The sequence below is a fragment of the Nycticebus coucang genome, chromosome 14 (assembly GCF_027406575.1).
Source record: "Nycticebus coucang isolate mNycCou1 chromosome 14, mNycCou1.pri, whole genome shotgun sequence".
In the NCBI taxonomy this organism is placed as follows: domain Eukaryota; kingdom Metazoa; phylum Chordata; class Mammalia; order Primates; family Lorisidae; genus Nycticebus; species Nycticebus coucang.
In genome coordinates this window covers 29,235,939-29,812,654 of record NC_069793.1, presented here as the reverse complement: position 1 = coordinate 29,812,654, position 576,716 = coordinate 29,235,939, and the positions used below count along the sequence as shown (strand labels likewise).

Genomic DNA, 576,716 nt, shown 5'->3' with positions numbered 1-576,716 from the left:
TCTTTGTGGTGGGGGCTGTTGTGTGCATTTTAGGGTGTTTAGGAACATCACTGGCCTTTACCCAGGATGTGCCAATAGCAACTGTGGTCATCAAAAATGTCTCCAGACATTGCCAAATGTCACCTGGGGAACTGAAAATAATTAACTTAGTCCAAGCTCTCATTATCTCTTGCCTGAACTACAGCAGTAGTCTCCTGCCCTTCTTGGTTCTACTTTTATTCCTATTGTTATTGTATTGTCCACAAAACAAGCAGAAAAAGGAAATAAGATTATGTTATTCCTCAGTCTAAAATGCCTTAATCTTTTCCTATTATATTTAGAAAAAGAAATTTAGGGGAAAATAATCAGATTTTTACAAAGGCTTTGTGTGATCTGGCCTCTGCCCAGCTCACCAGTCTTATTCCATATTATTCCACCACTTCAACCATCCACTCTTCCCTTTTCCTTCACCCACATAGGACTACTTTCAGCCCTCAGACTCAGTTATGCTTTCTACCAACTTGTTCTTCCCTCTGCTAGAGAATCTGTGACTTCCTCTTCTCGTCAGTGTGTGTGGACCGCGCTGCTCCTACCCCAGCCCACGTCTCCCCAAACTGGCTCCTTACCATCCTGCAGGGCTCAGCTGTAATGTCACCTTCATGGAGAGACCTTCTCTTATCACCCTATACAAATATGCTCCCCTTTGCCGTCCCCCATTATTCTCCACCCTTGCACTGCCCCGTTTCCTTTTTTGTTCCACTCATCATATGTATGTATGCGTTTGCTTTGATAGGCACATCTTCCCTCTCCCACATCAGGCTATACATTCCATAGGGTACAGCCATTTCAGTATTGTCTACTGTGGGCTTCCTGACCCTTGGCACAATGCCTGGTGCATAAAGACAATAAATCACTCAATAAACAAAGAGGCTGATAATTGCTTCCCACTTATAGTACGTGAATAATTTCAAAGATTGCCTTGAAAACATCTGATGATGAAATGTCATCTTGGGAAGGAGAATATGAGTAAAGGAGGGGGGTTTGGTCATAACCAGGGGTTTAATCAGAGCCAACATGGTTTGTCTTGGAAAAAAGGAAATCCTCACTGGGTTGCACTGTGCATTCTTGAGCTATGAACTAGCTGGGTTTGTTATTTCTGGCCACAGTTAGCCACCACTGGACAAGTCCTTGGGTAGCATGGTTTCCCTCTTTCAGTTTGTGGTTGCAATTTGGGGGAAGTACCCCCATATCAGTTCTGCTAGTCTTCACATTCAGGATGTTAGGAAACAGGAATTTATAACCCCCTTGGAGCCGTTTCAGCAACTGTGGTTTTTGAGGAAGTTCTCTTCCCCCAGAGTCAGCTTCAGAGGCAAGAAGACACACAGCAAGGACCGTGTTCCCTGACTTTCTTCCTAGAGTGAGTTTGCAGCATCTCCTGCTGCAGTAGAAGTGGTCTAGTCATCTCTAAAGCCTGGAGAGATCTGGGCAATACTTAGCACAATATCCTTCTTGTATGGAAGGAAACTGAGGCCCTGAGGAATGTGACCTGCCCAGTGTCACACAGCTGCTTAATAGAAGAGGTGGGTTCAAACAACACTCAGGCTTCCTTCTATCGGAACTTCTTATCTGGAAGGTCTATTTCAAAACATGACCTGTGATTTTTTTTTTCCCTCCAATTAAAGAGTAATAGGTAAGGAGGATTCACAACTGCTATTGTGGGTGCTCTGGATGTATTAAACCTTAGAATGACCACTGCCTACTTCCTTTGTGAGAGGCAGCACTTGGCAGAAGGAGTCATACATCTCTAGGTGAAATCCCAGCCTTGTCCTCTGGCCTTAGCCCACCCTTGCATCCCTACCCTTTTGTTTTCTTTGATTTCAGCTGTGATTTATCAACCACCAGCCATCCTGCTATGTTTCTCCTCCAGCCTGTCCATCTTTTGTCCCCTTTTAGTCACCTGGCTAACTCCCGCCTTAACTCCTAATTCTTGCTTGTCCAGAATACACATTAGCCGTGCTCAAAACCCAACCAGCCCCATGGCCCATTGCTTGAAGGTCACTTATCAGCAAAGAGCACTCCCCAATGCACGAAGAGAATCCAAGAACCCCTCCAACCCTATCTTCCTTGCTTCCTTCCCAAGAGGAACGGCTACCACAAAGAGTGCAAGGGCATCTCACACTGCTGTGAACTGTTCTGTTTTCATTTTTCATTCAAGCGTTCCATACTGTATCCGTTTTAGTGAGCCACCTCAAATTCTTCTTGCAAGGAATAGACAAATAGCCCTATTTATCAGGGAATAAATAGATGTGAGCACAAACATCTATTTAGATGTGAGTCGTGACATGATCGGCCAACGAGGAACAAATCACATGAGCAGCAGGAACAATATTCAGCCTATAGCTCAAAACTGGGTCCTGTGGGCTAAGAGTTTTTCTTATGCTAACATTGGATCTTCACAGAAGGAGAGGAGTTGGATTTGCGGTTGTATAAGGAATGAACTATAGATTCGAAGGGATGATCCCTCTCCTTTTTATATTTTTGGTTGTCTGCCATCCTATTTCCTCACCCTATTGTGTTTTGTGTTGGTAGAACCCAGTGTCCCATTTCCTCCTATAGAAGTTGAAAGAGAGAACTTCCCTCTCCTGAGTTTTGGCTTGTAAACTACACTTATTCAACCATGGTGAGATCATGGTGGCAATAATGGTACAGCAGTAATGGTGGAGATAGCAGCAAGAGGTGATAGTTACAGCATTGGCAGTATGCACAGCACACCTTCAACAAATTTTTCCTAACGTGATCTGGATTCCGCTTACTGTTCCCCACATCCTGGGATCTGCTCTGCTCTTGCATTTTTCAATCCTCACACTCCTGTCTTCTTGTCTATTTTGGGAATTTCCTTAAATTTCTCCAATAAATTTATTTCCTGCTTCAGTTAACCTAGAATTAGTTATGCTAAGAGAATCTAGATCATATCACATGAGTAAGGTGAATTAATCCTCCCAGAACTCTTCTGAATGAGGACACTAGAAATTCTCAGTGGTGTCCTTAAGTAACTGGTTTTTGAAAATAAAGATTAGAGAGATGATTGTAAGATCGACGTTCTCCAAGGAGATAAGAAGAATTGTGAGCATCGGTGACTATTCATCCTCAGATCTGCAGGACTACACAAATAATAATAAAATAAATAAATTAACTCTTTCTCCAGTGAAAGTTTGAGTCATCTTTGAGTTTCCTGTCCAGATAGAGATTATGAGTTGAAGACAATGGTACATGCTACTCCATGTATTTATGGTGCTGTTTAACTAAGGACTCTACAATTTTATTTAACAGTGAAAATACTCTTTCTTTATCTGATGAATGTCTTGAGATGAGAGGAAAATTGGGTCCAGGATGTCCTGATTGCTTAAATGCATCTTCCTTTGAGTGTTCTGGAAGAAGACATGCGCAGAATTGATCTGCCTCTGGTTCCTTAAATCACGGAAAGAGTGTTCAGAAGATAAGGAGGGAATCCTACATGAGGATTCTGTCTAGCAGAGAATTTATGTAGTGTGTCTGGACCAACTCTGAAACAAGCTTCTGTTGTGCTGGGAAACTACTCAGAGTAGGAAGCTAATTTCCAAAAATGATTGAACATGTTGAGAATGGACTTTAGGTGAGCACAGTGCACCCTCTGGAAGCCACATGGAACACAAATCCTTCCAGGGCCCCCATCCCAGCCATAATCCCCCCAGAATCATTTCAGGTGAGACATCTCCATTTCATCCACAAAGGACTATTCCACATTCTTTCCCTTTTTGTTTTGTTTTGTTTTGTTTTATATCAGTGGTCTTACAATGGACATGGATGAAAATATCTTATTAAATCCTAGAGATGGCATCTCTCTGAAATCGCAACTATGATATGGAAAATTCCACAAAAACAAAGCTTTTCCTTTCCTGAAAAATGAAGGTATGTTGGACCAAACCTCAATAAATTCTTTTTTTTTTTTTTTTGTAGAGACAGAGTCTTACTTTATGGCCCTCGGTAGAGTGCCGTGGCCTCACACAGCTCACGGCAACCTCCAACTCCTGGGCTTAAGCGATTCTCTCGCCTCAGCCTCCCGAGTAGCTGGGACTACAGGCGCCCGCCACAACGCCCGGCTATTTCCTCAATAAATTCTTTCAAGAAGGCTGGTACAGAGCCACTCATCACCTTGTGGAGTGTTACACATGCCTCCTTCTGTTTCCTGAATAGAAAGATCATGAACATCTTGGTAAAGGTGAAACCTGACAACTTGCTAGGGATGATGCTGGAAATCAGTAGGGGACAGTGACAGTGTTGGTCTGGACCTAAGAAGTATAGGGGAGTATCCCAATCTAATTCAGATTGTAATTTTACAAATGAGGAAGGATCTAAGAATCAGTCTAGAGAAAGAGAGTATCTAGAGGTGGGAAGACCCAATGAGAGCACCCAAAGTTAGGAATTTGGAGATAGTTAATATGACAATCTGATTTTGCTGAATAGCATCTTCCTCATTTCCTAACATGCCACCACCCTCAAACTAGTGTCTTAAACGTGCTGCCTGGCATGGATCTGATAGAGGGATAAATATGCTTACATTTAACATAGGAGTTAGAGAACCTTCATGTCCTGCCTATTCAAGGGTATGAATTACCCAACTCCTTTTCAAATACCCACGTTTACATTTCCTACTGCTTCTCACTAAGGCTGGGAGACAGGGACACAACTTCCTTAGCTACCTGATTCAGAGAACATCTTGGATCATCCTTATGATGTCTATTTCCTGCCTAGATGTCAAAAATAAGATGGAGTTGACTACATTATTGCCCGTGGCTTTTGTTTGTTTTTTACAGTGCCATTTCTCCATTTCTCTAGGAGTCTTGGAGTCTTATTTTAATAGCAAAAGTATGTTTTCCTTTGTTGATCAAAAGTTTGAGATGGAGAAAAGAACAATTCTTAAGGTTATAGTTTCTTAAGCTCTGCTATCTTCAGAACTTTTGGGGGGTAGGCATCAGAAGAAGAATAGAGAGTGAAAGACTGTTCAGAAGATAAGGAGGGAATCCCCCATGAAGAGTCTGTTTACATGCATGGTGGCCCAGACCTACTGAGATCTGCATAGAGACAAGGGTGAAATAAGACTGTGTTTTGGAAACTGTGGTGGGAAGGAGGCAATGAGTCAGTGCTTACCATCCCCAAGAAAAAGATATTGCTCACCGGGGAGGCTCTGGGGCAAAGCCTGTACATGTATCTTAGGGGCGGGGTCAGAAAGACAAATCGGCAGATGAGGATTTGGAGGAAGAGGGTGGGGGAGAAAGAAGGTGAATGAATGAAAGGTGGGAAAACACATTGGGGAAATAGTACTGAAAGTGGAACTCCGAGGCAGAAAGAGCTGTCAGAGCAAAAGAAGAACTCACGTTAGTAGTACATAGTGAAGGGAGATTTGCAGATTGTGTGGGAAACCCACAGACATTCATTTCATTTTTTCATGCTTCTAATTTTAATGTCTTTTCAACCCCACACATGTGAAATAATTGTGGTTTAGAGCAATGTAGTTTTGGTAACTTTAGGGCTATACTTAACGTCCAAGTTTAGGGCTGAACCAAACATAACATACCTGGAAATGGTCCTTTATTTATCAGTAGCTGAAATAGAAACTGAGTCACTGAGACTGGTGACTGTCTCATACCTTCTGGTCCTGTGGGCTGTTGGTGATCTTTGCTTTTGTTTGCTCTAGCCTTAAAATCTCCTCTCTGGATTATCAATATTTACTCACCTCACTCAGGGCTAGTGCCCCTCAGACTGGTCCTTCACTAGTTATTCTCCCAGATGTCATTGACTTTGTTTTTGTGATTGACTTTCAGAGTTGAGCTCTAGGGCACTTCATTAACTAAAGTATCTGCAATTCCAGTCTTTATTCCAAACATTGGTGATCAAATAGGGCTCATCTTTGAAATCTCAGCTAGACTTAAATTGGATCTCACTTGTGCTCAAAGGGAAGGGGGGCAGAAAAAAATCCACCTGATTTAGGAAAAGATATGTACCCTCTTTCCAGCTTGTAGTAGTCAACTACAATCACTATCCATTCTACCCCAGCCCCTAACCCAGTGATTTTCAAATGGTGTGCTGTGAGAGGATCTTAGGTGTGCTGAGAAAATGTTTAAAGATCATTAATTAAATTATTTCAAAAGAAGTTTAAAGCACAGTAATTATAATACTTTTACTTTTTTTTTTTTTTTTTTAGATCAACATAATTTAAATGTGCTGCGGAATTTTAACTATGGGTTCAAGTGTACCGAGAGATAAAAAAGGTTGAAAACCCTAGCCCTAGTGCACAGGAAGGAATAGGCTAGGATTGGGACTACTGCTGTCTCAGTGCCTCAGAAGCCAGTAGGAAAATAGTGGGGTGGATTTACATATGTGAGTAACAGTGAGTCTTCCCCTTATTTCCACACATTCTTTCTCTCAGAGACAAGACTCTGTGGCTCCCCCAGTATAAGGTGTGCCAACATAGAGGGAGATCAAGATGATCAAGGTGTGCAAGAGAAAATACCAGAGCTTCTATTATATTTGCTTTAAATTTTCTATTTTTGTGCATATGTTACTATATATTATTGTGTAATTGTATATTTGTGACGTATATTACTTCTCTACCCCTCCATTCTCTCTCTCTCTCCCCGGGTCCCATCACATCCACGTCTGCTTCTCTCTATCCCTCTTTCATATTAAGAAGTACACTGAACAGTTTTTTAAAGATGCAAATTCCCAAGGGATTCTGCTCTTAGATTTCAGTTGAGACCCAAGAAACTGTAGTTATCTGACTTATTTATTTTCATTAAGGGACCTTTTCTTTGATGTAAACTTATATAAAGTCTGACCACATAAAGCAGGTAAAGATGGGCTGCTTGTTTGCAGGAGGGCTGGGGGGAAGGGATAGTCCAACTCTCCTGGGTTCCCCTTCCATTTTCTCTCTCTTTTGTCTGCCTTGGTCAGTGGAAACACCCACGAGGAAACCACGGTATGTGCTTCTGAAAAATGAATCTTTGGAGATTAATTGGTTCAGTGCTTAAAACCAGAATAGCAGGACATGCCCCATCACCCTTCTCAGATTAGATCTTGTAGATGTTTCCCACTAGCTGGATTCATTCTAGCCTGGTCTTAATGCCACATACATGCTAGATACCCCTTTCCCCTGACTGCCCAAGCTAAGGGAAGGAACTGTTGCCACTCAGGACTAGACTGAGTGGCACTCTGTGCCACATGTGGACTAGACTCCCTCCTCCCACAAGAAGCCATCTTTCCCAGGCCATTTCCTGCCTTCCCTTACTGCTTCTTTTTCTCCATTTTACCTCCTTACAGTATTTCTCTGGTCTTATTTCTGACTTACAATTAGTCCCCTCTGCAGAAGGAGGTTCTGTAAACTAAATGCAATCCCATGCCCTAGGAGCTGCTCACCCATGGGCCAATGCAGTTAACACTCCTCAGTGGTTATGATTTTCTTTCTGATTTTGCTGGTTTAGAGATGGCCTATTTCCCAAGAGCACTTCACACTGTAATTAATAGACTTATTATTTATACAGTTGTTTTCATGAAAAACCTCAGGGCACAAAATTGCCTTGTAGAATTAGCGGGGCCATGTGGGGTGTGACAGCTGGAAACATGCCCTTCAGATTCCACTTCATGAAAGGACTCACCGCCCAGCTCCCAAAATGGTAGTTAGCAGACAGCCTCTGTGTTTGCAATTGTTGAGCTCACAGCAGACTCTGCTCAGCATGGCCCTGCTAATGACTGAGCAGGGCCCTAAGAATTAGAACCTAGCCATTTGTGTCTGATAAGAACTCAGCTCCAACAGGCAATCTTTTAGGGACAAACAGAGACTATATCATGATCAGACGGTTCCTCCATGGTCAATCCTCCTTCCTCCCTTCCCCAGTTGCTCCCCCCCGCAAATATTATGCACTCCTAGTTCTATTTTAGCAACTGCATCCCAGGGAACAAGAGGTTGGGGATGAGGGGTAGGAAATGGAAAGCAAATATAGGTTGCAGTTTACTCTCAGGTTCTGTCTATTTACTATTTCCAGCCTGTGGGAATGAACAGCCTCTGGGGAACCTCTGAGTTATTACAAGGGGTCTGCAAATGTACACACATGCCCAATATCGCCTGCAGCCTGAACACATAATATGTCTAGATACATTGAATAACAGGTGCTATTTTTCCAATACATGAATGCCAATTCACTAAAATAGTTTTTTGTAATAGAGCATTCTGTACATTAGTGGCCACTAATGGTTCAACACACACACACATCCACGGACTGCAAACCACTGTTTTACATCACATAAATATGTATGTATATATATATATATACATATATGCATATATGTGTGTGTATATAAACTTTTTATATAATTTGGCCCTCTTGTCATTACACATTAACTGGTACCCCCGAAAGAAAAAAAAAAAGAAAACTTTGAGAAGGCTTCCTGATTCCAAAATTGAACATCTTTAATTTGACAAATGTTGATAACTGAGAGGTGCAGAATGACCAGTGCTAGAGGATAATGAGATGTTGTGTGATCTCTTAGCACAATCTCAACCTCCTAAAACACACCCTTAGGTATTGACAGCTGGGATCTTGACCTTGTTCAGCTAGATTAAACATCGCTGTTTGTTTGGGGACAGCTTGCTTTGTCTTACCATGCAATCATTATCTTTCAGGAGCAGATACCACACACAATTTTGGATTGCCCTTAGGTAGAATCTTACACCTGAAAAGAGACCAACCAGCTTGTCCTACACAGGAGGACAATGAAACTCATTCTGGGGAAGTATCACAACTTGTCCGAAGCCACACAACTGTTAAGTGAAACATATTCCACTTAATATTCCAGTGGAATATGGAATAAACATATTCCACTTCCATGTTATGTGGAATATGTTTCACTTAACAGTAGATAGGAACTGTTAAATCAAACTAAATTAGGGCTTTAGATTCTTTCGTAAAGAATCTTTTGTAACAAACTACAACCTAACTTATTACATGAACAAATCAACACCCTAACTTAGGAGTTTACCTTTGTTAACGTGTAGCTGAGTCTCAGCCAATCACAGCAGCTTGGATTTAGCTAATCACAGGCGGCCAAATGTTCAAACCAGGTTCAAAAAAGACTAAGGGAAGCTGCAACCTGCCCTGCTGTCTCTGTACCTCACTTTCACTTTCTGTATGTCACTTCCCTTTCCATGGCTGTAAATCCAACCTGCACATGTGGTAAGGTGGAAAATCCAGAGCCATCTTCAGTCTGAAATGCTGCCTGATTCTAGAACTGCAAATAAAAGCCAAAAGATCTCCGAGAGTTTTAAGTTAGTAAGTCATTATCACCCAACAGTTAATAAAAATCATCAGTTTATCACTAGTTTGCAATCCCACCAGCAGTGTTAGAGTGTTCCCTACTCTTTACATCCACACCAGCATCTGTAGCTTTGGGATTTTGTGATGTGGGTTATTCTCCCTAATGCAGCTTCTATAGAAAGACGTATAGAGAATCCTCAAAGAGCTGAAAGTAGACCTTCCATTTGATCCTGCAATCCCATTACTAGGTATTTACTCAAAGGAAAAAAAAAAATCATTGTACCTCAAGCACATTTGCACTAGAATGTTTATTGTGGCTCATTTCAAAATGGCCAAGTCAAGGAATCCACACACATGCCCACCAACCCATGAATAGATTAATAAACTGTGGCATATGTATACTATGGAATACTATTTAGCCATAAAAAACATGAAGACTTTACATCTTTTGTATTTACCTTGATGGAGTTGAAATACATTTTTCTTAGTAAAGTATTACAAGAATGGAAAAGCAAATATCCAATGTACTCAATGCTAATAAGAAACCAACAGAAAAACAACTACATGCCTACACAAGAGAAAAACACAAGTATGGGGATAAGAGGGAAAGAGGAAAGGTGAGGAAGAAGGAGCATTGGTAAACGCTCACCTCATGTGCACAAGGTAAGGGTATACAGCACACCCCTTGGATGAAGATCTCAACTACAACTTGAACTTTATCTTAGAAGTGTAAACAATGTAACCTAATCATTTGTACCCTCATATTAATCTGAAAATATTATCTACAAAACTAAATTTGTTGTAATTTTGTCTTTTAACAGAAAGGACAAAAGGAGAGGAGAATGAGATCAACAGAAGCACTAAACATCTCTACCTCACCAGCCTTCCAGAATCCCAGAAAATTCTATTAGTTATTGGTAGGGTAAATTTTAAAAGATCTCTGAGTGTATTAATTTATTAAGTGATTATCATCCATTAGCTTATAAATCATAAATTAGTTTATCAGTTTGGGTTTAGTCAAAAACACTTCGAAGGAATGAATGAACAACTATGGGGGAAATACATTTTAAGATCCCTTCCTTAATGCAAAACAGCCCAGGAGCATGGACTGGCAGGATAGAGCTGTGTGGGAGACACTTGGCAGGGGCAGCTCTGGAGATAGATGGTGGTTGAGGGCAGTGAATGTCCAAAAGGGCACTTGCCAAGGGCAAAAGGCTGTAAGAGGGTGGAGGGAGCTCATGAGCATTGTCCTTGAAATCACCACTTTGCCCAAGGCTGCCCATGTGAGCAAAGCACCTTACAAACATCTATGAGTATACATTGATTTCTCTGCAGATTGTATAAATCTTTCTACTTTTACAAATGTCTGTGAGCACAATTTGAATGATACAAAATCTTTTTTTTTCTTATTTTTTAATTTTTTTTTGTGTGTGTTTTTTTTGTTTTTTTTTTTTTTTTTTGGCCAGGGCTGGGTTTGAACCCGCCACCTCCGGCATATGGGACCGGTGCCCTACTCCTTGAGCCACAGGCGCCGCCAGAATGATACTAAATCTTATCAGACCTTTGTTCTTATATTTATCTAGCTCAATCTTCCTTCCCCAGCCCCTTGACACTGCTTTGAAAATAATTTGTGAACCTAGATTATTGGGTTTCCTGTCACATTTTAGTGTCTGCAGTGCTGTGAAGCCTGAGATGGCAGAAATGCACAGGCAGAAGTCACGTTTGGTTTCAGCATCAATTGATTTATTAGAACCTTAATACTTTCCAGGCTGCTATAGATACTTCCATTGGCCTGGCGTGTCCCGGTGAGGTGACACACGGAGGCTGGGAACTGTCTTAGTATTTTAGAGCTGAGTGTTTGGCAAGTCCTTTAATCTATCTGGGCTTACGAGATGGACTTCTATACCTGCTCCTTTGAATCCTCCCACTTTTTCACTCTGAGCTGCAAATACAGTGTCCCAAAAGTCACAAAATCTTTAGAAAATTTTGCAAAATATTCCCTACATTTTGGCCACCTCTTTGTAAAATGTTGTAATGAGTATTTTGTAAGTAAAGGTACATTTAGCTAGAATTTCCCATTTTCCCTGTGTGTGGCAACAAGAGGGACACCTGGGAAACCCTGCGTTAATGAAGGGCCACTTCTGCCTGTAGTGCATATGGGATATGGGCTAAAAAGTATTGTATGTGGGGGTCAGATGAGAGCAGAGCAAGGCTTATCAGAGTGCACACTATGTACTCTAATTGAGTCTTTCATCAAAAATGGACTAAGAGGTGTGACTCACGAGTCAAGTGCATGACTTTGGAGTCAGACTTCTTAGATTCATTTCCTGGTTCCACCACTTACTAGTGAAGTGGCTATAGGCTGTTCACTTAATCTTTTTGAGACTTAGTTTCTTTACCTTTAGAATAAGAACAACTACATCTACTTTAATACATTTGAAGCATGTAGGAGATACACACAAATATGAACTACTGTTATTCCTGTATATGAATGAGACTTTGGACAGAGGTCTGATACTTTGACGTCTATAACTATCATTGTCATTGTAGTAATAATGCTACAAGATCTAACATGACACCACTGCTACATACTTCAGTTTCATAAGATCCATCCATAAAATCCATAAGATGGGATGAATGTTGCTGTCTCTTCCTATTTTATTCAAATATGATATACATCAAGTGAAGTCAAATGCCTTGGAAAATATATGTATCATATGGAGATAGGAGATACTGTCCACTGCCTTGGTTCATTGGAGCTCCTATAACAAAACACCACAGATTAGGTGACTTATAAACAATAGATATTTATTTCTCTCAGTTCTGGAAGCTGGAAAGTCCAATGTCAAGATGCTGGCAGCTTCAGTGTCACTTTCCTATAGATGGCACCTTCTCACTTTGGCTCACCCAGCAGAAGGGGCAGGGCAGCTCTCTGGGGCCTCTTTCCTAAGGGCACTAACCCCATTCATGAGGGCTCCACCTCATGAGCCGATCACCTCCCCAAAGGTCACACCTCCTGATACCATCAGGGGACACAAACACTCAGATCATAGCATCCATAGTGTACCAAGTAACAGCAGCAATGGCAGTGGTGGTGGGTATTATTGTTCATCCTCTCCGCACTTAGGTTGATGCTGTCTTCTGTGTGTGACTGTGAGTGAGGACTTTTATTTTGTTGGGAGTGGGATAAAGCTACCTCTTATTACACTGTCTTTGATAGAACTTAGTGCTCTTGACAGCATTGCTTGTTGACATCTGACACTTTTATGATGGAGTCGGAAGGCTTCTGTTGGGGATTGACAATCTCTGAGAGAGAGGTCAATGCCAGACTCTGGTTTCTAGTTCAAGAACCTGTGGATGAACAAAGCCAGTCCTGTAGCATCACGTGGGACTCAGGTGATGGGGAGGCCCTTTCTCTCTCTTCCTCTGAGGGTTTCCTGAGACTGGAGTTGCTTAGCTGCTTCTGGTTAGGAAACATAGTAAGAAACTTGCATACATGGAAACAGGAAGAAAAAAATCACTGCATTTATCAAACTCAGCATGCAGCATGTCACATTGGGTCCCCCAAATCAATGCATTTATCAAACTCAGCATGCAGCACGTCATATTTCCTTTTTAAGAGGGAGGACTCTCTTTTCCCTCGGTTGAAAATATTTGAGGGAAAAGAGTGCCCTTCTGTTCGGAGCCAGGCACAGATTTGCACATGCAGTGAAGTCTGTTGGTATTCCTCATTTTAAGCGGAGTTCTTTGATTCCAAGCGAGCACCAAAAAAAAAAAAAAAAAAAAAAAATTCAGCTAACTCAAACACAAAAATTTTAAAAATACACACAGACATCATACCATAGACACATACATATTAGAAGGCTACAAAATAGCTCACAGAATCACAGAATCACAGCTAAAGAATCTGGCTTTGTACAGACAGACCACTAGGGACCTGGATAGGGTAAACTAATGGATCATCCATCAGCTACAGGTTCCTTGTGTCACTTCACCCAGGATTTCTCTTCCCTGGAGAAAGATAATTGACCTTGTTTGGTGACATGCCAACTACTGGACCAGTGGAAGGTGAGGCACCTGGCTTCACAGGTCCAAAAATGACAAAGGAAAGAGGAGCTCCTCAGTGAATTAGCAAGGCTGTGTCAGCCGACAGGAGAGCAGGGTGCTGGGATGCCATCATAACAGATGTCTGCCACAGTGTCTCTGCTTATTGTCATCACCCTTGTTGCTAAAATAGTTCCCTAAGGCTGCCTTTTTTTCATTTATCCAAATGGAATCAACATGTTTCTGTTTTACAGCATCTTGATAAAATTAAAACATGGAAAAAGGGGATCGCAGTCTTCTCATCCAAGGTTAAAATCTCTGTCAGGTCTTCCTGGCCCACCTGGGGGAAAGGTGCTGGGCGCTTCCCAAAGAGCCCTGGCTGCCTCACCTTTCTTCCTCTTTAAAAGCTCCATGCTCAGGATTCTGGAGTTTGGGGCCCCAAAGTCTTTGCTTACCCAGCTTAGTGCTTCTTTAGACAGTCAACTAAAAATATTTGTCCCAGGACCGTTGACATTGGCAGTGACAGTTGGGCCCTCACTTAACCACAAAGACACTTGCCATTTAGGGGGTTCAGAAAAGGGAAACTCTTAAGTGCTAGTTTATCAGCTAAAAGAAGCTGTGACACAGAAACACAACACCCATCCCACCCACCCACAGGCTTCTGGTCAAAGTATCAATTTACAGGGGAAAGTTTAGCCTGTTATAATTTAAAGGTGTAGAGGCGTTTCTTTATTTACACATGTGCGGAGGACGGCAGGCGGATGGTGACAGTCCACAGCAGCTGCCTTCTAGAAGTTCCCAGGGAAACTTTAAAAAAGAACAAAAGCGTCTTTAGAAAGTGTTAGAATGTTTGCAAAATACACAGGAACAAAGAAGAAAACCCTGCGATGATGTATAGTTTTCATAGTTTAGTGCGTTTCCAATCCTGGCTTTCAGATCAGGAGGTAGACCTTGGGGCTTGACAATTGTGAGATTAGAGATTAGAGATCAAGAAGTCCCCGGCTTGTTTCCAAGCTTGCCCTGTCTGCTCTCTGAATTAAAGAAAAAGATGGATACGTTTAGCAGCTAGTACAATGACATGTTTTAATGAATGTCATTCATAGCCCTCCTTTATCCACATCATATTTTAAATATTTCTTTATCCACATCATATTTCTTTGCCAGTCTTATTGTAATGGCTTTATAATATTCCATCCAATGTCTATTCTATAGCTTATTGAAGCAGGCCTCCAGCACTGGACCTGTAATATTACAAGTTGTGTTGTGATAGGTGTCTGCGCATAAATCAGGGCACCATTTGTCCATTGAGGGTCCAGCCTCAAACTTGCTTTTCTCTGAGTCCTCTGTGCTATCACCTTTTTCTCTGTTAAAAGGGAGCTCTTAATTGGACAAAATCTAATGGTCCAGTTCATGTGTTATTCTGACCCAGTTTATCTTCACCCTTTTCTTTTCATGTCTTTGGAAATCATTTCCTACCTTGTTAGCAAGGAGATTGTCAAATTAAGAGAATATCTTTATTTATTTTGGGTACTTATTGCTAAGTCATAGAAAATCTTAATGGAGGTCTGTTAGAGCTGGGGCAAGACCCATATAGGAAAAGCTAGCAGACAGGACACTGCCTTTAAAAATATGTTCAGTATTCTTATATTTCTTAAAATGTATTTTACACTCACATTGTAAAATATACCTCCATTAGGCACATGGTACTTGTGTGTGCCATAGTAATATAAACCATATTTATTTTTAAGGCAGAAAAGAGGATTGACAAGCCCACATTGTTTCTCTTTTGAAAATATCTAACCAAAAAAAAAAAAATCGAACCTTCCTGTCTTAGAAGTTCCTGGGTGCCCAGAAATTGGTATTATTCCTCTTCCCTACTCCCTTTATCTAATCATCTTGGCATGCATTTTTAGAGTACACACTGTAACAACAATAATCAAAACAATAACAACAAGAACTAACATCAACTGAGTGCTTACTATATGCCAGGTGTTAGCCAATGATGAATTTGACACATTTAATCCTAATAAAGGGAGAATGTCCCCTTCAGATTTAGGGGATCTTTCTGATGGGGTGACAGTCATGAGAAGAGCTGGGGAGACAATTCTGCTGTGGGCAAAGGGTTCGAAGTATGGAAGAACATGACCTATCCCACCAAGGCTGGGGATTAGGGAGTGAGCGGGAAATGTTACTACGTCCACAAGAAGAATCTTTAGTAAGAGAGGAACAAGACCCAAGGCATGTCTTCCCTGTGGAGATAAATCATAGGGGGAGCAGGGTGTGCACAGGAGGGCCCTGCTGATGTGGACTTGGCAGGGAAAGGTGCAAGCCTGGGCTCAGGAGCTGGTGGGGGGTGGGGTGGATAGAAGCAGATGGACTCATGTTGCTCTTTGGGGATAGAGCATAAAGCATAAAGGGAGAAAAGGGGTCATATATATCACCAGGTTTTGATCTGAGCACCTAGGCAAATGGTGGTGGTGGTGCCGTATTCCAAGATGAGAAAGTCTGGAGGAGTAACTGAAGTGAAGTAACTTGCCTTGCCATTTGCCAAAATTGACACTTGGACCAAAAATAAGACAAAACTAGAATCTTCAACTTTTTAAAAATCAACCTCGTGTAGCAAAAAGAGACCAGGTATAGGGGTCAGCCTGACCTGGGGCTGCCATTTTCAAGTTGTGTGACTTAAATCACATTACTTAGTCACTTGCCACTTGCTGCTTCCGTTTTCTCATCTCTAAAAGAGAGTTCATCTCGCCTGCCCTGCCCTGCTGTTTATAAAATGCATGGGCAGCTCCTCGCACTGTCCCTGGCATATAGTCATTCAACACCCTAAATATTAGGGGCAGTTCTCTGAAACAACTAGCACAAGATAGAGCTGTTATATGCATGCAATTCTTCCCTGCGGGGTCCTGCACCTCCCTTAGCCTGGGTGACAGGATATGACATGAAAGTAGTGGTGGTCCCAGAGAGACCTGTCATTTGCCATCTGAAGTTTCACATCTAAATGTTTCATTCCCTCAACTGAAGGCATTTTTAAATACCAACAGCCTTAAGAAAGATAATAGTGTAAGGCATATTTGTCAATAACAGAAAGTCATGATAATACAGTGATTAAAAATGTGTATTCTGGAACTGAATACTTGGGTTTGAATCTCACCTTTGCCACTATGAGCTCTGTTACCTTGAGCAAGTACCTAATTTCCAACATTGGTGAAATTAGGACATTAATGAGCCTCCCTCAGAGGATTTTTATGAGTTTTAATAGGGCTTATTTTTATTAAGGAACAAAAATAAACAATGCCTGGAGAATAGTAACCACTGTATAAGCGTGTGTTAAATAAAATACAAATAATTAAGGTGTTAGAAAACAGAAGACTTTGATGAGGTTAGAGAAGGGCGAGAGTGAGGAAGAGAAAGAGGACAGAGGAACTCCCAGAAGGAGTGGGAACAAGGGGAAGATGCTAGGGGCAATCATGAGAGGAGCTGAAGACCGATTTTTCTGGTTATCTATTTTATCTTGTAAAACTCCCCCCAAAAGAACATGCCAGCATGACCCCAATAACAGTAACAGTAATGCTGAATGCCAGTGCCTGGATGAATCTCCAGAGAATGATGTCAGGTGAAGAAGGCCAATCCCCAGAGGTTACCGAATACTTCTGAAATAAGAAAATAGTAGAAATGGAAAACAGGTTAGGGCTTCTTGCTTAAAAGCAGCTTTTGATCCAGGTTGGGCTCAGGCAAGGAGGCATGTGTGCAAACCCGTGTTTCGGGTGTGCTACCTCTTCCCACAGGCTCCCTCCACCTGAAGTCATGATCAACACGTCTCCTACCTGCCTGATGTGGTCTGCAGGTGTGGTTTCCTGTGACTTATGAGGTCATTAATATACTGCCATATACTCTCCTCTGCCATATACTCTCCTCAAAAACCTCAAAGGAGGGTTTCATCTTCTCTGACATTATTTGAAATTGAGTAGGAAGTCCAAGAAGTATGTGTTTCTTCCGTTGTCGTCATCTTAAAGGAAAATGGTTAGTGGGCATTTTGCATACATGGCTGCCGGCTTGTACTATTCAAGTGATTCCCCCACCTGGGCCTAACTAGAGGCAGAGCATCAGTCTTTTAAAAAGAATAGGGGCAAAAGAAAGACTTTTAACGAATCCCAAACTCACCTAGAACTCTAGCAGGAGCTAAATAATGCTCCTTAGTTTTTCCAAAAATGGTGAGCATGTGTAGAAACCGGATCACTTATATTTTCCTGGTAGGAGTGTAAAGTGGTACAGCCACCTTGGAAAATAGCACGGAGTTTCTTCAAAAAAAAAAAAAAAAGACTCGGCACCCATAGCTCAGTGGTTAGGGTGCCAGCCACATACACTGGGGATGGTGGGCTTCAATCCAGCTCAGGCCTGTTAAACAATGACAACTGTAACAAAAAAAAAAAAAATAAACCAAAAACCAGCCAGGCTGGCGGGCACCTGTAGTCCTAGCTACTTGGGAGACTGAGGCAAGAGAATTGCTTAAGCCCAAGAGTTTGAGATTTCTGTGAGCTGTGATACCACGGCACTCTACTGAGGGTGACATAGTGAGACTCTGTCTCAAAACAAACAAACAAAAAACATATAACTAAAAAACACCCCAACAATTGCACTCTGGTTCATTTATCCCATAAAAATAAAAACTTACTTTGACAAAAATCCCTGTCCTTAAATGTCACAGCAATTTTCTTCATTATAGTCCCAAACTGGAAACAACCCCAATGTCCTTGAATGGGCTAATGGTTAAACAAACTGTGACACATTCATACCAGGGAATACTATTTAGCAATAAAGGAGAATGAACTATTGGTGCGTGCAACAGCCTGGATGATTCTCCAGAGAATTATACTGAGTAAAAAAGGCTAGTCCTGAAATGTTACATAATATTTTTGCAATAAGAAAATAGTAGAACTAGAGAATAGGTTAGGGCTTGCCAAAGCTAAGGACATGGTGAAGGCAGTAGAGAAATGGCCATGTCTTTGAAGAGATAACATGGCCATGGATTGCCCTATATCTGACTGCATTGATGTGATATTGTACCAGGGTACCAAGAGCATTCCTTGGTTTTCGTAAGAGGTACAACCGTGCAAGAACAAAAGGAATCTCTATCATTTCTTAACACTGAACACATATCTATACTTATTTTACTTTTAAAAGTCTAATTTTTAAAAATGGGGGCAGGAGAAAGGCTGTTACTGATCCCTAAAGTTTAGCAGGACCTAAATAAAACCTTTTACTTTGCCCATAGTCCCTGCTCTAAAAGTATTTTCAGTCACAGAAAGACCTAACCAAATGAAGAGTCAGGCAAACAGATGCATTCCTTGCTACATAGTTTATCCCCCCATGCACCTGTGGTTCATTCTGTCATTCATTCAACAAACATGTATGGAGCCCCTTGTATGTATCCAGGACTGTCCTGGGTGCTGTGAATACAGGAAGAAACAGACTCTCTGTACCTAAATGGAGCTTACATCATAGTTGGGAAGACAGACAATAGATCACACATACATAACAATATAATTTCAGAAAGTGGAAAGTACTGAGGATGAAATAACACAAGGTAATGAAGATTGTCAGGAGGGAGAGACTCTTTCCAGAGGAGAGTAGGGGAAGCCTTTCCTAGGGGGTGATTTGACTTGAGAACCACACAGTAGGACAGAGCCCCAGACCTGGAGAGGAGAGCATTCCTGCACTCCATTGGTAAGGCCACACTTGTTGCATGGAGGATACATCAAAAGGAAGCGAGAATGGCAGTGAGGAGAACTTTCACAGGCGGTTTCAGGGCACATGCCTGAGTTCATGGTTTCCTTGACTCAAGGTGAGCCATGGGGACAAGGGAGCTGCTTCCTGAAATGAGAAAGGCTGTGAGACAACAGAGAATCCGTTTTGTCAAGCTTATTCTTTTTTTTCTCTTTCTCTACTGGACAGTCAGTCCTCCATCAACTCAAGGTCACTCTCCTACTCTCAGAATTGGATAAAACATCACATAATGAGGTGGCTTCTGGCCTGACACCAGGGTCACATTACACACATGGGAAGTATGGGTTTAGCTCTTTCCCCAGACAGAGGGAAATGGGAGCTAAGAGGGAGCCAGACAGACACATTCTTCATTCCCCCCCTTGACATCACCTAATAGCTCTTCCAGAGAAGTCTCACATGCTGTGTGAACATCACTTCTGGATGACCTGCTGACTCTCTGGGCACTCCCTGTGAAGTGACAGCTGGGATGGCGACACCACTCAGCACGTTATGTCAACACCTTCCCAGTTCTCCTACACCTCATACCTCACACTTGCACCTCCCAATTAAACTGTTAGTACCTCCATGCCTCAGGCCCTATTTTGTAGAGAACTCAATTAAGACAACATCCAAATGAAGATGGCAAGGAAGAGTTAAAATTCTACAACTCAAGAGAGAAGTTGGAATTGGAACTAGTAACTTGAGAAACATCAAGAGCTCTATGATGTTTAAAACCAGGACACTGATGAGTTACTGAAAGAGTCCGTGATGATAGAAATATGGATCAAGGCCAAACCTGGCCCAAACCTCTTACATCTTACAGGTAGCAGGTGGATCCAGCAGAGGGGAATTGAGAAAGAATACTCAATGAAGTAGGAGAAAATCCAGCGGGTATGGTGACAGAGGCAAAGGAAAGGGAGAGTATTCAGAGAGAGATGGGGATGATCATGTGTGTCATGTGAGCTGAGAAAGCAAGAGAGACAGGAGGCCACAGGGCCCAGCCGTGTGGCAGGCGTGGGTGGTCTCGATGAGTGCAGTTTCAGGAGGAAGTAAGGTTGGAGTGGGTCAGAGAGAGAAAGAGAGATGAGGAAGTGGAAATAGCTAATACTGTAGACAAGTCTTTGAAGAATTTAGGTGGAAACAGGGAGGAAGTAGTTTGGCTAGTGGGAGACCAGTCTGTGCTGGGGGTGTGTGTGTGTGTGTGTGTGTGAGAGAGAGAGAGAGAGAGAGAGAGAGAGAGAGAGAGAGAGAGACTGGCTGTCAACAAGCTGTCAACAGCTGTCAACAAGCTGAGGAGTCCCCAGGAAAATCAGTTCTCTCTCTACACATTCATCATCTCATCTGTCAAAGTAAATGTCTCCTAGCTCCCATCTAATTCAGAAAAGCTCTGTTTTGTGGAAACATTGAAGATAACAGAGAAAAAATGAGTGGGGAAGTCAGGGGGAGCGGATGGTGTGCGTCCTTAAAGGGTAGAAAAAGGGCATCTACTTGCAAGGGTGGTAGTGAAGATGAAATAAGTTTGTGCCTGCAAACACTCAACACCATGTCTGACCTAGCAGTCAGAACGAACATGCTTTATTTGTAAAACAGGAACAATGGCAATGAGGTAAGGTCAGCAGCCGTGAAACTTACGGGTGTTGGAGTGCACAGATCTGCTGCACGCAAGAAGGTGCCCTTTGGGGGAAGGACGAGAAGAACTGGGCATGGAATAGGCAGTTCCTAGCATGGCAGTGAGGGCTACCCCCAAGGCCACTTGTAGAATGAAGTGGGGCTGTGACTTTGTGACCTCAAGCTAGAGCTGGTGACGGGAAGATGTGAGGGCAAACCGGAATGGGAAGACCTTTTACTTTTAATGATACTTTCTATTCTGTATAAGAGTGAGAAAGCGATGCAAAGAACCAGGGATAGCTAAGACCACCTCACAGAGGAGCAAAGTTAGAGCACTTACTTGTAGATATCAAGATATATGTAAAGCTATAGTAATCAAGGCTGTGTGGCTTTGGCACAACAGACAAACAACTGAAGGAACAGAAAGCTCAAATACAGACTCATTCATATCAAAGCACTTAATTTATGAAAAAGTTGGCACTTCAGAGCAGTGAGGAAAGGACAATCTTATCAATAAATGATTCTGGGTTAGATGGATATCTGAATGGAGTAATTGAAATAAAACTCAACCCCTACCTCACACTATAGTAAAGAAAATTTACTAATGAGAGATACAAATTCTATGTGGTCTTGGGCAGCACCTGTGGCTCAGTGAGTAGGGCACTGGCCCTATATACCGAGGGTGGCGGGTTCAAACCCTGCCCCGGCCAAACTGCAACAAAAAAATAGCTGAGCATTGTGGTGGGCGCCTGTAGTCCCAGCTACTTGGGAGGCTGAGGCAGGAGAATCACCTAAGCCCAGGAGTTGGAGATTGCTGTGAGCTGTGTGATGCCACGGCACTCTATCAAGGGTGACAAAGTGAGACTCTGTCTCTAAAAAAAAAAAAATAATAAATAAAAATAAAAAATAAAAAACAAAGTCTATGTGGCCTGCAGATTTAAACATGAAAGCTTCTAGAAGACAATATAGGACAATAATAGCTTCTTGATCTTGGGATAGGTAAATACTATGAAATAGCATACAAAAAGCACTAATCATAAAGAAGAATATTTGTAAATAAATTTTCATAAAAATTAAAAAAAACCTGTGGTTCATTGAAAGCCAGATGATCAAGAAAGGAAGTTACAGAATAAGGAAAGATAATCACGGTACATATAAAAGAATCACATTCAGAATATATAAAGAACTCATACAAAGGAAAAGACAGTCCAAGTTGAAAATATATGGGCAAAAGATCTGAACAGCAACCTTATAAAAATAGAATGGTCAGTGAACACGTGAAAAGCTGCTCGGTCTCACCAGTCATCAGGAAGATAGCAATGAGAGTCACATTGTGGATCACTAAACACCCACGAGAATGAAAATAAGTGACAGGGAACTCCACGTGCTGGTGAGGATGTGGGGCGACTGGGACTCTCAGACATTACTGGTGGAAACGGAAGATACAGTAACCATTTAGGGACACCTAAATGTTGTCTGTATAAAATCTATCAAATCCACTTCTGGTATATATCTGGCAGAAATGAGAGTTAATCTCATTCAAGATATGTGCAAAATTATTCATCGCAGCATTATTCATAATAGCCCCATATAGAAACAACCCAAATGTCTGTCAAGAATAGAACAGATAAACTGTTATGGTCACACAATGGAAGACTCTACAAAATGAAAATAAATTAACCTTTGCTGCACTCATCACTGGTGAATCTCACAAATAGAATGTGGAATTGAAGAAGCCGGTTACAAAAGAATAGGTATCACCTGACTTCATTTATGTGAAATTCAAAACCCAGCAAAGCTAATCTTTGGTGTTGTTAAGTCATAATAGTGGTCCCTTTAAAGAGGAAAAATACGGCAGTGGTGGGAAGGAACGTGGGGAGGGCTCTGGGTGTTGGTAAGGTTCTATTTCTTGACCTGGGTGGTGTGCATGTGGGTGTGTTTACTTTGCAATAGTTAATCAGTAATTCGCTTAAGGTTTGTGCACTTTTCTGGATATATACTTTAAAAAAAATAAAGAAAAAAGTATCTAAAATAAATAAAATAGGAAGGGGTAGTTCTTATTTAAACAAAGGATAAAATGTTTCTCCCTCCCTGCATCTGACACCTCTCTCTCATCCAAATCCTCCATTGCATGTGAACTTGTTGTTCTCATAAAATGAGTCAGTCAAAATGGAAAAAAAAATGTAATGAATTTCAACAGAGTCCTCTCTCTCTTTTTTAAGTTTAATGTCTTCCTTAGAAGGTCATTAAAAACCCTACCTTCAAATAAAACCATCAAACCTTACCCTCCTTCCCTTTATTGTTAATGAAACTAAAATGGTGATTCCAGAAACAATAGTGATCCTGGGGTCAGAAGGTAGGAGGGGATTAGAAATTCATTCATTCATGCACTTGACAAACATTTAGTAAGCACCTATTGTAATATAACATAATACGTAATACCTCAGGCATTATTCTAGACACTGCATATTAAGCAGTGAAAAAAAAAGATGAAAAGTCCCTGTTCTCATGGACCTTATATTCTGATAAACATGGAAAAACACAGTGTGTCGTACATTTCTTTAAAACGTTTCTGTATATTATGACGTTTTGATCATATTAAAAAAAACTTCTGGGGCAGCACCCATAGCTCAGCCACATATACCGAGGCTGGTGGGTTTGAACCTGGACCGGGCCAGCTAAAATGACAATGACAACTGTAACAAAAAAATAGCCAGGCATTGTGGTGCGTGTCTGGTAGTCCCAGCTACTCGGGAGGCTGAGGCAAGAGAATTGCTTGAGCCCAAGAGTCTGAGGTTGCTGTGAGCTGTGACGCCAAGGAGCTCAACTCAGGGTGACAGCTTGAGACTGCCTCAAACAAAAAGAATTTTTCTGGCTGGGGAGAAAGTGTTCCTCCTAGGGTTAGGCAATTCTTGTTTTTTTTTTTTTTTTTGGCAATTCTTGGAGATAGCAAAGGGCCCCATCTGGAGAAAGCCTTTGGTATGCAAACTAACAATCCAGAGCCAGACTTTCTCTGCTTGGCCTGTGCCCCCCACAAGGCAACATCCCTTTGCTTTAATCATCCCAGGGCCAGAGACCTGGAAGTAGGCGCCTCCCCGGTGGTTTAGAAAGGGTTCTGGCCGAGTGTTCTTCCCGCCAGGCCTCCTGTCTCTAGGGCCTTTGTTTTCCTGAGTTTCTACTGAGTCTCTTCTTTTGGCCTTACTGGACTGAGCATCACACAAGAGAAGAAGAGCACACACAAATGAACAAGGAAACACCACGGAGAATTCTCACGCGGGGGCTGCAGCAGGCACGAGATTTTGCTGTGGTGTGAAGGATGGCCCAGGAAGGTGTCACCCAAGGCTGAGAGACCTGAAGGGACAGAAGGAGCGACCATGAGAGTATCGGGGGGCAGGCGCTCCATGCCGAGGGAACCTGAAGTGTGGTGCGAACGTGTGTCCATGTCTGAGGGACAGCAGGAGGGGGCAGCACAGGCAGAGCAGGGGGAGATGAAGTAAGGCAGGGAGGCCAGGGGAGATCACCAGAGCCTCCCAGGCCCTTGCAAGGGCTCCAGCTTCTCTGAGGAAGATGGAGGGCATGGGAGGGTTTCCAATGGAAAGAGTGACATGGTCTGACTTACATTCAAAGAGTCACTGAAGCTGCCGCGTGAGAATAAACAGAAGCGGTGTAGAGGCAGAAGAAGCAAGAAGACAAGATAGGAAGTCACTGAGGTGACACGGGGGAGAGATGATGGTGCTTGGGACCAGGGTACGCACGCCGAGAACTGGCTGTGTCTCAGGGCAGAGACAGACAAGACTCTCTGGAGGTGGGTTCTCAGGCCAAGAGCAGAGCCAAGGTTTCTGGCCTGAGCAAATGGAAGAATGGAGTTTGTCAGCAAAGGATGTGGGTAGAATAAGGGTGGGTGGAAGGTTCTGGAATGCTGTCTGCACATGTTTAGCTGGAGATGTCTGTTAAGATATCCAAATGGAGATGACAAGGAGGAGGCAGCTAGAGATAATAAGACTGGAATTCAAAAAGAGAAGTTGAGACTGAAGATAGAAAGTGGGTGTTGGTGTTTAAAGCCATGCAACTGGATGAGATCACCTTGGGAGCGGATGTAGACAGAAGGAGAAGTCATCCAGTGGACGGCCCTCTGAGGCCAGCCCTGCTCTCTGTCCTGCTTCTGCTGCAGGAGGGGATATCCTCCTCATGGAAGAACTGGCCCCACTTAGCCATGTGCCAGGGGGCTGATTCGTTACAAGCATGGGGATAAACGAGGTAACATCATGCTCTGGAAATGGGACCTCAGGGGAGACCAGCCATGCTGTGAAGGACATGAGCAAACACCTTCAGGGAGGATCACCTGCTCTCCCTGTCCTCATCTCAGTTGGGATTTGAATTAGCCACCCGAAGAGTAAGTTTCTCCAAGCCTCTCCAAGCACCCATGGCCTGTTCTTGCTAGTCCGGCCCTGGGCTTAGTCTCTGGGAGAGCAGGGCATCTTTTCCATGTTGAGCTAGAGACAGTGGGCTGGGGGAGGATAGCTTCCTAGGAAGCAGCAGCCAGGATAGGAGCTGCCCCACACATTTTACCCATTAGATGAAAAATCTCTCATAACCTTTTCCATTCTTCTTATAATGAGTCATCACACGAGCCAGGCCCCTGCTAGAAAGTTAATACAAACCATATAGGATTTCACTGTTTGAGCAAAGAGGAGAAATGGCAGGCTAGGGCCCTGGATGGTGGCGATCAGATTCTATTTCCACGGTTGATCTGTATTCCTAAAACCAGATTGCAAGGGGAAGTGAGGAAGAGCATGGGGGGAGAAGCTCTTGAAATACCTCCCAGTTAGTTGCCTCCCTTCTTCAGCTTTTCTGTCACCACTTGGACTTTCTGGGACTTGCCTGAAAAAAATGCCAGCCACATAAAGCACCCTCAAAAGAGGAGAGAAAGTGGAGAGATAATAGTCGCAGTGACGGTGTTTGTTGCCATCAGCTTCCCAATGCTCCAGCTGACTGTCCAAACACCACACCACTTCCCCACCATAGGGAGTTGTCATTCTTAGAAAGGATTCTTCATATGCACTCCCTCCCATTCTCAGCTTCATCGTTTTCTCCTGCTCTCCTTCCCTTTGTGGAAAAGGAGCCATGAACAGGCACATCTATTCCATGGTTTTTGCAGCCTCAGTTGGCTGGAACCTGGCTGATGCCCTCCTATTCTTCCCTCTGCTCACGCTAGAGATAATCTACTTTTTGCTTTTCTACCTAGAAGGAAAAGTGGTCCAAGAATCCCCCATCTGAGAGCCGGGGGGTTTATGCAGCCAGTGTCCATCTGTTTCAGGATGGGGTTCCTTTCAAGAAAACTCTGGGAGCTTGGCACCCTGCAGTATAAAATGAGGGGTTTGAGATCCCCAGAGAGTGGGAAAGGCAATACTCCCTTTCTCTTACCTTCAACAGTCAGGGCAGATGTCTGTCTCCTAAAATGTGGAGGTTTCAGGCAGCTGCCTGCTTCCTCAATTTTGGGGGTGCTCTTGGCCAAAGAGTGATCAGACATCCCATGTAAGGCAAGTGTGAAACAAAGTTTACTAGGGAAGAGAAAGATAGGCTTATAGAGTAAGAAGGTTTACAGAGGAAAATACATTCATCATAGTGAATGGGCCTCTACTGTCAAGATAAAAGGGCAATGAAGCATGCATATGGCCAGTGGTTCTGTTCCATGCTGCCTGGGGGTCAGCCCACCTCATGGTTCAGAGATCACCTTGGCACCAGAGTCTTACTGCCTATGCAGATCTCCCATGAGCCTCTCTGAGAGCCCACTGGGGGAGATGGACCACAAAGTAGATTTAAGCTAATAACATGATAATTAACTTCTAGGTCATCTCCAAGTCTGCGTTGTATCTGTTGTTAGGACCATGGGCTATAGAATCCTTACCTCCTTTTGCAGTTGACCTGCTAAGTTCTGATTGGTAGACTGGTAAGGTGTTCCCTCCTCCCAGGTGTGAACAACCACTAGAGACAGGATTAAAGTCACAGAGGGGCATGGCAGTCCCTCCCTTGTTCTTTCCCCCTAGGAACACAGGATTTCTAGCTGTCTACCTAACGCAATAAAGGTCCTAAAGCACAAAAAAGAATTACAATTCATTCTCTGCTTTTCATAGCTGGAAAGATAGCAACTGATTTATTTGGCTGTGGCCAAACTCCACATGCACATAGTGAAGGAAATTAGTGGGAGCAGTGCCTTTTTGGCCTCCCCAGTGTTCCCTACTGGGCATCAGGGACCCCTCCTCAGCAGGACACACAGAGGCAAGCTTGAAAAACAATCTTCTGTGCTTGACAAAAATTTTGTGAAGACACTGATTGTGCTAGGCCTCTGTTCTGCTCTAATGATCTGTCTCACAATTTACCAATCCAAGATTTTCATTCATTCTTTTATTCATTCAACACCTTTTTATTGACTGTGGTCCAGGTGTGGTACTGCGTGCTTCAGATAGAAGACTGAGCAAGACAGATGAGTCTAACAGTGAAGGTAGTAGGAGAGGCAGAGAGATAAACAAATCCATCAAATCATTACACATTTTACTAAGTGCTATGAGATATTTGCGGGCTGCTGGCCCAGAGGGTGAGGTTTGATGAAGTGTAGGCTAAACATAGAAATAAAAGCAAGTTGCTTTTTTTTTTTAATGACTTGCTGTTACATGTAACTTAGGAAATGTTTTTTTGGATAGTCACAGGAGGATTTTAAAATGGAATTGTTTGGCCCTGTGCTGGGACGTCAATATCCATGATCTCATGGAGACAGGTCACATCTCCTAAAATGCCTTTCAAATGATGCAGCTTTGCCTCCAAAGGGAAGTAAATCAAAGAGGCCACCCAGTTGCCCTGGCAACAGGTGGTGCTGGTTTTCTACCCAACAGCTGGTCTCTCCTTGCCCCGCCCCCTCTCCCCGGTCCTGTGTAATGCCTGGTGAGGTCTTTGTGACTTTGTCCCTTAAAGAACAGTCTGAAGCTCACTATTGGCACTTGTTTGGAGAAAAGTGGATCATATCATCTCCTTGAGAGAGGTGATGTTATGAAGGTCCAAAAGAAGCAATGTGGGTTGCAGTCTGATCTTCTTTTTATTATTATTATTATTTTATTGTTTTTCTTTTTCTTTTTTTAGAGACAGTTTCACTCTGTCACCCTCAGTAAAGTGCCATAGCGTCACAGCTCACAGCAACCTCCAGCTCTTGGGCTTAGGTGATTCTCTTGCCTCAGCCTCCCAAGTAGCTGGGACTACAGGCGCCTGCCACAATGCCCGACTATTTTTGTGTTGCAGTTTGGCCAGGGTTGGGTTTGAAGCCACCACCCTAGGTATATGGGGCAGTACCCTACCAACTGAGCCACAGGCACCACCCCAGTCTGACCTTCTTAAGTTGCTTTCCCAGACTAAGAGAAGGAAGTCGGTACCATAGTCCGACAATTTCTCAGTTTCTCTTCACTAGACCCGAACCACAAATCCTCTTCTGTGGCAACCCAGATAAATGGCTTTTCCTTCTCTTTGGTAACTTATAGTCAAGGTTTTGCCTGGTGACGAGAAGGTGAATAATCACATTTTACAGAGGCCTGTGTAAGCACCTTGCTTTAGCTCTCAGTGAGCGCTGTATGTCCCAACCTGACCCAGTTCTATACAAATCCCACCAGCCTGGGACTTGCTGACCTGCTCCAGTTCCCTCCCTTTCCTCTAAGTCACCACTGGAAATGTGAACTCATAGGGTGGTGCTTCCCCTGTCAAAGCACATCGGGCTAAGCGTAAGAAGAATGCCCCACGGCTCAGTCATGAGGTCATGTTTGTGAAGTTAGACCTTACGCCAGTTTTCAGTCTGTCCCCCGTTCCTCCCATCTTGACAGTCTTCACACCACCTTTGCTGCCACACTCGTCCTGCCTCCCTGTCAACTAACTTGGTCCTCAACCTGTCTGCTCTGCCTGTCACACTTGGACTAATATTCTTCATTCCCAACTAGTGCAAAATGGGCTTTTTATCTGCTCAACATCCTTCTCTTTCCTTCTCTCTCTGCGTCTTTCTCTCCCTTACTCATTCACAGGGTGTAGCCCACCTCCAGCCATAAGAGTGGGAGTGAGACCAGTCATAAAATTCAAATGTGAGCTTATCTGGCTTCAAAGTTTAATCAGTACACAGTTGTACCTCTAGGTAGAAGTTAGAGTGGGGTTGGGCTTATAAGCTCTGTAGTTGGAAAAAATGAGCAGAGTCCACTAAGCACTGTTAAGTAATACTGTTTATTTGGGAAGGCCAAAGGGGCTGGTGTCACACTGTGGGGCAAGTTTGTGTCTAGTAGAGATGTCTTCCTATATTTCTCCATCATCTACAATAGAATGAATCGCATCTGGAATCTCCTGTTGAAGTACAGTACTTCGAGGATGATCCCATGTCTGAACAACAGGTGTCTTATAAGGAATCTTCTTTGGGGTGATTATGCAGTTAAGTGAGGAGGGGTGGAGGATACATTCCAATTCATTTTCTAAAGCTAGTGTTACCCTGATACCAAAAGCAGGCAAAGAGCACCAAAAAGAAAAAAAAAGAAGAAGCGACAGATCACGTATATAAGTACAAAATCACTTAACAAAATATTAGCAGACAAAATTCAGCAGTATGTAAAGAGAATTATTCCATGCCACATGGGGTTTATTCCAGGGATGCAAATCTGTTTCAATATTTGGAAATCATCCATGTAATCTACAGCTTTAATAGGCAAAAGAGAAAAAACCCAGGCTGGGTGCGGTGGCGCATGCCTGTAATTCTAGTACTCTGGGAGGCCAAGGCAGGTGGATTGCCTGAACTCAGGAGTTTGAGACCAGCCAGAGCAAGAATGAGAGAGACTCCATCTCTAAAAATAGCTGGGTGTTGTGGAAGGTGCCTGTGATCCCAGCTATTTAGGAGGTTGAGGCAAGAGGATCACTTGAGCCCAAGAGTTTGAGGTTGCTGTAAATTATGATGCCAGGGCACTCTACTGAGGGTGACGAAAGAAAGAAAGAACCCCACATGATCATATCAAAATCATTCTGAAAAATCATTTCATAAAATTTAACACCCGTTAATGATTTTAAAAACCTCTTAGAAAAATAGGAATAGAGGAAAACTTCTTTGATTTACAAAAACCCTACATCTTGCATTGTACTTAATGGTGAAAGACTGAATGCTTTGCCTGTAAAATTGAAAACAGGCAAGGACGTCCACTTTTATTCAACACCACCCTTAGTCAACATGGTGCTGCAAGTATAGCCAATGCATGAAGGCAAGGAAAGAAAAAAGACATACATATTGAAAAGAAAGAAGTAAAATGTTCCTTATTTGTTGGTGACATAAATATCTGTGCAGAAAATGCCAAGGAATCTACAAAAACTTCCTAGAACTAAATAGGTTAGTTTAATAAGGGTACAGGATACAGGATAAATATAGAAAAGACAATTTTATCTCTATATTCTAGCAATGACTATGTGACTACCAAAATCAAAAATACAATATCATTTACAATTACTCAAAAAAAAATTAAGTACTGAGATATACATCTAACAAAATACTTGCAGGACGTATATGCTGAAAACTATAAAAGCCTAATGAAAGAAATCAAAAAAGATTTAAATAAATGAACAGGCATATTTTTACAGATTAGATTGGAAAACTCAACATAGGAAAGATGTCAATTTTTCCCAAACTGGCATACACAATTCCTATGAAAATCTCAGCAAGATGTATTGTAAGTAGAGACAAAAGTATTCTAAATTTTATATGTAAAGGCAAACAAACTAAAAATAAACCACTTTTTGAAAGAAAAATAAGTGGAAGGAATCATCTTGTTCCATTTCTTTTTTTTTTTTTTTATTGTTGGGGATTCATTGAGGGTACAATAAGCCAGGTTACACTGATTGCAATTGTTAGGTAAAGTCCCTCTTGCAATCATGTCTTGCCCCCAGAAGGTGTGACACACACCAGCGCCCCACCCACCTCCCTCCTTCCCTCTTTCAAAACTCACCATGGTGCTTGTACTTGACGACTACAGTGACGGAGACTGCATGTATTCGTGTCTCTTGCCCAGTTGTTTGCTCTTTTCTTGTTGATACACTTGAGTTCACTATAGATTCTGCTAATTAGCCCTTTGTCAGATTCATAAGATGCAAATACCTTCTCCTGGCCTGAAGGCTGTCTACTTGCTTTGCAGATTGTGTCCTTGACTGTGCAATTTTTTTCTAACGTAATCAGGTCCCATTTTTTTTTTTCCTGCTGTAATTGCCAGTGGGGTCTTCTTCATAAATTCTTTTCCTAGGCTGATAAGAAAAGTTTTTCCACACTATCTTCTAGGGGTTTCATAGTTTTGTGTCTTAGATTTAGATCTTTTATCCATTGTGAGTTAATTTTTGTAAGTGGTGAGAAGTGCAGTTCCAATTTCATTCTCTTATATGTGGCTAAGCAGTTTTCCCAGCACCATTTATTAAATATAGATTCTTTCCCCCAGTGAATGCTTTTGTTTGCTGTGTCAAAGATTAGACGGCTGTCTGAGGCTACTTTCATCTCTGGATTTTCTATTCTGTTGCAGAGATCCATGTCCATATTTTTATGCCAATATCATGCTATTTTGATCACTATAGACTTTTAGTATAACTAGACTTGAAGTCTTGTAAGGTGATGCCTCCTGATTTATTCTTATTTCATAGAATTGTGCTGGCTATTCAGGTTTTTTTCTGGTTCCATATAAAACATAGAAATATTTTTTTAATATCTTCAAAGACATTGGTATTTCAATGGAGATTGCATTAAATCTATAGATTGCTCCGCGTAATATAGACATTTTAACAATGTTGATTCTTCCAAGTCATGAGCATGGTGTTTACTTCCATCTGTTAACAACCTTTTCTCATGAGGACATAAGAATGGCTGATAAACACATGAAAAAATGCTTATCATCCCTAATTATCCGTGAAATGATAATCAAAACCACTTTGAGATAACCCAGTAAGAATCATCCACATCATAAGGTCCCAAAGCAACAGTTGCTGGCATGGGTTCAAAGAGAAGTGAATACTTACACACTGTTGGTGGGATTGTACACTAGTCCATCCACTATGGAAAGAAGTATGGAGATTCCTCAAAGGACCCCAAGTAGACCTACCATTAGACCCTCCAATGCCACTACTAGGCATTTACCCAAATGAAGAAAAGATATTTTACCACAGGGATATTTGCACTCATTGCAACTCAGATAGAGAAACAAATTTGAATGGATTAAAAAACTGGGATACACACTCACACACACACACACGTACCATGGAATACTATCCAGCCACAAAACAATGAAGATTCTGCATCTTTCATAACAACCTGGGTGGACTTGGAGAATATTCTTTTAAGTAAAGTATTGCAAGATCGGAAAAACAAGCATTATATATGCTCAATACTAAGATGAAACTAGTAGATTAACAACTATGTGCTCACTTTAGGTACAAACTCAAATTCAAGAAGTAGGGAGTAAAGAGGGGGTTCAGTAGCTTCCCACCTAAAGGGTACAAAGCATGGATATATAGCACACTCCCTGAGTAGAGGGCACACCTACAATTCCAACTTTAACCTTTCATGTGTAAATTACATAATCTATGTACCCTCATATGAATAGGAAATCAATAAAAAAAGACTGTGTGTCTTAACACAATAACTAAGAAAATGCCAGAAAGGCTATGTTAACCAGTGTGATGAAAATGTGTCAAAGGGTCTATAAAACCAGTGTATGGTGCCCCATGATCGTATTAATGTACACAGTTATGATTTAATAATAATAATAAAAAAGAAAACAGACAAAAGATATCTGCCCTCATGGAGCTTACATTGTAATGGATGGAGACAGTAAATATATAACATAATTTTTCAGATGATGAGAAACACTGTGGAGAAAAATAAATCCAGACAAGGGGAAGAAACAAAACAAAACAAAAAACCGTGTGACATTGGTGGAGACACAGACACACAGATCAGAGAAACAGAACCCAGAGCTCATAAACAGACCTACATCGATGTGTCAAGTCATTTTTAACAAAGGTCCCAAAGCAATCTGATGGAGAAAGGATAGTCTTTTTACAAAGCAGGAGCAATTGGACATTCCAAAGTGAAAAATAAAAAGCAAATCACAACTTAAGTCTCATCGCTATCCAATAATTAATTAAAAATGGATTGTCAATTAAATGGTAAAACATCATAAATCTATAAAACTTCAAGAACAATACAAGAGGAAATCTTCAAGATCAAAAACTGAGCAAATAATTCTTAGACATGATACCCGAAAGGACTATCTGTCAAAGAAAAAAACGACAATTTAGACTTCATCCAAAATGAAAAGCTTGTTAAACCCTGAAAGCCTTGTTAAGAGGATAAAAGGATAAGCTACAACAATGTAAGAAAATATTTGCAAATTATATTTTTATGGAAGTATTTGGTTCCAGAATATATAAAGAATTCTCAAAACTCAAAATAAGAAAAAAAAGAACAGCACCTGTGGCTCAGTGAGTAGGGCGCCAACCCCATATACTGAGGATGGTGGGTTCAAACCTGGCCTCGGCAACAAAAAAAAATAGCCAGGCATTGTGGTGGGCACCTATGGTCCCAGCTACAGGGGAGGCTGAGGCAAGAGAATAGCCTAAGCCCAGGAGCTGGAGATTGCTGTGAGCTGTGATGGCACAGCACTCTACCAAGGGCAATAAAGTGAGACTCTGTCTCTACAAAAAAAAAAAAAAGTTTATATTTGAGCAGGTATTTCACCAAAAAAAAAAAAATCAGATGTCAAATAAGCACACGAAAATGTTCTCCACATCATTAGTCATTAAGGCAATACAAATTAAATAATGAAATAGCACTGTACACATAATGAATGGCTAAAATTTAAAGAGACTGACAGTATCAGGTGTTAGAGAGGACATACAATTTGTAAGTCTCACACATGGCTGGCGAGAGTGTAAACTAGTACAAACACTTTGGAAAACAGGCCAACTGTGTTTATAAAAGTTAAACATACACTTAACTGACATAGGACCCAGTTATTCTATTCCTAGGTATTTACCTAAGCAAATATGACCCAGTCATTCTATTCCTGGGAATTTCCCTAAGATAAACAGAAGCATAGAGTCATATGAAGTCCTATTAAGGAATGTCCATATAGCAGCTTTTTTATTTTTATTTTTATTTTTTTGCAGTTTTGGCCAGGGCTGGGTTTGAACCCACCACCTCGGGCATATGGGGCCAGCGCCCTACTCCTTTGAGCCACAGGTGCCACCCTAGCAGTGTTATTTTTAATAGCTCCAAACTGAGAACAACCCAAATGTAAATCACCAAGTAAATGGATAAACAAACTATTGTTAAACAGACATCGAATAAACTGGACTATTACTCATCCATAAAAGAGAGTGAATTTATTAATGCACATTTTAACAGGAAGGAATATGAAAATAATTTTGCTGAAAAAAAGAAGCCAGACAAAAAAGAATACATAGTGTATGAATCCATTTATATAAAATTCTAGAAAATGCAAACTCATCTATAGCAACAGAGAGCATCAGATCAGTGGCTGTGTGGGGATGGGAGTGGAGGAGGGTTGGGAAAAGGGGGAGAGGGCGGGAATACAAAGGGGCAGGAGGAAACTTCTGGGGAGTGTGGGTATGTTCATTATCTTGAAGGTAGTGATGGTTTCACAGATTTAAACATATGTCAAAATTTATCAGATTGAATGCTTTAAATATGTGCAGTCTCTTGCATGACAACTATATCAAATATGCCTATTAAAATGCTTACCAATAGGGTGGCACCTGTGGCTCAAAGGAGTAGGGTGCTGGCCCCATATGCCAGAGGTGGTGGGTTCAATCCCAGCCCCGGCCAAAAACTGCAAAAAAAAAAAAAAAAAAAAAAAAGCTTAATAATAAAATTTTGGCCATTGATTACAAGTATTACATAACCATTTGCCTCAATTCATATGTGCTCAGCCCCTGTCTAATGTAAATAGCTACAATCAAACCAGAAAAATGGAAATAAGGCAAAGATCTGATAGTTTTAGATTCTTTTCAAAGTCATCACAATTAAATCATTATAGTTGATTGGTTTGAAGGAATTCAGATAATCTAAAAAGTATTTTAAGGAAAGAAAGTATAGAGTTTCAATGTAGAGAGAAAATGGCTATTGAAAATCTGCCATAATGAAAGAAAATAAATAGAAAATGCATTTTTAAATATGAGGGAAGGAAGTCTGCAAAATGTAAAAAACAAAATGAGCTCTCTCTGTTTAAAATAGGATCTGGCTTACAAAACCTTCAATTGCACTTAACTTTTGGGAAAAATATTTATCCCATAAAAAGATGTCTGTGACAAAGTAGTCAAACCGACCCAGAGCAGGAGCCAGTGTCAACCAACATTTATTTTGAAACATTTATATTTGTGTGGATCTGTTTTCAAAATGGGTTTCTTTTTCTAATTTAAAATTCTATTTTTGAAATTCATTCATTAGGTTTCCAAGCCCCATCCTTGCAAATAAGGGGATGTATTCATACACATATTTAGGTGCTTATGAAATCTGCTTTGCATTTTCACACTGTACCAAGGCTGTTCTGAAAATTATTTTTAATGACAGCATCAATGCTGAAACATTTTGTGTGTATCTCTGAAGCCATGTACTAGCTGCCTTTGACTGGTTCTTCAAGGCTTTTTTTCATCTTCTAAGAGGGAAGGGTTTTCTCTAAATCTGTAGCTATTATAATGCAAACCATCCCTAGCACTGGTGGTCTTGCTGACTTAGTATGCCAAAGACATCCCATCAGCAGTGACAGGCAGATGAAGATGCCTCCGGAGGTCCAAAGAGGAGACAGGATCCATCCAAAGTACTGGCCAACTGAGTCTCAAACTAGGGTAATGTTTGTGGACAGAATGGGAGTGGATCTTAGCTACAGTGCAGAAACAAAAGCAGGAGTTGCCTTACTTGAGTGTCCTCAGCCTCAAGCCACGCTGGGACCTCAGAGGAAAATAGAGGGGAAGAGAAGAAAGCTGAGAACTGCCAAGCCCAACAAGGTGCCAAGACTGTAAAACAGGACCAGCCCCTGATGGGCTCATGGAGAAGCCATCAACATCATGTCAGATAAAAAAAAAAAAAAAAAAAAATGTGGCTCCTAGGAGCCAATAGGCCAGCATCTGACATCTAAGTGGAACCTTTTTTTGACAGGAAGGACAAGATCACAGAATGTTCTAGAAAGGAGTTAGCAAATTATTGCCCAGTTTGTGACCTGTTGAGGCTTTATTTTTGTAAATAAAGCTTTACTGGAACACCTGTTTATACACTACAATGGGAGAATTGAATTGTTGTGACAAACCATTGCAGGGTTTGCAAAACCAAAAATATACTGTTATCTGGCCCCTTTCAGGAAAGGCTTGGCAACCTCTGTTCTCGAAGACCACGAGGCTTAGCATCAGAATTGTAGTTGCAGGTGATATGTTTGGCTTGGAGACACACCCTAGGCATGGGCTGAGGGGAATCGCAGAAAAGAGGGAAATGGTAAGCATGTCAAGACCACAACTGAATAGTCCAAAGTTCAGGTATAGGCAGAAACCATGGCAAAAGGTCAGTCCTATCGACAGAACAAACATGGCAAGGATTATAGCAAGAATGAGGCTCATTAGGCTTGTGGGATTCAAACTGTTCATTTTAAAAAGTACCAACGAAAGGACAAGTCCATTCCCAGTCATCTGCTGGGGGTTTGAGCCAATAGTCAGATTGAAGTGCTGAATGGAACCAGGAAGGCAGAGGCTGCCCAGGAGGAAAGAACTATCTAAAGTCCAAATAACCTGGATCTTTCTACTAGAAAATATGTGTAAGAGATGGTGTTATCCTGTTTCTTAATCAATATGGTAGCTTGCCACATTCCTGAACAAAGGGAATGAGACTGAAAGTAAACTATCTCCCTGGAAGGATCACTAGATGGAGCAAATAAATGATAGAATACCTAGTTACATTTGAATTTCAGATAAAGAAGAAAAATTTAATATAAGCATGTCTGAAATATTGCATCAAATATTATTATACTAAAATATTTTATTATTTGGGAGTCAAATTTCACTGAGTTAACTGCATTTTGTCTGGTAATACTACTCCCAGGGAACTGTGTATCTTCCGGATACATTATGACTGAACAATGTCTTAACTGCTGGGGCCGCAAGAAGTTGCTAGACCTCTGGTCATTTTTGCTTCTCCCTCCCATCACATACTTCCCTTCTCAGGACCTCGTATCTCCTCTCTACCACTTTCACTCAAGGGCTGTCCAGGAGAGGACCCAATGGATCTCTTGATAAGTCCAAGAATTATAATGTGGCTTTAACTGCCCTTGATTAAACCAGAGAAAGACTGGAAACCGAGAAAGAAGAAGTCAAGCTTCTTAAAAGTGACTCACAGGAAGGAAACCTGGTGAACAGACAGTTGAGTGATTGGCTTCTGACTCACCTGAGGTTTCTTTGCTAGAGATTTTGCACCGTTAGTTAGCAATCAACAAACCACTGACATTTCCCGGGCAGTGCATAGAAGACTGTCTTGGTAAAAACTTGGGTATAGATTAACTGCTGAGAACTTGCTGTTTCAAACATTAAATTCAAATGGATACTTTGGGGTTTTACAGAAAGCCTCTTAGAAAAAAGCAGGAGGTTCTGTGCTCAAGGCTGTCAAGCATAACATCTGTACCATATTCTGTGAAGATGTTCTTGGGAAAGATTTAAAAGAAGTCAAATCTCTGTAACTTGCTCTGTGCTGTGGTCATGGTGGATAAACCTCACCTGTAGCAAAGAGGAAGTGATGACTTAAGAGCTTGAGTAATGTGTAGAAAATCTAGAAAATATTAAACAAATATGATTTTCATTGTTGCTCCCTATCAATCATTCTCCCATGACCTTCATGAGCAACTACATTGGTAGTATCAGAAGAACCATTCGGCTCTCTCTCCGAGGAAGAACTTGCCAATCTGAAGAAGGAGTCTGAAGCCCGGCACAGTGGCTCACGCCTATAATCCTAGCACTCTGGGAAGCTGAGGCGGGTAGATTGCCCTGAGCTCATAGGGTCAAGACCAGCCTAAGCAAGAGCAAGACACTGACTCTAAAAATAGTCAGGCATTGTGGCAGATGCCTGTAGACCCAACTACTTGGGAGGCTGATGCAAGAGAATCACTTGAGAAATAAGAATCCAAGATGGCGGCCGAGTAACAGCTTCTCTGCAACAGGGCATGGTAAGTCTGGGGAGATAAGACTCCAGGCATCTCTGGCTGGTGGGATATGCCTATAATCATCCCTTTGAGGACACAGTGAGTCAGCAAGGGACTTCTGAACCCCAAAGGGAGGACACAAACATTGGAAAACTGGCAAATGGTTGTGTGTGTTTGATTGACCTAATCCCGCCAGCAACCGTAAGTACAAACAGCAGTGAGACTGCAAACCAGAAAGACCTTACCTGTGAACTGTTTTGGTGTTTTTGGACTTGGCACTCAGTTGAACTGCCTTCAGAAGAGCTTCAGCAGGAGTGCGGAGAACTTTGGGCATTGTTTAGACTTAGCCACTGAGCCGGATGGAGCTAATAGTGTTCGGCTGCGGGCTGCAGGGAGCCACTGTGAGAGAACTGCCCTGGCAAGCTCTGCCCTCAGGCTCGCAGAGCAAAGATTGGGCGAGAGCTAGTAAACTAGTGACTGAGCAGCCTAAAAGCAGGGACTGAGCTGCCTTACAGCCTTAACCCTCAGGGGCAGAGTGAGACCAGTTTTGGCACACTGGAGCCTTGGGCTATTGCTCTGGGAAGAGTGCCATGGCGTCACAGCTCATAGCAACCTCAAACTTCTGGACTTGGCGCCGCCCGGACCTCCATAAGAGCTGTCCTGAGATCCGAGCCCTCCTGGCCTCCGCATCCCCTGACCAGGAACTGCGGGTGCTGCATAACCCTGCGTCCTCCCTCCTGTACCCTCCCTGCCTCTACACTGGCCCGCTCATCTGGCTAGGTACTCTGGTAGCTGCGTGCCCTCTGGAGCCCTCCCTGCCTCTGCACAGAGCCCTTCTCCTGGCCAGAGACTGCTGGAGCCTTGGGCTCTCTGTGCCAAAGTCACAGGGTGCCAGTCACTCCCAGAACAGTGCACATCACCTCCCGCCCTGTTGCTGGATCTGGGTGTGTCACACTCCGGAGCTGTTTCCACAACCAGAACTCCCTGGCTGGGGAAGCCCCAGAGGAACTACACAAGGTCATTCCCTACAAAGATCCAGCAACAATAGAGTGATCCCGCTGGGGTCTAATCGTGGAGAGACAACTCCCCAACTCTGAGGATGGCCAGAGGCATCGGTGAAAAACAATCATGAGGCAAAATCAACAGAAAAACTCTGGCAATATGAATAATCAGAGTAGGTCAACTCCCCCAAGGATCAATGGGGCAGACACAGCACAAGATCCAATGCACAAACAAATAGCTGAGATGTCAGAAATTGAATTCAGAATCTGGATAGCAAATAAGATCGAATTAGAATTCCAAGCAGTAACCCAAAAGATATTTCAAGAATTCAACGAATTCAAAGACCAAATCAGCAAAGATTTTGACACATTGAGACAAGAATCTGAGAAACACAGTAGAATCCCTCAAAGATCTGAGAAACACAGTAGAATCCCTCAGTAACAGAATGGAGCAAGCAGAAGAAAGGATTTCTGACATTGAAGACAAAGCTTTCGAACACTCCCATACTCTCAAAGAGGAAGAGAAATGGAGGGCAAAAACAGATCACTCTCTCAGAGAGCTCCCGGATAATTCAAAGAAAACTAATATTCGTCTTGTAGGGATCCCCAAAAGTGTTGAAGTGGCTTCACAAGGCACAGAGTTTCTTCTCCATGAGATTATGAAGGAGAACTTTCCAGACATGCCAAGAGATTCTGAAATTCAGATAGCAGTTTCAGAACTCCAGCATGACTCAACCCAAATAAGACATCCCCCAGACACATCATAATCAATTTCACTAAAGTTAATATGAAGGAGAAAATTCTGAAAGCAGCCAGATGAAAGAAAACCATCACCGACAAGGGCAAGAATATTAGAATAACTGCAGATCTCTCTGCTGAAATCTTTCAAGCTAGAAGAGGATGGTCATCCACTTTTAATCTCCTAAAACAAAATAACTTTCAACCCAGGATCCTGTACCCAGCTAAACTGAGTTTCATTTATGATGGGGAAATTAAATACTTCAATGACATTCACATGTTGAAGAAATTTGCCATAACTAAACCAGCTCTCCAGGATATTCTCAGACCTATCCTCAATAAGGACCAGTGTAATCCTCCACCACAAAAGTAAACCCACGCAGAAAATTTTGATCAAATTCCAACTTCCACAGTTGCAAAAGGATTAAAAATGTCCACTGGACTCTTGAAAGGCTTATCAATATTCTCAATTAATGTGAATGGTTTAAATTGTCCTCTAAAGAGGCAAAGTTGGCTGACTGGATACAAAAACTCAAGCCAGATATCTGTTGCATACAAGAATCGCATCTTATATTAAAAAACAAATTTAAACTCAAGGTGAAGGGATGGTCATCTATACTCCAGGCAAATGGAAAGCAGAAAAAAGCGGGCATTGCAATCCTATTTGCAGACACAATAGGCTTTAAACCAACCGAAATAAGGAAGGATAAGGATGGACACTTCATATTTGTTAAAGGTAATACTCAATATGATGAGATTTCAATTATTAATATTTATGCACCCAACCAGAATGCACCTCAATTTATAAGAGAAACTCCAACAGACATGAGCAACTTGATTTCCTCCAGTTCTATGGTAGTTGGAGATTTCAACACACCTTTAGCAGTGCTCGATAGATCCTCCAAAAAGAAGCTAAGCAAAGAAATTTTAGATTTAAACTTAACCATTCAACATCTGGACTTAACAGACATCTACAGAACATTTCATCCCAACAAAACTGAATACACATTCTTCTCATCAGCCCACGGAACATACTCCAAAATCGACCACATCCTAGGCCACAAATCTAACCTCAGCAAATTTAAAAAAAAGAAATTATTCCTTGCATCTTCTCAGATCATCATGGAATAAAAAGTTGAACTCAATAACAACAGGAACCTGCATACCCATACAAAAACATGGAAGTTAAATAACCTTATGCTGAAGGATAAGACGAGGGTTATAGATGAGATTAAGAAGGAAATCACCAAATTTTGGAACAAAACAACAATCAAGACACGAATTATCAGAACCTCTGGGATACTGCAAAGGCAGTCCTAAGAGGGAAATTTATAGCATTGCAAGCCTTCGTCAAGAAAATGGAAAGAGAGGAAGTTAATAACTTAAAGGGACATCTCAAGCAACTGGAGAAAGAAGAACACTCCAACCCCAAACCCAGCAGAAGAAAAGAAATAACCAAAATCAGAGTAGAATTAAATGAAATTGAAAGTAAAAGAATTATACAACAGATCAATAAATTCAAAAGTTGGTTTTTTGAAAAGATCAATAAAATAGATAAACCTTTGGCCAAACTAACCAGGAAAAAAAAGAGTAAAATGTCTAATTTCATCAATCAGAAATGGTAACGATGAAATAACAACAGACCCCTTAGAAATTCAAAATATCCTTAATGGTTACTACAAGAAACTCTACTCTCAGAAATATGAATATATGAAAGAAATCGACCAATACCTGGAAGTATGCCACCTACCAAGACTTAGCCAGAATGAAGTGGAAATGTTGAACAGGCCTATATCAAGTTCTGAAATAGCATCAACTATACAAAATCTCCCTAAAATGAAAAGCCCAGGACCAGATGGCTTTATGTCAGAATTCTACCAAACATTTAAAGAAGAACTAGTACCTATATTACTAAACCTCTTGCAAAATATAGAAAAAGAAGGAATATTACCCAACACATTCTACGAAGCAAACATCACCTTGATCCCCAAGCCAAGGAAAGACCCAACAAGAAAAGAAAATTATAGACCAATATCACTAATGAATATTGATGCTAAAATACTCAATAAGATCCTAACAAACAGAATCCAACAACACATCAAAAAATTATACACCATGACCAAGTGGGATTTATCCCAGGGTCTCAAGGCTGGTTCAATATACATAAATCTATAAATGTAATTCAGCACATAAACAAACTAAAAAACAAGGACCGTATGATTCTTTCAATTGATGCAGAATAAGCTTTTGATAATATCTAGCATCCCTTCATGATCAGAACACTTAAGAAAATCGGTATAGAAGGGACATTTCTTAAACTGATAGAGGCCATCTACAGCAAACCCACAGCCAATATCGTATTGAATGGAGTTAAATTGAAATCATTTCCACTTAGATCAGGAACCAGGCAAGGTTGCCCATTGTCTCCACTGCTCTTTAACACTGTAATGGAAGTTTTAGACATTGCAATTAGGGAAGAAAAGGCGATCAAGGGTATCCACATAGGGTCAGAAGAGATCAAACTTTCACTCTTCACAGATGATATGATCATATATCTGGAAAACACTAGGGATTCTACTACAAAACTTTTAGAAGTGATCAAGGAATACAGCAATGTCTCAGGCTACAAAATCAACACCCATAAATCTGTAGCCTTTATATAATAACCAAGCTGAGAAAACAGTCAAGGACTCTATTCCTTTTCCAGTAGTGCCAAAGAAAATGAAATATTTGGGAGTATACCTAACAAAGGACATGAAAGATCTCTAGAAAGAGAACTATGAAACTTTCAGAAAAGAAATAGCTGAAAATATTAACAAATGGAAAAACATACCATGCTCATGGCTGGGAAGAATCAACATTGTTAAAATGTTTATACTACCCAAAGCAATATATAATTTTAATGCAATTCCTATTAAAGCTCCATTGTCATATTTTAAAGATCTTGAAAAAATAATACTTCATTTTATATGGAATCAGAAAAAAACCTCGAATAGCCAAAACATTACTCAGCAATAAAAACACAGCAGGAGGGATCATGCTACCAGACCTGAGACTGTACTATAAATCAATAGCTACCAGACCTGAGACTGTACTATAAATCAATAGTGATCAAAACAGTATGGTACTGGCACAAAAACAGAGAAGTAGATGTCTGGAACAGAATACAGAACCAAGAGATGAATCCAGCTATTTACCCTTATTTGATCTTTGACAAGCCAGTTAAAAACATTCAGTGGGAAAAAGATTCCCTAGTTAACAAATGGTGCTGGGTGAACTGGCTGGCAACCTGTAGAAGATTGAAACTGGACTCACACCTTTCCCATTAACTAAGATAGACTCTCACTAGATAAAAGATTTAAACTTAAGACATGAAACTATAAAAATACTTGAAGAAAGTGCAGGGAAAACTCTTGAAGGAATCGGCCTGGGTGAATATTTTATGAGGAGGACTCCCCAGCCAATTGAAGCAGTATCAAAAATACACTACTGGGACCTGATCAAACTAAAAAGCTTCTGCATAGCCAAGAACATAGTAAGTAAAGCAAGCAGACAGCCCTCAGAATGGGAGAAAATATTTGCAGGTTATACTTCCGATAAAGGTCTAATAACCAGAATCCACAGAGAACTCAAACGTATTAGCCAGAAAAGAGCACGTGATCCCATCTCAGGGTGGGCAAGGGACTTAAAGAGAAACATCTCTAAAGAAGACAGATGAACGATCTACAAACACATGAAAAAAAGCTCATCATCCTTAATCATCAGAGAAATGCAAATCAAAACTACTTTGAGATATCACCTAACCCCAGTAAGAGTAGCCCACATAACAAAATCCCCAAACCAGAGATGTTGGCGTGGATGTGGAGAAGAGGGCACACTTTTACACTGCTGGTGGGAATGCACACTAATACGTTCCTTCTGGAAGGATGTTTGGAGAATACTTAGAGACCTAAAAATAGACCTGCCATTCGATCCTATAATTCCTTTACTAGGTTTATACCCAGAAGACCAAAAATCACAATATAACAAAGACATCTGTACTAGAACGTTTATTGTAGCCCAATTCATAATTGTCAAGTCATGGAAGAAGCCCAAGTGCCCATCGACCCACAAATGGACTAGCAAATTGTGGTACATGTATACCATGGAATATTATGCAGCCTTAAAGGAAGATGGAGACTTTACCTCTTTCATGTTTACATGGATGGAGCTGGAACATATTCTTCTTAGCAAAGTATCTCAGGAATGGAAGAAAAAGTATCCAATGTACTCAGCCCACTATGAAGCTAATTTATAGCTTTCACATGAAAGCTATAACCCAACTATAGCACAAGAATATGGGGAAAGGGCCAAGGGAGGGAAAGGGAGAGGTAAGGTAAGGGTGGAGGAAGGATAATGGATGGGGCCACACCTTCAGTGCATCTTAGAATGGGTAGTAAGGTGAAACTTACTAAAGGCAGAATACAAATGTCTACATACAATAACTAAGAAAATGCCATGAAGGCTACGTTGAATAGTTTGATGAGAATATTTCAGATTGTATATGAAACCAGCACATTGTGCCCCTTGATTGCACTAACATACACAGCTATGATTTAAGAATTAAAAAAAAAAAAAAAAAAAAGAACTTGCCTTTCTGCTGTAGGGAGTACAGGCAGCTTACAGCCTCCAGCTATTAGCACATTAGCATTTCCTTAAGTTTTAGGCTGAGGCCATTCTCTTTCCCAGCATCCCCAAACAGTGACTGAGCACAGAGCAGGCTCTGGGGCCTGGTCATTTATTTTCAACATGGGGTTTCTTACATGAGTAATCTTTGTTCTGGAATTCCCCCATTAAGTTGGGCAAAACCTCAGGTCTGCACTGTGGTCTGAGGCTCTCTCTGTCCAGTCTGGTTTCCTCTCCCATTTTATCTTCACAACTGTTATTTCTCAGTACAATGAATTGAATACTTGTGTTCCTCCCAAATTCATGTGCTGAAATCCTCATCCCCAAGGTGATGGTATTAGGAAGTGGGGCCTTTGGGAGATGATGAGGTCATGAGGGTAGAGCCCTAAGGAATGGGGATCACCGCCTTTATAAAAAGGACTCTAGAGAGCTCTCACTGTTTCTGTCATGTGAGGACACAGCTAGACGATACATCTGCAGCCCAGCCATGCTGGCACCCTGACCTCAGACTTCCAGCTTCGAGAACTGGGAGAAATAAACTTCTGCTTTTTATCCTAGTCAGTCTATTTTTTTTTCATATAAAAGCAACAATAAGCCCCTTACATTTCCAATTCTGCCTAATTCTGTTTCCTTGAGGGTACATTTGACATAACCATTATGGTCTTGGGGAAGTAGGCAGGGCAGGTGCTGTCCTAGCAGGAGAAAAGTTACTTTACCAGGAAAGCTCTTACCACAAAGGAAGGGTGAAAAAAGGCAAGTTCACTCCTTGCCCAAGGAGAATGAGAAGCGAGATGATGGCAAGGTAAGACTTTTGAAGATCAGAGTCTTGCTTCCCTCTTCCTCAGGGCCAACCTGTGTTGGGTAGGGTCTATAGAAACATTTACAAAGGTATTAGGGAACTGAGAACATTGGGGAGAGGGATCTGCTTTACCACACACGACCAAGTGCCTAGAAGAAGCCCCACGTTTGTCCTGGTGCTGGTCAGACATGGCTGGAGTGAGATAGCACAGCGTTAGCACACAGAGGGACCTTCATAGATAGCAATGCAACATATCCTATGCTTCCTTGGGTCCAGGTGAAGGTGAAGGAGGTTCAAGGGGGTCTTTGGAAATGCAGAGCCTGGTATTTGAAAGTGGAAGTCACTGAGTTCGAGTACTTTGATTTCTGGGGACAAGGACAATGTCAGTGTTCCATATGATGCCATTGCATGCCAGTGGACAACTGGACCAGGGTCATCTCAGGGGACACTAGCACAGGACCTGAACTGATGCAGACACCCATCGGGAGCTCCCCAAGACCAGAGGTCACCATATTCGTTCCCACAGCCATTGTCACATAAGAACGCCACTTCCACTAACCATGGGCTCAAATGCTAGTGTTGGGGGATGTGGGAAGAGACCAAGGTATGCTGACCAACAGTACAAGTCCAGTCTTTCCCCCATTCTCCACAGGGTTGGGGGAGGAAGATTGAACAGTCACAGAAATCAGAGGAGCTGCATATTTTTGCACATCTGAGAGTGTGTAAATCAATACGTGACTCCACTGCATTTGAATAAAACATTTTACATTTTGAATTTTAGTCCAAGTTTGGGAAGGGAAGGTCAGGATTAGGGTCTTTCTATCTAAAATAGCAGCTGCCTGCAGAGAACCTCCATGGGCTTAAGTAAATTATAGCCTCTCTAGTGAACATTGTGCTTCTCTCTAGACCACATTTTCCAAGGGGTGGGAAAAGATGAAGGACAGGTGATAGCTAAGATGAGTTTAGGTGGTATGTGTACACTACTAATTAACATTGAATTACACCCCAATTACATCCCAGTTTCTCTCTCCTCATCCTGCAGAGGAAAGCTTTGGTGGCACCCATGTCTCTAACCTCTCTTAAAGACTTTCTAATTCCCCTTTTCACAGTGGGAGGAGACTTTGGACTCAAATTCAGCTGCACCCACCACTCTAATCTGTTCTCCATGCAGTGGTCAAAATGATTCTTAAAGAGAAGTCAAATCATGTCATGTCACTAAAGACCCTCTGGTGACTTCTAATTTACCCCAGGGCAAAAGCCCTTGGGGATTCTCAAGGCCCTGCCTGTCTGATTTGACACTTAGCACTCCGGACTCACCTCATCTCTCCCTCATTATTCCAGCGCCCTCCTGATAGGTCCTGGAATGTTCTGGACACTAGTGACAGCTCATATCCTCTCTGTCAAGACTTGACTCAGGTGCTGCCTTCTCAGTGAGGATTCCCCATCTTGGGTTGCAACCCACTACACTCCCTACCCTCCTGCTCTGCTGTGTGTGTGCGCATGCATAATAGGGCACAGCAGAGTTCATTTATTTGTACTTTCGTTGTCCTTTTTAAATGCATAATTTCTATTGTCTGCTTTTCTCACTAGAATGCAGGCAGGCTCTTTGAGGTCAGGAACTTCTTCCTATTTTGTTCACAGCTGTATGCACAACGCCTAAAGTAGGGCCTGGTCTTTAGTGGATATTTACACCACGTCTGCCAAGTGACATCCCAAAGTGGAGGTGGGGGTGTTAAGGACTGACCCCACTGATTTCTTTTTTGTATATTTATTTGTGCTGGACAACAGAACACACCGAAACAAAACAGCGGTGGGGTCAGTCCCTGACCTTTGATTGGTATGTGCCCATGGTGGGGTACAGGGGGAGGGGAGTTTCAGGCTTCCGCCAGCTCTGCTCACTAGTCATCGCCAACATTACATCTGCCCTTCCTCAAGGCTCCCTTTTAACTTAACTCTTCCTTTTCATGACAAAACAAACACAAAGAAACAAAAACAAAACCTGCAAGATGCTAGAGTCCTCCCATTTCTCAACTTCATGGACTTTTACATACGTATATGTGTATGTATACACCCCTTCCAGTTGTGCCATCTGGGGGGCGGTGTGTCAAAGAAAGAGACTGGGGGAATTCTTGCCCTGGCTCGGTCTGTGTGTGTGTGTATATGTGTACATACAGCACACAGCGCGAAAAAACTGTATACACGTTTTTTTTTTTTGTAGTTTTTGGCCAGAGTCAGGTTTGAACCCACCACCTCCGGTATATGGGGCCGGCACCCTACTCCTTGAGCCACAGACACCACCTGAAATGCATACACGTTTTAGGAAAGGAAAAAGCTGTATTAAACTTGTAATATTCAAGTCACGTTTGACTTCAGAGATTACAAGAGATACAAGATACAATATACAAGGCAATGTTATCGTACATATAGAGTATTACCATTTTAATATCTTTTTCCTTTTTTAAAATGTGTATAATTTTTTGGCACCCTGTGTGTGTGTGTATTATAATTATTTTTCTTCCAGATGTGCTATCTGGGGCGCGGAGCGTCAAGGGAAGAGGATGGGGAATTCTCGCCCCAGCCAGGCTCTGGCCGCACACACGCGTCCCCAGGGTCCTGCACCCTGAGCCCCGCAGTCCCCAGGGTCCTGCACCGTGAGCCATGCAGCTCCGAGCGCTGGGCTGGGCAGCGTCCGCGGGCTCCCCTCCTCGGCGACTGCCTAGGGGAGAGGCACGTTGTGCTGGCTCCACTGCCTCTTCTAAGGGCCGGAACACATCACCAGCACCTAGAGCGCTGGTGGCAGCAGGTGTGATGGAAGGAGACGGAGTGGGGCGCCCTGCCCCAGACTGAATCTGTTGGCACTATCTCCCGTGCTCACGGAGCACAGCGCCGTTGGGGGTTGCAAGCAGATGGGAAAGAACATTCTAGTTAGACCTATGCAGAGCCGTGGGTGGCAGCAGCCAGCCAGCGAGGGCCACGCCCTGCTCCTTGGCTCCGCCTCTCCTCCCACGCCCCCAAAGCAGCTGCTGAAGGGTTGCTTTTGAACGCAGTCCTCTGTGTGTCTTTAAGGAGGTCCTAGATGCTGGGCTGAGGTTTTTCAAGGGTTAGAAGAGACAGGCAGCTGGGGGTCTCTGCTGTCCTGGAGATGATGATAAATTGGGAAGGAGGTGCCAGGAGCAAGGCCCAAGGCCTGGGTTTCTCCCTGAGCTCGCCTGCCTTTGGGGGAACAAAGTGCATGGCGACGGGACTTGGGCTCTGAAATCTGAGAAGCGGCAACACTGCCTAACCGATCTCTGAAGCCAGCTGCCCAGTCTCCACATGCCCAAGCCACTAGAGGACCACGATTTGACAGGCCTTGGGGAGTCTGCAGTAATTACATGATGATACCCCTCAACGCGCCTAGCGCTTTCATCTTTACAATGCCTGCCCTGTCTGTTCTCACCCTGCTCCCCTGGCTAGTGGGTTCCCCCCACGGGAAGGAGGCTTTCTTTCCCCCATTTTACAGATGACAAGATGGAGGTGCTGGGAGGTAGTCACTTTCTGCTGCCAAAGTAGCCGAAAAGTATTTCAAATCCAGGCCTCGTGACCGCAGAAGTAGGGTGTTTCCCAGTCTCTCGTGATAGATGAGTTCCTCAAAAATGAGCCCCTGGAGTCTGAGGACTGAAACCACAAGGCTCACTGATGTGGCAGCAAACTGCAACTCTAAGAAAAAGAAAAGCCGAGGAGAAGAGGAACCGCAGCGCGCTGGAGGCCCTCGCGCGTCTCACACATGCCAAATATTTACATGTGTTCCCCACTTGGTCTCCATAGCAACTGGCAGCGATGCAAAGACACTTCATCGGAATTTGTAAAAGGATGAGAAGAGAGGCCTTCGAGATCCTCTTTCTCCCAGTGGGCAGGGCTATTTCCATCCACTGGCTTCGTGACTTCTCCCAACAGCCATTTGGCATGAAAATTTCCAACAGCAGGGAGCCAGTGAATCCACCAGATAGGTATTTGAGCTGCACAGAATGGCCTCATCTCCTGCTGCTGCTTCCAGGCAATTATTCACAGAGTCAGGAAAGGATTTAGTTATTAAGAAGCCTCCACAGTAAGGGGCTGAGAGATTGTGGTTTCCAGCTTTTAACCACAACATTTAAGGCGTGTCTCCATTTTTTCTTGTAACTTCCAAGTGTACATCATTACCTAATTCTCCCTGAAGAATCTAAATTGCTTTATGATGCACGTATATCAGCCGTGAGAGCTGGGTTCTGAGCCAGCACACAATATCTTTCTCAGAAACCTCCCTCTTCAACCCCTTTCTCACATTTTCCCTTGAAGTTAACTCTTCTCCCAGAGACTCTCTAAGCCTGCATGGGGTTTCTTGGTCAGAAATGGAGTCTGTGTGGCTGCGATTAAAACTGTTTTTCAACTCAACATATGTGCAGCAGAATATTTTATCTTTCAGCATCTCAGTTTGTAACGTATGTGATTTATGAGGCTTATGTTGTTAGTGTATTTTGTGCCGAGCACTGTGCGAAGGGCTTTGAAGTAAACAGGAATAAAAGCATTCCTAAACCTCCCCATCCCCAAGAGATCTTAGTTTACTTTTAGCTCAGTTCTCCTATGGCATTGAATCGAGCATTGCACACTGAGCATGTGACCAACATGTCTACTGGAGCCAGTATGAGAAACTGAGCCCTTGTGCACAAGTCCCAGGCAGAGCTGGAGTCAGGGGCAGTTACCAGTGCAGGGACGCATTCTGCTTTATGTGTGTTATGTTAATCTCAAGGGACAGGGAGCTCATTCCTGGTCCTGCCTCCTCCTTGGTGTCCCAGGCCCCAGCCTCCCTCTGCTCCTCCCCTCTGTTCCACAATGGCTGCCAACCTTCACACGGGATGGCTACTAGGTCAAGTTGGCAGGCAGGGAGGCAACCTTCTCCCTGCAGGGACTTGGAAGTGGGTATGTGGGGGATCTCTGTTGGGCACGTACCCCACAGCAGCTTGGAGAAGAGCGTGGCAGTGCTGTCCCTGCCCTGGGCTGGCAGTGTCATGGTATGTTTGGTAGGTGACTGGATGTGACCCTCTCTCCCACTCTCATTCATGAAAACGGTAGTCCCCTTGGGAGGAGGGGTGTCATTGTAGTTTGAGAAAACAGGTTGTGGCAAGTTATGGGTCTTAGCTAGACATTTTCATTTTGCACTTGGGTCCCACAATTGCATAGCCAGTCCTGTCCTGGACCAAGTGTACTCTAGTGACTCTTTCTTTTCAATCTAAGCAGGTCTTAAACAACTATCCTGAATGAAGCTTGTGGTTTCCCATCAGTTCAATTAAAAAAAAAAAAAATGTAGGCAGAGCCTGTAGCTCAGTGGTAGGATGCCAGCCACATACACCAGGACTGGCAGGTTTGAACCCAGCCTGGGCCAACTAAAATCAGCAAAAACAACTGCAACAAAAAAATAGCTGAGGGCAATGCCTGTGGCTCAGAGGAGTAGGGAGCCGGTCAAACCCAGCCCCAGCCAAAAAATGCAAAAAAAAAAGCTGGGCGTTGTGGTGGACGCCTATAGTCCCAGCTACTTAGGAAGCTGAGGCAAGAGAATCACTTCATCCCAAGCGTTTGAGGTTGCTGGGAGCTGTGACACCACAACACTCTACCAAGAGTGACATAATGAAACTCTGCCTCAAAAAAAAAAAAAAAAAAGTATTCTGTTCATCAGAAACCATTTCAACCATAAAAATACCAAAATTAATTCTGTTCTAAGTATAGTGGTCACCTCATGCATGTATTTGATATAACCATGACCTTTAGAACTTATTTCCAAGCTTTTGTAAGCATTTGTTTATTGTGGAAATTGAAGTGCAGTGTATAATGTACATCCTAAATATTTCTTATGAGGGATTTTCCTGCAGAAACAGGACAAATGAAGACTTCATTCTTTAACCTTGGGCAGACAGTTTACATGTTGAAAAGCATCATTTTGATGATGATTTCTTTGCAGCACTATTCCAGTCTTCAAAGGAAGACTTACAAATAACAAGGCATGAGATTTCCCCCAAAGGTATATTTTTAGCGATTTAACACCTTGCAAATTTTCCACTCCTTTTGTTCAACAGCTACATGACTGCACAGGACACACAGCCAACACTCATTTACTGGGCATGTGCCATGGTATGAGACAAATGCTGGGCCCCGGGCAGTGCAGAAGATGTAGAGATAAATTAGAAGGCCCCTGCTTTTAAGAAGCGTATAAGACCCTGAGCTGGGGAAGAGATATAAATCTATAACTTGGGAAGGAGAGGGCCAAGAATTCATGGTGGCTGCAGGCATTGCACAGAGGTTTACTCCCTACAGAGCACCATATTGTCTGCAGAAGAAGGCTGTTTGGCCCAGGCTCACTGCAAACCGGACTTGATGACTAGTGGTCTGCTGGGAATTGCTGTCCACAGCCTGACACATGGAGAGCCTTGCTTCTGTTCTCTTTCTGTTACAGAATTTGCTTTCATAAAAGCAACATTTCTTTGGCAAGCATGAAGAAATTGCTTTTGTGGTAGATCCTAGAAACATTAAATATTCTTTTAATTTTTAAATTAAAAATTTTTAGTTTTGGGTACAGACAGGGTCTTACTATGTTCTTCAGGCTGGTCCCAAATTCCTGGCCTCAAGTGATCGTCCTGTCTTGGCTGCTCAGAGTAGAAGGATTACAGGTGAGAGGCACTGTGCCTGGCTGATACTAACTGATATTAACAAATATTCTTTAGGGTTTGCTGTATGTGAGGCCCCAGGCTAAATTCCAGGCATATAGTCCATACTCCCAAGGCATTGGGGTATATTAGAAAAGATAGGTATGGCTCAGAGCCCATAGCTCCGTGATTAGGGTGCCAGCCACATATACGGGAGCTGGTGAGTTCAAATCCAGCTGGGCCTGCTAAACAACAATGACAACAACGACAACAACAACAACAAAAACAAAAAATAGCCAGGCGTTGTGGTGAGTGCCTATAGTCCCAACAACTTGGGAGGCTGAGGCAAGAGAATCGCTTAAGCCCAAGAGTTTGAGGTTGCTGTGAGCTGTAACTTCACAGCACTCTACTGAGGGTGACATAGTAAGACTCTGTTTCAAAAAAAAAAAAAAAAAAAGATAGGTATGTAAGCAAATGACTAAAACAAAGTATGTTATGGAAGTCAAGCACTGGGAAGTGACTATCAAAAATCAATTAAATCTCAGTTCCTATTCCAGTTGGCTCAGTAACTGTCATCAGCTTCTCTAGGTTTGGTTTCGTTAATTGTAAAATGAGTTTGTGGCTTGAGGGAAAGAACTTGTCTATCTTGTCTCCAAGTTATCTTTCTGTTTCCAAATTCTCTGATTCGTTGAACCTCCTGGAAACCATATATGCCCCTTAGGCGAGGTTCACTGTGACCTATGTATTAGTTTCTAGGGCTGTCATACAAAGTACCACCAAATGATGATAGCTGCTAAAGAAATCCAAGCAGTGGAGGGATGTCCAGCTTGAGTTCACCAAGCTTGGTTCCAGACCTAAGAAACTGGGACTGAGGGGAAGCCAGCTCACTGTGTCACTGAATACCAGGGAAGCACTTTCTAGACACAGAAGGAAAGTGATCAAGGACCTTAAAGGCAGCTTGGATTATCCAGAGAAGCTCTTCATTTTTATTTTATCTGCTGAGGCTCTTGAGGGAAACCTGGCAGACTGACCAAGGCCAAACCCCACTCACTACCAGAGAGATTAAACTGAGGCCTTTAATCTCAAGACATTCATCGGAAGCATGATTGTCGTGACTTGAAACTTTCCCCATCAAAAGAGGAAAATGGGTCTGTTTCAAATGTTCCCCGCTGGCAAAGATATTCTTTTGCATTAAGGTTCCCAGTTTTGCATTTTCGATAGCTGCCGCTTTGGGTAGTTCCCTCCCAACACTGATTTTTAGTTTAGTCATGAACCTTGCTTTGACCTCAAGTTATAAGAGCATGCAAAGCACTTGCTCATTTCTGCTTGGCCTCTTTAACCCCTTGCCTCACCATGAGACCATGCCTGGGCTAGTTTGCTGGAGATAAATCCGAGGCACGTGGAAAAGAGCCAAATCATCCAGCCAAGCCCATCCTAGACTGGTTATCCTTAGCCACCCAGCAAGCTGACCACAAGCACATGAATGAGTCCAGCTGACACTGCCAAGCCCAACCCAGAGCAGCAGAACCACCCTCTGGCCTACAGGATCATTGTAAGAAATAAGGAATGGTGGTTATTTTAAGTCACTACATTTTGGGGTGGTTTGTTATATAGCAATAACTAACTAGTACAAATGGTTCCCCTCATGCAGGAGTATAAAGAGGATCATGATGTACTTGGGCTTACGCTGTGTTCACTGCTGGAATTTAGTCATGCTGAGGAAACCCAGAGCACTGTTAGAAGACTATTTGCATGTTGTGCTTTCAGGGAACCCATCCCCAGGGAAGAACATGGCAAGGTTGGCCTGGAAACGAAGACTTGGTCATAGAGGCTGAGAAAGAAAATCCACCACAGTGTTCATCATTCCAATGGGTCTTCTGGCTTAGGCCCAATGGAATCTTCTCTGATGCTTATGGTTGAAGGTAGAGGGAAGGCATAGGTAGATGGGATTATTTCACTAATAGCTCTGTAAGACACTGGGACATAAGCTCTCCAACTTTAGAATAGCATTCTTTGAACAAATAGGTTTCTTTGAACAAATCACAAGTTTGGCATCCAGAATCTTCTAGTATCTTCATCAAAGATAGGGGACAGTCTAGGAGGAAGAATGTGGTATCCAGTAGAACTAGATTTAGTCACATCTGTTTGAATTGCTACATTAATTCATTATTTCATTCCTGTATGCATTCAACAAACATTGATGGCCATTCTGATTCTACTGCATTAGGTTATGCTGACAGAGGACAAGTGTGTTCATAAGGTGGTATTCCTGTCCAAAATGAGTCCAAAGACTGGATAAAACCCAAAAAACAGGTTTTATCTTGTGATTCTGGTTGATTGGTATGGCTGCCTAAAGCACTCTCCTGAGAAGCTTTTGAGAAGCTAAATCCTGATCCAGAGGAGTGCCATGATGAATTATCAATATCTGCTTCGGCCACTTGTTTGTAATCCTTGTGGTCTGGATTTCTGTCTAGCTCCATGAACAGCATTTAGTTGGAGACCTGTGAAGTAGGCCATCTGCCTGTGTTATAAGAAAAATTCCTCTCCTGCTCCCTTTTCTGAGGCTGAGGGATGAAGGGATGAATGAATCTTGAGGAAGTTGGTTCTGAATTGGCACTCTTTCTTGACAAACAAGGAAACATATTTCCCCTGTATTGATTTCCACTCCTACCCTCTAGATCTGTAATCATCAGAACAAGAGTGGGTTGGGGTGGGTGTGTTACCAGATGAAGAGGGTCTGGTAGCCTGTCACTGTCAGCCAATATATAGAGACCGGGATAGATCTACCAAATTTTGTCAGAAAGCCAGTGATTCTGGAGAACAGTGAGTGTAGCCTCTCCAAGACTGTTTTGCTCTTCAATTTTCAAAATTATAGTTTTATATATGAAAGTTTAAAGACCACATTAACCCTTATTTTAAATAATTAGTATAACTTAGCGACCTATAATAACATTGCCATTTAAAAGTTAATTTTTTAAATCAATTTACTTACACTTTTAAAGATAGGTATCTTTAGGGTGGAAGTTAAATTTATAAAACAATAAGAATGGAAGATAGGCGGTGAAGGTCACTCAGGCCCTAAACCAACTAGACCAGCTGTGTCATGTTGGCCCTAGCCTGACTCACTACTTGGGCTTTCAGGTATGGAGGGGAAATCCATGTATAGTGACAAAGAATATTCTCTCTTCCTCCAGCAGAGTGACACAGGGTTTGGCGCTTTGGGACACCATCACCTACCCTTGAAAATAAGCACTGATGTCATACTAGTGCCTGCTGACTTGGTGACACAAGGGCAATGAAATAAAGAAGATCCCCCAGTTAGGTATATCTGTCTAGTGTGAATGTGGTTCACCGACTGACAGCCTTGTGAGTCTGCAGGAAGTGTGATGTGATAGGCTTTTAATAAACACCAGGGCTGACTCTTCAGTAGCCTCCTGGAGACACTCTGCCTGAATCTGGATGCCCAGTCCTCGGACAAATGTAGAGAGACAGAAGATTTTAAATTCACTCTACTACCTTGTTCTTGAAAGCCTGTTTGTTTTATGAGCCAACTAGAACTCAAAAAGCTGAATTCCTAATTGAATATGGCTTTTGTGGTCTTCAAGATCTGTTCTCAAATCTCTTTTCTATCATTTCTTATTCATGTGACTTGGTCGAATGTCTTAGCCTCAGGGGCTATTACCCCTAAAAATAGGGATAATAACTGTCTCAGGGTCTTTGTAGAGATGGAATGAATGTGTAAAGTGCTAGACAGTAAGTCTGGCATATAGTAAGTACTCAATAAATGGTAGTCATAATTATTAGCAATTAAGTTTGGGGCTCTTTTGGATCATCTTCCACCCTCCATCCCCTTTCTCCCTTCTGCCCACAAACAGCACTGGTGCTGTGGTTTGAATATTTGTGTCCCCCCCCAAATTCATCTGATGAAATGCTTAACTCCCAAGGTGATGGCATTAGGAAGTGGGGCCTTTTGGAGATTAGGTCATGAGGTGCAGCCATGAATAGGATCAGTATCCTTATGAAAGAGACCCAAAAGAGACCCCTCATCCCTTCAGCCATTGTGAGGACACAGCAGAAAGACAGCCATCCATGAACCAGGAGAGGGCTCTCTCCAGATGTCAAATCTGTTGGTGGCTTGATGTTGGACTTCGCAGCCTCCAGAACTGTGATAAATCTGTGTTGTTTATAAGCATGCAATTTCTGATATTTTGTTACAGCAGTCTGAACAGATTAGGGCAGGCTGGGGTCTGATGCCTCCCTAGGCCAGAGGTTCTGGGCCCAACCACCAAGGAGAACTTTGTCTCTCCTCTTTCCCTCAGCCCTTCCCCAAGCTGTCCTGTGAGCACAGGCCATGTGGTGGTACACCGCTCCTAAAAGGAGATGCTGTAGTCTCAGCAGCCCAGCTCACATGTCCCGGCTCCTGTGGCATGTGTCACTCCAGACAAAGCCCAGAGTGTGTGAGACTAAGGCTGCTGTGATACTGGCCAATGAGAGGGATAGGTGGGGGAGAGGGCTGGGCAGCTCCCACCCAAACCAACAGTGCCATGGGAGCGAGCCAAACTGCACTAGCCAAGGGCTGTTTACACTTCACTGTAGACGGCCAGCACCTGCTGTCCAGGGGAGGAAGACTTTAATACTAAAGCCACAGGTGCAGCAGAGTCGCTCTGTTACACTGCCCTGGACAGTGAGGGTAGGGGCAAGTTTTAGAAAAGAAATGACATTGGATAGAGAGGCAGGGCAAAAGTCCTTTAGTTCTTGCTCTCTGGGGCTGGTTTCCTTTATTCTTCAGGAATAAAGCAGAAAACAGAGCACCTGCCCCACTGTGTGACAGAGTGGGGACTCGATGGAAATGGCTTGGCTTCAACGCTGGCCTCTGCTACTTTCTTTTTTTTTTTTTTTTTTTTTTTTTTTTTTTACTTTCCACCTATGTACTCCTGGGGAAGTCCCATCAGCTCTCTACACAGCCTGGCTTCCAAATCTGTAACATGGTAACAGTCACAAGACTGACACAAGAATCATGTGGGGTGATGTGTGTCAGCCTTCTTCAGGCAGGTAGTTATGTTCACAAATTTTTCTTTTGCTTATTTGTCTTTTATTCTATAACTCTTTGTTTTGATTCTGTCTTACCTTCTTCCTATTTCTCCTTTATTGATTTTTTTCCATGCCTATACCATCAGTCAGGAATTTTCAAATGTTTCCACCAAAACTCCACCCACAACCAAAAAGATTGTAAAAGGTTTAGCCTAAAATGCCCAGTGCAAGTGTGAAATTTCGTTGACATTTCATGCTTATTCCTAAGATTCACGTGAATCTTGAATTTGATTCCATAATATATTCATGTGAATCAGTAACAGTTCTTGGTTGAAAACAAGACTGCTTTCTAGTTAGCTCAGGCAGAATAAGAGTTTAAAGGTAACTGTGGATTTTCCAGGAGATCCAGGGCATTGAGCTCTCCACATACCACAACCGTGATGAAACCAACCCCGAGGGGCTGCCCTAGCAAATGCCCAGTGGTGTTGGCCTTGGACACAGTGGTGTTGGCTTTGGACAAAACACTCCAGCCTGCTCCAGACAGAGCTGCTTGATCTGATCCCACTGGGAACCAGGTACAGAGGCCTATCACTGCCACATGTGAAACCCAGTACCTCTGCCACAATGCTGCCTCAACTGGGATCTCTCAAGGCTCCTTCCTCAGATTGCTCACAGCTGAATTGAGGTCAGTTGTGGTTATGTCTGCCACCGATGCAAGGGGAGCCAAAAGAATGCACTCCGGCTTCTGCTTTGTGGAACCAGGCCTCACAAGGGAGGACATTTTGCCAATAGAAAAAAGACTTTCAGTACACACTAAGTGGCCATAAATGGGCCTCGCCTATAGATTATATACCTTAATATTATTTTTTCACTACCAATCTGCAAGTAAAACAAAGGTTTCAGAAGCATATGCCCTGTCATCTTGACTTTGTCTATCTTTCACAAGTCTGCGTGATCCCAGGGGTACTTGTATACTGGTTTGAAAATCTAGGCCTTAGGTCCTCCCAGCATTGCCCATTTTCATGAAATCTACCAGAAAGATGAGTCACCCCCAGAAGGAGAGTACAGTGTCTATTTGCTAGGAACAGAAGCACTTTCAAAACATTTTGAATAATGCAAGTGCATGTCATATTAGGCCAAGGGAGCTGATATTCTTTACTGGTTGTAATCCCCTGTAGTGAAGACTCCAAATGTTTCCACTGATGTCTGTTTCTTTATCTTCCACTCACCCTTTCCCCATGCAGGCTTAGAGCCTCCCAAGTACAAGTAATTCAGGTCCGTCGGCACATTCCACATCCAGTTTTGTTTACAATAAAGCATCGAGCCCCTCCTCTCTCATGGTTGATAATTCTTGCTAGAAAAGGAACCCAATGGGAGAAAGGCATAAAGGGTCAGAACTCCTTTCCTAGAACTTTGACTTTTCTTATTTCTATGACCTGAAGTTTCACCATCTCCACTAGCAGAAAGCCCCAAGACCATATTGAATCTATGGGGGAAACAAAACATGATTCACATTTCCCTGTGGCTGAAGGTGGTGATGGCTTGGCACCATGGAGGTTAATATCCTCTCATCACAATGCAGGGGGAACATTCTCCTAAAAGCACGGCCCTGTCATTGCTTGGAACTGATTGTCTCTCCAGGGAGTGGACTCAAACCACTGGCCAGGTTTCAAGTATGTGCATGCAGAATGAGAGCTATTTTTCCAGTCGGTCACTAGAAATAGGGCCCAGGCAAGAGTCCCCAAATTGGAAAGTACAGTTCATTGCAGTTTTTTCTTCTAAAAATAGACAGGCAGTTTTGCGGTGCAGGAGGCAGGATGTGGCAGGCCCAGCCCAGGTATAAGAGAAAGGCTGACCTGCTTGGCAGGGAAGCAAGGTCTTAACCTGCTGAAACCCCACTTCCCTGCTTGGGGCTAGGGGAAGCTTCATCTCTTGAGACCTGACTTTAAGACCCTGAGCACAGCCTTCTAGCTGCTCAGCCCACCTATATGCTATACCAAAGGTATGACCCTCCTGCCTCTCAACATCTTGCTCAGATCAGTGTGCTGAGTTGCCAAAGCTTGCTTTTGCCACAGACCAGGAGTCCTTAATACTCCTGTACCAGCTCCAAGAATAACTAATGCTTTGGAGGAGGCAGGCAAATACTCAAGGTGGTGCCAGATCTTGTTACTGAATGGACAGGGACTTGGTCCACGTATTCTCACGTGAACTTGGAATGTGACATGTGCTTCCCTGAGCACACCTGGCAGTGGCAAAAACGGGGTGCACTGACATCATAAAGCCTGTCTCGCTGGCCCTTCTACGTACTACCTACTGTTCCGTATTTCGGCTCTCCTCAAAGTGTCTCTCACGTATTCCCGAGCCTTCCTGGGGATATGTCACACATGCTCATAAACACACCCTCTCATTTCCATGTGGTGCTTGGCAATTTCCTCTTGTGCCCCTCTGGCTCTCCTTCAGGGGAGTCTCATGATCGTGATTCTTCAGCCAGAGCCCACTGGGACGACCCTCAGGCCCAGGATTTCCTTGTGTACTCAAGGCCGCCACTCAGCCCCACAGCACTTGGAAATCTTTGCTGCTCAGGTTGGTCCTGCAGCCTGTCTTTCCCTAGAACTCTCCCCCTGCCCCGTGTTGGGCTGGACTTGGTACTGACAGAGCTGCGACACCAGGAATCCTGCCCTTCACAGGACAAATGCCTCATGATCGGCCCAAGCTTCTCTGCTGAAATTCTCCCTCCTCAGGGTACTGCTGCCAACTTGCTGCAAAGCGTTTAGTCTCTCTGGGTTTCAAATTGCTTATCTGTAACATACGACAGATAAGCTCGAAGGCTTCTGCAGTCCCTTCTATTCCAGGATTTGAAAACTCTTTGGAAACAGGATGCTTTATCAGCCAACAAACAAGAAGATATTAGGTAATCTTAGGTACTTCCACGTGGCAAGGTCCTCCATAAATAAGAAATGGTTATTTTCTGTAGGTTCATTTACATAAAAAACAAAAACAAAACAAGAAGAAAGAGAGACATTGCTATTTTCTTTCCTCTTTCTGATAAGAAACAGACCTCTCTCTGATCATCACTCTGCTTAAAACCTTCCAGTGACTTCTCGTCACACTTTGGAAAAAATGCAGACTCAACGGCATCCTACTTTGGTGACATCACCTCATACTTCTTGTTTAATACAATCCAGACTCACCAGCCGCCTTCTTGCCCTGGGAACATGCTGACCCCCTTCATGCCACTTTGGAAGTGTTCATCACCCTTCCTGGGATGCTTTTCTCCCAGGCAGCTCATGACTGGCCGTTTCTTGTCATTCAGGTCCCTAGGGTGCCTTGTGTGGCATCCTCCCCACTTCCTGCCAGCTTATTCTGTCCTAGGGGTTGGCCAATTACCGTGAAATCTGGCCACACCCACTTATTTACATACTGTCTATGGCTGCCTTTGTGCCACAGCAGCAGAGTTGAGAGCCACACGTGAGTGGGAGCAGCAGAGACCGAATATACCACAAAGCTGAAAATATTTACCAGCTAGCTTTACAGGAAAGGTTTACCAACCCCTGCCTGTCCCTTAGCATCTTTTAATCCTATGGCTTATCAGTATCTGAACTGCTAAATCAATCTACTTCCTTGCATCCTATTTTTCCCCCTGACTAGCATGTAAGTGCCTACCATTTGAGGGACCCATCTGTCTTAATCTGGGTGCCTTTGTTAGTTCTTAGCACAGTGCCTGACACAGAGCCAGTAAATAAATAATGATAGACTAGCTGGATTTAGGTCACTTCCTTTTGCTGTATTGAAGCCACAGTGAAGTTCAGTACAAGTCCTAAGATAAACCCCACCACTTCCAGGGTTCTTCCTACACCCACATGAAAGCTACCAAATTCCTCTCTGCTCCCACCTCTTCTCCTCGTTCTTTTCCCAATTCTGCGCTGAGGTTCCTTCACCCTGTAGACTCTGTGGCCTAGACTTTGGCCCTCAGGAAGCCAGCAGCCCTCCAGGGAGTAGCTCATTGCTAGAAAGCCAACCAAAGGACAACATTGAGCTCCCATCAAGTATAGCTGGTGGAGCTTAGAGGTGTGCTAGGCTCACAAACTCAGACACATTGTTGAGGGAGCCTCATGCCTTCCCAAGTTGAGCCTTTCCATGTGGGGCCATTTGGTAAATGAATCCAGCTTCTCAGGGAATGGAACTTGGGGGTCAAGAGAAACCTGAACCTAAGAAGCTCTGAATGTCAGATCTGGAAGTGCTGTCAGTGCTTCTCAAGCTTCTCCACCAAAGCCCACCAAATAGCAGGTGAGAGGGATGCATTTCCTCAGGGGGAATGTGGTCAGTGCTTAAGCTACATAGCTCTAAAATTATTTTCAATAATTTATGAGAGCATTTTATCCTATCACATATTAGATTTTTAAGGAAATATTTTTTCCCATTAAAATGTATGGGTATCACAGCTACTCAATTTTAATTTTTCAAGCAAAAATCATAGTCTTTCTTCATCTCTGCACACTACTGCCAAGGCCCAGACTCCCACTGTCACTAAGACAGCTCGGGAAGCAGAGACTCTGATCCAGTGTCTCCTTTAACAGGTGAGGAAACTGAAGCCCCAACAGAGACAGCAGCAAAGACGCAGCCTCCTGCTGCTCCTGAAGCCAACTCTGCTCTTACCTGTGGTGGGGCTGGAAACTGTGCTGAATGGTGTCTGCCTGTCCCTCCAGACACAGATGTCACCCTGCCCACCTTCGATGTGAATCCACATGCTGCCATGTGTGTACCATATCACCAATCTCCCTGCCCTCTGACTCCTGGTGAGTTTGGCCAGGGAGGGAATTAGAGGGTGGAATGAGAGTGAGGTCAGGTACTTACTACCCCCACTTACTTCCTGCCAGACCTCAGGTTGGCAATGGCTGTGCTCCTCTGCCAGAGCAGATGAACCCCACAAACAGAGGTCCCCATAGTTCTTGAAACCACTCCATTCTGTCCCCACCGACCCAGGAGTGTAGTGCCTTCCACTTTGTCAGTACTCCCCCAGCCACGCATTTGTAAAGAACGCCCTTGTTAGACTCTCTCAATCCCCTTTACCAAGGTGTCATTTGTTCCCTGACGGGACAGTGTTAGTAATGGCACAAAAAACAGCCCAAGGAAACAACCCCTCAAAATGGGATTCTGAAATGGGGTTCTTACACATGTGCTAAGTACAAATGTATAAGACAATTCGCAAAGCACAAATATGGGTGTCTATCCCATTGGATGGAGAAGGGCACTGGTTATTATGGTTTGCAGTGGCCTTATGATTACTGAAATCAGCACCACTCATGACATGGGAAGGAGTGAAAGGCACATGGAGGGCATTGCATATCAAGACCAGGGGCTGTGGGTCTTCAGTCACTCTGGTGATAATGATGCTTTATAAAAACTGTGTTGTGAGCTAGCTTACCTCTGAAGAACCTAAAGAGTATTCACAGATAAAACACATTAAATGATTTCAATATTCAACTGAGAACACAGACAATGAGAAGGCCTCTGTGGTCTAAAAACCACAGTAATCTACAAGCAAGTGGGCCAGACTCTTACCGGTATCTTCATAGGAAGTTTCTGATACTGATTAAAGAAGAAATTACAATGACATGCCAGGTCATGGGGGAGTCTACAAGGTATCCTGAGACCAACAACCAGAAGATCTGGCTACTACTCACAGACCTATTCAGGGGTGGCCCTATAAGGTGGTGGTGATGGTAAATGCTCCAGGTTGGGAGAATGTGTAGAAGTTCAGGGGCATGGAAAGAGCAGAATTGGGAGATTAATGACAAGAGGGTCTGGGGACAGGTCTCTGATGGATCTCTGGGAATGGGCACCAAATGCACATTTGGCTCCAAATAATCAGACCATATGACCTATTTGAGAGATGTCAGCTTCTCTTTCGGATAACTCTGTGCTTACTGTATGTACAGAGTGGTAATGGCAGCAAGGATGGATGGCCATCCAAAAGATGGCCTCCTACCAAGGCTGATCAGGTTATCCCCATTGCTAAGATCACTCTGCCAAAGAAAAAAAAAAAAAAAGCAGATGTAAGCCTCTAGCATGGCTCCATTCCCTAAGGGAACAGCCAACCTCCTGGCAACAGGATGAATCCATTGGGTCTCTCCAGTTACAGAGAAGGCAGGGTTTTGTCTTCACAGGAAGAGATACCTACCTATTTCATTTGCAGAAATGCCTTCCTTATACACAATACTCACAATACTTGATCAGCACTTTCTTTTGGGGCTCTGTAGAGAGCTTTATCTGTTACCATGGTGTTTCACACAACATTGGCGCCAAGCAAGGTTCATTTTGCAATAACAACAAAAATGTAGCTTGGAGCTCATAACTGCAGAGTTCCTTAGGGTCTCCATATACCCTTTCATCCAGAAGGAGCTGGCTGGACATCTTAGTTATCTATTATTGAATAACAAATTACCCTAAAGCTTAGTGTCTTAAAAAAACAAACATTACCTCCCAGTTTCTGTAGGTGAGGCATCTGCAGAATGGCTCTAATTTAAGGTCTCTCACAGGGCTGCAAGCAAGGTATGAGGCAGGGCTGTAGTCTTCTCAAGACTTGACCTGGGGAGGATCCACTCCCAAGTGCACTGTCATGGCTGTTTGCAGGCCCCACATCCTCTCTGGCTATTGGCTAGAGATATCGGTTTGTTGCCATATGGACCTCCTTGAGAGCTATTCACACTAGGACAGCTGGATTCTATCAGGGTAAGCAAGCAAGAGAGTGAGACAGAGCAAGGCAGAAGCCAGAGTCTTCCTGTGACCTAATTTCAGAAAGTGATATCCCATCACTTTTGCTACATCCTATTCATTAGAAGCAAGCCATTAGGTCCAACTTGCATTCAAGGAGAAGGTGACCCAAAAGAGCAAGAACTCCTGGAAGCAGTGATCACTGCAAGCTATGGTAGAACCCATCTATCACCCCTATAAATAACAGTAAGCCTTGTAAAGCCTCAAGTATGCCTCTACCTGGTGGGCAACACCCTATTAGGGTGGGCTGTTGCCCTATAGTTACAGTATGTAGCTAACAGCCAACTTGGTACCATCTCCTTCATACAGAGAATGCACAGGTCTGGAAAACCAGGGTGGAGGTAGAAATGTCTCCTCTCATTGCTGCAAGAAGCTATAACCCAATTATAGCCCAAGAAAATGGGGAAAGGGAGGGGAGGAGAAGGGAGACGATGGGTGGAAGAAGGGTAATTGGTGGGACCACACCTACAGTGCATCTTACAAGGGTACATGTGAAACTTACTAAATGTAGAATATAAATGTCTTAACACAATAACTAAGAAAATGCGGTGAAGGCCATGTTAACCAGTTTGATGAAAATATTTCAAATTGTATATAAAACCAGCACATTATACCCCATGATTGCATTAATGTACACAGCTTGATTTAATTAAAAAAAAATAGTCATGTTCAGAAAAAAAAAAAAAGAACGAACCTACTTGAAATTGCTGCCTCTCTTCCTTATGTTCTCAATAAGTTTGGAGGTCCCAGTGCCTAGTGCCCATAGTGATGGTTCTAATAAAGCTTATACTTTATTATACTTCTACTCGCTGTCCACTGAGGTTACTCCTGGAAACATCAGCTCCACTGGTGCTGGCCAATATGGGCACCTGTTATCCCTGAACCAACAGAGAAGGGAGTCATAAACTTAGTAAGGAAAATTAGGGTGATGCTACACAACAGAAGCAAGAAGAATTAGGTTACAAACTTGGGGGATTCTAAACATAAAGGACCAGGGGCATCTCCTATTACTCTTTGCCTTGATCATTGGAAAACTCCAGCATCCAAATGAACAGAGATCGGGGTCTCTTCCCAGGACTCAGATCCTGTGGCTGTGATGGTTTGAGTCCCAATAGGTAAAGGATTTCATCCAACCAAGATGGTAGCTGGGGGTGTGGGAAGCACGGGTGGCAGAAGGAGGAAATTATGGTTGTCACTTTAGGCCTAATGACAAGGCATAGGTCTAGGGTCTTTAGAAGCTGCATTTTATGTTATTTGTTTCTTTGCCTCTTATTTCTTCCACTGTCTCCTAAGAAGATCACAAGTGTTGGGCAGCACCTGTGGTTCAAAGGAATGGGGCGCAGGCCCCATATACCGGAGGTGGTGAGTTCAAACCCGTCCCCGCCCAAAAACTGCAAAAAACAAAAAGAAAGAAAAGAAAAGAAAAGCACAAGTGGTAACCAAAATTTTAGATTTCAGGTGACAGGTGTCACTGAATTCTTCACCCTAACATGATACAATAGTTGAAGGCTTTATGAACACTGAGGCACAGAGGGAAGAATAGTTGTTCTTCACTCCTTCCAGTCCCCTCTCTGCCCCTCTTCCTCTTTTTCTGGGCCCTGAAAGGCTGATCTTTACAGACCACATCAAACTGGGTTTTCTCATCTTTGACTTCCAAGAGGCAGTGGCAGGACATCGAGGGTGGCAGAAGATAAGTAGGGTTATTTGTTCCCCCCATTCCTTCCATGTCAAACCGCAGATTGGCAGTGATTGGGTTTCTCTATCTGTGTCTTAGTTTGGGTTCACATGAAAGCATCACCCAAGAAAAGAACTTGAATATTGGGAATTGACTTGGGAGAAAGTCAAGAAGAAGAAAGAAAAACCATTAGAGTGTTTACTAATGACCTGGCAATTGTTGTGGGAAACTGGGGAGCATTTGCTTTGGGGACACCATGAGTGTGAACCGTGAATGTGGACCTCAAATGATTTCCACAGAGGCTAAAAAGTTCAGGCATTATCCACTCACTTCTACTCACTGTTCACTGAGGTTACTCCTGGAAACACCAACTCCACGAACTTGTCCACTCTGCCTGTGATGGCTAAGTGGCCTTCTGCAGCTTTGGAAAAACTCCCAAGCAGCAAAGTTCAGAAATGCCTTGAGTCATCTGTCTTTGCCCTTCATGTGGGACCAGGGCACATTGCATGGAGCTGTCTGCCATGTGGCACTAAAGTCAGGGGGATGGAGGGTATACAGTGAGGACATCACCAGTGTCTTCTCACTCCCTGACAGATGCTTGACTCCTGGATTTCCTTCTTTGTTTCCTCTAAGGAGTTCTACACCCTTGTAAATAGCCCCTCTTTCAACTCTCTTCAATCAAGGATCTATTTTCTGTCCAAATTCTCAAGATAAAATTAGTGAATCTCCAGAAATGAACACACATTGAGATAAAATCCAGTCAGCTAGTCTAGACAAGGTCAAGTGGTTCTACAGTCACCCATCATCCACATATCAGTTCCTCATTAAAATGTGCAGAGTCACAGAATCAATTTGTCTGGGCTCTTCAAGATCTAGAGACTTTGAGAAAGCACTTTTCATGCCAAGAAACCATAGGCTTTTTTTTTCTAAGCTAGGATGCAAATGCATTGTTTTTAACCAATTTTCTTATGATTTTAAAATACATGAAGAAGATAATGTTTTAAGGAAGTGAAAATTGTATGGTATTTAATTTCCTAAACTAGCAAAAGGGACATCTGTCATACTGTGCAATTGCCCAGCATGTAAGTCCCCTTGCTATGTTTGAAGAATTTCCCAGCTTATGACTCTTCATGGGAGAGACCATTTCCTAGGCTCCCTTGCAGCAAGAGTCTTCACATGTGACCTAAGCTCCACCAATTAGACACAGTCATTCCAAACGTGTCCAGAGGCAGCTGGTGGGGCAAGAAAACAGGACTCCTTGTAGCAAAGATGGTGCAGCAGGGCGGCAGCTTCCTCTACTTCCTCAAAGTAGCAGTGTTGCAATTATAGCAGCAACATCCAAGGTCTGGCAATGGAGGCAGAAGTGGTGCAGCAGCCCTGTATAGGCAGAGGAGGAGGCTGACTGGAATCATTTCTGGGCATGATTTTGGATATCATCCTTGGCTGCCTATGATCTAATCCTGAGTCACTGGCCCTTGCGCAGTATAATACTTCCCCTTCCATCCCTCTTTTTGTTGATAATCAGAATGAGTTTTTGTATTTTGTAAATAAGTACCACCAAACAAGTAGGGTATTTCCATTAATAGCCTTTTAAAGGCATATAGTATCTCATAAAAATAGTTATTGGAATTAGAAGTGGAATGAAGAGTAAAACAAAGTAGTAGGGGCAATGCTGAGTGCAAAATCATCAGTTCCATTCATTCAAGTAGCATCAATTCTGCATTCCTGGCAGGAACAAGAGGATGAACACAGGGCAAAATGCCAGGTGAATCTGTCAGAGGTTTTCTAGAATCTCAATTCAATGACTTCTTACCTTTTTTGGCTACAAAGGAAATCATTTATATTATATATCATGTGCATACATATGTGTGTATATGTGTACATCCATAATGTGCCATGTATTTAAATTATGGGTTACTGAGGTCTTTCTTTGTGGGAGAAGATTGTAAGCTATGGAAGGTGCTCTGTTTAGAGCTCTGATTGGGGCTGCGTCTTTCTCTTGGGAGATAAAGAAGCTCCAGGACAATCAAAGAATCACAAAGGAGATAATAGTTGGATTATCAGACTTTCTTACTTTTGTTCACCATGATTTTGTGCCTCCTTGAGATACAAAATCCAATTCTACTTTTTTCTATAAATCCAGTGTGTGGGGAGTGATATTTTCTTCTGCTAAGAACTCTTGCCTTCCATCTCATTGAGTTCTACTGCTCACAGGTGTCCAGAACCCTCTCCTTGTCCGGAAATCTTCCTTTCCTAAAGGATAAAAACAGGGAAAGATTATATGGCACCACATGTATACAAGGTTCTTAGTAAATATTTGCTTCCACATGGCAGTTCATGCTGAAGTATCAAATTCTTCCTTGCCAGTCACTCTCCCCTCTTCCTGCTGCTCTGGCGTGTCTAGGTTAGATTGCACAGTGGAGCAAACTCAATCTGAATCTACTAAAAAATAATGTGAGGAAAGGTGCCTTATTAAGTATAAAGGTCTGTATCTTCATTTTCAATTAAACTATAACTCAATTATTGAATGGCTAGTGATTTCTAGATTTGAAACCAACTACTATTGCTGTTATTGATGGGGACTGAATGGTCTAGGAATAACGATCGAAGTGTGGTTCCCAAACCAGCAGCATCAGCCTCATCTCGGAATGTAACAGAAATTAAAATTCTTAGGTCTCACTCTACTTCAGAATCAGGAACTCTAGGAATAGAGTGCAAAAATCTGTTTTAACAAAAGCCCCCAATTGTTCTGATGCACACTCAAGTTTTTGAACTCCTGCTCTAAAATGGCAGCTCTTAACTCTGACTACCTTTCCAAATCAGCTGGGGAGTTCTTTAAAAATAGCAAAAGTTGGGTTCCACCCAGACCAGTTGTTTCAGAACCTTTGTGGGTGAGGCTTAAGCACGGGGAGGTTTTTTTTTTTTTTTTTTTTGCTCTTTTTGTATAGGATATATTTGTTTGTGGTAGTACATCCTCATATTACAAAGGCAATTAATGTAATGGAAGAATCTTCCTTTTGAGTCATCTGAAATAACACAAACTATACATTCCAAAAAAAAAATCTTCATTTGGATAACAACAAAAAACTTTTCTTTTCTTACAGGTGGACATTGAAGTAGTTTAATACACAATTTTCTTTATTCATTTTAATTAGGTTTTAAAATGCCTTTGCTTTTGGAAGATTTTAAAATGAAAAGCGCTGGGAGTTTTTAAAGCTCCCCAGTTACTTTCTTTTTTTTTAGAGACAGAGTCTCACTTTGTCACCCTCGGTGGAATGCTATGGCAATTCTCTTGCCTCAGCCACCCGACCCAGTTACTTTCTATTGTTTAGCCAGAGTTATCAACCACTGATCTGAAAACACATTCAGATGGCGCCTGTAGCTCAAAGGAGTAGGGCACCAGCCCCATATGCCAGAGGTGGTGGGTTCAAACCCAGCCCCAGCCAAAAACTGCAAAAAAACAAAAACAAAAACAAAACACTCACATTCAATGTAGTCATGAATGTAAGTATCTCTAACGCAAAGCAAACTCTGACATTTTGGAAGAGAGACACTCAGACAGTGCTATGGATAAGTGAGGAATCATTTGATACCATAAACTCTAAAGTTTTTTTTCCTGTGTTAACAGCCTAGTGCAGGTCTGCAGGTCTCCACTTTATGAAGCCACTCAAGAGGCCCAAACTCTTTTCATCTTGTGGCTCCACCCAACTCCCCCTCTCCCCCTCCCCCCCACCAAGTCCATGGTGTCCTCCCATTGAGCTGGCTGGTGAGAAAGGAGCATAAAGATTTCAGGTCATGTGGCTTCATTTGATTTCAGGGGATGCTAGGGAATCATCATTATGACATGAATAAGCAGAAACTGAGAGGGCTTCAGCAGGGAGCCCTGCTGTATCATCTGCAATTTCATCCAAGTGACTGCCAACAAATATCTTGAGCAAATGAACCTCCAGTATGTTGGAAATATATGAACTTGGTAATCCCATTAGCAATACACATATGTGGACTTCTCCATGTTTTTCAAAGGGAAAGCCAATGAAGAAACTCTATCCAAGTTGGATAGAGAAAAAGTATGAATGATTTGGGGACATTGTAAAAATAGCAGGTTTTGAGGAGAAGGATACAGAAAAGAGGAGGAGGAGAGAGTAACTTTCCGGAAGTCATGGAGAAAGTGATTTTACAAGTCCAAAAATGACTGAGATGTTTAAGTTAGGAAAATAAACTGATGAATATGTCTATGGATGTTTCCATGTACACATTTATCTATAAGTTACCCAAACTGTCCATATGCTATGGGATATGCTATTTCTCAACACAGTTGGCAACAGAATCTGCAGGGGAGTTGTGTGAGTTTCCTTCTGGGTCAGGTAATGGAAAACCGAGGCAGCAATGATGGTCTGTGAGTGGTTAGGAAAAGGCAGTGATTTTGTGGGAGGCTGGAAGAGCTATTTACGTGGCTTTGGGCATTTTAGACAAAACTTTTTAAAAGCTGACTTTTTCATATACCAACAGATGTATCAAAAAGAGGTTTGAAAATTGGCCATATGATATTTACTAGGTCTAAGATGGGTTGCCCAATTCTGCTGGACTCAGAACTCAAAATGTTCTTTCATTCAGATTCAAGAAGATCACCTAGGTAGAACAGTTAATGTTGGCCAGAAACTGTGGTGCTGCGGTCACACAGGATGTAGTCCCTCATGGACTGAGCTTGCAGTGGGAAGTATGTACAAGTACCTGGTTCTGACAGTGTAGTGTAATAAGTCCTTTGATGGAGGTGTACAGGGTATACAGGGTGGTATTGACCTACTCTTTGGAGAAAAGGGTATATCAGTTATAATTGTGCTTGTCTACAAACAGCATACCTCACCTCACTCTAACCCTCCAAAAAAAAATCTTTAACAACTAGGAACTTTATTTTTTCTAGAAGTCGGTGATCCAAGGTCACATGGCAGCTCGAAGATGCTATCCGAGCGTCTGCTCAGTCATTCTTAGCATATGCCTCTTGTCTGCATGGTTGTAAAATGAGTCCTTAAGTTCCAGGCATCGATTCTGCATTCCAAGCAGGGACAGGAGGAAGAAAAAATGACAAAGTGCAGATTTCCAGAATCTCAATCCAGTATCTGCTCTTCTTTGGCTACACTGTGTCCCATGGTTACGCTGGATGAACAGGTCAGGAGAAATGTAGCTTTTGGTTCTACATTTTGCCAACTCAGGATAATTGGATTTCTGTTAATCAGGAAGAAGGTGAAAGGGGCACTGGAGAGGCAATTATTACAACTCTTTGCCCCAGGGGTCAGGAGAGATGGAGGAAGTGAGCAGCAAATTCCTTGGCACCTTCTGGTACTCCAGGGTTCCTTTTCTAGTTCTGGACAAAGTCTCATGTCAGCATTGTAGGTGACCACAGAGCTGGAGCAGCTATCAGGGACCAGTGAGGGCTGAAAATCACCTCTTCCCACCTCCATGGTTTCAGCAGAACCACCAGCAAACCTGCCAGGGAGATGTGCGTGGTGCCAGCCCGCAGCAGTGGATGTGACACATGAGTCCCCAGACCCCAGAAAATTCACATTGTGAAGAACCATATCCACAATCATTTCCAGTTGAAACATTTCAATGATTTTTTTTTTCCTTCCCCACATCATATTTATTCCTTCAAGCCAATTGTAAGAGAAAGCAACTGTATGGTGTGGTCCCATTATACAGATAAGGAAATAAAAGCCCAGAGAAGGTAATAACTTAGGCAATTCACACTGCTGGTCAAGGACAAAGACTGGGGTAGGTCCAGGGGCCACATCCTGTACCCTCCGCTCCCAAGCCTCACTCCTATGGGGGTGGGGGGGCTGGAGAGGAGGAAGTGCTGCTGTCCCAGGCATTAGAGCCACTAGTCATGTTCTGAGCCAGGAAGTCTGATTGGCAGCCACTGCTCTATTCTCAATCAGCTCTTGCAAGGGGAAGTGGCAGATTTCCCCAGTCAGGAGCTTGAGGAAGGAGCTCTGCTTTTGGCCTGTTAGGAAGGCACCTCCCTGGACTAGTTCTCTCTTCTGCCAGTCAGGACTGGCTAGCTGCTGCCCATCCTTGTAGGGCCTTTGTGCTCTTGACTCCAGTGAGGCCTCCTTGGCTTCCAGCAGCACGTTGGCTTGGTTCAGGTTAGGGGTTACTCTCAACCACCTTGGGAAGAAGAGGCCTTGACCTTGTCCCCAGTGCCTCCACCTGTCCTTCATTCCCTCCCAACGGTGCCATTTGCAGGATTTCCCTCTTACGCTCAGTCTTGGGAAGTCACGGCCTAATGTTGTATGCTAGAAGGAACTTTCATGCTTCCCTCATGGACCAGAGCTAGGGACTAAGCTTGGACACCAAGCTGGGACTTCGTGGAGGCTTACACCAGGGGCTGTGTGGGTATGCATGCTGCCCTTGATTTTCCACCACTGTTCTGGCTGCCTAGAATGTGATTCCTGCTCCCATGTGCCTTAGAGGTCTACATATGGCTCAGGGCTCAGCTCAAGTTTATCCCCTTTGGCAGATATTCCTTTATCCCTGCTCACCCTGCCACACCAGCCTCTCCATAGTTGGAGAATCCCTCCCCCATGGCCCAGAGGTTTCAGAGCACTTAACCCCACGTGTCTTTTGCCTCACTTCCCTTGACTGTGAGATTCTTGCATTCTCACAGTGCCTGGCACTTAGTAGGCCCTCAGTACAGATTGGATGAATCCAGGGCACATCCTGGTGCAGAACATAGAAGCACTCAGGGAAAGCTTTCGTCACATACTTGAGGTTCTTTCAGCTAAGGTGGTTGTAGAGGGGGAGAGAAATAATAACAGCTCAGGGATGTTGAGCCCTTAATACATGCCCAGCACCATTATAAGCTTTTTGCATGTATTATCCTCACTGAATCCTCACAGAGACCCTTTGAGGCGGTGCTATTTCCATTTTGCTCATGAGCAAACAGAGGCTCAGAAAGGTTAAGTAACTTGCACAAAGTCCCACAGCTAGGACGTGATAGAGGAATTTCAAACTCAGGGCTCAAACTGTTAATCCTCTACCATGCGTGTTGTGTCTGTAGTGCCAGCTCCCCACCCTCCCAGCCACACAGGAGCCCAGGGCATGGGCAAGACATCCTCACCTGGATCAGTGAGACAAAAAGACAAGACAGAGCCTGCCCCAACCTTTAGCACTCAATTGTCGTCCACATGCTAATGTTGGAGTGAGAGGCAGGGACAGGAGAAGAGGACTGGATTGGAGAGAGGGCTGGGAAGGAACTTAATAGGCAGGGTGTGCCTCAGCCAGCCTGAGAGGACACAGGGGAGCGGGATAGGATGATGGGAGCGTGGGAAGAGCGGGATGGGGTGAGCAAACCGTTTCAGGTTTCTTCCAGGAAGACGTGTGCCAGGGCCTGGCTGGACTCAGCCACAGTCTCAGAACTGCTCAGGAATGAAAACATCAGAAGCATTTGGCTCCAGTTAAACTTGAGGCTGGGCAGAGCCAAGACCAGTATCTACAGCTAAGGAGCAGTGGCTGTCTGTCAGCTGTCTTGCCAAGATGGGGCAGGAGCAGGGGCTGAGTGGAGACCCAGAGTCAAGGAGGGGAGTTGCCACCAGGTTCCTGACCACATGGGAGAGAAGAGAGTCCTGTTTATCAATCAAGGATTGACTAAGAACAGGTATTAATAAGACGCTGCCTTGGCTTTGAGAGTAGGGTGAGTTTTTTTCTCTCTTATCCAGAGAGAGTGAAGAAATAGAAACCATCCAAGCAGGACTGTTGCTCCCCAAATGTCTCTTCTCTTCTCATTATTGCCATGATGCCTGAAATGCAGCCATTCACAAGAGATTTGGAAACTTGATCCCTTCTTCTTCTTTCAAGGTGAAGAGTTTCCATAGCTATAGACCTTGATAGGTCACTAAAAGGTACTCAGATTCCCGAGAAACAATATGGAGGTTCCTCAAAAATTAAAAATAAACTTGCCATATGAATCTGTATCCCACTGCCAGCTATATATCCAAAAGGTATGAAATCAGTGCATTGAAGAGACATCCCCACTCCTATGTTCATTGCAACACTCTTCACAATAGCCGAGATTTGGAATGAATCTAAGTGTCCATCCATGGATGAGTGGATAAAGAAATGTGGTATAGAGACAAATGGATACTAGTCAGACTTAAACAAGAAGGAAATCTTGTCATTTGCTACCATGTAGATGAACCTGGAGGATGTTATGTTAAATGCAATAAATCAGACGCAAATAGATAAATACTGCATGATCTCACTCATATGGGGAATCCAAAAGAGTTGAACTCCTAGAAACAGAGAGCTAGGTGATGGCTGTTACCAGAGTCTGGGGATTGGGAAAATTGGGGAAATATTGACCAAAAGGCACAAAGTTTCAGTTAGGCAGGAGGAATAAGAACAAAAATTTGTTGTTGTTGTTATTTGTTTTACAACATGGTGACTAGAATTAATAACAATACATTATATACTTGAAAATTCCTAAGAGAGTAGATTTTTTTTATAGTTAAAAGTAGAAATTTTTTTTAAATTTCAGATTACTATGAGGTAACAAACAAATAGCCTACAATATTTGTGTTTGTTAGGTAAGTTCTCGTAATTGTAGAGAGTAGATTTTGATTATTCTTAGCACAAAAAAGTATTTGAGTCAATGCATGTTGAATAGCTTGGTTTAGCCATTCCATAATGTGTGCATAGATCAAAACATCATGGTGTTGACATAAAGACATACAATTTTACTTGTCAATTAAAAATGGTAAAAAGTATTCAGATTCTCAGTTGAATCTCCCTGTAGATCTATGCCATAAGCAGGGCCCCAGGATACAGCTGTTTAAGCACCCAAGTGGTGAAGCCAGTTTTAATCCCACCTCTGACTAACTATGAAACCTGGAGACTTAACCTCCCTGTGCCTCAACTTTTTTGGTTCATAAATGGGGTGATGATAATACTTACCTATAGAATTTCTATGATTAAATAAGCTATGGATATAAGTGATTGGAGCAATGTATCGCTGCAGCGAGTGGTGTGTAAACGTTAGCTGTTATCAGCATCCCATTTTTTTTTTTTTTTTTTTTTTTTTATTTGGCCGGGGCTGGGTTTGAACCCGCCACCTCCGGCATATGGGACCGGCGCCCTACCCGCTGAGCCACAGGCACCGCCCATCATCCCATTTTTTAAGATGAAAGAAACTGGGGTAAAGTGACTGACTTTCTTCAGGTCACACAACCAGTTGGTGGCAGAATGAAAATCTGATTTCTGCAGCTGGTGATCAAAATGAGAATGGATCCACCTTCTCCTGTACCCTCCCAAAGCAGTGACATTCTTTGTCAAGACCCTTTATTTTAAACAAGACAAAAAATTACCTGGTAGAGAGGAAATAAAAAGTAAGTGATAAAGTTCCCAGGAGATGGAAGGGCAATCTTGTTAACATTCTACTACATGCCAGACCATTCAGATAAGAGGTCAGCAAGCTTTTTTCTGTAAAGGGACGGAGAGTGAATATTTTAGTCTTTGTAGGCCCTCTGGTCTCTGTCACTACCACTCAACTCTGCTGTTATAGTACACAAGCAGCCGTAAACAATAGGTAAACAAATAGGCATGCCTGAGTTCCAATAAAACTTTATTAAAACTTGAATTAGATGGAGTTGTATTTCATGTATTGGGAAATATTCCTCTTCTTTTGATTTTTTAAAACCATTTAAAAATGTAAAAACCATTCTGAGTTTGAGAGTCTTCTCAAAGCAAGCGGCAAGCTAGATACCTAAGGGCTGTAGTTTGCTGACTCCTGATATAAAGGCTCAGATCCGTGTAATCCTTCCTGCACTGCTGAGACTCATTTTATGCAAGAGGAAACTGAGGCTCAGGGATCTCCATCATCATCCCAAGAGCACAGATTAATGAAGAGCAGGACTAGGAATTTGGTTCTTCTTTCTTTTTATTTATTTATTTATTTATTTTTATTAAACCATAGCTGTGTACATTAGTATGATCGTGGGGCACCATACACTTGGTTCATAGACCGTTTGACACATTTTCATCACACTAGTTAACATAGCTTTTGTAGCATTTTCTTAGTTATTTTGCTAAGACCTTTACATTCCACATTTACTAGGATTCACATATACCCCTGTAAGATGCACCGCAGGTGTAATCCCATTAATCCCCCTCCTTCCCCCTCGCACCCCCTCCCTCTCCTCCCTTTCCCCCTTCTCCCTATTCTTAGGTTGTAACCGGGTTATAGCTTTCATGTGAAGGTCCTACCTTAGTTTCATAATAAGGGTGAGTACATTCGGTACTTTTTCTTCCATTCTTGAGACACTTTACTAAGAAGTGTGGCTCAGTCGGTAAGGCACCGGCCCCATATACTGGTTCTTCTTTCTATTTGCTTCTGACCCGCTTGGAGTTGCTCAAGTTCCTTCCGTCTTTATCTTCACTGTGGGAAGAGGTCCTAAGACCTCTGTGTAGGACAGAGGAAGCTGTCCTAATGGGGGTACCCCTTCAATGTGTAAGGATGGCATTTCCCATACTCAGGCCCTTTGGGGAAGCAGCATTGATCAGCTGACAGGCAGGACATGTTGCTCCAGGAAGCAGCAGGTCCCAGCCAGGGCAGGGGCCATCATTTCAACTTGGCATATGTTGGGGTCTATTATTGCCCCAGACATGTGGCACTGGTGACAAGACCCACCAATCTCTAACCCAGTGCTTTTCAACCTTTTTTATCTCCTGGCACACTTGAACCTATAGTTGAACTTCCAAGGTACACTAAAATTATGTTGATAAAAAAATGAAAAAAAGAATATACTTATTGTATACTTATACTTTGAGCTTCTTTTGAAAACAATTTAATTAATGATCTTTAAAATTTTTTGCAGTCCATCTAAGATCCTCTCGTGGCACACCAGTGTACATGGCACACTGGTTGAAAATCATTGCTCTAACCTGTAGCCAGCAAGAAAGTTTTCACAGACAACCCAGGAAGGTGGGCTCATCTCCTGGATCTTGGATCATATTGGGCAAGTGAAAGAGGAATGAGAGGTGTGTATCTGGAAGATAAAACTGGGCTAAGATCTTTCCTGGAGGTTATGGTCTGGGACTGAAAAAGCCCACAAGGGCCTCATGGGCTTTTTCTCCTCCTTCATTATATCCCGGATTGCATCTCAGATCGCAGGCTTGGCCTCTGCCCCCAACAGCCAGATGCACTTTCAAGTGAGCAGGCTGTGAGGCACCCAGCCTTTCCTCCCCGAGTCTGGCACCCAGCCCTTCCTCCCTGGTGCACCCTGGAGACCAAGGAGCATCCTGAGCAGAGCTGCTGTTCCCAGACTGCAGCAAAACCACAGCAGGCGTTGCATGTCCACAGGTCTGAGCTTGTGGAGGCTTCACCGGAAAGAAAAACGCCCCCGCCTTATGCAATGGGTACAGCCTGCCCTGGGAGCGGCAGCAAGCCAGGCTGGTCTGAGCCAGGGTGACTGGGGACCCTGGCACTTGTTTTCTAACCTTTTAAAATTGCTGTTGCAGAAATAAACACTCTCAAACTTGAAACTTTGGAAAATATACAAAAGACATAAGAAGAAATAAAGGAAAACCATTCATAGTCCTGCCTCCTAGAAGTAACTGTTTCTCTTTTCCTTCCAGCCTTTTTTCTGTGCTTGTGTTTGCTCCTTACCCAGATGGGAGCAGAAGTTAAATGCTGCCTGGGAATCTGTTTCTTATCCATTTGACACTGTAGGGTGAAGCATCTGACCACCGCTCCAAAGTACATTTTTCTTTGCATCATTTCTGCCCCTTGTCTGTTTTTAGCAAGTCCTCCTTCAAAGGTACTTGGAGGGGGCTTCTGTGTACTGGGGTCCCAGGCCCCAGATAGATTCCCGGATCCAGGCCTTTTTAGGTAAGAGTGCTGGGGTGGCTCTGTGGGTTTGAGTAATGGAAAAGCCCCAGGCTTGCTGTTTGCAGCAAGTGTTCCACCCCAGCCCTGCCTGACTCATGGTGCTGTCTTAGACTAGTCACTTCATCCCTGTGGGCCTCAGTTTCTGCACCTATAAAACGGGATAGTTGGATTGAGGGCTTTGCCAGCTCTAACATTCCATGACTAAGTACTTACAGACTTGCAGGCAGATTCCAGAAGCCTCTGGGAGCTCTAGCTGTTAAGGGCAAGCTGCTTCTCCCCAGAGAGTATGCTGGCTCAGGGTTAGCTGGGAGCTGGGTTATCTTGGTCTGGAAGAGCTGAGACCTCTCTAGGGTGGCCAGTGCCCTGACTATGGTTCCCAGGCCTTCACGGGTTGTTGGGTTCTTTCCACCTTCCCATTTCCCAGCCCTCTGGAGAGGGGAGGAACCACCCGAGTGCCAGCACTGAGCTCACAGCTCCACTGCTTCTTGGTCATGTGTTAACAGCTGAACATAGCAGCCTCCGCACACCCAGCAGCACAAACCATGTGACTGGGCAGAGAGGGTGGCCTCAGGTGGTGCCAGTGCCAGGGCCTGGAGAATGGGCAGAGGCTGGGGCTTCTGAGGACCAGGGAAGGGCCCAGAGGAAGTTTCCTTGGCCGAGCAGCCCTTCCTCACATCATCTTCCCCCTTCTTCTTTGGCTCTAGGAGCAGCAGCTGGACTTTTTTTTTATTTCAAAATATTAAGGGACACAAATATTTTTGTTATGTGGATATCTTTTACAATGCTTAAGTTGGGGCATTTGGTGTGCACATCACCAGAGTGGTTTTCATTGCACCTGACAGATAAGTTTTTATCTGTCATCCCTCCACTCTCCTCCCTTCTTGGTTTCCAATGTCTTTACATCTCTTTGTCCCCAGGTGTGTCCACCATTTAGCTCTCAGTTATTACTGAGAACATATGGTATCTGTTTCTCGATTCCTGAGGCACTTCACTAGGATAATGGTCTCTACTTCCATTCAAACTGCTGCAAAGGACATTATTTCATTTCTTTTATGGCTGAGTAGTATTCTGTGGTATACACAAAGGGTACCAAAAAATGTATACACATTTTAATAGATTTTATCTATGTATTACTTTTCGAAGTTGGATGGAAGTTACCATTACTGGTCAAGTGTACCTAGACTTGCTACATACGTCCATTTTACCTGCAATCCAAATGCTTTGGGGGAATAATCGATTTTTCTTCCAACGAGATCTGTATGTGTATACATTTGAGGAGTGCTCTCTCTATATATAAACCACACTTTCTTTATCCATTCATGAATTGATGGGCAGTTAGGTTGATTCCACATCTTTGCAACTGTGAGTTGGGCTGTGATAAATATTCAAGTGCAGATGTCTTTTCGATAAAATGACTTGTTTTCCTTTGGGTAGATAACCAGGAGCAGGATTGCTGGATCAAATGGAAAGTCTGCATCTGTTTCTTTGGGGAATCCTCATGCTGTTTCACAGCTGCCTTTGTCAATCTGGTTTGAAGAGTCTTGTTGTAAAACTGGAGGCAAAGGCACCTGCTGTGTGGAAGCATCAAGGAGTAGGAACATCAGAATCCCTTTTGGGAGCCTGGACTGTTTGTCTTCCACATTATTTTGCAGAAATCATCGTACAGCAACAATAATCATAGCAACGTAGTTACCAGGCCATCAGCACCTGCTGTGTTGAGCTGAGCGTTCTACTTGCTTCATCTTATTCACTCAGCAGCTCCACAGAGCAAGATTTAGCTGAGATTATCCCCACTTGACAGATGAGAAAGTTAAAGGCCCAGGAGGTTGAGCTACTGTCCCAGCCTCTCCAGCCAATGAGTTGCGGGGCTGCAGTTTAGACTCAGGACTGTCTGCCTCTGAGTGTCCTCTTCATAGCCTCACCCTTCTACCTCCTCAAACCTTCATGCCTCAGTTGGCCAGGAACCCCCTCGCTATGGTTTCAGGTTTCTCTTATATGAAGAGATGCCCTGAGGCTTAGAAAGTCTATCAGTTCCATTTATGTGCTAGGTCTGGCACTTGCTAACAGTGTACCCAGGATGTGTAAGACTTGGTCCCCAAGCACAAGAAATTTAATATTTTGTTGATGAGACCAGGGATACAGATCCTGTAGTTCTATGATGCATTTATCTTTTTTATGGCATCCTGGAAGAAGTACCAGTTTTTGACCATGCCTTCTGCAGTTTGAAACCCACCTCTGCCACTTACCAACTGTGTGACTCCAGGCAAATTTCTTATCCCCTCTGTGCCTCAGAGCCCTCTGCTCTCATGCAGGAATATTACTGTCCATTTTATAGAGGTGATGGTTAAGGATTAAAGAGAAGATGTATAAAGTACTGTCACAAAGTAGGTGCTTCACAAATGTTAGCTATTTTTTATTACTTTTTTTTTTTTTTGAGACAGAGTCTCAAGCTATAGCCCTGGGTAGAATGCCATGGTGTCACAGCTCATAGCAACCTCAAACTCTTGGGCATATGCGATTCTCTTGCCTCAGCCTCCCAAGTAGCTGGGATTACAGGCGCCTGCCATAATGCCCGGCTATTTTTCTGTTGCAGTTGTCATTGTTACTTTAGTTGGCCTGGGCCAGATTCAAACCTGCCAGCCTCGGTGTATGTGGCTTGCTCCCTACCCACTAAGCTACGGGTAGCTATTGTTGAAAGACTAAAAGACTAAGGCCTGGGTTTTATTGTACTTTATCTGCTTACCAGTTATGTGACTTAGGATTGCTGATATTTACCACTCTGTGCCTCAGTTAATAACAAGATTGTTATTAGGAGAAAACATAAAGCTATCTATATAGATAGATAGATACATGTGGATATATATGTATATATGTCTCAGAACAGCAAGAATATACTATGTATTATGTGTCTGACACATATTAAGTGTTCAGTGTATCTTAATTTTCTGTTAGTAATTATTATTATTCCTGCATTATCAGCATCACTTTATAATTATCATCATTACCGCTAGCTGTGTATCTGATTTATGACTGACTCTTATAGACAACCGTATTCTTACTGATGGCACTACATGTTTAAGTCACTGAAATTCCTAACTTCCGAATAAGTTTTAATGTTCCTTTCTTTCCCCCTCTCTGAAATCACCCTGTCTGTCCTGTCTGGGGTGTTTCTTCCATCAACGCCCCCTTTCTGTTCTCACTGGCACCAAACACCTCTTCTGTCACTTGCACGTCCTTTCCTGGGAGTCACTTTTGATGAGAAGAGGCATGAGGAGCAGGTGCATGCTTCGTCCATGATTGTTCTGATCAAGACCTCCAAGTCAGTACCCCCTGAACTCGGCCTTGTTTGCTCCCCTGCTGAAAAGGGAGCAGGGGTTCTCCAGGCCTTTTATTTCACATACAGATTCTGGAGTCTGTGATTGAAGACTTACTACCACAGAGGCCAAAGTGGATGATTCTTTAACTTGCACTTTGCTCTGGTGATCACTTTATACCATTCAGAGTAGATCCCCGGTCAGCGACGTGCTTGGGAATGGGCGGTCCAAAGCTACTTTGCGCCAATGGGATCTGAGGAGAGGTTTGCTCGCGGCCTCTCGGGAAGAGAGTCTCTTTTTTTTCCAAAAGTATCCTTTGCCCTGCATGCAGCTGGCGACTGTCTTGAAACCATGAGGATGGCCACCCCGAGGGCAGAGGAGAGCTGAGAGAAGAACCGAGGACCAGACCTGGAGACGTGGTTACACTCCTCTGAGCGTCCCAGGCCTCTGGGCTTTCTTCATTGCAGATACACTTTTACTCGCAGCTCCAAAAACCCCAACCGATATGCCTAGCTTCCCAGTTTTATCTTCAGCCATACACAATAGCTTGCTTGTCCTGAAATTTGTGCCCCCCATCACACATACACACGCCCACCTCGGTGTCTTTCCTCGTTGTAATCTCCACCTGAAACACTCCCTCCAGACACTGCGTGTTAAGGTCTTATCCACTGCACGCAGTCCAGATTCAAAGGTGCCAACTCATCCTCTCCTTTAGAAGGACTCTCTGCCCTCCTGACTCTCTAAAATGCTTTGCCCAATCACACTAGGACAGGCTGCTGCTCTTTTGCTCCCTCACCGGGTCCATGGAGGCTGCTTCTTTTTTATCATCCTTGAATCCCTTCGTCCGGAAAAAGCATGCTTAGGAGCTTGATGCTTTGTTGAATGAAGAGGAGGAGTTCAGTACCAAATTATAACCAAATTTCAAATGATGCTACCCAAAACAATCAGTGTTCCTCAGGGCGAAAGGGAAGAGAAGCCTGCAGGCTGGAATAGTGAGGAAATGATTCCTAGCTCTTGAGATGTGTCCCCTGTGGGTGGTAGAGTTTGAGCAGGTGGGCCTGGGGGAAATTCCTCCACAGAGGGGGCCAAAAGGGTTCAAGGGAATTTTTTTTCTCAGTTCTTCTAGCCACTGCAGTATGTTTGAGAATCTTAGTAATAAAATTCTTTTTTTTTTTTTTTTTGTGATTTTTGGCCGGGGCTGGGTTTGAACCCGCCACCTCTGGCATATGGGACCGGCGCCCTACTCCTTGAGCCACAGGCACCGCCCAGTAATAAAATTCTGATAAGTGATAGAAGAGAAACATGGGTTTTGTCTGAGTGGAAATGATGTCTTCATTTTTATGTGGTTATAAAAATGAATAAAACACAAGTGGCAGTTGGGGATGGGGTGGGAGCATCCTGAGATGGTTTTCTGTGACCCAACCAAATATGGACTATGAGTGGAAGGGGAAGTTTCATTTATCACCACCAGGCATTCCCTCTGTTTCTGGTGGCTTAAGTGTGCAGCCTGCTATAAAGAGGGTTGTCCATCCGTAGAAGGTTTGATGGTGGACACATTACTGTATTCAACTGTCTCATCTTCTTCCTGGTCACACGAGAAGACTACTACATTTCACACAAGTGTTCCCATATGACTGGCTCTTGCCAGCAGAATATGGATGGTAGTGATGTACTTTACTTCCAGTCCTGGCCCATAAAATGGCCTGTGGAATTTTCCATGTATTTTCCCTCTGTTTCTGACTGACTGAATGCAGAGGCTGGATGCAAGACTCTGAGGGGGGCCTCAGGAAATGCTAAAGCCACCAGATGGAAGAAACCTGGATCCCTGAGTCCCTGCATGGAGGAAAACTGCCCAGGAAAGCTGCTTGTCTGAGGACATCTACATTGAACCTTGTACAAGAAAGTTCTACTGCATTGGTAACTAAAACATTGAGGTCATTTGTTAGCTAGCCTACCCCAACCAATGTGGGTGGCAGAGAGAGGGCTTAGCAAATTCTCAGGGCATACGTAGAAGGCAGTTCTATCAAGATGATGAAAAAATGGCAGGTAAGAGGCTCCCACCTGAAGCCATGGGAAGGACAGCTGATAGAGGCCCTCAGTAATGGAAAGAGTCAATGCTTACTCAACTAGCAGAGGATGACTTGCTTTTGACTCCCAATGTTGGCTACAAATGGCACCTGCTGGGGAGATGCCGGGCAGCTCTGGACACTGTCTCCACTGCTTTTTTTTTTTTTTAATTAAATCATAGCTGTGTACATTAATGGGATCATGGTGCAACATACACTGGTTTTATAGACCATTTGACACATTTTCATCACACTGGTTAACATAGCCTTCCTGGCAATTTCTTAGTTATTGTGTTAAGACATTTACATTCTACATTTACTAAGTTTCACATATACCCTTGTAAGATGCACCGCAGGTGTAATCCCACCAATCACCCTCTGTCCGCCCACCTCCCCCCTCCCTCCCCTCCCTTTCCCCCTTCCCCCTATTCTTAGGTTATAACTGGGTTATAGCTTTCATGTAAAAGCCATAAATTAGTTTCATAGTAGGGCTGAGTACATTGGAAACTTTTTCTTCCATTCTTGAGATACTTTACTAAGAAGAATATGTTCCAGCTCCATCCATGTAAACATGAAAGAGGTAAAATCTTCTTTAAGGCTGCATAATATTCTGTGGTGTACATATACCACAATTTATTAATCCATTCGTGGATCGATGGGCACTTGGGCTTTTTCCATGACTTAGCGATTATGAATTGGGCTGCAATAAACATTCTGGTACAAATATCTTTGGATTTTTGGTCTTCTGGGTATATGCCTAGTAGAGGAATTATAGGATTGAATGGCAGATCTATTTTTAGGTCTCTAAGTGTTCTCCAAACATCTTTTCTCCACTGCTTTTTTGAAGGTTCTTCTGCTCCTATTAAAGGATAGCCCTTCTTTTAAGCCCTGTGGGCCCCTCTTTGATAATGCTTATCCAATTCTTCTCCCTCCTCGACCTTTAATTTTGAGACATCATCAAAAAATAAGCCCATTTAAAGTACCACAGACTGTTTGTGGAGTGAGTGTGAATGCCTGTTACCCTACTTATTATCCAGTGCTGCATTTTATCAAAGTTTTCAATTTTTCCTTAATTAAAAAAAAAATTACTGTGGTAGCAAATATAAGATTTACTTTCTTAACTATTTTGAAATGTGCAGTTAGTGGTGTTAAGTATATTTACACTGTTGTGAAATCAGTCTCCAGAACTTTTCCATTTTGCGCGGCTTAAACTGTATGCCTATTAAACAACAAGGCCCATTTCCTCCTTCCCTGGCCCTGGCAACCACCGTTCTACTTACTGTTTCGACACACGTGAACTTTACCACTCTAGATACTCCCTGGAAGTGGAATCATGCAGTATTTGTCTCTTTGTGATGGACATTTCCTTTAGTATAATGTCTTTGAGATCCATCCATGAGGAAGTATGTATCGAATTTCCTTCCTTTTTAAGGCTGAATGATATTCCTGCATATGTGTGTACAGCGTTTTGTTCATCCATTTATCCACTGATGGACACTTGGGTTGCTCTCACCTCCTTGTTATTGTGAATAATTCTGTGAACACAGGTATGCAAATATCTCTTCAACATTCTGTTTTCTTTTTTTTAAAGTTTTTATCTTTTTTTTATTATTAAATCATAGCTGTGTACATTAATGCGATCATGGGGCACCATACACTGGTTTTATAGACCGTTTGACACATTTTCATCACACTGGTTAACATGGCCTTCCTGGCATTTTCCTAGTTATTGTGTTAAATTTCACATGTACCCTTGTAAGATGCACCGTAGGTGTAATCCCACCAATCACCCTCCCTCCATCAATCCTCCCCCCTCTCTCCCCTCCCTCTCCCTCCTCCCCACATGCTTAGGTTATAACTGGGTTATAGCAGTAGTCTGTTTTCAATCCTTTTGGCTATATACTCAGAAGAGGGATTTTTGGATCATTTGGTAGTCCTTACTTTTAATTTTTTGAGAAATCTCCATACTGTTTTTCATAACGATGTGCTGCTTTCCATTTTACATTCCCACCAGCCATGTATGAGCATTTCAATTTCTCCACGTTTTTGCCAGTACTTGTTGTTTTCTGTTTTTCTGTTTTTTTGATAGTAGGTGTCCTCATAATTACGAGATGATTTCTCACAGTGCCTTTGATTTGCATGTCCCAGAAGACGGGTGATGTTGAACATCTTTTCATATGTTTGTTGGCCTAATGTGATTTAATTTTTTATTTGTATTTTTCATTATATTTGGACGTCAAAGAGGAACTTTTATACCAGGGCTGAGATGCTTCCAGTTTCCGGTCTTATGAGGACTATTGCAACTTTGCAAACAACTGCTCATGTCTGGGGTGAGTTATACCTTGGTGGTGGCAGGGAAGACTCCTGCTCATCAGATGCAAGGTTTACATGGCACTTTATAGCTTACACACGTTATCTCACTTGATCATTACAGCAGCCTTGCAAGGTACAGAAGGCAGATGAGGAAATTGAGGTCCAGAGATCAGAAAACAGAGGTAGAAGGAGACTGGTTCTTTAAAATAATAACCACTGTGGCTCGGCACCTGCGGCTTAAGCGGCTAAGGCGCTAGCCACATACACCTGAGCTGGTGGATTTGAATCCAGCCTGGGCCCACCAAACAACAATGACGGCTGCAACCAAAAAATAGCCAGGCGTTGTGGCGGGTGCCTGTAGTCTCAGCTACTTGGGAGTCGGAGGCAGGAGAATTGCTTGAGCCCAGGAGTTGGAGGTTGCTGTGAGATGTGATGCCACGGCACTCTACCCAGGGCGACAGCTTGAGATTCTGTCTCAAAAAGTAATAACAATAATGATAATAATAACCACTGAAACAAATGTCTATTGATGCACAACAGCTAAGTCTGGCTGCCTACCCAACATCTGTTTTCCCCTTTTCCTTCTGTAAGAGTGTTTATTTTGTTAGGGTATCCACTCTATGTGTTTATAATTCCAGGAATAGGTCTAAATAATGATAGTTCTATTTCCTTGCTTAGAGATTTGTTTAGCAGAGGCCAATACAGTGTGAAGAGGATTTTAGAAAATATTTCTTAAAAAAAAAAAAAAGAAAGAAAAGAAAAAAAGATGTCATGGTTTCCTTTCTTTTGGCTGATATGGCTCATGCGGGTGATGGCTGGAATTATAGCATCTATCTTAGGGCCACAAGGGAAACCTGTCTTATGATGAAGTCAAGGGGCAGATGACAGCAGAAAAATAGAAAAAAAAACCTGGGTCCACTATCGTCGAGTTGTTGATAATAACATTGTATTTTTTTCTTTACATCTTATGGTGTGAAATAATACATTTTTTTGTTGCTCGGGCCAATTTGAACTGAGATTTTTTAGGGGGGTTTTGGCAGCTGAAATAATCCCTTTAAATGGTGGGTGGAACTATAAATTGACAGGAATGCAGTGTGAAAAATGATTCAGGAGCATAAATATTAGAACCTACATTCCGGTGTTGGGAGGTGCTAACTAGCAGGTCAACACTGGTCCCAGGTACAGGGACTAGTCAGGAGGGTTACGAAGAAAACCAGGAGAGAAGGAAAAAAAGAGGAGGTCTCGCCATGGCTGCCAGAAGCCACAGTAAAGGTAGAATGGTGAGAAGAAACCTGTTGTCATCTTATCCAACAGGTCAGCATAGGTCAGAATACTGAGTCCCAAAAGAAACTTAGATCCATGGTGAGAAACTTCAGCTACCAACACTCCTGGCCTCTGGTCATCCTTGGCCCTCTCCTTCCCACACACAGAGGAAGGAATTCTCTTTTTTTGGTGATGAGTTTGGAGACAAACTGAACATTTTCCACCTGGTAACTCCCTCACCCTGGCTTTCAGATATGTGTCTGCCCGCAGTGAAGACCATTTTGGCCTGCTAGCCATTCTGTGGTAAGCAGGGGGAGCTGGAAGGTTTTTTGGGGGAGGATCATCACAAATTCATTTCAGGGGACAGTATTATAAAGTTCTTGGGGCCACATAATTATTTAAACCATATTATTTTCCTCAGTGTTTCCTAGTAATGAAGCTAATATTTTGAGATTTCCATCTATCTGACCCCTGAATATATTCCTTACTTGGTTTTGAGGTCAGAAATGGAGATGAAAGCATTTTCATTAGACCCTTAAACTCTAACTCAAATCAGAAAATCAAAATTGATAAGTTTTTAATAAAAGTGAAAGTATGAATAATTATGTGACGCTAAAACCTCACACTGTTTCTACTGATCTATTGTTTCTATGTGGTCTCCTACTCCTATGTAACTCTATTTCCTGTAGGATATGGTTGTCTTTTTAAATTTGTTTAGTGAGGGTTACAGTGTGGTTCCCCAAATGAAGAGGGCTAGGCAACCTTTGCAAGATGGAGACCCCCACCTCTCTAGAAAAAATAGAAAAATCAGCCAGGCATGGTGGCATGCACCTGTAGTCCCAGCTGCTCGGGAGGCTGAGGTAGGAGGATCTCTTGAATTCAGGAGTTGGAGGCTGCCATGAGCTATGATGATGCCACTGCACTCCAGCTCAGGCAGCAGAGTGAGACTCTGTCTCAAAAATAGAAAACGAAACAGAGCTAGGGACCTACAAAGGCCTTTAAAGAGCTTTAAAAGAGATGCCTAGTATCAGACCTAGGATGGTTGAATAGAATAAGTGGATCTAAAATCATCAACCTGCTGAATTACTGTAAACCACACTGTGTTTAGCTCTAAGAAACCTTTTGGGTTTCAGCCACATGGCGTTGAGTCAGCTTAGTCTAGAAGAGTAATAGAGAAGTAGTGTTAATGTTAGTAGGAGTCACAGCCTCAATAGTACTAATACTTACTAATATTTTGAATATATACTATTTTGTTCAATCCTCATTACAATCCTGTAAGTTAAGCCTTGTTTTACATTAGAAGACATCGAGGCTGAGAAAAATTCAGTAGTTTGTCCAAGATCACACAGTTTGTCCAAGATCACACAGCCAAACCTGGGATTTTACCCTGGTCATTGGCACTCTACTCTCAATACTAACTCCATACTGCGATGAAGCTGTTCATAACCATTCACATTCCTGATCCAATTTTCTGAGGAAATAATTCAATAGAGGCAAAAGGCTACATGCATAAAATTCTCTGTTACGATATTTTATATCTTTGTGACCCAGAAGCAACTTAAATGTCACTACTAGGAAATTATATTAATAAATTATGCTCCATCTGATCATGGAATGCTGGACATAATTTAAAGATAACAATTCTGGAATTTACACTGAAAAGTGAACAACATAGAATACAATGCTAAAGGAAGAAAGCCAAATATGACAACAGCATCAAAAAAAAAATCAACCCACGTGTAACTAAATGCTGAGAGACATGCAAAAATAAAAGTAACAACATTTATTTTATTTTTACTTTTATTTTCAAGACAAAGTCTCATTCTGTTGCCCAGGCTAGCGCGCCCTGGCATCAGCCTGGCTCACAGCAGCCTCAAACTCCTAGGCTCATGGGATCTTCCTGCCACAGCCTCCTGAGCAGCTGGGAGTACAGGCACCTGCCACAACACCTGGATAATCTTTCTATTTTTAGTAGAGATAGAGTCTTGCTCTGGCTCAGGCTGGTCTCAAATTCCTGAGCTCCAGGGATCCTCTTGCCTCAGCCTCCTAGAGTGCTAGGATTCCAGGCATGAGCCACTGTGCCCAGCCAAAATAACTTTTAGTAGTAAGTCGGATCTGGATGAACTTTTTCCTTTTGCCAAAGTTGTTTTCAACATTGCAGAGGCACCATCTTGCACAAAAGCAGAACTGCAGATCTTCAAGGGGTGAGCGGAAAGGTCACTGGGCCCCTGGGTGTTTGGAGGAGGGGCTTCATCTCTGTGGCAATGCAGCTCAACCTCATCTGACCCGCAGATAGTAGCCTGACCTTCACAGAGGCCACCATCAGGTCAGCTCCTCCTCCTCTCCAGCGCTCTGGTCTCTTCAAGCTTAAAGCAGTGATCCCATGTCAGGGTGGGCAAGGGACTTGAAGAGAAACTTCTCTGAAGAAGACAGGCGCACAGTCTACAGACACATGAAAAAATGCTCATCATCCTTAATCATTAGAGAAATGCAAATCAAAACTACTTTGAAATATCATCCAACTCCAGTAAGATTAGCCCACATCACAAAATCCCAAAACCAGAGATGTTGGCATAGATGTGGAGAAAGGGGGACACTTCTACACTGCTGGTGGGAATGCAAACTAATATGTTCCTTTTGGAAAGATGTTTGGAGAATACTTAGAGATCTAAAAATAGATCTGCCATTCAATCCTATAATTCCTCTACTAGGTATATACCCAGAAGACCAAAAATCACATTATAAGAAAGATATTTGTACCAGAATGTTTATTGCAGCCCAATTCATAATTGCTAAGTCATGGCAAAAACCCAAGTGCCCATCGACTCATGAATGGATTAACAAATTATGGTATATGTACACCATGGAATATTATGCAGCCACAAAGACAGATGGAGACTTTACCTCTTTCATGTTTACATGGATGGAGCTGGAAAATATTCTTCTTGGCAAAGTATCTCAAGAATGGAAGAAAAAGTACCCAATGTACTCAGCACTACTATGAAACTAATTTATAACTTTCATACAAAGGCTGTAACCCAATCTCAGCCCATAATATGGGGAAGGGGGCAAGGGAGGGGAGGGGAGAGGGGAGGAAGGGTGGAGGGAGGGTGATTAGTGGGTCCACACCTATGGTGCATCTTGGAAGGGTACAGGTGAAATTTACTAAGTGTAGAGTATAAGGGTTTAAACACAATAATTAAGAAAATGCCATGAAGGCTATGTTAACCAGTTCAGTGAAAATATTTCAAACTGTATATAAAACCAGCACATTGTACCTCATGATTGCATTATTGTACATAGTTATGATTTAATAAAAAAAAAAAAAGAAAAAAAAAGCAGACACATGAGTGCAGGTTCCTATAAACGTCCCACAGAGAAAGAACAGTCTGGCCCTGACTCCAGATGTTTTGAATCCTAAAAGTACACAGATGGGTCAGGTTTTCTGAAGTTTGCCCAAGATGCCGGTGACATCACTGAAATGTGGGCAGAGAAGTACCTGGAACGAGGCAGGCTGGGGGTTCAGACATACATGGCAAGAGCTTTGCTAGAGGAAATGATATTCTAAGAAGGGCAGGGAGAGAGAAACAAACACCCAGGTGCTGGATGGTAAGAGACAGAAAGGCAGTGTAATTTTCCTCTGTCCATACGAGGTCCTTGTTGCTATGGAACGCATGGGGCTTTGGCATGCAACTGGGCCCCTCCCTGGCTCCACTGCTTCCAGGCTGTGTGAGAGTGGGCAAGCCACTTAACCTCTCTGATCCTCAGATTCTCTATCTTTAAGTGAAAATAGCAATTGCTCCAGCACATAATAAGTGAGATATTCTGAGAAAGCCCTTCTCCTAGTGCCTGTCCAGCAACATGTGGCACTTTTGTTGTCCTCTACTTCTCTCCCTGTGAAGATAGAGTTTTCTGAAACCACTAATGTCAGAAGCTTGGTCTCAGACAGCAAAGCCTTTTCTGGGCCCCCCAGATCCCTTGGTGAGATAGCTCCCTGTCACTGTCCCTCCCTCTCCAGCCAGGCACCAGAGAAGCCTGCCACTGCTTCCCTGAGGGGACAGAGAGGTGACCTGTGGGCTGCACCCAGAACATCCGCTCTGCTCTGAGAGCAAATTTCTAGGTTGCGTGTGATGAGAGTGGAAATACATTAAAAGTCTGAATCAGGCCACCAGGAGCTGATGCTCTGTGGGTGGGGGAAAAGAAAGGGACAAACCCAGGCTGAGGAGGGGACAGACAGAGCAAGACCGAGGTGAGGAAGAGAGAGTGAGTACAAACCACAGCAGCCGCCGTGTGTGGCTGGGAGAGGAGCCAGGTCAAGGACAGGAATAAAGGAAGGGTGAAGAGAGATGGGGGGGATGAGGACGTGAGGATGGGGGAGAAGAGAAAGGGAGACAAGGCAGGAGAAAAACAGGAGTTGGAAGAGGAGAGAAAGCCTGGGAGGAGAGAGAGGTTAGTAGTATCTGAGAGGTTGGTGGAGGCCCTGTCCCTCCTCTGCACTCACTGCCCTGCAGAGGCGCCTGATGGGCACAGCGCTGTGGTGACAGGCCTCGTTCACTGGGTGCGGGGCTGCTTCTCCTTGGGATGAAGCCATGGAAATGTCATTGTTGGCTGATCTGTCTGTGGGGCTACATGACCCTCTGTGCTGGGTGTCCCCCTGCTTCTGTGCCACAGTGCTTGGCCACAGTACAGAAAGTTTCTGTCCATGAACAAGGGGGAGCAACAACTCAAACAGCGCCACGTTAGCATAGCTTCATCAGGACTGGGAAAGGGGACAGGGTGGCCTCTGAGAAGGTCAGACTTAGATCTTTCTGGGTTGTTCCTCTGGGTTTTCCAGAGTGCTCAGCAATCATGCCATCACCCGTGTTCTCTCTCCTGGGGCCAAACATGCTGGTGAAGAAAGATCCAAAATCACTGACCCAAAGGCAAAGGCTTTACAAGCTCAATGGTAGACTGTGGCATCAGCTACAGGGGACAAGAAGCGCTGGTAGGACCTGCCCTGGACAGCATGTGGTGGCTCTGTCACCCTCTCCAGAGTCACAACACTTGCTCTGTGGGACTAGGCCAGATCTCCTTGGTCAGTGTATGAGTGTGTATGAGTGTGTCTGTGTGGTGTGTGTATGTACATGAGTGTGTATGTGTGGTGTGTGTATGTATCTGTGTGCTGCATGTGTGTGAGTGTACATGTGTGGTGTGTGTATGTGTATAGGTGTCTGATGTGTGTATGTGCGGTCTGTGTATGTATGAGTGTGTATGTGTATGCATGTGTGTGATATGTGTGAGGTGTGTGTGTGCATGGTGTGTGTGGTGTGCATTTGTGTATGTTTGTGTCAGGTGTGTGATGTACATGTGTGGCATGTGTGTATGTGGTGTGAGTATGTGGGTGTATTTGTGTGTATATGTGTGTGTGGTGTGTGGTGTTTGTGTGTGTATGTGTGGATGTGTATCTGGGTGCATTGGTGTATATATATGTGCATGTGTGTGGTGTGTGTGTATGCATGGTGTGTGAAGTTCATGTGTGTTGTGTGTGTATGGTATGTGTGATATGTATATATGTATATGTGTGGCTTATGTGTGTGGTGTGTGTTATGTGAGGCACATGTATGTATGGTGTGTCTGTGTGTGTGGTGTGTGTGATGTGTGTATGGTATGTGGTGTGTGTATGCACATGTGTGGTGTGCATGAGTGTGGTGTGTATGTGGTATGTGATGTGTGGCATCTGTGTGTATGTATGGTGTGTGTGTAGTGTGTGTTTGGTGTGCATGTGTGGTGTGAATGTGTGTGGTGTCTGTGTGTATGTATGGTGTGTGTAGTGTGTGTAGCGGTGTGTTGTATGCGTTTGTGTGTTGCTTGATGTGTGGTATCTGTGTGTATATATGGTGTGTGTGGTGTGTGTAATGTGTGTTTAGTGTGCATGTGTGGTGTGTGTGATGTGTGGTGTCTGTATGTATGTGTGGTGTGTGTAGTGTGTGTTTGGTGTGCTTGTGTGGTGTGAATGTGTGTGATGGCTATGTGTATGTATGGTGTGAGTGGTGTGTATAGCAGTGTGTGGGGTGTGCATGTGGAGGGGAGTGAACAGGAGTTCCTGGGAGGTGGAGGCACACTCCCTGAGTGAAGGTTGTGCAGGTGTCCCTCCTTCATCACTGTGGCGTGGTAGGTTATGTGGACAGAGGAAATAAATGAAGTCATAGAGACCTGGAAAGGACTCCAGCAGCCCCATGTTAGGAGAATGAATGGGGAAGGGACTCAGAGGAGCTGGGATAGAGAGCAGCAAAGACCACAGCTTACAGAACTCCACATTCTCCTCTTTCCCAGCTGACAGCTGGACTGCATTTCCCAGCTTACCATGCGACTAGGTTCCAGCCAAGGGACTGCGAGTGGAAGTGATGGTCACATGACCAGGATGCCCCCTTCCAGGGGATGCTCCTCCATCCTCTTCTTTCCACAATAGAATGGAAACAACCCCAGTAACTTTGATGTCATGTGTTGAAAATTGCAGAGTCTCCATCAGCCTGAATCCAATCCTCCTACCATCTTACCAATCCTCCTACCATCTTATGGACCCCAAAACCTTTATGAATGTTAAGTGATCCAAAAGTATGTATGTGTTTAAGCCATTCTACATTGTTGAGTCAAGTTATTGGTAAGTAAAATTAAAACAAAATACAGAAACACATTTTCATACAGATGGGCTAGGGTGATACTATAAAAACAAGAGAAGACAGATTTTTAAAAAAGCATTGAGCTCTTATTAGGAGGGAAAAGTTCCTGTGACATCCAGGAAATGAGCAAATCTTAAACCTGATAGAGTTCTGTCTACTGAGGCCAGATGGAGGGAGCCGGCCATGGTGTCACCTCACACATCCCCTGAACTGCCCAGTAACACGGGGCAGCTGCCTGCAAGCAGCAGGCCCCGGCCCCGGGCCACACGCAGAGCCTAGGTTCGTGCAGTCCTCCGTGGCAGGGAACAGGGACCAAGGCCAAAAACAGGCTCCCGTCCAGAAGGAGAGTTAAAGGACGGAAATTTAGCAAGTAAGCTGGTGGATTAGAGCTGCACCAAGAGAGAAGGCTGAAGAACACACATCAACCCCCCTGAGGTGAACTGCAACCCCAAGGATATGAACAAAAGGTACAAAATCCATCACCAAGCGGACGGGAGTTCCTTCCCCCATGAGAGTGGCTCAGAGTGCCCCACAAACAAACAGAGTTCAAAGGTCCTCCCACTACACTCTACAGGAGAGACCCTCTAAAAACCGGACCTACCTCCCCTACTAGGATGCCACGGCATTCTCCAGCCAGGCATAAAACTGTATATATTCCCTAACAGCAATTCTGAGCTCCCAGCACTTCCCTCTACTCTCACTCTGAGGTCTGGAGGTCTGTCCCCTGGGAGTCCAGATTCTTGGGTGATTTCTCGAGGGGTGTGGACGGGGCCTAGACTGTAGCTGATTGGTGCTGGTTCTATGGCACAGGAGCGAGGAGAGGACGGTCGGCTGAGAGGGAAACACACCGGAGTGGCGGTGCCCCGCAGAGTAGAACAGCAGCCGTTTTTGGCAACAATAGGGCCCACTCCCAGATATTCCAAAGCCTCACCCCCTGTCTACCTGGGCAACCAGAGGAGGCCAGGCATCTTCTCAGGGGACAACCACCACGGAACAGATCTGGGACGGAAACACAGGCCCTGGAAGTAAAGGGTTTGCCTTAGGTAGTACTGGCCTGGGTGGAGCATGGGGACTAGAAAATGCCTACACAGAGCTGGGAAATTCCCAGGGCAGGGCTGAACCAGAGGACTGCTTTACTGAGCCTAAGACACATCCGGCCCTCAGGGGATCATCAGCCTATAGACAAAGGAAGGCAAGAGGCTAGAACTGACAGGTAACTGAATACAAACAAAGGAAGGCAAGAGGCTAGAACTGACAGGTAACTGAATACAAACGTGCAGGAATAAAGACAGGGCCTGAAGCGCAGGCTCTGGGAACTCAAAACAGCTTCTCTTCTGTAGGATAATTTAGCAGGGACAGAAACAAATTCCTGCAAAGTTGTTCTGTTCTGTTCTGTCAGGGGCAGGGCTGGAACTAAGGGAACACCCCCCAGCCTCCATCAAGCACCCGAGGTTGTCAGGCCTCACCTCCCCCTGCTGGATAGAGGCAGAGCACAGTGGCCTGGCTGAGCAGATATAGATTTCCTTGTGATTCAGGCAGGTGCAAACCCCGTAGTATCTGTTCACCAGAGGCATATGAGTCACAGCCCTGCAGGGTTATCAGTGACTGGGTGTGACAGAGGTGCAAGGTGGGGAAGGAGGCATCAAACTTCCCAGGCTAATCTATTTGCTGGGTAGGTCCTCCTGACTTCATGGAGCACCGGAGCAATTCATAATCCAAGTTGTCACCAGACTCCTGTGATCCAGTTGCCAGAGACCTTTTAAATTCTCCCACCTGAGACAAGTGCTGACTGAGACAATTGATTTGGACCTTTGAACTGAACCAATCACCTGAGGACTATTCAAGTGTTGCTCTGGGTGTGTGGTTGTAGAAACGTTTGATTTTCCTTTTCCAATTGTTGCCTGTGGGGGGTGGGGTGACTTAATTGCTGGTATTTCTCCACAGCTGAGACTTCAACCCAGAGTAACTGTTTCACTAGGGTCAGACAGAGACTAGCTGAAAATAAGACAGAACCACTTAGCCCCACCACACCAAACAGGTCCCCAGTTTCTCAGGCCATAGCACTGTATGGGTCCTTGACAAAGCTCCAGGGGAAAAATCAAACGGTATAAAATAATCATGGGTTGAAATCACCAGAAAAACTCTGGTAACATGAATAACCAGAATAGATCAACCCCCTCAAGGAAACATATGGCAGATGTAACTGAACATCTCATTCATAAACAGCTGGCCAAGATGTCAGAAATCGAATTCAGAATTTGGATTTCAAACAAGATTAATAGAATGGAGGAAAATTTGGAATTAGAAATTCGAGAAGAAATTCAAAAGTTGTCTCAAGAATTTAACGAATTTAAAGACAAAACCACCAAAGATTTTGATGCACTGAAGCAAGAATTTGTAGCCCTCAAAGGTCTGAAAAATACAGTAGAATCCCTCAGTAACAGAGAGGAGCAAGCAGAAGAAAGGATTTCTGACATTGAAGACAAAACCTTTGAACACTTCAAAACTCTCAAAGAGGAAGAGAAATGAACAGCAAAAATGGATCATTCTCTCAGATAGCTCTGAGATAACTCAAAGAAGGCTAATGTTTGCCTCATTGGAATCCCTGAAAGTGATGAAGTGGCCTCGCAAGGCACAGAGGGCCTTCTCCATGAAATTATGAAAGAGAATTTTCCAGACATGCCAAGAGATTCTGAAATTCAGATAGCAGACAGTTTCAAAACCACAGCATGACTCAATCCCAATAAGACATCCCCAGGCATATCATAATTAACTTCACTAAAGTTAATATGAAGGAGAAAATTCTGAAAGCAGCCAGACATAAGAAATCCATTACCTATGAAGGGAAGAATATTAGAATGACTGCAGATCTCTCTGCTGAAACTTTTCAAGCCAAAAGAGGGTGGCCATCAACATTTAATCTCCTAAAGCAAAATAACTTTCAACCCCGGATCCTGTATCCAGCTAAACTGAGTTTCATTTATGATGGAGAAATTAAATACTTTAATGACATTCATATGTTGAAGAAATTTGCCATAACCAAACCAGCTCTTCAGGATATTCTCAGACCTATCCTCCATAATGACCAGCCCAATCCTCTACCACAAAACCAAATTCACTCAGAAACTTTTGATCAAACTCCAACTTCCACAGTGGCAAAAAGATTAAAAATGTCCACTGGACTTTCAAAAAACTTGATACCTAAAAATTTACCAGACTTATCAATATTCTCCATTAATGTGAATGGCTTAAACTGTCCTCTAAAGAGGCACAGGTTAGCTGACTGGATACAAAAACTCACACCAGATATTTGCTGCATACAAGAGTCACATCTTACCTTAAAAGACAAATATAGACTCAGGGTGAAAGGATGGTTATCCATATTTCAGGCAAATGGTAATCAAAAAAAAAGCAGTTTTGCAATTTCATTTGCAGATACAATAGGCTTTAAACCAACAAAAGTAAGGAAGGATAAGAATGGTCACTTCATATTTGCTAAGGGTAACACTCAATATGATGAGATTTCAATTATTAATATTTATGCACCCAACCAGAATGCACCTCAATTTATAAGAGAAACTCTAACAGACATGAACAACTTGATTTCCTCCAGCTCCATAATAGTTGGAGATTTCAACACTCCTTTGGCAGTGTTGGATCCATCCTACAGTAAGAAGCTGAGCAAAGAAATTTTAGATTTAAACCTAACCACCCAACATTTGGATTTAGCAGACATCTACAGAACATTTCATCCCAACAAAACTGAACACACATATTCTCATCAGCCCACGGAACACACTCCAAAATCGATCACATCTTAGGTCACAAGTCTAACCTCAGTAAATTTAAAGGAATAGAAATTATTCCTTGCATCTTCTTGGACCACCATGGAATAAAAGTTGAACTCGGTAACAAGAGTAATCTGCATACTCATACAAAAACATGGAAGTTAAATAACCCTATGCTGACTGATAGCTGGGTCAGAGATGAGATTAAGAAGGAAATTGCCAAATTTTTAGAACAAAATGACAATGAAGACATGAATTATCAGAAACTCTGGGATAGTGCAAAGGCAGTCCTAAGAGGGAAATTTATAGCACTGCAAGCCTTCCTCAAGAGAACGGAAAGAGAGGAAGTTAACAACTTAATGGGACATCTCAAGCAACTGAAAAAGGAAGAACATTCCAACCCTAAACCCAGTAGAAGAAAAGAAATAACCAAAATTAGAGCAGAATTAAATGAAGTCAAAAACAAAAGAATTATACAACAGATAAATAAATCAAAAAGTTGGTTTTTTTGAAAAGGTCAATAAAATAGATAAAGCTTTGGCTAACCTAACCAGGAAAAAAAGAGTAAAATCTCTAATCTCATCAATCAGAAATGACAAAGATGAAATAACAACAGACTCCTCAGAAATTCAAAAAATCCTTAATGAATATTAAAAGAATCTTTATTCTCAGAAATATGAAAATCTTAAGGAAATTGACCAATACTTGGAAGCACGTCACCTTCCAAGACTTAGCCAGAATCAAGTGGAAATGTTGAACAGGCCCATATCAAGTTCGGAAATAGCATCAACCATACAAAACCTCCCTAAAAGGAAAAGCCCAGAAACAGATGGCTTCACGTCAGAATTCTACCAAACCTTCAAAGAAGAATTAGTACGTATATTACTTAACCTGTTCCAAAATGTAGAAAAAAGAAGGAAGACTACCCAACACATTCTATGAAGCAAACATCACCCTGATCCCCAAACCAGGAAAAGACCCAACAAGAAAAGAAAATTATAGACCAATATCACTAATGAATATAGATGCAAAAATATTCAACAAGATCCTAACAAACAGAATCCAGCAACACATCAAACATCATAACCAAGTCGGGTTTATCCCAGGGTTTCAAGGCTGGTTCAATACACATGAATCTATAAGTATAATTCAGCACATAAACAAATTAAAAAACAAAGACCATATGATTCTTTCAATTGATGCAGAAAAAGCTTTTGATAATATCCAGCATCACTTCCTGATCAGAACACTTAAGAAAATTGGTATAGAAGGGACGTTTCTTAAACTGATAGAGGCCATCTACAGCAAACCAACAGCCAATATCGTATTGAATGGAGTTAAATTGAAATCATTTCCACACAGATCAGGAACCAGACAAGGCTACCCATTGTCTCCACTGCTCTTTAACATTGTAATGGAAGTTTTAGCTGCCGTAATTAGGGAAGAAAAAGCGATCAAGGGTATCCATATAGGGTCAGAAGAGATCAAACTTTCACTCTTCGCAGATGATATGATTGTATATCTGGAAAACACCAGGGATTCTACTATAAAACTCTTGGAAGTGATCAAGGAATACAGCAGCATCTCAGGTTACAAAATCAACATTCATAAATCGGTAGCCTTTATATATACCAACAATTGTCAAGCTGAAAAAACAATTAAGGACTCTATTCCATTCACAGTAGTGCCAAAGAAGATGAAATATTTGGGAGTTTATCTAACAAAGGACATGAAAGATCTCTATAAAGAGAACTATGAAACTCTAAGAAAAAAAATAGCTGAAAATGTTAACAAATGGAAAAACATACCATGCTCACGACTGGGAAGAATTGACATTGTTAAAATGTCCATACTACCCAAAGCAATATACAATTTTAATGCAATCCCTATTAAAGCTCTACTGTCATGCTTTAAAGATCTTGAAAAAATAGACTTCTGGAACAGAATAGAGAACCAAGAGATGAATCTAGCTACTTACCATTATTTGATCTCTGACAAGCCAATTAAAAACATTCAGTGGGGAAAAGATTCCCTATTTAACAAATGGTGCTGGGTGAACTGGCTGGCAACCTGTAGAGGACTGAAAGTGGACCCACATCTTTCACCATTAACTGAGATAGACTCTCACTGGATTAAAGATTTAAACTTAAGACATGAAACTATAAAAATACTAGAAGAGAGTGCATGTTTACATGGATGGAGGTGGAACATATTCTTCTTAGTAAAGTGTCTCAAGAATGGAAGAAAGAGTATCCAATGTTCTCAGCTCTACTATGAAACTAATTTACAGCTATCACATGAAAGCTATAACCCAGTTATAACCTAAGAATAGGGGGAAGGGGGAGAGGGAAGGGAAGGAGGGGGGAGGGAGCATGGGTGGAGGGAGGGTGATTGGTGGGATTACACCTGCGGTGCATCTTACAAGGGTACATGTGAAACTTAGTAAATGTCGAATATGAATGTCTTAACACAATAACTAAGAAAATGCCAGGAAGGATATGTTAACCAGTGTGATGAAAATGATCGCATTTTGTATCCCAAATGATTAGTCTAAAGAGCCAGTTAAAGGGACTTGCAGAATGATAAATGGGTTGAACCAGGGAAAGGACAGGGTTTGATGGGTTTGAGATGATGAAAATTGAGCTGGGGGTGGCCATCAAACAAAACTCTACTAATTCATCCTGGCTCAGGTACCCCCTTCTCTGTAGAGCCTTTCTGAACTGCATGAGTCAATATCACCGCTCCATCCAACACCTTGTCTATCATAGGAATGTTCTTGGACTTTCTTTACATCTGATTTATGTGCTAGATATTTTTTAAATTTTATTTTATTATTAAATCATAGCTGTGTACATTAATGCGATCATGGAGCACCATACACTGGTTTTATAGATCAGTTGACATATTTTCATCACACTGGTTAACATAGCCTTCCTGGCATTTTCTTATTTATTGTGTTAACATTTATATTCTACATTTAGTAAGTTTCACATGTACCCTTGTAAGATACACCATAGGTGTAATCCCACCAATCACCCTTCCTCTCCCCCTTCCCCATATTCTTAGGTTATAACTGGGTTATGGCTTTCATATGAAAGCTATCACTTCATATGAAACTTTATATGAAGCTTCATATGAAACTTCATATGAAAGCTAAATTAGTTTCATAGTAGGGCTGTGTACATTGGATACTTTATCTTCCATTCTTGAGATACTTTACTTAGAAGAATATGTTCCAGCTTATGTGTTAGATTTTTATTGCTTAGTCACATTAGTTCCTTCTCCCTTTAGGCAAAAGGGAGGATTAACTTTCCTGCATCTTCATGCAATTAGGTGGGTTCATGTAACTCATTCTAGCCAATGGGTTGGGAAAAGAAGTGAAATGTATTATTTCTGAGCCAAAGCATTTAATCACTGGTATGAGGCCTTCTACTGTTCTCTTTCCCTGCTGCAGCAATTGCATGAAAGTGAAAAGTACCAGAGTCAGTGAGCACGGAAGACAATTTGTTTTAGAGAGTTGCTTGGACCCATAGCCGACTTAGCATGGCAAGAAGGCACCTGGGTGATTGTGTTTAACTACTAAGATTTTGCTGGTGTTGTTACTCCAGCATAACCTAGACGTTTTTGACTAACACAAGTTAATCCTCCATCATGATCAAAGATGGCAAACATTAATTATCAATTAGCGTCAACCATTGTCTCATCCTGCAGACATGATGTACCTTATTAATCTGTCAGTGAACTTTTATCCTTTGAGCCTCAAAATCTTTCTCAGGGACTCATGCAGTCACTATTAATTGATCAGATCTGGAAAATTAGGGGAAACCCACTAAAGTTATTCCACTGCAGTCAGCACAAATCTAAACTTCTTACCACAGCCTGCAAGAGTGCACGAGAGCTGGACCTACCCTCCTCTTCAATCACATTTCCTACTATTTGCTTTCTTGATCACTCTGCTCCATCCACATTGGCCTTTTCAGTTCCTCAAATACACCACGAACACTCCAGTCTCGAGTTTTTTACATTTAGGGCATCTTTTTTTGTGCAAGCTTGGCTCGGATGTCACCTCCTCAGGCTGACCTTCCCTGTCTACCTTATTAGAAGTACCCTACAGCCTCTGCCCACTTCCTCAATAATAGTAAAATACAAGTCTGTTTTTTTTGTGTTGTTGTATTTCTAGCACTTAGAGCAGTGTCTGGAACATAGAGGAGCTTACCAAATATTTCTTGAAGCAATGAAAGCCACCGATATGCCAATCTTGAGCTAGACCATAATCCCTGATGAGAGAGGGTAGTTGCTGTCCATCTTTGGCTTGTCCTCATCACTTAGTCCCTGTAGTGTGTACTGAAGGTACATGGTGGATTCACATGTGTGCCTCTGTCCTTCTTTCACCTTCATATGGTTTCTTAAGATGCTTCTCCTTTTTTATCTCCTTTTCCTTCCCTCTCCACATCCTCGACAAGTCTCTTTCTTACCTAGACCAGGGCCATGGCCAATGCCATGCCTTCTAGGGCAGCAGAACTCTGTGGCTGGAAATGGGCTTTGGCTTGTACTCACATCCACATTCAGCACCTACTCCTTTTCTACAGGAGCTGGTGCTCAGCTCAGTCAGCTCTTGGCTAGACCTTTCTACCCATACCTTAGAGTCCCCAATTTTTATCCTTTGAGTATTTTAAAGAGAAAGGTTTTGCCTTTGAAATAGACTGTAAGGCATGTTCAGGCAGAAAGGGGCTCTCTGGAGGAGGTCTTGGAAGATGGGACTCAGAAGGGATGCCTCATTAGGATTGTCATGCAAATGTGGCAAATCATTGAGAATGTCACGCTTCTGTCCCAGTGAGGAGAGATAATTGCATTCTTCAGAAGAATGGGATGATGTAGAGGAAGGGTTGTAATTGACGCCATGTCATGAAACAAGTGTGGAACTTAAAACCAGAAGTCCTGAGATCTAAATTCAGGACCCAATAGTAGACATGTCTGCCATCCATTTGAGCCTCTGTGCACTCTTTTCTAGAATAGAGTGATGCTCTCCTATGTTCATCACATCTTTTTGGTTGTAAGGGATAGAAATTAGCTTAAGCTAACATAAACAGATTAAAGGGGTTTTATTATAAGGATGCAAGGATACTCACAGAAAGCCAAGGGCACAAATGCAGTCAGGTCAAGAATGGACTAGGACAAGAGTCTGAGAAGTGTTACAACTCAAGAAATATTTTCTGCTTTTCCCAGAGATTCTACCTTATTCTTCTTTCTCCTGTTTCTCTATCCACATGGAAGTATATTGCTACTCCTTCACTTCCAAGTTTGCATCTTACACATTTAGCCACACTGTAATACCAGATTTCAAGAACAAAGGCTCTGATTGCCTAGACTTGCTGTGGGTGTCTACCACTAGGTCCAGATAGCCATGGACAAAGGAGGTGGGGGTCACACAGTAAAATTATGGCTTCGAGGATCTACTTTTAGGAGCTGGATGCTGTATCTAGAGAAGAAACTATAATGTGGGGGTTAGGCCAATAATCCAAAAGTGTCTTTGTGAGTAGTATATCACTGAATAAACTCTCTGGTACCGTAAACCAGAGAATGGTGCTCATTTCTATTTAGACTAAATAGCTACGTCACAGTGATACTATAAGGAATCAAGGCATAGTTTCCTTTGCAAATCTAAAATTGTCTAGTGAGTAATCAAGGTTTGAATCTATACATTTAAAGTTGCCTTATTGTAGGACTCAAAATTTTCAGGAAGCTGTAAGAATCAACATTTTCCATCCTCGTGGAATGGATGAAGTTGGTGGTCATCCTTTCCATACCTTAGCAGTCTCCAAGGCCCCCAACCTCCCCAAGTCCAATGAAAGCTTTCAAAGGTGATCTTCTTAAAAGAAACTATGATGAAATTCAGCGAAGACTGGTTAATTAGAACTCCACTGGTTTCACATTTTTGCTAGATCAAGAATCAGGAAGGGCTCAAAATTATCTTGGTATCTCTTAATGACAAGAAAAATCTAATTAAAATGTGACTTTGAACAGGTCACTTAACCTCCCTAAGACTCAGTTTCTTTATCTGTAAAACAGGGATTGACTTTTTGTATGGATATTGGAACAATTAAATGACATTAGCTTTGACATATGGTAAGGACTGTCAACTACAGTGTTGAAGATGATGGTGATTGTAGTGATAGTAATAGTAATACTAGTGATGATGATGGTGGTAGTGGAGGTGTTCGTGATGATGGTGGCAGAGTTCAAGGTAGTCATGCCGGCAGGCAGTGGTAGTGATGACAGTGGTGGTGATAATGGGAGTGGGGATGATGGTGGTGGTGGTGATGGTAGCACTGATGGAGTAGTGATGATTAATTATGACAGAACCAAGAATGTATAAATATTGCTCAATACATAGTAGTCATCCAATGAATAAATAAAGAGAATACATAATTTTCAGATCACCCCAAGGGCATTAGTCACTATTTACATATCAACCATGGATGTGACCAATGCAAATCATGCTCAAATGTTCATTAAAGGCCTGGTACAATGGCTCATGCCTGTAATCCAAGCACTCTGAGAATCCAAGGTGGGAGGATTGCTTGAGCTCAGGAATTCCAGACCAGCCTGAGCAAGAGTGTAACCATATCTTTATCAAAAATAGAAACAAAAATTTAGCCAGGTATGGTGGTAGGCACCTGTAGTCCCAGCTACTTGGCTTGAACCCAGGTCTCTGAGGTTGCTGTGAGCTAGACTGATGCCACAGCACTCTAGCCTGGGGAAACAAGAGTCTCATTCTGTCTCACACACAAAAGAAGTGTTCATTAAAGCAGATCCTCTAAAACCTTAAACTAACCACTTTGTATGAAGTGGAAAAAAGAGGAATAAATATGAATTTTAGTTCCTACATGTACTTAAAAGGAATAAAATTACATGTCTTTTAAATAATCATGCAACAAATACATACTTTCTTTTGTCTTCTTTCCAATTAGCTTGCTACATGAAGTCACACATCATTAACTCAAATTTCATCCTCAAATATTCACATTTCTAAATTTGTTATCATTTGACTGTAAGATTTGGTCCTGTCTTCATACTATTTTAACCTCCAAAGGTCTGTGTAAAACCCACGTTGTGACAGACATGGATACATAAAATATGAGGTCTGACAATTAAATTCCTGAACTCATCCTATGAAAAGTGCTACGTACCTCATTGCTGTGTATCATTTCCGTCACTTTTGAAGTACTCCCCTTGGGAAGTGATGCACCAGTGCCAGCACCTAGTTCACCCCTCAAAGAAATTTTGGAACACTTTTCTTGGAATGACCATCAGAGCTGTCACTGTACACGGTCTGACAATTAAGTTCATGAACTTGCCACCATGTGCTTACATTGGTAGCACTGTATAAACAACTTGGTAAGGTTTCATTACCTTGGTATATCAGTGTCCCACAGCTGTGTTCACATCAACATGTGGTGGTGTCTTGCTGAGGGGGATTCATTATTGTTGTGTGTTTTTGTGTGCCATATAAGGACAGCTCTGATGGTCTTTCCGGAAAAAGTGTTCCAAAATTTCTTTGAAGGGTTAACTACGCTGTGGCATCCGTGCACAGCTTCCCAAGGGGAGTACTTCAAAGGTGACAATAGTGATATTTGGCAATGAGATATGTAGCACTTTTTCTAGGATGAGTTTGTAAACTTAATTGTCAGATCTCATACAGAAGCACCAGTCCTTTTGGCATTTCCAGGGTGCAGTAACCACACCAGCTACTTTATTTTCCATGATTTGAAAACCTTAAAAATCCCAAAGACTCAGCTCTTTGTATTTGCACTTGGTTAACTTGCAACTAGTCATTTGAGGTCATTTACTTTTTCATGAAGATTAATTCCCAGTCAGTGGTTTATTTAGACTTCATTAATAACTATTACATCAGAGCATTTTTTCACCACTATTCATTTACATGTGCAGAATTCACACACTGAATATGAACTCAGAATGGATTTTTTTTTTTAAGTTAAAGTTTACCTAGAATGACACTTTTTCTTTACTGTACTAGATTGCTTTCTCTTCTGGGAAGCAACACCATGAAAAAAATTGATTATTGTCCCTCTAAAAGACTCCATGACTCGCTGTGTTTATAATCCTGAAATTCCATGATTCAGCCCCAGATCTTCCAACCATTCACGCTCCTGCTCACATTTGGTTTAGATTTGACTTTTCTTTGTTTAAGAGGAATTAGATTTATTACTACTGGTCAGAAACCATCAGGCCCCAATATTTCAGGAAAAAAACCCCTCAATCTGCCAGAGTGAGCAATGCTCTGGCTCCACTGCAGTGTGCCTAAACCAATTACCCCAGCTTGGATTTATTAATATTTAGAAATCGTCTAATTGTCTATGTACTTCCACCTATTGGCTCACATGGTTCCTAAATGCTGTAATGGGAGGGGAAAAAATAATAACTGTCCTCCATGCATTTATGGAATGCTTATTTATGGAGCATGGTATGTGTGCCGAAGACTGGCATATGTCAGGCACTGAGACCTGAGTATCTGCTGGTACCCAAGCCAGACGTGTTTCTGTTCTCAAGTAGCTTAGAGGTCGGTGGGTCATTCAGGCAAGACCCCCAGTAAAAAAGGTCTTGATGCCTTCTCTCACTGACTCCTCAAAACAAACTCTGGGAAAGGTTTTAATTCCCTCCTCCGTTTTGTGGATGGGATAAACAAAACTCCCAGAGGTTAAGTCACCAGCTGATAAGGGGAAGAGCTAGTGCTTAGACATGGGCTTTCTCAGTCCAAGGTTGCTGATCACATTCTGGATTCTTTCCAAAGAGTGTGATCTCAGGTCAACCCAGATCAATTCAAGCTCTTTTCTAGTTTCCCATATCCCATGGTTTGGCTTAGAAAAGTAGTTAGTGCAACACACACCAGATAATAAGCACCTAAAATTAATCCCTTTAAAGATTTTAACCTTTATGGAGGCCCAAAGGAGAGTACGGGAAAGGAGAGTGGGTGGGTTGTGTTTGGAGTGGAAAGCGGATGAGCGGACAGCTCAGAGAGGTGGTGTCCAGGAATTTTCAAAGGCTGGCTCTGACTCAGTAGGTCACCAGGTCAGTTATTTGAAATGAGTCATTTGAGGTATGGGGGCAAAGGATCTCAGTCCCTCACTAAACTATGGGGAAGCAGGCAAAGAAGACATCCCCCCTCCGGGAAGATATTCCTAATTACAACCCCTAGAATTTACATGCCCCTCTACAGTTTATAAAACACTTTCATACCCCTTTTTCTTTCATTGTGAGAATTGCTTACTACATTAATGGAGAAGAGACCAAGGTTGGAGATGACCTAATCTGGTGGTTTATATATATATATATATATATATATATATATATACATACATTTTTTTTAAGAGTAAAATTCTTTGTCAAAATGAAATTGCTGTATATAAAACTGATGCCAGTGGAACTTCTGTGGTTGGTTTGGGGTTGGGAAGGGAAAGGACGACCTACTCTTCAGCCTTTGCTCTGACTGCTCTCTCTGCTTGTAAGGGGTCACCAGGAAATCTCCAGATTCCTTGAAGCACAGTAAAATAAAAACATCATTCCTAGAGACTATTCAAATTAACAACACTTTACTCCTCCAAGAAAAGAAAGCTGAAATTCCTAGAGGTCACATGAGGTGTTCAAGGCTACTCCTCACCCAGTGCTCCTGTCCACAAAACCCAGCAGGGCTGGTTTCTCCCATGATTACAGCCTCAAACTTTACTTGGGTTTATCCCCAGTTGGTTCAGCAAAGTGTCCTCTTGACCACTGACAGCAGAGAGCAGCAGGGCAACCCTTTCCTGTCCCTGGCAGCATTTTCCAAGTGCCTACTCCTCAAGTGGGAGGCCGGAGGAACTATGCTTATTTCCAACAGGCAACCCCAGCTGTCTGAATCGTGGCACGCCAGCTGCTGAGTGGCTGAGGAGGAGGTCTACAAGGTGATCTTTTAGTCCCAAACACTCTGCCTGAAAAATGCAAGAGGAGCCGTCAAACAGAATCTCCTCAGGTGAAAGCCTGCATTGGGGCAGAGAGTGGTGGTGGTTGCACAATACTCTGAGAGTACTGAAGGCCACTAAATTATGCCTTTTAAAATGGGTAAGATGAGGGTGGTGCCTGTGGCTCAAAGGAGTAGGGCGCTGGCCCCATATACTGGAGGTGGCAGATTCAACCGAAGCCCCGGCCAAAAACTGAAAAAAAAAAAAAATGGGTAAGATGGCATATCTTATATTATGCATATTTTAACATAGTAATAATTTAAGTTATATAATTATTTAGTAATAATTAAATTAAATGATGTATTTCAAATAATTGTTTAATAATAATTAAATTATTATTTAAGATCAGATTCCCTGCCATAGCCTCCTGCCTTCTTGTTTCCCTCCTAGCCTCTTCATCTAATCTAGTGTTTAGGTCAGTCCAAATTGCTCTCCATTCTTTGAATAAGCCATGTTCTTTCAAGTTTCTATGCTATGATACAATTTTGCTTTTGGTAAGAATAGCAAACACTTCTGTATAGTTATAGCATTTACTGTATACATATATACACAAATATCTAGTGCTTAATATATATAGGACTTCTGAGGGGTGTTATCCTCACTAATTCTATTAAGTACATAGAGTCCATTACTAAGCCCATTTTATGCTTGAGGAAGCATACAGCATAAGACAGGGTTTGAACCCACACCTTCTGGCTCCTTTGTCCCTGCTATTCATCTGTACAGAGTACTCCCTGTGGGTGGCTGGTCCCTGCAGTCTCCTTCCTTGAGACCTGGATCAAATATCACTTCCTCTGTGAAGCTTCCCTGGTGGTTTTGCAGGAGAAAGGGGGACTCCCTTCTCTAAGTTGGATGACAATCTGAATACCCCTATTTTGCAGTCTATTTCATAGTGTGTAGTAATAGCCTGCTTGTGAGTCTGCTTACCTTCCAGGGTGTGAAGTCCCTTATTATCCTGATTTCTCCGGATACTCATTACATGGTCCTCATTTATCCTGATTCCTCTGGGAACTCCCTACATGTCTGATGAATGAATGAGTGGGTGGATGTCTTGGTGTCTCAATTTTCCAATTTCTTTCAATAAATAACAAAATCTACATTCCTTCCGAAGTTCTGGCATGGTTCTTTCAGGGATGTGCTATGGCCACTGGTAACTACATTCATTTCCTGGGCAACTCACCATTCTGGCAAGAAGTCCATTCCGACTTATTTTCAGTAATTCAAGTTAAAAATAAATATATGCTTTTCATTTTTCTCATATTAAACCATAGTGTATTACAGGGAGATAAGTAGTTATGATTCAAAGTATGACTGAATATTTTTCACGCCCCTGAAAAATATTACATTCCTTTACCATCTTTGAGATATACAGTGTAGAATAGACAGAAGAAAATGGATTACTTTCTGTTTACACAGAAAGAAGTATAAATCGGAGCAAGAATGAATGTATGAATAAGAGGATGGTGATGATTGGTGGGTGGGAGTGAATGGATTCATCAGTGAACAGTTATGTGGGTGAGTGAACGTAAAAGAGCACGGTGGATGTGGCTTTATAAACAATGTGGAAATGCATGGATAGAATGATGGATAAATTGTAGTACAGGAGGCTGAGTGGAAGAATAGGTGGTTGGACGGGAGGACAGATGAAAGGATGTGAACCTGGATTAATGGATGAACAGACGACGGTTGAACTGAGTGGGTAAGGGGTGGACTAGAGGTGGATGGATGGAGAGCTCCGGAAGGTGGAAGGATATTTGGGAGGATGGACCAGCATGTGCGTGGGTGGATGGGTGCCAGCCGGGACCCTAGGAGGAACACGTGGGTTTGTGGAGCCAAATCCAGCCCCATGACTGGCCACGGCTAGCTTCCCCTTAGCAGGCTCTACAAGAAGCAAAAATCCACCCGAGCCACGTGGACTTGCTTCTCTTTGAGGTTAAAAGAAATGAATTATCCTTTCCTCCCTTGGGGAGAATTACAAGCTCTCCAGCCCTAACTCCCCACCGTCAGCAGGAAAGCACCACCAACCGGGGCAGGACCTCTCCGCTTTCCAGCTCCTCTCCCAGGATACTCCTACCTCCCACCCCCTGCCTGGGAAACCCGGAGAATCAGTCTCCAGCGGGGTTCGAAGATAAATTTAGCGGGAAGGGCGAGGCCGGAGGCTGACCCAACTGGACGAGGTTTTAGGACTCTGTCATCCTCTGGTGCTGAGGCCGCCCCTCCAGGGTCCGGTGCGTCCGGGGGCGCGCGAACCAGTGGGCACTGCAGGGCAGGGTCCCCCCCTGGCCCTCCCCGGCTGCCCAGTCCACGGTCGCGGTGAGAAAGAGGGTGGGGGCGAGGGGGCAGCGAGGAGGAGGCCTGGTACGTCTTTAAACCTCTGCGGGCTGGGCTGCTTAGTCACAGCCCTCTCGATTGGGTGTGTCCTTCGCTGGCTCCCTCCCTCCGTCGAATAAAAACTGCGGCCAACTTCCAAGGCGGCCTCATTGCCCAGCGGACCCCAGCCTCCTACAGGTTCGGTCCGCCGCCCCCCGCCCCGCGCCCCAGACCCTTCTGCTGCGCTCGCTCTCTGGATTCGCCCCGACGCCATGGACACGTTTTGGTGGCGCGCAGTCTGGGGACTCTGCCTCGTGCAGCTGAGCCTGGCGCAGATCGGTGAGTGCTCGCCGCAGCCGGAGCAGCGGGAGGCGGTGCCGGGGTGCCCAGCCTGGGTCTCGCGGCAGACCTATGGGCTGAGCCGGCCTTGGCCCTGGGGGGATTGGAGTCAGGTGAGCGACGAGCGAAGTGTATGGCGGTGAGGAAAGCAGTCAGTGATTTTGCGCTAAGCTGTTGGAGCGTTTGTCGGTGGGATACACCGTAGTGTGGAAAGGAAAAGAGAAAGGAGAAAGTTTGCGGGGCAGGCTGCCGGCGCGCAGTTTGGGGAGAGGCGGCTGAGCCCGAGCACATGGCAGAAAGTAACTGTACTCCTGAGGGCGCAGTGTCTGGACTAACAGGCTCGGGTGCTCAAGGGGCTGTGGTCGAGTAGGCAGAGCTAGATCGGGCAGGGACCGCGGCAGGAGCCGGGGCTGGGATAGGGATAAGAGGGTCACAGTTGCATGCGTGAGCATGGGTGGTCCTGGATCCCTGCGGCGCGCCATGCAGCCTGGGTTCCAAAGCTCGCAGTCTGCTCCTGCCCGTCCCTGCCCACCTGGGCCTGTGGGAACTTGCACCAGCTCTGTACTGAGGCCCCTGGTCTCCACAAAGTTCCAGCCTGGGGCAGGGAGTAGGAACAGGAGGGCAAGACTGGGCCAGCCGCTTGGTCCCTGCAGCCTCCTGTTTCTGCCAATCAGTTTGGGGAAATCCAAAGGGTAAGGTGGCTCATGTTCCCTGCCTGGCAGCCTCAGAGCCCGCAGGGGAATCTGGATCCCAGAGTAATATCTGGGACTCGGAGCTGGGGCTCGGATATCTATATCACACCCAAACAGGGGTGGGCGTCTTCTCAAGGCTGTGGAGGGGAGGGGCCACCTGTGGGGTATTCCAGCGCGGCCCAACGACAACCGTTCCCTTTCTTTGTCTCTCTGTATCTACCCGATAATTACACGGCTGATTTGCTTATCGCTAGTAAAATTAATTTTTCTTTTAACAAGTGCCAGCTGGGTCATTAAGACAGCTTAGCCTATGGTTAATTCTACTCAGCAAGTTTTAGGGCGTACCAAGAAAACAAAACCCGCAGTTGCACATGGACACTTTAGACTGAGGCGGGGTGGGGATTTGGGCATCTAGGCTGTAGATTCCTGAAGCCGAAGGAATAATAATCACAGCAACAACAGCACGAGCTGCCGTTTGCCACACACTTTCACTGTGCCAACCACTATGTTAAATCCTTTATGTGCGTGACTTCATTTTACTGTCAGAATAGCCCAGGGAGAGGTGTCCTGTTTTTAGGTCTGTTTTACAGGAGGGAAACTGAGGCTTGGGGAGGTTAAGTGACCAGCCAGCATTTGTACAGTCAGAAGTGGTGCTGGAGGTGAACCTAGGTCCACTGAGACCAAAGACATACTCAGATAGATTTGCTGTATGGGTTGGGCAAACCCCGAAAGGAGTTTTGGGGAAGGTGAGGTGTTGGTGGACCAGGGGCCTCAGGGAGGCTCCTGGAGGGAACTGGAGTTCAACAGGCCCTTGAAAGGCATAACATTCAGGGTTGGAGGGAAGAGGGTGATTTGACAGGCAGGGAGAGCCCTGAGCCTGTCCTTTAACAAAGGGAGACCACTGTGGTGGTTTCCCTGCGGCCTCTGGGGAAGTTTATATGTCTGTTACCTACCAGGCCTCTGCTTTGTCTCTGAAGATTCTGACTCCTGACTCTTTCCAACCTGCTTTCCTGATTCCTCTAAAGGGCCCCACCCCCAAATATTTGGTGATGTCCTAACCCTGAGGTTCCCTCGGGGACCAGCAGGCTCATCCCTCCTCACTCTGATCCTGAGTTTCCATGGTCCCTTTGAGCAGCGTCATTTGGAGGAAGCATTATGAAGCGTCAGCGTTCATGTGCTTGAAAAGTTATTTGGAAAGAACAGAGACTTGGAAAGGAGATACGACTTTTGTTTGGGGCTGGGCAAGCTGCGGGCAGGTGTGATAGAAGAAAGACGATGAGAAAGACAGGGACCGTTGCCACCCCATTCTGGGGAGCAGTGGGCTCTGAAAGATCATGAAGAAACTTGGGAAAGGAGTGAGGCTGTGGGGAGGGAAGCATGGTCCAATCTTTGTGTCAGAGAAATGGCCAATTGTGATTAGTGACATTGGACCCAGAACCTCTGAGTTAGAGAGGCCGCAGCTGTCAGGCTTGGGCATCCTGTACAGGAGAAAGAAAGTGGCCCTAGGTAGAGGGGAGGGAGATGAGTCCTCCCTGCACAGACATCTCCTTTTCTCCGTGGGTGAGAAGTCATTATGAGGGAATTGCACCCCTAGTGTTGAGAAAGAGGGAACAGTCTGACAGCCCTGGGGTCTGGGGGTGGCACACACCTTATAATGGTCCTGCTGAGCGTTAGAGACCCCTCTCTTGGCAGAGAGAGCTTTGGCTATATTCTCCCTTGTAAAGAAGCCAGAAAGCAAAGCCCATCCTCGCTGAGATTAGCATCAAGGAATTCAGTTATTCCTCTTCCACATACTGGACATCTTACTTCCTGTAAAGGCACAGTGACAGGTCCGTGTGTTGGAGGCAATTGCTCCACTCAGGAGGGGATGCAGAACAGCATGAAATTCTTACTTTATGACAGATCTTCTTCCATTCATTCAGGAAATATTTCCTGACTCACTGTCAGAGACTCAGAGACCAGGATTCTAAGGATCCTTTAGAAACCCCCCTTCTTTTTCCCAAGAAGGAAACACACCCCGATAGAGAAGGACTAGTGACTTCCCCTCTCTTAGACTTGTTAGGGTGCCAGGCAAGGCCCCTTTTCATACACTGGGTCTTTGATATACTCCTATCATAGAGGACTGCAGGGAGCCCCACCCTGACCCCTGCAGTGGGTGGGGAGGAGGGCGTGTCTGCTGGAATAACAGCATTTGCTCCACATGTTAAATAATTCTACACACTCATTACAATTTTATATTTCATTCCACAACATACTTACTCAGATTAAGTTTAATATAAAAATAATGATATATATTTCTTACCATAAAGCAAAGTTGGTGCTTGGAAAACATTCTCTGCATTATCTGAAGGCTTCTGAAATCTCCTGGAACATCACATTTTAAAAGCCTGACACTCTGGGCGGCGCCTGTGGCTCAGTGAGTAGGGCACCGGCCCCATATGCTGAGGGTGGCAGGTTCAAACCCAGCCCCGGCCAAACTGCAACAAAAAAATAGCCAGACGTTGTGGCAGGCGCCTGTAGTCCCAGCTTCTCCGGAGGCTGAGGCAAGAGAATCACCTAAGCCCACGAGTTAGAGGTTGCTGTGAGCCACCTCCGGAGGCTGAGGCAAGAGAATCCCCTAAGCCCAAGAGTTAGAGGTTGCTGTGAGCCGTGTGACGCCACAGCACTCTACCCGAGGGCGGTACAGTGAGACTCTGTCTCTACAAAAAAAATAAAAAATAAAAAAATAAAAGCCTGACACTCTGCTACTGTGTAAAGCAGGGTCCTAAGTCCCCAGCAAGTACCACTCACTGAGCACCAACTGTATGCTAGGCAGGAAGCCAGCAGGTTGGCATAGGTCATCTTACATCAGTCTGACAATAGCCCTGGGACACTGAGGCCCCAGTAGTGGAGCTGGGATTTCCCCATTGTCAAAGACCCTTCCATGTTAGAATCCAGTGCCTTCGCTTTCGATTTATTACGGGGTCTCTGGAGGGCTTTGGAAATTGCATGTGGATCTCCCACCCTCCCTGTCCCTTGTGGCCAGTATAGATGAAGTCTCATGTGAGTGGCTTGTCTCTCCACACTTGGCAGGCTGTAGACTCTTGGCCGCCCTGCCGTGCTCTGGCCTGTCTCTCCCCAGGCTTGGCCGCAGCTGTCAGAGATGTCAACCAAATTATTTGTTACTAAAATAAGTCCCTTCCCGTATCAGAGCCCAACTGCCCTTCTAGACATGCTCTCATTTGCAGGCATGGAGAAAAGGGAGAGGCGGTTTCTTGTCTAAGAGACAAGTTGGGGCAGTGCTCTCCTCCTGAAAATTAGGAAGGAGGCCCTCCAGGAGCTCTCGTGCTGACCCCTGCAAGCGTTTTAGATGCGTTGACTGAGAAAGCTGCCTTGTCACATTGTGTGTGCCCCCAGTGGGGGAAAGTCTTGAGGACCCAGGCAGGACCCAGGCATGGTTCCCTACAAAAGTCAAGGGTCTGGAGCCAAATCCTAGGGTACAGCTCTACGTGACACGTGGCCAACCACATGAGGTTTCAGATCAGCCTGTGGTGTCACAGGCTTCCAGACTGGGGTCCCTGATGGAGAGGAAGTGGTGGGAGGTAAGCCGGGCCTCCTCACAGTCCCTCCTGGCTGGGGCTGGGGTTGGGGCTGGGAACAAGATACAGGCTGCAATTGTATTTCCCCAGCACCTCTGTTATAGCGACTTCACCCAGAGCCCCAACGGGAAGTGCTTCTTGTGAAAGACTGAAGTGAAGCAGGTGGCAGATGCTGCCAGCCACAGCCACAGTATTCAAAGGGGATGTTTTCTGCCTCAAATAGAAAATCTGGGGGTTTGCACAGCAAGAAGCTGATGACTCAATTTCCTTTGTGTTCTTACTTGAATGGGAAGGACGCAATTTTCTTTAGAATTACCAGGGTAGACTGGTGCCTTCTGCCTTATATTGGAATCCCACTTTCCACTCACTTAGCAGGTTGACTTTTTTTTTTTTTTAAATGTACTCTCCCCAGAGCTGCCCAGCAGGGTTTGCGAAGCTGGCCCAGTTGAGTACTGGAAGGACTGCTTTCTAAAGTTTGTGGTTCTGGAGTCTGGCTTGGCGTGGATACAGCGCCTGGGTGTTCCAGATTCTCTGGGAGAGTCAGGATCTTGAATGTGCAAATATTCTACCAATTGGCACGTAGCATCTATTTTGACTAAATGTTTATACATTTTTCTACAAACATATGCATGTTTTCATGTTATAGGCGTCAAACACTTTGTTAAGATTTTTACATCTTTGCATCTTTATCACTTCTTCTTCTTCTTCTTTTTTTTTTTTTTTTTTGCAGTTTTGGGCTGGGTTTGAACCCGCCACCTCCGGCATATGGGGCTGGCGCCCTACTCCTTTGAGCCACAGGCACCGCCCCATCTTTATCACTTCTTAATCTGGTGTTGACGAAATCGATGCTTGGTTCAGGAAATGTGCACTTTGGAGAAAAATATTGACTATTCCTGTACTCTCCATTTCTTGGTCATTCCAGGGTGTGAAATAGCAGGAAAAGCACATATTTGATTCCAGTCTGTTAGATGCGGACAAACACACTTTGCAGTGCACCTATAAGTATTCGTCCATCTCATGTATATGTGGGTATGGTGGGAGTGGATGGAACCCAGGAGTGCTGAAGACTTTCACACTCTCAAAGGGGAAAACAGCAACAGCAAAACGCATGCCTGACAGTCTTCTGCAGCGTTGGGGGAGCCTCCTGATGTTCCAGATTGTATCTCATTCATTTTGTACCCTCAGATCCCAGTGCTTGTGTGTCTATAGTTATGGCTGGTAACAGTTTGTTGAACTGAAATGAATGACTCAAATGTAGGAATATAAACGGAAGCATGATGGTCAGTATGGCTAAGACTCAGATTTGTCTGATAGAATAGATGAGTGTGCTGCTCAGGGCAGGGCCGAGGAGGGTGCTTGGCTGGCTGACTACCTACCACCACCATGTTTGGGCTGCCCAAACAGGGAGTTCACTCACCTGTTTGTGGCTACAGTGACTGCTTGTTGTGACAACCGAGATGGCTGTGTAAAGAAAGGTCACTAGATGGTTGGACTGAGAAGGGAGTGGACGCAGGCAGCATGATGACACCCTGAGGTTTAAGCCTCGAAATAGAATGCTCCCCAGCAGGGGCCAGCTTGGAGTTCTAGTGATGCTGGAGATGCTGTTATGAGGTTGGAACCCTTGAGTGAGAGCCCCCCGGACCCTTCCAGTCCCCCTGTACCTACTTCTGGAAGGTGGCCGCCAGCTAGGAGAAGAAGGAATATTTCACAAGTCTTGCTTTCTCCGTGGATCTCTCTGGGTAGTTCTCAAACTGCTATCTGACCTGGCGCTACTGCCGATCCTCCAGGGGCAAGTCTGCAGGGAGGCCTGCCATCTGATGGGGACCCACGTTGGCAACAGCAAATGGCGTGTCCTCTCCACAGATCCTCCCAGATGTAAAATGACCCATAACTTTGCAGCTCCTGCATTCCTAAGGATTGTATCCCCAGCGAGACCTGAGAGGCAGGGAGACAGAGAGGGAACCAGGCAGAAACTCACAGAGCCACCTTTCCCCAAGGTTGGGCTACACTGGGTGTCTGGGTGTGTCCTCTTGAGGCGAGTGTTCCTCCTAAGTGCAAGTGTGGGCAGTCACATCCCAGGTGGGTGGGGAGGGGCTGAATCACCAAGGAGGTGATTTGCAAAACTCAGGTTCTAAAACCTTCTTTAAATTTTTAGCTTTTGAGAACAAAGGCTCATTGCAAAACTCTACTTGGGGAGAAAGATTATTCACACAGATGAGAGTAATTTCAAGCATCTGATACAATTGCAGGTCTCCCTTGGCAGTGCCTGAAAGTTCATCCTTTTTTTTGTTTTGTTTTGAGTGTTCCTTTTTCTTTTGTAGCTAATTGTCTGTTCTGAGAAACTGTCACCACTATTAGTACTAATGGCAAATATTTACTCAGTGGTATGGGCCAGCATCATTCTAAATATTTTCCATACACTAATTTGTTACATCCAAACAGCAACCTCACGAAGGCAGTGCTATTACTGTGTATTAGCCTTCCTTTTCATGTGAGAAAATAGAGGCACAGAGGATTTAAGTAACTTGCCTAAGTCCACACAGCTGGTCAGTGATGGAACTGGGAGGTCTGGATTACAGTGGTATGTTAGGATGTCAGGGCACCCCCCAAACCCGTGTGATTATACCTGGTAGTACTCTAGTTGTTTTCTAAGACTCCGTTTTGTAATCTGGTTGGGTGGGTGTGAGGTCATAACATCCACACAGCTGTTTTTATCTTCTTCCATCTTAAAATGTGATGTCAGAGGAAGGAGCTAGAATTGCAAAAATGGAGAAAGTTGTGATGGAAATTCCCTCCAATTCATATCCTGAGCAGCTCATTCATTCCAACCCCTGAATAGCTCTGCTGTCTTCTATGTAATAGGAAGTTGAGGGAAGGGGTGTAGAGGTGAAAGGGACAGTGGCTTGAGTTGTTTGTTCATTACCACTTCGTTATTTGTCACCTGGATGAAAGTGAGGGATGCTGGTTGGTATTCCTTCATCATCTAGAACTTTGAATAGTAGCAAAATGTTTGCCCTCCACTTAAGGGTCCTTGGTTCGAGGCCTTCTCTCTCCCAGCTAGAATTGATGGGTGAGGGAGCGAAACTCTGAGAGAGGAGGCTGTCAGGAGCCAGGCTACACACATCCAGGGCACAAGGAATTTGGCAAAAGCTAGAAATGTGCTTTAGCCCTTCTCCCAGCGCTCATCTACATGAGGTGACTGGGTGCTTGGCCCAGTAGTGAGCAAGAGAGTTTCCTCTGGGTGGCCCTGGCTGAGAAACAAGTCCCCCAGGAAGAGAGGAGGCAAAGCCCCCTGGGACATCTGTCTAACTCAGTCTACAAACTGGACAAGGACTCACTCTGGATTCCCCATCTGTTTCAATTTCACTGTATCTGTTTGCACTTAACCAGGTCTATGGTTCATTCTAGAAGGAATCCTACACCAATCTTGTTACTAGTCCCCGCCACTTTCTACTTCTCCGAGTCAGTAGTGTGGTGACAGTGAAGCCTGTGAGTGAGTGCTGACCATCATGCACCCTAAGACACCCAGAAGAAGTGAACAATTCCAGGGCAAAGCCTGTGGCTCAATGGAGTAGGGCGCTGGCCTCATGTGCTGGAGGTGGCAGGTTCAAACCCAGCCCCAGCCAAAAAAAAAAAAAAAACAAAAAACAAAAAATGAAGTGAACAATTCCATGCAGCCCGTGCCTGGTCTCCTGCCATAGGCCTAGAAGGGTGTTTCTGCCCAGTCCACTGGCCCAGTCTGTGTACATTCTAAAAGCATTAAATTAGTGTCTGCTATGTGCCAGTCATAAATGTTGCCATCGCTGAGTGTTCAAGTGCAAAAAGTAGACTCCAATAAACCGAAGGTCCATCTGATAGTCTGCAGAACACGAGCTGATGTTCCTGAATCAGCCCCTCAGTCACCAGTGACATGTAGGGCCCTCACCTTCAAGAAAAGAAGAGGGGTTCAGGTAACCCACAATAATACTGGTCATACAGGGGAGGACAAAGTTTTGTGAAGAAATCTCCTGCCCAGAGGCTGTCTTTGCAGTGAGTCCTCCATGGTGGGACGAGTTGTCTCCACAGTATCAGCCTTAGAGGTCAGGTGCATCCCTGCAGGCTCCCTAAGTGACCTTTACCTTACTATTTGTTGTCCTTGATAACTCGTAAAAACTCCACAAACATCTTTCCATTTAACAAGAAGTTCAAGGCGTGCCTGTTAGCTGTTATGGTGAGCTAATGAGCATATTAGCTCCTTAGGGAAAAGTCCTCCCCTTATGTACGTTTTTGTATTCATGACAGTCCCACCTCTCAGCACAGTTCCCCAGTTACAGCAGGTGCTCAGCAGATACTTGGATGGCTGAGTTAAGTAACATTTTTAGACTTAGCTAGGAAAGCCATCTCCACTACTTTTTATAATTTTTTAGGTGCTAGCTAATTGTTTTTCACCATTTTTTTCTTTAAGGTCCATATAAAATCTCTTCCTTCCCCCTCCCCGCCTCTATTGCCTCTTATAGTGATACTCCAACTTCTTTGAAATTTCTTTTCTCTGCTCTCTCCAGGGTATGTAGATCTTTCTCCAGGTTTGAAACATCAGGCAAAGCAGCGGAAGTTCGGTGCTCATTATGTTTTGTCCAATAGAACCGGGATCTTGATTTCTCATAGGTCTGGCTTCCTCTCTGCCTCAGCCCTTACTTCTGAATTTTTCCTCATGTTTAAAAGAACCCTAAAACTCAAAAATCACATTCTCAATCATACGCAAGAGAAAAGTTGATGATGGTTTTCGGTCACTATATTAAAAGAGTAAAAGGAGATCTGTTTCTTTCAGTTAATAGTTTAGAAACCTTCCAGATGAAAGATCACCTCTGTTCAGGCGGATGTTTGGTATGGTGTGATGGGAGTGGGGTTGGCTTTGGAGGAGAGTGGTGTAGAAAAGTAAGGGCGATGACATGAGATAGACTTCACTTCTGGTGGGTTGCTGTCACCTGAGAGCAGCATGTGAGCTCAGGCAGTTGCACCTCTTAAGCATCTGCAGTGATATTCAGCGTATAATGTCTAACGTAGAATGTCCCGAGAATAGAAATTTATATTATAATAGTTTCTTTCTGTTACTGATTCACTACGTGCTGCTGAGCAAAGCATTTCTCTCCTGTTTGCCTCCATTTTTTCCACGATCTGTAAAAGTCCCTTCCAGACCTTGTATTCTATAAATCTACCACTCTATGGGCCTACTAACACCTAAGCCTCTTAAAACCTAATGGAAAGAAAAACACAGAAGTACTATAATGTGGTGTCAAAAAAAATGTGATCCCTGGTTTGTATTAAATGTCAGAAGTGAATTATTATATTAATCCATGCCAGAAACAACCGTATGGACGCAATTAAAAAGTAAGCTTCAGTGGGCAGGAGTAACTCCTAGGGTGTAAGGGCTTTGCTTATAGTACTCCACTGAACCCTCTCAGTCAAATGCAGGCTGGGCAGATGAAATTGCTTCGGCCAGAGAAGTTAGCAACATTTCTCATAACTACAGCTGCAGAAAGCCAGCCCTGGGATTACCTGCAGGATCTGAATGCAGTACTCTTTACTTCACATTGTACTATAATAAACATTTCTTCAAGTGGCCAGAAAAGCCAGCCCCCAAAGGAAGGAAGAGATTGTACTCTTCACTCTGAAAAATTTCAGAAGTACTTTAGATTTCTCAGTCTTTCTTCAAGGGACCCCATGTTGGTGCAAAATGAAACACAGTATTCAGCTAAAGCAGTACTTCGGGGGTGAATTCTAGTATTTTGTGCATCTCGGGTAGCCTGGGGATCTGAGAACAAAACTAAACAAACCCAAATCTAGGGCTGAGCAAGGCAGGCCTGTGAGATGGTGAGTTGCTGCTTCTACCAAGAGCCTTTCAGACTCCCACCAAGATATTTTTAATTCATAAAACAGAGAAACTCTTGCTAAGGGAAAAAGAAATAAAACAGGAAGTCATGAAGATTGCATTACTTAGAAGTTTGTCAAAGTGGGTCAAAGGCTAAACCCTTGTCTAGTTTCTGGCCTTCTATCAGTCACTGGAAGTCCTTAGTCAAACCACTGCCCGTTCTGGTTGTGCCCATTTCATACCCATCTGGAATTCACTGACCATTACTTGAAATAAAGTTCCAGATGGATTCAGGTCTCATGTCATATGCGATGCCTTCAGTTACTGCTGACTATGGTTCAGCCACCTATATCTCCAGCTAAACATATAGACATAGTGCTCTAGAAGTGAGAACCCACTCGTGGCCATCAGAGGTTTGGCATTTCTCCGTCTTAGTCATGGGGTGATGGTGAGATCCTTCCCTTACTGGTTGCCTCTGTTTCCTCAGTTATAAATTGATGAAAAACTGACCAATTCAGTTCCTTAAAATGTATCACATGGGCTCAGTGCCTGTAGCTCAGCGGTTAGGGCGCTGGCCACATGCTGTGGGGATGGTGGGTTAGAACCCGGCCGGAGCCTTCTAAACAAACAAACAAAAAATTAGCTAGGTGCTGTGGTGGGTGCCTATAGTCCCAGCTACAAGGGAGCTGGAGGCAATAGAATAACTTGAGCTCAATAGTTTGAGGTTGCTGTGAGCTGTGATGCCACAGCACTCTACTGAGGGTGACATAGTGAGACAAAAATATATATATATATTTAAAATGTGTATATATATATATATATATATATATATATATATATATATATAATGTGGTTGACACCATGGAAAGAAGTGAAGTGGAAGATTTAGTTTCTGTCCTCGGAGAACTTACCGTTTGGTGGAAGAAAAGTCAAACAGATGAAGGAATTGTACAAGACAGCATCTAATCCAGTGTCAGATCAGAAAAAATATGTTTTTGTGATCTGCTATTATACAGGAAGGTCTAAAGGAATTTGAGGATGAGCTGAGTGTGGAAAAAGACATGGACAGAGAAAGGGGAGAGGAGAGGAACCCAGGGAAAGGTAAAGAAAAAGTTTAAAGTGGGGGAAATAAGTATGGCTTACTTAGGATCAGGAGAGGGGTCAGCCTGCCTGAATGAGGGTCCATGTTTAAGAACAGTGAGGGACGTAGCTGGACAGACTCCGGGTGATCAAGTAACAATGGCACTACCCACTGGCAGAAGATCCAATTATTCTGCTCCAGAAACTCAGAAGTGCCAGGATTCACCAACAGTGCTAGACAGAGTTCAGAAACAGTCCAGCTCCAATATCGAGACAGAACTTTGGTGACTCTGGTTGGGTTGGAGAGTGGCAATTTAATGAATCCGAATTTAGTGAATCCCAAACAAGGCCTACTGCATCAATAGCAAATAGATTATCGCTTATGAGACATTTCTCATTGATTATCAGAGGCTACCTGGAGTGCTGTGCTAAGGAGCCAAACCTTGGCTCGGGTACAGAGAGTGCTGGGACCTACTAGTGATGTCTGCAGGGACATGCTGTGGATCCCATGGGCTGTCACCCTAGGAGAGCAGCAGGCTTTTCTTGTTTTTGTTTCTGACAGTTATATGTACAGTCCTCTGGGAGATTAGCCACTTTGGAATCTCACCAGCTTGCCATACCAAGACTCCACTTTCTCCCAGAACAGCAAAAATACAGCCTCTTACCTAAAGGACACAGTTTAGTTGCCTGAGCCTTTTCTTAGGATTTACTCCCATCTGTTTTCCCATTTCCTACAAGTGAAGTTAGATATTGGGAGCTAGGAATCTCCTCTGATTGAACAAGGGCCAGACTTCCTGGCAAAGGGTGCCTTCTCCATATCAGCTTCTCCATCTGCAAACTGAGAAGACAAAAATGGCGCCTCACCCAGAGGGTGATAGGATGAATAACCAGCTAATGCCAGTAAGGACTTTGAAGATGAAAGGACTGTATGTGCATGTTAATTACAACGTTTATCAGCCCTGGAGCCCCTGCATTCTCAGCTGCCACTGGGAACTCTTCCGTGCTTCCCAAATGCAAATAGTAGCAGCATTCCACAGACTGGCCCCGTGGACTGAGAGCATCCAGCAGCTCAGTCAAGAAGGCTGGATTCTGAACTCAGACTCTCCAGCCCATTCTGGGCCACTCAAGTTTCCCACCACTCATCCTCAAGGGAAATAGTAGGCTCTCTACCTGGGCAGGTAAGATAAGATAGAACCAAAATATAAACAAAAGGCTCCACCAGGATTCTACTAGAAATAGCCCCTGGGTAAGATTAGGACACTCTGCTCTAATTCCCACCTCATGAAAGCCTAATTGTTTGACCTTGGGCTATTGGCTTTCTCTGTCTAATGGTTCAATATACTGTGTGAACCACCTGGGGATAATAATCCCTCTGCCTCCCCTAGACCTTTCCACCTTTGCCTGCTGGTGTGAAAGTGTCTTGTGTGGGCAGGCAGAAGCACGTGATGTAAAACTACAAGGTGCTATTATTCCCTGGAGTAACTCGTGCCTCTATCTCTGTCTCCTGTTGTTGGTTGACCCCAATCACTGAAACTATATTCTTGGGAATGCTCACCAGTCTCCTCAGCACAGCCATTCCCTCCTTATCTAGGTGGGCCTGGGATTGGCTCAGGCTTCTTGGTTGTGCCACTTCCTGAGGCTTGCAAGTGTATTCAGGCTGGTGGGGGACTGGATGCACTGCCAAGGTGGCTCTCAATAACCTTGCTGGGATAACCCAGTAAAAGGGCTAGAGGTGGGGATGGAATGGTGATCAGTTGCTTTGCCAAGGCTGATGGGGAAGTTTAGCACAGGCTGAGCTGAGCCAGTGCAGCAGCACCGAATTATGGGTTCAAAGAGGAGGAAGTGGAGAAAAAGAGGAAAACCCTAAGTGAGAAGTTATCATGGCTGATGACAAAAAGCAAAAGATGATGGTGTGTCAGAATGGGAAAAGGTGTTAGTAATTATGTAGTTCACTTGTTTTATTGGACAGGTAAGGAAAGGAAGCTTAATGGGCTGCAAGCGACTTGCCCAATGTCATACAATTAGCATGTGGCAAAACCCTGGTCCTCTGATTAATCCAGTACCCTATTTCACCCTTTGAGACAATAGAGGAGAGAGCAGTACACATGAGGACAATGGGATGACCAGGACAAGATCTGCGGTGCAAAACAAGAGGATGAGCAAAGGGTACTGGTTTTGTTTTGGTAGCACAGTGGGAAATGGTGTAGGTGTTTATACTCCACTGGAGTCTTCAATGCACCTGGACCTGGTTCCCGACGCACTATCCTGTGCATCCCTATTTGGCTTTTGTTTTGATCCTTTTTGACTTAATAACCATTTGGAAACCAGAAGGTCCAAAGCAACCTGACCTGGCCTTGCTCTCTAGACATTTCTATGAGTTGAGTCAAACATCACTGGTTTTCAAATGACTGAATTGTTCACCCAACTCAGTGATGGGTCACCAATATATGTGTACTCTGCTACAGATACAACTTTAAACAAAGAGAGCCACAGTTTCTTCTATCATGGAACTTACAGTCTATCTGAAAGACAGATAGCCAACAACTAATGATGCTTTATTTACTTATACTTGTGGTAAGTGCTATGAAGGAGAAGCAGGACCTTGGGAAAGCATATAACAGGGAGATCTCTTCTGATCTAAAGCAGCAAGGCAAGCCTCCCAAGATGGGTGAGCGAATAGCAGTAACTATGTTTGCAGGATCCCTGCAGTTCCTTGAGACCTCTACCTTTTGGACTTCTCAGAGCCTGACCAACTAACTCTCAAGACCATGGGACAGTCTGGTGGGTGTGATCAAAGCCCCCCACAGCTTTTGCAAGAGCAGCCTCTCTTCTGATTGTCTCACCACTGAGTCTGCCAAGTAAGAGAAAAAGAAAAAAAAATTTTACTTTCCTAAATTCTTGAAAACAACTGGTCTATCATGTCTGCCCTGCAATAGAGAGTGTGGGGTGGAGGGGTGGGGAGAGAATCAAGAGAAACTCCAAACTGACTCAGACTTTTGGAAGCGCATGTTGGGGAAGCAGGGGAACTCTAATTCTGGAGAAAGAAGAAGTGGTATATAGTGTAGAAGTTATTTTAAGTCATGAGGAGAATATTCTGAATTTGCTGAGGGATCTTGAGTCCCATCTTTTCTATTTTATTGAAAGTTTCTCGGTCTTGTGGCAGAAGCGGTCTTGTGTCTGAAGAGTATGTACATAGGCAGTGGTTTACAGGATGATTCAATGACCATGCAGATGTATTTCTGGGGAATGGGTGAGAACTCCGGGATACAGATGTCCAATCATTTGGCTCCAGTGGCTTCATTCCTTTAGTTCCTTTGCTGCTGGTAACTTTTTAGAAATGACCAGAGCAGACTTTCAGAACAGTGAGACAGAGGAGGTGAGAAAATAAAACCAAAAACATCACTTAAGATGCTTTCAGATGCAAGCACATATAATAATAAAAGTGTTTAAAAACTGGTAGAGGTAGGGCACCAGCTAATGCAAATGGTTCATGTAAACAACTGTGTCTTGTAAATGAGAATAGATTCAAGGTTACTCTCTCAATGATGGTGATAACATCCTTCTCATCCACTTTTACTCAGATGGGCTTCCTTGGGTGGGAGAGACAGGGAGGGAGTTTTAGCTATCATGATTGAGCATAAGCTGCAACCCACCCCTCCGTCAAACCGTGATGTGTCTACTGTGTGATTGTTCTCTCTCACGCATGTTTTGGCATGCCCCTGTCAGTACATACATCCCAGCTGGTGATCTCTGTAGGTAACAGAGAAATCCACCTTCACATAGTCTGGGAATAGGACGATTCCAGGAGCTCACTGATATTTGAAGACCCAGGGTTTTGTCCCAACTTTCTACTCTGACACTCCCAGTGTCTTCCTGAAGTTTTACAACCCTCAGGTTCCTAAACTGACTCTTGCAGTTCCAAGTATCCTATGAAGAAAAAAAAAAAAGATTTTCTAGCAGCAGAAGAAGAAATGCCTTTTCAAAAACCTTTCTCTTAAAGGAAATGGCTTTTCTGGAAACCCTTAATTGACTTCTCTTTCCTCCATGTTGGACAGATGGGGTCACATGCCCACATCTAACCAATCACTGGCAAGGAGAACTGGAACCACAGGGCTTGACTTAGACCAATCACCATCCACCCACTGGAACTGAGACTCAGGGTCTCACTTCCCCTGAAATACAAGGTATTTTTTTGGTTTCTGAGTAAAATTGGGGTTCAACTAGAAGAATTTTGTTACATTGATAACAGTGTCTATGACAATGAGTAAGGCCCCAAAGGGTGTCCATCCACCTGGTAGAGTTGCGGTTTCAGACTCTGTCTGGGCTAAAGAAAAAGGCAAAGCTAAGTTCTCATGTTTCTAAGCCACACCCTCAACCTGTTTCTGAGCAGACACACCTCATGGATAGAGTTCACACACTCCAGTTTGGAGCTTTAGATGGTCAGAAGCTTATGCTCAATCATAATAGCTGTGACTTTATCTTTTCGCAAGAGAATCATATCAAAGAATAACCTTAACTATGTTATTATTTGTAAGAAATAGTCAATTTTTCATATGCTCAAGTCCTTTATTATTAGAAGCTCAGTCCTTCAAACCCATTTCTGTGGTTGGAGCTGCACGGAGCATGAGACCACTGCTCTGCAGTGATCTTTTAAAAAAGAATTAGGATGTCCTTGGATAAGCATCTCTTCCTCTAAATTATGAGATGATGCTGCTTGAGGGAAATGCTTGCTTTTCTTTGCTATTGCACTCCTAAGATGTTTTAATGCATGTGAAGTGTTTTCAGCTCTATTACCTAATCCAGACCTCACATTAACTTTGTGGTTGGTATTATTATGCTCCTATATGGGAGGGAAGTTGAATGCAATGTCATGGCTAATCAGTGCAGACTTGAACCCTTGTTTCTACCCTGGAGCTGATGTCCATGTCACCACTCTGCACAGGCTCCCCATAGACCTGACTTGCTTTCGAGGAGTCTAAAATTGACTATTGAATTTTATATTAACAATTGCTTTTCATAGGCATGAGAAGTCCTTCCTAATAGTTTCTCCGAATTCAAAGCTCAAGGCTTCAATCTTTTATCCTTCTGTTAAACCCAAAGGTGAGTAGGAGAGTCTTCTGGGCCAGTCCCCTGCCTCCATGCAGTTAGCTCATGAATCTAACATCACGGAAGGAAGCCTTTGAGATTTTGTTTCCTGTTCCTTTATTATCACCCAAATATATTGGGATATATGCAGGATTTATGATATCTGCATCCAAGGATGTTTTAAAGATGAACCTGAAGGATGTAACTGTTTCTTACACAGGAAGGGGGCTGGGTCTTTTAAACATCTAGTGATGAAGACCTGAGGAAATGGATTCTACTAAACCAAAATGATTTATGCTTTATTTTGAAGGTGAATTTCCAGATTGGAAACCTTGCTAGCATTTGATGGCTAGTTCCCAGTGTGTTCTTCAGCTCTCAGCTGAAATGACATTCCTTTATGGGGGTGAAATTGGGAACAGCAAAGGCCTTGGGGAGGAAAGACTTCCCCTAGACTAAGCTGCAGCTCCCACAGCACTTGGTATTTTTGTTACCACTTTTATTGTGCTGTGTTGTTGACTTGTTTAGGGTTGTCTTATCCACTGGGCCATAACCTCCATTGGAGCAGTGACCTTGTCTGCCTTATTCAGTCCTTCCCATGCCTAGCACAGTGCCCAGCACATGGGGCACTAGGTGAAGCCTTATTGAATTAATGAGTGGGGATTGGGATCCTCTTTTCTGGTGGCCTGTGTCCACTTCACTGCTGGGGTGGTGGTGGTTTTGGCTTACCATAGTAAGCCACAATCCTGCCCATGAATTCCAAATTCCACTTTTTAAAATACCTTGGTGCTCTCACCTATAATCCTAGCACTCAGGGAGGCCAAGGTGGGTGGATTGCCTGAGCTCAGGAGTTGGAGACCAGCCTGAACAAGAGTGAGACCCCGTCTCTAAAAACTAGCCAGGCATTGTGGCAGGAGCCTGGAGTCCAGGCTATGTGGGAGGCTGAGGCAAGAGGATCACTTGAGCCCAGAAGTTAGAGGTTACTGTGAGCTCTGACACCATGGCATTCTACCCAGGGCAACAGATTGAGACTCTGTCTGAAAACAAACAAACAAACAAAAAGCCCTTGTTTATCTATCTGTCTATCAGTCATCTATCTCGGTTACTTACTTGCCTGTTCTCTATCTCTATGTCTGTACTATGTCTCCCTGTTACCTCTTTACCGATCTATTACTGTGGGAAGGAGACACAAGTGCTTAGAGAGCAAAGGAGGGTTGGAGAACAGGCCACATCTTCTCTCACTCCCTTCTTCCTCCATCTGACTCTGTCATCCCAATTCCCTCACCCCTTTCCTTGGCTGGCATCATCTCAGGAGTAGTCTCTTCCAGTTTCCTACAAGGGTACCACAAGGGGAGCTGAATACATGCAACATCTCACCACTTGGGATGGCTGGGAAAGACAAGGGGGAAACCTTTTTCTTCCAGGGAAGGGACAGCTGGGGTGAGGTCTGGGGAAGGAAGTCTTGGATACTCCAGACTCCTTACTGGGAGCGGAGGGATGGGCTCCCTGTGGCTCCCTTCTGGGTCGCGTTTGGGGCAGCTCTCTTTCTTTGCACACCAGCAGCATCAGACAACCCCCAGGCTTCCTCCAGGACTGTTTCTCCTGGTGTAGGAACGGGGCCCTAGTATCTCTTTGAGCTTCCTGTTCTTTATATTGTTTGGAAGGCTAAAGTCAACAGCTATTTTTGTGTTCTGGATTGTTTACACTGTTAAAGACTCTGGAAAACCCATCTGTTTTCTTCTCCAAAATGAGCTTCCCAGAGCCTTGGGAGACATTCAGAAACAGGCCCCTCTTCCAAAGGCCAGCAGGGAACAGTGTCTCTCAGAGCCAGGTTTCCAGTCTTCTCTCTAAAGACTTGAGACTGTCTACTCCAGCCCACACAGTTGGAGGAATGGCCCTGGTGTTCTGGGTGCTCTTGGAGATAGAGCTGGGTTTGTGTCCTGCCCCTCACCAATTTCATTTCCCAAATGTCCCTGAGCCTCCATGTTTTCATCTCTCACATAGAATTATAATACTAACAGTTTAGGTTTGTGCAAGGAGGGATGTGATTGTGTTTATAGGAAGCCTTTGCTAGAGTAACAGGCGCGGAGTTAAGTGTTCACCGGAGGTCATTATGATCATTGGTAGGTGTAGACCCGGGACCTCTCCCTTCACCACTCAGCCCTGCCCTGGAGAATGCTTCCAGTTGCCTTTGGAAGATTTTCAATTCTATTTCTGAGCAAAACATCAGCCAATACTATCTCGTTTAATTTGGTGGGGAGGGCACAGCAGAGGGCTGACGCCGCGGACGTGCTTACTGGAACAACTGGTGCTGAGCAAGTGAAGCAGCAGGGGACGTTCCAGGAACCCTGGTTATTCTGTGGCTGGTAAGAGTGAATGGGAAACGCACTCCAGGGCCTGTCTTTACTTGCACAATTACAGTCAGTCTCCCGGCTGCCTGTCTCAGCAGGATCAGCTTCTTCCTGCCTTCTGTCCTGGCAATGGCTGGTGGGGCTGGAGGAAGACGTGGTGTTTCTCCTTCCCAGTGGAAATGGTTCTTTACAGTGCTGTTCCCCAGCTTCAGAGGACAGGGGGACCCTTGGAGGCATTTTAAGGCAGTGGCTTCCCTCTCCTTCTGGGAAGTTTGGCATTTCCCAAAGCCCTCTTTCTGCGTAGAAGTCCAAGCTTGGAATGTCTTGGTTGGGGATGAGGGATCAGTTCTGAGTATGTAAAGTACATACATGTCAATAGTTTTTTTGTTTTTTTTTTTTAATCAAGTCTTTGATTCTCTAAAAATATCTTAAAAGCCTTTAACTGCTTAGTTCTGCTTTCCTGTAAAGAAAGGAAGATCTGGCCACTCCCAGCCACACCTCAGAAGTGAGTAAGGCTTTGCACCTTTTAATAGCAGTGATTGCCTAAGTGTCAGTTTCTCATTTTGCTTTTAATTTCATGAGAGCATAGTTTTGGACTGCTGTTTGGGATGAAACAGCAGATTGTCAAAGTGCAGATAATTTTTTTTCATGGGGCAAAGACATCCTAAGTGAGAACCTCCCTTGGTATCAGGAAGAGCTGGATTTTATTTTCCTGAGGGAGAAGGGGAGACATTGACATTTACTAAGGATCCGTTACGATCCAGTGCTTTGTGGGTATTTATTATCCAGCCCCCATCAAGTGCTCTAGAGGTGTATAGGAAACAGCTACTAAATAAGCAAATAGCTGACTTTCATCAGAGCCACTTTACAGACTGGGAAACTGAGGCTCCTTCCGAGGAGGTCACTTGCCTAAGATGGCTCATCTGTTACCTGGTGGGGCTGGAATTCAGTTCAGAGCCTCTCTTCCTGGTAGCACCACGTGACATGTTCCCATTCAACCTTCGAGTTTCAGCCTATTCTTCCATGCCCAGAACTGAGGCCTTGAAAATTCAAAGCATCTCCTTTTCCTAAGAATCTGGGTTTTCTGGCTTCTTAAGAATTAAGGGGCTCAACACAATTCAGAACTGTGGGGGGTATCTTCAGGAAGGAGGTGGTGGGAACTTACCTCTTTGTGCAGTGAAACCTTGAAGTCCACCAAAGACCAGGGAGCCACTCAGGGAGCGGGGCATGTATCCCGACTTCCCATTGTTCAAGTGGAGGTTACCCAGTAGCTCCCAGGCGAGGGTTGTCTCAGGACTGAAGAATGGATGGCTTGGCCCAAGATGCCAAAATTCACTGCAGAGAGCATTGCGGCTGTTTATAGTAATTCAGGAGGAGTCTCCCTAAGGAAATCAGTGACTGCTGTATTGCTCTTAACTGAAACCATTCTTTCCCTCTGGCTTCAATGGGGCAGGGTCTAGTCTCTGTGCTGAAGGGCGTTTATTTGGTGTATTGTGAGAGCAGGGTGCTGGTAACGTTCTCTGTCTTGGGTTGTCCGTCGTTCCCTGGCCAGTCTGCTCTGCCTGGCTCACTCATTACACCACGGCCACTCTGACACCAGAATGAGATCCATGCCTCTACAGGCAAGAGGGAGATGTGGGGTTCCTCCAATGTTTGGAAAGTCAGTGGGAAAGAAATGGAGCTTCTCCCTCTGGAGGCAGAGGGCTGGGTTGGCTGGGAACCTAGAGAGCTTCGAATCCACCTTCACTCTTGTTGCATAAAGAAAACAAGCCTAGGGAGATAGACTGACTTCTCCAAGTACTCACGGCTTATGGGTGAGAGGCCTGGCGCTAAAGCTCAGGATCGAGCTTGTTAGTTTGTGGATTTCCAAACTAACACTTTTACTGCTAAACCAAGGAAGGGTCTCTTGGGTCACTGTGTCAGACACTGGCCTGGTTCCACTGGAACCCATTTTGGTTCTATGGGTTAGCACCACTTGAGGTAGGTTTCTTCGTAGAGCAATGTTTTATAGACTTCTCTCTCTCTTTCTCACTTGTCTATCTATCTACCATCTATCTCAACTCCATCCATCCTGTCTATCTATCTATCCATCCATCCATCCATAAAGAGAGAACATATATTATATAGAGTAAGAGCTCATGCCTTAGATCAGTGGTTCTCAACCTTCCTAATGCCTCCCAATGCCGTGACCCTTTAATACAGTTCCTCATGTTATAGTGACCCCAACCATAAAATTATTCTTCTTGCTACTTCATAACTGTAATTTTGCTACTGTTATGAATCTCATAATGTAAATATATGATATGCAGGATGTATTTTCATTGTTACAAAGGGGTGGCAGGTTGAGAACCATTGCATTAGAGTATTAGGCTCCTGTCTCCTAATTAACCGGAGTTCTTGTTTGGCTGTAACCAAGGATACAGCATGTGGCTGACCACTTACGGAAGAATTAAGTTAGAGTAAGAGGCATTTTACATTTAAGCTGCCTTGAATGCACTTTAATCTTTGAGATGATTGGCTAATATCTATCAAGTACCAGGTCCTTAGCTAAGAGTCAGGTCCTTCACTAAGTGATTTAGGTACATTTCCTCATTTAATCCCTAAAAGCACCCCACAGAAAAGCATTGCCTTCACTTTATTGATGAAGAAACTGAGGCTTAAAGGTTAAACAACCACAGCTGGTATAAAATCCCACAAGAGCTTGCACTGGGACTTGGACCCAAGTCTTTCTGATACAAAAGACCATGAGTTTGGCCACTATGATCTGACAATGCTATGGGGTAAATTGCTGCAGGCACCAGTTACCAGTGACTATGAAATAATGGATGGCATAGTTGTCGGGGGTGGGGGGGCAGACAATTCTTATAAGCCTTCAGAAGGCTTGGGAGTGGACAGATGACAGGCGCACTCTGCAAACCTGTTTGATTTGCCTTGAATTCTGAGTAATGGCTAGAAGGCGCAGATGTAGTCCATGTATACCAACTCTGGACCCAGCTTGTGACAAATGAAACTCTTGCCCCAAAAGCCAAGTCATTCAGTTGTCACAGTGTTTGCCAAGCCTCCCTTGTCCACCCCACTAAGTACAAATTTTAGGGCCATCTGTTTACAGACCCTGAAAGGCAAAGACAAATTCCTAATCTGATTTAATCTGTATAGGAGGGAGATTATATTTCCTTTTGCTGCAGATCTGAGACCACAAAAAGCCCCATAATGAATATGTCAACTATGCCCACAAGGTTGTAGAAGAGTGAGCCTCAGACCACATCGACCACTTGCCAAAGCAGCCCTGTCATTCATGATAATAACATCCACTTTTATTTTCTGTGTAGCACTACCAGTACCTGAAATTACCTTGTTCACGTGTTAATTGTTTGCCTGTGTGCTGTCTTCTCACCCTAGAAGGTAAGCTCTTTGAGGGCAGGGATCATGTCCATCTTGCTGGCACGTAACACCCATACCTGATAGAAGGTGCTGTGAATGACAACTTGCACCATGCCCTGTGGGGATTAATGGTGCTTTCCTAGGAAGAGGCCCAGTTGTCCTCACCCTGATGTTTCTAGAGCTGCTGTCCAATGTCTGTGGTGAAAGAATGCACCTTCTCCAGATGTGGTCTCTTGTCATGCTTGACAGCCATTTATTTGAAAGAAAGTCAAGGTCTTATTTTCTTTGAAAACTCACAGACGGGTCATTTATAACTTCCTCCATTCCCAAGCCTCTGGATCTTTGCATGGGCCATGTTCCTTAAAAGCAGGAAGTTGCATTTGGCCTGCTCTAGCCAAACATGAAATGGGAAAGATGTTGGCTCAAACCCTGTTGGGTTTAACAGCTTGTCAGAAAGGAGTTCTCTGGAACTTGGCCTTTGAGACTGGCATCTGCTCCTACAAATGAGAGTTAACAGATTGGAAACTCAGGAAGAGGTGTGAATTACCAGCTATTAGCTCACAAGGAAATTCAAACTGTAGTAATCTTGGAAATCTTTTGGCCCAGATTTTTAAAGTATCCCCATGATCCATCCCCTCCTTCTGGGGTAGTGCTTCTGCTTTGAAATGTTTGTGTAATTATCAAAAAATATCTGAAGAATGAACAGTGCCAAGTTCTTAGACTGGGAAGGAGACCGCCTCCCTCCCCCTCCCACTCCCGTTCATCTTAATATCTGATAGGGAAAAAGACAGAAAATGAGAAAAGAGAGAGAATGAGTTATTAAAATGTGAGCTGCTGACTTCTGAGCCCTTCGAATGAAGAATCAGTGTAAATCTAGAATTCCAGTTGGTCACTGGCAATGCTTTGTTGTTGCAAATGATTTTTTTTTTTTTTTTGAGACAGAGTTTCACTCTGTGGCTATGATGGTGTGGCATCATAGCTCATAGCAACCTCAAGCTCCTAGGCTTGAGCAATCCCCTTGCCTCAGTCTCCTGAGTAGCTGGGACTACAGGTGCCCACCACAACACCTGGCTAGTTTTTTTCTGTTTTTAGTAGAGATGGGGGTCTCATTCCTGCTCAGGCTGGTCTCAAACTCGTGAGCTCAAGCAATCCACCTGCCTTGGCCTCCCAGAGTGTTAGGATTATAGGTGTGAGCCACCACATCTAACTGAAAATACATATTTTTGCAGCTACATCCCTTTGCTGCTGATATATTTGAAGAAAAGGGTAACCTAAAGGCATGAGTCTTGTTCTGTCTCAAGCCACCTGTAAGTCAGTATTGGTTGTGTGGTGAATTGTAGGTAAGGGCTACTGGTCACCACCTGCCAAGGTTTATGTCATAAATGACTTATTTTTCTTCCACACTGCAGCAAGTTCACGGTCATTCTTAGAAAAGCACACACACTCACTCACTTGTCTTCAGATAAGCTTCATTGAGTCAGTCACAGGGAAAGCAGTCACTAGGATTACAAGGTGCTTAGAGCCCATTGATGAGTGACTGGCCTTGCGCCCCCTATGAATTAAAGTGTTGGTGTGGAGGAAGGGGTTGAAAAGCATCAAACTATGGTGTATCCCAGATGCCATGTGTCCTGGGAAGAGCAGAGGTAGTGATCTGCCCATTGTGCCAACCAGGCAGAAGAAATCCAATCCATTCATCTAGCTTTTTCCTCTTCCCATGGGCCCTAGAAGGTCAGCCCAATTTAAGCTCAGGCCTCTTAGGTACCAGTGTAGGGTCTGATTTTTCCATGAAATTCTCCCCATTTCCTCTGGTCTGCTAGCTTCTCCCCTGGGAGGAGAAAGCAGTAATCGGTTTCCATCCTCCAGCTGTATTTGCATGACATTAGTAAATACTAACCAAATGATGTTCAAACATTCTAAGAAGAGGAGTGATTCCGCTTTGCACCTGTACCTTCCTGAGGTCAAGTGCAGCGGGAGGCATTGGCATGTGGCAGCTGAGAAAGAAAAGATCAGTCTGTCTCAGCCCATATGGTGCAAGAAAGCCCTTGCAGAGCTTTCTTAATGTCTCTCAGCCACGGTTTTCTTATCTGTAAACAGGTTTGGTGACAGTACATGTGACAGTATTTAACTCATGTTAAATATTCCATTGCAGGGTTTAAATGACATCTCCAGGTGAAGCACCTAGCTGAGAGCCTGGCACCTATCCTGTTTCCCCGAAAATAAGACAGTGTCTTATTTTAAGGTGTGCTTCCAAAGATGCGCTAGGTCTTATTTTCAGGGGATGTCTCATCTTTCCTGTAAGTAGGTCTTATTTTCGGAGGATGTTTTATTTTCGGGGAAACAGGGTCGTAGGTGCTCTTGTGTTCTGATGGGGAAGCCCAGTTTGGGAGCTCCGTAGTAGGAGTGTCTCAGCCACACCCTTTATCCCACAGTTCACTTGCATTTCAAGCCCCCACTATGAGAATCTACACACTCCAAGCAGAGGGGTGTGACTTTGGTAAACTGAGTCCTGACTCAGAGATCAGGTGTCATCCTGGGGGTTGACTCCTGGTTCTGTGACCTTATATAACTCTTCATAGTAGGATGTTGAATCAGGTGTACCCTGAGCCTCACGTGTTTCATTTGTGACATTGAGATGATAATTTGATGTCAGGCTGCTCTGAGAATCATATGACATAACATCTGTCGAGTTGTCTAGACTTGAGTCCCACACAGCCACAGCCGCAGATCTCTACATCTTTTTAAATTTGTCTCTTTTATAGAGTAATAGGAGGGTACAAATGTTTAGGTTACATTGATTTCAATTCTAAGATAAAGTTCAAGTTGTAGTTGAACCCTTCACCCAGGGGGTGTTTTGAACACCCTCATATTGGGCACATTAGGTGAGATTTCCCGCCCTACAATCACCCTCCCTCTCCCTCCCTCCCTTCCCCCCTTGCTAGTCTATGCTTGTGTTTCTTCTTTTGTGTGGGTGTGTAGTTGTTTATATATTGGTTTCATATTAGTATTGAGTACATTGGATACTTTTTCCCCCACTTGTGAGATACTTTACTGAGAAGAATGTATTTCAACTCCATGCAGGTAAACACAAAAGCTGTAAAGTCTCCATCTTTTCTTATGGCTGAATAGTTCTCCATGGTACACATACACCACAGCTTGTTTATCCGTTCAAGAGTTGGTGAATTGCTTCCACCTCTTGGCCATTGTGAATTGGCAGCTCCTTACATGCCACAATCTTTTCTTTCTGACTTAAGAAGATGCTAAAAGAAGTAAGTGAGAGGAAAGGATTTGAAAGTTGGAGACACCCAGGGCTGTGTGCGGAACTCCGGCTCTGGGGAAATGTTTGGTGGCCTTTCGCTCCCCTCCGTGCTGATGGCTTGATGTTGAAGGACAGCAAGCCTTGCTGTGGTTTCTGATTGTATAATCATGGTCACGTCCACTGCTTATCCAGCCCAGGTCCCTACAGCGTTGGACTGGACACTTGAACTTTGGCATCTCCTCTCTGTAGGGTGAACTTAGGGCAATCTTTATGAAGAACTTTAGGTTGCAGAGTATTTTCACTCTTGAGAATACAAAGCGAATAATCCAAAACTCCTATCACTCAAGGCATGTTTACACCAAGCGTGCCATTTGGGCCGCAGGAACCTGTGCTGGTTTCTCTGTTTCTAGCACCAATGTGCGGGGTGATTTACCCTTCTAGGGCTTCACATGTTTTGGAGGCGCTGGCCCATGCAGGACTTACTAAGTGGCATTATCATTGCTATGAATTGCTCCTACTACAGCATTTCCAGACTGTTCCCTCTCTCTTGCTAATCTTAGGGGCTTTGTGGAGGGTGCAGGCCAGTGAGGTGGGGGCTGGAGTGAGGGTGGAGGCTGGAGTGAGGTGGGGCCTGAATGAGGGTGGGAGCTAGGCATGAGTAAGCATCTGGGGGAACAGGACTCTGGGTCCACCCCTCTTACTCTCACCCTCACTCCAGCCCACCACCTTACTCCAGCCCCCAACCTCACTCCAGCCCACCACCTTACTCCAGCCCCCAACCTCACTCCAGCCCCCACCTCACTCCAGCCCCCCACCCTCACTCCAGCCTCCGCCCTCACTCCAGCCCCCACCTCACTCCAGCCCCCCACCCTCACTCCAGCCTCTACCCTCACTCCAGCCTCCACCCTCACTCCAGCCCCTACCCTCACTCCAGCCCCTACCCTCACTCCAGCCTCCACCCTCACTCCAGCCCCCACCCTCACTCCAGCCTCCACCCTCACTCCAGCCTCCGCCCTCACTCCAGCCCCACCTCACTCCAGCCCCCACCTCACTCCAGCCCCCCACCCTCACTCCAGCCTCCACCTCACTCCAGCCCCCACCTCACTCCAGCCTCCACCCTCACTCCAGCCTCCGCCCTCACTCCAGCCCCCACCTCACTCCAGCCCCCACCTCACTCCAGCCCCCCACCCTCACTCCAGCCTCCACCTCACTCCAGCCCCTACCCTCACTCCAGCCTCCACCCTCACTCCAGCCCCTACCCTCACTCCAGCCCCTACCCTCACTCCAGCCTCCACCCTCACTCCAGCCCCTACCCTCACTCCAGCCCCTACCCTCACTCCAGCCTCCACCCTCACTCCAGCCCCTACCCTCACTCCAGCCTCCACCCTCACTCCAGCCCCTACCCTCACTCCAGCCCCTACCCTCACTCCAGCCCCCACCTCACTCCAGCCCCTACCCTCACTCCAGCTCCCGTTAGGGAAGCTCTACTTTTACCTGTTGTGGTTTGTCAATGACATCAGGGTGGGGAGAGGAAGGAAATGCCGAAAACCATCCCTCTCCTCTCTGAGTGCTGCCACTGGTTCCTTTGCTTACTGAGAGCCCAGACTGCAAGGAAAGCACCACAGGGGAATGGAAAAAATTAGGAGACCTGGAAAATCTGAGTTGAGGTCTAAGTTTATGTAACTGTCTATTAAGACTGAGTCTCTGAAACTCTTGTTCTTTGGTTTCTTCATCTGTTAAATGGATCCAAAGCAACCTCTCCTCTGGCCCACACAGGGCTGTTTTTGGATGTAAAAGTGCTTTGGATTTGGCAAAGTCAACTGGTATGTGCTGAGACCCCACTGCCCACTGTGCTGGAATCCTTGCTGATCTGCTGAGGGTGGGGCCCAGATGTGTCTCAGTTCATATGGGCTGTTGGTGAAGCTGTCTGAGATTTTAGTACTGTCCCAGGTGTGCACATCAACCAACCCACTTTTATCCCACAAGCTCCAAAGATTTTGTAACTTCTTATTTCGTCCTGGAAGGTAGGAAGGAAGGCTAGATATGCCTCGAGGGAGGTACAGGAGGTCCCTGGTTCATCAGCTTACCTGTGACCCCTTAGTTACTCCAGAAATGTAGGAAATGTAGATATTACCTGTGAGTAACAGTTTCTCTGCTTACTTCAACTCTCATGAGACACTTCCCTCAAACTCAACTGAACCACTTCCTCAAAGTGGCAGCTATAGTCCTGAGCAGAAACCATACACTAATTAGGTGATATAGCAGTAATTGTAACTACCCAGGAAAAAAGAACAAAACAAATTATAATACAAAGTGGAACCATCTTTTTTTTTGTTTTACTTGCAACAGGAAAAACCCTATGTGAGCCCCAGAGATGCTTTTTCATTTCATTTACCACATCCTGTGTTTCTGCTCATCAATCTGTTAAATCAATAAGAACCAAAAAGGAGCAAACAAAAATTTTGAGGCCAGAGGATTTCCTGATTGCCATGACAACACACAGGGGTACAACTGTGGTTTCTCTTCCTGAAGACTCGCTCACCAAAGATCACATGGCCTTACAGAATTCTTATGCCACAGTTCTGGGACACACACACTTTGTTGCCAGAAAGACTGTCAGATCCAGGACTGGGAGTGGAGTTTCAAACAGGCTTTCCATAACCTCTCCCTTCCCTAGTTCCATCATCACACCAGAGGGCCTGTCTTCAAGCTTAAAAAATGACCCAAGAACTTTCTAGGCTATGCCTTGGGCTGGGCATTTAGTGACCTTAGCTGAAGGGCCAGGGTAACAGCTGAGAGAACCTTCAGTATTCTTCTCCAATTGAGCAGCTGTGACAGGCCCCTATTGGTTCAGTGTTGGCTGCCATGACAGGCTCTGTGCTCCATGGACAAAAGGCTGAGAGGTCAGGGGCTCCTGCCAGATGCCAAGAAGTTGGGGTACATTTTTTTTCTAAGTGCCAAGTAATGAATAGTTCAGTTGAAAGCAACCCAGGACACATTCTAGAGGAAGTTCTCTGGGTATGATTGTACATGACTATTTTCTCTGCTCATTAAATCCTCATCTGCCTCCAGGGCAATTCCAGGAGAGACTGAGTCACTCGAGACTCATGGTCTGCATTGAGCAGCCAAAGGCAATTCGGCCACCAAATGTGATTTTGGCCTCATTCAGAAGAGGATGCTGAACAATATGCCCTTTTACCAGGCACCCATCACATGGGCATCAGGAGATGGGGGCGAGAGATGTGGGGCAGAGGGAAGGCTGCCATCCTTCTGGACGGGCAGGCCTGGGGGGAAGCAGGGGCTCTCATAGTTAGAGAGACTCCCAGAGAGAAACTTCTGGGCTTCGAAGACTTCAAACAAATGAAAAGCAGACTTCTTTGTGTCCTGGTAAGACAGTGGGTTGTGGCTTTATTAAGAACAGCTTGCTCAGACCTCTTCTGAAAGACAGTTCAGTAGCAGGAGCACTGGATTAAGAGTCAGGAATCTGCAGACCCCTGAGATTCTGCTTTGTTCATAACTGGCTGGGGGCCACACTCGGTCATTCTTGATTTTATTTCCTGTTTCAGAAGAGGATTTGGTTAGAGGCTTTCCACTGTTCTTTAAACATGGATGATTGAATAATGCTTTAAAAACAAACAAACAATGGCCTTTTCCCTCCCTACTTCTGATAAGAATTGGCTCAATTAGGTTTATGAGTTGTGTAATATATTTTGGACATGAGCTCAGCAAATTAGAGGACAGAAATAGAATTCTGGCTTTTTAATGATAAACATTGAGAAAAATAAAAACTTTGGAGAGTTCACCAATGCTTCTGGTTGTCAATGCTCAAGCGGTTTGTATGCATCAGACTCCCAAGATCTTGGTCACCTTGGGTGCCCTCAGTCCTGGGTGCCACGCCCCAGCTAAATCAACCTGGAGTCTCAGCTTGGACTGTTTAGACCTTTGAGTTTAGCATCATACATCAAAAAATGTCCTAAGGGTAGCCTGAGGCTTGGTAACCTAGTGCTGGGCCAACGCTGAGTCCTGGGGTCCTCTCCTTGTTAGCTCTGCCTGACCACAGTCACAACATTCAGGCTGTGATGGGCAGGAGGCCTGAGTACTATAGTTAGGGTTGGGCTCTAAATTCCCAAGGGCATCATGGGAAGACCAATGGGTAGAAACAGACAGACGGAGCCAGCCCATTGTTGAGGAAAGCCGGTGAATACTGAGACTTCAAAATCTTCTCCCCAGAGAGTGTGTGGGAGTTCCAACAGTGAAGTTTTTTTCTGTTGAAGCCTTTGGGCAAAGTCCCTGCCTCTTTAAGCTTTGTGGTGCAAAATCAAGAGATCTCTGATCTTAAAATAATATTCAGTAAACTCAAATTATTTTCTCTGTAGCTCTCTTTTAATGATTATCTCTCCACACTTTAAAAATCACATGGTATGGGCAGTGCCTCTGCTCAGTGGGTAGGGTGCTGGCCCCATATACTGAGGGTGGCAGGTTCAAACCTGGCCCCAGCCAAACTGCAACAACAAAAAAATAGCTGGGCGTTGTGGCGGGCGCCTGTAATCCCAGCTACTCTGGAGGCTGAAGCAAGAGAATAGCCCAAGCCCAGGAGTTGGAGGTTGCTGTGAGCTGTGTGACACCACGGCACTCTACCGAGGGCGACAAAATGAGACTCTGTCTCTACAAAAAAAAAAAAAAAAATCACATGGCATTTCCTGTGGTTTTAGTATCTCTCCCATGTATAAGCTACAGTTGAACATGGTAAAGTCATCAGCTTAACTGCCCGGTCTGATACCTGGGCCCACCAGTGACTAGCTCAATTTACTTAACATCTCTCAATGAATCAGTTACCTCATGTGTAAAATGGGGATAACAGAAGTGCCTACCTCCTGGGACTGTTGTGAGAATTAAATGAATTATTAGGTATAAAATGTGAATACCTTGAACCCAGAACAGGTGCTCAGTAAGTGGGTGCTGTTATTATATCATAGACTGAGATAAGTGAGCCATGGGAATTAGACCAGCAGGAGCTGGCCTCCTTTCCCATCTTCAGGATAAAGCACCTTCATCAGACACAACCTACTCTGGACCAAATCATTAGGAAAAAAATCTGATTCTGCCTCATCTGTCCTAGGGAGGTAACAGATAGGGACCCAGGCACATCTGGGCAGCTCGCGTTAGGAAGCAAATTCATTCATTTTGGACCATCTGGAAAAGCCTGGTTCAGAGAACTGGCAGTGCTCTCTCTGGGGGCAGCGGCTGGTAGGTTGTCTTCTGGTGGTCTCCAGGTGGGATGCACTGGGTTTGCTGTCCTCTCTCAGGACATGTGGCCTCAGAAATGGCCTGTGATGGGACACGGACCCTGCTGAGATGAAGGCTTGAAAGTTCCCACAGACAAAGCCAATTATAAAATTGAAAGTTGTTCCCTGAAATATTTGCTTTCAGGGAAAACAGTAAATGTTCACAAAATTTTCAGGTTAAAGTCATTTGAAATGTCCACTGGGGAATCCTCAACAAAGACCAGCCGGTAATTTTTTTAGATGGGATATGGGGAAGCGACCTGATAGGTAATCTTTTTGCACCCCATAAGTTGCTTGCCTGGGGGCGGGCAGAAAGAGAGCATTCATTCATTCATTCAACATTTGCCTACTATGAGTGGCTATACCAGGTACCAGGGATATAAGAAAGACATAATTCTTCTTGGCATGAAGCACACAGGGAAGTTCCAAAATTTCAGAATCCCAGAATTTCTGATTGCTGAAAAGACCTTGGAAATAATCATTTCTCGTAATTCTTTGCCTGGTTGTGTCACAGACTTCTTTGAGAAACTAACAAATTCCAGAGATGCCACCCCACCTGAACACACATACCCCTCCCCCCTCCCACAACTCTTGCATCCAATCATACAAGTTCACCTTGAAGACCAACTTCTGGATTCCAGGTTGCAAACTTCTTGCTGCCCAGCTTCATCACTAGGCCCCTCTTCCAACCACCCCCTATCCTCAGGAAGGACTGGGAAGATGTAGGGAATGACAGCTTTGTGAAAATGACACAATGCTCTCTTCCCAGCAGATGATGTGATTTTTCTAGCACTTGGAAAATGACTATGGTCGACCAAGAAGCTGTTCCTCTCAGGCTCTCCAGTCTAGGCAAAGTTCTGAAATGTGCTGGACGATTTTATTAGAGAGGTCTATTTTCCTTGACCTGAGGCTTAGGGGAAAGAATAGAGAAGACTGATGGTGGGATGGTCAGCTGTGACCTATCCAAGTAAGAATGAACTTACTGTGCAGCAGGCAGCATAGCTCAGGGGTTAGGACCCAGACGCTCCCACTTGGATGGCTTTGGGCAAGTTACTTCACCACTCAGTGCCTCAGTCTCTAAAACGGGCCTGGCAATAGTGCCTACCTCACGGCATTGCTATGAGAATTAAATCAGCTGACATATACAAGGCACCTAGTAAGTATGGAATACCCCATTGGCTCTTATTATTAATTGTCAAACACTGTATCAAGTGTTCAACTCATCTTATCTTATTTAATAGTCCTATGAGCCCTGACAGGTTGATGCTGTCTTCCCATCCAGGAGGAGGCTGACTGTCAGAGATGTTACTAACTAGCTCAGTGGTTCTCCACCGTCCTAATGCCGCGACCTTTAATACAGTTCCTCATGTTGTGGTGACCTTCAACAATAAAATTATTTTTGTTGCTACTTCATAACTGTAATTTTGCTACTGTTATGAATTGTAATGTAAATATCTGATATGCAGGATGGATTTAGGTGACCCCTGTGAAAGGTTGAGAACTGCTGAACTAGTATAACCTAGAGCAGTGGTTCTCAACCTTCCTAATGTTGCAGCCCTTTAATACAGTTCCTGCGGGTCACAACCCACAGGTTGAGAACCATTGACCTAGAGGGAGCGGCAGGGTCAGTATTCGAACCAGGTTTGAGCAGGCTGAAGTTTGGTGCTAGAGACAAGCTTTATAGAATAAAGAAACTCTCTTGGAGTCCCTTTTCCTAGCCTTCCTGATAGCTCCCTAGGGGACAGACTCTCCCCACACAGGCAGATGAGGCTCCTGGACGCTGGCCCTAGGCCCCCTGTCCTGCCCACAGCCCTGTGGTAATGAGCCTCTAAAGGTCCAGTGGTGTTTCTCCCTTAGGGAGGCTCCTCTCAGGATCTAAAAGTGGCCTCAAACTGTCAATGTTTTCCATTGAGCCCATTCTGTCTCTCCAGAGGGAGGGATTTGGGACTGTTGACTCATTACATGACACGGGAGATTTATTGGAGACCAGAGGACTCAATGGAAAACATTCTTGATTTACTTCCAGTTGGAAGAGCTTGTACAATTGAGAGCCATTTAATATTAGCCTCTTGAGTCAAAGTGAATCTTGAATCACAGAGGTCTCTGTTTCTCAGGGGAGACACACAGATATCTGAGCACTCGTGCCTCTGTGTAATGGTTGGCAGCTTGGCCAGCAACTGCCACCAGAGACCCTGACACTCTTTCCAGCAGTGTTCTGTGGTCCATGGCTACTCACACCTCAGCCTCACCTCAACTCTCCTCAAACCTTGGGAATATTAGCAGGTGTGCATTTGGGAGGTTGAGAGGTCAGAAAAACTGTCCAAAGCCTAGTGGTTAAGCCTGTGAGGTCCTGGTGCCAAGACTGGGTGGGTTTGAATTCTGGCAGTGCCATCACCACCTCTTTTCCTCTCTCCTTCTCTGTGCCTTAGTTTCTATATCTGGAAAGTGAGGATAATAATATTACCCCTCCTAGTATTGTTTTAAGGATAAAATGAGTTAATAATTCTAAAGTGCTTAAAAGAGTGCCGGTCATATGCATAATAAGTACACGGTAAGTATTAGCTACTATCATTGCTGTTGGTATTGTTAATACCCTTAGGAGTAATAATTTGGATTTGCACAAGTGTTAAAGAAATCTGATGGAAGGCCTTTATAAATCATCAAGACTTGGTCCTTTTTAAGGCAAGAGGGACCCACAGGAGGGAAATTGTGAACACCCGTAGGATAATTGACCTGAAATGAAGAATTTGGTGTGGTCATTGCAATTCTTCACAGGCCAAATGCCATCATGGTTATGAGTTGGACTTTTTCATGAGATGAACATCAATGTAAGCTGTGGAATTTTTACTTTGTGTAGAATGTCTTCATTCATTCAGCAGCCCTCTGCAGATACTTACAATACATTGAGCCCTGTTTGAAGCTCCGAGTCCAGGAAGGCTGAAGGTTGTTTCATTCCGTCTTGGCTGACCACCTGCACACACAACCACGCACTCTCTTGCCTACGCACATGTAGACACACTCACACAATGCATGCGTGCATTGGCAATAAAGTTATTTTCGCTGGTGCATATGAAACTCAAAGGATTTTACTCAAAAGTTTCAGCCTGAATTGGTTCTCCTTATATTTGCATATTCCATCTTCCAGGTGGCAAGCTTTTATAGACTTGATTTTAATAAGAAAGAAACTACTATTTAGCTCCCAACCACTGTCCCTGTCTCAGACTTTATTTTTAACCTGAGTGATGGCGAGCACCTGGGTCAGGGGCAGGCCAGTAGTTTGCCACTCGTGGCATCCGGCAGCTTCCAGCAGCGTCACCCAAGTTAGCTGATCAGGACGCTTTGTTTTTCTTTTATATGCTGGACAAGGAGAGGCCCCGGAAGGGCGGTCGTGCAGAGTGACACTTTCCCTCTGTAAGTCTAGCCAACTGAGGCCAAACCTGAAATGTCAGTAAAAACAAATAGTATTGCAAAGGCCTTGAACACTTCCCCCCTGTGTGTTCTTGGGGCCTTGTCAGCCAAGTGTGGCGTGTCTTATGAGGATGCCATTAGACCAGAAAAGGAACTAACTGCACAGACACAGGTTTTCCCTGTTTCACTTAGTTCTAATGTTTTGGGTTGTTTTCTAAGCACTCACCTGCTGACGATGCAAACAAGAGAAAAAAAATTGATATCGGCTTATGCTTTTTTCAAACTCTATTTTTTAATTTCTTGTCATTATTTTTAGATAACACAGGGTTTTTAACAGTTCTCTTATCTCGTTTTGCAGTCATCACACACTGTTTTCTAGTGGTTGGAACCTGTTTCCTGCTCGGGAAGAAGAAAGCAATTGTCATCTGTAAAGTTCAGTAATAATGACTTTTTGTCATTATCTAACAGTCATTTAGCTGTCCCTCTCTTCTTTTTGCAGTTGCATAGCAGAGTTGGTGTCAAACAGGTGGCTTTCCAGCTCTGCTGGAAGAGCTGGGTGACTTAGGGAAGCTTTTTAATTTTCCTGACCTTCCATTTCTTTACCTATCAGTAAGATATCATGTACGTAAAACTCACCTCTCAGGGTCCAGTGAAGGTGATGCAACACAGACCCTCAGACGGGCTGGGTACCGGTATCCAGAATGCTGCAGTTCAGGTCTCTCTTACTTCTGAAAATGCAGGGATATAGAATAAAGCAATTGGGATCCAAGAAGGAGACAGTAGGCTCAGAGAGAAATACTAACTTCCTCTGGCAGCTCACTTCTCTCTGAGCCTCAATTTTCTCATTGGCAAATAAGTAGTCTTCTCAGACCTATGCAAGTAAGAGATGGAGTCTTAACTCACACAGAGTGGTGCCTGGGCTGGCACCAGGGCCGCTGTCTAGAGACAAAATCAGCCTGTCTCCTTGGAAAGAGACTGTCACCAAGACCCAAGTAAGGGCCTTGGAGAAATGAAGCTTCACCGGGACAGTCCCAGTGACTTAACCTTTCCACGTGGAGTTCACTCAAGAGCAAACAGGATAATAGAGTTCCAGGAGAATAATGAATTTTCAATTAAGGTCTTTGAAGTCTCTTGAGATTGTTACACAAGATCTAGCAGAACACAGATTTCAGATTACTATCTGTAAAGCTCACAGTAGACCTTGTATAATTCCTTACACAGTTGATAGCAGCTGGTTTCATTTTTAATGCCATTAACTCTAAGGAGAAGTGGCTGGTTTTGGATCGTGTCAATGGATTAAAAGTGTGTTTTTGAGGAAATGTGAATGAGTCATTTGTTTGTTCAGTAAATAATTGTTGAGCGTCTACTCTCTGTTGGGCACTGTTGCCAAGTTGGAGATTTTATTACAAGGAGACATAGGCAGTAACCACGTGCACCAATAGATAGTACGTTGTGGGTGAAGACACAACAACCAAATGAGGAGAAGGAGAAATGTGGCTGGGGAAGGGTGTTCAGGAAAGGACTCTAAGGTGAGGGGACGTGGAGTTGAAATTCTGAACCACAAAAATGAACCACCCAGGCGACAGAGGGGAAGGCAGACATGAATGTTCTAAGGTGGGAAAGAGCTCAGAGTGTCTAAGGGAATTGAAAGGAAAGCTTTGTGCTCAGAGATGAACAGGCTACCTTGACATTAGAGAGGGACACAGGAGCCAGATCATGTTGGTCTTGGCTGTGGTACGGAAATTGATTCCAAGAGCAACCAGAAGCTATCAGAGGTTATAAGCCAGGGAGCAACACCATTGATTGTTGAAAATGCTCAGAATACAAGATTAAGTGCAAAAAAGACTCCTAACACTAGAACTGTAAAATCAGTATTATTTCAACTATGCAAACATATGTGTATACATTATGTGTGTGCACACACCTATCATGTACACATGTGTGGGAGCATGGATGTATTCAATAAAAAGACTGGAAAAAGGTACAGCAAAATGTTTGCTGTAGTTTTCTTGGTGGTGAACTTCTTTTCTTTCACTCCTTCCCTGAATGTTGTATGTTTTCCATGAACTTGTAGTACTTCAATAGAAATAAACCATACACTTTTGAAAGCTTTGTTATAGAGTAACTGATGGTGAGAATGTAAGAGCGATGCTACTTTAACTTGTCTTATCTCTGACCTGAGCTTAATGTAATGGTGCATTGCAATGCAAATCTTGAAGGTTTTGGCCAGTAGAAGAGTGCATTTGGCTTTTTAAGGAGTCTATCCTAAAATGAACTTCTTATTCTTCCCATATTATTCATGCAAAAGAGTCTAACATTTCTGTTTCATCCCACAGATCTAAATATAACCTGCCGCTACTCAGGTATATTTCATGTGGAGAAAAATGGCCGCTACAGCATCTCTCGGACAGAGGCAGCTGACCTCTGCAAGGCTTTCAACAGCACCCTGCCCACCTTGGAGCAGATGGAGCGAGCTCGGGAAATTGGCTTTGAGACCTGCAGGTAAGGGACCAGCACCCGGGCACTAGCAAGAGCTGGTGGCCGCCTGGGGTTGAGTGGGGGCGGGGAAGGGGAGGTTAGAGCCAGAAGGCTCCTCCCTTACAGCTGAAGGAATAATTGACAAAAGAGTTGACCCCACCTACCAATTTGGCCAAGTCAGTCTGGAACCTGTAGAACAACCAGAATTTAAAGTCGGCTAAAGACACCTTTATGAGTCATTCATGGCAGAGGGGAGCCCAGAGGAAGCCATTAAAGGTCATTTTGGTTGGAATCCCCTGGCCTAACATGCTTCCACAGCACTCGCTTGGCTTTGAAGAAGCTACAGTATCATTGTTGGAATCACAAGAAAATGCAAAGCAAATAACAGTGTTTAAAATAAATACGTGGCTGGGGAGTCTTGGTTCCGGGAAGATTTTTCAAACAACAGTCTCCTTCTCTCTCTCTCTCTCTCTTTTTTTTTGTTTGTTTCTCTTCTATGCTGTTCCGATTTGAGAAAGCAAAAAGGCATGCAAGCTATTAAGAAATATTATATTAAGACATACTATTATTGGGAGGCCTGAGCAGTATTTCAGTGCTCTCTCTATAGAGCCTTCCTCATAGAATCTTTTGGCTCCAGGAAAATCCTAACAGGCAGAGGCCTTCCTTTTTGAATTTGCAGTGGCTCAGTGATGAGTGGTGCAGGTGGAGAGCAAACCGCGGGGACCACCCCGATGAAGTGTTTGAGTGTGGTTTGTTTTCAGTAGAAGAGGTCTGGTCAGCTCTCCCCCAGTCTGTGCTTCTGCAGTGTCTGTAGGTGACATGGTTCCCCTTTCTCTGCAATGCACACAGATAGCCTTTGCTAAGTCAAGCTACAGAACTCCTGATGGAAACCATGAAATGTAAATTACACTCATCTGTCCCCCATCCTTGGTCACAGAGTCATATACCTACATGATGAGCGATGGCTAAGCCCTTTTTTGCTGAAAGGGAAAAGGAATCTTTTATCTAAACCTGCACTGCCTAATGTGGTCGTCACTAGCCACATGTGGCGACTTATGCTCACCTTAATTAAAATTACTAAAATGAAAACTTTCGTTCTTCACTAGCAGCAGCCACATTTCAATTAGCTACCAATGGCCAGTGGCTACTGTATGAACGTCACAGATTGTGGAACATTCCTGTTATCCTAAAAAACTCTACTGATCAGCACTGCCCTAAGACAAAGAGCAGATGGACATAGAGGGAGGGGGGAAACTCTGCAAGCTCCTGCACCTGTGCTGGAGGCTGCAGAGAACAGAGGCCAATTAGCCATCCATTTATTCTCCTCCCAAGGCTAATTGTTTAACGGTGGTCTTGGCTAGGCCACTAGCCTAAGAAAGCAGATTTAGTAAGCTGAATTTTGATTGTGAAATGTAGACAAGGCCTATTTGCGAAATACAGAGATGTTGTCCTAGGCTGAGAACCGGCGGAGTTCTTACGACTGCTGCCAGCCAGTCAGTCATGAAGCACTTACATCCTGGGAGGCCTTCTTCCCACTGGCCACCCCCCCCGCCCCCCACTTAATCCTCTGACCTTGCTGTGAGTCGATATCATCAGCCCACTTCACAGATGAAGCCACGGAGGCCTAGAGAAGTTCTGCATCTTGCCCTGGGCCACATGTGAGGCAGGGTTCTGGTCTTGCTTAGTCTGAGTCCGGGACAAGTTTTTCATGATCAAGTCCTCCCAGGCAAAGTGACTGGGGGCAAAAAAGGCGGGAAGAATGCTGCATGGATTTGCTGAATGTTTCTTTCCTCTTTGGGAACAGTAACTTACTCCAGCTGCACATACACGCATGCATACATTTTAATATCCCCAACTCACACGTTGCACAACACAACACTGGCAGGCAACTTGAGATGGCAAGAACTCAGTGATAACTTACAGAAAGAGTGTTCCATTCTAGAATGTTGGTGATATGCGGACCTGTTGACATGATGTGGCAGGAGTGGGGGTGGGGAGGAGGCCCACCGAGGAGTGTTATTTATAAAATGAAAAGGAAAAACCATGCCAAAGAAATCCATCATTTCACTCATAACTGGTATTAAGTGTTGCAAAACTCATTTCCCTAACTTTACTGGGTAGCGATGAATCAGAGATGTGCCATAGGACAGACGGCAGAGTCTCACAGGCTGGGATAAAACCTCAGCAGCTACTCTCCTCTGTCTGCCCCACCCTGATTAGTAGCAACCTTCAGATACAGAGAAAGTTATTAACATTTAATTGGGTCCCCTCCCACCTCTAAGCTAAAGAGACGGTGGGGAAACCAGTCGGTCTGTTCAGAGGAGGAATTAGTCATTCAAGCTGCAGTTGCAACACAGACAAAATGATTTCTATGTGCTGAGAAACTTCAGACTCACAGACGTTTCTGCGGGTCTCTGTACTCTTGCCCCCAGCAGGAAAATGAAAAAAAAATCCATGCTATGCAGTTTAGCCAGCATTGCATTTTCAAGAACCTGCTGGGTTTAGCTTCTTCCTGTCTGTCTTCACTGCGCATCACCATATTTTCTTAGCCCACATCTCTCTCTCTCTCTCTTTTTTTTATTTCAGGCATTTTTTTATTCACCAAAAAATTATGTAATAATTGAGTTTGGAGCCACCAGTATGCTGCTCGGAGGGGCAGCATTCTGTATGTTGTGTCTGAAAAGGTCCCCAGCTATAACAAGGTCCTAGAAACACCTTGGTGAGGGGTGAGGGTCAGAGGAGCTAAGCATTTCTCTGGCTGTGCTGCTTCTGGAAAGTTCCTGAGCTTAATGAGCCATGGCTATCTGCTTACTTAATTGCTATTATTCCCATGGTAATGACAGTTAATTTATTTCTGATGGCAGTGGGAGTATGCCTGGGAAGCTCAGGATGCAGACTGCTGTGTACTTGGCCTGTGAACAAGGCCTCGAGTTCAGAATCATGAGTGTGGAGAGAAGGGCTCATAAGAAAGGTGAAGCCAGGAAGAAAGAGTTGGGGTGGGTGGGAAGTGGGGCTGGTCTGAAATTCATGCGCTGCAATGAAGAACCCTTCTTCCCATCCGTGGGAGCCAACCATTATATGTATTTTCTGGAAAACGTGAAAATAATTGAAAGCCAGCATGAATCTGCCGTCTTAACTTCTCCCTTCTGTGACCTAGGCTTCCTTCTGCTTGTTCAGACCGACTCAACACGGTTGACTACAAATTTTATTTGGTGCTAGTTTTTCTTTCACGAATCTTTTTCTTTAAAAGAAGCCTTCTGTAGGTCTCTAAATAAAATCACTTTGTCTCTATCAACCTTGTTGATTTCTTTCACTTTCAGCATGTGCTGTTACTCTTGGATGTCACATAACTCAGTTGTTGTAACCTCCAACATCCCTGGGGGTGAATGGAATGGAGCCTTGCACCGCATTAAATTTGTCACTTGATGGGATATTATGAAATTCCTGTCTCAGCCCCACAGGTTGACGGCCTCTTGCTTGTCTTTTGCAGGTATGGGTTTATAGAAGGGCACGTGGTCATCCCCCGGATCCACCCCAACTCCATCTGTGCAGCAAACAACACAGGGGTGTACATCCTCACCTCTGAAAACTCCCAGTATGACACGTACTGCTTCAATGCTTCAGGTTGGTTCTCGGGGTGTTTTGGTGTGGCTGTTGTCCTTCTTATCTCAGCTTAAGTGGGGATTCATGTAACAGACACTCACTAAATGCCTATGCAGAGGAGACAAGAGTCCTGTCTCTAAGGAGAGTATGTACTAAGTTGGGGAGATGAACAATAAACACACAAATATTAAATACCTTATGTGAAATAGAGAGTGATATGTGTGCCATAAAAAAAAAAAAAGCAGAAAATGAGGCTAAAGAGTGCAAAGGTGTTTTGGGGCGCTGCCTGTGGCTCAGGGAGTAGGGCACTGGTCCCATATACTAAGAGTGGCAGGTTCGAACCTGGCCTTAGCCAAAACTGCAAACAAACAAAAGAATAAAATAAATAAAATAAAATAGGGTGGCACCTGTGGCTCAAAGGAGTAGGGTGCTGGCCCCATGTACTGCAGGTGGCAGGTTCAAACCCGGCCCCGGCCAAAAACTGTAAAAATAAATAAATAAAGTGTGCTAAGGTTTTTTTGTTTTTTTTTTTTTGAAGATACTCAGAGAAAGTGCCTCTTGGCCTGTTCCAAGAACATCAGGGAGGCCAATGTGGCTAAGTCTGGTGATCAGAGGAATGAATGCCCAGGAATAAAGTCAGGGAAGTAAGTGGAGCCAGAGCACACAGGGTGATTCATTCTCAGCATGATGGGAAGTCATTGCCGGTTTTGAAAGGGGGAGTGACATCAATCTAACAATAGCTTTGAGGTGCAAGCCAAATGTCTTAGCTGAGAGGTATTTATTATGTGTGACAGCCAGAGAAAAGGCTGGGAAGAATATGCAGTAGGCCTCTGACCCTCCTGAATGTCCCTTACCCAACGGTTGAGACAACCAGAGAATAAGGAAGCTAAGTTAGGATGTAGGTGCTGGGCTGCTGGCCAGCTCCATTCCTGTCTATGGGACTTTCTTCCAACCACTAGCCTAGAAACTCATGCTTACATGTCTAATTCGAGCCCTAGCAAAATTAAAGAATTCTATGCATCATGAATTTTCAGAATCTTTTGAGAAGGATCAAAACCATAAATGTCAAATTTTTGGATCCCAACTATCAAACGTCTTGCTTCTTAAACTGGCCCCCCAAAGTTTGAAGTAGTGTGAAGGGAAAGAGGAAGCCTGGAGGTCAACTTGGTTCATCTTCTGGAGTATCAGTTTTCCTTAGAGATGGGAAAGGGATATTAACTTAGCTAGAACGTGACTTAAGACATTATGTGCATGAGACAAACGCAGACATGTGTGGTAGAAGAGTAGGAAATCTGCATGGATTTTTAAGCTAAAGAAGGGACAGGCATCAAATGAATTGTAAGATCTTACTTCTGCCTGCCAATAAAAAATAAATATAAAAAAATAAAAGAACAAATGAAATGTGAACTTACATCAGTGGCTTTAGGCTACACCACCTACCCATTGTTGCAAGAGCAGAGGGGATCGGCGTGGGAATGCAGAGAAGAAATCTAGGGTTTAGAAGAGAGTATCAGGCCTGGCTAGTTGAAATGGAGTTGGGAAGCCAATACATTTTGGCAAATATTCTTAGGACTCTAAATCTGTGGAGAGACAGACAAAACGAGGAGGAGAACATTGTAGAGTGCTTGCTCCTCCCTGCCATATGAGTCAAAAACACAGATAAAGTTTGGCCTTAAGGAGAAAAGTCCAGCTGTATTGCCCATATACTTAGAGAATATATATGGGAAATACATACCCAGTTCTTAGACTTGCACCCAGATGTCCATTCTAATGATGTTAAATGGAAAAATCACATAGGAATAAATAGGAAATAGGCACAGAGCAATGTGTGGTCCAGCTAGCTCCATCTTGGTGCAAGAGGTTGAAGGAACATTTTGGGAAGAGTGTATGCTTTAGATGAAGGGGTGGTGCAAGTCGAAAGGACCCACGTGATACTGCACTCCTGAGAGTCTCTGGGCTCTGCTGCTGGCATCTCCCATTGAATGTTGTTGAGTGAATGTTTGCAATGAACCACACAGTTGCATACCCACATTGTCCTGCCTGTTTTACAAGTTGGTAGCACTTGCCAGAAAGAGCCTTCGCTCAAAAAGGTGTTCACATTGTTTTTTGGCCTGGAAATAAAACCATCTAGGCAGGCTGCTACTGAGAATTTTCTCCCTGCCCTTAATTTCACCCATCCCCCAAATTGGGCTCGTCTCCACAGAAAGAATCAATAGCATCAATTAACTTTTCACTCCTTGGAGGATTAGTTGAAAAGTTGAGAAGTACTGGAGATATATGGCATGCCCCCATGTCTACATTAAATAGGAAAGCTAGAAGTAATGTTTTCCCTTTTCTCTATTTTCCAAATTGACTCAGTCCCAGTAGGCTGCTTCTTATAAGTTTTCCTTTAAGTGTAAAGAGAATATTTATTGGTCAATTCTATATACTCAGCACAAAGAAAGAAAGAATCAGAGGCTGTAATTCTTAAAGAAAGTAACAATCCCTCTGATTTAAGGGTAGATTAAAAAAAAAAAAAAGAAGAAGAAATTAACAGCTTCTTGGAGCAACGAGACCAAAAACAAAGAAACTGGAGAAGAAGATAAATATGTCTAAGAATAAAGGCATTCTAAATGTCTTGGATTACAGTCAGATGATAGAGGTGTTGAGAGAGCTACAGATCTTGATAACCTTCTGCTCCATGCAAAGAATCTGTCTGGAAAGATCCGTGAATCTAACGTAGCCCGAGAATTAGTAGTAGATGGTCATGTCCTCGTACTGTGACCGCATCCATAAACTGGCTAGAGGGACAAACCCCAGCTCAATCTTAGCAGATGATTTCTATAGGCTTCAAATTCTAGCAGTATTTCTGGAAACCATGACCTGGCAGCTTACAAATGAAAATAAGGCAGACCCTGAGAAGGTATCATGTCTTACTTCTCAGTAGCTAGGGCCCAACATGAGCCTAGTGGCTCTGTATGAATAACCCAGAGAGCCGACTTGAATTTACTCATTTATTAAGCTTGTTGTCAGTAAAGTGCTTCATTTTCTTTTGAAGGTGGAATTATGAGGAAGATTCTACCTTCATTTATTTACCCACTCACTCGTTCAACAACCATTGGAAAATATCTCTGGGAGAACTAGAATGTATCAAGCTTTAAGGAAGGTGCTTCTCTATCTAGCATCCAGTGATTAGTGGTTAGACTGAGTAATTAATGTTCCTCTTGGTTATTTTAGTGGGCTGGAGCCAAGATTTCTGAGAATTCCCATCTTAGAGACTTTCTAAAAAAGCCTTTGGTTCATGGATACATCACGAGGTCTAACTTTCCAAGCAGTACCGTGCTCATTATACAGAATGAAAGGCTGTCTAACGAGGCCCTGGGATCACTCTTGAGAGCCTGAGCGCGTTAGTTACACATTTGGGTCACCATCCATCTTTGAGCACTTGCCAGCTCTGATGTTCTTTGTAAGAGTTAAGGTGAATTGGAGCATGAAGGGGGTCCATTTGAATGAATGCTCTCATCATTTACGAAACTGTCTTCGTGTTTCTGGCATCGTGCCCCATTCCGTTACAACTTCCTAGAAATTCCGAGTGTACTGTTATCAGAAGTTGTGTTTGAATGTGGGAGAGATTGTTCTGTCCCTGGCATCAAGAAGCCATGATTCAAGGCCTATTTCTTAATGTGTGCTGCACATGAACATCAGAAGCATCTCCTAGCTTAGGCTGGTCTCCAGTGGCATTTCTAAGACAAATACATAGATACTCCCCCATAACTCTCAGGTTGATCATACATCTTTCTTTCCTTTTCCTCTTTCTTTCTTTTCTTTACACCTTTCTTTCCCTTTCCTTTTTCTTTTCTTTTCTTTTCTTTTTTCTTTTCTCTTTTCTTCCTTCTTTCCTTCCTTCCTTCCAAGGACAGTTTATTTTATTTTATTTTATTTTTCAGTATTTCTATTTTTAAATTTCAGATTCATATGAGGGTACAAAGGATTAGGTTACAATGTTTACATTTGTTAGGTAAAGTCCCTGTCGTAGTTGTGTCCTGAACCCAGGAAGTGTGCCATATACCCTCACATTGTGCCCATTAGGTGAGACACACCAGCCCCCCTCCCTCCTTCCTCCTCCCCCCTCCCCTTCCATCTTCTACCAACTTGAATTGAATCGAGTTTTTCTCTTGTGTGGGCAATATACCTTTATTTTTTAGTAAGAAAATTTTTGAATTTTTTTCCAAAAACTGTAAAAAGCAAAGAAACCTTAACTATTATTTCTCTTCCTACCATGACAGAAACATATTCATCTTCTGTCTCCTTTCTTCTTATATGTTGTGTATAGTGTTGAGTAGATGCTTAAAAAGAGCAAATGATTCATTGCGGCACCTGTGGCTCAAAGGAGTAGGGCGCCGGCCCCATACATGGGAGGTGGCGGGTTCAAACTCCACCCCTGCCAAAAACTGAAAAAAAAAAAAGAAAAGAAAAGAATAAATGATCAGTTATGTCATAACTTTCTTTAATTATTTCTTATGGCATTACCATTTAGGATTTATCTAAGTGCTTCTTGGCTTGTATGTATTTACAGACCATTTTGGAGGTTAATGTCTTTGTTGTGCTTGCTGGGAAAAGATGTTTCCTGGTGCTGGAAGGCAAACAAATCCTGTTTTATTCAACTTGTATTTTTGTTCATTGTTATGAGAACTCAACACTTGATGGCAGGACACATAAAATACTGTGATAACAGCTGTCCTTGTGATAGCAGTGAGGGCCTGCCTGCCCGCCTCGACCCCTCCATGCTTCCATCCCTCCATCCATCCATTCATTAGCCATCTCTTTCTTCTTTCCTCTTTGCCAAAAGCAACTCCGGGAGAAACTAATCTAACAAACTGCCATTTTACATGTAAGTATTTACACACACACACACACACACACACACCCCCAGTATAAAAGCTGCAATACACGAATAGATCCAACCTTCCCATGACAGCAAAACCAGTTTAAAGCTATCTGAGTTTTTAGATCTCAACACACCTTCTAGTCGCTGAGTGGAGCATTGCGGCTTGAATGGAACGGTTGATTAAGCTATTCTGCCATATGCTTTTAAGACCCAAGGCACGGCAGGCAGAATGCCATTTCCAGGGCCTGTTTTGGAGGGCCTCACTCAGTGCCGTGCAATAACACCTATGGGTGATCAGACAGGCCTGCAGGACATGCAGAATCCTTATTCCTGAAGGAGGGGGTGAAGGAGTAGAAAATAAATGGAGAACAAATGAAAAAGAAGCCACAGGTACCCTGATAAGATGCGCCAAAACAGCCATCTCAGGAAACTAGACATAGACTAAAGTCTTAGACTTTTAGACTTTGCTTAGACTGAAGGTGGCCACTCCCGGAAGCCACATGTTGAGAAGTGGTCTACACAGAGCAGGTGCTTAGAAAGACCAGCTCAGTGAACGAATCACCAATGAAGGACTAGAGATTTATTGGCTTGTAAATATTCTGATCCTGTAAATTCTTCCTCGATTAGGTTATTAACTTTCAGATTATCATGCTCTTCCCACAAATGAACATTTGGTCAGGCGTGTCTGCCATGCTTTCCCATCATTACTGTAGATTTCTGAAATTATAAATGCTTTTCTCATGATAGTTCATATTAACACATTTCTTTATTTTTGACATTTTATGCAGTGTTCCCACATTACCTTTATAACAGCATATTTAAAAAATCCTCTGTTCTGTACGCTGCATGAGAGAAAGAGCTGTGTTTATTTTATTCACATGGTACCCCCGGGCTTCCATATCTGTATAGTGCCAGATACAGAATGTGTATGTTTGTTAATGAATGAACTTTCTAGGGTGGAGGTGGTAAGTTAAGTTTCCAGAAACTTATGAAATTAAGTAAAAATGGAAAATGTGTCATAAAGGGGGGAGAAGTTCATAGTAGACTTATTCGGTGTCAGTTATTTGGGATAAGTTAAAATAAAACTCCATCCTGACTGACTAACAGACATTGCGATGAATTTTGTTCACATTTTAAAGAGATCTCATGCTTTTTTTCTTTTTTTTACCCTGACCCACAGCTCCGGAGGGAGAAGAAGATTGTACATCAGTCACAGACCTGCCCAATGCCTTTGAAGGACCAATTACCATAAGTACGTATCTGGTCTAAAAGTTAATTGAGTTTTCTCATTCTTGGGAAAAGGATCAGGTGTGTTCTTATGGTTTGTATTTGAATAGAATATTAGTCATTTCCCTAAGGCTAGAGATGGTTGGCCACGATTCAGTGTCCCTTCCCCTTTTTCTTCTGTGCATTAAAACTGCTCCCTGATTCCTCTAATGCATTGTTCCTCAAACTTCAGTCATTTGGAAACCACTTTTACATTTTTGTGTGTGTATCTATGCACACGGCCTGATATTTTCCATTTAATTGACTCATTCTTTCCTACTTAAATACATTCATTTGTAAAAAGAAACTGCTTATAGAATATACCAACATCCCTTGTCATAAAAAGAAAGCAACCTCTATGATAAATTTAAATGTAAGAAAAATTAAACACTGAATCTGCTTTCTCTTACAGAGGGAGATTAGTATATGTCAAGGGTAGGGACATTCTGGCCCTACATAGGAATTATCTCATAGAACTAAAGTATTGAATGATATTTATGAAGGGTGTAAACTTCCTGATAAGGGTTTCAGCATTACTTATACCATATCTATTTCAAATCATCCTATCTGTACAAGTATGTATCTGATACTTTAGATTTGAAAATCTCAACCAGAACTTTTATTTTTATTTATTTATTTATATTTATTTATTTATTGAGAGTGCCATGGCATCACAGTTCACAGCAACCTAGAACTCTTGGGCTAAGTGATTCTCTTGCCTGGGCCTCCCAAGTAGCTGGGACTACAGGCGCCCACCACAACGCCCAGCTATTTTTTGGTAGCAGTTGTTATTGTTGGTTAGCAGGCCCAAGCCAGGTTCGAACCCACCTGCCTCGATGTATGTGGCTGGCTCCCTAACCACTGAGTGAGAGAAGCCGAGTTACAACCAGAACTTTTAAATAGGTCAGTCAGTCTGCTAACCTTGTAGCCTCGCAAGTAGCTGGGGCTACAGGCACCCACCACAATGTTAGGCTAGTTTTTTCTATCTTTAGTAGAGACTAGGTTTGGGAGTCTCTATCTTGTTCAGGCTGGTCTCAAACTCCTGAGCTTAGGCTATCCGCCTCAGCCTCCCAGAGTGCCAGGATTACAGGCATGAGGTTTGAACAAGACTGGGTCTAATGTATGCCTGGCCCATAGTAGATGTTCAATAAGGGCTCTGTTTCTTTGATTCCCACAGATCTCTTAATTCTAGACCCATGTAAGTTTGGTCAATCATATTTCCTTACCAGATCTTCATCTACAGGGATTGTCAGAGTGATTGACAATAGTTCCACTAGAGCAGTGATTCTCAACCTTCCTAATGCTGTGGCCCTTTAATGCAGTTCCTGTGGGTTGGCTCCCAGAGGTTGAGAACCGCTGCACTAGAGTAAGCTAGATAGGTAGATAAAAAGAATCTTAAGTCCCACCAATGCAGTACAATGCATCCCAGCTGAAGGCACACTTGTATAGTGAGTGGCCCAGACTGGAACACAGCAAATATTTCTTTTTTTAATTTGTATTGTTGTTTTGATTTGATATTTATAGATAGAGTCTCAGTCTTTCACCCTGGGGTTGAAGGCTGTGGTGTCATCATAGCTCACAGCAACTTTAAACTCCTGGGCTCAAGTGATCCTCTTGCCTCAGCTTCCCAAGAAGCCAGGGCTGCAGGCACCTACCACAATGCCCAGCTAATTTTTCTACTTTTAGTAGAAACAGGGTGTGGGTCTTGCTCAGGCCAGGACAGCAAATATTTAAAAAAAGGGACAATGAACAAATTCATTCTTGCTTTTTCTCTTTAAATGTGTTCTAGTCATTTGCTTGCTTAACCCAAAGATTTTGGTCTTTTATGTATCTGTGCTCATTAATTTCAAGGTTGAGTTTAACAGAGGACAGCAGAGGGTCTGGCAGTATTTAGACTTACTGATTTCCTAGTCACAGGTGGCTTAAACTACCCTTTACAAGAGAAAATCTAAGTCTTCAATGATCTGCAAATGTATTTTCTCTGCTGGGGCTTTTTGTCTTCTCCTTCAGATCTGTTTGGGGAATATATGGAATGAATAGCAACAAATCTTATATGCATTTCAGAAGGGACAGCAGGGAACCAGCTGGGAGGATATCATTCATTGAACATCCATTATGCTGAGTAATGTACTTACACTGTATCACATAACAACCCCATCCAGAAGGTAGTGCTACGTTATCCCCATTTTAGGAGCGAGGAAATGAAGCTCAGAGAGTTACCTCCTCTAGGGCTATAGGAATTTGTGATCCAAACATGAGGACTTCCCAGAACTTCCCCTTTCTCTCCCTGTTTCCAGGGTGCAGGGGGGCCAGGGGACGGAAGACTTTCTTAGTGCATCAGCCACTCTCTTCCAACACACAGTGTGGTTTTTCTTATTACAAAAGAAAATAGCTTTGAAGTCCCTGTTCCACGTGTACGGTAATGCACCAACCTTTCCTATACTGCAAATATCAGCCGTGCAGTTCTGAAGGTCCCTTTTCTCTCTCCCAGCCATCGTGAACCGAGATGGCACTCGCTACGTCAAGAAAGGAGAATACAGAACAAACCCTGAGGACATCAACCCCAGCAACCCCACAGACGACGATGTGAGCAGCGGATCCCCCAGTGAGAGGAGCACATCGGGAGGCTATAGCATCTTCCACACCCACCTTCCCACGGCTTACCCAGACCAAGACACGCCCTGGTTCTCCGAAAACACGGAGAGGGCCCCGGCTACCAGTAAGGAGAAGGAATGGTTGTGCTTTCCCATAGCCATTCTTTGGCAAACTATCTCTGACCTTCCTGAGTCTTAGGCATTCATGTGTTGATTTTTCTCCTGTCTCTAGACATGTAGACATGGTTAACATTGGAAGGGTGGCCATTGTGGTTGTCAGTGCTCCACATGCCTTGACTGCAACTGCCTACATATTTTTCCCCATCTGTAACTGTTTTTCTTACTTTGGGATAAGAAGTACCATATTAGAAGTTTTTTTTTTTTTTTCAGAGAACCTCTCCGTGTTCTCTTCTCTCTGTGCATATGACAATTCAAGCCTGTTACAAGAAAGATTTTTATTTTTCCTTCTTTCTATCTTGTTCTTATCCCCCTTCAGATAAGATTATTTCTGTAAAGTTGGGGTTGTGGCGTACGCATACAATTCCATTGGTTCCTTTATTCATTTAACTTTGTGTTTTATACTCGTGTTGGTTGTATAATACTCGTATTCATCAACCATGAATTACTAAATAATTCCTTTATCTTTGACCCAAGGAAGCATATCTGGTGGAGTTTTATGATCTGAGTAAATAAGTGTAGGAGTTCTATATTTCAGCCTATTGGGGCAAGTTCTTAATGCTTGCCGAAGTGTGCGGGTAATTTATTGCTGGGGGCTGCAAGAGTGGAACTGTGTAAACACGGCGTTAGATTTCTCTGGGCTTCTGTCCCTGTGCTTCGCTTCCATTGGACAGTGTTTACATCTCTCTCTTGTCCCTTTCTCTGCTCCCCTTCTTTTGTTTTTCCTCTATGGTTTGTTTTAGAACAGGTTTTCAGGTTGGCTGTGTTCCTTCTGTGAAGGACTCATCTGACTCATAAAGGGCGCTTGCAATCTCCAGCTCTTTTCCTAGTATGGTGTGGATTTCTCTTTTCCTGGCTACAGCTCCTGAAGGGTGGAACTCTTGCCTCCAGATGGAATGGCAAGAAATACCCTGGCTTGTGAATACTCAAGACAGGACCCTTTTCTATTCCTTGTCACCCAGAAGCCGGGGAAACATACACAGCAATCTGATTTAATTTAAGTTTACTTGCTCAACGGTGTTTTAAATTTCTGTTAGTCACTGGCTGAGGAGCAAGGGGTGATATAAATAGGCTTGGGGTTCCTATGATTCCCTGAAGATTCTCTGAAGCATGTTGAAAAGCAAGTATTTTCAAACTGCCCCTGCTTTCCTGGCTTATTGGCTCTTTGGAGCTCATATCACCTTATTGTTCGCAGTCCCGTGGGCAACTGTTCTTGAGAGAGCTCCTGAGAACCAACCAGGCCGTGTGCTGGTTACCTGGTGCTTCTTCAAAGATCTGGTGCCTGGCCTTTTGCAAGTAACTATTAATATGTTGGAGATGTTTATCATTAGGGCATGCAATTTTGGCAAATTTTGGCAAACACAGTAATTAGTGGTCTCAGCAGGAAGCAGAACAGGTCTGCCCTAAAGTACCATGACGAGACTTAACTTGTAAGGACTAGATTAACATTCAAGCCCAGCCTGTAAAAAACAGTATTTCACATGTATTTTAGAAAAGACTGTCAGCATATTTTATGAACTTCCATATCACATCTCTTAAAGACTGCATCTTTCCTGCCTTAGTTAATCCATAAATTTATTTTAAGGACCTACAGACCATGTACCAAAGCTATATGAATGCTTGGGATCTGGTGGTAAGCACTGAGCAAGTGATACTGAGAAAAAGTAAGGATTAGTGAAATATTTATTTATTTTATTCATTCAAGCAACTTTTGATTGAGGTCTTTTCTGTGCTGGACATTGCTGTAGTTACTGGGAGCTCAGAGGTGGACCTACCTTCATGGAGATGACATATTAATGTAAGTTCAGAAATCAAGGAAAAGAAGAGCTATGAGACTTAACCTAAATGCAGTTCAGGATTTGACCTGAGAAAAGAATTATGCTTTCCTCCTTCCAGAGCACTTAGCCAAGTTTCTATCAGCTGTTACAGAGGAAGATACTAATATATGTACCAGATGAGTCCAAGGCCAACCTGAGAATCATTAAAATACTGTAGGTTCCATGAAGGCCAATGGCAGCTCCAGGAAGATTCATTTATGCAAAGAAGGGCATGAAAGAAACCAACCAGTGGAAACTTGAATGTCGTATGTGGCATACCAGGAAAAGTTAGTACTGATAAGTCCAAAGTAGAATTGTGTTTTCAGAGTCTAGTGAGGAGATTCCCAAGACCTGATCACTGTTGGACTGACAGCTGGGACAGACTGGGAGGGAGTGACTACAAACTCTCCCTCATGCGCTGCAAGGGGGCAGAGGTCAAGAGGAGGGCTGGCTGAGTGCACAGAAGAAGCCTGCCTTTCTTAAGGGTCCTTAGTGGGTGGCAATAGGAAAAACTAATAACAACAACATCTGGGTAGCTTTGGACTCTTAGCTGTAAATCTTCTAAGTGTTAGTTTTGGAAGGGCTCACCTGGAGGCGTGTCCTCAGCCTCTTCCTATTGGTGATCTGCAGCTCTCTGGAATCCAGAAAGCTAAACTAATTCAGGAAGCAGACTCCTGCCTTGGAACACTCTATTTCCTTATCTTCTGGGTGTCAAAGGAATCATTTTTTTTTTTGGGGGGGGTGTCTGGCATGACCTACTTGGGTGGGGAAACCTGTAAACTCTGTTGGCTAAGCAGTAGCTTTTCCCATTTTTTCTTCTCACAGAACTCCTTTCAGGAAGACTGAAATCACTCCTATTTCTATCTTGTCGTGTGGTTTTATTTCCTCTTCTGCGGATTTTCTAGGGTGAGGGCTGCGGGAAGTTTGCTTCTGTCATGAAGTTCCTAGCATGATAATGGGGTGTCTGCATTTTCCAAGGGATGCTCAGGTTTATCTGGGAGCATCATGGGTGAATTTGGCTCCTGTCGCCCTACTCTGTGTCCTGACCTCTAATGTGTTCTTCATAGCACAGAACACATTGGGCCAGTTGTTGGCATTTGGTATATAGAGTCAACGTTTTAACCTAGGGTTCCTGGACTTCCAGAAGGTTTAAAGATAAGGATGTAAGGTACTCAAGAACCCCTCAAATAACACGTAAAATTTTGAGAGTATGCATAAATAGGGTCTCTATTTTGAAGAGAGAGACCATAGCTTATATCAGATTTTCAAGGAATATATGACTTAAAATGTGTTGTTGTTTTTTTAATCTCAGTTGGCTTAGATGTTTGTCTCCATGATTTTTGCTATTCTGCTTCAGTAGGAGAACATGCTGAACTCAAATCAAACTAGAGAATCAAATGTGAGATCTCGAATTGCAAAATGTCACCAATTATCCTTCTCTAAATTGAAAATAATCTAGAATTTCTCTAACTTTGGCAGTTTTGGTTTTTTTTTTTCCCAAAACATATACTGAATTAGAGTCCAGAGTGTCAGAAATGATAGATGGATACTTGAGGAAGCTTTATCTAATTTCAACACTTTGAACACACACTTTTTGCAAAAGTTCATACTTAAGTATAAAGTTTGATTTGTAGACAAGTGGAGGCGGAGCTTTGAAATGCCAGTTGTCATCACCAGCTCCTGGGTGCAGTGCTAGACGGATGTGAAAGATACAGGCTAGCAAACCCAAAATAAGAGGAAAGCAACCTTCTGAAATGTTGCTTTTAAGACCTCCAGTTTATGGCTTGATCACCCAATCAAGTAAATTACAAAATCTCTTCCCATGACAGGTTATTAAATTGCTGCTTGATTTTGCTGAGAGCATGAATCCAGGGGGTTTAGTGTGGAGAGTGAGAGGAACTGCGTTGGTATCCATGTGAAACTGGCATTTCTGATGTTGTTCTGACATTCTGGGAGACTTTAGAAGCTGGAAAGATAAAACTAGGCCCAGATTTTCTTTTCTAATTTTGATTCAATAATAGATACAGACATCATATATAGAGAGAACTAAAAGTAAAGGGTTTTTTAGAGGGAACCTCACTAAATGGTATTTTCGTAATTGATCCAGTTACCGCAACTGTGCACTCAAACAGCCACGCAGCAGCTCAGGAGCAAAATAATTGGAGGTGGTTTTGGTTTGATAATTCACAGCCTAAGACTCAGGATCTCACAACAACAGCAAAAACAGGTAAACTGTTTCATCTTTTGCTTATCAGCTGTCCTGAATGTTAAGGCAAAGGATGTCCAAAGTTCTCCACTGCTGTTCCTTCACCATCTGCAGTAAAAGCAGGGTTGGGTACCATTTCCTTCTTCAAAGAAGCTTGTGGATCTGGGGATACTCTTATGACCGGATACTCTTAAATGCCCTGTTTGTTTTCCTTTTAGCAACAGGAACATAAAATCAGGATTATTTTTCTTTTTGAGGAGGAAAGAAATCCTATGAATGAATGAATGAGTGAATAAAACTATGAAAAACTATGAATGAATTGACTACGGGCTTAATGCAGAAATGTCCTCTAGAAAGAAGCCTATCAGAAAATGCATGCTTCTACTTTCTGCTGATCTAATATCATGTCAATAATAATTGAAGGAAATGCAGATTTTCTTCTGCTATTAAAGTATAGGCCCTGAGCACCTCTTTGGGCACTTAAAAACCTCAAGTGTAAAGTTAAAAAAGTTAGGAAATGATCTCTTGCTCTACAGTAGAGTCTAGGCCTGTAATAAGCACCTTGGATATTTGGCTATTAGCTCTAAATCCCTGCAAAGTCTTTTGATATGGGAACTTTGGGGGAAAAAGATTCAAAACTACATATCAGTGGGAGATTACAGGCATGTCTTCATTTATTAACTTTCACTGAGGGAGGAAATAAGCATATTTCAAAATAACCAGGCATTCTTTCTCCAGAGGGGAGTAATAAAAATGGAAAATTGGTTCTTTACATTTGTTGAGTTTGGAAGACAGTGGACACATGATATCCTTTATTTCTATCATCATGTAAGGAAAACAGTGCTGATGTTAATGTTCTGCTTCTCTTATCACAGTGATTAAGATCATACCGGGGTGGGAAGTGGGAAAGATTGCAGAATAATGAAAATGCAAATAATGAAATATTGCAGAATAATGAAAATGCAAATAATGAAAGATTGCAAATAATGAAAATGCTATTTTTCAACATTCGCTTTATTTATCTTCATAGGACAAACAATGTGAAGGAAAAAATCTTCTTGGCAGTGTTTCATCTTGGGTCAATTCTGGGCTTTCTTGTTAGTTGATAAAAGGAAATCTAACTCACTTTCCTTTTTGTGTTTGGGGATTCCGTGATAGTTTCAGCCTCTCTGCTTGAACTGGTTCTCCGCTTTTTGTCTACTATTCTAATGTCTAATATTCTTCTGCACATTATAATTGCAGAAGTGACAGTCTTTGGAAGTTTAAATCAAGACTTTTGCTTTTGGTCTTATCAGTGGGCTCTTTGGGTCACTTCATCTCTGTCTATCCTGTTTGATTATCCTATTTTCAAAAATAGGACTCAACATGTTCTGTATTTAATGCTTTGCAAAGTAGAGGGTTGATTTGTGCAGACAGGAGATGACCATGGGAAAGGTTCTTAGAGGATGTAGACTCTAAATGAAAAAAGTGGAAAGGTTCTTTGTTTTTTGGTTTTTTTAATTTTCTACTTCTATGTCATTCTTCCCTGTGTTTTGGATGGTTGGGATGAGGTATCTGTGATTGCTGGCAGAAATATCATATCCCAAATTCTTGGAGAATGATATTGGTTGCGCAAGATAGATCGTGTGGAAGATTAAGGAACTAGGACTCTGAAGAGCTGAGTTTTAGAGTCTTAAACTCTCAGATTTGGAAAGGATGTTAAATGGTCTGGTTCAGTCAACACTCCTAATCATTTAATCTCTTACACAATTTTCCTGCCAAGTGATCTTTCTGATGATGGGGAACCTAATACTATACAAAGAAGTTCTTTGCTGGATAGTTCAGACTATTGATTTCTCACATCTGATATTTGGAAGAACATTCATCTCCCTGAAATTGTCACCACAGATCCCAGTTTGGCCTCATGAATCCAGAGACAAAAACTTAATACCTCTTTTACGTTATATACTTTCAAAACTCAAAAACAGCTTTCACACTCTCCTTAAGACCCCTCTGTTGCTAATTAGCCTTCTGACTTCAGACAAGTCAGAAGCTCTTTGTAGCACAAATTTTTTGTCTCTAAGTTGAGGGGAATGAACCAGATGATATTTAAGGTCCTTCCATCTCTGACATTCTATGAACTCCTGTTTGAACTACTAAAATAAATGCTTTTTCCCACTCTTTATGCCATCTATATCAAATATAGATGACTCTCTTGAGTAGTAAAAGAATACAAGAATATGCAGTAGGAACTTGCAATTAATTAATCTCTCAACAATTGATTCAGTCGTGGTTACAACAGCTTTGATGAGCTCTAGTGTTACAACTCCTGAAACAACCACCAAGAGGCAAGAACCCCACCATTGGTTTTCATGGTTGTTTCAACCATCAGACTCCAAGAATCATCTTCACACAACAACACAAATGGCTGGTAATGAGTTATGATTATCTCATATCATATGTTTTCTTGACACTCTTTAATGATTTTCATTGACTTGTGGGATGTTATTAAGACCTAGTTAATTCTGCACTCACAGATGCTCATGAAGACTTAAGAGGGCTCATGAGCTCTGAGATCTGTGTTTGATTTTACATCACTAATAAGCAGATTTCTTCTTTGACTCTGTAGAATTAATGTAGCCCAGGAAAAGGCTACATTGGGTTTTTCTTGATGACAAAAGAAAATTGTGACTCTGAAAGATTACTCACATATTACTCTAAAATTACCAAAGTCACAAAACATGTTTGACTTTTCATGAAAAAGTAAAATAGCATAGATAGGTATGACAAAATATAGGAAATATTCATCAATGGAGCTATTGTTGGGATAGAAACTAATCATATAAAAAGACAAATGGTTATTTCCCAAGATAGCCTGAATCTCATTCAAAATGCAGGAAATCTCTTTTTTAGTAAAGGGATATCTTCTAGAGAGTAGTCACTGAGAAGAAGTGGAAGATTTCTGTCTCCTTTTTTATGATTGCATCAAAAAAGAAAAAGTGATAATTTTTCAAACCTCAAGTATAGTCTATAGTTGTTAACCCTTTTGATTAGTTAACAAATGCCAGGAATTATTTCTCTGCTACTTGACTTAACTTTTTTTGCTCTGTGCTCAAGTATTGTTGGGAACTGCAGTATGGATTCCATTTGCATTTAGAATTATAGTGATCTGTTGCTGGAGAAAATGAACAATTAATAAATTGTGAATACAACAGTGATATTTTAGAAACAATGGAAATGGGTTTACATTCCAGGGTTTTTCTGAAGGTGTCTTGACAATGAAAATAGCCACATGTGAAATTTTTCCATTCTGTTCTTGACATCCTATCTTTAATGGCATGTACTTAGTGAGTTAATAAATGTACCTGAAAGCATAAGGGAGTTTTCATTGGCTTTAAAAAATATCATTTTGTGGGGTTACATCCATGTTTACTCTTTTAGTTTCCCTTGAAAAGAATGTTCAACTGCAAAGAGCATAGCCAGTTGTTGTGAGATCTATATATTAGCTTCAGAGCCAAAACATGAGAATTCCGGGCACATAAGTCAACTTTCTCACTTTGTTTTTAAAATCCTGGGAAACCCGTTATGCCTTCTGTGCCTGATTTCCTTCCTTTGCAAGTGGGTTGCTTGGCATTTTGCTCAACCACTAATGCAAGTCACCACAACAGGTACGGATTCAAATACCATCTCAGCAGGCTGGGAGCCAAATGAAGAAAATGAAGATGAAAGAGACAAACACGTCAGTTTTTCTGGATCAGGCATTGATGATGATGAAGATTTTATCTCCAGTACCAGTAAGAATAATCAATTACAGTAGAACCTTTTATTCAAGGCTTACTGATTACTGAGTGGTGCCAAATATGGATAGTATCTCTCCTGGGAAATAGTTATGTGAAATGTGAGTGAACCTGTGATTATATCTTAGTTATACCCTAATGAGATTGTGGAAGAAGAAATAGAATTTTTTGAATAGAAGCCAAAATATATTTAGAGGAAAAATAGATCTCTTTTGGAATTTCTAATGCCTCACTTTCTTCCCTTTTTATCTATGAGGTCTTCTGCTACAGAAACTCTTTAAATTATCAAGCTTTGTCAGAGAAGGGACATATTAAACATGATAATAAGCATTCGTTGTATACCTACTGCGCTAAACGCAGGGAACACAAAGAGGAAAAAAAGCAAGAGCTTTTGCTTTCAAGGAACTAATGGGCTATTGGAGCAATAGACTTAGAGAATGTGAGTAGGAGGCTATTAATTAAAAGTTGTAGATCATGCTAAATTGAAGGCCCTAGTAAGGCTTAAAAGATGGGCAGTAGGACTCAAGAATTGTCTTATGGTTGAAGTCAAAGAAACGAATCCAGAATCTTAACAAATGAACTGCACACCAATATAACAGAAAGACATTGAAGGGAAAGGCAAATGTCAGCTCACTTGGACTTTAACAAACTATTACTAAAAGCTGATAGTGGAACCACTATTTTCATAGCACCCACATTTGTGACAATTATAACATTTTTTGAGAACAAGATGGAAATTGAGCTTCAAATGACCATAAAACATTTTTAAAAACATGCAAAACTTTGTCTAATATTCTGCAGATAATTGAGTTTTCTGCACATAGCTGACCTAAGACTTTGCTGAAAAGAGCTGAGAGTCCTGAACCTGACTCTATTGCAGTTCCTGAGCTATCACAGGTCACTGAAGTTCTATCGATCCCATTAAAACTTGAGAGTTTTACCCCAACATGGATAGTACCCAGGGAGGAAGGACCGCAAAAAAGAAAAAAATAGCTTAAGACTTGAAGGCAACTGAGCGTATGGCATGGGTACAACAAATCATAGAGATGAACTAGATTTTTATACACAAACATTTACGTGCAGTATTTTTTAAATGTGACTCCTATGCAAGAGCTTGCTCTATGGAGAAAAGGAAACTCTTTTTACTAACTTCAGAAAGAAAACCAAATAACCCCAAAACACTAGAGTTTTACTATTACACTGTCTCTTGAGATTAGGATATGGCCCTGCAGGTGGCTCATTACTAAAAATGTTGTATTAATACTTGAGAAATTAAACTTCCTTGGGTGGCAATGCAAAGAAGTCAACCTGCAAATCATATGGTCAAGCCATAGAGAAAATCTTTCTATAGTATTTTTTAATCTCCATGGCATATTTTCCTATTTGTTAACTTTTCTACTTAGTATCTGTGTACAGAATTCAACAGGATGCCCTGTTTTTTACTGAGGGGTGTGATAACTGCCACTTTTTCATGCATACTGTGAATGTGGTTAATGGCTTTAAATTTGATATTTAGAACTTGTGAAATAGAGCTGATAGTATTGTAGTTCTAGAAAGGATTTTGTATTATTTGGGTATCAAAATTAAGTTTGAAAGAATTAGGACGGATTTGCAAATAACTCTTTCACAAAAGACGTTGATAATAATTTTTACTGTGTTCCTTCTGTTAGATGCATCTCCCTTCTCAGCCCTAACATATTGGGTGACAATATCAGGGCACTGGTGGATGGACACCTCTTTTTTTTCGGTGTGCTGTTATAATGGTGGCTGGTTGCCTGTGGTTTTTTTCCTACTGAATGGTGTGTCTTGTTTTTCTTTCATTGGCAGTGAATAACTTCCTTGTGATATGTTTTGTATTTGAGGAGAATACATAGGTGTTTGATAAATATCCAGAAATGTGTAGCTCAGCTATATGGATGGTCTAGGTAGATATTGGTTCTTGGAATCATTTATAGGAAAGCTGTGTCTATTTAGGTGTCTATTTCTCCACCAAAATTACTAACGGAATAAAGTAATTATCACTACATCACTTTCAGTATCTACCTCTCCAGCCTGAGGACCCACTGGTAGCAGTGGCAATACAAAAAGTTCTTGGGCTCTCAAGTGCAGAGGGACACTGCAGGCTGCATGGATGGGCATAACTGTGACGTCTTTGCTTATCCTTGGTGGAGGGCTGGTGTTTTCAAAGCTGTTCTTCCTGCTTGCTGGAGCTTCTTTGACTGCTTTTTCTGGAATATCTCGTGTTCTGAACCCCAAGGTATTCTATGCCGGAATGCAAAGGACTCTGAGATGCTTAGCAAGTAGCTGAATTAAACTGAAGTTGCTCTCTGCTTTCCCTCCATTTCCATGTACCCATCTATACAACCTGGTATAGATGATTCATTGTGTTGACCACAGAAGGGAGAAATGCACAAAACAACTGGTGAAGGCTCAAGAAATAACATTTTCTTAATTGCTTCAATCATCATTATCACAGTTTCAACCACACCACGGGTTTTTGACCACACAAAACAGAACCAGGATTGGACCCAGTGGAACCCAAGCCATTCAAATCCAGAAGTACTACTTCAGACAACCACAAGGATGACTGGTAATGGGTTATGCATACTTAAAGATTTTTTTACCCTTCAAAGCCTCTGATGCTGCAAAAGTCAATGATCAGGACACAGTGGGAAATTAACATCTCATCAACAAACTCCTAGTGAACTTTCATGGGCATACTGAATTGCATGTAAGAGCCAGTTATCAACAATACTGTCTGGGCTCAGGGCATTTTATGTTGTTCATTATAAAAATGAATATACTAAAATGTTTTAGGGTGCTGCTCTTGACCAAGTGGTTATGGCAGAATAACAAATAACCATGAAGAAATTCCATATTGATTTTCCCATTCATTTGAAGAAATCCCCCTTGATTTTCTCTTTGGAAAGATGAGTGAAGTCACCCCAGATCATTGAAAGTAGATAGAGGCACTATTTAGGCATAGAACTGTTAAATACCATGTACTTCAATGGAAGAACAGTCATTAAAAGTTGTTTGATAACAACATCATCACAGTAGATGTAGACAGAAGTGGTACTAATAGTCATGGAAAAAACTGGATCAAGGAGCCACACCCCGCTCTCATTCACCATGGGCACTGTAAAGAAGAGGAGACCCAGCATGCTACAAGAACAAATAGTAAAGATGGCAGCCAGTGGCTCTGGTCTAGTTGAGTTAGTAAGACATTCCAGAGACAGGAAGGTTCGTTTAGATACTGGCCACATCTTCTGTTTCCACATAGTAATTTCTTTTATACCCAGAGCCTGAAAAGCTGCCAAATTTGCACACAATTTTTAGAAATTGTAAGAAAAATGCTAACTTGTTAGGTTGCCCAAAGGCCAAAATGTTTAAAAAGTAGATCTGAGATCCAATTTTTGTGTTAAACATTCCTAGAGATTCCATTTGGGTGACTTACGGGTGTTTATGGAAATGTGTCATGAAGAGTGTGTTCTGATGCATAGTGGTAGAATCTGGAAAGGAAGATTGACCCGTGAAACAATTTTTGGGATCCTTATTTTCTGCAAAGATCTTTAATGAATAAACTTTTCCTCCCTACATTCTGTTCCTCACGTTGGTACAGAAGGGCATCCCCATACACTTGGGAGGAAAATTGGTAGCACACATGGTCTATATTTGATTCTGCAACTGGTCTTTTTCTACTTTTAAGCCCTCCCCCTTTTTAGGGGGAGGTTTTTAATTTTAATTTTCTTTTTTTTTTTTATTGTTGGCGATTCATTGAGGGTACAATAAGCCAGGTTACACTGATAGCAATTGTTAGGTAAAGTCCCTCTTGCAATCATGTCTTGCCCCCATAAAGTGTGACACACACCAAGGCCCCACCCCCCTCCCTCCATCCCTCTTTCTGCTTTTCCTCCCCCTTAGGGGGAGGTTTTAATGCTCATACTGTTACTCCTACTGTTTTACAAACATCTCATGTTTTCTAAAACAATTTTAAGTGTCATTACTGGACTATTAGGATAAAACTTCACCCAATAAGAAATACGTGGTCTTCTTTTCTCTATCCTACTGAAAGATGCCTATCTTATTCAAAAATTTTTTTTTAAATTTATTTTGAATAAAAACAGATTATAACTTTTTTTAAAACAATGGATCAACTATTTTTCTCACAGCCTTAAAAAATGCCTAAAGAGAAAATCTAAGAAATGGCCATTTAGAAGCCAAAGGGGTTTAGAACTATGGTTTGAGAGGTATCTTCAGACAACCAAAGTTTCAGACATCAGCCAGGGTGTGGGGGTTAATAAATCCTGGGCATTGCACTGAACATATCCAACAGGCTTTACATGCCATCACTTACCCCAGTCAACTTGATATTTGCATAAGGATTATGGCCTTGAGTTAACAAGGGAGTCTTCTGTTAAGAAAAGGAAATAGAAAGCAAGCTGCAGTCTCTTCAGAATAGGATTCCGTACCACTTTCCTTTGGTTCATAACAATATATCTTAGAAATTATTTAGACAGTGTGTACTCAAAGAGAAGAAAGCTATTACACTTTAGAGGCTTGGAATTAATGAGCCTGTTGTCAAAAAGTGGTCATTGAGGGTTATTAATGCTAGAGGGTAGTCGAAAAATCAGACTTAATGGAACTTGACAAAGAGAAAGCAGCAAGTATGGCACTTCTCTACTCGGTACTCACAAAACTTAAAGGGATTCTGGTTGGTGACTTCCAGGCTCTATCAAGTGAACTTTACAACTTCTAGAAGAGAATCAACCTTCATCTTTTACGACAGGAAGAAGACACTCTGCTATACACAAACATATCGTGTTCTCTATACACAAACAGACACAGTTGATCTCTTTCATATAGACTTTGAGTAACATGACAGAGTATGTTTGGATTGATTTTTCCCTTTCTGTAGTTTTAGTGGTTTTTCCAACTATATTATTTGTCAAGGATTTGTAACCTAGTCAATGGGAAGTAAAACTTAAGATTTGGGCCTTTTTTCTCTCTCACTGGATAACCAGTTAATCCCAGCAATGGTTTGGCAAATGCAAGGGTAAAATGAGGACAAAACATTTTCTTTCTTTTTTTTTTTTTGTAGAGACAGAGTCTCACTCTATGGCCCTCGGTAGAGTGCCATGGCCTCACACAGCTCACAGCAACCTCCAACTCCCGGGCTTAAGCGATTCTCTTGCCTCAGCCTCCCGAGCAGCTGGGACTACAGGTGCCCGCCACAAGGCCCGGCTATTTTTTGGTTGCAGTTTGGCCGGGATTGGGTTTGAACCCACCACCCTCGGTATATGGGGCCGGCGCCTTACCAACTGAGCCACAGGCACCACCTGACAAAATGTTTTCTTTTTTACATGTCTTTGCTGTCATCAATTCACATATATCATTTTCTAAGATAATAAATTTACAAGTTGCCAAAAACACTTTGGCTTGGCAAGTTTATAGGCTGTCCTTTTCTTGATGAACTCAAGATTTACTATGAGTTGCTATAGACAAAAATGTCAGTGACTTTGTGACTTTTTCTGAAGACCCAGTGATGGAATTTTATTTCACTTATTTTATCCCTTTTAAAACAAAAGTTGAGATTTTAAGAATGTCACACAATGCTATGGTTTACCTAGTGTCCCATATTGACTAGAATAGTTTTTCTTCCACTAAATTAATTTTGTTAAAGAGTGATTTTAGCAATTTTTTTTTTTTTACAGTTTTGTTTCAAAATGTTAAGAGGGTACACATGTTTCAGCTACATGGATAGCTTATGTAATGCTTTAGTCAGAACACACAAAAGTGTGCCCATCATCTGAATAGTGTTCATTGTACCTGTTAGGTAGGGCTTTGGATTTTAGCAATTTTAGATGCCACGAGAACACGACCATGTCATGGTGTTAGTAGAGTAGCATCCCAGCTACCCTAACATCTTCACTGTGGGAAAATCCACTGCTGGTGCCTTGCCAGTGTATGTGATTTTAGGTTACACAGCCAGCATTCAGAAGGCCTCTTACTATGCTGATCTTGTCATAAACTGTTAAACGATATGTTCCTTTCCCCAAAATGACTGGAGCAAAGAGGTTATTCCTTCAACAAATAGCACTCTCAGATAGGATATGTGAAGCCATAGGCTACAATAAAAGAAGAAGAATACTGAGACTTCATAGGCTGTGATCTAGTTCTAACTTTATGCCAATTTGACTATATGATTTTGAGTAAATTAAATGCTCTTTGAACCTCTGTTTCCTCATAAGAAAAATTAAAAGATTGGGCCCCTTGATTTCTAGTATCCTTTTCCAACTATCAATGGCCTGTCTCCTTGCTACCTTCCTTCTCTGCTGAGGAACCTAGATAGGTAAAGCTCACAACTGACCTTCTTCTCACAGTCCAGGCAACTCCTAATAGTACAACTGAAGAAACAGCTACCCAGAGAGAACATTGGCTTGGCAACGGATGGCAAGGGGAATATCCCCACACGCCAGAGGAAGACTCTCATTCAAGAGCAGAGACAACCGGTAATGGATGGAGTCACAAGCAAACTTGGGTGGGGACTTCCTTTTGGGTTAAATGTCAGGCCTGGAGGACACTGAAAAAAAAGACACTGAAGGAATTGTCATGAGACATTAGGCTCCTTAATAAATTATATTGCACTTAGCACAGAGCCAACCATCATGTGATCACTGCAAATCACCTGAGCAAGAATGGATACAAGCACATAAAGGCACACAGGGTCCTTCAGATGTAGTTTTGGGCATCCCCTTGTGAGGCTATAGCAGAGACCCAGATCTTATAAAATATTCCCTTTTATTTTGTCAAAGAATCTACTCTATAATGTGGGTGCAGACTTTACAGTGTCATTCTATGAAACACTGGCCTCTGAGAAAGCACTTTGTCGGAACCCCAGTATTTAAAGAAATGGAGCCAGACCTTATGAGAAAAATGACCCCTGTTTGATGATACGTGGTCATGTCTATTTAGTAATTTCTCCTTGCATGTCCAGTGGGGTCTTTTTCCTTCTGTTAACAAAAAGGTATCTTTTCTATTCTTGAATTGTAGAATTGTGGAAATTAGACTTGAATCTGTCAAACTCCCTTGCATGATTCTTTTCTCTGTGTGACCTAAGTATTGAAATGTACTCAGCCTTGGAAAGAGTGTGGATTACAAATACACTATCGGTATTCATGAAAAATATTTCTATGTTTTTGTTTGCGATATAGAATATAATGCATAATGGCTTTCCAGTGCATGGCAGAGCAATGGATTCAGTGACCAGCTGTGTGGTGTGGCTGTTGCTAAAGGGACACTGTTATAATCTTTTCTTCTTGTACTTCTTTATTGGCTCAAAATGAAGCAGTGTGCTTCATTCTTAGATGTCATTTATACCCTGAATCCCACTGTTAGAAGGTAATGCTTCTAAAGGATTCCATTCATGCTTTTGAGATGAATGGCAGTTGCTTTCTTGTTTATCACATGAGAAGCTCTTACCTGATTTCTACCTTCGATCACTACTAGCCTCATGTGTATTTTGCTGGAATGTGGTTGTCTCAGGATGACATCATGTGATGGGACTCTTATACTTCCACCCTCAGGGGACTGTGGCAGCATGGCTTGTGTCAAGAACTACTTTTCCTTCATCTTCCCTTGATGTCTATAACTCATCCTCTATCCACTGCAGAAGTTGCTGATGCTTTTGTCCTCTAGTTCACATGCTGATTTCTAAGAAAATGAGCATGCATGAACCCAAACCTGCTAAACATTTTCCTGCATTGATGCAACTTCCTTGCCCTCTACGCTAGGAAGATGGTTTCATTGTCTTGTCTAGAGAATAAGATCTTAAAAAAAATAAATAAATCAGTATATCCCTGGCCAAGTGCCCATTAACACTTTGACAATTGCTTGAACTGCATGGTCACAACAGCCTCAGCCTACGCCAACCACCCAAGTCAGAAAATGACAACACTGAGTCAAGAGGACAGTTCCTGGACTGATGTCTTCGACCCCATCTCACATCCAATGGGACCAGGCCATCAAACAGAAAGGATGGGTAATAGCCTCTGAACTTTTTTATGCATTGTGTTTTTGAAACCTAGCAAGTGATTGTTGCTCTAGAAATAATGTAGAAATATGCCCTTGGCTTTAGACCAATCTACTTTCCTAAAGGACTTGCAGTTTCTTCCAACATTAGTTTTCTTGGTAGGAATGATAGGCTTATTCTTCTGAATAGAAGTCCTGAGCTGAAAGTGAAGAATTTAGCAGGAGGTTTGGCAAAAGAAAACATTTAACACTGAAATATGTCTAACAATGTGAAGCAGTAAGTAATAGATGTGAAATGAAGGTTGCCAACAATAAATGCTAAAGAAGTTCAGAGAAACCTCCCACACCCACCAAGAGCATCAGGGAAAGGTGGATCAGATCTGGTTTTTGAAAAATGGAAGAAAAAAATCTGGATAGTCAGAGAAAGGAAGTGGAGGGAAGCTTTTGTATGAAAGAAACTCATGTAAGGGGAAGCATGAAGGAAGAAAAACCAAGGAATGAATATGTCAAACTGAGTGGATCTATTTGTCATAAAGGAAGATATGTTTGGGTGGCTAGGTCAGGGCCACTATGTTCAGTGACTTCTGTGCCACATGTAGACACAGCTCATATGTATGTGCATAAGGTGCCTCGGGACTCTGAGGACATCCATGGGGAAAAACCAAGCCAGTAAAAGAACATGAGACTCAATACTAAGTCTCCATACTGAGGAAGAGAGAGAGAGTCCATTAAATTGATGAACATGTCAAGGACAGTACAATTGGTCTTGCTGTAGAATGGTGTGATTGATACCTCCTGGAGGATTCTACTTATAAAAGGGAAGAAAGACATGAGTTTCTAGAATCCATCATCAGAATCATCCATTTTCCTGGGAGAATATCCATTTGGAGTTTTGATCTGGGCTAGCTGGATTTTCCTCTTTTTTGAAATCTGGGATAGAAGGGTCAGTCACAGTTTTGTCCTAGAGAGATTTTTTTTTTTTTTTCACAAAGTCTCACTTATTGTCCAGGCTAGAGTGCAGTGGCATCATCATAGTTCACTGCAGCCTCAGATTCCTGGGTCAAGTGTTTCTCCTCCTGCCTCAGCCTCCTGAGTAGCTGGCATTACAGGTGCACACCACCATGCATGGCTAATTTTTCTATTTCTTATAGAAACAGGGTCTCACTATGTTGCTCAGACTCTTAGCACATTAAGGCTACAGTAAAGATGTGGGTGCACAACATTCTAGCACTTTCTTCTGGAGTCATTTGGAATGGATGAAATCTCCCCAGAGGCAGTAATGTGCATGGGCTTTGACTGAATTGGAGAACCAGCAATATCAATGATGTGTATGGATTGTTTGGCCCCCTATTTCTTTATAGGACTTGTTATTTTAGCAGAATAGATCTGGGATCACTATTAAAAACATTGGTCAGTGGGTTCAGCACCTGTAGCTCAGTGGTTAGGGCGCCAGCCACATACACTGAGGCAGGCAGGTTCAAATTCGGCCTGGGTCAGTTAAACAACAATGACAACTGCAACAAAAAAATAGCCAGGCATTGTGGTAGGTGCGTGCAGTCCCAGCTACTTGGGAGGCTGAGGCAAGAGAATTGCTTAAGCCCAAGAGTTAGAGGTTGTTGTGAGCTTTGACGCCACAGCACTCTAACAAGGGCTACATAGTGAAACTCTGTCATAAAATGAAATGAAATGAAATGAAATAAAATAGTCAGGTGCTGCAGATCACACCTGTAATCCTGGCAGGTGGGAAGATCAGTTGAGACAGGAGGATCATTTGAGGTCAGGGTTCAAGACCATGCTAAGCAAAGTGAGACCCCACCTCTACTAAAAATAGGAAACTTAGTGGACTGTGTTTGTAGGCACCCATATTCCCAGGTACTTGGGAGGCTGAGGCAGGAGGATTGCTTGAGCCTAGGAGTTTGAGGTTGCTGTGAGCTAAGCTGAGTGAGACTCTTCTAAAAAACAATAACAAAAAAAAAAATAGGACAGGAAACATTTATAAATATCTCAGCAAAATTTCAATATGCGTCATCATTGTACATGTTAACTTACAAAGACCTCCTCATACTCATGTTTTTGGGCAGAATAGTTCGGTGCCATACCCTGTTCTTATTCCTTGCCCTGTGTGCTTCCTGTGGCCTCCACTATGTGGTATTGGATGATGATTTTTGTGAAGCAAAAAAGAACTAAATGTGGGAAGAGCTTTTGAAAGAAAACCCTTATGACCTGTAAGGGGGGAGGTGACAAAATCGTGTCTAAGCCCAGGGATCTTTGTCTTTCCTCCACGTGTCAGACTGTAGGTATCCATAGGACAGGGGATATTTCTGTTTCTCTGCAAGGCTTGGGTGTCCCATCATGTGCTCACATAGGGTCCTTCCACAGCTTTCAGACAACTCAGCCATTAAAGGAAAGCCAGTTACTTCTTGTGATATCTTTTTTTTTTTTTTTTTTTTTGAGACAGAGTCTCAAGATGTTGCCCTGGGTAGAGTGATATGGCATCACAGCTCACAGCAACATCAAACTATTGGGCCCAAGCGATTCTCTTGCCTCAGCCTCCCAAGAAGCTTGGACTAAAGGTGCCTGCCACAATGCCTGGCTATTTTTTGTTGCAGTTGTCATTGTTATTTAGCTGGCCCGGGCCGGGTTTAAACCCCCAACCTTTGGTGTATGTGGCTGGCACCATAACCACTCTGCTACGGGCACCAAGCTAGTCTTGTGATATCTTTTGAAGAAAGAATCATGTATCCCAATTCTGGGGATATAAATCAGTATGTGTTTTCTTTCCTCTTATTCAGGTTGAATATAAAAAGAATTTGGCCGTAGACCATAAACCACCCCAAGATAGTTGTTTAGGTTTAAGTCAAGCAATAACATTGATTTAATTCCTTCAGATACAGACTCCAGTCATAGTACAACCCTTCAGCCCACTGCAGATCCAAACACAGGTTTGGTGGAAGACTTGGACAGGACAGGACCTCTTTCAATGACAACGCGTAAGGATAATGACCTATATTCCTCATTCCCACTTCAGCTCTTGCTCCCATTGGCCAACATAAAGACAGAGCTTGGTGGTGGAATGGTGCATGTAGTGCTATGTGGCTTGGCTCAGCCCGGGGTGTAAAATCTCTTCATTGTCTGCATTTCTCGTGGGGTTCTTTAAACCTGATTTTGCCTTCATTCTTGGAGCCTTCCAGATTCAGTGATTTTATATTTTAAAAAAAGAAAAAAAGGATATAAGACTTCATTCAACTCAATTTTCCTTCTCTAAATAGTTGTGTCAGTGAAACCTGACCACAGCCAGGAAGGTGGTTCCTCTATGTTTTAACTGACCATCTCGTTTCAATTCCCATCTTTCCTCCAATCAGGACAGAAGAGAAGTAGGATTGTTAGCATGGTTGTAAAAAGATATTTGGGGGGCTAGACAATCACGGAGAGTAGGGGAACCAGGTCCACCCACAGAGAAGTCGCCAGGCCTGTTGTTGAGAATTGACCAAGTTGGCAGGGTTCTTAAAACAAAAAAAGAAGCATTTGCTAACATCTCTTTTTATCACTATAAAAGTGGTAGGAAGCCAAGTTAAACTTCTAGTCTAATTTCTACTACATGTGCAGAGGTAGCCTAGAGATTAACCAAAAGTTATTCATAATTTCATTTTCTGCCAAGAATATGAAAGGAATTGAGAACTGCTTGCTACACATTAATGGGCAGAGTCTTTCATAGGAGCTCTTTAGGCAAAGGAAGAAAATCAAGTATATGTTGACCATCAGCAATACAAACAGCACAGTGTTAAGCATCAAAGGATTTGCATATAGGCCTCTACTTCCATTTTATGTCACTGCCAGCTTTTGTTCTAACGTTGGGTTTGGGATTCGATGTATATCTCTCTCCTGGCTGTAATATTTATTGGTGGTGGACATGGCTTATGAAGCTCTTGTACCTGCAATTCAGAGGTCAGTACTTTCCTTTGAAGAACACAAAAGAAATGAACTCAACAGTCAAAGTGATTTCAGATATGGGCAGTTGTTCAACCTCAGATCGGTACATGTCACTGAGGGCCCTGTGTTTGCCCAAGCAAGCGTTTCTTTGGAGCAGTGATGAGAATCCCCAGCCACAGATGAGATCAAAACCCTAATAATAGAGTAAACTTATATCTTTAATTTAATGGTCACTCTAACAGAGTTAAGTATTTCCTTGTATCAACTTGATCTGAGTTACTCGAGCAGGTCATTCTAGATGGGCTTCTTTCTCTTTGGGGTTAGAGGTGTGCTGTAGGCTATCACAGTGCTTATTTGCCCTACACTTACACTTCATGAGCCATGGTTAGGTGCTCTTGATTATTGAAGGGAACACTGGAATTTGAACATTCCTTTCTCCATAGTCTGGTTTTCCTGAGTGACTGGCAACAGTCACTGATCCAACTGGGCCGGGACAATCCAGGTGTAGACAAAATTTTAGCTCCAGTCTCCACTTTGTCACTTTACCTTTGTTGACTATACTGAGAAATAAGGGTGTTAAAGGCCAACTAGGGGCTAAACAGAATTCTTCTGTATATTTCCATCAGTCAGAGCAGAGTGTTGTGCACAGACCCTGGTCTTCCTGTGTCCTTAGCCAACTGACTCTACTATCGCTATATCCTCCCTATTAGCAGATAAAAGGATTAATATAATGGCTTCAAATTAATGGTGGATTCATCCCTCATTGAAACAGAGCAGAGTCATTCTCAGAGCTTCTCTGCATCACATGGAGATTTGGAAGAAGATAAAGAGCATCCCACAACTTCAACTCCAACATCAAGCAGTAAGGAGCATAAAGCCCAATTGGCTTCAGCTATCAATAACAATCAATAAGTTATGGGTGCTTTTGCAGTGTCTCTGGTGGAGGTGTGACAGCTGGCTGCTGTTATGCTGTTACTCTTGATTATAAGGTGCGTCTGGTGATGGTTCTCTGATTTTTCTTTGTCGACCTTTTAGAAGACATTGTACATCGTGTGTTAAGTGAAAATTATAATTCTTAATCTTAAAGGCTGAGTTTCTTACACTGTAGAGTTAGTGATGTAGTTTAAAAATAATCGATTGCTTATATATAATTCACAATTCATGTAAAAATATGATTGTATCACTCTCTATATTCCGTACATTAATATTATTTTGCCATTTGTCCTCTGGACCTTAGCTCCATGGTACTGGTGACTAAAAAGCAGTTCCCTCTGGCAAAAGAAATGATAATTAAATCAGTAGCTTCAGGTCTTTTGAAACTTTGCATTTGCTATTCTGGTTGCGGGCAGTATAATTTTACCTTTGAATCCAGTGAGATGTTTTCTCCATTTTATCAAAGGTGGATCCCATTGAGAAAGAGCTCAAGATTTTCTAGAACATGATTTGACTTCAAGTTCACAGTTGTAGTGTCATAAGCCTTACCTTAATAACCCAGACAGATTTTACATCACATGCCTCTTCTGGGTGTTAGGAGCTCCAAAATCTCTTCTGTTGCGTGATGTCCAGGTTGTGTCTGTTGCAAAATATTGATTCGGTTCAACAGTGTGACAAACTTCACCGTCATTTGCTCCTGGTTTATGGGTAACAAGTGGAAAGCTTTTGCAGCAATTGCACAGCCTAAAGATGAGCACGTAGTGGGCGGCAAATCCTACAAGTGTGGGTTTATCATTGATTCCGCCTCCAAACAGATAGGAATGATGGCAGAGGTGGAAGAAGAGGTCAAAGTCGTTCTGAAGACTCAACTACTTTACCAGAAAGTTATACAACTCATTATCCAGACACGAAGGAGAACAGCACTCTCATCCCTGTCACCCCTGCTAAGACAGGGTCCTTTGGAGGTACTGAAGTTACTGTTGTTGGAGATTCCAACTCTAACATTGATCGCGCCTTCTCAGGTAATTTGGCCCTTTGTTATCTGGTGTGCTTTCTCCAAGAGAGAGAAACAACATGCACTTTCATATTACACGGGGCATTCCTGCACAGGATGTGATTAGTTTGTGATATGGATTTCACCCCTGGTCATCAATTCCAGTGCAAGGGAACTTGGACTTATTTTAGATAAAATAATGCTTCCATTTGCCAATGTGCTTTGCAATTTAGTGTGTGTGTATGACTTGATTGGGTGTTACGGTGAAATTGCTTTGTCTTCTTCCTGATCTTGTGATCTCTCCAGTTGAACCATATGAAATTAATAATTTTATAGGTCAGAATAATTGAACATTAGCAATTACATTTGATTCAACTAATACATGCGGCCTATTTAATAAGGTTTTACCCAACTTATGAATAATTTTCATGTATGGCTAGTATCTTTGGCTCTGAAATTAATTTTGGTGACGGGTTGATCGATTTTACTTTTGGTGATGGTTGGTGGATAAACCTCTTCCAGTTCCAATGCACACTTAAAATGTCGTGATGTAATCTACTGGTAATGAATAGGACCACTTCTCTTCTTGTAAAGGCAGAGATGACTGAAGATAACTTATTCAGTTACATTTGACATGGATCCCGAAAGAGATATTTTCCCTCAAATAACCAATCCTGTCTACCTCTGCCTTTCTTTGTTCCTCCATTTGCATTAGGAAATTGACACTAAAGAAAGGGAAACTGGAAAATGCCCACTTGGGTAAAGCAAGTAAAAAATGATTCTCTCCTCCTAGTGCCCATTTTCCAAGTTCTTCTTTATGCAATAGCTAAGGCATATTAGAGATTAATAATTTTAAATATTTATTTTTGGGGACAGAGATCTTTCTCCCCTAAAAAAATGAAAAAAGAAGCAAAGAATAACTTACGAGTATCCAGTATATAAAACAGATGACAGTTGTGACGGAGACAGAAAGTCCAGAATGCCACAGGCTTGGCCTCTTTCCTCTGGGCTGCTCACCCCAGGCCTTCAAGGAAAACAATTTAAGAAAATGCTGACCTCAACGATATTGGCACAACAAAGCCCCTTACACTTGCCAGTTCTTTATTCTGCAAGGTCCTGCTCTCGGTAATTACAAATTCCAAGTACCACTGTTAATATTCATCTGAAGAAATAAATCTTAGAGCACTGCCTTGTTTCTCTTGGCAAAATAAGGCCCGGTGTGCAACCTAATGAATTTAAATTTTAAATGGCAACTTGAACAGTTACAGTATCTTAGAAGGTTCACACCATCAGGTTGTTAGTAAATCAAATGCTTTTTACGAGATTGATATGATCGTCACCTGTGCTGATTCCTTCTCTATTCCATGGTGTTCTGGACAGGTTTTCCATAATTCTCCATGGATTAAAGGATTAAGTGATCCAATTCTCATCCTTGGTTTTCTTCTCAAACACTCGCCTAAGTCTCATTTCTGCTCATACCTTTTTTCCCTCAGTAATTGTGATGCTTGATGTTAAAGCTAAAGCTTTTGGAATTGTGGTGGCAGTGGTGGTGGTGACAGTGGTGATGATAGGGTCGGTGATGGGGATTTTGGTAGTGGGAGCATTGGAACGACACTTCAGCAAATGTTGTTTTCAGTTACTCTAAATGTCATCCAAAGGGCAAAGTAATCTGTCTCTTTAATACCATTGTATGAGTACTCACAGGTCACCCACCTCCACCTTCTGTCATCTAGGAAATGGTGACAAGCAGGTGACTGCATCTGTGTTTCTTACAGGCTCCTTCACAATGGACAACTATAGCCATGTTATGAAACAATTATCCTGTGATTTTTTTTTTAAGATTCCAATATACTTTTGAAAACTAAGGGTAAGGGATGGAGTTTCCATATACTAGACTGAAGACTTGACCTGTGGATTTAGATTTTTAGTAGTTCATGAGTTGACCTCAATCTAAAGCTGGATGGTGCTGGAAGTTTGAGAAGATGGGATTTTATTAACTATTCATGTTGAAAATAGAGACTTAACTTTTGAAAAATATTATTTTCAACTTATTCTAATACCCAGACACATATTGTTTACATATTAGCTATCATTTCACCATTTTTTTTTACTTACTTTTAAACTCTTGTTTCTGTCAATAAGTCATTGAGTTTTCTCTTTGAATCTTTACATCATTCAATCCCAAAATTCTTTACTGCCTCAAAGAAATCTCTTTAATGTTTCATGAGCTAGGACAGAGTACACCCATTTCCCTGGATCTTATTTCTCAGAATCCAATTCATGTAGTCCTTACTTAAAATCCATGAGGTCTAATCTCAACTTCAGACCTGCGAAGACATTATAATATTTTTGTTAGAGTGTTCCTTGCTACATGTCTTGGATTTATCCCAAAACCAAGTTTCTGCAAAACTTCTTACAGTCATCCTTCATACGACCTGCCCTCCTTTCCTTGATTTTTTTTTTTTTTTTTTTGAGACAGTCTCACAATGTTGCCCTGGGTAGAGTACCATGGCGTCACGGCTCAAAGCAACCTCCAACCCTTGGGCTTAAGCTATTCTCTTGCCTCAGCCTCCCAAGTAGCTGAGAATACAGGTACCCGCCACAATGCCCAGCTTATTTTTTTGTTGTTGTTGTAGTTGTCGTTGTTGTTCGGTGGGCCTGTGCTGAGTTCGAACCCGTCAGCTCCAGTGTATGTGGCTGGCGCCCTAACCGCTGAGCTACAGGCACAGAGCCTGGTTTCCTTAATTTTGATTCAAGCTCTAGCCTGTTCCTCAATGCAAAGCAGTAATTTTTTTCTTTCTTTTCCTTCTATTTTGAAAAGCCAAGAATAATGCTCCCACTGAGGTGATCATCATAAATATCCATTGGCTATTTTTTTTTTTTTTTTTTTTTGCAGTTTTTGGGCAGGGCTAGGTTTGAACCTGCCACTTCTGGTATATGGGGCCGGCACCCTACTCCTTGAGCCATAGGTGCTGCCTTCTTTTCCTTTTATTTTGAATAGGGTCTTACTCTGTTGCCCAAGCTGGAGTGCAATGGCACCATCAAAACTCACTATAACCTAGAACTCTTGGACCCTAGCAATCCTCCTGCTTCAGCCTCCTGAGTAGCTAAGACCATAGGCATGTGCTACCACACCTGGCTCATTTTTTTTTTTTTTTTTAATTTTTTGTAGAACCAGCATGTCACTTTGCTGGGCAGGTTGGTCTTGAACTCCTGGCCTTAAGGGATCCTCCCACCCTTGGCCTTCCAAAGTGCAGGGATTATAGGCATGAGCCACCATGCCTGGCCTGGCAGTAATTTGAGGCACTTTTACCATCATTTTTTATTTCCCTTTAAGACCCTAGGCATTTTCAATGGTCTGTATGAAACGTAAGGAAATGCAAATGGCTATATACATGGAAACGCACAGTTGTGACCTTTCTTGATTACTCATTGCAGGAGACCACGACTCATCCATGGACTCCAGCCAGGGCGGCCATACCACTCATGGATCTGAATCAGATGGTGAGTTTGGAACCACTTGAGTCATTCATAGTCATAATCATCGAACCTGGTTATTATTAATGAAGTTTGAGTCAGTGTCTCTAGAGAAGTGGTTCTCAAACTTTCTTAGCATACACTACAATTACAGGGATGGGCTCAGCCCTTAAGGTTTCTGATTCAGCAGGTCTGGGGTAGAGCCTAAGTGTTTGCATGTCTAATATGTCCCCCTGGGAGGGGTGATATTACTGGGCAGGGACTACTCTTTGAAAACTACTGTGCTGGAGAAAAGTCTTGCATCTGAAAGATTCAGAAAGACTTCAGCAATTGAACGTTGCTGTTATACCAGCATGGATTTTGGAATAAGAATGGTCTTGAGTTTGATCCCGCTCCACATATTAACTGGGCAAGATGCTTAAAGGGTCTGAGACAAAATTTCCTCACTAATAAACTTGGACTAATAATAAGGGTTGGAGGGCATTGTTTTAAAATCTAAATGATAAAAAAACTAAATGATAGGATACGTGTAAAGCATTTAGCATAATCCCACACACAATATGAGAGCTAGCATTTATTGAGAGTTTACCATGCACTGGAGGCATTGTTCTAAATACTTCATCTGTATTAGGTTGGACCACATGAAACTGCCATTTCTATAGGTCAAGAACAGTCAGTATCAGCAAATTCATAGACTTCATCTCATATTAACTCATTCAGTTATCCTACAAACACCGTGACTTATGTAAGTACTATCATTATCCCCATATTACAGATTAAGACACTAACGCTCACAAAGGGTAAGTAGCTTGGCAGAGTTGGTGTGACCAGTGAGCACTGGAGGCAGGTTTCAGGCCTGGGGGTCTCATATTGCTTCTTATGATCACAGTCTGGATAAAGAATTCCATAACCACCATAATCACTGCCAAGTATGCATTGTTAAATAGACTCCTGTTTACCGTGACTCAGAGCATACCCCTGTAAACATTACTCCAGGCAGCAAAAATCTGACATGAGACAGATTTGCTAATGACCTCTAATTCTGGGACTATTGAAAGTTCTCCCTGGGCATTGCAAACCCAGATGACCACATGCAAACCAATGAATCCACATACATTATTAATTGTATTATATCCCATTTTAATGTCAGAATTGGAGTCAGGTTTTTTATCAGTCTTAAATCACATTTAAAGCAAGTGTGATAATGGATATTTACGTGATGACTTTGAGAATAACCTTTTACGTAGGCGCTCTAGGAGATAGGCATTCACTCAAGATGCCTCTGATATAAAGACAAGAGTCTCAGGTTCACAGGGGACGTGGGCAGGGCACTTGCCCTTTCTCAGCCTCAGTTTTCTTACCAGTAAAAAGGAAATCAGATCACCTGCCTCGGTTGCCTCGGTTGCCTCTGAGAGTTCTTGTAGGGAACACAGGATACCAGGAATATGAAAGTATTTTGGAAATGGTAAGCAGTTACTACTAAAAATCATGCTCTATAAAACTAAGAAACCCCAGCTATGCCAAGGTGGTTCTTGAACCATCAGCACAGATATCACCTAGGAGCTTGTTGCAAATGCATAATCCCTGGCCAACCCAAACCTACTGAATCAGGGTCAGCAATTCAACCAGACTCACCCTCATCCAGGACCCCTGTGGTTTGTATGCACATTAAAAATTGAGAAGCTCAGGGCAGTGCCTGTGGCTCAAAGGAGTAGGGCATTGGCCCCATATGCCGGAGGAGCTGGGTTCAAACCCAGCCCCGGACAAAAAAAAAACAAACAAACAAACAAAAAAAATTTGAGAAGCTCTGTCCTGGCCTGCTTTTCTCACAGTTGAAGCCATTGAATGATGCTGTGCACACGTCTCAGATGGGATTTCATTTCTCAACTTGAATACCAAGTGCCCGTCTGTTTGGGAAACTTGTTTTGGCCAGACCTACTGGGGCTGGATTTGTCGATGTCTGGGGCTCAAAGCAAGGCGTACTGTCTCTCGTCCATCCTCTTAGGCTTTTGCTTCAAGTGAGAATTAGGTTGGTGGGAACTGGTCTCTTTTGTTTGGCTCCTGTGCAGATATCTATTGTTCAAACAGGAGGTTACATCTTGTTGTTCACACACCCAGATCTTTCCTTGCTGGGAGCACTGTTTTTGGAAGATCAAAATAAAGAGGTTCTGATCCATTAATGGCTTCTCTTTCAAATGTCAAAGGCTGCTGTGAGTCAGAAAAGAGGCCAGCAGAGTGACTATCCTGCTTAGGTGGCTTTCAGGTGACCAAAGACCTCCAGTTTAGTTGTTCCATGTCTTGTGTAGATGAAAATCTGCCAACCACAAGAACACTGGAAGATGGGTAGGGTAAGTGCCTTGCACTCCTTTGGAGCCTTGGGAAATTAAAGGCTGCTATCAAACCATAATGGGCCAGACGTCTGGTAAGAACTTGCTTTGCTCCCTTTTGAATTATAACAAAACATCAGATTGTATAAACAAGAGTCATCCTATCCCCAAATAACCACTGTAACCAAGATGTCAGTGTTCACAATTTAAAGGTTGACTCCCTAAGGAAAGCTTTCACCATCTTCATTTACTAATTTGCTAAACAGACATCCCTGAAACTTGTTTCCCCTTGGTGGCCTTCAGGATTCTGCAGTAGGTTCAAATTAAGTAGGGGAAAAAAGTTCATTTGAATGGGACACCTTCAAATTTTGTTTTGAAGCAATGGAAAACAATTTTTAAAAATTCTTGATGCTTTGAGTCTTTTCACAGGATGTCATAGAATTTTTCTTGTAAAGCGTGATGCCACCCTCATTTTAAGGAGTCTCTTGTTCTGACTTGTAGGTTCTCTGTCTTTGGATCCCTCCTTCCAGTTTAAGGTTTTTTGTTCATTTCCTTATTTTGTTTTTAGCAGTAGAAAATATCACTTCTTCCGTCAAGGTGTGTTTCAGTAATATTTTATCAAGGACTTTCATAGGGTGGTTTTTCATAGACAGGAAGGGCTACTGCCCCTCCCCCACACCCACCCTATTTTTTTTAGTGTGTCTGTTGGCTTCCATGATGGTATTAGATGGCATTTTCAGATTTACTTGGGGTTTTGTGGATCACAAGCATTCCCTATGGGACTTGTTAAAGTGAAGATTCTGATTTGGTAGATGTGAGAGAAGGCCTGAGATTCCATATTCTTAGCACTCTCCCAAGAGATATCTATACTATATGGCTGGTCCAGGGACCACACTTTGAGTAGCAAGGTCTTACGTTGAAAATAGAAGATGACACATGGCTACCATTATCATGAACTTCTTTAAACCTCTGTTAAAACAACAACCTCTGTGGATTCTATGACTTTCCCTATCTTATGAGTAAGAATGACCAAGACTTGGAGAGGGTAAGTTGACCCAGGATACATGGCTGGCCAGCAAGAGACAGATATAGAACTTGAATCCAGGGCTGTCCAGCTCTAGAGCCTGAAGTCTTCAGCACTGCCCAGTACAGCATCCTGCTGAGAATTCTCCTGTTCCTGACATTACAAACCTTAGCCTTCATCCGATTGGACAGTTTTGGGGGGGATGTCATTCATGTAACACTTCATAAATATCTGTAGCTTTAATCTATGAATAGCCTCACAGTGATTCAGAATGTGGCGAGCAGGCCTGTGTCCAGCTGTGTAAAGAACTCACGCTTCAGCATTCCAGACATGAGCTGAGAGATACTGTTGTTTCTCCCTTTAGGACACTTCACTGGAAGTCAAGAAGGTGGAGCAAACACAACTTCGGGTCCTATCAGGAAACCCCAAATTCCAGGTGAGTTTTCAACTGGGTAGCAGAAAAAGATGCTTAAAGCAGGTTTCTTGGAATGTCCAGGGAAAAAAGAAGAGACCCATTCAAAACCACATTCTCTGAAATGCCCAACTTTTGAACCTGATTTCTCCTTTTTGCAAGTTAAAGGATGGATGAGAGTACTACAGCCCTTTGGTAATAAAAGATGGAATATTCTGTTCTTCCAGGGTCCTTAGACTGGTCAAGCTCATATATTCAGACTTGTCCCAAAGAAGTGTTAGGTATCAAAGCTTCTTTCCCACGTGAGTTAACCCCCTGAGGGCCTCCATGTCATACCCAGGTTCTTCCTATCCCAAACCCGCTTCCCCCTTATCTCTGCAGTCAGGGTGCAGCATGTAATTTTCTTCTCATGTTGCAGACAGGGTGGAGCTTCAGGGCCTGTTCGTGTTGGGTAGAGTAAGAACATCCTTCTGATCCCCAAGCCATGTTTTTATCAGGGATCTGTCTACTGATGTAGATGGAAGAAACTCTTCCAGGAAAGTGTTACTCGTGCAGTGAGAGAGCTGAGACACTCAGCTTTCCCAAGCATCAAGAGTTAAGGCATTTGATGAAAATTCTTTACTTGCCTTGAGGTCTAATTTGAGCATTTGTAAAAGGGAAATTACAAAAAAAAAAGTGTTCTCCTAAGGTTATAAATTATCTTTCCAATTCTCCCTTCTTCAGGGGTCTCCAGAGTGAGCCTCCCCTGGGGAAAGGGAAGGATGTGTTGTGGTCTTGCCGCTTTGCCACAGCTGGTATGAGCACAGCTGAAGGCAGAGCACGTGGGAAGAGGGGTGGCTGTGTAGGAGGACGGGGAGGGGAAGCAAGAAGACTGAGATGTCATCAGGTGGCAGCTTTCTTCCAAGTTCTGGTGAGAGTGCACATGCGGGACACCCCAGGGCCTGATACCAGTCAGGGTGCACAGAGGTGGGGGTGGGGAAAGCAAGGGTACCCTGTTGCCAGCCTCCCCACTCCCAACTCTAAACCAGATGCAGGTGAAGCTAAGGTAATGCCAAGCAGTAAATCAGAGGAAAACCAACACTTCCAAAGAGAAGTGGACAATGAGTAACTTGTCCTCTTTCTACTTTCTCAAGCCCCAATTCATTGCACAGATGTATAACCCACTTTGCAGATGAATTTATTTGAGTTGTCAAGTCATATTTGCATCTTATTAGAGAACCCTGATTTGAAAACATGTGCATAATATTTTATTAGTCCACAACTGATACATAATTATTGAAGATATTTTAGAAAGTGCAACTAATGCAAAAGGATGAAAATATAAATCATTTGTTATCTATCTCACCATCCAGAAATGCCAGGGTTACTATGTTTTATTATATGTCTTTCTGGTCATTCTTCAATGTAATTTAAACACAAAAATGTGAGTCATACAAGCTCTTCAGTAAACATACCCTACTGGTTGACTATAGTGGTGCATGTCATTAAATACATAATTTTTTTAAAAATGTGTGGTAGTACATAATACATGTCACCTAATTTATTTAACCAATTCTTCACTTTTGAATATTAGGCTATTTTCAACTTTTACTATTGTAAGTAGCCAAGTAATAAACATCTTTATAGCCAATTCTGAAGTCTTATAAATTCACGGAGGTGTAACAGCTAGATCAAAAGCATGAATATTTGGAAGGCTATTATCTAGTGTTGCCAAATGACCCTCCAAAGAGCAAGTTGACTTTCCTTCCCCCTCCCTTTGCTCCACTCACTAGGATGTGGCTTCCATCTTTGTTTCTAATAAAACGTAAGCTGGGTGCTCTTGTATAGGAAAAGAATGTTTCTTTCCAAAGAAGCATACTTTCCTTTAATCTACTTAATAATATTGCACCAAAGGCATCTACAAGTCTGAACGAGTCATTCTACACATCCTTGGAAACATGTTTCTCTTAGGGGAACTTGAAAATCCTGACTGGTGACAAAAGATTAAAGCCACAAGCCTGCTAGACAAACATGTATAGCCAAATTGCTCTTTCAGAATTATCTGCCTGTTGGCTGGGCCTACTGGTGGGACCCTTCTGCAGTGTGGTTTGTGTTTCTTGTTTGGACCAGGTCAATTTATAAAGTGCATTTTTATTTTAATGAAGTAAAATTCTGAAGCTTGTATGTGTCCTTTGGTTTACTCCAGAATGGCTGATCATTTTGGCTTCCCTCTTGGCCCTGGCTTTGATCCTGGCAGTTTGCATCGCTGTCAACAGTCGAAGAAGGTAAGGGGACGTCCCTCAGGATTCCACCTGTGAAAGAGCACCACGTAAATATAGGCTTCCTATTGCTGCTCAGCATGTAGCCCCTGGAACCAGCAGCCTGGGCACCCTGGAATCTTGTTAGAAACAGAATCTCAGACCCAACCCCAGACCTCCTGTGTGAGTCTGCATTCTGACAAGATTCCAGGAATTCATGTGCAGGATATAGTTTAAGAACCTCTTATCTGTCCCTTTAGTTAGAGAGAGGACACATCACTCATTTTTCTGACCACCACTTTTAAGTAGTGATTGAATCTTTTGTGGCTTTTAATTTTTTCAGAGGCAAACTTCATGGAGAGTTATCTGATAAAAGTCACGAAATATCTCACCAGGAAGGCATACAAAAGTATATACTCATTCCCTGATTCAGTAAACAAATATTAGGCACACTCACAACACACAAAATGTGTAAAGATTTAGGGATTGGTCATCCCCTGTAGCCTCTCTGAGGCCCATGGACCCTTAAGAACCTTATCCAAAGCAGGCGTTGGTTTTGTATTTTTGTTTGTTGTTTCGTATGACATTATTTTCTATTTCCTGGAAGCTGTGGTTGAAAGGGTTCAGGTTATAGACTAGAAGAGCTTCCTAACAGTAAGGTCTATGAAACAAGGAAGAGCTTTTTTTTAATTTTTAAAAGGAAAGTCTGGATGAGGACAGGCAATTTCTAGAACCAGCATGTGGGCTGTTTTCATATCTTTAAAAGCTACTTTCTCTCCTTGCATCAACCAAGGCCTATTGTTTTGGGGGTTATTTACCATATTATTTATATAATATATATGATATTATGTATATATTATATATACATGGTACATATCTGGTTTAGCCATGACTAGATTTTAGAAATAACACTTCCTAAAGTGAAATGAAGAAAAACAATAATTCTAGTAACAGGGAAAACGAACTTTAACAGAGGTACTACAAAAGTAGTCTAAATTTCCTGTTCCTAATGCTTTAAAGATACATTATTTTCCCCTGAGCATATGCGTAGGAACAAGAAACCTTTGGAATGCCCCTGAGATTGCTTCTTTTTAGCAATCTTGTAAGGTAAAAGAATATTATTTCCGAGGCAGGCTCCCTGTACTGACCCAAGATTGCCGGCCAGAGAATGGCCTTTGGTGTGGGAGAAAACATAAAGAGAATTATAGAGTCTTTCTTACTGACTTTAGGAAAGCATCAAATGGCTCATTTCAACACCAGGCACAGCCCATGAAGCCTGTCTCATGATCTGAGAAAATCAGATAATGCTGTTTTACACTGGTACGAGTTAATAAAATATTAAAATCAAATAGCTGTGCTGCTGTCTATAGGTTTGAAGACATAATAAAACAAAGACGTTCATGATAGCTGATTATTTAAGGAACAAAAACAAGGAGCAAAAATCTAAAAGACTTCCTAACGGCTCCTATGAGTAAATGGAAAGAGAGCCTTCTGTAGATGAATTTAAGTCATGTGACATGGGGGAGTCCTCACAAAGAGTCTTTATACTTTCCCTAGGCTTCCTTGTTTTCCCTTGGATTACTTTTGTTCAATTAAATATGAATTTCCCATTGTTTGGAGCCAGCCCTTTTGTTCCAGGCCCCACTTTCGCTCACATACACAATCCATAAGCTTTGCACATGTCACCATAGAAACGCTGGCCCAGATGCTGTCGACACAGGGGAGACTGCAGAGAAGCATCTCAGCTGTCCCCACGAGCAGCTGGAGCCCAGGCATTGTGGTTGGGTGGCCCCCATGTCCCTCCCTGCATTCTCAACAGCAGAGAAGGGGCCTTCTTTCTACCCTCTCCCTCCTCCCAAGACCAGCAGTCACCCTAGCAACACACAAACAGAGACACACAGGACCCAGCACAGTGAGGATCTCACCGAGAAAGTAGCTACTTGGACGCCATAAATTACTATGTCCTGATTTGATAACTGAAAACAGATTTGCCATGTAGCCAAAGGGTGGTGAACGGCTGCACGGGCCCCTTCTCGTGTACGAAAGCTGACAACAACCATTTCTAATCTTCTTAAGAGGCTGGAGCCTTTCTGCTTTGGGCATTACATTGAAGAGAGATAGAGAATCCTATTTTAATCAAGGAAAATTGGATTGAAAAAGGGGCTTCTGACAGGGATTCATTGATTCAGCAAACACATTTCGGTGGCTCCTGGGACCCTGTGGACCCACAAGGAGCAAGGGAAGATCAAACATGAGAAGGGCACCATGCTCCATGCATTCCCTAAAATAATCTTGTGGGTTCAGGGGCAGCACTGGCCTGTTGAGTTTTAGTCGGCTGATATTTACTGAGAACATTCTCTGTGCCAGGCATTGTTATATGAATGACGGTTAAAAGACCAAAGGGGAAAAGCATTAGTCACTGAAGTTGACGTACAGGGATCGGTTAAGGACTCCCATGATGGAGTGATCTGTGAGTCACGTTGTCTCAAAGATGCTGGTGTAGGGGGTTCTATTATCTCTGTACCTTTTTCCACTCCTGCTATAATTCACAACAGCTTTCTTTGTGTTCTTCCTGTCACCTGAATCCTTGAATGACAGCTTTCTAGTGGAAACATACTTTATTCACTGTCCTTGAGAGTAAACAATTGTTGCAGGTGTCAGTAGGGTTGATAGATATTGAATGAGGCCCAGGGGAATAAGCCTTTGCCTTAAAGAATCTATCCAATTTGTCTGAAGAGGAGAAAAAATATGAGGACTTCCCCAGAGAAGGCTTTATGATTTAGAATGTTTCTATGCTGATTGTGCAGAAAAGACATTCACCAGCCTTCACTTTCATGGGAATAAATCATCTTTTCTGTAAGCACCAGCAGGTGGTCACTGTACTCTGCTTGGTAGGTCCCCTCTGTAAATCTCCATGATTGAGAGATGTCTTCCTTCTCCTATGCTATAGCCTAGCTCACCCCACCTTGCCCTGCTGTCTACCTGAACTTTCTGTGATGATGGAAATGTCCTGTACCTGCATCTGCACTATTCAATACGTAGTCACTAGCTACTTGTGACTAGTGAGCACTTGACCTGTTGCTAGTATGATCAAAGTGATTTTTTTAATTTTATTTAGTTTAAATGTAAATAGCCACGTGTAGCTAATGGCTACTGTATTGGGCAGCATTGCTCTAAAACAATGCAAAATAAATCCATAAATAGGATTGCCAAGTAGAAGAGACAGGAGATCAGTTGTTAAGTAATGCACCTGAGTCTTCTGAGATGCATTCCACTGTGTCCGGAAAGTATGCTGCCTGGTTTCTAAATCCCTCTCAGAGGGCCCACCTCTTTGGTGAGATCCCAGGCTGGTTCTTTCCGTATCGCCAGGTGGTTGCAAGCTCAGCTAATGCCTGAGATTGAAGGCAAGAGGAGATTTAAAGGTACCCTGTTTCCCCGAAAATAAGACAGTGTCTTATTCTAAGGTGTGCTCCCAAAGATGCACTAGGTCTTATTTTCAGGGGACGTCTTATCGTTCCTCTAAGTAGGTCTTATTTTCAGAGGATGTCTTATTTTCAGGGAAACGGGGTAGTTTGCAATTCACTGAGGATCTCTGATCTTTGGAGTCAGAACACTCACGTTGCAATCCTGGCAGTGCCATCACTATCAGTGTGGCTTTCGAAAAAATACCCTGGGCTTCTTGGACTCAGTGTCTGGTTTACACAGTGAAGAGGCTGGGCTGGTTGATCTCTGGGGCGCCTTCAGCTCTCGTCTTCCTTCTTGAATTCCTACAACTAAGGAGAATGAAAGAATTAGAATGTGTCTTTTAAACGTACTTGTTAGGTGTGTAGAGAACAAAATATAGCACTGAGTTATTTCCGAGACTCCGCCGACCCACCCGGAAGACTCAAATAATAGTGACACATAAATCTAAAGGGAAATGGAGGGACCCAGAGGCCAAGCATAATATTCCCATGTTCTCCAGGTTGAATGATTATCTTTTTTCAAAATCAGCTTCGTTTATATGAATATCATTAATCTCCCTGCCATGCCCACGCACAGACATATTTTTATGCTCATAAATCACATTTCATTTCACCTCTCAAGTATCCATTGGGCAGGCAAATGGAAATTACTTTAATTAGACAACTTTCCTCCCAAGAACACATAATCCCATCTGAGACTTTGAAATAATGTAACCCACATTCTATCTTCAACTTTCGAGTCATCTTTATCGTGAATATAACAACATAGGTGTAGGTAGCCAGAAGAAACAAACAAAATCCATTTCTTGGGGATCTCGTTACCTTAAACAATTAACAGCCAGTACTTCTTGAACACTTACTGAGTTCCGGATACTGTTCTAAGAGATTTTGCACACCCTTAGTTTTGTTACCCAATTTTATTCGTAAGAGCAACAACAGCTATAATAAAAGACTCATTTGCTGAGGGTCAGGCCTTGTTTCAAGGGCTCTGCATCATCCTGTGATACTCGCACTCTTAATATTAACAGCTTGATGTGACAGTTTCAAAACTGAGGCTCAGAGAGGTTAAGTGAGCTGTCCCAGGTCACACAGCAATAAGGTCTCAAAACCAGGCCTTCCAAAGACCCTACCCCCAACCATGTACCCTGCTGTCTATGTGATCTCCATCCATATTCCCAGTCTCCATGAATCTGTTTCATGGTTCAAGCGTCCTTCTCCCCACCCCTTCATGAAGCCTCATGCCAAGGAGACAGGATATACTTCTTGTTGAGGAGGTATAATTTTTATTTCCCCAAACAAGAGATTAAAGTTTATGGCCTTGGCAGTTTTACAAGGAATGGCCCATGGTCATGAATAATAGAAGCTTTGTCTCTGCTGCTCCAAATACCCAGTGGTGAAGTGAACAATTCTGACCTCACACTGTTTCCGAATCTCCAGATGGTTGGCAGCACTGACAGAGCCAGGCAGAGCCTGTACTGTGGATCATAAAGGCCTAGATTTGAATATTGACTCTGTCAGTCTTACTCCCTGTGTGGAACTGAGGCTCTCTGGGCCTCAGTTTCCACTGCTGTGTAATGGGATAGTAGCTTCTTTGTGGGGTTATTCTAAGAATTACAGGAAATGACTTGTGAAATATCTGGCAACCCAGAGGTGTTCAGTAAATGCTAGCTCACTTCCCTTCCTCCCCATCTCGCTTGTAGTTGTGAAAGTGTGCAACTTTGTTTCCATTAAGCAGAAGCTGATTGCCTGTATATGTAGCAGTGATGTGTTACAGGAAAGAGGAAGCATTTCATCAGGCTGGGTGGGGTGAGGCCATGGACAGGACCCAGGGACAAGATGAAAGTCATGCTCTTCTATAGAAACTTTCTGCATTTAAATTTTAAGTAATATTTGAGAAACCTTAAAGTAACAGTGAATAGCTTGTGTTACGTTGTTAAACTTCCTATGTGATTAACGAATGTTAGGGAAACATCAATATGACCTTACAAGTCTCAGTATTTGCAATAATAACACTAGCAAGGCCAACAAAGTGTTGATGAGAAGAGGAAGTAACAGGACTTTCTTAAATACACAAATCAGGATGATTTACGATCATCCGGGTGGTTTATCTAAGTCTGCAGAGACTGCTCCAGTGCTTAAAAGAGGCGATTTCCATTGTGCAGTATGGTGGCAGGAGAACTAGAACTTGGCGGATGGGCAGACTGGGGCTTGAGTCCTCTCTTCTTATTTTCTGAGTAACATGGGGAGCAAGTTACTGAATTCTCTGATTCGTAAACCTTCTTCACCTATAATCCGGGAATAAGTATAGCACTGGCTACTCAGAGTTATGGGTGTGGATTCTCAAACTTGACTGTGTATCAGAAGCTCCCTGAGGGATTGTTAAAGCCCAGACCCTGGGCCCCAGCCAGAGAGTTTTCTGATTCAATAAGGGAAAGGAAGGGGGGATAATTTGCATTTCTAATGAGTTCCCGGATGGTGCTTTTGCTTTTGGCTGCAGGGACCTCACCTTGAGAAGTGCTGGTTGGTAGGAGTCAGTAAGGTAAAGAAAGCGCCCACGACAGAGTGTGGCACATACTAAGATCATCAGTAAACCCTAGCGATGATCGTGGTGACGCCTCCCAAGGACGATGACCATCATGATGATGACTGTGTCATTGCACTTTTCTCATACAATTTTCTAAAAATTACTAGGTGTGGACAGAAGAAGAAGCTGGTGATCAACAACGGCAATGGAACTATGGAGGACAGAAAGCCAAGCGGACTCAACGGAGAAGCCAGCAAGTCTCAGGAAATGGTGCATCTGGTGAACAAGGAGCCATCGGAGACCCCAGACCAGTTTATGACAGCTGATGAGACACGGAACCTGCAGAATGTGGACATGAAGATTGGGATGTAACACCCACACTGTTATCTTGAAAGCAAACATTTGGAGTCATGTATTACAGGGAACTGGGACACTTATCAGATGCAATGTGCTACTGATTGTTTCATTGGGAATCTTTTTTTTTTGTAAGGATAAAATTGTCTATTCCTTTTTGTTTTTCGTGTTTTGTGTTTTGAAGTCAGGTCCAATTTCTAAAAACAGCATTGCTTTCTGAAATTAGGGCCCAATTCATTACCCATGACTGTTCCAGTTCCCACCTAGAGGCCTTTCCTCCCCTGGGTCTGCTAAGGATGGCTTCTAATAAAATCCACAAATACGTCTTCCTGATCCCCAACCTTCCCCCAGTCCTACTCCCAGGTAGCTGCTATCAGCTAAGGACAGTCCCCAGGGCTAAGAGGGATTGCTCCCCGGGAGGAAATCTGATTGGATCTGTATTGCCTCTCCAGCAGCCCAATCCCTGGACATTACTTTCCGGTGGGATAGGGGGCTGGGGTGTACTGGTTACACACCCCCTTCTACCAACACCCCTGGAAATTTTTCTGAGCTTCTGGGAGACACCCAAAGGGTGAAGCTATTTATCTGTAGTAAGCTATTTATCTGTGGTTTTTTTTTTTTTTTTGAAACATTAAACCCTGGAGGTCCTTTCATCAGTATGATTTTTTAAAAGTTACTTTGTCAGAGGCATAAAAGGGTTCAAACTGATTCTTAATAAACATCTGCACCTCTTCCATCTTAACTTTTGTGCTGTGATCCTTCACTTTCTAACCCAGCAAGGTCTGGGTCTGTAGAGCTCACCAAGAAGATCTGAAAGTGGGAAGAGGATGCTGAAGTCTTCCTCTCAGAGCTTCTCAGCCCCCACTCTGACCCACTCAGCCAGATCTCATGGGAGGTCAAGGAAGGCAGCACTGTTTGATTTCAGAGACGGGCCAAAGGCTTTCTGTGCTGTGGAGTCAGAACTGTGAGCAGAGGAGTCGCAGCCACTTTCTTGGTTTAATGGCCTCCTCCCCTCTCTTGAGAAGGGCTTGGAACAGTCACATTAGATTTGCATGACCTGTCATTGTGGGGTCCCATGTCATAGATGCTGACCCTACTAATGATTTAATGCAGAAGTGCCTTTTGTCAGCTGATAATTAAAGGAGAAGCCAATAGAAATGAAGGAGCATAGTCAGTGGACAACTGATTGAATGGCTTGGGGTGGGGAGACGCAGTGTACATCCTATCTGACGATTGTTGGGCTGTGTGTATATATCCTTTAACAAGCAGTTGCTATTCAGAATGAGTTAAGTGCCTGGGAGTCCTTCCAAAGGGCTTCCCACCATTGGAATCGTATCATCAGATAGACAAGCTTATGGCCAAGCAGGAGAGAGATGGCGTGATCCTCTGACCTTATATGTTCCCCCACTTGGCAATTCTTTGTGGCATTTATTCATCATGGATGAATAGTGTCCCATTGGTCCTGGAACTTCCAAAGGCTGCTTGGAATAGAAGCCATTGAATCTGTGAAGTAAGGGTTCATCTAAAATGGGACTCTCTTAGGCTCCCGTAAAAAGTCATTTGTTACCTAAACTTACAGGATTACCAGAAATGTTTCTCAGACCACAAAGCAAAAAGAAGAAAAACTCTGACCTAATCAAGGTTGGGTTTATAGGCTCGGTGCCCGTAGCACAGTGGTTACGGTGCCGGCCACATGTACCAAGGCTGGCGGGTTTGAACCCAGCCCAGGCCAGCTAAACAACAGTGACAACTGCAACAAAAAAATAGCTGGGTGTTGTGACGGGTGCCTGTAGTCTCAGCTACTTGGGAGGCTGAGGCAAGAGAATCACTTAAGCCCAAGAGTTTGAGGTTGCTGTGAGCTGTGACGCCAAGGCACTCTTACCAAGGGCAACATAGTGAGACTCTGTCTCAAAAAAAAAAAAAGGTTGGGTTTATACAAAGAGTTCATCTGAAGGATATCTTTAAAGCAGAGATACCAGCTTTCTACACTCATTCCCAACCTCTGCCCTCTCTTTCCCCTCCCTCCAACCCTACCCTGTGATCTTGCAAAACCTCCTTTCTCTTCCTCTGTGAATATCATAGGCTGTTTCATATTCAGCTGTCTGGTTTTCTTTATATTTTCTTTTCAAGTTGAAAGAAATAGACATTAGGCCACTCTATGTTGTTACTTTCACTAGTGTTAAATTGCCTCTTATTTTCCCAGAGCTTGACTGGGTCTGCCGCAAACCCAGACAAGTTCACTCAGGCTCCTTAACCCAAGTGTATCATGCCAGTATGGGACCAGAGTCAAGTGTGTGTACTAGGCTCTACCTGTGCCCCAGATTCTGCTTGGAGCCATGGGTGGTCATACAAGGCTCTCACAGCTAGGGATGGTTTTCTACTTCTTCTAGACTTTCCCAACAAATAGGCTAGAATAAGAGATTATTTTCAGTGTTATTTTGGAATTAAATATCACCTTTCATTTTATTGTTGTTGTAGTCTCCCACTTGGATAGACCTCTGTGTTCTCAACGTAGAAATAAGGGAGGTCTAGATCTTCCATTCCTTGGCCACCATAGAGAGCTGTCCAAGTCTTCGTACTAACCTGAAATATTGCCTGAAGTCCATGGAATAAAATGTCTCCTCACACATACCCCTACCTACATAATAGCCATAATTCTGGAAGCACAACTTGACTATGTGTCATTCCTACTAGTGACTGGCCAGGTGACCTGGGCTAATTCATGAAACTGGGTCTTGTTTATAAAAATAAGGGGACAACGTTTAATTATTTTGCAAAGCAACTGAGAGCTTAAGATGTAATTTTCCTGGCAATTATAAATCTTTCATCTCTTGAGAGCTTCCCTTAAATTTAGCTCTGAGTAAAATGAGGTAAAAGACACCTTCAAATCCATACATCTAGCGTAACAGAATGGGTTTTTCCAGTAGAACCTTTCAAAAACTTCTACATTGAGATCCATAACACCAAGAATCAATTTTATAGCCAACATTGATGGAATGCTATTATAGCAGAGGAATAGAAGGAAGGAAACATTCAACTTCCCTGGAAAAGTAAAATATAGGTAAGAACGAGAATACTATGGGCCATTCACCTTTATGTCATAGAGATGTCTTTTTCCAAATCATTTGTGTTGATTTTTCAAAGAATAGCTCATTGTTCATGTGTGTACTTTATAATGACCATTGTTATTGCTACTTTGATTTTACAGAGCACACCCTTCCTATGGTTTTTGTATATTTATTGATGGAACAATAATAATGAGGAAAGCATACGTATATTGCTCAGTTGAAAGCACTTATTGGAAAACATTAAAAGGCCAACATTAAAAGACTAAAGGAAATGGACTCAGGAGTGTCTAATTTAAGGGGATGGGAGTGTGACAGGGGCAGAACTGTGATTATCTAGGTGGGTGATTTAGAATCACAAAGTCAAAGGTTTCAGAGGTAATTGACGCTCACACTTATTTTACTTTTTCTAAAAGGAAAAATCACATAGGTTTCCATCACTTCAGAGTATTCTTTTGAAGAAAGATTTTTCCATGGGAGGTATGTGGTCCACATTTTTCAACTAAATGAGATATTGTGAAGTGTTTTCTAAAAGCCAAGAATTTCTCCTGACCTTCCAGTTAGAGAGGACAGGGAATTCACTCACCTCCATTTTGTCATTTACATCTCTGAAAGCACAATGAAGTGGTATTCCCAAAAGGAATAAAACAGAGTTGAAGAACATAGGAAGAGAAACAATAGCAACAAAAAATTGAAGCTGAAGAGTGAAGGGTAATAGGTAACTTACTAAACACATGTGGGAAAGTGGTCCTAAGTCAGCCTTGGTGAAAGTAGAGAGGCACCCATACTGGCAGAACCACCAGAAGGCTCATCAGCTTACTCGGGAAGTGCTAGAGAAGATGAGGCTAAAACTTGGATAGAATTGAAGTCTATTTAAGAAGCAGTTAGGGCTTCAGGCCACCTTCCTTACTCTATGTAGCAGAATACTGTTCTGTCCCAACTCAGCAAAAGTCTAGGAGTGTACGCTCTAGAGAGGGCAATATGATGTACACAGCTGACATTATACCGTGACACTATACTGAAACACTATACCCCAAAACTGAAACCATGCATAAAGAATATTGAGACTCCCTACCCTTCTCGCCCCAACTTGGCTCCCATAATGCTGGCCAACAGACATATATTCTGCTGGCTTCAGGCAGAAGCTCAGTCGTTCTGGGGAATCTCATAAGCCTGAGAGAAAACCCTACAGATACTAACATGGTAGTTCTCCAAGGAGACGAGCCAACATAGCAATGTACAGTGAATATCTCTTCTCAAACACCACCAGACACACAAGACTCAGTCAGCTTTCTGTGTCTCACTCTCACACAGGCACCATAGCCAAGTAGCAGGAAGAAGAAGTATCAATATTAAAGGGGAGGACTAAAGCACATGGGGAAAAAAACAACTTGACAGAAAATAATAAAACTTCAGAGAGAGGAATTCTTTCTAAGATCAGTAATAGCTTCTGTAAGATAAAAGGAGATAATGTATGTATGAAGTAAAAACACAATGCTAGGACAAAGAGGAATGTACAGAGATCACCTAAAAAAGGCACTTTTAAAAATCTAAATATGAGGCTCGGCACTTATGGCTCAAGGGGCTAAGGCACCAGCCTCATACACCTGAGCAGGTGGGTTCAATTCCAGCCTGGGCCCGCCAAACAACAATGACGACTGCAACCAACAAAATAGCTGGGCATTGTGGCAGGAGTCTGTAATCCCAGCTACTTGGGAGGCAGAGGCAGGAGACTCGCTTGAGCCCAGGAGTTGGAGGTTGCTGTGAGCTGTGATGCCACAGCTCTCTACCCAGGGTGACAGCTTCATGCTCTGTCTCAAAAAAAAAAATCTAAATATGAAGTCACACATTCAAAAGTAAACAGACAGTTTGGAAGAAAAAGCTGAAGAAATACCCCGGGAAATAGAGCAAAAACAAAGACATGGAAACAGAGGGGAATACATTATAAAGACTGAGACCCACTACAGTAAATTTAACATGCAAATATTGCAGATGTGGGCAGTGCCCGTAGCTCAGTGGGTAGGGCACCGGCCACATACACTGGGCTGGCGGGTTCGAACCCAGCCTGGGCCTGCTAAAAAAACACTGACAATGACAACAAAAAGTATATCCAGGCATTGTGGCAGATGCCTGTAGTCCCACTAGTTGGGAGCCTAAGGCAAGAGAATCACTTAAGCCCAAAAGTCTGAAGTTGCTGTGAGCTGTGATGCCATGGCACTCTACCCAGGGTGATATATAGCTTGACACTCTGTATGAAAAAAAAAGAAAAGAAAAGAAACAAATATTGCAGATGGCACACACCAAACAACAAAAAAATAAATAGGAAGAAATCATCCAAGAAACAAATCAAGAAATTTTTCCCCAATTTAAGAACATGAATATCTTGCTAAGGGACAAGTGTGTGCTTAGTACAATAGATGAAAACAGACTTACACTAATATACATTATCTTAAAAGCTCATAATATTTGGGGAAAGAGATGATCCTATAGGATTTTAGAAAGGAAAAATGGGTATTATACAGAAGATCAAGAGTCAAAATAGAATCAGACTTCTCAACAGCCACTTTAGAATTCTGAGGGAATTGTTCCAAGGTAGAATTCTAACTTAGCTAAACCACAAATTAAGTGTAAGGATATAACAAAAACATTTTAGGTATTTATCGTGTCCAAACCTATTCACATATTCTCAGACAATTCCCAAAGGATGTTCTCCATCAAAACAAGGGAGTTATCAAGAAAGGGGAAGGCAAGGTCCCAATCCAAGATGGCGGCCAAGTAACAGCTTCCCTGTAACAGGGCATGGTGAGTCTGGGGAGTAAAACTCCGGGCATCTCTGGCTGGTGGGATCTGCATATAATCATCCCTTTGAGGATACAGGGAGTCAGCAAGGGACTTCTGGACCCCAAGAGGAGGACAAAAACAGTGGAAAACTGGGAAGTGGTTGCGTATGTTCGATCAACCTAATCCCGCCGGCAGCTGTAAGTACAAGCAGCATTGAGACTGCAAACCGGAAAGGCCTTACCTGTCAAATGTTTTGGTGTTTTTAGACTTGGCACTCACTTGAACTGCCTTGGAGAGAGCTTGAGCAGGAGTGCAGAGAACGTTGGGCATTGTCTAAGGGCCCCAGACTGAGTGCTGAGCCAGAAGGAGCTAATAGTGTTAGGCTGTGGGCCGCAGGGACCCATTGTGAGAGAACTGCCCTAGCAAGCTCCACCCTCAGGGTCGCAGAGCAAGGATCGGGTGGGAGCTAGTAACCTAGTGACTGAGCAGTCTAAAGGCAGGGACTGAGCTGCCTTACAGCCTTAACCCTCAGGGGCAGAGTGAGACCGGTTTTGGCACATTAGAGATTCGGGCTATTGCCCTCGGTAGAGTGCTGTGGAGTCACAACTCATAGCAACCTCAAACTCCTGGGCTTGGTGCCAACCAGACCTCCATTAGATCTGCGCCGCAACCCCTGACCTGCGATCTGCGCCCGCCAGGCCTCCGCATGCCCTGACCAGGAACTGTGGGAGCCGCCCAACCTTGCATCCTCCCTCCCTGCTTCCACAACCAGAACTCCCTGACTGGGGCAGCCCCAGAGGAACTACACAGAGTTACTCCCTACAAAGATCCAGCAACAATAGAGTGATCCCACTGGGGTCTAATCTTGGAGAGACACCTCTCCAACTCTGAGGTTGGCCACAGGCAATGGTGAAAAACAATCAGGAGGTGAAATCAACAGAAAAACTCAGGCAATATGAATAATCAGAGTAGATCAACTCCCCCAAGGATCAATGGGACAGACACAGCACAAGATCCCATGCACAAACAAATAGCTGAGATGTCAGAAATCGAATTCAGAATCTGGATAGCAAATAAGATTGAATTAGAATACCAAGCAGTAACCCAAAAGATATCTCAAGAATTCAACAAATTCAAAGACCAAATGACCAAAGATTTTGACACATTGAGACAAGAAGTTGCAGCCCTCAAAGATCCGAGAAACCCTGTAGAATCCCTCAGTAACAGCATGGAGCAAGCAGAAGAAAAGACTTCTCAAACTGAAGACAAAGCTTTCGAATACTCCCAAACTCTCAAAGAGGAAGAGAAATGGAGGGCGAAAACAGATCACTCTCTCAGAGAGCTCTGGGATAATTCAAAGAAAACCAATATTTGTCTTATAGGGATCCCCAAAAGTGACGAAGTGGCTTCACAAGGCACAGAGTCTCTTCTCCGTGAGATTATGAAGGAGAACTTTCCAGACATGCCAAGAGATTCCGAAATTCAGATAACAGACAGTTTCAGAACTCCAGCACAACTCAATCCAAATAAGACATCCCCCAGACGCATCATAATCAATTTCACTAAAGTTAATATGAAGGAGAAAATTCTGAAAGCAGCCAGATGAAAGAAAACCATCACCTACAAGGGCAAGAATATTAGAATAACTACAGATCTCTCTGCTGAAACCTTTCAAGCTAGAAGAGGATGGTCATCGACTTTTAATCTCCTAAAACAAAATAATTTTCAACCCAGGATCCTGTACCCAGCTAAACTGAGTTTCATTTATGATGGAGAAATTAAATACTTCAATGACATTCACATGGTGAAGAAATTTGCCATAACTAAACCATCTCTCCAGGATATTCTCAGACCTATCCTCCATAAAGACCAGTGTAATGCTCTACCACAAAAGTACACCCACCCAGAAAATTTTGATCAAATTCCAACTTCCACAGTCGCAAAAGGATTAAAAATGTCTACCAGACTCTCGAAAGTCTTATCAATATTCTCAATTAATGTGAATGGTTTAAATTGTCCTCTAAAGAGGCACAGGTTGGCTGACTGGATACAAAAACTCAAGCCAGATATCTGTTGCATACAAGAATCACATCTTACATTAAAAGACAAATATAGACTCAAGGTGAAGGGATGGTCATCTATACTCCAGGCAAATGGAAAGCAGAAAAAAGCAGGCATTGCAATCCTATTCGCACATGCAATAGGCTTTAAACCAACCAAAACAAGAAAGGATAAGGATGGACACTTCATATTTGTTAAAGGTAATTCTCAATATGATGATATTTCAATTATTAATATTTATGCACCCCACCAGAACACACCTCAATTTATCAGAGAAACTCTAGTAGACATGAGCAACCTGATTTCCTCCAGTTCCATAGTAGTTGGAGATTTTAATACCCCTTTAGCAATGCTGGATAGATCCTCCAAAAAGAAACTAAGCAAAGAAATTTTAGATTTAAACTTAACCATTCAACATTGGGACGTAACAGACATCTACAGAACATTTCATCCCAACAAAACTGAATACACATTCTTCTCATCAGCCCATAGAACATACTCCATAATCGACTACATCCTAGGCCACAAATCTAACCTCAGCAAATTTTAAAAAATAGAAATTATTCCTTGCATCTTTTCAGACCATTATAGAATAAAAGTTGAACTCAATAACAGCAGGAACCTGCATACCCATACAAAAAAATGGAAGCTAAACAACCTTATGCTGAAGGATAGATGGGTTATAGATGAGATTAAGAACGAAATCACCAATTTTTTGGAACAAAACAACAATCAAGACACAAATTACCAGAACCTCTGGGATACTGCAAAGGCAGTCCTAAGAGGGAAACTTATAGCACTGCAAGCCTTCCTCAAAAAAATGGAAAGAGAGGAAGTTAATAACTTAATGAGACATCACAAGCAACTGGAAAAGGAAGAACATTCCAACCCCAAACCCAGCAGAAGAAAAGAAATAACCAAAATCAGAGAAGAATTAAATGAAATTGAAAACAAAAAAATTATACAACAGATCAATAAATCCAAAAGTTGGTTTTTTGAAAAGATCAATAAAATAGATAAACCATTGGCCAACCTAACCAGGAAAAAAAAGAGTAAAATCTCTAATTTCATCAATCAGAAATGGTAATGATGAAATAACAACAGACCCCTCAGAAATTCAAAAAATCCTTAACAAATACAACAAGAAACTCTACTCTCACAAATATGAAAATCTGAAAGAAATTGACCAATACCTGGAGGTACACCACCTACCAAGACTTAGACAGAATGAAGTGGAAATGTTGAACAGGCCTATATCAAGTTCTGAAATAGCATCAAATATACAAAATCTCCCTAAAAAGAAAAGCCCAGGATCAGATGGCTTTATGTCAGAATTCTACCAAACCTTAAAAGAAGAACTAGTACCTATACTACTAAACCTCTTCCAAAATATAGAAAAAGAAGGAATATTACCCAACATATTCTATGAAACAAACATCACCTTGATCCCCAAACCAGGGAAAGACCCAACAAGAAAAGAAAATTATAGACCAATATCACTAATGATATTGATGCTAAAATACTCAATAAGATCCTAACAAACAGAATCCAACAACACATAAAAAAAATTGTACACCACAACCAAGTGGGATTTATCCCAGGGTCTCAAGGCTGGTTCAATATACATATATCTATAAATGTAATTCAGCACATAAACAAACTAAAAAATAAGGACCATATGATTCTTTCAATTGATGCAGAATAAGCTTTTGATAATATCCAGCATCCCTTCATGATCAGAACACTTAAGAAAATTGGTATAGAAGGGACATTTCTTAAACTGATAGAGGCCATCTACAGCAAACCCACAGCCAATATCGTATTGAATGGAGTTAAATTGAAATCATTTCCACTTAGATCGGGAACCAGGCAAGGTTGCCCATTGTCTCCATTGCTCTTTAACACTGTAATGGAAGTTTTAGTCATTGCAATTAGGGAAGAAAAGGTCATCAAGGGTATCCACATAGGGTCAGAAGAGATCAAACTTTCACTCTTCGCAGATGATATGGTTGTATATCTGGAAAACACTGGGGATTCTACTACAAAACTTTCAGAAGTGAAAAGGGAACACAGCAATGTCTCAGGCTACAAAATCAACACCCATAAATCTGTAGCCTTTATATATACCAACAATAACCAAGCCAAAAAAACAGTCAAGGACTCTATTCCTTTCACAGTAGTGCCAAAGAAGATGAAATATTTGGGAGTATACCTAATGAAGGACGTCAAACATCTCTACAAAGATAACTATAAAACTTTAAGAAAAGAAATAGCTGAAATGCTAAAAATGGAAAAACATATCATGCTCATGGCTGGGAAGAATCAACATTGTTAAAATGTCTATACTACCCAAAGAAATATATAATTTTAATGCAATTCCTATTAAAGCTCCATTGTCATATTTTAAAGATCTTGAGAAAATAATACTTCATTTTATATGGAATCAGAAAAATCCTCAGATAGCCAAGACATTACTCAGCAATTAAAACACAGCAGGAGAAATCGCGCTAACAGACCTGAGACTGTAGTATAAATCGATAGTGATCAAAACAGCATGGTATTGGCACAAAAGCAGAAAAGTAGATGTCTGGAACAGAATAGAGAACCAAGAGATGAATCCAGCTACTTACCGTTATTTGATCTTTGACAAGCCAATTAAAAACATCCAGTGGGGAAAAGATTCCCTATTTAACAAATGGTGCTGGGTGAACTGGCTGGCAACCTGTAGAAGATTGAAACTGGACCCACACCTTTCACCATTAACTAAGATAGACTCCTCTCACTGGATAAAAGATTTAAACTTAAGACATGAAACTATAAAAATACTTGAAGAAAGTGCAGGGAAAACTCTTGAAGGAATTGACCTGGGTGAATATTTTATGAGGAGGACTCCCCGGGCAATTGAAGCAGTGTCAAAAATACACTACTGAGACTTCATCAAACTAAAAAGCTTCTGCACAGCCAAAAACATAGTAAGTAAAGCAAGCAGACAGCCCTCAGAATGGGAGAAAATATTTGCAGGTTATACCTCCAATAAAGGTCTAATAACCAGAATCCACAGAGAACTCAAACATATTAGCAAGAAAAGAACACATGATCCCATCTAGGGTGGGAAAAGGACTTGAAGGGACTTGAAGAGAAACTTCTCTAAAGAAGACAGACACACAATCTACAAACACAAGAAAAAAAGCTCATCATCCTTAATCATCAGAGAAATGCAAATCAAAACTACTTTGAGATATCACCTAACCCCAGTAACAGTAGCCCACATAAGAAAATCACAAAACCAGAGATGTTGGCGTGGATGTGGAGAAAAGGGCACACTTCTACAGTGCTGGTGGGAATGCACACTAATATGTTCCTTCTGGAAGGATGTTTAGAGAATACTTAGAGACCTAAAAATAGACCTGCCATTTGATCCTATAATTCGTTTACTAGGTTTATACCCAGAAGACCAAAAATCACAATACAACAAAGACATCTGTACCAGAATGTTTATTGCAGCCCAATTCATAATTGCTAAGTCATGGAAGAAGCCCAAGTGCTCATCGACCCACAAATGGACTAGCAAATTGTGGTACATGTATACTATGGAATATTATGCAGCCTTAAAGAAAGATGGAGACTTTACCTCTTTCCTGTTTACATGGATGGAGCTGGAACATATTCTTCTTAGCAAAGTATCTCAGGAATGGAAGAAAATGTATCCAATGTACTCAGCCCTACTATGAAACTAAATTATAGCTTTCACATGAAGGCTATAACCCAACTATAGCACAAGACTATGAGGAAAGGGCCAAGGAAGGTGAAGGGAGGGGGGAGGTTTGGGTGGAGGAAGGGGTGAGGCCACACCTACGGTGCATCTTAGAATGGGTACAGGAGAAACTTTCTAATGGCAGAATACAAATGTCTACCTACAATAACTAAGAAAATCCCATGAAGGCTATGTTGAACAGTTTGATGAGAATATTTCAGATTGTATATAAAACCAGCACATTGTATCCCTTGATTGCACTAATGTACACAGCTATGATTTAAAAATAAGAGAAAGAAAGACAGGGGAAGACATAAGTTTGAGAAAACAAAGTAAAGAAAATTTCTAATATGATGATAAAGGGGACATTCTGAGAGGGCAGCTGTACAGCAGATCTGGAGAACAAGTGGAGTACTACCTAATAATTGGATCAATGTTTTCCCTTTCACGACCTCTAATTAAAAAGACAATTACGTCCAATTTGGACAATTACATCCAAATTACAACATCCACAAGCAGGTATCTATTTCTTTCTCGCGAGTCTACTAGTTGACTGGATGCTTTTGCTGATCAGGGTAGGGCTGAGTTGAGCATGACTGGACTTATGCATGTGTGTGGTTAACAAGCAGATCTGGTAGAAGCTGTCTGGTTGAGGATGGCACCATGGATTCATCCATGACTGAAACTTCTTCTTTCCATGTGTCTTCTATATGTCCCCAGCTGGCTGGTCCAGGCCTGATAATCTTATTTCAAGTGTGAGCAGATGCTTATAATTCTTTTTGAGGCATAGGCCCAGAACTAGCACTCTGTCAGTCCACCACGTTTTATTGGCCAAAATAAGTCATTAGTCCCAGATTTAAAGAAAGGGAAGAAGATTCTACCCTCTAATGGGAGTAGCTGCAAAGTCACATCGCAAAGAATCTGGTTACAAGAAGCCAGTTATCAGGATCATTGGTGCAATCAATCTTTCACAGATACATTGCATGATTCTTGTGTTCAAGGGCACCTCTCATGTTTATGCATAAAATATGCTCACCATTTGAGCCAGGTTGGCAATAACATTAATTTAGAAAACCTTAATCAATTTCATAGATTACCACAGTTTGTGGCAAAGGAAGGAAAAGAGTCATGTGTAAATATTTGTTTGGGAGATTTCCTGGCACAGGCATGAGCTTCAGACAAAAATGGACTCAGCCTGACTATTGCCTTTATATACACCAATAATAGTCAGGGTGAAAAAATAGTCAAGGACTCTATTCTATTCACAGTAGTGCCAAAGAAGATAAAATATTTGGGAGTTTACCTAACAATGGATGTGAAAGATCTCTATAAAGAGAACTATGAAACTCTAAGAAAAGAAATAGCTGAAGATATTAACAAATGGAAAAACATACCATGCTCATGGCTGGGAAGAATCAACATTGTTAAAATGTCTATACTACCCAAAGTAATATATAATTTTAATGCAATTCCTATTAAAGCTCCATTGTCATATTTTAAAGATCTTGAGAAAATAATACTTCATTTTATATGGAATCAGAAAAAACCTCAAATAGCCAAAACATTACTCAGCAATAAAAATACAGCAGGAGGAATCACGCTACCAGACCTGAGACTGTACTATAAATCGATAGTGATCAAAACAGCATGGTACTGGCACAAAAACAGAGAGGTAGATGTGTGGAACAGAATAGAGAACCAAGAAATGAACCCAGCTACTTACCATTATCTGATCTTTGACAAGCCAATTAAAAACATTCAGTGGAGAAAAGATTCCCTATTGAACAAATGGTGCTGGGTGAATTGGCTGGCGAGTTGTAGAAGACTGAAACTGGACCCACACATTTCACCATTAACTAAGATAGAGTCTCACTGGATTAAAGATTTAGACTTAAGACATGAAACTATAAAAATACTAGAACAAAGTGCAGGTAAAGCACTTGAAGAAATTGGCCTGGGCAAATACTTTATGAGGAGGACCTCCCAGGCAATTGAAGCAACACCAAAAATATATTACCAGGACCTGATCAAACTAAAAAGCTTCTGCACAGCCAAGAACACAGTAAGTAAAGCAAGCAGATAGCCCTTAGAATGGGAGAAGATATTTGCAACCAACAAAGGTTTAATAACCAGAATCCACAGAGTACTCTAACATGTTAGCAGGAAAAGAACAAGTGATTCCATCTCAGGCTGGGCAAGGGACTTGAAAATAAACTTCTCTGAAGAAGACAGGCGCATGGCCTACAGACATACGAAAAAATGCTCATCATCCTTAATCATCAGAGAAAGGCAAATCAAAACTACTTTGAGATATCATCTAACTCCAATAAGATTAGCCCACATCACAAAATCCCAAAACCAGAGATGTTGGCATGGACGTGTAGAAAAGGGAATACTTCTACACTGCTGGTGGGAATGCAAACTAATATGTTCCTTTTGGAAAGATGTTTGGAGAACACTTAGGGATCTAAAAATACACCTGCCATTCGATCCTACAATTCCTCTACTAGGTATATATCCAGAAGACCAAAAATCACATTATAACAAAGATATTTGTACCAGAATGTTTATTGCAGCCCAATTCATTATTGCTAAGTCATGGAAGAAGCCATCGACCCACAAATGGATTAATAAATTGTAGTATATGTACACCATGGAATATTATGCAGCCTTAAAGAAAGATGGAGACTTACCTCTTTCATGTTTACATGGATGGAGCTGGAACATATTCTTCTTAGCAAAGTATCTCAAGAGTGGAAGAAAAAGTATCCAATGTACTCATTGTACTATATAGATTTTGTAGTGTATGAAACAAATTTATAGCTTTCATATGAAATCTATAACCCAATTATAGCCCAAGAAGAAGGGAAAAGGGCAGTGGGAGGGGAGGGGTGGGGAAGGGAGGGGAAGGGAGAGGATGGGTGGATGGTAATTGGTGAGAACACATTTACAGTGCATCTTACAAGGGTATTTGTGAAATTTTGTAAGTGTAGAATATAAATGTCTTAACACAATAACTAAGAAAATGAGGTGAAGGCTATGTTAACCAGTTTGATGAAAGTATTTAAAATTGTATATAAAACCAGCACATTGTACCCCCATGGTTACATTAATGTACAATCTATGATTTAGTAAAAAAAAAAAAACAAAAAAGGACTCAGGTTTCAATAATGATTCTACTCCTTGATTAACTGTGCAACCCTTTTAAATTCTCACATGCATTAAATACTTCAAGTCTTGATTTTCTTATCTGTAAAAGAGGGATAGTAAAACCATTATAGTGTACCTATGAGGATTAAGTGGGATAATAATTAATCACCATCATCTCCAACTTTTTAACAGCTTTTAAATGTGTGTTGTTTGGGGGGATGGGGTGGAGGTGGTGGAACCAGATTATTTCAGAATCCAAAACTCGTTCTAAAGGAAGCCCTTTGACTTTAATAAAAAGTCCTTTGCTTTCAAAAGAGCAAAGAGTCCAAGAAGCAAATAGCTGGCATCCTTTGATGAAGTCTTGGCCGTCTAAGTTGTGGCTGCAGAATAACCAAAGTTGGGCATCCACCCATGACTTTGATCATGAGCTCCAGGAAATTGTCCCACTCTGCCCCTACCCGGGTCAACCTCCTTCCCCTCTTCTGATTCTACCTCTCTACCTGTCCACATGGTGTTGATGTAGCTTTTACTCTGGAATTTTATTATTCTGCCTGTGGGCATGCCTCTTCTAAGATATGACAAGCCTCTTCAGAGCAGAATCTGGTTTGCACCTCCAATGCACAAGAGAAAACCCAGCTCAATAATAACTTCAAAAATTATCATCTACTGAGCATAGATTTTGCATATTTTTGAATGTTCCCTACAACTGATGAGGAAGAAATCCTTATCCCCCCAAATAGGTCAGTCACCTGAGGGTGCAGAGCAATTCACTAGGGTCCTCAAACCACACAAAGAATCAGAAATGGAAGTCAGCTCTGAAGCTTGGTAAATTGAATCAGAAGCTTGGTAAATTGAATTTGTTGAAGTTAAAGGATTGTCTCCAAAAGCTGCAAACCAGGTCAGCACTCCAGAGCTTTGTGTGCCTGATGGGGTCAAGGAGGCTTCTAGAAACCACTGAAAAGTTTTGGGGATGAGTAAGTGAAGATACACTCATTATTTAGGCCTTATTGGCAACAGAATTAATTTAGGAAACCATAAACATCCTCACTGATACAGTGTTTATTGGAAGGGGGAGAATCAGGTCATGTGTTAATATGACTGTTGCCATGATGCTGCAGGCAAAGGGTTGGGGAGCAGTACGTCTGCCTGAGTACCCTAGCCTCAAGCCCCATTGCTTGCCTGTGTTGACATCTGGTCTCCAACACCAGTAGTTTGCCTGTCATGCCTCCCTGTAACCCGCCTCCTCCATCCCACTCCCTTAGGCTTCCAGACTGCTTATCTCATCATGCACTGACTACTGTTTTCCAAAGGTCTTGTCTAAACCACTTCCTCCTTCCTCACTCCCTAAAGAGGAATGGCAAAATCTTCAGGAGTTTAGTTTTAAAAGGGTGGTCTTTAAGACTCTCAGTTCAAATGCAGCCCCTGCCACTTACTTATGTATTATTGCGCAGTTCTGTGCCTCAGGATCCTCATCTGTAAAATGGGAATAACAATTTCTATTGGAAATAATGCTGAGAGATAAATAAGATAATTTATGTAAAATGATAGAATATAGTAGATGTATACAAATTTCCTTCCCTTACTCCTGTCATCTTCAACACTTGTTTTATATGAATATGTAGTAGGGACCTAGATAGAATATGAATCATGTTTTGTGGGAGGTCAGAGGTGTTCTTTTTTGTTTGTTTGTATGTTTTTTAATTTTTATTATATTTTATTAAATCATAGCTGTGTACATTAATGCAATCATGGGGCACCATACACTGGTTTTATAGACTGTTTAACACATTTTCATCACACTGGTTAACATAGCCTTCCTGGCATTTTCTTAGTTATTGTGTTAAGACGTTTACATTCTACATTTACTAAGTTTCACATGTAGCCTTGTAAGATGCACCGCAGGTGCAATCCCACCAATGACCCTCCCTCCGCCCACCTCCACCCTCCCGCCCCTCCCTTTCCCTCTTCCCCATATTCTTAGGTTATAACTGGGTTATAGCTTTCATGTGAAAGCCATAAATTAGTTTCATAGTAGGGATGAGTACATTGGATACTTTTTCTTCCATTCTTGAGATACTTTACTAAGAAGAATATGTTCCAGCTCCATCCATGTAAACATGAAAGAGGTAAAGTCTCTGTCTTTCTTTAAGGCTGCATAATATTCCATGGTGTTCACATACCACAATTTACTAATCCATTCGTGGATCGATGGACACATGGGCTTTTTCCACAACTTAGCAATTATGAATTGGGCTGCAATAAACATTCTGGTACAAATATCTTTGTTATAATGTGATTTTTGGTCTTCTGGGTATATGCCTAGTAGAGGAATTATACGATGGAATGGCAGATCTATTTTTAGATCTCTAAGTGTTCTCCAAACATCTTTCCAAAAGGAATGTATTAATTTGCATTCCCACCAGCAGTGTAGAAGTGTTACCTATTCTCCACATCCACGCCAACATCTCTGCTCTTGGGATTTTGTGATATGGGCTAATCTTACTGGAGTTAGATGATATCTCAAAGTAGTTTTGATTTGCATGTCTCTGATGATTAAAGATGATGAGCATTTTTTCAAATGTCTGTAGGCCATGCGCCTGTCTTCAGAGAAGTTTCTCTTCAAGTCCCTTGCGCAGCCTGTGATGGGATCACTTGTTCTTTTCTTGCTTATATGTTTGAGTTCTCTGTGGATTCTGGTTATTAAACCTTTGTCGGAGACATAACCTGCAAATATCTTCTCCCATTCTGATGTTACTGACAGAACAGAACAGAACAACTTTGCGGGAATTTGTTTCTGTCCCTGCTAAATTCCCCTGCAGAAGAGAAGCTGTTTTGAGTTTCCAGAGCCTGTGCCTGAGGCCCTGTCTTTGCTCCTGCAGTTTTGTATTTGGTTACCTGTCAGTTCTAGCCTCCTATCTTCCTTTGTCTATAGGCTGATGATCTCCTGAGGGCTGGGTGCATCTTAGGCTCAGTGAAGCAGTCCTCTGGGTCAGCCCCGCCCTGGGAACTTTCCAGCTCTGTGCGTGTGTTTCTAGTTCCTGCACTCTACCCAGGCCGTTACCGCCTCAAATCCTTTACTCACCAGGCCTGCATTTCTGTCCCAGATCTGTTCTGTGGTGGTTGCCACCTGAGTAGATGCCTGGCCTCCTCTGGTTGCCTAGGTAGACATGGGGTGTGGCTTTGGAATATCTGGGAGTGAGCCCTATTATTGCCAAAAGATGACTGTTGTTCTCTGCCTCGGGACAACGCCGCTCCGGTGTGGTTCCCTCTCAGCCGACCATCCTCTCCTCACTCCCGTGCCCCAGAGTCAGCACTGACCAGCTGCATTTTAGGCCCTGTACACACCCATCAAGAAATCACCCAAGAATCTGGACTCCTGGGGAACAAGCCTCCAGACCTCAGAGTGAGAGTGGAGGGGAGTGCTGGGAGCTCAGAGTTGAAGGTAGAGAATATATACAGTTTTTTTCAGTTTTATGCCTGGCAGGATAACGCTGTGGCACCCTAGGAGGGAAGGTAGGTCCAGTTTGTAGAGGGTCTCTCCCGTGGAGTGTAGTGGGAGGACCTTTGAATTCTGCTCATTTGTTTGTGGGGCACTCCGAGCTGTTCTCATGGGGGAAGGGACGCCCATCTGCTTGGTGATGGATTTTGTACCTTTTGTGTGTATCCTTGGGGTTGCAGCTCACCTCAGCGGGGTTGATGTGCATTCTTCAACCTTCTCTCTTGGTGCAGCTGTAATCCACCAGGTTACTTGCTAAATTTCTGTCCTTTAACTCTCCTTCTGGACAGGAGCCTGTTTGGAAAGCTGGCTTCAGTCAGCCATCTTGTCTCCGCCCCTTGGAAGTCAGAGGTGTTCTAAGAATTTCTGAGCCTCCCCCAAACTGTTCTTAGAATTGGGGTCCTAATAGCCTAACCCCTCCCACCCTAATATTTCTAAGTAGCCATCAAAAAGGAAAAGAGATTCCCTCTGCTGTATTGTGGACAAAGATGGAATATGTAGGCTTATTGTTGGACAAAGATGGATATGTAGGCTTATTGTTGCCAATATCTTACCACACAAAGGCCCTCCCAGAGCCAAGCTTCAGGGTGGCCCCTAGACAGGGAGAGAGGAGAAATAGGGTTGAAATTCCAGGGGCCTAGATCTAAAGATCCCAAAAGTCCTAGATCTTGGGAACTCATCCAGGCAGAAGTGGAGAGACAGGTTTTCAGTAATAAAGGCTTAAGGGCAATTCACATTTCAGGTTGCGTTACTAGAGTTCAGGTAGAGCTTTATTTTTATCTTTTCCTCCTCCAGGATTCTTTAAATCTCATTAAAAAAATAAAGAGGGAAACGTCAGGAAAAGCTGTCAGAAGGATATAAAAATTGTTAGAAGAACGCCAAGATTTCAACACTGGTTCTGAAAGAAATGAAGTCAGTAACTATTTCATAAGAACTGTCTATGCATATATAGCAGATATGTAAATCCTGATGGGTGTAAAGTAATCCTGGAACAGTCTCAGTAAGGACAGCCTCCTGCTGCTAATTCTCAGTGGGGTTTGTTGGCTGCATTTCCAGTGCAGGTTGGATTGGATACACCTGGCCTCCCTTCTCTCTGCTCTCTGAACCCACTTTCACTGGGTTTGGGGGCACAGCAAGCTCAGAAATACAAAAGGCTGCTGAGTCATTGGCCACACTGGACTCTCTCAGGACAGCACCATGCTGGGACCTCACTCAGTAGGCAAGGAACCCTTAATTCCTTGTTTTACATCACTTCCTTCTTGGACAAAATTTCAACCTTTGTGTAGAAGCTAAATGAGGAAAGTCTTCTGTGTTCATCCAGCAAGCTAAGGATGCAAGGAATGGGAATTTCCCCCACCTTGTTTCATGCTCCTTCCAGAAACTGTTTTCCCTGATATTTTCAACCATCTCGTAGGCTTTCTTTGGCCTGTTCATCATGCGCCCCCTAGAGGTGCTTCTGAACATCCCCTCAGTCCACATGGAAATTGGGTGTCCTGCCTGCCTTGGGTTCTTGAGTCCTCAAGGCAAAACCAGGAAGAAGGTGAAGTCCTCAAGGCTTAGAGTGGCATGGGAGTGGGACTGTGTTGTCTAGGTGGGACAAGGGTCAGGGAACAACTGGTGGTCCATGTTGTTCTTTATAATTAACATCTGTGTATTGAAAAGGCTTTATAGATCATGAAGAGAAGGACACGTGATGGCTGCAATTTAATCATCGTTTCCTGAACACCTACTGTGTGCTCCCACACATCCTCATCTGAGCATCACAGAAGATTGCAGCCAAGTATCTGCCATGACCAAGGGTGGTGCAGGAGAGGATTAATCTACAATGGCTGACATCGGCACTTCCAATCTACCAGACACTCTCTTACACATGATGGATGTATTAACTCAAGCTATTTAACCTCTATGTAGTTTAATAGATAAAATAGAACGTAGCTTAAAGAGATACCAGAATTGCACTAGTTAATATCTTAAAGATCTTAACACAGTGCCTGACACACAGCACAATATGCATGTGTGCTAAAATTAAAAAACTGGAATAAGACTCAGCACACCCTGGTGAGATAAGTATCATGTTATTCTGTATCTTCAGAAGGGGAAAACAAGTCACAGGAAATACAGTCACTTCACCAGTACCTGCTGTATTCCAATGTCAACAGCCCAGAGCCAGAACGTGCTCTCTTAATTCCTATGCCTTACTGCTTCTGCCTAAACACACAGATCCTTTTTCATTACAGTTTCTGAAGAGGGTTGGTGCATGCATCAATGAGCTACTACACAAGTTTCCAAATTATCAGGGATTTTAAACCATTTATGTCTATTAGTAAATTGTAAGTGCAGCACAGATTACTTGTCCATCTGGTGTTTGAAGAAAAGATCAATACTATGCCAATCCTTGGTACCCAATTTTCACTTGGAATTATTCTTTTGGCTAGGTGGATTGGCAGAAAGAATCTAGGACTACCCAAGGAAGAGATTGTATTATTTGTTTGTTTTTTTATCATTCCTTAAAAAGAATTTAACATTAAAAATACAAAAGTAATGACCTACTCCATTTCTACCGAGAGGTAAATAGACAATCAAACATCTGTTTTCAGGAAAATGTTTTATTCTCAGAAATTTATGCTGGAAATGTTTTCTCTTGCAAAAAGCATCCTTTAATCTTGTTAACAAATTACACAAATGGATCAGGTTTCAAATTGTATCAGCATGATTGGCTGAATGGAGATTTCCCTCTGCTTCCTGGGGTTAGAGAAGGGTGATTCAGACAAGATACTCTTTAATGTCAAATAACAGTAAGGTAGCTGATAAATCACCTCAAGGGAAAGGTGGATGCAAATGCTCTTCCAGCATAATAAATTCAGGGTATGCACTCTGCTACAAAGAGTGTCAAAATGAGTGGGAGAAAATGGAATTTGACATACAGGTTAGAACAGGGAATTTCTGAAAGAAATTAATCCTGGAGGTAAGAGATGTATTTGATTTCAGGTAACCCACCCCTTCAGTTCCAGACACAAGCTCCCACCCCTGAGAAACCCAGGGGACACACAGCCAGACCTCACCCTTCTTCCTGTGGAGGGATAGCAACATGAAGGAGGGAGCACTGTTGGGGTCTCCAGTGGAAGGTGGGAGAGGTGAGGGGAGAAAAGGAGCCGAAGGGGGCAGGGCGTGGATCACAGGTACTCCTCTATTTAGAGAGGGGATGAGTCCCTAGAATACATCGTAAGTCTAAAATGCACTTAATATCCTGACAAACGTAAAAGTTGAAAAAGTGTAAGTCAAACCATCATATGCGAGGACCACCTGTCTTCCATGGGAAGCGGTTGTGGGTACAAGAAAGGGAGGATTGTGGGGACACCAGAGGTAGATGGAGTTAAAGGAAGAAAGACCATGTCTAGGGATTGAAATGAGGAGAAGAAGATGTATTTCACATTGCTGACCCCAGGAGGAAGCATCTCTCACACACATGCACACGTACGCATGCGCTGAGATATGCACACACCCATGCATACATAGGCGCACACATTCCAACTTGTGTGGCTAGGGGTTGAGGAAACCCAGTGTCCCTCCTCCCATTCCACCCCTGCTATCATCACGTAAGGCTTCCAGACCATAAGTAGTGGGGTAGAGAATCTTCCAAAAAAGTTTCATGTTCCCTGTAACATCCTCTACACCTAGAAGAGCGCCTGGCACATGGATACTCAGTCATGTGTGTTGAATAAATGCATAAATGGATGATAGCGAGACACTCCATGTAGTTTTTTAAAAAAGAAGAACCTAATTCACTGACTGGAGTTTGCCATTCTTCCAGGGTTTTTGAACAGGGATATGATGTCTGATTCCATCTGATCCGAGTCGTAACCTAGAACTAAACTGGGAATATATTCCCTCAGGCCAACTGCTAAGTGGCTAGCAGAATGTCACCTATGCCAAAGTGGACATAGCTAGCGGAGCAATGGTATATCTGAGTTTCCGATAACATAGCTGTTTTTTAAATCTCACTTTTAATTTGAAATGGATATAGAAAGAAATCATTTTCTAAGATTCTGAAACTTTTTAGCTTCAAGCTTAGGCCAATAACTATTACATTATAGCTGCAGAGACCGACTGTATCTCTTCTGTCTTTTCCTCCATCCTGCCTTTGGAAGCCTTTAATAGCCGAGTTCCTCTTTCTTCAGAGCAGGTAAGCATCATTTTCATAGACACTATTTGTCACTGGCACTAAGAAATGTCTTATTTTGTTTCCAAATGATATTTACACCAGAGAAGAAACCTCTAAGCAGACACACCAGAGCAGGAGATAAATTTGCCTGATGTATCAGGCAGTTGTTTGCAGTATAAGCAACTGCAAACTTTTGGTGACCTCAAATAGCACACATTCATTGCTCATTCATGCTATATATGCATTACAGGTCCCAGACAGGCTCTGTCATCATAGTAACTCAGAGACCCTCACTAATGGCAGTTGCCATGTACTGTTTCTGTTACCTGCCAGAGGGAAAGAAAAGTTCTAGAAGTGTAAATACATGTAGATCTGGAAAAGGAAAATGCTTCTCAATCCCAAACAACACATGAAAAATAGAGAGATGCTTTATGCAATAAAAGGCAAATCAGCCTCAAAGGCAAGATCAGTTCAAGTGCATGATTATCACATCTGTTGTTAAAAGCTTTGCATGAACTGATGTGCCATCCAGTATATTCTCTCACTTAAAAAATGGCCAAGAGAAAAATAAATGTGAGGATGTGTCTCTTTGCCTTAAATCTGATTGGCCCAAACTACCCACAATTAAGAGACAGGGATGTATTTTTTTAAAGGGCTGTTAGTATTTGAGGCTGATTGGAATCAAAGAGATGAAAGCCAGCAGAGATTAAGAGCTGTGATGCCAAAGAAATCATCTTAACTAGAAAACTCTGTAACTGTTCAAAACTTAACAGGAACTCTGAACCCTATCTTTCTGGGAGCAGAAACTGTTAACAGGGCAACAAACTCTGCTGGATTCTTTGGGAAAACAGAGCCAAAAAAGTGGGAAGCGTTGTAACTAGGAAGACTTCCAGGCCAGCTTCTTCTTAGGTGTGTATGTTCCCCTCTCTGAATCTCAATGTCCTTACCTGAAAACAGGGAAAGTGACAGGACCTACCTCACAGAGTTGTTACGAGGACTAAATGACTTCACATTCATAAGAGCCCACCACATAGAGGCATGTGGGTATTGGAGGCTTTGGGAGGTGCTGCTGGGGCTCTGCCCAGATCCCCTCGCCAGGTGGGTGCACTCATTTCCCAATGGCTGTGTTGACAGCTAACAACTCACTTCTGACTCCTTCTCTAGGAGGTGGCTCTGGAGAGTGAGCCACTGAGTCCTTCTCCAGCTCTGCAGACAGGAGCTGCTCTCTGTTCCACCCCAAGGTCATACCCCTTCCTATAAGTAGTCCACAGCCAATGACTGACTGATATGGGTACTCACAGATACTCCCTTTCCTCAAAGGAGGGAAACTCACAATTAGACCTTCCCTGAGATGATCTTGATCTTTCTTTCCCTAGCCTTCTTCCTTCATGGCTTTACAGGGCTTCCCAAAAATTACTCTCTCAAAAACATCAAGTGAACTTGAATCCTGCCTCAAGCTCTGCCTCTAGGGACCCCAACTTAATTAATCAATAATTATGTTATTATTAATAATATTAGTCAATGATTTACTGTTAGTAGTAAATTGCAGACTCTTAAGGTCGTGGTCGTGCTCAGAACCTACTGCCAACTACAGAGGGCTCCCTCTGAGATGGTTCCAGCACAGCCCGGGAGGAGTTCCCCAAGCCAAAGAGCTCCTACAAGGTTCTCCCAAGTTCTGCTCTTGGAACAGTTAGGGGAGGAAATGAGCGTCTCTGGAAGAAGACAGGGTGACAGAGAAAGTAGTGATGGGAAGGGTAACTGCTGGGAATAGACCTGGCCAAGGGAGTTCTGGAGGGTCCCGCTGGGTTGGGCACATTCCACAGAAATGGCCTTTCTCACGACATTTGTCTCTCCTAGTACATGCAAAGCTGTCAGCCAGGGACTGCCCAGGGGACTTCTCCAGGGAAGAAAAGAGTTGCTTCATTCTGGATGTCCTTTTTCCTAAAGGAGGGACCAGCTCAGGCTCCCATGCCAGTGAAAGGCGACTTTGGCCTGACTGAGCCTTACTTTCTTTCCCTGAGGAAATACAGCACCTTCTTCACTGCCAAGCCTCAGAGCCTGGGCAAGTAACAGAACATCAGATAACATGAGCTCATCAAAGCTTCTCCAGAGTGGAGGAGGAGTTATCCGAGGCTGGGTCAGGCGAGGTCATGGTGTATCACCGAAGCTCAGGTTTTTGAGAGGGCAGCTGGGCTGTGGGCTATATGCTGGTGTGTCTGTGAGATGTGGGTGGGAGAGGAGCCAAACTGGGGAGAGAAGATAGGACTTCTTCCAGCTTAGTCACTAAGAAGTGTGATGATGATGTGATGATGTCAATAGTGATGAGGATGATGTTGATGGTGATGACGGTCATGATGATGATGGTGATGATGGCTATCACTCATTGAACCTTACTATGTGCCCATACTGTGTCAACTCCTTTATGGATGATCTCTCATCAAATCTCCTACTTCATGATTAGTCCCATTCCACAGATAAGGAGAGTGAGGCCAAGGTAACAATCCAAAGTGCCATAACTAGAAAAGGGATGAACCCACAATTTACCTTGGGTTCACTTAAATTAGGCTATCGGTTTTCCTCATCTGTAAAAAGACATTGATTGATTTCAGATAATCACCCTCTGAGGTCCTTTGCAGCCTCACAATCTGGACTGGGCTGTGTCCTCCTCAAAAGATGAACGAAAAGTTTGGGATCAGCTGGAGAAGGAAGACTGTGTTCCAAGTGAAATTTTTACTCAGATGAAAGCAACTGGGAAATTCTGCAGCTCCCCGCCTCTCTGAGCAGTTTGTTATCCAGGCCTGGGAAACGTCTGAGGGATGACAGAAGCCACTGGAGATTTCCAGGAAAGCCAGATCATGCAACAAAAGGAGCCCAGCACAGATGACTGCAGTGCTGCCTGCCTTTTTGCCTTAACTGGAAGCCACTAGATTTTTTCCAGACAGCATTTGGAAGGCTAAACTCTGATTACCAGAAATAACAGGACTAAAAGGAAAAAAAAAGATTCTGAGGTTTTACATATTCATTCACCTGGTAACAAGAAAGCAGAAGCAGTGGGGTAGTGTTATCTTAATCTGCCGTATGGAATTCTTTAAGGTTCAAAGTCACTGCTTTTAAATGTTCAAGAGTAAAAACAGTATTTTCACTGGTTGGCTTTATTCTTTTTGTATTCTTTTTGGACAAACTTCATGGACCCAATTGGCCCTCTTGAATGTGAGCTTGACACTGTGGGTCATTTTTTCTTACAACAACGTGGGAATTACATATGGCCTCTTATGGTCTCAGTGGAAGGAGGAATTAATTGAACTTTGAAAACTACCAGGAAGAAAAAGTATTCGGCTAAAAACGTTTGCGTTTTGGCCAGAGACACCACAGTTTTCTATGCTGTGCAACCCCCGTGGAAATGTGCGTGGGTATCTCTACCCACACCTTCCTGTCTCGGCGGACAGGTGATTAGTGGGAAGAGCCTCATGAAAGCTCCCTGCAGGTCCTTGAACCCTCTGTCACCTGAGGCCCTTTCATGTCTAGAGCCCTGGCTTCCTGTTTGTGTCACCGTGCCAGGAAGGAGATGCCCACAAGGCTCAGTGCCTCAGGCGGCGGGCCTTACTGTTTGTCCTCTTCAGACACATTGCCCTTTGTGGTTCTAGATCTTCCATTGTTGGGGGGGAGGGGGTTGCTATGGACTGAATGTTTGTGCCCCTTGCCCCAAGTCAAGTGTTGAAATCCTAACCCGCAATGTGATAGTATTCAAAGGTGGGGCTTTGGGAGGTTATTAGGTCATGAAGGTGGAGCCTTCATGAATAGGATTAGTGCCTCTATAAAAGGGACCCCAGAAGCTCCCTCATCCACTTCTGCCCACAAGAAGTGGGCAGCCTGCAGCCCAGAGGAGGACCCTCACCAGAACCCAATCATGTTGCCATCTCCAGGCTCCTGAATTATGAGAAGTAAATGCCCGAAATTGATAAAGCACCAGTATTTTGTTATGGCCATTAGAACTGTTTAAGATAGGGGTGCTTAAGAAGGGGCTCCGGGCAGTTCTTGGAATACATTCGGGGACTTTTTGTGACTTCCTGTAACTCCGTCTGACACTTCATATCAAGGTGAATAGCCCACTGACGTCAGGTGGAGACAGCTGGGCCTAACATATTATTGCTCAAAGAGAGCTCAAAGGCCAAGTGGGCACTGTTTAGCTGCCGTCAGACCTGTGCTCGAAGGCCTTATCATGTAAGCCCGAGGAAAGAAGGCCTCAGCTTTTAGTCTGAGATTCCCCTCCAAGAAAATAATGTCTTTGCTTGCCTCAAACAGCCAGCAGTGTCTGTCTGGATTTCTGTGAAATTACTAGCAATGCCTGGATTTCTAGGGGATTACTAGAAGTGCAGGGATTACTAGGGGTGCTTGAGTGGTCCACAAGTGAGCCCACCCATACACAAATGAGTGGAAGGTTTGAACAGGAATTTTACAGTCACACGTTTCTTTTTTTCTTTTTTGAGACAGAGTCTCACTTTGTTGCCCAGGATAGAGTGCCGTGGCATTGTAGCTCACAGCAACTTCAAACTCCTGGGTTCAGGTGATCCTCCTGCCTCAGCCTCCTGAACAGCTGGGACTATAGGTGCCTGCCACCATACCTGGCTAATTTTTCTAATTTTAGTGGACATGGTGTCTTGCTCTTGCTCAGGCTGGTCTCTAACTCTTCAGCTCATGGGATCCTCCCACCTCCACCACCTGGAGTACTGAGATTATAGGCATGAACCACCTTGCTCAGCTCCCCACCTCACATACATTCTTTTAAAAAACTGCTTCTACATTAAAAAAATGGAGACTTTACAGCCTTTGTATTAACCTGGATGGAAGTGGAACACATTATTCTTAGTAAAGCATCACAAGAATGGAGAAGCATGAATCCTATGTACTCAATTTTTATATGAGGACAATTAATGACAATTAAGGACACAGTGGGGGTGGGGGAAGGGGAGAGCAGCGAGAGAAAGAAGGAGGGAGGGGTGGGGAAAGGAAGAGCAGAGAGAGGGAAGGAGGGAGGGGGTGGGGCCTTAGTGTGTGCCACACCTTTTGGGGGCAAGACACTATTGTAAGAGGGACTTTACCTAACAAATGCAATCAGCGTAACCTGGTTTCTTATACCCTCAATGAATCCCCAACAATGAAAAAAAAAAAGAAAAAAAATTGCTTCTACGTGTCCATGTACCAAAGCCTCCCAGATCGTACATGCATAGGAGACATAGACAAGAATGCTCACAGCAGACCTGTTTGACATAAAAAAAAAAAAAAAATCTGGAAATGAGGCACTGTCTATTGGTAGGAAAACCAATAGACAAAATGTGACATATTTCGCCTGCTATCCTGTCACTCTATAGCAGTGAAAATGAACAAACTATAAGTACTTGAACCAGCATGGATGCCCTGAGAAATACCATGTGAAGCAGAACAGGAGTTGTTCTAAAAGACCACATGCATTATGGCAAGCTCCCTTGCATAAAGCTCAAATAAGCAAAGCTGGTTTAGGCGTGCATATGTATGGGATAAAACTGGTTTTACAAAAAGCAGGGGGATGACAAGTACGAAATTAAAAGCAGGAGATTCCTCCGGGGAGTAAAGCAGAAGCATGAGGTGAGGGAGGAACACGGGTGAAGTATTGCTCTTGGCAATGTTCCTGTTCTTGCACTGGGTAGCGGTTTGTGGGCTGGAATATCAGGACTGAGATATCAGTTACATAGATTCTTTTGTAAGTATGAGATATGATGTTGAGATAATAAGATTAAGAAATAAAAACATATCTGTAGTCAGATGACTTACCTGGGGTGAAAGAATTCAAATTTGGAGTTCAAAAGCTTAGAAATGAGCTAATCTGGACTCTAAATTTTATGGATACCAATGTCACTTCCACCTTGGAAAGGAACGTGGGCACATTTGTATGACTCTGTAGTGACTGAGAGCAGAGCTCCTTTGTCATATCTCTCAGTACAGAATTGCTCCCTCCATACTCACTCAAACCTCTACGTGCATTTTTCTTTTTCCTTTTCCTCACCCAGTGGTAAGTAAAAGCAACACCCAATTGGCCCTCATGATGAATGGATAAAACACCTTTGACCCAGAAGAGAGGGGATCATACTCCTTGAGCAAGCAAAGCCAGGTATCTCTCTAGCCATGTCATGTTTGGCAGGAGTGGTTTTTACCAAATTTCATCTGTACTCAAGTATTCATAAGAAGTTTACCTTCCGGGGCAGCGCCTGTGGCTCAAGGAGTGTGGCACCAGCCCCATATACCAGGGGTGAGGGGTTCAAGCCCAGCCCTGGCCAAAACTGCAAAAGAAAAAAAAAAAGACCTGAAAAAAGAAAAAAAAAAAAAAAGAAGTTTACCTTCCCTGCAATTCCTGGCTCTTTGCTACTTTAAAATAAAATGGCAGCTTGGAAATTGACTGGTAAGTATATTTTCTGGAGTTAAGATTTTAATAACATTTTGAATGTACCTGGGATGTAGATGTGGCTGTGTGGGAAGAAAAAATATGTCATTTCAAATGAAGTGTCCATTTTCAACAATTTAAATAAACAGCTGACATTGGTGAAAACATTTAGGATGTTATCACATCTAAGCAGTTTATTTACTTAAAATCAAATATTTCTCTCCTTTCTGCCCCCCCCAAAAAAAAAAGAATGAGAGAGAACAATTCAGTGAGTGAATCTAAGCTATCTACCAGTAAGTGGCTTGGAGTGTGAAAAGATAATCTGCCATCCTCTTATAGGGTAGACTCCTATTCCCATCCCTTTGATTATGTAAGAATCTCATCACGCTAAGCGTTATGCTGCTGAAGATAAGCATTTTATTTTTTAAGATAAGCATTTTTTCTTCGTTACTTAATGCTTTCCATTTGCTTTCATAGTAATTATTTTTCCAATACTAACAGAAAATTCACTGTGCTGGACTTACTGAGAAATGATATATTTATATACTATCCATTAATATGATTTCAGGGATTTTCACAGCCTGGTAGTCATTAGAACTATTCACCAGCTATTTTTAGTTTTCTTCCTGTGTACCTGGTAAGGTTGAGCTTCCTTGCCTGTTTGAAATTAGGTGGAGTTATGTGACTTGCTTTGGCCATTGATATATCGTGTTCCCCTTTTCCTGCATTGGCAACTGCAGAAACATGAACACAGAGCTTCTCTCTCATCCCTGAGTGAGGACAGCGGGGAGCATAGTCTCCCAGCCAATTGGTGATGGACATGTTACATGAGTAAAAAATAAACTTTGGTTGTTTTAAGCCCCTGACATTTGGGGGCTATCCCATGGATTCATTGATTATATGCCATTTTTGTCCAACCCACTAACTTTAGATCATAAGATGTGACTCCACTATGTATCTAGGCTTCCTGGAAAATATGCATTTGGATATGGTAGCCTTCAATCTGTACATTTCTCCAAAAGGAGCACTGGAGTCCCTTACTGTGTAACCAACAATTGGTCTAAAATGGAAATTGACGAAGAGGCAACAACCAAGAGGAATTGGAATTCACATTTATTGAAGGGAGATATGTACACAAAAGTTAAAACACTTAGTGAAATTTTGGATTCACAGGTTATTTCCAGTATATAAAGAATATCCAGTTATTTTACACACAAAATGTTACAGTAATCAGTCCACATTGTAATAAAGCTTAGAAAGCTAAAGGTGGAAACAAAAGACCTCAACTACCCAAAATGTGCTTAGCTAACAAGGCATTTTCTAGTACCGTATATAAGAAACAACCAAAAATTCAGTTGAAGCTCTTATCTTTCTGCATTCATTAGTGTTTAAACACTATGTGCTATATATGCTCTATGCAACATGACTTCAGACCAGTGGGGATTGTGAATGTTAGGAAAGCAATTATTATTTCTTTCTGAACACAAGAATCTTCAAAGAGAATCCTGCATACAGGCTGGTTTTCTTTCATAAATTTTCCATCCTGAATTTGACAGGAGTTGAAGTAGCCACATCTTCAAGGAAAAAATTGCCTGTCCACTGTATTCCCCTCACTACACTCATCTGGAGAAGCCACTGCAAGTTAATGTGCTTCATGCCCTTGAATATCTTAGGCTTCTCTCCTTTTGAGAAAAGAGAGGGACACTTAGTGTTCTCTAAAGCACATGGCTCTATCTTCTCTGTCCTTGGGGAAGAGAAAGGGGTTACAGGAACTCTAGACCTCATAGCATTGTATTGAGTGATAATTATACAGAATGTGTGTTTTAGGAGGCAAGTGTGTATTTTCACTAGTTAATCTCATCATTCATCCAAAACATGCACACAGAGCATATTAGGTAGAGAAGTTTATACTCCCTCACATATGTGGGATCTGTGCTTCACCAGTTGCCCCTCTGGCTACTCATGTGCTCCTAGTTTTCTACCTTTCTGCAGATAACTGCATCGTTTACAGCCTGAACTGTGCTTTTGTGGGATTTCACCTGCATGGCAGTTAGTCAGCAAATGTTTTTCCCAAAACCTGACTTAAGAACCAAAGGGGGACAAGGCTCTTCAGAACTTTAAGTCAGGAGCATCATGAAGAGTATTTGGCAACCGGACAGGCTGACCCTTCCCTAAGGACATGATGCTAACATGCACAGGGGCCAACTAACCTTTTGTCTCTTTGAGCCAAATCCACCAAGTGAAGGAGGACTGTAGATAAATGTCCTCATTCTAAACCTACATAAGCCTAGATAATCAAAAGCTCCACAGTTGCATTCACTGCATATTATACAGACGTGGGATGACCTTTCACTAAGAACCAGGACACACACCCAGCCCATCCCTGCTCTGAATTGCATATTTACAAAGGTGCTGGACACACACAGACTTTCAAACAATCATCAATACAAAGGATTTATAGATAAGTTCTTCACTTAAATATATCCCCCAGACCACATTGAGAAAGAGGAGAAATGATTCACAGCCAGATATCTAAGAAGGGTAAAAAGGGTTTGCAAAACACCAATCAACACATCTACTGCATTTAGATGAATAGCCAAAAATAACATATAAATTAAATTACAATACATCTATACACAATTTCACTGAAATTACACCTAGATACCTACATTATAGCTACACAAAGTGCATAGGCACTGTTCTTCATGCGTGAACCAAGTATCAGAGTGTACACACAAGAGTTTCATGCTTTGACAGCTGGCTGTACTTGAAAACAGATACAATCGTTGCCAGTTGAGGGCATATCTAATTTGTTTGCTTAATGAAGAGCAAGTTCAAATACATATCAGTACATTTTTGATGTAACTGACTACTTTTTAATACTAATAGAAATATTAGTCCCAACACCACATCAAAAACTGTGTTTGGCGGAAGACACCTTGTTTTTGCACTGGCTATTATTTTACCTTTTGGGGAAGTTACATAGTTTGTGGTTATTCACCTGAGGACAGAATCTACCTGGGATGCCTCTAAACAATTTCAATGTGATTCTAAGCCCCCACTTCCAGCCCCCAGTGATACAGTATTGCTTCATAGCTGGTACTAAAAAATTTTCTTTAAAAAGTATGTGCTCAGTTCATGTAACCATGTGACACTGACTACCAATTTGCTTGGCAAAAATTAATTGCAACAAATCTGTCCTGATTTTGTTTCTAATACTCATACTCAGTCTCTGTTACTCAAAATTTTTCTGAGCCAATTTTCACATACACATTTAGAAAACAAGGAAACATTCTAATATAGAAAGAATTCCACTATTATTACCTTGTCTTCGATAGTCTTAGAGAAAAGCAGAATTAGAATGCTCAACTGGAAAAACAAGGCCTGGTGTCAAAAATAAGAAATCAGCACCATTCCTTGAGTTAAAAAAAGATTAATCATTTAAGACATATATCCTAACCAGCTAAGGGATCTAAACAATTCCTTGTTCTTAGTGGTCATTTTGTTCATTGCATCACTAAGGACTGGGTTCTTAAATTTTTCAAATTTTCAAATGTGATTATGTAGTCAGGAAACAATTGATGGCTCTAGATTGCTATAGAAACTCCTTGTGCTCTAATTGGTTGTAATTCTACGTGTGTGGTTATATAGAAAATACCATAAGAAAATATCTGTCTGTAAAATTACAGATACTAAGTGGATTAATTCAGTCTACACTGAGTTCTTTGTGTTTCTGAATAATAGATACAAACCTATACCATTATTAAAGGCTAAATTAATATTAAACATATACTATCCAGGATTATAAATACACTTTCTCATGCTCTTTATAAATAACAGCAAAGAATCTTGGGGATTTCTTTAAAAAAGAATGTAAGATTGGGCTGGAGGAATTTGTGGATTAGGGGTGCAATACTGATCAGAGGGCAATAGATTATTCCTGGTAACAGAGATTTTTACCAGGAAGCCAAAATATATCTGCTGGCAACAAGATCAAATTAGATTCACAGTTCGCCAGCTCTCTCCTCAAGCTGTAGAAAACAAATAGAAAAACAATATACAAAAATCCTCAAAAAAGTAGTCTTTTTATATACAAATCTCTATAGTGATCAGATAATCTGATCCGTGTTGTGCAACATGGAGATGCAATGCTGAGGTTTTCCAGGAGAAGGAGGAAGGGAGGGCATTAAGGTCATTTATAGAAGAATCTAGACATCAAAGGATGTTTCTAGGAAGGAAAGTAACTCTCACAGAGTATTAAACCAGCAAAGAGCCAACTTTCTGATCATATATTTTAGAGAATTTGGTCCATGGGGGAGACACCTCAGAGATGTGCTGGACCAACTGCCTTGGCTGGTGTGTGTATTTGTCCCCAATCAAGGCAACAGGCTGTTTCCTGGGAGGCAAAATTGTTGCCATGAGAACAAACAGAGCCCCAGGAGGAGGGAGGTTCCACCTGCACCATCCCCATCTCTACAGAGATGGACAAAAAGGTAACAGTTGGTTGTCAGGTTCTGGCACTTGCCCAGGGATTGAGGGGTATCTCCAGAGGAACTGGGGGCCTGTTGCTGCCCATTCTCTAGGTCAAGTGCTGACTCTGCAAAGCAGTGAGGTCTCTTCCAGTAGTGGTTTTATGCTCAACATAAAAGGGCCCTGCCTTGAAACCAGAAGGACTTTATGAAACATCAAAATGGATACTTGGGCTGGGAGTGGAAAGGTGAAGCAAGGCTGGACATGGGAAAAAACTAATCAGTATATCAGGATATCATTTAGAATGAATGAAATAGGAACTCATTTTTCCACAGGTTCTTATACAGATCAATTAAGAAATCATGTTTATCTTGTGGCCCATGCATCAGGTCTTTTGTGCCAATGGAAAAAACTGACAAACATACAAAGCCCAATCCTTTTAAGCCCAGTTTTATATCTCAATCCCCCAAACGTAAAGAGCTGAAGTCTTCTCTAGCAATAAAGGTGCTTGCAACACATTAAATACCAACTCTACTCTGTGTTTAGCAAAGTTTGGACGAAGAGCAAAAATTCAAGCAACGGTGTCAGAAAGGGCAAGGGGTTGTTCAAAAGTGATGGCTGGTGACATGCACCTTGTGGACCAGGCAAGTGTCCCATCCACCCTGGAAACTCCTCAGGCACTGAAGAGGGAGATGATAGTCAGAAAACTCCATTCTGGTCAGTGAGAGCTTTACTCCCTGCAAAGTGATGTCCATGATAAAGGACAGGGAAGTTGGAATATGAATTCAATCAAATATCCTTGCATAACCCTTCAGAGAAAGTGCTCCATCTAGCTGACTTATGAATGGATGTGCACATGTGCATACAGTCAGAGGAGAGAAGGTATTTACAGATAATTGCTGTGATTGTGTAAGTCTTGCACCAAATTTCATAAGAGTGTTCAAGTTCTGCCAAAGGCTCCCAAATTCCCATACTGGGTTGGCAATTAGGACTGTTCAGAGAAAATTGTGTGTTTTGGGTATTCAGAGTGGGCTCTGTTGCTACAGCAGGAATGATGCAAGAGTTTGGGTGGGGCTATCCGTTCATCGGGTCCCCTCATGGTGACACTGGCAGCACTTTTCCCTGAGCTGAATTGCTACTTCTACTAGGACAGTGAGTTGAGGTAAAGGGAACTTTTATAAAAGGATGTTGGTTGGTGTCCCAAAACATCAAACTATGGATGCAGGTGGCCACCTTCCAAGCTTGTTGTTAAACAGCCAATGAATTTAATTTCTCCCAAAGGAGATGAGAAAAATCTAAATCAATTATTCATGATTGTGGGTTCCTCCAACATAAAATATAAATAACATTTTATTTTATTGAGCCTCTTAATAAAGAAGAAAGTAAAACAGAGATCCTAATACTTTGGATTCATAGGGCTAGAAGGGAACTTTAATCATTTAATCTAATCTCTTCACTTTTTCTATGGGAGAAAATGAGTTGGGACATAAAGTGGCTTGTGTAAGTCATACAGCTAAAAATGGGCAAAGTCTACATCAAATGTCCCCTTTACCAAACCGTGTTATTTCTTATCATCTCTATGTCATTGCCTGCATTAACTATGTTATTCTATAAAATTGTATGCTATTCAATTGAGATTTGCTGTTATCTATTCTAAAACCAACACTTGCACAGACTTGTGTGATGGTTTACTAAGTTGTCTCTTTATAAAGCAGCAGTGATACATAGAATAAAAGGAAAGGAAGGGGAAGAGCAGAAAATTGGGTTTTCCTTTAGAGAAAATCACAAGGAAATGTTTGCTCAATATTTACGTATTTATATTTAGCTTTGAACTCACTCCACCCAAAGTCTGCCTGGGTTGGCCTTGAAGTGACTCTTCTTGTAGAAGATGTCTCAACATTGGGACCATTAATTTTCTTTGACAACTACATTTAAAAAATTCTCACTGTAGAGTTCTTTCAGGCTCTTTGCTTTAATTTAATCTTCTTATGCCCCAAGACCTGGCATTCTTATTTAAAGGGCAAGTACAACAATAACTGGAAATCCCATTTGGTCCTTTTTTTTGGCTTGGAATGAGTTCAGTTGGAGAACAAGCAAAGTAAACCCATAGCCCAGACAGACACCTGGATAGCCCTGAGAGTTAGGGAGCAGCTCAGTGGGAAAAAACACCTCCACTAGGGTGTAACTGCTGTGCACTTTTAGTCATCAAACCAGGCAAGAGCTGCTGAGACTTGTTTTTTAGGAGTCAGAACTACAGAGAATCATCTCTGAGCAAGAACATACCCATGTGGATTTATTGCTGTGTTTCATGGGAAAATATTGCACAGGTGGCAGAAGCCTTAATTCTGACAAAAGCAAAAAATTATAACACAGATTTTGCTATTGAGAGCAAAGGAAAGTGTGATATTTGCAAAACCATGGCAAGATAGGGGTTTTTTTTGTGGGGAGAGACCCAGTACATTGAGTTTCCCAACCAGTTCACTCCAAAGGGCTTTTTGATTAGCTACTTTGGCAAAGGATACATTTCTCCAGGCATGAGTGAAACTGACCTGAGACCACCTAATTAACTGGTCATTGGGATTCCTGGCATCACCTACCAGGAATCAGCCCATGAACTGAATTTTCCCTAAGCCCTTCTCAGATTCCATGAGTCTAAATCCAGGATCTAGGTATTCTGACACTCTTCCTTCTCGTGAATATCCAGGCTGAGGAGGAGTCAAAGAGGAGAAATATGTATTTGTCCTTTATGGGGCATGTTAACTTCCACAGGCAACAAGATCATGGGCTTCATTTCTCCATACACTAAGAAACAAAATATTGAATCTGATAGCTCCATGGTTCGGATCCCATCACTTAACATCCTATATTGGGGATTTGTGTCATGTAGGTGGTCACCTTGACTCTCTGATGCTGTTTGTATGGGAGCCACAGCGTTAAAAGTCTAAGGTAAAGTGTTGCTTTGAGAGTCAAGCTACTCTTCTCACTTGAATTTGAATCATTGAATTTCAGTGAGTAATAATGATGATTCCAGTTGAGTTTCCCAAGGGCAAGAATGAGAAAGAGAAGGATTAATGTCTACTTAGTTGGCTTTCTCTGGAATGATTTTGATTCCTAAAAAAAGTGAATGAGCCTATAATAAATTGGTGTTGCCAAAGTCCTGACGCATGGGACTTAGGGGCTGCTGTGTACATATCGACCCTGCTGTCTCCGTATGTAAATGTAACATTTATGCATCAAATGTTAGTAGACTATTACAAGCATTCACAGCTATTTAGACCTATTAGGACAAATCTACACATATTACTGACAAGTTATACTTATGCTATTTAGATAAAGGTTATTACAGGACTACTCTGATCCATTTGTTCTGCTTATGGCACATGGGCTGGGAAAGGAAATCCCCAATGGGAATGACATGGGGAGAGTAAATGAGGCCTGAAAAAGCCAGAGGTCAACTCTATGTATACCCTAAATTCACAGGCTAGTCCTGAGTTTTGAAAAATTGTTTCCTTTTAATATGATTAATTGGATTTCCAGTTAAACATGACCTCCTAAGTATATTCTCATGAGATGTATTATATATAGTCTCAAACCAGAGAAACCTTATTTGCTCTGAATACATTATCTGTTTATATATTTATAGGCTAACAAGATAGCTAGGGAAAAAGTGAAGATAAAACAGCCCAGAAAGATTTTTAGGCAGAGTTTTGAGAAATCAACCCTGTGACCACTCCTTTAAGAAACATGAGAGTGTATACAAATGTCAAGTCAGCCTTCCACAGCAAAAATCCTTGCCTGCAACCTTCTATTTACCATGAGAAAGCTCTTGGAGCATCACTTAAAGACAGTCTCAGCCAATGTCAAAGCAAAATCTAGGAATTGTCCTCCTGGCCCATAATGCCTACTGTCAAGGATATATTTTCCACTACTACATTTGAGTATATCTTTGGCAACCCTGTTAACTGCCCATGGAATGAAAATAAAGACCAATGTCATTTCAAAACCAAAACCAAAATCTGCTTAATACTGTCAATAGTGATCCTGATCCAAAAATAACTAGGGCTTAGAAGACAAAAACAGCTAGAATCTCACATCTCTTGTATATTCCAAAGGTGTCTGATTTGGAAGACAGAATTCACAAGGAGTAGGTAATAAAGGGCACTTTAAGCCATAAACACCCTCACCTCAGAGAATTTGGGTTCTGTAACCATGAACATCTCAGCAACCTTCTGCTGATCTCAAATGATAAGCCCTACTCCTACCCATGGACTAGGGTTCTACGCACTCCTCAGAGTCAGTGGTGCTTTGTTTATTAGTGATTCATGTCCCCAGCTCACTCTCAAACCCAGCGACCTTAGGAAAATACTGTGTGTTATTCAATTAAAAAATGATAGTGCAGACATTAAACATTTAGCTTCTATACCCAATCATTAAGGATTCTCCGGCTGCCTGCCACATGCAAGGCACTGTGCTATGTCTATGGTATTATTTATCCCTTTACCCTTTCACAGCCTTAAACAAGATTCCACCTGTGAAGTTGTCTAGAGTCATTCTTTGTTCTCACGTCATAATTCAATCCTCCCTAGACTCTCTCCCATAGCAGTGTCACCTTTATAGAATTGTGTACAGATGTTTGTTTTCTGTCCCTTTCCACTCAGAAGACTGAGGAGAAAGACTGGCCCTGCTTCCACCTGTGTCCCATAACTGGTTTTATGTGCTTTGACACACACAACACAAAGCTTTCTACACATTAGGTAAGTAACGGGGTTATTTTGTTTTGTTTTACCAAGAGATGATACCAAAGAGGCACAATGGACACAAGTGTCCTCCAGGTGCAAGGATGCTAAAATGATCAGGCCTTCTAGATTGATGAGAATATGACTGAAATAGTTTGCAGATTAAAAATGTCTTCTTAGGGGGTGCTGCCTGTGGCTCAAAGGAGTAGGGTGCTGACCCCATATACTAGAGGTGGAGGGTTCAAACCCAGCCCTGGCCAAAAACAGCAAAGAAAAAAAAAATGTCTTCTTAGTTAGAAACCCCCAAAAAGAATCATATAGGCGAAACAAAGACAAAAAAAAAAAAAAAAAAAAAAGGTGGGGGGGACGACATAGTTTCACTATGCCAGATGAATGAAAACCAAACATAACTGAATCTGAATATTTAAATCTGGTTAAACTTTATGTTGACTGTGCTCTCTTACTTTCATCAATATGTACAGTGGTTATATGTAAAATACTTCTTAATCCATGATCAAATTTAGAGATGATTATGAAACATACTCTGAAATTTCAATCATTATTCACACAGACTAGATAGGGTGGGACAGAAACACAATGGGCCCCATTATCAGCTCCTTGCAGAGTCTGGCTCCCACTAAAACTCTCTTTGAAACATTTATCTTAAAGAGTACCTAGACAATAATTTGTTAGAGTTCCCTAAGACAGGTATTTGCTTTTAATCAATGTATGTGCAAACTCTGTAAGACGTGTAAGGGGAGTTACTTCTAGAGGCTTCTAACAGAATCTCTTGTGCACAACAGGGGGACATGGAGAACACTTTAAGGAATGACACACAGTGGGTCTGCTCATTTTCCCAGGTCCCCGGAGTGTACCACACTGCTTTAGTCATGGCTCCTGGGAAAAGAGCATCCATGTTTCTGCATCTTGACAGAAAAGGGAAGCTGGCAGGAACGTGTCTTCAACTCAGATTCCTCCAGCAGCATCCATTCAAACAATCATAATACCAGTGAGGAAATTAGACGACTATAAAGCGTTATTTGGCAAAGACACAGCACCGTGCCTGTCATCACTGACTTATAATAGCTCCTCTAAGCCTCAGCTAACAGATTAAGTAAACATAGAAATATATGAATTTTTTTCCTTTTTAAAGAAAGCTTGTTTATGTCATCTTTTACCACAAGATATGCTGGGGAGTTTATGCAAGAATTTGCTGAGAGTCAGATTCTTATTTTTCACGTTTCCAAGGTTCTTCCTCAACACTGCAGTCGGCTGACTTTCCATTGGCTGCCAGAGTTACCTGAAAATAATTACCATCAACATCCAGCTTACAGTCCATGAAGCAGAAAAAAGTCCAGTTTTTGGTTATGTGGAGAAGCACCAGATCCAAGGTTACACATGGACTACGTGATCAAAATACTAGTTTTAGATGGAGTTCCCTCCAAATCGAATTTGAATTTGTCTTGATTTTCAACAGTGATTTGTGAATTTCAAAACTCCACATTGCTTTAGGGGTATTGAGATACTACAGATGCTTTGCAATTTGGGGAATAATGTCTTTGTTTTGAGGATTGTGAGGTGTCTGACTACTCATAGACCCATCACACGTTCACATAGTCCTTAAAATAGAGTGCCCATGTGTTCCTCCAGACAACCACAGAGAAAAAAATCCAGAACTAGGCAGCTAGTTCTACTCATGCTTGTGAAAGGTTCAGTTGCAATGAGGCCAGGCGGACTTTATACATACCAAGTTTTAAAAACAGAAATCGTGTGGGTTTGGCTCTACCAAATAAGTTATCTCAGCTTTAAAAATTAAAAAGAAAAGAGGAGGGTGAGTAAAAGGCTGAGGTCAGTGACAACGTATATCTAAGTTATTTCACTGCAGGTATTTAATAATTAAATATAATTAATAACCAGACCATTTATATCATTCTCCTCTGGCTCAAAGTGAACTGAACCCTTGCATAGAATAGGAGGTACTCTCCTCCACTTCTAAGTAGTTTTCCTAGCTTACCTTATATCTGTCTGTCCTCAACGTCATGTGCAAACTTAAACCCACGACTGATATTCCACATAATGGAGAGACTGGATTTATGGAAGCATTAGAATATGGAGATATGACAAACGCAGCAATGTTGGAAAGAAATCTGACCTTCTTCTTACTCAAGTGGAAGTGAAAAGCATGCATCATGAGCACACACAACATGCAAGGAGCGGAGAAACAGGCGGCCTTCACGAACCAAGCAAATGAAAATAAAAACTATTCATGCCTCCGATTCCTATTAGTCCCACATTTTTCTTAAGAAAGACCATGCAATTCACCAATGACTGCTCCACATGCAGTAATTATAATTAAAATTAAAAAGCTATTGCATAACTTCAAACTACTATTACCAGGCAAGAGTTTGAAAACAGAGAGACCAGCATAACAACAATGCTTGAAGTGGTTATAGTTTTGACCAGAGCTATAGCAAATTTGTTTCCCTTTCAGTGAACTGTCAAGAAAGACTGCCAGGGACAGACTGTCGGCCTGGAGAAAGCTGCCTGTTCACTGTGACCTAAAACATGCCCATTTGGTGCTCGGTAATGAACCTTATCAATAGCAGTGCAAAATTATCAGTCACAGCATGGTGTCTTTGGAAGAGCCAGGTAGCACATGGGGGTAAGTGTTTTATGTTTTGTTTTTTATTTGTAAATACTGGGACCTATGTTTCAAAAGTTGTTGGGACAGCAGTCCCAACTTTTGTTTTGTTGGCATTTCCTTTCCTGGCTGGGCTAAAGAAAGCCAGGACTCCACTCCCCAACCATTTCACCCCTTTCTGCTCCAACCACCTGGTTAATAGAAAAGAAGAAAGGAAATGGCATTGGCAATAAGCATTGACATCTCCCGTCTTGGTTTTTATAAAGAAACTAATAGTGAGACTGAGAATTGACGAGAAAGAAGTTTAAAGGAATGAACAAATGTGTCCCAGATAGTCTTGGAGAGTGTAAATTCACATCCATAGCTCTGCCTGCCTCCTTCCCAAGTTTAGTGTGAGAAGAGTCAACTCGCTTCACCTAGCAAAGGCTGAGGACTGAATAACCTTCACTTTGATGAACCAAATCGCTTCATTAAAAATGCGAACAGCTCGGGTGGCGCCTGTGGCTCAGTGAGTAGGGCGCCCGTCCCATATGCCAGAGATGGCGGGTTCAAACCCAGCCCCGGCCAAAAACCACAAAAAAAAAAAAAAAAAAAAATGCGAACAGCTAACATACTTATTGAACCAAAAGGGCAATTTCAATCATCTTCACGACCTGCTCAGTATGATCATTGACCATTTAAAGGCTAATTAACCAAAAGAGTCTGCAGGTGGTTGCTTGGATAGTCAATTTTATAGACAGACTGAACCTCAACCTATTTGGAACTATCCCAGAAAAAAGGTTATCTGAAATACAGCAAGGAATAAAGATGCTACAAGAATACATTCAACAAATATTTAGTGAGAGCCTATAACATGCTGGACAGTTTTAGGCGCTGGGAGCCAGTAGGACAAATGGGGACAAAGTCTCACTCCTTGTGGGCTTACTTTGTGGTGGTAGGGATAATTCACAAACATCTTCCTTTAGACTTTGAAATACTTTACTTTAAAAAAAAATGAAAAAATTTCTCCTAAGTTACTTGATGTCTTTCAAGGAAAAAAAAGTAAATCCAGAAAGTCTGAAGTCTAAAGATGTCTCCAGACCCACACACGTGCTTTTTCAAAACATGTCCAATGGAATATTAATAAGCCTCTTGACAAGCTCCAAAAGGGCCATGAGCAATGAACAATAGGATTCTTCTTATAATTGTGAAACTTTTTAAAAGTGATTTCATTTTATTTCATATTCTTTTCCTTGTATGGAAATAATTTGAGTTCAGGTCTTATCCCTACTACAACTTTTTACTACAATTTTTTTTTCTTTCCTCTACTGCCTAATTCAGGGCTTTGTAGATAACGGGCACTCAATAAATACTTGATGAATGATCAACATACAGGATGTCATAGGAAGGAGATGGGGTGCTCAACTGAACCCAACAAGGCACACAGTCAGTGATCATTAAATATAACAGAGCATAAAGCTGTTAAGAAGAATGCTGCTGCTGGCTCGGCGCCTGTAGCTCAGCGGCTAGCTGCCAGCCACATAACACCAGAGCTAGTGGGTTCGAATCTAACCCGGGCCTGCCTAACCACAATGACAACTACAACCAAAAATAGCCAGGCATTGTAGCAGGCGCCTGTAGTCCCAGCTACTTGGGAGGCTGCGGCAAGAGAATTGCTTAAGCCCAAGACTTTGAGGTTGCTGTGAGCTGTGAGCTGTGATGCCACAATACTCTACCTCGAGGGCAATAAAGTGAGACTCTGTCTCAAAAAAAAAAAAAAAGAAAGAAAACAAAGAATGTTGATGTTTGTTGACCCAAACTAACATTTTAATGGGGAACAATTGAACACATATACTCAGATGTGGGAAACACTAACTTCTCAGGAAAATGGATTATGCCCTTTAGGTACATCTGAATTCCTAACAATTTGAATCATTTTCACTGATTTATGCATTTGTCTCTTGATGGGTAGATTCCCTCCCTAATTTGTTATCAGAGCCCTGACTTACCCACATGTGTATCTGATGCAGAAGGGCCAATAAAAATAATGTGCTGGTCTCCTAGAATTCTAGACTTATGTTACAGGCCAGCAAAGGGAATTGTGTCTGTGTTGCCTTTAGTTGCCTGGCAAAAATCCTCGTATGTATTTGGAATGATTCGGAAGTAAGACAAGAAGAAATTAGTGGTTAAATGGGATCTTGTCAGTGGAAATCAAAATGGTACCAGATACCTGTGTTGGGTTTAGATTTTCCTCAGCTGCTACATGGAATCATTTTAGCAAACCAACCCCCAGAGTTGACTCTGCTCACCTGCCAGGGTTTGTCCAAGTTTGCTTCACTCTGGTCATGACACTCTGATTTTGACAATGTCAAGTTAGTTACAGTAAAGGCTAGACAGAGCCCATCAAGCTTGAAGACTTAGCATCCAACAGCTTGGAGGAGAGCCCAGAACATCCATGCTGCAGGAAAGAGGGCACTTCCTGGCAGTGCGTGGATATAGTGTTTTTAGCTATCCTTTAATTGAAATTGCTTCCCCACTTTTGGAGCAAAGGGACTTCCAAATGAAAACTCACCCTTCTCACAAACATAATTAAGAGAGAGAGAGTTGTGCAAAGTCATATAGACACATTTTTGACCAACTTATAATATACAGCAAAGAGGAACACGATGCTATATACATCAAATGATGCTAGGGCTTTCTCTTGGTGTTTCTTTTGAGGAATAGAAATACTTGAAAGCCTTATATTCTTGGGCAAAAATTCAAGAAAACCAATCCAGTTAATCAAGTGGGGTGGATGGGGCAAGATGAATATCGTTCAACATCACATAAGTGAAACAAGCAACTGATTGGCTCTTTCCCTGTTAGACCTGTTGATTTTCCACCATGTTAGACACAGAGTTAGATGATCTGGGACTCATAGAAGCTTGGGTTACATGATTCCTTAAAAAAATAAGGGTGACAATAATACATGCAGGGCTTTGTGTTTGTTGTTTAAGAAATGGAGCATGCACTACTATATACAGGTCTCGATATCCATGAATGGGAAAGGTACCTTGCACTCATCTACTATGACAGAGTTGTGCGCGGCATAGACACACTGATTAGAGTTGCTTTCCCTGTGGTTCTTCATGTCATCATAAATGGATTGAGTCTTGGTCATTTCGATATCTTCATGCACTCGGTGCTGGGAGTCAATAGTATCCAGTTCAGACTTGGAAAGGTGGTAGACGATCCCAGCCCCAAAAGAGTCACCCACAACATTGACTGATGTTCTCATCCTGTCCCTGGGGACAAAGCACAGGAAAAGTTTAGGGAGGAAGCAGTATGATGTGTTGGTTAAGAGGTCAAGGTCTAGGGCCAGAGAGACCTAGGGTTGCATTTTGGCCCTACCTTTTACGTTAGTTTAATCTGGGGCAAGTTGCTTAAGCATCATGAGCCTTGATATCCTAATTTGGCAATCAAAGATAACAATCATACGTCCCTCACAGGCTTGTGTGAAAATTAAATGAGATAATATATAGAGAGTGCCAAAACAATGTATACACATTTTAAGAAAGGAAAAACTGTTTTAAAAATGTGATACCTCAAGTCACATTTGCCTTCTGCAATTACAACGGTGCTCAATGTGACCTGTATTCATGTCTTGTTATTGATATATGTTGAGTATTACAATTTTAATACGTTTTTTCCTTTCTTAAAATGTGTATACTTTTTTTGGCACCCTCTGTATATAAAGTGTTTCACAAGTATCCGGTAATTGGTAAACACCCAATGAACAATAGCAAAGAAAAGCAGGAGGAGGAGCAAACAATTAGAGAGAAAATAGTGTCCAAATCACAAAATGAGTTCTCACACTCCAGACACACCTAGCCACGTCCAGCAATTCCTCCTGATTTAAACAATTCTTTGAAGATTCCACACTGTCTCAACTATTTATTAGTTCTACTGTAAAGACTAACCACATATGACAGTGGTTCTCAACCTTCCTAATGCTGCAACCTTTTAATACAGTTTCTGTGGGTCATGACCCACAGGTTGAGAACTGCTGACCTATGAACTCTCCCATAATAGAAAAGTCATCTTTTTATAAGTATGGAAACTAACCCTACCTTTTCCCTGTATCCCCCCCCCGTAAGACACAGCAGTTAGGCAAGAAACCCAGCCACAAATTTATCATTGACCAATATGTGTTATGACTATGTGTCCAAATAAAAGCAAATTTTTTTTTTTTTTGCTAAAAAATTTAACTCTCCCGGGTGTTTCGGAAACCAAAGTATTAAGAAACTCCTTCCTTATGTTTGGAGAATACTTAGAGACCTAAAAATAGACCTGCCATTCGATCCTATAATTCCTTTACTAGGTTTATACCCAGAAGACCAAAAGTCACAATATAACAAAGACATCTGTACCAGAATGTTTATTGCAGCCCAATTCATAATTGCTAAGTCATGGAAGAAGCCCAAGTGCTCATCGACCCACGAATGGACTAGCAAATTGTGGTACATGTATACCATGGAATACTATGCAGCCTGAAAGAAAGATGGACACTTTACCTCTTTCATGTTTACATGGATGGAGCTGGAACATATTCTTCTTAGCAAAGTATCTCAGGAATGGAAGAAAAAGTATCCAATGTACTCAGCCCAACTATGAAGCTCAATTATAGCTTTCACATGAAGACTATAACCCAACTATAGCACAAGACTATGGGGAAAGGGCCAAGGAAGGGGAAGGGATGGGGGAGGTTTTGGTGGAGGGAGGGTAATGGGTGGGGCCACATCTATGGTGCATCTTAGAATGGGTACAGGTGATTGCACTAATGTATACAGCTATGATTTAACAAAAAAAAAAAAAGAAAGAAAAGAAACTACTCCTTCCTTAAATCCTGTGTTACAAGTTCTGACTTGAAAAAATATGATGGTTCATAACTCTCCCTCTTAGAAGGTCAGTGCCAGGAAAGCTCATTAAGTTTTTTAAAGTTGTGTCTTCTCATCCATAAGCTCAAGCCAAATCGATGTGAAGAATCCTTTGGCCATGTTTACTACATATTCCAAGTCCTAAATAGAAGGATACTGGAAAATCACACAAAAAATCAAAAAAAAAAAAAAAAAAAAAGGAGAGTTTAGGTAAAGATGTTGCAAAGACATTCTTGGTCCAGGACATTCTAGCTTTTCCAAATAATATCATTTCCAGGCACAGTGGAAACTTTAATTTGTTCTTGGAACAAAGGCCTAAAATAAACTCTAATTGCTACTATCAAATCTATTTTTCATTACAGAATAATAATAATGGAGCTGCACTAGGAAGAGTCTGGCCTTGCCCCGTTGGGAGGCCAGCTGCCTGTAAGGTATAAGCCAGTGGTCCTTCTGGTTTCAACTTGGAAGATACTGTGTATACAGGGAAGGAACTAATTGGAACTGAATGTTAACTCTCAGGGGCATCTCTCTCCATCTGAGAATGGTCTTGCCCCTCCTCTTCTTTGGAGAGTCTGCCTCAGGTTGATCAAATCTATATGTGAAAGAAGTCCGGATATTGAGGTATCCATAAGATCAGCCTCAGAGTAGACTGCTAATAAGCCCCAGTAAAGGACCACAAGAAGGAGTTCATGGTAATAGTTCTTAAAAAGCATGGACTCTAGAGGCAGCCTGACTTGGTTCAAATGACAGATATGCCCCCTTACTTGTTGTACAATCCTGATAATACTTAATAATTGTGAGCCCTAATTATTTACTTCATCTATAAAATGGAAATAATAAAAATGTCCCATACATAAGGATTGTTGTGAAGATCAAAAAATATAACAACGTGCTTAGCACAGTTCCAGACATTTATTAAGAACTCAAAAAAAACATTACTTAATATATGATGTGTACTTTCAGTATTACTATAAATTTTGTCAAGTCAATTCAAATAGGTTTGTAGCAGCTCCCAAGTGGAACATCCAAATATGCCTGGTTAAACTGCTATCTCCCTCTGAAAACATTAACCTTTATTATGAAACAACAATGCCTATGGTAAGACTCCCAAATAACTAGATGCATTATTTGTCTATCATATAATTGTGATCTACTTTGCAGCTATTCAACAATACTCTTAGTCCTTCCGGGCTTGTGTCCTAACTCACACATCCAATACCTTTGACCAATTGTTAAATTCCAAAGAATGCTAAAGTGTTCAGGAGAAATGCTCTGAGTAATCATTGATCTTATGGCTCAGAAAAATCTGATCTGCCTATTCTGGAAAGAGAGAGAGACCAAAAGTAAGTTGGCAGGGGTGTTGATAATGATGATGATAGCTAATACTTATATCACACTATGTATAGGAATATACTTTATAGATACTGCCTTGTTTAATCATGACAACTCTATAAAAGTATGCGTTTTATAGAGTTTGTGTCCCTCAAAATTATTCACATTTACTAAATGACAAAACTGAGGCCTGGAGAGATTAATGGCTACCCTAAATCCCATATCTTAGCAAAATTATAGCACGAACTCCAGAATCCACTGCCACATGTTGCAAAGCACCTTGGACCAGACAACCTAACTTTGAATCTAGTTTAGTCACTTCCTGTGTGATCATGATGACGTGCTGCTATGTTCTAAACGTTTGTGTCCCCCACAATTAATATGTTGAAACCTAATCCTCAAGGGGATGGTATTTGGAGGTGGAACCATCAGGAGGTGATTAGGTCATGAAGGTAGAGATCTCATGAATGGGATCGGCACCCTTACAAAAGGGGCCCACTATTTGACATTGCTTTCCTCTTCTATCACGAGAGGTTAGAGTGAGAAGACAGCTGTCTATGGGGAAGCCAGCCCTCAGCAGACACAGAATCTGCTGGTGCCTTGCTCTTGGACTTCACAGACTCCAGAACTATAAGAAATACATTTCTGTTGCTTACAAACCACCCATCTATGGTACTTTGATACAGCAGTCTAAATGGACTAAGACACTTGCTCAAACAGAATTTTATTCTGATAGCCCAAATATCTACATTATAGTATTTTGGGAAGATAAAATTAATTCCCAACCAATAGTTGCCCCTCATTATGTGTCATTTCATTTCCCTTTGGGGTATAACCACCCTCTATACACCGTCCCCCCCCCCCCCCCACACACACACACAGTCATACTCCATCACTGGACAAAACCACAAAATACTATCCTCAAGGGCTAATGACTTTTACAGTTTAATAAAGTCATTTCCACTCAAATGGGTGATAAAAACCCATAAACTCCTGTTTCTTAACCTTTGACTTTCTTTGACACCAAATCCTTGCTTTTGTGAAACAGCCACTAAACCAAGTTTTTAGAACAGTATTTCTGGGTGAGCTTTCCCTGCATTTGTTCATTGACATATATTTTCCATGCCATTAGATATCCTTAAATTTGAAAAAGAATTTGGCCAGTGGAAAAAGCCATTAGGACAGGAATGAATGGAAGTCAGACTAGTGTAGAATCAAAGCAGACTGATGTCTGATACCAAATTGAGATGGAAAGGATCCTATACCTAGGGCCCTAACCCAGGGCTTCCAACTCTCACCTGAGCAAATAACTGCTTATCTGACCATTACATACAGAATGAGGCTAATCCCAACCTTGCAGAAGGCTGTAAGTGTTAAATGAAAGGATAGTGATACTCAGCATGACGTAAGCACTCATTACAGTCTGTAGGAACACATATGCATGAAACATTATTTTCTTACCCCTGTTAATAGCTAATTAGAAAGAAGAGGACATCAACTCTTACACTTTATGAGTTATTTGTTAGTGACTCCATTCATTCAACAGAAGGTTGATGAGCATTTCCGTGTTTGCAGATCATTGTGCCAAGTATTCTCCAGGCAGCAATGAATAAGACGAGACCCCTCTCACACTCTCTTTCCCCTAAGAACCACACTCTCTTTGTCTAGAGTGTGAAGAATCTTCCAGTAGAAATAAGTATCATGGGCAACAGAGTTATGTAGCTGGAATACTTCATCACAACTGGGTCATAGGCAAAGTTTCAGAGAAGTGTCTTGAGTTGGACCCTAACAATGATTATAAGAATAGTATGCACGAACCCTACAGGGTAGCAGCACTTAGACAAATTCAGGATGGCTCACAAACACAGTGAGGCAGGAAGTAAGAATTGACCAAATCATGTACAGCCTTATCATCCAACCTCAGAAGTTAGAACTTTGTCCTAAGTGTAAGACGGACCCATTGAGGAGAAAGATCACACTAGTTTCACTCTGAAGGACAAGACTGAAAGAGTGACATCCAGTTAGTGAGAATATGGTAGGTGCAAGAGAAAGCTAGACTTGAGTGAGGCTTAAGAGACAGCATACTGGACTTGGAAGACGGGTTGTCTACAGGGAATACAAGACAAAAGAGGCAAGAGTCCCTTTCAGATTTTGGTTTGGATGACCCAGGGATAGTGCTGCCTTATGTAGGGAGAATGGGGGGAGGGGTCAGGATGGGAAAGACTCTGGCTTCAGTTTGGACGTGTTGAGTGTGAGGTATGTGACTCAGTCAGGAGTCTTGGATAGGGACTGAGGTCAGGAGACCATTTGAGGTACAGGTGGTAAATCAGAAATCATCATGTGTAGATGACAGTGGGGCCATGTGGGTGTTTGGTTCACCCTTGGAGAGAATGCAGAGTAAGAAGAGCAAACCATCTAGGTTGGAAGGCTGAGGTCAACTGACATTTAAGGGATGGGCAAAAGAATAAGAGCCTGCAAAAGTGAAAGGAAATTAGAAAAGTTGGGTGTTCATAAGTATAGGGGAATAAGCTTTTAAAATAAAGATGTGGTGAGCAATGCTAACTATGGCATAGGGGTCACGTAAGATGAGGAAAAGAAGTATCTTTTGGTTTTAGCAATAAAAGGGCCACTATTGGCCCGGCACAGACAATTTCAATACAGAGGGATTGAAATTAGCCCAATATAGGTAAAAAATTGAATGTGAGGTAAAGAAATGTAGACATTATGTTCAAGAAGATTGAGAAGATGAGAGAAAATGGTAGATAGATGGAGACTGGAGATGGAAGAATTTTTGTTTTGTTTTATTTTAAGAGGTGGAATATTTGAATGTGTTTAAGTCAGAATGAGAAGAAGCTAGTAGAGAAGAAGAAATTAAAGCTACAGAGAAGAGGGAAAAATGAATGGATTTAGGTCCCTTGGGAGGTCATAGAGGATGAGAATCCAGAGTGGAGATGAAGGTTTGGAAGGATCCTATTCTTATTGCTACAGAAGAGAAGGAGTGAAGGGCAAGCTTGTGAAGATAGATTTCTAAGCAATATGGCAGGAAGCTAAAGGATATTTGTTGAATAGCAAGATGTTAATTTAGATGAAACTAAAATATCAGAGCTCTATCATGTCAGGTTCCTTGGCCACAAAGCATACTGGGAAAATTCTGAGGGTTCCCATCTAGGAGGCAGGTCATGGCCATTCTGTATGCCTCCCCCTTTCTGAAAATTGTGTAGAAAAGAACACCCTGGAGGCTACTATGAGGATCTTGGACTAGCTCTGGGGAAGTTTAACTTTGGCCCCAAGCAGGATAATGAGAATTTATGGTTCACACGTGGAAAATTTCTCCACAGGCAAATAGTTTCATTTTCTCTCACAATCATTCCCTGACTACTCAGGAAACCCTGTCTTTCACTTTGATCTCAGATTTAAGGCTTGGTAAAAACAAATCTTAGAGCTCTTGATGCTATCTTTGGGCCTGGATGCTGTATGTCAGGACTCCAAGAAAGAAATAGAGATAAGAGCAAAATCTTGCATTCAGTGGATTCACTACAGATTACACAGATATTCTTGGGGGACACCAGGAACCAAATATAAACGAGGAGCTTGACTCAGGTATTTCATACTCAGTCACTGGGTCTGTTAACTGGAAGAAAATCAAGTGCCAAGGTGCTTTATCTTTTTTTTTTTTTTTTTTTTTTTCTCAGTCAATCCTCTCTAGTAGGAAGATGCAGGGTTGTCTGGAAGTCCTGGTTCTCACAGATGAATAGAGCCAAGGAATCAGGGCCACCCACAACTCATCTGGGCCCTTGTATGGGATCAAATCATATAAAATCATATAAAATTGTCATTTCTGTAGGTCTAAGAGGCCAAATATTGGCAATTTCATATGGTTCAACTTTACATTAATAGAAACAAACCAGAGTTTCTGCCTCTCAGAATGTAGGATGTTGAGGAAGTATCTTCAGGGGCATAGTGGGACAAAAGGGTTATCTGAGGCCCCAGACACGAGGGAATCTGGCACAATTCTGGGCATCCAAGGGCTAAAGCCACATGGTGTTAATGAAGGGAAGGAGACCCACCTAAGCATTGGTAAAGAATGTGAACTTTGGATCAGCCTGGATGGGAATACTGGCTGGGTAGGGCAAGTTTCTTAGCCTTTCCCACTCACCTTCCTCATTTGTAAAATATGGAAACTAATACCCACTCTAAACACCTTGAGAAGATAATAACTGGTAACATGTATTAAGTACTTGTCAACTGAGACAAGTTTCACCAAGCAAGTTTCACCAAACTTGCTTATATGGCACAAGTAAACTCCGCATCATGTTTCTATAATTAGTCCTAATGAAAAAGGGGTCAGATCATTTCCTTTTATATTCCTCCACCAAATCTTATAATACTCTTCTTCTTGCACCTACCACACTCTGTTGGGATTTGTTTTCTTTTCTCTTCTTTTTTTTTTTTTTTTTTTTTGGAGACAGAGTTTCACATTGTCACTCTTGGTAGAGTACCATGGTGTCATAGCTCACAGCAACCTCAAACTCTTGAGCTCAAACAATCCTCTTGCCTCAGCCACCCAAGTCGTTGGGACTACAGGCACCCACCACAATGCCTGGCTAGTTTTTTTTTTTAGAGACAGTGTCTTGCTTTTGGTCAGGCTGGTCTTGAACTCTTGAGCTCAAGCAATCCATCTGCCTTGGCCTCCCAGAGAGCTAGGATTATAGGTGTGAACCTGTTGAAATTCCCTGTTGGAATTTCTTGATGCCATTACTAGGCAAGAAGCTCTTTGAGTGCTGAGACTGTATTTTATTTACTTTTGGCACAGGTGGGGTAGGGGAGAGAAGAGAAGTACAGGAGGGAGGGGAAGCCAGTATGAGAAGGAAGAAAGGGTATGAATGGGTTGTTAATTTAAGAGTTAAAAACACATGAACTCTCCATATATAATTGGATTTTGTCTAGCAAAACATCTGGTTGGATGCTTTGGTGGTAAAAACTTAGGATGCAGACCATCATCTAGAAGGATAAACAGGGAGATGCAGAGGCCCCAAAATCCTTGCAGATGAAAATAAGAGAGATATCCTGAGAGCTGGGGAAAGACCCAAGAAAGATAGAGATCAAGGAAGTCTGACAAGGAAGGGAGTCTGGGAAAGGTGAAAACCAAGGCAGAGAGTTTCCCAGGGGTGGGGAACACTAAAATTTTTTTTAAGATGTGCCTAAAATTCAATTTTTATTTTATTTTTGTGCTACCTGAAATTATTAACAGTGAAACAACTTTTGAGAAGCAATGGTAGGTGAAGGAAGGCTTTCTCATGTTTATTTTATTATTCTCCTACCTTTGATCCCTCCTCTCTCCATTGAGCACACATTTCTTTTGTGATACATTAAAAGATGATTTTGTTGTGCTGAAGTATAGCCACATCCTACTCTCTTGATCTGCAATTACACTGCTTTGAGTCAGGAACTCTTTGGTGGGAGTGGAAGGTCTTAGTGGAAAAGTGTTCACATTCCATGGTGAGTTTGATGCAGACTAGAGATACAGTAAGATGTAGAAAAGAGGAGAATTCAGTGGAAATGGGAAACTAGAGGAAAAGACTAAGATAAACATAAGTTCCTGGAATTTTAGAGATATGGGTGACATAGGAATTAGTTTTCTTTTCCACCAGATATGGGGTAGAGGTAAGTCAGTTTTGTGTATATGCCTGCCTTTAATAATAATAAAAAAATACAGAACCCAGATTGGCACACTTGGAACACCCAGATCTTCTTGGTGTGACTCCCAATTCATCCATTTACTATTCACTAAATTAGTATAAGTTACTTCTGTCTGAAACTCAGTTTTCTCAACTGTAAAATATTATTAGCTATCTCATAATTTGCTGACATTTACAAAAGTCTTCAATTCCATTTTTATTAAATGAATGCATGAGCTGTCGATAATTACTGCAAAAAAAAAAAAAAAGGTGTTCATATAGTCACAGTCATGAAGTCCTGCTCTTCTTCCCTATCTCTGCTTCTGGAAGTGGGGTCCCCTAAGACTAGGGGAACTAGTCTGGGAACTTGTTAGGCCAATTCTTTAGCCCCAACCCAAGACCTCTTAAACCTGTGGAGTTTCTATTCCCTCCAGAGAAGGATGCTAGTGGGGAAGCTTCAGAGTCCTTCTGGAGGTCAGAGTCCCTTTAAGGTCTTCCTTATAAGTGCCATCTCAACTATATTCCTATATTAGCACACATGCGCCCAGAAAAGATCTCACCAGCAGAGTCCTGTGTGAGACAGAGGCTACAGGTCCATTTAGGCATCACTTTATTTTTCTCACACATAGGCAGACCCAGTTATTTATTTCTACTTCCTGGTACTGGCTACCAATTCGCACTCCATTCTGCAGCCTTCAAAGCGAGTGGGATCTCATAAACATCAGTGAGATCTCATAAATAACTGCCAAGGGGCCAACACAAAGGGCTTCTTGGATCTGTAAGAAGGTGCTGGTGTTGATCAGTCCCATTCACCTTGTGTTCTAGGACTTGAGCATTTTTCATAACTAAAATGTTGGTTTTCACCATGGCATTTACAGGGCAGCTAAGCCTGCCCTGTTAAAAAGCATCCAGGACTTAGCAGGCAGTAATGAACCTGGGCTATTCTCTAGCAGTTGGCAAATGCCATGATACACGAAATGTCACTGCAGGCTTTATTTGGTTTAAATTGAAAAATTTCTAGAGTTACGAAAGCTTACCAACCTTGCTTAGAGAAGAAAAAAATCCCCCCTTTTCTTTTTCTCTGCTTCTCCTCTACAGACTACTTTTCTAGGGCATGACCAGTCTCCCCTGCACCCCCATTTCAATTCAGAACCCCCACCTTCTCCCCAGCTCACAGACTAATGAGCACCAGACAGCCACAGAGCTCACAACCAAGAGCAGATTTCCAAAACTTCTCTTGCTAGTGAGAAAGAATGTGGCACCATTACTAACTCAAAGCAGATCTGACCCAGCTACAGACACCCATGCCCCATTTTCCCAGGATCCTCTACCTTTCGTTTTTCTTTTCTTCTCAAAAGGAATGACCACGCTTATTTATATACAAACATTCATCACCACCAGAATCCTTCCCTAGGTCTTAAAACTAGATGGGTACTCAAAGGCATTGGGCCTAGCCTCTTGCTTTCCAACTGCTAAGTTACTGTTCCCGTTGCACATGTGATGTAGTGAGCAACTTGCCAGCATCCTATAGACAGTAAGTGCAGAGCTCAGAACAAGGGTTCCTGCCTCTTAGGCTTTCTCTCCTTTGAGCACATACCTTCCTCCATCTGGGTTCAGAGCCCCAGAATGAGAGAAGAGCTCTTCATTTGCTCCTTTCTTTCCAGCTCCAGTCCAGGATAAAGTTTTCTCTTAATGATTTCATCCATATAGCTAATCCGAAAGTATCATCATTTTAAAAAATTTTTATTATTCAGCCAACTCCCTTCTGCTGACATACTTCAGCCCCGGAGTTAGGCTGGCCCGTCCTCCTGTGCAAGTGCGAGCATGTGCACACCTGCAGGGGGTGATCCAGGAGGACCCGGCCCTCTTAATTCCATTTGCTAACATCTAGGTCAGCAGTAGGCAGTGTTTTGAATGGTTCACAAAGTAACTCTCACCCAACAGGCTTGAAAGCAAATGACTGCCGAGAGGACAGGGCCCACACTGGCAGACCAGGGCCCACTGGCAGGGGGAGGGCTGGAGGACTTAAATTCTAAGACAGGCTAACAACTTCATTGTCCCCCCATCTTGCCTCATTTAGGATGTTTGTTTTGTTTTGTCTTAATCTTGGGAGGGAAGGAAAAAAAACAAGTTGAACAAAAAATTCTCTGATTAGTATTTAGAACCAGGGGTATCTTAGTCCGTTCGTGCTGCTATAACAAAATACCTGAGGCTGGGTAATTTGTAAAGAACAGAAATGTATTTCCTCACAATTCTGGAGGTTGGGAAGTCCAAGATCAAGGTGCTGACTTCTGGTGAGGGCCTTCTTGCTAAATCATCACACATTGAAAGGCATAAGGGCAAACAGAGAGCAAGAGGGGGCCGCTTTCACCCCTTTATAAGGATACCACTCCCACACACCCAGGAGGGTAGAGCCCTCATGGCCGAGTCACCTCTTAAAGGTTCCACCTATTAGTATTGTTACAATGACAATGAAATTTCCAACTGAGTTTCAGAGGAGTCAAACATTCAAACCATAGCTCAGGGGTGACCCTACGAAATCTGTCTTTCCCTATCTTTCTGACTCTGGACTTCTCTGCTCAGCCTCTCCACTGTTAGAACTGTTTGGTACAAATTAGGAGACCACATAGGGTGGGGTGAAGGGCCCTGAGCAGACCACACAAGCTCTGCCTCATGTCAGTCGAGAGACTGGGCCCCTGTCATCACCAGTGTCCTCATCTGTGACATATACTGCCAGGCATGCTAAGAATTAAATGGACACCAATGTTAAAATGCTGCAGTGTCCACCAAATGTCAGCTCCTCTTCCTCATCCCTGATCGTATCAGTGCATTTTTTTCCCACTGAAAGACATTTTTTTATAATGGAAGGCAGCCCCAGGAATAATATTTTTTATAAAGATGAATCTCTAAAGATGGTTTCAAGCCTCAGAAATAAGCTTAAGAAGAGATGAGGTGATGTCATTGAGGCAGGCAGGAGACCCTAATGAGAGCTTGAGTTGAGAAGACTCAAAAAAACAGCAGGTAGCAGGTCCTAGGGGAGCAGGTGGGATTGGGATGGCTGCCTGGCTCTCTCCTCTTGTGCTGAGAGGCCCTGATTATCAGCCAGCAACTCTGGTAAGCCCTGTCCTCAGATCACTGCCAACATCTTCTCTCCTTCTGCTCCTCCCCATCCAGATCCTACCACACACCTTTGTCACTGGCATCCTGTCCTCTCCCAAACCTTCCTACTCACACCCAACTACTCAGTCTCGGCTGCCTTGTCTGAACAGATGTCATGGGAAAGGCTGCCCCTTGGGGCCAAGATGAGGCATAGAGAAAATCAAGCTAGTGGGGAAGGGCCCCACTACCTCGCTCTTGCCACTGAGAGATTCTCAGGACAGATGTGAGGTTACTTCATTTTCTCATCTCCTTTCTACTAACAGTGCTTCTAGTCTTCTGATGGTGACCCATGACCTTCCTTGCAGCCCTGCTGAGCTGAACAGATCATGCTCAGATCACGTTCAGATCACACGCAGGAAGCCATGTCTTATCTCTAACCTAAGCCCCACTGGCGGCACCAACAGCAAGCCAGTCTTGGGGAGAGATCAGGCTTCCTTCTAGCCCTGCAAGAGATCTTTCTTCCCTTCAGCCACTCACATTTTTCCTTCTTTAGAAGGGTGGACATATGGAGGAAGAACAAATTCAAGTCCACAAAATGTGGCTTCTGGCTCTTAAAATCTATGCCAATAAATGTCAGAAAAATGGCCACTGGCCTACATGTGAGGCAGCTGAAAAAGTATGTGTTGGCACTTTGACCTTAACTCTCCCTGGTGGCACTTGTCACTGTGATTTTGATGCCCCTGGCATCACCTAAGGCCCCATCACTTAACTCCAAGAGCAGACAGGAGGCACGGATTTTCACCTCATGGAACCTCAGAGCCCAAATGGGCCAGTAGAGAGCAGCCTTTCCCCACTTCTTATTGGAGACTATGGGCTAGACTTGCCCCCTTTGTGGATGAGCAGTGGTCTTCTACACAAAAATGCCCTTCCCTGGGAAAGTGAGCTGGGCTACACATGCACGGTCAAGTTCAGGTCTCTATGCATGGCCTTCAAAAGGCTGTCCATCTTGCCTCACACTTTGCCCCTCCCTGCCTCCAGCAATCTTAGACCACTCGTAGGTCCCACCCTGTTTGTAACTCTTGCACAGGCTGGCTTTGGCCGGAATGGCCCATTTCCTCTCCCACTAACATACCCTGGGGTCATTTCTATCAGTGGTGATTTAGTTCAGCCACTCCGCCTTTAAAGGCTTGAACAAGAACACAGTGAGCTTCCCAAACAGGTAGACCTAGGGTAGAATCTCTGTTCATTCCCAAGTCACTTTACCTCTGGAAAGTTCAGTTTCCTCAGCCGTAAAGTGGGAGTAGTCACCCTGGACTTTGAGGACTGTTATAAGAGGAAGATGTAAAGTGCTCAGTGTAGTGGCCGGCACCTCATGAGTACTGGAACTCAGTAACCTTTTCATTGTTTCCAGATATTCTACCCTTCCACCCCAGCCTGGGATAGAGGCCTCTTCCAATCACTGTGCTTTTATATGTGTGCTATTTTTTTAATCTCCTATAATGAAATATAATTTATATACATAAAACGTACCGATTCTCAGTGCATGGTTTGATGAGCTTTGACAAATACGGGTGCTGTGCACACCTGTGCGAACACTTCTATCACTGCTACAGCTTTCCCGTGTCCTTCCCCAGCCAGTCTCTACTCCTCCACCCCTGGTTCCAGACAACCACTGATCTCTTTCTATTTCCCTATGTTCTTTCCCTAGAGCTTTTTGGAAACCACACAATACCTATTCCCTTGTGTCTGCCTTTGTTCACTTCCTGTTCAGTGATGTTTTGAGATTCCTTGCATAGATGGATAGTTGGTTCCTTGTTACGACACTTTTAACTTTGTATTATAATCTGACTGATTCCTGCACTAGACTGGAAGGCCCTCAAAGATTCCATCTTCTTTGTTCCCAAGTAGGCACTCAGTAAATGTGAGAGAAGCCGCCTGGGGGTTGCCCTGGTGATTGGCTAAGATATGGGCTGCAACCTTGCCAGCCATCCACCTCTGGGGGGCGGTACTCACAATCCCCAACGAACCCCTCACACATGGGCACTTACAGCAGCCAGTCCACAGCTACCAGCAGGCTGATGTCCTCTGTGGGCAGGCCCACGGCCGTGAGAATGAGAAGCATGGTAACTAGCCCAGCACTGGGGATGCTGGCTGCACCGACACTCGCCAGGGTCGCCGTGAGGCTGTGGGAACAGAAAAGACCAGGTTATGGGAAGAGAAGAAGTCATGGCAAAACCATCCCTGGGAATTTTAAACTCCAAGTACCAAGACCCAAGATCAAGGTCTATTTGGTTTCTGCTCATCTGTGGTAGAAGCTTAAAAGTTCATGAATTATAACCCTATTATCATCATGATATTTAATATTAGACTAACAGGGCTCAAAGATGGTAAGCAAGGCTTTAAAAACAGGCAGAAAAATATGAACAAAAAAAAACCCAAATCACCCTTAATGCTCTCCGGGAACAAACTGCATTCATTTCTGCTTATGCCTTTACGTTTCTACAAGCATCTCCGACTTTTGGACTACGTGGCAGGGGTCTGGGAAGACCATTGCCAATGTTAACACGAGAACTCAGAATTGAAAATATCCAGACCTGACTGAGTGGACATCAGGGGAACAAATCAACACACTGCAAATGACATTAAGCTTCAGACGCCTGTCCATTTTCACCAGGCGCTAGAAAAGACATTATTCAGAAAGAGAGTGCCAAGAAATGATAATGAAATGAATACAGGTTTTCTTTCTGAAGCATCTCATCAGTTTCTTTCCAAGCAGTGCCAGGGGCACCCCCAGCACTCATTTGAAGTCTGTCTCTGGGATACGATTAATCCAGGGTTCACGTGCTTTATCTACACACCAGGGTGAGGAGTGTCTCTGTGGTCCAGCAAAGGGCAGTGACGTGTTTCTTTTCTGGATGCCATTTATACAAGCTCTCATGTCAAAATGCAAGGATACTTTTGAAAATATGGATTCCCACGTTGACTTTGTGGGTGCTGAAAAGAAAAGGGGGCTTCTTTCTTTGTGGTGATAAAATCCTAGAGTTTCTAGAGTAGAGACTCAGGCTCCTTGCTGCTGAGAGGCAGCCTCTCAAAGTGTTTTAACAGAATCCAGGCCATCAGCATATCCAAGCATATGGGGGGGATTCTCACAGTTGGAAGGGACCTGAAGTTACCTACCTCCAAAGTCTGTGATTTGAGCTGCTGTTTCCATATTGCTGTCCATCCCAGCTTTAGGCCTGTCCTAACGAAGAGACACCTCCTTTGGGTGTGCTCTACAGATCCAGACTTCGCCCTCCCCCTGTCCCACCAAAGCAGAGCTGGTGTCAGGATTCAGAGACTACTTATTAACTACATGATTACAGTCAAGTTAGCCTCTTTGTGCCTTGATTTCCTCCTCTGTGCAAAAGACATAACAAAGGCTTCTCCCTCCGGGAGTGGTCAGAAGCTTTCAAGAGTAATCGAAAAGCACTTAAAGGAGTCCAGGCACATTAAAACCCCCAGGAAATGTGAATTCAGGTAGAAATCCAGGCAGGGCCAGGCTGCTTTGCAATGAAAACTTCCCTAAAGTCCCAAGAGCTGGAAGGTGGGAATTCTCAGCCATTTGCCCAAGACAAACAGAACAGGAAGGAAGGGGAATTTCCCAAGTTCCAACAGTCTTAGCCTTGTATGTTTTATTTACAGTATCAGTAGCTTCTGTCATGAATCACTCTTCCATGCCCCTTGTGCTACAGCCGCATTATCTGGTTATCTTTTGGCTGTGTGAGACAAAACCTTGTAAAGAGGATTCTTCCTAGAAGTTGGTTCCCCCTGTTCCTCTACCCCAGTAATAGCCTCATCATCCTGCCATGGGCAGTGTCTGTGGGAGTCCAAGCCCTGCAACAGCTGCATGGGCAGTGTCTGCCCCTCTCTCCCCACATCCTTTTCTGGTTTGCCTGACCTTCCATGCCTCTGCTTCCTGGAGCTAGTGCAAGGTACCACATAGATGGACAATATCAGAGCAGAACCTCACACTGCACTGCAAGGGACACACTTAAAATATCTGCTTGTCCCATGAGGAAACCATCATGGGGGGTGGAGTACCTTCAGGTCACACAGCTCAAACATGGTCTCCCGGGACTTGAACACTGATCTGCTTGTTCCAGCACCATGCTAGCTCATTGCCCGCATTCCTCCCCACACTGAAAACTGAATTCACATACATGCTGAGAACTCCTCATCACTGTTCTCCCACATGCAGGGAAAGGGGAGGATGAGGAATTGGCTTGGAAGCACAGCATGAAGCTGGACTTGGCTATTTTCCTCCCATTAAATTGCAGGCAGTGAACTACGTATACCTGTGATGGGACCTCCCAGGATAGCCCTATGGTGTCTATAGCAGGCGTCCTCAAACTTTTTAAACCGGGGGCCAATTCACTGTCCCTCAGACCGTTGGAGGGCCGGACTATAGTTTAAAAAAAAAAACTATGAACAAATTCCTATGCACACTGCACATATCTTATTTTGAAGTAAAAACAAAACGGGAACAAATACAATTCACACCACTTCATGTGGCCCGTGGGCCGCAGTTTAAGGACGCCTGGTCTATAGTTAAGGAAGACTTGGCTGAACTTGCCCAGGGGCCTGAGATTTAAACGTAAATGGCCTTATCCTTTGCCAAGTGAAAATACTCAGTAGTGTCATTGTTAAGGTAAAACAAGCCCTATATAGGTAAATATACATAATTTGAGCGTGATCCAAATCACTTAGGCACTGGTCCATTCTCTCATGTCTAAGTCCCCCTCTAATGATGTACTTGGTGGGAGGCACAGTTGCCATCAAGGCCAAGAATTGAGGGCCTGGAAGTCATGTTGGCCAGACAAAGGGCTCCATTAAGAAACTCCTTACATCTGTGAGTTTTAAAGCAAACAGGGTCAGCAGTCTCATGGGATATCTATGAGACGTAATTAGAAGGCTTGATACTCCAACTTGAAGAATGTTCTCCATTGTCTAAAATGTCATAGAACTCACTGTGTCACTGACACATGTTTCTTTAATCTTCCAGGAGTACTATTGCATTTTACTGGACATCAGTAATAGTGACAATACTAGTAGCTAATGTTTATTGACAGGGAACTGTGCACCTGACACAATGCTCTCAACCACCCCAGAATGGCTGATTATTGTTGTCATTATACAGAAGAGGAAACTGAGGCTCCCCTTATAGTGTATACTTCATTGGGTGGTTGTGAGGATAACATTATGTATATAAACTAACACATGCAACTCAACAATATAGTACAGTAGAGACAGTCTGTGTGATGATTGAAGGCACAGACTCCAGGGTTACCTGGCTGGGTTCAAATCCCATTTCTACCACTTAAAAACAGTATGATCTCTGGCAAGTTAATTCACCTTACAGGGCTTCATTTTCTCCATCTATAAAATACAGAAAACTAATACCTACTTTTTAGGGCTCTTTCTGGGATCACAAGCTAAAAGCCTTAATTAATGTGAGCAAACATCAGCATTTGGAAACCTAAATTTGAGGTCTTCCTCTAGAGGCTGCATGTGACCCATTCTCTGAGCCTCAGTTTCCTCATCTCCAAGAATAGATGAGATAGTTTGCCAAGAGCTTCCCTAGGAAATTTTCTGGATAATGCATTCTAGCAGATTAAACAAAAGTGATTCTTATTTGATATTTTTGCATTCTGTGCGTTGATATTTTATCCATGGAGAGTTTTTCTTTTCTCTGTTTGCTGACTTAGTTGCTGGACTGAACTCAGATGCATGTGGAATACTCATTAAATCTTTTGCAATGGTTATAAGGACAGAGAAGAAACCTGTGTTTCAACAAAAATATCCCTGAGCTGGCTGAATACCTCAAAGCTAGACAGATTAAACTCAGACTTCAAAGTGTCATTCCATGGCGGTATTCGCCCCTAGAACACATGGCGAACATGTCTAGTGGCAATCTTCAGCACTATGACAGACATAGGCAGTCCATCAGTTTAGACTTTTTAATAATCTGAGCGTGTAGAGAAATCAGACGTGACTAGACTCTGCTTCTTAGGAGAAGTCTCCTAAAATGGCCCCATACCACTAAAGGCTTCCTAGAAAATGAACTATTGGAAACCATGGGCCTACCAGACACCAGATTATTACAGGAATTTCTAACATAGAAGTTGACAGTGTTGGTTGAGGTTTGAAGTGGGGAGAAAGGGCTAGTGCCTTAAAGAACAATGCCTCTTCTAATGCCCAAGGAAACAGGTAAGTCAAACTACTATTCTAATATCTTCCTTTGAGTCACAGTCAAAAAGCAGAAATGTTGCGTAGTTGAAAGAGGTTGGCTGTGGAACAGAGATTTGACTTGTGCCTCTGGTGCCCACAGCAATGAGACCTGAGTTTATCAGATAATTTCTCTGGGCTTCATTTTCCTTAAAATGGGTATGATGACTCTCCCTTCTCTTCAGTCTTGTTGGGCATGTAAAGAGTTGCCACCTTAGAGAAACCATGAGAACAGAGGTATTACTGTTACGGAGGCAGAAAGTATCCTTCAGTGTCTACCTGAGTCATTTCTCAAAGCGACACACCTGTATCTTGGCTATTCCAGCATGTAGAATTCTCTCTCTAAATAAGTACATTTGTTACACAGAATGTAACCCACTCCCAGTATTTTCTGATCTCATAGTATCTGGAAGAGGAAAGAAAACTTGAAGAGTTCAAGGTTTGCAAATGCAAATGTCCTAAAGGACCAAGCAGGGTGACAGGAGCAACAGGCCAAGGATAAATAAAAGGAAGCAGGGAAGAGTGTGGAGAACTGGAGTGCCCCTGTCTTCTAAGAGGATAAACTAATTTTTTTGCAACATATTATAAGCCAAACAAAGCAACACTCTGGGCTGTATTTAACCCATAAGCTACCAATTTACAGTTCCAAATTCCAAATACCTTCCTCATTTACACACAGGTGAGGAAATTGAGACACTGAGAATAGGAATCTGACATGAATAAGACCAGGTGACTGGTTCATTGTGGGGTTTTTATTTTTTACATTAATTGAAGTCAGAAATTGGCAACTGGCTCAATTGAATATCCTGTGCGGAATGGCAGTGATCATATTCAGATCATCACAAAGTGTTTAATTTCATGCTATAGTGTCAATACAACATTGACTGGTTTAAGACTAGTATTTTTAGTGACGCTACCTAAAAACAAGAAGCTGAGGAGTTGACTTGACCAGAAGGTAAAATCTTTAAGTTTAGGAAGAAGCAATGTGTTTTTAGTGATCTCTCGGGAAAAGGTTCTTTCTGAGTTTTTTAAAATGAGAAAACTATATATATATAGCTTCAGCAAAATAAAAATTGCGTGCTATTCATTTGTAATAAAATGTTATATAGGTCATATTGAGGAATCTCTTTCTTCCAGTATTTCTTCATTTCTGCCTAAAATATTGAAGGGAACGTATTTTAATGAAAGAAATATTGAATCCAGACTTGACCATTGCTGGCCCCAGAGACAGCCTTTCAAGCTCATTTCTAGTGCTGTGGCCTTGGACAAACTACTATGCCTCTTCCCACCTGAGTTTCCTTGTTTATTAAACAGCTGCCTTGCCTCCATCATAAGATTGCTAAAAATCAAACAATATCCGATGTCCATAGTGAGTTGATATGTGCAAGACAAATAGAAGATATTAACACAAGTCTTCTTTCTACCGTGACCTTTTCCCTTTGATGGCTGACAGTAATCCTCTTCTCTTATTACTCTCATCATTCTTCCAGCAGGAGAACTGGAATTCAGGTGGTCTCTGTCAGGTGGAGTTAGCATGGAGGGGAAGTAGGGCAGAAAGTTGTTCCCAGGCTTCCCCCCACCCTCGCTCACCTCACGGTCACAATCTGGCCTCCATCCAGGACAACGCCATTCATCTGGGCTATAAAGATGGCAGCTACTGCTTCATAGAGGGCTGTACCATCCATGTTAATGGTCGCCCCAACTGGGAGGACAAATCTGGTCACACGCTTATCGATCCCTAGATTTTCTTCCAGGCAACGGAAAGTGACAGGCAAAGTTCCAGCACTAAGGGACACAGAAAAAAGGAGAGACAAGGTCATGTCCACTTTAGAGAAACAGGACAAAGAACAAACTGGAATGCCACTGCAAGGGTTTCCTTCCTTTGTTACAGTAGAACAATGTGACCTGCATCTGGAGCCAAATTAAAAACCAGGGAGTTGGAGGCTCAAACTCAATCTTATTAAGATGCTAATAGGCAGCAAAATAATTTTTTTGGTTCTGGTTTTTGAGAGCTTCTAGCAGCTCCTTCTCCTTTGCTTGGTCACTGTTTCTATCTTGGATTCAGTTTGGAAGTGCATCTGGTTGCCCACATAAATTGGGTTGCAAAACAACAACAAAACTGTGTCAGAAAAAAATCAGCTTGTCAACAGTGAAATGGAACGAAGAATTTTTGAATGACCCATACTGTCAAGCTAGAAATGCTGTTTCCAATAAAATGACTACATGGATTTCATCCAGCCCCTGGGAATTGCCCTGAGCAGGGCTTGTGAATTTGAAAACCGACATACACATCACATACCCTTTGGCACAAACCTGAACTTCAAGCAATTCATTGGGGAATCTCATGGACAATGACACCTCTGATAGGTGGTCATCAGCCAACTCTATGGTCACTCCAACAATACGGAGCAGAAAAGCAGGTGTGTCACAGCTAATTAAAGACACAGTATGAAGCAACCTCCCCACACAGTCTTCCCAGGTGTGGGATGTAGATTCATGGCCACACAACCCAGCCTCAAAGGCCAGAATTCCTGACATATTCATATGTCTTTTAAAATTGGAGATTTGTAAGAATAATATTTCTGAAGACCAGGATATATTTTCATGTGGATAGAAGTGCATTGGAGGGTGGGTGGATTTGCTGCAAAGCTGAATGGTGTAGAAAGCAATGCAGAACACCATAACTGCAATGGGAGTGCTCTGTGAGCCAGCTTTTGTTGTTGTTGTTCTACTCAGACCTTAGCCGGATGATTTAGAATGTAGAGGTGTTTTCTCTCTTGCACTCACAGTCCTAGTCAGAGTTAGTTACTAGGAGGGACACAGATTCCTTGCTTTCTTAGAGAGTGGGAGAAGACCATCACTTTAGGGAAACTAAATGAAATGCAAATTCCAAGGCCTCCTTGGCACCAAGGAACAGAAGCTCTAAAATTAGGGACCATGAAATCTGCATCTTATCAAACTACTGGCCCACAAGCTTCTCAAATGACTTTAGCAAAGCCAGATTCATGTTACCAGAATAATCTTTGTGATTTTGAGTCAGGGATCTGTTTCATACCACCTACTTGATCTTAGATAGGGAGAAGAAATGAAGGATGGGGGTCATCTCATTACTAAAACCTTATTAAACGCAGAGAGAAGTTAGGGTCTGGCCTCATTTGCATTCAGGTACAGGGAATGTCATCATTTGCATGCCACCCCAGCTGTCTTAATGAGAAGTTAATGTCCCTTCCTTCCTCTCACCCTGCCCTTTCCTGGGTCCCTTTTGAAGGGCTGCCAGGACACTAGGACTGGTCTGAGATAACTGCTTAGCCATACATCAGGCAGCCAGGGTTCTTGATTGCATAAACTTAAGGACATTTCTGGAATTGCTGGAACACATTAATTTTTAATTTTTTGTTTTTTGAGACAGAGTTTCACCCTGATGCCCTGGGTAGAGTGTGGTGCATTATAACTCACAGCAACCTCAAACTCTTAGGCTCAAGCAATCCTCTGGCCTCAGCCTCCCAAGTAGCTGGGACGACAGGCATCTACCACAATCCCTGGCTAGTTTTCTATTTTTAGTAGAGACGTGGTCTCAGTCTTGCTCAGGCTGGTCTTGAACTCTTGAGCTCAAGCAATCCACATGCCTCAGCCTCCCAGTACTGGGAGCCACCGTGTCTAGCCTTAACACATTAATTTTTATTATTGCATTTATTTTTCCAAAATACCATTGGGAAAAGTGATTGGTGAGGTATGAAAATATCTTTTATTTCCCTACTGGACAGGATTTGTTTGTCTTAAAAATCCACATATACTCAATCCATACAAACTAGGACTTGAGAATTTTAATTTTAAGCTTTCCTGCATTGACAGGCTGACATTCTGACATTGCTTTTTGGCTCCTGCTTCCATGGCCATATGACAGTCTTCAAATGTTGCTAATAATAACTGTTAGATACTTGAGATTCTTCTGGTTTTTTTTCCAGAAGAGTTTTAACAGCATGCCCTGAAGTCAGAGGGATGGAGATAAGTCTGTCCCAGGACACCCTTCCCTCATCTGCCCTCCTTGACTGTAGCTTCTAAAACCACTGGGAAAAGCTGGGCAGCCACCCTTGAGACTCTCAAGCCCAGCTAGTGGGAATATCAAATAATGAATTTTTTATTATTAGTTTTATTATTGATGGTGATATGTTTCAAAACCATCAACATGCACATCATTTGACTTAGGAATTCCACAACCTTGAATAGACGTGTTTATAAGGATGTCTGTCACAGCCCTGTTTAATTGTTAGGCTTAATATGTGTGTCACTATGGGTGCAGCGGGTGGGGTTTGTATTGCAGCACATGTGTATTATGATGCACTTTAAAAAATAAAGCCCAGAAGCTGAAGTTTTCAGTGAACTATGATGGTGCCACTGCACTCTAGCCTGAGCAACAGAGCCAGACCTTATCTTTAAAACAAACAAGAAAGAGAAAATAAAAAAGAATGCCCTGAACTAGGCACAATGGCAGGTGTCTACAATCCCAGATACTCAGGAGTCTGAGATGGGAGAATGGGCTTGAGTCCAGGAGTTTGGGACCAGACTGGGCAATACAGTGAGACCCTGTCTCAAATAAAAAACATAGTATTAAAGTCCATAGTAATAAAAAATACTATAATTTTTATGGTATATTGACCATTTAAAAACAGGAGTTTATAAAACAATGTACATAAGAACTAGAAAGACAAATTCCCATTAATTCTAAGATTAATTAGAAAGTTACGACCAATTACCACTGGGTCATGAAATAACTTACTGGAGAAACTCATTTTCCTCTTCAAAATTTAGCTGCCTGGCCCTTCACACAATGAGAAAATATGATGCTTGTAACCAGAAAACAAAATTAAATAACATTGTTTTTATTTTGGAAAAAAAAATTTTACTTTGTCTCCAAATGAAAGGAATCTTTATAGATAGAGATACTTTGCCATACATTTATAGGGCCAAGAAGAGAAAAAAGAAGTTTGAAGTAATTCTCTTTATCTTGGAAACTGGATACAGAATTGAATCCCCAAAATTGTATGTATATTCCAGTCTTTTCTGAAACTCCATTTTCTACCAGCACCAAATTCTCATTGATTTCCAAGATGGAAACATAATTTGGCTTCCCACAGTAGTGGTCTGTTAGATCACTTATGAAAACCCTGACTGCTTGACCTTGAAGTAGCCTTGAAGCAGCAGGCCCTCGAGTCACAGAGTGACCAACGCACTAGCAGAGAATGTGATCACAGGCTCTGCAACAAGGTCTTGACCAAAAGCCATGGATTTCAGAGTCTGCTTAGTCTCCCTGCCACCTGTTTCATGATCTCAGCCACCGCCTTGCCAGACTATGACTACTGCAAGCTTAAAGAATAAAATTCTCTCTAGCCTTTAAAATACTAAATTATAAAGCATTTCTTATAAATTTCTTTTTGTTTCTTTTTTGTTTTTGCTAAATTCAGCCCAAGATGATATTCAAAAAGTTTTTTTCCCCTGGGCTCTTCTTGGTCACCTTGACACTGGGGAGGAACTGATTCTCTATCAATGTCGAATCTAGGGCAGAATAGTCCATTAGACGTTCATGCCAAGGTCAAAGACTTGGCTGGCTTCTGTTTGTTTGAAAAAGCTCAACCATAATACCATTTGTCTTGTAAAATCTGGTTCTCCTACTTTTGAAAATTTATTTGCCAAAACCTCAATAGAGTGATAATCAGGGATAGGATTTTCCAAATCGCAGGTGAGATAATTGAACAATATCCTCTTATGCCCCTAGGGAAAACGCTAAAAACAAAACTCACGTTATAGGTGAAAATTAGGCATAAGTTAATAGCATCTGGAAAATTTAATATGACATCCTATTTCCAATACACTCGCATATCAGCTCAGAAGCTCCTAGAAGGAGAAAAGCATTTACCTTTTCAAAAAGGTTTTAGTAAAATGTGAAAAGTGTTCTCATTTAACTTGTGGTGGGAGGGTTTGGAGAAACAGGAAGTGGCAAAGAGGCTACAGCAGTGAGCAGAGAGAAAGGCGATTTCTTGTATTCTCTACCTGGAAGCGGTGCCCAGGGCAGTGATCCAAGCTTGGAAAATGCCAGCAAAAAAGGAGAAGGGGTTTTTCCTGGTCACTACAAAGTAAATCAGGGGGAGAAAGATGCCCCCATGGATGATGAGGCCCACAATCACTGTTACCATGTACATCCCCAGTTGCCTAGCAACCACTTCCAAGTCCTTGATTGCAATGATCTTCCCACAAATTAGGCAGGCGATACCCAGGGGAGAATACCTGAAAAACACAAAAGGAAAAAGGAAAATAAAACCAACATTGAAGAGATCATTATCATATTCAGAACTTAAATCTGAGGCTTTATGTGTACTGCACCCTGAGGAAAACCCTTGACTTTTCTGTATAAAAAGAATTTTGCTGAAAAGGGCCATAAGATTCAAAAGACGCTATTTTGACTTGGGGGCTAACTGCCCTAACTACTGAAGTCTTTTTATGGATTGGGTGGTGACTGCTCTGATGAAAAGTCCAAACGCAAACTTGGTTGTCAAGGTGAGTTTTAGGAATAAAAAAGACATGCTTTACCATATTTTAGCTTTACCATCTTCTGCCATGTTAAAAGCTGAGGGACACAGGACATATGTTATTTCTCTGGGAATCTTGTTAGATGTCTCTGTTTCTCGGACCCAGGCTAGAAATTTGGGAATAACTTTGAGCTTTACAGAAAAGTATAAATGGGTGTGTGTATTTGGGGGGATGTGTATAAATTTGCATTTTTTTGCCTTAAAAGATAGAGACTATATTAAAATGAGAGGGAAAGAGAGAGAAGGGGAGGGGAGAGAGAAAGAGAGAGATGCCAAAATAAGAAAACCATCTGAGCCAAAAAATACATTTAGAGAAATGAGGTTTTATGACTTATGAGTCTGAAAGTCATGTTTCCATATTCCTCTAACAATAATGCTGGCCATTTTTCATTGTGTTTCAAACACTGGTGAGAGCCGCACACTCACTGCCTCACTTAATTCTGACCACAACCCTAAAGTCCAGGTATCATTATTCCTATTTGGCAGATAAAGAAACTGAGGTTCAGAAAAGTTAAATAATCAGCCCAAGACCACACAACCAGGAAGTAAGAGAAGAACAATCTCAGGTCTATGAAACTCCTCGTTTGGGGGATTTTCTTTTGCTAACATAAACCACTTCCCTTTAGTGATATGTCATAGCTCTCTATAGATAGGAATTTCTATCTTGTATTTCATAAAGAGCTTGGAAATGATTTCTGTCCTCATTCTTGGGGAAAGCTAACCATTTTCTCCCTCTCATCTCGCTCTATTCTTCACGTTTGGCAACGTCCTTTTGTTATCATCCAAGGTGGTGTTGCTGGGGCATGAATGTGTTCAGCCTGTGACAGTTCCTGATGGAAAGGAAAATATTTGTGGGAAGGTTGATACCTTACTAAAAATGCTGAACATATTTGAGAAAAAGAGTATGGGGAAGGTAGGCTCCCAGGAGGAGTCAGGCAATCAGGAAAATGAGAGGGACACCTACATAGACTTGAGTCTTTTGTGATTGTTTCCAAACCAAGTCTTTTCCCAGGTTAAAAAAAAAAAAAAAACCATGTGACGAGTAGATGAGAGATGTCTATACAACTACGTGAGCTTGTCCTGTCCCCTACCAGCTATATGACCTTGGTTAGGGTTTTTTTCTCATTTTGCAGACATGAACGTCAAGGGTCTGAAAGGCTGACTCCAACCTCACAGGGTTGCTGCAAGGATTAAATTTTTGAACACGCACAGTGTCCACTGCTAGAAACCACTGTCCCTTCCCTGCCTGTCCAATTATTTGTTCTCTGACTCCTGAGAAAGGATCCCTTGTAGGTTTTCTAACATATACCCCACTGTCCCATTGCCACCCACGCTTAATGAGTCACGTCTGAGTTAGCGAGGTTTTCTAGAACATCTCACGGGCTACCCAATTGCAGATGTTTTCCTAAGAAAAACGTTCTTTCAAAAGAAAACTTATCCGGAAAGAACTGACTTGTAACTGACACTAGATAGTGAAACCATCAGCCTAGCCACTCTCTTTCCAGATGAGCATCTCATCTGAAGCTTCTCCTTGTCCTCTCCCTAGGGTGCAGGCTGGCCATGTTTGAGGATAGCTTCCCTCGACATCAGAAAATTTAAGAGAAGCCTGTTGTCACAAGCATTAAACGGACAGCCTTCCTGCCATTTTACATTCTGGTGTGCACATAGTCACAACATCTCTTGAAACAGCGGGGTAGTCTCAGGGGCCAGAGCTTTATTCACTGAGATTATAAATATCTGAGCAGAATGCACTTTCCTGTAAAGCCAAAGGCATTTATCTTCATAAACCAAGAGATTAATTCTTTCTCCAAGGTGTCTAGAGAAATTAAAAAGGTCTAGAAAAATACAGATACAAGCAGTTTTGTGTGCCATTCAATTTTCCTACTTTTCTGGGAAAAACAATTTTTGGAATGGAGAGAAAATGTTTTCAAGACTCTTTACCAAGGAGTCCACCTAGAGAATGCATTTGAGCCAGGGCCAAAGCAACTAGAGACAGGTAACAGTTTACCCCTGGAGAACTCAGCCAGCTGGGAAAAGCCTGTTTTCACTGTAAACCGAGAATGTGGATCAAAGGCCAGAAAGTGAAGGATGTTGGTTGATAAATATGACAAGCAGGAGCCCTTTGTTAACCCAAACACCTTCAGAACTAGCATGAGCATTAATTAGGACAAGAGAAGAGCTTTCTTATGCCTGTTTTTAAAATGAGTAACTTGAGCTTTCACTCAGAACCTGAGGCTTCTGAGTTCCTGGGTTTCCGTATCAATGAATTGTCTCATTGAAAATGACATTCTGGCTGGGCATGGTGGCTCATGCTTGTAATCCTATCACTTTGAAAAGCCGAGGTGGGAGGATTCCCTTGAGCTCAGGAGTTCAAGACTAGCCTGAGCAAAGCAAGACCTCAGCCCTACCAAAAATAGAAATATTAGCTGGGCTTCATGACAGGTGCCTATAGTCCCAGCTACTCAGGAGGTTGAGGCAAGAGGATCACTTGAACCCAGGAATTTGAGGTTGCTATGATCTAGACTGATGCTCCAGCACAGTAGCCTGGGCAACACAGTAAGACTGTTTCAACAACAACAAAAATAACATTCTGTGGAAAATAAAGGGCAAATGCCCGGCACTCAAAATCACCACTCAAAGCTCCTGAGATAAAGCAAATAAAGCCACAAACCAAAGTGCGTAAAGAAGCAGAGGGTTCAGCTGAGAGTTCTGAAGCCAGACAATGCCTAGTAATTGTTGGTTTGGTTTCCATACTAGAAGGATGTGTCTATAGAATGGGGAAGAGGGAGTGGCTTCCGTGCCGCTCTTAGACTGGTCCCAGTCTCAGCTCTGCGCTTGTTTTCCAGGCCATTCATTCATCTAGAACTGGCCTGTTGAGTCTATCTTACTGCCGTGTTCCTTTTAGCCTCTACCCACTTTGTACCTCTGCCCTTGCCAGCCTAAGGGTCCCACCAAGACCTCTCCCCCAGGACTGCTCTTGACTCCACAAACACAAACTCAGCCATAGCACACGAGATTCCCACAACTTAATTCGTGTCTGCAAGTTCTTGGCCACCTGCATCAAAATCCCCTGTCTGTCAAATTCCTTGGGCTCACCCCATACCTAGGGAGTGAGAATTTCCCAAGCTGACCTGGGGAATTTACATTTTAAACAAGCACTCTTGAGTAAATCTGAGGTGTTTGAAAACCAATATGTTAAGGAACAAAATCTAATCTGCAACTGAGAAGATGCAGAGGTTACTTGGTTGGCTTTTGGAAACCATTTTCTTTAGCTCCAATTTATTCAAGACCCTGGAGATCTAAACTTGCTGAAGAAATTAACTGGGGATTTTCAGGCCCAGAACAAATGGTGGGACAGATGTTAGAATTGTGGTCAGCTGAGAGACTTCCCCAATCCTGGAGGGAAGCCACCCTGGTTCTGTCCCCCACACGTCCAATAACAATGTCAATGTGCCACTTTGGGACATATTCCCAAAGAAGGCAGAATTGGAAGAGCCTGTCAACAGAGTTAAAGACACATCCCAGGCGTTGCCTAAAGGTGCTATCTGTACTTGGGCTCAGGCAGCAACATGAATCTCCATTTTTCTCAATCCACTTAGGGATAGGTGTTCTAACCACCCAAAGAGTGACCTTTGTTGAAAGTTACCGTAAGTGGATTAGAACTTTTCGTCAGAACAGAGTGAAACTCAGTGTGTACTCCCTCCAGACATATTACACCTCCAGAGACTTCCTTTTGTAAGTAAATTAACTCCAACCCATCATGGTGGCCTGCAGGACCCTCTCACCAACCAATACCCTCCAGCCTCCCCAAACCTCTACTATCATCCCGGAAAGACTTTCCCTTCATCATTTTCTCTGCCAGGAACATTCTCCTCTCAGTTTTTCACCAAGCTGCCTGGCTCTTGCTCTGCAGGTCATCATCAAAGTCAACTTTCCAGACAGCTCTGTGTGGTCACCAACCCAGCACCGCCCGTCTCTACCCCCAGCCCTGGGGCTTACTACTATCTGAATTCTTTTTGCTCCCTTTTGTTTTCCTCTCTCCTCTCCCTAGAATACAAGCTCCACCAGGCCACAAACCTTTCCCTGTCTTATTCCACCACTGTATCCCCAGTGGCTAAAATCATGACCATCACACAATAGAATATGTATTGAAGGAAAGAATGGATGGGTTGACAAAAGAGCCTTTGCTTGACTAAACTTTAGTGAGGCTCTGGAACCTTCTCTTGGGCCCATCTGGACACTTTCTTATAAAATCCATTTTTAGGAAAGAACCTTGCTAATCAGTTTAGCAAGAATCCCCACCCTCAAAATCTGGTCTCCATTCAGATCCCCACATTGGGTTCCTCATCCTCCACCATCCCCCTGGCCTATTTGCAGCAAAAAGGCTGTTAGGTCAGTTTACACAGAAACTCTCTTACCCCTGATGTTTCCTCTTTGTAATTTTCCATTCAATGACACCCCAAGATCCCACTCTATGGCTATATATTTCCACTTGCTCATGCTATATTCAGAGCTGAGCCCAATTTCTCTCACCCTCTGCAAAATTTCATTCCTGTTTGTGGACTTTATTCTTATTGCAGTGGTTCTGAATAAAGTCTGCTTTATCATGCTTTAACAAACATCACGGGATTTTTTCTTTTATGATGTGGATGGATGGTGCTTTACTGGAATGGAGAATTAGAAGGGCAGGCAGAGAGTTTACTTCTCACCTTATGTTTTTAATGATGTGAGATTATGAAAAGTTTTGGTTTCTGTTTAAGTTTTTCAGATTTTGAAAAAAAAAGTTTTAAAGAACTTTATTAGAAAATGAGGATATGAAAATCACTCCAGAATTAAGAGTTTTTCAAGCTTCTTAAGGAATTCGTGAACACAGAGATACAAAGGCTAGGGCTTGAAATGACAATAGTAATGATAATAACAAATAGTTATAATACTAATTCAAGTAAAATGCTCAGACAGTTCCCAGCACATAGGAAAGGCATGGTGACTATTAATCACAATCTTACTGAATTCTCACAGCAACTCTATGACATGGATTCGACAATTATCCCATTTTATAGAGAGGATACCGGAGGCTTAGAGAGTATCTAACCTGCCTGCAGCCATACGCCTTGTAATAGAAGAAGCCTGGATTTGATCGAGTCTAAAGTCAGAGAGAAACTGACTCAGATACCACTACTCCTCCGTACAGCTGCCCACACTGAGCAAGGCAACCTCTGTGCTTAGTTTTCTCATCTGGAAAATGAGTAACGAGAGCACCTACTTTGTTAGGTACTATCATGAAGAAGAAATGAGTTAAAGCAAGTAAAGTCATTGGAATAATAGTAAGCGTAGAGCAGGAATTTGGTAAATTTCTTACACATCCTTGGTAATGAATGGGTTACTATATGGATAGTAATTGAAATAGTGCTGAGCATATGGTAAGCATGTAATATCTAAGTTATAATTTAGCAATTATAATTATTAGAATCTTCTAAGTGTTATATTTTGCTATTATTACTATTCTCACTACTACATAGAAAAAATGCAAAGGAATTTTGATGATTTCAGCTTGGGGGGTGGGATCAGTAAAAAAGTGCTTGACTGTTTTACCCAGACCCTGCATACACACACTCTTAGCAAATGCTGATGCTAAGGTGTTGGCTGAAAAATGAAAGCCACGCATGGAATTAGCATCCCATGTCATCCAGCATCTTCCTGACCCTGTGCCTGGATGGGGAACCAGCAGGTGCGGGAATGACTCATTCCACGGGTCTTATTCCTGCCTCACAGTGGCTCTTCAGCTCTTGGACATGATGCTAAATCTTCAGGAGTTTTATTTTTCCATGAACAGGAAACTGTTTAATCTGCACCACCATCCATTGCCTGGGGAGAAAGGAGGCTGCTGTAATTTATCCCAACGTATTATCTGATTTTCTAGAAGCTTCCATTTCCTGTAAGGGTTCGGTAGAAATGACTCTAGGAAGGAAGCTGCATATATGGCCCGCGTCCCTGGCATTGCATTACAGAAACGTGGGCTGCACACTTGGAGTGAGGATGCACACCTGCTAGATGTTCTAAGATACAGGGAAGATCCTAACATTTAAGCAAGAGACCTATTCTGCTTTATGTATTATCATTTATTAAATCCGATGGATCCGAAGGTCTTAAAAATATATTTTTTACACCACCATGTTACCTTAAATCTTCATACAAAAGAAACATCCAGAAATCTAACATTGCCTAGGAAGCTGAAGAATTGGTATAATAATAAAAGAGAACATATTATTTTACTAGCATCCTTTCTGTGTTTTAAAAGCATCATAAAACAATAATCTGAATGACCCAGGTGTCTTAAATCTGGTTCCTGAAATCCTGAAGCTTTCAGCTACCCTACTCATTCCAGTAAGAACTGGCTACAGGCACATCACTGTGGTTGATTCTGTGGAGATAAAAAAGAAGTCAAGGACAGATTTTTGCCCTTATGAGGTGGGGTGAAAGGCAGGACAAAGACGAAGATGAAAAGCAGCTGGGATTTCAAAGGAAAACACCCAGACAAAAGTGGCGACACATCAGAGGAGGAGCAGGGAGAAGGTGGGTAGGCCTGGAACATGCAGAGATGGGAAATACATAACCCAGAGTTCCTGGGGAAACAGAACACCGATGTGACCTGGGCTGACACTGGTTTCATTTCTTTCTAAGCAGACATGCAGGACCATCCTAGGAGTCTGAAACAAACATAGAAAAAGCTTCCTGTCTGATAATAAAGGACACCAGAAGGTTCCAAGCACTGAAGCTTCCTTAATGGGGAAGAATGTGGAGACTTAGGATCCCTGGGCTACATAGATTATAGAACCACTGACTGTAAACACATAGGAAATAAAGTGGAGACAAAATTGCTTAGATGACTCAAATAACAACAAAAAAATACCTTGCTTCTGCAATCAGGGATTTTAATACCAATATGAAGTCCAGTTTTTCATTTTCCTGGCTATAATCTTAGGCCAGTTAATTCACCTTCAATGAGCCTCAGTTGAATTTTAAAATGGGAATAATAACACCATCTTTGCAAGGTTGTTGGAATTACATTTGATAGGTATTAAGCACCTATCATGGCTCTTCACGGGTAAAAGGAAATCAATAAATGACAGCTTTTATGATAATAATGATCATGATGTTAAAAGTATCAAGAGGGGCAGGGAACCTCCAGCCTTGGAGCCACACACATGGCTTTCTTGATCTTTGAGTGTGGCCTTTTGACTGAATACAAATTTTACAGAACAAATCCTTTTAATAAACCAAGTCTTGGTTTTCTCTATAAACCCCCATAAGACCAGATTTCCAAAATCACTTACAGTTTATATATCCTTGGAATTTCATTTTCGTGTGCAAAATGACCTAACGACCTGTTTTCTCTTCTACATGAGTAACTCATGTCTAAGACATTGCTTTTGGACACCAGAATCTTGGAACAGCAGTTCCCCTCCACTGCCTGGGTCACACCATGTCCCTGGTATCTGCTTTTCATCTTGTGACTCTAATACCTTCAGTCCTGCTGATTGGTTTTCAAACATTGTCTCTTTCTTTTCTTCCAGTGCAAGGATCAGCAAACTTTTTTTATATAAAGATCCAGACAGTAAATATAGGTTTTGGGGCTATATAGACTCGGTGGCAACTGTTAAACTTTGCCATTGTAGGGCGGCGCCTGTGGCTCAGTGAGTAGGGCGCCGGCCCAATATGCCGAGGGTGGTGGGTTCAAACCCAGCCCCAGCCAAACTACAACAACAAAAAAATAGCCGGTCGTTGTGGCCGGTGCCTGTAGTCCCAGCTGCTCGGGAGGCTGAGGCAAGAGAATCACATAAGCCCAAGAGCTGGAGGTTGCTGTGAGCCGTGTGACACCACGGCACTCTACCAAAGGCAGTAAAGTGAGACTCTGTCTCTACAAAATAAAATTAAATTAAATTAAATTAAAAAACTTTGCCATTGTAATATGAAATCAGCCACAAGCAGTATGTAAACAAATGGGCATGACTCTGTTTCAATAAAACTTTATTTATTGGCTCTGAATGTGAATTTCATGTAACTTTTATGTATCATGGAATATTATTCTTCTTTTGAATTTGGGTTTTTAGTCATTGTAATGGACTGAATATTTGTGCCCCCACCCCCACCTCCACTGCAAATGCATATGTTTCAAATGTACTGGTGTTAACAGGTGGGCCATCTGGGTGGTGATTAGAATTAGTGCTTTTAATAAAAGAGGCTTGATGGAGCCTTTTTGCCCCCCATGTGAGGACACACAAGTAGGAGCCATCTACAAAGAATGGGCCCTCACCAGACACCAAATCTAGTAGCACCTTGATCTTTGACTTGTCTGCCTCTAGAATGGTAAACAATACATTTCTATTATTTATAAATTACCCAATCTAAGACATTTTGGTATAGCCCTTCTAAAAGAGACCCCAGAAGGCTTTCTAGCTCTCTTTCTAACTGGAGGTCAGCCACCTGCAACCCAGAAGAGGCCCTCACGAGAACATGACCATACTAGCACCCTGATCTTGGGCTTCTGCTTCCAGAACTATAAGAAATACATCTGTGTTGTTTATAAGCCACCCAGTCAATGGTTCTTTGTTACAGCAGCCTGAACTAAGACAGACATACAAAAACAAAAAACCCGTTCTTAATGGCTCTACAGTGAGATGGCAAATTTGGCCAAGGGCTATAACTTGCTAACCCTGTTTCTAAGGGTAGCACCAAGAAAGAGATTTTCATCCCTTTCTCAAAGCCTTTCTGGAGTGCTGTTTGATTAGTCCCTGCCCACTCTTTCTTGCTTGAAAAGCTCCGGTAACCTCTAGGGACCCCAACACCTTCTCATATCCCCCCCAAAGAGGAAGTAAGAACAAGCCCACTTACCACATGATCATGATCACTAACTTCATTACGATCTCATTCAAAATGTTGAAGAATTCCACCATCAGCTTGGCCTGCTCACCCATCTTCCCCATGGCAATGCCAAAAGCAATGAAAAACCCTATCAGACCTGTTGGGTGAATCACAGTACACAGAAGGAAATCATGAAGTATGTGTTCTTTTTTTCCCTCATTCTTTACGATTCCTGAATATAGAGGCTTGTTTTAATGCCCACAAACTAGGCATTAAAAGAAAAAGGTGTTTTATTTCACATTGAAAGTAACTTTTCCCTTGACAATTCCGGCTTTCCTTAACATTTTCCACATGAGTGAGTTAAACGTTAAGTAGTGTCAATTCCTTGAAGAAAATTAATTCATTTTCATTTCTAAACTAATTTCTCTTCTTTCTCCCCTCACTTACGAAATCATATGAAACCATGTGTAAGTAGATTCCATCATTACACAGATTAACAAGGCTTAGAAAGGCTTGTTGGGACTTGGGCATTACCATGGGAACTTTTGAGCTAATATTGGAATAGCAGAGACCAATTAGTCCATACGGTCTTTGTTGGGGTTATATCTACATTGTTTGGTGTTATCCCAAATTAATGCATAGCCTCTGTGTTTCACTCCAGGAAAATCCTAAACGTGAATCTTTTTTTTTTTTTTTTTTGGATTGCTACATACCTAACATGAGAGGGAGGAGGAATGTGGAGAAATCAAACAGAAAACAGTCAGAAATCTAAAAGAAGTAGGGTAATTGCAGTTTACCCAGTTTGTTTGAATTTAACCCATTATTTGTGAATTTGACATAATTCGTTTCTGGTCAAAATGGTAAGAATGCTCTCTTTTAAATTTTATTTACATTTTTTTCAGGATCATAAAGACAACATGGATTTCACTGTCAGTCTTTGCAAGATCCTAGCCCCTCGGGCCCTCTTTTTCCTTCACTTGACATCCTTAATTTTTATCTAGGTTCAGCCCTGCTCCAGTGCCCCAGACTCCTCATCAATCCTTCCAACCACAGGCAAGAAGCATCTGAAGAGCTCGGTTCCCACCTCCTTAACAATAGCATCAGACTGTACTGGATCTTGGAGTAGCTCCAGTACCCAACATTGGGCCTTATTTCTGTGTAGCTTTGTCTCATCCCCAATGCCCAGGGTCTGCCCTATACTTTAGTTTGTCCAAGGCCAAGCCTGGCTTTTCTCTCCCCACTGTGCCAGTTAGCCCTATCCACCCTCCACTCTCAGTGTCCCACCCCAGCCCACCGAGAGACTAGCTGTCTATAACAAGTGCCCATCACTATAGCTGCCTGAACCCTGACCAGCTATTGCCAGTCTTGGGGCCCCAATTCTAACTACTTGTATGGACCATAAAGCAACGTAGTGATACCTGTGGCTATAGGACTTTGCTTGCCCACCTGCCATTTTCTTTGAAGTATGGGCCACTTCTCTTCCCTCCCCCTCCCATCTTTTCTCCACCTTGCCCTATCCCACTTTGGCAGACCTAACGTCCAGTTCCTTCCAATTGTATCCCATTTCCTATTATGTCTAGATATACCTGGATTCTTGACCTATATCAGGTAAATGATAGCATTATGATTTGATTCTCTTAGAAAGGAATTCTTTCTCTATGAACCTTTAACTTTTTATCTATTTACCTACCCCACTAACGTCTCTACATGAAGCATATATCACCCCAGATTATTTAACTACCCTTTGCTGAATTTTTTCCACCTTTAGCAAAAAGAATCTAGCACTTGCACTCAGGACTGTTAATATTTGGTATTTAATATCTTCCCTTGTAGCTCTCAGCCAGAAAGCTTGATGAGTGACTTCTTAAGTGAGTTTTTGGCACAGGAAAGAGAAAAGTTTAGTGAGGATTAGAGCCAGGACAGAGTGGTCCGGTTCTGTAGTAATATATGAAATCAATTTTCACTATGAGTCCTTTTTTTAAGCCCATGGAGAAGAGTTTGCAAGGTGGCTGGTGAAAAAGAATCAAGCTGAATATTCTGGCTGAGAATAGCTGAGGTTACTTGGTTACTTCCATTTAGAAATTTTGAGGGAAATGTACAAGCTGTCAAGGTCACAAAGAACTAGAATGAAAGTGCTCCCCTAGGGGTCAGCAGAAACTGGTCATATCTGTGAGTACAGGAGATAGACATTTAAAGGAGCAATTGGAGTTGATTTCAGCAGTTGGGATTAGGGTAGAATCCAGAATTGGTTTTAGAGGGTTTTTCTTAGGAGAGAAGCCAGTCCCTAAGGTAGTGGAAGGCCAGAGCCAGGGTTGTGTCTTCACTTTTTTGCAGTGTTTAATCCTGGGGACTTTCCAAAGCCCAAAACAGGAAGACAGAAACACAAAGCCGAAAAAAAAAGCCACCCTCTCTGCCCTTGGAAGATCATGGAAAGAACCTTATTTCGCCATGATTTGTAAATTGGAAGTTTCTCAACAATCTAACTTCCCTCAGCTTTCCAGAGCCTTGATCTGCAGTTGGATGGAAACCCACATTCATCTGGTTATTTCCCTCTGTAAACACTGCCTAATTGAAATCTCTCATTGGAACGGGGGTGTTCCATTTGAATAAAGCCCCCTTAGACTTCGTTGCTGGGGTCGAGAGAGTAGTGAGTTGTGTTGAAACTCCCCAGGACAGCCCAAGGTCATGTGACTTCCCAGAATCCACCAAGACTCTGGAACCAACCAGGAAGGTCTTTGAATTATTCACTCCAGAGCCTTGGCCCCCTTACTCATGGCTACAACCTCCTCCAGAGGCTGAAGAAAACAAAGTTGTAGAGTCTTCAGTTATGACCAACCTAATGAACCAGGGGGGAATTGGGAAGGTCCTGATTGGGTCACAGATACCTGGGTAGTCAGGGAGAAGAGCTGCTCTGCAGTGGATGCCGAGGACTTTCCCAAAACCTTCTGCCTCTCACCTCCCACTCATTGATTACTAGTAATGTTTATTGATTTTCCATTGCCTGGCAACCTAGTTAGCTTATCTCTTTCCTCACTTTCACTTATGCAGCCTGCTTCCTGTCAAGCCAAATAACAAAGATCGAGCCCCTTTAGGACATTTATACTCTACTCTTAATAGATTTGGCATGTACCCTTGCATTATGCAGAGTACACAGTTATGATTTCTTTGAGGTATGGGCCACTTCTTTCCCTCCCCCTCCATCCAAAAATAAATAAATTTAAAACATGAAAAAAAAAAAAAAAAGAAAGAAAGATCCCCTTCTGCTAACTGGGTGGTCCTGTTCCCTCTACCTCTTTCTGTCCACTATTCTGGGTGGGTAAAGAGTAGGGGATACTAAATGGAGAACCAACAGGACACTCAATTGCTTTTGGAATTGCAGATCAACAATGAATTTTTTTTTTAATATTAGTATGTCCTGTGAAATATTTGGGACACAGACTAAAAAATTATTTTTTATTTACCAAAAATTCAAATTTAACTGGATAGCTTGTATTTTATCTGGCCACCCAGCTAAGAAGACAGGGCATTTGGTATTTTGGATGACAGAAGATGGAGAAGCCACTGAGCTAATCCATTTCTAAACAGCTGTCACCTGAGCTCTTAGAACTCTCATCTGGAGAGTCAGACATCATTCTTCCAGAGTCCCCATTCCTCCTAGGTCTTGTCTAAATGTCCTGTTTCTTGCCTTGGGGATGCTGTTCTGATGGTGGATGGGAGAGAAATAGACCCATGGTGGGGGGAAACTGAGCAATCTGGAGCCACTCACATGATGGAAATCTCTGTCCCAGGGTGGGGGTGTTTTTCTATGCAGCCCCTCAGCTCTTTTGTAATGACTACAGCTCTATGACTGAGCACATGGCACATGCTCTATGCATGATCTTGTTTAATCCTCACAGTGACCTATGAAACAGATGTCAATCCATGTCCATTTTACAAGTGAGGCTCAGAGGAGTGGATCAACTGGACTAAGGTCATAGAATCAGTAAGTGGTCCATATAGGATTCTAACTCAGGTCTGCCCAACTGCAGACCAAAGAACCTCTGGAATGGCACCTACCTCTGAGGTGATACCTACCGCTGGGGAGGCACCTACCTCTGGGGTGGCACTTACTTCTGGGGTGGCACTTACCTCTGGGATGGCACCTACCTCTGGGGTAGCATCTACCTCTGAGATGGCACCTACCTCTGGGGTGACACCTACCTCTGGGGAGGCACCTACCTCTGGGGTGGCACTTACCTCTGGGGTGACACCTACCTCTGGGGTGACACCTACCTCTGGGGAGGCACCTACCTCTGGGGTGGCACTTACCTCTGGGATGACACCTACCTCTGAGATGGCACCTACCTGTGGGGTAGCATCTACCTCTGGGATGGCACCTACCTCTGGGGAGGCACCTACCTCTGGGGTGGCACTTACCTCTGGGGTGACACCTACCTCTGGGGTGACACCGACCTCTGGGGTGGCACTTACCTCTGGGGTGACACCTACCTCTGGGGTGACACCTACCTCTGGGATGGCACCTACCTCTGGGATGACACCTACCTCTGGGATGGCACCTACTTCTGGGGTGACACCTACCTCTGGGATGGCACCTACCTGTCGATGGCATGTTAAGAAGGCAGTGGGCTCAAGGAAAGGGCTTCTTGGGATCCCAGAAAGTTAAACAAAATCATCTCTAAAGTCCCTCTGGCACCTGCCCTAAAACTTTACCCTCCTGGTGGCACTGAATTTGTTTTCAGACTGTGAAGGCTGGGGTGGTCTAGCCCCCACGCCCAGCATAGCACAGGTGTACAAGGGCAGTCAAAAAATACTTAAGAAACAAAAGAAATGATGTGTCACTTAACAACCTGGAGAGTCAGAGAAAGGGACTTGCCAACGTTGTGGCAGAGTCGGGACCGTGCCCAGCGACAGTCAGTCCCCTGAGTTCCCATTTCCTGGTGATCTTTGTCCCCTTCCTCTCCCTTAATCGCTCAGCGCTCATGCTCAGGGACCGTCCAGCTGCTCCCCAGAGAGAATTCCTGCTCCCCCTGGAGGACAGAGGAGGTACTGTGTCTGGGAAGGCGTGCGGGAGAGGTTGGGCATTGTCAGGGAGCCTGAAACTTCCCTGGGGATGAACCCTAGGCGGCCTCCTAGCCTACCTAGGACATTCATGCCGTCCTTAAACTCCAGGCCCTTCTTGATAACCATCGTCGTCTCCTCGGGAGCCTCAGTCATGGTCTCATTCAACAGAGAGACAACTGTGCTGGTCGCATTGGCCTCCTCGTCTGACGAAGGTGCCACCGAGACTCTCTTCGTCACTGTTTGAATCTAATGCAGTGAGGAGAAAAAAAGCATAAGGTTGAGCTATGATCTGAAAGGTAAAATAAATAAATAAATGAAAAGTTTGTCCACTCGATATATGTTAAGGTTCCCAATATGTTAACAATAATTAAGAAATGCCAAAACAGGGTTATGAAAATTTGAAAATTTTTAATAGGTTTATGTTTAATAAAGTGATGTTTTATTACACACATGCAGTGAGGTACAATAATGCTAAGCACAGATAATTATGTTTAAAAATTACTTTGTAAGTGTATTATAAGAAGCGTGGTCCAATAATAAGACGAAAGCTTAAAATTGGGGGATAGACATCTTTTTCTTTCATTCTCATAATTGTAGTTCAAGGATATATCAAATGTCTAATCCGGATGCTCTTCGCAATTGTGAAACCGAGTTCAATGGCCCTCCAAGCCCTTTGTGATGAGTCCCGGGTTTGGGCAGGAGTAGGCAGAAGAGAGCCTCAGCAGGGGTCAGACCAGCCCCTCGTGATCTAGCTGCTTTCCTCTGCCTGATTCCTATTAGGCAGAGTCATCACAAGCTGCATTAAAGAGTTTGGGTCCTTCTTGAGCCAGGCTCTGCTGGGAATCTCCATCCGGGCACCAAATGTGCCAGCTGCCACCAGACGTTCATGGCAAGAGCATTTGCTCATATTTCAGCTCCAAATGAAAGGTAGGAGGACACCCTCTCCTTCTGGGCCATGATGCCAAGCCTTGCTCGATGTTCCCCAGGCATCTCTGTGCAGATGGCTCCTGAGGAACCTCTCATGCTATTCCTCGACATTCGTGGGAATGGTCCTATTTTTAAAGGTGCCAGGCACCCTACATGCAGAGTGCTATAAAAATCCACATTTGAGCTCCAAAAAATACCACCTCCAGAGGCACTAAAATAAAACTCAATGCAGAATCCTAGAATGTCAGTACTGGCCCATTGTGGGTAACAGATGGCTGGGCCCTGAATAGATACGGAAGAGGATGCATGGGGAAGTCACGTGACTTGTTGGATGTCATAGAGTTATTGGAAGAACTGGGACTTCAACTCAGATGACCTGACCTCTATTGCGTTATTTCCTCTGTCTGTGCTGTATGTTAAACTACACGGACCCGGCCTCACCACTCTGGGCTCACTAGTAAGCAATGCTGAACTGACCAGCTGTCTGCAGTGGGGCAGGAGGGAGGCCAGCGTTCCCTGAGGGGAGGTAGGTGCTCTCTGCTCTGGCCTGGCCATGTATTCTTGCGCCCAGGGAGGACAGGCAGCTCCCTGGCCCCTTCACCCGGGCAACACTGGTGTAAAGAGAGAATGTAGGAGTGATCAGAAGGAAACTTTCTATAAACAACAGAGTCACATTCCCAGGAAAGAAAAGGAGATCCAAGCCCTATCCTGAGAAAGCTAAGGAAGCCACAGCTTGAGTTAAAAGGAGGTCATAGGACTAAAAAAATGGTGGCGGAAGGATCACGTTGGAGGCCAGGTACTTTAGGTATTACATATATTATCTCTTATGTCAACAACAGTAGCCCCTTAAGGCTCACAGGGCTGAGTGACTAACCCAGGGAAGCTTGCTAGTTAGTTGCTGAGGCAGGGACAGTAAGGGAGGGGGCTGGCCAAGGACACACACACACCCTACACCCTGCTTGGAACTTGGCTCTGTGGGGAGCTGGCCCTCTTGTGTGTGGAGTGAGGGTCTGATCAGGGACAGTGAGGGAGGGAGAACCTAGTGACTCCTACGGAGAACCTAGTGACTGCTTCATAAAGGTGACATGTTTGAGTCCAAAATCCAGCCTCCAAATAGCACAGGCCAGTGACCTAAGTTGAAGCTGAGACTTGAACGCTGCAACTTGGGCCTAGTTCTCTCCCCGAGTTCTGGATTCACAGAACGTATTTGGGTTGGGCAGTTCCATGTTATGCTGCTATCACAGAATACCTAAGACTGGGTAATTTATAATAAACAGAAATTTATGTTTCCACAGTTCCAGAGGCTGGGAAGTCCAAGGTGACGGTGCCAGTGTCTAGTGAGGGCATTCTTGCTGCAGCATCGCATGGCAGCAGGCTGAAGGGCAAAGAGAGAGCAAGAGGGGCCAAACTAGCTCTGTGATAGCAGCACAAACCCCACCCACAATAGCTCATGGCCTAATCATCCTGTAAAGGTCCCACTTCTTAATACTGTTACAATGACAACTACATTTCAGCATGAGTTTTGGAGAGGACTGACATTCAAACCATACTAGGTGCCAACTCCAGTCAACCCAAGCACAAGCCACCATCATCTCTCACCTTAAAATCTGCAAAGCCTCCTGACCGACCCACTTACCTTACTTCTGATCTATCTACATGCTATAGGTAAGTGGCTACCTAAGCCCCCTCTATATAAACAGCTGCCAGGTTTAATATAGAAAAACAGTCATCTTCCTGCCTAAAACTCTGTTAATTTAGAAACCCAAATCTGCCCGGGTCCTGCTTGGGCTGAGTTTCGCCTTCCTCCACTGCTGACACACCTACTTTGGCCTCATCGCACCTCCTTTCTCTTCTCTGAACACACTAAGTACTTCTGAGTCTGTCCCTCGGTCAAGATGGCTCTTCCCCAGACCTAGCTTGTTCTGCTGCCCTAAGATCTCAGCTCCAGCATCTCCCCTAGTTACGACCCAGCCCACCGTCCTGCTCTCAGTGTGTGCCCATGTTAATGTCCGCGTCCCTGGCATGCTTCCCTGGTGTTTGTGGTGGTCTGGCTCCCTCCCCTTGAAGGTAAGTGAGCTGCCTGGGGCAGAGACCTTGTTCATCTCAAGCCCTGCGGCCTCCTCATGCAAGGCAGACAGCCTGGCAGCCAGTCAGGCATGCAAGTATTGGCTGAGTGAATGTACACAGATCACTGAATTTTCTGGAAAAAAGGGTATGTGTGGTCTCAATGATGGGGCTTGATTTAATGCTGTCAGGCCACACATTATAGCCAATGACTCTCTTGGAAGCCTTACCTTGGTTTAGACTCAGCCCTAAACAGCAAACAGGGGACCTCCCTGCTCTCAAAGATGCAGGGACCTGCCTTGGGCAAGCCAGGTCCTGCCACCTTAGGGGAGGCTGCAGCTCTGCTCTGGTGACAGCTCACCTTCCCCTTTACATCTGTATTTGTAACACTGGTCAGGAAGCCCCCTCCACTTGAGAGAGGTGATTTTAAATCACTTCCAGCTGTACTTCATGGACACAGACAACACCTCTCGGGTGCCCTTTGTGACTGGGAATGTCACATCCTTTCATATAAGTTTCCTCTCCTCAAGTTCTCTTGAAGCCCTCCTTACCAGGCTTAATGTCTCTGCACCCTCCCTCACACTGAGGTCCAGGACTCTACAGTATTATTCCTCAGATTGCATCACCCCAAAGCAGTGTTCTCATCCTTCCTAATGCTGTGGCCCTTTAATACAGTTCCTGTGGGTCACGACCTACAGGTTGAGAACCGCTGCCCCAAAGGACCTAGAGACTAAGGCTCAGTCCTCATAGGAATTTTGGCAGTGGAGGGTTAGGGTCAGGGCTGGGTGGGGCAGGGAATGGCTCAGGTCTCCATGCCAGTGTCACAGATAGTTCCCCTTGCTGTGGGCAGCTATATGCAAAGATTGCCCATCAATCAGAGAGGTCACTGAGTGTGAGGATGGCTGACCCCACAAAAGCATGCCCAAGGACCACAGCAGCAGCACTGGGAGGCTGCCTGCTTCTTGGTTCTGCCATCTGGACTGAGATGATGACAGGTGTCTCCTTCTTACACAGAGTATGGCCATGACTGGGACAGGATGGAGCCCAAATCGGCCTTTCCCAGGCCCTCCTATGGGCCCCCTACCCTATCTTCCACCAGCCCAGGTTCTGGCAGCTATAGTTCCAGAGCACTCTTTCCAAAATGCTAAGAATAGACTCAGTGCCCAATTGTGCCTGTCACTCCAGAGCAAGTCAATTCTCTTTCTCAGCAGGCTGGCTGAGGATGAGTGCATCACACAGAGGCAGGCTGAAGGCCACCCCCCTCTGCAGCCTGCTTCTGTTCACTCCCGGGCTTCCCCTGCCTGAAATGATTTTCTTCAATATCGGGTCATGGTATGTGTGCCAGCAAAATGGCACTTAAAATCAGAGAAGCTATCCCAACCCAGAGCAAATCGAGCTCAACAGCTGACATCGGCTTTTCAGGACCAGCTGGGAATGCAGATTTTTCTTCTACCTATTTCCCAACTTCAGTCTTCTGGGACTCCCTGGAAATGGTGGAAGGAGGCTCCTCGATTCTAGCTTAGTTCCCACCCAGGTTATTGGGATGTGTGCACTATCCTAAGCCTCGGGACTAGAAAACAGGCTAGTGACAGGCAGCTAACTCAGTGGTTCCCCTCAGCAGAATCATCCATTTTCAAAAATCACAAGTTTTAAAAAGTAAATACACAGTTGGTATGGAATACACAATTCTACAAATTGTGGGCTGTAATTTTGCAGCATCCAGCAAATTCAAAATATAAAACTTTTTGCCAGGACATTTTCACTTCTAGAAATGTATCCTTTAGAAACACTGTACAGTCACTGAAAAAAAGACAGTGCTGACTCTAAAATGAGAAAGCCAGTGCAACATGGCATGTAATTCCCTGGAGATGAATTCTCGTAAGTATGATGCACACATGCATATGTGGCAAAGAACATAAATGAGAGGAGACACAATCCTCAAAATGAGTAGTTGGAGAGAAGGGGAGTGGGGGCTTCTGATTTTTACTTAACGTGCATCCATACAACTTAAACTTTTCATAATCTGCATATATGACTTCCACAATTTAAAAAAGTCCCAGATCCATCTTGGGGATTCTGATTCTACAGGGAATTTGTATTTTTTAAAAGCATCACATGTGTTTTTGCTGCATTGCCAAGTTTGAGAATCACTGGGTACTCTAGAGCAGCAGTTCTCAATGTGTGGGTCGCGACCCACAGGAACTATATTAAAGGGCCACGGCATTAGGAAGGTTGAGAACCACTGCTCTAGAGGGTTGTGGGCAAGGCTGATGATGTGCCAGGGGAGGACTCAGAGACAGGTACAAAAAGGAAAAGAAGAGATACAGGAAAAAAAGAGATGGCTCCGTGTCTCCAGTGGTTATGGTGCCAGCCATATGTACCAAGGCTGGCGGGTTTGAACCCGGCCTGGGCCAGCTTAACAACAATGACAACTACAAAAAAAAAAAAAAACAACAAATAGCCAGGTGTTGTGGTGGGTGCCTGTAGTCCCAGCTACTTGGAGGCTAAGACAAGAGAATTGCTTAAGACCAAGAGTTTGAGGTTGCTGTGAGCTTTGACACCACAGCACTCTATTGAGGGCGACATACTAAGACTTTGTCTCAAAAAAAAAAAAAGAGAGAGAGAGAGAAGATTCAGAGAATTAGATATTAAGTGAGCTATAAAAAAAGGGCGGGGGAGTTGTAAAGAAACAAAAACCTCAAGATTCCAATCCCCAAATCCTGCCCCAGACCACCTCATACAAACCCTGGCCCTAGACTAAGATAATTAAATCTTAAGAAAACTGCTGCCCAGAGTTGATATGTTGAAATAGTCTCTAACTTATTACCATTACAACTTCGACTAGGGAAGGGGAAACATCAAAACTTTGGGTTACCTGTTGAAAACAAGCTTGAACAAGGTTTTCAGGGAAGAGATTTCGAATAAGGTCCAGGAAGGCATCTAGGCTGGACACTTCATCATTCTTCGTCCCAGGCCCCAGCTGTTTCTTGAGTTTGGGATCCCCTGGGTGGATAGCCAGGACCAGGATGACCCCCAGCACAGCTGCAATGATGGTCGTAGACATGTAATACACCATGGCTCTTGTACCTAAGCGGCCACTGGCTTTAGCATCCAGGCCTGATAACCCTGGATTGAAAGAAATTCAGATGGATGAATTCCGTTTGTGTTAATGACCCATCTCCACGTATCTACAGCCCATGCCCTCATATTACTCAAGTGCATTAATTGTTAGCTTAACTTCCTACTATGTAGTCTTCCCTGGTGTTCAGGGGGGATTGGTTCCAGCACCCCTTCAAGTCCCTTATATAAAATGGTATATTTGCATATAACCAACACAAATCTTCCCATATACTTTAATCATCTCTAGATTATAATACCTAATAAAATGCAAATACTATGTAAATAGGTATTATACTGTATCTTAAAATTTGTGCAAGGTCTGACAGATAATTAAGTTTGCAAAGTCACCCTAAAAAAAGTCCTACATACCTCATTGCTGAATATCACTTCAAAGTATTCCCTGTGGCCATCTGGTGACTGTAGTGATATTCAGCAATGAGGTATGTAGCACTTTTTCTAGGATGAGTTCAGGAACTTAATTGTCTGTCAGACCATGTATTATTTTTACTGTTGTATATTTTTTCTATCAGGCTTTTTTTCTCCCCCGAATATTTTCTACCTGCAGTTGGTTGAACCCACAGATGTGTGAACCTCAGATAGAGGGCTGACAATTCTGAGTATTTTGGGTCACTCTCACAATTTGTAATTCCATTTTCTAAAGGCATTTTCAAGATTCTAAAGAACTGGGGAGAGTTACTACATTTCAGAGTTTACAGTCTGTGACAACTTTTTCGTCAATCTACGTTAGCGAGTTCCTTATTATTATAATTCTGAGATTACGTCTTCTTTACTTTTTTGATCGTAAGGTGTCCTTTCTTTTATGATGTTATGGTGCTGGTACATGCTAGTTTTTTGACTTGTTTATTATCTTTTTTTGGTGTTCTCACTTGGAAAACTAAAAGGCTAGCTGCTCTCATGTCATCCTCAAAATGTCTTCTGAATATATTGGTAATAATTGAAAACAGGAGTCTAAGGGTACTGAGTGAGCGCAACCCTCTCCTTCTCTGAACAAGGTGTGAATACCCATAGTTCCCAGCTTCCTGTGGGGATTAGGGAACGCCTTGGTGCTTCATCTGTACTGAGGGAGGTTAGAGGAAATTCCAAGCAACTTACAAAAACTCCAGCCTCCATCGGGGTTTTTTTTTTTCCAGTTGTTTCTTCAGTCTGTCCACTTCCTGGTTTCAGTTCTTGCTTTTACTAGCTGGAGAGATTGACCTGCTTTCTGGAGACCAGGCCTTTTTGGCCATGGGGGAGGAAGTTATTGATGTGAACGTCTCTGAATTAAGCTGACCCATGTATGACCTACTTTCTTTTCAACTTGAAGTCTAATTCTAGCCACTGGGAGCTAGTTTCCTGACCAGGCTGGCTAACGTATAGTCTGTTACATAGGCACAGAGGACATTCTTCCTTGTTTGGAAGGGAACATTTAAGGTAAAAGCACAGTTTCGATCTAGGGCTGGATTACAAGATTCTGCTGAGCCCCCCAGGTGCCTGAGTCCCAGCAGTTCAGGTCACTGGGGTCACCTGCTAAGTCTGTGTGACAACGAGGTTTAGCATCCAAATGTCTTCAGATTACTGGAGCCTCACTTTCTTCACGAAATGGTCAGTCCAGAGGGGCAACTTCTCAAGGTCACTTTGCAGATTAGCACTCAAATGTGGACCACAGCCCAGCTTTCTACCCTTAACTCAGACCTTAGTCTCTAAACGATACCAATTTATACCTATTTGAGTGACATTATTTGGTAAGGAGAAATCTACCAGTGTATGCTCATGGAGGAGGATAAAAAGTTTTCCAAATAAAATAGTTAATTCTTTTAGTCAAAAATAAATGAGCATCATACCACACATCAGGCCACCTGGGTAGCCATGTTGTGAAAAACACAGAGGGCTTTCATTTCTAGTCTTGCATTTATTTGGAGTGCCAACCTTTCTCTATGTCCGATTACACAGTAAAAATAGTTTCCTTTTCCATGTATTACCTTTATCAGTTTTTGAAAAAACTATAATTTAGAGAATTGATAAGAGTATACATCAAAAATTAAAATCTCTAGAGATATATCATCACTTGTAAGAAGCGGGGAGCTGTGTTTCCGTTTCATCTTCGGCTGTTAGAGAGACAGACCAAGAAATGGGAAGCCCTTTTTTCTTTAGTGTTGTTGATTATCCCCATTTTAGAGACAGGAACACCAAAGCTCAGAAGTGAAATGACACAGGTGACTGCGTTCACTCAACTGACTTGAGATTCTGTGGTCAATCCAGACTATGGCAAAGCCAGAGCATGAGTAGGACCCACGTTAGCAGGGCACCAGGGAGGTGGCCTCACCTGTGATTAAGCTGGAGATGATCAGAGGGAGAATGAGCATTTTTAGCATCCTCATGAGTATATCTCCCGGGAAGGCTATTAACATAACCACATCAGGGTGGAGGGGAGACGCCAAGCGAAGAAGCCCTCCACACACTGCCCCCAGGATGACGCCTGAAAGGAAGGGGGAAATCAGAAGTTATTTTTTGCTAGTCTCATGAATAGCTCTGGGGACTCGTTCCAGTGACACTGACCTTTCTCAGGCTTCAGCATTATTAGATGATGAATAACATGTAACAAAAACAACATTAGCCAAGTGATGCTGATTTCAATGACCAGCAAGAGAACATTCTGTACCTCCAACTATTCTAAAAGGCAGCTCCAGGAGTGTCAAGGAGAACCCTCTTGACACCCTGGCCACTTGCCACCAACTTCTTGGAGGATATTGTCCACTGGGACCCAGAACTGTCAGTAGAAATAACCAATAGTGCCAGCCAGTTGTTGATCCCAGCGCAGGCCTGCCCATGTGGCATGGTGCTTAACGTGTGAGTTCTCCTTTTAACTGGGGGCCAGATAAAAGCATATTTGATAGACCAAGTTCATGTGCATTCCATTTTTTTTTCTTTCTTACCTACTTTCTTCAGCTTCCAATAATTTCCCCACGGCTCACCCTCTAGGTTTGTCCTTGACTACTGTGTTCTTGTACATAGTCTTTAGATCACTGGTCTTCTCACAGCTCAAGGAGAAGCTTTAAACGTATGCAATTTGGGAGGAAATAGTTCAGGCAGAGATGCTGGCAGGGACCTTTCATTTTACAGACTTAAAAGTCCGATGAGGAAAACTTCAGATCTCTGAGAATAGGTGGCTAATATAAATGACCCACGTGGAAACCACAAATCTGGTCATAGCACTGCTGGCCAGAAGAAAGGGAATTCCTAGGAATGTGGGTTATGATACTAATTTCTGGTGATGTGGAAGGAGGAATATTGCCAAAAGCCTGACCATCCTTTCCTCGACAGGTGAAAATCATATCGTTCAACTTCCTTAAGTCATATAATGAATGAAATCAGCTTATGGAGGGTAACTTTTAGAAATCTCCAGCATGGGTGGCGCCTGCGGCTCAAGGATTAGGGTGCTGGCCCCATATACTTCGTGTGGTGGGTTCAAGCCCAGCCCTGGCCAAAAAAAAAAAAAAATCACCAGCATGCCTGTGGTGAACTGAGCTGTATCAGTTCCCAGTCCTACTTTGGGCCACTGGCATCATGATGGCTACCCTGGCTGAGAGGAGACACCAGGAATGGAGAGCGTGCAAGTGGCTGTGTGCAGGCGGGGAAGTGCAGGTGGGTGGGGAAGAAAAGTTGTTCATTCCTTCTCTGTGCAGCCTAATTGAGAGCTGAAGAGCAAGACAGGGATCGAGAAAGAGAATGGTGTGGCTGTCATTACAAGAACTACAACTTGCCCTGTTTTCAATAAACCCTGGTGAAAAACTTGAGACAGAGATTGTATCAACAGCACAAGAACAACCACAGCCTGGTGAGGCTGGAAGGAGGGAAGGAAGACTTGCAAGATGGAGCTGAGCAGATCATGGCATCAGGACAAGAACAATACCCCACAGTGACCTCATTAAATGACATGCTCAGCTCATCTGGAGAAGGTCTGACCCTGGGAGCTGTTGTAGTGGTGTTTTTTGCAACTGCTGTTTACCTTGTGCATGTGGTTCTTTAAGTATGGTCTGCTAACCAGCAGCTTTGGGATCACCAGAACTGTGGTCCCCAACCCCTGGGCTGCAGACCAGTACTGGTCTGTGGCCTGTTAGGAACAGGGCTGCACAGCAGAGGATGAGCAGTGGGCAAGCAAGTAAAGCTTCATCTGTATTTACAGCTGCTCCCCATCGCTCACATCCCTGCCTGAGCTCTGCCTCTTGTCGGATCAGCGGCAGCATTAGATTTTCAGAAGAGCACGAAGCCTACTGTAAACCATGCATGCAGAGGATCTAGATGTGTGCTGCTTATGAGAATCTAATGCCTGATAATCTGAGGTGGTGGCACTAAAAGTGAGGAGTGGCTGCAAATACAGATTATCTTTAGCAGAGAGGTTTGACTGTACAGAGACCATAATAAATCAATTGCTTGCAGATTCATATCAAAACCATACCCCCCACCCTCAGTTGGTGAAAAAATTGTCTTTCATGAAGCTGGTCCCTGGTGCCAAAAGGTTGGGGCCCATTGACCTAGAAGGTTTGCTAAGGTGCAGATCCCAGGGCCTCACGTCAGATAACCCAAAGCAAAGTTCCCGTGAGTATGATTTGTGAATCTGCATGGTAACTAACACATAGGAAATTTCTAAGCGTAAAATTTGAGAACCACAAGAATCCAGAGGAGGAGAAAAAACAGCTAGAGCAGGTGAAGGGGGGAGATGATATCACTGAGGGAGTGATTCCCATGCAGCTGGGGTGTGAGGCAGAACTGTGGCTCCCCGTGGGTTGGGAGGGATGGCTGCTGAGACCCCAACATCACCAGGAGTGGGGTGGGGGATGGAGACTGGGGGCTGCCAGGCACCTACCAAACACTGTCAGGGTGAGCAGGAGATTCTTCCCCAGCTTGGCGCACAAGCGCAGGCCCAGATTCCGGTGCTTGGGTTCCTCTGAGCTGAGGTGGCTGTCCAGCATCCGCACTTCCACCTGCTTGGGCATATTGTTGGCACTGAAACAGAAGCAAAGGCAGAGATTAGCGACACGGGCTGCCTCCCCTACAGGCTGCAGAGGTTCAGGTGGTAGAAGCCTCCCCAGGCATCACTGGAATCTGTAACCATGAGCAGGAAAATGAGAACAAGAGTGACTGGGGGCATCCTGATTTCCAGTTCGCCTATAAGCAGGATGGCAGGATACACTCAACACGGATGTGCCAAGTGTTCCCCTCCCCCATTCCCCTCCCCCATTACCAGGTGTTCCCCTCCCCCTTTCCTTGCAGTAAAGGAAAGGAACACCACCGGCAGCAGTAGCGTCTTCCTAAGAGTAGGGAAGTAACCCTGCAAGGGGAGTGTCCTTGTCCCATATTACAGAGCCTTTGCATAAGCCTTGCCCACCAGGGTCTCAAAGGCTAAAGGAATGCACGCAAGTTACATCAAAATCAAACTACCCCCAAACTCAGGCCTTATCACAAAAGCTGATAATTCAAGTTTCATCCCTCTTTTGGAAAAGATGATTCATATAGTTTAAAAAAAAAGAAATTCAATCTATTATGGTTTTTAAAAGGTCACTTGCATTACCAGGACTCTACTAAGCTGCACAAGAGCCAACACCACTCTTGCTTCTCAAAGAAGTATGGCTTTAAGAAAGATTTGATCACCTTCATCTGTGGGTGCAGGCCAGCCCTCTGCGGGATTAACCCCATCCCAGGAGTCTGCCGAGTGGAGCCCATGCCAGGATAATGGGTATGCTACTTCTGTCCCTGCTTTGTCCTTTCCTGGGCCAGTAAGATTCCAAATTTAAGCTTGGTGAGGCTAATTTTCTACTTTGACATCTTAGGATGTCTTTTAGTCACCATTTATAAATGCCATCATTTGATAAAAGAAAAAGAAAGCCTTTATAATTCCTAGGAAGGGAGTCTACTGTGTCCTAATAGATGACAGCACTTTCCAAGATACAAGATGTTAGCCTTATCCAGATTTTCTCACCACAGACTGGAGAAAACTTTGTTTGGAACCAATGCCAGTCTGCAGACCAGTGGTTCAGAAACTCTGGTTATAGTGGGAATAAGGTGGGATTTAGAGTCAGAGAGCCTTGGCTTCGAATCCTGACTCCAACACTTGCTAGCTGTGTGGTGTGTACAGCGAAGGGCCAAATGCCTACCTCCTAAAAATTAAATAAAAGCATGCTAGCATAGGACCTGCCACCACTAGTTCCTTCCTCTGGGGAACACAAAGAAGAGACATAACAATTGTCAACATCATGATAAGGATGACCTTTAATGCAGGGGACTTACCCACCTGCACTGCCATTCCAACAGGACTCTAAGAATTTGACTTCCAGTCTCAAGTGTTAGGACCTGGGGACCAAAGATAATCACTTGCTTTTTCGTCATAGGCTGCTTAAAATACTTACAACCAACATGTTTTAAAATCAGGGATCATGTTGTATGATCTGGCAAAATATCCAGATGAAAGTATTGATCAAAATAATAAGTGTCTTACTCTCCACTTAATGGCCTAATTTTCTATGCATCTAGTTAATTTTCGAGACAACTTTGAATTTCCTGACTTATGATCACCCAGACTGTCTAAGAAAGAAAATAGGGCCTGGCTGCTCACAGCCCAGGGAAAAGGGCCTTTCTGATCAGTCAGCAACAAATCGACCACTTCCTCCCACCACCAAGTGAAACAGACAGAAAAGTTCTTTTTACAACACAGCAGGGGGAAATGATCAAAATGATCTTTTTAACATGAATAGACCATATTTCTATGTTTGCACTGGGATCTTTTTACGTTTTTAAACATTTTTCCAGCCTGTAATCTGAAGCCCTACGCTGGGAAATGGCGAACAAAGAAGGGAGGTGGTGTGTGCTCTGAAATGGCAAACGTAGTCCCTGAGCCAGCCGTTGGCAAAGCTCCGCAGTCCCCTCGAGATTGTTAACCTCCTTGCCTTCTGCTGCATTTGAATCCCCTCTGCTGTTGAAATTAGAAGCAGGCACTGGGGTTGGTATTCAAGACTAGCAAGCATTTAACGCAAACATTCTGGCAAGATCCAGATGACGTAATGAAAGCATCCAGCCTTAAAACAGGCATGTCAAAGTGAAAACATGCGAATGTTAGGTTAACATACACTCCCAACCCAGTGGTGTGGTTGGATGCCTGCTGTACACAGTCCCTACTTGTACCAATGGCTGCAGATGTAATGGTTTGTTTTTTAGGCCATCACAAAATGTCCCTGAAGCCCGGAATCAAAACAGCCACATCAAAGTGGCAGCATCAAAATGTCATGAACCCACAAGTATTTATTGAGAGAATTCCTATGACTTGCCCTCTTGGAATTAAATAGATACTCTGGGCTTATAAGAGTTCCTGACATTTGCACATAGAAAATAATTTTTAAAGTAAATCAGAGACTTAGCTTGTAGCTGGAAACATGGGGAATTTCCCAAGAACTCTATGTATAAATTCTCTAGTAGTCTAACGAATTACTGCATCTCCCAGAACACAAAGATAGCCCACAATGAGGAATATTACAGACTATAACATTATAGAATATTACATAATATAATATAGAGGTACTTCTAAGACTATATACCAGTGATTTTCAACTGGTGTGCCATGAGAGGATCTTAGGTGTGCTGTGAAAATTTTTAAAGATCATTCAAAAGTAATTCAAAGTACGGTATGCATGTTCTTTTTTTTTTAACTCTTTTTTTGATCAACATAATTTAAGTGTGCCTTGGAAGCTCAACTATAGGTTCAAGTATTCTGTGAGATAAAAAAGGTTGAAAAATACTGCTTTATTACCCTAGAATAAAAGATACAATTTTTTAAAATGTGCTCACACACAGCTAAATGAATGCTAGTTATGAAACATATGGTCATGGTGGCAGTAGTGGGAATAACCCACATTTATTGGGTACAGCCTCTGTGTAGACGCTGTCCTCGGTAATGACTATGGCACAGTCCTTACTCTTAAGGAGCCTTTACTCAGGGAGAAACAGAAGCACGTTGCCTCCTTGTACCTGTCTGCTTTAAGTACAGGCTGTGATCAAGCTCCGCACAGGATGCTATGGGGAATTGTAAGAACAGTGCCTAACTCCGTTTGGGCAAGAGGAAAGGATGTCTGAGAAGGGCTCCCAGAAGGGGCTGACCTGAGTTGAATATTAAAGAATGGATTTAATTTAAATGCGGACATTCTCCACTAGTGTGTGAGCCTTGGGAGAACAGGATGATGATCTTTAACACCTAGTACCGAGCGCTTGCAAAACATTTGCTAAAAGAAATTTAGAACTGAAAAGGCTTCTTGCTTGCTCCTGGGAATGAGGCCTTTGCACAGACTGGTGGGCAGCACACCGCTTTGGCAAGCCTCTGGCCACTCTTGTATTTATCCCACAAATTTCTGCTGGGCACGTTTCAGGCTCCACCCTGTTTTAGGAGCTCAAGATATCGCAATAAACAAAAAAGACAAAACCCTTGATCTCATGGAGTGCCCGCTTTAGAACAAATGAGTGGACAAATACATTTCAAGAGGCGGGAAGTGCTGGGAGAAGGAGATGAGGGTGGTGTGTGGGGAGACAGTATGATTCGGTATCAGGTGGCCAGGGTGGGCTTTTGGGAGGAGGAGACATTTGAACAGAAACCGGGATGTAATGAAGAGTCTCCTTAGATTCATTATGCGATTTGTCTAGAGTTTAGCGAGTACATGCAACATACATAATCTGGAAATGTGCGTAGCTACCCAGAGCCTAAAGCTTCCACCAGATGCAACCTCTGGTGTCCATGTGTCGGTTTTACAAGGATTCAAATGAATGCCAAATGAATAATGTGGGGCCCTATTACTATCACAGATATGAGGGGGTTTCAATGACAATCCCAGCTCCTAGCAAGAGGAGAGGCAGGTTGGACATAGGTGGAAAACCTGAGGTCTCAGCAGCCTATAGGTTTGTTTCCAAGGCAATGAGCCGGAACTGCCAGACCCAGCGTGGATAAGTCCACTGGATAAACACAATCAGTCATTTCAAGTACTGCAAGCTTACTCCCTTGTTAATACTCTCTTTCTACATCCTGTGGTGCAGACAGAACAAAGCAATAAAGAGTTTGAAAGCCCAGGTGGGGCCTGGGTGTACCACATCCATCAAGGCTAACGCTCTGCAACGCTGCTAACCACCTTGATTTCCACTTAGCACTGTGCTTACTTAATGTTGGAGGCTTCAGTAAACTGGCTAAGTCAGGTCTTTCAAAGGGCCTCCATTGCCCAACAAAGCAAGGCCATGTGATGGGACAGCTGTTGGGATAATTAAAAACTTTAACAGTGAGTCTATAATTTCCCTCAGCCTCAGTCTCTCCACTGAATTATTTAAACAGCTGTTAATTTTTGCAGTTGCTGCCCAGTTCTTTCTCATGCAAATCCACGTGAGTCCTATTTTAACAGCTAGCTCAGCTTATCGTGCAGAGCATCCTCTGGGATCCAGAAGGGAACATGTAATGGGGCTAACGTTCACTTTCAAACTATTCTCAGAACCTGCTTTATATTAGCATCTGACTTCCCTCACTCTGTCAAGAGCCTCTAAGAACAGGCTCATTAGATGTGGTGCTGGATTCGGATTTCCTGCTGCACGCTTCAGTGTCACCCTATCAAATTCTTTTTTCCTCCTTCACTGACTCAATAAGGTGGCAAAAGGACATTCCTCTAGGGAGCCAAAAAGGAACTGGCATGTTTCTCCTGGAGGACATAAGGGCTGCAATGGGCTTTCCCCACCCACCCCTCTGCTGCCTAAGTCCAACCCTCATGAACAAAACTGTGCTTGCTGAGGGGCCTTTCCCTAAGACGGCTGGATAAGGATGCTGGAAATACCCCTGGCATCAGCTCTGAGCACCAAGCACCATGAGCCAGTGACTCCATGGTTGTCCCACAGCCATGACTTCCCCAGCTCCCCAAAGAACACCACTGTAAAAAGGCCTGGGACTCCAAGATGGTCTGGCATTTCCGACAGCCTACGAGATGCTCTGCCTCTGTGAGGTTCTGTAAGACCCTGCTCAGCTGTGCCAAAGATGTTCATTGACTGAGATGTTGGTCTCTCTCTGAGGGATCCTGGGTCCTCACAGTTCCTGAGAAGGAAACCTCCAGGGTCACAGCCTCTGGAGTCTCCTTCAGTCCTGTCTTCCGTTCACTGTGTCCTCACTGTGTCCACTTGCTAGATCACAAAAATACTTTCAGGAGCAGTCCTGCCAGTGAGCCACTCCAGACTTCACCTACAGGCCGTCCTCGGATTATGAATGAGACAGGTGCTGTAGGTTTGTTCTTAAGTTGAAGTTGTATGTAAGTTGGAACAGGTACATTTGCCTATTACCTGTAATAGCCCCTGTTCATACGTGCAAGCTGTACATAAGTTGGATGTTTGGAATTTAGGGACTGCCTGTATAATACATCTTCTCTGTAGCTTCTTTCTGAACATCTAGGGATCTGGCTAAAGAGTGCAGTTACAGTTATGAGGGAATCACACCTCGTGCGCAAAGCAGGATGGAAGTCAATACGCTCTGTTCTAACTCCGGGCTGCTGCTCAACGCGTGTGTTAGGAGTAGGAGAGGGATAAAAGGGATGCAAGCTGCCTTGCCCAGGATCAACAGACCGTGGGGTGAAATGCCATAAGATGTAAGACACTAACGGAGTTTAGATGTAAATCTCCGTCCATTTTTATTTCTTAGGTCATAGCCTCTTCCTCTACAAATTAAGAGGGTTGAATTGGAAATTTTTTAACACTCTAAGATTCTGTGATTCTCTCATTCTCCAGATGAGAAAAAGGATAATCACAGCACTCGGTTCCAGAAACGTGGATTCCGCTCTGGGGACCCAGGACTGAATAAGTCTGGAGTTTACTATGAGCCAAGTCATTTCATTGACCATGAAGGGACAGCCCCTGGCTGCATCACAACCCTCACAGGGAAAGGCAGACATAGGAATAGGCCAGCAACAACCATAACCACAGCTGTTTCTTTATGTCTTTACCTTTATTTTACCTTTCGTCTCTCTGCTGCTACAGAAGCAGTTTTTTCTATGGCCAACGGTGTTGGTGTCAAATTCAGTACCCAGCACAGGCCAGGGGATCTCCAACCCCCTGATCTGCTCAGGGGGCAGGTCAGTGCCTCAGAACCCAGTCAGACCCGTGAACTTGCAGTGGGACCAGCCAACTGCCAAATGCCACAACATCATCAAGAGACCACCTACATTAGTCATAGTCAACTCATATGGGACCCAAGGGATGGCACTCACAGAAAAAATGAGAAATTGAAGGAAAAGAATCTTTCCAAATCACTTCTCAGACCCAATGGCCCAAGCTTAGGGTGTCTGAAGGAGTAAAGAAGAAGTAGTAGGTAACGACGTTCTGAAGGGCTGAATAAAATTGTATTTGTTTGGCCCAGAAACAGACATTAAAACACCAGCTCTGAATAGCAACTGCCAGAAGGCAGCACAGTGGAAAGCAATGATATAATTCCATGGCCATCTCATTCTTGGGGAAAATCTCCCTTTTCTAACCACGGTAGGCCTTGGAATAATACCACCCAATTCACTGGTCACGATAGAGCTCTGATGAGATCATATTTATGAAAGTATCAACAGAGAATCTGCTAGGTAGTAGATAGTCAATTCTACGTTCCTTTCTTTGTCTGACGTGCCTTAAATGCTGTAAAATGACCATAAAGACCATTTGCTTACAGTTGAGTCTTAGTAAATCTCTTTGCCATTGGTCATTGTGCTTTTTATAAAGGAAAAATTCCAGAAGGAACTGCCCTCAGCCCTCCTACGCTGGCTGGGGTGACTTGACAACCTCTCAACGAACATCAGGATTACAACTTGAAGTACAAAAACCTCTAGACCAGGGATCCTCAAACTGCAGCCCGCGGGCCACAGGAGATGGTGTGATTGTATTTGTTCCCATTTTCTTTTTAAACTTCAAAATAAGATATGTGCAGTGTGCACAGGAATTTGTTCATAGTTTTTTTTTTAAACTATAGTCTGGCCCTCCAACGGTCTGAGGGACAGTGAACTGGCCCCCTGTTTAAAAAGTTTGAGGACCCTGTTCTAGACTTTTGTGAAATCCTCCCCAGGGTAGAGACTTAAGCCAGTTCTGACCCACCAGATTTGCCCATTTCCAGGAAGGCTCCCCATCGCCCAAAACACGAATAAGAGACCAAGGAACAGTGAGACTCCAGATCGCCTGGGGTGGGGTGTTTGATCATGCCTTATGGGGAACTTCTTCTGACAATAGACATTATGCCATGGCGCAGGAAAACCCTGACCACCCAGTCCCCAAAGACATATCAATTCTGAAGTAATCACTACCCACAACTGGTTCAGGGAACAATATGAAGAAAACTTGACAAGGCCAGTAAAGTGGAGGAGACTCATGTGGTATGCACTCTGAGCTGTGAGCCACAGGGAACTTGGCCCCCTTTCTGGATGGACAGGGCAGTTTGCCCAGCAGCAAACCATCTCCACTGGCTGAATGAAACATCCTCCCCACCCCACCCTCCAGCCCAGCCTTCTTAGACCTACTTGTACTTCTCCTTCAAAACAACTCCAGTACAACTTCACTCAGGAATCCTCTGTTGACTCCCAGATTTGCTTTCTAGATGCTCCCTCCCTCTGCAGCTGAACATATCACCTGCGCTCTCCGGGCCTTTCTCAGAGTTTATTTGTCTGTTTTCCCCATGAGAACATAGACTCTTTGAGGACAAGAATGCATCATATTTGACTATCTCCCCCTCACCTAGCATCCTTATAAAGAGGCTGAATTACCATATGCTGAATGAGTGAATGAATGAAAAAATGATCAGATAAAACATATGTTCTGGTGACAGATTCTGTATGACACTCAGTTCTATGGTGGCAGGGGGCTGGAAGCCTGAGAAATCTGAAAAGAAGAGAGAAGCAACAGCAAGGGGATGAGAAACAGCATCGTGTGGGGAAGTCCCATCCTGCAAAAAGCAGGGAGTATTTGCATTAGAAAGACTAGAATGTAGTGGAGAGAAGGTTAGTACCTCATGGCAGCTCTGATCCAGGTGCCCTGCCAAGCGTGGTGGCCCTAATGCTCCCAGCACTCTGGGGATGTGGGAGTGGGCAGGGAAACAGAGCCATAAGCTGGCCAGGCTCAGCCAACTAGACCTTCGGGGAAAACTGATGAGGACTCAGAAAGATGCTTGGTCCCTTAAGGGTCTCTTAGGACCCAACTTCCAAGCAGGCACTTCTCTAAATTTGGACCTTCCACAGTGTGGTCCTTCCACAAAAGAGCATGAGCATTCATTCTCTTTCCAAGAGTCCACAGCTCCTTGAGGAACACTGTTGCTTAACAGAGCTCCAGACTCTGCCCCCAGGCCTGGGAGGTTCTTCTTCTGGACCCTGAAATGTCCCAAGGTCAGCCTTCCCCATCAGTTTCCCAGACAGGGGAGTGGCTGGATGTTGACTAGCATGTGGCTTAATCAGCTGCAGCACCTTCAGGCACCATCAGAAACTGGGGAGGTGCTGGATACAGTAAGCCAGGACTTCTTGGGTATTTTGGTCACACCTTACAGTGGCTTTTCTTCTCTAAGCTGAGCAGCACCCTCACAACACAGCAACAATCTCAAGCAAGAAGGCAAGTAAGTCCCCATCACAGTCATACAGATGGCGAGATTTTCCACGGCAGGCGTTGGAAATGCCACACTCTGCTTTTGCCAGATGATGTTTGAGGGCTTCCTGAAAGTTTCCCCAGAGGCCACCCACTTCTGGCTCCCAGAGGCCTAAAATTCCTCCTATAAAGACCTTCCTCTTTGCACCCCAGCAGAAAACCCAGATTCAAGCCAGAAGTCCATGGGAAAAGCTACCCATTCACTGTCATCTCAATCCTCCCTAAAAATAGGACTTCCTGGGGGAACACCTTGACAGGGCCTTGGCCCACACCACACTCAGAAGCCAAACAAAAGGAGAGATTTGACATGAACTTGGTCAACTAACTGCATGCTATTCACTGCCCAGGGGCAGTCCTGAAGTTGACTGCATTTAAAACCCAGTAAAGGCCTCAGCAGGGTTTCTTGAATGCTAGCAATTCTCTTTTTTCTTTCTTTTTAAACCAGATGCTCATTGCCTGTGTGGGCTCAGTTTGTGAAAATTAGTTGAGCTTTTCACGTAAGATTTGTGTGCTTATTTGTAGGAATGTCATACTTGAGTAATAAGTTTAAAAACAGCCAATCTAAACTATTGTTTTAGAAGGAAATACATGTATCTACCTTTGGCCCCTAAATGGCCCCCATATTGGCAGATCTGCCAGCAAAGGAACAGGTGATAATTTTGCGCAAGAACACCGTGTACTTTGGGAACATGTAAATATCTCTTTCAGATGAGACAAAACCAGTGGAACCCTAGAGTAGTCCAGACCACACAAGAGTGATCTCATTGGCCAAAAAATAAGTTCCTGGCCTTTATCCCACAGCAGGAAAGTAAGAGGAAACCCCTCGAGCTCATCTCCTGGAGTTCACCTTTTAAATTATAAACAATAGGGTGGAGCCTGTGTGGCTCAGTGAGTAGGGCATGGGCCCCATACAGCCAGGATGGCAGGTTTAAACCCGGCCTCAGGTAACTGCAACAAAAAATAGCCGGCTGTTGTGGCAGGCGCCTGTAGTCCCAGCAGTCGGGAGGCTGAGGCAAGAGAATCGCCTATGCCCAAGAGCTTGGAGGTTGCTGTGAGCTGTGACGCCACATCACTCTACCAAGGGTGACAAAGTGAGACTCTGTCTCTTAAAAATATATACATATATATATATAAACAATAACCAGCATTTCATCAGTTTTATTAACTAACAAGATAGTAATAACATTTGCATAAATAATAATAATAATTAACAAGGCATTTTCACATTCATGAACTTCTTTGGTCTTCATGATAGCCCTGAAAGGGAAGAAATTATTCTATCTTAGAATTGAAGAGACGGAGTCTCTAGAAGATTCTGAAACTAGCCCAAATTCACAAAGCTTAGAAGTTGCAGAGCTGGGCTTTGAACAGGGGTTCAGCAGCCGAGTTAAACCCGTGCTGTCCTTTGCTTTTGAGTCCAAGGTTCTTTGGATACACCCTTTCTAGAGTGTTTGCAGAGTGAAGGACAAATTAGAATTTCCATCTGTACCAAGGCATTAATGACTTATGACACACGTATTCCTAGCACTCAGAGAGAGAACTGGCAAAGCGAGCTCCGGGAAGCCACGGCCTTGTTGCCACCTTAGACAATCCCTGCTGCTGGCACCATGGCCCCCTACGCACCAAGGTGGGAAAGTGGGATTCACACAGCTGACTCCTCCCCTCAGGCAAACGGAGCACATGGGAATCTTCCTATTCCTACTGACTCAGCCAGCACCTGCCACTGCAAAATAATCTCAAAGATTCATTCCAGCTCTGGTCCGTCACCAGGAAGGATCACCCTTTCGGAGGGACTCAGAAATGTGTATAACTGGTAACAATCAAAATAAAAATGATGATGACAGTGATGACGATGTGACCAACATTTGTTCAAGGCTTGCTCTGTGCCAGGCACTTCTCTAAGTGTTATGTATGAACTTATTTGATTCTCACAATAACCTCATGGGATAGATCCCATTATTAGCAACCTTCACTGAAAGGACAATGGATGCATTTGCCCAATCTTCAAAATTCTGAACTTGCAAGAACTGATTGGCCCACTGTCTCTCCACTCTGAAAAAACTTGCTCTTTGTATTAGGTAATTTTGCGCCAGCAGTAAACATTGCTCACAGCTCAAACATTGTTTGAACATTTGGCCAAAAGAGTGATTTTGTTTTCGGTGAGTAGGTGAGGGCAAGTCTGGGAAGTTAACACCTGCTAGTCCAAACCAGAGCCTGGTCAATAGATACACATGACAGTCATGGGATCCTAGAATTTCAGAACTACAGAGGCTTCCTGCTTCCCCTTGACCTCTGGACAGATGATCATCTGGTCCAGTGGCTCCAAATCTGTCTCTGGATCACTTGTTAAAAACACAGATCTCTAAGACTCATGTCCACACAAGAACCTGCACACAGACCTTTATGGCAACACTGTTTCTCATCGCCCAAACTTGAAAGCAGCTGAGATGTCTTTCAATAGCTGAAGGAATAAACCATGCTATGTCCAGACAATGGAATATTGTTCGATACTAAAAGAAAAAAAAAAAAACTATTAAGATACAAAAGACATGAAGGGAAGTGAAAATAAATGCATATTAGTAAGTAGAAGAAGCCGACATGAAAAGGCTATGTCTATCTGATTCCAACTATGTGACATTTTGAAAAAGGTAAAACTATGGAGACAGTAAAAAAGTGAGTGGTTGCCATGGGTGTGGGTGGAGTGCTGAATAAGTAGAGCATGGGATTTTTTTTAGGGCAGTGAAAATCCTCTGTATGACACTGTAATGGTGGATACACGTCATTGTCCATTTGTCCGGACCCAGAGAATGCACAACAGTGAGAGTGAGGCTGGTGTAAACTGTGGACTCGGGGAGATAATGAGGTGTCCATGTGATTCATCAATTGTGATAAATGCACCACTGGGGTGGAGGATGTTAATGGCCTGTGTGGCCGGGGGAGATACCGCACTTTCTGCACTTTCCACTCAATTCTGCTGTGAATTTAGAACAACTTTTTTTTTTTTAATTTTGTTTTTGTTTTTGGTTTTTTTTTTTTTTTTTTGCAGTTTCTGGCTGGGGCTGGGTTTGAACCCACCACCTCCGGCATATGGGGCTGGCGCCCTACTCATTTGAGCCACATGCGCCACCTAAACAACTCTTTTTTTTTTTGAGACAGAAAAAAAGGCATCCTCAAACTTTTTAAACAGGGGGCCAATTCACTGTCCCTCAGGCCATTGGAGGGCCGGACTATAGTTTAACAAAAAAAAACTATGAACAAATTCCTATGCACACTGCACATATCTTATTTTGAAGTAAAAAACAAAACGGGAACAAATACAAATCACACAGGTTCATGTGGCCCATGGGCCGCAGTTTGAGGACACCTGTCTTAGAATGTCGCCCTCTGTAGAGTGCTGTAGTGTCACAGCTCACAGTAACCTCAAACTCTTGGGCTTAAGCAATTCTCTTGCCTCAGCCTCCCAAGTAGCTGGGACTACAGGCACCTATCACAATGCCCCACTACTATTTTTTTTTTTTTTGCAGTTGTCATTGTTTATCAGGCCCAGGCTGGGTTCAAACCCACCAGCCTCGGTGTATGTGGCCAAAGCCCTAACCACTGAGCAGGGTGGTGCCAAGCCTAGAACAACTCTTTAAAATATATAATCTATTAAACAAACAAACAAATAAACAACACCAAAGAAAGAAACAGATCTCTAAGCTCTATCCCTGAACATCCCAATTCAGCAAGTCTAGATGGGACCTAGACCTCTGGACATTTTTTAAAAGCACCCAGGTGATCGTGTCACAGCCAATCCAAGCGCTGACGTCTGGTCAATGCCTGAACAGTTGCATTGATGGGCAGCCTGTCACCTCACACTCTAACCATCCCGCCGTTGGGTAGCTTTGATTCTTAGAATGTTCTTCCTTTATGGGGAACCTCAATCTGGCTCCCTGTAGCTTTTTACCCACTGGTTGTTTTTCTACCCTGTGGGGCCACTTAATAAAAACAGTTGCTTTCAGATTGTGCACTGGATGCTTTGCATACATTACCTCCCAACCGCGCACAACACTCCCTCACAAGGTAGATGCTATTATATTATTCTTTATAGATTAAAAACCTGGAGGTCAGAGAGGCCAGGGCACATGCCCAAAGCCAGGCAGCTGCTAGGTGGCTGAGCTGCGATGGGAAGCCAGCTCTGCCTGAACATGGTGCTCGCTCTTAATCACGGCACTTCTAGTAAACAGAATCCCTTCTCCATCCACTAGCCTTTGAAGCATATGGAGAGCCAAGGCAGCTCTCCTCTCTACTCAGGGTTTTCTCTTCTCTCTGTTCTTCACCACCATGGTCAGAACACCCCAAGCTACACACTTACACTCCTAGGCCTGCACTCAACCCTCCAGGCAAGTGCTGGCCACACCTCTGGACCCCAAGACCATCGAGGAAGAGCTTTCTCGTTCTCACCCTTCAGCATGTCAGTCCTGCATTTGAAAAACTGAAGGGAAGTAGGTAACTTCACATTTGAGAACGAAGTTACTAGAGAGTACAGGTAAGGAGCAGTGACCACTTACTGACTTGATATTATATAGCAGTGATAAGCAGAATAATGTTTCCCTCCCCACAAATATCCGAGACCTAACCCCCAGAACCTGTGAATTTGTCAGGTTACGGTGCAAGGGGGCTTTTAAGGTTGCGGGTGTAATCAAGGTTGCTACTCCGCTGACCTTGAGTTAGGGAGATGTTCCTGGAATATCCAGGTGGGCCCAAGGCAATCAGAATGTTCTTCTAAGAAGAAGAGAGTGGTGGGAGAGAGAGAATTAGAGAATGGTAGCTTCAAAAATCTCAGCCCAATGTTGCTGCCTTTAAACACAGAAGAAGGAGCCATGAGCCAATAAATGTGAGAAACTTCTAGAAACTGGCAAAGGCAAAGAAATAGGCTTCCTTGGAGCTCCCAGAAAAGAATACAGCCCTTCTGATGCCTTGATATCAGCCCAGTGAGATCCAACTCAGACTTCTGACCTCCAGAATTATAAGATAAAAAGTGATTGGTTAAGGCTTTTGTTTTAAGCCTCTAAGTTTGTGGTAACTTATTATAGAAATGATGGAAGACTAATGTAGTAGCAGACCCTATGGTGAGTATTTTCTACATCATTTTATTAGACGATTACAGAGTGCCTGAGAGGCAAGGCAGCAGACACCAAGAATTCCCTACCGACATCTGCTCCTCTGCTCCTTCTAGAAATCTGTTCAGAGGCAGTGGGCTCAGCCAGCTGCTGATTCCTTAGCCCCCCTCACTGACACATAGGCTGAGGCCTCTGCCCCTCCCTTCCTCTCTCCTTCCTGCTTTGCCGAAGGCCTAGATAAACACAGATTAAAGCAACATTTTTCTCTCTTTAGCCAATAAGCTGTTTAAAAGTCTCAGCAACATGGTGAGTATGTGGCCTCCATTGCCTAAGAAGGTATTTCAAGACCTCCCAGAGGACTTCTGCCATTTCTTACTCTGGTTCCTCATGACCCACTATATTTGTGGCTGTTCATTAGTCTACTAAATACTCATTCTCTGCCACATCCACCACTCACCTCAGCCCAATCGTGTCTAAATTGGTTTGTTAAATCTTTTATCCATTGAGAGTCTATCTTAGTTAATGGGGAAAGTTGTGGGTCCAGTTTCAGTCTTCTACAGGTCGCCAGCCAGTTCACCCAGCACCATTTGTTAAATAGGGAATCTTTTCCCCACTGAATGTTTTTAATTGGCTTATCAAAGATCAAATAATGGTAAGTAGCTGGATTCATCTCTTGGTTCTCTGTTCTATTCCAGACATCTACCTCTCTGTTTTTGTGCCAGTACCATGCTGTTTTGATCACTATCGATTTATAGTACAGTCTCAGGTCTGGTAGCGTGATTCTTCCTGCTTTGTTTTTATTTCTGAGTAATGTCTTGGCTATTCGAGGTTTTTTCTGATTCCATATAAAACGAAGTATTGTTTTTTCGGGATCTTTAAAATATGACAATGGAGCTTTAATAGGAATTGCATTAAAATTATATATTGCTTTGGGTAGTATGGACATTTTAACAATGTTGATTCTTCCCAGCCATGAGCTTGGTGCAAACTGGTGGATTGAATTAAGTTCTAGGGCAAAATATGGCAACAGGGGTTCAATAAGATCGATGGATAAGTCCAGATGAGAGCTCTGGATTCAAATACCACCTTGGGCTTTGAGTCAACAGAAGAGGCAGGCTTTGTCACCGTTTTCTTCCACCCACCCTCTCCCTATCTGTCCTCAGGCCACATTCAGCACATGCTCTGTCCACCGAACTTTACATGAGAACATATCCAACCCCATACTCCATTACTAGGAAATGGATATTGTACGTTATGGAGAGAAAGGGAAGAGGCCGGCACCACACACCAGCCAAAGAACAGGTGATACAATTTCATTTGGCGCAACTTTGTTCTTCCTCTCCACACTCCCCTGAATAACTGTGCTCATTCCCCTTTACTTCATTTCTCACCCTTAACCTCCTTACTCCGTTGAGCTCTACACAAGCAGGATAGTCTGTCAAACAGCTGCGAGCTGGTGTTCCTTCAGCACATCCCTGGTATGGGTCTCACCTCCCCTCCTCACACAGTTTATCAAGTTTTCACTTCCCAAACAGGTGTCTTTTTTGGCTGCTAAGAAAATGTAGCACTTCCCTATATTGTTATTCCAAAAATAACAGAGAGAAGTCACAGAATTTATTCATCTTTTGGGGTAACGATTCCTTTACTTTATTGCTAAGCTTAATAAAAAGTAACTTTAACAATGTTAATGATAAAGAGTTGGAAATTCATTATAAAACCTTTTAATTTGCAGGGATAAATTTCAGTAAATTATTAAATCATTTAAGTTTTTGTCTTCTTTTCTTTTTTCTCTTAAAAAAAATTTTTTTTTAATTTTTTGGCGACAGAATCTCACTCTGTTGCTGGGGCTAGAGTGCAGTGGCGTCATCACAGCTCAAAGCAACCTGAATCTCCTGGGTTCAAGAGATCTTCCTGCCTCAAACTCCCCTGTATCTAGGACTATAGGCATCTGCCAAAATGCCCAGCTAATTTTTCTATTTATAGTAGAGATGGGTCTCACTCTTGCTCAGGCTGCTCTCTAACTCCTGAGCCCAAAAGATGCTCTTACTTGTCTCCCAGGCTTGAACATAACTAAACATCAATGGTCTTTGTTTCAACCTTGTTATTAAAAGGTACTCAAGGTTTTTGTCTACTTTCCTACCCTAGTAAGTAGAGTCTAAAGAACAGGATAAAACACGAATAGAATCGTCAAGCATTTTTTTTTACTTTGGAGAGTCTCACAATAAATTCTACATACAATTTTGGGGGTGATGGTCCACATCACCTTTCCCTGCCCACAACTTCTTCCCTCCCCATTCAATTCTCCCCTTCAATCTGTATGAGTTCTTATGAACTTGAAGGGGGTACAGGGTGGTGGTTGTGTTGCTTTTTAAATTTGAATTGTATAACATTTAAAATCAGCTATATTTCACACCAAAATCAGATTTCACCTTGCTCTTAAAGTAGTACTGGAAAATATGGCTGTCCTGAAACCTGGATTCCTGAGTGGCAATAATCAGCCAAACTGAGAAGTGATTATCCTTCAGACAGGCATAGATTTTCGAGTCTGCCACAGTCCACAGCAGCCCCTATTGCCTCTTTAACACCAATGCCAAGTATCAATTACCATTTATCATCATGCCTCTACTGCTGTTTTTCTGAAAGAAGCGTTAAGAAGAAAATAAACTATCTCCTGATTCATGTACATACCTGGCTGGCTCTTGTGAAGTTAGCAGTCCCTATCCCATTTGGTCCATTATTGTACAGGTAGGAGCTTTCTTTGTATGGCGAAGTAAAATTCCCAAACAAGAGGATTTTAGGTAGGTATAGAGGGGCTCGACAGGGTTCAAAACTATCACATAATTTACCAATAGCAGCAGAGGTTCCCTGAGGTCAAATTTGAAAACAAAAGTAAGTGACCTGTGGTCTCACCATCCTGAGAACAGGTAAAAGTGGTGCATAAATTAATGACAGACTAGCAGATTATAGGGGCTGGAATAGGGATTCATTGGGTTTTTTGGGGTTTTTTGTTTGTTTGTTTTTTCTGCATGTCTCCTTATTATCAGTGGACCCAAGATTAGAACTCTCTGGAGTAATGAATCAGTATGTGTTAAAATGTTGAGACATGGCTTTGGGCTTTCCTTTATAGGTGTACATGGGTGGTGGTGGGCGCCAGGACGTGCAGATTTGGTGAGCTGCACTCATGGGCTGTAGAATCTTGCTGGACAGACTTTTTTGCAGTATCTCTTAAGACAGATGTTTTGTACAATGTGAGAAGTGACTGTTGTCATTTTACAGATGAGGAAGCAAAGTTAAGTAATGTGCATATGGTCAAATAGCTGGGAAAGGATAGAGCTGGGAAGCAGACCCTGCCCCGCCTTCATCCAAATTCTTTTCACTTTACCACAGCTGCTGCAAGAGCGTGGAACTTTAAGATGAGAATAACATTTTTAGATGCTGTGCTTGTTCCTGCACCCTAGACGTGACCTTCAATTGTCTTGAGTAATTACTATGTGTGTGTGATGTTCTCATTCTCCACTTTCACCAATGCACCCAACCACAACCTCATAATTGCTCATTCTTCAAAAATACCCATAAAACTTAGTTAATGAAAGCTAAATTACCCCAAGTTGTTGGGCACATAAGTAGCTTCAGGTCAAATGCATTCAAGCTTCAGGCATAGCAACAGTAGTTGCACAATAAAAGGCAGCACAAGGAAGCTGCTGGGAGCCAATCTGCTGTGGCCCTGGAGCTCCTCTGGCCCAGAATCACCCCTTTCCAATGGTTCCGATGAGGATCCTGACCCCAGGCATGCCATGTAGCTTAACTCTGGGCCTGAAGAAAAGTTCAGAAATGGATTTTTAATTCAAGATTTTCTTTTGCATGATGTGAGGCCTCCTTTGTTGAAGAAGGGAAGACAGTCTGTCATGAGTTAGTATCAGGATCCTGGCAACAATGCAAAGCAAAATCTGATCCAGTCTCTTCAGACTTTCTCCCTGAGAAAACGTTTCCTTAATAATCTCCACCTAGATGCCTTTGAAGGTGATATGGTCAATTCATTAATTGTATTTATGCTCTTGAATGGCTATTTTTAACCCATGGGCTTAGTTATCAAAAAGACCATTGACTATACTATCACCATTTACAGAGTACCAGCTCCGGGGTAAGTGATTTCCTTTGCTTGATCCTCACAGCTGCAACTCTGTGGGCAGGTGGGGGTGGGGGTGGGGGAGGAGGAATAGATAGAGTACTATTTTTATTCCCCTTGTATAGATAAGGAACTATGGGAACTAAGGTGCCTAAAATCACCCATACAGCTAAATCTACATCTGCTCAACTCCAAACCCACATTTTTAAGCACTATATGTAGGTAACGGGGTAGTCCAATTCAAATATCTCATCTTTTGGTCTTGTATTTATAATGTACTAGTGCTTATAGCAAGGCTCACCAAATCATGGCTCACCACATGGCCCACAAAGCCTAAAATATTTATTATCCATCCCTTACAGACAAAGTTTGCTGGCCCTTGACTTAGAGAAACTGTAAACCAAATCCCACATTTCTATTCTGTTTACTATGGTCTCTGTCATACTTGAGATCAAGATTCTATGACTTGGTTTTGATTCATGAAAATATTTCATTGTATTGATTTATGTAAATAACCCTGAGTGATGACAGTTGGAAATAAACTTGGAAAAAGAAAAAAAAGAGCTAAAGAGTTGTGGTTCTAAAATATCCACCTTCTGGATCACTGCAGAGCTGCTGGTTAACCAAAATCCAAGGAGGGTTTTGCTAAAGTCATAAAGAATTTAGTGAATGGGTCTACACTGAGTGGAGGCCTCTCATGTTAACAAGGGATTAGAAGGAAATCCTCTCACCAGCAGGCAGCCAAACTGAAGACTAGCTGTTTAAATGGCTGCCAGCATGCTAGGCCAATAGAAACAGTGACAAAGAGGGTAGTCAGAAAGGCAATGAGTATTCATTTTACTCATTGTTTTCAAATGTAGCCAGAAGTGTTTGGTAATCTTCGTATATAACAGACATCTGAGTCATCTCAGCAGCAGGGAGTTCTCATGAGTCATTAACACACGCTAGACCCAAATCAGGTCTTTCCACCGGCTCAAGAAGATGCTAAGAATCTTGCCCATACTATCACTACAATATCCACTTTGGATTCAAAAACAAATGAAAGAAATCTGACTCCACTGTGTGCTCAAATGTATGATGTGTACCTTACACCTACTTGGTAGAGCCATTCAAAGTTGCAGAAGAGCTGGAGGAAACAGCTCCAAACTCCAAACCGCCCCAGCGTACTGTGTGAACTTGTGCATGTGCTCTTATCTGCACCTAGAATTCAGCTATAAAATTAGATATGACTTGGATGCATCTGCAGTGCCTTCTAGCTCTAAGAGTGTGTAGAGTGGACACCACACCAACAGTGAAGAAACAGTTCTAGAATATACTGCTTACATCTGACTCACAATTAATTAACCAATTAGGGTCATTATTATATAATTACCATTAATATTATCATTATTATCCTTAATTATAGCATAAATAATAATAATGATGATGATGATGATGATAGAGAGCATTTGTTAAGTACTTTCTATATGCCATATATTATTTCTGGAGGTCTCTAGAATATGTGGTACAAGTAGATTCTAAGCTCTGCATAGACCAGGAGTATGGAAACTACAACCATGGGCCAAATCCAGGCCACTGCCTGTTTTTGTAAACAAAGTTTTATTTGAACACAGCCTATTGTCTGTGGTTGTTTTTGCACTCCAAGAGCAAAAGTGAGTAGTTTCAATAGAAAACTTAAACTATCTGTTATCTGCCCCTTTATAGAAAAATCTTCCTGACCCCATCACTTACACCCTACTTAGCAAATCTGGTGCTTTTCCCTGCCTGTGTCTTCTTACTATTCTTTTGGTTCTAGCCTCTTGACTTTTCTTGGGGCACTTCCACTTCTCAATTCTATCTCTTTGATTCTGTCTCTTTGGGTACTTCTGGCCTCCTGACTACCTCAGGCCTGGTGAACCAGGATACTCCATCCCTATGACCACAGAGATCATGGGTGGGCATGTGGACCACAGCAGTCCAGTGAGATTGGAAGGAGAAGCTCTTTTTTGTTGAAGATGCCAAGCTGCTAGGATGCATCCAGAGCTGCCAGAGCCTGCACAGAAATGACCTGCCTGTGTTCTGATGATAAGATGTTAGCATCTGAATCCAGCTATGCCTGAAGTTACCCCTAGACTGTTCAGCTGATAAACTAATTCATTCTCTCACTTTCTTAACTCAGATTAAGTTAGGCTCCCATCACATGCAACTAAAACAAAACAATCCTTTGAAATAGACATATTGACTTTCCCCAGGAAGACATAACTACCCAAAGTCACACACCTAGTCCTAACTAACGTGTTCTTTTCCCATCTTCAAAGAGGGAGCCTTCCAAACCACACTGCTGCTCTCTAGAGGGTAGTTCTTTGGGGACCATCCTGTTTTCTACTTGTGTCTGTCCCCTGACAAGACCCAGCAGAGCACAAGCTCCTCATGTGGTAATTTGGGGGAAGTTACAATAAAAAGTGGTGTCATAGCCATTTTTCAGCCCCTCATTCTTGCCATTCAACTGGGAAAGATTTTTGCTGAGGAGAAAGCAGACCTCCCTCACTTGGATGTTTGATCATTTGGCAAGAAACATGCTTTCTCCACATGGGAGCAAGATTGTGAGTCAAGACCCTCCTCCAACAAGGATTGAGTGAGGGCAGACATTGCTAAGGATAGAGTCCAGGAAATCACACCTAACTGGAACCACCCATCCTTCAGGACAACTTCTTTATATTCTGATTTATAGAGAAGGATGGACTCTAGGAGGAGACCAGTGCAGGGTATAGAAACAAACCCAGCCATGTCTCTAGTTGGTGTGTGGCTCGGTTTACACCTTTACTGGCTGGAGGACTTTTTAATGAGGACTGGCTCTCAGGCAGTCATCCTGGAGGCTCACAAGACCCTCCATCTGGGGGTTATGGGTCTCAGCATGCCAAGACTAGAGGATGAATTCAAGCATTTGTTTGAACAATTTTCAACCAAGAGTCAAGCATAAGTTAGATGGAGGGCAGGAGGAGGATTAGAAGATAGACACAAATATACATACAAATAATATTTCTGGAAGGGGCACAGGATGCTGTTAATAGGGGCGGCCTCTGGGAAGAGTGAGTAAATGGGACTCCCAAATGGCAGAGTGACTCACCGATCATTGCATATTCTTTAGCACTGTTCAAATGTTTCCTCATCTGCCTTGATTACTTTTTGAATGTCAGGATCAAAAATAAGGAAATTGCCAAAAATATATTTCATGACAAACCCCTCTTGGTTTCATCTCTCAATGACCCTAAAAGTTACATGACTAGAACTCCTTTTCCTTTGTCTTCCTAATGAAGCTTTTTTCTTCGAGGCTTTGTAATATCAGCCGTGGTGGACACCCTGACGTGAGCTCTCTGCTCACGTGTCAGTCCTTAGAGCAGAGAGAAGCAGCGAGGGGACCCAGCTCCTGCCCAGCAAATAGACTGCATTAGACCTGTTCCTACAGAGCAGGGGTCCTCAAACTTTTTAAACAGGGGGCCAGTTCACTGTCCCTCAGACCGCTGGAGGGCCGGACTATAGTTAAAAAAAGAAACAAACTATGAACAAATTCCTACGCACACTGCACATACCTTATTTTGAAAAAAAAAAGAAAAAACAGGAACAAATATAATCACACCGCCGCAAGTGGCCCACGGGCTGTCGTTTGAGGACCCCTGCTCTAGAGTCTGCCTCAGTTCAGTGCCAGCCACCGATCAGGGGCAAAGGGTGGCAGAAGGGAGGCCAAAGTCCCAGCCACGAAGCCCTCCAGTCCACCCAGGCACAGCTGGGGGCGGGACAGGGCATCCCTGGCATAGAGATCCAAGCGCTGGCCACAGTCCAGCCCCGAAGGTACTCAGAGTCCTCAGAATGATCTGAACTCCCATCTGCTTTATTCCAGTCAGCGGGCAAAGTTTAAGATTTCAAAAGAATGGGACATGAAACACAGCTGTCCGGCACGATTCTGAGTCAATCCGTGCTCCCCCAGCCTGGAGGCACACACCTTCTCTAGGAAGAAACTGCATCTGGCTTTAAAGCTCAGTCCTACTGTTTTCTGGCTGTATAATACTCAGCAACTCACTTCAATCCCTTTAACAATGCTTCTGTTCCCTCACTCATACAAAAGGGAAGAAGATTACAGCGAAGAGTAAACTAGATGCAAGAACTTCTTTTGAAAGCCTGCTGCGAGCCAGTCGGCCCTGCCCTGTTTCCTTCCTCCCCTTCAGCTGTCTCAGAAGTGAGGAGGGGATTTTTAAAAGATTTGTTGTCTGAAAGAGACCACATAAAAAGCCATCAAAATGAATTTTCTAAGAAAATTCTGCAGATACTCAAGTGAGGCTCGGCATTGCTGGACTCTGACGCAACAAGTTACATAGGGGTCATTTCTTCCCCCCACGTGCCCTCTCGGATTACGGTGTGGAGGCTCAGGTCAGGAGGGAGTTACATAAGCATAATCCTGGGGAATCAGTGAACAAGGCAATGACCAGTTCAAGAAGCAAAACTGTAGAATGTTACCGTGAGATAATGACGATTGTGCAGTGTCACTGGAGTTTGCAGGTGGGACTTCTACCACTGTCCTGCTCTAAGACATTGTGAGACTTCAGACAGGTCATAAAAATGATGTTAGTGTATCAGTAGGATTAATATCCCCATCTTCCAGCCAGAATACCCCATTATCTGTGCACCAGAATAATAATATTAATGACGATGATATCCGTGCACTAGGACCTGCCCCCTCCAATTTTACACACGCACAATCTGGTGTATGCAAGGATTGATGACATGAATAATAGATGCAGAAACATTGTGAGAAACCTCAAAGGCTTCTGCCTAAACATCTAACACGGTGCCCAGGTGACCATTTCACAGCAGATGAAATGTTTGGGACTCAAGGTACGGAGCTAATAAGTGGCCCCACTGAGAACTGAGATACTCTTTTTCCATCATTAAAAAAAAAAAAATTTTTTTTTAATCATGGAGACTCCACTATGATCAAAGGTAGAAATCTGTCCCTTGGCCCACGCATTCAGCAGATGTTTCCTGAGCATCTACTCTGGGCTTGGCACTGTTGTAGATGCTACAGATACAGCAGCGAATGCCACAGAAGCGTACCTACCACTGCAGGGAGGTAATAAATAACTGAAGCCAATAGGAATAAGTACTATCAAGAGAAATTAGGCAAGGCCCTGGTGAACATGATAGAGTGAGAGGAGATACTTGATGTCAGGTGGTCAGGAGACGACGTCATCAGTGACATGAAGAAAGTAGGGGAGCACCACGTGGGGTCTTAGAGCAAAGTATCCTGAGAGAGGAAACACAAGTGTAAAGGTCCTGAGGCAGGAGCAAGCGTGGTGAATTCTTGAAACACAGCAAGGAGGATCTCCTCACTAGTAAGTGCACAGGCAAAATTCTGTGAGTTCATGCATGATGGGACTAAGGGAGTCTCCCCTGCAAATGCACATACACATTTCCCTGACAGTTTCAGACCCCTGAGGACCTTTACCCATGGCTCCTGGTTAAGATCCTCTGTTCTATTCCAACCATTTGTTGCTTCATTGCAGCTCCAAAAGGCTGAGTCCTGGCTGTCATCCCTCATGGGGTGAAAGAAAGGCAAACAGGAAATCAAACCCCCCTTTTCAGACAATCTGCTGGTTCTGAGTTTCCAGAAGAATGGGCGGCCCTTTCTGCTGCTCATCTTGAGGGACAGAGAAATGAAGGCAGGGCATCATCATCAATCTGCTCATGGCCTCCGTGGCAGGAAGGGCTTCGGGCATCCTGAGCCCCTGGATTGGATGAGACTCCACTGCGCTTTGAGTCAGAAGGCGCATTTAGTCTCCAGAAGGTAGTAAAGGAATCAGACCATTCAACTGGGCTTAGCAGCTATGTGGCAAGCAGAGAGCGAGCGGCTGACAAATGTTTTTGGATTGTCTCTACCTAGAGTGTCAAATGACCCAAGAGTAAAAGTTAATAACAGTCATTTTTAAAACAATCAATGCTGACTTAAGCAGCACCTGGAGCCCGAGCTCCCCTCTCTGTGACGCTCAGCCTGTGTCTCATGCTAGCCTCACGCCTGCTGCCACAGGACTCTCTGTGTTAAGACCATCACACCTAATAACTCTCGCTAAGCACCAGGGTTCCTATTACAGCTCCACCATAAAACACTTTATAAAACCTGCAGACTTTGCTCCTCCTTTTGCAAACCTTGCCCCACTTCCTTTATCCCCCAGGTTATGCAAAGCGCCTTTCAGCTCTCAAAACTTTCCACTAAGTGCCCGGCAAACCCAGGTTGCACTGTGGAATGATCACATCCTTTCTGTGGAGGGACCACAGCAGCGTTGCATTCCCTGTGCTCCGCCCATTGGGTGCCGATCATGGCACCATCCTTGAGGGTTGGAGCCTCCACTGTGAGCCGTCAGACTGTTGGAATTGGTGGGGGACCAATGACAGGAACACAGGGGTGCAGGAGGATGCTGATGGTCGACACCCCTAACCAAACACAGTATGAAATATCCACACTGGGCAACAGGGTTAACTATGACCCCCTTACCCACCAGACTCTTTCCTTCTCTCTTAAAATAAAAAGAAATTGTTTTACTGGATATGTTTCACATTACCTAAATGTTGTCACAAAAGATATAAAAACAACAGTGAAAATCGTCAATAAGTCCCAATACCAGGAAAATCTAAATACCAGCCAATAGTTGTACCTCGAGTTACTTTAAATGTTTTATATTCATTGAAACTCATTTACTCTTTTAAACCTAACAACCTCCCTATGGGATTGGCATTATTTAAGACCCATTTTGCAGATGGGAAGAGCAAGGCTGCAGAAAATAGCTGCTTGCTCAAGGTCTCAAAGTTGCTAAGCATAAGAGCAGAAATTCAAATCCAGATCCATGTTCTTCATGTGTCTTACCCACAACTTTTTTCCATCTGAGGCATCCCTCTCCACCCCAGCCCCCACTGCTCTGGGGTCCAGCACAGAGCAGGGACATCATCCTCCCTTAGTCTGCAGAGGCTGTTCCTCCCCTGCCAGGCCTCCAGCCCTTTGCCAGCTTCCCAGAAAAATAAATGCTCAAAAGAGCAGATGGCGAATTAGGCAGGGAAAGAAGCCACATTTTAGTCAACTCAGGATATGCTGAGCATTCAGCATGCCGCACAGGACAGAGGGGACACGATCACTGGGCTGCCCTGGACCACAAGGGGTGTGGTCACAGCAGAGACATGCCACATAAACGAGAGCACCTGATGACAGAAATGTGAGCAGATGACAGGCTCCTGAGGGCAGGGTCCCTGAGGAGTCGGAGGGGCACGTGGCAGCTGTTTGTTGAGTGACTGAAACCTCGCACCTGTTCCCTTCATAAAGAAGCCTGAAAGCGCTTTCTCATTAAAGCAACACGGGAGCTGGATGCGACTAGACTAAGCAGAGCAGAGGGACAGGTGCCGAGGACCCCCGGGGATGCGGCACAACGTGGGCCGGAAATGGACGAGGACCAAGGTGCTCACAGCACACGCCGTGCAGCTAAGGAGCCGGGGCTGGGGATGAGGCTGTAGGGACAAATGGGGTCAGATGGCGGAAGCACTTGGATGCCAAGGGAGGGAGTTTAGACTTCCGAAAAAGACGTTTCTCATGATACAGATTTGGGTGCTAATAAAAAGCTGAGTGAAGAGATTAGCTCTCCAACTGAGGGAAAAGGCAAGAGAAATAGACTTGGACAAAGATGAGAGCTACACTTTGCAAAGCAGCTACTCCGGAGCTGTGAAAAAGGAAGCCACACAAGGCAGACAGAAGGAGCCACTAGAGGCAACAGAAACCTGATGGTGTCCCCAGAGAGCTCACAGGGGTCCCCAAGAGCAGCGTTGCTTTGGAGCACTCCCACTAAAGGGGTCTCCCAGTCTGCACCTGCCAGACACGAAAATTCAATAGACCAGCTGTTTTGAGCCCCCTTCCTTCTACCCAGGGTTTTGGGGGCCGCTTTAAAGACATAAGTGGAATACAGGCACATTTCATTTCATGGACCAAGTCCAGTTTAGTAACAGAGGCTGTTGGTGCAATATGCTAGAAGGAAGGATTTTGCGGCTGAATCCTCACTTGAATCCAAATTCAGAGCAACTGAGTTCTATGATTAGCAACATCTGCCCCGGACACCACATTAAGGAGTGGCACAGACATGCCCAGATTTGCTGTCCTGGGTTTCAGTAATTTATGTCCAGTTTATTTCTTAGGAATGGGGTCATTGAGAAAACAGACTGCCATAGATTCACCTTGTGCCAGGCCCTGTACCAGGTGGAAACAGACATCACTGTGCCCGGTAAATGCTTGTTAAATGAACGATCAAACTCATTTGTTCCTAGGAAGCATGAGGACAAAGAAGCTGGTTGCTGTGAGCTTTCAGGAATGGAGGGGTGGCAGAAAGGGCCTCTTCCTCTGAAGCGGGAATTTTGACCTTGCCTGGACCTGAACTTCCAGCACAGACCTGGGCTCCGCCTGGGTGGAACTCAGGCAGGTCTTGATGGGGGAAAGCTCCCAGCACCCAGACAGCTTCCCCTCACCGCTCCGCAGGAGGGGCTGGTACCAAGTGACACAGCAAACTGTGGCACGGTTGAGCAGAACCTCACTAGGATGGGCCTGTGAGCTGGAGCTGTCCAAAGCCTTCCTGAGGTGTCTGTTTTTCCCTAAGAGAGATGTGGAATGCAAACAGCTGAGGCAAGTGTGGTGTGGCCTCCCCAGGGTTGGGGAAAAGCCGGGTAGGGGTGATGGGCACATATTTCTGGGGGGCTCACCTCAAGTGTTTATCGACGAGCACACCCAGTAATTCCTCTTTGTTGTCCTTAACTCTCAGTGGGTGTTTCGGGTAGTAGATACTCAATAAATAAAACAGGAACATTAAATGTCAAGGGCTCTTTATGTTTACATGGAGGGAGTTGGAAAATATTCTTCTTAGTAAAGTATCTCAGGAACGGAAAAAAATATATCCAATGTACTCAGTACTACTGTGAAACCAATTTATAATCACTCACACTTGCATATGAAAAATGAAACACAACTATAGCCTAGGATGAGGGAGAGGGAGGGGGGTGGGTTGATGGAGGGAGGGTTAGTAGGGAGACCACACCTATGGAGCACATTGCAAGTACAAGTTGGATCTACCAGGTGTAGAACACAAATGTCTTAACACTGTAATTGGGTAAATGAGGTGAAGGCTACGTTGATTAGTAGGATGTAAGCACTCCAATTTGTACAAATAATCAACACACTGAATCCCATAATGGCACAAATGTATTCAAGATCTATGTACAAATGACTTTAATAAATAAAAAAATAAATAAAACTCTGAAATATTAATAAAAAAAAAAAATGTCAAGGGCTCCTGACACAGACAGGGAGGAAAGCAGACAGGAGGGACAGGAGGAAGCGTGTGACAGATGACCATAGGAGCCGACGCAGGCACACGTCAGGGCTACTGGAATGAAGAAGAGAAATTGATGGAATAGTTTGGAACAGAGGCACAAAGGAGAAGGTTGTGTGCCGAGTTTGGAAGACTCCAGACTTTCCGCAGAGAGAGCAAAGGCAGAGGGTACATACATCAGAGCAAAGAGAGGGCGAGCCCTCAGAGCCGGTGGAGAGGGTGAGGCCCAGACACGGGCAGGACCCACGGGAGGTTGATCTGGGAAGCAGGGACGTGGGGTGGGGGCACGGCAGGAGCCCAGGCCAGGAGGCACCAGGCCTGACCTGGCACATGGCCCACCACTCAGATGAAAGTGCAGATGAGAGCTAAGCCCCAATCACAGCCGAGAATCACAAAGACACCAAAGGAGCAAAAGGAACCCAAACCCAACAGACCCTAGGAAACAACAAATAAAATGAAATGACAGATTCAGTGGGAGGTTCTGTGAATCTTTAGAGCCACAGTTTTTTTCCCCCACCCCCACCAAAGTCTCACTCTTGCCCTGGGCAGAGTGCCATGACATCAGCCTCACTCACAGCAACCTCAAACTCCTGGGTTCAAGTGATCCTCCTGCCTCAGCCTCCTCAGTAGCCTGAACTACAGGCGCCCACCAAAACACCTGGCTAATTTTTCTATTTTTAGTAGAGATGGGCGTCTCGCTCTTGCTCAGGCTGGTCTCAAACTCCTGCTCTAAGGGATCCTCCTGCCTCAGCCTTCCAGAGTGCTAGGATTACAGGTGTGAGTCTGGCCAGAGCCCTGGATTCTTCACGAGGCCTTACAGACCCACCAAACCCTGTACTGTAAATGCCCAAGGCTGGGAGGCAGGAATTCAGATGTTTTCTTCTTGTGTCCCTCTGCTTCCCTATGTGAGGAAATAGAGGGAAGAGCCCTTCTCTCCAGACTTTCAGAGCCTTTTGCTACAAGCAGCTACCCTGGGGGTCTTTCCCACATCAAAGATAAACAGTTGACGAGCTTGGGTTTTAAGGAATTGGTGCTTCCTCCTGCCTTGTAAAGAAGCCTCTCCAAAGGCTCAGATTGCCAGTACGTGCCTCTAGGATTTCCTATTTGCTGCGTGCCCTGGAGGAGAGGGCGTGGGCAACACTTAGTCTCTAAACTCAGGGAGCTCCCTGCTGAGCAGCTCAATGAGCCCCCTGGCCTGTTCTGAATTTATCCTTTCCCTGCAGGCAGCAGACGTCTCCTGGGCTTCTGGGCTTCATATACAAGGGTCAGAGACAATTCCAGCTCCACCACCCAATAGCCAAGAAACTTTGGGGTGCTTTCTTAATGTCTCTGAGACTCAATTTTTCTTCTCCATGAAATGAAAGCCCTGAGTAAGATCACCCATATTCTGGGCCTGGCATGCGCAGTACATTCAGTAGATATCTGCTGAGATTTACGGAAAATAATGGAAGCCCGCTGCTGGCTTTAGGAAGTACAGACAGGAAGACATCTCCCAGACCCTAGGGGCAAAGTGAGCTTGTGCCTTTAATCCTTCTTGTTCCAGTTCTTATTTACAGGTAAAGAAACATGTTATTCTGTTATTCTACCTTGCAGGCTGTAGAGGGTGGAAGATGGTGTCAACACTCATTAGCATCAGAGACTTTGTCTCTTTTAATCCTCCCAGTAATTCAAAAGGTACAGATGTTTAGCCCAGATTAAGTGAGAAGGTAAAGAGAGGCTGAGATTGAGAATCTTGCTCAAGGTCATATAGTTAAAGTGCTTATGCTATTTCCAAGCTCCTGGCCTTAGCTAGACCTCAACCCCAGGCATCTGGGTTTCCTTCAAGAAATATACACCAAGATAAGATTTGATTCCAGCTTTCAGATTTAGGACTCAAAGAAAGCTTGGCTGATACAACCAACCCTTTGGTGAAGTATTCAAATACTTCTGACTGCCTGATACACCCTAATTGGGAAGATGCCTGAGCTGAAATTGGAGCCTCTCCCTGGTTGGACCTCCTACAGGGCACTGATGTTGATGCATCCTCAACCCCTGGAAGGAGCCTTAAGATTCCATTCTTTCCTGCCCCTCCCCAACCCTTAAAAACATCTCCTCTGTAAGAGAATATATAAAAACCTGCCAATATTTTGACTTCCCTTTATTGCTTATCTTAAACAGGGAACCCAACTACCCACTACCTTCATCTGATGGAATCAGCTGGTCCAGCCTTCACTGGAGAGATGGACATTAATAACATACTAATGGTGGCCAACATTCACTGGGCACTTAAGTCAGGCACTGTCTTCTCATAACCCAATGAAACAGATAATATCATTAGGTTCCACTCAATAGATGAGACAATGAGGGTTAGAGGCTTAGGTAGGGTTAGCCATGGTCAGAAACTGGTTCGTGCCAGAAACAGAATCCAAACCAGGAACACTCACAAGCCCCTGTTCTGCTCTCTGCATGAGGCCTTCCCCAGAGGCCTCCCGCTCCTTCTCCACTGGCTGGATGGCCCAGCAGACCTTCCCTCTCCCAGACGGTGCCTTGATTTCTCTTGAGACTGTGGGGTCTGAATAACACCACAGATCAGAGTATTTTCCTCCAATTTGTGTTCTCACCCCATCTAGGACCGTGAGCTCTCCCAGGGACTACTGCCCTGCATGGAGAGCCGGCTGCCCTTGCTTTGTAATTCACCTTGATGGGCACCTGAGGATTAGGCTGAAACATTGGGAGTGAGATCTGTACAAGGCTAAACCACACTGCAGGAGAAGTTGATGGGAACTCAGGGGAGTGGGGACCAGGGACCTGGGGATGAGGGAGCTGGGGAGGGGAGGGTTAGGCAGAAAGCAAGTGATCCTATCAGCACAGTGGGAGGCAGGTGCCTGGGTAGCAGAGATAGCATATGAAAACCAGCCCAGCTGGTAGTGGTGGCCAAGGGACCTTCTATAAAAATAACAATGATAATAACAGCAGTAACCATTTCAAGACTGGTATTTGAAATTTAATACCTTATTTCTTTGGTTCTAAGATTGGCTTTTAAATTGTTTTAGGATTTCTGAAATTGGGATGCATAATAGTCAGTATATAATCTACTGTGGTATTTCTCTTTTTACTAGAAAAACTATTATTAAATTGTGAGTGTGAATGGCCGCTAAAGGTGATTTAGAATGGAGTGAATACAGCTATTTAAGAAACTTCTGTTAGGGGCAGCGCCTGTGGCACAGTGAATAGGGCACCGGCCCCATATACCGAGGGTGGCAGGTTCGAACCCAGCCCCTGCCAAACTGCAACAACAAAAAAAAGCTGGGTGTTCTGGTGGGCGCCTATAGTCCCAGTTACTCGGGAGGCTGAGGCAAGAGAATCACCTAAGCTCAAGAGCTAGAGGTTGGTGTGAGCTGTAACACCACGGCACTCTACCGAAGGCAAGGGCAACAGTTTGAGACTCTGTCTCAAAAAAAAAAAAAGAACCTTCTGTTAGAGACAGAGGAGGCTACGCTGAATTTTCCTTTTCTCTTTGATCTTATGGTTTTCAGTCTCCCAGCCATTCATATGCAAGCTCAGGAATTCATATTCCCCTTCTCCTCTCTGCCTAGCAGACACCTGCTCATCCTTCCAATGAGAATCAAACATTGTTTCCTCCAGGAAGCCTCCCTGGCCTGACTGAACAGTTCTATCTCCACCACTGGCCCGTGTGATTGACTGATGCCTACTCTTTCCCACTGGACTGAGCCCTCCTTAAAGCAGAATGGGACCTTGTTTCCTTGACGCTAAATCTTACTCATTAAACGCACGATACGAATTTCAATATATTTTTGCTATATAAATAAATTTGAGTCTCTAATCCAGGCTAAAAAGACAAATAATTGACTCCCACCTCAGACGATCAAGAATTATTTCAATAATCCTTGGCAAATATCACTAACAGCAAGGTTGAACATGAGCTAGACCTTCAGAAAAGCAAAGTCTCGTCTTTCTAGCATACCAGACCACGTTGATATTTAATTGACTGAATGTTAGGTAATATTTAAGCACTTACTGTTATTTGTGCCTTTTGCCCTACTAGCTTCTAGTGATTTCTTTTTACTCCTATTTTTGACTATAAGCCAAAGCCTCCCTTGAAAGGATGCTAAGTAAAGACCATAGCACTCAGTGCAAAATTAATATACATTCTAAAGTTTAAGGAAGGAAGACTTCAACAGACAGGTGTTAGAATGGTGCTACTGGTTATTATTAGTGGGGTTTTTTTTGTTTTTTTTTGTAGAGACAGAGTCTCACTGTACCGCCCTCGGTAGAGTGCCGTGGCGTCACACGACTCACAGCAACCTCTAACTCTTGGGCTTACGCGATTCTCCTGCCTCAGCCTCCCGAGCAGCTGGAACTACAGGTGCCCGCCACAACGCCTGGCTATTTTTTTGTTGCAGTTTGGCCGGGCTGGGTTTGAACCCGCCACCCTCGGCATATGGGGCCGGCGCCCTACTCACTGAGCCACAGGCACCGCCCTTATTAGTGTTTTTTAAAACCCTACAATCCCAGCAACCATTGAGAACAATTTCGCACCTAGAAGGGTCCTTATAAACCCCTGGGTCTGACCACTCTGCAGTTAGAGGACCAAAACCTAGATCTGTTACCAAATGACAAGGGCGTCCTATTGGTGGCATATAGGAACTAAGAGACTTTCCGGAATAAAAAGAAAATCTTGAGGCCAAAAGGTCTGTATTGGTTCCACTTCTTCAGCTGTTTCTCTCTAGCCCTAACATGATGGTTCTCAGCCAGGAGCAATTTCATAACTTCTGGAGACATTTTTGGTTGTTACCACTATGGAAAAGTCACTATTAATCGGGGATGCTGCTAATTATCCCACCTGACAAAGAATGATCTGCCCCAAATGCCAATAGTGCCAAGGTCAAGAAACTCTGCCCTAAAAGAAGTCAGAAGAGGCGGAAGGAGTCAGCCCTGGCTGATTCCTCACACTGCTCACCCCTACGCCTCCCACCCCGTCAGCACGTGGGAGACTGGGCGGCACACCCTGAGGCTCTGTTCTCCCCCACATGTGCCCAAAGAGGTACCAGAAGACAGGCCTGGCCCCTGCAGAAACATGACACCCTTTCCAATCAGAAATTTTACTGCATTTCTTCAATTCCAAAAAATGCATATATTCTCCATATTTTAACATTCCTGAAAGAGAATGTATCTTAACATTGTCCCCCCATCCAAAAAAATGTTGATATGAGATCAATAGAAACTCTTCTAAAGGATCACGTATTAGAATCAGAGAAGCATGGCAGTTTCAGCCATAACATTTACTTAGAAGTAAAAGCAAACAGATCATGGAGCAGGCTGTAAAATTTGTTTGATCTCCAAATACAAGGCTTCAAAGAACATCCCCACTGTGGCAGGCTCCTTTGGTCAATGTGAGCTCATACTCTTCCCGTTTCATTGGTAGAAAGCATAGATTCCACCCTCAGGATGGAAAAAGGGCACTAGCCAGAGGGTCCATGGGTGAGACTGACCATGGCAGACTCACTTTTGCAGCCTTAGCATCATGGAGATCTGCTCCCCCCTCTCCAACCCTTAATCTTCCTCCTGCATCTTCACTCCTAGCACCACCTATGGCCTTTTTTTCTGTTTTCATCCAGAGCTGGCACCATCTCAGGTGATCAGCACTTGGGGGCACACTGGGGCTCACTGGGCAGGAAGCACCTGTGGGTCCTGCCCACTGACAGCCTTGTTTCACTGCACTACAAAGTGGTCAACACACCATCTGGGAAGGGAGGGTGGCCGGCTGCAGAGCCACACTTGTCCCCTTAGCCGATGGTCTCCTTAGGAAAGTTAGGTAGCTCGGTGGACCTTGGTTTGCCTACATGCAAAGTGGCAGCAGATGGCTAACAACAGCACGCACTATAGAGTTGTTTTTTCCTCTTTAGAAGTAAACAGAATAATCACATGATATACACGAAGTGTGGCAAACTGCCCACCCCGTGGATTTGGGCTGCTGAACAGGTGGTAAGACCCCAACCATAATGTAGTCCCCTCTCTGAAAAAATGTTGATGTGATTCCAAAGATTCCACAGCCTTGTACTTAGCTACACTTTGGGGGTTCCTGAATGGATTAAACACCCTCAAGTACACCTAGACTGAGGGACTTCATGATATGTTTCTTCAAATTCTTATAATCAACACATACAATATCAAGAATTGATTTTTAACAGTGATACTATGGAAATGCGTTGCTTCATTCTATAAAATTAATGGACATAACATCTGTGACCCCGCTGATGTCCTTGGACCCTAGAAAGGCTTATATGAAGAAAATTCGCGAATGTCCCTGCGCTTTTCTGACTAAGCATAGGGGCAATACATTTAACGTTAATAAAATTCCAGCCAGCCCCAGAGACTCCTCTGGAACTTGAGCAAGCTGTGTCCAGGGATGGGGCGCTTTCCAACAGAGCTACTTTCGGTCAAGCACATAATGCACCTTCTCTTTCTGGGGCAACGAAATTCAAGGGCCCTTCTCTGTCACTTGAAAGGAAATTATTTAAGGGTCATTTTGCATTTATTTCTAGGCTTGTCTTGAAACATTTTGTGCAAGTAGGTGAACGGCGTTGAGAGATACAGAATTTCTGACGATTTAGGAAGAAGATTAAGAAAAATGAAGGAAGACGAGAATAGAAGCAGTTTTTGTTCTTTCAAAACTTTTCCAAACAGAAAGTCATGATGTTCATTTTATTATGTGAAGTGTAGGAACTAGCTTTCTAATCATTATTATATGTATTTTTAAGTATTGTTTATTCAGGCAATAATGAAGTTTTTCCTCATTTAATTCGCACATTTTTATTGCAAGCATTTTATCTCGTTATAAAAAGGTAAGAGTTTTAAAAATTAGGTTTATTCCTGTAATCTAAGTACTTTGGGAAGCCAAGGTGGAAGGAGCTTTCTAATTGAGGACAGAAGTTTGAGAGCAGCCTAAGCAATATGGCAATACCCTATAACCACGTAAAATAGAAAACTTAGCTGGGTGTGGTAGTGGGCACCTATCGTCTAGATACTCTGGAGGCTGAGGCAGGAGGCTCGCTTGAGCCCACGAGTTTGAGGTTGCAGGGAGTTATGATGATACCACCACACTCTAACTCAGGCAAAAGACCAAGACCCTGTCTCAAAAAAAAAAAAAAAAGTAATTGAATTGAAACCCATTTAATTTAATTTTAGATCCCTAGTAAGGCAGAAAAATCTAAATAAATGACTTAAATGAGACAGGACAGGAGCTTTGTGCAAAAGTGTACATTTGGACTTAGGGGGTGGCAAAATTAATTGAGTTTGGTCTTTCTCAAAATGGGCAACAAGTATGACAAATCTGTTTATATGCCTGGCCCTAGCAACCTCATTTGGGGAATATGTTATATGGAACAATTGCTAAGAAAAATGAATACAAAGATGGTCATTGGCAGCACTATTTATAAAAGAAAACTAGGAACAACCCAATTTAACCCAAGCAAAAAGGTTAAGCACTTGACACCATAGCAACAGTGAAGTAGAAAGAGTCATATTCCCACATGGCAAACTGCTGCCTGCCCATCAGTCTGGGGATAAAGCAAGTCTTATATACTGTTCACACATAGGAGCAGACATTAGAACAATGGCCAAGCCCAGAAGGTAATTTAGAATGAGAATTTAATGGTAAAATGGTTTAAGTCCCTTTTCTTAAAAAAGAAAGGAAGGAGACAGCCTAAAAAACAGATACAAGGCACACTTCGTGATCTCAGATGTGTATTGTCATCAGTTATAACCAGAAGGGCAGGCATTTTAACAGCTATTGCTAATTGAAGGAATTGTACATGATTTTCCCCCGCTTATTTACAACTCTGCAGAGGATAGAGAACTTTCCTAATCATAATATTCATAACCTTTTGAAAAACTGCAACTATAAACAAATGAACTTTGAGGAAATAGTTCTAAACAGTGAGAAGAAAAGGTAAAAATGTGAACAGGGCAGGTAATTTATATTATTGTAAAAGGGGGAAATTATTAGGGTTTTTCACAACTTTGTATCATCCACAGTTCAGCCAAATACAGAAAGGCCTCACTCAAAATCCAGCTCTTCCAGGCTGGGTCTATTCTTTCTGGTTTCCTAAGTTATTGCTGTCAGCAGTTTCTCTTTCATTTGCTTTTATCATTTGATTTCATTTGATTTATATTTCATCATCTTCTTGGGCTTCTGAGAACAGAAACTAACATGTGAAAAGCTGGAGTAGTAACCATTGGAGCAATATTCAGTCTGGTAACCCCTAAACAGTATCCAAAACCCAGAGAGTAGATAGATGTGTGCTGAAAGCCTGAAAAAGTACCAGACATTTTCTTTCTAATTAGAGAGGAAAAGGAAAGAGTAATCTGAAGGAATAAATAGCAAGAGGACGTGGTGGTCTTGGTAACACCCATAAGTCTCTGTTGCAACTGGGAAGAGAAATACTTAACAGTGTGCCAGGGTATAACATTGGTCCAAATGCTTCATGGATTTAGTAATATTAGAAAATTTTTCACCATCAAAGCCAGGCCTTGGGTTTCCCATCAAATACAGGAAGCAGTGCAACTCTTCTGAATCTTTGCACCCAAGAATTTTTGCAAGAGTGTAAACTTGTTGACAATAAAATCGTAATAAAGACACTTCACCCTGCACTTGCCAATAGAAATACAGTTATCACACCACAGGCAAATAACAGAGCTGGGATTCAAGGATTTTTTTTCTGGCTTATTTCTTCAGCAGTGATTGCTGAAGACACTCACATTATAACCTCTAGAAAGAGCGTGTGGCTCAGTGCCGAGGACATGCTCCTTCAGGATGGTGTCACACACTTCCGTGAGGTTCAGTTCTTAAACATGCGATCACAGCTTTGATAAAAGATACAGCTTTTCCAACTCACTACTCGGTATCTTGTTAAATGTTATTTAAGCAATTAAATGGGGCGAAAGGCAGAAAGATGTGACTACATGCATATCACTGATTCATTCATTAGTTCATCCAGAACATTGACTGAGAAGTGTACCACGTGCCCGACTCACAGCCAGGCGTGGGGGAACAGAGACCTGTGCGCTTTATTCAACCATCCAAACACGTTTCTGAAGCCAATGGTGTTTCCTGATGATCAGATTGTACTTCCCAACTAGTCCTTCTTCTTATGTGTCTAAGGAAGATCTGATTCACAGGAGGGAGGTCATATAACTCCAGACCCTGGGAAAAGCAAGCATCTTTGCCAAATACCAAAATCAGCTCTCGTGCCTGTTGTATAATAGCCTATTTCTCCACTTTTTCATTCTCCTCTTTCTCCAGGAATGCAAAGGAATTCCTCCCTTCTCATCTCCCCTTAAGCCCACCCCCAGTCCACTCAGATGTCTGACCTACCTGACCATTCTGTCGGCTAACGGAACGCGCTGGCCACGTCGCACTGGGCTGAGCACCGTCTCCCATTGCGCCCCTGCTGTACCGCAGAGGAAAACCTGCCAGGGGCTTTAAAGTTTACCTAGCCAACGTTTTGATGTCAAATATGTCACAAACTGTCCTATGTACTGCTGTCATTTGACTTGAGTACCCGAGGTCACTACATGTTTGTTTGGAAGTTGCGTAATGACGGGAGGTGAAGACCTCATCAGGATCGTCTCTGGCCTTTGATGATCCTTCCCTCACCTCAGGCAAGAGGACAGGCTTTTTCCTCCTCCAGGTTTGTAAATTTCCATTGGGCCATCCAGCAGCTAAGAAGCCCCTGAGCCCGGAGGGACAGGTCCCTCTGTCACCAGGAGATTCTCCCTCAGCACCTGCCTTCACTTCTCTAACCTGTTCTCCCAACTGCTGCCCTCATCAGCCATTTCATCCTCAGAAGCCTTCCTCATTGTCAGTTAGCCCTGACCCATCAAAGCACTTTGTTTTTAATTTCTAAATCCCAATGCCAAGGAAAGAATCTGGCCATTTTTTTGTTTCATTTTTTTTTTTTGTTTGAGACAGAGTCTCATTATGTCGCCCTCAGTAGAGTCCTGTGCCATCACAGCTCACAGCAACCTAGAACTCTTGGGCTTAAGAGATTCTCCTGCCTCTGCCTCCTAAGTAGCTGGAAATGCAGGTGCCCGCCATAATGCCTGGCTATTTTTTTGTTGCAGTTGTCATTGTTGTTTAGCAGGCCTGGGCCAGGTTTGAACTCACCTGCTTCGGTGTATGTGGCTGGCGCCCTAACTGCTGAGCTACGGGCACTGCACCAGAATCTGGCCCTTCTGAAAGCCCAGAGATGTCCCAAGCTTTTCGTCTGTTCCTGATATTTAAACTCTAAATGTTCTTAGCTTAATTTATTCCTGGATTTTGTTAAGAGACCTCTGTTTGTTTTCTAATCAAGTGTAACATGAAAGGAAAAGCCCGTTTTGAGATAGGTTTGAACACCAGCCCTACATCACCTTCCACGTTTCCATGGATAATAGCACCATTTCTCAGAACGTGTCTCTCAGGACACTAATCTCGCCCCCCCCCCCACCACCACCAAATGCTACTGGATTTAAAGGTGAAAGAGGTCAGATAAGATTGGAGGCTCATAATGTGCATTAGTGTATTAAAGGCTCTGAGAAGTTCTGCAGTAAAGAAACTCCTTCAACTTTGTTTAACCAAGCCACACCCAAGAATATCAGAATCCAGAGCCTGTTTACTTTTTGTTTGTTTTATTTTTTTTACATAAGAAGTAGATACACATTATAGATTTCGTGTGATTCCAGGAACATGCTCAGGAACAATGATCTAGTAATACTATGAAGCCTGAGCTCCTGGCTGCTGGGACGAGGCCCTTCCGAGTCCAGGCTGCTGTCCTGGCCAGCTTCCAGAGAAGGCTTCTGGTCCCTCCTTCCTCCTCTCTGCACCCCTCACCATCAAAATATCCACACTGTGACAATCCTTTAGGATAAGAAGAGGGGGTAACTTGAGTGAGATCATAGAAGGCCCTGAGACTGTGCTACATAATAGGATGTATTCTTGTGGTAGGGAAGAATAATTAAAGACATTTGTCAGAAGGTTGGTAAGATTCAGGCTGCCTTGTAGAATTATTAATCTGACCAAAGGGTAGCACAGAGAATAGAGTCACAGTTCTCCACCCGACAGATAACAGTGGGCAACGAGCCAGGGGAATATCTGAACTGTCACCCTCTCCAGACAGCAAACATCCAAGATGTTGGACAGGTGACCTGATGTAGAGCTCCCCCACTATGGGGCCTCTGCACGACACCCCCCACAACCCCATCCTGAAGACTTGATCACCTAGACACACTCCTTGCCATACTGTGGTTCTTTCACCAAGTGTCTCTGGCCTCCCTGTGGATAATTTCAATCCTCATCTGAAACTTTCACATTTAGGAAGGACTGCATTTCAGTTAGCTTGAGGATGTAGCATGCAGTGGGCCCCTTTGGGAGTTCCACCTGAGATTTCAATCCTACTGCCACCATTCATGTGCTGTGTGACCTTAGGCAGATGACCTAACACCTCTGATCCTCCAATACCTCATTCATAAAGTGAGATGAGAATAACAACAATAACAATTCATAGGACCGTTGTGAACATTAAACCAGTTTTTGTGAAAGTGCCTGGAACATAGCACGCAACACATGGAAACAATCATTACTATTATCATTTTTACGTATTTGTCATTCCATAAGGATTTCTTAGGCAAAAGAACCATTGACTTTATGAGTCCTTTGAGTAATTTTGCTATTGAGAGTTGCCATAGGAATCCATGGCAAACCCACAGCAAACTGAATTTTCCTGCCTCATGTCTTGGCAGCTTGACCACCTTCAAGTTGGTGACATTTACCTCTGTAGGATTTGGATATTGGCTAATCTCCAGAAAGACTTACTGTGTGCCAGGCACGGTGTAAGTGCTTCACATTTGGCTTGATTGAATCTTTGAACAACCTCATGAGGTAAGCACTACTATTATTCCCTTTTGCAGACAAGGAGAAGGTACAGAGAGGTTCGGCAACCTGCCCAAGTTCATGCAGCAGGTCAATGACAGACCCTTGAAGTTGGACTCCTGAGCCTGCTCATGTTACCGTGATTTGCTGCAGCCCTCCCAAGGAGGTGTTTCCTGTGGCTCTAGGGAAGCAGAGGGGTGAGGGCTGCACAGGTGAGAAGGGTCGGAAAGTGGAGAGGCAGGGCTGGGTGTGGGCGAGGCAAGGAAAGCAAAGCCATCCTCTGGGAGTTGTGTAGAGACAACAGCCAGTTCATCACTTAGTCAGGCACAGCCTGGCTTCTGGTGCTGCTCCAAGGCGTGGACATCTCAGTAGGAGGCAGACAGCAGGGAACGGAGCTGGGATAGCCTGGGACCGAGGACATAGCTACTGGGAGCAGAGTTGCTGCAGACGCCTCTTCTTCTGGGTTGCTAAAGATATTCGAAATTTGTGAAACTTCAAATTTCCCTCCCTAGCTCATCAGAGGGTTTCCAAATGTCACCTGGGTTACAGCACCAGTTCGCTCCATGCTGGGGGATTCTAGGAGGCACATTCCCCCAGGCACCTTTCTCACATACATCTGGCTCTGTCCCCGAATGACAGAGGAACACTTAGAGCACTCTCTGTCAGCCAGATGCTGTACGCCCAACTCTGCCAGCAGCCTTCCGCACAGAATTATCACCTCTACTATACTCAAGAGGCAGAGAGAGAAGGCCACGTGCCCTGGGACATGGGGCTGATGAGAACTGGACAGGACCGGAGCCAAACAAAGAAGAGAAAAAGTCATCTCTGGGAGTGCTTGGCACTCAATGGGAGTTTGAACAGGTGCGGGGTGGGGGCATTATACCTTTCACCTGCTGATGTCTTCTTGTTCAACCCCCTACTGTGGGCCAGGGACACAGAGCTGCCCGAGGCAGACCACGTTCCTGCTCGCGCTCAGTGGTGTTTTCTGTTCCACCCAAGACAAGAACTTAGCAAGTGGCAGGGGCCTGGGCAGAGGCCGGGCGACCCTCAGACACAGGGAATCTGTACTGTTTTTCATCACCGCCACTCCGTGCACCAAGGCTGGACTGAAGTGAGTGCAGCTCTAGGAACAGAGTCTGCTCTCTCTGACTACGGGACACCATATGTGTCCTCACCAGAGAAGGCACTCTCCCTGCTATTCTGGAGGTGGCGCCCAGGAGGCTGGTAAACTCCCAGTATTTGATGTCAACAGAGGGGGTGGGGGTGGGTGCTTCGGGGAGAGTTAAGCAATAGAAAGTTTTCCTTTGTGCTGTTCTCACAGACATTTCTGGAAAGGGTCAGTTTGGAGTGATTTGTCATTTACTCAAGTAGACTCACTGAGAAGCCAGCTCAGATACTGTTAAGCGATGAAACCGTGTACACTTTTCTATGTACCACACCATGGGAAAAACATCAAAGCAGATGGGTCAGGAAATGACGCTGAAGGGATTTCAGAATAAAGTGCCCTTCCCTGTAGGCTAAAGTAACAGAGGAAGGGCATTTCTGGTCCCTCTGAGGCTGGGCTGTGTCTGTGCCATTTGGGCAACTCCTCTAAGCACACCAAAGCTCTTGACATTGCTCCCGACACATGGTGAACCACAAGGTAAAGCTGGTCTATCTAACCACCGCCCAGCCATCAGCCTTGCTGGATATGAGAAGCCTCTGAGGTCAGTGTCTCCAACATTCTCAGGTCTCCACAATCACCAAAGATTATATTTAACTTCTATACCTGGGATCTCTCATCTAGAAACTCCCTTCATCTTCTAAAACCTTGATCAACCATCCCAATCATGCCCCCGATCAAAACTAATGTTTCCCACTCCTGAGTGATTTCTGTTTCCTTTCCATATTTCACACAGCTGTGATCCGGGTGACTCACCGTTATAGTTTATATGTCCATCCGTCTGTCTCTCCCATTGGGCAGCGTGTGCCTTCACGCAGGCACCTCCCATTCATTTCACTTCCTTGGGAAGTAGCAACACGTGGATGGTCACCATCGGTGGTCTCTACGGGGCATTTCCCCGCAACCAAGGACACCTGACATTGTCTGGAGATATTTTGGGTTGACACCTACAGGGCCGGGGAGGAGGAAGGCTTTGAAGATGGTCGTCCCCAGTTAAGCATCACCCACTGTGTCAACTAAAGCATTTGCTGTGCTCGGTAATCAGCACTTCGGATCTGTCACAAATTGTATTTTGGTTCTCAAATGTCTGTGGCACCTCTGTGGAAGGATGACACTTCCCCATCCCTGAAGACTGGCTTTGGCGGATGAGATGGGAGCCTGTCTCAGATGTGCTTGGGGCCCCACTTGCAGCCAACTGCTAGCGTGTATCTCATGTCTGGGGGCTTCTCAGGAGCTGGGAGGCTACTCTGCCTGTGCCCACTCAGGATGGGGGGCCTAAAGCTCCCAAGCAGTAGCCTCCAACCAGTCACTGGTTGTGTAAGTAGACCAGCTCCCTTGTTCCTCAAGAGGACAACTCTGAGGCTTGTGATCAGGCCTGTTTTCCAGAATTTCCCCATGGGATTAAACTTGAGTCGTAACCCACACTCTGCTGCCTGTCTTCCCTTCCCCGTCTTACTTCTCTTCTCCCTCATAGGCATTTCTTGCACCTCTCAAATGTCGTGAGTTCAAATCCTTGTCCTAGAACCTGCTCCTAGAAACTCAAACCAACACTGAACAAAAGTGACATATGTGGCTTCCAAGCAGAAGCATTAGGGATTGTCCCATGGTTCTGATGTTACTCTTCCTGTCTGCTACAAGAGGGTGGGGGAAGAGAGGGGGACAGGGAGGAGTACGCTCCTTTAGCCTGGGTCCCGATCGAAGAGGACCTGCAGCTGGCCTGCAACTGACACGTAATAGATGAAGGAACAAACTCTCATTGCTGGAAGCCACTGAAATTTGGGGTGGTTATGACTGAAGCAGAGCCTAGTTAAAGCTGTCTCATACAGGGCTTCTCACTTGTAAGAGGACCTTCCCAGCTGGCTCTATTATGGCAGACCCTGGCTATTTAACTCCCAAATCATACTCATCTCAGGGCAAAACTCATAGGATAATTGGAGACATTTACATCCTTCCCCTAGGTTGCCTTGTGCGTTGCTGGGGAATTGATGAGCACCTCCTCACCAGTAGATTTGACTCTGTGCTGTCTGGGTCTTACCGTGGATCAGGCCAGGCCTGCTGGCTATTGTAGGAAAAGAGACTAAAGATGAGGAGCTTGGCGCAGAATTGGACAAAAGCATTAGTCACACCGCAGTTGCTCTCAGCCCAGGTGACCTTGGGGAAATCCTTTCTCCATCTGGAGCCTCGGGTTTCTAATGCAGGTTCTGACCCCCAGGTCTAAGCTCCAGCCCAGCATTCTTGGTTCCATGAAGACCAAGGCAAACTGGCTTTTCTCAAACCCCTACTTTATCCACCAGCCCTCAGAAACAGGCTAAATTCATTCCTAAAATTCTAGGGGAAAGACTAGTTTATCCAATTCATTCCTTTTCTCCCATTAACAAGTCAAAAGAGAGAGCTGCCTTCTCCTTTCCCTCTGCCTTCGGCATAATCCACGCGCTGCTACCAGCTGAAAACCACTCCCAGGCTGTCACTGCTCCTCTCCGAGTTGAGTCATTCACATTGAGCCTCCGCTATTTTTGCCCTATCTGAAAACCACCTCCACTGCTGTTTCCTTAGTAATGTTTAACACTGGCTGATTCTTTGCAGTTCAGTAAGTGTATTCTAAGAGAAAATTTTACCCTATTACTGTCAATGAAAAACCAGTATCACTTGCCACAGATAGGAGGTGGGAATAAAAATTCATAGGACAAAAAACCTCCATTTTTTATTGCATTCTAGCTAGATATCATTGTCTGCTGAAGCCTCTGCCACCTGCTCTGTCTTTGTTAAAAAGAGAGATTAGAAAGTATTAGGACAGTGTTAAAGGCACAACAGCACCTGAGGTTTGATCCTTGTCATAACCAGAAAGACTGAAAGAGAGTTGAAAAGGGAATAATTTCCTTACCATGTGACACAAAATGACTTAGCTGCTCAGCACTGCACTCCCATCATCTCATCATCTCAGGTGTGCCCTAACCTCATCCTTCATTTCATCAGGGCATCCTTTTCCTGAACTGAGTCAGCCGTTCTCATCGTTTTCCTGAACTGAGTCAGCCGTTCTCAACCTATGGGTTGCAATACCTTTTTATCAATGAAATTACATTGCGGTATTAGGAAGTTTGAGAACCACTGCACTGAGTACAGCCATATGGTCTCCCCGGATCCAGTACAGTTGATGGACAACATGGCTGATTGACAACACAGATTTAACAGCCTGTCAGATGCAGCTGTCTTATCTAAGACCACTTGGAGAAGGTTTGGGTCCTGTTCTTTCACTTCCTAGCAGTGTGACTGGCAAAGTCACTTAACCTCTCTGAGCTTCTCCTTCCTCATATGCAAAGTCGATCCCAATAATAATCCTTGCCTCCTAAAGTTAAGCCTCAAAATATCTTTGGCTTGCAGTCCTGCTCAACCATTTATGGCTGTCATTATTACTGATTATCATCAAATCAGTATGGTAGCTATTTCGACAACCATTTACAGATGAAGAAAGTAAGGCCCAGGGGAATCAGCTATCAAGGTCACACAGTCTGGCTTTTCCCACTCTCCTAGGCACCTGTCCTAAGGATCAGCGAGGGTTGTCATCTATATGTTAAGACAGGTATTTTTATCTCTGCCCTGTTTTGGTTTATTTTCCTAACTCTGCAGGTTTGTTTAGTTGCCTCCCACTAAAACAGAGAAAGCACTGGTGCATGGACCCAGGCCACCAGCTGGAGCAGACTCAGGCCCCATTGTGACGCACCTGCCATGTCTGTGGCCTCCAAACCATACCAGTTTGCCCCGGGATTTGCCATTCTGTGGAAGAAAGTACATGAGGGCAGAGGGCCCATCAATATCACCTGGAGATGGTGGAAGTTGATTCTTCTCATCTTCAATCAAGAGAAAATACTGGGGTCATTACTAAGAAAATCATAAAATAAATCCTAGGTCCCCACATGCACAGACGTTTCCAAACAATTGCACATTACAAAGCTTTCATTAAAGGAGAAACATCTATTTCCTGAGTTATTTACTTTTCAATTAATAAAAAACAAAATATCTCTTTATGAAATGTTAAAAAAAAAACTACCACGTGGAGAAGCATCACCATGCAAGTGCCCTGACGTTTGTGTCATGATGGAGGGGAGTGTGGACAACACGTTCCCACGCCTTCCTCTCTCCAACGTTCCATTGCTACACGCCTCACCTGATTGTAAGTAAACTCTACGTTAGCTCGCCACCTGGACAGAATACTTTAAAATTATAGAGAAGCACGAGTCTGGGAGAAAGCAGACTTCCTGTGTTGCCTGCCTTCCCTCCTTGTGTCCCTCCCTGGTCTTAAAACACCAAGTCCTGCCCCGGGTTGGACAGTGTATGAGCCACAGAAATAACACATCTGAGTAGGGTTTCCTTCCGCAGCATCACCCCAGAGACTGGAGGCTTTAGAGACCAAGCTAATCGGGGGTCTTTTGCCACGTACCATATTTTGCCATGTGTAATGCGCACTTTCTTGCCCAAATTTTTGAGGGAAAAATAAGAATAACATGGATAGTACTAATTCTGTGTGTATACATGTTTTAAATTATTTTATTTATGCTTATATGTTAAAAATGTAACATTACCTTAAAAAATAAATGCTGAAATTCCTTTATAATACAAGTACCTAAATATAAATAAATAAGAATTTGAATTAAAAAATTAAAACAAAAGATTTTTTTCCCTGAAAGTGTGGGCCGAAAATGTGGGTGTGCATTTTACCCAGAAGCACATTAAACACAGCAAAGTATGAGAACTCGAGGTGTAGGGGGGAGCGTAGACACTTTTTTGGCATAAATATTACAAGTTTTATTTTAGCAGCACCGACTTATAGGTTCTCCATCCTTAGGCTAAAATCAGCTTACCAGGCTCAAGGTTCCCCATGAAAAGCCTCAGAGGTAGGAAAATAAGTTTACACAAAGGTGCAGAAGGAAAAGTATAGGCTGCCCCCAGGTAGGCTATGCACAGGTGCCAGCAACCATCATCATCACTTATCATGCCTGAAACCATCGGCCAGGCAAGGGCTTTATCCAGAGCAGCCCACGTCACCTCCACAACACCTTCATAGGGAAATACAGTGACCAGCCCCATTTTTCAGATGAGAAAACTGAAAGGCTGGACCTAGGTGACCCAGGCTGAATTCTCAGCTCTCAGAATAGAGCCCAGGTCTGGGTAATCCCAGAGCTCACGCTATTTCTGGAAAGCGGTGAAGGAGGCGTGACCACAGAATATTCCTCCGTCTCTTTCTACCGACTGTTAAACCGTGCTCGGCCATCAGTGCGGGGTCGGGCCTCCTCAAGAAAGGAGTCAAATTCTCTGTCCTGAAATAACTACATAAGTTACTTCAGCTACATAAGTTACTTCAGCTTCCAAGTGGACAAAAATAATGCTGACGTTGGGGTCACTATGGCTCCACGGCCAAGAGAGAGGCCGACTGGTCTTGGCAAATACCTAGCGGCCTGACAGAGGGCATTTATGGGTTGGAGAAGAGGCCCCAAAGTGGGGTGAACATTATCAGGCATTTTTCTGGTCTGGTGAGAGGTAGAGAGGCTGCCACACAGAGTTAAGAGTGGAGCGATGGGCCCTGCAGAGGAGGAGGACAGGGGCAGAAAAGGAGAGAAGGCTTTCCATTTTATGAGTGGCTATCCCACTAGAGGCAGTGGCTGAGGGGACAAATGGATGGGCAGAAGTGAAAGTCCCCAGTGCTGAGCACTCCTCCCAGCATCTCAGAGCTTCTGTGACTTCCCAGGCCAAGAAAAGGACGAGCCACACATGCCAGGTGGCCAAGGAGAAGAAAAGATAGCCAGGAGATAAGGCAGGGGTACACAGGTGATAGGAAGCCTCGCCCTTCCCCTTCAAATCCATCATCCAATTTCCGCGCGGATGTGGCGTCCCCTTCTCCCAGCAGCAGGGTGAGTTTTGAGCTGTTTTCTTGCAGAAGTGATGGGCTGAATGGACTTCCCCGTATCACTTTGCTCTTGTACCTCTAAGCCTACTGGTGACTCTCAGTGACACACGCTTGCTTCATCCGTCCCAAGCACCTCATCTTGCCCCACATGCCACTGAAACTTCCAATGCAGTCCCATTTCCCTGCTTCCTGTCATTTTATCCACCATCAGGTTATCACCTTCCCTCATCACTCTGACATGGCCCCAACTCGGCCATAGTCACGTACCCTCCCTCCTTGCTGACCTGGACAAGTGCCCCCTGTAGTCTAACTGGGCCTCAGGATTGGGCTTACCATCCACGCCATCCCTGTCCTATGATGACTTTGGTGGCCAGTGTTACTGGGCAGAGTCTACGTCAGTGCAGCAAAGGGAGGGTGACCGGCCCCTGTAGAAGCTGAACCTGAGTCTGTGGCCTCATTTTTCTTAGTACCGTCAGGCAAGGGCCCATGCCAGGGATGCCTCAAAATCTTTGCAGAGGATGTTCCTGTAGCCTCATTGAATGTTTTTAGGAGTTGGCAACATCCACAATGATGCTTGAGACACCCACTATGGTCACTTCAGTCCTTTTCCAAACAGTCAGAAGCACAACCAGCTGAATGAATGGGCCGACTTCTTGCCACTCAGAGGGCTCAGAGGGCTCTCAAGCAACCCTGCGCTTCCCCCAGGAGCCTGGGGCAAATAGGATCTCAGGCCTCAACCAGATCTGAGGAATGAGAATCGGCATTTCTAACCGAATCCCAGATGGGTCTTATATACAGAAGAGTCTTTAAGTAAGAAGCACTCCTCTACTCCATCTTGAAACTCACTCCACCAGGATGCAGGTCTAAAATTTCTTAAATTGGAAAAGCAAAAACAAAATGAGAGCTGTCAGAGCTATGAAGCCACCAATAGTCAGGGGAGTGCGCGGAGGAGCCGTGGGGTCTGGCTCCCCCTTCAGCCATGATGCCTGGGACACGGTCCGCAGCTGCAGCCGGCAGTGAGCGAGCAAGAGCTTTGGAGAGAAAGCAGAGGAGGGATGGAGGAAATGCGTCTGGTAAAGAGGAACCCCTTGGCACACCTCGTAGCAGCCCATCCCTGCTCTCTGCTCTCCGCACCAAGATCCGATGCATCTTCCAGTTGTTTTCAGCTGGACCCAAACTCTCATTTTATACCAAACTGTCAGCGGCTCACACCACCGAGCAGACAGCTTCATTCTGTTCTGTTCTCCTGGGGTGTGGGCATGGTACTCGTCCCCCCTTTCTCCTCCCTTGGTGGCTCTGGGGCCCAAGCATGCAGCCCACATCAAAACTCCCTGAGCTAGATTATGAACTGTTTTCTTTCTTTTAGTATCTCCCAAGTACACACTTCGTACAATTTATTTGAGATATTTATGCTCAAATTCTCAAATAAGATGCTTATTGCAAACTTGTTCTTGATAATCAGGAAGGACTTAGCCCACAGCCAGCCACAAACAGGAGCATGGCGCTTGTAGGTGGCCTCCAAAAGTTCCCAATCAGAGTCATGATTATAATCAATAACCCTTTTGGAGTTCTTTCTCTGTGCCAGGCATCATTCTAAGCCCTTCATCTGTATTGACGCATTTAATCCTTAAAAGAACCTCGGATCTCCACTTTACATATGGAGAAACCAAGGCACAGAGGATGTCAGGGACTTGCCTGTGTTTTTTTAGCATGTGGCAGTTTAGGGTGTGAGCCCAGCAGGCTGGCTGAGGCGTCTGGACTCTGCCCACTATACACAGCACGGTCAGAAACTCCGGCTCGTGTGTAACCCAAGGGTCCAAGTTTTAGAAGCACCGAGACTCACCAAACCAGGGCCTGAACCACAGCTGGGGCACCAAGAAAGCCCCCTCTCAGGGGACAGTGATATCCAGAGCCTGGAGGGACGGGAGGAAACTCCAGTCATGGGATGAGGCAAAGGGCCCCCTGAAGGCAGGGGACATCTGAACCGCCAGCTGCCACTTGCTCACTGTCAGCTCCTTTCTTTCAATTCCTTCTTTCAGACTCAAGGCCCAGGGCCAAGTGCTACTGTTTTGCCCTTGTGAGCTGGGCAAATGGAGCAGGGACATAAACATCTTCCCCAAACTGTGCCACAGGACAGGTTCCAGGGACCAAGCAAGGGACGGGGAAGCAACTGACCCAGGTTGTGGGAAAGGGGAAACAGGGGCGAGAGAAGCAGAAGCAAAGGCTGAGGTGAGAGGCGAACTGAGGGGGAGCAGAGTGAAAACCCCAGAAAGGGAGCAGATCTAGAACAGGGGGAGGGCTGCAGGCTGTGCTGCATCAAGGGGAAGGCTGATGGGGGGGGGGGGTTACAAGGCCAGTGCAACACGGCCAGCCTGACTGGAACTAGGCAAACCGCATTGTCACGGTACAGAGCCTGGGGTCAATGATTCACAAACTCTGGAAATAGCCTCCCAGAGTCCCTGCACACCAGGGGCCAAAGGCAACCGAAATCAGATCATGGGATTAATCATAGCTCAAGTTTAAAGTATTAACTCTGAGCTGGGCACTTTGCTAAGTGCTCAATATAGATTACCTTATTTAGCCCTCACATGTAGGACCTAAGAACATGGGCTCCAGATCGAGATTGAGTTTGAATCCTCACTCCTCCCTGTCTTAGCTGTGTGATACCAGGAAAGTTACTTAAACTCTCTGTTTCTAGTTTCCTTATATGTAAAAATAGATCTTGTTAGTAGTTATGTCATACGGCTGTAGTGAGGATTTGAAAACATAACAGAGGTAACATTTTAAATAGTGTGTCTAGGAGGCTGATGTGGGTAGATCGCCTGCGCTCAGGAGTTTCAAACCAGCCTGAGCAAGGGTGAGACCCTATCTGTACTAAAAATAGAAAAACTAGCCAGGCATTGCGCAGGCACCTGTAGTCCCAGCTATTCAGGAGCTGAGGCAAGAGGATCGCTTGAGCCCAGGAGTTTGAGGTTGCTGTGGGTTGTGATGCCACGGCACTCTACCCGTGGTATCAGAATGAGACTCGTCTCAAAAGTAAATGAATACATAAATAACTAAATAAATAAATAAAATAGCGTCTCACAGAGAATAAAGCCTCATGAAATTAACTGTGATTATTATTACTGTCACTAGCCCCTTTTAGATACAAAGAAACTGAAGCACAGAGATTGAAGTAATTTTGAAGGGTTGGGGCTGAGAAGCAATCCCAGTGCATCTTTCTGGAGAAGGGGGGCCCGTCACCACCATGTGTCACTGCTTCACATCAATTCCGAGGAACATGAGAAGAGAGGGGACCCAGTTGGGAGACCCCAGAGGGCACAAAACACAGGGCAGTAAGCAGGATGGGAAAAAGGGGCTTGGGGAGATTTCTGGAGAGATCACAGGCTGCTGGTACGGGTGACTAGTGAGCTGGGCACAGCGGGAGGCCCTGGAGACAGAACCTCTGTGTGGTACTAGCATCCAAGCTGTGTGTCCTCCACTTGAAGTGGGGAGTCCAGTTGAGGGATGAGAACCATGTTCAAAAACCACAGGGCTTTGCAGCAAAGTCATCACTTTGGTCAAAAATGCACACATCCTTCCAGCCCTGACCAATGACGTAGGCACTCTGGCCTAGACCCGGGTGGGGAGGGCTGTGGAGGAGGATGGCAACGGCTGAAACACACTGAGAGATCACCCCAAAAGGCACTGTTCAATGCACTTCACACTTCCACGCAATCCTCACCACAACCCTAAGAAATCAATTCTATCATTATCTACATTTTGTAGACTAAAGCATTAAGGCACAGAGAGGTTAGGTAACTTTCACACTATCACACAGCAGGAAGTCACATAGTCAGGAATGAAACTCAGGCTGTCTGACTCCAGAGTCCATTATCTAAATCTTTAGTAGCTACAGATGGTGCCAAAAAATGTATACACATTTTAAGAAAGGAAAAAATCTGTATTAAAATTGTAATACTCAAGTTATGTTTGACTTTTGCAATTACAAAGGCAGTCAAACTGACTTATACTAATCCTCCTTTATCAGTGTATATTGAGTATTATAATTTTTTGTATTTTATTTTATTTTATTTTATTTTTATTGTTGGGGATTCATTGAGGGTACAATAAGCCAGGTTATACTGATTGCAATTGTTAGGTAAAGTCCCTCTTGCAATCATGTCTTGCCCCCATAAAGTATGACACATGCCAAGGCCCCACCCCCCTCCCTCCATCCTTTCTTAAAATGTGTATCCATTATTATTATTATTTTTTTTTTTTGGCAGGCTCTATATAATGCTCAGCCAGGTTAGTCTCTGAAATATCTAAGTAATTTAGCCTAGTAACTTCCATTTGTCACTGGATTCTTGGCCCAAGCAATAATACCTTTGGAGTGTAATCAACTAAAACTCTAGAAGTGGGAGGGTGGCGCCTGTGGCTCAGTGGGTAGGGTGCCGGCCCCATAGACTGAGGGTGGCGGGTTCAAACCCGGCCCCAGCCAAAATGCAACAAAAAAATAGCTGGGCGTTGTGGCGGGCACCTGTAGTCCCAGCTACTAGGGAGGCAAGGCAAGAGAATTGCCTAAGCCCAGGAGTTGAAGGCTACTGTGAGCTGTGTGACGCCACGGCACTCTACTGAGGGTGATAAAGTGAGACTCTGTCTCTACAAAAAAAAAAAAAATCTAGAAGTGGGGAATATCAGACAATCCCAAATTGAGAGACATTCTACAAAACAATTGATTAGTCTTCTTTGAACATGTCAAGGTCATGAAAGACAATGACAGGCTGAGGGACTATCATAGATGGAAGGAAACTATGGAGACATGACAACCGAAAGGAATGTAGGATCCTGCATTGGATTCTAGAACAGAGAACGGACCTTAATGGAAAAACTGTAAATTTTTAGTTCTAAGTTCCAAGTTCTAAGTAAGTAATAAGTGAGTAATATCTTTAAGTAAGTTCTAAGTTAGTAATATTGTAGCAAAGTTAATTTCTTAGTTTTGATCAATGGTCTGTGGTTATGCAAGATGTTACCCGTAAAAGAAGCTAGATGATAAGAATATAGAACTTATCTAGATGATAAGAATATAAAACTCATCATTTTTTGTGATTCTTCTGTAAGTCTAAAATTGTCTCAAAATAAAAAAAATAAGTGTTAAAGACCAAAAATACAAATAAGAAAAGAATCAAAGCCACTGTCATTCTCAGCTTGTAAACTTACATGTTTATCCTTGTAATTGTGGCCAAATACATATATACGTATACATATATTGTTTCCACTCATGTATGGAATAAGTGCTCGTGTTGATTTAATATTGAATCTGTTGTTGTTTTGTTTGTTTGTTTGTTTGGGTCAGCTTTAGAAGAACAGATTATTTACATGTGCTTTAAGATGTGACCCTAACATCGGTCACTCTCATTGACTCATATCCTGAATGTCGCTATTCAACAAGTCTCAACCCCTCTGTGTTGATATGTCTGCTGCTAGGAAAGGCCTGAGTCATCTGATGGTTGAGGGATCACTTTGTAGGCAGGAGTGAGCTGCCAGAAATGGAAAGAATGGGCGACCCAAGTGTCTTCATGAGATCACAATAGCTGGCAGCCAGAGGGATAAAACAGAAACAGAAGCGTGGGTTCCCTTTCCTGTGTGCAGAACACTATGTACATTAACTCATGTAATATTCACCTGGCCTCAGGAGGAGGGAGCCATTCTTATTACTCTCATTTCACAGATAAGGAAGATCAGAGGTGTTAAGCAACTTCCCAAAGTCACACAGCAAGTAAAGCTGGGCGATAGCATAGGAACTATATCTTGAGAGACTGCAGGCATCTTTTTCAATTTTCTTGTTAGACTCGCTATGTCTATCAAATAATCTCCTGATTTATCCTCAACTCTGAGAGTGGGATGTGGAGTCAGCCAGATGACTATCCCAGTGCACGTGCTATGGAGCGGGTACTCTATAGCCATCGTCTCGGGTAACTGAGCTCAGAGGGGTTGAATAACTCGTTCAGCACCAGGCAGTTAAGGGGCTGTGCCAGAATTGAACGCCACGGATGCCTGATGGCCACAGGCTGTGCTCTCTCTGTCCACCCTACTTCCAGAGAAATCTTACAAAGTGTAAATATCATCAAACAAGTATCAAGAAATGAACCTCCCAACGACCCCTAAAAAGAGACCCTCAAAGACACTGAGTAGGCATATTCACGCTGATCTGGCCATTATCCAGTTGGTTTTGCCCGCCAGGTTTCTCAAATCCAGATAATTCAGACCCTAAAGAAATGGTCATGTTTATTTGCTTTGTTCTATTTGTTTTGGTTTATTTGCATCAGTTTTTAGACATCCACATGCTGCATCTCTAAACACGCCTTTCTTTCATTCCAATGTGGACTTTTCCTTCAGAAATACAAATTCACAATCCATTTCATTAAATGGCCATTGCTAAATAAAAATACGTGTAGGTATGTGGCAAATGGAACAGGCATTGTGTAGGAACTTGAACATTCTTTTAGAAGTTTCAGCCAGAAGAACAGAGCCATGTCAGACCCGACACACTCCCATGAATCTAAACTTAGTTGACTGGTTTCACACTTGGAAATAGAATCAACACCACCACTGTCCCCCATCCCAAAAGCCCTTGGCAGTTCAGAGTTCCAATTTCTGAAAATAAAAAGCAATATGCCAATATTAGAACCCCCAGATCCTAAAATCCAGGCTCACATTCAAGTGGCCTGATGCCTTTACAGAGTTACCTTAGGGACCAATTATTCTGAGACGTTGTTTGGGTAAGATACAAAAAACAAAATACCTGTGGGCCCTGCCACTGGGAACAGATCAAGATTAAAGTGGTTCCAGGCCATATCGTATACGCCTATCACAAAAGGCCAGGAAAAGGCTATAAAAGAGCATTGCTGATGCTAGGCTATGCAGCTGAAAACTGTACCAACATGGGCTGATTTGTTAAAATTTTTATTTCCAAAAGAGCTCACCCTTCTCATTCACATCAGCAATTTGTGTATTTAGCAGCAACTTTAGAAAATCTCACTTCCCTTTTTCATGAAAACTAAGAACCAGCTAGCATAAAATTAAGAACCTTTTCAATGTGTTAGAAGCAAGGAGGGTGGGGAAGGGGACAAAATGGTTCTTTGCCTGTAACTGAAGGTCTCCGTGGGACTGATAAGCCTTGTGCCTCCACCGCACTGCTCACAAACCCAACCAGAGTGTGAAAGGCACGGGCCATCTCCTCCCCAGACACATGTAACCCACGGTTCTCTTTACTCCAACTCCATTAAAAAGTCATGCCTGTAAGGATGTGGTTAAAGCTGGCAATTACCTGACCATCTTGGGAAGGATGCATGCCAACCTGGCTAAATTTAACTCGTGGAAAGAGAAGCAGAAAGGGGAGGGGTGAATCGGAAACTCCATCATCTGTGGATTAAATGCATTAAACTGTGTGATACACAGAGCAGGGCCTGGCACACAGCGCTACACAAGGGCTGGTTCTCGCTGCTGCTGCTGCTGCTGCTGTTACTAATAACATTTTTAGTTGATTATAAAAGTATTCCAAATCCTTTGCTACATTTAGGCGATGCAATTTCAACAGGCAATGCAGATTTTCTTTCTTTTTTTCTTCTTTTTTAAGGCACCCCTGAAATCCTGGGTGAGCAAACTCTCACCCACAAAGAGCAAGGAGCCCTTGCCTCTAACATGTTCCTCGGAGAGACCACCTAGCAATTTGGGAGCTTAGAAGCCTTTACATGGGGCTTGAGATCATGCCAAAGACTTTCTATGAGAACCAGTCTAGAGAAAGAAATATTTGAGTGAATTTTCCAATGAGAAGCATATGTCTGGGGTACAAATGCCGTCCTCCACTCATGCATAGATGGAAACAACGCTAAGCACATTTTGTCCCAAGAACTTGCTCGTGCTTATCCTTAAGCCTTAACTTTCTAATTTAAATCCCAGAATCTTGCCATAAACTGGCCGAATGGAAAGATTGCTCTGAGAACAACTTCTGGGCAACTATTTAAATTGTGTGAGTCATTCCCAACAGCTAAAACAAATGTTCCATGTAGTCCAGACAGCCACAGAGTTGGTATGAAGCTACGGCCTGTTTTTCCCCTTCCTTTCCATTATCATCACTAGCAACATTTAATAGATTGATTTAACCACCAACAGCGGAAGACTTTACTTGGGTGCTTATCCTGGGTCAGGTTCATTGTCTTGTTAAGCAGACATCTGATTGTTCCAGGCAATCTATAAAAGGTGAGATCTCTAATGACTCACGTATTTTTATAACCCATCTGAGTTTATCATTTAATCCCTTAGCCAGCTTTTGGAAAACCCAAGAGCTCACTGGTTTGTTAAAACACCCAACACCAGACAGGTTCCCAAACTGTAGATGTGACGCTAATACCCTCAGCTCCTCAGAACACCTCCTTGAACTAAGAAGACCCTGATTTTCAGCATGATTCAACTGCACCTGAAGAGCCCATGGAAAGGAGTGTCATTTCTTGCTTTGCCTTTGAAAAATAACCCCAGTTTGCAGCCCTGGCCACTGTGAGCACTAACCTTCTCCGAATGTGGTCCTTGGGCCTCTTCATGGGCACATACGTGAGAGTTATTCTAGGTGATCTCTCGTTAAAGAGTTTTATTGTAAGTCCCAGCTAATCTGTGCTGCTCCTTGGGCTGATCTCTTGATACATCTTAGTTCAGGTCTACTGTGAGCCATAAAAAGTGCAAACTAGCACGGTGTTTATTTCCATTTTTCCTTCCCTTGCAATCAGGGCTGTTCCATCAGTAACCCCAGTCTCTTCTGCATAAACAGGGATGTAGGAAAACCAAAAATAAAAATAAAATAAATAAACAAAAGAGCTAAGGGAAATCACTGGCCCTCTCTCTAGTGACAGCGCTGAGGCAATTTAGAGAGGCCAGTGTGTCGTCACCTGCATGCGCGGTGTCTGGCTGTTTGTTCTGAGTGCCTCTGGGTATTTTTAGAATCTGTAGGGAAAAGTTAAGCTGCACAGGCTGACTGTTATGCTCCTAATGACACCCTGAGCTTAAAGAAGCAGGATTCACAGCAACTGCTGAAGCCCCAGGTGATGAGCAGTAACACATGGCTTCAACAGTCACACATACATACGTGAAGATACAGGTGGGAAAAAGAGAAGAAAAATAAAACTTGACAAACTAAGTCTGAATGAAGTATTACCGAGCTCAGGTGCATGGGACCTAATTACTAGACGTTTATGAGTCTGTAGTAGCCATATCCCTTCCCTTCCCTTCCCTTCCCTTCCCTTCCCTTCCCTTCCCTTCCCTTCCCTTCCCTTCCCTTCCCCTTCCTTCCTTCCTTCCTTTCCTTCCCTCCTTCCTTCCTTCCTTCCTTCTCTTTTCCCTTCTTTCCTTTCTTTGTATTTTCCTGGTCTCTCTTTGGGGAACCACCCTTTTCCATCTCTTCCATAGAAGTGACTCCAGTGCCCCAGACCTGGCCAGTCAGGGCAGGCATGTGTGCTGCTGAGGCCCACACAACGCACCCTGCACCTCCTCCTGGAAGTGTCAGAAGAGAGGCCTGTTCTATTGCTGGGATTGTTACCTGTGACAATGTTGTAAGCCTGGAGCTGCCAGAAGCCATTATTGCCTAAAAGGAAGACAACACAGAAGAAGCCCAGCCAACAGATGGGGAGAGGAACAGGGCCCAGATGACATGTTTCAACCCTTGGTCCTGCTGGACCTGAAGCCCACTGAAGCCTCAGATGCTCCAGTTACCTTAGTCAATAAATTCCCCTCTTCTTTCTCTTTGCGTTGGAGTCCAACAAGGACTCTCAAAAAAAAAAAATCTTGATGCAGGACTATTTCTAAATGACAAGTTTTAAAACCATCAGAGGGGGCCAGGTGCAGTGGCTCACGCCTGTAATCCTAACATTTGGGAGGCCGAGGCAGGTGGATCGCCTGAGCTCACACAATCAAGACTAGCCTGAGCCAGAGTGAGACCTCGTCTCAAAAAAAATCAAAACTACTTTGAGATATCATCTAACTCCAGTGAGACTAGCCTTTATCACAAAATCTCAAGACCAGAGATGGCGTGGATGTGGAGAAAAGGGAACACTTTTGCACTGCTGGTGGGAATGCAAATTAATACATTCCTTTTGGAAAGAGATATGGAGAACACTTAGAAATCTAAAAATAGATCTGCCATTCAATCCTGTAATTCCTCTGCTGGGCACATACCCAGAAGACCAAAAATCGCATCATAACAAAGATATTTGTACCAGAATGTTTATTGCAGCCCTATTCATAATTGCTAAGTCATGGAAAAAGCCCAAGTGCCCATCGATCCACGAATGGATTAACAAATTGTGGTATATGTACACCGTGGAATATTATGCAGCCCTAAAGAAAGGTGGAGACTTTACCTCTTTCATGTTTACATGGATGGAGCTGGAACATATTCTTCTCAGTAAAGTATCTCAAGAATGGAAAAAAAAGTACCCAATGTACTCAGACCTACTATGAAACTAATTTATGGCTTTCACATGAAAACTATAACCCAGTTACAACCTAAGAATAGGGGGCAGGGGGAAAGGGAGGGAAGGAGGGGGCAGGTGGGTAGAGGGAAGGGGATTGGTGGGATTACACCTGTGGTGCATCTTACAAGGTTATTTGAGAAACTTAGTAAATGTGGAATGTAAATGTCTTAGCACAATAATTAAGAAAATGCCAGGAAGGCTATGTTAACCATTGTGATAAAAATGTGTCAAACGGTCTATGAAACTAGTGTATGATGCCCCGTGATCATATCAATGTACACAGCTATGATTTAATAAAAAAAAAAAAGCTGGTATTGTGGTGGGTGCCTGAAGTCCCAGCTACTTGGGAGGCTGAGGCAAGAGAATGGCTTGAGCCCAAGAGTTTAAGGTTGCTGTGAGCTATGATGCCACAGCACTCTACCAAGTGTGACAAAGTGAGACTCTGTCTCAAAAACAAACAATAAAAAAACTATCAGAGGGATGTTAATGTCCACCCTGCTGGTTCGGAAAATACCAGCCCCCTTAGTAGAGGCCCCCAAACTGCCCTCATCTGCCTTAGAAAGCAGATGGGAAATGGCAAACTGATTCTATTTCAGGAATTTGTATTTCAAGAAAACTTAATTGTAATATTGCTCCTTGTAGATGTCATACTGTATCTTTTAATTCGTTGTCTTTCCCAGAAAAGCAAAACCTCCCTGATGATTTTCACCTTCTGCAACAATGTGTGGGAACCGCCCTCTTCTCACCCAGTCCCCTTCCCCGGAGGGCAATGATGATGAAGAAACTGATGATGTGACTGTAATCATCTAGCCTCCTGCACAAAGTCACTAACAAACAGGAATTAATATTTGTACTTGCACGACTTGGGTAAATTCCCACAACAATCTTACAAAGCCAATATTATAATGTGCCCACTTAACAGAGGAAGGTACCGAGGCTCAGAAAGATTGGAGAATTTGTGTAAGATCACACAGCAACTACAGAATGAGTCAGGCTTGAGACTCAGCTCCACGTACCTACAAAGCCAGTGGGCATTGACTAGGCATTGATGTCATTTCACAGAATCACCCATGTTTGCTGGGCATTGCCTTGCCATTTACCTCTCGCTGTGCTTTGCCTTCCGCCCTTGTCAACCTCTCAGTACTCTCACTAACAGAGTTCTTGTTAAATCTGTTCTGTTTCTCCCTGACCCTCCTGTGTTTGATTCTCCATCATTCCGTAGGGTCAGAAGAGGCAACCAGACCAGTGAAATCTTTAACTAAACTTCAGCGAGATATCATGAATCCATTTCTCAGAAAGAAGATATCCAATATCTCCAGAAAAATAAATCATATGTTTTACTATTCCTCCAAAAAGGTAGAAAGCGAATAATTTATATCTTCTTCAAACACTTAAGGTACAGCTGTTTCCAGCTCTCCAGGAATGAAAGGAATTTAAATGCTTCTTTTGAACCTATTCTGAAAATCTGATTCTGCTTTCCCCGCCTGGCCACTGCAAAAGTTAAAAGCCTGCAACCATCTAAGGAAATTATCAGACATAAAGACAAAAAATATCTACAGCAAGGTATCCAGGACAAGTGTTATGACAATGAAATGTTAGAAGTAATCTACATGTCCAAAAGGAAGGGATTAGTTACATCAATTGTAAGTATAGTTGTGACTTAAGAACATGCAAAATGATGGAGTGTTAAAAGTTATGTCAAGGAAAAGTTCAGGGGAGAAAATCTGGCATAATCCTAAGTGAAAAAAGCAGGCTTCAAAACATGTGTATGGTTTTACACAAATAAAAAGCACCCAGATTTAAAAGCCATAAACTAAAATAACAACTGTAGTGGTATTTGGGTGGTTTCAGTTTTTTGTTGTTGTTCCCTATGCCTTTTTTGGTCAAAAGTGATTTTTCGTTGTTTCTTATTTTTATGATTATTATGAAAGAAACAAGCCTAAGAAAATGCTCCAAGACTTGAGATGAAGGATGTTCCTGGGTTATTGGAGAAAGGAAAGCTCACGCAGAATGTGCCAGGGAAGGAGGCCAGGGTGTGGGTCCTGGTTCTTCTCCTCACTCTCTATGTAACTGGGCACATTACCCAGCTTAGCTGCATCTCAGCTTCCCCATCTGCAAAACATGGATGAATAATAACACCTATCTGATAGGGTTGTTCTGAAGGTCACATGAGCTAACGCACATGAAGCATTGAATACAACGCCTGGCACAGAACAGGTCCTGTGTAAATAGTTGCTTTCCACTGTGGGATAATCACTCAAGAGCAAGTACCCTACACCTCTGTATACACCCAGCACCTATCAAAGGGCCTGGCTTGCAGTGGGTGCTTGATCAATGTGTGTTGAATGGTGCCTGGCGGATTCTGGAGGGCAATGCTGATGCTTCAAGGAACAGCTGGGGTGATACCATGCAACACAGCTATTGCATGAATCTCCCTCCAGACCCTGCCCGTGGGGCTTCTTAGTGCTGAAGGGACAGCACTAAGCTGTCCACGTTTGTTCCACTGAAACGTTTGGAGCGCTAGATAAGAAGGACAGTTGAGAAACTGTTTTGTCACAACACAGAAAAGTTTAGCAATGGCTGGCCATCTGTTCTAGTCAGGACTTTTTTTTCTTTTTTCTTTTTTTAAGTTGCTTGAAAGAGAAACACACTCACCCTAGTGCAAATAAAAAAAAAGGAGGGCATAATATTGCTAAGTATAGAGATTTCATGGAACCAAGACCAAGAAACAAAATAATAGAAGCACTTTTGTCAAATGCAGGTTGGACCGGTGGCTGGGTGATTCAGCAACAACTTCAGTCAAAGAGGGGGATTTTTTTTTTAAACAATATCATAAAAGTATAAATATTTTAACTGAAAATATATAAAAACATTCATTTTCCAAACTTTGGATGACCTCGGATCCCATGTGGAATACGGGTATTCTCATGCCCGTGGGCTGCTCCTGGATGGTCTGAGTTCTGATGACATCCTTTAATCCCCTGAGTCTTAGATAAGTCATGTTCACATAAATAGAGATGACCTTCCTCCTTCTTGAACAAGGAAGACCAGGTCAGTGGCCATCTGTACAGCATCTGGTCATAATTCAAAATGACAAGTCCATGCTGAATCCAAGAACTCTAAATGAGCCCCAGACGGCTTCAGCTTTAGGCTCAGTGGATTAGAAAATATTGATTCATCAACTAAGCTCATTCACTTGCTGAGGTTACCTGTGCACTTACCCTGTGGTGTGTTCATCAGTGTCCTGGTTTCCATATTCTCAGAAGGTTCACCAGCTTTAGGGGAAAGAAGTATCATCATAGAAGTTTGGCCACTGACATGCTTGTTCTACTGAAGCATTAGGCAAAGCCTTTGAACCACAGAACTAGGGGAACCTAGAAGGATTTTGGAAACCAAACCATCACCCCCCTCTAAAGCCTAGAGAGGTTATAGTGAGGTGCCAAAGCCAGGAAGCCTACAGTCTCAGAGTGTCAGCTGTGTACCGAGTAGGTAACCATCTGCACAAATATGGCGCCACTTGCAGAAAGGCACTTGTTTGAATTTCCAGAAATATGTGCTTTATATAAAGATCAACTAAAGAAAGAGGATGATAAAAATTGATCTATATACTGAATGACTGCCAAGACCATACTACAGAGAGTGCCAAAAAACGTATACACATTTTAAGAAAGAAAAAAATCTGTATTAAAATTATAATACTCAATTCACCTCTGACTTCTACAATTACAAGAGAATTGTAATTGTAGATAACAAGAGATAATGAACGTTCTTGGTTATACTGAGTATTACAATGTCAGTACAGTTTTTTCTTTTCTTAAAATGCTTATACATTTTTTGGCACCCTCTGTATACCTAAAGAATATACTTTCTAGAGCTCTGAGTGATCCAATGAGAGAGTGGATTAAAAATATCCAAAAATTAAAGCTTTCCCCTTACTCTTTTCTTTTTTTTTTCCTTTTTTTTTTTTTTTTATTGTTGGGGATTCATTGAGGGTACAATGAGCCAGTTACACTGATTACAATTGTTAGGTAAAGTCCCTCTTGCAATCATGTCTTGCCCCCATAAAGTGTGACACACACTAAGGCCCCACCCCCCTCCCTCCATCCCTCTTCCTGCTTCCCCCCCCATAACCTTAATTGTCATTAATTGTCCTCATATCAAGATTCAGTACATAGGATTCATGCTTCTCCATTCTTGTGATGCTTTACTAAGAATAATGTCTTCCACTTCCATCCAGGTTAATACGAAGGATGTAAAGTCTCCATTTCTTTTAATGGCTGAATAGTATTCCATGGTATACATATACCACAGCTTGTTAATCCATTCCTGGGTTGATGGGCATTTAGGCTGTTTCCACATTTTGGCGATTGTAAATTGAGCTGCAATAAACAGTCTAGTACAAGTGTCCTTATGATAAAAGGATTTCTTTCCTTCTGGGTAGATGCCCAGTAATGGGATTGCAGGATCAAATGGGAGGTCTAGCTTGAGTGCTTTGAGGTTTCTCCATACTTCCTTCCAGAAAGGTTGTACCAGTTTGCAGTCCCACCAGCAGTGTAAAAGTGTTCCCTTGTCTCCACATCCACGCCAGCATCTGCAGTTTTGAGATTTTGTGATGTGGGCCATTCTCACTGGGGTTAGATGATATCTCAGGGATGTTTTGATTTGCATTTCTCTAATATATAGAGATGATGAACATTTTTTCATGTGTTTGTTAGCCATTCGTCTGTCGTCTTTAGAGAAAGTTCTATTCATGTCTCTTGCCCATTGATATAAGGGATTGTTGGCTTTTTTCATGTGGATTAATTTGAGTTCTCTATAGATCCTGGTTATCAAGCTTTTGTCTGATGGAAAATATGCAAATATCCTTTCCCATTGTGTGGGTTGTCTCTTTGCTTTGGTTATTGTCTCCTTAGCTGTACAGAAGCTTTTCAGTTTAATGAAGTCCCATTTGTTTATTTTTGTTGTTGTTGCAATTGCCATGGCAGTCTTCTTCATGAAGTCTTCTCCCAGGCCAATATCTTCCAGTGTTTTGCCTATGCTTTCTTTGAGGATTTTTATTGTTTCATGCCTTAAATTTAAGTCCTTTATCCATCTTGAATCAATTTTTGTGAGTGGGGAAAGGTGTGGGTCCAGTTTCAGTCTTTTACATGTAGACATCCAGTTCTCCCAACACCATTTATTGAATAGGGAGTCTTTCCCCCAAGGTAAGTTCTTGTTTGGTTTATCGAAGATTAGGTGGTTGTAAGATGTTAGTTTCATTTCTTGGTGTTCAATTCGATTCCAAGTGTCTATGTCTCTGTTTTTGTGCCAGTACCATGCTGTCTTGACCACTATGGCTTTGTAGCACAGACTAAAATCTGTTATGCTGATGCCCCCAGCTTTATTTTTGTTACTAAGAACTGCCTTAGCTATACGGGGTTTTTTCCGGTTCCATACAAAACGCAGAATCATTTTTTCCAAATCTTGAAAGTATGATGTAGGTACTTTGATAGGAATGGCATTGAATAGGTAGATTGCTTTGGGAAGTATAGACATTTTAACAATGTTGATTCTTCCCATCCATGAGCATGGTATGTTCTTCCATTTGTTAATATCCTCTGCTATTTCCTTTCTGAGGAGTTCATAGTTTTCTTTATAGAGGTCCTTCACCTCCTTCGTTAGGTATATTCCTAGGTATTTCATTTTCTTTGAAACTATGGTGAAGGGAGTTGTGTCCTTAATTAGCTTCTCATCTTGACTGTTATTGGTGTATACAAAGGCTACTGACTTGTGGACATTGATTTTATATCCTGAAACATTACTGTATTTTTTGATGACTTCTAGGAGTCTTGTGGTTGAGTCTTTGGGGTTCTCTAAGTATAAGATCATGTCATCAGCAAAGAGGGAGAGTTTGACCTCCTCTGCTCCCATTTGGATTCCCTTTATTTCCTTGTCTTGCCTAATTGTATTGGCTAGAACTTCCAGCACTATGTTGAATAGTAAAGGTGACAGAGGACAACCTTGTCTGGTTCCAGTTCTAAGAGGAAAAGCTTTCAGTTTTACTCCATTCAGTAAAATATTGGCTGTGGGTTTGTCATAGATAGCTTCAATCAGTTTTAGAAATGTGCCACCTATGCCTATACTCTTCAGTGTTCTAATTTGAAAAGGATGCTGGATTTTATCAAATGCTTTTTTTGCATCTATTGAGAGGATCATGTGATCTTTATTTTTGCCTCTGTTAATATGGTGGATAACGTTTATGGACTTGCGTATGTTAAACCAGCCTTGCATCCCTGGGATGAAGCCTACTTGATCATGATGAATGACTTTTTTGATGATAAGCTGTAATCTATTGGCTAGGATTTTGTTGAGAATTTTTCCCTCTATATTCATGAGTGAGATTGGTCTGAAATTCTCCTTTTTGTTCGGGTCTTTTCCTGGTTTTGGTATCAGGGTGATGTTTGCTTCATAGAATGTGTTGGGGAAGATTCCTTCTTCCTCAGTTTTTTGGAATAATTTCTGCAGTACAGGAATAAGCTCTTCCTTGAAGGTTTGATAGAATTCTGGAGTGAAGCCATCTGGACCAGGGCATTTTTTAGTTGGAAGCTTTTTTATTGTTTCTTTGATCTCAGTGCTTGAAATTGGTCTGTTCAGGCGCTCTATTTCTTCCTGGCTAAGTCTAGGGAGAAGGTGTGATTCCAAATATTGATCCATTTCCTTCACATTGTCAAATTTCTGGGCATAGAGTTTCTGGTAGTATTCAGAGATGATCTCTTGTATCTCTGTGGGATCAGTTGTTATTTCCCCTTTATTGTTTCTGATTGAGGTTACTAGAGATTTTACTTTTCTATTTCTAGTTAGTCTGGCCAATGGTTTATCTATTTTATTTATTTTTTCAAAAAACCAACTCCTTGTTTCATGAATTTTCTGAATGATTCTTTTGTTTTCAATTTCATTGATCTCTGATTTGATTTTGGATATTTCTTTTCTTCTACTGAGTTTAGGCTTAGATTGTTCTTCTTTTTCCAATTCCATAAGATCTCTTGTGAGATTGTTGATGTGCTCTCTTTCTGTTTTTTGAATGTAGGCATCTAAAGCGATGAATTTTCCTCTCAAAACTGCTTTTGCAGTATCCCACAGGTTTTGGTAGCTTGTGTCTTCATTGTTGTTATGCTCAAGGAAGTTAATGATTTCCTGTTTTATTTCTTCCTTCACCCATCTGTTATTCAACAGAAGACTGTTTAATTTCCATGCCTTTGGGTGGGGTCGAGCATTTTTGATAGAGTTGAGTTCCACTTTTAGTGCCTTATGGTCTGAAAAGACACAAGGTAAAATTTCAATTCTTTTGATTCTGTTGATGTTTGTTTTGTGTCCCAGGATATGATCAATTTTGGAGAATGTTTCATGGGGTGATGAGAAGAATGTATATTCTTTATCTTTGGGGTGGAGTGTTCTATATGCGTGTCTATCAAGCATTGTTGTTCTAGGGTCTCATTTAAATCTCTTATATCTTTGTTTAATTTCTGTTTGGAGGATCTGTCCAGCTCTGTAAGAGGTGTGTTAAAGTCCCCTGTTATGATGGTATTATCAGATATCATATTGCTCAGACTGAGTAAGGTCTACTTCAAGAATCTGGGAGCATTTAAGTTGGGTGCATAAATATTTAGAATTGAAATGTCTTCTTGTTGTAGTTTTCCCTTGACCAATATAAAGTGACCATCTTTGTCTTTTTTGACTTTAGTTGCTTTAAATCCACATGTATCTGAAAATAAGATTGCAACTCCTCTTTTCTTCTGAATTCCATTTGCCTGAAAAATTGTCTTCCAACCCTTGACTTGGAGCTTTAATTTGTCTTTTGAAGCCAGGTGTGTTTCTTGCAGACAGCAAATGGATGGCTTGTGTTTTTTAATCCAGTCAGCCAATCTATGTCTCTTCAGTGGGGAATTCAAGCCATTAACATTTATGGAGATAATTGATAAGTGTGGTAGTGTTCTATGCGTCTTATTTGGTGAGAGTCCATTGCTTACTTTTATCTTTTGCATCAGTGTGGATGTTAGGTTCTGTCCTTTGATTTCTGAGTTCTTACTTTGCTGCTGATCCATTGTGGTGGTCAGTGTGCAGAACAGGTTGAAGTATTTCCTGTAGAGCTGGTCTTGTTGTGGCGAATTTCCTCAATGTTTGTATATCCGTAAATGATTTGATTTCTCCGTCAATTTTGAAGCTTAGCTTAGCAGGGTACAGAATTCTGGTCTGAAAGTTGTTCTGTTTAAGTAGATTAAAGGTAGATGACCATTGTCTTCTTGCTTGGAAGGTTTCATTAGAGAAGTCTGCGGTCACTCTGATGGATTTGCCCCTGTAGGTCAACTGGCGCTTACTCCTGGCAGGTTGCAGAATCTTTTCTTTTGTCTTGACTTTGGACAGGTTCATCACAATGTGTCTTGGAGAAGCTCGGTTAGAGTTGAGGCGACCTGGGGTCCGATAGCCCTCTGAAAGCAGTGTGTCAGAATCTTTGGTGATATTTGGGAAATTTTCTTTTATAATATTCTCTAGTATGGCTTCCATTCCTCTGGGGTATTCTTCTTCCCCTTCTGGAATTCCTATAACTCGTATGTTGGAACGCTTCATAAAGTCTCATAATTCTGACAGTGAACGTTCTGCTTTCTCTCTCTTCTTTTCTGCCTCTTTTACTATCTGAGTTATCTCAAAAACTTTGTCTTCTACCTCTGAAATTCTTTCTTCTGCATGGTCTAACCTGTTGCTGATACTTTCCATTGCATCTTTAAGTTCTCTGATTGACTGTTTCATTTCCTTCAGCTCTGCTATATCCTTTTTATATTCTTCATATCGTTCATCTCTGATTTGATTCTGTTTTTGGATTTCCTTTTGGTTATTTTCCACTTTATTAGCAGTTTCCTTCATTGTTTCCATCATTTCTTTCATTGTTTTCAACATGTGTATTCTAAATTCCCTTTCTGTCATTCCTAACATTTCTATATAGGTGGAATCCTCTGCAGTAGCTACCTCATGGTCCCTTGGCGGGGTTGTTCTGGACTGGTTCTTCATGTTGCCTGGAGTTTTCTGCTGATTCTTCCTCATGAGTGATTTCTTTTATCTGTTTCCTTGCCCTAATTTTCCTTTCACTTCCTCTTGCTCTTTAAGTTCTTGTGCCTGTGGAAGTTGTGGGCGGGTTTAGACGGATTGAACACATGCGACCACTTGCCGGTTTTCCACTGTTTTAGTCCTCCTCTTGGGGTCCAGAAGTCTCTCGCTGACTCCCTGTATCCTCATAGGAGTGATGATAGGCAGTTCCCACCAGCCAGAGATGCCTGGAGTCCTATCTCCCCCGACTCACGATGCCCAGATGCAAGGAAGCTGTTACTCGGCTGCCATCTTGCTCCGCCTCCTCCCCTTACTCTTTTCTAAGTTATAACTTAAGGCCAGTAAATTTCCCAGCTTAAACTGTCCCTGACCTCCTCCCGTCTCCAAATGAATTAGGGCAATAGATGGCTTTTTCAGCAGGCAGAAATGAGATAACAGGAGTAGAAAACCTATAACAAGCGTAACTCAGATGGTTTTTCATTTCTTTCTCATCACAACCCTGTAAGGACAATATTATCTCCCTTTTTAAAGATGAGCAAACTGAGGCTCAGACAGGTTAGGCAATTCCCCAAAAGTCACACAGCTAGTCTATTTCTAAAGCCTTCGGGTTTTACAGTATTTTCCTCTCATTCTCCCCAGGCAGTACCTGCAGAGGGGTACAGATGGCAACAAAATGTTCTTTTCAGAATGCCTTAAAGATATACATGAATGTTTTCTTAGAACACCAATCCCACAATGAGCCAGGTCAGCCATCTGATCACCTGATTTGATCTTTCCCCAAGGTGTGTTCCTTCAAAGCCACAGAGCCTGGTTTTACACATATTTCTTTCTAGTTCCCTGGGTTCGCCTTAGCATTTTCAAACCATTCTAAAACTTTCACATATTACTGCTATTTTTTTTTTTCTTAAGCCTACAGGTTCTCTGGTTGGAACTCTGTATCTGTCTTATCAGAGTTAGAAGATTCAACAGAGGAGACAGAAAACAAGGAACATTAAAAAAGGGGGTTTTAAATAATGACATTTTTATTTTCACTGAGCATTAACCATGCTCCCTGACATATCTCTTGACCACTGTCAGGGTTCTTCTCTCTTCCACAGAATACTTCATTCTCAGTCCCACATTGTCTTCTCTCATTCCTCACTCTTTTACCAGTGTCAGAAAAAGATATTGCTTAACACACAAGTATTTTCCAGATACGTTCAGACACTGACACCCTCAGTCACTATTGTAATGAAATTCAGGCATGTGGTATAAACCCAAACTAAACTGAAGAAAAGAGTTGAAGAAAAAAATATTGATATGCTATTACTTGGATGGCAAGTAAACATTTCTCAGACATTTTTTAAAAAGAAAACAAAACCTATTTTTATTTCTGAAAATAAAAAATCAAACCCATCAGCTTTAACGGTTGTATTTTGACTACCCTAACAGATTTCAGCTGATTCAACATTCAACATGACTACCTTTTAACAGCTGTATTTTGACTACCATCAAAGATTTCAGCCGATACAACATTTGAGAAATATTGATACATGGTCTAGGGGTAAATCATTTTGATAGTAATAGTTAACATGCCAAGGGGCTTAATGTGTGCCAGGAAATTCACCATATACTTTCTATAGTTTCTGTAGTGGTAAGGATGCATTTATCTTCACAGCTACCCATAAAAAATATGGTACTATTATTAAATCCATTCTACAGATGAGGAAACTGACTTAGGTTAAATTACCTTATAATTGCCTTGTATGAGAAGCTTATCCATGACTAACCTATAGTGCTTTTTGGTTTCAGATAAGAATGAGAGGAAGAAATTTATGTCTCCAGAAGATGCAAAAATACTTTCCCATCTTTCAGCAGCCTCGCCCATTCTCTTGTGGAATTAGTTCATGAACATTTTCTTGGTCAACCAATTCTGGAGACAACTGCCTTTGTTTGTGAGAGAGGATGATTTATGCAGGAATGGGTCAAAACCTTCTGCAAAAAAAAAAAAGAAAATAGCAATTCAGGCATCCCGATTCTGGAAAAGTGACTCAGAGAGGGGCACAGTCTTTTACATGGCCCCTAGATGCCAGGAACAGGGGGGCTTTGACCACTGAGGAGAGGACCTGATGTAAATGGCTGGTTCTTTCAGGTCTTTCCCACACTGGATGAGAAGGCATGAATGTCCTCCACTTTCTCGCACTGTGACCTCACTTCCATTAAAGTCGTATTACCTTCCCCTGGAGAACAATGGGTGTGTTTGCTGACAGGGTCCTGGATAATGCTCATTAATAATTCACTTCTGGATAATTGACAGGAGAGTGTTTAGCTACCATGGTAATAAGGGAAAGGACTATTTGTTGTTGTTATTGTTGCTTTTTAGTATGTCTGGGCCATTTTGGCATGAATGTTGAATTCCTGACAGAAACTGCACATATGTAAGACAGAGATATGAATGGGTGGAGAAAAGATATCTTAAAAATACAGCCCATACATCATTAAACATCAGGACCTTAAAATAAGGGAACCCAAGTACCTATTTTGGCTACACACTGCCCCCTTTTGGAAGGAGGAGGAAGTAGGGGGAAAAAACAAACCATCATTTCTGGACTCAATTCACTATGTCATAAAAATTTTCTTGGAGCGAAGACAAGATGGCTGACTGAAGCCAGCTTTCCACAGAGGCTCCCATCCAGAAGGAGAGTTAAAGGACAGAAATTTAGCAAGTAACCTGGTGGATTTGAGCTGCAACAAGAGAGAAGGTTGAAGAACGCACATCAACCCCGCTGAGGCGAGCTGCAACCCAAAGGATACAAACAAAAGGTACAAAATCCATCACCAAGCAGACAGGAGTCCCCTCCCCCATGAGAATGGCTTGGAGTGCCCCACAAACAAACAAGCAGAGTTCAAAGGTCCTCCCACTACACTCCACGGGAGACACCCTCTAAAAACTGGACCTACTTCCACTACTAGGGTGCCACAGCGTTCTCCTGCCAGGCATAAAACTGTATAAAACTGTGTATATTCTCTACCTACAACTCTGAGCTCCCAGCACTCCCCTCCACTCTCACTCTGAGGTCTGGAGACTTGTCCCCCAGGAGTCCAGATTCTTGGGTGATTTCTTGAGGGGTGTGGACAGGGCCTAAACTGCAGCTGGTCAGTGCTGACTCTGGGGCATGGGAGTGAGGAGAGGATGGTCAGCTAAGAGGAAACCACACCAGAGTGGCGGTGCCCCGAGGCACAGAGAAGCAGCCATCTTTTAGAAATAATATGGATAACTCCCAGATATTCCAAAGCCACACACCCCTGTCTACCTGGGCAACCAGAGGAGGCCGGGCATCTACTCATGTGGCAACCACCACAGAACAGATCTGGGATGGAAACGCAGGCCTCATGAGTAAAGGGTTTTCCTGAGGCCGTACCAGCCTGGGGGGAGCACAGGGACTAGAAACGCATGCACAGAACCCAGAAGTTCCCAGGGCAGGGCTGACCCAGAGGACCGCTTCACTGAGCCTAAGATGCATCCGGCCCTCAGGGGATCATCAGCCTATAGACAAAGGAAGATAGGAGGCTAGAACTGACAGGTAACCGAAAACAGACCTGCAGGAGCAAAGACAGGGCCTGAGGTGCAGGCTCTGGGAACGCAAAACAGCTTCTCTTCTGCAGGGGAATTTAGCAGGGACAGAAACAAATTCCTGCAAAGTTGTTCTGTTCTGTTCTCTCAGTAACAATAATCAGGGGCAGGGCTGGAACTGAGTGAACACCTCCCAGCCTCCATCGAGTGCCCGAGGTTGTCAGGCCTCACCTCCCCCTGCTAGATAGAGGCAGAGCGCAGCAGCCTGGCTGAGCAGAAATAGATTTCCTTGTGATTCAGGCAGGTGCAAACCCCTGGAATATCTATTCACTACAGGCAAATGGGTCAAAGCCCTGCAGGACCATCAGTGACTAGGTGTGACAGAGGTGCAAGGTGGGGAAGGAGGCATCAAACTTCCCAGACTAATCTATTTGCTGGGTGGGTCCTCCTGACCCCACAGAGCACTGGAGCAAGCCATATCAGAATAGTCACCAGACCCCTGTGATCCAGTTGCAGAGACCTTTTAAACTCTCCCACCTGAGACAGGTGCTGACTGAGACAATTGATTTGGACATTTTGAACTGAGCCAATCACCCGAGCACTATTCAGGTGGTGCCCTGGGTGTGTGGGTGTAGGAAGGTTTGATTTTCCTTTTGAATTGTCGCCTGTGGGGGGCGGGGTGACTTAATTGCTGGTATTTCTCCACAGCTGAGACTTCAACCCAGAGTAACTATTTCAGTAGGGTTGGACAGAGAACAGCTGAAAATAAGACAGAACCACTTAGTCCAACCACACCAAACAGGTCCCCAGTTTCTCAGGCCATAGCACTGTACGGGTCCTCGACAAAGCTCCAGGGGAAAAAACAAACGGTGTAAAACAATCATGGGGCAGAATCACCAGAAAAACTCTGGTAACATGAATAACCAGAATAGATTAACTCCCCCAGGGAAAGATATGGCAGATGTAACTGAAGATCCCATTCATAAACAGTTGGCCGAGATGTCAGAAATTGAATTCAGAATTTGGATTGCAAACAAGATTAATAAAATGGAGGAAAATTTGGAATTAGAAATTTGAGCAGCAATTCAAAAGTTGGAATTAGAAATTCGAGGAGAAATTCAAAAGTTGACTCAAGAATTCAACGAATTTAAAGACAAAACCACCAAAATTTTGATGCACTGAAGCAAGAATTTGTAGCCCTCAAAGATCTGAAAAATACAGTAGAATCCCTCAGTAACAGAGTGGAGAAAGCAGAAGAAAGGATTTCTGACATTGAACACAAAGCCGTTGAATACTCCCAAACTCTCAAAGAGGAAGAGAAATGGACAGCAAAAACAGATTATTCTCTCAGAGAGCTCTGGGATAATTCAAAGAAGGCTAATATCCGCCTCATTGGAATCCCCGAAAGTGATGAAGTGGCCTCGCAAGGCACAGAGGCCCTTCTCCATGAAATTATGAAAGAGAATTTTCCAGACATGCCAAGAGATTCTGAAATTCAGATAGCAGACAGTTTCAGAACCCCAGCATGACTCAATACCAATAAGACATCCCCCAGGCATATCATAATTAACTTCACTAAAGTTAATATGAAGGAGAAAATTCTGAAAGCAGCCAGACATAAGAAATCCATTACCTACAAAGGGAAGAATATTAGAATGACTGCATATCTCTCTGCTGAAACTTTTCAAGCCAGAAGAGGGTGGTCATCGACTTTTAATCTCCTAAAGCAAAATAACTTTCAACCCCAGATCCTGTATCCAGCTAAACTGAGTTTCATTTATGATGGAGAAATTAAATACTTTAATGACATTCATATGTTGAAGAAATTTGCCATAACCAAAAAAGCTCTTCAGGATATTCTCAGGCCTATCCTCCATAATGACCAGCCCAATCCCCTACCACAAAAGTAAACTCGCGCAGAAACTTTTGATCAAACTCCAACTTCCACAGTGACCAAAGGATTAAAAATGTCCACTGGACTTTCGAAAAACTTGATACCAGACTTATCAATATTCTCCATTAATGTGAAAAGCTTAAATTGTCCTCTAAAGAGGCACAGGTTAGCTGACTGGATACAAAAACTCAAGCCAGACATTTGCTGCATACAAGAGTCACATCTTAACAGGCAAATATAGACTCAGTGTGAAAGGATGGTCATCCATATTTCAGGCAAATGGTAATCAGGAAAAGCAGGTGTTGCAATTTTATTTGTAGATACAATAGGCTTTAAACCAACAAAAGTAAGGAAGGATAAGAATGGTCACTTCATATTTCTTAAGAGTAATACTCAATATGATGAGATTTCAATTATTAATATCTATGTACCCAACCAAAATGCACCTCAATTTATAAGAGAAACTCTAACATACATGAACAACTTGATTTCCTCCAGCTCCATAATAGTCGGAGATTTTAAGACTCCTTTGGCAGTGTTGGATCGATCCTCCAATAAGAAGCTGAGCAAAGAAATTTTAGATTTAAACCTAACCATCCAACATTTGGATTTAGCAGACATCTACAGAACATTTCATCCCAACAAAACTGAATACACATACTTCTCATCAACCCACGGAACATACTCCAAAATTGATCACCTCTTAGGTCATAAGTCTAACCTCAGTAAATTTAAAGGAATAATAGAAATTATTCCTTGCATCTTCTCGGACCACCATGGAATAAAAGTTGAACTCAGTAACAACAGGAATCTGCATACTCATACAAAAACATGGAAGTTAAATAACCTTATGCTGAATGATAGCTGGGTCAGAGATGAGATTAAGAAGGAAATTGCCAAATTTTTGGAACAAAACGACAATGAAGACACGAATTATCAGAACCTCTGGGATACTGAAAAGGAAGTCCTAAGAGGGAAATTTATAGAGAACGGAAAGAGAGGAAGTTAACAACTTAATGGGACATCTAAAGCAAATGGAAACAGAAGAACATTCCAATCCCAAATCCAGCAGAAGAAAAGAAATAACCAAAATTAGAGCAGAATTAAATGAAATTGAAAACAAAAGAATTAACAATGGATCAAAAAATCAAAAAGTTGGTTTTTTGAAAAGGTCAATAAAATAAATCAACCTTTGGCTAACCTAACCAGGAAAAAAAGTAAAATCTCTAATTCTATCAATCAGAAATGACAAAGACGAAATAACAACAGACTCCTCAGAAATTCAAAAAATCCTTAATAAATATTACAAGAAACTTTATTCTCAGAAATATGAAAATCTGAAGGAAATTGACCAATATTTGGAAGCACGTCACCTTCCAAGAGTTAGCCAGAATCAAGTGGATTCTGTTGAACAGGCCCATATCAAGTTCTGAAATAGCATCAACCATACAAAACCTCCCTAAAAAGAAAAGCCCGGGACCAGATGGCTTCATGTCAGAATCCTACCAAACCTTTAAAGAGGAATTAGTACCTATATTACTCAACCTGTTCCAAAATATAGAAAAAGAAGGAAGACTACCCAACACGTTCTATGAACCAACATCACCCTGATCCCTAAACCAGGAAAAGACCCAACAAAAAAAGAAAATTATAGACCAATATCACTAATGAATATAGATGCAAAAATATTCAACAAGATCCTAACAAACAGAATCCAGCAACACATCAAACAAATTATACATCATGACCAAGTCAGTTTTATCCCAGGGTCTCAAGGCTGGTTCAATATATGTAAATCTATGAGTATAATTCAGCACATATACAAATTAAAAAACAAAGACCATATGATTCTCTCAATTGATGCAGAAAAAGCTTTTGATAATATACAGTATCCCTTCTTGATCAGAACACTTAAGAAAATTGGTATAGAAGGGACATTTCTTAAACTCATAGAGACCATCTACAGCAAACCCACAGCCAATATCATATTGAATGGAGTTATATTGAAATCATTTCCACTCAGATCAGGAACTAGACAAGGCTGCCCATTGTCTCCACTGCTCTTTAACATTGTAATGGAAGTGTTAGCCACCACAATTAGGGAAGAAAAGGCGATCAAGGGTATCCATATAGGGTCAGAAGAGATCAAACTTTTGCTCTTTGCAGATGATATGATTGTATATCTAGAAAACACCAGGGATTCTACTACAAAACTCTTAGAAGTGATCGAGGAATACAGCAGCATCTCAGGTTACAAAATCAATATTCATAAATCGGTAGCCTTTATATATAGCAACAATAGTCAAGCTGAAAAAACAGTTAAGAACTCTATTCCATTCACAGTAGTGCCAAAGAAGATGAAATATTTGGGAGTTTATCTAACAAAGGACGTGAAAGATCTCTATAAAGAGAACTATGAAACTAGAACTTTTCTCTAAGAAAAGAAATAGCTGAAAATGTTAACAAAATGGAAAAACATACCATGCTCATGGCTGGGAAGAATCAACATTGTTAAAATGTCCATATGACCCAAAGCCATATACAATTTTAATGCAATCCCTATTAGAGCTCCACTGTCATACTTTAAAGATCTTGAAAAAGTAATACTTCATTTTATAGGGAATCAGAAAAAATCTTGAATAGCCAGAAATCACTCAGAAATAAAAACAAAGCAGGAGGAATCACGCTACCAGATCTCAGACTATACTATAAATCAATAGTGATCAAAACAGCATGGTACTGGCACAAAAACAGAGAAGTAGATGTCTGGAACAGAATAGAGAACCAAGAGATGAGTCCAGCTACTTACCGTTATTTGATCTTTGACAAGCCAATCAAAAACATTCAGTGGGGAAAAGATTCCCTATTTAACAAATGGTGCTGGGTGAACTGGCTGGCAACCTGTAGAAGACTGAAACTGGACCCACACCTTTCACCATTAACTAAGATAGACTCTCACTGGATCAAAGATTTAAACTTAAGACATGAAACTATAAAAATACTAGAGGAGAGTGCAGGGAAAACCCTTGAAGAAATCGGTCTGGGCGAGTATTTTATGAGGAGGACCCCCAGGCAATTGAAGCAGCTTCAAAAATACACTACTGGGACTTGATCAAACTAAAAAGCTTCTGTACAGCCAAGAACACAGTAAGTAAAGCAAGCAAACAGCCCTCAGAATGGGAGAAGATATTTGCAGGTTATGTCTCCGACAAAGGTTTAATAACCAGAATCCACAGAGAACTCAAACATATAAGCAAGAAAAGAACAAGTGATCCCATCACAGGCTGGGCAAGGGATTTGAAGAGAAACTTCTCTGAAGAAGACAGATACACGGCCTACAGACATATGAAAAAATGCTCATTATCTTTAATCATCAGAGACATGCAAATCAAAACCACTTTGAGATACCATCTAACTCCAGTAAGACTAGCCCATATCACAAAATCCCAAGACCAGAGATGTTGGCACAGATGTGGAGAAAAGGAACACTTCTACACTGCTGGTGGGAATGCAAATTAATACACTCCATTTGGAAAGATGTTTGGAGAACATTTAGAGATCTAAAAATAGATCTGCCATTCAATCGTATAATTCCTCTACTAGGCATATACCCAGAAGAACAAAAATCACATCATAACAAAGATATTTGTACCAGAATGTTTATTGCAGCCCAATTCATAATTGCTAAGTCATGGAAAAAACCCAAGTGCCCATCGATCCACGAATGGTTTAATAAATTGTGGTATATGTACACCATGAAATATTATGCATCCTTAAAAAAGGTGGAGACTTTACCTCTTTCATGTTTACATGGATGCTTACATATTCTTCTTAGTAAAGTATCTCAAGAGTGGAAGAAAAAGTATCCAATGTACTCAGCCCTACTATGAAACTAATTTATGGCTTTAACATGAAAGCTATAACCCAGTTAAAACCTAAGAATGGGAAAAGGGGTAAAGAGAGGGGAGGGGGGAAGAGGGAGGTGGCGGAGAGAGGGTGATTGGTGGGATTACAACTGTGGTGCATCTTACAAGGATATATGTGAAACTTAGTAAATGTGGAATGTAAATGTCTCAACACAATAACTAAGAAAATGCCAGGAAGGCTATGTTAACCAGTGTGATAAAAATGTGTCAAACGGTCTATAAGACCAGCGTATGGTGCCCCATGATTGCATTAATGTACACAGCTATGATTTAATAAAAAAAATTTTTCTCATGTAAAATAATCATATATAAATGTAATTTTTGCACTTAATTTTTTTCCTTAAGATGTATTTTCCCAACTAATCTTTACTACAACCTCATGAGGTCAGCATTATCAGCCCTATTTTACAGATGAGGAAGCTGAGTCTTGGAGAATATGACCTAAGCTTTACAGTCTGGAAGTCGTGGAGGCAGGATTTGTATCCAAGTCTGCCTGAATCCAAAGACTTTGCTCTTTATACACACAACCCTGTGGGAAAGGAAGACAATGGAAATCAATTAGGGGTTGGGGCTTATCCAGCATTCTGTTTTCTTCAAGAAAATAGACCTTAAATAACTTTTAAGGTGATTTATATAAAAGGAAAGACCTCATGAGCCATAGATTTATTTAAAATAGATTTTATCACATTGCTAAAGAACAGGGGTGGGGGTAGTTTTATCACAGATATACAACTATTACATACCCGTAATAATTAAAAGTAAAAAATAACAAAAGCAAGTTTTACCAATTTCACATTTCCATCTTTTGTGGAACAACATGCCAGACACAACAAGCTCTTCTCCACGTCACCCTAAATAATCCCAGACATACTTTTATGGAAAGATAATGCCTCTCAGCATGGTGGGCTGCTGGCACATAGAATCTGTCCCTCTTCTCTTTGGTTTCCCCGGCACCTGATTCAACTTTCAAGGCTCAGAAATATTTGCGGATGAGTCAATGAGAGAATCAATAAGAGAATGAAATGTTTCCAAGCAATATCTCTTAAACTTCTGTTTCATATATTCAAAACTATTCCAAGCAAAAATGACTGGTGACACTTAAATGACTGGGTGACGTGACCCAGTTTCCCTTCCCATGGACAGGGGAAGAAGCTGTTCTCGAGGCCGAGCTCATGGAGTTCCTCATTCACTCTCCTCCAAACCACCCCTCCGGTTTGAGGTGTAAGTTAGGCGTTTCATCTCTCCAGGTTTCAGCTTGCTAGCTATGGACCAAGGATTCTTTAAAACTAAGTATAGAGAGAATGAAGTTTAAAGCCTGAAATCTTGATCTGTGTTTTTTAAATATTCAGCATGACATTTGGTAACTGGTTTGGCTGGTTTTAGACATTCATTCAGTCGATAGCTTTGGCACTGACTGCATGAAGCCAAATACTTCAGTTAGCCAGATTTAAGAATAGAAAGAAAAACTTTAGTGGGTGAAGTAGTGAATTTCAAACACATTTGACTGCAACCCACAGGAAGATCATGTCTTCTGTTTCTCATTATGACTCAGCCCACAGTGTCACACACACACATGCACAGACATAGGCGCACACAGACAGGCATGGACACGCACACGCGTTCATCCACACAGACATGCATGCACACGCAGACATGCACACAGACATTCGTGCACACATGTACGCAGACATCACACCCACATGCATGCACACGCAAAACTGCAGGAGGCAACCCACATCCTCTCTGCACTCCATGCATTCTGCATGCTGTTCTCCTCCATTATATTTTTAAAATTGGGTTTTTTCTAGTATATTGCTTTCTCAACTCATGAAATGGTTATGACTTGCAGGGTGAGAAGCACCACCTACACTGTGTTACCCCATTCAGTTACTAAGCACTTGAAATGTGACCAATACAAAATGAGCTGTCCTATTCAGTTTATAACACCTAGTAGATTAAGAAAGTAACACCAAAAAGTAAAGTACGATGTCTCAGTGATGATTTTTCATATTGGCTACATGTTGAAGCAATAATAGTTTAGATATATTGAAGTATATAAAATATATTCTTAAAATAAATGTCACCTGTGTCTCTCTTTTTAGTGTGGTTACGAGAAAATGTAATATTCTCTCAGTGGCTTCTGTTATATTTCTGCTGGACAGGGCTGACTCAGAATAGGGTCAACCAACTACAGCCCACAGGTCAAATCCAGCTTGCCATCTGCTTTTGTAAATAAAATTTTATGGGAATACAGCCATGCTCACCTATTTACATATCTCCTATCACCGCTGTTCTGCAATGGCAGACTTGAGTAACTGTGACACAGACTGCGTGGCTGGGAAAGCCTCAACTTTCACTATCCAGCTCTTTGCAGAAAAAGTCCACTGACTCCTAACAGAACACCAGGTTCCCATCATCTGCCAGTCATTGTGCAAGGCCACACCCATGCTACTGACTTGATTCTGGGGACAATACAGCAAAAGGAGTTTTATTGACACATTTTAAGAATGAGGCTCTAGGCGATTAAATTAATTGGACTGAGGTCGCCCTGCTGGGCAGCAGGAACAGAGCCTGTGAGTCTGACCACAAACCGTGTGCCTTCTTTCTACCCTGTGTGTGTCTCCCCACCAAGATACAGTGCTGAGTTCCACCGCTGTAGCTGGGAGAACCAAACAGCCCACCTGACTATCAACCAGTCCAGAAGGAAATGTGGTCAAGTTTGGGGAAGGCGGCATGTCCTCGGGGAATATAGAGGTTTAGCTGCTCTTTTGGTTTAGGAAGTTGCCCACTCTCTATCCACTATGCAAATCAGTATTGCTCAGGTGCTGCTCTGAGAGTGACTCCATTTAAGCATTTTAAGCCTCCCCCTCTTCAGTTAGGAATTTTCATTAAGAAGCCTTGTTTTTCACTTTCAACCCTTGTACCTTAGGGCTTTAAACCCCAGGTTTGATGGTCCTGGATAGCCAAAGTCACTCTGAAGAATAGGAAGCCTGGGAAAGACTGCAAAAGTTTACTGGGGCTATTTTTAAGTGAGTAACCAAATAACAGAATCGTTTGCAGAGTGGTGTCTTATCTTGGTAAATAAATACAAATCACACGTGACGTCCTGTCCTGCGTGCATGCCTGTGTGTGTGTGTGTGTGTGCACACTTTGAACACTATTCTCATGGACTGCTTGGAATTCTTTTTGCTCATACTTATTTTTAAGTGGTTGTACAATGAAAAATGTGTTGCTTGCATAAGTTTTTGTTTCCTGGTTGAAGAAGCCGTGTACATTTTCTCTTTTTTTTTCCTAAGAGTATTACCAACCTATTAGTGATCTATGGATTTCCCCATAGGCAGATAGAAAGAATGTGAATTCTGCCAAGTACAAAGCAAAACTAGTCTTTTCAGGGCTGGGACAGGGAAGGTACTAGCTGTCTTTTGACAAAAGTGGGGCTACAGCGCCTCCCTGTGTCTAGAACTGTGGAAGTCACCAGGAGAAGAGGAAGCCTGGGAGGGCTCTGCTGCTTAGGGGAAGGCGCCCCCGCTGGGCAATCCAGCACAGACTCTTAGAAATTCCCAGAGCCAAACATCAATGAAATGTTTATTGAGTTTGCTATTGATACTTCTTGCCAGACCAGATGTCTGAGGTCCACCCTTTGACTGCCTAATTAAAGGTTCCTAGGATTCTCATACTCTTTTCCCCAATGGCAGTAAAGGTTCTCCGGAAGGTCAGCCAGATGGGATGCCCAGAGTTCCTCAGAGTGTCTTTCCAGGCTTGGCATCCTCAGGACTTCCCCTTCTGGAAGATTCCACAGCAGCAAGGTGCATGCATGTGCTTGCAGAGGGACAGTGGATAAACGTGGCATCAACCCACTTGGAACATTTCCTACATCATGAAGGCATAATTTTAGGTGTTCCAGAGAGGTATATGCACAACTGTGCTTGAATCATAATGTTTTAGAACAGCCACCCTTTCCCAAACACCTATACATGTATGTTTCCGCATTGGTCATATGACACACACCCATCATTAAAACCCTTCCAGCCATATAGTTCTCCGTACTTTGTGGTAGGACTAGAACCTGAAGCTCACTCAGTAAGTAGCTGGTCCTAGACTCAGACATCTCTGTGGCCTACTTTGTGCCTCTGAGAAGGTTCTGGTCGGAGTGTAATGCTGGCAGGTGGCAGAAGACCAAGATGCATTATTACCGAGGGCGTCAGGCTGCTGGCCTCCAGATGGCTGCCAGACGGTGGCTCTCGCTGTCCCCAGAGAGCTGTCCCTAACACTTAGCAGAGGGCCAGCCCCTCCATAAGCATCTGTTAAATGCATGAACAGCACCACATTTTACTGCAGCTCGAGCTGGTCTGTGTGATATTCCAGGAGATCCCCTGGATTAAAAAAGCTGCTGTGTTGAAGACAGAGGCCAGTGCAGCCCTGACCTTCCCCCTATCTACGGCAACAGTCCTTTTCCTGGCCATGTCTAAGCCAGATGACTACAAGTGACCCACAGTATCCACACCTCTCCATTAGCTGCCTCCCTGGCTGCTTCTGAGTTGTATCTTTTATAATAAACTGGTAAATATGTAGTGTCTCCCTAAGTTCTGCAAGCTGTTCTATCCAATTATCGAATTTGAGAAGGGGCTGTGGAAACCCCCTGACTTTATATCTGGTTGGTCAGGAGTATAAATGGCCTTGACCTGCAATTGGTATCTGAAAAAAAAGAGCTGGTTTGAGGGACTGAGCTTTGAACCTGTGGGATCTGATGCTTACTCCAAGAAGGCCTCTCTGGGTGCACCTCGCTCCCAGCACCTGGGTGTGTTCACCAACCTGGAGGCTCTTCAAATCTCAATATTTAGGTATTTTCTTTATGTAGATATGATTGATGCGATTATTAACCATTGGTTATGAACTCAATTCATATGACTCGACTTGTAGGATACCCAGCTGGTGGTGAAAAGACACCACGCATTTGGAGTCAGAAGTGTTGTGAGTAAAAATAGTTCAAGGATTGAAAGTACCTAAGAGAAAAAACTTTCCAACAAACCTCCACTAGTGCAAATATACTACTCATAAGATCAAAGAAGTCTGAGACCTGACTTTCTAATCTTATCACCTGTGGCTAAATGAGAAAGAATTAGCAAACATACCTGTGGGTACGCACCAAGTGTTAGAAACCTCATTTGAAAAGTCAAGAAACTGCTGGATAACTCAGGCTAAGTTCAGGGCTAAAAGTAACACACTAATGCTATTCTGAAAATAGCAATGTCAATCACCACTAAAGAGGGGTCTTCCGGGTCTGAGGCACTACGTTGAGTACTTCACACTTGTCCTGCCTTAATCCTTTCCAAAACCCTACTAGGTGGGTGACAGTGTCCCTGTTTAACAGATAAAGAAACTGCATCTCAGGCTAATTAATTTCCCTGAAGTCATACAGCTAGTAAATGACAGGGCAGGAATATCTTCTCAGGTCATTTTAAATATAAAACACATCCTTTTAACCGCCGTGCAACACTGCCTGTCAGAAACAGTTTTATGCAAAGTATCTCATTCTGGGAATATCCTCATGCAGAGCAAGAGGCCAGCTATTCTCAAGGTTATCCATCAGCTTTATCATGTTCTCTGTTACCATCAAGAGTATTTCATACAAGTCTGCGCAGGTTTTAGCTTCCCTATAGAACTTGCCACACAATTATGGGTCTAAACATACCATATTTTGTCATGTATAATGTTCACTTTTTCACCCAAACTTTCAAGGGGAAAAACTAGGACGTGCATCACACATGGGTAAGACTATGTGTTACCAGTACATCAAATTTCTTACGCCTTGTACCTGTTCTTGTGTTTTGTAATTATTTGTTATATGAAATTTCTCATACCCTAAAATGTTAAAAAAAAATGCTGACATTCCCTTACAAAACAAACAAAAAACAAGTATCTAAATAGGAGACATAAAGTTCATGTGCAATTTAAATTAGATTACTAATAATAATTAAAGTAATTAATTTAAATTGCACAGGAACTTATGTCCACCCTGTATAAATTTGAATTAAAAACCTAAAATGTAAGATTTTTTTCTTTTTACCTGAAAGTTTGGGGCAAAAATATGGGTGAGCATTCTCCACAGGAGCTCATTATATATGGCAAAATATGGTAATTTATGCAACATGAAAATCTGAGCCCCCTTATTATTAAAAATTTCAGGATGATAACAGCATAGCATGAAACCAAAGACTCCCCATGAAGTCAGATGCCCATGAAGTAAGCCCTGCTTCCCTGAGATTGTATGTTTAAGTCCAAAGAACTCAGACCTGTCTTGAAGGAGAAACCAGAAATTCTTGAGGGAAAGAACTCATTTGGCAATCCATTGCTTTCATTTATTTATTTAACAAATATCCTGTGATCCAATGGCAGGAGAAACTTGGTGGTTAATTTTAAATGCCCCCTAACTAGACACTGCAGCCATAGCTGCACAGAATCTTGATTTTCCTGAAAACACGGGAACATCCTCCTCTTACTGGCCTGCCTACTCCGCAGCTTAGCTCAGCAGTCAGCAGTGAGAAGTCCTGTTTAAACAAACATATGGACACATGGATGGGTCCGCTCCTTGGTGGCCTCCAAAGGAAGTGTATCCGTTAACAAAAATGCAGCATTTTTACGCCTATTTTAATTTGGTTGTGTGTTTCCAATTGGGCTGAAGCACAAGTGAGGCTTCTAGGGCGGCTGGTTGAGTCATTTTGAAAAGAGAAATAGCTGTCTCCCTGCCTCCTTTCTTGTGCTGTTTATCCTGGAGCCTTTCCAAGCCTTTCAAAATGGTCTTTCAATCCCTCAAATGTCTTGCACTCCTGCTTTCCAGATCTCCCTTTAGCCCCATGGTTGCCTCTTCCCCTTAAAAGGTGGTCAATAACCTGGACGAAACCAGGCTGCACATACCTGAGCCTTGAAACCAGCAGATCTTCTTGGAACTCAGCTGAGGGCTCCCAGGGAGAAGCCCGAGGACGAGGACCAGGAAGAGGACCCAGGGCCAGGGTGCTAAGTGGCAGCTGCTGTCAACTCACTCTCAGCCCCAGCCCAGGTGTCCCAGCTGCTGCCTTAGTCTCCAGAGATCTCTAGTCCCCTGACTGACCTAACAACTCCAGGTCACTGGGAATGTAAATAATCAAAGTGGTAGGCCTTTCTTGCCTTAAAAACCAAGACAAAAGCCAGTGCTGGCCTGGGAAAGAGGCAATTCACCCTCTGGCTCTTGCAGCAGGAAAATCACCATGGCCTCACTGCGGGGTGGCTCCACTGCGCCCTCTCCTGGACAGACTGCCTTGCCCTTCCTGACAGCTGGAGGGTGACAGGTGAATTGCTTGTTGAGAGAACTGGAGTCTACCTGCCTTGAAATCCATAGAGAGTTGTCTTTGGGAGAGAGAAAGCCAATCTGTGTCTGCTTGATTCTCACAACCAGCAGCGGCTTCTGTATGGGAGGACACCAGGAAACTCAGCATCTCTGCTTTGAGTGTATTTTCACTCCAGAAACAGCCATTTGAGTGTACTGGCTTTGAATCTGAGAGAAATCTTGCACTTGCCACAAGGAGGGTGAGGGTAGTTGCCGGTGAAGACTCTCCCAAACCACTCAGGGAGTTCCATAAACGGACCCTCCATTCACTCACAGGACTTGCACAGTGAAGGCTCCCAGAATCAAGAAGGATACTGCTGGACACAGTTTCTTTTCCTTTATCCCACCGGGATGCAACAAATGCCCCCAGCACATCCAGTCACCAGAAAACTCCAGGAAGGAACCCTTTATTTCGGGAAATATGAAAACATCTAACATTTTTATTTAGGTTACCAGAGAATACACATACTAACTATAAGGAATTATCTGTAGATCCATAGGAAGCCAGGGTAAGAGAACTCTACCAGGGATGACAAAATATGCTGACAGACCAATGTAACAACAATGTTGTCAGCTTCTGGTAACAGTTCTTACCCTAAATCAGTTTTGAGCCCTTGATTTTTGTTCGCTAATGCAATTTAAAAAATCATCATTGACTTAAGAAATATGTGTCTGAATATCAAAGATATTCTAGCTTCTCTTTATTTTATTTTCCTTTACAAATAGCAAGGGAAAGGAAAAGACAGATATGATTTTGAGAGCAGGCAGGTGGTCTTGGGAAGATGGAAAATGGGCTCAAAGACATTCTGAGTAAAGTTCATCACATTTTATAACAACTGCAGATAGAAACATTGATCATCTTTCCCAGACAGCAGGATGGGGACGTGATTGCCTGTGACAAATGTATTTTTGGCTTCACAAGATGAGCTGCTGCCCAACTGATTATTCTTGTAATCTATTTGAACCCTATTAACCCCTAGCAATCAGAAAGCTAATTATTGACTGGTGAGCAGGGATATTCACTTGACCACCACAACCTAACCAAGATGGTCACATCCCAACCAGTAAAAGGACATCTTTGCTCAACCTTAGCTCTGTTGTCCTTCTGTCCTCCTATGCCCTTGCATGTCCCTTTCCCAAGGCAGACAATTCAATCACACTAACATTCATGGTGATTACGATGATAGGTTGCGGCACAAAGAATAAGTCCTGATCCTCAGAGAGATACCAAGGTAGCGAATAAACAGACCAGAAAACACTTAGCACACTCTGTTCTAATGACGTGACATAGGAGAGGGTCTCAACCAAGTGCAATAAGGACAGATTTCCCTAGAATGGACCCATTCAAATGTCAGCTTTTCTGAGAAGCCTTCCCTCCTTCTCCCAGCTAATGCAGGTGAGTATTCAATCAATAGATGCTCATTGACTGCGCTGCAATAGAATCTAGGAGGATGCGAGGATCAACTAGTCCTCAGGGGGCTTACGTTCCAGGGAGAGAGGGAGATACACACGAGAAGGTAAATAAGTGAAATATGTAAAAGTTATAGTTGAGGCAGGAAAAGAAGCGAATGGGGGAATGATGTAGGACTAGGAAGAGAGATCTAGTTTAGGAGGAACGAAGAGAAAGGAGAAGGTCTCTCTGAGAAATGGCTTTTCAGCTGACGACCAAAGGATGCTCTTCTAGGATCAGAGGATGCCACCACCAGCCATCTGAAGAATGGCCATAGGAGGAGGACAGGAAGTGGTTGTGGGAAAAGAGAATGAAAAGGTAGGCAAGACCATGGGGTTTTTGAAAAACAGAGAGTTAGGAGACTGTTCAGCTTCCAAGCAAGTGATGACAGTTGTCTGGGCTAATGTCATGGCCATTATAATGGGGGAAAATGGTACCAGACCTAATGTACCTTTTGGAGAATAGAACTGAGTAAACTTGTAAGTTGGGGCTGATGGACGAAAAAGAGGCAGAGATAATATCTACATTTTTGGTTTTGAATATCTAAGTGGCATTTACTGAGATAGGAGAAATTCAGGAGGGCATAGGGATGAGTCTGCAGAACAAAAAAGGCAGGGGTAATATCTACATTTCTGACTTTGAATATCTAAGGTCCATTGTACCATGGTAATTTCAAGACTTCTACGCATTGCACACATGGAGACACGAACGAGGTCATGGGATATGGAGCGTGGGATATGTGGTATATGTGAACTTCGAGCTTGATGCATTCAACAGTTATGCATTTAAATGTGGCATGTAAATGTCTAGGAAGTGGCTCAGAGAGAAAGCAAGGCCGGGTAGGAGGCTGGGATTAAGACTGAGTCCAGAGAAGTTTCATCAATGAAGGGTTAAGGGGAGAAAGAGAAGAATTCCAGTGAAGGAGACTTAGAAAGGCTTAAAGCAAATCTAAAACAAACCAACAAACAAAAAAACCCAGTTGGAAATACATCCAACTCTAGTTTGCCAACTCATGGGCTATAGAAGAGCCGGCTGCCCCATCTGTCACTCTGCAGATCACCAGTTGACTGTGTGGGTCTGGCAATGTAGGCAGGTGACCTTTTACTCCCTCTCCCTTTGGAGATGTGCGTCCCTCTGCTGTGGGATCAGCCAACTAGGAAGCCTGCAGGAAGCTCTGGCCAAGTATTCACAGAGCCACCCTTCCCTCCCCTGCAGGAACCTCCAAAGTGAGCCATGAATTAGCCATGCTTCTGATTCTCTCTGTCATGTTCACTGACCAGGCCTTTCCCTCAGCTTAGGGACATGTTTATGTCCCATCTAAACTAAAACTAAAACAAATAAGCCACAGTGGAAACCTGCTCTCCCCTGTATCTATTTCCCAATCACCATCCTCCCCTCTTTGACCACTACTCTTGAAAAAAATCATTTATATTCATTTTCTCTCTACCCACTCTCAACCCATAGCAACACAGCCACAATTGCCAACACCACTCTGGCAGAGGTCAGCGATGGCCTTGAAATTGGTTGAACCAACAACCATGACCGCCTTTCAGTACTTCCTGTCTGATCTCTCTATAGCACGTGGCACTATCGGCCACTCCCAGATACCCACTCCCTTCTGACCCCTTCTTCACTTCTCAGCACCCTGTGCGCCTTGCATCACCTCTCTCTGCCCATCTTTGCACACTAGAACTCCCCAGGATTCTCCCCTCAGCCCATTTCTTTTTTCTAGTTTTGTGATCAGTGTGGGTGAGTACATTTACATCCATGATTACACAGTGCCCCCATCAGGCCCACCTGTCACCATACACAGAGACTCACAAAAAATAATTCTGACCCAGTGTGCAGAACCAAATCCATTTTCTTCTTCCCACTTGCCATTTCTCTCCTGAATTTCCTTTCTGCACTCACTCCACCCCATTTGCTTAAACCAGGAACCTTAGAGATGGCATTAAGCCTACTCCCCTGCTCACCCCATATGCACCTTGTCACTGAGCCTTTCTAAGTGTCCTTGGGACCTGATAAGCCATATTCCTTGATTCAGGCCATTATCTCTCACCCAAATTATTGCTGCCATCTCTGTCATCTTCTGCTTTCAGGCCCTCTGCCTCATCTTCCCCCCAATTCACATTCCACCTAATCCTGTCATAATAACACAGACTTGGAGATAACTTCAAAGTCTGTCGATCAAGGACTGGTTAAATCAATAATATATAACCATGCAGTGGAGTTTTATCAGATATTAAAATAGGTTTATGTGCTATTTATTTTAGTGTTTTTTTGTTGTTTTTTTTTTGAGAGAGTGTTTCATTATGTCACCCTCGGTAAAGTTCTATGGCATCACAGCTCATGGCAACCTCAAACTCTTGGGCTTAAGTGATTCTCTTGCCTCAGCTTCCCAAGTATCTGGGACTACAGGCAACCGCCACAACGCCCGGCTATTTTTTTTTTTTTCTTTTGTAACTGTCATTGTTGTTTGGCAGGCTCAGCTCGGGCTGGATTCAAACCTACCAGATCTGGTGTATGTGGCTGGCGCCGTAGCCACTGAGCTACAGGAGCCAAGCCGATGTGCTATTTATGTTATATGTAAATATATGTGTGTGTTTATATATATATATATATATATATATCACATGCTTATCTACCTACAAGTATTCAGTAAGAATTAAATTATACAAAAGTCTGTATAACATGATCAATTTGCATATTAAGAATAGGATGTTCTAGACCAGAGTTGTTGAGGCATGCTTTCCAATTCTATGTTGGACCTAATTTGACACAGTGATTTTTCTTGTTTATTTATAAACAAAAATAAACAAAAACACTATCTTTTACGTAACCTAAAAAGATGATAAAATCATCAGTTGAGTTCATATATGTATTTTTTTGCTTTTAAAACTGTAGGATAATTACAAGTAATCTACCAACCTCTTTCTCACCCCAAATAAATGAGAGCTGGGGAGTATTCAGGTGGCAGAAAAATTGGATTGGAAAGGGTTAAAAAAAAAAAAAAAGAAGAAGATGTTTACATGTGCATTAGAAAAATAGTTCAAAGAGTAGACCCAAAAATGAGTATTTCTGGGTACCAGATTGGGGCAGGAGATGGTCTTTTATTTCTTTACTTCATGCCATTTTGTAATATTTGAGGGCTTTGTTTTTGCTGTTAATAAAGCAAAACACATGTTTTGCGCTATGGAGAAAGATCCGCTGGGTCAGGAGACAAAATGTTTAAAATTTTTGTAAATATTTTGACACCCTGACAGCGGATAGCAAATCCTTCATCCCTCTTTGTTTGGCTGGTCCTTACAGTCTATGCGCAAAATGTATTTTCTACATGCAGATTGAATAGAATCAGTGATATCTTTACCCAAATGCTGAAAAATATGCACAATATCTGTCTGTCACAGTGAACAACAGGTTTGTCACTACTAAAAACAGGCAAGACAAGGCAAGAAAGACAATTGCAATGAGGCTTCGGCTGGCTTGCCCTGCCTTCTATCATCTGACAGCTGAGGCACTCAAATCAAGTTGTTGTCCTAATAAAAACACAAAGATGATGACCATCAATGCCCTGGTCTCCGAAAACAGAGTAAAGTGATATGAGAAAATTAGAGGAACTTCTCACAGAGGTATAATCTACAAGGCCTTGGATTATGTACAAAATTGCTCTTTCATCTCTGAACATATTTTAATATTTACCAATGGAATCCAGCAGACAGTGTCAACATACAGGCACCTTTGGCTGGAGGCTGACGGAATGCCTGACTTCCTGAATCAATAGAACAATGCCGTGGGTATTCCAGAAAGGGATTATTCAGTTCATTGCTCACCTTCCACGAGGTAAAGACGCCATGGGGAAAATAAAAAAAAATACCACCAGCAGGAATACGAAAACAGCTGCTGCTACAGTGGCAGTATCAATAATGGCTATACTCTGCTTCCCAACGTATCTGTCCATATTACTCCTTCTGGCCCCTTCCATTAAACTCGCCACTCTCGATAGAAATAAGATTAATGTCACCAGAGCTGATTTCTCTCTTTAAGGTAGAAATTTTGGATAACCATCTTTCCTTTGGACCATCCTTAAAAAGACCGGAAGGCAGAGAAGGGCTTCCATTGTCCATCCTTGGCAGTTGTAGGGGACACAGCTAAAACTGAGGAAGGTAGTCACCCCTAATTCTCCCCACCTGGCCCATTAAACCCACTTTCCCTTCCAATTTCTCCCTATCACACCCTCCTTTTAAGGTAAAGCTTTATTTATTTATTTCTAATTGACCATTAACAATTACACATTACTTACAGTATATAATGTGGTGTTTTATTATAGTAGGTATTCACTGTGCAATAAGGTGGAATAAGTAAATCAAGATAGTTCAGACATCCATTACGTTACATGTTTATCATTTTCTTGTGGTGAGAACACTTAAAATGTACTTTCTTACCAATTTTCAATAATATAACACATTGTTATTAAGTATAGTCAGCATATTGTATAAGATGGAGATCATTGAAATTTTGTAGCCCTCGACCAGCAAGGTATAGTGTTTTATTACCGATGATAGGTTTGTGGGGCCTGGATATTTAGAATGAAAGCAACCGTACTCTTTCTTTTATTGTCTCTGAAACATTTGAATATATAATCTATGGTCAATACAATGAGATAATGCCCAGATCCCCACCTCCCTACCTTCAGGCCTGAAGGATTTATTCAGCAGGCTGCTGGGAGTGTTGAGAAGTGATACCCCTTAACTCTATCTCTCTCCCACCCCCCGCCATCCTCCTAAGCCTTGCTTGGTATTCACCCAGCACCAGGCCCCCTGCCCCAACACAGCCCCATTCATGGCTGGTTACTACAGGGGTAAAAAGGCCAAGGCTCTTTCTTCAACCCAGACCATTCTAAAGAGCCATCCCTGCGCCAGAGCTCCCCGCGGGTGGGCTGAGGCCTTTGTTATGACTGTTTAAACCTCTCCCTCCATCTGCCCTTGCTGCTTTTACTGCTTGTGAGGATTTGTACTGAGAGCGTCCCCCATAAACTTTGCACACACAAGTCTCCATCTCAGAGCCCTCTGCCTGGGACCAACCAGCAGCACTGCTTCAAACCCAAACTCTCCATATCTAAGAAAAGGATCCAAATTTGGATGTTCTCAGACTAAGAGATAAACTCTTAACGAATGATGAATTCTTCATTTGAAATATTTGCAATTAGTCACGGTCTAAAAACCAACCATCCTTTCAGTGCTCTGCTGATTGATGACCTTGAATTCCAGAAAAACACTGGGGTGGTAGATGCAATCCATAATTCCATTATTCTCTAATCCGTTCTTAGAAATTAGTCCAATATTTAATCTTTGCCACTTTCCCTAGACCGATGTTGCCTTTAAATTTTAAAAAGTGATACCCGAACAAATTCCCCAGGGAATGTCTGAGATGCGTGCCATCAGTTGGTAACCAACCAGTCACCCTGAACAAGTCTGTCTGCCTGTGCTGTGTTCATGTGGACTTCCAGCCACTTTCAAAAAAAAAGCTGGCCTTCTGATCCCAACTGTCCTATTAAGTAAAGACCAAGAAAACAACAACAACAAAACCAAAAAAAAAAAAAAAGAAAGAAAACCAAATCTTTATGTTTCTTTTGCCTTTCTTCTCCCTCCGTGCACTGATGCTCCTTCCATTTGTAATTTTCTGGTTTGATGTCTACAAATAGGTCTCACAATCATTCACTGTTACCTACACATATTCTCTTTTTTTGTTTTTTCATAGAAGCATTTTCTATTCAGTCTGATACCTACACTCACAAAAAAACTAACTTCTTCCTACAATCATTGCCATCCTTCTTGGGCATTGCCTCTTAAATTCTTTAAGATTCTTAAACAATTTAAGACTCTTAAATTCTTTCTTTCTTTCTTTTTTAATTACCTTGCTTTCTCTGATCAACATGATTGGAGACAACCCCTGGAGCAACAAAATAAAACAAAAAGCAAAACCAAAGGGAGAATGTGTGACATTTTGAGGAAATGTGAATTAATTGCAAAATGTGGATAGCAGAATTGGGTGGCAAAAAATGCAATAAACCCGGTAATAGCATAAAAGTCAATCTTCTCTAAGTTCCAGTTTTTCCATCTGTACAATGAGCATTATATTTCATAAGAGTTTTTCAAGGATTTAGTGAAGGCATGTATATATGTAGTCACAAAATCTTGAAATAAGTTCAAACAAATGATCCCGTTTATATTTGTTTATGGTGACTCCTATGAACACTGTCAATATATGGCAATTGTCTCACTATTGTCAAATGATATATTTGATAGAGAAACTTTTTCTTTTTTTTGAGACAAAGTCTCACTCTGTCACCCAGGCTAGAATGCTATGGCATCATAGCTCACAGCAACCTCAAATTCCTGGGTTCGAGCAATCCTCCTGCCTCAGCCTCCCAAATTGCTGGGACTACAGGTTCCAGCCACAATGCCTGGCTAATTTTTCTACTTTTAGTACACATAGTCCCGCTATGATTCAGTCTGATTTCTAACTCCTAAGCTCAAAGGACCTTCCACCTTTGCCTCCCAGAGTATTGGGATTCCAGGCGAAAGCCACGGTGCCCAGCTGAAAAACGTTTTTTAATAATCAGGCACTGTGATTCCCTGAAGGGCTTCCAAAGGGAGTAAAACCACAGGTCTGGGCAAAGTGCTGACATTTACTGCCATCTGTTGGGTGATGAGCAAACTGTACCACACTTAAAAACACAGAAATATGGCCTCTGAAAGATTTCTTTCTCAATTCAAGTCATCCCCAGGTCATTACTGTTTGCATCTGTTGTGAAATAAATGACATTAGTCCCACTCCTAGTAGGACAGGGCCAGTAGCTGTTTCAGGAAAGAATAAGGTAAGTTGCAGCCCTAACCAGCCGCACCTGAAGATTGCAGAAGAAGAAATAAGGCCCAAGGCTGCTCAATGCTCAGCTACATTTGCCACTAACAACCATGTACCCAAGGCTTAATATTCCAAAGGGTGAGATCAATGTGGTCATGCTCTGGACTGATTCAAAGCACAGCTTCTAGATGAGACAATGGTATGGGCTTCCTGACAACCATTCATTACAAAAGAAATCTCCACTAAAAACAACCCAGACCAAAGTTGAAGGAATAATAAGACGTCCTTAAGGAGTTTAAAATAAAAAAAGTTGTTAAAATTGCCTTTCTTATGTACATAGGAATCTGATTTTGAATAATTCTTCCAATCCCAAGCCTTGAAACTCACAGCTACCTCAAATTCCTGGGCTCCAGGGATCTTCCTGCCTCCACCTCCCAAGTAGCTGGGACTATAGGAGCTCATCACAACTCCCAGCTGATTTTTCTATTTTTAGTAGAGATGGGGTCTTGCTTTTACTCAGGCTGATCTGAACTCCTCAGTTCAAGGGATCCTCCCAGCTGGGCTTCCCAGAGTGCTAGGATTTCAGGCCTGAGCCACCACACCTGGCTGCCTGGCCGGCAATGGTATATTCTAAGAGGATGGACTCCAGTTCTCAATCTCCCAATAGAGAGGTCTGGAGGTCAGGTTTAAGGCCTGGCTTTGCCACTCAATAGCTGTGAAATCCTGAGCAAGTTGCTTAATCTTTCTACAACTCAGTTTCTACATCTGTAAAATGGGGATAACAATTACCCCTGCTGCATCATATTGTTGTGGGGATTAAATAAGTTAATACGTGTTAAAGTGATTAAAATAATGCTGGGCTGTTATTACTCAGGACCAAGATAAAAGGGCAGGTTCTTTGTCATAGGGTCTCCCATTTTTTTCTTTTTTTTGAGACAGAGTGTTGCTCTGTCACCCCAGGTAGAGTGCAGTGGCATCAGAGTAGCTGGCAACAACCTCAAACCCCTGGGCTTAAGTGATCCTCCTGCCTCAGCCTCCTGAATAGCTGGGACTATAAGCACAGGCCACCAAACCTGACAGGTCTCCCAATTTTTAAGAGAAACCAGAATCAGAATTTTTTTTTTTTTTACGTAAAAGATTTTTAAGTATATCAAATAATTAAAACATGTTCAAAATCCTCTGTGAGCCAAAAAACATATGTCTAGGGGCCACGACCCATCCAGAGGCACCCAGTACCCCACTTCTAATGCTGGGCAAAGAACTGGGTGGCAGGCAGGTTTTTGTACCGCTTCCAACTTTGTCACCAGCGTTGTTGTCCTAAGAGCACTGTGGCTGGGAACCCAGGATGGCAGGCCCACATGACTGAAAGTCCTGTGCCAGATTATGAATGGCAAGTGACAGATGGCCCTCCTGACCAAACGTAACAGAAGAAAGTACTCTCTGTAATTTAAATGAAGCTTCGAATATACCGGGGAGTACGGGGCCAATGTCTCCCTCCTCGTCCCTAAGGACGTCATTCAAGGTCTTTTAGCATTTGCCATCATCTATCCTAGAAAGGACCAGGATAGACACAGATCAAGTCCAGCTGCCAAAATGGCGTTCATTCCCTTCATTCCATTTTTAAAGCAGTCTTTGCTCAATGACTTTATAATCCAAAGCAGCTGCCGAGTTTGCCAAAAACACCAGACGGCAGTTCAGCAAACAGTGGTCTTACCTGTTTATCTAAATAAGACATGAAATAAATAAATGAATGATAAATAAATATCAACACACTTAAAAAACATTTTAAAAAAAACGCTCAGGAAATGAGGTATTCTTTTCAAAATTTTAAAGATCTAGCCTTCATTCTCCTTTAATACTGCTGGCCCATTGTCTTTTCTAACATCATTTAAAGCCAACCAGACAGATTTATAACGAGACGCTAGTCTCTTTCTATTCTACAGACAAATATGCAGCCCATCTGCCTCCAATCAATGTGGAGTACGTGGAGATGGAGCAATGAGATATTTTTAAACACTCTTTTAATTAATTCATCCCAAGGACTTGGCACTTAGAAAGTTGCAGGGTGAGGGGTGGGCAGAGGGAGGAGAGAGCGAGCTCAGGATCCTGGTAAATAAAGAGATTTTCTGTAATCTGGATTCTAAAACCCTTTCGACGAAGCATCCTGCCTGCCTCCAACAAGCTGTTAAGAGCATGGGAGCAAAGGCTACCAGCAAAGCAGTGCCTACATTTGTTAGGTTTATTTTATTTTATTTTATTTTTTCAGACTGGAAGGACAAGTCCTTAAAATGCAAACAAAGCTAAAATGTTATCTTGAGAATAATCCTTCTGTCTCCTATCGCTAGAAGTTGTTTAAATATTGGTGTTTTAATATATTAAAAATAATTGAAGCAAGCGATTGAAATGAAGAGTAGATTCGGTTGATTCCAAGAGGCAAGCCAGTCCAATGGGGAAAACATTCAATAGGAGAAACAATTTGCCTTTCAAGGGAGGAAACCAGGAATCTGGGCATTGTGTGATACAGCCATGGAGGAGGGTGGGGTGGGGAGATTTTCATTAAAATCAACCTTGAGCTTCAAAGTAAGAAAAAGCTTGGCAATTCTGGAACTGCAAGATTGATGGCACACTGACCTAGAAATCTCACACTTTGCTGTTAAATATTGCTTGTTTTTGCAGCCAAAGATTCATCTGTTAAGGACCTTTCCTTGTCTGACACATCCCTTAAAGTCAAAGTGAAAAGAGACAACACCTGATCGTGTTGCATAAAGGAAGAAAAGAAAGGGCCATGGATACTGATGAGCAGATCTAGTTTTTTTTTTTTTTATTTTTAATAACCTGTAGTCTCCGTTTCACAAGTTTCATTTGGGTTTAGAAATTATTTCTAGAGAATTAAGCTTTCAATTACTCACCAGAGACCGTCTTAGCAAACATAAAATAGCTTTCTCATAGCTTTACTAATATCTATTTTACCCAAGGACACTGATTTTTGTTTTCTTCAAAATGAGAAATGAAAATTTCAGCCCAGCCTGAGGCATGCAATATGCAAACCCTTCCAGACCCCCAGTGCCATGCCCTCTACCCATTTTCCAATAATTCCGCTCCACAGGCTAACCTCAGCTTCATTCCCAAGGGGAGAGGGAGAGGCCAATTGTTATGTTTTGCTTTTGTTTGCTTGAAATAATAAATTCAGGGGGTCTCCTTTGCCAACGTTTTTCTGCTGTCAGCAGTTTTGTGTTTCACTTTCTCTCTAAGTCAAACTGAAACCTAAGCCCTTATGGCTGGCTTTGGCCCTGACCCCTGGGCTCCTGGGAGCTGATGGGAAAACAGATTGCCTTGTGTCTCTAACATACGGGTGACCCAGTCACCTCCAAGAACATATTTCTAAAATCCCTGCCTCCTCTTCACCATTTGGACACTCCATCCACTGTGACCCAGTCAATAATGGACATTAGCCTGTCCGGAACCAACTACTTATAATCTCTTTCCAATTTGGGTCAGGGACTTAAAGGCCATCTCAGTAATTCTAGCCATGATAGTGGACTCAGAAAAAAAGAATACTCAACTATCAAATTAGACCTTGCTTTGCAGGAAAACACCACTCAAGGCCTGAGATCTACCAAAGAGTCCACTGTTGGTTTTTATAGAAACTGGATGCTCATAATCCCTATTACAAATGATCAAAATTCTCATATAACCAGACTATGGTTGAATTTGCTCTGCAAAGGCAAATACAAAGTGCATGGGTTATAAAAAGAATGTTCCAAAAGGCAATTTGCAGGATATGTATTCTAAAGTTTTGAGAGAAAGCCAGTCATCTTCCTCACCAGCCATGCCCAACACACTCTTCAATGATAATGGACATACTCAGATGATAACCTCAAAGCTTTGCCAATGCCCAGAATCTTCCTGAAAAGATGACATTACATTCTCTATATATAATTTTATATTCAAAGTCTATTTTCATTGGACTGCCTGCTTCACAGAGTTATTGGAAGAATCAAATGTGATGATGTACACAAATGAGCTTTGAAAGTGGAGTGCTAAACAAACAAAAGATGTCACTACTGCTTCTAATAATTCCTTAAAAACTGGTAATCAACATGTGTTATTGACGGTAATGGACATCCCCGAATAAATGTTAACCAGAAGGGTCGGTTTACCATAGTACCGCATTGCCCAAACTTTCTGGATCAAACAGTGTGAAACTGAAAATACATAAATTGAAAGTATAGAACTACACTGCTATTTTTGCTTCCCTCTCGGCAATATGTGTTTCAAGGAAACAGTTTCAATATTGTTAGAGGACCCAGGTTAACAAAAGAGACTAGCCTGAAGAGTCTTAGTGGATTTTCTTTTATAAGGCACATTAACCAAAGATACCAGAATAGGCAAGAGACGCCCACCAACCCACAGGGACAAATTAACTAATAAAAGACCTCAGCTGGACCTAGACCTCTTTGTGTCTCCCCAGAGTGCCTTACCTGTGGGTTCTACCCAACAATACTCAGAAACATTCCTGGAAGAAAGGCAAGAGAGCACAGGAGAGCAGTAAAGGAAAGACCAGGGCTTTATGTCACTTACACATCAGTTACTGCTGTTCAACACTGATGGGTCATAGATCTTTCTATATTTGCTTCCTAGCCTTTCCATTTTTTTTTTTCAATTCTTTCATCTCTTAAGTACAAGTACCTTCAGCCAATCTTTCCTTAAGCATTCACAGTGCACAAAGATGGCATTAATTGGATGTGAGTCTTTTCGAAATGCGAGAATCACTTCTGTGTGGTGTCAGTCCAATCATTTGCCAGCTCTCATTGAGGATAAAGGTGAGATAACCACACTTAGTCTGGGGATTTTTGTAGTTGTCTCAACCTCTCCCAGCTCCGTCTGATCATCAAAAGAGGAAGTGAGTTAGATGGAGGATTTGAAAGACTGTCCTCATCTGTCTTTTTCACAGATGTCTTCCAGGGGTACATCTAGAGGTTCCCTGAAGGGTATTAGAAATTTTATAGCTTTGGAAGCCTTTATACCTTTTCTGATATGAAAGCCCTCTAAGTTAAACAAGGGAAGGCACTGATGTTGAGTCACATAGGCTCTTAAGTTTTATTTCTAGAGATCCTTCCAGGACGGTCGCCTCCTTGTACACAGGTGTCATTTTAGCGTATCCTTTTAGAGACGTGCTAATCTAAAAGGTCCACACTGCTGAACTGTTAGGGCAAAAAGAGAAAAGAAATATCATGCTATGACCAGATGCCAGAGCACTTTGGAAAGACTCCAGGCTTCCTTCTGGACACAGACAAGTTTTAGAAGTATTTTCCCCTTATCAGAGGCTGGCATCTGGAGATCTAGCTTTGGACACAGCTCTTCCCTCCTGCTTAGAGACCCACTCCCCTAAAACAAGCCTGCAAAACTGGTAAAATTTATTAGGAAAATCCTGGAACGTGCCAGCACCAAGGACTCTGCACTTGAGCCCGGAGGAGCCATTGGTATTTTTATTTCACCATAACGTGGATCTCATGATCTTTTGCAAGTGGCTAGTGCAACTTTGAAAATTAATCAAAATGCTGAGCTTCCCCCAGTTTTTTTAATTGTCACTCGGGCTCTACCAAGCCAGAAAAGTTTCCTGGGAGATGCTGGTTCAGGGACACCTTTTGCTTTTTGCATCCCCCTTTCCCTTTGGCTAACTACAGCTGTCTCTGTTTATCACCGGGAGCTTTCTCCAAGTCAACTGCGCTCTCAGAAGGCAGGAGAGGACTCCAGGGCCTCAGGCGAAATAGGGAAGCCAAGGCTACAGCTTGAGTCTCGGCCTTCCTGCCCTTGCCCCAAACCACGTTTTCCTCGCCAGAGTCTCGGCCTTCCTGCCCTTGCCCCAAACCACGTTTTCCCGCCTCCTCCCGGGAAGCACCCAAATCTCTTCCTTAGAGCTGGCCAGGGAGATTCCGGCATCCAGAGGCAAGGAGCAATGGGAGTCCGCCCAGCATCTCTTTGGCGGCTCCGCAAATCTGGCGTTCAAGGCCAAGCGCGCCGATCTCGCCCCGCCCCGGCCCTAGTCTGGGTTCATTCATTCCAGGCCGGTCCCCACCTTCCAGCCTGAGTCGCACCAGCGGCTCCGCGCTCAGGGCGCAGCTTCCTGGTCCGTGCCGTCTCACACCGTACCTAATCCCTTATTGTTTTTAAATCTCAAGAATAACCTCTAGACAATTTCTTCTTCACACTCTTTTTTCACGCCTCCAACGTACCTTACCCCTTTAAATAATATAACACCACTTCTCCGTCCCTCTCATCTTCCAAAGCTTAAGCAGCAAGCTCCACGAAAGAAAATCCATCCCCTCCACACCATGCCACCCCCAGCCAAGACACCGCTCCGTCACCATCTCCGACGCCCGGTGCACGACTCTCTGTCTCCATCCAGGACAGGAGAGGCCACCACCCCGCGCTCAGACCTCGCATCCCCGTGGGCACAGAGAAAAGCCCCCTCACCCTTCGCTGGATGCCATGGTTTGGGGAACGCCCCCTCCTCTTCAGCGCTCTCCGGCGGCCGCGGGCGAGGGAGTGAGCGGGTGCTGGGGGTGAGCGCAAGTGTGGTCGGGAGCGGTATTTAAGGGGGAGCCTCTCCCCGCCCTTCCACCCCCCTCCTGGATAAGCCCTTTAGCGCCTCAACGGGCGCTAGAGGCTCCTGCGGGCGCTAATCCGGGTCCCCGCTCTCCACCGCGCGCGACCCGCGCTCCGCTCCGCCGGCCTGGGTGGCTCTTGACTGGGAACTCAGGGACTTGGAGAGTGGCTTCCCCTAGAGAGCACTGCACCCCGGGGCTGCAGGAGGACGCACAGCAGCTATGCGCCCCAGCCGCCGCCGCCGCCGCCACCACCACCGCCGCTGCCACCTGTGCTTTGCTTCTGGGCTCGGGGACGCTGCGAGTGGCAGGCACCGAGAGTGGTGGCAGGGGGAGGACGATGAATGTGTGTGCGGGGGAGTGTGAGCGTGCGTGCGCGCGTGTGCGGTGTGTGCGCGCCGGGGGAGGTGGTGGAGGCTGCTGCGCCCTGGCTCCGCGCCGGCCGGGGAGGGATTGCAAGGTTTAGCCCCGCCGGAGCTGGGGATTTGCAGGCGATCCCTCGCTATTTTCGTCGAGAGCTGACATCACCCGCGCCGCCGCCTCGGGCGACTCCTTTAACCACCGCCCCCTATCCCCAGTCTCTCAGCGCGATCCCTCTTCTGTCGTCCCTCCCCCACCCCGCCCCCAACCCCTAGCCATAAATTAGCCAAATAAGAAAAGGGGCCCCACCGCTCGTCCGGGAAGGCCTGGCCAGCGGGTGGCAAGAGCCCAGGAGCTAAGCAGTCGCTATTGTTTCCCCTCTAGTCCGCATGGCCCGGAGTCACCTCGCGCGGGGGGAAGCGCAGGCGGCAGCGCGGAGACCCTGGATGCCCCTCCGTCCCTGCTCCTCTAGAGCAGCTTCGGGCGCTCCGCCTCGCTCCCTGGCCCACCGGCTCCAGTTCACACTCACCCCCAAGCTCACAGGCTGGCAAACCCACCCCATCCTCCCAGGTCCGGGGTCCAGGCACCACGAAACCGAGTGGCTGAGACAAGCAGGTGGCACGGCCAAAACGCAGCCCAGCTGCGCGCCCTCCCCTGCGGAAGCCCGAATAAATCTCCGGCCTTCAATTATTCATCGAGATTAATATTAATGCAGCTCCCTGGGGGCGGCGGGGGTGAGGGTATGCAGAGGAGGTAGTAGTGGGGAATTTTTGTTGTGGTTTGTTTTTTTAAGCTGAGATCGGTGAGCCTCGGGGGGCGCCGGCGGGGAAGGCTCCGAGAGTTAGCCGAGGTGACCCGCGGGGGCCGCGTCTCCACCAAAACGGCTCTGCTCCCTACAGGCTTCTGAGTCCTGGGGGCGGCGCGCGAAGACAGATGGGCTAGTGCAAAGGAGAGTCCGAGCCTCCCAGCCGGCTTTGCATAATAATGATGAAACCCGCGCAGCTTTTATTATCTCTGGGACACAGCCGACACCTACGGCTTCACCACCTGCCGACACAGTGACCACAGGGAAGGCAAAGCCTCACTTTACCCATCTGGACAATGGGACCCAAAATAACCCCCTTTGCAGGGCCTCGGTTGTGAGCAACAGATTTGCGAAGTGTAAATGCGCCTGGGAGATGTTAGCGGAGCCAGGCTATTTCTTGGGACCCCGCTCTGTGAGAGGTCGCTGGCTGCGTTCCTCTGCGCCTGCCCCTTCAATCCCCCTGCATGCAGGAGGCACATCTCCCACCCGCGCTGCGTGGAACCTCGTGAGAAGTTGGACCTCGTCCCGCCACGTGGAAACTCGCAGAGCGGGCCCATGGGAGGGGGCCAGGGGACAAGAGTCACAGGAGCACTCCTGGTAGTTACATGCCAGACGCTGCTATCCAAGGGCTTGAGTTCTATACCACCTTCCCGGAATAATCTGCGCAATTCCTCAACCTGTCTTCATCCTACCTGCAAAATGGGAATAACATCTCACCCACAGTGCCAAGAAAACTAAAGGAAATAAGCAAAACTCCTAAGCTAGAGTCTGGCACCCAGTGAACTGTCAAAAAAGAAATGTTCAGCAAATTCTAAGAATCTCTGGAGGATGGTTTCTTGGAGGAAACATCCAATGACGAATAGACACATGGGGAAAGTAACAGTAAAAGGAACGAAATAATTATAGAAGTTTAAAAAGTAAATCTCTGATCACCTTCTTCCTTCACCCTTCCTTTCCAAATCCCAGTTCAACCATCTTTCTCCATCTTCAGACACCCCATCTGTCTCCTCTGCTCTACTCTCCTCTCTCTTTCCTGTCTCCCCCTTAATCAGATCTGCATCTTATAAATCCTAAGACCTTTCAGAACCACTCATAAAAAAAAAAAAAAAGGCTCTCTTCATCCCTGGGTACTTATCTAACTTTTGGAAACTCTTCCTCTTCCAAGTAATAAGTTACAGATTAAAAAACTATCTTCTTTCACCCTGACATGACGTCTGACACTCTTCTCTATTAAAACCTATCAAGGGTAGATGTGTGACTTTATATCTGATGAGGTCCCAAGAACAAGCTTCACAGTCTAATTGCACAATATAGGATTTTGTTTCCCTTTTTGCTGAGGTGGCAGGTTGGGACCAAGCCGTGGGAATCTCCGCCAGGCCTAGATGTTAATGACCCCAGCAGCATTGCTCTGTTGTGAGAGCTCCCTTTGTGGGTCTCAACCCCTTTGTAACAATGAAAATACATCATGGCATTGAGAAGGTTGAGAACCACTGCTTTAAAATAAGCATTAATGAACCTACAGCAACATCAGCCCTCCTATCTGCACACAGGGCTGAGCCACAACACTCACGAGCATTCATTGCCAAGAAAGAACAAGGCACTGGGTAACATATGTGTAGAAACACAAAGTAAAAAGAAGGAGAAAAAGGGATAGAGCTGTTTTCACTTTTTAGGACATCCAATTAAAAAACACCCAATTGTGTTTTCAATATTCAGGACGTGCAAGGATCAGGTGAGTCCTCAGCCTGGTTGAATTATGCGGGCGTGGTCCTTCCAGTTTGCCTCGTTTTTCTGACATCCCAGACTACACTTGAGAGACATGAGCGTGGACCCGCCCTGGGAGACCAGGTCTCTTAAGTCCTGTGGACCATGCCACAGACAAGTCTGTCTGATAATCAGTAGTTTGAAGAAGTTGGTTCTCTTTTTCTTCACGCCAGCGAGCCCTTGCCTATGTTCACCAAAATTCTTCATTTTTAAGCAAACTGGAGAAATGATTATTTATTTATTTATTTATTTTTACTGTTGGGGAATCATCCAGGGTACTAAGAACCAGGTTACACTGCTTGCATTTGTTAGGTAAAGTCCCTCTCATAATTGTGACCCCTCCCACCCACTCCCTCCTTCCCCCTCTCCACTCCCCTATTCTCCAATTGTTCTCATGTCAGAATCGAGTACAATGGATTTTTGCTTCTGGAGCAATGACTTTTAACACTGGCTGCCCATTCAAGTGTTCTGAGAGAGCTTTTTAGAAAATAACGATGCTCGATGCTCGGTCCACCTTCCAGAGATTTCTGGTCCCTCAGTCTGGAGGGCCCTAACTTGAGTCTTTTGTAAAACTTCCCCAGGTGAGTGAGTCTTCTGTGTAGCCAGACTCAGGAACCACTGGACTAGAGGTGGTTCAACAAGATGGAGAAGAGTCTGGCTATAAGGCCCTGAGAAGTAATCAGGGAAAAGGGACATGTTTAATCTTTGGAAAGAAAAAAAAAACTAGGGAAGATATTATTATACAAGGCTGAGCCTCTTGTCTTCAAATACAGGGAATTAAAATCTTTCCAGGCCAACACATGCATGTTATTCCAGACAACCGGTATGAGAAGCTGTGAAAACATATCCTTCTTGTGTGTACACCCATAGAATAGTGAAGACCAGCTATCGTGGAGCACTGCCACTGTGCTAGAAAAATGCTCAGCCTGGGGCAGACAAACCTGCATTAAATACTGCTCCTGCTGTGTAGGAGACTGTGTGTTACTCTAGTCCGGGCACCATAGGTTCTTAGCTTCCTCATCTCAAACCTGGAGAAGATAAGGATGGCTACCCCAGGGTTGTCATGAAGATTAAATGGAACAATCTGTGGGAAATGCATAGCTGTGAGCCTGGCACATCATGAATGCTCAATAAAGACCCATTCTAGATACGGAGCGCACAAACCCAGTTTAATTTCACATGGAGCACACATGAGAACCTAGCCTCCCCAACTAAAGTCTGATCTAGATTGTTACCTCCCATGTCTCCTCGCGGCAAAGTCCAAGTCCCTTAGCTAGCTATAAATTGACAGAGATGATATGAGGTTTGAGGATAGACCCAGGCTAACCGTATAGGCTAGCAGAAACACTTTTACGTTTGTTAGCATTTCTCAGTCTCCCCTAGGGTTACCATAGTCATGGCCAAAGCAGAAGAGGTGGGATGCTCTGAGATTTGCATATAGATTCACCTTTCTTATTTCTAGCTCATGGGTTCTCCAACCACAGTGTAAACAGGAACTATGTTACAAGAGTGAATACCAAAAAAAGCAACTGTATTGTCCTCTGATAGGTGACTTAAGGGATTTAAAAAATGAATTTTGCCATATTGATTGTTGATTTAAAACCTAGCCCCAGCTACACAAAGTTACTAATATAGTTGAGACTAAGGTGGTATGGAAACTAGAACTAGACAGTGGTTGCAGTATTACCTTAGCACTTTCTACATGCTTACTGGGTGTATAATGGACTGTTCCTTGGATGTCTAACTTGGGTTCTTCTGCAGAAGATATTATTACCTGCAATTTATAGAAGAGAAAACTGAGGCCAGCAGAGATTAAGGAATTTACCCACAGGAGATAACGAGATTTGGAGTAGGAGGTTCTACAGATAGTCAGGGGTTATACCTATATTAGTCAGGGTCCCAGCTAGAAGAAGATGGTATATTCAAATTAAGTAAATTGTGTTAAGTTTAATACAGAGACCATTGAGAAGGATCTGGGAAAGTATAGGGAAGCAGGGATAATGCAGAATCCCTGGGCTGATAATAGTACAGGTTAATTATCTATCCTGATCCTAAAGGGAGATTCCCGGGCCCTAGAAGGGAGTCCTGACTAGAGAAGGCCACTGGAGAGGGGCTGAGACCTTTGGGGCTAGAAAGGGATGTGGAAATAAATACCTCAGCACCCAATCCCTTCAGCCCTTTTTTTCGCCCCTGGAGCTCTCCATTAGTCAAAACCAGTTGGAAGCTGGAAGGCAGGAGTGCCCATGCAGACAGTTCATTTGTAGCCTTGCAGTTCAACCTGTCTGGGAAGCACAGCAGACAGAGAAGGGTTGATATTGGATCTGTAGGACAGATGGATGAAGCCAGGGTTTGAGTCCAGGCAGACCTCCTGCATAACTTTGCTTTTAACCTCGCCACCATGTAACCTATAGTGATAAGGATGTCATCATTATTGGAGCAGGTGGCCCTCCATAACATGTGGGACCCCTCCACCATACAGTGGTCCAGCAGATAAATAGGCTCAGTCAGACCATTTTCTGGAGATCAGAAAAAGGTATAGTTATGATATGGCCTCAGATTTCCAGTACAAATTTTACCATTCTCAATGTTCATCTGCAATTATTGTAAGAGCTCAGTTACACCAAAAAAGCAACCAAGACTCTCCCCTCTCCTATTGTGCTCGTCTAAGGAATTCATTCTCTGTCTTGGCTCTTCTTCAGATTGCTTGAGATTGGTTGCTGCAATTACAAATTGAGGAAGTGGAGGTGGCAGCTCCTAATATAGAAATAAAGTTCCACATTGCTTTTCTATAAAAGGGTGCTGAATATAATCATTCTCCCTCATGATAACAACAAAGGAAAAATGTTGCTGTGTTCAAAGTTTATCAGAAGAAAGTGACCTAGACAGAGAAACAACAGCCATGTGACCCAAGTTATTTCTGCAAAAGGGACTGTCATTTAGTAATGTCTGAGAATTTGAACCCCCCCTCCCCCAATGCAATTACTATTTCATCCCATTTGCTTTTTAAGATTATGGATGCTAAATAGACACGTAAACCAATAGAACCAGATAGGGAACGCAGAAATGAAGTTATCTATTTATAGCTGACTGATTTTTGACAAAGCTGACAAGGACTTATACTGGGTAAGGACTGACAAGGACTTAGACTTACACCCTCTCCAATAAATGGTCCTGGGAAATTGGATAGCCACCTGATGAGGAATGAATCTGGACCTCTCTCTCTTACCATAAATAAAAATCAACTCAAAATGAATTAAAAAGTTAACCATAAGTCCCCAGACTACAAAAATACAAGAAGAAAACCTAGGAAAAACTCTCCTGGACATTGATCTAGGCAAAGAATCTATGAGTAAGACCTCAAATCACAAGCAAAAAAACAAAAATAGATAAATGGAGTTTAAACTCAAAAGCTTCTGTCAGCAAAAGAAATAATCAACATAACGAAGAGACAACCTATTGAATGGGAGAAAATATTTGTAAGCTATTCATTCAATGGGAGACACATTGCAAGGGACTCGAACAACTCAGGGGGAAAGAATCCCATTAAAAAGTGGGCAAAGGGAGGAGACAAGATGGCTGACTGAAGCCAGCTTTCCACAGAGGCTCCCACCCAGAAGAAGAGGTAAAGAACAGAAATTTAGCAAGTAACCTGGCTGATTAGAGCTGCACCAAGAGAGAAGGTTAAAGAACGCACATCAACGCTGCTGAGGCCAACTGCAACCCCAAGGATACAAACAAAAGGTACAAAATCCACCACCAAGCAGACAGGAGTCCCCTCCCCCATGAGAATGGCTTGGAGTACCCCACAAACAAACGAGCAGAGTTCAAAAGTCCTCCCATTATACTCCACGGGAGAGACCCTCTAAAAACTGGACCTACTTCTCCTACTAGGGTGCCATGGTGCTCTCCTACCAGGCATAAAACTGTGTAAAACTGTATATATTCTCTACCTGCAATTCTGAGCTCCCAGAGCTCCCCTCCACTCTCACTCTGAGGTGTGGAGGCCTGTCCCCCAGGAGTCCAGATTCTTAGGTGATTTCTCAAGGGGCATGGACAGTCCCACTCTGGACTGGGAGTGAGGAGAGGACAGTTGGCTGAGAGGGAACCACACTGGAGCAGAGGTGCCCCAAGGTGCAGAGCAGCAGCTGTTTTTGGCAACAATAGGGCTCACCCCTGGATATTCTGGAGTCATACCCCCTGTCTCTCTGGGCAACCAGAGGAGGCCGGGCATCTTCTCAGGTGGCAACCACCGGTGGAAGATCTGGGACAGAAATGCAGGCCCCATGAGTAAAGTGTTTGCCTGAAGCGCTACCGGCCTAGGTGGAGTGCGGGGACTAAAAAACACATGCGCAGTGCCAGCTGACTCCCAGGGTGAGGCTGACCCAGAGGACTGCTTTACTGAGCCTAAGAGGCCTCCAGCCCTCAGGGGATCATCAGACAAAAGAGGGCAGGAGGCTAGAACTGACAGCTAACCGAGCTGTGAATACAAACCTTTGCATCAGCAAAGAAAGGGCCTGAGGTGCAGGTTCTGCGAACTCAAAATAGCTTCTCTTCTGCAGGGGAATTTAGCCAGGACAGAAACAAATTCCGCAAAGTTGTTCTGTTCAGTCAGTAACATCAATCAGGGGCGGGGCTGGAACTGAGTGAACATTCCCCAGTCTCCATCAAGCCCCCGAGGTTGTCAGGCCTCACCTCCCCCTGAAGGATAGAGACAGAGAACAGCAGCCTGGCTGAGCAGAAATAGATTTCCTTGTGATTCAGGCAGGTGCAAACCCCTGGAGTATCTGCTCATTGGAGGCAACTGGGTCATAGCCCTGCGGGGTTATCAGTGACTGGGTGTGACAGAGGCACAAGGTGGGGTGTGACAGAGGTGCATCAACCTTCCCAGACTAATCTATTTGCTGGGTGGGTCCTCCTGACCTCACAGAGCAAGTCATATTTGAGTTGTCAGCAGACCCCTGAGATCTAGTTGCCAGACACCTTTTAAACTCTTCCACCTGAGACAGGTGCTGACTGAAACAATTGATTTGGACCTTTTGAACTGAGGCAATTGCCCGAGGACAATCCAACTGGTACCCTGGGTGTGTAGTTATAGGAAGGTTTGATTTTCCTTTTCCAATTGTTGCCTGTGGGGGGTGGGGTGACTTAATTGCTGGTATTTCTCCATAGCTGAGACTTCAACCCAGAGTAACTGTTTCACTAGGGTCGGACAGAGACCAGCTGAAAACAAGACAGAGCCACTTAGCCCCACCACACCAAACAGATCCCCAGTTTCTCAGGCCATAGCACTGTACGGGTCATTAGCAAAGCTCCAGGGGAAAAGTCATATGGTGTAAAATAATCATGGGGTAGAATCAGTGGGGAAACTCTGGTAACATGAATAACCAGAGTAGATCAACCTCCCCAAGGAAAGATATGGTAGATGTAACTGAAGATCCCATGCATAAACAGATAGTGGAGATGTCAGAAATTGAATTCAGAATTTGGATCGCACACAAGATTAATAGAATGGAGGAAAATTTGGAATTAGAAATTCGAGGAGCAATTCAAAAGTTGTCTCAAGAATTCAACGAATTTAAAGACAAAACCACCAAAGATTTTGACACATTGAAGCAAGAATTTGCAGCCCTCAAAGATCTGAAAAATACAGTAGAATCCTTCAGTAACAGAGTGGAGCAAGCAGAAGAAAGGATTTCTGACACTGAAGACAAAGCTTTTGAATGCTCCCAAACTCTCAAAGAGGAAGAGAAATGGAAAGCAAAAACGGATCATTCTCTCAGAGAGCTCTGGGATATCTGCCTAATTGGAATCCCTGAAACTGAAGTAGCTTCACAAGGCACAGAGGCCCTTCTCCATGAAATTATGAAAGACAATTTTCTAGACATGCCAAGAGATTCTGAAGTTCAGATAGCAGAGAGTTTCAGAACCCAAGCATGACTCAACCAGAATGAGACATCCCCCAGGCACATCATAATTAACTTCACTAAAGTTAATATGAAAAAGAAAATTCTGAAAGTAGTCAAACGTAAGAAAACCATTACCTACAAAGGGAAAAATATTAGAATGACTGCAGATCTCTCTGCTGAAACTTTTCAAGCTAGAAGAGGGTGGTCATCAACTTTTATTCTCCTAAAACAAAATAACTTTCAACCCCGAATGCGGTATCCAACTAAACTGAGTTTTGTTTATGATGGAGAAATTAAATACTTTAATGACATTCACATGTTGAAGAAATTTGCCATAACCAAACCAGCTCTGCAGGATATTCTCAGACCTATCCTCCATAATGACCAGCCCAATCCTCTACCACAAAAGTAAACTCACTCAGAAACTTTTGATTGAATTCCAACTTCCACAGTGGTGAAAGCATTAAAAATGTCAACTGGACTTTAGAAAAACTCGATACCCCACATTTTACCAGACTTAAGTATATTCTCCATTAATGTGAACAGCTTAAACTGTCCTCTAAAGAGGCACAGCTTAGCTGACTGGATACAAAAACTCATGCCAGATATTTGCTGCATACAAGAATCACATCTTACCTTAAAAGATAAATATAGACTCAGGGTGAAAGGATAGTCATCCATATTTCAGACAAATGGTAATCAGAAAAAAGCAGGTGTTGCAATTCTATTTGCAGATACAATAGGCTTTAAACCAACAAAAGTAAGAAATATTTCAATTATTAATATTTATGCACCCAACCAGAATGCACCTCAATTTATAAGAGAAACTCTAACAGACATGAACAACTTGATTTCCTCCAGCTCCATAATAGTTGGAGATTTCAACACTCCTTTGGCAGTGCTGGATAGATCCTCCAATAAGAAGCTGAGCAAAGAAATTTTAGATTTAAACCTAACCATCCAACATTTGGATTTAGCAGACATCTACAAAACATTTCATCCCAACGAAACTGAAAACACATATTTCTCATTAGCCCACGGAACATACTCCAAAATCGATCACATCTTAGGTCACAAGTCTAACCTCAGTAAATTTAAAGGAATAGAAATTATTCCTTGCATCTTCTCGGACCACCATGGAATAAAAGTTGAACTTAGTAACAACAAAAATCTGCATACTCATACAAAAACATGGAAGTTGAATAACCTTATGCTGAATGATAGTTGGGTCAGAGATGAGATTAAGAAGGAAATTGCCAAATTTATAGAACAAAATGACAATGAAGACACAAATTATCAGAAATTCTGGGATACCGCAAAGGCAGTCCTAAGAGAGAAATATATACCACCGCAAGCCTTCCTCAAAAGAATGGAAAGAGAAGTTAACAACTTAATGTGACATCTCAAGCAACTGGAAAAGGAAGAACATTCCAACCCCAAACCCAGTAGAAGAAAAGAAATGACTACAATTAGAGCAGAATTAAATGAAATTGAAAACAAAAGAATTATACAACAGATCAATAAATCAAAAAGTTGGTTTTTTGAAAAGGTCAATAAAATAGATCAACCTTTGGCTAACCTAACCAGGAAAAAAAGAGTAAAATCTCTAATTCCATCAATCAGAAATGACAAAGACGAAATAACAACAGACTCCTCAGAAATTAAAAAAATCCTTAATGAATATTACAAGAAACTTTATTCTCAGAAATATGAAAATCTGAAGGAAATTGACCAACACTTGGAAGCACGTCACTTTCAAGTCTTAGCCAGAATCAAGTGGAAATGTTGAACAGGCCTATATCAAGTTCTCAAATAGCCACCAACCATACAAAATCTCCCTAAAAAGAAAATCCCAGGACCAGATGGCTTCACATCAGAATTCTACCAAACCTTTAAAGGGGAGCTACTACCTATATTACTCAACCTGTTCCAAAATATAGAAAAAGAAGAAAGACTACCCAACATGTTCTATGAAGCAAACATCACCCTGATCCCCAAACCAGGAAAAGACCCAACAAGAAAAGAAAATTATAGACCAATATCACTAATGAATATAGATGCAAAAATATTCAACAAGATCCTAACAAACAGAATCCAGCAACACATCAAACAAATTATACATCATGACCAAGTCGGTTTTATCCCAGGGTCTCAAGGCTGGTTCAATATACATAAACCTATAAATATAATTCAGCACATAGACAAATTAAAAAACAAAGACCATATGAGTCTCTCATTTGATGCAGAAAAATCTTTTGATAATATCCAGCATCCCTTCATGATCAGAACACTTAAGAAAATTGGTATAGAAGGAACATTTCTTAAACAGATAGAGGCCATCTACAGCAAACACACAGCCAATATCGTATTGAATGGAGTTATATTGAAATCATTTCCACTCAGATCAGGAACCAGACAAGGCTGCCTATTGTCTCCACTGCTCTTTAACATTGTAATGGAAGTTTTAGCCATCACAATTAGGGAAGAAAAGGCGATCAAGAGTATCCATATAGGGTCAGAAGAGATCAAACTTTCGCTCTTTGCAAATGATATGATTGTATATCTGGAAAACACCAGGGATTTTACTACAAAACTCTTAGAAGTGATCAAGGAATACAGCAGCGTCGCAGGTTACAAAATCAACATTCATAAATCAGTAGCCTTTATATATACCAACAATAGTCAAGCTGAAAAAACAGTTAAGGACTCTATTCCATTCACAGTAGTGCCAAAGAAGATGAAATATTTGGGAGTTTATCTAACAAAGGATGTGAAAGATCTCTATAAAGAGAACTACGAAACTCTAAGAAAAGAAATAGCTGAAAATGTTAACAAATGGAAAAACATACCATGCTCATGGCTGGGAAGAATCAACATTGTTAAAATGTCCATAGTACCCAAAGCAATATACAATTTTAATGCAATCCCTATTAAAGCTCCGCTGTCATACTTTAAAGATCTTGAAAAAATAATACTTCCTTTTATATGGAATCGGAAAAAACCTCGAATAGCCAAGACATTACTCAGCAATAAAAACACAGCAGGAGGAATCACACTACCGGACCTCAGACTATACTATAAATCAATAGTGATCAAAACAGCATGGTACTGGCACAAAAACAGAGAAGTAGATGTCTGGAACAGAATAGAGAACCAAGAGATGAACACAGCTACTTACCATTATTTGATCTTTGAAAACTCAATTAAAAACTTTCAGTGGGGAAAAGATTCCCTATTTCACAAATGGTGCTGGGTGAACTGGCCGGCAACCTGTACAAGACTGAAACTGGACCCACACCTTTCACCATTAACTGAGATAGACTCTCACTGGATTAAAGATTTAAACTTAAGACACGAGACTATAAAAATACTAGAAGAGAGTGCAGGGAAACCTCTTGAAGGAATCGGCCTGGGTGACTATTTTATGAGGAGGACCCCCAGGCAATTGAAGCAGCTTCAAAAATACACTACTGGGACCTGATCAAACTAAAAAGCTTCTGCACAGCCAAGAATACAGTAAGTAAAGCAAGCAGACAGCCCTCAGAATGGGAGAAGATATTTGCGGGTTATGTCTCCGACAAAGGTTTAATAACCAGAATCCACAGAGAACTCAAACATATAAGCAAGAAAAGAACAAGTGATCCCATCGCAGGCTGGGCAAGGGACTTGAAGAGAAACTTCTCTGAAGAAGACAGGTGCATGGCCTACACACATATGAAAAAATGCTCATTATCTTTAATTATCAGAGAAATGCAAATCAAAACTACCTTGAGATACCATCTAACTCCAGTAAGATTAGCCCATATCACAAAATCCCAAGACCAGAGATGCTGGCGTAGATGTGGAGAAAAGGGAACACTTCTACACTGCTGGTGGGAATGCAAATTAATACATTTCTTGTGAAAAGATGTTTGGAGAACACTTAGAGATCTAAAAACAGATCTGCCATTCAATCCTATAATTCCTCTACTAGGTATATACCCAGAAGACCAACAATCACATTATAACAAAAATACTTGTACCAGAATGTTTATTGCAGCCCAATTCATAATTGCTAAGTCATGGAAAAAGCCCAAGTGCCCGTCGATCCACAAATGGGTTAATAATTGTGGTATATGTACACCATGGAATATTATGCAGCCTTAAAGAAAGATGGAGACCTTACCTCTTTCATGTTTACATGGATGGAGCTGGAACATATTCTTCTTAGTAAAGTATCTCAAGAATGGAAGAAAAAGTATCCAATATACTCAGCCCTACTATGAAACTAATTTATGGCTTTCATATGAAAGCTATAACCCAGTTATAAGCTAAGCATATGGGGAAGAGGGACAGGGAGGGGAGGGAGGGGGGAGAATGGGTGGAGGGAGGGTGATTGGTGGATTACATCTACAGTGCATCTTACAAGGGTACTTAGTAAAAAAACTAGTAAATGTAGAATATAAATGTCTTAACACAATAACTAAAAAAATGCCAGGAAGGCTGTTAACCAGTGTGATGAAAATATGTCAAATGGTCTATACTACCAGTGTATGGTGCCCCATGATTGCATTAATGTACACAGCTATGATTTAATAATAAAAATAAATAAATAAAAATATTTTACATAAATGAAAAAAGAGTGGGCAAAGGGCATGAATAGAGACTTCTCAAAAGTCGATGTTCAAATAGTCAACAGGTATTTGAAAATAGCACTCAATATCACTAACCATCATAGAAATGCAAATCAAAGCTATAATGAAATATCATCTTAGTCTGAATAGTTGCTATTAAAAAGACAAAAAAATAACTGATATTGGCAAGGGTTTAGAGTTGAAAGGACCTCTCCTTTACTGTTGGTGGGTATGTAACTAGTACAGCCACTATGGAAAACAATATGGAAATCCCTCAAAAAAACTGAAAATAGAATTACCATTCAATCTAGCAATCCCACTGCTAGGTATCTACTGAAAGGAAAAGAAATCAATATATCAAAGGGATAACTGCACTCACATGTTTATACAGCACTATTTAAAATATAAAAGATATAGAATCAACCTAAGTGTCCACCAACAGATGAGTAAATAAAGCAGGTGTAGCTTTACATAGCGTATACACCCAATGGAATACGATTCAGCCATTACAAAGAAGGACATCAGATCTTCTGCAACAACATGGATGGAACTGGAAGTCATTATCTTAAATGAAATAAGCCAAGAAAAAAAAGACAAATATCACATGTTCTCACTTACATGTGGGAACTAAAAAATTTGATCACATGGAAGTAGAAAATGGAAAGAAAAATAACAGAGACTGGGAAGGGTGTCTGGGGTGAGGGGAAGGATGAAGGGAAGCGTATTCAAGTAAAATGGAAGGAATAAATTCAATCTTTGATAGCAGAGTAAGGTGACTATAATTAACAAAAATGTATTGTACTTGAGGGATGAACACTCTAAATACCCTGACTTATCACCATGCACTGTATACATTACAAAATTTCATGTGTACCCCATACATTTGTACAAAAAAAAAGATTGTTGATTCTTCCCAGAACTTGGTAATGAGAAAAACATCCACCATCAACTTACTAGTGGGAAATTCATATTTGTGGTACTTTGCAATGTCAGAACCGCCCAGGGAACAAATTTGTCTTTTCAGAGTTTTTCCACATAGGTATTCTCACACAGTAAGTCTGGGCTTTAGAGTTCATCAGGCCTGTGTTTGAATCTCATTTCCTCCACACGTGATATGGAGTAGGTTTCCTTATGCCATTCAGCATAAATTCCTTCATAAGTGGAATGAAATCATTCTTGTAGCTTCAAAAACTATATACATAAAGCAGGTATCACAGGGCTTGCCATATAGTATGAACACACTACATGTCTGTCCTCTGTCTTCCCAAATAACCAAGAAATTACAAACTGTGTGTCTGAATCTGTCTCTAAAACTTTGACCCAATCAATAAAACTACAACACTAAAGACCATAAGGTTTTTTTCAAAAAATAAAACAAATGAGGCTTTAGAGGTCCTTTCCTAAAACAATTAAAATGAATATGCTAATTTTTAGGATAAATGAAAAACACAAATGAAAATTATTGTAGTCCTATTTCAGAAGATACTATTTTCTGATAATGTTAGCTGTGAAGCCAAGAGCATTTGAGAGAAAAACTGGAGAAGTCTGAAACTAAATTGAAAATGGAAAGGTTTTAGAAAGAGGATTACTAGCAGGAGAATTTTCACAGTGGCAGCCCCAGATCATTGTATTAAGTATGCCAAGGTGGACACAGAAGTTACAACAGCCTTCAGATAGACATGGGAACCCTCCATCTCAACCATGTTTGGAAATTGAGCTCTTTCCATTTTGAATGACGTGGACAAAGTCACTTACTTGATGGGTATAGTAGTGACCCCATCCACTGGGCTCGAGTGACAAGTAAATGAGGCGATGTCCCATATGCCATCTAGCACAGTTCCTGGCACACTGTGGTGCCTATTTTCATCTTCATGCTGTCAGCTTCCTGCCTGCTGCCACTCCCGTCACCCCAAACATGGGCCGGCCTGTTTGTCAGATTGTGGTCACTGACCAGAGAACAAGGAAACCATCCATCTCACGGGCATCTGGAGCTGTAAGATATACAAGCTCGAGTTCATTCACTCTTCTTGCTAACACACATTAGCAAAAGAGAAGTGAGAGAGTTCTATTTTTACCTAACTCAGCTGATAAGAAAAGAGATGTTACTTCATAGAAATCTCAATTCAGACTGAGGACTTGGGCTAAATATAATCCATTCTTCAGGCAGAAATCATCTCATTAAGCAGAAAACTCGGGGAGGCTGAAACATTTGGTGACTACACGTACTGCCTGATGAATTCTAATAGAAAGAGTGTGAATTCATTGCATTTACTTAGTATAGATGAAGGAGGGTAGGAGACAATGGAAAAAGAAGAATTGTGAGTTCGTGGTATATCATTCCCTCTGTCATCATTTCTACTACAAGATGACTTAAGGCAACTGTCAGGGGTGGCACAAATTCTTTATGCCCACCATAAAAACCATAACATTTTGAATTACAGTGACTGTCTCTTCTTTAGCAGCTTGATCCTGTATAAAGTGGGAATACTTTTTGAGAGTGATTGCTGGGATTTTAATTTCTATCCCCCCATCTCTCTGAATCATGGCAAAGATGGCCAGTTAGGCCTCCAGCTCCTCTTTCTTTTGTTCCGTAATGACTTCCTCATGCAGAACAAAAGAAAAGAAAGAAAATTTTTTACCTTCAGGGGGATTTCTTGGCTTGACAACAGCTCATTGTGACTAAATGCTAAATGGTTTGGATAAAAGACTGAATCAAGGACCCAGGCCAGGCTCTGGTGACCTCAGAATATCTTTGCGAAACTTGGTAAATGTAGAATGTAAATGTTTTGGCACAGTAACTGAGATAACGCCGGAAAGGCTATGTTAACCACTGTGATAAAAATGTGTCAAATGGTTTATGAAGTGAGTGTATGATGCCCCATAATCATATCATTGTATACAGTTATGATTTAATAAAAAAAAAATAAAAAAAAAAAGAATATCCAACGATGGGATCCTTATTCTATTTTCTCTATTTACTTCTTCTTCTTTTTTTTTTATTTGTTGTTGTTGCAGTTTGGCTGGGGCCAGGGCTTGAACCTGCCACCCTCAGCTTATGGGGCCGGCGCCCTACTCCCTGAGCCATAGGTGCCACCCTCCATTTACTTCTTAATAAAAGGTTTTGGTAATTCTGAGAGAGGCTGTATATCAAATCCCAGAAGTATTTTTCTTAAAAATTTATTTTCCTTAATAAGAAAATGAGAGAGAGAAAAAAAAAACAGGTAATTTAGTTCTAAATTGAGATTACAGATTCAGCATTTTTTTTAATCAAAAGCTAAAGAACTAAATTATGCCTTTGCATAACTAGAGTAAATTGGAAAGTAGCCCAATTCACTTTGAGGTTTCATTTATTGGCACCTGGATACCGTTTTGTTTGTAACACCCTGTTCCCTTTTCCGTTGAAAATAAACAACCTTTCCTGAATTGGGTGCATTGAAGGATAAAGAGTGTTCTTCCCTTTTCTTTTCTGCAGAATTGCCTTTTCCTAGAAATTATGATTTCTTATGAGTTCAGGAACGTAACAGTGAGCGTTTTTCCTCTAAGAATTCAGTTTTAAATTGTATTCTTCACCTGAGAATGCTATTCCCTCATTTTATCTGCTGACTTTTTTTTTCTTTGTTGGCAAAAAGCTCTCATCGAACCTAATCCAAGCCTCTGGATAAACACTCAGTGAATTGAAATACAAACGTGAAGTGAGCCCTAAAAACCTCAGCCTTTGAGACAGTTTCTTTAAAATGCTGAGCCTCACAAGCACATCCGGGCAGGGCCCTGCCAGGGAAAGCAAATCCTGCTGCCAAGAAAAGCAGAGAGAGACCACAAATTGCTACCAACCCACTCCAAAATACTCTTGTCTTTCCAACAGCCCTGAAAAGATAAACTTCCCCAAGCCTTAGGGATCCAAAGTATTTCACTCAAAATTTTTTACAAGATACTAAAGAGAAAAATACAAGGCAGGAGTGAAGAGAATGTGTTTTGAAGGCAAGCACCAGCCTCTTCCATTGGTTTTCCAGCTTTCTGCTTTTCACTCTCATCTTCATTTCAGATAATTCTCTCTTGGAGCAACATGCTTTTGTGTCAATGCAATGAGACCCAAGGTCTTCGTTCATGTCTGGGGTGGGACAACAGAACAACTCAAAGTCAAAGTCAAGGGCTGTACTTGATGGCTTGATGACCTCACTGATAACTCCTAGTGCACATTCTGTGAACTCATGGGGTTCTACATGTCAATATATGAGGGCAGCCCGGACAAACAGAGACATGCACGGCTGGATACTTTCCAGACAGCCCATGTCTACCATGTGGCCCTGGCAGTCTCCTCTCATCTGGTTCTCCCAACTTCCGAGTTGGCCTACATAGTGTGACTCCACGTCTAACCTCACATCACACCCTCTCCACTCCACGCTTTCCCTGCAGCCTTCTCACTTTACCAGATGTTCCTTAAATATTCAGAAGCCCTCCTTCTTAAGATCTCAGCACATACTCTTCCCTCTATCTGGAATGTTCTTCCTCACTCCCCACCCTGGAGTTAATGGTTAACTCCTTCCTCACTCCCCACCCTGGAATGGTTAACTCCTTCCTAGCTCAGTCCTTGCCTTTCCAGGAAGACAAACCATCTACCCCACTCCCTGCAGATTAAATCAATCCCCCTGTTATACACCCTCGCAGCATGCTGTACTTTCCTTCCTAGCGCTTACCATGATTTCTAATTCTGCATGCACTTCAGGACGATAGCATTGAAGGCAATCACCAGCCTATTTTATCCACCTCTAGTGTTCCTGGTCCTTGGCACATAGCAGGCATCAATAATTTTTGTGGATGAATTAATGGCAGATGTGTGGAAAATCAATACAGTCATAATTCTTGATTGAATTCAGGGTAGAAGAGATTTTATCGATTAACATTCTGATATAGGAGGTGATTGTGGAAGGCCCATTAAGTTTTGAGCAGGTGATGAATTTGACAGCATAATTCTCACATCCCAAAGAACTGTGAAGATTCATATTCAAACACCATACTCACCACTCCAGAGGATAATGGGTATTATGCTGGAAGGAAGAAGTTGGAATGGCTACAAATTTCCCAGTTGTCCAGCTGAGCCTGGTCCCTTTTAATATACACCTCCCACCCCACCTCACATATGCAGATGGGGAAACCTTTTTTTAAAAAGCAGAGCAAGCCCTGCACTTTTTCTTAGAAATGTATGCAGGTAACACTCACTTAAACAACCCTCTTGCTGCTTGTTCTCACCCTACTTCATTCTGCTAATCCTTGTTCCCACTGATTTCTTTTTTTTTGGCAGTTTTTCGCCAGGGCTGGGTTTGAACCTGCCACCTCTGGTATATGGGACCAGCGCCCCACTCCTTTGAGCCACAGGTGCCATCCATGTTCCCACTGATTTCTACCCACCCTTTTGTGTTATTGACACCCCCCTCCAAACTTAATTTCCACACGCTGAGACCTTGATAGAATTCTAAAACTTCTTCGTTTCTTGTAACTGGTTTCTCAGCCTCCTCCTGAAGAACAACGACAAAACTACCACCACCATAATAGCAAGCAATATTTGCGGAGCTCAATGGGCCAGACACTGCTCACATACCCATCTCCTGGATGCATCATTTCACTGAATACCCAGATCATTTTGCTCCCATTTACAAATGAGGTGAAACTGTGGGATAGAGATTGAGCATCGTGACTAAGGTCCCCATGTGTAAGTGACAGAAATGAGATTTGAGCACAGGTTGAGTCTTTTAACCACTGCCCACTGGCTCATATAACCATCCTGATGAGCCTTTCTAGGGCATCCCTTCTATCCTGTCACTCTCCTAGTGATGTCACAAGGAGCTTGATGTTTGCAAATGTGCAGTAAGAAATCCCTAGCATGTGGGATCCACCACCAATTGGCTTCTCCTTGGCTAGCCAACCAGACCTTCACTGTAATAAAAGGTTCATGGTGGGAAATAATCAGGTCTTCTCCATGTTTACTCTTAAGCACTTTACAAACTCTATCTTCCTCCTCATCTATCACTCCAGAGATGCCATTGAAGTCTAACTTCCCTGTGAATGAAAAGCTAACTGTCCTGCTTACATGGGCCCTTCCTCTCAAGTCCTGTGTGAGTTTCTGTAAGAGAATACAGTGTAGTTGACTACTCAGTTACTTGCGTAAAGTCTACTTAGCATATAAAGTTGGCCATTACCAAGGAAAGTATGAGTCTTACTTAAATTGTATAAATTCCATTTAAATTTTATGAATCATATAAATTTTATCATATGGTAAACAAAATTTAAGTAAAAGCTATTATCAATGATTTAGGTTAAACATATATACACAGAGAAAGAGAGATGCTCCTCAATTAACAGTGGGGTACCATGCCAATATCCCCATCATAACTTGAAAATATTATAAGTTGGAAATGCATTTAATAGATCTAACCTATTGAACATCATAGCTTAGCCTAACCGACATTAAATGTGCTCATAAAACTTACAATAGCCTACAGTTGTGCAAAAACTGTTTTATCATACGATTATAATAGACACAAAGCCTACTTCATAATTAAGTATTAAATAGCTCGTGTAATTTTTTGAGCACTATAATGAAAGTGAAAAACAATGATTGTATGGGTAAATGAAGCATAGATTCTATTAAAAGTAATATCACTTTCACACCATCACAAAGTCAAAAACTCATAAGATGAGACACTGTAAGTCAGGGACTGTCTGCTATGCACATGTATACAGAAACACATCTGCAGTTGAACAAGTTAGATTTGTTGCTCTTTGCAATGAACAGGAACACACATCCCAGGGACTGTGGGGTGGCTCATGGAGAGTATGTTAGAAAGAACCTATAGACTGGGGCTTCTGTTCAGTGTTTTAGAGAGGGTTCAAGGAAGTGGGGCTTGGCTCTGGACTGGATGCTGTCAGGAAGTGGAGTAATCCTACAACTTGCTGTCTTAATAAATCTAACCTAGAGGGAAGGGAGACTAAATAGAGACTAAAGCTGCATTTGGTAAAGCAGCAGCACTCGGGAGAGGGGGCTATTTGGCATTTTCATGGTTTGCATAATGGTCTTGCTGGTGTCTATGACTACACAAGATACAAAGCTGTCTTGTTTGTATCTTGGTCCATCACAGTCACAGAATGACGCTGACTCATATAGACTTCCTGTGAAATTTTTTATCTTGAACAGGAGAACATCATTTCCTAGTTAGCAATGCCAGATCGACTCCCAGGCTCCCAAGTCTTGCTGATAGAATGGCAGAGGTCAGGGCTACATGTGTGTACTTAAAACCCAAAACAATCAGCACAAAAGAAATTAGAACCAAACAATTCTGGAGGAAGTGGGAGCTCCTCTGGCTCTCCCCAGTGAAGAGTTGGCAACTGCTTTTCCAGCATTCATACTCCATGACTTGGATTGCTCCCTGCCAACTTAGGGAAGCTGAAACCATGTTGCAGAGTCCCCTTCCCTGTACATCCCTGGGTTAGTGAGTGTGCAGCTATAAGCAAAAGTCACCCACTTCTGCTGGCCACTCACATCACAGAGGCTGGGGGCAGGAAGGACAAACATGCGTTTCCTTTCTACCAACTTCTCATTCACCTTTCTTTCCCCCCTGCTAGCCTGGTTGACTTCAGGTCCAACATCAGGAGCAAAGACAACAGCCTCGCACAGACTTCTCCACCAGTGCCCACAACATTATGCGGTCATTATAACCCCTTATTCTACATGTCTTTTAAAAGTCTGATTCTCTGAAAAGCCCCTGACTGATATTTGCTTGAGATTTCCAGCTGAGAGATGAGAACCTCTTACCTTTGGGGTCCTACACTAGGATGCAAGGGCCATGTTACAAAGAGAAATGGCCAATATTCCAACAGCACCCTGACATGGCCGGCAGACAGGTTCTCAAGTCCTGACTTAGAGTCTCAGCTGAGTACCATCAAGGACTCATAGCCTACAAGAGCAGCACTGGAGTAGGGAGGTCTGGGAGTGGTGGCAAGTGGCCATGGGGCTATTAACCAAGCACCGAGGTGTGGTGATGCCAGGATTTGGGGCCAGATTCAGCTTCTGAGGGGGCAGAGTCATAGCTGCATGAGGTATGTGTGAATAAAATCTGTGCGGTGACACAAGAAGGGAAAATGACAATACGTAGTAAAGAGAGTGTCAAGAAAGAGGGGAACATGATGGCCCAGGACAGAGTTTGGGGACAGAGGGTATGTGAATGGGCACCCATGTGTGAATTGCCTGCCGAGGCACATGTGGAGGCTTTGAAGAGCTGTGGCCAGCCAGGTAGCCCTGGCCCTGGCACCAGCCCTGATACTATATATTATGTTCATTGCATTACATGGTACCTCACTTAATTATCACAGCTACCACAATACAGTCCCAAGATTTTATCATGCCAATTTAACAGATGATGAAGCTGAGGTAGAGAGGCTAATTACTTGCCCAAGGTCATCCAGAAAATAAGTTGAAGGACAGGAGTTTGAATTCATATCTCTTTGATCCAATTCCCATTACACCTTTCCAGATCCAAGTTTTCTAAGCTTAAAAATAGAAATAAAGAATAAACCTTTGAGTGACTTGATAAATATCTGTAGACTTGATAAATATCTGTAGAATCAAATCTTCCAGCCTGAGTCAGGGTTGCAATTGAATGCCAGCTCAGAGTAAGCTGGTCTCCAACTCCACTAAAACTGTGAGAGAATAAATCTTCCCTAAGTGTTGGGGAGTTTGTACTCAGCAATTGATAACTGATCCACTGCTCTTAGCTGAAGAGGATGGGGGCAGACGATTGGATGACAGAAAGAGGGTGTGACTTCTGGAAAGCCCCAAGAAGCCTGACAGACAGAGAAAGCAGAAGAAATTCTCTTCTGGCTCAGGAGATTACGTGGAGCCCCAGCTATGGGAAGGGAGGCTGGGAGTTAAGTATGTCCTCTGGTCTTGGATCTAAAATCCTTGAGTTCTCCACTGAGGAAATGGTGCAAGTGATATTTGGGTCTGTGGAAGGCAGATATCTTCAGGGATGTGGGGCAACAAGTCTGAGCTCCTTGTGCAGAAAAAGACCTAGAAGTTCCCACAAGGCCCTAGGGAAGGGAAAGCAGGTCTCTGAGAGTCTGGCGAGGCAGCTGCCAGAGACAGTCGTTGCTGCAGCTGTGAGGCTGAGTGACCCAAACCAGGGTCAAATAGGAGTCACCATGAGATTTCAGGAGTACCAGTATGTCCCTGAGAGCTGGGGAGCCAGCTCAGCAGGAAGGGAACACTGGGCCCCAGGAAAACAGGGAAAAGAACATAGCACAAGGTCTGCTCATTCCGGCCTCTAGCAGCAAATGTCAGCAGAGCACCCAGGAAAAGGAAGGCACTCAGGAGTCGTCCTCCCTAGGGTGCTGGTGGCCCAAGGCATGTGGGCCTCCATGGCTCCATCTTTGAGAAGAGACAACTGGTGCAGAGAAAAGGAGAGAAAGGATACACCAGAAAGCCACCAACAGAGAGACACTGAAATACCACTTGACGATTGGATTGGACGGAATTCATTTTGTTTCCTCCACTGTCCAGTGGGAGCTGGGCTGGGGCTTAAGAGGAAAATCATGGAAGTTATAGAAAACAGGGAAGCTGTGGTTTCTTTGTGTGTTTAATTTGAATGTGAGTAAGTATGTGACTCTAATCCAGATGCTAGAAAAACATGCCATGAAGATTGATAGAAGTTCAAAGCAGAGCTCTGTGCTGGATCTAGGAGATAAGAACCAGGGGTCACCCTAGAAATCATCTTAGCCCTGGTGCTTCCTTCCATTTGCACCTTAGCTTAGGGCACCAAGGTCCCTCATCCCCCAGCAATTGACCTGCCAAGCTCCAAAGGTTGGTACCGAAGAGATGGCACTAACTCTGTCATACCTGTTACTTGGGAATTAACAACTGTTGGTTCTATTTTGAGGGGCTATAAACAAGCCATTGCCCTGATACAAATTTGTGTAGCTCAGATAAATAGCATGCGGGAGTGAGAGTACAGAACATTTGTTTTGTGGGTCAGAAGGCAACCCTTGTTTTATTAAAATGTGTGCAGGAGATTGGGACCAGACTGTACTGTGGCCACATATCACAAAAGCATGCACAGCACCCCAGCCCTGGGCTGTCCTGCAGGCAGTCTGGAACTGGGTTTGGCTGGAGCCTTGGCAAAGGCCTTATGAAGCCCAGACCTCCCTGGGTCAAGCCCCTCTCTACCAGAACTGACCATGACATTCACGTCACAGAAAGGTGGAAATGACCACCAGGTCAGTTGAATGGGGAGTTTTCTATTCTATTCATATAGTCTTCTTTGAAGAGACCCAGTTCCTGCAAGTCCTGGTATCTTCCAAATGGCTGTCCAAGCAGTCAGGAAGGCAGTGTCATACCAAACACTGAGCTCTCTATTCACCTGCTACTGAGTTTTATCCATGAAATAAAAACTCCTGGCACAGCCAAGTTCATGGGCAAAATCATACTCCACGTCCACAGACTGCCTCGTGCAACAACACACATACAAGACGGTTGCCTGGAAAAGATTCTCAATGTACCTCTGGCTGACCTATTTCATGTTTCTCTCAATCCAGTCTTTAAAAGGCAGCACCTTGGTGAAGGCCGTGGAGAGGCTGTGGCTGCATGCTTTATCATAGCTCCAGCTGACCAGCCCCACCAGATGCCAGCGTGGCTCTGGGGATCCTCGTCCCGGAAAGGACATAGCTGCGATTCCCCCTGTATCTGCAGTGCAGATGTTGGAAGGGGCAGTCGGATCCCGGGTGGCACAGAACATGTTGTCAGTGACACTCACTGGGACGCCGTGGTCCTCATGCTGCTCCTCGCACAGCAGCGAGTCCACCACACTGACCACCCCTGAGTGCAGTGTGTCATTCTTGAATCCAGGACTCCTCACATCTGCCAGCACGTTCCAGCCAGCCACAGTGATGCGAGACTCCTGGAAGGCAGTGCTGAGGTCCCGAGGGGCGGCAAGGCAGATGGGCTGGACGCGGGTGCTGATGCGGGCCTTGTCCAGGAGCTTCAGGATGGCAATGTCGGCGTCGAGCAGGATGGGGTCATAGTTGGGATACAGAATGACAGCAGAAATCTACAAATACAAGAGACGGACAACATTCTGACTTTTACACATTGGCAAATATGTGATTTAAAAAATATGTCAGCACCATCAAGGCATAAACCCCTACGGGCTACCAGTTTGCAACCTCTGGTTCACTGTAAACATTTCATTTCCCTTCAAGATACAATGAAATAATATCTTGTCATTATAAGACTATAACAACAGTTATATGCTATATAATGTTGGTATAGCCAACAAGATGGAGCTATACCCGGAATGTTCCATAAGACTTTTCCACAGAATCCTCCCTGATTTTCCCAATCCTTGCTGGTCATTCTCTTTGGTGAGGGCCTGTAGAGCCCACGGCTATGATACCTTGTTATTTTTTGTGTGTGTATGTTCTATTACTTCAACTGCATCTGGGTGCATGGCCTTGTGGCTCTTCTTTTGTCACATTGATTAGAACCTCTGTAAGTTGGCCACCTAAGGCCTTGTAACAAGTCGTCAACATACAGAGGTGGTCAACATAAGGAACTAGGATTACTGCACCGATGTGTACATGTGGTGCTTGTCTGGTCTATGAAAATTAGGTCACCTTAAGGAGGTGTTCAATGTAGGGAGGTGGTCAACTGTGGAGGTTCCACTGTGTATTGGTCTGTCTCTCCCATCAGACTGTGGACTCTTCAGAGAAAAAAAGCATGCTTTATTCCTTTCTGTATCTATTTGCAGTGAATAGCACATTGTGAGAGCTCAAGGATGGATGGATGAATGGATGGAAGGAAGGAAGGAAGGAAGGAAGGAAGGAAGGAAGGAAGGAAGGAAGGAAAGGCAAATGAGTGAGTAAATGGACGTGAGGGAGGGAGGCAGGAAAAGAGAGAAGTATATTGTAAATTGGATAGGAGTATGTGGGATAAAATCTCTCTATGTCTTCAAAGCCTACGTGGGATAGGGCTCAAACATAGCAAGTAATGAACTTTTTTTGTTCATTCAAGAAATATTTGTTGATCATCTACTTTGATCCAGGCCCTGTGCTAGGCTATGAGGGTACAGTGACAAATCACACCATTTATGAATCTAGGGGTTTCAGGCAGAGTCTTAAACAAATCTAGGGGTTTCAGGCAGAATATTAAACAAATACTTGTTCTAATTTTTAATTTGTTACAATTTATGATATATACTGCTCTAAAAAGTTCATGTGCATTTTATTCTTAGGTAATAACTTTCAGTGACCAGAATGATAAACAATATTTGTCTCTATCTTATTTTTTAAATAATTAAAAGGGGGGGGGGAAGACTCCACAGACTTCATAGAGTCCCTGTCCTAGCACCTGTCAATATGAAATATTGGGCACTGCTACATGCCAGGCTCTGGGCTGACTGGCTGTTGACAGGCTGAGGGGACAGGGCTGGCAGAGTCACTGCTCTCCCATGCTTGGAGTTTATTGAACCAGAGCCTGAGTTTCCAAGTCGTAGCCCTCTTACCCGCAGGCTCTGAATGGTCTTCTCATCCCGGTCATCATCCCGGTAGAATTTCCCCAAGACAACTTTGAGGTCCACTGTCTTGATGACGGTGACCTTCCCCAGGTCAGTAACACAGTGAGCAGCCACCACCACTGTGCGCTCATTCACCAGGGCACCACTGCAGACCAGGACCCACTCTCCCTTGTGCAGGCTGCCATCATGCACCCCACTGGTCCTTCTGTAGACAGCCACCTGCCACGGCCAGCGCACCCCTTGGGTCTTCGGAGAAGTGACATTCTCAATTTTCCCACAGACTATGGAGAAAGTATCAGTTTAGTAAGATAAACTCAGACTGTCCTATCCAAAGGGGAATGTGGCACTCAACAAGGACAGTGCAAGTTTGAAAAGGTGGATCTCATGGGTGTGATGACCACCATGCTATCAAATCTGGGCTTTTCTCTCAATTTAAGTATTGATCATCCACTCCTGATGTGGTTGGCTACAAGGTCTGGGATTAAAATTGGAGGCTTTATAGTCAAATGAAATCTGGGTTCTGATCCCATGTACTTACTATCAATTGGACTTTGTGCAAGTTGCCTAATCTCCTCGAGCCTCAGTTTTCTCACCTATAAAACTGACGAAGTAATGACAATTGTTTCATAGGGTTCTTGAGGAGACTGAATAAAATGATGGATATAAACAGACTCAAAATATCATGACTACTAGCATCAACATAACCACAGTGAATGAAACTATACTGTTCTCCTTTCAAAAAGAAGATGGGATGGCAGCTTAGTATGTGTAAGCCCCTATTCCAGACATTTCCACATATTATCTCACTAGTCATCATCATAACCTTATGAGGTAACTGATACCTCATTACTTAATTAATAACAAGTATTCAATTAATATCACTGGATAATGAATGTGAAAACTGGGGCTTAGGACAAGGTCAACAAGATGATATAGGGCTGGGCACGGTGGCTCATGCCTGTAATCCCATCACTCTGGGAGGCCCAGGCAGGTGGATTGCTTGAGCTCAGGAGTTCAAGACCAGCCTGAGCAAGAGCAAGACCCTGTCTCTAAAATATAGCCAGTGACCTTCCCCAGGTCATTGTGGCAGGTGCCTGTAGTCCTACCTACTCAGGAGGCTGAAACAAGAGAAACACTTGAGCCCAAGAATTTGACATTGCTGTGAACTATGACGCAATGGTACTCAACCCTAACACAACTGAGTGAGACTCTGTCTCAAAAAAAAAAAGAAAGCCCCAAGATGATGTAATGTGAGTAACTTGAGGCCCTCTGGTGCTTTTAACCTCTTCTTTTGGTGTGTAATGACTGTGATAGCCATTTGGTGTGTAATGACTCCCCTTTTGATAAGTACTCTTTTCTTCAAGTAAATATGATAGAATTATCCACACAAAAGTATGCCTCTAAAAAGTAAAGAGTTAGTTGCTTCTTGGAGGTAAGTTTAAGCTAAAGAAAAGAAGTTCTAACTGTGGAATTTCAGATATCATCAAATCAGGGAAAGCATTGGCAACCCATTCCTTTGCACAAAGAGCCTTTCCTAAAAAAAGTCTTCCACGGGGTTAATGGTTTTATACAGGCAGCCAAGAAATATGGAAGATTTTCCAGCCCAAGGTTGAGACTTGACTCACTAGGGATGCAGGATGGGGCTCTCCCACTCCACTTCCCAGTCCTCAGACATGTCCTCCGGCTGCTGCCCAGGCGGCGGTAGAAGGGTGAGATGCACTCATACTGGAGCTGGGTGTGCAGGTGTTGGTACCCGCCGGGTAGGTCTCCAAAGGGAAGGGCTGGCTTCTTAGTAGGGGCACTTTGCAGTTTCTGCTTGCTGAAGGCTGCTGAGTACAGCTGGTGTAATGGTGTCTGCCTGGATCAGGGCACATGGGTCCAAAGACAAGAGGCAAGAGATAGTCACTATGGCTGTTTTAGCCTCTATGCCAAGCCCCATGCAGATATATGGTTACAGAAGAAGAATAAAATGGCTATCTCATCCTCTCTCTCTCCCTCTACACACACACACACACACACACACACACACACACAGACACTTCACCTCTACCACTGAACAAATTCTCTTGCACACACCTCAATCTCTATTTTATTCCTCCATTTCCATTTCTGGCATGCTTCCAACTGCTGAAGACTCCAACCAAAGAGGATAATATCTGGTATAATAGCTGCTCTCTGAAGGTATGTTATACAAGCATGCACAAAACAACTAATTGCAACATTAAACAGAAAAGGGAGTTCATCCGAATGAGAGAGATCCAAGCATAGATTTTTCTCCAAACATTATCATAATGGGGCCATAGTAGGAATTGACTCGAACTAAACTGTGTTGATACAGTAGCTTGACTTAGCAATTAGCAGATGTGATTAGCGCACCTCAGAGAATAGAACTTTCTCTCAGGGCACACTGACTAGGAGAAATATGAAGCACTGTGTGTAAATGTGAAGACGGATATTAAATGAGCCCTGAAGTTGAAGCCCCCCACAGCCTACTTGGGGATTCTCACGGAATTCTTATATGGCTTATGTTCATTTATATTGGCACATAATGATCGTCAACTGAAAAGGTGGAATTCATTTAGGAATGAATCTGTGTTTTCATCCCTATTTAATAAATGGAGAAAGGAAGCTCGTAGAGGTAAGGGGGAGCACTCAGAGCACCCAGTAAAGTAAGATGGTACCCAAGACAGTGCTGAGCAGTCACAGTTTCCACCCTGGTGTCTCTACCACCCCAATTTGATATCATCACAAGAAATGTATTTCACATATCTGTATAGTGCTTGGCTCAAAGCAATATTCCATCCATGTTTTTTTCATTTAACAAATCCTTAGCTTATGTTTGTACCAAGTCTGTAGTTCAGGGAGCTTCTGAGCTTGTAAACAAGCTCCTCACTTAGCCTTAGGACGTCTACACTGCCTTTGGGGCCTTCTGGGTCACCCTGGCCTCTGGGAATAGTCATACCCTCCACTACAGCAGCCCACCTTTCAGGCAGATACTTGAAACCACATTGTAGGTATCTAGCACCTTGGCACCTGACCTCCCATTAAAAATTGCTTCAATAGGCTGAATGCTATGGCTCACGCCTGGGAGGCTGAGGGCAGGATTCCTTGGGCTCAGGAGTTCGAGACCAGCTTAAGCAAGGTCAAGACATGCATCTCTACTAAAAACAGAAAAATTAGCTGGTGTCATGGTGGGTGGCTGTAGTCCCAGCTACTTGGAAGGCTGAGGCAGGAGGATCTCTTCAATCCAGGAGTTTGAGGTTGCCGTGAATTTGGCTGAAGCCATGGCACTCTAGCTTGGGGCAACGGAGTAATAGTCTAAAAAAAAAAAAAAGATTGCTTCAGCACTAGGAAGCACAGAGATCTTTTTGAATAGTTCAGGGGCCCTTGCTATAAGATGTTACCTAGTGGAGAGTCCAGCCCAGGGCAATCACAAAGATCAGAAAAGGGGGTAGATTTGGATTCTACTTCCAATTCATTAGGAAATATCTTCTCTGAAAAGGGAAAGAAAAATGGGATTAAATAGTCTGAGGAAGGGTACAAGATTGATGGATATCCTGCCTTACAAATATTCCAGGTCCCTTGGCTGGTCACTGGGATTCATGCTGCTATTTTGAACAATAACTAACCACTGACAAGTGATGATGTGTGTGCAAGGTGCTTCACTAAGGCCTTTCCATAGGCTTAAAGTTCAAGCATAGAAGGGAGGAGACCCTGAAGTCAGATACCAGATTTACACCCTGGCTTTGCCACTTCATCTACCAATGTAACCTTGGATATGTTACTTAACTTCTCTGAGCCTCAGCTTACCCACATGTAATAAAAATGGTAATAAAGGTGGCGCCCGTAGCTCAGTGGATAGGGCGCCGGCCACATACACTAAGGCTGGCAGGTTCAAACCCAGCCCCGGGCCAGCTAAAACAACAATGACAACTGCAACAAAAAATAGCCAGACATTGTGGTGAGCACCTGTACTCCCAGCTACTTGGGAGGCTGAGGCAAGAGAATTGCTTGAGCCCAAGAGTTTGAGGTTGCTGTGAGCTGTGATGCCACAGCACTTTACCTCGGGTAACAGCTTGAGACTCTGTTTCAAAAAAAAAAAAAAAAAGGCAATGAAAAATGGTAATAAAATCTGTAATAAAATGGTAATAATAATATCTACCTCAAAAGTTGGTAGTGAAAATTAAATGAACTAATACATGTAAAATATTCAGAAGGACAACTGAATAGACAGTTAACATGCAATAACCATTAGCCTTCAGTGGTGCATTTAATCCTTACAACAATCCCTAGAGATAGATGTTATGATTGTTGCTGGTTACTAGGTCAGACAATTAAATCCACAAACTCTTCCCAGAAAAAGTGCTATGTACCTCATTGCTGAGTATCACTATGGTCCCCTTCAAAGTATTCCCCTTGGGAAACTATGTACTGACCTCAATTGCTAGTCCAACTTTAAAGCAATTTTGGATTTCTTTTTCTGATTTTTTTTGTTCTTTTTATTTTTTGAGACAGAGTCTTACTCTGTCACCCTGGGTAGAGTGCCGTGGCATCCTAGCTCACAGCAACCCCAAACTCTTGGGCTCAGGTGATCCTCTTGCCTCAGCCTCCCAAGTAGCTGAGACTATAGGCGCCCACCACCATGCCTGGCTACTTTTCTATTTTTAGTAGAGACTGGGGTCTTGCTCTTGCTCAGACTGGTCTCCAACTCTTGAGCTCAGGTGATTCACACACCTTGGCCTCCCAAAGTGCTAGGATTATAGGTGTGAGCCACAGCAGCACCTGGCTGGAATTCTTTTTCTGGAATGGCTATCAAAACTGTTCTACAAAATCTGGCAATTAAGTTTGTGAACTCATCCTTTAAAAAGTGCTTTGAAGGATGGACTAGGCATCGGCATTAGTGCATAGCTTCCCAAGGGGTGGGGGATACCTCAAAGGTGGGTGAGTTTTTTTTGTTTTGTTTTGTTTTGCAGTTTTTGGCCTGGGCTGGGTTTCAACCTCTAGCATATGGGGCCAGCCCCCTACTCCTTTGAGCTACAGGTGCCTCCCGGTGGCTGAGTTCTTGAACATAATTGTCCAACCTGGTATCAAGAGGAAACTCAGGGTCAGAAAGTTTAGGAATTTGCTCAGGAATACCTGAGCACTAAAAAGAGGGAGACCCAGGTTGTGGACCTTGTTTGTCAACCAACCCATTCACTCAACACTTACAGAGTGCACGCTGTGCAGCAGCACCACTGTATACACTAGAACTTCAGCACGAACAAAACATATAATGTTCTCGCACTCTTAACTTTCACATTTCGGGGAGGGTATGGGTGATTGAAATAAAACAAAAAACAAACAAAAGATAGGTAAGACAACAGGTGGAGAAGGATGCTAAGATAAAAACAGAAACACAGGAAAGGTCAGAGAACTCTGGGGAAAGGAGGCTGCTCGGTCAGGGTGGAGGTGGAGTTGTTGTTGGGCAAAAACTGAGCACAGAACTGGGAGAAATGAGTCTGGACTTCCAATGGAAGCGTGTTCCAGACAGCAGGAGCCACAGGTGTAAAGTGTGCAAAGCAGAATTACACGTGGAGTGATGGAGGAAACCCAAGGAGTCCTGCTTTTCCTGGCTGGAGTAGGGAGAGTGAGGAGAGCGTAGGAGAGGACACGAGTAGAAATAGGCCGATTCTCTCCCCAACCCGGTGGTCTCACGTTTGTCTTTCCAGGAGAAAAGCTGGGCAGACCTGAGGGCTCACGTCCCTCCACACGCAGCACATGGCTGATCCTTTATCTCTAGTTCCTGGGCCCCATCGGTTTGCCTCAGCTGCCTGGTTACCAGCAAGATCATCTTTCCTAAATCATAGCTGGTTGCACTTAGCAGAAATGCCACCTCCCTAGATGCTGCCATAATAAATACATAGAAATTTCAGGAAGACTCAAGTATTTGAATCCAGTTCCTCAAAGATCATCTCAAAGTCTTTCTTCTCACTAACAATCCACTTTCCCACGGTCCAATGAAATTTGTACTTTCTCCAATAGTTGCTACCTCTTGGCTACAGGCAGCTGGCTAATAAGCTTTCATCTAACAAGCCCTATTCTTTCATGACCAGTTAGTGCTAAATGTCCCGAGGAAACCGCGGGTTGCCTTTGGCCAAACACAAGAGAGGAAAAGGAAGGGGAGGGAAATAGCCATTATTGGTCTTTAGGGAGGGTATTTTGACCTCACCTTGACTGAATCTGCATTGGAAGAACTTTCCTTCTCACCAGGTCTGAGATCTTGGGCTCTCGGCATGCTAGAGAGAAAAGGAAAAAAAAAAAAAAAAGACAGTGCTGCGTGATCCTTTCCCATGGTCACTGTTCACATCATTCAGTTCAGATTCATACCTGCTCATTCTTTCTGGACTGACTTTCCCCACGCTCTCAGAGGCCACGCATGCCATACCACCCAAGCCTCTATAGCTCACTTAGCAAATGAGCTTGCGGCCCTTCTCCCAAATTGGCAGCCCCCTCTAAAGAACCCAAGCAGAGTAGCTACTACCTCTGAGAAGCTGCTCCATCTCAGTGATTGGAACAACAGCAGTTAATAGATTAGGATCAACTGTTCATATGAATCATATCAGCAAACTTAACCTGATTAAAAGGCTCTCATTCAAAATCTGACAGCAGCGTCAGCCACAGATAAGTCTTGGGTAACTGATTCCTCTGGGTCCTTTCTCTGAAATTAAGGCCCCAAAAAATCACTTGAGGGCAATTCAAAGCCCAGTTTAATTTGTTGAAGTCTCTCTTTCTTCACAAGTGAAAAGGAATCCTTCCCATCTAACTTTTCCAATCAGGCAGCCAACATTCATCTAATTAGGAACTTAGAGAACTTTGGTTGTACTAATTTGTAAGAGAAGAGTCGACAAAACCCTCCAAGGACATATGTGACACTGTTCCCATACTTAATGAAATAAAAAATCAGAATCTGTGCTGATGGGGATGAAGGTTGCTTCTGGCTAGAGTCTAAAGTGATTTATTCCTTTCACAAGCCATTCCCTTTCATTCTTTTTCCCATGATTCAGGTTGTTGACAAACACCCAGAAGGCAAAGTGGAGGATTAAGGCAATTATCTGGATAATCTAGGACAAGGACATGCTTTTCTTCCCAGTAAACAGCCAGATCATTGTGCCTCCCCTCCAACTGGAGGGGCTGTCAACCTGAAGCAACTCGTGAATCAGTTCAGTCCTGCTGGCACCCCACTGCCAGCAGGGAAGGCTCAAACTTCTCTACACAACTTTCCATTCTTCTGGTCCCAAACTACATTTTAAAATTTACCTCCCGGATTCCCCGATTGTGTTACTTTGAGTTTACCATATTTAGGTCACTTCTGCCTATACCTTTTTTCCCTCTGTTTTCCATCTGGAATATCATCCCAAATCCTCATTACATCTACAAATCCTTCCCAGTTTTCCAGACTGACCCTAATTCTACCTGATTCATGAAAGTGTCCCTATTTCAGAAATGTTGAGCCCTCCTTTTTCTGAACTAACACCACTCTGTTCCCGTAACTGTCCCTTGAATGTGTCAATGGACACATGGGCTCAATGTACAATGACTGTCTGCCTTTGTTTTTAAACATCCTGACATCTCAATCCTCCCCCTCCATAGGCTGGTAGGGATGATGTGTCTACTTCGTTCTTTTATTTCTCACACTAGCTTAATATTGCATAGAAAGTAGATTAAGTGTAACTGTGTAAATGCTTATAAATTGCCTTAACTCTGTGGCTTTGCATATATAAACTCAGACTTGTCATCTTTCCATTATCACTGCTCCACTCTTTCATGATCACCTCAAGATGTCATGAATAAAATTAACAGGTCCTCTTAAGGCCCCCCCAAAAGAAGTAAATGTTTTTAGGATTGTTTCCAATCTAAAAGTTAAATATGGCTCCAGTGGGAACTGAAGGCTAAAAGGTATTTTTTCAAGGGCTTAAAAACATGCATGGGAACTACCACTAAGTCCCCTAACTCCATGAATGTCTCTGGACTTCAGGGACACCTGCGAGTTACCTTTAATGCAGATGGGCTGTTTCCCTGACCACTCTCCATCCTGCTGGCAAGTTCTTTTCTCATTGCCACTGAGAACATAAGAATTGTTACAAAAGAAAGACACCACGGTGCCAATTTTTACGTAGCTCCCATTGAGAAGTCCTGGGCCTCCTGTTATTGTCTTGTACCCATTGACTGGACCCCCAGGATCTGAGCAGTTTCTTTCTTCAAGGACTGAAAGTGAAAATAAAAGGAAAGGAAAACTGTTAACATCTGAGTCATTCAATTTTAGAATAGCATCTTTTCATGTTTCATTGAATTAAAAATACAGTGATACAGAACCTGCTAACAGTGGTGCTCAAAGGACTTGCCAAGAGACATCTGATAATAGAAAATGCATGTATCAGACACGTCTTCCCCTTATTTTAATAACCTCTTCTTAAATGGAAAAATATTTCATTCTATATATAAATAAACTTGACACTGAATCTGGCTTTTATAGGGCCTTGTTCATTTCTTTCTCAAACTGTGAGAGCTGGGCAAGCCTGGACAAAATAAATATTTCACCTAGGTTTTATGATCAGTATACAACAGTTGTTTTTCAGTGTTGTTGCATTATCTCCTTCATTCCCTAAAGCTTGGGCAATTAAACCAGACTATTCAGTTTCCTACATGGGAAACAAGAATGGATATATAAAATGAATTTAGATTTTATACTGAATCTCCAAGAACATAAGTGTATTGAAAGTTATAGTTTAGAAACACTAGTGAACAATATACTTGCAGAGATACAAGTATCCCTTGGTCTCCAAATATAACTCTCCATCTAAACATGTAATATTCATTACAGAGGTATTTCTATTCTTTAACTCCTGTTGGACAGCTATTTAAAGTAATCAGCAGCTATTCTGAGCACTAGACAGGATTTTTAGATATATTCTAGAAATAGTCTATCTGATGGGTAACGTACTTTTTTTTCAAGTAGATTATGGCAAAGGGCTAAATATGACTTGCCTAAGGAAAAAGAGACCCCTAAAGTATTCAACCTTTAATTATTGAATGTGAGTACCAATCACTCTATCAGCCTCCCTGGTTTGCGTTTTAATCACTTCTTCCAAGACATAGGCTAATCCCTTTAAAATAGTACCCATGCAATGCAGTTATGCATTTCACATCATTTGACATACTTTCCCACTACCCACAACTGTCCCAATTACCTTCCAAGCGACTTACTTGCTTGCCTTCAGGCAAGAAAAGAATTTGCATTCAGATAACACCTCTAAAATATTTGTAAATGAAAAATAAATTAACAACTTTCTTAAGTTGGCCAGATAGCTACAATTAGCTGAATTACTGGTTTGTCTGCTCTCAGACAGCCCATGACCATGCGGCAGACAATCTTACTGATACTCTGTGTGCTTTTGGGCTGTGTAATATCAGTAATTTTCCTAGTGGATGAGTCTAAAACACCTATTTTAAGTGTAAGAAAAGGGACCTCACTGAGTAGGGGGGTGGGGCCTTGGTGTGTGTCACACTTTATGGGGGCAAGACATGATTGCAAGAGGGACTTTGCCTAACAATGGCAATCAGTGTAACCTGACTTATTGTACCCTCAATGAATCCCCAACAATAAAAAAAGAAGATAAAATAAATAAAAATAATAATAATAATAATTTATATTATGACTGACCTTGATAAAGACACATCATTTTAATTTTTTATTCCCTTAAACCGTGTATTTATATACTGGCAATTATGTAGAGGAAATTTCATGTTATGCATTTTTTTCTATATATAAAAAGACACCTCAGAAATTGTATAGGTATGGAAACATTTCAGTGTGTACCTCATGAGAACAGTGTTTGCATAGGTCAGATGAAGACTGTTTAATTCAATTGTTTAAATGCTATGGTATTAGAACTGTTGTTTTAATATTTGACCTGTATGTACGTGCATGTGTATGAGGCCACTACTAAGGAAAATAATTTTTACTGTTTAAAGAAACATTTTAACCTTTATGCTTTCATTTCAATCTATGAATAGAAAATAAAATTACTTAAAAATAAAAAAATAAATTAAAAAAATTTGAGATGGTTCAGGGAGGAAAATGCATTTTTTTTTTCACGCTTCAAGTGGACTCCGAAAACTCCAGCTTATCTGTTTGAAAATACTATGATGTGGGAGGAGGAGGAAGAGAAAGCAAGCAATCCACATGGCTTCAGTGAGGGGACCGCCTTCTTAGAGCACAGACTTGTTTAATTCTGAGCATGAAGCCCGGAGGGAACCCACAGACTGCAGTCACCTCAAAAGATGTGACATGTGACACTTGCAAGTTTTAAAAAATAGAATGAGTTGCCATCACAAAAATTAGGGGATTTCACCTAAAGATCTGAATTACTGGTTTCTAACATAATTCATATCTGCCCCTGCCCTCCATCGCTGGGCCTGTATTCCCTCGTGGCAATGATCAACTGGAGTTAAGAAGTGTCTCTGCTTAGATGGAGGCCTGTTCTTTATAGCCCCCAGTAGGCTCCCTGGCTCTGGCAGGGATTTGAATCTGTCACCAGTTAGCCTATTAAAGGGCTATAATTTGTATAATTTAAATATAGATCCCCATCTTTGCTAGAGCTCATGGCCAAGAAAGATTGGGTGATATTAAAGACCAGTCCTAGAATACTGAGAGAAAATGAACTATGATCCAGCCACAGCAGCAAATAAGAAATCCTTTCTACTGTTGGCTTTGACAGGTAGGTCTGAAAGTTGAGTTTTTCTGCCCTTGGAAGGAAGTGTTTCCATGCTCTGTAAGGATTTGCCCACCCCATGATTTGCCATATCCAGGGGTCTTGTGGATCACAGTCCTGCCATATGTAATGTGAGCTTAACTAGTGGGAATATTGGAGCATTCTTGAGCCCTTGGAAGTAACAAAGACCTAAGACAATTCAGATACTTTGTCCTACTGAAGAGGCTTTAAAAAAATACTTAAGGATAAATCAAATCAGGATACAAAAACACCTTGGTCCAAGGCTGAGGAATACAGCCATACTTCCATAATTATTAGATGCATACTCTTTTATATAAATATGACGTTTATGAAATTGGGTCACCTGTGATATATACTTTCCATGCAGTATTTCCTTATTCATGATCCTAGCAAAAGGTAAAATTAAATCAACAGTACAACTTAAACTTGATGAGATGTTAGAATGGAGAACTGTAAGAACTATTGTTTGGTTTTAAGTTCTTGTTTAGGAATGTCATCTGGATGGAGCCACATGATGCTTCTGAGTTAAGGCTCCACTAGAAGGTGCAATGGGTTGAATGTTTGTGTTCTCTCCATGCCCAGATTCATATGTTGAGATCCTAACTCCCAGTTTCAAGGTATTAGCAGGTAGGACCCTTGGGTGTTGATTAGGTCATGAGTGTACAGCCTTTATGAATGGAATTAGCTTCATTATAAAAAAGAACCCAGACAGTTCCCTGGCCCTCCTTCTACCATAGTGAGGTTATAATAAGAAGACAGCAATCTATGAACCAGGAAGCAGGCCCTCACCAGACAATGAATCTTCTGGCGCCTTGATCTTGGACTTTCCAGCCTCCAGAACTGTGAGAAATAAATGTTTGTTGTTTAAGTCACCCAGTCTATAGCATTCTGTTGTAGCAGCCTCAATTGACCAAGACAAAAGGCAAGACTAAAAATCAAGAGAAATACAAACAACAGAAAGAGATTTATAAAGGATACACATAATGTAGCTATCTGACACTACTGACAAATAGCTTTGCTGAACACTTTCACAGAAATAAACGACAAAATTAAGCAGAAAACAGCAAACTTTGAAAAATAACCAAAGGAAAAAATCTGGAACTTAAAAGTATAATGACAGAAATTTAAAGTTCAGTGGACAAGCTAATAGCAAATCAGATAGAGCTGAAGAGTATTAATAAACTGAAAGACAACTTAAAAATACATGGGTGAAACTCAAAGAGAATAAAAGATGAAAAATGCATAGGGAAATGTAAGGAAAGGAGATACAGTGAGAAGGTTAAAAAGTACATGTAACTGGCATTGGAGAAAGAGAAGGGTGAGAATGGATCAGAAACAATATGCAAAGAAATCATAGCTGAAAATTTTCCTATGATGAAAGACATCAATCTACAGATTCACAAAGTTCCACGTCAGATAAATATGAAGCAGCCAAGGGGAGAGGGGGAGGGAGAAACTAGAAGAAGATACTTTAAAATAACGATAGTCATTATCTCTGGCTTAGAGCATTAAGAATAACTTTTACTTATTTATACATTTTTTAAAGTTTTGTAATCAGAAAGCATTACCATCCAATTTTGTTGTTTATTATTTTGTTGTTTTCTGATGTTATTTCTAAAGTATATATCAAGCAAAATAGCTTGGGTCCTCCCTACTAAGCTTCTAAATCCAGCATTATCCAGTCTTTCATGTCTTTTCTCCTGTGTTCCCATAGTCTCTTCACTCCATGCACATCTCTTTACTATCTCGCATAATCATAGAGTAATATAATTTTCCATGAAATAATTTAAATAAGTCTGGAGTCACTAGACTCTGGTGAGAAAATAGCCACCAAAATCAGATATTAAGGGTTCAGATAATCATTTGGTTCCCCAGTGTCTGGCCCAAGCAGACAGTGGGCACACAATTAATATCTGGTGTGGGCAGATTGGTGGTGGGCAGATGGGATGAAGAGTGAAATCTCTTCATTCTTCCACATAATGAACTAGGGCCTGGGAAAGTTACATAATTTCTCCAAGCCTTGCCTTCCTCATCTGCAAAACAGGATAACAACACTACCTGACCGGGCTGGTTCTCCGGAGAAATTTGAATAACACAATTTTCTTTTCCTTTGTTTGTCTTTGTTTACAAGGCACTTAAATACCTTCATAAGCCAATTGCCCAAGTTCAATACATCTTAAAGAAAACACCACAAAGAAATCTGAAGGCCTACTATTTGGCCTATTTTAGCATAATGCAATATTCCACCCCATTTTCTGGGCTCCTGGTAAGGTCAATTTATAGCAGCCCATTTAGCCTATGGCTAGAAGGAGTGAGAGTTATAAGAAATACCTGTATAGCGCAATAATGGAACACCTTGGTGGAAAGGGCATGGAGAGGGATTGAGCTCTCTTAACAAGCATGAGAGCTCGTGAGATGAAAGCAGTGGTGAATTGGCAGCCTTATGTTAGGCTGGAGGAGAAGGAAGTCGGGAGCATGCGCATTCTATCACGGGCCGCTTACTCTACCTCTGTCTCCTCTCCTGCCTGCAGAACGCCAGCATGGCGTCTCTCTGCTGAAGATTACCAAGCTCTGCTAAAGACTAAGATCTATCTATTCTAAGACTGCTTTACTCCCTCAGGCACCTAAGAGAAATTGTTCCTGAGCAAGGTAGCTAGCGGTCTGCATCCAGAACCTAGTTAAGCTGGCCCCGAGACCTAGCCAGTCCTGGGCCCTGACAAGCGGTGGCAGCGGTGGGCCGTGACATCAACTTCATGATGGGCTTCTCAGATCTGTGTTCCTGGATCACACATCTGGATCTAGTGTGCTGATTCAGGCCTCTGGGTACCAACCCTAGTGTCTGTACATTCATCTCTTTTAATCCTGCACAATAAAGCCTGAAAGCTGCATTCCTGTATCAAAGGGCCAGTGGGCATTATTCTGTCTTCCTTCTCATTTATTTCCTGTACTTTACAAAGCTGCACACTGTCTAGGATGCTTTTGAAGAGTATTCTAAGACTTCCTCCACCCATTCTTTTCCTCTGTTAGCTTCCTGGTGGGTACACAGACCATCTATATCTTATCAGAGCTCTTCCCCAGGGCTAGATTTCAAAACGATCTTTCTTTCCCCCTTCTATTCTTTCTCTTTTTAGAAATCTTTATATCTCCCCATTGAACAGATTCATGATTCTTTCCTATTTTATTTTTTAAAGGCTTTATGTTTCCTATTTGCTTAGTGGCATGGGTGTTTTCATGCAAATGAGAATTTAAAACATCTGCATTTCTGGCCCAAAGGAGCATCAAACTCCTACTTTGCTAAATATTCCACAATTGATAATAGCACATTGGCCTGATACTTTGGGGACTCATGCTGGGGACACAGACACACTAAATTCAGCATTCCCTTATATACTATCGTGTGAACAAAAGACAGTAACCGCAGGTGCATTTCTCTGGAATATTGTTTCAGATAAACATCTGAACAAAGACCTTCTTCTCTAGTCTTGCATTTGTTTTTCCTCAGGGCAGCTATATGAGGTGGTTCACTGAGGATGCCACTTTACAGCAGCAGATGTGATGACTTTGGGTGGTTCCTGTAATGAACATTATTAGTGCCCCACTCAGGTCCCCCAAGTCAGGGTGCTCATCCCTGGATTTCCATATGTGAGCACAGCAGTTGGGACCTGGCACTTGCAACCTTGGGCATGGGCACTCTCTTGCTGGTATGCAGAGCTGAAAAATATCTAGGTGGTTTTTGTCCCCCTTGCCCACTTCAGAGTGGCCTGCAGCCAATGACTGATGGGTGTGTGGAAATGCAAAAACTCATGAGACATAATTTATATTCCCCAGGAACCCCATGGGATCAGGCTGAGCCTGGGAGTTCAGTTTAAGACAGTCTGGCTTGGCTGGGCACAGTGGCTCATGTCTGTAATCCTAGCACTCTGGAAGGCTGAGGCCAGAGAGTCATTTGAGCTCTAGAGTTTGAGACCAGCCTGAGCAAGTGTGAGACCCAGTTTCTACTAACAAATAGCAAAACTAGCTTGGTATAGTAGCACATGTCCGTAGGCCCAGTTATTCAGAAGGCCGAGACAAGAGAAATACTATAGCCCAAGAGTTTGAGCTTGCTGTGAACTATGATGCCACAGCAGTCTACCCAGGGCACAGAGTGAGATTCTGTCTCAGAAAAAAAAAAAGCAAAAAATAAGACATAGTCTATCATAATTTCATCTCCTTTGATATTTCCGTGGACTAAATGCTTGACTTAGGGTATTTTTGTGGAAGAAACTAACCTAAGACACTTCTGCTATTGTTTTCTTATCCCTGGATGACAGGATCCCTTATGGAAGGGATGAGACACCAGAAGGTGGTTGTCTTATCCACGGGCATTAAGCCCTGCATGCCCAAGCCTTTTAGCATCCTTGGGTGGTGATAAGATCCTGGGGGAGGATAGGAGGCCAGATCCTTATATGAGAGCCTCCAGCCTCCTCAAGTACTCTGGGCTAAGGGTCAGCCCCATGCCAGCCTAGCTAGTTTAGCTGAAGGGATCAGGTAATCTAAGACATTGGGCTCCCAGGGTGGAGGGTGAGACCCCCAACCCACCATCAGTGGATTCTCCCAGATGACTGGGGGTTGTCTGTGTAAAGGAGGCCATCTCTATACAACCCTGGGGCACAGAGGAAGTCCCAACAGTGACAGAGACCGACTTTCTCATGAGCCTGAATTATGGGTCTGAGAGCTGGATTTAAGTGGATCTAAAGCAATAAAGTCACATCCTTCTTCTCTTATGTGATTGGTACACTAGAGTCACATTCGATATAAGGTAGATGAGATAACCTTGTCCAGAATGTCTATGAGAAGTGGACCTGGCGATGAGGACATCAGGGATATGTCAGGCCATGCGAAGATATTTTCAGGAAAAGTGGCTCTTCGGTGCACACTCATAGTATCCACTTTTCTCTGCCATCTGGTTAAATCAATAATATTGAATGTGACAAAAGGCAATCAGCACTCATTATCACTAACCTAGGGAGTGGTCCCACCTCCTCATCCCCCCAATGAACACAAACCTCAGGGGCAGATACCACCTGTGAAGCAACAACAGCCCTTTCTTCCAGGATAGCACTACCCATAAGTATGTCCCTATCCATAAAAGTAATATCTTTTCCTAAATGAATCTAGAATTTTAATATGACACACCAGCCTCTCATGAATATTTGTCTTTTCCTTTTGCTTAGGTCTCCAAGTTGTAAGTTCAAATTTGTAGATAAGAATTAACAAAAAGTCCCTAGGAACCAAAGAATCCAATCACTGGGGCCTGCTGGACTTCCCAGAAATCCGGCATGTTGCCTGCAGAGAGCTGACTAGTGCTGTGGGCTCCTGATTTGACCCCTTGTCTTGCACCATCAGATACTCAGCGAGTGCCTCCTCTGTGCCAGCTGACTAAGGCATTGGCAGATGGTTTTCTTTATCTTTAACATGGAAGTTTTCATTTAAACCCAAAAATAGCAGTGATGCCAGTTCAGGTTCATGTTACTAATATGCTTTATACAATTCAAGACTTTTTCCAGCTTCATCAAGCAATTATCAAAAAAAAGAAAATAGTTTCAAGACTTCCTTCTGATTATTTATTCCCTACGTCAGATTTTATCCAACATAAACTTTTTTCAATCAAACAGAAGAGTTAATAGTTCAACTAGCCCTTGAAGAAATGTTACTGTAGGAAATTCAGTTTTACTTCTTTGGGCCAAATCAATTCATTCTGACACGGAAAGAGGAAGACAGAGAGAGCAGGTGTGGGGGGAATAAAGATATGTAATTTTTTTCATTAGCACCCATTCTTCCTAAGTGACTAGTGCCTTTCTGAACTTTGCTTCTAAAATTATGAGCTAGATTTCCTTAATCAAAAATAAAGTAAAGGTAATCACAGGGGCCTCAGATAAATTCAAAAGAGTTGTGGAAGTCTCATCAAAGGCTAGCCAACCCCAGAAGTCAATTGTAATCTGAACTGCAACAAAGATTTCATCAGGTACAATTGATTGAAGTGGGTTGATCTGCTTAGCCTGCTGTGTTGTCTGAAAGAAAAATCTCTTAATCTACAGGTAGGGAGCTGAGCTAAATGGAACCAAATTCTAATTTAGATGCTTCTGCTGAGAATAACCGTTGGAGATTTGTTGGAATTGGAGCGCCCGGCTTTATCACGTTTGTGTTCTCTCTGCGGTACCAGACAGAACTGTTTGACGCAGACACCACCGTTTAACCAGGGCACATGTTGTAGTTCATGCAGTGTGGCCAGTTGATTAGGGCACAATTATAGAAGTAAGATAATTAGAAGAGGCCCAAAGATGCTTCTTTATGAAGGGAGTAGCTGTTTTCCAATTCTGGTCTGAAAAATGCTAGGGGGCAGAGTTTGAACCAATTCTTCAGTAGAGTCCAAGTCCTCTGGGGGGTATTATTATCTCTCTGCAAAAACATCACTGCAGTCTTCACTCACTCCCACAATCCTGCTCTATAAAGGATTGGGCTGTATCTTATGCACAGAGAAGAGTAAGTGTGTGTGTGTGCTCATGCACACAGACTATTAATTCTTGAATTTGACAGTTTCTATTAAGTCAGCAACACAAATGTTTCAGACGTCGCCCAGCCTTCAGATAATGCTACCCTAAAACATACACTATTCTGCATTGATCAAAAGCTTATCTACTATTTTAGAGAAGCAACCACCTGGTGATCTAGCTAACTGATAGTTAATGTTCTGTTTGTCACTTGACTGGATCATCACAAGCCAGCTATCTGGTGAAGCATTGCATCTGGGCATGTCCAAGAGAGTGTTGTGGGAGAGAGTAGCATTTGAACTGGCAGAGTGTGTAAGAGGGATGGCCCTCCCAACATGGGTGGGATTATCCAGTCCACTGAGGGCCTGAATAGAACAAAAAGGTGGAGGGAGGGGTAATGTGGGTTTTCTCTCTGCCTGATTGCTTGAGCTGGGACATTCCTCTCTGCCCTCAGTACTCCTGGTGAGGATTATTATTTATTTGAACTATTATAGTTAATCGTCTAGTTGAACTATTAACTCTTCTGTTTGATTGAAAAAGTTTATGTTGGATAAAATCTGACATAGGGAATAAATAATCAGACTCCAACTGGAGTCTCCATCTTCAGCCTTCAAACTATACCACTGGCTTTGCTGGGTGTGTCTGGGTTATAGAGGGTAAATCATAGGACTTCTCAGCCTCCATAATTGTGCAGACCAATAATATATACACACACACACACATGCATAGGTCCTATTCCTTTGGAGAGCCATGACTAATACAAAGCTCTAGACTCCTATTACAATAGCTCCTGAGATAAATACCTTCATAAAGTGTCTTAGCTTGGGTTCTCCCAGAAGCTGCCTATGGGACAAGGCTTTGAGTGCAAGTAGTTTACTTAGATGGCAATCTTAGAAAGGATCAACAACAGAGAGGGAGAATAAGTGGGAAGTGACAGAGACATTTATTTCACAAATTACCACTAGGGAAACCAAAGTTCAATGCCATTTTGCAAATAAGCAAGATGGTGTTGAACATGTCTCATTGTTATCCCACCCAAGAAGCCAGGGATGTGACTTACTACCTACCAACTGCCATCAGTCATAGATTGAAGGATGCTGGTGTGAACATGAATTCACACCTCCAGTCTGCCAGATAGAAGGGCTAGTGGAAGAGTCGGGCAGGGTGGAAGCAGGATGAGGGTGGAAGCCAGTTAGGTTGACACACACAGGAATGACACACAGGCACAATCAAGTCTTTCTTTTCAGGAGACGGAAAGGGGTCTAGTTGTTAGAAACATCTGGTCTAAAAAATTTAATATTGCTATAATTTGCAAAACTGAAGTGAGCAACATTTCCCCAATACCCATTTTGAGATATGGAAAAGAAAGGAGTGGGGATTAGAATAAAATCAACAATATTTTCATCTCCAGATGAACCTGTGTTCACTTTCTTTTCATCTTCATCTCATCTGGTATTCTATTTTTATTTTTAATTCGTATTCTGGCTTTAAATTATTTTATTTTAATTACACCCTGCTTGCTTTCAAAAATGGTTCGTGGTGATTTTACAAAACTATATGTGAAGCATACTTTTCTTTCTAATTTTGGGGGGGGAGGGGATTTTATGTTCATGAAGTCTTTATGAAAGCCAGATGAAGACATGAGCAAAAATGTAAATCAGGGCACTATACTGTCTCTTTAATAATAGTTGGGTTAAGAGTTATAATGAAGTTTATAACTGAGAGTTTCAATGAAGGGATAAATCCAAAGCCAACGAAATTCATTCCTGTGTCATCTATCTGGTGCTAGGGGCTGGGGCTGGGGGATGTTAGTCTCAGTTCTTAGCATACTCGTGTGATCCACCCATTCTCACTCATCACCCATAGCAAGGAAACAACTTGTGACAGAATTTTGGTTCTGTTTGGAAAAGGCATTATCTTTCTCATCAGGGCTTTTTTCATCCTGGAAACCTGATTTAACAGGAGGCCAGTGCTCAGAGACAACCACTGCTGGCTTCTCCTCTCTTCTTCCCTTTTTCCTATTCAGCCTATATTTGAGTTTGGTGCCTATGGACCAAACCAAATAATTATTACTCCCAGGGAGGTCTTCATCAACCAAGAATAACACCAAGTGGAGGCATAATCCCCACAGAAAACTCTTTATCCCTGTCCAACCAATGGAATTCTGCCCCCCTGATGTTTTCCAGTCCTTGAGGGTGTGAATGAGACGGTATCCATGTGAAATTCTGCTTGGATTGCACACACTGTTATTTATTCATCCAGCAGCAATTTAGAGGCTGAGGTTTACAATTAGCTATTTGATCTTAATCAATGTTGTCTTTGGCCTCTGGTACACTGTGTCTTTCAGACACCACTTTTCCGGGGGTTGGATAGCCTATTTAATTAGACAGCTAAAACTGCTGGTATCTAAGAGACAGGTCAACTTTGAAAATTTTTCAGAAAGTCCTGAAACTTTTATTTTATTTCTTGTTCAAAGTCAACCTGCCACATCCTCGTTTAATAGAGGAGGTGGATAACCTATATAAGTGTTAGAAACTTCAGCTGTTCCCTGCCTGCTGAGTCTGCCTGGGCATAATAGTCTTTTTGGGACTTCTAATCTTAGGAGGTTTCTGAGCCAGCTCTTAGGAATGGGTAATTACTGAGGAAAATGTCCCCCAACCATTTTCCTCAGCAGCCTTTCAAACTATAAGAAATGTATGCTGCAAAACTGATGCGCCTTGGGCAGTTCTGTTCTGTTTAGCCTTGATGGTGAAGGGAGCAGCCTCTCAGCAAAGTCCCGAGCACACACGAGTTGAGTTCCAGGCGACCCCACCAGCACCTGGATACAAGAAGCACTTAGCAATTCTCATCATCACTATCTCCACTACCAAAAGCCTTACTAGAGGAAGTGGTAGCCCAGAACCATGTGACATGGGACATTCTTCTTTAAACTAGAAAAGAGCTAAAAATAGGATTTTTTATGGCTTTATCATAAAATACAGAGGGTGCAAAAAAAAGTACCCACATTTTAAGAAAGGAAAAAATCTCTACTAAATTTTTAATACTCAGTATATACTGATAACATTTGTTATCTTGTACATAGTATCTTGCATCTCATATAATTGCAGAAGCGAAATGTGACTTGAGAATTACAAGACAAACATTCAGCTCACGCTACCTGTTGTTAAATGAGTGAAACCCCATGAGAAAAACAGAGACCAACCCAATAACATGATGTTCTGGGCAACCTGCTTCTGAGTATCCAAATCTAGTTCCTCCCTGGCATTACTTCATTTATCATTTCTAACAACCTCCCTCTGGGTTGTCTGGGCTACAAAGCCTCCCCATTCATTGTACCCAATGTAGGTACCTTTTCCTGGGATCCAGGATTTCTTTATGACCATGACACTGGCAACATCTTCTTGTCCTCCCAAATCAGGTCTTTCTTGGCTAGTGCCATGGTATGTAGGGTCCAGTAATGAGTCAGCAAAGTTAGTTTGCAAAGGAAATTCAGAAAGTCTTGGAGGTGTTTTCTTAAACCCCGGGGCCCTGAGAAAGGTTTGTCATCGTCATCTAGTTTGTAGAAACTAGTGTGGTTGCCCTCAGCCCTTCCCCAGAGAATGCTCTACTTTGTGTTCATTTTTAAATGGCATGACATGGCGCCAGAAGCAGAAATGAGGATAACAACTCCTATTATGTGGGCCGTCACCTTCCATCCCCCAAAGCACCCTGAGACATATTTAGTATTATTTGTCTGCACTTTATAAATGGGGAAACTGAGGCTCACAGGAATTAAATGACTTGCTCAAGGCCACCTAGCTGATACATTGCAGACTTGGGGTCAAACCAAGTTCATAAAGACTCCAAGCTCCTCAGCCTTGGCTGAAGGTGGGCGAAGGCGAGTCTGTCTTCTATGCATTAAGGATATGGTGAGGTCTTCTCAGAACTGTGAAAACGCAGTAAATAATTCATTCTGTACATGTCTCACCTCAGAGGGCTCAGAACAGTTTTCAATAATCCACCTAGCCCACAGAATGTGATTTTTGTCACCACATCAGCATTAAACGTTTCTGTGAAACCCCCAAAGTTCTCAATCTCCCCTTCTGAGGAGAAATGCCGGTTGCCCCTTTGAAGCTGAAGTATAAAGTGAGCCTCTCATCATGGCCTCTTTTCTTCCCAGGCCTTGGGAAGGCCAGTGGGAAACCTCCTGAGATTCCAAAATCCAAATGAACCCAGAGTCACCATTTTTCTTTAATTGGTGGAGGCCGGTTTGTTTTGTTCAAAGGCTCATCAGAGCCTGCAGTGTGAACACTGTGGCCCGAGCCGCAGCCCGTTTCATCCCCCTCATTAGGATGCAGGGGGAGGCCCCAGCGTCGTCAACTGGGCCAGAGGAACAAAGGCAACATGGAAATTAGAGCAGGACGATGAATCCCCCACTCTCCACTTTTTCAAAACAAGATTCTGAGCATTTACTCAAGCACTTAGTTTGTCATTGTGCTCCATACAAAGAAACAGGAAACTTCAGAGGGAAGAAGGGGCCCGGTTTCTTACAAGGTGGCCCGGGGAGGCTGGAGGTTGCTAACAGTGTTGGCAGGAGGTTAGGCTTGGCCTCAAGGCTGAGGAGGAGGACACCCCTTGTGACGGAGGAGGTTGCCCTGGCACAGGGGAAAGTTCTTCCTCCTTGGGAAACAATCTAGGGAGGGTGAGGGTAGCAGCATTTGAGGACTGTCCCATCAGGGACCCTCACACCTTCTCGACCCTGGAACTTGGCCACACTTCACCATTTCTTATCCTTTACCTACTGTCCCACAAAAATCTGAACAAGAAATCCTCCTCATTCTGATGGAATTCCTTTGAAAATAAAGCCATTTCCAGCTTGAGAAAAATAGTTTCTGAAACACGGATCCTAATTCTCATTTTGAGGACCAGCATTTCTAAGGAATAGCTTATCTTATAAATCAGCAAAACATTTTCGTGACCTTTTTCTCAATACCTCTCTAAAGCTTAAATATGTATACCCTTTGAGTTTGCAGTTCAACAGCCGGGCATTTATCTTACAAAATATCTCTATCTGTGAACAAAGGGATACACATTCATCGCAGTCTTCTTCATAACAGCAAAAATTTACAAACAATATCCAGTCTGATCTTAAGTGCTCAGATGAATATATGAGTGTACATTCATCTGTACAATGGAATACTCAGCTACCATTTTCCAAGTGGGATTTATCAATTTGGACTAAGAAAAATATATCCATAATATGGGTTTCTTCCAAGGTGGCCCAGGGAGGCTGGAGGTTGCTGACAGTATTGGCAGGAGGCTAGGCTTGGCCTCAAGGCAGAGGAAGGAGCCACTGCCCTTATGATGGAGGAGCTCACCTGGCGCAGGGGAAACAAGCCAGGGAAGGTAAGCCCTAAGGTCATAGCACTTAAGGACTGCCCCAAACTGAAGTTGAAAATTGTGTGTGTACTTCAATCTACTTTAAGATGGATTTCTTACCCTTGACACTACTGACGTTTGGGTTGGAGAACCCTTTGTTAGGGGGCTTTCCTGTGCATTGAAGGATGTTTAGCAGTGCCCCTGGTCTCTACCCACTAGATGCCAGCAGCTCTCCCCTCTTGCACCCCTATAGTTATAACAACCAGCTCTGTTTCCGGACATTGCCAGTTACCCTCTGTGGGTGAGATGAAGAACCATATCATCCCCAGCTGAGAACCACTATAATGACATAGGCAACTTAGGTTTGCATGCCATAGAAACAAGTCTGGAAGGATATGTACCAGGTTTCCAATAGGAGTTCTACTGGGAATCAGGATCTGCCAGGGAAAACCACTTTTTATTTTATATACCTACTTTGCTTTTTTGGACAAGTACTCAAGGTCTGACATTAAGTTCGCAAGCTCATCCTAGAAAAAGTGCTACACATCTCATTGCTGAGTATCACTACCATCACCTTTGAAGTACTCCCCTTGCGAAGCTATGCACCAACACCAGTGCTAGGCCACCCTTCAAAGCAATTTTAGGACCCTTTTCCTGGAATGGCCATCAGAGCTGTCATCGTATTACCCTTGAGGTTCTGAATGTCATAAAAATTTCTTTCTGTCAATATTTCTTTACCTTCGGGTAAGAAAAAAAGTCATTGGGGGCAAGATCAGGTGAGTAGTGAGGATGTTCCAATACAGTTATTTATTTACTGGCTAAACCCTCCCTCACAGACAGTGCTGTGACAGCTGGTGAGTGTTATAATGCAAAAGCCATGAGTTGTTGGTCAAGGTGTTCAGTTAACATTTTCCTACCTATTTCTCTATTGATGTTTACTTGGTCTTCTCACAGTCAGCCAATGATTTTGACACACAATTTCATGAATTTTTGCAATGTTTTCACCAGTTCTGCTCATTGCTGGCTCCCCTGACCTCTGTTCATCAGTGACACTTTCTCTCCTCTCAGAAAAATGTTTAATCCATTTGTACACTGCCATTTTCCTCATGTCATTATCCCCAAAAGGTGGGCTAACGTGTTCCTGATCTCACTTCCACTCTTGCTAAGTTTAACAAGAAATTTAATGTTTGTTCATTGCTTAAATTCAAGTTCCAACATACTCAAAATGGCACATAACACGCAACAACAATGAACACCATTCAGCAAGACACTGCTACATGTTGGCGTGAACACAGCTGTGAGACACTGATATATTAAGGTTATGGAACCTTGCTGAGTTGTTTGTACAGTGCTGCAATGTAAGTGCATGCTGGCAAGTTCACAAACTTAATTGTCAGACCCCATATATTTCTGTAATTACACTTAACCACCCCCTACATTGACTACTTCCTTAAGGGCCTAATTTTCATATGCTAAACATGCACCACTTGTAACATATCAGTACAGTAGGCCTAGTTCCTTAAGTTGACCACCTCTGTATATTGATCAGTTTGCTGCAGTGTCTTGGGTGCTCAACTTACAGAGGTATTATTATACTCAGAAAATATATTTCCTGTCTATCCTACTCACAGACATAAACATACAGAAAGAAAATAAATAGAATAGCTTCTGTTAAGAAACTGTCCAAGACTCTTTGCAAGAGAGATGCATATGAGCCTTAGCTCAGAAGCAAAGTCCTTTGAGAGTTCTCAATAACAGGACACTGGTAACCAGAGCTTGTCAATCAATCATCTGGAGTCTCCCCAAGTTACACAGCAAGAATCGTGTCTGAGACATTGTGAACTACGTGGGAAATGTAGAATTCTGGCCTCAGAATTTGAATTTGATGGGGACCAGTGTCTTGCACCCTCTGTTTCAAATCATTCATCTGCGAAGAGGACCATCCACCTTTCCACAGCAACTTTAAGAGGAGAAGTCAGTGACACAGCATTTATCAAGTGGTTTCCCCTTATCAGATTTGGTACTAAATAAATAAAAGACAGAATTCTCATTAATTTTGGCTTTGGTGCTTATAGCTATTTCAAGAGTCTAATCCAATTTGGGTATTTCAGAGTTTGGAGAATCCCAGATGCTTGAGTTTCTTCCTAATTTTGAAAGAATTGTCCTGAGGCGGAATTTTCTAGTTTGTTAATATCCTCATGAGGAAAGCAATAAAGTAAATCTGTTTTTTCTAGCTAACAGGCTACTCTGGATAAAATAGTTATGGGTTATTCAGAAATTATAAGGTAAACTGCTCTTGCCAATTTTGTGTGATGCGGCCCCCACTGAGTTAGTTGCAACTCATGCCAAATTTCCTAGAAGGAAAAACAAAACTGGATCTCATGCAACAGAAAATTAAAAAAAAAAATTTTAGAATGAGTCCCCCCCATACTGAGGCCAGTAAATGAAAAATCAGTTATCTGCCACTAATATCTTCACCCTTGGCACTAAGGGGATTATGGATTTTGAACAATACTTTGAAAACTACCAAAGTAGAATTCTCTTGCCCATCTATGCCGATGTTTTATTGAAGTATTTGAGACAGTTTGTGAATCAACTTATGAATCAGTTCATATGACTTATTTTATATTCCTTTTTCATTATGTTTTTTCATGATGAACAACAATTTATTTTTCTTCCCTGATGTGACCCAGCTTCTTAAAGGCAGTTTGGCTTATTTGGTGATGTTTTCCTTCTTTCCATCTTTACCTTTGTTCATCAAAGCTCTCATATTATGGAGTCAGTTCAGGAAATTAAGCCTTTTTCTTTTTTTGTTTTTTCCTCTGAATCTGAAGGGTAAAGCTCAGGGCTTGCCATTGTCAAGAGTCTACAATCACACTCTACGAACAAATGATGGAAACAAAGAAAAAGCAACATTTCTCTGGTCTGACTTGCACACAAAGAGGCAGGCACCCCAAAGTAGAACATCATTTTCTAAGCCTCTAGCATAGCCACACTTGAGTCAGCTGTGCCAAGCCAGGGCAAGGATGCTTTTAGTAGAATTCAATGACACGGGCTGAGGGCCACACTATTGAAACCATGGCTTCCATCTGCATTGTTTGCAAGGAAACACTAATGAAAATTAATTGGAAAAATGTATGGACTTCAGAGAGTGCTGGCAGACAAGGCCTTCATAGAGTTAGAAATGACTATAGCAGATACCGTTGGTGCTCTGCCCTCTGTTCCATTTCCACTGCTTGGGTGGGCCCCTTCCTGCATGTGTGACTCTTTCAGAGAACTGCTCAGGGTCTGCAGAAACCACATTACCCCTGTGCACAGAAAGCCAGGGGTGCCCAGGTATTCTGTCCTCCTGTTCCACCAGGAAAGCCCTTAGCGATGACTGACTCACTGCTGCAGGACATGGAACCCCAGCTCCCTTGCCATAATTCCCTTAGTGCCAAGGGTGAAGATATTAGTGGCAGATAACTGATTTGTCATTTACTGGCCTCAGTACGGGGGGGACTCATTCTAAAATTTTTTTTTTTTTTTAATTTTCTGTTGCATGAGATCCAGTTTTGTTTTTCCTTCTAGGAAATTTGGCATGAGTTGCAACTAACTCAGTGGGGGCCGCATCACACAAAATTGGCAAGAGCAGTTTACCTTACAATTTCTGAATAAGCTGGGGCAAACTCTGAGATGTAATTTGTATTCCAGATATCACTGATGGACAGCGCAACTGGGGTTTTGCCTGAAATTACGCCCTTGCCTGGACCCCTTCCCTCGCCAGGCTGGCTCTCCCGCTTTCCCTTCTGAGCGTCTCACTTACACACACTCTCCTCTCAAAATTTGCTTGGGGGAACCCTGTGGGGACCCTATCTGTCCTCCTTTGCTTGCCCCTATGTTTTGATTCTTCTTGTTCGTAGGCACATCTCAGTCCCTGCTGAAGTTTGTGACACCTGTTTTGGGTCTCAAATTTCTCTTAGAAGCCATGACATATATAGGTTCCTGTTACCAGGCACTCTTGGTAAGTACTATCAGGTCATAGTGTTTAAGTCCCGTTTGCAAATGTTGCAAGGTAGGCTGGACAGTCCTTGTGCCCCATATGCAATGACCTGAGTGTACTCTTCCCAAGGGTGAAGGATTTGCCCTGTCAGATACATGCTAAGACTCAGCAGGTTCTAGTTCATCTTCTCTGGCAAGAGTCTAACTTTAACATCAAAGAGTCATGTTCTTCCTTTTCAAGCACATGAATTAGAAATTCCTGCCTGCCTTGGAGTGGGTCATTTGCTTGAATTGGCTTCCCCTGGTTTCTGCCCTGTTTGGTTGACCCTAGGTCCCTAAGAGTATTATTGCTCTGCTTCTGACTACTGTCTGCGAGAAATAGAGAACTCGGGTGATTCAATGGGATAGACAGGGTACAGCCAGGTAGGAGGTTGAAGGAGGGCAGAGTAAAGGGAGAGCTGTGCTAGAGACAGGCAGCTGTGGGATTGCAGGGTTGGAAGAATTTTCTTCAGCTATGACTCCTTGGTTCTGTCCCACCTCCCACAGAAGAGGCATGGAGTGTGTCTCAGCAGGTCAGGATAAGCTCCTTTAGAGAAAGGCCAGGTAACCTTCTGTTCTGCTTTTCCATAGCATCTGCTCTTCCCTCCATCAATGTTTGGTTTGTCTGTGACTCCCCTAACCTTGTCTTATATTTATAGGATGTGCATATAATTTGTCATCCAATTCAGGACACTTTTGAGCATGAAAGAGGCTGCACTTCATAATTACACTCAGATGAAATGCACAGACTGGGACTGTCCCTGGGAAATTAGACTTCATGGTCACCCTACCTTTCCCCTGCCCTCATTGCAGGTCTTTAAACTGCAATCACACACTATGAAGGGTATCCTGGAGAGTAACTCTGAAGTCCAGATCTTAGGGTGGACAGGGAGTCAGACTCTGAGCCACAGGCATGTTTACCATGGTGGCTCTCAATCACTGACCAATTCTTAGTCTTTTTGGGGCTCTGAATATTCCTCAAGGCTATTGAATATTTCTGAAAGGGATCTGTAGCAGGTGAGGGTAGAAACGTCAATGGGTAAAGCTGGGCAGTTCCAGACAACCTGGCTCCGGAGCAGGACTGCCCTTCTGAGCACCACTAAATGGGAGCACCCACACCACGTGTCAACCTTACAGACCATCCTAGATGCCAAGAAGCAAGAGGCCCGCAGCTCCCAAAGCCCTCTCCATGCCAGCCCATGTGACACCTGAACTCCATGTGGGAGGCATACTCACGATTCTCACACTGCTGCCCGGTGTAGCCTGCCAGACAGGCACACTTGTAAGACCCAGCTTTGTCAAGGAAGCAAGTGCCATCGTGGAGACAAGGTGATGAGGAACACGCTGTAAGAGAAAAGGCTTTCTTCAGGCCACCGTGCCACCAGCTGATGTCTTCAAGCCCGGCATCTTGGCCGAAGTCTCTTACTAAAGTCTTTTTGTGATATATTTATTCCTTTGGCTGAATTCATGATAACTACATGATAGTTATCATGAATTATATCATATATAGAATTATATCATATAATTCATGATAATCCTATTTGAGGATTCCTAAAACAAGTGCTTGTTAAATGTCAAATGTTGCTGGTATCATTTGACATTTTTGAAGGCTCCAGAAGTACAAGACCACCATAGTCTGAAAAACCTACAGCAAACACACAAACTCAACTCCTGAGAGCAGAACAATGTTTGTATTTCTCCCCTAGGGATCCCTGGAGTGAGGCATCCTCGGATAGCTGAAGGTCATCTTCTTTCCAAAAATCTCAGTACACCTCAGGTAGAGGGTGGGAGGGGGAAACAACTTGAAGATGATCTTATGACACTGTTGAAGGTATACTCAAGAATTTCCAGACTTATATTCTGTAAAAGTTAGCCCCCCGAGATGGTGATGTGTTCAACTAAATAGGGGTCTGGGCTCAAATATGTAGGGAGAATGCTGCTGGCAATCAATGAGAATGAATGAGATTTCTTGGCTGCAGAACTTCCCAGTTCAATGCCCCAATATGCGTTGTGAAAGTCTACACATGTATGTAACAATCAGCCTTCCCCAAGCTTATCTGACCTCAGAACCCGCATTAAATGGAGCATCCTGGGGACTTTTTTTTTTTTTTTACAGGAAACACCAGTCTGTGTGTTCTCCATCTGTCTGATGTTCATCTATTCCAATGTATAAATATATCCCTTGGCTCAGTTCAACAAATCCGTTTTGAGCCCTTACTCTATGGAAGATGCTAGAGAAATACAAAGATGAATGGGACATCCTACTTACCACATGAAAGCTATTTGAAGAAAAGTATACAACAACTACAATCTGAAGTGTACATAATAGTTAGTGTTTTAGGAGGAAAGAAGGGAAAGTGCTACAAGACATTCAAAAAAGGACAAAATCACTGCTTACTGGAGCAAGAGAAAAGATTTAGCAGAGGAGGAAGAATGTGATACGCACCCACAGGATGGGTTTAGATGTGCAAGTTCAGGTTCAAGACAGGCAAATTTAGTCAGAGAAATAACTAGAGTGCAAGTGGACAGGTGGGGTATTTGAGGAAGGAGAAGGTGGGCTGTCTGACTGCATTGCCAAAATGCAGGCCAGTCTTCCCAAAGGGAAGTTGAGAAGCCCCTTTCAGAGGAGGAAGAGACCCTCCTGACCCTTCCTCATCCCTGAGGCTACAAGTTGGCCAGTTGTCACTTTCCCCAGGAGGCCTCCCTGACAGCCAGCTCTTGCTGACAGCTGTAAGTACCCACAGACGCACCTGCCATGGGGCCCAGCTCAGCCTAAGTCAAGAGGCAACGATTCAGCCACAGGCTGACCATAACACCAAAGCATTAGGACCTTGAGGCCACTCCCAAGCTCTGCAAAGCTCCACAGCCACAGCACGGGCAGGAACAGGCACAAAGACTGTCCGGAGCAAGTACCAAGTGTTGTGGGCAACGTCCTGTGGGAGGGACAGATGGGCACGGGGTCTGCCTGTCTAGCTAAATGAATGGGACTGAAGAAACTGATTATACAGCCATCCACCTCCTTTCCTGAGATTATCACATCATATCTTATACATAAGGATGCCTTAATGATCAGAATGCCATTATAAGGTTTTTTGTTTGGTTTTTTTTTTTTTGTTGTTGTTGTTGTTGTTTTTGAGACAGAATCACACTCTGTCACCCCAGCTAGACTGTCACAGCATTATCCTAGCTCATAGCAGCTTCAAATTCCTGGACTCAAGCAATCCTCCTGCCTCAGCCTCCAGAGCAGCTGGGACTACAGGCACCCACTATAACACCTGGCTAGTTTTTTCTATTTTTAGTAGAGACAAGGTGTCACTCTTACTCTGGCCTTAAACTCCTAAAGACTATAAGAATTTTAAATATAGTATTTTTTTAAATCGAACTTAAACCTTAAGTTTATTTTGTAAAACCTGATGTGATCTAAACTCAGAACAAAGAGAGTGGGGTGATTTCTTAGGATGAAGCATTAAGGTCATTTTGATCAAGTTCTGCTTCCCAATATAACAGGAGAAGGAGTGAAAGGTAGGCTTAGAGTTACTCATCAAATAAATGACATTTGCCCTTGCAATTTAAGACTTTTAATCCTATTTTACAGATGGCAAACAGAGGGGAAAAGTACCCCTGGGGTTGGGTGGCTCTTGGGTGCTGTGTACCAGACTATACTCAACACTTCATTTGTTCTGTCTCCCAGAGCCTCCCTAAGGGGGAAGGATATATAGCTATTCCCTTATCACTGATAAGAAGACTGAGGCCCAGAGAGTGAAAGAACTTACCCAAGGTCCCACAGCTCGATCTGATCTGCCAGGGATCTAAAGCCAATGCTGTTAACTATGACAGGCCCCCTCATGTGAGCTCTACAGCCAAACTGCTTGGCCCTTAATCTCCAGCTCTACCCCCATAGCCTGTGACCTGGGAGAGATTATCCAGCCTCTCTATGCTCCAGGCAACTCACCTGCATAAGGAAAATAATAATTCCAAGTTATGGTTCTAGGTGAGCTTTTCTGAAATTCACCTTCCCATTTCTTCCTTTTTTTTCTTCTTGCTTCTGGGAGCCCAACATGCTCCCAGGTTTTAAAAGGCTGAGCAGGGAGAAGGGAGGTCCACCAAAAGAGGACCAAGTCTCCATGGCCTTTACCTGTGATCTCCTCAAAAATGGCATGGAAACCATCGAAATTCTTGGAGCCGTCAGAATGGAAGAGGACATGGAGTGAGGAGCCAGTGCTCTGGATGGGAGCTGGACGCTCATTGCCACAGACACGCTTGATGATCGGACCATCGCTGTTGTCTCCATCGCGGACCTCGACATAGTCATACTGGCACATGTAGTCAAACTCCAGGCTCAACATGACAAACCTGCGGGCAGAGAGGGAGACAGAAGGAAACGTGCCCTGCGCATGTTCAAGGCCAGACGGTGAACAGGTCTTGGGAACAGATGATACCGTTGGCCTGATCAGTTAGGAAAGTGGTCTTAGAGCACCGGAGATCAGATGAATTCCTTGAACAAAGGAGTACAGAAGTATTTTGTGCTTACTGTTTGCATGCATACACACAGGTATGCCCAGGTGGAGGGAGGTGCGTGATCCATGCCGAGAATATTCGTATGTTCTGGTCCCTCTTCCCGGGATACTTTTCCTCCCAATCTGGCTGGTTCCTTCCTGTCCTCAGACCTAAGCTTACATATCTCCTCTTCAAAGGGGTTTGCCTCACCACTCTGATCTGAAGGAAAACCCTTGTTTTCCTCATAATGTAGACCCAAATTTTAATTTCTTATATTTATCACCTTGACGGTTTTTTTGGTCTGTCTGCTCCACTAGCCTGCATGTTCCTTAAGGGCAGCGAGGAACATCTGTCTAAGAACATTTGTCTGCTCCATCATCGTTTTCACAGCACCCAGCACAGTGCTTAGCACAGGGAGATGCTAAACAAATACTGTTGGATACAGAGTAGATAACGCAATGGTTATGATATTATAATTTATAGTGGGTGAATAGAAAAAGCTCATATTGTTTTGTAAGACTAAGCAAAGGAAAAAGACTCCTGCATACTCAGCTGTTTGATGGAAGATCAGAAGGCAATTGTCTTCTGGCTAACAGAATCATTCTTACCCCAAAGAGTAGAGAAAGTAGCAGAAATCGGAACTTCAGGGTTTAAGGAGATAGGATACATCTGTATTTATCTAAAAGAGGTCTTGGGTCTGAAAACATCAGGAGACGTCAGATTGGAAATGCAAACGGTAACACTAAACCTCCAATTCCAAGAGACAAGAAAAGCAGCAGCCCCAGCCCAGGGCAAGAGAGGACAAGACAGTTTTCATAGATCCCCAAGAGAACTGTCTGAGGATTAAGTTCATGTCAGTATCTTCTCTCCACACTCTACAGAAGAAGTAGAAATAGAAAGTCTCAGAATTGCCACCTGAAAAGTTGAGATGAGGGTTATTTCTACCACCTGGGACAAACCTCCACACGCCGGGATTAGAGGACACTGCAATAGAGTGACAACCAGTGTATTTTAAATGATCTAAAAGCTCCTAGTAACAAAGAAACCCAATAACTGAGTATAATCATTATTGACAGGCTTTTGCCAGGTGTAAGTCCCATGAAATGCACTTTGTGAAATGTGCTCTAATATCTAAGAGGACATCTGACTTCTCATCCAGAGCCACCACGCACTCACTGTGGGCCCTGAGGAATCAGTTCCTCTCTTGTCTTTGATATCCTTGTCTGAAAAGTGAGGGAAAGGCCACCTCCTAACAGAGACCTCAGCTTTAGTTGAAGCTGAAATAAGACACTGCAACTGTAATTGCATTCCTGCATACATTTCTTTGTTCACTTACGCAACATGTATTTTAGAGACTGGCTCTGTGCACCAGACACTATCCTTGGTGTTCTCAACATAGCAGTGACCCAACTAGACACAGTGCCTGTCCTCAGGGAGATGAGTTCTGATTTAAAAGACAATGAGCAAGGAGACCAAAACTCAAGGTAGTTTCAGAGAGTGCTCAGTGCTATGAATAAAGTCAGGGAAGAACACAGTGACTTGGGCTGGGGGAACGGTTAAGTTTCTGACATGTTGTAGTCACGTAAAAACTCTGTGAGGATGTGACGTCAGGGCAGAGATTCGAATGGTGCCAGGAAGCCAGCCATGCCAAGGTCCTGGGGCAGGGCAAGCCAGACATGGGAGTCTGTAAGTGCAAAGGCCCTGGGGCACTCGTGAACTCCACATGTTTGAGGAACTGAAAGAAAGCCAGGGATGCTAGAAGATGGTGAGTGGAAGATGATCCATTGATTCTGCACGGTAGGGAATTTGGATTTTATTCCAAACCCAACAGAAAGCCACTGGCAGTTTTCAACAAGAGAATAATGATCAGATTTGGGATATTAAAGGCTCACTCTAGTCACTCTGCAGAGAGCTGATACCAGAGCTGGCAAGAGTGGAAGCCACAACAGAATCCCGAGAGATGATGATGGCTTGAAGTAGAATGGTGGCCGTGGGGACAGAGACACAGAGACATGGATGGATGTGAGATTATTTTACAGGTAAGAGAACAGATTTTGTGGGGGCTGGATATGGTAGGTGATGCAGATGGGACGGCAGGGGTGACTGTTGAGCTTCTCGGCTGAATATGATGCATCTGCTTCTGAGAGATTCCATCATGATTATCATCCCTGGGCAGGAGGTCCAGGTTTAACTAGGCCAGTGGTTCTCAACCTTCCTAATGGCATGATGTATTTTCATTGTTACAAAGGGTCACGACCCACAGGTTGAGAAGCAGTGAATTAGGCAGAAAGAAATTCACCATATTTCCACACCTCCTTGGGGCCCTTTTGTAGGCAGCAAATATGCTTCTCAATCCCCCACTGTGCTGGGATTTGGGGATTTCCTTTTGCATCCTGCATCTTGGAGAAGCTCCTCAGGGGCCCTGAGGAGATAGTTTGTCTCAGGCCCCTGAGCTGCTAATACATGAACATGAAGTGCTTAACACCTAACTTTGTCCTCCCTGGCAGACCTGGCCTTGAGCTCATGCAGCAGAACAGTGAAGCCCCCTCCCTTGTACCTTGAGCCAGGCTTCCTCTAAGAAAGCCCAGGAAATGAGACTCACTCCCAACCTCAGGTCCTCAAGGGCTGGGGACACCAGCTACCATGTGCCACTTTTGAAGAGGGGATTGGGAAGAGGAGCTGTTTTGCTGGATCATTTTAATTCATGGCACCGCACTGCCCCTCTTGGAGGACAGAGAGCCATTCATGGAGCCAGTTGGCGTGTGGCATCCTCTGGGCCCCATTGATCCACCCAGAAAAAGCCTACTGAAAGCTTGTGCCCTGGAGGATCTGGGATTTTGACCCTCTCCACTCTCGCCACTGGTTTAAAATGAAAGAACTAAGTGGACAATGACCCTAGACATCCTAGGGGTGAGTGAACAGCTCTGGATACCTGACAAGGAACAAGGGAGGTGATTCTCGGAGAGGAGAGGACACACACCAGAGTCCCAGAGCAGCTCTTTTGACACTTAATCACACAGCAAGTGTCCTTCAAGCACGTACAATGTGCCAGGAGCTGCTCCAGGCGTCGGGATGCAATGATGAATGGTTCTTATGAAACAGGGCTCCCTTGCAGCCTTTTCCAGTAGTTACAGTAAAATGGGGTCTATACTTTGGACTATGGCACAGTTTAAACATCTGCGAGGCCCCCAAAGCTCCCTAAGAAGAAATGGCTTATTGTCCATACAGGAGGGAGAAGTGGCTTATTTGTTGCAGGGTATCTGCTGTTTTCTGAGAACAGCAATGAAAGAAGCTGTGACAAGCATAAACTCCAATCTGAATATAAATATCCTCAAAGCAAGACCCGGGCCCTTTAGCTCTTCACATCCCTTCCCAGGACCCAGCCCAGTATGGGGGCAGCAGGCAGTCTCATTAAAGAGTTGTGGATGGCTAGATTGATCTCAGGGTTTGGCTCTCAGTATTTGGGGGTTATCTTTGGGCACAACCATCTGAGCCCCACAGTGCTAGAGCAGTGAATGACAAATGTTTAGCTGGCTACAGTTTTAACCAGGCCTTATTCCACAGGATCACTGAGAGGTAAAGAGAATAGCTCCAACGCACATTTTCTGCTTTTAAGAAGAAAGAGCTGCTGGTTGACCTATGGTCACGAGATCCAGGGCCCTCTACCCCATTACCGTTTCTTGCAACCTCAGACTCCTTGATTCTGTCTCTAGCCCCTTACCTTAATTGGATGATAAACCCAGGTTTGGCGTGAATCGTCCATTCACAGTGAGCATTTAGTGGGTAGCTCTCCAGCAAAATCTGACCCTTTGGTGCTCGCAGAACCTGGCCACATCCTAAGAAGAAAAGAAAAGTTTGGGATGAGACAACTGAGGCCAATAGGAAAGCGGCAGAAGAAGGTCCACATTTCTGAAACAGAATGAATAAAGGCAAGGAAGAAGGAAATTGATATTTCTCAAGCAGCTGGCAATGTGCTAGGCAATTTGCATAAATTAGTTCATTTAATCCACCCAACAGCTTGGGAAGGGAAATGGTATCATCCCAATTTTCCAGCTGGGAAAACAGATAATCAGAAAGCCAAATAAATAACTTGTTTAACTACTAACGGGCAGAGCAGAGACTCAAACCTAACAGGGTCAGAATGTCAAGTTCAAGCCACTTCATCATCCTGCCTCCTTTAAAAGGGTCAGAAAGTAGATCCTCCCCACAGCTGTATTATCCACAGACCCCCCCCCTACCCTGCCCACAGCCAGTCAGGAAATCCATGTGTTAATTTATTCTGTGAGGAATTATGTAATAAATGCCTTTTTAATGTATGACATTGGATGGGAGAGAATATTTCCAACCAGTTGGACAGGCTTGATAGTTTTCAAATTTTTTCTTGCTCCCAACCCCTTTTGTTCAAACAAACTCTTATCAAGACCACCAATAAAAGAGAATAGGGATCAAAGAGGGCCTTCTGGATGAAACAGAAGCAGAAGCAAGAGCTAAAGACATCCCACCCCCGAGGCTGCTAAGTTACTCCCAAAGAAGTCCTAAGATTTGAAAAGCACTGGACTGTGTGTGTAGTCTTTACACTGTATCATATTTTCTGGTGTTGAAATAAGCACTGGCATAGAAGATGCACCATATTTTTGCATCGAAGCATTTGGAGGAAATGTCTTAAAGTGGTTTTCAGAAAAAAATTATTGGGGTCATGCAATAATGATATTCTCCAACTGGTGTTGGGAAACTATGATCCCTGGGCCAGATTCAGCCCAACAATTGTTTTTGTAAATAAAGTTTTATTGGAATACAATCATACCCATTCAATTATGTATTATCTTTAACTAGCGAACTTCTGCACTATCATGGCAGAGTTGAATGGTAGAAGCAAGAGACAGTAGGACCCACAGAAATGAAAACATTTACTTTGTAGCCATATTTAGACAAAATTTATCTACCCAGTTCTATACAAAAATCTAGATTAGTATCATAAAATCTGTAAATGCAATTATATGCAATAACCTTCCCCCCCAAACCACTGCTCCATGACAAATGACAGTGGTAATATTTCTTTCTTTCCTTTTTTTTTAAAGACAAAGTCTCACTCTGTTGCCCAGGCTAGAGAGCCACAGTGCAACCATAACTCACTGCAGCCTCGAACTCCTCGCTTTAAGCAATTTTTCCACCTCACCTTCCCAAAGTGCTCCAATTACAGGCATGTGCCACCACACCTGACTAATTATTTTATTTTTTTGTAGACAGAGAGTCACACTATGTTGCTCAGGCTGCTCTTGAACTCCTGACCTCAAGTGATCTTCCCACCTCGGCCTCCCAAAGTGCTGGGATTACGGGCAGGAGCCATCATGCCCGGCAACAGTAGTAATATTTCCACAATGTTAGGAAAGGAGCCCAAACTCTGCTTTTGACAAGCTGGGACTTCTGAGGCTTGTTCCTTTTGCGGGAACTACTGCTAGGTTGTCCAATTTGTCTCTTCACTCAGATCTTCCTTGTTCCTGCCCTGCTTCCCCAGTGGGAAGCATTGGCCTCCCTGGCCAGCATCCTGCCTGGCCCCATCACCTCTCTCTGCAATCCCAACCTCCACTCTGGGCTTCTGGGATCCACCCTTGTCCTTCAACATTCTATTGTCCACCCAGCAGCCAAAGCCACCTTTTAAATAAATAAATCTGATCACATTGCTTTCTTGATGCAAGCCCTCCGAAGCCTGTCCACAGTGCAAATGCCTGCCTGTGACACTCAAGGCCCTGCCTCATGGGCTGTCGTGACCTCGAGTACCACTCATCTGCCTGCCCTCACTGCTCTAGAATACAAACCTACTTTCTCTGCCTACCTCCAGGCCTTGCCCTTTCTGCCCCCTAAACTTAGAAGGTCCTTCTTCCTCCACGTCTCTTCCCTTTAACAACAAAGCTTAACTGCCACTTCGTCCACGAGGCTTCCTTGACCATCCAACTAAAATAGGCCCTCCCAACTCTGCAGTCACTGTCATTACTGTTTTGTTTCCTTCCTAGCATGTATCACTATTGAGGATTATCTGATTGATTTGTTTACTCCCTTTAATAGAGCCAGAGCTTGTCTAGCCTGTGCCCCTAGAATGCTCTCTACCATGTAACAGGTGCTCAGGAAATATCTGTTGGATGAATGAGTGATGATAATTGTTATAGGCCAGGCACCGACTGAAAGCTTCACAAGTATTTTGTTGTTTAAGCCTCTAAGAATGCTAAGAGGACAACATTTGTTTTCCCATTTCCCGGATGCAGACCATTGAGGATGGAGGAATAAAGTGACTTCCCCAAGCTCAGAGGCTAGGAGGTCAGAAGACCTACTAGATCACAGCCCTAATTATCACGCAGTGATTCAGAATACAGATTCAGGTCCAATTGCCTCCAGGCTTGAGACTTAGCTTCACCCATCTTCACTAGGTATGTGACCTTGGGCAAGTTATTTCCTCTCTCAGAACCTCAGTAAACCTGAGTCAAAAGTGAATAAAAGTGACACCTACTTTATGTGGTTTGATGAGCCTTAAATCAGATAATGCATGGAAAATTCTTCGCAGAAAAATCAGTACATATCAGCCACTGGTATTACATGGCAGAGCAGAGATTTGAACTTGAATCTGTCTGGTGCCAATGCTGGGTCTTGGCCGGTTCATTCAACTATCTTAGGGGCATCCTGCCCCAGCCCTCTCCCACTCCATTTTGAAATAGCAGAAGTTTTCCACCCCTGGAAGAGAGACATTGAAATTTTGCCCACTCCCCATGTCTTGAAACGAACGCTGCTTCTTCCTGCACACCTCACACTACACATCGCCCCCATCTGCCCATCTGCTGCCGGGCTGCGGAAGTAATGTGCGGGTGTGAGAGACAAAAAAAGAAGCCTTCCTGCACAGCCTCCACCCCTCGGAGACTGGCAGCTTCCCATCTTGCAAGGTGTTAAATCCCAGCTCCCTCAGCAAACCTCCTGCTGGGGACCCCTCGTCAGAACCTGCAGCAGACACTGCCAGCCTGCTTCTAGTTTCTTCCCTCCTTATGGAAGCTGATGGCCATGCCTCTGCGCCCCTCCCCAAGTCCAAGGGGAGGCAACGCCTGCCAGACCCCATTCAGTCTCCTTGGCAAATCCATTCAGGCTTTGGCCAGCTCTTGGGTCTCATGTAGCCTCTGCAGGACTCAATGTCCCCATCCTCACCCAGGTACCGGTCCTTGGCCATGTGAAATGCCAGACCACTTGTTCCTGCAGGACTGGGGCTGTCCTTCCAAAGTAACCAGGATTCCAAATGCATTCAACATCCTTGTTGCGCTTAATGGGGTTCCTTCTTACTCTGACGGAGAGGGCAGAGTTGGTCCCAAGATGAGGAACGACTTCCAAACAACCAGAGACAAAGAGACTGCATCTTGGAAATGTGCCTGGAAGAAGGAATATTAGGCAGAGAGCAGACGAAGGGGGTCTCACCCCTCTCACATCAAGGGATCCTTCGATTCCTTCCACTCCTGACTTGATGCAGGAAGCTGTGGGCCTGGGTGCAGGACAGACTGACTGCACCTCTCTGTCCAGGGCAGAACAGTGAACACAGCTGAATGTCCCTGCCAAGGAAATGCCACTGGCCAACCTAGCAGGTGGCCCTGAATTTTAAAAACCAGAACAGGCAAAGAGGCTGAAAGATGTGCTCAGATTTTCTAACGATGCTGCTGCGAGAGAGGCAGGTGAGTGTGAGTAAGTGTGTGTGTGTGTGTGTAGGGGAACCCACCAGTGAAGCTGGACTGTGTGCTGGGCTGTCAAATCCTGGACTCATCCTCCACCCTTCTCCATCCTTATAGACCCAAACAGGAGAGGCAGCTGGATAGATTCTGCTTCTACAGAGTCAAAAGGAAATCTTCATTCAATTCCAAACCAGTCAGAGAGCTAGAAGGTTCCCAATAAAAATGAACCCCTCCCCTAGCATGTAGACAAAGGTCTTCTTATAGCTGGCATTTGGGGTGAGGGAGGGGACGGCAGGACGGAGACACACCACATACTGCACGCTTCTAAGAAGTGGTCAGGTTTTGTTTTTCTTTCATCTTTCCTCTTAGCAATAAAAGGACTTCAAAAAACCATTCAGACTGAGAGAGGCATTTGCATTTTCTTTCTTCCATCAAAGAGGACTAAGGGGGCAGGTCCCCCCAAACTGCAGAGCTGGGGTCCAAATCGCAGTTTGGCTGTTTACCAGGCTGGTGACCCTAAACGAATTCACTATATTTTCTGAGCCAAGGTTTTTCATCTGGAAAATGAGAATAATAGTGGTACCTACCACCACGTGTTTTTCTAATTTGTATGAGGATTAAATGAGATATTGTGTGTAAATCCCTTAGCACAGAGCTTGGTACATCAAAATGCTTAATAAAGGGCAACCGATGTTGTTACTTTTCTTGAGTCTTATCTGGGTAGATCCGAGATATCATTTTGGCACAGGAATCACAGGGATGGCTCAGGTTTGAACCCGCAGCTCCAGGGTTCATCACTGCCTAGAACCCCAGAGCCATCAGGCCCAGAAGCCCAGACCATGGTGCCAGAGCCAGGGTCTGGATGACAGCAGACAAGCTGTCCCCTGCCCCTGGCCAGACCCTGGAAGGAAGCTTGCATCTTCCACATGGCTTGGCCCCTCCTGCCATGGCTGCTAGGCCCTCAGACAGGTGCTTGGAGTGAGGGCCTCTAGTGCCTGTCACACTAGAAGGTGATTTAGTGGGGAAGATAAGAGGTCAAGCTCTTGGGCCCAACTTCTGGATTTGCATCTCAACCCTGTCACTTACAGAGCTGTATGACAATAGGAAATTTACTCACACCACCAGACCTTAATGTCCTCACCTATCATATGGCTGTGCTGAGGGCTGCAACAGGATTGAATGAGTCAATACGGGAAGGCACTTTGAACAATGCCTGGTTCATAATAAGCGCTGAATGATGCCTTTTATCAGGGGTCCAGGAGTGACTCCATGGCTCATCCTGTGATTGCACCTAAAACCCAAATCAAACTTATGCTTTATAACGATTGGGTATCGTCCTGTTTGCTTTGTGACACAGTTCTGTGAGAGCAAGGACAGCTTCTGCCTTGTTCCCACCTTTATGTGTGTTATCAGTACTCAATTACAGCCATTGTTAACTGAATGAGTGACTATATTAAATTAATCGATTTCAACTTATTCCTGTTCAGTCAACCCATTTCTCAAGCCCCTTCCCTCTCTCTGTACCAAATGGCCTATCCATTCACTTAAAAAAAAAAAAAGAAAGAAAGAAAGAAAGAAAAAGAAAAAAGGAAGAGTAGCATCTATCACTTTGTTGTAGAAATTCTTTCCTCCCCAAAGTTGCCAAGATCCTCATCCAAAATGCAGACTGAGATAGCCCTGCCAATCCAACTCAAGAGACAGGGTGTGGCCAGGGTAGCACAAAGAATTTAGATTGCTAAATACTTTCCAGTACTTTCCCTGTGCTTTAGTTTGGTTTATTTCTATTAACTTGGCTGTAAGAGTTCTCTGATCCTCTTATATTGTGATCAACAGGCTATTAATTCCCTCCAATGAATTTTCATCTTATTTCAGATGATGTATTTTTTAGTTCTAGGATCTCCATTTGGTTCCTTTTAACACTTTCCAAATATCTCCAGAAATTTCTCATATCTTCAACCATTATATTTATCTTTGCCCCTATATTCTTTAAGATGTTTATTTTAAAGTTATTTAAAAGTCTTTATCTGAAAATTTCAATATTTGGTCATCTGTGATCTATTTCTTTTAACTATTTTTTCTCTTGACCATAAGTTACATTCACAACAGGAAATTGCTTCTTCCCAACAGAAAATTTATCATTTCCTTTGGTTGGAAATATCCTTTCTTCTATTTGGCAGGTAGAAGAAGTGATCAGTATGAACCAATAAGAAGTTAAGCTGGTTTGGGACAGGACTAAGGCTATAATCTCACTGGAACAATATTGATTTCAAACATCAGAAACCTAAGGAAATCTCTCTTTGATTTTTGTCTCTGCCTCCCACCAACTTTCTGTACTTCCAAGACCACAAAATGGGAAAACTGTAAGCCTGTGAGACTTTGAGACAAGTTTTCTGAAGCTGCAAGAAATGCTCCCCATTTCTGCTTTGTAGCTTAATTTCAGCCTCTGCTTGCTCAGCAAAATTTCATTTGCCGCACCCCCGGTATCTGGCCGTGGTGGGATGGCTCTGTCCGCGTTGTAAAGTACGTGGTTAGGCGGTCTGTGCTCCCCGGAGCGTTACCCCCAGTCCCCCTGGCTTGTGACAGCAGCGCATAAGTTGCCTAGCATGCCTTTTAGTGAACGTAGGAAGTCATGAGGTGCGGCATAAAAGCCTAAGAAACCTTTACCCTGAAACCTGTCTGTTCAGTTGAATGACTGATTATTGCCTGATTGTTTTAAGAAACTAAGAATAAACACAGTGACTTACTGATCCACAATTAAACACAACAAGTATGGCTGTGCCGGACTCAGTGGCTCCAAGAGAACCTGCACAACAGCACGTCCCCACCATGAATGTCAGTGAATTGAGACAATGTATTGAGAGAATGCAGAAAACGGCAAACAAAATGTTCCATCACGATATGCACACCCACCATCCACAGTGCCTCTCACAGAAAAACTTTTCTCTAACACAACATGCATTATCACCATCTGCAATAAAACTTTACTTAGAAAAACATCTTACCTCACTAATTTTCATATGTAACACAAATCAATAGAGTAGTTTAATGTTTAATAAACAATTAACTATGAATCAAAATATAGTTACTAATTAGAGTAAAAATATATAGAAGTAGTCAAGCACTATACATAAAAGAATATGTTCAGCTGTTTTTAAAAGAGATCATAAAAAACTGAGAACAATTACAGAACTAAGAGAAGTTACAAGCCTTGACATTCCTAGATAAGGGGAAGCAACCAGGTGTTACTAATGAAACCACTTCCCTAGAACAAAAACCTTGAAAAAATAAACCACCTCCCTCCAAAGAGCAAAACCTTGAAAACATATAATGCATGATAAACCACATATGGAGACACAAAGATAATTGGAGACACAAAAATAATTTGTAAGCATAAGCAAAATAATGATTACATTGTTTTAACCCTGGAAAGAAAATGTATAAATACCAGACTTAAAAATCAATAAAGTGCAACTACTTTCTTCATCACCCGTGGTGTGTAGTAGTCTGTCAATTCACCCTGCGTCGACCTTTCAATCCACCTGTAACGTTCACCCTGAACACCCTCGGACTGAGGCCCAACGACTGACGGTCTGCGACAGCTGGCGCCCGAACAGGGACTTGAAGGACAGGTGATCTTTCTTTTTCTTTCTTTCTCTCTTTTCAGATTGAAGGCGACTCTCACCAGGGAGCTGCAGTCCCGCCGGTAAAGGCTGACCGGTTAAGTGTGAGTAATCAACAGGTACCATGAGGCACGCATTGATCAAAGAGGAACGTATATTCAGTGTCATGTTACAGCATTTGTTAGTTAAAAATGGGTTCAATGTGTCCCTCAAATGGTTGGAGGAGCTTATACATTTTCTTATTAAGCAAGGTGCGGAGGAGCCGTACCAAGACTTTATTTCAAGGCTGAAAGAAACCATTAACAAAATGCTCCCCCCGTCTGAGGGCACATCACTGTTGCTCAAACAGTTAGAAACATGCATGGATGCCTCACCAGCTATAGCCCAGGGTATGGCTTATGCTGCAGCAATACAAGGTCAGAAATTCAACGCCTATGTAAAAAACTCCTTCAATAAAGGAGGTAAAAGACAAACAGCTCCTACTAACACTTGCTACAATTGTGGCAAGCCAGGACGCATGCAGAAGGACTGTAAACAGTCCCATGCCAATAAGCCGAGGGGGGACCCACCCGGCTTATGCCCTCGCTGTAAGAAGGGCAGACACTGGAAAAATAAATACAAATCAAAATTTCATAAGGATGGAACCCCCTTGAATGACAAGGGTGACACTGATCCTGAGGATCAGGACGTACGGAGATCAAAAAACTAGCAAAGGGGCATTCTCCCAGCCCAGGCCCCAAGGGAGAGCAGGCTGTAGCTTGTAAAACACAGCCCTCATCTACTTTAAATCCTCAAGCCCCTGAATTTACTATTCATGACCTTTCACGGGGCACTCCTGGGAGTGCAGGTTTAAATTTAGCAAGTGAAAGAAATGTCTTATTATCCAAATGGGACGGTGTTACTTTAATCCCCACTACAGTAAAAGGACAACTTTTGCCGAGGACAGTTGGAATTATAATTGGGAAAAGTTCAAATTATACTAAAAACTTTAAAGTTATTCCAGGAGTAGTTAACTCAGATTCAGAAAAGACAACGCAGAAGAAGACGCCAGCGGCTGCTGCAAGATCTCACCCGCCGCTTAGAAAAAATAAAAGTACACTCGCCGATAGCAAACAAAACCACCGGCACCGAACACATTTCCACTGACTCCAAGACGGCTGAAAAGACCCAGCGAGGAAGGAAGCTGAGGGCCCCCCTGCCCTTCGTGGGGCGGGCCTGCCTCCCAAGTGTTACAGCCCCCAGACAGCAACACTGACGAAATCCCAAGAGTGAGGTTTAGAACCTTTATTATTGACTCTTTACCACTAGTAATTTATATAAATAAGAAAAATATTTTTACAAACTGAATCTTTGTCAACGGATAAAATTCTTGTCTTTTAAACCTTCTAATTATCAGTTTGGCTGAGTAAATAAGTAACTTCATGGTAAACTAGAATCCTGTTTGATGGAAAGTGAGTTTTTGAGAGTAAGAGAAATTAAACAGAAAGGAGAATGACATTATGTAAAAAAAAAATCTTGTGTAATAAATTTTGTCCTAAAACAGAATAGTTATGTAAAGAAAGTAAAAGGCAAAGCAAAAGTTCAAGAAAGTTTAGAATGTTTGTAGATGGTCTATGCAAGTTAAATGAAACTCATAAAAGAGAATTTGTAAAAGAATTTACATGTGATCCAGTTGACTATGTATTTCCTTTAAAATCTTTTAACTTGTAAAAATAACCAATTGTATTGCTTCTTCTGATATATTTCATGTAAATAATAGATTGCTAAATGTTATGTTAATTGTAAAAAAAAACCTTCTTATGTACTGTTACCTGTAGACTTGCAAGATGATCCTTGGTATGATAATTCTACCTTACAAGTTTTACATACTGTTAATCAATTAATTCGACCTAAAAGATTTGTAGCAGCATTAATTTTAGGTATTTTAGCTTTAATTTCTATAGTTACTACTTTTACAGTGGCTACTACCGCCCTAGTTCAAGAAGTTCATACAGCTCACTTTGTTAACTCTTTAAGTAACAACATTACTCTAACTTTAATGACTCAGGCTAGTATAGATAATAAACTTGAAGCTAAACTCAACATCCTGGAAAAAGTAGTGTTAGCTCTAGGACAAGATATAAAGTTCATACAACATAAACTTCAAACTAAATGTCACTCTACCTTTCCAGCTATCTGTGTTACTCCTTTACCTTACAATCTTTCTACTCCTTGAGACAAAACAAAGGCACATTTACAAGGTGTGTGGAAGGATAATGACATTACACATGACTTACATACCCTTCAAAAGGATATCACTGCCATCAGTAAAACCCATCTACCTGATACGTCTCTCAATGCACTGGCTCAGTCACTCTCTAACAATCTTAAATCTTTAAGTCCTTTATCCTGGGTTCAGTACATTGTGTTTATTGTCATTATTGGATGCCTGATATTCTGTGTTGTCTTACTGTTACCATGTCTCCTTCGTTGTGTCTTTTCCTCCTTAAAGGCTGTTCGCCAAAACCTCTTTGAACTACGTTTCATTAACAAAAAAGGGGGAAATGCCGCACCCCCGGCATCTGGCCGTGGTGGGATGGCTCTGTCCGCGTTGTAAAGTACGTGGTTAGGCGGTCTGTGCTCCCCGGAGCGTTACCCCCAGTCCCCCTGGCTTGCGACAGCAGCGCATAAGTTGCCTAGCATGCCTTTTAGTGAACGTAGGAAGTCATGAGGTGCGGCATAAAAGCCTAAGAAACCTTTACCCTGAAACCTGTCTGTTCAGTTGAATGACTGATTATTGCCTGATTGTTTTAAGAAACTAAGAATAAACACAGTGACTTACTGATCCACAATTAAACACAACAAGTATGGCTGTGCCGGACTCAGTGGCTCCAAGAGAACCTGCACAACAGCACGTCCCCACCATGAATGTCAGTGAATTGAGACAATGTATTGAGAGAATGCAGAAAACGGCAAACAAAATGTTCCATCACGATATGCACACCCACCATCCACAGTGCCTCTCACAGAAAAACTTTTCTCTAACACAACATGCATTATCACCATCTGCAATAAAACTTTACTTAGAAAAACATCTTACCTCACTAATTTTCATATGTAACACAAATCAATAGAGTAGTTTAATGTTTAATAAACAATTAACTATGAATCAAAATATAGTTACTAATTAGAGTAAAAATATATAGAAGTAGTCAAGCACTATACATAAAAGAATATGTTCAGCTGTTTTTAAAAGAGATCATAAAAAACTGAGAACAATTACAGAACTAAGAGAAGTTACAAGCCTTGACATTCCTAGATAAGGGGAAGCAACCAGGTGTTACTAATGAAACCACTTCCCTAGAACAAAAACCTTGAAAAAATAAACCACCTCCCTCCAAAGAGCAAAACCTTGAAAACATATAATGCATGATAAACCACATATGGAGACACAAAGATAATTGGAGACACAAAAATAATTTGTAAGCATAAGCAAAATAATGATTACATTGTTTTAACCCTGGAAAGAAAATGTATAAATACCAGACTTAAAAATCAATAAAGTACAACTACTTTCTTCATCACCCGTGGTGTGTAGTAGTCTGTCAATTCACCCTGCGTCGACCTTTCAATCCACCTGTAACGTTCACCCTAAACACCCTCGGACTGAGGCCCAACGACTGACGGTCTGCGACATTCATTTAAGAGACAGCTTGGTGGAGAGGATTGCCTTTGCTTTGGGCTCTTCTCTTTAAGTCTGACAGGCTGGCTTCTCTTCCTTCTCTGGTGCCCTGCTCCCAACTTCAACAGCTGGCCCCAAGTATGAAGCATCTTGGAATCTTACTCACCTAGGAAGAACTCATCCCTCTGGACTTTAAATTTATGATTTTAAACCATTTTACAACAATGTTTTTATTTGGTTTATATAGTGATTTCTTACTGTTTGAGGAAGAGGGGAGGTCTTTTATGCTTTTCTACACCCTCAAGAAAAGCTGAGCTATGATTGGTAAGTTCTTTGACAGCATGAAATCTTCTGCGAAGATTCAAACATTAATTCTCTGCAGTCTAAGAGCTTTAGCACATAAAATATAAAATAAATATTCACCACACAACACTTGTCCAAGGAGGACTACCTTCTCATGCTCAGTGTACATTCATTTTCCCAGTAGGGAATTCTCTTCTTTTATTTTTCCTCACTGGCCTTATATTGATTTCTTTCCCTAGCCCCAAAATGACAGCAAACAAATAAACAAAGAGAGCTCATTTCACACGTGGCTCTGGTTTAGTAATAAGACTAGCACCCTAAGGGCGGCGCCTGTGGCTCAGTGAGTAGGGCTCCAGCCCCATATACCGAGGGTGGTGGGTTCAAACCCAGCCCCAGCCAAACTGCAACAAAACAAATAGCCAGGTGTTGTGGCAAGTGCCTGTAGTCCCAGCTACTTGGGAGGCTGAGGCAAGAGAATCACCTAAACCCAGGAGTTGGAGGTTGCTGCAAGCTGTGACGCCATGGCACTCTACGAGGGTGATAAAGTGAAACTCTGTCTCAAAAAAAAAAAAAGACTGGCACCCATTATTGAGCACTTACTATATACAGACTCGATATTAAGGAATTTAAACATTATACTTCATTTAATCCTTATAAAAAACCCTCTGAGGGCCAGTATTAGTATTTCCATTTTGTAAATGAGAAAAGTGAGATTTACAAGGATAAGGAGATTTGCCCAAAGTCACAAAAGGAATAGAGATTCAAATCCAGGTCTTCCTGGGCCCAAGCCCAGGGTACTAACCACCACCTGATACCACCACCAATTGGAATTCAAATGGGCATTGTAATTTTCCTCGAAGTGTCAAGACACAAAAGGCTGGAGCAAGATGAGCCCCCATTTTCAATGACTCCACTCCAGGTGATTTCACACCTCCCCAGGAGGATACTGCCATAAGTCAATAACACACTACTTTGTAAGCCATCCCCCTTAAACTTGCTCTTTATTATTCCTGGTTCCTCCTCTCTGGTATTCCCACCCGACAAACATTTGGGGCCATGGCTACGGCAGCTTCCTCTGTTCCTCTGCCTCTGTCCAAAATATTACTAAGAAGATAAATGTATTAAGAGCCTATAATCTCTCCCCATAAATCCTCTCTCATCTGGGTTTCTTTTCTAACCTTCTGAGGTCCCTAATATCCTTCAGAGACTGGAAGGTTGGGATCACTGCAATGCTGGCTAAAAGTACAGCATTTTGGTTGACTCCTGGCCCCCACTGGTGGCTGAAGAATTCAGCCTGATGGCTACATTAAGTCAACACCACTCTAGAAGTTAGCAGCAGGGGTCAGCAGAGTGGTTCCACTTAAGAACTCAACTTTCGAGTTGAAGAAACTCTGAGAGGAAGCCTTGGTTTTCATTTTGTGTATCAGCATCTCTAAGACCCAGATCACAGTTCCTAAATACCATTCCCCACTAACAGAAACCAGGATTCACAGAGAAATAGCTGTTCCTAGGCCCTGGGCATAGAAAATCAAGGTGAACTGAAAACATTAGAGGGGAGAAAGCAAAGGAAGTACTAAAAAAAAAAAAAAAAAAAGTAGTAGAACTGGTTTGAATGGCAAAACTGGGACAATTTAAGCATCAAAAATAAAAATTATGATAACATCATAAAACATAGGGGGGTGCTAAAATGCATGATTTCATAAAGAAGAAAAAGAGAGACAGATGTTAGAAAATAGTAATTGGTGAATCCAGGTAAGGAGTATTTGGGTGAATACCATTCTTTCAACTCTCCATAGATTTGAAATTTTTCACATTAAAAAGTAGGGAAAGGAAGAAAAAATGCTTAGCTCCTTTTGTGTGTGTGGTAATAAAGTGCCACTAGCTCCTTCTCTGGGTATTCTGAGATTATTAAACCAATCTTTCTGGACAGAAAGATGTGAATGAGTTCTCTCCTGGGCTTAATGGCCTCAGGCCCTTCACCAATTCTCATGGATAATATAATCTATCAATTGTTCTGAATGAATCGATCATGTAATAAATTTTAACACTGTCGTGAGTTAGGTTATTACCATTACAAACATTATCAAGGACAGTGAGTAAACAAATGTGTTACTGCATGTATTCAGTACCTAATGCTCTATATGTCAAATATAAAACAGCTCTAATCCTCCTGGCACTTGCCTGTTGCTTGTCCTCTCTTCCTGGGCCTTATATAGTAGTCTGGGGAAAATGCCAGGGCTCAACAGACATCTCAGCCGGAAGTCCTTCTCCTTTAGGATAACACAGCCTGAAAGGCTCACTTGCGCGCCACCTAGTGGGTAAATACTCACACTGCCCCAGCCATCAACAGGCCACCCCTTAACCACAGGCAGGCAGCTGGTGCCCAGTACCACAGTAAGGTGAATTAATTCTTCCTATGAATTCCCTTTGCATTTATTTAGTGCCAATATGAGATGTGAGTGATAATAACGTAATAACATAATGTAGACATCCTCAAGCCCTTTTTCCATAGGTGGATTGTTAACTCATTGAGGGCTACTTTGAGGACTAGCCCAGTGCTACAAAAGCCTCATCAGGGCTTAGGGCTGTAGTAATATACTTTGTGTGGAACAAGCCTTCCAGAACAAGCATAATGGAATTGAGCAAGCACAACCGAACCAACACAGAATCAGACAAGAATCTGACCATTAGTCTGTTAGTTTATTTCATAGTACTGACCACACTCAAAATTTCTTTTAACTTTTTTTTTTTTCTGGGGCAAGGGGGAGCAAAATTGCAAGCTCCAAGATGTCAGGGACTGTTTCTGTCTTGCTGATTATTGTATGTCAGCCCTCGGGGGCATCCATTCAAGAAATATTATCTGAATGGATGGGTAGATTGATGAATGAAGGTATTACCCTGTTTCCCCAAAAATAAGACATCCTCCGAAAATAAGACCTACTTACAGGAAAGATAAGCCGTCCCCTGAAAATAAGACCTAGCGCATCTTTGGGTGCACACCTTAAAGTAAGACACTGTCTTATTTTCGGGGAAACAGGGTAGTTCTTTGCTTTGCTTGACTGCTTGCCCTGAGTCAGTTCTGCTGTCCTTGAGAAAGCCTTAATCCTACACAAGGATATCCTCAACAGCCCAACCAGTTAGACTCCATGTACAGCTGACTTGTACACTGAGGTTCAACCCAGACTCAACTAACAAGTACTATTTGGAAAGGGACACATATGGGATTTCCCTGGGCAGCTGCTATCATTCTGTCTTGTTCCCATTTACTTTTTTAACCTCCTGTATGCAAATATTCTTCCCCCTTCTCTCCCCTTGTCCCCTGTTAAAACCCACTTACTCACATGGAAGGACTGGAGTCCTGTTTAGGAAATATTTGTAAACCCTTCCCACTTTGGATGGAGTATATGTCCCTACTCTAGGGATCTGGAGATTAGCCATGTGACTTCTTTTGGCCAATGGAATGTGAGTGGATGTGATACAAGCAGAGGCCATGAATGCACCTGTAGCAACAAGGCTTGGCCTCTTGTGTTTCTATTACCCATCCTTGGAAGACCATGCCCCAAGTAGCTGCTGCCCCCTGTGCCTGAGCCCTGCAGCTTAGAACGCAACCCAGGCCAGCCCAGCTGAAAATGGTTGAACCCATAATGAACCACAGACGCAAGATAAAGAAAAACAAATACTTGTCTCTTTGAGAGTGTTTGTTACACAGCAAAAACTAACTGATATATGTAAGCACATTATGTTCATCCCAACCCGTGAAAGCTTCAACCTAAAAATTGTACTCTGATTATAACATTCCCTCTTCTTCACAATCCATTACTTTATTATCACTAAGTCTGCTTTCCTACCCCAATCCCTATTCTCTCCCTACCAGGCTCTTTCTGGTTTCACATCCTTCTCAATTGGGATCTTGGTCAGTCATGTCTTAGCTAACTCTTGGATTTTGGTTTTACTCACCTCTGCTGCCATGCTTTAGATCATCTCTCAACTGACTGTGTCACCCCTGCAGGAGCTCCAGCTTCAGCTGGGTCCTCAATCTTGCTTAGATGTGCTTTAACTTACCACCAGCTGGTGCCTTTTCTTGTTCCTCAGGTGGCTGCCCCAAACCTTGGGTACTCTCAAGCATGGCTTCCACTTCCACCCTCCTCTCAACAGAGATTCAATTTCTTACTTCCCAGGGAAAATAGGGCGATTGGAGGGAACTTACCAGCGGGAGGCAGGCTAGGACTGTGATTAAGAACAAACATGTGGTCTGGAATCACCCTGGGCTTTACCACTAAAAGTTATTCCACATGTCTGGGCCTCAGTCTTATCATCTATAAAATGGGAGTTCATATTTCATGGGGGAATGGTACAGATAAACTAAAACATTGTACTTAAAGTGGTCTGCACAGTTCCTACTATATAACAAATGGATATACGTTACTTATAAGTACTTCTTTCCCACCTACCTCAACCTACCACAGAAGAAACTCCCTCTCCTTGACCTATCATCTTTGTACTTCAGCTCACTCCCACTTGACTTCTTCAATTATTTTCACTTTCATATATTCAGCCTTTACTTCTGCTGACACGTCCTTAACAGCAGCTTGCAGCCTTGTATAAGTCTTACCTGTCTATGTTAATCTATATTTTTCCACAACTGTATTTATTCATATAAACTCTCATCTTGTTTCCCCTCCCCTGCCTAATTAAGCTAATTTAAAAATTTGTCTCCATTTTCTCCCTCTTTGAATTTTTCTTTACGTAAAATTGCTACCATGAAAGGACACTAGTCACCCACTAGCTGTCAAATGACAAAATCTTCTCTACTGTTCTTATCCCACTTGACCTTGCTGACTGATTTTGAACCACTCCACCCCCAACCTTCAGAACCCTCCTGGTTCTCCTCCAACCCCTCAAACTATTCTTTCTCATCTCCTTCCCAGTCTTCTCCTATTATCCATGTGTGTTTGTTCTTCCCTCTGCCCTTGGTGGAGCTCCGTTCATCTCATGCTTCAGTCTGTAACCCCCAGAAAGTAATCTCAAATCGCCAAGGTTCTCTTGAGCTCTAGAGGCCTATTTCCAACTCCCTACAGGGTCTCTTAAGGAAGGTCCAAATTCCTGCATATCTCAAGTGGAACTCACCTTTTTTCTCCCACCAAACCTCTTCTCTTTCACTACGTATTATTCTCTTAACAGCATCAACTTTGACAGAGTAGATCAAGGTAGGAACTTGAAAGGCCAACTCTTAAAATTCCTCCCCTCTACACTCAGTGTATCAGTAAGTCCTATCGCTTCTTCCTTTGACCTGAACCAGTGAAATCACTCTCCTAACTGTTGTCTTTGAATGTCATCCTGACTCCTCCGTATACTGCTGGGGTTATCTGTCAAATGTTTCTCCCCTGATTAAACTATCCAGTTCACACCATCATCCTCCTCACAATAAACTCTGAGGTCTGAGTCCTGGCACACTACACCTTTCACAGTCAGAGTGTTCCCACTTGCCACCCTCTAATACTACTGCTTTATTCTAATCACACCTGATGGTCACATGCTTCCACAGACATACCTTGCATCTTCACACCCTGCCCATTTTATTCCCTCTGTTTGGAGTATGTTGCTGTATTCCCCACATGTGAGCAAAAGCACAGTACAACCATCACCTCCTCTCTGAAACTTTCACTCTCCCTGAGTTCCTGTGATAACCATTTTCTTTTTTTTTTTTTTTTTTATTGTTGGGGATTCATTGAGGGTACAATAAGCCAGTTACACTGATTACAATTGTTAGGTAAAGTCCCTCTTGCAATCATGTCTTGCCCCCATAAAGTGTGACACACACTAAGGCCCCACCCCCCTCCCTCCATCCCTCTTTTCTTATCTAGTTCAAAGAGCACTTGGTCCATACCCTACTTTGCTGCTCTTCCTTGGCTTCCTACAGCACTTGGAATAACAACTTAATTCCTTACCTAACTTACCTACCTACAAGGTCATGCATGACCACAACCCCAACCTTCCCCATTCATGCACACAGCGAAGTAACCTTCCATATGACCCCAAACAGGAAAAAACCCAGAGTGATCTCATATAATCCAAAGGTCAATGTGAAACCTAAGGCAGTGTACTATAACTAATTATGTCTATCTTAAACTATCAGAAAAGTAGTTTTGTTTCTGGACCACCTGCTAACTTGGTAATGAAGACACATATGGAATACTGATGTACCAAGTGCATTAACTGGCATTTACTATTGCCAGACAGACCACTATGTGCTTCACACACATTATCTCATCAGGTCCTCAAGTCAGCCTTAGGAGGTCAGTGGCATTATTCCCAGGCTTTATGACTTATCCAAGGTCATGCTGGTACTGACAGGTAAAACCATTATTTAAACCTAAGTCATTCCAGAGCTTGTATCATTCCAGAGCTTGTATTCTGATCATCATGTGATATGGTTTTCATGAAAGCAGCCAAAGAAAGATCAGGATTAACTCTTGTATCTACCCTCCCTGGAACATAATACCAAGTACTAAATTAAATTTTACTAGAGACCACCTAAAACAGAATTGAAGCTTGAAATCTGCTACTGAGTCAGCACTTCAAAACTTTTCTGTATTCTGGATAATTTAACTCCAAGCTTCACCCTAAAGTGCCAACTAATCCCTTGCCCTCTGGGTATAGTTGAGTTTCTCAGCTGTAGACCATACATGTCATCCTTAGCCCCAGAGCCTTGAAACTGGTGGTACTTCACTACAAATTGGATCAGGCAAAGTTTACCAATAACTCTCCATCCTCCATCTCTGTAAACTGGAAATATCATTCATAGCAGTGAAATTAGATGATAAGACCATTATGCTTCTCATTGAAATAGAAAGCATATTAAATAAGCTTAATGAAATAATACCTTTTTCTACATTGCTCCAGATACAGACTCTCAGAGGGAATTGTGACTGAGTATGAGGTTAGATTTCCATCCCATTGTCAAGGAATTATTGGAATCCACAAGAGACCTTTAATAAAGATTAAGTGATTCTTTGAAATCAAGTAGATGCCAGAAAGAATTCTTTTCCTGGGACAAATGGCATGCTGGCAGTTCGTTGTGGATTCCAGGAATTTAACTCAGGATTCAAGAAATTTACCAACAGAAATTCGTAATTAAAATGCACTACAGACAACATTTCTGAAGGCTAGTCACAGCTTGCTGACCAGTGCTACCACATACCAGCTCTGAGGTGGACACAAGGCATGCTGTGTGCAGAGTGCCTTGGCTTCACTTAGAGAGGGGAGATTGAAGAGCAGGTATAAACCTCCTGAGGCCAACAATTCAAACCAGTGTCCACACTCCACACCACCAGATGGAAAGACATCTTTGTTTTTATAGTCTTACCCAGAAAGCCCTCTGGCCACAGGCTTCCCAGAACTCAGATTCCAACAAGAGGAATTTTAGCGCCTTATAAGCCAAGACTTTACAACAGCGTGCTATAGACGGGGCTGGATCAAGGTCTACTTACGCATGCAGTCTCCTCCGTACCAGCCCGCTCGGCATTCTGCACAGTAGAACCCCTTCACATAGAAGTCGTCCAGCGTACCTCCCCATGAACCGTTTCGGCAGCTCTTGCAGTTTTCAAAGATAGTACAACCTGAAACATTCCCAAGAAAAGGAGCGTGAGGCTAACAGCTTGCAGGCTCTGGTTGGCTGCGTGAGGGAGAAATCGCACCTTCTCAGGGAGCCCCGTCTCAACTAAGGGCATCTGGACCCAGAAAGGTGCCAAAGCCCCCCTGGAAAAACTGCTCATCTCAAGGAAAGTGATTGAGTCACCAGAACACAGATTTGGATTTTAGGAGGGTCTGAAACCCCTTCCCAGTTAGTGGCTGATGTTTTAAAGTAACAAGAAATAGCCTATAGGAAAGGGCAGAATCTATCAATAGAATATACTTTTTTCATTACATAAACACATCACATGTTTATTGTGGAATATTTAGAAACGTCAGACTAGTAAAAAGAATTAAAAAGAGAACTACCTGGAATCCCATCACCCATAGAAAAATGATTGCTAACACTCTTTCTCTGAGTATAAATGCATACATTTTTTAAATTAAGTTTTATATTATATATTGTTCATTCTTTTTGAGACAGAGTCTCACTATGTCACCCTCAGTAGAGTGATGTGGCATCACAGCTCACAGCAACCTCAAACTCTTGAGCTTAAGTGATTCTCTTGTCTCAGCCTCCCAAGTAGCTGGGACTACAGGCACCTGCCACAATACCTCGCTATTTTTTTTGTTGTTGTTGTAGTTGTCATTGTCATTTAGCAAGCCCAGGCCGGGTTCAAACCTGCCAGCCCAGGTGTATGTGGCCGGCGCCCTAACCACTGAGCTACAGGCGCAGAGCCTGTTCATTCTTTTTTTGTAACTCAATTTTTAATTTATCATAGATGGTAAATATTTCCCTGTGCCATTAATTACTCTTCCATGCCATGTTCTTCTATAAACCAAAGTGTGACATTGGAAACAACCTCAATGCCTACCAACAGGGTCGGCCTGGAAAATGTCACCAGCAGGCCATACCAGACAAGCTTGAGTGATTCTCCAGGAAAAAGCAGAAATAATTCAATCCCACTTTTCAACACCAAGCACTAAGTTTTGGTTCTGCCATTGTTCAGCTGTGCGTCCTTGAGCAAATTGCTTAAGCTCTCTGTCAAAATTGTGCCTATCTCTTAGGACTGTTTTAATTTTTTAGTTAAATTAGCATATGGAAAGTGCCTGACACATACAAAGTATCCTCAAAATATGAATTATTATTATTTCACTTTCCTGTAACTTCACTTGGCTTAACCCTACATTGCCCATCTCACGCTCAGTGACAACTGCCTATCATCTGTTTTCCTAAATAGATTTGAATCAGGGACTGTATCTTGTTCAACATTATATCCTGAGCACCTAGGATAGTGTTTGGCACATAGCAACTATTCAGTAAATATTATGTGAGTGAATGAAGAATGAATAGCTAATCCAGGCTTCTGAATTGCTTGAGATAAACATTTCTTTGGGCTTGTGGTGTGCTTCTTTACGTTGGCTGAAATTAGGTTTTTCTTGGCTTATAGTATCAATGTGTGGTTTCTGTAGGAAGGAGACCTACAGCCCTCTTTTCACATCCTCCTGACTTTGCTTCCCCTCTTCCAAGCCCCTTTCCTACCAAAGAAAATGAGTTGCTAATGCAGTCATTTTTCCATCCACAAATTCAAACATTCATGGATTCAACCAACCATGGATGGAAGATTCAGTAATTCATGGACGTGGAACCCGGGGTTCTGCAGGGTTGACTATGGGACTGGAGCATCTATGGATTTTGGTATCCACAAAGGTCCTGTAAACAAACCCCCCTGGATACCGAGATATGACTATAGGATTTGTTGAGCTGGACAAGGCTATATTTAAAAGACGCTAGGCATAGAAATGATAAATACCCTGACTTGATCATTACATGTTCTGTGCACATAACCAAATATCCTGTGTACACCCATAAATGTGTATAAACATCATATATCAATAAAAAAGAAAGCAAAGACAAGGTAGCTCACAAAATCGCCAGAAGGGCCAGGGAACCAATTGCAGAGCTCCATAGCCTAGAACCACAGGAAACTACATTGGTCCAAAGAGGTCCCCGGTGCCACCAGATGCTACTGGAAGCCACCGTCACAGCCTGCCATTGGTGACTTGATGCTTCTGTACCACTGCCACCAGCAGAGAACAGACTGTCATCTATCATAATGATAGAAATGCAAACTAAAATCATACTGTGATGCCATTTCCCACCTATGAGACTGGCGAGCATCCCAATGACACATTCTGTGGCAAGGCTCTGGGAACACAGTGCCCTCACACGCTGCTAGAGTGAATGCCAAAGGTATGAGAAGAATTTGGCAAAGGCTGCAAAGTGACATCTGCACCTCCCTTGGATGCAGAGATCCCTCTTCTAGGAATCTACCTCAAAGACATGCTACAAAAATACGAAATGATCTGCGCCTAAGGGTAGTCACTGTAGTCTTGTTAATAAACCATGGTGACCATACAAAGAAATGGAGAACATGTCTTTATACTGATGTGGACTGAGCCCAGCACGTATTGTTCAGAGAAAAAAAGCAAACTGGTTAGCAATATTCATGGTATACTCTCTTTGGTGCTAAGAATGGGGAAAGATAAATAGGTGTATATACAAATCTGCTCGTATTTTCAAATACGGAAAGCAGAAGAAAACAAATCTACTTGCATGTCACATAGGTGGCATAACACCACTGAGAAGGAACTGTATCAGGCGATTTGATTTTGAAAAGTAGTATTTTGACTATACATACCTAGTGGTGTATATTCCAAGGTCACCAATAACCACAAAGGAATAATCATTAGAGTTCTCATCTTATCTGAAGACTCCTATCATTGGGACCACCTTTCCAATGTCCAACTCAAAAGCCAAACATCAACCTTGACTTCGGCTGTTCCTTCCCTTTCCTTCTTCATCCACCAGATCCCAAAGTGTGGTCAATTCCACCCTAACATCTCTCAATCCCTCCACCTCCCTCTATCCCTAGGACTTCTACCTTTATTAAGGTTCCCATTATTTCTCTCCTGTGTCCAGTCATGCCCCTGCCCCAATCCTTTTCCCACACTACAGCTAAAGGGAAAATCGGCTTTCCTCTCTTTACTAAAAGATCTCAATGTTACCAAAATGTCTCTGAGATACAGCCTAAACTTCACAGCACAGATCACACCATCCTCTGAGATCTGGCTCCTGTCCGTTCCTGTAGATTATCTCTTAATCTTCTTTCTTCAGCCCCTCTCTCCTGCTCTTGTTCTGTCCCTTATCCATGCTCTCCTCTCTCTCCCCTGTCCCCATCTCTCACTCACACACACACACACTTTTCTTGCCATACTGAGCTACTTGCAATTTCCCAGACCTCACACTTCCTCTGGTGCTATGCCCTGTGGTCCAGCCTCCCTACTAGATCCCCTTCACCCTTTCCAGTTTTCTGCTCCCCACCCCGAGCATGCGCACCACTCCCCCTTAAGTCTTCAGCCAGCCTCCTCTCACTGCCTCCCTTCTCACCCATGCTGCCCTGGCACCCCGGCTTCCCTGTCAGAGCACTTACTGCTCTTACTGCGTGGCTGTGTGGTAGCTGCCTGTTCTCCATCTCTCCGGCAGGTGCTGGGCATGCTAGAATGTGTCTTTTTTTTTTCTTTTTTTTATCATTATATTCCCACTACCTGACATGGTACATACGAGCTATTCGATCTGCTTGTGAAGTGGATAAATTCACAGCTTTACACATTTAACACTGAAAAGAGTACTGACCTGCTTAATTCCCATGCCTGTAGTTCAACAGGGCTGAATTATGTCACTTTTAATAATCGTGGCACTATAGCCTCTTGATGGCTGCCTGCTAGAATTCAGGCGTTCATCCTCTTCCCATTCATTACCTGAGACGACACACAGTCAGCCTGAGGTCTCCCGTTGCACACTCACCTGGGTGAATCAGACAGGAGTCACACTCGTTCTCCTCATTCCTGCAACAGGGGATGGTGTAGCCCACCACTTCCTTCTTTCCGGGGCAGACGCACTCAATCTGATCATACTCGCAGCACTCCCGACACATGATATTCCACTCGGCCCCCGGGCAGGCTTCATTAATCACTGTGTACTCTGAAATGGAAAACCAGCAGGTGAGGACAGGTCCTGGCAGAGAGTGGTAAAATCCTGAGCTGAGAAGTAACCTTGCTCTATGGATACACGGCCCTGCCTGAATGAGAGAGACGACCCATATGAATTCTTCCTAGGCCAAGGCTGCCAAAGGGAGGTGGCCCACCCCACAGAGTATTCAAAACCATCCATTGGTACACAGATAAAATTCTTTACAATGCTATTCCTTTTTATTTATAATCCTTAAAAAAAATCATGTTTCCTCAATATATAATCTTACTGGATTGACAGTAGAACATGTATACAAATATAATTTATAAACAAGTACACCTCTCTTGGGTGTCTATGCTCATTTCTATTTTTCTTGGACTACATTGGGCTGCTGCTCACAGTTACAAAGGTTGTGCACTGTACAACTCCAGGGGGAACCATTCAACTGCACAACTATATAGCACAGCCCAGGCATGTGGGCCATCAAAAAAGTTTGGAGATCAGTCTCTAGGCTGGGCCATTCGAGTGCAAGGCTGATTGCCAAGCAGAGGCCGTGTCATTTCTTCCAAACTTGGCTCCTCAGTTTTGCAGCACACCATTTTTCTAGTACCTTCAAAGCTAAAACCAACAGAAAAGACAAAAAGTACCTTAATTAGTATGTTTGGGAGAATTTCAATGTTATACAAGGGTGAACTCATTAGCCCAACTTCATTCAGTCCCCAAGTACAACTGAGTGTTCTTTCCCATGAGAAAAAAGTATTCCTTTCTGGGCAGGATCTTTTTCTTTGTCTTTTTCCTTTTTAAAATATATATATACCTGAAGTAAAAAGAAAAACCATCTGGGTAAAATCTATACAAGGAATCAATCAGAGATCGCCCAGAGGAACTCAGGCTAAGAAACAGACCATCTAACTTGGATTTGCTTTGCTTTTTCCCCATTCTTCATTTCTAAAAATGTTACACTAAGATGATGATTAAAGCAGAAACAGGTCAGATATTTGAGAAAGAAAGTGAATCTGGACAAGGGCCCCCATGAAGTCTTCTCTAGAAACTCTGGGCTGAGATCCCCAACATGCATTGTAGGCCCATATAAATGAACCCCGCATCTGTGCTGGCCTTCAAACTCTTAAATTTCATAGTTTAGTTTTCTATTTTCTTTCTAAATTTGGCCTGACACAGGTTTAATCACTTTTAATGTTCCCAGTAGAGCCATTGAAAGAAACTAACACCATTTATTCCCAGCCTCGGGTCACAAGAACATTCTACTACAATAGAAGGGAACTACTTGCATCATAAGGGACTCTTTCTTAAATTGAATAAATCTTTGTCTTATTAAAAATTTACTTTTATAAATCATTTTTTCTAAAAACAGTGGAGGACCAGGAAAGATGCTTCCCTTGGTCTTTGGGAGTGAATAGCACAGATCATCACAGATTGTCACCACTAAGTTTGTTTTTCTGGGCGAGTCCCTTCAGGGCAACCACCACAGCTTTCTTAGCTGAGCTTCCCAGGTATGTTTCTGATGGTAGCTGATGAAGTGAATGGCTTCTAAAATCTAGATGAGAATTTAATGGTTAAAAGTAAGGAAAAACAGAGGAAAATGCCAGGGTAATCTCCATCTACAATCTTCGATTTAGCAAGGGATGCATAGATATAACACCAAAAGCATGAGCAATGAAAGAAAAATAAATCAGACTTCATTAAAATGAAAAACTTTTGTTCATCAAAGGACATTATCAAGAAAGGGAAAAGACAACCCACAAATGAGAGAAAATATTTGCAAATGATATAGTTAATAAAGGCCCGATGCCCAGAACATATTAAAAAAAATAAATAAACTTCTACAACAAAATGACAAACCATCTAACTAAAAAATGGTCAAATGACTTGAATTTCTCCAAAGAAGATGTATGAATGGCCAATAAGCAAATGAAAAGAAGTTCAGCAACAAGTCATTTGGGAAATGTAAATCAAAACCACCATGAGATATCACCTACTAGGATGGCTCTAATCCAAACCACACCCTCCTGCCCAAAAAGAAAATAAGCATTAGCAAAGATGTAGAGAAACTGGGACCCTCAGGCATTACTTGTTGGGGGGCCCCGAATACAATCCTCCCTCCCCAAACAAAGGACACAAAGGACCTAGTTAGCTCCACACCCAAAAACTCAAGCCCAAGACCCTAACTTGCCAAATCCCCCCAGGCAAGTTGTGGAATTTGCCCTCTATGCCTCATCTAAAAGGAGTCTCTAACTGCACCCAGGCAGATGCCATCTTTCCCATCTTTCAACAAACCTGGCCTAAACTTCTTCACTCCCAGTCTCATCTCTGGGCATGGCAGATTCCACCTTTTACGACTGACAGGAATGTAAAATGACACAGACACCATGGAAAAGTGGCAGCTCCTCCGCAAGCTAAACCTAGAATGACCACATGAGCAAGCAATTACACTTATGGGACTATATCTAAAAAATTGAAAAGGGTGACTCAGAGCTACTTTTATGCCAATGTTTCTTCACAATAGCCAATGAGCGAAAAACAATCCCAGTGACTTTGGAGAGATGAGGGATAAACAGAATGAGGTATATCCATACAATGGACTGTTACTAGGCCATGAAAAGGGATCAAGTGCTGATACTGCTGCAGTGAGGATGGACCTGGCCGAGAACACTGTGCCGAGTGAAAGAAGATAGAAACAAAAGGACAAATATGGCCTGATTCTCCTTAAACAAAATATCTATAATAGGCAAATTCATATAGAGACAAAAAGTAGATTGGAGATTACCAGGAGCTAGGGGAATGAAAGGATGGATGGGGTACAATTGTGTGATGGTTGCAGAGCTTCTGTTTGGGGTGAAGAAAAAGTTTTAAAACTAGATGGAAGTGAAGGTTGTGCATAATGTGGATGTAATTAATGTCACCAAATTATATACTTAAAATGGTTCAAATGACAAATTTTCTCAGCCTTCCCTGTCCTCCCACTCCTCCTCTGATTAACTGCACTCCGCTCTCATGACTGCTTAGCCCTCTGTCCCCTCATTTCATGTTTATATCTCCCTATTGCTAAAATGCTTTCATGTGTCCATAACACTTAATAGCATGCTGACCACTCTGAATGCTTGGTAAATGTGGATTGATGACCCATAACATGTCACTCTACTGATATTTATTGTGAAAATATAACATCCTGACTTCGTTTTTTTTTTCTCGAAGCAAATAAAGTATCTAAAAATTTCACTAATTCAATACAGCTTTCTGTTTTTACATGTAGCTTCTTTTTAACACAGGAAAGAAATTATATTCCCAAAGGCTGAGAGGATGAAGGAAAGCCATCCAATTCGAGAGAACAGAGTGCCCAAAGGCCAAAGGATGGAAATTAATACAGGCCATAGGCACAGGAAGATTGTTTGAAAGAGTCAAAGATTATGAATCCTGAACCAGGCAAGGTAGCTTGGGCCCGTAGTCCTGGCACTCTGGGAGGCCAAGGCCAGACGATCACTAGAGGCCAGGGCAGAAGCCAGCCTGAGCAAGAGCAAGATCCTGACTCTACAAAAAATAAAAAAATTAGCCAGGCTTGGTACTGCTCACCTATAGTCTCAGCTACTTGAGAGGGCGAAGCAGGAGGATTGTTTGAGCCCTGGAATTTGAAATTGCAGTGTGCTATGATGATGCCACTGCATTCTAGCCTGGGTGACAGAGTGGGACCTTGAATTACAAATCCCAGGCAAGTTCTTTTTCAGATCACATTTTCCTACCTGTATTCTCTGAGCAAAACTTTTCCATGTGAACTATGTATTATTGGCAATGTGCTACTGAGTGTTAAACCTGTAAGATACAGCCAAAATTATTCAAATTAAAGCCTGCTGCCATACACCCAATGGCAAATTTTATATCTACATGTATATAAAACCATATTTTTTTTAATGTTGAAAAGGGGGAAGAGGAGTGAGAGAAAACAAAATGGTTAGAGGCAAAGCACTGATGTCAGACCTGGGTTTGCAATCCGACCCCTGCTACCTGCTTTACTCCACTAGTTTATCAACCACTAAAATGGGTATATTTTATCCAACTCAGGGCTGCTGAAAGTATTAGACAAGATAAGGCTTATAATGGGCTTAACTGGGTACCCATTATGTAATAAGTATTTGGTTCCTTAAAACAATACAGAACCCTGGGACCTGATCAAACTAAAAAGCTTCTGCACAGCCAAGAACACAGTAAATAAAGCAAGCAGACAGCCCTCAGAATGGGAGAAGATATTTGCAGGTTATGTCTCCGACAAAGGTTTAATAACCAGAATCCACAGAGAACTCAAACGCATTAGCAAGAAAAGAACAAGTGATCCCATCTCAGGGTGGGCAAGGGACTTGAATAGAAACTTCTCTGAAAAAGACAGGCGCACGGTCTACAGACATATGAAAAATGCTCATCATCCTTAATCATCAGAGAAATGCAAATCAAAACTACTTTGAGATATCATCTAACTAGATTAGCCCGTGTCACAAAATCCCAAAACCAGAGATGTTGGCGTGGATGTGGATAAAAGGGAACACTTCTACACTGCTGGTGGGAATGCAAATTAATACGTTCCTTTTGGAAAGCTGTTTGGAGAACACTTAGAGATCTAAAAATAGACCTGCCATTCGATCCTACAATTCCTCTACTAGGTATATATCCAGAAGACCAAAAATCACATTATAACAAAGATATTTGTACCAGAATGTTTATTGCAGCCCAATTCATAATTGCTAAGTCACAGAAGAAGCCCAAGTGCCCATCAACCCACGAATGGATTAATAAATTGTGATATATGTACACCATGGAATATTATGCAGCCTTAAAGAAAGATGGAGACCTTACCTCTTACATGTTTACATGGATGGAGCTGGAACATATTCTTCTTAGCAAAGTATCTCAAGAATGGAAGAAAAAGTATCCAATGTACTCAGCCCTACTATGAAACTAATTTATAGCTTTCATAAGAAGAAAGGGAAAGGGGAGAAGGAGGGGAGAGGAAGGGGGAGGATGGGTGGAAGGAGGGTAATTGGTGGGACCACACCTACGATGCATTTTACAAGGGTACATGTGAAATTTACTGGGTGTAGAATATAAATGTCTTAACGCAATAACTAAGAAAATGCCGTGAAGGCTATGTTAACCAGTGTGACGGAAATATTTTGAATTGTATATAAAACCAGCACATTGTATCCCATGATTGCATTAATGTACACAGCTATGATTCAGTAAAAAAAAAACAGAACCTCCATGTTTCTCAAGTATCTTATTTTTATTTATTTATTTATTTTTATTTCTTTGGGATTTTTTTATTAAATCATAGCTGTGTACATTAATGCAATCATGGGGCACCATACACAATGATCTTATTTTTAAACTGTGTATCATATCGGCTTGTAAAATGATCACTGCAAAGTATCTCAAGAATTTAAGAAAATATGAAATATTTTCTGCACGTTGAATAAACGGCGAGTGGTCTGCCAATAGCCCACGAGGCCTTTGAAGACCTGCTCCCTGCCCACCCCACCAACCTTTCCTCAGCTACTGTTTCCCACCTTCTCCCACTTCCTCCAAACCTTCAAGCCCTTGCCCAGTCCAGGGCCTCTGCCTCAGCCTTCAGGCCTTTGTGAACTACAAGACTTGTTCAGAGGCATCCCCCCCCCCCAACTCTCGCGACCTTCCCCTCTGAAATACACGCACCCTCCCTCCTACCCATGCTCGTCCCTACCCCAGTTTCCCATCTGTTTCCTTTCACGACCCTCACCACAATTTATAATCATTTTCTGTTTTCTTCGACTTGCTAATGGTCTGTCTTCCTGATGTGCTGTGACCATACGCTAACAGGAACCACATCTGACTTGCTCACAGCTTCTAGGGCTTAGTACACAGAGGTACTGAATAAATATCTGTTGAATGAATCTGGCCTTAATGCTAGAGCTACCCTCCCCTTAAGAGTCAAAGATTTCCATCCAGAGGGTCCAGTTTTGGGGTGTAAGAGCCAGGAGAGCCAGCTTTGCTCCTAATTTGCTATCAGAGCTCTGGTGCTCTCTATCCACAACAAGGTGTCTAGAACAAGTGGCCCAAGTAGTCTGCCTGGGCCAGACTCCCCTCCACTGCAGCCCCTCTGAACAGAGAATACACGTGGGTGGGTGGCTCCTGTCTCACCTCCTCCCTCTATTCACTCTGGGGCAAGCACTACATCCTTTTAGGTTTTCTAAGAATTTATAAATATGCATAACTCCTTAAAGGGGCATACTGACAGCATAAAATTCATTTGCAACCTTTATGAGACTATGCACTTCAACATGAAGGCCAAGTAAGGTTTGCTTCACCAGGAGCGGGCAAAGCCTGCTTTCCCCTACGCAGCAGGGTTGTTCACCTCCAGCCTGTCTGTGGAACACCCAGGGCCTCCCTTTCACGGGAATTGTTTCCCTAAAATACATTCATTGGCATTTCTCTTGAATGAGCAAGTCCACTTCTGCACTCTTTGATCGATTAGTATTAACTTCGTCGGGTTTGGGGGTTTTTTGGCCTTTTTGAGACAGAATTGCACTCAGTCACCCTAGGTAGAGTGCCATGGCATCCTAGCTCACTGTGAGAATGACTCTTGGGCTCCAGTGATCCTCTTGCCTCAGTCTCCCAAGTAGCTGGGACTATAGACACCTGCCACAACACCTGGTTAATTTTTCTATTTTTAGTAGAGACAGGGTCTCACTCTTGCTCAGCTGGTCTCGAACTCTTGAGCTCTAACAATCCACCAGCCTCAACCTTCCAGCCTGCTAGGATTGCAGGCGTGAGCCAACACACCCAGCCCACCATTAGTATTAACTTTATAAGTAACATCCACTTTGGTCTAAGGAAACCACCTCAGGGAACCCTGGCAGAAGGGATTTTGCAGATGTGAACAATTTGAGATGGGAGACATGTTCTAAGTTTTCCAAGGTAACAAGGAACCAAGATAGCCACAAGGACCCTTGTAAGAGGGAGGCAGGAGAGTGAGAGGCAGAAAAGAAGATGTGAAGAAATAGAGGGTAGGGTGACGTGCTTTTTTTTTTTTTTTTTGTGGAGACAGAGTCTCACTTTATCACTCTCAGTAGAGTGCTATGGCATCACAGCTCACAGCAACCTCCAGCTCTTGGGCTTAGGTGATTCTCTTGCCTCAGCCTCCCAAGTGGCTGGGACTACAAGCACCCGCCACAACGCCCGGCTATTTTTTTTTGCAGTTTAGCTGGGGCTGGGTTTGAACACGCCACCCTTGGTATATGGGGCCAGTGCCCTACCCACTGAGCCACAGGCACCACCCAGTGTGATGGGCTTTGATGGAGGATGGAACCATTACCCAAAGAATGTAGGCAGCCTCTAGAAGCTGGAAAAGGCAGGGAAACGGATTCTCCTTTGGAGCTCCTAGAAGGAATGCAGCCCTATGACCCCTTCTAAGATTCATTTCAGATTTTCTATCTCCAGAACTGTAAGGTTATAAATGTGTGCTGTTTTAAGTTACTAAGGTTGTGATACTTTGTTACAGCATCAGTAGGGGACTAGCACGCTTGGTCTTCTTACAAGGAAGGTTAACAGGCAGCAACTCATTTAACCACTCTGCTCCTCATTTTCCCCACTGTACACAGTGCCAAGAGTGTGGGTAAACTGATGTATTCTTCCATTCTACATGTATTTATTGAGTGGCAACTATGTCCCAAGCAAGAGGCTTAGGGTAGGAATACAATAGAGAGAAAAACAGACATCATCCCTGGGCTCAGCCAGCTCACAGTTTAGTAGTAGAGACATTGTTCAAATGGCCCCACAAATGCATAATCCCAAACTGTGATGGAGAAAATTTAGGGTGCTGTGAGAATGAAAGAGTGGTCCTAAAGGGGCACCAAATCTACAGATCTCACAGGGTTAGGGAGGTCTAAATAAAATCACAGAAAGAAATAGACCTATTTGTAAAAACAAGACCACTTCCCAGGAATGTAGAGGTAATTGATGGAAACAATGGTTTTGAGGTTTCATGACTTGACCCCTTGCCCTTTGGTCTGACAAGTCCACCACCCCTCTATCTTCCCCACCTTAAGTAGAGACAGGAAATTGCCCCAAAATATCTGTGAAAAAAACAGACACAGGAAATATATTACAAGAAATATTTCAAGTTGACCAGCTAAAGAGTTTTACAAATGCAATAAGCAGACAAGAGCTAGATTTTTTTTCTCCCTTTATTATAACTACATTTGTGGAAAGGCCCCCTTGGCCACTTGGCTTCAGATGTACAAATTTCAGGGAATTTCAATATGGTGCTAAGGCCAGTTCCAGAAACTAGGATTTAGAGCAACACTGCAGCAATAGAAGTTATTGAATTTTTTTTATATTTATGCTAAAGCACTTTAGCATTTTTTCTTTTAGCTAAAGTGCTTTCAAATTCTTAACACAATTTAGTCTTCAAAATGATCAAGTGAGGTTGCTGATATTAATACATTTTAAGTTAAAACATCATTTAGCCCAACCCCTTCAGTTTACCAGTGAAGGAATACACTAGAAGGGCAGAGTGATCTTATTAAAGCAAAGAGAAATACCAAACAATCTGTTTTAGAAAATTAATTCTGGGGAACTAAGAGAGGGGTACAGAATTCCAGGGCTGGTGGTGGGGAGGTGAACAAGCCTGTTAGCTATGGGGAAACAGGCTAGGACGACCTCCAGTTTTACCAATGACTAAAGCTGAGCAAACTTTTCTTTGGCTTCCATGTTTTAAAACAAAGCCTTGTAAACACCTAAAAAGAGTAAATAAGTACATTTTGTCATTTAGCAGATGAGAAAACAGAGAGGGTAAGTACATTGCTCCAGATCACACAGCTTTCAGGTCAAAGAAGAAAGATCAAAACCTAGCTTTTTCTGGGGTTAAAGCCTTGTTATTTCTAACACAATGTATTAAGTCTGAAGAATTAATGCCTCTGACTTTCAATTTAAGACAACTACACTGATGAAGCAGAAATACCCGAGAATCTGACTGTATGAATTTGAATCCCAGCTCTACCAGTTACTCTGTGGCCCTGGGTGAGCCCTTACATTTCTTTGTGCCTTAGTTTTCTCACATGTGAAATGTGGATAATAATAGTACTCCTTCACAGTTGCAAGAGGAAAACAGAAGCCAGTGAAAGGGAAGTGGCTCGCAGAGTGCTCAGTCCTTAGCACTGGGTAGCGCTTGGTGTTATTACTATCCTGAGATTGAGATCAGCAGTCATGCCGTGGGTCGTCAATAATCTGTCCAAAACAGGTTCTGCTTCCCACAGTGACACCAAAAGGAAGTGTAGGGACAATATTGTTGTGCCCTGAAACCATTGCAAAGGACTGACAAATAACCCACTTCAGACAATAACAGCAAACGCCTTTGCAGTACTTTCTGCATGCCAAACACAGTGCTAGGTTGTTCATCTGTATAAACTTATTTAATGCTCATAACAATCCTATAACCAAGGGCCAGTTAGTACCCTCATCTGATAGAAACTAAGGTACACAGAGATTAAATAACACAAGTGTTAAGGAGTAGAAACAAGAGTCAAATTCACACAGGTTGTTTCCAGTCAGAGTGCCTGACCCCCATGCTGGTCCAGCTCTAGGGTGTATCCTTCATAATTCTGAATGGCAACAACCACCATAAACACAGATGGAGAGCTTGCTCTGAGCTAGGCCCAGCGCTGGGGGCTCTCCAAGCATTTCCATGTGTTATTTCACATAGTCACACTGCAGTTTTGTACGTATGTATGTACATACGTATGCGTGTATTTTTGAGACAGAATCTCATTCTGTTGCCTTGGGGAGAATGCCATGGTGTCATAGCTCACAGCAACCTCCAACTGTTGGGCTCAAGTGATCCTCCTGCCCCAGCCTCCCGAGTAGCTGGGAGTACAGGCCTGTGCCACTACGCCTGTCTAGTTTTCTTTTTTATTTTTAGCAGAGACAGGGTCTCACTCTTGCTCAGGTCTCTAACTCCTGGCATCAAGCAATCCACCCACCTCAGCCTCCCAGAGTGCTAGGATTTACAGGTGTGAGCCACCACACCCAGCCATTATCTTGCATTTTACACCTGAAAAAAAATGGTGGCACAGAAAGGTTAAGGACCTAGATGAAGCCCACACACCAAGTGGCAGATCTGGGCTCAGTCCCTACACATCAAATGCTCATGTCTTCATACACAACATTCCCCAGACTTCCTTTACCAAAATTATGTTGAACTATGAACTATGTTGTTTTGTTGTTAAAAAGTGATATTCCTGGACCAATCCAGACTTTTTCCCTCAGAACATCTAGGGATTAGATCCGAGTCTCTGCCTGTCCAGGAAGTATACTCCATTGAGAATCACAGCCCGATTATTCTGCTGTCACTGTTTCTAGGAGAATTCAGTCTCCCTCTAGTTTACGTAAACCTGTACTTTATATAGGTCCTTCCTCCCCACTTGCCTAAAAATCAAGGAAATTAACCCCAACTTCTTAGTGGCCTCAGAAAGGACTCTGACCTTCTGGACTATACTCTGGGCCCACAGTCATGGACTGTGACCCTCACTGATGCTGCTGGCCAGCCAGAGACAAGACAAAACAAGACACCTTGCCATAGCCTTTCCCCAAGGCCTCATGGGAATGCTGGTGCAGGGACGGAACTGCTGGTGTCACTGCAGTTGAAGAAGGCAATGGGCATAAAAGGGCTTTAGAAGAAAAACTGCATATTTTTCAGACATTGCCATTATGCTCTGCAGAATAAAAAAAAGACACAGATGGCTAAGGGAGTAAAAGAAGTGAGTTATAATGTCTCCCACTAAGGCCCACACTTAAATGGCCTTTTAAAACAGTCTGTTCAGGGTTTATATCATGGAATTCTGGGCTCTTCCCACTTGCTTTTAGATTTCCTTATCTCTTTTCTCTAATACCTCCTCTTTGGGCACCATGTGATAGGACATACCTCATTCCCTGCTGCTTCTCTTTAGAAATAGAAATTCCATAGTCCAAGGGAATGAAACCCAAAGTCTAGCATCTTGCAGGAGCCTCTGGGTGCTCAACAACTGTGGTGCAAGGAAATCCTTAAAGGACAGCTGCTTCTGGGTTACTTTGAATGTTGGAATTTGAGCTGGATAGATGTTATTTTTATTAGCATTGGTTACTGAAAAAATAATTGGAAAATGAATATAAAAATATTTGGCAATAGAACTCAGCAAATAATATGTTTAACAAACGAAGCATTAGATTGCTACATTAAAGACAATAAAACTTAAGCTATACCCAGAAATTCCAATGTGGATTTCCGTGGAGACCCAGGAATTCTACAGACTATAGAATTCTTGCTGAGTTAGAGTGCACCAGGGCTACACCTGGGATCTTGGGCTTCCACTGTCTACCTTTTTGCCAGAAGCTTCCAGAATTATTGTTACTGTCCTCTCATCCAGGTTCACTGATGCCATGTAGAAGCCAGATTTTCTTTCTACCCAAGGCAGCTGACCAATAACAGATGTGAAGTGTGGCAGGATGTTGAGCCACTGTGATGCATTTGTAATGGAATATCCCATGGGTCCCTAAGCCCTACACTGGCAACAGCTTTAGATGGACTAGTTTTTTTGTTTGTTTTTGCAGTTTTGGGCCAGGGCTGGGTTTGAACCCGCCACCTCCAGCATATGGGGCCAGTGCCCTACTCCTTTGAGCCACAGGCGCTCCCCTGGACTAGTTCTTGTTATAGCCATCTCCCCTAGCTCTGCAAGCTAGAACAAGATGAAGGGGAAAGCTTCTTTTTGCCTGAGTACTCCTGGTTGGCTCCACCTTTGAATCACACAGGTGAATTTTAAGCCGGGGCTCAGTGTTTGGGATGCAACATCATTAGCCCAGAATCACCAACTTTACAATACTATACTATCCCCTACATCCCTCCAAGAACCTGACACCACTATTTCAAACACAGAGATAGATGGTATTCTTCCTAAGGCTGGAAGGTGGATGTGTGATAAATCCAGGAGGAGAAAGCAAGTGTCAACAAATGCATGGGAACCCTTTAGGAATTTTTTTTCCCCCAGACAGAATCACAGATAAACGGAATGGAAATTTGGACTAATGAAGACTCAGAGGACCATGTAAGTTCCATCCTACTATAGATGAAATACCAGTATTGTTTCTTCCTAATTTCCTGCAAAACTTGTGCCAGTGGGAATAAATGGTGAAAGAAGGGGAGGAGTAGAAGACAACCTTAATTTCCTGAGTATTCCCATTTTACCTGGTACTATGTTAAGCATTTTAAATGGATTATCTCACTTAATACCAGCAATAAACCTATCAGCACAATTATCCTCAGACTAAAGACTGGAAGGTGATGAGGGCCCATTAGAGAGGTTAAGTAACTTGCCAAACAAAACAAGCCACAAATAACAGAGCCAGATTCAAACCTGGCCAGTGTTTTTAACCTTAATACTCTATGCCCTGTCCATATACACATTCATACACATGCACACAGATATATCCACATCTGTACTTTTATTCTCCTATGTGTGTGCACATATAAACATGAATATATCCATGCTAAAATAAATTCCACACTTATTTGGTGGGAGCTGAATCTTTGCTGAGAAGATCATGTCTTCCCCAAATCCACCTAGGCAAGATATCCTTTAAAGCAGGGGTTCTCATCCTGTGGGTCGCAACCCACAGGAACTGTATTCAAGGGCTGAAGCATTAGGAAGGTTGAGAACCCTGCTATAAGGAATAGCTGGTTTTATTCCTCACCCATTGTCATTGCAGTCATCCCATCTGAAAAAAGTCTGGGCAGAGAGAGAAGACACGCAATGTAGGGCCAAGAAGAAACCATGTTACATGACAACAATATTTAATAGAGGCAGGGATAAAGTAGGTCTCAGAAATAATCAACAAAGGACAGATGAAAAGCTCATACTCATGTGCTGTCTCTACAGGATACAATCCTAGTATAAACAGCAAGACCATTCTCAGGTTGTGCACACCAGGGTCACAGTGACTGGCTACATCAGAACTACCAAACACAAAAGTAAATAATAAGGGATTGAGATGGGAAGGGTAGAAAAAGAGGAGGGGGATAACTGATGATTAATGAACCTTGGACTTGATGCCCCCAGGGATTAAGATGCTCGAATATTCTCCTTCTTTTTGAAAGGAAGACAGCATGACACCCAGGACATAACTAGCTGGGAAGTCAAGTCTCAGCTCATATCACTTTCCAGAATTGTCACATCCCACAAGTGCTGGTGAATCAGATTTATGTCTCCAGTTTGCCCGACAATCCCAGATCAATCATGTTACTTCAGACAATTTAAACACAGGAAATGAGTTTTCTCCATACCCCATGCAGATCAGTGCTGGTGAGGACTTTTCTCACAGCAACGTAAATTATGGTTCAGCATGGCATTTCTCAAAACGAGTTTCATGGGATGCTAATCCTAGGAGATACTCAGCAAAAATAAACAGAATCCAGGATGTTATGATGAAGTGAGTCTGGGGTGGTGTGTAGATTCCCTCTGCAAAGTCTACAATCCATTTCCATCTCAGCAAGTGTTAAGTCATGAGGACATCATACTTCCCGCGATACCTCAGCAAACACCTGAAGAGAAAAGCCCTTGTTTCATAGACTTTCAAAATGGTAGTGGTGAGATATTCTTCCACGTTTATTTCTTACAAGCAAGAGACCAGAATTTTCCGAACTATATTTTACAAAGCACTTATTCCACTGGATAGTACAAGGGTCTGGTCAAACAACTTTGCAAAAATGCTAATTACATCTCTCTTTATTGCAGGACTTGGTATTGACAGGTGTTTGATATGGATTGCCAAGTAAATACATGAACATGGACACAGGAGGCATGTGTGATTCCCAAGGTAAAGGCTACTTGTGACCAAGACTGCTGTTACAGTCCTTTAGCCTCTCTTGCTATGACTTTTCAGACTCTCTGCCATCCAGAATGAAGAATCCCCTGGGCCCATTACTGACATTTTTTTTCTTTTTTGAGACAGAGTCCTGCTTTGTTGCCCTAGGCTGGAGCGCAGTGATAGCTCACTACAACCCAGAACTCTTGGGTTTAATGATCTTCCTATTTCTCCTCCTGTTACTCCTCCCCAGTATCTGGAACTACAGGTGCCAACCACCATTTTTTGTAGAGATGAAGGTCTTGTTACGTTGCCCAGGCTGGTCTTGCATTCTTGGCCTTCCACCCTGGGCTCTCAAAGTACTGGGAGCCATGGCACCCAGCCTACTCAATACTTTTGTTTATTATAGTTCATATCTCATTTCTGTAAGGGCTTGAGATATTTACCCATTTTGTTATACCAGTGGTCTGGCCAGAGGAGCAGGCTTGCCTGGAAGGGAGGGTGAACACCATTTGGAAGAAAGCAGTCAGCCCCCCCAGGGAAGCAGAAAGCCAGACCAGGAAGCCCAACAAAGATTCTTTACCATTAGCCAAGTCCTCCCTTCTTTTCTCATCCAGGTAAGCCAAGGGTATGTTGGAAAATTCAGGAATAAATGACACCACTGGAAGCTAAACTCAAACAACTTGTCTGAGGGCATTTCAGGTGTTCACCACCACCTCTGTTTACTCCATGGTGAAGGGGGCTGACTGATCACCTCCAGAGAAATCCTACGAACTAATGGAAGTGGCATGGCTTTGAAAAACACTGACACTTTAGTTTCTCAGAGTCCTCAAACATTCCATTTGATTTGAAGCAAACTGGGCCAACATCCCCTCTCCATCCAGTGGTTTTCCACTAAGCTGGCTGGAAATATTTTTTAACCCTCCATAAATGCAGCTTTTTTTATAATTAAATCATAGCTGTGTACATTTATGCGATCATGGGGTACCATACACTGGTTTTATAGACCATTTGACACATTTTCATCACACTGGTTAACATAGCCTTCCTGGCATTTTCTTAGTTATTGTGTTAAGACATTTATATTCTACATTTACTAAGTTTCACATGTACCCTTGTAAGATGCACCACAGGTGTAATCCCACCAATCATCCTCCCTCCGCCCATCCTTCCCCCCTATTCTTAGGTTACAACTGGGTTATAGCTTTCATGTGAAAGCCATAAATTAGTTTCATAGTAGGGCTGAGTACATTGGATACTTTTTCTTCCATTCTTGAGATACTTTACTAAGAAGAACATAAATGCAGCTTTTGAGAACAATCGCTGTGTCTCCCCATGAGCTAATGTTAGCTAAAAATGCTACTCTCTCCATTCTGGCAGCAGCAGTCCTGATTTTCCAATCACTAACCCAACTGACCAGACTAGTACTTACACAGATACTTGCTGCCAAACCACTAACTCAACCCTCTGAGACAGTCAGAACCTTAGAGAGGGCAGAGACACAGACAGATGCAGAAATAAAGGCATTTCTGCAACTCCAAAGGCAGAAGGGTGACAAAAATAGTTGTCTTCATTTGCTACTTAGCCAAGGGAGGCACTTCTCTTAAATACCAGACATTAAGATCCAAGACTTTGGTGTCTGATAGACAGTAGACCCTCATTCAAGCTTGAGATGAATTGGTTAAAACCCATCCTAGGATTAGAGGAAGGGGAGCAAGTGAGTCTTCATCCTCTGCACTATCCATCAACTATGTTCTGCCAACAAAGAAAGGAGAAAAATCCTCCCCTTCTTCATTCCTGGCCTGCTTCTCCTAACACATGGCTTAAGAGTTTACCCATTGATGATCTTGACAGAACAAACCCATAAAAGAGCAGGAAAGCACAGTGTCAGGGCCAGACATGAAATATTACAGGGTCTCCTCCTTGATTCTGTTCCTCTGCAAACAGGCATGATTTGGATTATAAAAGTTGACCATGGGACAAAGAGTCTCATTTCCCAAGTCTGATTGGAGTGAGGTTCTTGACACAGTAGACAACTATCCCAAAAGTCAGTTGGATTTTTGGTCTGCTTAGCCCCGTTTCCTCTAGGACATGGCTCCTCTTGGGGTCCAGGTGGGGGCCACAGGTCTCTTGATGCCTCTGCCCTTTTCCCTGCTCCCACCCCACCTCCAGAGGTGAGCACATGGCCCACCTGAGGCCAGTCTGAGCACTTGGAATGTTCACAGGATAATCACACTTCTTCCCTAACAGTGTGGTCTTGTATCATTCACCGGCAATGCAGCCAGGTCTGCCAGGTCAGTGGAACCTGCTGCCTACTATGGCAGTGCTGTGCACGCCTCCCAGAGCCAGACTGTCTGGGTTCAAAACACAGACATCTGGCTCGGTGACCTGGGCAACTACTGAAGCTCCTTGTCTAAGCTCCTTGGTGGGAGAACTGGGGCTGACTGTAACAACACGTGCCTACTAAGGTTTGCTGCGAGGACTGACTAAATACATGTAAGGCATGTAGGAGAGTGCCTATGTCAACTCAATAAATTATTTGGGTAGCCAAATTTGACAGCAGGTCCCTTAGGCATGCCCCTTCAAAGGTGTTTCTACTGCTGATGTTTCTGTCCACAAGGGTAGAGATTCAATAGGTGACCCTTGCTTACTACACTCTCAACCCACATAGGCTCTGAGTCTTGTTTCATAGATAAACTGCATTGATTCGGAGAGTGGAACATCTCCAGCCAACTCCAATTCTCCGCCTTCCTTTTGTGGTTTTGTTTATAGGTACAAGGTCTGGTTTATCCTCCTCCCCCCCCTTTTTTTTTTAACTTCTTTCTCTCCATTATAAACCAAAAGCTTTGGCCCAGATCCTATGATGACAAACAGAATTCCTTTAAACATAGACCAGGCTTGGGATCTGATAGAATGTCTGCCACCGATCTGGTAGCTCTCAATGTTCCAGCTGGCCTCTGTGTCCTCTGCCTTGGAATTCAGGAACCAGAAAATGTAAACACTGTATTTCCCTCCCCTTGAAAAGAAAATAAGAGTGTAGGGCAGCTGTGCCCTCGTGACTTTCAGACATCTATAGAGTGAAGGTGACAGTTCCTTCTCCATTTGGGGGGAGCAGGAGGTAACCTTCCCTCATTTATGATTGGAATGGCACTTTTTCTAAATTGCACACACTCCAAATCAATTGCAGCTTCTAGAGCTGGCCTCAGAGGAGATGGGTTGAGAAGTTTTCTCTTGCATCAAGATTAGCCACCCTCACTGGAGCAGATGGAAATAATTTTCTGACTTACAGCCAGTCATCAGGTCCCCCAGACATCATTACCTCAGCCGTTTCTGTCTAGCCAGTGTCACCCAGGTGTAGATAAGATTAAGTCAAACCCCATAGTTCATGCCAGGGGCATTCCAAAGCTCTTTCCAAGACTTCTAGATACTTCTAAGGATTTAGATGCTTTAAGTCATCTCTGCTTTTGGGTCACCAAAGGTGCTTTGTCCACAGTTTACTGACCCAGAAAGAACATCCAGCCTCATCCTCAGTTTCCACCAAAAGCTCATTGGTGGAAGAGTTGGAGGTCACAGAGAAAAATAAACTCACATTCCATGAAACACACAAGTTAAAATATATTAGATGCTTGTAAATCCAAGCTTGTAATATCAGATGCTTTTAAAATTCCTGTTACCAATTAATCCTTAGTGATTTTACTCACTTGATTTCTCCCCATTCAGCTTGCAGTCCTCCAACTTCTTTCTCTCATTCCCCACCCCCTTGTTCCATCTAGAAGTGGAAGAAAAACCTGCCAGTCCCTATGCTAATGTTATGTCTGGCTTATTTTACCTAGTGTAAGATTTTCAGGGTTCATCTATGTCGAAGCGTGCATAGAATTTGCTTCATTTTTAAGGCTGAATAATGTTCCATTGTATGTATAGACCATATTCTGTTTATCTGTCAATGGATATTTGTACTGTTTCTACTTTTTGGCTATTGGAAATAGTGCTGCTATGAAAAGTAGGGTACAAATAGCTGCTCAAGTCCCTGCTTTCAATTCTTTTGTGTATATACCCAGAAGTGGAATTGCTAGATCAAATGGCAAGTCTATGTTTAATTTTTTAGGGAACCATGCCTGGATGTCCTTAGAACCTCCGTGAACCTCATCTATACAACAGCTGACCTTTGATTTTTAACTTTTATGAGTTTGAACCATCTTACCCGCCACTTTGTTAAAAAATAAAGTGGAAAGAACATTGATGCTACGAGAAAACTATGAAAAATCTAATTCACTGAACCCTGCTACTCTGAGAAGAACCAGGGTCCTCTGGGACTGGGTTAAGGGCACCACACTCCGCAGGTTTGGTTCCAAAAGGTAGAGAGGGGGCAGCAGTCGTCTTCATGCAACCAGCATCCACCTTATTAGGGTAGTCTGAGAATTAATGCACTTAGAGTATTTGGCTCAAAAACTGGGCACATCCTACATGCTCAAGACACGTTAGCTAGATGTTTGATTTCAATGTCCTCTGAAATTGAGAAACTCAAACTAAAATTATCTCTAAGATGACTCTCAGTTCCCCAAACTCCATGATCCCATCATTAAATTATTTTCCTGTTGGGGAAGCCAGGAGCTCTCAAAGTAGGTATTATGGGAACATCCTCTTCATGATCCCCTCCAAAGCCCACCCCTGCCAAGCAGGTCCAATTTTCAAAGCTCTCCATCGCCTTGGAATTTGCTAACACATCCCAGTGCACACTAACATCTAATTTTTCTTGCCACTCTTTCTCCCTTGATTTCTTTCCACAATTCCTTTCTCAGCCAGTCTGCATTTTGAATTATCTTCTGCTGTTGTATTTATGTTCATTCCCCCACAAGCTAATGTCTATTGGAAGCAACACTTGCAAAGTTCTCCAGATTAAGGTTTCATTCCCAAGAGTCCCATATTTTAAATGAGGTTTTCCGATCCAGGCAGAATTGCCCTTGGCAAAGCTACTGCTGCTTGGTCAAGTCAGCGGAGTTGGGTTTCTCCCCTCGCATTCTGTTTATGTTGGGTTATCACTTGGCCTCATGTTTGGATTCTCATCCTCCCAAGGCGATCACATGCCAGTGAGCAACAACACTCTCCCTACCACCCCAGTGGATGTTTATATTTCAGCAAGTACTCTTTTTAGAAAACTAATTAGAGGAAATCATGCTTCCAAGCTTTTCTCAACAGGGCCAGATTCAGAATTCCAGAAGGGAGTGGACTCCTTTACTACTTGAAGAAATATTTTCCTTCTGCACTCAGATTCCTCCGTCTTCCTTCTAAGTGTGAATAAAACATTCAGCAACTGAAATATCCTCACTAGACACGTGAAGCTGCTCTCTGGTTCAGGCAGCAGCGTGGCTGCCAAGAAACCATGCACCACCCTCCCCAAAGCAAAAGGTAAAAAAGGTTCTCAGGTCAGAAATAAATGGGTTTTTCAGATCCTAGGCTAGAAAAAAGAAAAAGGGGCAGCTGAGCTTTGATTTTTTAACTTTTATGAGTTTGAACCATCTTACCTGCCACTTTGTTAAAAAATAAAGCGGAGATAACGTTGATGCTACAAGAAAACTATGAAAAATCTAATTCACTGAACCCTGCTACTCTGAGAAGAACCAGGGTCCTCTGGAACGGGGTTAAGGGCACCACACTCCGCAGGTTTGGTTCCAAAAGGTAGAGAGGGGGCAGCAAAAGTTTTCATGCAACGCTGCAGCTTAGCCCTGGGACAATGTTCAGGCTTCTGGATGGTCAGACCCTCAGGAAGGGCTCCTTCTTCCTTCATCACTGTCTTCAGCCTGCTCCAGATGCCAATCCAGGCAAAATTCAGATGAAACACTCTGGCCAACTTGATACTAAATGACTAAGGAAGATTTTACCTGGATAGGCAGGCTCTGGGCAGATGGAAAGTATTGACCAAAATGGGGCAGAGGGGGGTTGATGTATCTCAGCTTTTTGTTTACCTTCAAGGAAGAGGCCTTCTGGCTTGTGTCCCCCTTCCACACGGTAGGTTACTGCATTTGGCATCTTCACCACCCCACTCTCCTGCTTCACTCTCAGGCACTTGCCAGCTGTTTGCAGCAGCACAGCACCACCTCTCAGGCAGAGCCCAGGTGACACACAGCCAGAGCAGCAGGGAAGCGCAGAGGCTCCCACCCACAGCTGCCCTACTCTTTCTATCTGCCCTCCCTCCTGCCTGTCCCCAAGAGATCACAGAACAAGCTTGCCATTCCCCGTGTCTGCCAGGGCTGGGCCGGGAGGCTCCCAGGAGCTCTGTATGGGGTCCCACCCTCATTGGCCCCCTGCAGACCTTTTGATCTGGGATTGTGACTCAGAAGGTGACCTGTGAAAGGGGAAGAAGCCAGCGCTCTTCCAGACACTCGCTGTGCAGCACCCCACAAACAACAGGCCACTTCATCTTTCCCATCCTTATGGAGAAGGAAGAGTGTGTGTGTGTGTGTGTGTGTGTGTGTGTGTGTGTGCGCGCGCGCGCGCTGGGGGAGTACTGCTCCTACGCTGGGGCTCTCTTCAGAAGGGTTGTGTCTGAGACTCCCCGGGAAGGACACCCCGAGAGCCCGGCTCTCCGTCCCTGGCGCTCCCTCTCTTCTTCCTGTGCTGCTCACCTCTCCGTGAGCTGGTCCCAGAGGAAACTTGGCTCTGGGAAGTCAAAACGGTAATACAGACAGAAGAGACTCCCCAAGGAAATCTGGTACGTTTAAAAAGATAAAAAGAACAAATAAAACTGGAGCTGGTCCCCCCTCCTCCTGCGACAGTTGCGTCTCACAGTTAGGGGTAACAAAACCGTGTCCCATCCCCAGGTAGGACCCGGGAGCTCCAGCACCACCAGCCCAGCGCCCCTCCCCACGCCTCCCTGCCACCTCCTCTGGAAACTTCCCCAGTCCTGCTCCCTCCGGGGTGGCTACTCACGGTACCTCTCGGCAGGCACGAGATGAGAAGCAGCTGCAGGAACGTGAGCCCCAGCTGCGCCCACCAGCCCGGCTCCATCCTCCCCGCGGCGGTGCCCGAGCGTCTGCGGGGCAGGGAGAGGAGGGACCGCGGGAGACCGGCGGGCAGGCGGCTCTTACAGGGACCTCCCCAAGCCCCAGCGGAGCGGGAGCTCAGGTTTCAGCTCGCCGGGCTCTCCGGTCCCCGTCCGAGGGGAGCCACCTTCAGCCGGAGCAACGTCAGCCCAAACCTCCGGGCTCTCTTAACCCTTGCGCGGCCCGGGGAGGTGTGGCTGGAAAGGGAAGCCCCGGCTCGGGGTCGGTCCAGGTCGGGCGGAGGGGGCTCCCCACGTTGGGTGCTGGGGCGGGGAAGGGGTCGCACCCCAGATGGGAGCAAAAGTGCGCGAGACGGTGGGTGCTCAGGTGAGGACCGGAGCTGATGTGCCCTCTCTGGGCGGCGCCGCACCTGAGCTTAATCAAAAAGCACGGCCGGATTTTTTGTTGTTGTTTCTGGCCGTGCTTTTTAATTAAGCTCAGGTGCGCCGCCGCCCACAGAGGACACAACAGCTCTGGTCCTCACCTGAACACCCACTGTCCCGCGCACTTCTGTACTGCTGTGAAACTAATTTATAATTACTCACACTTGCATATGAAAAATGAAACACAACTATAGCCTAGGATTGAAGGAGGGAAGGGGAGGGAGAGGGGAAGGGAGGGGAGTGGGTTGATAGAGGGAGGGTTAGAAGGGGGACCACACCTATGGAGCACATTGCAAGTGCAAGTTGGATCTACCGGGTGTAGAACACAAATGTCTTAATGCTGTAATTGGGTAAATGAGGTGAAGGCTACGTTGATTAGTAGGATGTAAGCACTCCAATTTGTACAAATAATCAACACACTGAATCCCATAATGGCATAAATATATTTATGATCTATGTACAAATGACTTAATAAAAAAAAAAGCATGGCTGGTGTGAGGGAGTTCGTGACAAGAGGAAAAGGGTGCCTCCCTCCCCCACTTTCAACACTCCCCATCTACCCCCTAATTCTCCTTTCCCCTCTGTTTACTCCAGGAGATCACCATTTGGAAACCTTACCTTTTGCAACTACAGTCTACTGGAAAATTCATCTTCCCATAATGTCCACCACAGTGAATTTAGCAACATAAACAGCTTCAGAGCTGTGCCAGGTAGGGCATTAGGCTCCAGAATGGAAGAACTCAGAGGACAGGACCCTGCCTCCACCGTGAAGGGGTTCAGTGTAGGTACAGACAGCTGCTGGCATCTTGAAGTAAGCCAGGATGACAAGGTAAGGATGATATGTTTTAAATCAACTCTCTGTGCTGGGTTGGGGTACCTTATATGTATTAATTCAGTTATTCCTCACAATAAACCCATCCTCTCTGTTTCAGATAGGAAATGGAGCCCCTGAGAGCTCAATAATTCCATCCAAGATCACATAGTTAATGAAGGATAAAGCTAGGGTTGAACCTGTGCAGCTTGGGTCCAGAGGCTGTGGCCCTGGCTGCTAGATAATAAGCACGGCCTCTTAGGATTCTGGGTATACAAAATCATATTCAACCATTACAGTCACTGAGTACATACACTAGGTGGTATTGTCCATATGTTTTTAGATGCAGAAACAAAGACCCAGAGATTATTAAGTGACTAACTCAAGATCACTCAAATGAAAGTGGCAGAGCAAGAATCACACCCAGTTCTGGGGAGCTGGGGCTTTGGGCCACCCTTAGGCCCTTTTTGGACTATCAGATTAAGAACCAAAGCTGAGAGAAGCCAGTGAGCATTCAGGGGCAGGGCCTGTGGGAGGTGTGGCCTGCGGTCTGAGAAATGGGATCTCAACCCACGGAGGGGAGTAGACAGGCCTTTCTAAGAGGAAGTCAATTTGACCAGTGTCACTGGGAAATAATGAGTATATGTTGTTTGGGTTTGTTTATTTTTGAGGCAGAGTCTCCCTCTGTAGCCCTGTGTAGAGTGCTGTGGCATCATAGCCCACAGCAACCTCAGACTTGTATTTATACGTTTATATCCTAATTTATGTTTATGCTTTTCCATGGGGACGAGAGTGATGAGATGACTTCATTGCCAAATAACTGTAAGTGTAAGATGCTCTCAGAAATCCTTTTCTGCAACCAGCTGACACCACCACTCCCTTCTTCCCTTTATCCCCACCCACGTCCTCCCCAACACACACAACCTGTTAGGTGCTGGATCATTCCCACAACAATAGTAGGACACACACACAAGGTGGGGTTCCAGGGAATGAACCTGAAGGCTGGCAGAAAATATGCCATCCACAATATGCCACTTTGGCATAAAGACTATTTTCAGCTGAAGGCAGTTGAGAAGAATAGAAGTGTGTCTTCACCTCCTATCTCTAACCCGAGAAAGAGAATCACTGGGAACAGTCTTAGTCTCTTACCTGCCCAGAAAAATCCACACAATGAAACTTTAATTAGCTCTTATTTTCCATTAATTCCCCCATAGATTTGCCTTCCTATTATTTGCCACCCCTAGAGGCTCAAAAGTCCTTTTCTTTGGTCTTGCCACTTCTCTACAAATTGTTCTTTCATTGAGATGCTATATAAGTCCAAGTTCTAACCACACCTTTGAGTTTCTCATCACTAGGTACTCCCACATGAAGTAGTCAATAACCTTTTGTTTATTTTTCTCTTAGTTAATCTGTCTTTTGTCAATCTAATTACAGGCTGCCAGTCAATGAATCTAAGATGGATAGAGAAAAAAGATTTTTCTTTTCCTCCCCTACAAACAAACCTGATTGGCTGCTTCCTAAGGAAGTCCCTGGTACCAGATCTTTGCTTCTGCAGGATTAGGGGCCTGGAATCAAAGGCTGGCACCTCTCTGTCTGGAATCCCCATAAGAGTAGATTTGCTAGTTTATTGTCACTTTTTTGGGTTTGCCAATTTCCTAAGGCCAGAGAAGGGGAAAACAACTCTTAGAAAGATCCTCTGCAAAGGAAGGAAACACATTTTTCTGGAGAACTCGAAGCAATAATCAGATAGTACTTTGCTGAACTTCACATTAAACCCAGGGCTGGGACACTGAGGGGGGATCTGCGGCTATGTCACAGAAAAGTCAGTGGTTTACCTGAGGCCTTACAGCTCTACACAAATTTTGATTTTCCTAAGCAAGTTTAGCTTCTTCTGTCCCCATTATGGTCGATTCCATTTTTCATATCAATAGTTTAGTATTATTCTAAATCAGGGCTCCTTAATCTGGAAGTTCCCTATTGGCAAGGAGTTTTTAGAGGGAGTTTACACCTCTTGAAATTTTGCATACAGTTTTTGGGGTAAGAGAGAGCCATGACCTTCATTGAAGTCTCATCTGCAAACTCCCACCTTTTTTAGAATCACTGATCTTTATAAGTCAAAATTGAAGAATTAGCCAAATATTTCTTAGATTTGGGAAAGTGATTTTATATATACATAACAACTGTTGAGTACGGACTATCAACTGCATAGTGGATATTTGGAGGACCCTTCTTCTTTTTCATATTCCTGACTTGCTGTGGATCATACTGCAAAGTGTTGAATCCAAATGTACACTGGGGCATATTATTTCACCTATAATGGCCTTAGTTTCCTTATCTGTTAAGCAGGAAGAATACTGGTACCTGCGACCTGGTACTCACAGCATAGGATTAGAGTAAAAAGCTCAGAATGGTGCCTAATATATACTAAATCCTCAGTAAATGTTAGCTATTTCTACTGTATTATCCCAACCCCACCTCCACTCCCACCCTTGCCTCCTACAACTGCTGGCTTCTGGGAGAAATAATCACAAGAAAGTCTGTGGATAAAAAAAGGTAAAGTGACATGCTGGGAAGTAGGGAATAATACCTGGAATTAAGAATTATCTACTAATAATCGGCATTCAGAAATCTGTGATTGACTATAGTAGAGTCAGGCCACCCATTTAATTCCAAGTCGTAATACACACTAATTTTCACACAAAAGGACAAGACACTGTAACAAAACTGTACCTTTTCTAGTGCCACCAGGGAAGCCAGTTTTGAGTGAATGAATGCAGAACAGAGAAGGCTATCTTCATGACCACCTACAGTCCCTCCTCTCTGGAGTTGGAACCTCTGCAGATCAGCCACTGAGCAGCAACCACACACCGGGAGAGCCAAAGGAGAGAAGGCAGAGTGGAAACTGCTCTGCAAATCTGCCAGAGGCATCCCGGACCCCTGGCAATTAAATTTGGTTTTCATCAGCTGCACAAAACACAAAGTTCAAGTCAGCCAGGGCCAGAGATGGAGAAGGGTAGACTGTGGAAAAGACAAAGGGCCCTTCCATTGGAGGCTGCTATTGCTGGCCCCACCATGGAAGTCTCTAGCCCTTAATGAATTCCTGCTGTTCACCTACACAATGAGCAGTCATGTTCTGCCTCCAGGTCTGGCTCAGCTCCACCCTCTTCCCCTGGGAGCCAAGCAAGGGGGTAGGTACATCTGTGGTGATTTCTTGGCCACATTCTTCTGGCTCTATGTCATTCTTCACACAAATTGCTGAAAACTGGCAAACCCTCTCCTTCATAGTCAATGTGCTCCTGAGTCACTTGGGGAAACCTGTTCTTGACTTCCATGTGTATATTTATAAACTTCAATTTAAAAAAAAAAAAAGTTGTCTGCTATGCAACTAAGCTGTGAAGCTTTACAAAGAACATTGGCAAATATTTTGACCACCATCCAAGTGACGAGTTCAAGAGTTAAAAGCAGTTGAGCCATTTTGGGTGAGAAAAGATATAAAAAATAGAATAGTTCAAAGTGAAGACAATGGGGATCAGTGGCACAATGCAGGCACTGTGGTCAACAGACCTCAGTATGGATCAAGGCTTTCTATTTCCTAGATATATGAACTTGGGCAAATTTATTGGCCCCTTTGAGCCTCCGTTTCCTCATCTATAAAAAGGAGGTAATAGCTACCTTTAATTATGAGATGATTAAAAGGAGGCTATTATAAATAATGAGAGCTCAATGTTTATTATTATTATTACTATTAACTGTTATATCTATCTATCTATGTATGAACATTTCATCTTGAAGTTTTAAAAAAATCTTCCCATCAGGTATTTAAATGAAGCCTAAACTAAAGTAGGAACTGTTTTCCTCAGGTCTGTTGATATCAGTTAGGCTATGTTTCTACGTTGATTTGAGGCAAATGAACATTTGAAAATTATATTGCCTTGTACATTTATGCTTCCGGTCAAAGGTCTAGAGGCAAAATGTGCATTTTCTCAAAGACAAAACTGACAAGCCTATTCTCAGTGGACTCTTCCAGGATCCAGAAAGTGCCCCTGGGGGTCTTTGCATTGAACGCACATTGTTCACTGGAGTAAAATGGGTTTGTACGTAAAGTAACTTGTCTTTATGGAAAGAAGTCAAGGACAACGCCCAAGTAACCATTATCCATTCGCTTACTCAACACAGTTTACTGCGTGTCTATGATCTGCATCATCAGATCCTGGGAGGACAGGTGTGCACAAACCTGTGTGGTCCCTCACCATGTGGATTGGCAGACCAGATCTCAAGGCGACATTGAACAAATGTAATGAGCAACACAATGGATGTTCTAGAATCTTGTAATGGGGGAGGCGATCTTCACTGAGGGTCATAGCAGCTTCCCTGAGGAAGTGACACTGAACTTCAGACCTAAAGAAAAAAAGAAGGGAGGGAGAGTAGAGGGCACTTATGACATAGATGGACCATCCAATAAGGAGGCCAGAGATGTAGGCAGACCTTGGAAACCATGAACTTCATTCTAAGGGCAATGGGAACAATTCTAAGGACCAACAATGACTTGATCAGATTTATACCTCAGACTCAGATCTCTCTGGTCCCTGGAGTCAACAAGATGGAGAGAAGCAGCTTGATCTGAGAGACACTGAAGAGGTTAAAACAATGGAATCTGTGATTGATTATATATGGAGGAAGATCAGCAGCACAGTAGGCAAAGATGACTTCCCATTTGATGACCATGTGGTGGTTGGCTGGTGCAAGTGTTGTGCGGGAGGATCCCCCTGGTTCTCTCTCTCTCAATCTTTCTCTTTCTCTCTCCAGTCTCTCTGGAAGGAGCTAGCTGACATGTGTGAGCAGCCCTCTGGAGTTTCACACGAGGAACAGAAGCCTCTTCACAAGTCATATGAATGGGCTTGAGTGCAGAGTCTCCAGCCCCTCAGATGATCTCAGCCTGAGACAGCAACTTGACTGCAGCCTCCACCACAGAAGAGGCATCGAACAACAAATGGACAAAAATGTTTCAGCTGGTTGATATCAGCCACCTAGGCCTGGCATGATGGGCAGGTGAACTGAATAGCCTTGGTGGCAGAGATGGAGGTTACACAGGGCACAGCAGCCTGGACTGCAGCTTACCAAGGCCAGTCTAACCACCACAGCCCCTGCATATCCTGTCCACATGCAGCAGGGCCCAACACTAAGCCCATGAGCAGGCATCATTCTGACCCAGTGGGACTGGGCCAGGGATGGAGACTGTGGTGCATTTCTAACAAGGTCTCGAGTGGTGCCAATGATGCTGGCCCCCCAGACTACAGTTTGAGGAGTAAGGCCTTAAAGAGCAGTAGAAGTTACTTCTTCTGGAGTCACAGGCTGGAAAATTGAGAGAGGAAAAGCTCCTTCCTTGGACTGTAAAAAAGCATCATAAAGATTTCTAGCAGGAAACACTTTCTCCTTTGAGCAGAGGCAGCTGCAGGGGTCAGCTGGTCCTTGAGAGCTGGCACCCACAGACAGTGAGGACTTTAAAGACATATTCCCCGAGGATGAAAGGGTTACTCTTTGCAAAGCACCTGATAGGTGAGTAGCTGGAGTTGCATTGCATCTTAGGGGATTTAGGACTTGTGACAAAATCTTCTTTCCCCTCCACACTGCTGCCTCAACCATGGGCCTGAAACTTTCAGTCTTGAGTTTCCACGAGCTGCAACAACACAATTACCACAGGACGGGCGCTGCTCTCCAAAGTGGGGCCCATAAATCCAAGCCCACGTGTGCCTCCCTCAGGCCTGCAGACCTGCTTCTCCCCTTCTGCTTCACCATGGGTCCCCCAGGGCCTCCAGGCAACGGTAAGTCAGACAGCATCAGGGCTGTGCTGACACCGGGCTCCTTACGAATGTCCCTCTGATGGACTGGGCCCATTTACCTGTGATTTGGCTCTGGACTTTTTTTCTTATCATATTTCATTGGAAAATCTGACTTCATTGAAGATTTATGTTTCCAATTCTGTTTTCAGGCAGGGGACCAGTGAAATGCACCAGGGAAATGTAAACAGTTAATGAAATCAAACAAGGCCCACACTCGACGTGATATTTCATGCCACCAATAAGTCTGTCTCTCCTATTTCCTCTGCTGGGCTATTCCTTCTAGGTATGGCCTGGAGCTGTTCTCCATCACCATGGCAAGTGCTTCAGGGAAACACAGGTGTCTGCAGTCATTAGAAATTCAAATCCACCTGCCCGGCCTCATGCACAAAGGAGAGCAACTCGGGGTCAGCTTGTGTTTGGTGAGTGGGGGGCAGCTGTCTGGCCATGAGCCCAGAGGGGCCCATAAATCATGTGGGCTTCCAGAGGCAGGGAGCTCTAATGGGAGTCAGGTGAGAGGCCCACCTGCAGCTAGGCGGCTGGTTGCTATTAAACAGTGGCCCCAGGAGGTCTCGAAAGTGGGCGTATTTGGTTCCTTCCACCCTGGAAGCAATTTACTGGTCATGTCTGGTCTTTCTCTTGGTGTGTCTCTCTGTATGTCTCCTTCTGTCTGTGCATGTGTTTGTTTCTCATTTTCTTTCCCAGATTTGTCTCTCTCCCCCTTTTCCCTCTCTCTATCTCTCTACCCTTTTCTTTTTCTTTGTCCCCAGCCCCCTTCTCCTTCCTTATTTGCAGGGAAGCAAAGCCCAGACAGGATCGTCATGTAAACAAGGGGATTTTTAAGCATGTGACTGATCCATATCAGACTACTTGAAACCAGGGATCCTGCCTGGAGGGAGCACAGGAGATGGGGGGGAGACAGGGGAAGATGGGGGAGACAGAGGGGTCCCCCAGTAAAGTTGGGAAGTGGCCCATTGGATCATGGTTTTCCATTCCCACTCCATCCCCATCTTAGCATCTGTTCAGTGTTTTTGGCCTGCTGGGAGCTCCCCATTCAGCATCACCCAGGCCCAGCATTGCTCATAGCTGCGCCATCTCTGCTATTGCTGTAGACTTGGGTTCTCTTCCCCAGCCCCTCTCCCATGATTACTTGTAGAGTAATTGTCTCTCTTGTCTGGGATAATTTCTCTACTAAAAACAACTTTTCTAAGTGCCTGAATTCAGCCCAAAGGAATGACCTTGGTAAGTTCACTGCTGAGTTCAGGGTGTGCCATCAGGAGAGGCATCTCAAAGAAGCCAGCTTTCTTCTGTCCCTCGGGTCACACCACACCAAATCATCCAGCCTAGTGAGTACCTGCTTTTTTCCAAGCATTAGTCCACTCCTTCAAGTCTCAGTGATCTCAAGGAAATACCAGAGATGTATGTAAGTTTCCTAACTTCCTTAAGTTCCAAAAGAACAAAGGTTAGAACTCAGAGCTCCATCTTAGCTGTCTGCCATGGGGAAATTGAGCTTTCTTCCTGGGTTTTAGCTTCCTCCTCTGGAAAGTGAAGGGTTGGACTATATGATCTCTAAAGTCCTCTGAGCCTCTAACTTCAGTGGGCCTATTCTACATGAACTTGAGTTTCTCAGAGCTCTCTGATCTATGGGCAGCACCTAGTCACCTAACAGCCATCCCAACACATCACTGGCTCCTTCTCCCATAGGACCCTGGATAATGTCAGCACCCATGAGATCTCAGTCTCTTGTATCCCTGCCTCCCCTGGATGTGTTTCCCAGATGCTCACAAGCCAATCAATCACCATAGACACAATGTACCCACTTGCAGCCACTGGGATTTTTTTCTTCTCCTAATCCACTCACCTATGTCACCTGCATCTAAGTCTCCCCGAGAGCTCACAGTATGTGCCTCCCAGAGAATGCCAATGTCCATAGCAAGGGAGCACCTACAACTGCTCCCACACCTGCTGGGCCTTTAGCTGTTTATTTAGAAGTCAGAATATTGTCCCTCTCTCACTCAGCATCACAGGGGTCACCTAGACCTTCCAAAGGAAGGAAGTGATGTCCTCAAGGGTCACAGAATGTCTTGTACAAGTAGTTTCTCATTCTATCCTTTATCAGCCTTCTTTCCACAGGACTCAAATGCAGTGCTTGTATGACTTCATGGGCTCCCTCCAGCCTCTGCCTCCTCTAAGTTAGAGGTGGGAGAGCCATCCTGAAAGTGCCCTCCTGGTGGTCCTCCCACCATGGCTACAGACATGAATTCTATGTAGGTTCAAACTGTGACATCCCGCACTGCCCCAGGTGGCTCATTCACTGTGCCCAACCATAATACCAGGTAAAAATAAAGAATTCTCTACTCCAGCTCTTCCCCCTAGTATATTCTAGAAGCAGAATTTGGCCTCCAAAGAGTGTGGGTGGTAACGTTTGAAACTCTGTACTGGCTAACAAAGAAGAATCAAATTGAGGGAATAAAATAATATGCTGTAAAGGAAGTGCTTTCTAGTGGTCAATGCAGGGGGCTTGAAAGCACAAATGTAGCCTAAATGCTCAGTCTGGAAAAATCCACGACTCTATTTTTAGAACTGAGAGGAAGAGCCTTGTGTAAGGACAAAGCACAATAACAGCTATTTTTTCTCCCTCTAGGAATGAGGATTTCAATGTGGTTAGTGAGAATCTGGACCCAGGATTTGGAGTGAAGAAACCTGGGATCTGGGCCTGACTTTATGATCTGTGATCCCTGCTGGTTACCCAGAGAGAGCAAGGCAGGCCACATATTCCTATTAGGGAGACATCCATTTAGTAATTGATGACTAATCACTACCAATACAAAGCATGTGACCAGAAGACCAGACCTAGTCCAGAGGATCAGGGAAGGCTTCCCAGAGAAAGTGTTGGCAGAGCTGAACAAATGAAGAGGGCCGATGAGACAGATGGAACTGATCTGGTGAGCAGATCTCCGTGGGCATGTCAAGGACTTTGTCTTTAACTTAAGAAGATGTGGTTGCCAACCTCCACAATGGCATCCAATGATCTTAGGCAGTCCCTGACTGCGGATTACCAGAGGTGGTACATATGAATGCGACCGATAACGATGGAAGTGATGACAGCACCCATGTGCTGGGACTGATGTGCTGTCATCACTCCCGAGATTGGACTATGAAAAATGCCTCTGCCTCCATCTGCATGCACTCCCTCTGGGATCGTGCTGTCTGGAGGAGGTCATGTCCCGAGAAAGGCTACTACCTCAAGAAACCAAAGCCCCCTGACAACAGCCATGGGGATAGGCTGTAGGGGAAGAAAAAACTGTTTTCCCTCCACCCATCTTAGATTCAGGTTCCCACAAATTAGACTGATAAAAGTCAGAACGAGAGAAAAGCAAGCAGATCCTTACTAAGACGTGCATGATGCATGCCGTGTCCATGGAAGCATCCAGGGAAGAACGCAAAGCGGTGGGTAGAATTTAGCTTATATGGCTTTCAACAAAAGAGCAATAAGGTTTTAGAGAAGAGGTAAGACAAAGGCAAAAGATTTAGAGCTTCTAGGGGTGGCAAATTATGGGAAAGCAAATCTGAGGGGAAATAACAAAGTAAAAAGGCTAGCTGGTGAGGTCTGTTCAGTAGATTCCTCGGGTGCCTTCTCTGGGCTAAGAAGGGTCTACAGTTGTCTCTGGTGATTAACTTCTGTCCTTCCTGATCTAGGGAGGAGGGGGGACACCTTTAGAAAGGTATGACCTGTTTTAGGCAGATAAGAGGAGGGCAGAAACCTCTTCTTATATCTGCTTTCTTTCACTTGCCTTCAGCTCAAAATAATTCTTATGTTCAAGAGGCATATTTTGGGGGGGGCATATTCTGCTACCCTTCAGGATCATCTTGGAAATGAATCTTCCAGCTCCAGTCCATTTTTCAGAAACCACAGCCACAGCTGATACCTTGGCAACATGTCACGAGCAGGCCTGAGCCAGAACCACACAACTAAGCTGCTCCCAGATCCCTGGCGTCAGAACTCATGTGAGGTAACACATGTTCATTGTTTGAAGATGCTATATTTTAGAGTAATTTGTTATTCATCAATAGATAACTAATACATGAGAGGATTATGTTTGCCTACTGTGTGGCTTTGAACAAGTCACTTAATCTCTCTGGGCATCACTTTCTTTTGTCACCTATAAAATAAGAGGAATGGACTTAGGTAATAGAGTGTTAGCCTAGGAAGGGATTTAGAGGTAATCTAAGTAGCCCATAAGTCCCTGAAGGCAGACCAGAGGCACAGATAAGGACTCAGAATGACTGAGCTTGGAAGCTGCTTGGAAGAGCCCACCGTTTATTGGCAACTTTCCCTAGGCCAGGTGCATGCATTATCTCATGAAAATCTCCCATCTAGCCTGAGTTAGGCACTAGATTGCCATAATTTTACAGAAGAGAATATTAGACACAGAGATATTGAGTCAAGACAATTCCATCCTATTCTTCTGAAAGTTGTAAAATGTTTAGAAGTAACTGCTACAAAAAGCAAAGCAGAGCTCCTTTGCTCTTCTGCCATCACCTTGATTGCTCCCTGTGTCACACCCATCAGCATCCTCTAAGAAAATCATCACGACGAGCTCATTTCTGGAAATGGGCTGATTCTACCTCCTGGGTACAAATTCCAAATTTTCAACCCCACTTGACCTAGGAATTTGGAGCTGAGGGCTATAAATGCCAGTGGGATTTGGTGATGGTGGTGGTCATGGGAGCCAATCTCCATTCATACAAGTGACTTCCAATCATTCATTCCATGACCAAGCCCTAAAAATACGGCCACTGAAAATCTCCCCAGACTCACAGGAATTCGGGGTCTTCGTTCCCCTTGTCCGGAAGCACATCAACCTGCTGATTGTGGTTGCAGGGTCTCTGCTGATGTTCTGGGCTCTATTGCTTCCGGCACAGGCACTACGAAGGGCTGCTCTATTTTTTAGTTTTTAAAGTCTCAGTCTTCAGAGAAGATAAATCAAGTGTAAAAGTATGTTATGAAAACCAACTTGGCAAGCAAGTTCTCCTGGAGAGGACACAGGTGGCTGTATTTTCCATTATCTCAGTGTAAAACAAATAGATTTATCCTTTTAAGATGTTCTTGTAAGGTCATCAGGAGCACGTGATTTAAACCACGGCCCTTGGCCGACTCCAGTCCAGAGCATGATCTAATCAGGTCTGGAATTCTCAAAGTAGAAAGGGAGGGAAAAAACTGACCTCAGTATAAGGGTTTCAAAGTTATCTCAGTACAAGGAAGTTTTCCTTTTCTGCTGCAGCCTCCTGGGAATCCTCCAAAGGAAGCTTAATGCTCAGCATCTTTTAAACGTTTTTTTGTTCTGCTAACACTGAATGAGGTGAAGTCTGGGCAGACAAAGGCCCTGGTCTTCATCCTTCTCCCAACAGGCTAGATGGCTTTGCTTGGAGTGTGAGTATCGAGCAATCTTGCACAAAGCACTAATATTTAACTTGCCTGAGCCACTGTTCCCCATCCGTATGGCTGCCATCAGAACACACACTGAAACTCGATTCTTTTTGTAAAAATTAAATGAGATGTCTGATGTAAAGTGATTAGCACATTGCCAGGCACATCCTGTTGAGTCATTTGGTAGAGAAGCAGATTACAAAGGATGTAATCAAGAATGTAAGGACCACAGTTGGAGATGCTGGGTTTGCTTCTTGACTCCATCACTTACCAGTAACAGGCAAGTTACTTGATGTCTCAAAGCCACAGTTTTCTCACCTGCAAAAGGGGGTGACAGTGATATGTCTGCTAGTCCCCAGTTGTTAGGAGGAAGCAATGAGAGAATGTTTAGAATGTGCCCAGAACATAATAAATAACAAGTATATGATAGTTATTACTACTCTGACTTCGAAAAGGATGACAGTGATGACCACAGCTACTATTACTAATGTCACCTCCCAAGTATTAGTTAGGGTTCTTGGATTACAAAGCAAGGCAAACCAAAATCATTTTTGGTTAACTTAAGAAAAAAGGGCCAGATGTACTGGTTAATGCCTGTAATCCTAGCACTCTGGGAGGCTGAGGCAGGAGAATCTCTTGAGCTCAGGAATTTGAGACCAGCCTCAGAGCCTGAGGCTCATCTCTACTAAAAACAGAAAAATTAGTTGGACATTGTGGTGGGCACCTATAGTCCCAGCTACATGGGACGCTGAGGCAGAAGGATCACGTGAACCCAGGAGTTTGAGGTTGCTGTGAATTAGGCTGACACCATGGCACTATCGCCTGGGCAACAGTGTGAGACTCTGTCTCAAAAAAAAAAAAAACCTTAAGAAAATAGAAAACTTATTGGGTGACTCTGAGATAGTTGACAGAATTGAAAGATAAGCAGAATGGCCAAGCCTTGTAAAGACTCAGGAAGCAGGAGAGCCCCCACCACGTAAGTAATAGGAAGTGGCAGTGGTGTCTTCAGGCTGTTGCTACCAGGACAATCAGCTTCACCAGGGCAGGGGAAGACACACACTTTGACATCCCAACCAGGACCAGATCCACGAAGGAGGGGTAATTATCTCAAAGAAAACCTTGCTATTAACCAAAAGCAGAGGACGGAGATACTGAGCCAGCAGAAACAACCGATGCCAACTACTATTATGACCACTCCTACTGGTGTCGATATTTATAATAACAACATTTGCTGTAGTTGCTGCTAATATTATGACAGTAGTCCCCCTTTTATCTACAGGGATATGTTCCAGGCCCCCCAGTGGATTCCTGAAACTGTGCATAGTAGCAATCCCTATGTATTTACCCAGTTTTTTCCTATACCTATAATAAAGTTTATAAATTAGGCACAGTAAGAAATTAGCAATAACTAATAATAGAATGATCATGACAATAAACTATAATAAGTTATAAGAATGAAATCAACTTCTCTCTGCTTCTCTCCCAAAATTTCTTCTACGCTATACCATAAGTAACTGAAACCACAGCAAGTAAAACCTCAGATGGGAGGAACTACTGTATTCATTCAAGAATGGGTAAAATCAATCAAAACAACAGTGGTGATGAATATCTAAACCTAAACTTCCTGAGTGCAGATTCCTTCACAGATTCCTACCTAATCAGACCAGCCATTAGGCCAACACCATTTTTATTCCTCTTTCTGAAAAATTCCAAGTTTTTCCAAAATGCTTTTATCTTTTTGGAAAAGTATTCATTTTTCCATGATGAAATGAAGATCATTATTTCTTGTCTGTTTCCTAAATTTCTGACACTGTGCTGCTAAACATTTGACATTTTATCTTACCATATGACCAGATTGTCTCAGGATAAATGATTAACCATTATTCAATAAAGTTTAATGGGAATAATAGAAACTAATGTTGAAATCATAATCATTTTTTGTAACTGTCAAAAATTAACATCAAGCTATGATAGTTTTAAATGTTGCCATAAAGCTTCTCCATGAGGGTGGACGTGGTGGCTCATGCCTGTAATCCTAGCAGCTTTGGGAGGCCTGCTAGAGCTCAGGAGTTTGAGACCAGCCTCAGCAAGAGCGAGACCCTCATCTCTACTAAAAATAGAAAAAAATTAGCTGGACATTATGGTGGATGCCTAGAGTCCCAGCTACTTGGGAGGCTGAGGCAAGAAGATTGCTCAATCCCAAGAGTTGGAGGTTGCTATGAGCTATGATGCCAGAGCACTCTACCCAGGGTGGCAGTGAGACTCTATCTCAAATTTGAGACAGAGCCTCAAGCTGTTGCCCTGGCTAGAGTGCTATGGCATCACAGCTCACAGCAACCTCCAACTCCTGGGCTTAAGTGATTCTCCTGCCTCTGCCTCCCAAGTAGCTGAGACTACAGGTACCTGCCACAATGCCTAGCTATTTTTTGGTTGCAGCCATCATTGTTTGGTGGGCCTGGGCTGGATTCGAACCTGCCAGCTCAGATGTATGTGGCTGGCACCTTAGCTACTTGAGCCACAGGTGCCGAGCCAAAAAAGCCTCTTTCACTAGGACACCTAATTAATCCCCTGCAGCAACTCACCCTGGGTTATGCTTGTGGCAGAAGCATTTCAGTTACCCATCAATGGCTGCAATTTTGAAGACCTGTCCTTTTGATGGTTAGTGACAAAACAGGAGAAACAGATGCTCTTTAGGGCAATTCATGTTTGTGGATTAAGTTTCAACACACAATACTTCTGGGTGCAGTCATAGCATTTAAAATTTCTTTAGGATAATTTTACTGCTGCTTCTTAAAACAGCATCAACTTTCAGAAATTGAATTGCTGTTAGAGTCTTCAGCTAAATCCTTTTAAGGCTCCCATTTGAAACCATTGTTTGTTTTCTGCCTTAATAGAGAGCTGGTTTCTATGGAGAGGCAATGCAATATCCCAAAGGCTAGAAATCCATCACAAGAGCTGTGGAGGCCTGGGCTTCTCCTAGCAGCTGTCACTTGGTTCTCTGAGCCTCTCTTTGGAACTTAGTTTCAGCTATCCCAGAGCACCACAGCCTATCTCCTTGAGTCTCAAATCTTTTGAGAGAGATACATCATTCTTTTCATTATGAAGAGCTATTTTTCCTGGAGTGGTGATGAATTTGCCCTGAACTTTCCATCCTTCACTGACATCTCCACCGTGCCCAGCAAAACACATTTGTGATATCAGGAATAAGGGGACAGAGTTCTTTACATAGCTAACTGTGACCAGGAGGACCCATTCATCCCCAGCACCCCCTGCCATGCTGGACACCCCAGGCCCCTTAGTCCCAACCCAAAGGAAGCCAGAAGTGGAAAGCCACTCCAAGAGTCTACTCATAGGAAAAGACCACACAGGCCATAGGGAGGAATGTAACCATCCCGGGACCAATGGAACAGACTTCGGCAGGAAAGCTATGGGAAGTCTTATTTCATAATGGCATTGAAACTGCTTATTAAAGGAAAAATTTCCAGAGGAATTCTTTCTCCATCCTTCCTGGCCCTGCATGCTTGGTACCAAAGTACTTCCACTGGCCTCAGATCCTGTCTATAAACCTCAGAGTACAGGAAGAGGAAAGGGGGGGGGTTCTGGAAACAGCCTTACTCTATTAATCATTTTGTAAGAGTTTACACCCCAGCCTTTCCTGCCTATTCAGTACATCTCCTTCCATGGATGAGGGTTAGAAATCTGATCCTCGAACTCACACAAAAGTAGCCAGCTATGAAGGAGAACCAGTGGGATAAAGCAATGCCTAAGTTGAAGCCATAATAGTAAGAAAAATAACCAGTCTGTGCTCTTGGTGGGATGCTATGGGCCAGCCATTGCAATTACGTGACTTGGCTGTCCGTTAACCATCGTAAGAAGTATGTGCTGTCAAAGTCCACGTTTCACAGAAAAGGAAATTGATGAGGCTCAAAGAAACTAAGTTTGTCCAAAGTAAATCCAGCAAAAAAAAAAAAACTGCCAGGGCTGAGACTCCTGCCTGGACACCCCCACCTAGTGTCAGCATCTCTCTGTATCACATTAGGAGAGCTGTGGTTCTCCATCCTGGCTACACATTATAACCACCTGGGCAGCTTCTAAAACTACGAAATCCTGGATTCTTCCCAGGACAATAAAATCAGAATCTCTGGTGAGGAGTAGGCATTTAAGGTTTAAAAAGACCCCCAGAAGTGACTCCATGTGCTGCTGGGAGTGAAGACCACTGAGGCAAGGCTCACTACTGATGGGGCAGATCAGAACTGGTTCCTCTTTCCTTCCTCATGTCTGCACGGAGACCATCCAGAGCACCTTCTTTCTCCTCTGCCCTGCCCCAGGCCTCAGGGAACCCAAGGCTTCTGCTCCACTGAGCTAAGGGGAAAGTGTCAGGCCAGAGCTAGGAACAAGGCCTACTTCCCCAGCCAAGAAGCCAACAAATTTATCTCTGTGTCTGCCACAGGGAGGTCAGGAGAAGATCAAAGAGGAGTCAGAAGGGAAATGAAAGGGCTCGGGATGAAATATGTGGTGATCAGTCTGGAGGCCACTGGGATGTTGGATGAAATTAACTGGAGGGGAAGGGCTGATACTTGAGAGGGAAGTGGGGGGCATGCTCTGGAGCCAAGTAGTGTTCCGGGTGCCAGGAGAGCAGGGCTCCCTCCTACAGGGAAACGGGGGGCGTGAGAGGTCCCAGAGGCAGACAAGCTCACTCCACTTACCCTACAGTGAGAGGAGAGAGGCTTCTCTCCCAATCGGTGCAGCTAGACTCATTTTCAGGTTTTCTTAAACAATCCCACATCTGGACTATTACAACAGCCTTCTGACTGGTGTCCCTGCCTGCCATCCATGCCCCACCCCCATTCCCTTCTCCATAGTCCCAGGGTGGTCTCTCTTCCTCAACTGCAGAGCAGCTTAATCCTCTGTTCAAAATCCATCCTGGCCTACTATTGTTCCCAGGATAAAGTCCAAATGCATTAAAGTGGCTAAAATACAATGTAGGGTCTTTCCTCTTCTAGTCTTTCTCCTCCTCAAAGAAGCTGGCTTTGTATGCTCTGGGCCTCTTTGCAGACTGCTCCTTCCTCCTGAAACTCTTTCCACTCCACTTTTTCTCATCCTTCAAGGTTCAAGTTAGACATCACTTCCTCCAGGAAGTCTTCTCTGAATCCTCCAGAGCATGTAAGTGCCTATTTTAGCTCTTATTGTACACGAATTTTAAATGCTTATTTCTAGCCAGAATATCATAAAATCCTGTCCCTATAAAAAATAAAAAACTTAGCCAGGTGCAGTCACATATACCTATAGTCCCAGCTACTCAGGAGGCTGAGGTGAGGGGATCACCTGAGCCCAGGAGTTTGAGGCTACAGGAAGCTATGATCACCCCACTGCACACCAGCCTGTGCAACTGAGTGAGACTCTGTCTCTAAAAAATAAAAATAAATACATGCATGTTTCTTAGTCTGCTTCCCGTTATATATAAATTCTCTCAAATAGAAAATATTAGCATAATATCTAGCATCTAGCACAGTTGTTTGAGGGGGAAATGCCCCCAGCATTACAAGAAAGGAAATATCTTTAAAGAGTAGACTGAGAATAGCCCATCAAAACAGACATCTCCCCTGCTGACAAAAAAAAAAAAAAAAATTCCCAGTGCTTTAGAACAACATTCTAGAATGAAAGGTCCTGAATTAACTTTAGGACTTCTCAGGAAAATTGTAAACTCAGTCTCCAAAAGGCTCAAAAAGTCATAGAAGAAGGGAGAAGATGAAGAAACCGAGGCTCTAAGAGGTTTGCTGGTGAGTGTCAAGACAGGTGGTGGCCCCAAGGTGACTTTCTCTGGAGCCCAGCATCCTAACCGCAGCACCCAACAGTCCGTCCGGCTCCACTCAGCCAATGGCAGGATCTGCTGGCTCTTGGTTGAGCTCCAGCCACTCTGTACAGGTATATATTCTAGTCTCCTATAAGGGAATCCAGTTATGCACTGAAACCCGAAACCCTGCCTATTCTAATTCACATGTGTAATGAACATCCCTCCAGCAGCCACATTCCACAGCTCCAGTGCTCACCAGAGGGCTTTAGCCTGCCTGCAACTTTGTCTCCTCTGCAGTGCCCAGTAGGGACCAGGTCTTTCACTCCCAGGAAGGTGACTGCATGAAAGCAAGAGGGTCATGAGGGTAGTAGTAGTCAAACTGGGCAGGTTCTACCCAATGATTTCTGAATTCAAGACCAGCCTTTCCTCCCGTGAGCTCCCATTAAATTACTCTGCTTTGCAGGCAGTCCCTGGGCTATGAACGAGATAGGTTCTGTAGGTTTGTTCTTAAGTTAAATTTGTATGTAAGCTGGAACTTGTAAATTTACCTATTTACCTGTAATAGCCCCCATTCATAAGTGTGAGTGGTCTGTAAGTGGGATGTTTGTGACTCAGGGACTGCCTGGATACTTAACCAGTCTCTGGATTTGAAGTCAAAGGATTCCAATTTGAACATTGGATCTATGCTTTGAAATCTGTGTAACCTTGGAAATGTCACAGCCCTGTACTTGCACCATAGGTCTGATGGGGAGAAATAAATTCGATGCTATAAGTTCCCAGGGCATGGAATACACCTGGGCAGGTTGTGTGTTGCACACAGGTGCCCAGGCTGGGGGAAAAGTGAAGCTCAGAATCCAGCCCAGCTTCCACTGACCATACCTGCAGCTACCCAAAGGGGGCATCTTTTAGTAACTTGAACAAATGTGCCCTAAAAATGGTCGTGGGAGAACATGGTGTATGTTAGGTCACAGTAAAGGTTAATTGGATCTTGAATTCTTTATTATCCACACAGAAAATAAAAACTGTTGTTGCTGAGTAATAATAATCTGAGCCTACTTCCTGGGAATAGCAAGAGTTAAACACAAAAAGCTTTGGACTTAGTCCAGGGTTTGAGCCCCAGTTCTGCTACAACTATGCTGAATGATCATAAGCAAGATGCATAACCTTTCTGAGTTTTGGCTTCATCTGTAAAAGGGGAATAATTTTGGAGGATTAACGGTGACAATCGTAATTACTATCTTCTGATTACCTCATGTTTTAAATGTTCTGGGACCTAGATTTATGGAGAAGTAGACCCCAGAGCAACAGAGGTAATCAAACATTCATTATTGTAAGTGGTATTTATTAAAGGCCTAATGTGTTCTGGGCTTGGCAGAGCTCAAGCCCATCTATGGAGAATTTTCTGTTTACCAGATAATGTGCTAAGCACTTCATACACGTGATCTCATTTACACCCTTAAGCACCCCATGAAGCAGGAACTATTATTATCTGCTTGGGGGAAAACTTTAAAACTTGTTAGGAAAGCAATGGATTATTAATACTTGAAACCATCTGAGCAAGCACAAAACAAGTCAGGCCAGACTGCATTTTTGAAAACACATACAAGAATGTACTTTGAGCAAGGTGGTAACTAGGAATTGGAGTAAGTTGTTAAAGGCAGCCAGAGATCTGTCTCTAGAGAACTGGTATAAAAATATAATGAAATATCGTACATCAGTCTGAAATAATAATTTATATCTAGGAATAAGGATCAATCTCAAAATCCCCGTCAAATGAAGAAGGTAAGAAACAAGGTGGGATTTAGAGTGTAATAAAATAGGATAATAAGTACCAATTTGTGGGGTGATGTTGGGAGCTTCCCTCATCTAGGATTGTTTCTTAGCCCTGGGTATATCCAGCAAGGACATGGGGAACAGCTCCAGATTTATCCATTCATTCTAGTTGCTATCACCCAATAGACACCCAAAACATGGTGATGGCTAGTGCCAGGGCAGTGGTGTTTAAAACTAGTTGATCACTACCAGTCGCAGGTTCCTTTGTTCCTTCTCAACTCTCATTGCTTCTCTTGATTAGCCTTAAAAACAAAGAAACAATGACAACAACAACAAGATTAAAATGAGCAAAACATAGACCCTTCCTCAAGCTGCCACAGCCTACGGTGACTTCCCTGAATGAAAAAGTTCTGCCAGAAAATTATCTCTGCCACATTTGAGCTTCTCTCCCACAATTACTCTTATAAAGGAGTTCAGAAGAAGCCACTGTCACTTTGAAGAAGACTTTAAATCTTGTTACAGAAGGAGCAGATGGAGTCATGACTTCAGTTCAATGGAATTATGATTCTTAGGAAATCAAATGAGTCTCTGTGTTTTGAAAATTCTTCAGTGAGGGTTGCCCTATGCACTCTTCCCAAAAGCTACTAGGCTTCCTTCAATCACACCAGGAGACTTGGAGAAGTTAAGTCCGTTTGCCCAGAGGCTTACCTGCTCATCTTACTGGAACAGGCCTGCTGTGTGTCACCTTGTCCTACAAGCTCCTGGTTGTATTCGTCTAAAATGTGCCCTGGCCAGTGGAATATGGGGGAACTCATGCATGCCACCTCCAAGCCTTACCCACGAAACAGCAAAGAGATCCTGCTATCTTTCTCTGTCCTTGTTTGCCAGCTAAATGGAGAAGACTTCAAGAATCTAGAGGAGGGCAGAGCTGAGACAGAAGCGTTCAAAGTCTATAAGTCACTTGGAAAAGAGCCAACCACAAACACTCATTTCAGACTATTACAAAAGTGAAAAACAACTTTTACTTAAGTTCCAGAAATGTGAGGATAATTTGTTATATCAGCTAGGCTACTTTGGATGAATACCATCCATTACTCTGTTTTCCAGAGACAGTAACCTTTCGATAATCTTAAGTCAATTCAAGAAAGAATAATCTTCAAGAATCTATTTTTTGATAAAAGCATCAGAGAATAACAGATGGCGAGAAAATATTTGCAACATGTTTTATAGTCAAGTAGTTATTATGACTAAAGAACAAAGAGTTCTAAATATATCAAAGGATATAAACGTAATTTATAGAATTACAAATGACACATAAATGTATGAAAAGATGTTCAACTTCATTAGCAATCTGGGGGATGCAAATTAAAATAGAAATGGGGTATAATTTTTCACCAATTAGATTAGAATAGATCAGATTAGATTAGCTTGATACTATTCAGTGTAGGCAAAGGTTTGGAAAAAAGAGCATTCCCAGAACTTTAAATAGGATTATAAATGGCTACAATGTTTCAAACATTTGGGTCTATCTATCAAAACACAAAATGTGCTTTCCCTATCAAAATGTGAAATGCACATACCCTTTGGCTCAGCAATCACACTATGAGACTATTTACATAAGGACACAAGGATATATGTTAAAGGATTGCTCATTGCAGCATTACTTCTAACATCAAAACCCCACCTACATAATCATCAATATGAAAACAGCTTAATAAATTAGGGTATAGCCACATGTGCCATATGAGACATTATGTAGCTGTAGAAAAACTGCAGAAACTGTCATGCAAATTTAAAGCTAAGTTTAGGACTATAAGTGAGTATATGTGTACGTGTAACAGATTACTAGATGGGGCCTTCCCTATTCATTGCCTTTGAGTTCTGCTAATGTACAAAGCTGAAAACAATAAGTAACCAGAACTTACAGATGCTAAGGAAAAGTTCTAGACTCATCCACTCAAGGAAGATGAATGCACTATCAAGTCCCCTCACCCCCCCACCAAAGGAGTCTAGAAGAAAAGGTTGAGATCCTTTCTCTTGAAGGAAATTCACAGGCATTGAGAGCACAATTGTGTTTCTCTTCCCTACCCCATCAAAGCGAGGGCATGCTCCCTAGGAGAATTACTCATGGAGTCTGAGTTTGTCTGCCAGGAGAGACAGCTACATCTCGCCCTTCAGTTTATAGTGCCCTGGAAGAAAATATAAGCCCACCCCCTGGTGCTTCTACCTGAGCAGGGCACTAAGGAGTTCCAGGACAATCTGAACTGTACTCCCAAGAGTTTCAGAGGCCTGAACAGGGAAACAGAAACACCTACCTCTAGCCTAGAGAATATAAAGATAGGTGGTTGGCTGGAGCTACCTGCAATGCTGGGGAGAACAATGAGGACGGTGGCAGAACCCACCTGTAAGTTCAAGATTGGGTGTCAAGGTGGCCTGTCTTTTCTTCTAGGTCAGTCCTGGCCACCCTGAATATTTCCAGGGCCTACAACAAGAGTACAAATAGAGGCTTACATACCTATGTCTAAAGACTTCCACGTATAACTCAAGCTACATAAAACATGTTCTATCCTGACAAATACATCTTTAGAATGACCAAAAAAACTGGATTCCAATAGAGGAGTCTCATAATCCTTGGAGTTCACTCCAGATGAGAGCTGGCCCTACCAAGCTTCCCTTGTCCCACCCCTGGCTGGATTATAGCACATACATACCGCACTCCATCTACAGCCCCAGCAAGCTGCACTCTTGACCACCCCGCAGGCCTACCAGTGTACACACCTGGAATGAGACCAGGTGATCCTGGGGAAGAAAATAACAGGGCCTTGGAAGCAGGTCTGAGGCTATTAAAGCAGAGAATTCTGTTACCTGTGATGAGGTCCCAAAGAACCTCCTCGTGGACTGCCATGTTCTCACCCAGTGGGAGAGCACAGGCCAAGGAAGGAGCAGGGGGCCCCAAAGCATGGGTGGGGACCAAAGCTGGTGACATTTTGCCCTAATCTGAGGGATAGCTGGGCCAAATGAATTCTCAGGGAAGTGAGTGGGGCCCAGAGGCAAGTAGGGTGTACTCTCTGAGGTGGGGCTCTAGTTTGGAGAGCAATAAGCTTGTCAAATGGTACAGATGAGGTTGTCCTGAAGAGCCTTGTCCAGCTTCACAGGGGTACTGGGTACCCAGATGACAACATGTAGGTCCACTAAGATACTGCTTTTTCCTTCTGATTCCCTCTCTCCAACTTTGAGGGGCCAAAAGCCACAAAGGTCAACAGGGTGCAAATGGAGAACAGATCATGTCACCATCCCCACCTCCTTCCCCAGTGAGTCAGGACTAAGGTGAGGTTAGAGGTGTTGGGAAAGGGGTGGCAGAAAAGAAACTGTGAACTCAGGCTGAGCCCAGTGGCTTATGCCTTTAATCCTAGCACTTTGGGAAGCCAAGGCAGGAGGATTGCCTGAGTTCAGGAGTTAGAGACCAACCAGAGAAAGAGTGAGACCCCCCATCTCTAAAAATAGCCAGGCATTGTGGCAAGTGACTGTAGTCCCAGCTACTCAGAAGGATGAGGCAAGATAATTGCTTAAGCCCAAGAGTTTCAGGTTGCTGTGAGCTAGGACGCCACAGCACTCTACCCAGGGTGACAGAATGAGACTCTGTCCCCCTGCAAAATAAAAACTGTGAACTGGATGAGAGATGAAGACTTACTTTTACTGGACTGGATGTTTTAATACTTGACAATGATCAGGTGTTACTGATCCAAGATGCCTTCAAGAGATTGAAAAGGGAACTCATTCGAGCACATTTAAAGTAAGCATTAGGGAAATATTTGTACCAATTACTGAACACACCCTACCAAGTCCCACCCACTTAATAACAAACAGAGAAATCCAAACCAGTTAGTCGTACATTTGTATGTGGTAAGGAGGAATTTTATGACGGTTCCTATAGTAGTGGCTACCCCAGTAAGTATGAGAAGCAGGAAAAGTAATTTTGACTTTGCAGTGCTCACATTCTGAATTACTTTTGCTTAAAGAAAAAGTCCAGAAAGGTGTATGAGGTTTTCAATAATGTATAATGGCCTCCATTTGCCCCATGAAGCACTCAACAAATCTCTTCAGCCTAGGAGAGAAAAAAAAAAATCAAGCCAAATAAGAGATCTAACTTGTGTATTACATATTTCCCTTCCAAATGTTGCCTCAAGGCCAAACTCTTACCATTTTTCTAGGGAAAAAGAAGTTGTTTATTATTCTAGTGGTTGCCATGGCAGCCGGTGTTTGCATGTTCTCGGCCCCTTCTCTCCAGACATTACCCCACTGATACATGTTCCAGACCTACAATCTCAGGCATTTCAGCCAGAAGGAAATGTCCTGGTGCTGCTGGGAAATCCCCTGAGAGCCAACCCTGCGGCTGGAGTCGGAGTCCCAGCGTTTTCATTCCCAGCATCAACAAGAAAAGAAGAAAAGTGGAGCCTGTGTCTGGACCCAGCAGGGCAGGAGCCTGAAGAATGAAGGATGTCGTCCAGCTCCACAGCCTCTCATCCTCCTCCACCCTTGGGGCACCCTTGGTCTCAGCCATCAGAACTGAAAGAACAGAGACTGTCTCCTTAAGCATGATGAAAAGCAAAAGGAAAAAGGGGGGGAGGGGGAGGAAGAAGTAGAAACCGAGACGCTGGTTGAGAATTTGACCCCGGTCATATTTTCATCTGCATAATGAAATGAAGCATCAGGGCAATTCTTGGATCCTCATCAAAACAGCTGGTGTCTAAACATGTCTCCCAGCCTCAGGAGGATGGTGTGGCCCTTCCATTTATCATCCAGATAGGACAGTAAATGAACAGGCAACCAGAATCAGTATCATTGCCCAGGTAATGCTGAGGATTCTCTCCAAATCCGCTGTTTCTCTTCTGGCTGTCTCATACCCAGATTTTGTGTTTCTGTTGAATTATTTCTCCCCATTCCATGATGCATTTGCTTTTTTCTTTGAGACAGAGTCTCACTTCATGGCCCTGGGTAGAGTGCTGTGGCATCACAGCTCACAGCAACCTCCAGCTCTTAGGCTTAGGCAATTCTCTTGCCTTAGCCTCCCAAGTAGCTGGGACGACAGGCACCCACCACAACGACCAGCTATTTTTTTGTTGTTGCAGTTCGGCCAGGACTGGGTTCGAACCTGCCACCCTTGGTATATGGGGCCAGCACCCTACTCACTGAGCCATAGGCACTGTCCATGTAGCAAACTTTTACTGAAGGTTATAAGCAACAAAATTACAGCATAGCAAAACAAACTGCCTTGGATTCTAACCTCATGTGCTTGCGTATGCACAGAGCATCCCTGGAAGCAGATGCTACAGTGACAAGCATGGAGTTGGGGTGGTAGGGAGAATCTCACTGATCCAGCAAATACTGATGGAGTGCCTACTCAGACCTCAGCATTGCTCTAAGTACTTGGGATACAACAGTGAACAAAACACACAAAAGTTGCTGCCCTCCCAAGTTTTATTTTATCCATGGGAGACAAAATAAACATCAAATAAGTAGACTACATAGTATCCTAAAAGAGAGTAAGAGCTATGAAAAAATAGAACCAGTAAGGGAGCTCAGGAGTGCATGGCCTGGGAGAGACACAGTTTTAAATAGGCGGACAAGAAGCCTCATGGAGAAGGCAGCCTTTGAGCAAAGTCTTGAAGGAGGGGAGAGGAGCCGGGAGGATGAAGGGAGGAAGAGCATTTCAGGGACAAGGAACACCTCTTGCAAAGGCCCTGAGGCAGAAGTGCCCCTGGGGTGTTAGAGGAGCAGCCTAGGGGCCAGCGTGGCTAAAGAGGGGCAGGAGGCTCAGAGGTCAGAAGGCAAGGCCACAAAAGCCATGATCAGGACTCAGGTTTTCTCAGAGGGGGATGTGGAGCCACTGGAGGGCTTTAAGCAGAGGAGTAATGTGATCTGACTTGTCTTCTAATAGAAACATTCAGGCTGCTGGGTCGCTAATAGACTATAGCCAGACAAGACTACAGCAGGGAGCCTGGTAGGGGTGAACATAGTAATTCAGCGGATAGTGGCTCCCAGCAAGCTGGCAGCAAGATTCTCAATGTACACTGGCAGCAGCTGTTCCTAACGGGTTGGTAGGTTGGGTGAAATGTACAGAGAGAGATAACCATGAAAGGGTAGGTTTGGGGAGAAATGTCAAAAGTTAAATCTTGGACATGTTGATGTGGGGAGATCTATTAGCCTCTCAAGTGGAGACACTAGTGAGTCGCTAATGCGTAGTATGTGAGTCCAGAGTCAAACAGAGAGTTTGGTGGAGCTGTGAAGGCAGGAGTCACTGATCTATAAATGAACTTCAGCCGTGTCAGAGATCACCGAGGTAGTGAGTGTAGACAGCACACAAACGCTCTACAGTATACCTGCAGGATTAAAATTTCGTGGCTGGGAGGAGGTGGTTAAAAAAAGGCTCTTAGTGGGGGACACTAATGAAAAAAGAAAGCTTGAGAAGCACTGGTTAAAGAGAGAATGTGAGGAAAGGAAGGGAGACGGAAATGATCAATGCTTTAATGAGTTTTGCTGCAAAGGGGATCAAAGAAAGAGTAGCCTGGGGACAAAGCGTAGTTAAGAGAAGCTTTTCTAAAATATTTAATAATGATATAAATATAGTGCTTATAAGGTGCTAGTTTACTATAGGCCAAATCCTCTCTTAACTCTTTACAGAGGTAACTCGGTTATTCCCCTCTGGATGTCCTCACTCTGAAGTTGGGGGGATTGAAGCCCAGAGAAGGGACGACCACGTGGCCAGGAAGTGGTGGACCTCCGATAAAAATACAAATGCGGTCTGGCTCCCCACCCACACTTCAGATTGCCCCTAGGTTCTGTTACCTTATATAATTTATGTTCTCTATATTTCCTTTACAAAGCAAAACAAACACACCTACAACCACACATTTTCAAAAGTAAATATTTGGCGTTTCTCCCCTAAAATCTGTCAGCCATTCTCTGCTAAGAGGCATTTCCTCACTGTTCCTTCTTCCTGGGGTCCTCCTCTCTCTCAGGAGATGGTCTGCACTCCGCTTCTGCTGCTGGCTGTCCCTAACTCCTAGGACATTACGTCCAGACCAACTCATGCTTCGCTGTCCAGATTCAGCCGGGGGTGGGGGTGAGGGGTTATCACCTTTCTAAACCCAAAAAGTCCATCAGGTGATTTTCTTCACAGGAGAACCACATGCTCCTAAAACTAAATTATAATATAAATATGGTAAAATTTAAAAATATCAAAATAGCTCTTCCCCTGGAAGGTAGATAGGCAGCCAGCCATTTCATTTATTAAATTACAATTTTTCCCACTACGCAAATATCTCAACACCCCCGCCTCCCCAGTGTCATTTCACCCAGGCAATGGTTTGATTAACATAAAACGCAAAAGCAGTTTGGAGAAAATGCAAGTGAAAAGATTCTTTGCCTTCATTGGATGAAATTTTCAAGGAAAATCGTATTTGAAGGCTAAATTGTTTGCATAAGTGTTTTCATTCTTCACTTAACGTAACAGATTTATACCAAGTCCGAGGCAAAATAGTTTAATTCTGGTAGAAAAGCCCTCACTGGCAGTTTCACTAGCAGTTAAGATGTACGTCTCCATGACGATTTATTTTAATGAAGTTCTAATTTAGGAGCCTGGGACATTGTTTCCTTATCTACAAGGGGCAAATGTAACACAGTTGTGAGAAAACAAATGATTTTTTTTTTTTTTTTTTTGAGACTGTCTTACCTTGTTGCCCTGGGTAGAGTGCTCTGGCGTCAGAACTCACAGCAACCTCAAACTCTTGGGCTTAAGTGATCCTCTTGCCTCAGCCTCCCAAGTAACTGGGACTATAGGCACCCACCACAAGACCCGGCTATTTTTTGTTGTAGTTGTCATTGTTTAGCAGGCCTGGGCCAGGTTTGAACCTGCCAGCCTCGGTGTATGTGGCTGGCACTGTAACCACTGTGCTACAGGCGCAAAGCCACCCTCTCACATTTTCAAAGGCAAACAGCAACTTCAGAATCAGGAAAGTCATCTTATAAGGAGAAATATTTTCTTTTTTCTGTAATTTTTAATGTATGATCCTGTCTCACATAAAGAAGTTAGTCCTTCCTGTTACTATGCAGAAGGATTATTTCTCTTCCTCCCCCTCCTAACCCTCAACCTTTCAAATTGTGTCCCGCAGGTAGCTATCACTGGTGAGTGATACACCTCTAAATTACTACTCCCTTAGCTCCAGCTTGAGCTTAGAGTAACCACATGTAGATCACTCAATTCTTGGCTAAGGGTCGTTCTCATACAGGATGTTAAAGGGACTTCCTTTTATCTGGATTTGGCAATTCCTTGTCTAATTGTGCATTCCCCCCCTTTTCCCCCACCCAAGAAGAATACATTGAATAGAAATGTGTGGTAGTAATATGACTTTACAGATCATCCAGAATCCACTCGAATTTCTCAACATAAATCATTGGCTCATATGAAGGAGAGAAATGGAGTGGGAAGGGATGGGAGAGGGGAGGTTTGACAGAGGGAGAATAAATGGCGGGACCACAGCTATAGAGCATATGACAACGGTACAAGTCAAATCTGTCAAGTATAGAACATAGATGTTTTGGCACAATAATCAAGTAAATGAGGTGAAAGCTACATTGATTGGTTTGATCTAACCACATCAGATTGTATTAAAAAAATTAAAAATTTTTTAATAATTGTATTAAAAAAACATTGTTAACCCACATATGCATGAATGTATTCATCTATGTGTATTTGACTTAATAAAATAAAGAAAAATCTTAAATAAATAAAACTATCAGTTTTAAAAACAAAAATAAAATAAAATAAAATAAATCATTGGCTCATATCAGTGTTTTGTTACTAATGGCAAATTACTCATAGCTGGCAACTGATCGCAGGTGCACAGTAATTCTTTGGTTAAGAACTACTGCAATAGAGCCTAGAAGGAGGGGATATCTAGACAACAAAAATTGCTTCCGTAAGTTAAAGTTATGAATATTGAGGACAAGGTAAAGAGTACCATGGTTAAGAGCTTGAGATATGGAGCCCAACTGAGTCTTTAAACCTATTCTGCCCTTTAGTAACATTAAGACCTCAGGTGAGATATTTAAAACCATGATTTTCAAATCATGGGTATTCTTTTTTAAAAGGGATAATACAGTGTATACCTCACAGTGTTGTTGTGAGAATTACAAGCAGTAATAAAAGTAAAAAAAAAAAAAAATACTCATCTATAAAGTGCTGGTTATGTCCCAAGGATCCACAGTCCACACTGTTACAGTACTATGGGTTGAAAGTTTTGCTAAATACTTTCCATATTATTGATGAAGAAAACATTTTAAACCATTTGCACATTACCCAGATGTTTTAATTTTAAAAATATGTAGCTTATTTTGCACCAATGTGAAGTTATTGCCTAGGCTCCTATTTACATGATGAGAAACCAATGTTTTGGGATAATGAAATGGTCCATATATCTTTGCATTTTATCTTGATGAACCATTCTGAAAGTACACAGCTTGGAAATCTGACTCAGATCCAAGCTATTTGGACTAAGTGTTTTGAAGTTAAATAGAGTGAAACTCACCCAGAAATCTGGGTACTCAGATAAATAGGTTTCTAAAGAGTTTTAAATTGTTTGGATTAAAATTCTTTAATTTTTAAATAAATATAAAAATGTTACAAAAATATTTTGCCTAAGTGGTCTGGTATCAAAAAACAGTTTGAAATCAAATAGGCTCATACTGCCTTTAAAAAACTACTTATGTGTTATGAAAACCACATGAAATAAATTCCAAATCAAATAATTTTAAAGAAAGCATTCCAAAACCAGTATTTTGAAAAGCTTTCCAAATTCAACCATTGATGACGATGACTCTCAAAATTCCAAGGAAACCAGTTACCAAATGTAAAGCTCATGTCATTCAAACTTTACAAAATATCTTATTCTTTTCTACTCCCGGTTTATTTTAGACCTTTTCCTTACAAGAGCCAGTGAATACAGGTACATTTTATTACTAACACGCAGAAAAGAAAGATATCCTAATGGGAGGAAGAAAGGACTGGTTTTTGGCTGAAGCCCGGGTTTGAGTTCCTTTTCCACTGTGTACCATGTGTGGTTTCTTGGTATCCTTACTGCTCTTTTTTGAACTGCAATTTCTGTCCTTAGCCTGGGTTCCTCCAGCATCATATGGTCAAGAGCTTTCATGCAGGTAGTTTAGACAATGAAAGGATTAAGAACCAAGAAAAAAAAAAAAGATAAGAAAAGTCATTAGAAGGGGATATTCTAGAGTTGGCCACCAATGTCTACAACTTGTGCAGGGCTCAATTGTGCAGGGACCCTCTGGGGCCACACTGAATGCACAAGGGACAGAAAAGGGGACAGGTCTTCATGAACACCATTCTCCTCACAGACATACCTACTCACACCTGCTCCTGGATCATGCCTACATAAGGACCAGACAAGCTCCTGCAGGCTTCCCCTGTTAGAGAACTTCTGAGGTGCAGAGTAAGACAGGTGAGAGGCAGACCCTGGGAGGGGTGGTGAGGTTACACCTACACCAAACTGGCTGCTGCAACCATAGCTGGAATAAATGGTGGGCCCAGGAGGATGCGAGGCAGGCATAAGGGATGTGTGCCGTTCCTCATCTATGTGATAGGGGTAAAACTATTATTTGCAGAACTCATGCCTCAGCATACGCTGTTCCTTGGACTAAGACTCCCTCTGATTCTAGCTTCCTAGTGAATTATTCCTCATCATCTAACTCTTCATCTCTCTGAAACCTTTTCTGATTTAGACTAAAAGAGGCTTTCTTTCCCTTTTTCTGCCTTTCTCTAGGCTTCAGAGCAGGAACTTCTGTCCTCTCCATCCCAATACTGCCACCACCACCTCTCCATGCCCACTGCTGCCACCACCTCTACAACCCATCCTCACACTCCTCTCCTAGTGAGAAAGAGTTTATATGATCCACAAGATCAAGAAAAGCTCTTTTCCAAGTACGCCTGCCTGATATCCAGGTTAGGGCATAGGGCCTGCTTCCTAAGGTAGATCAGTCCCAGCTGGGCAGGATGAGGCAGGTTTCACCTTCCCTGAAGATACAGAAGTGAAACAAGTCTTATTCCACCCACACTCTCCCACCTCACTTTACCAGCTAGTAGGTCTTCTATGTTCATCCCGTCTGACACATCCATCTACTTCTCATTTCATCCTTCTCTTGTAATACAAGCCCCGCAAGAGCAGCAGTCTTGGTTTTGTTCACGGACACGTCCTAGATGCCTGGTCAGAGCCTGGCACACAGGAGGTGCTCAGTAGTTATTTGTTTAACATCTCAGTGAATGAGTAGTAGAGTCTGGAAAATATGTCATGTTTTAAAACGTTACCAAAAAATGGGGTAAGGGGCAGGGATACGATCACACACCTTCATCGTCTCTTCCAGATGGAAGTGAACTCTGTGCTCCCTCAGCACCTCCTATCACAGCATTTAACCCATACTTATTTCATAGGACTCTAGGTCTTATGTTTTAGAACTTCCCAGGGGCAGGCATTTTGTCTTCTACTTTGTAGGAGGCACCTGTGAGAAATACTTTGGAAATAAAGGATTGAGGAGGGGATTTAACATCATTGGCTCGCGTTAGTGAGACGCACGAGACGACGAAAGTACATACATCTTTGGTTAGCAGTCTCCGCACCTGCGGCCCAGGCAGCTGCGGGATTACTTCTATAAATAGCTTCGGGAGCAGTTAGTCGGGCTGCTCCATTGGCTCTGCTGCTTGCTCAGAGGATGGCTGATCCGCGCTCCCCTACTGACTGCTGCTGTTAGATTGCTGCCAAGATGCTTGCTCCTATTAATCTTGACTGTGACTTCTAAGGTGCTTCAGCACCTGAGACCTGAACGAGACCTACCCCGAGTAAGCTGGAGCAGTGGCTGGCATCCAGACAGTTGAGTGGACCTAGCATCCTGGCTCCAAAGAGGCCCTGGGTCAGGGCTGGAGACACGGGCATCACCAGCCAGCACTACTTAGCTTTAATTCCCAAATGCCAAGCAGCATGGGGACTGTACCCTAGCTAAGTGCTCAAAAATAATAGCTGAATGAATGAGAAAGAAAAGGAATGCAATAATAACCACAATTGAACTGTCTTCTTTTATTGCTAATGCCAGATATACTTTTGTTTTAAAGTTAGAATGTATGACTACTGAAGATTCTTCCAAAACTCTAAAGGGAAGGAATGGAAAAACAAGCACAAAGGAAAAGCCCAGTGGACAAATGTAGACGATGACTCTTGGCTCTTCAGCATCTGTTCTTGACATCCGAGGAAGTGTGGGTGACTCAATGGGAAGGGTGTAAATTTATTTGACGATTTGCTAAAATTATCAAAATTTTGATAAAAGGAAGGAAAAGAAGAGGACCCAAGGAATAAGAACAGAAGCTATTAAAATTTTTAAGAATTATAAGGATGGCAGATACATGACACTTTTGGCACACAGTTACTCTCAGCCTCCTCACCCTGCCATCCCTGGCAGACATCTTTCATTTCAGTTAAGGACAGACCACATATACCACAGGGGTCACATAAGATTATAATGCTATATTTTTAATGTGCCTTTTCTATGTTTAGATATGCTCAAATACTTCGCATTTTATTACAATTGCCTACAATATTCAATGTTGTAACATGCAGTAAAGCTTGGTAGCCTAGGATCAATAGGCTATCCCAATAACATCTCTATTATAAAGGTGTGTAGTAGGCTACACCATCTAGATTTGGGTAAGCACACTCTATAGTGTTCATACAAGTGTGAAATCGCCAAGGACACATTTCACAGAACATATCCTCATGGTTAAGTAACACATGACTGTACTTGTTTTGAAACCACTTATATTAAAGCAATGTGGGGATATAAGACAAGAACTATGGTAGAAGTCTGATTTCTACAGAAGTACAGGCATACCTAAGAGTTAACTAGGCATTGTCTCATCTCTTGTCTCCTTGTAATTGCTTTACTGCTTAGGAGTCACATATCCCTGACTGTCTAAACTTGTAACTTCCCTAATTGCTTCTATGTAGTATGAATAACATCCCTATTATAAAACCTAAGATTAGTCTTTGACATATTTTCCAGACTTTACATTGGGGTGGGAGTAGGGGGACCAACTTTTGCCAACCAGACCACTGGCCGTACTTGGGAACTGATTCACAGGTCCTGTGACACTCCATCCAGGAACCATCTCAGTGCAAGAAGACAATTTCTGCTTCCCAACCCTGTGAGTTCATCCCCAGCCAATCAGCAGACCCAGTTCCCTAGCCCTTGGTTTGCCAAACTATTTTTAAAAACCCTGGCTCCAAAATTCTCAGAGATGGATTTGAGAAATTCCTCCCATCTCCTTGCTCAGTGCCCTACAGTTTTAAACTATTTCTCCACTGTAATCCCTACTCTCTCAGTATGTTGGCTCCCCCAGTGCAGCAGGCAAAGAACCCAGTTGGGTGGTAACAGTTTCTATCAAGGTCTCAAAGTCCTTCCCAACCAGCATGACAGAAGAACAATATTTGCTATTCCTGGTCTAGATCAAGAGTTTCGAAACCTGGTTGGACTTCAAATTCACCCAGGGAGCTCCTTAAATATTCAGATGCCTAAGTCAGCTCTCCAGAGGTCCTGGCAGAGTGGCTTAGTGTGGGGCACAGGGATCTGAGTGCTTAAAAAGTCTTCCTGTAAGGTGTGTGTTGGAGAAGGAAAAAAACTTGTCCTCTACCCTCTTAAGCTCAGAAGCCTGTGAATTAAACTGATATCAGGCAAATTAGCAAGAGAAAAGGCAAACTTAATTACACACTCACTGGAGTTCACAAACAAATGTGACTCATAGAGGTGGTTAGAAACTGGGGCTTGCATGCCATCTTAGTAGGAGAAAAGAAGAGTAAGGGCGCTTATGCAAAAGCAAATGACTTTTTGTAAAGATTAATGGGCCCTTAGGGGAAGAGATAAGAGCTAGTATGGTTTTGTGACCATGTCAGTTTGGGTATGGTGCTGATTTCTCATCTCCATTGATAAGAGTCAGTCTTCCCAAGTTGCTGCCAGGGAAGGGATTTATAACAATCAAATTCTTTGGGGAGGCTCTGCTTTTAGGCAGATAAAGAATTTCAGGAACCAAGTGCCTTCAGCTCGAAATAATTTTCATGCTACAATGACATATTCTGGACTCCTTCAAGTATTTATCACTGACATGGTTTAGAATTGCAGGTGCATGGCGATAATGAAAAGCAGCACAACTTTTAATCCATTTTATTATTGTTCGTATTATCTCTACAGAAAATTCAGTCCCTCGTTGCCCAGTTCACCCTTAATACACCACTACAGAGCACTCAGCTCCTTTTACAATTAACCTTTCATTTAGGGTGGGAATTCTGTGAAGTCAGAAGACCCGTCCGTTTTTCAGTCACCATTGTCCCAGCGCCTAGCCAGGCTTGGCACAGTGTGCGCTCTCAACGGTATCTGTGCAATGGAGGAAGGAGGGAACCAACTCAGGTGTGGGCAAGGTGGTCCTAAGCACCCTTATACAACTGCACCCCAACTGTGTCTAGTCCCCAGACACCTGCCTGTGAAGTGGCATGGTCCTCAAATACATTGATAGTAAAGAGAGAACAATATGGGCACCTGAGTTTCTTTTAAAAAACTCAGAGGGCTCGGCACCCATAGCTCAGTGGTTAGAGTGCCAGACACATACACCGGGGCTGGCAGGTTCAAACCTAGTCCGGGCCTGCTAAACAACAATGACAACTACAACAAAAAAATAGCCAGGTGTTGTTGTGGGCGCCCGTAGTCCCAGCAACTTGGGAGGCTGAGGCAAGAGAATCCTTCAAGCCCAAGAGTTTGAGGTTGCTATGAGCTGTGACACCACAGCCCTCTACTGAGGGCAACATAGTGAGACTCTGTCTCAAAATAAATAAATAAATAAATGTAAAAAAAATAGAAAACTCAGAGATTATAATCATATATGTACGTGTATGATTGTGCCCTTTCTGATACAAAAATGATCTAGAACAGTTCTCAACCTTCCTAATGCTGCAACCCTTTAATACAGTTCCTCATGTTGTGGTGACCCCCAACCACAAAATTATTTTCATTGCTAGTTCATAACTGTAATTTTGCTACCGTTATGAATCATAATGTAAATACCTGATATGCAGGATGGTCTTAGGCGACCCCTGTGAAAGGGTCATTCAACCTCCAAAGGAGTCGTGACCTACAGGTTGAGAACTGCTGGTCTAGAACTACCCATGGGGCTATTGAGCTCTTGAAATCCAGCTCGTGCAAATTGCAATGCATGGAAGGTGCAAAATACACACCAGATTTCAAAGACCATAAAAAAAAAAGAATGTACAAGTGTGCAGTACTATTCTGGTTAATTTGTGTTAGAGAGAACAAATTAGAATACTTTGGATACAATCATCTAATAAAAACATAAAAAATGTCCAACCTTCCTATAAAGCTAATGGTCAACAAATTCTGGCTACAACTGAAGTTGAATACTAGATAGATCAAATTTAGGAAAGCTTCTCGGGCACTATCTCATAAGCTGAATCAAGAAGGCTGTTTTCCCAAAATGTCACTTACGGTGACAATCTACCTTAGCACTTTCAGCTCAAGTTTTCAGGCCCACAGGTATGTCCCTAGTGCTTCGTTACTGAAAATAACTGAATTTAAGTTTGATAATCAGTTTCCTTTTAATGAAGTATAAAATATTCATGGATACCTTCTTCCCAAAGTTATTTTCTTACTTACATGCCAATACTTATTCCTTTTTATTTTTTTAAATAAACTTTTTTCTTTTAAAATATTTTTATATTTAAAGCAAAATTGCAAAGATAGTACAGAGAATTTCCATATGCTCCACACTCAGTTCCCTATCACTAATAACTTACATTAGCACTGTGTATTTGTCACAGTTAATGATCTAATATTTATACATTATTATTAACTAAGGTCCATCCTTTATTCAGATTTCCTCACTTTTTCCCTAATATCTACTTGTTGGCTTCAGGATCCCATCCAGAATTGCACATTACTTTCATTCATCATGTCTTTGTAGGCTTTTCTTGGCTGTGATAATTTCTCAAACTCTTGTTTTTGATGACCTTGACGGTTGTGAAAAAAACCAGTCAGGTATTTTGTAGAATGTCTATCAGTTGGGATTTCTCTGATACTTTAGTCATGATTAGACTGGGAGCGATGGTCTGAATATTTATGTCCCCCCTAAAATTAGTATGATGAAATTCTCTCCCAAAAGGTGATGGTTTTAGGAGGCAGAGTTTGGGGAAGGTGATTACAGCAGATCCCTTATAAAAGAGACCCAAGCCAGTCCTTTCTTCTCTGCTTGTCCTTTCACACTGAGAGGGCACAATGAGAAGAGAGTCATCTATGAACCAGAAAGCAGGACTACACAGGACACCAAATCTTTGAGTGCCTTGATCTTGGACTTCCCAGCCTCCAGAGCTGGGAAGAAACAAACTCCTGTTTCTGGTGAGAAACAAATTTCTGTTGTTTATAAGCCACCCAGTTTATGGTATTTTGTTATAGAAACCCAAAGAGACTAAGACAGCAGGGTTATGTGTTTGGGGGAGGAAGATCACAGAGGTCAAACCCATTCTTGGCACAACACAGCAAGCATTGCTTTAGCAACTTGTCACTGATGATGTTAACCTTGATCACCCAGCCAAGGCAGTGTTCGCCAGGTTTCTCCACCATAAAGTTACTCTTTGTTTCTCTCCTTCCATACTATGATCTTGGAAGGAAGTCAGTATGCACAGCACACACTTAGGTATAGGGAGATAAACATTACGAGCCAATTTTATAGAAGAAATGGAGGTGAAGACAGGTTAAACCACATACCCTGGGTTCAAGGTTAGTAATTTGCAAAGCTAGGATTAAAATAACCCAGGTTTAATCAACATATTTTTCTCATACATGGTCTTTTGGGGAGTGAGCAGTAATTTGCTTACAATTTACTGCAGGAATTCATCATTATATTTCTTTGAAATACAGAATCCCAGTGTCTTATAAAAGAGCACAGACTAGGAAGTTAACAGATGTGGTCCCATCTCAAAGGTTACCCTGAATGGTCATGTGGCTTTGGACACTGAATATTCCCAGCCTTGAGTTTACTCCTCTGCAGAGTTTAGGAGCTGGGCTCTGTGTTTGAATCCCAACCAAGCCATTAACTGCTTAATCTTGGGCAGTGATTTGCTGCCGCCAAGGTTCAGTTTTTCCCGTCTGTAAAATGGCTACAGCAAGGACAAATCTCAGTCCAGAAATTCCTATGTGTAAGAAATACAATTTTTTTTATAACTCAGCTTAATTTCTATCCTGTGCTCTTTTTGTGTCTGAATGCCAGTTATTTACCTTCACCAATCCAGTGTCTTCTGCCTTTTTTCCTCATGGCTGTGACCACATTCGGAGAGGCATTAGAAAGTGCCAAGATGATTCAGCACCTATAGCTCAGGGGCTAGGGGGCCAGCCACATACCTTGGAGCTGGCAAGTTCGAATCCAGCCTGGGCCTGTCAAACAACAATGACAACTACAACCAAAAAATAGCTGGACATTGTGGGGGGCACCTGTAGTCCCACCTACTTGGGAGGCTGAGGCAAGAGAATCGCTTAAGCCCAAGAGTTTGAGGTTGCTGTGAGCTGTGACGCCATAGCACTCAACTGAGGTTGACATAGTGAGACTCTGCTTCAAAAGAAAAAAAAAAGAAAGTGCCAAGTTGAGGAGTGCTCCCTGGTCTCCATGTCATCTGTTCATACTGACACATATAAAAATGTCAATCTTCTGATCATTTTTCATCAGTCCAGGTTGGTGGCCACATCTGTCATCCATGTAGATACCGCCAAATGTAATCTTCCTTCTTATCTGTGGCCTTCTCCACACTTTCCTTACATAAATGGGTGTTTGGAAATCATCCTCCAACCTCTGGTCACTCTGGAGCCTGGGAAACTCTGTAAGGCCACCTAAGGTACCACCAGTTCCTGAGATATAGCACACAGCCACCTCTTCCCCCTCCCCTACAGTCTGGAGAACTCTCCTAGACTGCACCTGCGAAATGGAGTTTGGTCACTCTGGTTACAAACTTCTCTGTGTAATTTTTTTAATCTCTGGGTTTAGCTCCTAGTTAGATCCACCTACATCAGCAATATTTTCACTTCCTCAAAACCCACCCTTCCAAACTCAGAACTTCTTCTGGAGGAGAAGTGATGCTTTGTACTTACTTGGGACGTTTTCTCCAAAGTTCTTTATCTTTGCCTTGAAAACTTTTGGTACTTGGAAAGGCTCTGTCTTTAGAAATAACAAAAGCCAACAAATATTTTCTCCCTTTCTAGTATCTGCAGTCCCCATTCTTTCTGAGGACACAGAATGGCCCAGCCTTGTGGATGGGGAAAGTGGACACCAAGAAGAAGAGCAAAGAAACATTTAAAAAAAGGGGGGGTGGGGAGGCAAGGAGACATGAATATCTGTTAATATTGCATAAATATTATTTTCCTCCAATAATGACACCTAACACATAGGATTGCTATAAGGATTAAGTGAGATTACCCACATAAAACACTTAGCACATTTCCTAATACTTGATACATGATCAATAAATTTTAGCTATTCTTTTCTATAAAGTGCAAAAAATTACAAGATTTCTAAGATTCCTTTCAATTCTAAAACTCTAAATATGCCTGATTAAAAATGATTATGGCCCTCGGGAGGCCAAGTCCAGTGGATCGCCTGACCTCAGGAGTTTGAGACCAGCCTGAGCCGCAGAGAGACCCTGTCTCTAAAAATAGCCAGGCATTGTGAAGGGCACCCACAGTCCCTGCTACTTGGGAGACTGAGGCAAGAGGATCACTTGAGCCCAAAAATTTGTAGTTGCTGTGAGCTCTGATGCCACATCACTCTACCGAGTGTGATAAAGTGAGACTCTGTCTCAGAAAAAAGAAAAATAATTATGGCAATTATCCATAGATCTTCCATTTGGCCTTCCTCTTTGACCCTCTGCATCCCTACAAGGCTGACCTGTTTGGGTCATATCACAGAACTCCATGCCGTCTGGCTTCCAGCTGTTTGGGACCATTGGAGCCCCAGCAGGTTTGGAGAAAGAAGAGTGATTTGTTCCCTTGGCTCCCTCCCTGAGCAGTCTTCTTGAACTGGCTGGTCTCTCTACCCAAACTCATTACTCCTCTCCAAGCTGCTATGCTCGTCTGCTAGGGCTGCCATAGAAAACTACTGCTGATTGTATGGCTTAAGCAACAGAAACCTATTTTCTTCCTTCTCTTGAATTCCAACATTGAAGTATGGACAGGTTTGGTTTCTCGTGAGGCCTCTCTCATTGGCTTGCAGACGGCCACCGCCTTGGTGTGTCCTCATATAGTCTTGCCTCTGTGCACAAGCATCCCTAGTGCCTCCCTGTGTTCCCAACTTTCCTCTTCATATAAAAATAACAATCAGATTGAAGTAGGGTTCTACTCTAATGGCCTCATTTTAATATAATCACCTATTTAAAGCCCCTATTTCTAAATACAGCTACACTGTGAGGCACTGCGAGTAAAGGCTTCAACATATGAATTTGAGGCAGAACACAATTCAGCCCATAAACATTGAAAGAAATTTCAGTTACTTAAACTTCAGAATGTGAATGTGGCAGATAGTTTATCCAAAATAAATGAAAAAAGCCATGTCATTTCAAGAAAAGCAACTGACAGTATGCCACCAGTGATAAAAATTAAGCTTTCAACTGAAAATTAGAATTTGAAAAAATTGTATTCACCACTGTGAACTTGACAGTTTCTCAAAACTTAAGAACTTTTCTGATGAGATCAGTGTTGATATTGACAACTGTGATTTTTTTGATATTCCATAATGAAATCCATAAATATTTGAAAGATAGCATAACTTCTGTGAAGCAGTGTTTTCCATGAGTTATAAAATCATGCATGGGTAAAACATCCATTCAAATTTCAAGAAAGACCAATGAACTCTAGCATAACAGGGTATAAAACATTCATTAATATAGCTTTAGATTCTACACTGAAAATAACTTTAAGAAACTACCTCTTAGCAAATGTTGGTATAATATCAAAGAAGACTATCCATAATTTTCTAAAAAGCCTATTAAAATGCTCTTCTCTTTTCCTGCTATATATTGTATGAGTCCACGTTTTCTTCATAAAGTTGGAACAAAACAACGTATCATAACAGATTCATTGCAGAAACAGATGTGAGACTCCAGCTGATGTTTGTTAAGCCAGACATTAAAGAGATTTGCAAAAATGTAAAGCAATACCATTCTTCTGACTAACTGGTCTTCTGTTTTGAAAAATGTTTTTAGTAGAAATGTTACTTAGTTAACATGTAATGTGTTTGTTATTTTTAAATGAATCAACAAAACTTTGAATAAGTATGTGGTATTATTCAGTTTTAACTTCCAGTGTGATAAATGTTAATGGCTATACCCCACATAAACAAGAACTCCTTGGAAGGATCAATAAATTGTAAGAGTATAAATAAGGCCCTATGACCAAATGTTTGAGGACCACTGATTTAGTCAACAGCCATTTCTTTCAACATCTACTCTACGCCAAACAGTGGGTACTTTACCCACACAACTGGGGCATAAGAGAGAAAAGTCAGAGTCCTTGTCCTTATGCCGCTTACATCTAGAGAAGGAAGTGTTGAAATATTACATAATCATCTTAGATGTATTTTTCTTAACACTTGAATGTGCACAGATGAAAGTGTACAAGGATGGCTTTGGGAACACAGAGCAGGTTTAGCCCTTAACTCTGATGACGTGTCACTCTTACTTCAAGATCTTCCCTCTGACCCTCCCACACCAGCTGAAGGTGAAAGGATAAGGAAGAATCACACAGGGAGACATGGTAGAGCAGAGCGGTCCAGGCAGAGAGAACCACGTGTTCACATAACCCAATGTAAGAGTGAGCTGCTATGCTCGGGGAAGAGCAAGTGATTGTTTAACATGGCTAGTGTGTGGACCACACAAGGATTAGCAAGTGTGGAGGAAGGGAGAATTTCCTTTAAAAAAAAGGAAAATAAACAGATGTGAGATTTTCCATTTTTTCTGTTAGCAGATGATAGTAGTTAGCTTACCCATGTCACAGAGGAAATAGGCATAGATGACTCAGTAGAGATGACCCATCCAAAGGGAACTGGGGCTATAAAATCTTAGGCTTGTCAAACTAAACCCACATGGTGCCTCCCCTTGAAAAATTAATTTCTCTCCATGAGAAGTAATTTTTATATCTTTATATTCAAACAAGCACATTTATCAGAGCCTAGAAGGCAAAATTCATGTAAGCTCTTGAGACAAAGCTTAAAACTTAAAAGAAATATTCTGTTTGCAACTGACTGCTTTGGGCTCTATGGGTACATTTATAATCTTCAATTATTATTGGTCCTTTGGTGGAGGTATCTGCCTAATGCTAGTCAAAAGTTAAGCCATCATTTGTTCTCTGCAAAAATCAATAAAGCCCTAAAAAAGATTATGTCCTTGGAAATACAGTTTCATCTTCTCCTTCTTCCACGCCATTCTTCAGTTATGCCCTGAGTAGTTTATTTTTGTGTGATGCACACCTTCTGAAGTGGTTTCCAATGATCCCTTCCTCTTGGCATCTATGCCCTCTGCAATCTCCTCCCCTTGAGAGTGTGGCTGTGCCTAGTAACTCACTTGCTTCTAATCAATTAAGAACAGCAAAAAAAGGTGAGAGGGATTGCTGTTTCAAGATTGGACCAGCTATGGTCTGAATGTTTGTGTCCCTAAAAAACTTTGTGTGTGTGTGTGTGTGTGTGACAAAGTCTCACTATGTTGTTCTCAGTAGAGTGCCGTGGCGCCACAGCTCACAGCAACCTCAAATTCTAGGGCTTAAGCGATTCTCTTGTCTCAGCCTCCCAAGTAGCTGGGACTACAGGCACCTGCCACAACGCCCGGCTATTTTTTCTGTTGTAGTTGTCATTGTTGCTTAGCCAGCCCAGGCTGGGCTTGGAACCCACTAACCAACCTCAGTATATGTGGCTGGTGCCCTAATCACTGTGCTACTAGCACTGAGCCTGAAAAACTTATATGTTGAAATCTTCCCCCTAAATGTGATGGTTTTACGAGGTGAGGCGATTGGGAGGAGAGTCATTCGTAAGGATGGAGCCCTTATATGGGAATAGTGTCTTTAGAACAGAGGCTGGAGGCAGGTATAGTAGCTCATGCCTGTAATCCTAGCACTCTGGGAAGCCAAGGCAGAGGATCCCTTGAGCTCAAGAGTTTGAGACCAACCTAAAAAAGCATAAGACCCCATCTCAGTCTCTTTCACCTCTACTCATTCATGAGAGAGACCCACTTCCAACTCTCCTTGGAAGTGCTCTTAGCTTTCTCTTTGTTCTTAAACAAAATTTCTCTTGGTTAAAAAAAAAAAAAGAGTGAGAGTCCATCTCTACTAAAAATAGGATAATTAGCTAGGTGATGTGGTAAGTGCCTGTAGTCCCAGCTACTTGGGAGGCTGAGGCAAGAGGATCAATTGAACTCAGGAGTTTGAGGTTGCTATCTAAGCTGAAGTCCTAGCACTTTAGCCTGGGGCGAAAGAGTAAGATCTGTCTGAAAGGGAAGGGGATCATATGATCTTTATTTTTGCCTCTGTTAATATGGTGGATAACGTTTATGGACTTGCGTATGTTAAACCAGCCTTGCATCCCTGGGATGAAGCCTACTTGATCATGATGTATGACTTTTTTGATGATAAGCTGTAATCTATTGGCAAGGATTTTGTTGAGAATTTTTGCATCTATATTCATGAGTGAGATTCGTCTGAAATTCTCCTTTTCGGTTGGGTCTTTTCCTGGTTTTGGTATCAGGGTGAAGTTTGCTTCACAGAATGTGTTGGGGAAAATTCCTTCTTCCTCAATTTTTTGGAATAATTTCTGCAGTACAGGAAGAAGCTCTTCCTTGAAGGTTTGATAGAATTCTGGTGTGAAGCCATCTGGACCAGGGCATTTTTTAGTTGGAAGATTTTTTTATTGTTTATTTAATCTCAGTGCTTGAAATTGGTCTGTTCAGGAGCTCTATTTCTTCCTGGCTAAGTCTAAGGAGAGGGTGTGATTCTAAATATTGATCCATTTCCTTCACATTGTCAAATTTCTGGGCATAGAGTTTCTGGTAGTATTCAGAGATGATCTCTTGTATCTCTATGGCATCAGTTGTTATTTCCCCTTTATCATTTCTGATTGAGGTTACTAGAGATTTTACTTTTCTATTTCTCATTAGTCTGGCCAATGGTTTATCTATTTTATTAATTTTTTCAAAAAACCAACTCCTTGTTTCATTAATTTATACCATGGAATACTATTCAGCTATTAAAAAAAATGGAGACTTTACATCCTTCGTATTAACCTGGATGGAAGTGGAAGACATTATTCTTAGTAAAGCATCACAAGAATGGAGAAGCGTGAATCCTATGTACTCAATTTTGATATGAGGACAATTAATGACAATTAAGGTCATGGGGGGGAAGGAAAAGCAGAGAGAGGGAAGGAGGGAGAGGGATGGGGCTTTGGTGTGTGTCACACCTTCTGGGGGCAAGACATGATTGCAAGAGGGACTTTACCTAACAAATGCAATCAGTGTAACCTGGCTTATTGTACCCTCAGTGAATCCCCAACAATAAATAAATAAATAAATAAATAGAAAGGGAAGGGACAGGAGGAGCGGGGAGAGAGGGGAGGGCAGACAAGAGGCCCATCTTGCTCACATCCACTCTCTCTGGCTCTCTCACTTGCCCATTCTGATGACCTCCAATGCCACCCAGACTCCCCTGCCCAGAAGCCGAGGGCAGCCTCCAGCCAAAGCCATTGAGAAACTGAGGCTCTCAGTGCAATAATCTGCAGGAGGACCCTGGACAACAACCACGTGGAAGTGGATCCTGCCCCAGTTGCATCTTGAAATGACAGCAGCTCCGGTGATGCCTCGATTACAATCTGTGAGTGACCTTGAAGCACAGCCCCAATAAAGCTGTCCCAGATTTCTGATCCACAGAAACTGGGAGATGAAAAAAAATGTTGCTATTTGAAGCCACTACATTTTGCAGCCATTTGTTATGTGACAATAGATAACAGATATGTTTTCTGTTCTTCTGTTACAAATTGATAAAATTGTCTTACTTTAATAGAAGACGGGGGGGAGTCTGTGCCAGGCTGAGAGTAATTCAGAGAATGCCGAACAGTGGGAAATCTCTTCCTCCACAACGAACGTTCACATCCACTGTCTTTCCCTGAGGCATGTGGTGAAACCTAGTTTTGACATGCTCTGTCCAATTACCCACTCCCCGCTTCTATAATTACACAAAGCCAACAAAGTGGTATGTTTTAGTGCCTCCATGCCAAGGGCTGCTCTATCCACTTGAATTCTCCAATCTTGCATCTTCTGCCATCAAAAATTCGATAAACACGCTGCATGCCGAGCATCAAAGTTGACAACCTCCCTCATGGCGAGGAAGGCTCTGAACTCAAAAGAGATTTTTGTGTCTGTTCTTCCTATTTAACTTCCTATCCTTCTGCTGTTTTCTCTTTCTGTCTGTGCCAGTTATCAAGAGAAAGAATTAATAAATAGAATTAGCCTTATATGCCTCTGCTTTTCTGTTAGGGCTTTAAAATCTGGACTGGAGCTAGGTATGGAAGGAAAATTGGATGGTGGCACTGTGAGAGGAGGCAGTGGATTCAAGATGGGACAGTGCTTGGGGCTAGCCAGACTTCCAACCAGCCCAGGCCCCAGGACTGTTCCGAGGGGCCCTGTCAGCCCTAGTTCCCTGAGAATCAGACTCTAAGATAACATGAAATGGGCAAGGATTTGGCAGAGAAAACGCCTATGAGACGAAACGGGAGGGTGTCAGAAAGGCTGGGAGAACCAGCAGACTATGGTGAAAGTCTGGCCCTGAGCAACGAAGAGAAGGAAGGCAAGCTGGGTGGAAGCATCTCAGATGGTCAGGCAGTCCAACGAGGGCTCTGTAAGACTCTCAGGGAGTCCTCACACTAAAGCTGGCTATTGGAGGAGTGAGTCTTGTGTCTCCTAGGGATGGTCTGCCTCAGTTTCCCTGCTCCAGGAGTCCCTGGCTGGGAGCAGACCACTGGAAGTGTGACTTCAGCACAGATACAGCGATGGATTTCAGAGCACAGCAGCCAGGGCTCTTGGTCAGTTCTCCCTGTAGTCAAAGTCTGCACTTAGAGCCACCAAGGGGCCTATGACAGTGGAAGTCGTGGCAGCAGTGGGTGAAGCAGGGATATTCTGGAATGATAGTAGGTGCATCCTCTCAAGGGTGACAGCATAGTATTTCTTTGTCTTTACTGAAAACATACAGTCTTTACAGTGTCAAAGGAGTGACACTTTACAGTGTCAAAAGGAGCAGGACTGTCTTATTTCATGACTTAATATAGTTCATTTTCCATGTTGTCACATTTCCTATTCATTCATTTACTCATTCCTTCTTTTATTCATTCAATAATACTTCCTGGTCACCAATCTATGGTAGATGAGAAAGCCTTGGAAATACCTTGTTTGAGGGAAGACGAACAACAGATATGTGAATAAAAGTCCAAGGGCAGTGGCTCACACCTGTAATCCTAGCATTCTTGGGTTGCTAACAATCCTAGCAAGAACACCTGAGCTCAAGAGTTCAATACCGACCTAAGCAAGAGTGTGACCCTCATCTCTACTAAAAATAGAAAAACTAGCCAGGCATGGTGGCAGGCACCTATAGTCCCAGCTATTTGAGAGGCTAAGGCAAAAGGATTCGTTGAGCCTAAGAGTTTGAGGTTGCTGTGAGCCACACTGACATCACGGTACTTTACTCAGGGAACAGAGTGAGACTCTGTCTCAAAAAAAATGAAAAAAATTCTGATCATTATAATACCTTTAAGGAAATTAGACAGAATGATGCAATAAGGAATTTCTTTTAGGGGGTGAGGGGAGCAAACCTGCTACATGTACGTACTTTGAGTCAAGTTTCTGCTGCCCTCTTTCCTCGCCCCTTGGACTCAACTTTGGAACACTGGGTTCGACCCAACCCAGCTCCAGTTTGTTTTCTTCCCAGACATAAACATTGGCTTAGGCTTCATTCTCCAGCCTCTGCTTCTCCTTAACAATGTTTTTGCTGGCAAGCTGTATCCCTAAGATATTGTAACCTTCACTGTACATCCTCTTATCCTCAGGGGATGGGGTTGGTCTTGCAGTGATGAATAAACATTTCTTTTGGGTTAGTAATTCCTCTATTGACTGAGACTATCATTCTTTTTCCCTTTAAGAACTAAAACCCCAAACAAATTAAGGGTCTAACTAGCCACGTGAGAGTAAAGCCTACCAGGTCAAACTCAGTCCTGGGAAGACTGGCCCTCCCGAGTTAATGGCAATGGTTAGAGCATTAGCCACACAGCTAGATGAGGAGGAAGCACGAAATGGTAAGAATGCTGGGCTGGAATTCAGAAGAACTGTGTTCTACCCTGGCTCCACTGTTACCTAACTGTGCAATCTCAAATAGATCTCTTGCATTCTGGTGCTTGGCACATAATAAAAATTTAATATATGCTATTGAATGAATGGAATACTATCTTAAACTACCATTTCTATCAACTAAAGCATAGATTAAAAGACTATAACAAACAGACCCCCAAATACAGTGGCTTAAGCAACAGAAGAGATTTATGTCTCTCTGACATAACACAATAGCTGTATGCAGGGGAGACTGAAAGCTCTGTTCTATTGATTATCCAGGTTCTTTTTCTGTTTTTTTCCTCTAGATTTTTTTAGCATAGTGCTGCGTGGGTGATGCTGGTTCAGCAGTACCACATCCAAGAACCAGCCAGAGAGAAAGGCAAAGAAAGTTGAAAGTAAGCAATGTCCTTATAGGGGAGTAAAGTGGAAGATGAACACTCTTGTTCCCATTCCATTAGCAAGAATCTGATCACATGGCCACAAAAGCTTCAGGGGAGGCTGGGAAATGCAGCCTCAAGCTGATTAGTCCTGCTCCCCGAGAACACATGCCAAGCCAGGGAGATTTTTCTTACTACATGGGAAAAAGAACAGACACACTTGGGCATTTAGCAGTCCCTGACATGCCTACAGAAAGATTCCATACTCAATTCCATGATTCTATTGAGGAATGAATTTTACCATCATGTCATCCTTTAACTTTATTTCTCTTTTTTTTGCCCAGAATTTCACCTTGATTCTAGTTTTAAACCCATTATTGACCTAAAACTAATTACTTTAGACATATGAGTTTTAATATAAGGTCCATGGCTCCCACAATCCTCCCAGTAGAGTCTTAACATTTTTTATGAGGATTTCTTAAATTGGGGGTTTTCCTTTTGATCATAGTCTTAAAACTGAACTTTATCATTTTCTACATCATTTTAATCTGTCATCTCATAACCAAATCACACCATGGGTTCCCAATGGCCTTGTCTGTTCTGGTGGCATAAAGACTTCACACAGAAAAGTTGAGTTCACACAAATCAAGGCCAAACTAGTTGATGGTATACTTCGCAAAGGGGGTTTCCACAGCAATTCAAAAAGAACTGTGGACAATTGAGCCGTCCCATGGCACCTAGTAGAATAGGCAGGCCAAACTTAAAAGAATTAATGAGGCAGCAGTCAATACCATGCTTTCACTTGAGAGGCAATGTAGTTTCAGCAAAACAACATCATCCTCCTCACTAATATTGCTAAATTGAATCACACTGGCTTCATAGTTTTGTTTGAATTTTACTTGCATTTAATTTAATTTAACTTGTCTTTGGTTTTGTACATATATCAAAGCCATAAGGGCAAGTTTGAAAGTAGCATTATAATCAAATTATTTAAGTAAACACTGGGAGAAAAGTAGAAATTGTTTTATTCTTTTCCTAAGGGGTCCATATATTACTAAAATTTAAAGAGCAAAGTTACCATGTCTATTTGTTAACTACTTTGTGAGTATGTGATCCAGCCTTACCAGAGAATTCCTCCTAGACTATGATCCTAGCAGATCCTAAACATTTTTGCCCTGGTCACATTTGCTTTTAGATCTTGCCCTAGCTCACCACCCAACCGCAATGCCTGCTCGGTTACTGCTAACTTTACAATAATATGCACGGAATTTTCTAATATTTGCAGTATTTCATGGCCCAGAAAAATTTTGCTCCAGAGGGTGGGAAGATTACTCTGATTGCTGCTGAGTTCCTGCTTGGTAGTTGATTCTCTTGCCTGAAAGGAGGAGAAAGTGAAAATTTCCTTTCTTTGCCTCCTGTCTAACTCATGACTGCAGTTGTGAGGGTAATTATGTGACAAAGGCAATAAACATTCCACCACCCCCAAGGCAATGGTGTAGAAAATGACATATATAGGCACTAGGCAGCCGTGCATACATCAATCTATCCGGTGCCTGGAGATCCTTTGGGACGAGAGGTGCCATATAACTATAAGTTATGGAGACGCTTAATCAACCATTCTCCCACAGCCTTGTGTTCTCTCCATAATTTACTGCCACCTCTGTTTACCTACAGGATAATGGTCCTGGTGGACGAGAATATAAGGAAATAAATGACTAGGTGGGTGATTAATTGTCCTAGTGCAGCACAGGGTCCAGTACCAAGATCATTATTTCTATTGTATGACAAGAAAGGAAGAAGGAACAGTGAAGTGGTATGCATAAATAATAGGAGAAAGATTTCCTTGCTGGCCCAGGAAAGTTCTATTGTCCTATTCTTTTCCAACTACCTGAATAGGCCTACTCCAGAGTCTGAATTCTTGTCTTTCTTCTGAGCCTTCAGAACTGGTCTTTGCTAATCTATTTGGTAGGGGGCTAGGGAAATTTGGGGGATAGTTTCTATCCCATTCGCTACTAAGTACAAGGAGAACATGATATTCATGATATTGCATGTCGCAAGCCCTCCTGGAGGAGCCAACCCTAGGCTACAAGAATACAGGGTACCATAGAAGAATATAAATTAGGATTGAATGAAAATTATAGGAAAGGACAGAGCAATGTGGATGAAAGTTCAAGACTCAAGGGTATCAGTTCCAGCATTTTATTTTGATTAACTAAATCAAGCATTTAACTGAGTTGTTCTCAGTCCTACTATGTACTAGAAACATCTCACTTGGGAGCCTTAAAAAATGTTAATGCCCATGTCTAACCTCCAACCATTATTAAATCAGAAATGTTAAGAAAGAGGTCAATACCTTTTAAAATTACTGACCAAACGGAAACCGAATTTCAGAGCCCTGGAGGTAACTCTTTGGGCATTAATTTCATTGGGGAATCTTTCATCAGTCTGCAGAGAACAGCAAGGAAGAACAAAGCACAGGCTGCTGGTGGATTGTTCCAGCTTCAATATTATTGCTTCCAATGGAAGGAAATAAATCACTGACGAAGAACTGTGCCTGATTTTAACTAGCCTGGGCTTTAATAGCCCATCAGCTTTGGTTTAAATGCTTTTTGATAGCACTGAGCATTTGACCTTAAGCAAAGCACTTGGCTTCAACCTTGACATTTACCATAATTAGGCAAAGAAGATTTTGCTCATTAAATATTATTTTTGTTTCTTGGACCATGAGCTGAATCATGAATGAGCTCTGATTTCAGGCAATGCAACGGCACGACCCTTAGTGCCTTGCAGCTGTGAACAGCTACAGGCCCCATTCTGCCCTCAAGGGAAGGCAGGAGGGAAGACAGGAGTTTCCCACAGGCCCCTTTTGCTACTGTCAACTACTGAGAAATGTCACAGATGCTGGCATCCTCCAAAGGGAGGATGGGTAAAGGGCCCGGGAGAGGTAGGCAGCCCCACCCCAGTTCTCATGGATATGAACTTTAACTCTCTGGAATCCTCACCCACTGAGATGAGGGAGTGGATCATTTTTTGGCAATATCTGCTCAGTTCACATTAAAACTCTTAACTCTCTCCTCATTATAGCAGTGACCCTTTTACAGTCATCTTGTAAACTATTGCCTCAGTCTTTTGCCATGATTGATTGGACCAGATGTGGGTGAGCAACTCACCCAAGCTGGTGAAATAAAATTCTCCCAGGAACTGGAAATGGGATCAAGAAAAAGACAAGAGGACTTTGTTTGGACTTTGTTTGGATGACTGGATATGTGCTATCAATGGATATGTTCCAGCTGCCACACAAATGGAGAAGCAGAGAAAGCAAGGCTCCAGGGAGTAAGAACGGTCAGCAAGGAGATCAGAGACCAGAGATCCATAACGTGTGTGGCTTCTATCCTGATCTCTGATCCCAGTCATTTCCTAAGTTCCATTGTTAGCTTCCAAAAAACACTCCTATGTGTTTATAATCCATTCCCCTGTTACACAAAGTAAGATTTAACGTGTTTATTTGTTTGTTTATTAAGACAATTTTTTAGAGCAGTTTTAGGTTCAAAGCAAAATTGGGAGGAAGGTATAGAAATTCCCCATGGGCCCCCTGCTCCCCCACACAAACTGCCTCCCCTATTCTCAACATCCCTCACCAAAGTGGGAAATTGGTTACAAGTGATGAACCTATGTGGACCCATCACATCACCAGAGTCCACAGCCTACATTAAAATTCACTCTCGTTGTCCAACATGCTATGGATTTGGACAAATGTGTAATGACATGTGTCCACCATTATCGTATCACACAGTACCGTTTCACTGCCCTAAGCATCCTCTGTGCCCTCCTGATTCATCCATCCCTCCCCTCAATCCCTGGCAACCCCTGATCTTTTTACAGTCTTTATAGTTTTGCCATTTCCAGAATGTCATGTAGTTGGAATCATACACTTTGTAGCCTTTTCAGATCGACTTCTGTCACTTAGCAATATGCATTTGAGATTTGACCATGTCGAACTAACTTTTGTTACGTATAGACGTGACCTAAGCAAAGTAAGTGGGAAAATTTCTCTTCCCTGTCTGCCACACCCCCACCACTATTTGCCTTCCCTCCTTTCTTAATGTGGTATCTGGAGGCCAAGTTGGCCACTTAAAAACAAAATTCAGATGCATCTCTAACTCTCTGAAAATGTCACCTGCTGAAATGGGGTAGTAGATCTTTTGTGGCAATATCTTCCCAGTCCACAGGAATCCCATAGCCTCATTGTGATGGTTATTACCTGTGTACTTATCTGGGCTACAGTGCCCAAATATTTGATATTTGATATTGTGGATGTTTTAGCAAAGCTGTTTTTTGTTTGTTTGTTTGTTTTCTTTTGTTTTTTAGATGAGATAGATTTTTTAGTAAACCAGCCATTTACCCTCCCATAATGTGAATCATTTGAAATCATTTCCAATCATTTGAAAGCCTTAACAGAACAAAGATGGAGCTTGGAATTCTTGCTTGGAGAGGGGAGCAAAGATGGAGCAAAGAATTCTTGCTTGGAGACTGCCTTTGAACTTGAACCGCAACTCTTCCCTGAGTCTCCACCGTCAGATTTTGTACTCACCAAGCCTCCACAATCGCATAAGCCAACTCCTTAAAATAAATATCTCTCTTTCTCTGTCTCTCCCACACCCACATGTATACATAAACACACACAGATGCACACATGCACACGCGTACACTATTGGTTCTGCTTCTCCGAAGAACTAGAAAGCCCTGATTAGTATATCCTCCCTCGTCCATAGCCCCAGATCTCTGGCTGTTATGGTTACTGTTCCCTTCTTGTATTTATCCATGATTAACTGGCAATAAGGAGAGAGTGTGGCAACATGGAATGAATGCTGGACCCAGTCAGCGGTGTAATTAGCTGGGCAAGTCACCAATCTTGGGCAAGTGCCTTCACTTCTCTGAACCTACTACTAGATTATAGTAGAAGATTCCTAAGGGTCCTTCCAGTTTCAAAACCCACAAAAGGCACTGTACCAGCTCAATGGGAGGTGAATTTATTGCCTGTTGTATTGGCTTTCATCAAGGCTTGAGACACACATCTTTGGTGACTATCCCCTTCTTTTCTGTATTCCCTCTCATTGGAAATTTTATTCATCCCCTGTTGTTCTGTAATTTTGGACCCAAAGGCCACAGAGGAGGGCATAAGGAGGATGGGGGACAGACAGAAGGGGAGAATACGAAGGGCTGCTGGCGGGGTGAGGGGAAGATAGGCAAGTGAGACAAGTGTCCTGACTTCCCCTAAACCCAGATCAAACCTGCAGGCTGGGCTGGGAGTGAGCATTTACTGGGACATCACGGCAGGTGGAGAAACTTAGAACAAGCATGGCTGTCTGCCTCCCTGTGTATAGCCTGAGAGAGCCACAAGCCTGAGGGAGGGAAAACTCTGCATTTCCAAAATGCAGATTCTGGAAAAATTTGCAAAAAAATTGCAGAAATAAAAGGATGTGAGGTACATCAGGCATGGTCTGCATTAGACAGTGTGGGCAAAATTGGGTGCTCATATAGCCAGGAACTGAGATAGCCTCACCCTACCACACTCTGAGTCTCTCGTGGGGCTTTTTAGAAGAACACAGAGAATGTTCTCCGGGCCAGTGAAAGGAGAATGAATGCAGTTGAGAATTAAGAACTGAGAGACACAGGATGGGAAAACCCTGAAACTGAGGCCACAGTGATGTCTGGCCAGGTTAGAGGGCCTGATGGAGGATGGGACGTCATCTCAAAGGACGCACATCACCAGCAAAAGTGTCAAGTGGGCTGGAGCAGCAGGCGGAGATGGCCGAGTTTGTACTCCATGGGCTAAGAGAACAGTCACCAGGGGCACCATGCCTCCCAGTGACGCAGCGGAGGAGCCAGAAGCCCAAGTCCAGAGGACCACGCGCAGATGAAGCGCTGCCCCCTCCCTCTGCCAGGAGGATAACTGAGCCTCCACTACCTTTCCCTTCAGATTCCATCTTGGGAAAGAGCAGAGAACAATTTCCTGAAAAGAGAAAAACAGACCTGATGGGAAACAGAACTTCAGAATTATTTATTCAAAATAACGACTTTGAACTAGAAGAGAGTAAGTTCTCTTCTACTGATGTGTCTGTTTTTGTTCGTGCGTTTCCTCTACTCTCCTGGGGGGCTTCAGAGCAAAAGAAGATCAGTTGTTAAACACAAGGAAGTTTCTTTCTGGTGTAGCACACCAGAGCAGTGCCCCACAGCTGTACCAGAGGATGACGAAGAGGAAGCCTTTCTCGCCTCCATGCCTTGGAGGGTGAGTGCTCTTCCCCCACCCCGTTGAGGAAGAAGAGAAAGTCGGGGGCTGCCCCAAGGACTCCATCTACTTTTAGCGTGTGACTCACTGTCCCTAAGGAGCTGTCACTATGATAACTGGGCAGCCAGAGATATGAGGATTGATTTTTAGAAAGAGAGTTTGAATCCTTCCCTCCTCCCGACGCTTCAGGAGGTTATGGAAAGAAGAACCAATAGAGGCACCAGGAATCCCAGTTGATGGGTGGAAGAGCGAGGCCGGGAAGTGATTTCTCCCAGCTGAGGATAGATCAGCTAAGTGGCTCAACCACCAGGAGAGTGTGCCCTTGCTCCTTACAAGATAAATCTTCTGTTGTACTAGAACATTCCATGAGCTGTTAGAGCTGAGGTTTTCAGAAAAGCAACCAACTTTGCTAGTCAAGAAGAAAGATTGGAGGGTAGCCAATGGGAACCAAAATTGTGTCTCCGCAGTGGGTGTGATACAGCTCAAAATCAGCCTGAAAAGCTGTGTCCCAGGAAGGTTCCACTCCCTGTTCTGTTATCATCTCATTCTCCACCACCCTGTTATGCCCTCAGCCCTGTCACACAGCTCCATGGCTTTTCAGACCAAACTCATTATTTCTTACAGTTTTTGGCCAGGGCTGGGTTTGAACCCATCACCTCGGCATATGGGGCCAGCGCCCTACTGCTTTGAGCCACAGGTGCCGCCCTCAAACTCATTATTTCTTTAAAAATTCTCTGAAAGTGAAATGTTATAATAGCTCTAATACCGTACTGTCTCTTTTCTATGTCCTTGCTAAAAATGCACCCCTTAAAACATGGAGTTTCCTTCCTTCCTTCTCTACGACTCTAGCTATTTTTGTTCTTAACTAGCTACTACACAGATCCATGCAAGGGCTTGAATCACAATTCCCCTTTTAACAGTTCCACAATTTGATTTCCATATGGCCATCACTATTGTGCCCCTACAATGTGCTGGACACAGAAGTAGATATTTAAAATGTATCATGAGATGACTGTGGTGAGAATTTTATAGAAGGAATGGAAGTGGAGAAGGTGAAAGAATCTTCCCAAGGTTTCAAAGTGAGTAATTTGCAAATCGGGGAGTCGATAATGATAGTGAAAACATGTCTATGTCTGTGTTTGTCCAATATACACGCTTTTGAGTTGTCTACGAAAAAGATGAATGAGGGAGGATAGAGATGTTTAAATGCTTAGGTGCCAGTTTATATTATACCCCCACTGCTGTTTCAGAAAACTTGTCCAAGTATCAACTATATCCTGAAAATGACTTAACCAGAGTATAAACACAAAATCAACAAATGCTTTTCAGAATTTTGTCAGCATTTTTAAACATCCTGTTAGACATTTTATCATTATTCCACAAGGATGGTAAAAAGCCATCTCCCTTGTGAATCTCAGTTCTTCACTTTTATTGGTAGAATCTGTGGCTTTACTTTTAGAACAATGCCATGCTCTCCTTCTTACGGATTCTTTCCCTGCCTGTCATTGGTTATTCCTCTACCTCCTTCAGGTACTTATTGCTAAGTTCTTGAGGTCCTAATTAACCAAGCTGTTCTCTTTTCCAAATCTAAAGCAATTGAGAAATATACAAAGAAAAAAACAGAAATACACAAAGGAATCAGACAGAGGTCCTCCTAATAACACATAGTTGTATTGTTGGCTACATGGACGGGGATTCACCCTGTGGTCTGAATAAGCTTCTGTTCCACACTGAATTGCACTTAGCTACCTTTCCCCTTTCCATGGTCATGGTGGCTGGATAACTGCAAGCCCCTCACCTTGAGAGCAAAGGGTTCATGACATGGAAGAGGCAGGAGCAGAAGTAAGAGTGTCTACCAGCTTCAGGCCAGCTAGCCCAAGAAAGGGAGCCACAGAGAGTGCAGATCTTTAAAAAGCATTGCTAAAAACTCCTCCCATTCATATATGCATGTCCCTTTACAATGGACGGTTGCCAGTCTTCCCATCAAGAAAGAGTATATTTCTTTACTCTTATTTAAAAGTGTTAAATCTGGGTTGCCCTTGGGACTTGCCTTGGTCATTAGAAAGAAGCAGAAGAAGCAGAAGGGTGTTTTGCAATTTCAGAGCCAAGGACTAAGTCAAGAGACTTCTGCATTCTGCCTCTTGAAAACCACCCACCAGGGGAGGAAGCCCAAGCTAATGACACCAGTGGAAAGGACACATGGATGAAAACCAAAATGTCCCATCTGAACCATCAGCCAACTGCCAGACCTACAACTGACATCCTCCAGGATCAGCCTGCACCCAATCAACATACCAAGTGAGTGAACACTTCAGTCTCAGCTGAGTCCTGCACAAATTTCCAGTCCACAAAATCTCAAGTAAATAAACTACTACATTAACAGAGCATTCTCAGTAATCGCTACTCAACCTCACCCATCCAGTAAGTCTCTTCTGGTATAATATAGATGGGCTGTGTGGCTTTACTATGGTTTTCTACAGAACACAAAGAGTAGGGTAATATCCCCACCCCAGAGTTATAAATTCCACTGCGGAAGTCTTCCATAAATGCAGTGAAGGCAATCTAAACATTGACCTAACATTGGATCTAAGGAAAAGGAGAATGTTTGTTTCCTATTGCTGCTGTAACAGCAGATTGCCACAAACTTTGTGGCTTAAAATGAGACAGACTGATTATCTTTTATTTCTAGAGGTCAGAAGTCTGAAATGAGTTTTACTGGGCTAAAATCCAGGTGTCAGCATGGGGTGGTATTCCTTCTAAAGAGTCTAGGGTTGAGTCCTTTTCCTTATGTTTTCCAGCGACTAGAGGCTCCACAAATTCCTTGTTTCATGGGCCCCTTCCACGTTCAAAGCCAGCAATGGCCAATGGAGCCTTTCTCAGAGACACTGACTTTTCCACTTCCCTCTCTCACGTTAAATGCCCCTGTGATTTCACGGGGCCCACCTGGATAAACCAGGATGCCTCTCTATTTCAAAATCAGCTGATTAGCAACCTTAATTCCACCTTGAGCATGAATTGCCCTTTGCCATGTAACTTAACAAATTCGCAGGTTCCAGAGATTAGGCTGGTTACATCTTTAGGGATCAAGGCATTATCCTGCCTACCACAAATGTCTCAATCTCAAAAAGAGCAGCGGCACACTACTTTATAAGGACCAACACTCAGTTTTTCACTTGCAGCTCTCCTAACAGCTTCTAAAGTGTCCTAAAAGGAGGGATAATAAGAAGTCATATTTTATGGTATGTTTTGTAGTTGGTTGTGTAAGACAAACACAGAACCTTGTTGAAAACAAAACACATTTTCTCTCTTGCTTCACTCTAATAGTCCCGTGAAGGCCAAGTTGACAGACTGCTCGGCTTCCCTCTCAATCATGTTGCCAATAACAACACTGAAACAGTGCTGGGGCCTTCAGGCTGGACCCTGTCAACAACACAGGCCTTGGTGGGAGAGAAACAGTCTGTCACACTCTGCCAGATGCTACAAGATTTCTGATGGCAATGACAGGAAAGCCAAGCGCTTTCCCTGCTCCCATTAGTCCACTGAGTTGTAGAAGAGAAACAGCACAGCAGCCTCACTTGCTAGAAGCTGAGAAGGAGATGGATGGATTAAAGAATACATGACTTTTCTGCCTGCTTGGCCATTTTCTTCTTGTAAGTGGAATGACAAATAAAGAAAACATTTGGGCTGGGCGTGGTGGCTCAGGGGTATAATCCTAGCACTCCAGGAGGCTGCGGCAGGAGGATCCCTTGAGCTCAGGAGTTCAAGACCAGCCTGAGCAAGAGCGAAATGCCATCTCTACCAAGAATAGAAAAACCAGCCAGGCGTTGTGGCGGGCACCTGTAGTCTCAACTACTCAGGAGGCTGAAGCTGGAGGATCACCTGAACCCAGGAGTGAGGTTGATGTGAGCTAGGCTGACACCATGGCACTCTCAACTGGGCAGCAGAATGGGACTCTGACTCAAAACAAACAAACAAAAAAAGTAGCAAAAGATACAAAAGATCATCCTTACAAATGTGCTGGGCAATCTTTCACCCCAGGCCCCATAAATAAAGGGAGTGGGAGTGGGAAATACCATGTGGCACTTCTGGGGAAATATGTGCAAACAATGAAAAAAACATGGGTCAGTCATGGTGACACTGCTCTGTGTGTGTGTGTGTGTGTGTGTGTGTGTGTTAGGAGGGCAGTTGAGACAGCAGCAGACCTGAGAATAAGTAACTTGTGATCGCATTAATTAGGCTAATTTGACAATAGAAAAGAAATCAGTGCCGAGGCCGGGGTGCCAGAGACACTACAGTGTTACGATATGAGCTTTGGAGTCAGAGAAAGGAGAAAGTATGCGACCCACCTCTGCACTTCTTGTTAGACATGAGTGAGACCTCCTCAGGCAAGCTATTTAACTCCGCTTCCTCATCTATAAATTGGGGATAATAAGAAACACCTGTGCATAGCATCCTACAGCAGATTGTGACATTGATTGCCAGCAATGAATCTTGTCTTCTAGTATCTATGCCCTTGCTGTCTCCCTTCCATACTGATGCTGGCCATGTGCTCTTCTTTGAGCAATATAGTGTTGCCAATTAACACACCAACAGAGGCTGGTAAGTGTTTGTCCACTGGAGCCTATGCTCCTGGAGTATTGCCACTACCACATAAGAAACACAAGTTGTCTTTGGTGGAGAGGCCACCACTGAAATACTCCAGCTGGCAGCCCTAGGTTATGACCAGTTACATTATGGTCGCCAGTCACCATATTGAACCATTCTACCCTACTTTAGCCACATGGTAGATAACTATAGGCTCATGAGAGACCCCAAAAAACCAAAGAATAGCTGCTCAAATTGAAGAATCATGAAAAATAAATAGTTGTTGTTTTAAACCAGTATGTTTTGGGATAGTTTGTTACATAGCAATAGCTAACTGATACAGGCTCATCAGGATCAATCAGATATGCCAAGCATTCAGTGTAGTTCCTGACACGTGGAAAATGCTCTCTATGTGGTAATGATTGTCTTGCCCAGGTCCTAGGCCTACCTGATCCACCTTTCATCTGTTATCCAATTGCAAGCACCTCAGTCCTTTACATCCTCTTCAAGAAAAAGTAGCAGATCATGGAAAATCATAAGTTTGAATTTGTTATCTTTCTGTCTTTCATGTGTGTTTTAAGAAGTTGATTTTCATCAACTGTTGAAAACCAGATAGTGCAAAAAAAAAAAAAGAAAAGGCCTCCTTCTCTCCATGCTTCCTGACCCTGCCATGCTACAATCTGTCACATACACACCCAACTCCTAACAGGCAGTCACACAACAGCACAGTACCTATTTTATCCTGTTGTTAGTGCTGGGACTCACCTGAAGTTATCTCACTTGTGTTGGATTGTCTGCTGCCACTGTGCCACTGAAGGGAGGCCCTCGGACACAGGGACTCTTCTTTGTTTCCTGCTGCTTCCCAGCCCTGGAATACCACCTGGGCCCTAACGGCACTCACGGAGTGTATGTTGACTTGCCAGTGAGTAGAAGGCAAAGCTGGGACTCACATTAGGGCAATCAACTGTCCCACCGATGCTGAGGGGTTTTCTGGGATACAGGACACACTGGAAAAGTCCCACGCAAACCAGGAGAAGTGGGCACCTAACTCACATCCAGGTCTCCTCACTCTCTGTCCAGTACTTCTCCCTCCACCCTGCCCCTGGGATTCCAGGTCATCTCATGTGAAGGCAAAGACCTTCGTGCTTTTCAACAGTGCCTGACACAAGGCAGGCAAACAACATATGTGTGTCGGATGAATGAATGCTGTAAATGAATGAATGAATGACCTAGCTCCCATAAGTAGAGGCCAAACAGAATCTCCCTGTATCAGCTCGTTGGCTCAGACCACATGGCCTAGCCACTCAGCCACATCATGCCATGGGTCACAGTAGGCACCTCAGCACCCTAAGCTGTGAGCTGTAATCAAGTCCCCAGACATCTCTCAGCTCATGCCTTTGGTTTTCTCCACTGTCTGGCTGGTGGGTCTCAGCTGTAAGCCAAAGGCCTGCATTGAAGGGGCTTGAACAGGCTCACAAAGCAGGGCAGGAAAATAACAGAGAATCCAGATAACTGGCTCAACTGCATTGGAATTGTTTTTCCTCCTTAGGGACTTTCTTTCCTTTTCAGGTTCTGATCCAGGATACGAGGAAAAGACCCACTGCATAGCATACAAAAATATGCATTCTAGTCTCTGCAGCTGCAGAGGGGATAGCTTTAGAACCCAATGACCTGTGTTAGAATCCCAGCTCTACAAATTAACACATCAATCAGCCCTCTGTATCATGGGTTCCACTAACTGTGGATCAAAAATATTGGGGAAAAAATAGCAACACAACAATAAAAAATTACAAATGTTAAAATACAGCATAACATTTACATCGTATTAGGTGTTGTAAGTAGTCTACACGGTGTTCTGAAGGTTTCCATACATAGGAAAAATTAACAAACTCATATTTATGTTTATATATACATATTTATATATTGTGGGACCACTTAAAAGCTGTGATGTACAAGGAAAAGTTTAGAAACATAGATCATTTAAAAGAATACATTGGAAAATGTAATGACTTGCATAACAATAGGTACCTTGAAACACATTCACCATGTGAGGAGAGAAGGTTCGTGTGTGTGTGTGTGTGTGTGTGTGTGTGTGTGTGTGTGTATAGAAAGAGGTGGCCAACACATACAGAATACTTTGTAAATATTGTGTAAGATTTTGTAATGAATATTTTATAAGTAAAGGTACATATAGCCACAATTTCCCATTTTCCCTACGTGAACACTGTGTAGAGATTATTTGAAGTATCCTGGAGGATGTGCATGATTATATGCAAATACTCCACCATTTTATATAAGGGACTTTAGCATCTACAGATGTGGGTAGCCATAGGAAGTCCTGGAACCAACCCTCCATGGATGCCAAGGAACAACTACATATATGTCACCTGGGGAAGATCAGTTAACTCCTCCAAGCCATAGTTTCCTCATCCAGAGAACTGGAAATTATGGATGTGAAGCACTTGTCACCTAAGAGGCAGTGGTAAATGGTGACTGTCATAATCATCTTTACATACAAGTTTATATCCAAAGGGAAGTTACTTGGGTCAAGAATGGTAGGTGGTTCAGTCCCTGGATTATGAACAATTACTAAACCAGCCAGGCTTCATGAACTGGCATCAGCATCCTCCCAGCGAGGCAGGGAGTAATAAAGCTAGTGGTTTGAGATGCTCTCTTCATAGCCCGACTAAACCCTCCCCACCCTCCAGGCCTAATGCCTGACTTCCATTTAGATTTAATAGATTTGGGTTTAACAAGATAATTACTATACTTGAAATAAATACCCACTGGCCAGAAACGCAATGCTTACAGCAAATTAGGAACACGAGAGGCTGCCTTGGTTATAGCTCTGGTATATCTCAGGCACGGGTTTGAATAATTAATTTGCCATTTCAATAATACACAATAGCTGGCCTATTAAGCTGAGAATCCCACATTTATTAAATGCTAACTTAGTGGCAAACAAACAAAACCTGAGTCAATAGTTTCCCAGCCGATTATTAAAAGCTCCTCTCCAAATGGGAGAGGCATTGGAGGGAGGCAGACCACATGGTTGGAGCAGTGGAACTTAGGAGCAGACAGTGGGAAACTGAGGGCACAGGCAGCAGGCTTGTCCCATCCCAGGTCCTGTTTAGCAGGGAGGATATTACTGCTGGGCTGGTGTCAAAGGAAGCACCTGGGTTCCCCCCAATGTTGTACTACTCCTGTGGCAGCTAGTCATAGATTGGCTTCTTCTTTGGGCTGTTTGGATGTTCTTATTGCCCAAAGGTGAGCTTAAAGGCAAGAAATTTACATAGAAAGTGGTGGAGACCCCAACATTAAGCGCTCTCACATCAAGAGTCATGGAGAATTGGTTGGGCACAATGCTCACACCTGTAATCCCAGCACTTCAGGAGGCCAAGACAAGAGGATCCCTTGAGGCCAAGAAGTTGAGATCAGCCTGGGCAACACAGTGGGACCCTGTCTTTACAAAAAATGTTAAAAATTAGCTGGGCACAGTGAAGCATGCCTATCGTCCCAGCTACTCGAGAGGCTGAGGCAGCAATATCCCTGAGGCCCACGTGTTGAAGGTTACAGAAAGCTACAATCACACTACTGCACTCCAGGCTGGACAAGAGAGTGAGACCTTGACATATATATATAGAATAATGAAGAATGCATTTATATATATATATATAAAGAATAATGAAGAATGCAACCCTGTGTTATAGTTAACTACACAGTATAGATGCAAACAGTATGGGTTTTGAAGAGGAAGTAATTATGTTGTTATTGATTGCATAGAAAAGCAATCCCAAGTCCAAGCAGTTTACACATTAAGAAAATTAATTCTCATCCACCAGAAATTCAGAAATATATTGGTTTCTCAGTGGGGATTAGACTCAGGTGCATATAAGACAACAAAAAAAAAGGTAACAGTGGCTTACATAACTTAGAGGTTGCTATTTTTCTCACATAAAAGAAACCCAGAGATAAATAGTCCAAAGCTGGCAAGGCAACTCCACTGCCATCAAGAACCCCCACTTTCAGCATTGCCATCTTAAGCACATGGGTCCCATCCTCAAGTTAGCTTCCACAGCTCTAGCCATCATGCCCACTTTCTAGGAAGCAGGAAGGTAAAGAAGGGAGGGGAAAGCGCCACATTACACTTCATTGGCTATGCCCATTGATGAAGAAGTCTGGAAAATGTGGGGAATGTGGGTTGTTTTTTTTTTTTTAATCTGGGTCTATTGCTACACCTGCTGATACAAATGTTCTATTACTAAGGAAGAACAGAATATACACTAGGACGGCAACAAGCCATTTCCACTGCTGGAGGCTTCTAAGATGGATTACTTAGTGACTCAACCAGATCATGAAGGATCCTGGTTCTCTCCATCTTCACTCTGCCATCTTGGGTATTGATCTCATCCTCAGATTTGGTAGTAAATGGCTGTGCATATATTCTAAATGTCCCATCCAGATGTGATAACATCTGGAGAAAGATGAGAAGACAGCTCCCATAGCTCTCCATCAGAAGTGAGAAAACTTCTCTCAGAGTCCATCAGCAGACTTCCGGTGAAGGTGAGGGTGAGGCCACATTCCCTGAAGTATGTGGCTTCGTGTGTAAGGATGACATAGCTGGCCAAATGTAGGTTGTGTTAGAAAAGCAGAAGGGACGTGGGAGGATGGATGATGGATGCAAAGGCCAACTCCACCATATTCCAGCTCTGGATTTTGCCATGGACCTAATACCTCCAAGTTGGGCTTTCTTTCTCTGTCAAATTATAATAATAGTGACAATCTTATAGGGTCTTATGAGGCTGGAATGAGACGATGTATATAAAATACATGTGTACATAATTTTCCATGTATCAGAATGGCTTCTGCTTTTGCAACAGAGAAGTAATGCCATAGGTCGTTATTTCTTAAATAAAACAGAAGCTGCTCACACCCACATATACTAGATTGGAGGGAGGTCCAGTTATCACACTCTGAAGACTTCTCTCAAGTTTCTGGCACTTCAACAAAGGACACTTCTGCCCAGGGATGGGACCTGAGTCAGCTGGCTTGCTATTTCCTTTGCTGCTACTTGCTATTTCCTTTCCTGCTATTTTCTTGCTGCTTCCTAACAGCTAAAAGTAAAAATATGTCTTATAATAATGATCAAGAATGCCCTCCACAAAAATATATATATATATAAAAAATAAGAACAAGTGAAAAAAAAAGAATGTCCTCCATGGCAGGCATCCTGAGAGCTCGACACGTGTGAACTTGTTTGCTGCCCCTCTTGGTCTGTGGCCTGCCTTCCTCGTGTTGTCTGGTCCTGCTGCTCCAGATGCCATGGGGTGCCATCTCCAAATCCCCACTCCTTTGAAAGAGGGCATTTTCTCCACTGATTCACCCCCTCAAAGCCATGAAAGCCTAGAAAGCCCCTTGTCCTCCACCCAGGATTTTGGTCCTTTGTGCCCAGTTCTCTCAGACACCCTCTGAGAATGGCCCTTCTCCTCTACACGCCCAACCCAGGGCCCACACTCACTGTCCTGCTTCTCAGTTTGGGAAATCCTTCACCACCGTGGGCTGTTTTTCTACTTCAACTCTACTCACTCCCCAAGCACCCACAAACACCAGCCTTTCCTGATCTATCGTTTTAAACCAGAGCTAATGGCTCCCTAGATCCACTCCTGCCCCAGTTTGCATCTACCATATGTGTAGGGCAACAGTGGGATGAACCCACCACCACCACCTCTATAGCCAGTCAGCCAATCAGTGTTCTCCGGTCAAAGGGACTCCATCAAGAGCAGACATGAGTCCAGCAGGTGGCTCACACCTATAATCCTAATACTCTGGGAGTCAGCAGAGGGAGGATAGCTTGAGCCCAGAGTTTGAGGTTGCAGTTAGCTATGGTGACACCACTGCACTATGGCCTAGGCAACAGAGTAAGACTCTCAATAAAAAAAAAGAAAGAAAAGGAAGGAAGGAAGGAAGGAAGGAAGGAAGGAAGGAAGGAAGGAAGGAAGGAAGGAAGGAAGGAAGGAAGGAAGGAAGGAAGGAAGGAAGGAAGGAAGGAAGGAAGGAAGGAAGAGAATGGACATGAAACCCAATTTGAGTCAATGAGACTTGAGGAGAGATTTTTCTTTTCAAGAAACTTCTAGGGGACAAAAATATTTCTCTATATCCTTACATACAATGTGGGAGCAATGCCTGGAACTGCTGCATCCATTTTTCCACCATGAGGAACCTGGGCTGCTATTGCATGAAAAGCAGAACAGACAGAAAGCTGGAAAGAAACCATCATTTAATGACATTGTTAAGCCCCTGAGTCAAGGCAACCCAGAAGAACTTCCGATTACTTGTACCTTACAAGGTACCTTACATCAATCTCCTTTATTGTTTAATCCTTTTGCAGGTGAATTTATCATAGTAAAAATAAAAAGAGACTGAAAGGACCTAATGAGGCATTCAGAAATGGTCCAAACCTTAAAAAGACCTTAATTGTCTCTGGTTGTGGAAGAATAGCCCAGGTCAGGGGAAGAATGATAGAAATACTGACCTAACCTCAGGATCTAATCAGACTTCCAGAGGAGTTCAGCCAGAACCAGGAAGCCAGGATCCTTAAAAATGAAGGAGCTCCTTCATTTATCCATCTATCCACCCCCTACTCCTTCACCAAGCATTAGAAGTTTAGCTTCCTTAGGTTCTCAATACCTCAGTGCTAGTATCTAGGCTCATGCAAACAGTACCACATTGCAAGACCTAACAAAATTTAGGTGATATCTGCCCTCCAGTTTTCAGTGAGCCATACACCCCCTCTTCCTTTCTAACTGCACTGCTGCCACCCAAGCCCAGACCCCTCCTAGCTTAATCCCTGCTCCATTGGGGCAACTTTCTAACAGTCACTTGTCTGATCTGCCTTTTGATAATCTGGCACCACGAAGCATGAATCATTCATTTGAAAGCATTCCTTTGATCGTCACAGTCTGTTCAAAAATATGTGCTGAGTCTAATGAATTTAAATAGTCCAGGGATATATAAAAATTTTTGGAAAAGACAAAGAAGAAAGTCCTTCCTCTTCAAATTGTCTTTGTTAACACTCGATATATATCCTCCCAGAATCTTTTGTACTTTTCTTTTTCAACAAAGCAGGGCACAGCTTCATGAAAGTTGCTAGACTGTAAGAGAGGGAATTCCCTGAAATCACATTAAAAAAACACTTTCCAACATGATTCCTTAGAGCCACATTCACTCAAAATAATGGAAATTTACATTCAACTGCCCTGCTGGGGGAGGGTTCCAAAGCCCATAACTCCAATTTTGGTTGCTGTCGTATTTCCGTGATTTCATTCTCCACCGATTTAATTAGGACACGTGGTATTGTCTGAAGCAACGTCATTTATACTCTATTCATGGCCAGAGGCAGTTAGCACAAAAGTCACAATATTTTTAATTCTGATAAACTATTCAGCCTGACGATCCTGTTTCAGCAACTGGATGGGGCAGAACACCTGGGCATCTGAAGCTGCAGAGAAGAGAAAAGCCCTCCTGGGTGTCTTAGAAAGAGCACGCCTCAGAGCACACGGCTGGGTGTGAGCTCCTGAGAGTTCATGGTGCACGAGACTCAACAAAAAGGTTTGGTTTGACATGCGATGCTATTACCGTGCTGTCTCTGGGAGAAGATATTCTATCACAGTTCCCAGTGTGTTCTTGTTATGACCAAGACTGCTGGACAGTTCCGTGACAAGTCTCAGAGCAGCCAGTGACAGGTCGCAGAGCTGCTGGGTCTCGGGTCCTTCTGAGCTGGCTTTCTGATGCACAGGTTTTAGGACCAGGTGACTTGGAGGCACGCAGGCCGAGGTCTGAACCCAGGTCTACCATTTAACAGTAGTGTCAACATGGGCAATTTACTTAAACTCTCTGAACCTTGGTTTATTCACCCGTAAGTGGAAGTTATAAAAGGGTTGCTGAGGAAGCACAAGCTGCCTGGCATGAAGTAACTGGGATCCGTTACTGGTCTCCGCCTGGTTGTGAGGCATGTGGTTCCTGCCTCCCAATAAGTCATTTCTGCTTCTCTTCTCCCACCCAACTTCTAAACATCCCAAATCACAAGAAAGGGGTGGGTGGCCAAGGGGAGGATTTATGGGTACTGGAAAGGACTCTCAAAGGCTGACCGGAGGGAAGGTAGCTGAGCAAATCCTCTGTGGTGTGGACGTTGCCAGGAGGCATTGCTGAGAACACAGAGCATTCCCCGGCCCCTCTGGACTGGCTGAGCTCCCTGATTCTCACTTTTTCCTCAAGCTCTTGGGTCTTGGCTGGGCTCCGCTTTCCTGGGAAACACAGATGGTCAGCATAGAAAATGCAGCCTGAATTTGGGTTGGCCTTAGAAGAGCCTAAATCATTCTGCTCCAGGGCAATGAAGTGTTTTGTTTCTCTCCCTCCCTTTTTCAATCTCTCTCCTCTCTCTCTCTCTCCTCTCTCTCTCCTCTCTTTCAGACACGCAAATTATTTCATTCCTAGCTTCTATGTGCTTCATATGCCCTCCCCTCCATTACTGCAAAATGACAGCTCGTGATAGAAATACCAGGACATACCCTCTGATTTTTCTTTATATAATAGACATCTTAAACCCCCTTCCTAATCTGAGAGGCAGCAATTTATGGAAATTTTGGATCTGGTAACCATTGGAGTCAAAAAGACAAGTGTTGTTATTGTTGTGTGGGTGTGTTTGCCATCATAACCAGCATTTATTCTGACCCCAGCCGGATGTGTCACTCTGTGATGTATCACCAGGCATGTGAATGATGAATCATGTTGCTTGGTTTCAATTTTTTTGGCTCCTTGTACAAGATGCACAAAGTACATTTTGTTGACATCTTATCATACAGTTCTACTTGTTTAATTCATTTGGGGGGTTTACATTATTATTTTATAAGTAATATAATTTTTTTTTAAATTGAACAACACAAAAATGTTGGGATGGAAGTGTACAGAATGATGGCCCAGGACAGAACTACTTCCTTACATTTCACCAGCTTTGTCATTTTGCAAAGGCTGGATGAGCCAGTGCTACAAACCTTTTCCCTAAAATTGACCAATGAGATCCCCTTCGTGGCAGACAAAAGCTTGCATGGAAGGTGACTGTAGCTGCCTTTTATACCCACACCCTTAATAGAAGACCCTCCTGCTACATCCCGGGCTGCTCAGCTCTGGTGTACACCAATGCAAATTTTTCAGTTCTTCCATCAATGCTCTTGCTTTGCCACCAAAGGAATCTCAACTGATTGAAGGGAAGTGAGCACAAACTTTATAACCACACACACACACACACAGGTGCACCAGAATATCACATTCTTTATTTTCCATATCTGATAGCACCTTTTAACTTGAGCCTCCATACACACCCATTAATACACATATACCATCCCCATAATGCTTTATGAAGTATAACATTTAAATGTTTACAGTAAAAAAGCAGAAGTGCCTCCCCCGTACAAACATCTTCTCAAGAAGTAACACTATCAGCCAGGTGCCGTGGCTCCCACCTATAATCCTAGCACTCGGGGAGGCCGAGGCGAGACAATTGTTTGAGGTCAGGAGTTTAAGACCAGGCTGAGGAAGGGTGAGACCCTACATCTCTACTAAGTATAGAAAAATTAGCTGGGTGTGATGGTGCATGCCCATAGTCCCAGGTATTCTAGAGGCTGGGGCAGGAGGATCACTTGAACATAAGAGTTTGAGGTTACTGTGAGCTACGCTGACATCATACACTCTAGCCTGGGGCAATAGAGTGAGACTGTCTCAAAGAAAAGAAGAAGAAGAAGTAAAACTATTAACAGATTATTAGTCTGTATCCTCCTAGACATTTTTCTACGCAGCTGTGTGTGCATGGGGGGGGGGGGTTAATATCTATTGAGTGCCTACTATATGCCAGAAACTACATTAGGAATTTTCACCTGGTGTCTTTTATCTAATTCCATGATCTCATTTAATTGTCACAATACCCCAGTGAGACATGCATTACTGTCTCATTTTCAGAATGAGAAACCATAGTAGGACAACTTTCTATGCCATTCAGCTACTGCCACTGACCCTAAACTGCTGTGCAGGTCTGTCGCTGCCCCGCACTCAGGGGACTCTAGCTGGGGAGAGACAAAGGCAAGTCCCAGGCTTTGATCAATGACCTCTGTGAACAAGGGTCCTGTGCCAGGAACAGACAATCAAGGGGAAGCTTTTGGTTTTATAGCATTTCCTCTCGGCCATTGCATTATTATCCCCCCCACACCAAAAAAATATACTCAGAAAACACAACAGTCAGTAATTACCTCCTCTTTTTCTCCCTGATGCCCTCTGATTAGTTCCTCTGCTTGTCAACCAACAGAAAGAGTCAGGCAAAGAAAAGATTCCAAAATCATCTCTCTCTCTTTATTTTTTCACACCCCTTCTTTTTCATTTTTCTTCTTCCACTCTTTTCTATCACAGGTGCTTATAAGGGTGATAGAAAGAACCAACAAATGGGACAAAAGCACTTCAATATTCTAGCTATTAAGGAAGCCCTGGATTCTTTTCCGTCATTACTGGAGTTTTAATGGCCATTGTCATATGCATGTAACATGTACATGCAACCACGTGGACCACACAAGCTGGAGACAGCGTTTGCCAATGTGAACAGCACTGGGCAGAGAGGAAGTGATGTATAAAACCTCTGAGGAGGAAGTCAGGTTAAGTGTGTTCCAGTTCCCGATGTCTCAGGAACTAGCTGTGAAGCTAAGGGCTCGTCGTGAAACTCCCTGAAGTTCAGCTTTCTCCTTCTTCAAATAAAACAGTAACTACCTCCTGCCCCAGTCCCCATCTCTCTAGCAGGTTGTTGGGAAATTCCAATGAACTGGCATGTGAAAGCATCAAAATTGCAAGGAGCTGTATAAATATATCACCTTCCCAATCCCTCAGCTTTTGTCCTGTTATTCCTCAGGCCTAGGTTGTTGGTGAAATGCAACCATTCTTTAAACTCAGGCTGCAAGAAATGGCCTCTGAGGTTTCTTTCTTCTTTTTTTTTTTCTTGCAGGTGAAATGAAAAGGAACTTGAGATATTTAGCAATGAGTCTCAAAATGTGGTGCATAACAAACATGCCAAGCCCCACAGACACACCTTCCCCGTGGCAATCTCACAGTTGGCTCCTGAGAGGAGTAAAACCAGGGAAGGAATGGCAGAAGAAACGGCACTCGTGTACTGCCTTCCCCAGGCTAATCTGCTCCCAAGACAGAGGTAGTTATGTCCCCAGGTCTGCCAGCCCTGCCTGCTTCTTTCCCGGCCAGTTCTCCCACCCGATATGAACCCGATGGAGCTTTCTGTGCTGCCACTTACCTCCCACTACATGGGCCTGGGCTTAATCCCTCAGCAGGTATGAGGACCCTCATAACAGTTCCCTTTGCTAACTCACTTCCAGGCAGCCACATAGTGTCGTGGTTAACACACCCTTGGTCTTTTTGTAGACCTGAATTGGGGTTCCACTTCCATGAGGTAGCACACAACTTCTGGGCCAAGGCTTTTGCTCTCACAATGCTCCTATTTCCCCATGAATGAATTGGGGAATAACACCTCTGGAAGTGGGAGGGGACTCTGGAAGATCAGGGCTTGACAGCCCACTGCACACTGCCTGGCATGTAGAAAGTATACTGTAAATGCCAAGCTGTGTCCACCAGGAATCCTTTCAGGGGCTCCCCACTTTGATCCCTAGAGAAACCCCTGTGATGGATCCTGAGTGGAAGTAGCCCTGTTTTGCATTATGTAAGAGGGAAATTTCACCTGTTTCTCCACAAAAGGGGAGGGAGAGAGAAAGGGAGAGCAAAGCTAGATGGATGAAGACCTTGCACGGTGAAGTGACTTCCCCTAGGAAAGTCCCCCAGGTCTTCAGTAAAGTCACTGACCTCATGATAGCTTCAGTCCAAGTGAGGGAGGAGGTGGGAAAGCATTTAAGTTCACACCCATGTTAACGCATGTGGGAGCCAAAGCCACAACTATGAGCAGGGAGTGGACAGAGAAAGAAAAAGGCTCTGGGGACACTGGACAATAGGGGGAATGTCTCTGGACCCCCCAGGCCATAAAATAGGAATTTGTGTCAATTTTAACTGGATCTCAAGGCAGGAGGGAGGCTTCAACTGCCAGTACAGTTACATTATCATCATCATCATCATCATTATAACCATTACCATCATTATCAAATATCGTTGACTGTCTGCCCAGGGGATGCGGAAAACTGATTTCAAGCAGTGAAACCTAACACATTTCTCACCAGGAATGCAAAACTGAAGAACTTCTAGCTGGTGTTTCACCCACCTCATTGTTGAAATACAAAGCTACCTCTGTGCTAGCTATTCCCCATCAGGGAGTGTCCGCAAATTACCCATTGCCCTTTCATATTCTTGCCAGTCATTTTTCAGTCCAACAGCAATGACTTTTCCTGGGTCTGGAAGTCCCTTGGTCTCCTACTTAGCCTGCTCACCACTGAAACGCCACTCCTCTGCACTGCAGTAAGCCCCCAGTTATAAATGACTTACCTGCTGGCCATCATTTTAATGTAAATGGATTTTAAAAAGCAGCAAAGGAATATATTTTCATTTGGAGTTAAAGCATCCATTTTTTATTTGAGTTTGAGCTTGGTCTAGAAGAGATGGCAGAAGAATGGCTCCGAGGCTAATATTGTTAATGATTATGATGGAGATCCCAAGAACAGCAGATATTTCACCAGCAGCCACCTCAGTCCTGGCTTTGCTGCCTGCAGCACTTCCTTTTTTTTCACAGACACTTCCATTAACACCCACTACATATGATGGAGCCATTATGATAATATCTCTGCTTTCAGCAGCCTCAATTGGTCTTGACACATTATCACCCTAAGAGCCCAGCCACATCGCACTAAGTCCTATTTATAATAACCCTTGGCATGAGCCACCAAAATAAAACCTGGTACTTACAGGCCACCTTTCATCTGAGGAAATCAGAAAGCTTTACAAGCTTAATTAAGCTTCAGCGTCTATCTTACTGATGAGATGTGCAGGGCCTTAGGAAGCCGACGAGGTACAGAATCGCTAATTGCACACTGGATAAAGCTCTGGCTGGTGATGAACAGCAAAAACTCAATGAAGCCAATGAGAGGCATCTCTTTTAGTGGGAGATGTTTGTTGAGTGAAATTTCTTTAGGGTGGGTTGAGACAAACAATTGTTTTGTTTTTGTTTTTGTTTTTTTTATTGTTGGGGATTCATTGAGGGTACAATAAGCCAGGTTACACTGATTGCAATTGTTAGGTAAAGTCCCTCTTGCAATCATGTCTTGCCCCCATAAAGAGTGACACACACCAAGGCCCCACCCCCCTCCCTCCTTCCCTCTTTCTGCTTTCCCCCCCCATAACCTTAATTGTCATTAATTGTCCTCATATCAACAAACAATTGTAAGTTAGTGACGAAGGGGCCTGGAGAGTCTCAATCTGGGGGGAGGGATGCCTGTGATTTGTTTCTTTTACCAAAAGAGGATTAAGCTAATCCAGCACAGTCAAGTGCTTTCCAGGATGAAGAAACTGAGCTCCTACAAGATCCCGTGATCTGACTGTGGGCACGTGGCTGCTGAGTTGTCGTGCTGTTTCCTCGGTTTGTCTGTCTCTTCCCATCTCCCCCTTGCAAACTCTGACCCGCAAACCTCCACTTGCTGTTCAAGATTCATCTCAACATATGCCTCCTTGGTGAAGCCTTCCTGGACTTCTCTGGCAGCCCTAGTTGCTCACTATTCTATGTTCCTAAGTGCTTTCTTTTCCCATAATGGCTACAGCAACTCATATTTATTGAGCATTTACTAAGTGCTTAAGGTACATCTCATCCATATAATAATGAGGCAAGAACAATTATCATCTCCATTCTACAAATGAGTACACAGGTCCAGGGAAGTTCTGTGACTTTCCCCAGACAGCACAGTGCACAAGTGCAAGACTCAGCTGGGCTGCAGACCACATGTTCCAAAAACACTAACCCACACTGCCTCCCCAGCAGCCCAGTTGTGAAGGAAGAGATCTGTTTATATGTCTGCTTCCCTTTCTCATTTGTAAGTTCCAGTGTAAAAGGATATATCATTTAGGAACTTTGGGTGGTAAACAAAAGAAACCCCAACTCATAGTGAGTTAAACCACAAGGGAGTCAAGAGGAGGGGTGTCTCCAGAGTTGGTGAACTTGAGAGCTTAGTGACTCAGCAACCACCTAGATTCCTTCCATCTTTCTTTTCTGCCATCCTGATGATGAGGACTTAGTTCCTCTGGCAGTCACACAAGGACTGCCCCCAGGCCAGGCCTCCCATCTAGACTGAAACCATGTAGAAAAGGTGCCATATCTTTCCTATGTCTCTGTAATGGTACTGACACCTTTTCTAGAAATCACCCACAGGACTTCCCCTCAAGGTCATTGGCAAGAATAAGGCAGCACATGCCTCTGGTTTAACCAATCATTGGCAAGGAATTGAAAGCACCATGACTGGTTTAGCCCAATCAGGATTCTGCCTTCCCTCAAGGACAGAGGCACAGAGGAGGAAGATAGAGACCTGCCAAGGAGGAGGAAGGTAAGGGAAGGCGTCAGGAAAAAAAAAAATGTTCCATGATACAGACATAAGGAAGAAAAGAAATGTGATGCCCAATCACTTACTGCCCATTCCTTGGACATTTAGCATGTGGGCAATAAATATCTGTTGAAGTAAGTTGTAGTAGAGAAAGAAATTCATGTCCCCAAATGTCCACTTCAGAATTCTTAACATCATGCTCTGTAACTAGGACTGAAATATGGGTTGGCAACTACTCTAAAATTTGCTAAATTGATTCACCATTACTTCAACTTTTAGATTCTAGTCCTTAACATTAGGTCTGTAGGAACCTTTTTCAAAGCATGTCCAGAAGAGAGCAAGATGAAATAAAGAGAATCATAAAAATGTTAGTCTCATCATAATTTAAAGGGTTCATGTCAACCTTGACTTCCTTTCCAGAAGCACAATGTGTTCTTAAAAAGCAGGACTCACTCAAGCAGACAGGTTAATTGAATTCAAAGATTTCCTGCCCTCCTTCTACCTTTCCTGTAGGATTTACCTGGAACAAGATGTGACCGTACAAGTTCTTGAGAGTGAGGTATATGGGCTGGACACCCATAGCTCAGTGGTTAGGGTGCCAGCCACACGCACTGGGGCTGGTGGGTTCAAACACGGCCCAGGCCTGCTAGATAGTCAGGTACATGAGGATAAAACAAGCAATTCTTGGAAGACCCAGATCATAGTCAAATAGAAATACCAAGAAAAATAAAATGATTCCCAAGCAGAAAAATAATGTAAGGGAAGAAAAGATAGGGAAGAGGGAGAGTCTTAGTTCAGGCCATTATGACAGAATACTATAGACTAGGTGCTTAAAACAAAAAATTTCTGCAAGCTGGGAAGTCCAAACTCAAGGTGCCAGAAGGATACTCTTCCTTGTTCATAGGGAGCAGCATTCTTTCTCTGTCTTCACATGGCATAAAGAGAGTAAGAGGCCACCCTGGGGTCTCTTTTATAAGGGCACTAATCTCAAGTATGAGGGCTCCACCCTCATGATTTAATTATTTCCCAAAGGCCCTACTTCCTAATGCCATCACATTGGAGGTTAGGATTTGAACATGAGTTGGGGATGGTGTAGGGGGAGACAAACATTTAATCCATAATAAGGAGGCACAAATAATGAAACCATAACCAGAGGGTTAGAAATCTATCCAAGGTCAAACAGTAATGGCCAATGGAGGGAGTTATACCCAGTTTCAAGGAATATTACACTCCTCTCTGACGTTGTCTTTCCTTCTCTTTCTTTTTGTAGAAGCATCCGGAAGGGTACATTTGGAGGCCTTTGCCTTTGGGAGGGGCTTGTAACTTGGGAGACCCATAAAAGCTCAGGTTTGAAGGAGGCAGAAGAGTGAGAAGAAGCCAGGATCTGTATGCCTAAGGCTGGCTGGAGGCTCCGGGTTTTTAACACAAGAGCTCTGGGAACCTTGGTAGAGGCCAGCTGGTCCGGCTCCAGGGGGAAGAAAATCATAAAATTGTCAGGGATGACACCTATCTGGGGCACAAAGAAGGTACATTGAGCTGGAACACCTGTATTAGATATTTCAAGCCCCAGGTGAGGCTTGGTGGAGAATAGTAACAGGTAAAGGAAGAGATCTCCATTTGGGCAATGGAACGGTGAAACACAGAGGAAAAAGAACAAAAACTAGAAGAATAGTGAACACTTTAGAATCAGCGGTTCTCAACCTGTGGGTCGCAACCCCTTTGGGGGTCGAACAACCCTTTCACAGGGGTCACCTAATATCAGATATTTACATTACGATTCAGAACAGTAGCAAAAATTACAGTTATGAAGTAGCAATGAAAATAATTTTATGGTTGGGGGGTCACCACAGCATGAGGAACTTTATTAAAGGATCCCAGCATTAGGATGGTTGAGAACCACTGCTTTAGATGGGCTTTTAAGTACTTTAAATATAAGGACTAATTTAATCATCACAGTAATCTATAAGGTTTGTTACCATTAATTACTTGTAATCATTAGATGTTATATAATTATTATAACTATTATTACTAACAATACTATTGGTACTGCATTTTACAGATGTGCAAACTAAGGTACAGAGAAGTTAAAGTAACTTACTGAAGGCCACACCCCTGGTAAGTGGCAGGACTAAGTTTCAGACTCAGAAAATTTGGCTTAAGAGTTCACATTCCTCACCACTTCACTTAGCAGCAACCACAGAAAACATTTTAAAGCAAATTTTCATCTGAGCTGAATCTATTCTGATATAATGCAATAATTTTTATGCCTGCCATTCCCCCAGCAGTTTATAATTTACAAGGGGTTTTTGCCTCCATCATTCTAGAATCTCAGCCCTGCCACTTCCTTGCTGCAGGACTTCAGGCCAGTCACTGGCTGAGCCTCAGCTTTCCCACCTATGGGGGACAACAAGAATGCTTGATGGAGACATGATTGCAAGAGGGACTTTACCTAACAATTGGAATCAGTGTAACCTGGCTTATTGTACCCTCAATGAATCCCCAACAATAAAAAAAAAAAAAAGAATGCTTGCTGGGAGGCTTAAATGAGATAAAGCACATTCGGAGCTTAGCCCCACACTGGGCCCAGACTAAGCAAACTCAGTAAGTGTTTGCTGCCACTGTTGTGGTTATTATTAACACGAGTATTTCACATGAGCTGCATAACAGTCCTGTGCATTAGGTAGCATTTATTAACCTAATTTCTCAGATTCAGAAACTAAAAGTCATAGAAGGTAAATAACTAGCTCAAGGAACAATCCAGATACTTCTAATGCCAGACTTGGAAGGTCTTCCAACTCCAAGCCTCCTGCCCTGCTCCCACCCCTCAACTCTACCATTTCTCTCTTGCCCATGAAGCACTGTTATATGAACCAGGTCATTCTTCAAACAGGACTTTTGAAGTTTGAAGATATTAGAAGCCCAGGTCGGGAGTATTAAGAAAGTCTTAAAGGTGTAAATAGATACCAGTTAAGGGACAGATGAGCAGCATCTCACCCCCTAGCAAATGCCAGAAGGAACTAGCAGTACATGTTATGATTAACTATGTGATCCCAAAAAGCCATACTGTGTTGGCCACGGGTGAGCTGGGGGTGTCCATAGGTTGAAAAGTAAAGGAGAATGGGAGTGTTTTTATCCAACAGGCAAAATAGAGCAGTGTTTTTAAACACTGTCAAAAATAATCAAATGTCGCTTTAAAACGGCATTCTACCTTGGGTGTGTGTGTGTTTATTCCTCTGGTATTCTGTAATTCTGCATGTCTATTAACTTGTTATTAACGTGTATCCTGTTCTGGTACCTGGTGCATTCAGTCCCATAGCCACAGGCAAAGGCTATTCAAAGGTAAAATCAGTTCATCTTCTGAAGCCTCAGATTTTTCATCAGTACCAGAATATAATTGGGAGATTCCAGGACAGTTTGAAGCCACCCCTTCCAAACTGGAAATCATTTGCCTCCCCCACACTCATTATGCAGAGCCCTCGCCCATATTTATTCCTTTTAAAATTAATGAAAAGTCTTATCTTGTACCCCTTAGTTAAAAAAAATAAAACTTAATACACACTGCTTTCAGACCTTCATCTTATTAACAAGCCAATGATTTATTCAACAAATTATTATTGAACACCCACTAAGTGCCAGGCATTGTGCCCAGGCAGCCATAAAACAATGGACAAACGGGCTCCCGGAGAAGTTTACAGTGAAAGATCCCTGGTAGTTATTTACAGCTTTTGCTAACAGCCAAAAAAATGGAGACACCAACTACTTTGGATTTCCCCATAACCTCTAAGACATAGATTGGGCCATAATAGCTATTTGATATTCTTAGAGCTTAACTTAAACAATTAATCGTCATGTTAAAAATATTAATATATACACTTTTCTCTAATTAGATGATATTCTACTTATGCCCACAAGGTGGCGATCTTGCTTATAGTTTGCCCAAGCTAAAAACGCTGTATTTAAAATATGTACATCTACACCCCTAGAAGTTAAACCAAAAGACAAAAAAAAAAAAATTAACTTATTGAACACTTATTTAATGTAAATCACTATGTTAGGTAGTAAAAAAAAATAAAAGTTGTTAAGACACAATCCCTGCCTGCTAGAGAAAGATGGGAGGAGGGAGCTTGTATGGGCCAGGAAGATAATACCTTTTAATGAATTAATATAGTTTGATGTAACCATATGGGAGCCATAGTAATCTCATTATCAGATAAAAGCTATTAAAAAGCACGATAAAGCCACCATGTGGTTGGGAAGAGATTCCACAAAGACCCCACACTTCAGCCAATATATACTTACCAAACCAGAGAAAACATAGAAGGTCAGGGCTTGAAGGCCCCAAATGTGGTTTTTTGATGCCTTTGCTCAGCCACAAACAAAGTGTGCTCTATGATTCCAGAACATTCATTCTTTGGAGAATAAAATATAATCAGTGCCAGCCAATGAGGCAGTACAGCTGAAAACCCCCCATGTGCACCTCATGGAGGCATAAGGGGAGAAAAGAAACATGTGTAAGGAAACAGGTTTCAAACTCCGGTTTTCAGAGGTAGATTCTAGCACCTCCCACGCCCTACCTCGTGTCTAACCCGGGAATCTCGATTTGGATCTGGGACACAGAGAAGGAAGGGAGAGGGCCGGTTCACATCCAAAAATTTTTCTGGTAATTTAAATACAAAGGTGGCTGGAAGAAAATGTATTAGGGGTTTTATTTATTTGTTGGTTTCCTTTGCTTTTTCACCATCTCCTTACCATCCCCCCTCCCAAACCATTAAACCAGTAAATCAACTGCAATATGGATTGTTGTTTTTACTTCCTTTCATTCAACTGAAAATCACATTTAGGGAATAAAGTGACTAGTTCAATGACAGTGAGTTTAAAAATTGAGAATGGTGACTTGATAAAAATATTTAACTTTCCCCTATAGAGAGAAAATCCAGTGGCGTGGGGCCAGGAGACCCGAGTTCGACTTTTACCTTCTCCACTTGCTAACTGCGGAACCTTGAGCAAGACCCATCCCTCCTCCGTACCTCAATTTCCTCACGGAAGAAACTACTATTTCTTTTGAGAAGTCATGCCTGACACCCGGGTCCCCCACACGAGGTCGGATCCCAGACTACCTCCAAACAGCAACCCGAACGTTCCACTGGAATGCAAACTCCGTGGGCAGAGGGACTCGCGTCTGTGGATTTTACTGCTCCTGTGACCACAACCGGGGCAGTCGCTTGGTTGAACGGATGCACGAATGCACAATGGCTGGCCAAGGGGTGCTGCGTGCACGTGCACGCGCGGGTTTAATACCCCCCAGTCCCTTGAGAAAGGCCGAGCCGCCAACCTCAAAGCTCTCCAGGCCGCAGTGACTGGTGGCAGTGGGCGTGCTCGGGTGAAAGGGAGAGTTGGTTCAAAGTTGCTGGCTACAGACGGTTCCTCTCCCTACCGGAGTCACCTCCTCTGTGGCTCGGAGAGATTCCCAGGGATTTACATAAGGCTGCGTGAATCACCCGGTCAAAAACGAAGAAAGCAAAGGGACCCGCCCTGATCCTCGCCTGGCGGAGCCCGGAGCGCAGTGGGGATCCGCGGGAAGTTTGCAGGACAACAAGAGCTGCTTAGGCGAAGGGAGCCGGCGACCACCCAACCCTCGCGAGGGCCCAGGGCGCGTCCCTCCCGCCCGGCCTGGGACTGCAGCTCTGCACCGCCTCCTCAGACTCCCCCGCGCGGGCGCAGCCAGTCCAGCTTCCTCCCGGCCCCTAAGTCCCTGGCCGAGTGTGGGGCCGCCGCTCCCTCCTGGAAGGAGCCATCGCCGCTTTAAGGGGAAGAGGAGGGGAAGGGGCGGGGGAGCGGGGGGCGGGGAGCAGCGGCTGAGGAGGGGGAGAGGGATCCCCCCTCACTCCCACGTGGTCCGGGCGCCTGTGAATCGCGCCCACCGGAGGGTCTCACAGCGAAATACAAAAGCAGCTGGGAAGCGGCGGAGAGGCGAGTTCCCAGCGCCGGACAGAGCTCCGCAGTGACCGGCGGCCGCTATGGGGCTGAGGCGCCCGAAGCCCGGGAGCCAAGAAGCTACCCGGCCCGCGTCGCCGCCGGGACCCGGGTGCCCGGGCTCGGCTTGAAGAGGCGGCGGCGACGGTGGCACCGGCGCGGGAGCATGGGCAGGAGGATGCGAGGCGCCGCCGCCACCGCGGGGCTCTGGCTGCTGGCGCTGGGCTCGCTGCTGGCGCTGTGGGGCGGGCTCCTGCCGCCGCGTACGGAGCTACCCGCCGCCCCGCCGCCTGAAGACCGACTCCCACGGCGTCCGGCCGGGAGCGACGGCCCAGCGCCCGCGCCTCGCTTCCCTCTGCCCCGGCCCCTGGCTTGGGACGCCCACGGCGGCTCCCTGAAAACTTTCCGGGCTCTACTCACCCTGGCGGCCGGCGCAGATGGCCCGCCCCGGCAGCCCCCGGGTGAGCACAGGCGACACGTGCCAGCCGGGCGGCAGGGGCCGGAGGAGCGCGTTGTGGTACATGGGGGTGTCTTCTGGAGCCGCGGCCTGGAGGAGCAGGTGCCCCGGGGCTTTTCGGAGGCCCAGGCGGCAGCGTGGCTGGAGATGGCGCGGGGCGCCAGGGTGGTGGCCCTGGAACGTGGGGGCTGCGGGCGAAGCTCCAACCGACTGGCCCGCTTTGCCGACGGCACCCGCGCCTGTGTGCGGTACGGCATCAACCCGGAGCAGATCCAGGGCGAGGCCCTGTCTTACTACCTGGCGCGCCTGCTGGGGCTCCAGCGCCACGTGCCGCCGCTGGCACTGGCTCGGGTGGAGGCGCGGGGCGCGCAGTGGGCGCAGGTGCAGGAGGAGCTGCGCGCTGCACACTGGACAGAGGGCAGCGTGGTGAGCCTGACGCGCTGGCTGCCCAACCTCACCGACGTGGTGGTACCGGCACCCTGGCGCTCTGAGGACGGCCGTCTGCAGCCCCTGCGCGACGCAGGGGGCGAATTGACCAACCTCAGCCAGGCAGAGCTGGTGGACCTAGTGCAATGGACCGACTTGATCCTCTTCGATTACCTGACCGCCAACTTCGACCGGCTTGTAAGCAACCTATTCAGCCTGCAGTGGGACCCGCGCGTCATGCAGCGCGCCACCAGCAACCTGCACCGCGGTCCCGGCGGGGCGCTGGTCTTTCTGGACAACGAGGCGGGCTTGGTGCACGGCTACCGGGTGGCAGGCATGTGGGACAAATATAACGAGCCACTGTTGCAGTCAGTGTGCGTGTTCCGCGAACGAACTGCGCGTCGCGTCCTGGAGCTACACCGCGGGCAGGACGCGGCGGCCCGGCTGCTGCGCCTCTATCGGCGCCACGAGCCTCGCTTCCCCGAGCTGGCCGCGCTCGCCGACCCCCATGCTCAGCTGCTACAGCGCCGCCTCCACTTCCTAGCCAAGCACATTTTGCACTGTAAGGCCAAGTACGACCGCCGGCCAGGGACTTAGCATCACCAGGAGGAGAAGAGAGAGAGACCCGGACTAGGGTATGGATGGTGGGGGAAGGGCTGTGGTCTCTGCCTCTGTCTGGGACCAGCCAGCCAACGCCCAGCCAGTGGCCTAAGCGTGAAGGTGTCTAAAACTTTAGCTTCACCCACCTGCCCCCTTCTTTCAATCCCAGGATATTTTCTTTCAAAGTTCTGGGACGAGGAACTCATCGAGCGAGAAGTGTTAACATTCCCCTCCACCCAGCTTATAAAGGATTCTTTTCCCGTGCCAGCGCGGAGATTGGAACTGAAGAAACTGCTGGGGTTTGGCCCTGGAGTGGCTGTCCCTGTGGGAGATGCCCCACGATCTTGGTCCCCCTTTTTCTTTCCAAAAAAAGGAAAACTTCTGTTTGAGTCCTTGAGCTAATTCTGTAATTTCCTACCAAACGCTGCGCTGGTGGCCCTGGAGCTGGGCTGTGACATTGGCTGGTGGAGAGCCCCCTTCCTGTGTTCTCCCTTTGTTCCAGCGCTGAGGTGGTGAGATCACTGTTCCAAGTAGGGGACGGCTCCGGAAAGGACAAAGAAAGCGGGACCTCCAGACTCTGGGGAGCCCTGCAGATCCTGACAATTTGACTCATTCCTGACCTCTTGTCATTTGGGCCGGAAGGCTAGGAATTCAGGGCGAGCTGTATGCACTGAGTCAAATAATGAATTTCTTCTTCCTCCCCCACCCAACCGACCAAAATTTTGACAATGATGATGTTCACCACAAGAAAAAAAAAATCAGTTTCATGCACTTTATTTTGTTTTTATTTTAATGTTTTATTAAGAAAAAAACTTTTTTATTTGACAGAATTTGCCTTCTATGTATATATGTGTGCAAAGTGTGGTGTAAATATACTAAACAAACTTATATTTCAATAAAATGGAGTTTAAAATTTCGAATTTAACAATAATTCCTGTGCTTTTAACTTGTTTGAGGTATCTGATGCCCCATCTGCTTTTAGAATAAGTAGTAAGCTTTCTCCCCTAGGGATGTGCTTTTAAAACAAAGGATGCATATCCATCCTAGTTGTGACTGCAGAACTTAGAGAATTAAAGACAAGAGCAGAGTCCTCTCCTCACTCAAATGAACCCTAGAGCTAGAAATTTGACTTCAGCCTAGAATGTGGGGGAAGGTTGGGAGAGAGATGGGAGGAAAGTGTCCTATTTCCTGGCAAGTAAAATTTTGATGTAGGATTTCAATGTAATATATTTCTATATTAATCATTTGGCAAATATGATAGAACCAGATGTGGAGACTAAAATATGACAAATGCCCCCCTTTTAAACTTAACTACAGTGGTCACATGTGTCGCGTTATTTTCAGCATTGTAATTACTGTGCATTACAATGGGTACAGATAATAAGCTGAGTCTATATTGCCCACAGGTAGAGAAAGTCATAAATTTATTCTTCTCTTTAATCTCCTGGCATAAAGTCCAATGCATTCAGGAGATGGTATTCTCCAGTATCTGGACCCATTCAGTTCTCTGAAGAGGTTGTGCTGTTCTGAGTACTAACTGCATGGTCCCTTCCAAGCAGCCCTTGGGAGATCACACAAGTGTACAGACCTTTGTGTTATGTCCTTTGGACCTTTGCTTTTGTAGGACTTCAAATTTAGAAAGTATTTTTTTTTTTTTATCCACGAAGAGGTTAGTTTTTGTTTTACAGCCCACTGGTGTTTTATGTCGGCATTTTATTTTGAATGTGGGCCCAAGTGATCTTGCTTACCATCTTCCTTTTATTTAATGACCTTTAACTCAAAATAACTTTTGGTTACAACTTTCATAGGTTTTATTTGACTTGCATTTGTAAACCTAGGGTTTTATAGGCTCATGAAGCTATTAAATCCCTGTGGGTTCCCCTTCTTACTCTGCCTTATAAAAGTAGTGTGTAATTTAACTATTTAATATCATTCTTATTTTTGCAGAGCCTTGCACTAAGCCAGATCTTAGCTGGAAAAATCCATATACTGGTGTAAGTCAATTTTTTTCACAATATAGCCACAAAATGTACTGATACTGGCTAGAACATCTTTTTTCAAGACATTGTTAGTGTGAGCAGTCATATAATTATACCTTTTAAAAAGAAACATTTTCCATTTCTAAGAATTATTTACTGTTAATTTGCCACCTCATTCAGTGGAGGCTGTTCAAAGAAAAGGATGAATATTTAGCAAGCTGCATTTTTACCCAACATGTTCATCAAGGCAAACAACAAACAGCAATAAGTCAGAAGTTTCATAAATTGCACAGGAAATATACCCTGAGTCTGGAGGAGTTTCAGCACTGGTGAGTTCTAGGCCAGCAGCATTCTCCACATTCTTTCTGCACGTCAGTTCCAAGCCCAGACTTGACCATGGTTAACACAGAGCAAGAAACTGAGCATAATTTAAATGGCTCTTCTCAGATTCTTTAGTGAACCATATCTGCCTGTTTGAGAAATAAGTTTAATTACATGGTGGAGTTGTTAAGGGAACCAAGACTTAATTACAGAGAACAGATTTTAACTGTTGGTATTCCTGGTGGATAATCGGTACGCTGTGGCTTGGAAAGATCAATTAAAGTTTTGCCATGGTCAGTGAAAGTTGCTAAGGATGAATCATTTTTCAAACTTAAAAAATTCTAGCTCCTGCATAATTTGGAAGGAGTAATAGGTTCTATGGACAGAATGTATTCTGAATTCTGTACCTTACCTGTTTACCTACAGCAAGTCATTTAACTCAGCTCCCTCATCTGGGAAATGGAGATTTGATCAGAGTATTATGGAATTTAAATGTTAACATATAAAACCCAGAGACACATAATTGGTACTTCAAGAAACAAACCTCACTTCCTATTCCTCTTTGTTCTTGATTTTATTTTAGTATTATTATTTTTAGAGATGGGGGTCTCCCTATGTTGCCCAGCTGCATTGGAACTCCTGGTAATTTTTTAAAGATTAGGCCTCACTGGGCAGCGCCTGTAGCTCAGTGGGTAGGGTGCTGGCCACATACACCGACACCAGCAGGTTCGAACCCAGTCCAGGCCAGCTAAAACAACAATGACAACTGCAACAAAAAAATAGCCAGGTGTTAAAGCAGGTGCCTGTAGTCCCAGCCACTTGGAAGACTGAGGCAAGAGAATTGCTTACGCCCAAGAGTTTGAGGTTGCTGTGAGCTGTGCTGCCACGGCACTCTACCTAGGATGACAGCCTGAGACTCTGTCTCCAAAAAATAAAAATAAAAAAAGATTTGGCCTCACTGTGTTGCCCAGGCTGGCCTCAAGTGATTATCCTCCCTTAACTGGGACTACAGGCATGTACCACCATACCTTGTGGCCCTAATTCTGTTTTCAAATCTTTTGCTCTTCTTACGCTTCAGTAAACTTATACTAATTTTCATCATCATCTCCAAATCTAGCTGTTTCCAAGGTCAGGATCAGTTTTAGACTTGTGGTAATAAATTAATTAAATAAATTATTCATTGAGGATCCTCTTCCAGCAGGATGCAGGGCACTGGCTTAGAAGGCCAAGGGCACAGGTTCAATCTCCATGGGGGTTTGAGTGGGTGGTTGGTTTCAGGACAAAGCAGACCCGACACACCAAAGCAGCTACTACAAATATGTGAGGGCGGTTTAAATTTTCTTTTTAAAAAGCAGATGGCTTTCTGCAAATCCATCACCAATTCTGGAAAGCTTCAAGAAGTGATGAATCTTTGCAAGAACAATCTTTTTCCCAATTCCTCCTGCCAAGAGAAAGTAGGCAGTTGACCTTTTCTGCCTGGATTTGACTGTTGATTAATTCACTTTGTCAATGACATAGTTCTAAACTATTAAGTGTACTCACCCTCCTGTCTTCGAATCAGGAAGAAAAACAAATTATTTTAACACATCTCAACACTTTTCAACCTTCTGCCTACAGCTGTAGGTAGGAGAGTCCTCTTAGAAGACCTAGAGGTTGATTGTGTGGATTAAATAAGTAAATATTTATAATATTCTTAAAATAGTGCCTGGTACATTGTAAATGCAACATGTTTATTTATTAGTGAAGTAGATCATTTCTCCTTTAAGTCAAAAGCAGAGGCGCCTTGAGTCCTAGGCTGGATCGTCTTTCATAATCCTGCTGTCTTTCTGCAGTTATAGAAAACTATCCACGTGCTTCTGTTTTGACTGAGAAAAAACAGCTAGAGTGCATTAATCTGGCAGGAATTACCTAGCGCCCACAGTTGTCAGCTGGTTGTTTCTGAGAATGCCCTCTATGTGAGTCATCATACGTCCCCCCTCTTTTTCACAGAGAGGCTGTTGTTCTTTTTCTCACAGGGCCATCAGGCCCAGGAAGCAGTGAGCTGTGGAACTGAGCTACCATGAGCTGTCCATGAGTCACACATCATCCACACCTATGCCCCCATCCCACAGAACCACTGATCCCAAATGGTAGAAGGATGGTAGGAGTGCTAGAGGAGGAGAAAAGCCAGTCCAGTTGGTCTGGAAACAAGGAGATGTTCCAGAAGACAATAGAATGCCAGCTGCCAGGCGGGTGTGGAAACCAAGGACGAAGGTTGACTTTCACCCCTAAGCATACTTCGATCTTGAGGTCTAATGGAAAGGATACCGGGGGTTGGGGCTACTGCTGACTTGCTGTGTGACTTGAGAAAGGCATTTCCCTTCTGGCTCCAATTGTCCAACCTGGGACAGGAAAGTGTTTGAGTATATTGATAACTTCTAATTTTTTGGACCAGAACTCATATTAAGACACACAGGCTTTACACTGAGATCCAGGACAAACATATACACCCAAACACACACACACACACACACACGCTCTAATACAACTAAAACAAGTTTCGCAAAACAGTATGTGCGACACTTTTTCACTTTTATTCAGTGTTACTCTATACTTTCTCCTCCTCTACTTCCTAATGCCATCTGTGACCCTCTAAATTGACTTCATAACTCATCACCACTGGGACACAGCCTGCACTATGCAAAACACAGGATTAGACCATCAGTAAGCTCCCTTCCAGCTCTAACATTTGAGA

General features: G+C 43.1%; 3 protein-coding genes and 1 long non-coding RNA gene across 19 annotated transcripts; 2 read left to right on the top strand and 2 right to left on the bottom strand.

Annotated features, from left to right (window-relative positions):
* The first annotated feature begins 109,054 nt into the window (after positions 1-109,054).
* On the top strand, positions 109,055-199,058 carry CD44 (CD44 molecule (Indian blood group)). 8 transcript variants are annotated; one of them, XM_053560010.1, is made up of 18 exons: positions 109,063-109,266; positions 145,564-145,729; positions 149,196-149,329; positions 155,356-155,427; positions 157,933-158,160; positions 162,137-162,256; positions 164,517-164,645; positions 165,883-166,008; positions 168,488-168,601; positions 172,395-172,523; positions 173,927-174,052; positions 176,931-177,032; positions 178,745-178,834; positions 179,721-179,927; positions 183,338-183,403; positions 187,092-187,163; positions 189,325-189,403; positions 195,532-199,058. In XM_053560010.1, the coding sequence occupies exons 1-18, from the start codon at positions 109,200-109,202 to the stop codon at positions 195,734-195,736; spliced, it is 2,232 nt and encodes a 743-aa protein (XP_053415985.1). In that variant the 5' UTR covers positions 109,063-109,199; the 3' UTR covers positions 195,737-199,058. The 8 variants fall into 8 exon arrangements, with proteins under 8 accessions (XP_053415992.1, XP_053415985.1, XP_053415984.1 ...); XM_053560009.1 differs by having other exon boundaries at positions 164,502-164,645; XM_053560011.1 differs by lacking the exon at positions 162,137-162,256 and having other exon boundaries at positions 109,064-109,266; positions 164,502-164,645.
* Positions 199,059-225,700: 26,642 nt separating this feature from the next.
* On the bottom strand, positions 225,701-387,055 carry SLC1A2 (solute carrier family 1 member 2). Of its 4 annotated transcripts, XM_053560078.1 has the most exons (12): positions 325,985-326,122; positions 312,416-312,500; positions 289,200-289,339; positions 286,659-286,811; positions 284,091-284,341; positions 278,302-278,470; positions 273,194-273,320; positions 263,766-263,999; positions 259,308-259,502; positions 253,502-253,636; positions 239,481-239,712; positions 225,701-235,108 (listed from the first exon to the last, which is right to left on the bottom strand). In XM_053560078.1, exons 3-12 carry the CDS (start codon positions 289,327-289,329, stop codon positions 235,037-235,039), a joined length of 1,698 nt encoding a protein of 565 aa, XP_053416053.1. In that variant the 5' UTR covers positions 289,330-289,339; positions 312,416-312,500; positions 325,985-326,122; the 3' UTR covers positions 225,701-235,036. The 4 variants fall into 4 exon arrangements, with proteins under 4 accessions (XP_053416053.1, XP_053416049.1, XP_053416051.1 ...); XM_053560074.1 differs by lacking the exons at positions 312,416-312,500; positions 325,985-326,122 and adding an exon at positions 386,691-387,055; XM_053560076.1 differs by lacking the exon at positions 312,416-312,500 and having other exon boundaries at positions 325,985-326,121.
* Positions 387,056-410,278: 23,223 nt separating this feature from the next.
* Positions 410,279-571,570, bottom strand: PAMR1 (peptidase domain containing associated with muscle regeneration 1). 6 transcript variants are annotated; one of them, XM_053561150.1, is made up of 12 exons: positions 570,620-571,570; positions 470,785-470,961; positions 466,775-466,903; positions 447,725-447,839; positions 443,642-443,859; positions 440,743-440,850; positions 424,388-424,438; positions 420,858-421,070; positions 419,035-419,101; positions 414,452-414,684; positions 412,815-413,107; positions 410,279-411,362 (listed from the first exon to the last, which is right to left on the bottom strand). In XM_053561150.1, the coding sequence occupies exons 1-12, from the start codon at positions 570,720-570,722 to the stop codon at positions 410,826-410,828; spliced, it is 2,244 nt and encodes a 747-aa protein (XP_053417125.1). In that variant the 5' UTR covers positions 570,723-571,570; the 3' UTR covers positions 410,279-410,825. The 6 variants fall into 6 exon arrangements, with proteins under 6 accessions (XP_053417125.1, XP_053417131.1, XP_053417130.1 ...); XM_053561156.1 differs by lacking the exon at positions 570,620-571,570 and adding an exon at positions 569,344-569,360; XM_053561155.1 differs by lacking the exon at positions 570,620-571,570 and adding an exon at positions 514,293-514,310.
* LOC128564995 (uncharacterized) lies at positions 492,857-500,227 on the top strand. The gene is made up of 3 exons (XR_008374192.1): positions 492,857-493,073; positions 497,862-498,611; positions 499,179-500,227. It is a non-coding gene; the product is annotated as an uncharacterized LOC128564995 (long non-coding RNA).
* Positions 571,571-576,716: the final 5,146 nt, after the last annotated feature.

Bases quoted from the DNA above. Each gene is read 5' to 3' on its own strand.
- CD44 (XM_053560009.1), top strand. From the start codon at position 109,200: ATGGACACGTTTTGGTGGCGCGCAGTCTGGGGACTCTGCCTCGTGCAG. The intron at 145,730-149,195 runs GTAAGGGACCAG...TGTCTTTTGCAG, and splicing joins ATTGGCTTTGAGACCTGCAG to GTATGGGTTTATAGAAGGGC. The intron at 174,053-176,930 runs GTAATAGCCTCT...TAATTCCTTCAG, and splicing joins CCATCAAACAGAAAGGATGG to ATACAGACTCCAGTCATAGT.
- SLC1A2 (XM_053560074.1), bottom strand. The intron at 284,342-286,658 runs GTGAGGCCACCT...CTTTCAATCCAG, and splicing joins CATCTCCAGCTTAATCACAG to GGTTATCAGGCCTGGATGCT. The intron at 253,637-259,307 runs GTGAGCGAGGGT...CTGTTCCCACAG, and splicing joins GGCCAGATTGTGACCGTGAG to CCTCACGGCGACCCTGGCGA.
- PAMR1 (XM_053561150.1), bottom strand. From the start codon at position 570,722: ATGTACCACAACGCGCTCCTCCGGCCCCTGCCGCCCGGCTGGCACGTG. The intron at 421,071-424,387 runs GTGAGGGCCTGC...TTTCACTTTCAG, and splicing joins GCCAGAAGATTCATTGTCTG to TCCTTGAAGAAAGAAACTGC. The intron at 413,108-414,451 runs GTGAGTCAAGTC...CTTTCTCCATAG, and splicing joins AGCCCCATCCTGCATCCCTA to TCTGTGGGAAAATTGAGAAT.